The 524,843-nt window shown below is 44.6% G+C and overlaps 13 protein-coding genes across 33 annotated transcripts; 8 read left to right on the forward strand and 5 right to left on the reverse strand.

Annotated features, from left to right (window-relative positions):
- The first annotated feature begins 911 nt into the window (after positions 1 to 911).
- RIGI (RNA sensor RIG-I) lies at positions 912 to 27,747 on the forward strand. Of its 5 annotated transcripts, XM_074855181.1 has the most exons (19): positions 912 to 971; positions 1,978 to 2,347; positions 2,480 to 2,611; positions 4,484 to 4,662; positions 5,999 to 6,149; positions 7,936 to 8,061; positions 8,908 to 9,021; positions 10,013 to 10,166; positions 10,809 to 11,067; positions 11,795 to 11,957; positions 12,366 to 12,467; positions 14,545 to 14,702; positions 15,017 to 15,152; positions 16,023 to 16,171; positions 17,447 to 17,537; positions 18,233 to 18,403; positions 19,936 to 20,087; positions 25,346 to 25,492; positions 27,228 to 27,747. In XM_074855181.1, the coding sequence occupies exons 2-19, from the start codon at positions 2,242 to 2,244 to the stop codon at positions 27,525 to 27,527; spliced, it is 2,790 nt and encodes a 929-aa protein (XP_074711282.1). In that variant the 5' UTR covers positions 912 to 971; positions 1,978 to 2,241; the 3' UTR covers positions 27,528 to 27,747. The 5 variants fall into 5 exon arrangements, with proteins under 5 accessions (XP_074711282.1, XP_074711279.1, XP_074711280.1 ...); XM_074855178.1 differs by lacking the exon at positions 912 to 971 and having other exon boundaries at positions 1,798 to 2,347; XM_074855179.1 differs by lacking the exon at positions 912 to 971 and having other exon boundaries at positions 1,798 to 2,347; positions 8,911 to 9,021.
- A 2,807-nt stretch (positions 27,748 to 30,554) lies between these two features.
- On the reverse strand, positions 30,555 to 68,423 carry ACO1 (aconitase 1). Of its 3 annotated transcripts, none has more exons than XM_074855183.1 (21): positions 68,242 to 68,423; positions 57,419 to 57,539; positions 55,593 to 55,761; positions 51,742 to 51,879; positions 49,627 to 49,696; positions 49,336 to 49,519; positions 46,586 to 46,725; positions 45,661 to 45,832; positions 45,089 to 45,189; positions 43,951 to 44,067; positions 42,564 to 42,723; positions 39,184 to 39,319; positions 38,584 to 38,668; positions 38,163 to 38,319; positions 37,486 to 37,610; positions 36,594 to 36,698; positions 35,783 to 35,925; positions 34,280 to 34,427; positions 33,730 to 33,852; positions 32,528 to 32,713; positions 30,555 to 31,263 (listed from the first exon to the last, which is right to left on the reverse strand). In XM_074855183.1, exons 2-21 carry the CDS (start codon positions 57,513 to 57,515, stop codon positions 31,150 to 31,152), a joined length of 2,670 nt encoding a protein of 889 aa, XP_074711284.1. In that variant the 5' UTR covers positions 57,516 to 57,539; positions 68,242 to 68,423; the 3' UTR covers positions 30,555 to 31,149. The 3 variants fall into 3 exon arrangements, with proteins under 3 accessions (XP_074711284.1, XP_074711285.1, XP_074711287.1); XM_074855184.1 differs by lacking the exon at positions 68,242 to 68,423 and adding an exon at positions 67,740 to 67,755; XM_074855186.1 differs by lacking the exon at positions 68,242 to 68,423 and adding an exon at positions 66,182 to 66,197.
- Positions 68,424 to 85,086: 16,663 nt separating this feature from the next.
- DGKQ (diacylglycerol kinase theta) lies at positions 85,087 to 183,710 on the forward strand. 3 transcript variants are annotated; one of them, XR_012627024.1, is made up of 24 exons: positions 85,087 to 85,295; positions 108,230 to 108,309; positions 120,762 to 120,861; positions 125,657 to 125,742; positions 126,475 to 126,600; positions 128,030 to 128,183; positions 133,519 to 133,587; positions 144,458 to 144,558; positions 146,065 to 146,288; positions 147,112 to 147,202; positions 150,680 to 150,734; positions 151,901 to 151,962; positions 152,214 to 152,364; positions 153,218 to 153,256; positions 154,923 to 155,038; positions 161,850 to 162,001; positions 163,382 to 163,530; positions 164,123 to 164,304; positions 165,763 to 165,863; positions 170,979 to 171,125; positions 172,709 to 172,820; positions 174,617 to 174,769; positions 175,942 to 176,094; positions 177,200 to 183,710. XR_012627024.1 is itself a non-coding variant. In XM_074855622.1 (23 exons), exons 1-23 carry the CDS (start codon positions 85,100 to 85,102, stop codon positions 176,038 to 176,040), a joined length of 2,745 nt encoding a protein of 914 aa, XP_074711723.1. In that variant the 5' UTR covers positions 85,087 to 85,099; the 3' UTR covers positions 176,041 to 183,710. The 3 variants fall into 3 exon arrangements, 2 of the variants coding, with proteins under 2 accessions (XP_074711723.1, XP_074711724.1); XM_074855622.1 differs by having other exon boundaries at positions 175,942 to 183,710; XM_074855623.1 differs by lacking the exons at positions 174,617 to 174,769; positions 175,942 to 176,094; positions 177,200 to 183,710 and adding an exon at positions 172,947 to 173,171.
- A 15,770-nt stretch (positions 183,711 to 199,480) lies between these two features.
- On the forward strand, positions 199,481 to 252,691 carry TDRD7 (tudor domain containing 7). 6 transcript variants are annotated; one of them, XM_074857228.1, is made up of 17 exons: positions 199,483 to 200,262; positions 203,053 to 203,274; positions 210,928 to 211,069; positions 212,423 to 212,636; positions 218,623 to 218,708; positions 219,889 to 220,106; positions 237,000 to 237,580; positions 241,555 to 241,741; positions 243,336 to 243,447; positions 244,321 to 244,523; positions 244,670 to 244,804; positions 246,981 to 247,064; positions 247,226 to 247,360; positions 247,700 to 247,810; positions 249,049 to 249,539; positions 249,856 to 250,016; positions 252,197 to 252,691. In XM_074857228.1, the coding sequence occupies exons 2-17, from the start codon at positions 203,068 to 203,070 to the stop codon at positions 252,415 to 252,417; spliced, it is 3,288 nt and encodes a 1,095-aa protein (XP_074713329.1). In that variant the 5' UTR covers positions 199,483 to 200,262; positions 203,053 to 203,067; the 3' UTR covers positions 252,418 to 252,691. The 6 variants fall into 6 exon arrangements, with proteins under 6 accessions (XP_074713331.1, XP_074713329.1, XP_074713333.1 ...); XM_074857229.1 differs by having other exon boundaries at positions 199,495 to 199,621; XM_074857227.1 differs by having other exon boundaries at positions 199,510 to 199,621; positions 199,885 to 203,274.
- Positions 252,692 to 259,259: 6,568 nt separating this feature from the next.
- TMOD1 (tropomodulin 1) lies at positions 259,260 to 289,016 on the forward strand. 3 transcript variants are annotated; one of them, XM_074854979.1, is made up of 10 exons: positions 259,260 to 259,356; positions 270,962 to 271,125; positions 273,070 to 273,226; positions 276,678 to 276,797; positions 280,027 to 280,116; positions 280,627 to 280,757; positions 282,335 to 282,442; positions 284,015 to 284,158; positions 284,881 to 285,025; positions 287,493 to 289,016. In XM_074854979.1, the coding sequence occupies exons 2-10, from the start codon at positions 271,006 to 271,008 to the stop codon at positions 287,555 to 287,557; spliced, it is 1,080 nt and encodes a 359-aa protein (XP_074711080.1). In that variant the 5' UTR covers positions 259,260 to 259,356; positions 270,962 to 271,005; the 3' UTR covers positions 287,558 to 289,016. The 3 variants fall into 3 exon arrangements, with proteins under 3 accessions (XP_074711080.1, XP_074711079.1, XP_074711078.1); XM_074854978.1 differs by lacking the exon at positions 259,260 to 259,356 and adding an exon at positions 259,432 to 259,574; XM_074854977.1 differs by lacking the exon at positions 259,260 to 259,356 and adding an exon at positions 262,724 to 263,045.
- On the reverse strand, positions 287,923 to 303,840 carry TSTD2 (thiosulfate sulfurtransferase like domain containing 2). 3 transcript variants are annotated; one of them, XM_074854974.1, is made up of 9 exons: positions 303,717 to 303,840; positions 303,179 to 303,528; positions 301,469 to 301,577; positions 299,565 to 299,690; positions 297,541 to 297,646; positions 295,774 to 295,892; positions 294,962 to 295,120; positions 293,883 to 294,021; positions 287,923 to 292,547 (listed from the first exon to the last, which is right to left on the reverse strand). In XM_074854974.1, the coding sequence occupies exons 1-9, from the start codon at positions 303,801 to 303,803 to the stop codon at positions 292,288 to 292,290; spliced, it is 1,455 nt and encodes a 484-aa protein (XP_074711075.1). In that variant the 5' UTR covers positions 303,804 to 303,840; the 3' UTR covers positions 287,923 to 292,287. The 3 variants fall into 3 exon arrangements, 2 of the variants coding, with proteins under 2 accessions (XP_074711075.1, XP_074711077.1); XM_074854976.1 differs by having other exon boundaries at positions 292,378 to 293,264; XR_012626948.1 differs by having other exon boundaries at positions 292,458 to 292,547; positions 293,052 to 294,021.
- Positions 303,841 to 303,962: 122 nt separating this feature from the next.
- On the forward strand, positions 303,963 to 335,790 carry NCBP1 (nuclear cap binding protein subunit 1). Of its 3 annotated transcripts, XM_074855462.1 has the most exons (24): positions 303,963 to 304,108; positions 304,295 to 304,380; positions 305,133 to 305,233; positions 305,752 to 305,820; positions 306,492 to 306,648; positions 308,574 to 308,681; positions 309,207 to 309,328; positions 309,815 to 309,884; positions 311,487 to 311,702; positions 312,739 to 312,836; positions 314,179 to 314,242; positions 317,451 to 317,561; positions 318,808 to 318,872; positions 319,617 to 319,679; positions 320,890 to 320,964; positions 322,037 to 322,140; positions 322,991 to 323,113; positions 324,372 to 324,474; positions 325,808 to 325,901; positions 328,406 to 328,509; positions 329,229 to 329,343; positions 331,808 to 331,951; positions 332,364 to 332,477; positions 333,380 to 335,790. In XM_074855462.1, the coding sequence occupies exons 1-24, from the start codon at positions 304,075 to 304,077 to the stop codon at positions 333,491 to 333,493; spliced, it is 2,454 nt and encodes an 817-aa protein (XP_074711563.1). In that variant the 5' UTR covers positions 303,963 to 304,074; the 3' UTR covers positions 333,494 to 335,790. The 3 variants fall into 3 exon arrangements, with proteins under 3 accessions (XP_074711563.1, XP_074711564.1, XP_074711565.1); XM_074855463.1 differs by lacking the exon at positions 305,752 to 305,820; XM_074855464.1 differs by lacking the exons at positions 303,963 to 304,108; positions 304,295 to 304,380; positions 305,752 to 305,820 and adding an exon at positions 304,687 to 304,706.
- A 1,421-nt stretch (positions 335,791 to 337,211) lies between these two features.
- On the reverse strand, positions 337,212 to 344,352 carry XPA (XPA, DNA damage recognition and repair factor). Its single transcript, XM_074855733.1, has 6 exons — positions 344,071 to 344,352; positions 343,634 to 343,753; positions 341,491 to 341,596; positions 339,686 to 339,851; positions 338,871 to 338,988; positions 337,212 to 337,434 (listed from the first exon to the last, which is right to left on the reverse strand). Exons 1-6 carry the CDS (start codon positions 344,261 to 344,263, stop codon positions 337,286 to 337,288), a joined length of 852 nt encoding a protein of 283 aa, XP_074711834.1. The 5' UTR covers positions 344,264 to 344,352; the 3' UTR covers positions 337,212 to 337,285.
- Positions 344,353 to 399,888: 55,536 nt separating this feature from the next.
- Positions 399,889 to 400,776, forward strand: FOXE1 (forkhead box E1). The gene has a single exon (XM_074856836.1). The coding sequence runs from the start codon at positions 399,889 to 399,891 to the stop codon at positions 400,774 to 400,776; it is 888 nt and encodes a 295-aa protein (XP_074712937.1).
- A 14,217-nt stretch (positions 400,777 to 414,993) lies between these two features.
- On the reverse strand, positions 414,994 to 418,843 carry HEMGN (hemogen). Its single transcript, XM_074856463.1, has 4 exons — positions 418,665 to 418,843; positions 416,762 to 416,855; positions 416,040 to 416,302; positions 414,994 to 415,242 (listed from the first exon to the last, which is right to left on the reverse strand). Exons 1-4 carry the CDS (start codon positions 418,744 to 418,746, stop codon positions 415,154 to 415,156), a joined length of 528 nt encoding a protein of 175 aa, XP_074712564.1. The 5' UTR covers positions 418,747 to 418,843; the 3' UTR covers positions 414,994 to 415,153.
- A 6,528-nt stretch (positions 418,844 to 425,371) lies between these two features.
- SPINK4 (serine peptidase inhibitor Kazal type 4) lies at positions 425,372 to 428,652 on the reverse strand. The gene is made up of 4 exons (XM_074856598.1): positions 428,488 to 428,652; positions 427,470 to 427,504; positions 427,029 to 427,141; positions 425,372 to 425,543 (listed from the first exon to the last, which is right to left on the reverse strand). Exons 1-4 carry the CDS (start codon positions 428,546 to 428,548, stop codon positions 425,498 to 425,500), a joined length of 255 nt encoding a protein of 84 aa, XP_074712699.1. The 5' UTR covers positions 428,549 to 428,652; the 3' UTR covers positions 425,372 to 425,497.
- A 17,643-nt stretch (positions 428,653 to 446,295) lies between these two features.
- B4GALT1 (beta-1,4-galactosyltransferase 1) lies at positions 446,296 to 473,591 on the forward strand. 2 transcript variants are annotated; one of them, XM_074856861.1, is made up of 6 exons: positions 446,300 to 446,618; positions 458,621 to 458,856; positions 466,256 to 466,443; positions 467,899 to 468,021; positions 469,563 to 469,667; positions 470,270 to 473,591. In XM_074856861.1, the coding sequence occupies exons 1-6, from the start codon at positions 446,336 to 446,338 to the stop codon at positions 470,403 to 470,405; spliced, it is 1,071 nt and encodes a 356-aa protein (XP_074712962.1). In that variant the 5' UTR covers positions 446,300 to 446,335; the 3' UTR covers positions 470,406 to 473,591. The 2 variants fall into 2 exon arrangements, with proteins under 2 accessions (XP_074712963.1, XP_074712962.1); XM_074856862.1 differs by lacking the exon at positions 467,899 to 468,021 and having other exon boundaries at positions 446,296 to 446,618.
- A 30,767-nt stretch (positions 473,592 to 504,358) lies between these two features.
- SMU1 (SMU1 DNA replication regulator and spliceosomal factor) lies at positions 504,359 to 519,012 on the forward strand. The gene is made up of 12 exons (XM_074855717.1): positions 504,359 to 504,468; positions 504,941 to 505,151; positions 505,263 to 505,415; positions 505,966 to 506,076; positions 506,834 to 506,962; positions 507,913 to 508,032; positions 508,438 to 508,554; positions 508,759 to 508,886; positions 514,309 to 514,435; positions 515,716 to 515,883; positions 516,160 to 516,312; positions 516,934 to 519,012. The coding sequence occupies exons 1-12, from the start codon at positions 504,443 to 504,445 to the stop codon at positions 517,030 to 517,032; spliced, it is 1,542 nt and encodes a 513-aa protein (XP_074711818.1). The 5' UTR covers positions 504,359 to 504,442; the 3' UTR covers positions 517,033 to 519,012.
- Positions 519,013 to 524,843: the final 5,831 nt, after the last annotated feature.

Consider the following 524,843-nt stretch of genomic DNA (forward strand, 5'->3'; position numbering starts at 1 on the left):
AATCTCCAAAGCTGGAGAAGCAACAGACAAGGAGCTTATTTCTCTCTTGGTCTCAGACAAAGCACGGGGTTGGGCATCTGCATGGGAGGATGTTTCCTATCCAGCTGCAGCACTGATTTTTGAGTTCCTGAGCACACTCTCTCTGTGCTAGATGGAGCTTGAGTGCTAAAATCAAAAATGGTCACTGGTAGAGTGAAAGCTGTAACAGGCACTTGTAAAGTCAGCTGCTGAGCAGGAAATGTTGTTACTGGCCCATCTGAGAGCTGCACTCTGCAGGTTGAGCTGTATGACTAACTTGAAGGCTAATACTTCCACCCTGTTATGCACATGGAAATTAAGCCCTAAGGGATCTTCTTACTGAAGTAGACTGGATAAATAAAAACAAAAGTGATCTCTGAGAAGTCAAATCAGGCTGTTTGCCACATCAGTAGGCTGCAAATCAGCAAACTTCTCTTATTTTATAGAGATGAACAGGAACAGTCAGTGTCCTTCCTTTCCATACCAAATAAGGAGCTGGAAGGTATAATGTCAAACCAGAATTCCAGACTCATTACAGGACCGATTCTGTAATTGTGTATATGATTTATTTACTTTGAACCATTTATGTGCTCTTGAGGTGTGGATGTGGTGCTTGGGGGTATGCACTGAGCTAAGGGGCAGAGTGGCCTGGGGCTCTGCCTGGAAATACTGGCTCTTCAGGTGGTTGGAAGGAGAAGAATAATTTTGGGGGTTTTGGAGGAGAAGGTTTGAGTTCTCAGTTCTATCTAGGAAGGAAATCTGGGCTCCTCTGGGAAGGCACAAGACATGATTGGGGGCAAATTTAACCCACCCATTTGCTCATTTTAATATTAAACTCACCAGTTGTTATTTCTGTTCTGTAATTGAGGGCTGATGTACCTTTCTGTGCACAGTGAGGTCTGGGAGCTCCTGCTTTGTTCACAGAACAGGAAGGATGTTCAAAGAGTGGAGAAGTAAGTAATTGATGCTGCCATTTCTTGCTGTAGGAGCTGTGCTCTCCCGGTTGTTTGACATTTCTCCAGCTAGGGGTGAATAATATTCAGCTGAGTATGGCATTTCCCAGGTCCATTTCACTGCATAGGGTTAATACTAACAGTCTAAATGCAAGACTTTTTTTATCCTAGGGCCCTCTGAGATGATACTGGCCAACGATACTACATCATGGTGGTGGTATAGGGGATGGTTCAAATGAGATTTCCTATAATCCCTTTAGAACTGGGTGGAAAAGAGAAAAAAAGAAGACTCAAGAGAAAGAAAAGAAAGAATATTAAATACTTAAGAGTAAAGATGGACTAGAAGAGAGTAGAAAATGCAATTCCAATGGTAGCACTTCCTTCTGCCTCCCCCACCCCGCTGTCCTTCCAGTGCAAGCCCATCACTCAGTGGTCTTGTGTTGCCATGATTTTAGGAAGCAGGCATCTTGTATTGGGCTAGTACCTGTTAGTCGTCTATTTGAATATGAGATTTATGAAGCTGCAAACAGCTGGATGCTCTATATATTAATGTTTAGAGGGAGGTTCACATATGGAGTTGTCAGGTTTAGCAGCACTTCTGAACTGTAGATACTTTCAGCTCTGCAACATGCTGGCCCCCTTTGTGAGCCTTATGCTTTGATTCTCACTTCCCTGCTACAGGGCAGTTGGACAGACCTTGTAATTTTGACGTTCCCAAACTATGCTAGCAGTTTAGCAAGCACTTGCTCAGAGCAAGTAGGGATATTGCCTTGCTATAGAAAATTATTCTTCAGTCTTTTAAAAAACAGTTCAGGGTTTGGGGGGGGGCAAAGGGAAGAGGGGGGCAGAGTGATGCCTTTATTCCTATTAGCTCACTGTGCCCTCCCTCACCCGGACAGCGGCTGGTCACAGGCTTTCCAACCGTGTGCATGCGCATATGTTTGCCTTTTTTTTTTTTTTTTTTTTTTTTTCTTTTCTCCCCTTTCTTTCTTTCCGTTTTGCTAAGGGCAGACAGCAGCGGAAAGCATCGCTGTGCCTCTCCCGCAGGCTCGGCCCCCTCCTCCGGAGCCACTTTCGGTTTCCATTTTCTCGAGGGCCTGAAGTCTCTATTTCCCGATCGCTGCGTGTTCTGGGGGGTTTCCTCTCACTCCCCGGCGGCCCTCCCAGTGCCAAGGCAGGGGCCGGGCTCCGCAACCCCGCACGCAGCCGGGACCGGGACCGGGACCGGGAGCGGTGCCGGTGTCGGTGCAGGTGCCAAGCCGGCCTTGCCATGACCGCGGAGGAGAAGAGGAACCTGCAGCGCTGCAGGCGGTACATCGAGAGGAGCCTGAACCCCATCTACGTCCTGAGCAACATGACGGACTGGCTGTCCGACGGTGAGGGGCTTCCCCCGGCGCTGCCCTGCGCCCGCATCCTTCCTGCTGCGGGCGCGGGTGGGGAGCTTTCCTCTCCCCGCCGCCACTGCTGGCCCTCTCCCTCATTCTTTGCCTGCTTCGGGTTTTTGCTAGATGTGAAGGAGAGAGTCCGGAAGGAGGAGGAGAAGGGGGTGACGGCGGCCGCCGCGCTGTTTCTGGACGCCGTCCTGCAGCTGGAGGCGCAGGGCTGGCTCCGGGCCTTCCTGGACGCCCTGGTTGCAGCAGGTCGGTTCCCACTCGCAAGCGTGGTTTCGTCCGCTTCTCCCCTTCCCTGCCAGAGCCGCAGCGGCCGCCGCCGGCATTAGCCGAGCAGACCAGCACCGTGGGCCCGGGACGTGGAGGGTCGCTCCGTTACCCTTGGGCTTCTGCCATCGGGTCTTGTCACATCAGATGAGATGCGTTAGGAAAAATGAGTTTGACAGAGGTTGGAAATAAAACTTCGAAGGCATGGGGAAATGCCCATCTGAGAAGCAGATGGAACAATTTTGATTATGGAGGTTTGATTTGTAAGATGAAGGGATGTAGAATAAAGCCTCATTGACAGAAGACTTGTCTGTCTCAGAGAGTTTAGAGAAGACATAAGACAGCTGTTGTTCTCATCAAATATAATTAAAGGAAACTAAGTCCTCTGAAACAGCAAGCTTAAATGGGTTTCAGGATATGCATGGCAGTTAACTGGTAGCATGGGATAACTTCATTCAAGGACAGAGTCTTAAATTAAGAACTGATTTTAAAAAATTATTCAGAGATCTTAAAAGTCTTGTGTTTCAAGAAGTAACCATTAATAGTTTATAAATGAGATGATTGTTCCTCACTAGCTATGGCTGCTTAGTGTGTGAGATCCTAATGCAATTTCCTTTCCAAAATGTGACAGAAGAGATTGTGAAGGTGTAAAATTACCAGGATCTGCCAGCTCTCGTCTATACATTTAGATTCTATTATAGAATTCTTGTTGGTGATTTACTAGACATCTAGAACCCCAAAATCTCATGCCATAAGCCACTTCTGTTTTCATTTACTCACTGTTAACTATGGATAGTTACAGTATGTCAGCTAGCAATTATTACAAAATTTCTTATCACTTGGATGTAGCCCACTCTTCCCTTAAAGGAAATACCAGGTCCAGAGCAACTTTGTACCGGGCTGTGATAGTCCCGATTTCTGAACTGCAAAAACATCTTATTTGAACATGTGCATAGCATTCAGTTTGGTGTATCTTCAGCAGAAAACTGGAAAAGCTAACCTGCTGACTCTAAGCACTATCCCAAGTACTTATTAATTGGGTCTGAGACTAGAATTTAGCATTACTCTTGTATTGGGCAGGTGTAGAGATTAGGTGGTAATTAGATTAAAACCACTGTGGTGGTAAGTATCCACACCACTCTCCTTCTCCTCCAAAACAAAAAGTTTGGCAAATTCCTTCTGTTTGCCCAGAGTTCCTCTGGGACCCTGACTTACTTTCTTCCGACTCTGGAGCCTACACAGCAAATTGCATAAATCCTCTAAATATAATTCCCTGCCACAGTCTATTCCAGGACAGTATTTTCAGCTGTTTGCTGACTGTCAAGGCTGAAGGTGTCTGTGTTGCTTTCAGTCAGGGACTGACTTGAATCCAATATAATAAGGATTTTTGAAGGAGGGTGGAGCCAAGGACAGGACTAAAAGGTAAAGGGTTGGTAAATAATAGAAAAGGGGACCAAAGGTGTTTGTGATTCTGAGTGAGTGAGTGAGTGTCCTGTGCTCTGGGAGATCTGTGGAAGACTGTCATGGATTGCAAGGATCTCAGTATCGTATGGATCAAAGGAAGGGGGTTGTTATTGTTGCTTGGGTGATGTAAGCTGCAACATTGTGTAGCTCTTTTTCCTCTTTGCAAGTGTTACTCTCTTTTAGCACAGGGTTTTTCACGTTATCCATACAAGTGCTGTAAAGGAAAACTGTCACTTTAATCTACAAAAATTGTTTGTGGTTCACCTAGGTTTTTGTCAGTTAAAAGGCCAAAATAATTTTAATTTCTCCAGTGTGTTTTTTTCAGCTTGTTCCTACCTGTTGTAGCTAGAGATTGAATTCATAGTAACAATGTGTCTGTTTTTCTGAAAGGTTACACTGGACTGGCAGAAGCAATTGAAAACTGGGACTTCAGCAAACTGGAAAAACTGGAGTTGCACAGACGGCTCTTGAAGCGCATAGAAGCAACAATGCTAGAAGTTGATCCGGTAGCACTCATGCCTTACATAAACACGTGCCTGATAGAAAGGGAGTGTGATGAGATCCTGCAGGTACTGTTAATGGTAAAAATCCTGGTATTTGTCTAGTTTTGCTGTGGAAAAGTGCTGGCTGTCTCATTTGTGGGATGAGTTGCTGCCCATCCATCAGCTGCCGAGTGAGGGGGATGACCAGCCATAGTTCCCTAGGAAGGGACTTTACTTTCTTCTGCTTAGAGGAGGCTTTGCTGTGTAGCTGCATCTTCACACAGCAGTGCTGTCTGCGACACCCACACATCTCATTCTTCACCCCTCCAGCTTGGTGGATGAAGTGGCCTGTGAAAGGGTCGCAGGCAGGGAAGCAGGATGGGGTGGCTTTGGTAGTGCCCAGATGTGTGTCTTTGCAGGGTCCAGGGTCCCCTGAAGAGACCTCAGGGGCTCTGGAAGGTGCCACGTTACAGTGAAATGGGTGCTTTGCCATGCGTTTGAATTAGACTCCTTTCTGGAGTGTTCATGCTACATTAATGCTCCTAAAAATACAGATGGAAGTAGGCAAAATTGCATTTAGATGTTGCCTAAATTGGTTCATGCTTGTCATGGGGTTTGACATAGTCTATTACCTTAACTGTGGCAATCCCTAGAAACTTTGTGTGGCTCTGAATTTTGTCAGCACCCAAAGGGATGGTCATAGGGTAAAATGAAACTTCTGATCTGAAGACATTAGCTGAATGCTGTGCCACAGAAGTCGACAACATTTTCATTGCCTTTGGATGTGAAGCTGCTGTACTGTTACCCAGTTCTAGCTCAGTGTCATTATGGATGGCTGATACCAAGTGATATTACCAATCACTCATCATTTATGACTCGCTAATAATGTTATTGATGTGAAGGAGTCTGTCAGGTGTTCTCGCTCCTTGTGACTCCTGAGAAGGATTGCTTGCAGCTATTTGGTTTTCAAAGTGATATTTCTTTATGGAGACACATAATATTTGGAAAGCTATTGCATCTGACCAAACATCAGGCCTGCCATAAATTTTGTACTTCTGCATTTTCCAATTCTGGAATGTTTTTTATTCAGTTCAGCCTCAGAGGTTTATGGCGATACAGCTTATTACAAGGACCTTGCCAGATGAAAATTCACGGTATAGCTCTGTGACGTTTCTGACCTTGTGAATATTTAAGCAAATAGCCTACCTGTTGATACAGTCTGGCTAAGTTTAGTGTACACCTAGACTGGCTGAATTGCAGCAGTAGTAGGTAAATGACCGAATTTTATTGGAGACCTTTTATTCTGTGAGAAGGAAATGCAGTTTTCAACTGAATACCAAACAAAACAAATCAAGATATCAATCAAGAACAGTGGTTTTGATCACTCAGAAGCTACAGCAACTTCTGTTTGTTGTGTGTGCAGATTAGCGAATACAGAAGCAAAGCAGCTGGGGTAACTAAACTCATTGAATGCCTCTGTCGATCGGATAAGGAAAACTGGCCGAAAAGCCTTCAGCTGGCACTAGATAATGCAGGATATTACAATGCAAGTGAACTGTGGGATATGAGAGAAGGTAAACTGTGAATTGTTTTTATGATGCTCTTTTTCTGTTATTGTACCAGACAGTAAAGTTTTTTTTTCAGGAGACTAAGACTAATTTAAAAGAATACCCTCAGACCGCATTGCTCATTGTTGTTTAAAACCCTTTTAAAAAAATTATTTAAAATGTCTTTTATATAAAATGAAATAGAGGTACTACCCTACAAACAGTCAAAAATTAATTTTTGAGTATTTTTCCTCCCATATGGTTATGAATGATGATTTTTTTTTTTTTGGTAAACAGAATTGAACGGCATACCAGACTCTGAAAGTACAGAACTAACAAAGTGTTTATAATCTTTCCTCGCTTCTACTGTAATTCACCTTTTTCCATCTTTTTGGTTGCTTAAGTTGTGATAGATGCAATGTTTTCTGATAAAATATGATCAGTAATTTGATATTCTAGAAAGTGATACACTTCTATGATTCACAGAGCAGATCATATGCTTTTCTCTTTGAGAAATTGATAAGCAGCATTTACCAAGTGACTATGTTCATATTTTGTAAAAATGCAGAATTTCCCCTAAAAAGATTTTGCTTTTGTCATTGATTTTATCTTTCTCCACTTGAAAAATGCCCGAGTACCCTGCAGCATGGGAGAATTTAGAGCATCATAAAGTATTTCACTACAAAATAATTAAGACAAGTGATTTTAGATAAACTGGACTGTATTTCTTTATATCTACACTTGCTTTCTCCCAAACCATAAGTGATTGTTTGAATTGTTTTTAATTAGCAACTGGGACAAGGTACTTCTAAGTGCCTTCTTAAACAGTATTTCTAATTTTGAAATGTTTTTATTGTTGTAATCAAATGTGTGTAATTTCTTATCTGGACATTTAATTATTACATATCTATATTAAATCATATATGTAGTAAATAAATTTATAAATAATTAGATATAATATATAATGCTTATATGCATATAGATATTATTTTATGTTGCTGATGGCTATACACATTATTTGGTTAACAGTTATATTTTGTAAGTTAAAGATATCACCATCTTTTGGGGCAGCTTCTGCTAACATACACCTTAACAAAGTCAAAGTCAGCCAACTAAAGAAATGTTGTGCATATTGGAAACATTTTAATACTGGCAGATAAAAAGAGTTGCTAGTAGAAGTTAATTGCAGATATTGTGTGCTTTCTGAAGCTGGATTAGGGTGCAAATGTGCTCTTTGTCCCTCTCCAAAAGCAGCACTTTGTGATCATGTGTTCTGTTTGCAATGAGACTCTTCGTGCAAAGCCCAGGGACAGTTCTTTGAGAAGGTAATAATTATGGGGCCAAAGAAAATTTTAGCAAGCATCTTTGGAACTTCTCTTGATTATCATGTAAGATAAAGGATGGAAACAATCTTATAATTTTTAGGTCCTTCAAAAAGCGGGGGGGGGGGAAAGGGAGAACAACATCTTGAATTTATAAAGCTTCTTTGAACTCCTAAGTATTTCTCATGCTTGTGGTTAATGTCCCTGTTAAATCTGTGATCTTGTCACTAAACACAGATGATATAACTTTCCTCCCAATCTATTACCTCCTTTGACATTTAAACACTAGATAAATGTGCATCGAGTATGTGGGTCTTCTAAACCCAAGACTCTCCATGCTATCCATCTTACTTAGAAGGGAGCCTGGATGCAGCAACATTTTATGTAGTCTTTCCATGCTAGCAACCAACTCCTTCACCTTGTCATCCCAGAAAATACAACATTTTAGAATCAAAAGGATCAGTAACATGCCTTTTTTGGTGATTGTACAGATAATGGCAAAGATGTTGATGGTGAAATGACAGACGTCTCTGAGAACAGCTTTGAAACCACAATTACTTTTTTTGAAGAAGCAGAATGTGATAATAATCTCAGTGAAAATCTTTGTTCAGCTTCAGGTAAGACTTAGAAACTTAAAGCAGTTTGTGGCTGGAATTCTCCATTTCCTTAGACTCCTGAAGGACACAGACACAGTGTACCACACAGGAAGGTACTGAGGAACAGTACAAATCTCTGACTTTATTTAGCTGTCTTCTGTTTTAATGTTTAAAGGATCACATGCTGGGCAATGCACATGTTAGGGGTTGCCCTTCATTTACCACATTTCTAGTGAAAAGTTGTTCTGTCAGCACATTATCAAGGAGGTCTCCAAACACCAGACTGTTGTTGATGCATCTCTCCTCTGATATAACTAGTTCACACATGACCTGGTATTAGCCAGTTTATAGATCTGAATGTGGCTGCAAAGGATCTGTGCCACGGCTATCATGTCTTGTATGGCAAATTTTGCTCCAGCAGTGTTTTCTAGTTCCGGTTCCATAAGTGCACACCTTCTGACAAGACCACAATTTAAGAGAGTATTAACTTCAAAAGTCTGGAGAGCAGAAAGCTAAAAGGAATACTGTGCATTTATTTGGGGGAACTGTGCATTTATTTGGGGGAAAATAAGCCCTTATCTTTTCTTTCTGAGTTGAAAAAAGACCAGTTGAGATGAAAATTGTCAGCCAAGATCTTGAAATGAGTTAAGCTTAGGAAGCACAGTCAAATGGTAACAGAGTGTGCCATCAAACCTACACAAGATTCCTGTCTGGTGTGTATGTCCTGTTAAAAGGCTTGTCTGTCACAGTTGCTCTGTGTAGACTGCAAGGACTCTACCTCTATCATTTTAGATAGTGACTGTATGGGGCACTTATTTTATGCATTTCTGTTGCAACACTCTTCACAAAAGCATGGTTCTCTCCTAGAAGGGACCTGTCAGTCTTCACCTGTTTATGAACCAAAGAAGGCTCGGAGCTACCAGACTGAACTTGCACAGCCTGCTATCAATGGGAAAAACACATTGATATGTGCCCCCACAGGTAAGAAAACACATGTTACTTACAAAAATTCTCTTGGTGGAGAGGTCTGTGAAGGATAGGGAAGGGTAAAGGCTGAGTCAAACTTTTCCAGCTGCTTATTTAAAAGCAGTCTTCCTTGCAGGAGTAGATCCAGATCTAACCTGAAATTAATGACCAAGGGCAACACAGAGACTGAGCAAGACAGACATGTCTCTTCAGTGCTTGTATTCAGATTTCAATGTTCTGACCTCTGCTTTCTCACTCCCCAGTGTGGATTTTTGAGATAAAATCACTCACTGATGTTTGCAGATCTTAAAGAAATTTGACTTGCAAGTTAAAGGAAAAATAGGATGAGTTGCCATCAGACTCCCCTGTCTTCTGTACTGCTATGCCTACAACATCAAAACACCATGGGGAACTTCGGCAATAGCTCAGGACTGAATTAAGAATATTGAAGTTCAGCAGCAAAAGAGAGATAAATCGGCTCTTTCTCTACACCTGTGTTCTCCATGTTGCTAGCCTGATTCTCCCCTGGGCCCTGCAGAGGCAGGTGGGGTAGCAGAGGCACGGACACAGCAGAGCTCTGGGTGGCCTGCACAGTGAACCTGAGTGCTGAAGGAAAAGAAATGTGAGAGAAGCAAGGCTGTGTGGGGAAGGGTGGAAGCGCAAAGTGCCTGGTGCTTGTACCACGGTCCGATTTGATGTGGGAGCACGTTCTAAGAGCAGAAATAGACTCAGTGATTTCAAAGAACTAAAATAAAACTGCAAACGGATTTTCCTTCTCAGTGACTGCTACATGGTCTTTACAGACTGAGAATGTGAGAGAGGAAGGGATGATTACCCACCTGAGTAAGCAGCAAGCATGTGTTCAAATCTGTCCGCAGAGAGTCTGGAAGTATAACAGCCCTCTTGTTGGCTCCCTGTTGTTGCAGGCACACAGATGAGACAGGCACCTGCTTACAAACACACCCTTTCATACTAGTGCTTTACCTTTCATGTTCTTCATTTAAAGGATCTGGAAAAACGTTTGTCGCACTTCTGATTTGTGAACACCATTTCCAAAACATGTCCTCAGGACAAAAAGCAAAAGTTGTCTTTCTTGCAACCAAAGTGCCAGTGTATGAACAACAGAAAAATGTATTCAGGCAGCATTTTGAAAGAAGTGGGTAAGTATAATTCTACCTGGTGGCTTCCTCCACACAAAATAAACTGCTGTCTAGGTCAGTTGTGGCTAGGGCAAAATGTAATGGGTTTACCGGTGGTAAGTGTTTTGCGTTAACATAAGAATGATGCCTAGTGGTAAGAACTGCGTTACCATCATAGACTGGAGAGTCTGAAGACTGCTTTTGGAGAGTTTAAGCACTGCTTGTGCAGCATCTATGGAAATGGTCGAAGTATAGACAACCTATAGCTTCTAATTTTGAAGGAACTGATTACTGAACATCCACATATGAATCATTATAGCTACAGGAAAATGAGGCTGCTGGACAGAAAACAGTCCCATGCCATCAATCGTATACAGAAAAGGGATGAAGGGCAGGATCTCCAAATAAAGCTTACATGTGAACTGACAGATGCAGCTTAAATGTACAAATTCATTACCCCTCAAAGATAATGTATTTTGGTTAATGGGAATTGAAAACCCAGGTTTTTTGTTGGCTTCTGTGGGTCAAAATGCTGGCTGCAACAATTTGACATTTTGAACTTAGTCACTACCCTTCAGGCTTGCTGACAAGTCCATTCTTCTAGCTTTTTTTGCCCTGCAAGACATCCTTTTTCATACCCTAACTTTTTCCTTTTCTTCCTAGATATTCTGTTCAAGGAATTAGTGGTGAAACAGTTGCAAATGTTTCTGTAGAAAAGGTTATACAGGACAGTGACATCATTGTGCTAACACCCCAGATTCTTGTGAATAGCATTGAGGAGGGGATCCTTAGCTCCCTCTCCATCTTCACTCTGATGATATTTGATGAGTGCCACAACACCACGGGCAATCACCCTTACAATGTGTTAATGACCAGATACCTGCAACAAAAATTTGACTCCTCTGCAAGCCAGCTGCCTCAGGTAAGACCCAGACTATCAGTGGTGGAAACATTTAAAGTATTTTGCAGTACAGTCAGCAAAGCCTGAAGTCTTCCCTTTTGTGTTAATCCAGTTCAAACTCCCATTTAACAACGGCTGCAAATTGAAACAGTAGCATATAGAACACTTTTCCCATCTTCTCAGGCACCTCCAGGCTGTTTTCTCATGTTCTATCTTCCCTGCAGCTGCTGAGAAGGACTGATCAAGCATGACACAGACCAGAGTACTTGAGAGCAAACAGGATTGCTGGCCTAGGAAGAAAGTATGTGCCCCAGAATTCAGTAATCTCCTTGTCACCTCTCTGTTGCTGTCTTCTGCAACAGTAAAATGGGGCCACTGCCTTCACTGGCAGGAAGTTTTGGTTCAGCTGAGAAGACATCTCCTCTGAATGAATGCAGAGGACAGTTCTGGGGGTGATTTGTTGATTCTGCGTATAATAAGCACTGATGAATACAACTGGTTATGAATTTAAGTAGGTGGATTATGTATTTTCAGTTTGAATACTCTAAGCTTGAGTGCCCTGGAGAGGGGCCCTGGGGACATGGTTAGGCTCTCAAGATTTAGTCCTTGCACTCATGTTTACTTCAGCTGCCTGTTTTGTTTCCTTGTTTTTGAAGACACAGATGACTTGGCAATTGGTAACAGCATCTCCTGGGTGTTTTTCATTTGTGACAAAGGATCAACCACTGCTATTCATGTGTGTGCTCAGATTGTAGGTTTAACTGCTTCTGTTGGAGTTGGTAATGCCAAGAATGTCAAGGAAACGATAGAGCACATCTGTACCCTCTGCTCCTACCTTGACATACAGGCCCTGTCCACTGTCAGAGAGAACAAAGAGGATCTGCAGAGATTCAGAAACAAGCCAGAAACATGTAAGCACACTTTCTTTTCCCATGAGATGCAAAGCACCATAATTAAGGCACCTATCCAATTCCCCTATGGTCAGGTGAAGCTAAAAGCTTAAAACTAAGGTGGAGCTTTGCTTCCTGCTGGCTTGAAAGGAGAAGCATGCACCTCACTGTTGCCCTGCAGTAAGCCAGTGCCCATTCAGGCAAATTTTCTCTTTGCTGAGATCCACAATCTCTGGTTTTTATTCAGTTCTGCCAGTGAAGACTGGGGGCTGTTTCTTCCTGTGCAACTATAATGCTCATTAATGATAAACATCATTAAGATTGCATAAAGCACCATATGTAGCATTCTTCTAGAGAAGAATTTGTTCTGTGCTGCCCAGGGAAATGTTTTACTTATTCAGGCCACTGACTTCCATTTCTTGTCTCTAGATGTCAGATGGGTTAAAATGCGAGTTCAGAATCACTTTGCAGACATTATCTCAGGTCTGATGTCTGAGACAGAGGCGTTGATGAGGAAGATTTACTCAGTGGGTAAGAAACTGTAATATGCCTGTAACTGGGATTCAGTCTTTGATTACATCAGTGTAAATTCTCATGGCTGCCAGAACAGTCACTCTTTTCCTCCTTCCTTTCTCCTCCTTCCTTTTTACGTGCCTTTAATGAATATTTCCTACATAACAGATTACAGGTAGAAGAGCCAACTATTTTCCTGTTATATGTGATTAGTTTGATAATCATAAATGGTTTTGCTTGGATTTCAACCTGTTTTTCGTGCAGCTAAGGATGGTGTGCTTTTGACACTGTCAAATAATTTTGAATGTTTAAAGAATCTGAAACAAAACTACCAAAGCACTTGCTTTCAAAATGTGATGTGCTGGATTTCATTGATGAGAGATACCTGTATGTTCTTATTTAAGCATTTCTCCAAATGCTTTGTACTTAAATCTGTCTCTGTTAAGGAAATCAAGAAGGATCTTGGTTATGGTGTTACTCTGGATGGTGTAGTTTCTTCCTTTCAGCAAAGTTTACTTTCACTCTTGCTGCTCTGACACTTCTCATATTTTCTCTGGCCTCTCCGAGTTGCACTCAGAGTTATTTCTAGGGGTGCACTGACTGCCTTTTCTGGCCAGCATTTTGTCCTCTCTATACCTCTGGGTATCCCTATTTCCACTGTTTACCAGGTCTCCATTATTTCCTATTAAACACATTTAAGGTAATTTCACAGAGGAGGATCTGTGGAACATAAACATCACCAGAGAGAGGATATGGCTGCCTAAGAAAGGAAACACTTGTATGTAGGGTTCCACCCTCAGAAGCTGCAGTGAAGGTTTGCAGAGAGGGAGGTGAATGGCTGTGAGAAGAGAATGGGCCTGATGGTCATGAGACCTAATTCTGCAGCCCTTCAGAAATAAATTGATCTTTCCTGCTTTTGCAGAGTTCCTAACTGGTGTCCAGTAAATGACTGTTATCAAGAAATTTGAGAACTACAGGGGGTACAAATCAGAGACCCATGGATGGCTATGCTCAGGATCAGCTCTGGTCTGTCCAGCTCTGAATTAAAGGATTTTGTCTGTGCTTGGACTGGCCTTTGCAAACTGACTAGGGTACCTTTTCTATACTTTCTAGATTTCTTCCCCGCCCCCCCCCCCCCCCCCGCCCCGATACTGGAGAGTGAACTATATTCTGAGGCAGGAAGGCAGAATTAAAAAATCCCACCAAAACAAAAAAACCCCACCTAACCAAAAAGAAACCCCAACCTAAAACCCAAGAAACACCAATAAAGAACAAATACAGTGGAATTTTCAAAGTGCATGCTAAATTAAGCAGACACTTCTGAAGCGTATTTCTGCACCACAGTTCCTCTTGCATGAATGCCATTGGCTTCCCTTCTGTGGACCCTCTGATTACTGAAGTTTGTGAAGCACTCAGAGCATGTATTCAACAAACAGGTACTAACTAGTTCTGCCTCAAGAACAGGCCCTTGGATAATAGGCTTTTAGGTACCATGGACCGTACAGCAAATGAATACTTAACTGATGAGTAGCTGGTAATTCAAGGAGCAATGCACATGCAGTTTCTTGAATACTGTAGGCTTCTTATAGGATAAGTGAGCTCTAATTTTACTGCTATAGACTGCAGATGTGTGTACATACACAGATCCTCAGCTGAATTGTACTGGGTTAATTTTAGAGTAAAATCTGGGTATACATTGAAACACAGGGCCAGGCTCTTCTCAGATGGTTCCCAGAGGCAGGACAAGAGGCAGTGGGGCACAAACAGAAATACTTAAACAGGAAGAATTTCTTTGCTGCAACGGTGGTCAAACACTGGAACAGGTTGCCCAGAGAAGTTGTGGAGTCTCTGTCCTTGCACGTACTCAAAATCCATTTGGACATGATCCTAAGTGACTGGCTCTAGGTGACCCTGCTTTGAGTAGAGGGTTGGACTAAAACCTTCCACAGGTGCCTCCCAGCCTCAGTGGTTCTGTGTTCTTCTGCACAGGCTTTTTAGATCTAACATTCAGGGAAAATATTTTATCTTCTAGTTAACTGTTCTGGTTATTTGTTAGTCAAGATGAATAAATGTTTGTTTCCTCCTTCTTTACTAGATACTATCTCCCAAATCAACAAGAATGATTTTGGAACACAGAAATATGAACACTGGATAGTTGCCACTCAGAAAAAATGCAGGCTGTTGCAACTGGCAGATAAGGAGAAGGAGAGCAGCATTTGTAGAGACCTTTTCATTTGCACTGAGCACCTGCGGGTAAGTTTGTATCTTCTCTCCTTCCATACAGAGATGGAGTCATCCTGTTCCTTCTGATACAGGTATATTCACTTAGGAGCAGGTTTCAAACCTAATCATTTTATTTGACACAGGCTAAAGCATGGCGTGTAAGAGTTATGTCTTAAGATGCTAAGAACAGTATAGTGCAGAGGAGATTTGTAATGCCTATGTTGTCATGCAAATGGAAGAACAACACAAGTTTGTAATACTTATTCTAGCTAAATAAAATCTGCATTCATCCCCTGTTCCATGGAAAATGAGGCTTAAATGTGTATGTCTCTCTTCCTGAGCAGAAATTCAATGATGCTCTCATCATCAGTGAAGACGCCCGCATCGAAGATGCTTTAGCTTACCTAACTGAATTTTTCACAAATGTTAAAAATGGACCATATACAGAATTAGAGGAGCAACTAACAGCCAAATTTCAAGGTATTTCACACAGTACCTGTGACAGGTGCAGAGGAGAAGAAGGCTTATGGTAAGATGATTCAAGTGTTTTCTTCAGAGTAAGTGCAGTTGTTTTCCAGAAACTTTGCACTTTTCAAAAGATCTAGTGTCTGTGTGGGTGCAAATGTAGTCTTAGGGTAGGCACTGGGGAACTTACTTTCTGGGACTGCAAGCATCTAGTGAAGGAGCTAAGGAAGTAGCAGTAATTGTGGCTAGATGCTGTAGTAGGTTCTTACATGCCTGACTTGGAGATAAGGGTGTGTGGCACGAAGTAGGGGGATGGTCTACAATCATGGACGCTGGCAACATTAGATAGGGCAACATACATTGCTCAGTGCACTGCCTAGCCTCCTCCTGCCCAATGCTCCTGGATAAATCCCTAACTTTCGGGAAGAAGCAGTGGCCGTTGTATCCTTCTGATTAGAAGTTAGAGGTTGCACTGTTCTCTAACCTCTGATTTAGTAGTAGTGTGTTGTAAACCAGCCTGTGATCTGGTGTGTTGCAGTGTTGACTGCAGTTTCAAATCACTGGACTGCCTGCCCTCTATTGTCAGTAGTTTCCTAAGAAGGAATAGCACCGCTCTTTGCAAGAACTGAGTTTGTTTTGATGCTGTGTTTTGATGTACAGTATGTCACAGAGGTTCTCCTGTCAGTTTGCTACAGAATTTCTTTTCTGGGGATTTTGTTGCATTTAACCAATAGCTTTCTTTGATTGCATCTGAAAGAATGATATAGAAAATAAAAATAAATGCTAAAGAGAATGTGGGTGGCATTTGAAAGTAGGTTTGGGTGAGAATTCTGTTTTCTGCATTAAAGAAGGTAAGTTATTCAAGAAACTGCTATTTTCTTCCAGAGAAAGAACCAGAACTGACTTCCCTTTCAAAAGATGAATCAAATGAGAATCCCAAGCTGGAAGAGCTTGCTTGCATCCTGGATGAAGCATACCGCTATAACCCACAGACTCGCACTCTTCTCTTTGCTAAGACAAGAGCCTTAGTAGCTGTAAGACATTTCTTTTTAAAGCTTCTAAAATGGGAAGTGAGAAAATATAATGCCTCATCTATTACCCTTCGCATTTTGATCTGGAAACAGAAAAATATATACGTATTTGATCTTCCTAAGAAAAGATTTATCTTTCTGTATCTTCCTAAGCACTGATGCTCTGAGACAGGATGAGTGGGTTGGTTTTTTTTCTAAAAACTACAGTACAGGGATGGTGTCCTTCACCACTTCTTCTTGCTACATGCCCTAGCTGATCATTAAGTTGTCAGATTTTTACTTTAGGTCTGAAGTCAGTTTTAACAAGATGTGTTACAAGGTTTTTGGCTTTAATGTGGCAGTGTTACAAACCAGGAGCTCTGCTCTATTACTGACTGCACATCTGGAAGTATATATAGGTTTCCCAGAGGATTCATATGGGTCCAAAGGAGGTCTCTGTGTTCTTGATCAAGAAAAAAGAAAAGACTTTGTGGAGCAGATGTCCTCTGGACCCTTCTGATGCACTGGTCTACTACATATGTGCCTAGGATCAAGGATCTAGGCTGGCTAATCTAAAAAGGTCTCCCTTCCAACACCATGTTCCCAGAAAAAGTTCATGTTTGAAGTAAGAGTGTTGCTAATCATTAACTTCTGTTGCTCTCAAACATTTACTGCAAGATGTCATAGTCTCTGGCTACTGATTTATCAGGTGAGAGTCCCAGCCCCCATTTTACCCTTGGGTATAGACATGCTGGATGAATTGCAAACCAGAAAAAAATAAAAGGCAGGCTAAAGTCCAAACTAACAACACCATGCATGTGCTGGCAACTTGCCATTATAGATGTAAAAGCTTACTGTAGCTTGGCTGAATTTTGTTCTTACGTGAAAGCAGTTTGAAGGTGCTGCTTTCAGTGTGCAGTGGGAAAGTGCAGTTTGTAAATGGCAACTCATTTCCTTTGGATTCCAGAGGTGTAGTGTTCACTGATCTGTTTGTTTATAAGAGAAAAAGGCATACTTTTTAGCAGTGAAAGGCTCCTTGCTCTCTAGCCAGTCTTTAAGTTGAAGGGGTGGGAAAAGTGGAAATCAGCTGTGGCATAGTTTGATTTGGCATCATGGCTGTCACCCTTGCTTTCTCACCTATTAATAGATGTTCCCTCCTGACGCAAAAGTTCCACCTTCTTTTCTGCTTTTGGTTCTCAGAAGTATTAATTGTCTAGGCAACCATGGGCAGGATCTACCTATCTATCCAAAGTAACATTTCATCTGGACAGTGATCTAACACCCTGATTTGCTTTCCAGGCTTTGAAGAAGTGGATAGAAGCAAACCCTCTGCTTAGCCACATAAAGTCAGATGTCTTGATGGGTCGTGGAAGAAGAGATCAAAAAACAGGTACACAGGTTTGCACTGAGGAATCCCAGTTGCTAGACCTATGGTGGCTATGCTAAAATTGTCCTACTCTCCTGTGTTCGTCTTCTGTGCTCTTAAACAGAGGAAGGTCATGCAAGGTTGTGCTGCGCTTTCTTCCGTATCTGGAAGGCCTTTAACCATTCCTAAGGTGATGCCTGCTTTTTCTGTCCAGAATCTTTGGTTAAAGCAGCGGTTATACTGTCAGTGACCCTTTGATGCAGTATTCTTTTGCTAGTTCAAAATAATTTTAGAAACTGTTCACTATCATGACTTCTTGTGGTTACTTCTAGTGGTATTTTCCCTGTTCCTTTTACAGATCCCTCTCTTATTTTGTGTTTGTTGGCACAAACAGTTTAAGGTAGAATGGAACCTACAGCCAACTTATGCATGGTTTAAGTTAAGAGTTAGCTTGGGCTTAAACTAACTAAGCTGTATAGGTCTCTAATAAAGATCAGCTAGGTGTTGTGTCTGAAATGGTGTTTCCCAGGATGACAATTCCTGTGGCACATCAACAGGAATTCCTGCTCAGTGAGTACAGTATGCAGTCAGATGGATATGTAAACTTAAAGTACTTTTCCAGATTAAGAGGACATGCTCATTTCTAATGAGCAAATGCAGGTATGTTGCTCAAGGAACTCTTCAGTGTTTTTTCCTGACACAGTTTCTTGGCACTGTAGGTATGACGCTCCCAATGCAGAAGGGTGTACTGGATGCATTCAAAACCAACAAAGACAGCAGACTGCTAATTGCTACCTCTGTTGCTGATGAAGGCATTGATATTTCTGAGTGCAACCTTGTTGTGCTCTATGAATACTTTGGTAATGTCACCAAAATGATCCAAGTAAGAGGTATGAAATTTCAGAGTTATTACTTTAGAAACCTGTTTTGGCCTAGAAGTGGACATAAAGTGCTACTTAATGGCACTTTGGAAATACTGTAGTAATATATGCATGTCTTGCTGTTGTTCCTCTGTGCCCCTGAGTGAAGTCAGATGAATGATGGGACCAGACATGACAATTTCTTCACAGAACTGAGTCCTGGATATAGTGTGACTTTTCTTTTGCCATGCAAATTAGCCATGCTGCACAAGGTTATTGAACTGTTGAGGACTGACCCCTTAGGTGGGTAATTATACATATAAGCAGAAGTATGGCTAGAAATAGCGCAAACTGTTCTGACTGTGACAATTTACAAAGGACTGCTGCAATGGAGTTTCGTGCATTGCTTTGCCTTCTGAAGACCTTCACCCGCCCAGTGGCTTATTAGCAACCCAGCCACACGCAGGTACCCGAGGCCTTTGCATGTGCAGACCTCTAACACTGAAGACAAAAAAAAAAAAGAGGAAACCCTGTTTCTGTCTTGGCTTGTCTAAACAAGTCTGACTTTGGTCTTGAATCTTGGTGATTTTACGATACAGCCAGTAGAGGGGAATGAAGAGCCACACTAAATACTGGTTTCTGTTTAACATTCCTGAATGTCATAAAACTGCTTACGTCTTTCAAGGGTGGATTCGCAAAATTTTATCCTATCACCCAAGTAGTTAACTTCATAATTTGACAGGAAGCAATCTCCACTGTACTTATTCCTCTGCTATCAGGGTTTGTGTCCTGTGATTTTCTTAGTTTTGTCTTATAATGAAATAATTGGTCCAGAATTCATGTTTATGGGTGATAGTGTTTATTCTTACAAGCCGTTAAAGATGGAAAGAAAATAGGTTGCATCAGTTTTAAACCACATAAAATCATGACTTTGTGGGAATGGGAGCTCAAAAGCATATGTGAAAACTTTCTTACTGAAACACTTCTAAACTGGCATGAGATCCCTGTAGTTCTTAGTTTGTCTATGTCACAGCAGCAAAAAGCAGGCAGGCAGTAGGCATAGAGAAGGTGGAAGACATAGCACTTGCTCTTTTTGTCTCTTTTCTTGCCAGCACTCTATTTCCAGTTCCTCAGGCTTTTTTTTGTGATAAGACTATTTTTTTTTTTTAATAGACACCAATTAGCAGGGCAGAAAACTAGTAAGTAAGGCTAAGATGAACTTTTCTCCTCTAGCTTTTTTCTGCACAACACAGCAAGATGCTGTACAATAACTGAAGTGTCAAGCACGCCTGAGCTTCAGTGAGGCAGGCCACAGAAGTAGCCAATACAGCACTGGCTGGGGGCTATCCATGAGGATACCTGGAAGGGGGCATCTTGTTCTGGTTTGTGATTGAAGGAGAAAGAGCTGAGAAAATCCTCTTTAGAAGCAGCATTATCTGAATCTGAACATGCAAAACAAAAGCAGCTACACAGAAGGTCCTTAATGCTCTTTTATGCCATAGCTGCCGCTTTTGCACATCTTGTTAAGAGTGACTAAAGAGGATAAATGTATTGCTGTATAGGTCGTGGAAGGGCAAGAGGTAGCAAGTGCATCCTTGTGACAAGCAAAACAGAAGTGGTTGAGAATGAGAAACACAACCGTTACAAGGAAGAAATGATGAATGAAGCTATTGAAAAGCTACAGAATTGGGATGAAACAACATTTGCAAGAAAGGTTTGTACTTTTGTAGAATTTTCATACTCAAATCTACAGGTATAATCTACATCAGCCTCATCTACTGGCACTCTATCTAGGACCAAGTGATAACCTGAGAAAAGTGTTCACTGTTACTTGTTTTCAGACCAAGGCTAGATCAGCAGAGAAGGGATTGTGTGTCCTGTTAGCTTGCAGAATGTCATCTCTACTGTAACTGTAAAAAAATTAGAAGTGGAGGTAGAATTCATATAAACTTCTCAGCTTAGAAATAAAACATAAACTGTTATGGCCACTGGAAGAAAAATATTGCTGTGTCTGCTTGGGATAGTGGAGAGGGACATGTGAAACTATGCAGATGGTTGTAATATGTCCATCCATGTAAAGTGCCTCTGAACATGAGCCTTAGCAGCAGACCAGTACAAGTGCTTTTCTAAAGATGTTTGTTGCTGTGCCAAGTGCTTGTGAATTTCAAACCAGTTGTTTCTGGGACACTTAATGTCCCAGGCAATGTTTTCTTAATAGGATGACATTTGGGTTTGTACATGCTCTTCTGCTGGTGACTTCTTTTGTACTGCCTACAGTACTGTTCATCTTTGCTTCAAGCACTGGTGTCTGGCAGATGAACAAGCCTAGTAGAACACCTCAGCACACATTCAGTGCTTTACATTAACCCTGCTGAGTGCTGCACACACACCAGATCAAAAAATATCGTGAGAGTAGAAAGAAGTGTCAAGAACTCTGGTGCTGAGGTGACATGAAAGAGGTGTCTCGGGCTAAGCCAATGATGGACTTCTGGTCAGGCAAGGTCCTGCCTGGTGCAGCAGGTGTGTCTCCTCTGTGACCACCCTACCTTCCCAGGTGCTCTCACATAATGGGTATGAAGCTCTGCAGTTGGAACCAAAAAATGATGAGGATGATGGTTCATCTAGCTTGGAGGTGTTGCTAAGGCTAAGTTGGCCTATGCTCTGCATCAAAATGACTTCCATAAAGAAAAAAAGAAGGGTCATTGTCATAGGAGACCCTCTCCTGAGGGGAACAGAAGCTCAGTATGCTGACTGGACCCACTTCTTAGTCTGCTGCCTCTGTGGGTCACAGGTTAAAGATGTGAAGAGAAAACTTCCTACCCTGGCACAGCCCTCAGATTATTAACCATTACTGATTTTTTTATGTGAAGTTGCAACAAGAAGTCCGAGGGCAATCAAGAGATACTTCAGGGCCTTGGGACAACTGGTTAAGGGATCAGGAGCACAAGTAGTGTTCTCTTCTATCCTTACAGTTGCAGAGAATGATGAGGGAAGAAACAGGAAGACCCAGCAGATCAGTACCTGGCTCCATGACTGGTGTCACCAGCAAACTTTGGGGTTTTTGATCATGGGCCAGTCTACATGACAACAGGCCTGCTGGTGACAGATGGGGTACACCTGTCTCAAAGCGGAAAAAGGATCTTTGTGCAGGAGTTAGCAGGGCTCACTGAAAGAGTCAACTAGATTTGAAGGGGGAAGGGGATAGAACCAGACTTGCTAGAGATAAGCCTGGAGGCAGGATACCAATGTTTGAGGGATGGTGTGCTAGCAAGGTCCTTTGGTCTGCCATCACAGTGGAGGCAGGGGATGGAGATCCACACAGCAGTGAAGACTCAAGGGTTCTTGATGTTTAGAAACCATGGGAGTGCCTGAGAACAGTCACATAGGAATTAGGGCTTCTCCCCCAAAAAAGGTGGTAGGATCAATAGCCCAGCTGAGGTGTATCTACACCAATGCACACAGTATGGGCAACAAACAGGAGGAGCTGGAAGCCATTGTGCAGCTGGAAAACTATAATAAAGTTGCAATCATGGAAACATGGTGGGATGACTCACACAACTAGAGTTCTGCAGTGGATGACTATAAGCTCTTCAGACGGGATAGGCAAGGAAGGAGAGGTGGTGGGTTAGCCCTGTATGTTCAGGAGTGCTTTGACTGTCTAGAGTTTGATGATGGGATGAAAGTGTTGACTGTTTGTGGTTAAGAATCAGGGGGAAGGTCAACAAAGCTGATATCATGGTGGGAGTCTGTTACAGACCACCAAACCAGGATGAAGAGGCAGATGAAATACAAGCAGCTGGGAGAAATCTCAAAATTGCTAGCCCTTGTTCTTGTGGGGGACTTCAACTTAACCAATGTCTTCTGGAAATTCAATACAGCAGAAACAGTCTAGGAGGTTCCTGGAGTGTGTGGAAGATAACTTCCTGACACAGCTGGTGAGTGAGTCAGCTAGGGAAGATGCCCCACTGGTGTTGTTTGTGAACAAAGAAGGACTTGTGGGTGAAGTGATGGTTGGAGGCCATCTTGGGCACAATGATCAAAAAATGATAGTTTTTGATTCTTGGAGAAGGAAGGGGGTGAGCAGAACTGCTACTCTGGACTTCCAGAGGACAGACTTTGGCCTGTTTAGGGGTCTGGTTGACAGAGTCCCTTGGGAGGCAGTCCTGAAGGGCAAAGGAGTCCAGGAAGGCTGGACATTCTTCAAGAAGGAAATCTTAACGGTGCAGGAGCAGGTTGTCCCCATGTGCCGAAAGACGAGCCAGTGGGAAAGATGACCACCTGGCTGAACAGGGAGCTTTGGCTGGAACTCAGGGAAAAAAAATAAAAAGTTTATGACCTTATTGGAAGAATAGGCAGGCAACTTAGGAGGACAAGGATGTCATGAGGTTATGGAGGGAGAGAATTAGAAGGGCCAAAGCCCAACTAGAACTTAATATGGCTACTGCCATAAAAGACAATAAAAAGTCTTTCAATAAATACATTAGTAACAAAAGGAGGGCTAAGGAGAATCTCCATCCTTTATTGGATGCAGGGGGAAACATAGTGACAAAGGTTGAGGAAAAGGCTGAGGTACTCAATGCCTTCTTTGCCTCAGTCTTTAATTGTAAGACCAGTTTTCTTAGGGTACACAGCACCCTGAGCTGGAAGACAGGGATGGGGAGCAGAATGAAGTGCCCATAATCCAAGGGAAAACGGTTAGTGACCTGCTACACCACTTACGATATAAACAGGTCTATGAAGCCAGATGGAATACACCCAAGGGTACTGAGGCAGCTGGCAGAAGTGCTCACCAAGCCACTTTCAATCATTTATCAGCAGTCCTGGCTAACTGGGGAGGTCTCTGTTGGCTGGAGGTTAGAAAATGTGACTCCCATCTACAAGAAGGGCCAGAAGAATGATCTGGGGAACTACAGGTCTCTCAGTCTGACCTTGGTGCTGTGGAAGGTTATGGACAAAAGCATCTTGAGTGCCATCACATGGCACACACAGGACATGCCCAGTCAGCATGGGTTTATGAAAGGCAGGTCCTGCTTGACTAACCCTGATCTCTTCCTATGGACAAGGTGACCCGCTTAGTGGATGAGGGAAAGGCTGTGGATGTTATTTACCTGGACTTTAGTAAAGCCTTTCACACTGTTTCCCACAGCATTCTCCTGGCAAAACTGGCTACTCATGGTTGGACAGGTGTACTCTTCGCTGAGTAAAAAACTGGCTGGATGGCCAGGCCCAGAGAGTGGTGGTGAATGGAGTTAAATCCAGTTGGTGGCCGGTCACAAGTGGTGTCCCCCAGGGCTCAGTAATGGGGCCAGTTCTGTTTAGTACCTATACCAGTTCTGTTTAGTATCTTTATCAGTGAACTGGACAAGGGGATCAAGTGCACCCTCAGTAAGTTTGTAGACAATACCAAGTTGGGCAGGAATGTTGATCTGTTTGAGGGTAGAAAGACTCTACTGAGGGATCTGGACAGGCTGGATTGATGGGGTGAGGCCAATTGTATGAGATTCAGCAAAGGCTAAGTGCCGGGTCCTGCACTTTGGTCACAACAACCCCATGAACACTACAGACTTGGGGAAGAGTGGCTGGAAAGCTGCCTGGTGGAAAAGGACCTGGGGATGCTGGTTGACAGCCGGCTGAATATGAGCCGGTAGGGTGCCCAGGTGGCCAAGGCGGCCAACAGCATTCTGGCTTGTATCAGAAATAGCGTGGCCAGCAGGGACAGGGAAGTGACCTTACCCCTGTACTCGGCACTGGTGAGGCCGCACCTCGATTACTGTGTTCAGTTTTGGGCCCCTCACTACAAAAAGGACATTGAGGTGCTGGAGTGTGTCCAAAGAAGAGCAATGAAGCTGGTGAAAGGTCTGAAGAACAAGTCCTATGAGGAGTGGCTGAGGGAAGTGGGGTTGTTCAGTCTGGAGAAAATGAGGCTGAGGGGAGACCTCATTGCCCTCTACAACTACCTGAAAGGCAGTTATACTGATGTGGGTGTCGATCTCTTCTCCCAAGTAACAAGTGATAGGATGACAGGAAATAGCCTCAAGTTGCACCAGGGGAGGTTTAGACTGGGTATTAAATATCTTCACTGGAAGGGTTCTTAAGCACTGGAACAGGCTGCCCAGGGAAGTGGTTGAGTCACCATCCCTGGAGGTGTCTAAAAGACATGTAGACATGGCACTTAAGGACATGGTTTAGTGGGCTTGGCAGTGTTAGGTTTGTGGTTGCACTCGATGATCTTGTCTTTTCCAACCTGAATGATTCTATGATTCTATCCTCCTAGACCTTTGTAAAGAATTTCTCAGAGAATACTGGAATAAGCCAGTGGCAGCCACTACAAATAAAAAGGCTTTGTACACAGTTCTGCCAAATCCCCAATGATCCCTACGGCAGATCATCCCATGATTCCAGGCAAGCTTTCAGACACTGAGCTGTGCAACAAAGGATATCCAAGGCCCTCTTATTTTTGTGAAATTTCTTCTCCCACCTCTGAGGCTTGGTTTGGCTGCTTCTGCCTCTTCTCAGAGGATTCTGTTTCTGCATTAGCTGCAGGTTGCCAGCTCTAGGCTGTGGCTGTTGCCTCTTTCTCTGACTACAATTTCTGTGGTCTCTGGAGTCTTCTTTCCAAACTGTGAGCTTCCCAGAGCAGCAGTGCTACTTCTGCTGTAGGGAGTCTCATATGACTTAAGTCTTCTCAAGGACTTACTAGCATTATGACCAAAGTGGCCATAGGGGGGTAGAAGGGAGGAAGAAACACATGGCATAAATGCTCTCCATCATGTAGTTTTATTCTACCCTTACATTTGTAACCTGACAAATGTACCATGTTCTTTCTTTGGTGTGAGTTGCTAGAACAAGGCATGTTTTGTTTGCTTTCAAGTAATAGCTTCCTAGACGTTACATATCCTGAGTCATGTTTAGACAGACATTGGAGCTTCTCTTAATTTCATAATGATCTTGATTTTTATTTATTTACTAAAGATACATGACCTGCAAATGAAGGAAAAGGTATTACGAGATTCCAGGAAGAAAGAAACAAGACGTACAGTAGTGGAAGGGAAAAAAAATCTTCTGTGTGGAAAATGCAAAGCATATGCCTGTAGTACAGATGACATCAGAGTTATAAAGGTATGTCTCTGTATGCAAATCTATATCCATGAACGCCAGGACAGTCAGCATTATTGAACTAACAAACAGCAATTTTTATCAATGTTAAAGTAGGCTATTTTGTGCAACCTGGAGCAGAAAAAAATTCTGAGTGAATTGGTAAACTACAGGACCGATTATAACTACTTCTGTAGCATATTATGATGGTACTTGATGATGTCCAAGGTGTGCAAATATGTGAAATGACAGGAATCACTTCAATCTTCCTGAATCTCCCTTCTGTTAGAAATTGATGAATTTTGTGGAAAACTACATGACCTTCAATGACATAACCTACTAGTGTAACTGCTGGATATTTACTTTTATGATTAGCATAAGATTGGAAGTCTTCCTGCAGTTGAGAGATTTCTCCCACCATTTCTGTTGACTGAAAGTTATCTGTACAAACTACTGAGATCAGCTCACTGTTTGGCTCACTGGCTTATGGGCCAGTTTTCAGCTTTGAAAGGCAAGATAAACCATGGTTTTTAAGAGGAGCCCTTTAATTCTTAAATATTACTTTGTTTTGCATTCTTTAGGTAGTTCACACTGCTTCTATGTATCTCATGGGGACATTTTTATTATACTCTTTCTGAACTTGAATTTCTCTCTAGTCCCAAGAAGCCAATGTTCTACACATGGAGGGTGATCATGAAAGAGAACCTTTTCTGGGCCCTTTGAACCTTTCTAGTTCTGAAATAAGTTCCGTTTGAAGCTTCTTCTATTTGTGCTACTCTGAAAAGCATGGTTGTGATGTGATAAGGGGCTTCAAGCCACAGTTGAGCATTGCAGAGTGCTTGCCTTCAGGCACTTCCCTTTTCAATCAAGAAAATTATTTTTTTTTTACCAGCTGTTTTTGGAATGTAGATGGAGTTCACTACTCCTCTGTACAGGGAAGGTCCACAGGGAGGCGTTGGGAATAGCTCAGTCTTGTGAAAACCTAGTTACATTTCTTTGACAAATAACAAGGGATCTCTAACATGCATCTCTGTTACTCCATTTTGTGCTGCTGGCTTATCACTTATACCCATGCAAATAGGTATAGGTGATCTCTTCTCTTCAGAAAGAGTTTTTGATTAATACTCTACAAATAACACCTCACAATATTTTAAGTAGTCCTTACAAACTGAGTTCTGTCATAGTTCAGCCTATATATTTAATGGAAGCTGCACTTCCAGGAAGAACTAGCATTTTCACACTCCAGCTCAAATTGTACATATGCTCTCAAATTAAGTTGTTATTTTTTTTAAATCTTTGATTATATGTTATAAACAACAACTGTAACTCCTTTACCTTGTTAGGGTTACTTTTTCTACCACTCCAGAGTAATTGTATCACCCCTCACAGAAAGGTGGGGTCATATAGTTAAAATGAGTGGGAAGCAGGAGTCTCTCAAACTGACTGTTGTCTGGATGACTGTTAGTTTTATGCACAGCTCAAATACTGCAAACATGATTTTTAGAGAAGCTAAGTAAGTTCAGATATGTATAAGCTGGTGACATATAGTAATTTTGGTTTTATAAGCCCAGGCCTGGGCCCTTCTAGTACCTGGTATCTAATGAATGGGGAAAAAATGAGTGATGAGACAAGGGGGCTGGAAGGTGAGCCTCCTGAATGACAGGAAGCACCCTACCAGGGAAATGGTATTTGTGAGGGGAAGGGGAATGTCAGGAATCTTATTTCTACTATTAAGCACTTCTGGCTCGTGTTGTTCCAGGAATCTCATCACACTGTCCTAGGAGATGCATTCAAGGAGCGTTACATAACAAAGCCTCACCAGAAACCAGTCCAGTTTGATTGTTTTGAGAAAAAAAGCAAGATGCATTGCCAAAATACTAACTGCCAACATGACTGGGGAATCATAGTGAAGTACAAGACATTTGATAACCTACCAGTGATCAAAATCAAAAGCTTTGTAGTAGAGAACGTTGAAACTGGGACACAAATGGAACTTCAGAAATGGAAAAATATTGATTTTTCTTTGAAGAATTTTGATGTTGAAGAAACACCCAGCTGAATCCAGCATTTTAATGCATGTATCACCCTACTTCAGTAAGCTGAAATAGTGGATGATCTATTTCCGTGTATAAAAAAAAATCTTGTTCTTTATGCTGTCTCATATGCTAGGCCTGTCATGAGCATCTGGCTAGATTAAAAAAAGGCTAGTGTGGCCACTAAAAGAAATTTGCTATCTAATGAAATGTTTCACTAGAAGTTTTAATATAAGCATGGACAAACATGTGCCTAAGCATCTAGATCTTAATCCCTGCTGCTACGAAGGAGTTGTTCTGAAAAAACCAAAATCAAGTTGAATGAATAACTAAACATCTAATCTTAGGTGACAGGCCACAACTTCAAGCATTTCTGTGTGAATCAGAATCTTCTTTGTTACTGGTAACTTCCAGTTAATTGTACCTCCACACAGACAACATGGCTTATGCATAGTGACACTTCAGGCACTATTTAGCTATCTTTAAAACTTCTTAAAAATTACTTTTAATACTCTAGGTATTTTGATATAGAGAAAATTAAGAGAAAATGTCCAGTAACTTTTCTGTAAGGAAGATACTGCATCTTTTAAATCCATCTTTAATAGAGAATGTTTCTACAACAGTCTGAGAAAAGCAGTAGGGCTTCACTGACCCCTTCTGGAGGAGGCTTCTGGATTAAAATGGTAGCACTGTTTTCTTCTATCACTACACATTTGTCAAGTTGCTGTTACTGAAGTTGCAGAATGGACCCCTTTCTATGTGTGGCTTAACTGAACAAGTCTCAAGGGAGAGAGGCCAGTGCCCTGTAAGATGGGTGAAGGCTTAATTTAGATGGTGATCAGCATTTACCCTCATGTCCTGCCTCATGAATTGCCATCTGAAATCTCTTAAGACACTAATATTAGTCCTACAGATTTTTTGTCAGAGCTAGTCTAAAATTGGAACAAAGCCTAGGCATTAGTGTGTTTAAATCTCTCCTCCCCACCCAGATCCCAGAGTTCTTTCAGAAAAACAGAAATTGCTACAGATACAGCTATGAAACACTGTTAAACTTGCACACTTTAAAGCACTTGCTGATTCTGCTTATCTTCAAGGAGCTTAATCTTCAATATTTCTGGAACCAAGATCAAATATATTTTCAGTTCATTTCATGTGTTTGATAGTGGAGTACACAGATGAATTATGGGTGTGAAACACCTGAACTCTGAAGAAAACCACCTTGAACAGGAACTTAACTAAGGGTCCAAAAATTATTAAACTACCTAAACCCTAGTCAGCGAGACTTGTGGTGTTCTTTTAAACAGTGTTATGTCACATTAAAAGCAAAACAACATTTTAAGCACTGCTTCATGTTCCACTCCAGTCCATGCCTTTTACTGTGAAGGCTGTATGCACTGTACAAGAAGCCTGACTCTCAGTCCTACAGTAACTTTCTCTGTGCTTAGTTTTTATCTAGTAAATTTGCTGTTCTTATAGCTGCTTCCAAAAAAGAAACAGTTTTGTGGTTGGATAATGCCTCCCTCTCAAAAATAGCAGGAACAAAGATTTTGAAAAAGGCTGGTTTAGTGCTTTCAAATTAAAAGTACGTGGAAAATCACAGACCTTGAGTATCAGTTTGCTGTGTGAAAGAGCCATCTATTTTGGGACTCGTCATAAAAAATAATCAGTCTTAAGTTTCACAGCTTATAGTAACAACTACTGTAAAGTTAAGGGATTTGAGTAGTTTTAGTCTTTTCCTATTGTTTGTACGCAAGGATTGAAGACTAAAACAACAAGCAGTTCAGTACACAGTGGAGATGGGAGGGTAGGGAAGAACACCAGCACTCTACTTGACCTTTGAGAACACCTGAATTTTTTTTCCAATTGAACCCAAAGTTGCATTTTTATTACCAAATAATGCTCAAGATTATGACCATATTAACAGGTCTCTGTTAAGATGTTCCACAGCATCACAGAACAGCTGAAGTTGGGAGGCACCTCTAGAGGTTATCTTGTCACGTACAGCAATGGGCCCAGGAGCATGTCCAGACAGCATCTGAACGTCTCCACGGATGGAGACATCACAGCCTCTCTGGGCCATCTCTCTTCAGTCAGTGCTTGGTTACCCTCATGGTAAAAAAAAAAAAAAAAAAAAAAAAAAAGTGTTTCCTGATGTTCATAGGGAACCTCCTGTGTTTCAGATTGTGCCCACTGTTTCTTGCCCTCGCATTAGGCACCACTGAAAAGAGCCTGGCTGGATCTTCTTTATGTCCTCCATTCAGGTAGTTGTACACAAACAGCAGAGATGCCCCTGAGGCTTCTCTTCACTGGGCTAAAGAAGTCCCACTTCTCTCAGCTTGTCCTCATGTAAGAGCTACCCCAGACCTTGCAACATCTTGGGCCTCTGCTGGTTTCACTAGAGGAGCTCTGTTTGTTTTAATCAAGCAAGAATAGCCTGCTGCAGGTACAGCGCAATCTCTATCTGCTCCTTGAGCCTTTTGACTTCTTTCAGAACTATTTCCATTGGGGTTTTTTTGCAGATACAGCTGGAACCAACGGCACTAAAAATACATTAGGAGATTACTTTGAAAGAATTTTTCCACTAAGTTAATTGTTGTGGCAGTTGCTCTAAATACAGTTAAAGTTACAGTAAGAGAAAGAATTAGTACTATAGCCTTGTTTATCTCTGAGTAAGAGGATATTTGTTATCATTGTAAATAGATTCATGTTGTATTGTGGATTGGGCAGTCACTGACTTTAGTGAATGCGTTAGTGTAATCATTGGTTGCCAACTGCCATAAAAATTGCTGACAAGGATCTTGAAATTGTGGCAGATTTTCTTTTTGAGGACACAAAACAGAGGGGAGTACATCACAGCAGTATTCTGTTGGGTTACAGAAGACCACCAGTATTTGTATTCATCCTGTCTCATGTAGATTTTTTTAAAGAAACAAGAGTTAAAATATGAGAAGTCAAGACTTGTATGACTCTGCTCCTACAGGGACAATGAGTTTGAAGTCAAAGCTTTGTTCTGCATCTCAGTACTGAGGATAACACGACAAAACCCGCCAAAATTCTTGAAAATAAGTTTAATTGTATCCATTAGAAATATTATCCCCAATAGGTCCACCTTTCCACAAAGGCTTAGATTTTAAACAACAAAGTTCACATTTTTTAGAATGAATAAACAGCTAATAATTAATTTCAGTATTAGATTTAGATTCTGGTCAACTGACTAAGAAAGCAAGTCAACATCAGGTAATCGGGAGGAATAAAAATTGTTTTTTCTACTGTCAGTTAATTTTTGGACCACTGATATAAGTATAGAACTTAACTTCAGTGTCATACTAAATGGACCAAATATATGAAATCAGCACGTGATCTTCAAGAGTTCCACAGAATCCAGCAGTATTTTAATGACTTTTGCACTGTATTCTAAGGTAAGTCAAGCCAATCACCATACAAAAATGATAAATGCTGTTTACTTTAATTGGGCAAGCGTGTCCAGTTTCCTGATACACAGAATAATTCAGTATTGTAAACAAGCCTCCTAATGCAATCCATACAAAAACTGTTCACTTTATGGTTCACACTTTCAACTTTGATTACCATCTCATAAGCTCACCAGAAGCAGGCTTGTACCTAGATGTTTTTGCTTACTGTTTTTGATTAGGATGCCATTTTACGGATCATGTAGTTCAGAATGCCGCCATTGTGGAAGTAAGTGAGCTCCACGTCAGTGTCAAATCTCATGATGGCATGAAAGGTTTTCCCAGTGTCCAGCTATTGGGGTCAAAGAAAGTTATTCAAGCAGCAGAACCACCACATGTTACATGACATCATAGTAAAAGAAGGACTATTACAATAGTTTTGCCTTCTTAAGAAATTGTGATAGAAAGCTAAAGTGAACAGGCACTGGACATCCATACTTATTTCCACACTAGACTACAGCCAGCTGCTTAAGACAAAAGTGGTTTAAAACCATAATAAACACAGTATGGAGTCTCCGTGCATTGCATTTGCTGCCTCATTTAGATTTATTGTTGATATAATCCTAGAGGCATGAAAGCTGACAATCCTTTTAAGTGGTTATACTAATTCTTGATATTCTTCTATGGATTCATTCATCTGGCTTAGGTACAACAGCAATACTAATTTCATTATCTTTCTCTGAGGCCTAGTGTTTGGGAATCAGAAAAGCACAAAGAAAAGTGCATGAAGTCAATAAACCCACTGTGTTTTACTGAAGAGTCCCCTAGTTGGGTACTTTCAGATGAATGCACAATGTTCATCTGTGACTGATAAGCTGACCAACTCTTTAGCATCTATACTTTCTCCATTTCAGGGCAGCTAGACGCACATGTAAACAACTGTTGTTAGAAACTAATCCAGGGAAACCACCTGTATTAAATGAACATGCAGTAAGTAGATTGTTTTGCTACCTGCAGTAAAAAAGCAGACTTTGATGCTATTAGGTTAAGTCAGTCAGTTTATAGATATTCCAATCAAGAATAAACCAAATTTGTATTGTAGATACTAATATTTTTCAGAAAAGGGCATAGGTTTCAAGGCAAAGCTAGACAAAAAGCAGTCTTTCAATACAGGGCCTGAAGTTTAACTAGATTTTATGCTGGGTATGCTTAGACTTCACTTTGGATGCTGCAGTGTACAATATTCTGTCAGCTGACTTGTCAATGAATTATTTTAATTTTAAATTTATTTAAATAAATTAGTTTTATTTATTTAATTTAATACAGTTCACTTTCTATTCTGCTTCAAACATCTAACTGAGACAGAAAAATGTATACTGGACTTTGAAAGGCTGGTCCAAAATACAGGACTGGTTTGTGCTTTGGGCATGCTGCTTTAATATACCATCGTAGCAAATCCCTATCAGAATGACTTTTTCCATCCCCTTCACCACCTCAAGTCTGCCTTCCTGAAGTGAAAGAAGCTTACTGCCATATGAAAGCACATTGTTTGAAAAGACAGTTAATTTTGAATGAAATTAGTGATTCAGAAAATTCAGCCCTTAGGTGTCTCATACCTTAATCTGAACATTCATCTGCGGTTTTAGTTTTTCAGGAATGATAATCGTGTAACGCTCCCGTCCAGTGAGTCCTAAAGTCCCTGCATCCTCTCCAGGTAAATACTGTAGCGGAATCACTCCCATCCCTACCAGGTTGCTTCGATGAATTCTCTCATAGCTTTCAGCAAGCACAGCCTTGACACCCTGGGAAATACACAACAGGTATAGTTATCTTCATGGTTCAGGATAGTCCTTCTGTGGTCAGAGGAAGGAAATTGGTACATTTGTGGTCCCCTCCATTTCATCTACCAACTACCAGTAGAGTCAGCAGGTCTGTCTGACAGCAGACTGTCTAGGATGACTTGATTAGGCATCAATTTTCAAACATCTTTAAAAAGTCTGATTGTCAAAAAATTACATATGCTTTCTCAGGAATCCTGCATACTCCTTTAGTGTGTCTTACATAGAGCACTACCAGTCATTTCTGTAACTCTTGCTAATTTAGTATTGCTCTCCTACACTACAAGCTTCAGGATGCACTTTAATTAATTTCTAAATTTTTACATGTTGATACAGTTAAGGCAAAAAAATCACCACTGGGGAAAAAAAAGACAAACATAGCCTTAGAAACCAACTCTTCTAAAACTTTGTTTAATGATACACACGCTATTGCCTTCTCAAATTCCACACCAAGAAAGCTTGAATCAAAGTTTGGGCTGGTAAACAGCGTAGGGCAAGACAGACAAAGAATGAAATAGATATTTCACTCTACATGGATTTCTATTAGGCTCCTATAACAATACTGCTAAGCATCCCTGCAATCTAATCTGCATGGTGAAGCCTGTTAAATTTCATTTTCACTGATACCACTCTTCTCTTACACTTCCCATCCTCCCTGCTAAGTGAGCTGAAGGAGGCACCTGGAAGCAGACCCAAGGTTTACTGGGTTATGGGAAGCAGAAGTAAAGGAACTGGCCTTTCTGATGTAGCCCCATGGATTTCCAGCTCAAGATCAGTCAAGGCTTCCAGTCTGAAGAAGATCTATCAATATTTAAGTAGCTTTTGCAACTCTGTGATCTTCAAGGCAGCTGAGATTTCAAAATAGTTCTTCCTACCAGAAGTAAGAATAAGCTACCCAGGATGTTGGTCATAAGCTAGTCTCTGCCTGACCAATGCACTTTTAAGTACTGTCCTTCTCCTAGTTTACTGTAGTCACTCACCAAAAGGAATGGTCCTTTAGCTGCCCAGTCTCTGGAACTTCCTGCACCATATTCCTTCCCAGCCAGCACAATCAGAGAATGGCCAGCCTGCTTGTATCTTTCTGCAGCATCAAACACGTCCAGCTGGAATAAAAACGCCAAACTTTTTACACACTTTTTCAGGGTGGAAGCACAGTTTCAGAGAAACAAGGAAAAAAGTGTCCCCACTTAAATAACTGAAACCCACGCTCCCCATCAAGCAGCACTTTAAGGATATTAACCATACAGTGCTTTGTGGCTTCTAGCCTGATCTCACTCCCAACACAAACCTGGTGCAGGTTTGTTCCACTACTGTTTTTACAGTGGTTATATACACTCCACTGACAGCCCTGATAGCACCACATTACATAGGTATGTGCAACCTGCTTCCCTCGGTCAATACAGCTCCTGTCCTCTCATTAGCTTTACTTAAAATGCACTTAAGTAAATGACCTAAGCTGTAAGAAGGAAAGCCAATACTAATCCACTCTACTGTCAATGAGCCTCCGTTTAGAGCAGCATGTGTACTTACAGTTTCCCCAGAAGGGAAATGGACAGTCTGAGGTCCTTGTTTATCGATAAATTTGTTCACCAAGCGAATGTTTGCAAATGTTCCTCTGGCCATGACAGCATCATTCCCTCTGCGGGAGCCGTAAGAATTGAATTCTCGAGGAGTCAAGCTATTAAGAGAACAGAAAGAAAAAAAGGAAACTGTTGTTTTTAGACTGAAGCACTCTGTGCTTGAAAAAAAATAAAGTAATGAACTGGTGTTTCTGAGGCAGGTATGTACATAGTTCTCATCATGGCAGTAGCATCTGGTTAACTGATACTTCTACTTTTTTTTTTTTGAAGGAAAAAAAAATAATTAAAAAATAGAAGTCTGCCTACAGCTTGGTCACAGAAAGCAGCTTCCATAGTATTCTCATCCCTTGCCGTAGAAAAAAGTATCTGATAGTGATGCAAAGATATAGTTCACGTTAGGTCAGAAGACACAATACAATTCTTTTCTTAATAGTTAGCTATTGAAAATCCTTCTTGTAATATTACCATAGAATCTGGAACAAAGGTTACAGACACCACTGTGCTAAACATCTAAAAGGCAGGGAGAGCCCCTGCTTCAAGTCAGAACTAAAGAAGAAAAACCCCACTTGCAAATAAAGATATGGGAATGAGGGGACACTCCAGCCTAACCAGCAAACAAAAACTATGCTGGAATGTGACAGAAAATGGGACTGTTTGCATCCAAACAGCAGCTATGGTATACAACATCTGTTTTGTAATGTGTGTAGGACTATTTAGATTTCAAAGTGACTGACAGCAGAGAGCCAAAGAGTCCAGAGCAGTTAGTTTTCAGTAGATCACACTGTTTTAATCAATTTCCTCTCCAGAATTATTAGGTCTAGAGAATTTATGTTTTTTTATGCCAGTGCTATTCCTCAAAACACTACTGAAATTACAAGAAGTGCTAAACCAGAGAATACTTCTTGCGTTAAGTTGAACCCATGGCACTAAACTGATAGGCTGGCCATAGAAAAAGACCAACATTTTACAGCAATTTGGACTCCAATCACAACAGCTTTGCCAGTTTTTGCAGCTGCACTGAAACCTAAGCTTCTGGATGTTCTGTAGCTCCTGATAGCCTAGATCTTTGAAATAGTTGCACATACTAGAAGAAGTGAGTATAAAACCATTTGTTGCCATTAAGGACCATGATCATTTTGCTTCGATAGGGAGACAAATCCCAATTCCCTTATTTATGAATAGACCTACTGCAAAAACTAGCCTGAAAATTATCTTCTTCCTCCCTCTCCATACAAAGGTTTTCAGCATTCCAGTGTAATAGATGTGCACACTCTATGCAAGTTCTTACACTTGGTGAGAGCTGCTGAAACAGCAGAGAAAGAAATACTTTTCCTTCCTTTATATATTCTCCATATGTGAACAGAGAGCAGATATGTGTGCCTCTAACGTGGTAAAATAGTTGTGGTTTGTTTCCTTTTCCCAATTTATAACAAAAACAAGTAGTAGTGCTTACCCTCTGCTGGTTAAATAACGGGCTGCAGGACTATTTCTTGCTATGTTCCCAGCTGGAGATATGTGGTCAGTTGTCACAGAATCCCCAAAACTCAACAGGACATAAGCATCTTCTATTGTTTTCGGAGTCTGAAGAGCCAAAGTCTAAACCATCATAAATACAAACAAAATCATTAAAATATAACACAGAATTCTTTTACCTTTCTCAAAAGTGTAAACTGCAAAATAAAGTCTCCCTTTTAAAACAAGTTAGAAGAAAGAGAAAAAAACCAACCATATCAAAAATGTTTATGTTCTTCAAGAAAATATGATGTCCTGGTTGTCTGTCAGAAAGTTCATGCATGAAGAAAATAGATGAGGCAAAAAAATTAGTCGAGGCTTCCTGTGGTACATGCATGAATGCAGACAAAAATCCAGAATTCCTAGACATCTGCATGCATCGAGATCTCCATTTTCTTTTAAATGGCACTGAAATAGCAATCTGAACACTGAACTATTTGGTGCAAAATGCAGGCAGGCAGAATTGTGGGTTTAATTTCCTGTTCTTTCCCTCACTTACTTTGTGACTATTTAAAAGTATTTCAGCTTAAAAGGGAGACTTTTCAAAAGTCCTGAAATGACAGAGAATCCTTACAATTTTCAGATTGACTCATGCCTCTGTATTAAAATAAATACAATACTGTAATTCTAACATTTGAGAACCAAGGCCTCAATAGGCTATGATGAATGCTCCCAGGCTCCTTGAAGTGGCTTCACATCAGTTAAGGTCACTACACACTTTGGCTTGATTCAAAGGGAAAGCGTGCACGTACCAGACCATCAAAGAAAGGTGGAGACTTGATGTAAGTTGACTTGGGATTCCAAGTATATAGTTTATCTGAAGGAGCATCTAAGGCATTCCAAGATTCATTTACTGTCTGAAACACACACAAAAGTATCCCACTGATTTTTATGTTTTTCAGAAGCAAGGGAATTACTTCAGAGTACAAGTAATATTACAAATTTCACTTAAGCAAAAGCCTTGTGTATTTCTTAAAGCACTTTGGAAAATTACGACAATATACATTAGGTTTGGGTTGTTGTCAGGTTTTTTTTCTTTGTTGGTTTTGTTTTTTAAATTATTCTATTAAAAGCGTTAGAAAAACCCTCACTTCATTACAGAAGAGCTGCTCATCCAGTTTTCTGACAGTAACCTATATTATATACACAGATAACACTTTATAATTCTCAAGTTTATTTATCAGTGATCTTAAGAAGCTTTCCTAAAATGTAAACCTTAAGAATATTTTGTTTCAACACCTCAAAAACGTTTGAAGGAAGACATCGCCAAGTACAAGTTTTTTTCTGATGTGAATGCCAATAAGTATTGCAAATGACTTCTATGCCAGTTGAAAAAACCAAACATCTGTGAAGCTAGTATATCTCACTTTCTAATATCGGCCTGGGATGACTGTTTAAAACACATCATTTATATGTTACAATGAAAAAATCATTAAGGAGCAATTTTCAGAACACAACAGTGTAAGAACCAGTTAATTAACCAGAAGACATTTAAAAAAAAATAAATCTCATTTGAATACTTGTCAGAACAGGAGCAACAGCAATAGAAAGAAAAGGTTCATTTCATTATCAAGACCACCTTATTTAACATCTTCAGAATAGCGCAATACATCAACCAAACTACTGTGCAGGGGATTAATTCACCTCTATTTTTTGGTAGACCTCCTTGAACATCCCAGGAATAACAAACTGACGCTCAACAGCCTGAATCTCATTTCTTGTTGGCCAGATATCTTTCAGGAAAATCTTCCTCCCTGAAGCATTTATTCCTGTAGAACATGATATTGTTATGTTTGTTGCATAAGCTTTCCATTAAGAAAGAAAGGAAAAGTTTATCATGGTGTCCTTCAGCTATGTGGTCCTTCTAATCATGTCAACTCTTCTAAGACACTTTATTTCACCTACAGGGGTCTGACAGAAGAGGGCCTCATAAACTTGAGGATGTCTGTACATATGCCTGCTTTTGTAATTTCCAATGGTCTTCCAGAATACTTTATAGAATAATTTAAGTTGGAAGGGATCTTTGAGGTTGTCTAGCTGAACTACCTGCTCAAAGGAAGTCTACTGTGTCAGGTTGCTTATGAGAGACTGTCACCCAGATATAACCAAAAAGATGCCCCTGTGGAATTAGAATACTGATGAGGCTTGGCTTCCCCCTTTCTCCATCATACAGACTTTCTTGCTCGGTTTCTTAATGACTGCATGCTTTGTATCCCAGAGGTACTCAGTCATTTGATGTAGCTCAACAACAAATGTTTCTGAAGAGCTTAACTTCAACCAGTTTATGAGCTATGAAGAGAAGCATTCTGACACTGTCTTACCCAAAGGCTCTTTCTCAAAGTCGATCCGGATAGTCCCTGCAATTGCGTAGGCAATTACCAGTGGCGGGGAGGCTAGATAGTTAGCACGGGTGTTGGGATGGACACGCCCTTCAAAATTCCTATTGCCAGACAACACACCCACCGCTACGAGGTCTCCCTGTAAAAGAGAGTTTGAGACAAAGGTGCTTACAGACTCCACACACCTAACAGGTCTGCAGAGCTGCACCATGATGCAACATCAACGACTGGACAGTCACAGAACTGTCTCCTTCCAAACAATACCAAAGCACTTCCCACAGAAAAGAGGATATAGACTGAATTTACTTCACACGCAGCTGAGTTAGTGCACAGTACAGCACAGCTTAGAACAGCACACAACAGAGAACAGCTTACAGGAAGCTGCACAGGAAAAACTACATACCTGTGTAATGGCCTCAACAACAGACTCTGGTAGGGGTCCACTATTGCCAATACATGTCATACAGCCATAACCCACCACATCAAACCTAGACAGAGCACAGAAATCATCAGTGAACAAAAAGCAATTTTGCAACAGGATGTTTAACCCCTTAGCACTTGGCTAGGGTTACTTTCAGAAGGTGCACTGTTTTAACAAATGAAATGCTGCTGAAAACAGCATTTTTGCGAATGCTCAATTTTTATCACTGCAGAGACTGTCCGTGCACACAGAATGCAGATCTGGGAAATGTGTTATCTAGCAAGATGAACAACAATATAGTGTAATTTATACTGTTTTAAAACCATTAGTCTTGAAAAATAACCCATTTTCCTGTTTAAGAACATGAGTCTTCAAGACGCTACAGCAGGCAACAGGCCCTCTCCCTCACTGGCACAAAGTCAGCCAGCACAACAGCAATGCATTAACTCATGCAGGATCATGTCATAGGGTACTTGTCATATCTTTTAAGCTGTACAGAGAAATAGTTATTCTATTGCATCGCTTGTTGTCAATGTTTTTAGTTAAGCAGCCATAAGACAACAGTAAGAAAAGCACTCTTACCCTAGTTGGGAAAGGTAACTCATAACTCCACTCTCCCTCAGATAGTAAGTGACAACCCCGCTTCCTGGGGACAGGCTAGTTTTAATGTATGGCTTCACTGTCAAACCAGCTTCAACAGCTTTCTTAGCAAGCAATCCTGAAAAATGCAAAGGATATTTGCAGATTTTCCTGGAAGTGGGCCAGTTTGGTGGATCAATAGGTTAACAGATGTACCATTAAATAACTTGAAAACAGAAAAGGCTCCATTTCCAGCAATAAAATTGTACAGTGAGCCAACAGCACTAATCCCAGAATAACCCACTAGAGCTCAAGCGCTCTGTTGAACTGCAGATCCAGTCTGCAATTTCTGCTCCACTGGAAAGTTGCTGGAAGTTGCATTAAATAAGATGCACTCATACTGGGGCAGCATGTAGACATTCAACCTCAGAACACTATTTATAACACAGGTGTCTCAAAAAATGCAATGACGAATTGTTAACTTCCACTTAAGGTGGTCCAGTGACCCAGTGCTGAAATAATTGCCAACATATGACTGGTTGCCCCCAGAAGCAGATGGCTATAAGAGCACCAACTCTGGCCCTTTCCACAAACATGGTACCTCACAATCTACAGCTTGTTGCAGGAGTGCTGTTTTACCACTCCTGGATTTGTAAAATGCATAGAGATGTTTTAGTGGAGTGTACATGTTACAGACACACATTTATCCTGATTTTTTTCCTTTTAAAGGAATTGTCCATACATAGAACAATGTTCACAAAACAAACCCCCTCCAGCCCTTTCCCAGGAAGGACATAAAAGCAACTACGCAAACTATGCAACTGCACATTCCCATGCCTCGTTCTCTCTTTCATACATCTTAGATAAGAAAAAATACATCAGCTCTGCTTTGATCCAACAGGAAGACATCAAACTGTTTTGTCTTTGCCAGCTGTTCAGCAGCTCTGTTAGACATGACCTTGCAGATCTCCACTTATAAGTGTTGTGTGAAAAGGTGAACGCTGATAGATTTGGAGGCCTAAAGGTAGATACGTGAATTTAAAAAGGCAGTCCTATTCCTGAAATTGCTGAGGCTCCTCAGCTGCCAGAGGAAGCTGTGGAAACTGGAGCTCTTGGATACTTTCAAAAATGTGACCATGAACAAATGCTCATCCTAGGACCTGAGAGCCTGACAGCCTGTTTGAAAGTGTTGGCTTCTGTTTTCCTGACAATACCAGTTCTGAAAAGAATGTAAAGTCAAACTCTAAAAACTGACAAGGAAATGCCAGAACTTAAGTTGTTTTGAGCAACCTTAATCCAACATCTTTGTAAAGTCAGATTAGGCTGTCGAGGCTACAACAGCATACACTCACTATCCTTACAGATGCACAGCCCCTGCACCTCATTTAGTGCACAGGATATACAGTGGTAGTTCAAAACAACTATTCATATTCTGGATTTCTTTTAGCTTGGTTATTTAGTGTGGGAGCACTGTATGTTTTATTTACTTTCATATTAAACCCTATTCTGAAAGCCAAATTATTGTGTTTCTTGTGGGTATCTCAGAGGTTCTCAAGACCATAATGTACAGTTACTGGAGACTGACAGAATTACTTTTTCCCTCCTTGTCAAAGGTCAAAGCATAAGCATTGCTGGATGGAATGGCAGCAAAGGTAAGAGTACCCACAAAATCTTGAGTGCAAACATTGAGATCCTTCGGACTACATTCTCCAGGCCGCTGTGCATTAAGGAGCAGTGAATGTGTTCAAAGTACTAACTTTACTTGTATCTGCAGAGCATTCTACACTTTAAATCTGTATATTAAGCCTAGCAGGCTGAAAGATCACCATCTCCAATGCCACAGAGAGTGTTAAAAATGCATGCCATTAGCCTGGGAGCCAAACACTTGAAACTCAAGTATCCTAAGCAGGTGGCACAACTGAGGGATACACCCACCCAGAACTAAGGGAACAGATGGGACCAAAGATAAGTCTGCCTGGAGGAAACCTACTTCTTGATCCTTGGAAGAAAGAAATACAGCTCTGTTTCTGTGATCATGATCAGGATGGACCTGAGGAAAGAAGTATGCTGATGTGGCTGTCCTGTCAAGGACAAGTGAACTGGGAGACTTTGTTCAGTTCTGTTACTCTCAAAGGAGTAAGCAGGTCACTCCTCCACTTCCCTTTCCACCCCACATCCTGGTTTATGATGGGACTTTGTTCCTACTGCCAGGAATTAAAAGACCTTTTGTGCCTGGGAAGGGAGTTAGCTGCAGGTACTGTAGAGTACCCAAAGATACTAGTCCAAGAACAGGGGACAAATAACACATTGACAAACTAAACACAAAGTGGTTGTTGCCAGAGGCTGTCCACAAGCCAAGATCTTCCCAGCACAGGAATAAAGGAAACAACTGACGTGACTTTGATCAGTAAGTAATCCTCTCTGGTCAAGGGTCCCTGCATTGCCCATTGCACATCCTTTCCAATCTTTGTAGAAAATAAGCCTGCATCGTATAGTCTGACAGACTAGGAAGCCCTAATGCAGTGATGATCTTGCAGTGACAGATGCCTATGTATATGTCTGCAGAGGAGAGAAAGAAATCTGTGAGCATGTAGCCAAGCACCTGTGAAAGAGGGCTGAACTGGGCTAGTATAGACTGAACCCTTTGAGCTGCCTTCTTTGTTCATATTTTGCTGCCAGAAGCACACGTTGGGAATGAGACATTTTCTGCTCAAACTAACCAGGTTAAAAGTGAACAACCTCCTGATCTGAAATTTAACACAACCAACTCAGACTAACTGTTTTATAGCATATGAATGGTGGTAAGCAAGGAAGCGGGGGATTAAAAGCCCACCTCCGACAACTTCTTGGATGCAGTTAAGATGTAAATGACAAGGCTCTGAAAGATGGCAGTCCACGAGAACACGCTGTTTCTCCTCTATGCACATCCCACATGCCATCAGACTCTTGCTTTAACAACTTGATACACCTCTAGCTAAGTCTCTGTTTTGTACTCTGCTGCCAGATCATAGCACCTTCAGACTTAAACCCATACACCGTTCTTCACTGTCCCTCTTCTTGTGGCTCTGACTTTCAATAGTCTCTTCTCAGCTCTATAGAACAGCTTCTGTGCATTTGAACAAGTGTCAGAGGTGCTGGTTAATTCAGTTCCAGCTTGCCCTGTAGAGAAGACAGTGCAGGAAAAATACATTTTCTTCAACCCACGTTTGTAGCTACCATTTCCAGAACTCCTCCTGCTACCCTTAGGGACTAAACTCAGTTTTAGCACCCCAAATGACAAAAACAGCACTGTGCTTGTAGAATTACATCAGTGTTCTATCTGTCTTTAGGACACGCAGCCAGAGCCATAGAGAAATTACTGCACATTAAGCAAATAAACTTACCTGCTCCCAACATAACTGAAGGATTACTGGTATTTGTACAGCTTGTAATGGCAGCAATCACCACTGAACCATGAGCAAGCTCGAAGTCACAGCCCTCAAAATTAAATTTCACTATGCTGTTGTGTCGATCTGGGGCAATTTGGAATCCCTTGAATCCTTGCTGTAAGAGCAGAAAGTAAAAATCAAAAGGATGTGGTTAATGTAAGTATTTTGACTGTAAAATATTTTTTTACAGCTGAGCTGAGAATTTAATGAGTGAGAAGCGTCTGTCAGTCACATCCATGCTTGCACTTTCAGGTCTGGTCGTGAAGGCTTGCACCTCTGGTCAAAGTGGTGCACAAAGATTATTTTTCTAGGGTCTATCCTATTCTCTGTTTACTGGTAAAAGAGGCAGCCTTTGCAGCAAAATGTATTTCTGTTTTCTTCCTGCATTAATATACCCTTCTTCAGATCACTCAGATGCTTCTTGCTCCTGTATGCTCCAGATTACTGACTACATATAGTCTTGTTACACAATACAGTCCTGAGATTTTAGCTGTAACTTGTAAGATTTTTAAGTCATGAATATCAAACAGCTCAAACTTATACGGAGAGCTGACTTGAGAGGCAAAAGCCTGACAGCTGGGAAAAAAAAAAAAACCAAACACAAAGAGGAAGAAGGCACTGTTAACAGTGAAAAATTATGCTTAGAAATCTGAAAGCATAAGGTCATTTAATGGAGTTTGGAACATGCAACAAAACAGGAATTATTGGGAATTGCTGTAGTTTAAGTTTCTTGATTTACATCACTAGAGTGTTGTAGTGCCTTTAACAAGGGCAGTTACCGTATCAGGTAAGGATTCAAACTGATTTTGGAAACTTAAGTGTCTGGGGCATATTAATCCAGATGAATGTCTTGCTCTTCTTTCAATGACCATTTTTGACTGGATGATGTAGAGAGAAGTCTTTTTTTCTTGTCTTTTCCACCAACATCAAAGAGTCATGGAGACACATGTAGTTCTGATCTACTGAATAGTTTCAGTACTGAATGCAAAATTATGTTGTGGAGCTCAGGGCATAACCTGCCTGGAAAGCTGAAGAGCTGGGTGGGCAGCACACAGCTCAGTGCAGTAGCTACTTGGTCCACTCACCCATCATGGCTAGTTCAGAAATCCCTAGTCTATGTCAAAACCACGTTAGGCCTAAGACTGATCTAGAATCAGAAGGAACTACTACTTCAATACGACATGAACACCTGCATGTGGAAGAAGCATCACTCCAATTTTAAACTTTAAATTTTTTAATGTCATCTAAACGGCAAACATCCTCATTTATTTTTCCAGAGGCAAACAACCAACACACCAGAAGCATGCAGTAGTTTGTATGCCCAAATGTTCCTAGTCTGTACCTTGGCTCCCAGACAAGTCTCAAAGTCCTTCTTCATATCTGACACAGCAACTTTGTCCTGAGGTCTTTTTGGTCCGCTGCAGCAAGGCACAACAGTATGGAGATCCAACTCAACAACCTATTCAGTAAGAGGAACAGAGAGTGGTTCAGCACCGTATGAGAAGTTGAAGCCAGTTAAGCCACAGGTATGTTTACCTTTGCTATTGAATCAAGACTAAGCCTGCACATCTTCATGTTTGCAGAAATTATCAAAGACATATGAGAAGGGAAAGATCAGAAGAAAAGGAACAGTTCTACTTTCAGACCTTGCCAGCTCCCAGGTATGACTCTCAAAAGTACCCTGGTTGTTGAAAACCCAGTGTGTGACTAAAGCATCTAAACAATATTGATTATTCAGAGAATTATGTTCTTTCACATGCTAGTAGGTCCTCTTCAGAAGACAATGATGTGAAGAAATCCTCGTACTGGCATAAAATAAAGCAGACTATTCATCTTGGCCTTGGGGAAAACATTCAACCTATCATAAAATGGAGATTATCATATTTTCCTATTCCTCACTCATGTTTCAACTTTGTTTTTAGAGTGTGCTGCATTTTTCTCTATTTACTAAGGTCTTCAAATAATTATGCAAACCTGAACATAAGTTACAGGATAAATTCTTACCAGGAATATAATTGAGTTTCCTTGACACAGAGTAAGATTTTGATTTTCTTGCATAGAAAACGGCTTGTGTGGTCTGCGGTTACCACAGAGACTAAGTGTCCTGATTCACACAGCAAAATAAGTTGCTGAAGCGAAGGGTAAAACTGGGACAAGGCTCATACAAACAACATCCACACTATCTTCACAGCTGTGTTTGAGTCTGGAGTGGACTTCTCAAAACTGCATGGATCAAACTGCAGAATCTGCACCAGCTAGAGCTCAGTTGAGACCCAATTTATATCTATGCCCAAATTCTGACACCTGGAAAGCCAGCCAACTCATTCCACTGGGCCCTAAGTTAAGACAGCTGTGTGGACCAAGCCAAAGGATAAGGAGTCCCTTGACTATTTCTTAGCTTCTGTGACAAACAGACAATTGTCACATTGAAACAGGGCAAGGCACAAAGCAAGGAGACAGAAGACAAAGTAGTTTCTAACCTGTGTGAAGTCTGGATCCTGAGAGGAGTTCTTGAAATCTCTTAACATTCCCACAGCCTCAAGATACTTTTTTGTGCACATAACTTTCTCTTTATCACGGCCTAAGGTGAAAGGCAGATATAGCAAAAACAAGATGCAAATGAAACTGAGGAACTACTACGTGACAGTAAAAGAAAAAAATGCATAACAGACTATTTCACTGTTCACACTGTACATTGCCTACAAGACCTTTTCAGCACAAATATTAGAGACTCTCTAGAAACAAAGCAATTGAGCAGACTTAATGGCTTTTGCAGAACTAAAACTTAGGTTCCTGCTTCTATCACCTGGACAAGCTAGGTTTGGGCAGGGCTAAGCAGGCAGTTAGCTGCAAAACAGTCTAGAACTTGGCTCTTCCTAAACATGGACCCTAAGAGCAATAAACAGCCTGAATAAGCAAGTATGGATAAAAAAAAAAGCATTCAAGATCAGAAGGTTCCACCTGATTCAACCTCACTGCTGACTACACCATATAGACATGGAGTCCTTGCTTTCAATTACATCTTTAACTTGTGATCTCTTCTTACACTCACCAGTTTGTATCAGGTACCCAATGCTAATATCATCCACTGGAAAATAGGCAGCTGTTGCTCCGTACTCTGGACACATATTGGCAATGGTGGCTCGGTCAGCAATTGACAGCTGGGCTACACCAGGACCAAAAAACTCCACGAATTTACCCACGACTCCAACTTGGCGAAGGTGCTGTTATAAAAATACAGTGCCTGTGTCATTGCTAGGTGTCAAATGACCTGAGCATGTATGTTATGAAATCCAGCTTTCAACTTCAGAGAAACCTTTTCTGAGGGTTTCTATAGCCATCTGAAACCAGGAAGCCTTGGTAAACTAAATCACGAAGATGAGGACACACAGATGTAAAGTTTCAATAATAAGGTACAACACAGAGATGTATTCCTTCCAAACTTGCTCTTCCCCTCATTTAAACTAGAGTCTACCTCAGAACAACTCTTATTTTTCGACAGAGAGGAGAACACTCTGGGGTACATACTATGAGCATATGACATATGAGCCAAACACCTGCAGATCAAAGAAATCAGACTGCAGTGCTTACTGTCTGTTTTCAGGTTTTACATTGCCTTATTTTAAGGGAGGACTTCAAAAAAGAAAGTCACTGTGTTTCGAGGCAGTAGAGAAACAGGATCCTTTTACAAGCATTGCTGTTCCAAAACAGGTCTGCACATAAGGATTTGAACAGGCCATGAAATATCAGCTCTGTTCTACTTTGTATGCCTTCTGGGAAACAGATTTGCCTAGCAGATTTGCAGTTGCCCTTGGGCAGCTGATTCCAACCCATACAGAGTGATAAAGCTTAAAAAAAGTCCAAAACGACTACATGGAAGCACACACAGGCTCCTAAGCATGCAGTACAGTGGCTCTGTCCTACAGAACATGCATAGCTTTCAGCAGTAATGGCAAAACAGCAGACATGTTCATTACCTTGGTAATGGTGAGCACAATGTCAGTGGATGTTACCAGTGGCTGAGGGTTTCCTAGCAGCTTATAGCCAACCACCTCAGGAAGCACCATGCTGATCGGCTGGCCCAACATCACTGCTTCTGCTTCAATACCACCAACACCTGTATGCAACAGGAGTATACAATCCAACTATTCTATTCAGAGACAGTAATGTGTCAAAGATAAACCCATGAAGTACAATTGACAGATAATTACTCGATTTAAGGTGTGAAAGGGGAGAGAAGGCAGACAGCCAGAGGGCGTAGCCTTCTGCTAAGAGGCACTCCTCATCTTGGTTCAGTTTCTGCAAGTTGGGCTTTTAAATTTTTTTCTGTTTCATACTTTCACCTCTGTTCCTCAGCCATTACATAGGATATTAGGTAAATCTAAGTAACTTACTCTGAGGATGTTTGGCTTTTACAATAGCAGATGTAAAAATTTTATTTAATGACTTAAACATGCAATGCATAAACCAAGAATGACTGACATGATGGCATTGAACATGGTGTGCTGTGAATTAAATGTATGCAGACCATGACTACTGGTCGTCAAACAAAAACTTAGAAGTTATTTTGAAGGAAGGAAAGATTATTACAGTCAAGACTGTAGGCTGTTCTAAAAATACTAACAGAAAAGCTACTTGTTAAGACAGAAATATCTTTCTTATGTCTATTAAGTTTCAACAAGCCCCGTTGGGGTGTGCACAGGTGGGAACCTTTGTCTAAGCACACCTTCAGTATTAGACAAGTGCAATTCAAGTGACTACTTCATTTTGCTGATTTAATAAGGTAAAGTATCAAGATGATGTTTACTAACAATTTGGCATTAGGTGGCAGTTTTATAACTTCTTGCCTGTAGGAAGTCCCTTTCATGTTTATCTTCCATTTTCAAACCTCCTTCTACCTTTTGCTTACCTTAATTAATACTGAGCTAGAACAAATTGCCTGTAATAGTTGCTTATGTATGCCAAACCACTACTCCTACCCTTTTTCCCACTTAATCTAATAATGATTCTGAAGAAAATTTCCAATTTATTTTATGAAAAGTGATATATCTATGTTAATTAAAGAGATAATTCTGTGACAGATCCAATCATGCAACTCCTTTCACTAGCTGTTGAATAATTTTTAAACAGTCAAGTTAGTTGACATGACTGATGGGCTACCACAGACAGGTATGAAGCAAGTTCAGCATTACCAGCCACTAGCAAGAAATGCTGGATCCAAGAGTCTGCGCCTTGAGCACATATGGTATGGACTACGTCCAGCCATACTTTTCAAGTTCTGGAGAAAAATGAGGCTAAGTTTACAGACACACTTCCAAGCAGCTGTTGTGTTGTGACATCATCTAAATGACAGCTCCATGCGTAAGGTGAAATCAAATATAGAATAAAGAGACATCTCTTATCTCAAAGATGTCATGGTTTTAAATAAACTGAACTTGTCTACATTTGTATTCTAGGCCAGCAGGAATTCTTCCAGCCTTGACAGAAAGTCTCAGACGACCAGTATTGCGTGGAGTAGAAAAAACACAATGTCCCACTTCTATCACAGGTGGTACTCAGAACTTGACAAGCATCTCAGTGAACAACTAGCAAATGCGATCTAAAACCAGAATGTCTTCTGTATTTGTACAATATCTATTTCAATAGGGCTCCTATCACCATATCACAGCAAGATAAGAAGTTTTTGCTACCATATGTGGGATGATTGCAAATACTTTGATTTCATAACTACTTTAGTCAGTAATTCAAACACTGCAGTTTGCCCTACAAGCAAAAAATGGATTATTTGTATTTATTTCTGCAACAAGTATTCTGCAGACTACTGGTATTAGAATGTAATTCATAGTGCTGTTTCCCACAATGGTAGATAAGTGACTAAGGAACAAATGGATGTTCAGTGATGCTTCAATTCCTTTGCCTTCTCAAATGACTAAGATGCTTCCAGAAGTCTTACTATTTTCCTTGCCCGTTTCCTTGTATTTTAAATGCAGAATAGAAAATACATGAAAGAAAAGAAACCCAAACAACACATGCACCAGAAATCATCTGAGACTGTTATCAGAACAGGGGGGTTAGTTACAAAGTCTTCAATAACTGTAAGAGACCTTATCAGGTTCCTTGAGTTTGGGGTTATTCTGTGTACTGTGTCTGGCTGGTATGGAGATAACTTTTTTTAACAGCAGCCTATAAAGTGCCATGTTTTAGATTTGTGACCAAACCAGCGTTGATAACACACTAATGTTTTAGCTATTGCTGAGCAGTACTTAGACGGTATTAAGGTCTTTTTTGTTTCTCACTCTGCCTTTCAGCAAGTAAGCTGGGGTGGGCAAGATGCTGGGAGGGGACACAGCCAGGACAGCTGAGCCCAACTGAACAAAGAGATATTCCATGCCACATAACATCATGCTCAGCATTAAAACAGGAAGACAGGGCAAGGGAGGAATTTTTCCAAAGTAGCCAATGCCTAGGGACTGGCCGGGCTTTGGTGTGCTTGTGGGAGGTGGTGACTGATTGTCTTTGCATCACTTGCTTTCATTTTCTTTTTTTTCTTCTCTCCTTCACTTATTAAACTGTCTTTGTCTCTAATTCTCTTCCCTCATCCTGCTGGCAGGAGTGAGTGAGTGAGCGACTGGGTGGGGGCTAACCTGCCAGCCAGGGTCAACTCACCCAAGTCTGAAACACAGCTTAGCTGGCTAACAGACTATTCATGATATGCTACTGCACATACCCCAGCCAAGAACTCCCAAGCCGTCTATCATGGTGGTGTGCGAGTCAGTGCCCACCACGCTGTCTGGATAGTAGTAGCCATCCTGATCCATCACCACTCTTGCCAAATACTCCAAGTTCACTTGGTGGATGATCCCAGAGCCTGGTGGAATAATCCTCATGTTTTTAAAAGCCTGAGAGCCCCACTGAAACAGAAGGAATTGGAGTAAAAAATTTTCAATGCACATGAGCGCTGAAGAACTTTTGTTCATTTCACTTTTCTCCATGCAAATAGAATTACTTCTTTCAGTACCTTTAAGAATTCAAACCTTTCTTTGTTCCTTTCAAATTCCAGGTCCTGATTTTTTTGCAAGCTGTCTGATCTGCAAGTGAAAATAATCAGCTGTCAGAACCAAAAGTATCCACCTGAAATTTATGTCTGGTCAGATATACCGAAAGGTTGAAAGAAAAGAAGAGTTACTAGCTAATGTTAATGCTGATCAATCTCATCTTTTAATCTCACTGCAGCTGTGAACTGCAGGCAACCAATGAAAAGGAAATCTTAAGAGATAATACCTGATGTCTGGCTCAAATGTGAGTGTATTCTGTCTATCACATATGTGGCAGACCTAAAACTTGGGAAAGCTACATTACATGTTAGAGCAACATGAAGTTTCCAATACCTAAATCAGAGGCAATCAGCAAAGCAGTAAAGGGAACTGGAACACAACTGCTCTGTAACTTCAGTTAAAAAGAGATTATCACTGATGATATAGGGCTGCCTGAAGCCCCTGTGTTTCAAAGCAGACAGGGCTAACAAATATTTCACTTGAATCAGCTGCATAACTTAGGCCTGAAGAGTTTGAAAGAACTGAAGCATAAGGCTGGCCAATGTTCTCTCCGTATATACATGAGCCTAATAGAAATAAAATAAGGCTGTGACAAAAAGTACTTATTTGCAAAAAATCATCTAAATGAAGTCCCAGATACTACTGATAGCATAAAATGAATATTAAAATAATACAGAATAAGAACCATAATAGTTGATTCTGTCCTATGGTAAAGATGAAATCATGTCTTGTTCACGAAGGAATACGCTGTTTTGCAAAGATCTTAAAAAATGATGTGATGCGAATTAAAAAGAAAAAAGGTTGGGTTTCTAGTTTAATAGATTAGTGCTAAAACACCCATTACTCCAGAGATCAGTCTTTAGATGGTTATTTTGTGTCTGTTTCTAAACTCCTTAGTGTTAAGATTAAGAACAGATACAGCATCTCTAGGAAAAAAAAGTTAAAGGGAGCTGATTTTTGACAGTTACATAAGTCAAAATTTTTTGGCCCTTTTTCTCCCCTGCCAAGTATGAAATGGCATCAGTGAGAATTTGTATCCTTACTAGGCTACAGTTAGAAAAACAGTAGGAAAAAAGTTGTATTTGAAAACTGGCAACATTCTTCTATGAAGCAGGCTTCGCAATACATTTCTGCTCAGAAGTTCAGTATTTTCATTCTAAAGAAGCCTCTAAATATTGGCACTGCAAAAGTCCTCTTTGTGTTCTTTAATTTCCACCTTCTAGGAATTTTCTTCTTTGCAATGCTATAACTTAAGTGGCCACTTCAAAACTATCTCCTACAGAGGACAATAAATACAGAGTATTTTAGCAGACCAAAAAGCTTCAGGAGTTTGGAAGTTGGAAGGAAGCCACCAAGAACCATGCAATTGCAGGATGTGTTTAGAAGAGTAGTTCAGTAGGCCCAAGTTTAGATATCATGAAGCGTAGAAGGACCGTTATGCAGAGGTCTTGTATTTCACTGTGGGTCTAGTCAGTGCAAGTGAGTGCTCATCTCTCTGTAGCATGCTGAGGATTGACTAGCATTATGTTTCTTTCCTGTACTTACAGGAGCTGTATTAATCAGTGTCTTGTGCTCTTCTGTGTGGAGGCACTGAACTTGCAAACAGTTCCTCAGAGCTGGGCTAGGGCAGCTCAGGTCTTATACAAATATATAAATTCTTATATAAATATATAAACATATAAATTCTTATATAAATAAAAAATAAAGGAGACATTCTCACCTGTCCTTTCCAAAAAGCCCTACAGGGTCAAAAAAAAGTACGTGTGGAAAAAAGCTATTTCTGAGCAACGAATAATAATGAAGTATTATTATGTAAAATTATGATTACAATAGGTCTGGACTGAGCCTGTTTCTATTAACATTTAGTCCAGGCTTGTGCTGCTGAGAGATGTACCACAGAAAAAACAAAATTCCCCCATCTAATTCACAGCAACTGAAACAACAGTCAAAGACTTCTTAAGAATCTAGGATGTTAACAGTCCAAATGCTGAGAATATCACCAATGGGACTACCTTCATTATCAGTAATCAGCTTCAGCTTACTACCATTAAGAAGTAAGAGTAATTCTGTATCCTTACCGCCTGTTGAAATCAACTTGGATGGAGTGATCTATCACTAGATCAGCAGGACAGATAGGATTGATTTTTTCAGGGTCCCCACCAAGTTTCTTCACAGCATCACGCATTGCAGCAAAGTCAACCACAGCAGGTACCCCACTAAAACAGAAGAGAAAAAGGCAAGGTGAAACAATTTGGAAAAAAACAAACAACAAAACAAACACAGTTGAGATCCTGAGATGCAGAACAGACACCTACTGTTCCATAAAAAGCAAACCACAGCCTTATCCTGAGTTTTGGGATCAATACTCTATGGCAGAGACAGTACCCTTGGGAAGACAAAGCCAGAAGAGCAGAAGGGACAGAACTGTATCTATATCCTGAGCACTGTAAGAATGACAAGCTAAAGCCCAAATTCATCAACTAGCAGAAGCAGTTTAACATGCTTGGCTGACAATCTGGAAACTTAGTCCTAGTCAGCATTCCTTTGAGACCTTGAACTGGCTTCTCCTCTTTTGCTCTGAGCCTCTCTCTACTTCGCAGTCTGTTTAAAAAAGGAAGGGGGAGGGGGAAAACGACAAGGTCCTTTCTTTGATTCTTTGCTATGTTTATTTAGCTGATTTTAAGCCAATGGTCATCTCTTCCAAGTTTTGCAAAGCACAGGAGAATCTTCTCCATAATTAGGGCTGTTTGATACCTTCCACACTTCAAGTGAAACTGGCAGAGCTGAGCATCTGATTTCTTAAATTACAAAGAACATGACTACAAAACCCCTTTGCAGATTAACTGTATTTTCAGAAGCGGATTTAAGTGCCCTGGCAGTTCACTGGACAAACACGAAAGGCAGAAATAAGGTGTACCATTCATCTTTACTAACAAATTCTTGTACTTACGCTGACAAAAGACCTTATATCACAAATGACACTCAAAGTGCACATTTTCAGTCTACAGGCCAACATTCACATTACTGCCTTCTCACATATCCTATTGCAATCCTGCAAGCCCCTGAACTCCAAGTGACTCAGAAAAATGTTAACAGGCCTTCTTCTCTATGCTTGTATGTCTCATTCATCCAAAATGATTTTTAAATCCCTAAATTAAGCCTTCCTTCCCAAGTGAGGTTGGTAAACTATACAGAGGGTCAGAGTAATGCACGTGAGAGTCTTCCAACCCAAGTTTAGTCATAGGCAAATAAGGAGTAGCAACCATAACTTCTAGCACTTCAACACCCACCTTACCTAATAAATCACACACATTTCCATATTTATTTTAACAATGCTTCTGGTGTTTGTCAGCACATACACTCAGCTTCTACAAAGGTACGTACTACCACGACATTTTTCAATCAGTTTTGGAAAGTCTCTTGCATACCAGCGTATCTGATTTTGCTGGCTGCTGAGACAGAAAGAGCTGCCTGATATGCTCGTAAGGATTTGGCATCATTCAGTAACCCACTGAGAATATGTTTCTGCAAGAGCAGCCCAAAGCAGTGAGAGTTTATGTTTTCAACTCTGCTTATAAGGAAGCTATTGTAATTTTAAAATATATCAGAAACAATGAAGAAAAGGCTTTGCAATTTCCACAGAATGTCACCTTGAAGTGTTTACAAAAACAAAGAGAAAAAGGGTCCACATTATCTAACTTTGACATGATTAACTGATGTTCAGCAGTTTGAAGCAATTTGTTGCCCCAGGATATGCATATTCCAAGAAAAAGAGCAAATGTTATGTTATGCTACCTAGGTGGATTTGGGGGAAGGCAGGGGTGGGAGGAACAGTGTGGAAGAGTGTTTCTGACAGCTTACAAATGTTATATAATTGAAAAGGAACAGATACAACATCCATCTCCAGCCTTAGAAGAACTCAGGATAATGACAGAAGGATCAAATCTAGGAAATTCGATAATTCTAATCCAGGACATGTGAATCTAATTGTTGTATGGCTTCTGGAAAGTTGCCAAAGCTGCCTTTTCCAAAAGATCCCACTCAGGAGCCTGTTCGAAAGCTCATTTTTCATGAATGCAGCTGCTCTACAGACTTACAGGCAAATTTTTAAAAGTCAGCAGGAAAGTAGGGGGTAAGAAAGAAGTGCAGTAACAAAGGGAACAATGTTTGCTTGAAAGTTTGGCTTCCTCTGTGGTCCAGCTTTTCAAAATCCTAACAACAGTCAGCAGGTGAAAAATAGCTAGAAAAACATCACTCTTTTCAATTGAGACTTTGCCAATTTTTCCTAATGCCTTTAGGAGTTGAGCTGTACTGGGTCTCTAGCACCTGGCCAACCTCTGGGAAAATGCAAAACAGAAGGTATGACAGCTAAGACACTTTAGTGTTCTGAGAAATGAAATCAACTGACAGCTTAGCAGCATGGGGCTTACCACGGATGAACTAAACTCTCTTACAAAGGCAGAGGACAAAGGTACAAAGGACAGTGGACTTGCAAGTCAAATGCTGTACTAAAACCAGTTAGAAGCTACTGTTCCACCCAAAAATTGACTTTCCATATCTATCAGGAACTATTACGTGTTGACATGGGGACTAACCACACTGCAATAACAAGGCCCAGTTTTCAGAGTCCATTAGGTAGGAATCTCAATTTGTGTTTCTGGGAGAAAGTAGACATTAAATTTTCAATAGCAGAGAAGTCTTTAAAAATGTTTTGGAATAACATTTGACTTGGAAGAGAAAATAATCATAGAATCAGAATGGTTTAGGTTGGAAGTGACTTTAAAGATCATCTAGTTCCAACCCCCCTGCCATGGGCAGAGACACCTTTCACTAGACCAGGTTGCTCAGAGCCCCGTCCAACCTGGCCTTGAACACTGCCAGGGAGGGGGCAGCCACAGCTTCTCTGGGCAACCTGTGCCAGTGTCTCACCACCCTCGCAGTGGAGAGCTGCTTCCTTAGATCTAATCTGAATCTACCCTCTCTCAGTTTAAAGCTGTTACCCCTTGTCCTATCCCTACACTCCCTGATAAAGAGTCCCTCCCCACCTTTCCTGTAGCCCCCTTTAAGTACTGGAATGTCGCTATAAGGTCTCCCCAGAGCCTTCTCTTCTCCAGGCTGAACAACCCCAACTCTCTCAGCCTGTCCTCACAGGGGAGGTGCTCCAGGCCCCTGATCATCTTCATGGACTCCTCTGGACCTGCTCCAACAGGTCCCAGTCCTTCTTATGTTGGGGCCCTAGAGCTGGACACAGCACTGCAGGTGGGGTCTCATGAGAGCAGAGTAGAGGGGGAGAATCCCCTCCCTTGACCTGCTGGTCACGCTTCTCTTGATGCACCAGGATATAGCTGGCTTTTTGCGCTGCAAGCACACACTGTCAGCTCATGTTGAGGTTCTTGTCACTCAACAGCCCCAAATCCTCCTTGGCAGGGCTTTTCTCAATCTACTCATCATCCAGCCTGTATTTGTGTTTAGGATTGCCCCCACCCATGTGCAGGACCTTGCACTTGGCCTTGTTGAACTTCATGAGGTTTGCACAGACCCACCTGTCAAGGTGGGTTATAATGATGTGGGTTATAAATGAGAATTGAAAAGGGTAGAAAATTGAAAGGAAGAGTCCCTTGGCGGGGGAGGGGGGGAAGAGAGAGAGAAACCCCTCACCCCTCCAGCAACAAAACCTCTAGACTCTTGAATTCCATCATTTGGATGCAATTTATGCATCCCACTTTCTTCCCCTCTGTTTTGAAGAGTTTCATAAAGATATTTATTTCTCCAAGTGTTGTCTGTCCTGACATGCAGGAAAGCTGAAAAAGCTCTTTCCAAACATTTCATTCCTACTCTTTCCCTCAGCTCACCCCTCCACCCCAAGCTCAACATTTCTGCACTTTCAAGAGATTTGCACTTTCCTAGCTTTAGAGAGCACCAGACTCACGTGAAGTCTTGCAGAATAACTCTTGCAGGCTTAAACGGCACTTCAACATTCTTGTGTTGCACCACTTTCCAGTTGAGAATATTCTCAACATCTCCCTTCTTCACTAGGAACTCATCGCAGTTACGGATTGCTGCTTCCAAGAGGACTCGAATAGAAAATGGCAGGCGTGCTGCATGGGTAAGAGGCAAGAAACAAATTAAGTTTTTACCTTAGGGTAATATGTCAGCAAGTGTAGGGTTCCATGTCTAGGGCAGATGGGTCCTCAAGTGCCATTCCCATATTCTCACAAGGCTTTATCCCAAATTATCAGACACCCTTTCCCAGCCTTCAGCTTTGTCAGGTCAGTGCTAACTGATCTGTTCTACTCAATTTTTTAGGCAGATTTATTATCTCAGTCCCTGTGAGACAGCAGGCATCTTTGCTAAAAGGACTCTTTTCCACAGCTCTTCCATCCTCCTCAACAATACTACTCTGAAAACATGCTGTGCTCACCTTGTTTCTTTGCACTTTCCTCTCACTCTTGCCGCTGAACACATACAAAAGCACTAGAACATAATTTTCTACCTGACATGTTGGAAAGCATAGCGTTAGTGATCTAGACAGTCCCTTGTTCTCCAGAGATGGAGAATGAAACTGAACAGCAGTAGGACTGTGTATCTGCTAATCTTTTACTTCAAGATAGAAATACTTACAGAAGATAACACAAAATATTGTTAGAGCAGTCCTGACAGCTTTACTACAAGCAATGAGTGTGACAAAACCCAGTAAGTTTCTCTGTCCTTCCTTCCCTGGTCCACTGTAATAATAGCTATTTGATTTCCTCTCAGAATATTTACATTCAAAAATCTCTTGAGCAGTTTGGGGCCCCAAGACACAGAAGTCACTTAAGCACTGTGAGACATCATTACTGCTATCATAAAAAACCACCCAACTATTATTCAGGACACAGTCATTCAGAATCAATTGTTTGTTTTGTTTTGGGTTTTTTAAAAACTTCTTACCCTCCTCCCCCCCTCCCCATTCTTCTGTTGTTAAGTTATTCCATTTTTCTGATGGACAGTGAAAATTGCATCCTTTTTTCTTTAAAGAATCCTAGAATGGATCAGCAGGTAATACCATATATGTATTTGTCTTCTTCTTAAGACTCATCTCTGCTTTGAACACACCAAGTCCGACATTAATTGATTTCTCATTTACACACTATCTGAGCCTGCAATGGATATGCACTGCTGATGTTCAGAGAAAATGTTCCTCCTCTTGCTTCCTGAATTCTCCTTAATCATCTGTTTCCTTTTTGAAAGGGGAAAACTACCCAACACAGACAGCTCTAAACCATACTCGCTTTCTAAGTCAGTGGCACAGATTGTAAGATTTCTACCAGTGCCACATGGAAGATGCCACATTCAGGAAGTGTCAGAGGAACTAAAGGAAAAGCCTTCTCTGAAAGGAGAAGCTCTTTTAAAGCTGAACAATCTTTCTGGATGATTCAGTCATATATCAGTGTTAGGACCTTTCCAGCCTTTCACAGCAGCAGAGCAGTATGTGAGAAAACTTGTGCGTTTAGTTTTGCCTAGTCCTTCTCATCCAGTCAAGAAAAACAAGACTGCTGTGTGCACAGCATGTTGAGAAAATAATACTGTGATCTTGCCAATATTTCTGTAGTTCTAAATAGCCAAAATTGAATTTTGCTAAAAATCTGTTTTCAAGAACCATCTTTTGAATTCATAGTTCTCTCCAGAGACCAAATACCATCCAATGTTGCAGCATCTCTTCAAGGTTCTGTTCATCAATGTTAATGAAATGCTTTCCTTATGTTGTCAACGTACCGTATCTCACATCTTCCAATTTGCTCAGATTAAAGAACTTCTTCAAAGGCTGTTTAGGGTCCAGTGGCTCCACAATCCGTACAAAAGGGTTGCTCATGGTTATTCAAGACTCTTAGTATCACTAGAACACAAAAGAAAAATCAAAGCCATTTATGGGACATCTGTCCTGCATACAAAGTACATGTCCCACAGTCCCACAATGTATCTCTCCCACATACAAGGCCTGTACCAGACAAAAAGGTACTGCACAGCCTGTGTTAGTCGTGCCCCTTCCCCTACAAATCTACTTGTAACATGTCCTCAGAGATAAAAGGTCTGCAGAAGTATAAGAGCATTGTGAAAAATATGGATATACCACACGGTTTACAAAGGAAGTTCAATGTCAGTACTATTCTCTTCTTTACACTGCTTCTAGACAGCCCTTTGTGTCTCTGTGATCCATGAACCACCATGACAATGTGGTCCCATTTCTTAAGTGGCATTGATCTAAAGCTAAACAGACAGGCATTTGCATTCAAAATTGAACCCAGAAAACATAATAGTTTTACTTGAGCCAGAAAGTGTTACAGACTAAGATTACAAACCCTGACTATCAGAGATGCAAGGAATCCTTCTGACTTCAGAAAGATTTGTCACCACCAAAAAAAAAAATTAAACTAGACTGTACTGTAAACATCATCTTAGTTTGAGATCTTTTCTTTTTTGTGGCTATCCTAATGGTTTACTGGATAAAGCATTCCACCGGGACCTAGGACTTTTAGGGTTCACGTATATAAATTAAAGTACGTTGAGATATTCCCAGTATCAAGGCCAATTAGCATAGAGGGGCCTAAATTCACTCTAGAAACGTCCCTCAATCTCCAGAAAAGATTAATTGCATGCAAACTGCCTAATGGAACAGTCCATAGGACACTCTTAAGACCTGAACTCTGCCCAGGGTTCTTTTGGGAGCACTGGCTTAGGCCAACACATGTCAAGGAACAAGCTAACGATTTAACAGTAAGGACAATTCTTTTCCAGTGCCTGGCAACATTCCCAGTCACGACTAAAATTTTTTTTTTAGAAGAGAGATAATCACAGCCCTGATTTCCAGATCTGCTGTTGTTTTCCCACAGCACTATTCCTGTCTTCATTCAAGTTACATTATCTTCCTTTGTCCCAGTTTTTCAAACAAAAACACTGCCAACAAGGAATGAGATGCACATCCTTTGACAGGCCTTGGAGACTGTTTGGTGCAAAGGGATGCACAAGTCCAGTATTTGTTAAAAACAGTTAATGCAAGGCCAAAGAGTGAATTAATTTATCTCACCTGTCAGGCTCATTGATTGTTCAGGGAATACTGTTATGTGGAGTACATTTATAGGGAATTTTTAAACTATTCCTGCACAAATCATATTTCACATATTTTGAAGACAACCACCAAGTTAGAGGTTAGATTGAGATGAAGAGTTAGTTAGCAGAAATGGTGACAAAGGAAGGTCCAGGGTGTAAAGCAGCAAGATACTATAAAAGAAAGAAAAATTTCCAGAATTCTATCAAACAAAATAACAGAAATTTCTAGATAAAAAAGTTTAATGCCCAGAGAAGGCAGAAATGTAGGCACATCCCACACCACCTCCCCCAAATACATCACCTCTCACATTCCCATCTATGTGTTATTTTCTGAAATTCCTCTTCCCAGCTTTGCAGATACCCATCCTGCACACAAGCACATCAAGTTTTAGGTGTCTTCTTTAAACAGAATGAACTGCTTCGCTATTCCTCTTCTAAGCAAACTCTCTGCTTCTATGACTAAACACGATCAAAATAAACCCCTTCCTTCCTCGCCTTGCCAGCTATGCTCCTGATGAGCTTTATTTTCTGCCGTCCAAGCAGAGAACTTTGTTTTATGCATATCCACTTCTCATGGGAAAGTCTAAGGGTAACTGAAGATAGAAAACACTGAGATATTCCCTGACAGATAAAGCAGATCATTACTTTGATATGACCATAACAAGTACACTGTACTCAGTTCACATATTCTCATCTGAGTATAAATTGCAGCTGTAAGATTTCCCATCCAAGTCAGTGTCTTGGCAAACCACAGCAGCAATTCAAGATGCTATGACACATTATCTACTTGCTCCCATTTCTTTGCCAGACATCACCCTCTTCCCTGAACACAGCTTTTTTAGTTCACAGTATGAGATGCTTCACTACAAACCTGATTTCATCAGTGAGTTACACAAAAAAGCTGAACTGTGGGGTGACCAACACAGGTTCTTTTCACCTGCCTGGTCACATGGATACTAACAATGCTGTTACAACCTTGCAACCATTTAGAAATCCCAGCAAAGATGTAAAGTATCTATAAAAGATAGCAACTTGCAGCATTACTGTAGCAAATTTCACAGAGTCAGAGAAGCCTCAGTCATACCAACTACTATTTCCAGACAGTAAATTATAAACCAAGCGACCACAGCACAGAACTCAAGCTAGTGATCTGCCAAAAAAGATGTGAGGGAGCAATACGCTGCAGATCGAGGACACCAAATTTTTTTAAGTAATCACTGAGATAGATACAGATTAACTTGTCATTGCAGCACAGAATATTTATTCACGTTTTGCTGGCACTGAAATGTAAATATGCAAACAGGCTAGCGGGCAGGGGAGCTAACATCTGTCTGCCTGGGATTGGCACAGTGTGCAGGGTCACATGCATTGACCATGTCCAGTGCCCCATGACCACTGTAACAGCTGACCACACATACCAAAGAAAGCACTTGATTTTCAAAAACTATTTGTGTGGAGGTCACATCTGAAATGGGATTCCACACAGTGACCCTCAGGAAGACAGTACAGATTAAGAGGTTTCTAATGGAAAGAGCCATCAGCTACCCACACAAACAGTGCTCATCCTGGCCTTGGAAAACAGCAGCAACTCTAGCCCAAGCTACTCCCCCTCTCCAATTACCCAGACACACTTTCTTTAGTGTTTGTGCAATTCTGGACACAGCCGTAGGACTCCAGAGGTTTCAGCTGATGAAATCTATGAAAATGGTTCAACCGGGGAGATTAAAAAAAAAAAAAGGAGCAGAATCTCATTACTGGAATCTTCTCAGAGGCTTGTATAACTTGTATAAAGTGTACCAGACAAACAATAACTTTATTTTAGCCCTTCCTGTGCCTACTAATACAATTGATAATTTGGCTCATACTAATGCTGATCATCTTTAAATCTACACTCCCTAACTATCAATATTGTTTTCCACTCACCTTGTTACAACAATACAGGCGCTTGGCACTGTGCCGCCCAGCTCCATCTCTCGTCAGAGCATGCCTTGATTTCACCCACAGACTGAACATCAGCTCATCACACAAAGTCTGATTTCTGTCTTTTCTCTCTCCCAGCTCCGCTTCTCTCTCCCCCAGAGAAGCAAAAGGGCAGAAGGATTCTAACCATGAATATGAGAAGGGGCAAATTTATTTGGACAAGGTCACAACTTTCCAAATATAAAAAAAGGGAAGCTGGGTTTTGTCCATGCAACATTTGCCCTTCAGAGTAGAGAATGAATCCTTGGCTTTAACAGCTGTTCCATAGTGTCCGTATCTCTAGATATGACACGGGAGAGTTCAAATTTCTTTGGCAACACAACTTTTACATTGTGATACTCTAACAAAGCATTTGCACTAGCAAAATCTGAGCATAATATTCCTCACTTCATCTGTATTAAGTGGGTCTGCGAACTCAGCTTTTACCATGAGAGCTCCGATGTTTACTAGCAACAAAAGAACATTGCAAAAATGTCTACTGTCTGTACTGTGTGTGTGTATCTCTCTGGCAGACTGAAGACCACATCATTTGATGATCATTACATAGGAAGTATGCACAAGCCCAAGGGGACAGAAGGAAAAAAGTGTCTCTTTCCTCATCTTCTCTTAAAAGTTAAACAACTAAATCAAATACACTCAAAGCACAGTAAAGTCTCATGCGGATCTCCACAAAAAGGATTAAAGTATGTAACTTAAGATCACTTTTTTTAAAAAAAAAAAAAAGGAACATTCACTGGAGATTTAAACATGTTGCATGTGTTAATTTAAATCTTAAACTGATGTAACTTTTCTGAGTATCCAACATAAACACAGGACTAGTCACATCACAACACCTTCTATTGGAAAAGGACTTAGTTCAGTAATTGAGGTATTACTTAAAGCATGTTCTTGATTGACTGTGAGCCCTGGACACTTTAAAAGCAGCAGTGTGACTTGGAAAAATTTCAACAAGCTGAAATTTTACTGAAATGAATGGAATTGAGAAAGCATGCTGATACATCCTGTAGTTTTGCACTTGCAGAAGTTATCTCATGCAGGCCATAGAGAAGGAAATGGCTTCCCACTATTCTTAAGAGAGGAAAAAAGCTTCCCACTGTACTTAAGAGAGAATCTAAAGACACCAGAGATGTTCTAGACATCACTTTTAACATATTATTCTACTCTCTTTAGAGCTGCAGGAGAGCCTGAAGGTGAAAATGAATACCACTAATCAGGCTAAAAGCAACAATCTCTTTCACACCACCAAAAATAATATTATTTTTTAAAAACATAACTGCTTTTATCTTCATTTGTTTTACCAGATCAATACCAGCAACGATACTGTTTTGTATTTTTTTTAGGAATTTCAAGGGATCCCACCCATCTCTCACCATCCAGAATAAAAGAAAACCTTAGCACAGAGAGTACTTTTCTGCTAAAATACATGCTGAGAGTAAGTCATGTACGTTCTGTAGTATTTGACACAAGTGCTGACAAAAGATTCCTGATTAGTTAACAATCATGTTTATTACAAAAATGCCTGAGGACAAACCAAGGACACAGATTTATTTTGTTTGACCTGAAGAAAGGAAAAAAAGGAAAAAAGCCTCTGGGTGAGACAATTTCTGTCTAAGCTGCAGGCCATAAAGTAAGAACAGAACAGGCACAGTCATTCAGCATTTTAGTACAGACATATTAATCTCACTCAGGGATAGGGAACACGTCTCCACCAGTGCCTTTTCTATTCCATCCTTGGTTTTGCAGTTTTCTTTCAAATTATGCGTGGGTGGCTACATTATTAACAGGAAGAGTTCATTTTAAGCATCTATTCATAAAACTAAACACCTAATAGCTTGACTAAAACAGATTTCAAGCAGTAAAAGCTCTTTTTTCCTGCAGAGTGGGTAAATTCTCAGCCACCACTGGGAAGCACACACTCAGCAAAGGGGCAGCTTAGTTGAACACTCTACCAGACGCTAGAAATGCTAGAAAAGGTTACACTCAGCCAAAGCAGAGATGGTACTTTATCAGCCGTCAAGAAAAGGGGGAAGGCTCAAACTTGCTGGTACTTGCAGGAAATTTGTGAAGAAACTTCCAACTGAAAACTGGGAAAAGGAGAGCTGAGCTGGCAGGACTGCTATGATAAAAGCCCTTGCCTGGTGATAAGACAGAGGACATCAGGAACACTCATGGCCCTGCTTGGAAAATACAGCATTCTCCACACACGCTGAATATGATCTTACCACCTTCCACTGTGATTACCATTCCTTCTCCTACTCTCCCAAGTTATTTGCCTTAGTTTTGTCCACTCAACCAACTGACATTGTGTGTGTTTTTATATATGTACATGTATCTGTACTTAGCTGCCATGACAAGCACCTCTAAATAGCAAAACCAACTAAAACATCTAAGGGGAGCTCCAGCAGAGCAGCAGGCTGAGCGTGCATTTTCTCACATTACTAAGAATTAGATATAGCTGAACAGCACTTCTTAAACTGAGGGCTATTGCTCAGTTCCCCAACAGAAAATGAGTCTCTGTAACTCTTCTCATGGTTTCACATTCTACTCAGCAATGGGCCTTAATTAGAAATGTTGATGACTACTTCCAGTTTACTTAAGTTATAGATCATTTAGCCATGAACAAAGATCTCATAGCAGGTCCAGCATGTAGGAACTTCTGTCCTATTGGAATTACACCATGCTCAGTGTACGCCTACCTTGCTTGAAAAGCAAGGAAGGAAAATATCAATGCTAAGCATATTGCCAGAAGTCTGCATTTTTGATACGGAAAGGCAACCTCTTCAGTATCAGTCAGGTGTCTGAAGTAGTAAAACTTTGGTAAGTAAACACATCCATAACTCAAGTCAGCTTAGAAAAAAACTAATACAGATATTTGTGTGGTAGAAAAAAAATATTTATTTAAATATCCAAGTTGCCCAAGAAAAATGTTTTTGTTACCCTGGGGAGAAAAAAAAAAATTAAAAAAATAAATAGCAACACAACAAAAAAACCCACACACATAGAAAAACCTGGCAAAGAATAAGCACCCCCCCTCGCAAACCCACAAATGCCCCCAGCATTTGGATAGAGTTCACCACCACTACTAGAACAAGCAGAGTCTTGTTTTATAATATATCTAGCTATAATTACTTATGGATGTGCACAGAACAGATGAGTACAGCTACTGTTGCAATAAACACAGGTTTCTTGTTTTGATTAAGAGAAGCTCTTAATATTTAACACTTAACTCTTACTATGACAGATAAGGCCACTATATAAGAAATATACAGTGCTGCATTGCTGTAAGCAGTTGAGTGACAAGATTTCAGAAAGGGTCTTTGTGTTTCTCCATTACACAGTCTATTGTTACATATAGATCCTTAAAGAGAAGTCCACTAACAATTTGATGACTAAGCAACTATTCTGCTGGTATAAACTACACCATTATTTCACACCGGAAAAAAATAAAGTAATAAGTAGGGTTTTTTTAAACATTCTCCAAGCAAAGTTTCAGGGATCCCCTATCAACTGTAACGCTCAAGATGAACTCTGTACTGGAACACAAATGGGACGCTGGATTGCATACTTTACTGCTTTCTCCAGATGCCTAAAACTTTTATTGCAATGCTAAAATACTTACTTATTCAGAGCCATAATGTGCTACTCTTCCAGTGCACTGGACGGGTTACTAAGTGCATATTCCTATAATCTGTATATTCCACAGGTTGTCATAAGCATTCTGACTATTTCACTTTGTTACCAGCTCTGTATTGCACATATAGGAACTGAAGATTTAGTTCAGAGATCAAGCTTGTGAAATCAGACCTTTAGGTCTTAAAGGAACCCCAGCTCCAAGTGAGCTGGAAGTTTAGATGTGTGCCCACTTCTGAGATGTGGATATTAAACTCCCGCAAGACATTCCTCTGGAAAGTTAAATGCTACCTCCTCCTTCACTTCAACATAGTCAGTTCACTTACTGCTTAAGGGACAGTCAAAACACTTCTCTTGTATACATCTGGCCAGCTTTTGGTGACCCAGGTAAGCACACATATCCAGTACCCTCAGACAGCCCCTGGAACACAATCTAGCCTTACAGTTAACAAAATCCAGATCCTAATTAAGCAGGCATAAGTGTTAAGAGAATGCTGTGTCAGCAGACTCATCACTGAGTGTCCTAGTTAAAAAGTAGAGACTAATTTTCTTTTTGTTGCAGGAAAATGAGCAGTATTATGCCTGAGAATACAGGGCAGCTTATTTGGAGGCTACAGAACACTGAAAAATGAAGCCTTGAGGTTTTTTTTTTTTCCTTGAAAGAGCAACTCTGAACTTTAACCTACTTCCTACCTCTGTACAAACTTGCTGCTTATTTTCCCTATGTCTTAGACTGTTCATTAACAAATATGTAGCATGGACCAGATTTAACAAAGAATCAGTTTTCAGTGTTAGTAAAAAAAAAAAAATAAAAAAAAAAAATCCCATATAAGACACAGAAACATGTTCCCACTGATAAGTTAACACAGAAGCACTGCAAGAAGTCTGGAATACAGAGAGACCTGTAAGTGTGTACAACGGTTTGGTCTGAAATTTGTTTACAATTTCAGTAGGCAGGATTAAAAGACATTGCAGTATTGGTCTGTTTGTTTCAAAAGGCTCATGTGAAGGGGGGAAGGAACACTGCAGAGGTGCACAGGAAGGGGAAACAAAATGAGACTACTGTGAATCAGCCCTCTACTCACACAACTACCATTCTACCAACTCTGTGAACTGCTGTCTCTGCACCCCTAAAACCCCTTTTGTGTAACTTGCTACTTGAACCATTTCAGAGCTATCAAAGATATGTAGGTGGAACGAGTCCTTTCAGGATGAAGAACTGATGAGAGGATTACTACTGTTGTGAAATAAATCTGGCATCATGGGGAAGAAGTCCAAACTTTTCATGCCATTTCAAGACAAATCCTGAATTTTTGCTCTGAAAATAATGAAAGATAATTTTCTCACAACAAAAATTGCTATTCAGCTGTTCACGTAGATGAATCCTGCTTTCACACACCCATGGCTTCAGTCTGTAAGCAGAATAAACACGTATCTGATAAGATTTCATCAATTTCAACTAGCTGTCATCAGAGTTTACTAGCCAAGCCCCCTGGGGAGGCAAATTAAGTTTCCACAAAACATTTTTAACTTAACTGGCTTTTTCAGAACAGTTTTCCACAAAAAGGCTAGGGGGGAAAAAACCCCCAAACAACCAAACAAAAAACCCCAACCAAACTAAACACCTTCTTTCACAAGCTTCTGGAGTCCTAACCCTAAAACTGTGGGATGTCCCAATTCCTGCGAGAGAGTGCCCAACCCCTAGAGGAAATCTTCTGAACTAACCACTCCCTAAGGCAGCACTGAAGGCAAGAACCCTGAAAAATTCTTGCCTCCTATGCACACAAACAGAGCAGACTGGAAATTAAGACTCCTCTCTACCTTCTGTCTGTTTCAAAAGAAGGAAAGGGACCACTCTTCACATCGTTCCAGTCATCTTATCTGCTACTGCAGGGATCGCTACTGCAGGGAGGGAGAAAATTTCCTGCTACGATGTGGTGAAATCCTACAGTGAGAGTCTAAGTTGGAAAACACTAGCAAAAAAAGATTTGCTGCTATTCTTACTATTTAATTATTAACAGTTCTTCTGTGGTTTTCTCCAGTTATTGTTTCATCTCTCCCACCATTACTATAAAAACTTAATTGAATAGTATTAAAGTGGGAGTGTATTATCCTCTGGCTACAGGGAACCAGAGAGAAAGAAAGGTGACAAATTACATGTGATATGACAAAAAATGCAGTTTGAAGGCCCTACAGTCTTCAGTTCAGCAGTAGTCTGCAAGATACAGTCTGCAAAGCAACACTAAGTGATCAAACTCCTTCATACATTGAAAACCCCTCCAGCAATTTCCTCTATCTTACAAAGTCCAGGATGAGTAAAGTATTGACAATTTTCCGAGTAACTCCACACACACACCACAGACCCTGGAGAGCACAAGAGTCAGCTGCACTTCCTACTCTATGCATATTAAATTCCTCTTACTTTCTTTGAAGAAGTAACAATCCCCAGAAGTTTATTGGGACATTCTGATAGAGCACAATTGCTTTTAAGCAAAGCAATACTAAATAAACATTCCAGTGTTAATATTTCTCTAGGGTGGTCTTCCTTTACTTCAGTATTATGGATTGATAATGAGCCAGTCTGAACAATAGCAACAGCACTGAGTGCTCAGAGATATTAATTCAATTTCAGTTGTTTGGAAAGAGAATCCTCTGTTTTAGACCAAGTTTCCTGCAGATACTAAAGAATACTGAAGTCCAGATCTCTCCGTCTTTCCCCCCCCCCCTCACACCCACGCTAGCTTTAGAGGTGGAAACAAAATATCAAAGTACAACCTTCAGTTAAAAAATAAGAAGGAACTGTGGTGGTGTTATGAAACACAGCAATGTGCTGAACAGATACGCAAGGCCTAATCCATACATACACCTAATCCAGATTCTGAAACCGGGCATCTCCACAGCCACAAACCTCTGCCAGGTTAGACTACACGGTGAATATCTGCATCTGTGCTGCAGCCTCCATGACTGTTATTGTTACTGAGCACCTGCACCTGCTGTCTGTGCCATGAATGCAAACCAGATAATTTTGTCACCCAAAACAAAAAACCAAAACTATTAAAACCTGTCTCTTTACTTAACATAGGCTTCACCTGGTAACGCTTTCATTCCATCCCTTCTGTGTCTTACCTATTTACGTTGCAGATTTATTGGTTTTTTGCAACACAGCAAGGTTTCTGTGCGCTTGATATGTGCACTATCCTCTACTATTTCGATGCTACTGAAACACCAACAGACAAGGCTGGAGCTGTTCTAGTATGAAAGTTAATGAAAAAGGTTTGCCCTGGTGAGGAGAGGGCAGCACAACTCTCCGCCATTCCCGCTCTTCACCTCTCGCTAATCCATTCTTCTTTCTCAGCTCTGCAATAGCCGACTCCCGTACCTGGTGTGAACAGGTTCAAAGCCAGGTCTCGTAGACACCACGCCTCAGCCGGCCAGGGCCTGGCCAGCCGCTCCGCTCCCTGCCCCCCTGCAGGGCGGCGGGGGGCCGCACAGCCTGCTACTGCCGGGAGACGCGGTCACGAAGCCGCCCGCAGGGCCGCTTTCCGCCGCAGCACCGAGCCGCTCCAACGCCCCCCTCCAGCCCCGACCCCGGGAGCCGGGGCCGCCCAGCCCCGCCGCCGCCACCGGGAGACCGCAGGATCCTACGTTCCGCCGCCGGGGCGGCCTAGCCCGGCCTGGCCTGCCTCGCCACCGATCCCCGCCCTCCGCCCGGACCCGCACCCGCCGCAGCTCTGTCCCGAGGGACGCCCCTCAACCCCCCACCTTCCCCCACGGCCGGCAGGGCCCGGTACCGCCGGGTAAAGGCGGCGCGGCGGCTTCGAGGCACCCGAGCCGCGGCCACCAGGAGGAAGGGAAGCAGGGCGGCCGCGGCCCACACTCACCGGGGAGCGAGGAGGAACAGACCGCGGCCGCTCGCCGTCAGGAGCCGCCGGGCGCAGCGATGGAAGGGCTAAGGGCGGGCTGGCTCCGCCCCGCCGCCCTCAAGGCCGGCCGCGGCGGCATGGAGGCTGGCTGCCCGAGGGGAGGCGGGAGGCGCAGCCAGACGAGTGGGCAGGCAGCTAGCTAGCTGCCAGCAGCGCGGGCTGGCCCCTCCTGGAGCCGCTGCCCTTCTGGGATGGCGCCTCTCCCTGGGGGGGACGAGGCGAGGCAACACTGATCAATGTGGAGGGCTGGTCCCCGCGGCCAGCGGGTGGGCACGGGGTGGCAGCGGGGCCGAGGCCGGACCAGGTGAGGCCTGTGCTACGAGCCGAGGCGCGGGCAGCGGGCTGTGGTGAGTGCTGCCCCTGGCACGAGTGCGCGGCGCTCGCTGCCTGCGCTCGTCCTCGGGCTTCGGAGCGGGTCCGAGAGTCCGTCACTGAGGCCGGGACCTGAAAACGATGGTTGAAGGGGTCTCACTCGGGACACCGCCTGACGCGCAGGACGGCTTCGTTGTAGTAGCACGATAGGAGAGGGACCTTTAGTAGCCTCCGGGAGCTCACGGGCTTGTCAGCGAAAGCAGCCTGTTACTTATAAACTAGTCAAGATCAATATCATGGTGCCAGTATTGATGAACAATGTCAGAGGACAGGGTGTCCTAGAGGACCTCATCAACATCACCTCCACAGCCGAGTGCTATGGGTTGTTTTTCAGTGTCCGCCATGCCTACAGTAGAACAGTGTATAGTTTGGGCCTGAACAAAGTAAATTCTAGGAAAATCATTAGATAAATAGGAAAAGGGAATTGCATAGAAAGAGTGTAGATGTGGCTTAGAAGTCTGGAGAAGGTCTTGGAGAGCAGTGGCTAGAAGGCTTGCTAACCACTGAGAGTCTGAACTGGAGGAAGAGAAGGCCATTAATGTTTTGGTTTTTCCTTGAAGAAAACACAGGCTAAGTGCAAACAGGGCTACTTGCTGGCTTTGGTGCAGAAGAGCAGGTCTCAGATGAGCAAGCTGATGCAAAGAGTGAAAATGGAAGTGCTTTGCTGTGCTTGGAAAGAAGGATAAAATCTAGAAAATGCTCAAGATGGCTCTCCTGGTTATTTGTGGGTTGGGTTCCAGCAGACTGACCTGTGTTAGCAGATCCTCCTGCCTGCACACTGTCCAGCTAGAACTTGCAGCCCAGGGAAAATCAGTGGTAGGACCTCAGGGTCTAGCAAACAAGATACATTGTGTAGAGGTTTTTTTAAACTAAATACTGAAATCATGGCTTTGGCACACCTGATTTTATTGTTACAGTTAAGACTTCTAGGGCCTCTCTGTACTTAAACCTACTATTTTCTGACTTGATACCTCTAAATGTCCTGTCATCTACAAAATATGGTACTTCTGAGTTATCATTCAAAATCTTTTCCAGGTTGTCCTGTCTTCTGTTCAGCATAAATATCTTGTGGAGTAATTTACAGGCACTAAGTTGTCTTTTTAGAATTGAATGAGTTTTTAGACCACATAATTTGCTTTAACAAATGGTTAACTTGGACATGAAACTGGGCATTCATTCATAATATTCTTTTCAAACTTTTGGCCAGAGAGGTTCACAAGACTGAGTTTTTCAGAACAAAGTCATATTTGTAGTTTGGCAGCACAAGGAGAAGGCCTGTGTTTTCTTCACGACACCACAAAATTGTAGATGATTGGTGGTATGAGAAGCCAGAGAATTTCTAAAACTACTTTTCATAGAGTTTTAGATGTTTCATTAACTGATAGAATTTTTCATTTTTGTATATGTTTAGTTAACAGTAATAAAAGCATTTCAGCATGTTCCTCTTGGTGAGATAAAGTCCTGCAGTAACTCTTTGGGTCACTTCCTTTTGAAAAAATGGATTCTGATTTTTTTGTTGTTGTTTCTAACAGAACAGACTTCCAAGGCCCATGTGCATCACTGAGTTTTGAATCATGAATAAAATCTTTCATACTTAGATACCAAAGCAATTGCTGCAAAATCTGATTGACCTAAAATCTCTTGGTTGAAGAGCAAAGACTAGTGAAATAGCAGGTCAGCAACAGAAATGGGAAATCCATTTATCAGCTCTGACTTCTCCCAGTGAGTATCTGCAAGGTTTGTGTTTTCTGTTCTGTGTGGAGGGGAGGCCTCCAAGGTTGGGGGGTGTGGGGAAGATTTCTGTAGTGCTAGGGCCTGAATAACAGGCCCTGAAACAAAGTTGACCTCTAGATGAACCTCACAACCGAATGTTATCCATTATTAGTATCTGCTAATTAGTAAAATCTGTGTTACCATTAGCATTTATTATTAGTATCTGATCATTAACAAAATATGTATGCTCATTACTGAAAGATGTAGCTTAGACAAAATATGATCAGTAATGAGTATGAAATGTCATGAGAATGTATCCAACTTTCCTTGTATGGCCTTGTTCAAGGCTGAGAAACCAGGTGTCTGGTCTTGTTGGAAACTTTGTGGGAACAGAACCAAGTAGATAAAGAGAATCCCTTGGTTCTGTTTAGCCTTGTTCAAGGCTGAGAATCCAAGTGTTTGGCCTTGTTAGAAACTCCCTTAGTTCTCCCCCGGAGCCCTGGCCAGGCTTTGGGTGGAATCCAACAGGAGGATGAAACCAGATGTTTCTGCTCAAAAAAAAGGTGCAAGTCATTTTGACTTGCTGATTTTTGATCTATAAGGCTGGACCCTATTGCCACGACTTTGGATGCCTCACCTACGGATGGACGCATCACGTAGGACTTCCCACTTGCAGGGAAAGGTGCTCCAAATCCTCACTGTAACCAGGGATCCCTAATGTCTGCGGATCTGAATGTTGGTCATGTATGCAAGTGGTGAGGTATCTTTCTTAATCACTATTCTCCCTGTCATGTAGCAATGATTAGGTGCATTACCTTGCTTATTCTCATTTTCCATAATTAACTGTATGTAGTAATAATTAAGTGTACTATTCCGTGGATTTTTTTATTCTCTGTATTACTTGGTTATATTCTTTAATTATTAACAGTAAAATAAGCCTACTCTTTTCACTCAGATGTCTGAGTTTAATAGGTATCCTCGATCAGCAAAACAATTCCTTACCACAGAAAGAGAGGCAGCACTGCTGCAGCATCTGCTGGTTATATGTAAGGACACAGAGGCCACAATGGGATTGGAAGATAGGCTGTTCATTCAAGGGTTTATGGTAATGCTGTCTGAGGGTTACGGCAGGCTGGTGCTTGCAGCACGAGTATTTGAGACTGTCATTCTTCTCAGCAGAACTGAGTTTACAGTAATGTGGCTTATTTAGCAAATGATTAAAAGTTTGTGGGTTTGTCTCTCCCACTACTGCTAGGAGGTAAGTACTACATTAGATCCATTGTTTGTAAGGAAGATGTTTACTGAAATGAGTTCTTGGTTTTAATATCAGATTGCAAGGACATCTGATAGTTTTCTTGGGCAATCATGCATTGTGCTGGATCAGGGTGAAAGGGCATAATTTTCAGTTCTTGCACTGAAGATGGACACAAATAGTAACAATGCCTTTCATGTTGTAGTCATGAGCGTCCCAGTGCTTGTGACTTCCTGTTTTTTAGAGTTTTTCTTTAATTATTTCACAGCAGATGAGGAACTGTGTGTCAGTCCTTTTTCCTTTCTGTCTTACTGGGGAAATCCATTTACAAGAGGCTTGGCCTAACCTCAGATTTCTTCCAGACTGTTCTTTGAGGTTATTCACCAAGCAGTGTCCTAGAAGTCCAGGGGGTGTATCATGTCTGTTCAAACCTTAGCTGACTTCAGTGTCATGCCTCTAAACATATTTCACTCATTCTAATCCTACCAAGAAGTTACAAATACTTGGGATTCCCAAGGGACAGCTTTCAGCTTACTACAGCCAATAAAGCCTTAAGGTACAGCAGTTTGGCAGTTAGCAGTTAGCTCCCAACATAAGGAGGACTGGGACCTGTTGGAGCAGGTCCAGAGGAGGCCACGAAGATGATCAGGGGACTGGAGCACCTCCCCTGTGAGGACAGGCTGAGAGAGTTGGGGGGGTTCAGCCTGGAGAAGAGATGGCTCTGGGGAGACCTTATAGCGGCCTTCCAGTACTTAAAGGGGGCTACAGGAAAGGTGGGGAGGGACTGCTTACAAAGGCATGTAGTGATAGGATGAGGGTTAATGGTTTTAAACTGAAAGTGTGTAGATTAAGATTAGATGTAAGGAAGAAATTAGTTGCTGTGAGGATGGTGAGACACTGGCACAGGTTGCCCAGAGAAGCTGTGGCTGCCCCCTCCCTGGAAGGGTTCAAGGCCAGGTTGGACAGGGCTCTGAGCAACCTGGTCTAGTGGAATGTGTCCCTGCACATGGCAGGGGGTTGGAACTAGATGATCTTGAAGGTCCCTTCCAACCCAAACCATTCTGTGATTAATAGAATTCAGGGTTGCGGTAGTCTCAGCTGATCACTGAAGTTGCAGCAATCACATGATTGCTGCAATTGGTTTCAAACTGGGCTAGGACTGGGGTGAGAGGGACACAATAAACTAGAGCTGTCAGTCTAGAGGACAGTGAGGTATTTGCCCTTTGAAGTAGCCATCCCAAAGAAGTGTCCCTCAGTAGCACAATCTGCATGTGTCCTGTTTTTCCTGGCTATCTGCAGTACAATGAAATTACCTGAAGTTTGCTTTGGAGTGCTGTGTCCCCACAAGCAGCACCTAAGGGTACACCATGGAACATACTATGTTCTGCAAGGCATGATATGAATTAACATTTTCAAATGAACTCAGCACTCAGCAAAAGTGTTTCACTCCAGGAGGCCACCTGTGAACAAGTTTGGGAACTGGTGAAGTAGTAGCTTGCAGGCTATGGCCTACAGCTTGTCCTGAGTACAGGAAAATAAATTTGTTTGGCAGCTCATAAAGGAGTTCATGCTCAGATTTCATTGTCAGTCATATACACCCAACTGTTTTAAGCTGTTTGAATTGCCACTGTGCAACAGTAGTACCAGTCTGAAAAGAGAGAATCTAGCGTCTCTCAGAAGACCTGTTAGAGATACTGGCATGGGTTCTGGTTATTTAGGTAAGTGAGGGGCTGCTGTTTCTCTATCTTTAATTAGATAATTGTACTTCCTCTAAAGGAAATTGTGGTCAACATATTTTAATAAATATAATTTGCTGCTGGTCTTAGCACTGATTTACTTAAATGACTTTCTTAATATGAGTCTTCAATTCATGTAATTGCAGTAATACTTATTGAACTTATTAGTTTAGTTTCAGTATCAAAACATTTAAGTTCTGCCATCTACTGGTTAAATGGGGTTTAGCAGAGGCTTGGTGTCATTCCCGGTAAGAGTGCAATGGCTTGGGAGTTTAGATACTTATTTTGCTCCCGAGTCGAAATTGGCACAGGTGTACTGTCAAGGAGCAATACAGTTCTCTTGCAGAATAAAATTGATTCCACCACGTGAATTGAAGAAAAGGGAATTGATAATGGGATTATGTACCCAAAATCAAAGCATAAATTGAGACTGAGACAAGTAAAACTGCTGTCACTTGACTGTCAGCACTGGGCCTTCAACACCAGACTACATAATGTTTTTGCAGAATTTCTTCAGAGGTGGATAATATCGATCATCTTATAGTCACTGCAATAAGCATCAGAAAAAAAGAACTACGGGCACCATAGCAAGTGGGAGTGCAGTTGCTCTCCCTATTGAGAGTAATGATGTAACTTGCAGTAAATGCAAAAGTCTTTGCTGGCTACCAGTGTATTTCCCAGCATAACTGGAAAGGTGTAGAGGACTTTAACCTGGACTAGATTCTTGGGCATGCTCACCCTAAAAACAACCAATATTCAAATAAACTGTTGGTGTATACACAATGTACACACCCTTGCACACAAGCTGGATCTGTGCTTTTCATAGTTTGTATCACAGTTGCACTAACACTCCCTTACTGAGATCAGGACTCAGACAGAAAATGTTATTCATCTGATAGAGCTCAAACAGCATGAAGGGGGGAGTAAACTAATGCAGAAAATTGGCAGAAGAAACAAGCTCTGGACCCCAGGCTGCTATACTGTATATCATGTGGCCACTCTCAAGCTACCTGTTTTCATTTTGCAGCCATACCAGCCTAAAGAACTTTTTACAGAGGTGATGGCCAGACCTGAAATTTCAGAATTTCTGCTTTGCAGAAAGCATTAATATAAAAAGTCAATTTGTTGGATGCATTAAATATCACTGCTGTAGTGTCCTGAATCAACTGGGATGAAAGGTTTAAATCTGCCACTGGTAGAAATTACATAAAAGCAGTTTGACATAAAGTATGACGGTATTACATAGGACACAAGGATAATGTCAGAATAGTTGTTGTCATTTAGAAAAATAAGGATTGTGTAATGATCCTCCAAATGAAGAGTGTGAGAACAAGTCACAAGGAATGCTTTGAGAATAAAAGCAGGTTAGAAAAAGAGTAAACTGGGCCCAAAAGAAAATGTGTTGAAATCCAAGACAGGCACTGTTAATGAAATGAGTAGGAAACCATTCATAAGTAAATAACACTGTTATCATAAAAATATGGGTTAACTTCTGGATAGATTCTGCAAGAATTAATGTACTAGCCATCAATGATGGAAAAGGTTCAGAGTAATTCGTTCAGCAAATACTGAACTATTTTTGCACTGGCTAAAAACTCCAAGTCTGGAGTTTGACTTGCTCACATCCATGCTGCTGTAGCGGCTCAGCTTTTAGTGGAGCTGTTGTGACTTGCACCGAGGCATACTGTCACTTTTCACTTTTATAGACTGCTCAGACAATACTTTAGTCCTGCAGTGAGAGAACTTAATGTGCAAAACTTACTGTAAGCCTCTGGGAAGAGTGAAGCACCTGGGCTCTAAATCAGGAGGCAAAGATCTGTCTTTCCCATGGCCTGTGCACACTAGCAGTGGTCAAACAGCACACGACTACACTAAGTAGAAAGGACAGTGTTGTTCTTCCTGTATCCCTGGTTGCTAATTTCTGAGAGGAAAAAACATCTGGACATGTCTTACTACCTTAAGGGGAAGGCTCTACATTAACATATATCCTCTGGAGTCCCTGTGGATAATAATTATACTTAAATAGAACTGTTATGGTAAAAGCCAGCAGAGGAACTCTTCTAAGACTTGTTTTGGAGTGTTAGAAAGCAGCATTCTTTATTGCAGCGCTGGGTGCACATGCAAATAGCTTTGCAAAGGTGAGCGCACCCCCATATCTGTAAGTGGCAGCTAATATACAGTCAGATTATACATACTCATAATTTTTCTGAGAAATGAGTTACATATGCATTAGATTTCTTGGAACTAATTACAATATCTGCATCCTAATTATGCATGCACTTTCTTGCTGGGTGGTGGTCTCGAGGGGTCCCTGGGGGTCGTTGGTAGTCTTCTTCACCGTGTCTGCTGGTTGACGTCCATGCTCACGCACGCTCACAAAGGTCTGTTTAGGAGGTGTTGTGCAGCTGTGTTGTATCTTGAGCTGGTTTGTTTTGATTTGTCCTGACCTTGTTCCTGTTACCTTCAAGAATAGGCCCCATTTATTACTGTCTTATCTTCAAACCCCTTTCTTCTTCACAAAACCACCAACCTTCAGCTGCACATTCCAGAAGCTACATTGACATTGACCTACTTCATTCTCAAAAAAAATATTTAGCAAGATGAAAAGCAAGATGAATTTAAAAAAAAATTGTTAGTAAGACATTTTGGCTCACAGAACAGTTAAAGTCTTGCTCTAATAACAAATAAAAGCTACTACAGTACTAATGAAAGACACAAGAACAGCAGCAGGAAATATTTCACTTGCCTTAGGTGTCATTCATCTATGTGCATATTTAATCCACCTGCTGACATTAATTTCAGTGCTTTTTTAGGCCTTATTTGCACAATATCATTTTTACTCTCAGACAACTCATTCAGTCATAGTACAAGGTTATGTCAAACTTCTTCCAGAACTGAGAGGAAAGCAGAGCCAGGTTCAGTGCAAAAGCTAAGAACTGAGGCTCACTATTCTTTTCTGCGTCCTATTTATATGGAGGTGGAGGAGGAAGAGGACAAAGAAGCTGGAAATAAATCTTACTAATCTCTCTAAAGTATGGGGGGTGATAGAAAACATCTTATCAGGAGCTAACAGTACCAGCCTGAGCTGGCACTGGACAAAACTAAAACAGCTACAGCTGCACTCCTGCATATACAGCAAAGGAGGGTTGAGTACAAGTCAAATCACTTTATGCTATAGGTATCTGTAGCTTCCCCAAGCCCACTGAACTCTCCTGTAGAACAGTGGCTGTGCAGTGGTGATCTCCCCTTGAGCAGGGACGCCTCCTCAAGGTTACTCCTCGAGGTTGAAAGACTCCTTACCTGGCATCTGGTATCATATGATACCATAATGAGGTAAGTGGCATTTTATATTGGACCTAAAAGAATATTGTATGCTAGCAACATTTATATATGCAGCTGTAGCTTAATTATTAGAAGTGTAGAGTGTTTGACCACTGTCTAATCACCATTTAAATAATCATTTAAATCATTGTCAAATCACTGTCAAACCACTGTTTAATTATCATCCAATCATCAATTAATTATAATTTGATCATCATTTAATAATCAAAACAACCTTTTAGTTAATTCCACAACAATGACTTCTCTTAATAGTTAATTAATCTGTGACAGCTGCATAAGCAGTGGGACAGCTAAAGGCTATGCTTGCCTTTGTAGTAGGCTGGCACTCCTGACAGCAGGAGAATGGCTCCTTCTGCTCATGCAGATGTGAGCTGAAGGCACTCAGGTGCAACACCCTGAGAGCAGATAAGCAGGAACAAGCTCAGTCAAGAAAGGCACCTGAGCTTGAAACACACGTCCCCTCACAAGGATAGAGTGAGTGAGTGAGTGAGTGATGGTGGCTGGAGACTACATTTACTGACCAGACTTACTGACTCAGGAGGTTTGCCAGGGCCTTTGACCTGGGATGTTTTTGTCCAGCCCTTGGACCATCACCCCCCATCATCCACATGGGCACCAGTGATGCTGCCAAAGGAGCATCTCGTGTGTGACCATGTTGCTCTGGAGTCTAGGATGAAGGGCTGGAAGCGCAGATGTTTCCTTATATTCTTGCTGGTGAAGGAGCAGATGCATCCTGTGGGCCGACAAGTTCAATCAGACATGAAGAGAAATAAGGCTTTAAGTGGGGTTTTATATACTGGGTTTGTGCTACATGATTGGAGTGTAGAAACAGAAGCTGTAATGTGGTTTTAACAACTTTGGACTTGTGTTATATGGAAAAATTTTTTTGCAGTGTACACAACTCTTACCAAACCTATTCCATATGTGGGTGTTTCTGCATATTTAGCAGTTCAGAATGAACTGAGTTAGCTACTCCATTCACAACAACTGCTTATGTGTTCCCTAGGTCCAGAGACAAAACATGATTAAATAAATCAAGCTAACAATCCTTTACAATAAATAAATTAATCCATAGTTGGGGTTTTTTTGTTTTGTTGGGTTTTGGTTTGGTTTTGTTTTTTTTTTTTTCCCCCAGAGAAATGATTCCTTAACTCTGAGCAAATCCCTTCTGTTCTTTGTCAGGAAGTTATTTGTACTCAAATGTAAGAGCTGGAAATAAGCTATTAAATGTTAAAAGTCAGTGTATTTGGAGCATAAATGGCTTGCCTGTCATATCATCATATTTGTTAACTGACTGGATGTAAAGCTTCAGCCTCTTGACCTTGCTATGTTGTTAATTTTTTTTCCTTTCAGCTCTGATATGGTTTATTATTTACAAGTCTCAGTTTTGTTAGCAGAACCAAAGAAACTCCTGAGTTAGCAAGAAGTGTAAATGCTAAGCTTTGGTATGAGTCTGCCTGTGGTAAGTGTCTCGACCTTTTTGTTAAACACTTAATAATGGTAACTGTAATGATTTTGTTAAAATAAAGCTGTATTAATTGATGTTATCTCTGTAGGTTTATTCCCCCACAAGAGATGCATGCCTTTAAACTGAAGCACTTTCTTCTGATCTAAGTCTCTGTACCTATGTGTGGAGTGGTGTATTTTATATATAAGTATTAATATATAATATATAATTTTTTTCTGGAGTTCAAGAGGATAGACATTTTATTTTCCCTCTTTTTTTCTCTAAGCTTGTGTAGTCTAATGTGTTCTTTACTATAACCTTTATCTGAAAAGGTATAATCTCTTAATCTGGCTATATAAAGAATCAAATAAAATACTGAAAGACATACTAGTTATTTTACTGCATAACTTGAAGCTGTTCAAACCAGAACTTTGTGTTGGCTTTCCGTATCTGAGCTTTTGCTTTTCTTACTCAGGGGCAGTTGTTGCTGCTATTAACCAGTAAATCTGGACTTGATTTATTTCTAGTGTGATCAGAACAATTGTTTTAAAGACTTCTTTTCAGGAAGTAAGCTGTGGAGCTACTATGAAGCAAAAAGAAAACGAATTAAATGCTAGCTACTTACTAATACTTTTTTGTAGCGTAGGTATGACAAGTTGGCATTTCTCTTTAGCTTTCCATTGCAGGCCATAGAGTGCACAAATGTGATCTAATATTTTTCTTGTCTCTTCAGTTGTGAGATTTTTTGGAAAAAAAAAAAGTATCCCATTTCAATGAACATCAGGATTTGCTTTTGCTTCAGACACGACCAATAAATTACGAAGAGTTGAAAAAGCTACAAATCTGAAACTTCTCTTGCCTAGGAAGCTGATACTTCATGACCCATAGCTACCAGATTACCCCTCGATTTGCAAATACTGATGTGCTTGTTTAAACCAAACCAAACCCCCCACAGCCCTTCCTTCCTACTGGCTGCCAACAGTGGGATGCAGTCAAAGCCCTGCCTGGGTTGTAAATTCTTCCTTTTTAGACACCACAGTGTATTTGAAATTTTCCTTTTCAACCTCCACATATACTTCATGTCATGTCTCTCTTTCAATGCCTAGTGGTAGGGAAAGAAATTCAGAAAACAGCAGTCAACAATATAGAAGATCCAGATAAGCTCAAGAAGGGCTTTTGCTCACAACTCAGCTGCAAGATGGCATACCTTTGAATTTCACACCTTGTCAACATGTAAAGAAAACTTTATATATAAACAAAAATTTAGCAAGTTGATGTGGCATTTGGGAAGCTAATGGCTCCCACCCCTGTTCTGCGAGCAGAGAAAAGTGTTTAGAGCTCTGCAAGAAACCAGGAAATTGGAAGGCCAGGAGAGACCATATTTTCAGGAAGCTCCTTCTACCTGTTTTAGGCTGCCACATTTGGTACCACTGCTTCAGTAAGAGCCTCAGTCAAAAGGAGGACTGCCAGTCATGACTCTCTTCACTGTCAAATCTACCTCACAGGACCACGGAGCCATGGAGGATGACAGGCCTCTGTGGGGTCATCTATCCCACCCACTGCTCAGAGCAGGGTCACCTAGAGCAGGTGACTCAGAGCTGTGTCCAGTTGGGTATTTACTATCTCCAAGGATGGAGAGGCCACAACCTCTCTGGACAGCCTGTTCCAGTGTTTGACCGTGCCTACAGTAAAAAAAAGGTTTTTCTTGGATGTAAATGGAATTTTCTCTACTTCTCTATTTCAGTTTGTGCCTCTCATCTTTTCACTGGATACCACTGAGAACAGCATGGCTCCATCTGCTTTCCACCCTCTACTCCCATGTTTATACACCCTTATAAAATCCTCCCTGTGCCTGGATCTGACCTGATTGTTTTTTGTCAGTTTTTTGCAGCTTTCTTACAAATTGCTTCATGGAAGAGTTGAGTAACTGGATTTCATCAGACTGAGTGTTGAGAAAGCATTGATAGGATTAAAATAGGATTAAAGGATAAAAATATGATGTGATATTGACAGCACATAAAACTCATTTAATCCTGTATATAACTGGGGGTAATACACCAGAACTTGCACTTCTCAAGTGCAATCAAAAGTTTTCTATCTGATACAGCGTATTGTCTCCCTATATATACAGAGTACAAGAAGGTTACAAAAGGTTCAGAAGATCCAAGATGTAAAGCTCGCTCGATTTACAGAATACAGCTCTACCAAGCCAGGAAACTTGTAAAAATGAGGATTTTCCTGTATTGCCTGCCCTAGAGTTGTATTACTTAAGTTTAATAAGGTTATAGCATACCAAGTACTGCAGAATATTTATCTGAGTATGAAACTAACTAAATGATCTTTTCAGAGGCATTACATTTTGACCCTTTTTACTAACCTTATCAAAACATAGAACATGGATGCTTTTAGAATTTTGCCAGTTTTCATCTGCATCCCACTTCTTTATTAGAAGTTTATCTAAGAAGTGTTAATTTGTTGCTGTTTGTTGCACCTTTCAGTTACCAGTCTGTAGAGCAACAATTCCTGCATGAACAAAACCTCCTCATATTTACTGCAGCTTGGAGGTTTATGCAGAGTTTTTGAAACAGTCCACTGAGACGTGATGGATATCTCATCATTTTATATATACTTTTATATATATACAAAGACTGGAAAAGCCACAAGCAATATTTAACAAAGGCAATCCTTTGATCTCTGTCAGCTCTAGATTTTACAATTAAAGCATAAAGGTAGAAATTACTTTTTCACCTATTCATGGCTATCTGTAGTCTATGCTAGAGTATGTGGGAATGTTGGTTCTGAATCAAAGGCTTGCTGGAATTCCATAAAATTTTCTAAACAGGAAATGCTCCAGGATATTTATCCATAAGAATATGGGATTTTTTACTGTTAACCAAGATATTGAAGGTCAGACTGGACAGGGCTCTGAGCAACCTGACCTAGTTAAAGATGTCCCTGCTCATTGCAGGGTGAGTTGGACTAGATGACCTTTAAATGTCCCTTCCAACCCAAACTATTCTGTTTTTTTCCCCATACTGTGCTTTGACTGTTGATGACATTGGGTTATCGGAAAAGAGTTCCAAAGCAGATCTGCATATAAAGTTGACTATTGACTACAGTTTCTGGAGGATGACCCCCTCAGCCTGATGCAGACAACCCAGTACAGCTTTACCAAAGTAAGCTGCCAGCCAAGAACACACTGCTGCTTAAAATGGGTGATAATTCTGTCCCAGCAGAGCTGTCAGAGACAAACAGTACTTGCCCGACTTGACATAAGTATGTTCCAGCTTCACATCACTAGGGCTGTGACTATAACTGTGACACTGACCAGTAGCAGCCCTTTTGCATGCTTTGCTGTGATCCAGCCACCTCAAAGTGTTTCTTTATTCTTGCTGGTTTTCTGGTTTGACACTTCTAAAACAGGTAGCTGCTTTTATTCTTTTATTCTTTTTAGCTGCACAGGTTCCTGCCATTGTGAGAGTGCAGACAGTTATACTAGTTGCATGTAGCTCTATCCTCTTTGACTCATGCAAACCATTGTTTCTTCTTCAAAAAGACTTTATCACTTTTTTATAAAGATCAGTATATGCCCTACTTAAAAAGAACACCTTGACAGCTAACCACCCAACCTCAAAAAGATACAAAAAAAAAAAGATGTCTGGAATTGCTTCCAAAAGCTGGAATTGCTTGCAGCTATCATCATTCTTCTGGTTTTGGATGAGTATTCTGAGTGCAGACATAAAGGCAGTAGAAACCTTGCAGTTAAGATGACCAGCTCTGAGTCAGGAACTGCTATCAAATCCCTCTAGTGGACTATCACATTTATGAATGTGACAGCTCTGGTAATAATTCTTTACCTCAGTGGTTCTCAGCCTGTGGTCTGCGGACCTCTGGGGGGCCACAATGGTGTCACAGGGGGTCCGCGAAGGCTTAAAGCAGGGGTGGGCAACGTCCAGCCTGGAAACATTTTGTCTGGGCTGCAGCAAGCACTGTACCTCCCCTCCATGCTCCTCTCATACTCAAGTACACCCCCCGCCCACCTTCCCCGCCTGCCCTGACGCACAGGTATATTCAGTGCTAGTATGGTTGGTGGGACCCACTTTAACTAGGCAGTTTTTCTCTTAAAGACATTTTCTTAACCCAATGGCCCTCTTTAGGGCCACAAAGGGGCTGAAGTCTGTTCCTACAAGTGGTGACCCTGGACCTGTAAACAAAAATATATGGGGACTGAACACAGACAAACAAGGGGGAAGGTGAGAAGAGTTGTAAAAACTTTTCATCAAAATTTAATGTAAAAATTGGTATCAAATTCAGAATTGGCATGTTAAAATACCATAAAATGGGCCATTTGAACACGAAGAGTATTGATGCTATTATTTTAAATTCATAAGGAATCATTGCAATAAAGATATTATAATAGGAATGTGTGCATTAACAGATTAACTTATTTCCTTTCCTCTCCAAATTTGAAGACTTTTCATGAGAAAATTGAAATAAATATTTGATGCAGTCTAGTGCTTTAAATCTTGAATTAAGTCTTGGTGGTGCATGGCCACAAAAGGTATTTAAAGGGGGTTGATGGTGAAGGAAAGATTGAGAAGCCCTGCTGTACCTCACTTTTCCACTGTCTAGGACTGGATCCCTGCTACACATGTGAAATGGAAAGGATGGCTGGTCTTCAACTGCTGCCATATCCCATGGTTCCTGGCAGCAGAGTTGGTGGCAGATTTGGCTGAAGACAATCATCAAATGATTTAGGTTGTTTTGACTGTTTAGACTGGTTGCTCAGAGATAAGAAGGGAAGTTAAAGCACAAGTATAGGTCACACATGCCTATGTGTTACAGCATATAAATATGTATCTGGGGAATCAGATATTAAAAAATAGCCAAAATCTCACATGTTAATTTATACCTTCACAATAAAATCTATTATTCCACAGGTAACTTCAAGCAAGGAAACCCTGTGACTACCCTGGACTGGCAGATGATGTATCTGAATTACTTGTTAATTGAATGCATTTTCATATTTCTATAAAAGGAGGTACTGATTGCTTCCTCAGGCTTTTGAAACAGGGCCAAATTCTGATGTTCTTATAAGGCAGTTCGGTATATTTCCTTGATCTTAGGAAAGATCTTTTCACATGAGCTTCAGCTTTCCACCTCTCTGGCCTCTGTCTCTTGAGAGAGGAAGGACTATTAGATACATACAAAAAGAAAGAGAGTCCAAGAGGACAGTCTATATTGAAAAGAAAGGCAGGACAGGTCAATGGAACAGGTGAGGCAAGATGCTATGTAGACAAGTTTTTGAAGAAAAGTGAGAGAAGAGATCTCGATAGCTAGGTGAGAATATGTCAACATGGACTAAGAACAAAGGGAAGGAGCTTCCTCTCCTGAACAAGGAGGAATGTCCCAGACAAATCCAGCAAACAGCACTGAACTCTATCTACAAAACCACTGTCACTTCTACCCTAATTACAACTTCTGTCATGATATAGTCAAACTCAGCTTGTTGCAAAGCACTGAAGTAGACTACATGGAAGTTGAGGCAAGCAGACAGCATGGCAAACAGACTCTTTTGTTAGTCTCAGTTTCCTTTTCTCCATGTTCAACAGGAGTTTAAATGTACCTGTAGTCCCTCTGAATTCGGGTGTCCTCTGTGCATGTCTGCACTCTCACCTGGTGCATGTGAAGATAAAACTCGAGGAACTATGTCAGCTTGTACCAGCTGAAAACATAGCCAGATCTCTAAGACAATTTGTGTGTGTGTTGAGGTCCATTCACATTTGAAATGGCTGAGTGTAACATTTTGAGTGATAGGATCATGGGATAAATCAGTCAGGGATGAAAATCTACACTACTCTTTTCTTGTCTCTCACGACTTAATGAATATAACCTGAACATTGTTTCAGACAGCTCAGTGGAGATTCTCAATACAAAGCTGAGATCTAGGACCCAATCAGACAAATGGAAATGTGGACGGCATACATCTCTAAACACAAAATCCAAAGGCATAGCCTTCTTTCTTGTCCCAACCTACTCCAGCCACAATACTTTGCCTAATATAATAGCAGGTAAAGAAACAGAGGCATTTCAGAGGCAGAGAAGGAGACCAGCAACATGGAAACATGCCAGTGTGTAAATGTTTTCGAAACTAGCAATAGGGAGGTGAACATAAAGGACAAAAAAAAAAAAGTGTTATACTGGAGGGAGACTGCTAGGCAGAACCCTTATCTTTTCTCACAAAGGCAGAGATGTTAAAGAGTAGAAGCAAAATCTATGGCAATTCTTCTCCCAACGCATCATTGGAAAACTTCTCGAGATGGAGCTTTGCAGGCTCCAAAATTGCACAAGGCTGGAGTAGTGAAACTATCCAGTTTAGTGTCATGGCAAGAAACTGGAGGTCTTTTCAAGCTTCATGGTTTTACATTGCAAACCACCCACAGTCTGTTTGTGATGAGACCTTCTCACAAGCAGGTCTTTCTTCCCTGCCTCAACGTTTCTTCCCGTGGCTTTGCCATCGATTGCAGCGCACAGGCCGTCGTGGCGGGACGCTGAAGTGCGACCATCTCTCTGATGCACGTTTGCCACCTGCAGCGCTGCAGAGGAGCTCGTTTCTCATTCTCCAGCGCTCACCTGAACCTACGCGCCCTGTGCGTAACTCGCACCCGGTAGGAGCGGGGACACCTCAGGACAAGCTGAGGCCTCCCCAGAAACGCCGGGGAAGGGGCAGCGTGCGGCGGCCCTAAGGGCGGGCCGCGGGCGTGAGGGCAGCCGGCTCCGGCGTCCCCTCAGGGCGGGCAGCGCGGGGCCGCGCCGCGGCCGGCAGGCGGCAGCGCGGCGCCGCCCGGCGAGGCCCTGACGGGGCACCGCCCCCCCCCGCCCCAACCCCGCCGCCGCCGCCTCGGGCGGAAGCGAGGGCGAGCGGCCGCCGGTGCCGCGCCGCGAGGAGCGGGCATGGCGGACGGGACACGCTCGCTACGCGGCGGCAGCCCGGCCTCCAGCCCGGTGCTGGGCGGGCGCGGCCGCGCCGCGGTGGTGGCGGGGAGCAGCCCGCCGGGCCACGGCTTCCGCAGGGTGACCCTCACCAAGCCCACCTTCTGCCACTACTGCACCGACTTCATCTGGGGGCTGGCCGGCTACCAGTGCGAGGGTAAGGGTGCGGGGGGCGCGGGGGGGCGGCCGGGCGGGTGTCGGTGCTGCGGGACCTGCTGGGAACGACCGCCGCGTCCTGGGCGAGGTGGGCGGGGGGAAGGACAAACTGAAACATTTCTAGAAATAGTGCTAATAAAAATAAACTAAAAATCATCATAATAATAAATTCCAATAATAAAGGTAATACATTCTACTGAAAAAATCTAAGAATAGTAATAATGAAGATTGCAGTAATAATAGTAAAGTCTAACAATAATGTCTAATGACAACAATAATGCGAAAAATACTAATAACAAATTCTAAAAATAAAAAAGTCTAAAAACAATAATCCTAAAAAGTCTACTATTAATAAATTATAATAATAACAACTTCTAACAACATTAATACTAAAAATCGAGCATTAATAACAATAATAAATTTTAAAAATTCCAACAGCAATAATTCTAATAAAAATATAATAATAACGTCTATCAATAATAATAATAGTAATTATTCTGGTAATAATAATAAAAATTCTAACTATAATAATAAAAAATCGGAGGTGCGGCAGTGCCCAGTCCCGTGTGGTGACACGGGTGTTTGCCGTGATCCAGCGCTGCTCCTGTCCATGCTGGGATGGACCCTCTGCGAGCCACCAGCCACCCTGGCAGGTGCCCACCAGGCTGGTCGGTGGCTCGCAGCACAGCCATCCCGGGGGTGCCCTTGGGTGCTGAAATGCGTGATGGTGTGGAGGAGCTGCAACCTGCGTGGAGTTTGGACCTTTTAAACCTGGGCTGATGCCAGGGAGGGGAGAAGGAGTCCGTAGGTCTCCTTGCCAGCCGACCCCCACGGCAGCTGAGGTTCCTGGAGGCGGTGAAATTATGGCTTGTTCTGATGCAGCGAAATCAAGCAGTGTTGTAGGGAAAAGAGGGGTTCTCCGTGTCCTGTTTTTAAAAAAGAAACCACCCCAAAACCCACACCTTGCTGACTTCTTGAGCTCATGCAGCCCAGGCGGCTTGGGTTGCATCTCTAGAGGAGTCTGGTTGTACAAGAGAGCCTCGTTGTTCAGGTGGTATCAAACAAGGCCGTGGGTGTAAAGCAAGTACCCTGCAGTGCTTGAAATAGCTCCTGCTTTTTGTCGTCGTCCTGCTTTTTGTCGTCGTTGTGGGTGAAGAGGGTGTGGGATTAAGTTGGGTGAAAGTCATGTTCCTGTGTGGTGCAAAAAAGTCTTGCGGGAACAGTTTTGTATTTGTTTAAAACTTTGCTGGCAGATGTGTAATTCTGTCAGCATAGCAGAAAGTCACTGTCTGCCTTAACAGCAAAAAACCCCAAACTTGAGTGAAAATTTCTTAAGTTGTGAAATGCACAAAGCTAGTCTTTTATGTTTTTTTATTATATCACTGACTTAAATAAAGGCAAATTATTGGAGTCCCAAAAGTGGGCATTTAAGTGCCATTTTTGTTACTCGAAGAGCTGAGTGACTTTGGTATGTTAACAGGTAAGAAAATGTGAAAGGCTTTTGTCCAGGATGTCTCACTTTTTTTTCTATTCACATACTGCATACCTAAAGGTAGTGCATAGCTGTAACTTGAATTTAGGGTCTTTTCCTAGTTTGAAAACTGCACTGACAGTTTGTGGTCTTGGAATTCTCTTTCCCCTTTGACTTTTCAGGCTGAATTCTGGGTAAGGATCGTTAGCACCACTGTCTAATGACTGTGTGCTAGCTAATGAGGCGCTTGCAAGCCGTACTGTTATCTCTCTTAAACCTACATCTGAAACCTCCACCCCAAACAAGTCATGTGTGAGGGGTAATGAGAGAGATAAAGATACTCTTGGTCTCTACTAGCTGTAATATTCCCTGTTCAAAATGTGAGGGAAAATCTTGGTCATGTCACCTGGCACATCAGTGTCTCCTCCTTTGGGTGATGAACTGATTTTTTTTTTTTTTTTTTGTTCATTTGTTTTCAACCAGCTATGCTCAGTGTCATGTTTGTCTTTTCCAACGACTTACCGCTAAACAACAAATTTCAAAAATACCTGATGGGTCATTTGCTGATGGTGGCTGCTTTTGACAGTCATGTGTACACCCTTGTACCTTGTTGAATAGCTTGACGGCTCATTCTTTCATTTATTTAATGAATGTTAATATGGTTTCTTGAATGATAAGTAAATTCCATTTAATAATTACCTCCTTGGCACATTTGCTTTAATTAGTGGAGTTTGATCATTGTTCTTTAGGAAGTAATAAAATGGTGACCTCTAGGAGTGCCAGGGTGATTAAAAATAAAAAATTAACCCATCAGTTTTTAGCAAAGAAAATGTTTGCAGTAGACTGGGAAAACTTGGTAGATAATTGCTATCTACTTTTTCTTCTCCTCAGAAAGGCTTGCAGTTGTAATTGCAGCAGAGCTTATGTCGTCGTTTGGACTCCTTTTGATAAACCACCTACAGGCTTCAAAATGAAGCCATCAAGTGGCAGTTTTCTAGGTGAATGCAGTGGTTGCTGTTCCAAATCTGTGGGCTCAGGTGTTCAGCCTCCTGATGGTATTTGTGCTGACATTCCCTTAAGCTGGTCTTGACCAAAAGAGAAAGTTTCCAAACCTTGAAGGTAACTGAGTGTGCTGATGGTAAGACTCCCATCAGTTAATGAAAACAGGGAACAAAAAACAAAGCTCCTGCCTATCATTATTTTGAGTACTTGTGTGGCCTAAATGACCTGGATTTGAGCTTTAATTCTGATCACACCTTTGACGCTTGGAAAATGACATTTTCTGTATGTTGAATGATCAGGTCTATGGAGTTTTTCAGTAAACTTCTCAACTGCTCAGCAGACTGGCACATGCCTATGTGGCTTACACGGCTGCGTAATAAAAATACAAGACAGTGTAATGAATTCTTAACACATTTCTGGCAGTGCATGCCAAGATAAGTGGTCCTTCCCTTTTCTTCTTGTGGACTCTGAAAAACACATAGAAGAGATGCTCTGATGCTCTCCATACAAGGCACAAAAGTGTCCTGGATCTAATCTCTCTGTTCTAAAGTAAGATTCTGCTTCCCTCTCCAGTTGAGGGCCAGTATTGCCATTGCCAGGACTGTACAGGACAGGAGCTACTCCTGGGGAGAATGCTAGCTCTCTTACTAGACTGGTGAGGTATTTTTATAAGCGAAAGGTTACAGGGAAGGCAGTAGTCTTCCTATGTGGATTTGATGTCCAGTTGGGACTGAAGATGTCACTGTATTAGGATTTTGTGCACATATTTATTGTAATCTCAGTCACCCAGGCTTGCAGCTGTGCTTTATTTTTTCTTTCTTTTTTTATTTTCCTCTGGAAATTTGTTTTCCATAAACCCTTTGTGAATGACTCTTTATTTTTCTTGCCACTTTACTCTTTGTAGCTGTCACTTCCTTTGATAAGTGTGTGTGTGTGAAAGAATAAATGATGTTTGGATTGTAACATGAACAATTACTCTCTTATATTGCTCTTGCTTTCCAAAGCCTGGTTATCTCAGTTTTGTGTGGGTTTAAATTTCCTCAGGCTTGGCATGGAAGAGGCAGTATAAGTGACTGGGTGTCTGTGCATGTGTGTGTGCATCTTAAAAATGAAAAATATTAAATATATGAAGTCTGTATAAGAAATAAAGAGAGTTGAGTTCTCATTGGTAGTGTGTGGAGGAACTGTTTCATACACTAAAAAAACAGCTAGCAGATATTTTAATTTGGAGTTTGGATTCATTTTAGCCACCAGTAAATACATCTCTTTTCACAGTGCTTTTTTTTTCCATAAAAGACTTATAAAAGGTAGGAAGAATTGTGAATCTGTAGATATTGGGGACTACAAATATTTCCAGAGCTATAAATCTTTCTAATGTGAACTCGGTTTAGTTTATTTTAGCCAAAGGTAAAATGCAGGGGATTTAGGTAATAACCAAGTTGATTAGCAAATTTAGCAGAATTGTTTAGCCAATTTTAGGTTCTTTATTTATATATCTACCTGTTTCTATTCTTCATTAGAGCATTTATTGGAAGCTACTGTCAGGACCTTTTGGTATGTTTTGTGTCTGTTTCTGCTAAGGAAATATCATTTGAGCAGTTAGGGTACTTGTGGTATGAAGGCACTAAGTCAAATAATCCTTTGGGTAATAGCATCCTTGTTTTCTGTTTTTGTGGTTTTGGAGGTTTTTTTGTTTGTTTTTTAGGCTTTCCATGCTAAGCAGAACCTCTAAACTTACTCCAAGATGCAGAAATCCTTGTTTCTCCTAATCAGGTTTAGATGTTGGCAGACAACACTGCAGCTTTTCCAGAATAAAATGTAAATGGGTGAATTGGAGTTATGCTTATGCCATGAATCTCTGACTTAGCAAGACAGCCATAAAGCTGCTGTAATTCATACAGGTGTGTCCCAGACATGGGCAAGCCATGTTGTGCTTCATTGGTGTAGGAGGTGTTCAGCCAGCATCTCTGCAGCAGTCTGGGAATGCGTATTCTGGACATGTTTTGAATGGAGTCTACTCCATTTAAGGACTGTTCTAAATAATTGGAGTCAGATAGAAAAGGTGTGTTTCAGTTTAAAGCTGGGAGTTACACCAACAGGGAGCTTGTGTCTGTAGGGTTATGGAAATAGTAGCAGGGAATGAAGGAATGAGGAGCAGTCCCCTTGAACTCTCATCCTTTCTAGTTAGTTCTGGTTTTCGGACAGGCAGCTGGAACATCCTTGACCCTGCTGATTTTGTTCAGCTTAGTTTTGAAGGAAGTGAATGATGTATGAGATTCCCCAGAAAGTTTTAATGCTTGCAGTCCAAAAGGAAAACAAATTCTTCCTTCTGATGAGCTTGGCTTGCTTTTGGTGCATTTTGAATTAAAAATAAAAGCTGCAAGAAGGTAAAACCACAGTAAAATCATGCTTCTATCCCACAATCAGCTTGAATTTTTATGACTTGGTGGCTTTACTCTTTAGTAGGTTCCTTGTCAGTGGTGGGGCCTTTCCATGCAACAATCAGATTTTTGATGTCGCGATGCAGTGTGAGTTTGTGGTTGAGATGTTGTTGAGTGGATGTGACTTTGCTGCATTTAAAACTTAGATTGGGCCATGTGACTCTGCATCCATCTTGGGAACAAACACAAAGACTGTCAAAAAAGAAAAAAACACACCAAAAGACACACACCGAAAGAAACCCTGACACAAATTTAGCTGGGTTCTGGTCAAGCTGAAACGTATGTTGCATAAAATGTTTGGAGTGTTGACTGACACACTGGAAGATGCAATTTACTGGTCTGGATTTGAAGGATAATCCATTCTGTACTGAAGTGAATTTACACTTTTCTCTGCCTGCCTCTGACACTGGAGGAAAATATCATTGTTACCATCAGTGATGCAGAGGAAAGGACAGGGAGCTTTGTGAGAATGCACACAGCTTTGTAGCTGGAAGCTATATTTTGTGTTGATGGTGTTATCCCAGATTTCAGTCCAGAAACTCAATTAGGTAGTAAATAACTTACCGCAGAAAGTGCTAAAGCCAGTAATCCAATACCAGGCTTTGCACAGCACTTTCATATATCGTCTGAGTTACTGCCTGAGTCTGACTCGGTGATAAACGATGAAAGTGATAAAAGTGCTCATCAATCCGTCATAGTGTGGAGTGGCTGCAGCTGGTACTCTGCAGGTTTCCTTTCTAGATGATCTTTCATCTAATATTGCTTAGACCTAATATGTTCATGTGTTCCTTGGCTATCTTCTAGGCTAATACCCTCCTGTTCTTTTCATCTTGCACAAAATTTTCAGTCTTCCTCTAGTAAGTTTCCCATGGAGCATCGTTCTTCCAGTGCTGTGCTAAAGGTCTAAAAAGACTTTTATTCTTTCTTGCAGTTGTGTGGGAGGTAAATGCCTGACTAGTTATTTCTTTTTGATAAACAAAGGACATTGAACTCTAAGGCTTTCCCCATAAAACATTTTCTAAGCACTGTACTGAGCCATGTAACGATATTTTCTTTAAAATTTGTCTAGTGTTTAAATCAGAAGTGACCTCAGTACTTCATGGGTGGAGAAGCACTTGCCTGTTCCTGTTTTCTGTGTTGTTTGCATACAGTAGCTCTGCGTTTCCCCCTGGTTCAGGTTTGGTTTCTTTTTGGGAACCAGTACATTTTGGTAACACCTCCCCTTTCTCTAGAGACGGTGTGCATTCCTTTTTTATAGATGTAGAAGTTTCTATTAAAATGGGATGTAGTGCATCTTACTCAGTAGTGCACATCTTTGTGTGTGATTACTGTCCTTCAGCTTTAGTCATCATCAATTTTTTTTAGTAGTGATGCTAATTTTATTTCAGTGTTTTCCTGGTAATGTTAGACAGTATCCTGGGGTTTTCCATGTGAAATAACCCCATTAAGCAATCACTTTGCATTGACAATTGCTTTATAAAAGGGATGTGTTATGTACAACGGCCATTTATTACCCAAGTGTAGATGCTGATCTTGAGGAGGGGTTTCCTGCTTATGGTGCCATGGAAGATGACATGCAGGTTTTTTAGTTTTCATTCTCCTCTTGACGGTTTGTAAAGAATGTTTCTGTTAATCCCCCACTTTTCTGGGGTCCCTGGATGACCTTTGCTTTTTGGTTATGTCACTATTTTCTTCCAGAGTTGTTTCTAACACTGCATTTCGTGAGCTCAAACTGCCTTCCTTCTGGGCTACTTGCTGCATACTAGGTCCATCCTGAGCTGTCTCAGGAAAATCCCTTTGGTGGAACTGCTTTTGCAACACGGATACATCTCAATACTAGGAAGTTATTGAAAACAGGTGACTAAGTTACATTCATGTATTTAATTTGACTCAGCTCCAATGCAGGAAGAACAGGATGTATGTACAGCATATAGACCTTTCTAAAGGATAAAATAGTATGTGCTGATCACTTTCTGTTCTTTTTTTTTCCCCCCAGCCTTTTTGTGTAATAGCATCTTTCAGTTTTGAGAGAAGCCTGTTAGGAAACACTCCCAAACAGAAAGCAAAAACTAACATTTGTATATCATGATGTGATAAGGTATTCAGTGGAAGTGTACTACTTTTTTTCTAGGTGTGCCACCACAGTATTCTTCCTTTTAAACTACATTGTTGCCTGCTTTTTTCTCGCTTGTGGAAGTCTGTTATTTGCTAGAGTACAGTCAACTCCTAATTTCACTTCCTGTTTTTATTTGCTTGGCTCTGGAAGAATGTGGATGTGTGCATGTGTGTGTATATATATTCATACATATCTATTCACTTACATGTATACACATTAAGAACACATGTATTTGTATTTTTATATATGTTTGCTTTTTCCCTGTTTAAAATTGAATACGAGTGATTTACTCAGAATTATGTTTAGGATTATGAATGTAATATGCTAATATCACTCACCTGCTTGGCTTCTTTTTAAATACCACTTGTATGATATAAATGTCATGCCACTTGCTATGTAAAAATAACGTTGTTTAAGATCTAAAGCAACTAATAGTGAGAATAAAAATCACTGTATTTGACCACAGTTTAACCTGTCCCTGGAGGTTTTACATACAGAAGACTGCTAGAGCCATTCTGAATACTTTGCTAAACAGATGTGCTTGGGAGAAACTGAATTATTTGAACTTCAGGTGTTAAAATAGGAGCAGTGTGTTGTTCTGCAGGGTAGTATTAGATTACAGTGGCTAGGAAATAGGACTTCTAGTTTAAGTGCAAGAATATGTAGCCAAAAAAATCTCTGTTCCTCATTGCATTTCTTTCTCCTTGGCAGAATGTGTCACATTTTAGTGTTTTGGTTTGTTATGATGTAATTCAGGAAATGAGTCTGTCCTTTTTCTGCAGTACTTTCTCTACAGCCTGTAGAGATAAGAACTGGTACACCTTGTTAACCAGTGAGCGTAGGAGTACTCTGCTAACCAGTTCCTTAAGTGTTTCAAACAAAAATACTTCCTCAGTGCTGAAATCATTGCATGGTTGGGAGCTTCAAAAGAAGGCAGAAGAATACTAGGAAATTGCTAAGATTCCTCTGAGCATGGAGAGGGCATGAGGGAAGGATCTGAACATAAAGTGAAAAGGCTAGTCCCGTTTGAAACTGTGGATGCTCTCTTTCAGAATAAAAAATGCCTTTTGTGAGATGAAAGATTTTCATCAGAATCTAGTTAAGATGCCAGAGTGAGTGTAAATCATCGCACATACAAATTTGCATGGGAAACTGATTAGGACTAGCAATCCTGGAATGTATCTGCTATAGAAAGAAGCCCTTAGACTTGAAACAAAGGTGTGGGCTGAGTAGCATGACCTAGGGAAAACTGCTTTTTCACATTTAAACCTCTTCTCAAAACAATGTTGATATGGAGGAGTAGAAAACCTGATTTCAAACTTCTTGGATATTCACAAATATTTAGAGAATTTTAAACTCTCAAGACACTTTTACAAGTTGATGCACAAATTTTGGGTGGCTGCAGATGCTGTTGGATATACTGGTGGGGTAGTACTGCACTGGGACAGTTATGCCTGGCAGGCGTGCATGTGAGCTGTGAGCAGTGTGTCTGGCTCATTGCTGAAGAGTTGTCATTGGTGGTAATAGCAGCCCTTCTAGAAAGTAATCACAACCCTTTTATCCTAGAAGGGGTTGAAAAACCCCTTGAGGAAAATGGTGCCCGCAGTTATGTTTGATGGTCCAACCCTTTGTCCTGATGATGGGGAGACTTAACTCTGCAAATATAAGATGCTGAGTGAAAAACAGAGCATGTGATCCAAACCGAGGAGGTGTGAAAGAAGTGAGGTGATCTTAAAAACAAATGAAGAGATTCCTGTTTTGATTTCTGTGTCATTGAGTTACATGCCTGTAGTTTCTCTTACCAAGAAGAGAAGGTAATTGGTGCCGCATTTTCCCAAGAGCAGCTGGGACTATCAGACGTCCCCAGCCGAATCGTTTTTCAGAAATAGGCCAAAGTAGGAGGTAAAAATACTGTAATGTTAAAAATACCTTTCAAAATAGTTAAGTATCATCGTGTTCATTTTGGTGTTGACCTCTCTTATTCTGTTCCTATTATGTTCTTTTTGCTTCAGAATAGCTCATGTCTGGCAAGTGCCTTGAGATTTCTTGAAGCAATTTTATTTTTCATTCAAGCACGTTTTCTTCAGGAGGAGCAAATACATAATTTAAAGAATAAATCATCCTCCCCTTCCTTTCTCCAAGTCTGGAAAGGTAATGGAGATACATTATACTTATTAGTACTTTCGCTCAGTGTAACTTTTTTCATAAATACAGTCTCATGGGAAGCCTTAAGAACCTTTCAGCATATGTTGCTAATTCACGTGTATAAATTAATAGCTGATTATGTTACATAATAAATTAAGAGCAAGTGCTGCAAGTGTTACAAGAACTTGCCCTGTCCAAAATAAACAAAACCTTGAGAACAATTTATAGATTCTCAGGGGTGGATTTTGAGTTTTGTTGTTTTGTGAACAGAGCTGTTGCACCTCAGAGGTTCTGGTGTACTCATAAGTGGTGTATATAACTTGACACTGCAGACTTCTGTTCTCCAGATAGGTGTAAATGCTCAGCTTCTGTGAATTACATATGATCTTACTCATGTGAAAGAGACTTCTTTAAATTCAAGGTAAGTATAGGCCTGAGTGTCATCAATGACTCAGTGGTGGAATTGAAATACTCTTTCTTAACAGGAATCTTTCTAAAATGCTTGAAATTCATAATAAAGAATGGTGATTTAAAAAAAAAAAGTAGCACATAGACTAGCACCTTCAGTTTGCTGGTCTTTCTGAAAATAATGCCTTATGAGTGTTTTATTTTCCTGATTCACCACTGTATGAATCATTTGCCTTTTAGTTTCCTGACCATGTCAATATCCTCGTAGCAACCACATTGAAAAAAATACTGAATGTACTCACCAGCTGGCACAGGACCCTGTTTCTTTGCTTTTTTCCAACCCCTCCCGCCCCCTCCCCCCACTTCTTTCAGGCTCTGTTTTTCACTCAAGTCCTATAGTTTTGTACACTTCTGTCTGTGATGCAGCTTGGAAATGAAGCCCTGTAGGAATGAGAGGTACAGGTTGCCATGGCAACTCGGGTGGTGGTGGCGGGTTTTTTTTCCTTCACTTGTTTTGTTTTGTTGTGATAGGAAGTGTTGAGATGCCCTACATAATGCTGAGACTACCCAAGTTAAAAGAGGAAGAACACTTATCTTGGGGTTACATATAGTAATAATTTGGCCTAAATTTTAATCGTGGTCTGTTTCTTTTAAAATTACAACTCTGCTGTGGAGATTAAGTGAGTGATACTGTAGGTAAGATTAGCAGTGGTTTTTAGTACCCTCAAAATTTTTTATTAAGTCTTTCTGTTCTGTGTTCAGTTTTTAGAGGGAAGGTGGAACCAAGTGCACCTCCTAGGGATTGTAGCCCTCCTGCTTACTGGTTGTATCACTGAGCGAAGGACACTGGTTTTATGTAAAATGCTGCCTGTCTCTCTTTCTTTGATCCACTCAAAGGCTTTTGTGTGTTCTGGAGGGAATTCTTGGGTGTTCCCCACCCCTTCCCCGAGAACACTGAGCAGACTCATTGAGGCGCTGTGTGTACAGGGTGCCTGTGTGGTGTACATTGTGTGCCCCTGGTGATACACCCCATAGGTGCAGGACTACATTATGGCTGCTCTGAATGGTGTAGTGTTGAGAATGTCTCTAAATCTTTGAGTATTGTGAGGGATTTGAGGGAACTGTGTTAACATCACAGTTTTCTGCCAAAATGCCATCATGGCTTATGAAGTCCTATCATGCATTAAACTCTGCTGTGATCTGCTCTGTTTATTTAAGTGTAACTCAAGTTCTTTTTCAAAGCTGAAGATGTGCTACTGTTATTTCCCTTTTATAAGTGGGGAGGCATTTTGGCTTGAATATGTCTAAAATTGCAGAAGTGTTAACAGGACTGATTTTTGTAGGAGACATCTGTGTTGTCCACGTGGGTTTTCAGAAACTATTGAAGTATGACATTAACACTGTGATGTGTGAAATTATATGCGCTGTACTGTGCAACCAGGGATAGTGATGCAGGAGGCCATGTATGTGAGGGCTGGAAACCTGCAAGGTTTATGTAGGTTGCCTAAGCATTACAAAGTTTTAGCTATAAGGATGCTGGCAGTAAACAACAAATTGTTTTAGTAAATTTTCCTTTAAATTGAAGGCTGGATCAGGCTGCCTTTTGTTTTTTGTTGTGTTACTCTGTTCTGAATACTGTAAGCTATAGCTCTGTGTTTTGACCAGTGGCTGCGACTCAGCTGGAGAGTACTGATAAAACAATTGACAAAGTTTCTCTTTGTGAAGTGTCACTCTGAAAGCAGTGAGGTGGAGAAGAGGCTGTTGCAGACAACAGCTGCAGGGAGTTGAGTACCATGACTTTAGCATTCATGACACCGGTGTGCATGTCCTACAGTAGGTGGTTCTGTGGTCCAGCAGGGTCTTCATCGTTACTCTCCTGTTTTTAACTGTTACATGCTTCTCTGCCCCTGCTGTCCTGTTTCGCTTAGAGGTGCTGCAGAGCTGGCACCTCTATACTCTAGCCACTGTTTTTTATCTATGGTTCAGTTGATTGCATGGGCAACCTGCAGCAGAAGACAAAAGAGGCTCCAGCTTAAGACAGAGCCAGACAAAAAGACCAATGTTTAAGTGGTCTTCAAGAGGCTTGTCTGTAGTGGTATCTGGTACTTGGTTTTCTTCTTTACCCCTATGGCATCTTGCTGAAATTTTGAGTTGGGTATCCCTTCAAGGGTGTTGGGAGCTATAGCCTTTCACTACAGGTGCGGTGAGGGTGATCAGAGGTTTCTCTGTCAGACTTCAAGCTGTCTTGACCCTTTCGAGCTGTGTAAAGGCTGCAGACTGGAAGACATGGCTTTTTGCCATGTGTTACATGGTTTGGCATCTGGTTTGTATGGGCAACCTTCATCCTCTAGCCTCTACAAAAGAGCTACTGGAATACTTAATTGTTTGGCCTCAGATAGGCAGATTTCTGTGGTTCAGAGACATTTTCAGGATCCATCTTCAGCATCACTGAGTACCACTGTTAGCCCCCTAAGATGGGAAGCTTGTAATTTTCTGGAAGGAGAGTCACAGCCATCCCAATGGTCTCTGGCTGTTGCATGGTGGGTGTGACTTCCCAGTAGTGTGTTACCATGCTAGAACCATTCAGTGGAAAGACAAATTCAGCAGACAGAGGGCAAAAAACTCTGTCCCTCTAGGCTCCCTGTGCAACTCCAAGTTGTGAGTGGGATGCCTCTTCCTCTGAAGGATCCTTTTTGGGGAACTGTCAGGAGATGAGTTGCTGAGCTCTCTCCTGATGTTGTCCCCTTCTTGTCTCCCTCTTGGAGATTTCTGGTTTTTAGTCAGTGAACCAGTGCCTTGTCCCAGGGCACTGTCTTGTCTTTGGCCTAATCCTTCAGAAAAGAGAAGGTGTTAGTGCTTTCTGGACCTGAATGCAAGTTTGGCACTAGCTATCTTCCATCTCTCTGAAGAAGAAAAAGCTCTTAGGGTTGGGGACCTGTTCTGTGCTAAAGTCACACACCTTTGAAATTCTGTGCCCACCTTCATTTCGCAGGTGGGAAGTCTGAGCCAGCTGTCTTTCAAGAGGAAAGAAAGTAAAGTCTAAAGTAAAGGTAGAACTTGGCTTTCTCATAGAATTTAATAGAATAGAATCATATAATAGTTTGGGTTGGAAGGGACTTTTAAAAGTCATCTAGTTCAACTCCTTCTCCACACACACCCCCACACCCCCACCCCCCCTGCAATGAGGGACATCTTCAGCTAGATCAGGTTGCTCAGAGCCCCATCCAGCCTGACCTTTAGTGTATCTACCACCTCTCTGGGCAACCTCTTCCAGTGTTTCACCACCCTCATTGTGAAAAATGTTTTCCTTACATCTAGTCTGAATCTATCCTCCTTCAGTTTAAAACTATTATCCCTTGTCCTATGGCAACAGGTCCTACTAAAAAGTTTGTCCCCATCTTTCTTGTAAGTCCCCTTTGAAAGGCCACAGTAAGGCCTCCCTGGAGCCTTTTCTTCTCCAGGCTGAATAACCCCAGCTCTCTCAGCCTTTCCTCATAGAAAGGGTGTTCCTTCCCTCTGATCATTTTTGTGGCCTCCTCTGGACCTGCACCAACAGGTCCATGTCTTTGCTGTGCTGAGGATCCCAGAGCTGGACGCAGTACTCAGGTGGGGTCTCATCAGAGCAGAGTAGAGGGACAAAATCACCACCCCTGACTTGCTGGCCATGCCTCTTTTGATTCAGCCCAGGATAATGGTTAACTTTCTGGGCTGTGAGTGCACATTTCCGGCTCATGTCCAATTTTTCATCCGCCAATACCTCCAAGCCCTTCTCAGCAGGGTTACTCTCAATCCCTTCATCCCCCAGCCTGTATTGATACCAGGGATTGTCCTGACCCATGTACAGGACCTTGCACTTGACCTTGTTGAACCTCTTGAATTCACATGGGCCCACTTCTTGAGCTTGTCCAAGTCCCTCTGAATGACATCCTGTCCCTCTGAATGGCATCCTGTCCCTCAGGCATATCAACTGCCCCACTCAGCTTGGTGTTGTCTGTATACTTGCTGAGGGTGCTCTTGATCCCACTGTCTATGTCATTGGTTAAGATATTAAACAGTACTGGTCCCAATACGGACCCCCAAGGGAGACCACTCATCACTGATCTCCATCTAGACATTGTGCTGTTGACCACTACCCTGTGGATGTGACCATTCAGCCAATTCATTTCATTGAAGCCTGTATTCAGCCAGGCCATATCGTCACTGGCCATACTGTACATCATGGAAGGAGAGTGAACTACAGCATGTTATGTGAAGAGGGTGGACCCCTCTTCTTTGTATAAGCGCAGCTGGTAGGGTGTCTAGGTTTTCTGCTGACTATGCTTATGACCTAGAAAAGCCTCTTGACCAAATGGAGATGCTGCTTTTGCTACTGTGTGGTGTAGCCTGCTTGTGCAGTTGTTTGCTACTTGGAGTGTGAAGCCCTGATGGAACTGAGCACACAGGGTAGGTGCCTTTGTTGTCTCTCCAGCTGTAGGTGCTTTAGCTTCACCTGCTTAGCAGGACTTAGGAAACCTGCTCTGGGTGAAGTCAGGGGATGGGAGGATGGGGATGGTGCTTTTCTGACAGGTGAAGTACTGTTCATTTTTCAGTACTGGGCTTAAGTGTACCAGGGAAGATGGAGAAGCAAGATGGAGTTTGTTGTCAGACTTCTGAATATTTATAGCCTTACTGATGAGAAAATGAGAGGTCCTTAGGGTAGCCAAGGGGTTTTGTAAGGCTACCACCATTCAAGCAAACCAACTGTGACCAAATTGGTGCTTTTATGTTTGATGGTTCAAGTATATCACCGAACTCATTTGACTGTTTCATTATTCAGTAGCTTGTCTCGTTTTCACTTGAGTTGTTGCTATGTTATTTCCTAACAACATATCTGAAATACAGATGAATAGGAATTGAGATGTGCTGCCCTGAAATTACAGAACTCAGATGTTAGAAAAACATTTCTTTTGGGTATCTATACCTATAATAGAGCTTGCTCTCACACAGACAGTTATGGAAATAAAAAAAGTACATCACAATCCACATTGTGCAGGGGGAAACTCCATTTTCATCAGACAGGGTGGATGCTGGTATCTCCATTTAAAGCAGAGCCAGGTATGTCTGGTTAGTTGGCAAGACTGGAGAGTCTGAAGAGGGAAAGGACCTGGCAGGTACAAGTGATCTATAAGGATGCTCAGTGAACATTTAGAAAACCTTAACAGGTTTCTAATTTATTCTGGATTTTCAGAGGAAAAATCTGAAAGATTTGCCCTGGTATCAATACAGGCTGGGGATGAGAGAGAGCAGCCCTGCTGAGAAGGGCTTGGAGGTGTTGGTGGATGAAAAATTGGGTATGAGCTGGCAGTGCACACTCACGGCCCAGAAAGTCAATCGTATCCTGGGCTGAATCAAAAGATACACAATGTGGTCTCACTGAACCGTAAGACAAGCAAAGGCCCAAAGTTTCTCACTGCAGTGAGAAAGGAGTGTGTTTTTAACGCCTGACTTCTTAAAGCTTTCAGAAATTTTTCCATTCCTGTCTTGCTGTTGTGTGAAATGCTCTGGGAAGACCAAAGCTTCTAGTGACAGCTTTCCTGGTGACATTTAGCATGCATTACACAACAGGCTTCTAAACTTAAACTAGGTTGTGTTTTTGTCTGAGAGAGCACACCAATATTGCATACAGGTCTTTGCATGTTTCTGCTGAATTGGGAAATAAGCTGGCAAGGTCCATGTACTGCATCCAGCATTCTTTTCAGTGAATAGTCACAGTATTCAGGCTGGCCTGTGGTCACAGTCCTAAACAAAAAAGCTAAATGTGTCTGTGTTGGCAAGCTGCTACAATGGAAAAGGAGCTCAAAGCTGTGTAAAAAATGTTAAAGCTAAGTCCCACGAACTTCTAGTGAAAAGAGAGCATTGCTTTTAGGTTACTCCATGAAAATAGCATCTCTACCATCAGCTTGAATGGTCCTTTCTGCATAAGCAGTCTTATAACTGTGTTTTATATTATAATTTAAAACCATTGAGATTTGGAAAAAAAAAAAAGTCTTTTTCTCCAATCTGTGACTACTTAGCCTGTGGGCATTTCCTCAAAGCTGTTGTCTTCTAATTGTCATATGGATCTCTTCACTGAATGCAAAGATGATCCTGCTTGCAGGATAGAGGACTACTTCAGAAGTGTCTGAAAAAGCCCCTAAAAGGTAGAGGCACCATAAGATTAAGCTTCTATTTTGGCTTCTGTCATGTCAGGCACATGCCGTGGAAGAACAGTAAGAGAGGGGGAAATAGTCTACTTTGACCAAAATAAAACTTTGTTTTGATAGTTAGACAGACTTGGCCTCATTTGTCTTGGTGCTGATGTGCCCTTTTAAGTCTCACTGATTCATTGTTTGAAAGTAGAGACTGTTATTGCTGTCTTGCGTAACAGCTTTGAAGCTTTGTTTTACTCCCTGGCTTTGCTAGGTTTCTTGTTTGTTTTGCTCTGTCCATCTACAGGCAGTTGTCCTTCCTCCTTCTGTCTTAAGTATGCTGCAGTAGCTATGCCTCCTGCACTGGGCATCCTTGCCATTGTGTGCATGGGTGTACTTCTATGAAACGAATTTGAGCAAGCTGATTCCTCCATGTTCAGCTCTTCTGTACCTGTCTTCCTTCCCCAAGTGCTCGTAACCAGCCTCTTCATAAACCAGTGCTACTGTTTCATGACTGCAAGCCCTGGCAGAACCGAGGTGGAAGCTAAGACATCTCTATGAGTGCTGGGAAACAAAATGGGAATTTTGGAAGCCTTTCCAGGTCCTGGACCAAAGCAGTTTGGTTTGGTGATCCCCAGAAGGCAGAGGGCCCTGCTGTGTTTCAGGGTAACCCTGGGGAAAGTGGCTGGACTGAACAAGTGTTTGCTTCCCCTTCTGTAGTCTTGTTTTTCTGAGCATCTTAGCAGAAGACAGGTATAACTGAGGATACTGCTCATGGAAGGTTCCCTCTGAAACTGAAAGCTGGCATTCACAATGTGTGAAATGCTAAAATAAAACTACAGTGACTGCAGGCCTGGATTTTGGTGGCAGACAAAAGCGATAGAGGGAAGTAATGAACTTGAACAAGGTCACAGGTGGATTCATGGCAGCAGTGTCTTAGGGCTTATGCTACTCAACTCAATAACAGCCCACCACCCTCTTACAAGGGCCAGTAGTGAGCTGAGAATTCAGGTTGGACATCATCTGCTGAGGATTGCATAAGAAACTTTTAATCTACCATTTTATTGCCTGGGGTCAATGAATGTAAAGTGATGTGCATGAAGTGAGGGAAAATGCTCTTACAAGTCCATGAGCCTTGAGTCAGCTTTTACAGATCAGGCAACAAATGAAGTTAGAGTTGTAATGATGCATCTAGGGAAATACATGCCCAGTGTGTAATTGTCAAAAAAAGGCAGAATGAATGCTAGAGAGTATTAGGAAAGGAATGGGGAGGAGTGGCACAAAAGCCACCTCTGTGCCATGATATAAACTCAGTGTGCATGGACTGTCTGTGCAGTGACTGAGCTGCTGGCAAGCCCATAGGAGTTTCATGCAGCATTAGATTGTCAAGAAGGCATTTTCTTTTTATTTTTTTAATCCCCTTTGTAATTCTTTAATGTAGTCCATGTAAATTTATAGGTTTTTTTGTAGAGGATTGTAGAGAGTTTTCATTTATGTAATACTCCTACATATATCAGGCCATCCAGTCCAGTAAGCTCTCCAAGACAGGGACTTCTTCCAAGTCTTACATTTAACAAGATGCCCCCGAGAATTACTGCTTTTCATTTAGTTTTATTTATATTCACATTAATGAGCTGAGTATGTTCTTTAATGCATTGCACTTAAATTTTTCCAGAAATGAAAAATTTATTGTGCAGTCATAGCTGGGAAAACAATTCTGAGTCACTAGACCATTACTGGCTGAGCTAATGGTTTGGTCTAAAAACAAGAAGAAGCTCTTTAGTCAACTATGTCATTCAGTAATCTATAACCTTTGTTAAAGATTAGAAGAAACTTTGGCAGGCAGTTGCTGGGAGTTAAAATTTGTACAGGTGAGCAAAATGGAAGTGAGTGAGTTACAGCACTCACTGACACCGCCGAACAAAATGAGATCATTATTTGCCAAGTCATCCAGGCAATATTGAGGAGTTGTGGTGTTGTCACTCCATGTCAGGGTATGAAATCTTCCCAGCGCTGGCTGTGTGACAGGCAGTTGGCCAAAACATGGTGGTGTTTCTTGGGTGTTACAGAAGTTTGCTGTGGGTCTGCCATGCGCCAGTGATCTGCTTGGCTGCAGGAACTTGCCCCTGTCTTTGGGTGCAGGAGCTCTCTCTTTTTGAGAGTCCTCAGTGTGACCTGTGGCAATGAGAAGGGTGATGGCTCCTGTGTTAGTATCAGACCATGTCCTGCAAAACCCATGGGTTGTGGCACCCTGCAGTGAAGACAACAGGAGGGAATTGTTGGAAGATGGAGAGAGTGTTACTGCTGCTTGTGGTACTGGTGCAAGTTAACTGAGATGTAAGAACCAGAGACAGAGGGACAGGGGTCAACTGACAGGACAACAAATCCAGACAACAGAGGGTTGGAGGAGGAACCACCATTTACTTTGCAGGTCCTTTTGTTATGCTCAAAATTAGTGCTCACTGAAATAAGAGAAGTTCTCTTGGATTAAGAAGGCACATGTGAATAGGACCACAGTGAGTCATTTAAACTGGTCACACTTCCAGGAGAGGATCAAATCCACTTTGCTCTTTGTGTTGACATCCTTGGTTCTCCTTGGAGAGCAATTTGGTAGCTCTGCTTTTAAAAGTGTTTAGCAAATGTAAAATTAGATTTATAAATAAAAAGTTAAAATAAAAAGTAAAGACTAACATGTTAAAATACAAATTTACAAATTTATGTTTGAAAAACAGTAAAACTGAATCATGGTTTCTCCTCAAAGAGGAAACAAAAGTAATTTTCAACACCTTTTAGGTTTTTGCTAAGGACTGTGTGGTCTTCTTAAAAGTGGAAGAAGATTTTTTTGTTAAATTTGATATTTCATAAGCGATTCTCACCCAGCCATTGTTTGCATGGGGCACTGATACGTTGCTAGAGTCTGTACAGGGTATAGTCCACCTTTCTCTTCTTTTCACTTTTGGGATCTGCTTTGAAGTCTGCCTTGAGGGCAGAGAGAAAAAGGGTTATAGGGAAAGAAGTGTGGCATATTGGAGGGTGTGAATAGCCCTTGCTTTGCTACCAAGTGTCACACAGCTCATGAGTTACAGTAATACACAGCTTTTATCTCCTGCCTTCCTAGGGAGGGCTGGGGAGAGATGTTTTCTGTTACCTTTTAAGTGTATGTTTGGAGAGCTACTGGCTGTATGTTCACTGGGTGTTGCCCTACGCTCGCCTTGCCTTTTCCTTTATTAAATCACCAAGTCAGGCAAAATGTGATAAGGAAAGTGGCCCTGGGAAGGTTTATGAGCAGAGACTGCTGTAAAGCCACGTCTCATGCTTAATGTGGACAGGGAGCAGTCCTGTGGTGCCTGATGGCCACCTGGCTTCTTGCTGTGCATTGGGAATATCTAATTTTTCATATGAATGAAGTCACTGATTATTGAATAGAGGAGGGGAGCAAGGGAAAGTTGTCAGACGTGGTTGCTGCTGTAGCCTGACTGTACAGTTAGGTGCTCAGAGAGACCACGTAAAGTCCCCCAAACCTGCAAGTAAATGATTTTGTGGATTCTGTCAAGGTCTCTTGAAATCATGTCCGTTCATCTTCCCTCAGTGTTGTATACCTTCGTGCAGCTTGAACGTGGATATAGCTGCCTTGTGTTCAAAGTCCAGTTTGAAGGTTGCAGGCAATGTTTTCTTCAGACATACCTCAAGTGTTTGTCTCTTCCTTCATCCATGCTGTTAGGTACTTTTGGCAGTGCTTAAAACGCTTAGCTGAAGGATGTACTGAGTGCTCCAGCCTCTCAAGCCTGTCTGAAACCATCAGTTTTGTATACAGTATCAGAAAGCTGCAGTTGAAATTGCTTTGTTTTGACTTAGGCAATCCATAGATGTGTCTGCTGATAGTACATCACTGAGTTTGTATGTTTGAAGAAATTGTCTTCCTATAAATAAAGAGCCTGTCCTCATCCTTTGCCTTTAAATGCTTTTTCCTCAAAATTTTCCATTTCATCTCCTGAAACGTCACACAGCGTCTTCTGGCTTCTCACCCCTTAAAAAACACCAAACTCCTCCTGGCTGTCAGAACTTCACACTCAATTGTGTTGCCCCTCTGGAACTACTGATACAAATTTAGGATTTCCACTCCTCCTCCCCTCCCCCCTCCAAAATATTGTTCATGCTTCAGTTTGGCTTGCTGCCATATTTTTTTCCTTTCTTTGGGGAATGTGGAAAACAAAAACAAAATGGTGACTTGTAAGAGTTAGCTCACCCCCTGAGGAATTTTGTGGGACAGGAAAAAGACACATAGCCAGAATGCATCCTCCCTGCTGAATTTGAGGCATCTGACAAGCAGAGGAGGGGTGCGTGAGTACCTCCTGAAAAGTACGTGAAAATCTTTCATGGAGAATGTTACAATCTCTGTTTTGGGCACTGCTGATAGCCTGCTGTTTGTCTCCTGACATTCCTTAATTTGATTCTTTGCAAATACTTCAATGTTTCCCTTGAAATTTTAGGAAATTCATTATTTTGCATGTTGTCTTTTTCTGTATGCACTCAGTCAAACAATTAAAACCTTTATGCACCTTCCTATTTTACTCCATGTCTGAGACCTTAATTCACCTTTTGATTTTACTGCTTGTATGAAGTTGCTGGCTTGAATTCTTCTTTTGTATATTTTTCGGTGCCATGAGATGTTTCCTCAGCTGAAACATGAGGTGCTGTCTTTATGCTTGTCACTGAAAAGAGAAAATTGAGTGGTATTATGTAGTGACTTGAGTTGTCTGAATAAATGGAGAACATCGCTCAAGGTCCTTGCTCATGGGAGGAGCCTTACTTCTTTCAGCTGGTTTGGAGACACCTCTGAGTTCTCAGAGTTGTTTGTGTAGGTCTTGGTTAACTTGTGTATTGAGTTATTGTGTGTGCACTTAAAGCTAGTAGCCACTTGGAAATACTGGTCTTGCAGACTTCAGTTGCCTGCTGCTTCTTGCAGATCATAAAATTTCTGAGAGCAATCTGCAGCACCTTACTCTGTTCTTTCCTTTGTAGTCTGCCTGCTTCTGAATGAGAAAAACAAGAAAAACAGTGCCATTTCACTGAATTTCATTAGTCACTGATGCTTTCTCCTCGACACGCTCTCACCCCTTTACAAAGTTCTTGACAGCTGCGTATTTATATTTGAAGCTTCATATTGTCACCTTTTGTGGGTTGACGCTGTGGGAACCTTTGTCACCATGCTTCTGACTGCAGAGGTCAGTCCCCCTCACCTAGCCAGGTTCAGCTGAGCTTCGAGCACCACCTGTGAGACAGTGAAGAGGCTGCCTGAACAAAGGGCTGGGGCAAATGTCTTCCTGCTGTGGCAGGGCGTATGTGGTAAATTTCAGATTAGCTGGTAGCTTTTCTTCTGCAGCCTCTGCAGATCTGCTCTTGTAGCAACCAGCTGACCCTCCTAAAAGTGTCAGTAGAAATGGTGCAGAGACCTGAGGAGAGAGTAGAGTACTTCTATCTACTTCCATGTTGTGGTAACATACATAAGTTTGATAAGAATTCACCAGTTCTCTGTGTGGTTGTACCTGTTTTCTAGAGCAGGACATACATCTTTAATCTGCCCGGATAACCACTTTTTTCTCTTTCGTCTCCTCTGTGCTGATGGGCTGTGTGCTCTTTCCACCATAGTAACCACCTCCAAATGTGCTGGGCATCTGCATTTTCAGCTCTGAGAATCTGCTTTATCATCCCTTCATTGGCTTGTTTCCACCCCTTATCTGTCCCACTTAGTCAGGAATGCTATCAACTTTTAAAGATGCACGTAACACTTCATAGCACCCAGCAGAAGGTTTGGATCAGCTCTCGCCCCACTTTCTTTCATCAGTGCAGTAATCACTCGGTGTTCAACTATTAGTGATGAGTAACATGTTTTTATGCAGTAGGGACTTGCAGTGCTGCTTCTTTTTCTGACTTGCAGACAAATGAAAAACAAATGTCTGGCTACTGCTTACATTAAGATGAGTACCAATGTGAAAAGGGTCATCTTTTTGTGCCACCAAAAGGAAAGGTTACTTTACATGGACTGGCAGTAAGCTGTGTAGAGAAGTGGACCGGATTTTAATGGCTTGAGTTGGCATGGGAGAAGTGGTGTTGTGAAATCAGAAATTGGTGAGCTAGAGAAAGGGTAGGAGAGGAAAATTGTTTGCTTTTGATGGCACTAGCACATACAGTCAGTAATGGCAGTGGGCTGCAGATGGGAAGCTTGAAGCACATGGGAGTTTTTTCAGTTACTGGTGAAATTTAGGAAGTGGTATAGTGTGCTTCTTAAAAGGAGGGATGTGCAAAAACCTCCTGTGTACAGCAGCAGTTGCCACTGGCCCAGCACTGGGAGAGGTCTGCTCTTCCATGCAAGAGGTCAGGGCCTGAGTATCTGTGTAAAGCTTCACACTTGAACTGGTAGAGGGTAATTCTGAGAGGAGGACTCTAAAGCTGTAGCTGCATGACTTGATTAGTTCCTAAATAATGTGAGGTGGTAGGAATGAAATAAAGAATCCCTTGTTTTCTTTGCACAGCTTAATATCATGTAAATCCATGGTAAGCTGTGGAAAATATCACCCCCATGAGAAATTATTTTTTCAAATGCCGTCTTGCTTGAAAGCATGCTTTGTGAAGCTCGGGTGGAATTCTAAACTTGTTGCTTCCACAGTAAAAGAAATAATTAGTTGCTCTTGACTTTCAAAGCTGCATGCAACTGGTGATCTTTAGTTTCTTCATCTGTTATGCTCAGTGTGTATCAATACTGTGTTTTCTCCTGTCACATGCACTAGCTTGTAGAATAATTACATTTCAAACATGTAGCTTTGGCTACATCAGAGAGCTATTTTGGACTTTAGACTGTTTAAAATATCTTTTGAAATTTAAGAGGTCATTTTGGTGCTTATGGACAGAGAGTGTGGGAGGGCATGACTTGCTGTAGGCCTGTAATGCATTGGGATAAACTCTCCTTCCTTTTCCATTGCCAATATCTTAGTAACAAAATGAGCTGGAATTCACGCACTGCAAGAGTGGGACATTCATGTACATTCTCAAACCTAGGGGAGAGCAAATGTGTTTAAAAAAGATGTGTTCCTAATTGTATTTGACTCCGTATTATTTTTTTGTTTGTTTTTCACAAAGTCCCTTGTTTGTGAAGACTTGTTCATGGTTCTTATTTTATTTCCATAGTTTGCAACTTCATGTCTCATGAAAAGTGCCTCAAGAATGTCAAGATACCATGCTCATGTATTGCTCCCAGCCTTGTAAGGGTGAGTAAGCACACACTGCCTTGTCTCTTTCTTGAGATAATAGCGTAACTGTATCACTAATGAACGTGGTGTAGTATGGTGGTGGCTTGTTAATATCGTAATGCTTATATCAGTTGTGTTAGTCATCACTGAAGCTTTTATAGCTGCTCAAAGGCAAAGTTACATTTCCTTTGAAAAGTCCCTGCTGTGGGCAGCTGTGGATTATCTGTCTTTGAAGCATAGTTATTTGCATTCTTTAAATATTACTAGATGTTTTTATGTGTGTGTCATTACCTGGAAGCCTCACGGTAATGGAGTGAGGTGACTGATTCATATTGGTGCACTCAGAAAACCATACCATGTGTCATACTAAAGAAGAACTCTGTACACTACCAAGTTTTTTAAATTGCATGTTAGTGGGAAAATGCTGAAGCTTCTCTGCCTAGTGAAGGGGCTGTTCGGCTTCTATTTATTGCTGTGTCTTAAGGATTTGCATGTTTACTGTGTCCAGAGAGTAAAGTCATTGCATCAAAAGCATGACATTTCAAAGTAGAAAAATCATAAGGTAGGACTTCAGTTGATAATAATAATTCAAATTTATTTATTTTGGTAATTAATAAAGTACTTGCTTTCAGATGCCCTGTGACTTTGTCTCCCACAAGACTTCATGCTTAAGAGGTTGCTTTTAAAGTTTGTGGAAGATAAATCAACTTTAAAGATGATAATAGGATGCAACTAAGGTATTAAGAAGCTAAATTGAGGTGAAAACAAAATATGTTATCCATTTGGGAAAGAATGGCAGAAAAGGAAAAAAAGGGAAGAAGGAGATGAGAAACTTTACTAGAGAAGTAGTAAGCACTACAAAAGCCTTAAGGAGCCATATGTAAAACTCAAATGAGACATGACTGTAAAATCAGAATCATGTGCATTACAGACCTCGCTGACTAAAACCCCATTTAGGGGAATGCATTGTGTAGACCCAGGAACCCGTGACGGGGAGCTGATTCCTGTCTTTGTATCCTAAAAAGCTTTACAAGTTCCTTTATGTTGTGGAAACCTATGTAGGTGGTGAGATGGGAAAGTTTAAAGCAGTATGTAACTTGAGTTACAGGAATTGGATAGAGAGAAACTAGCTACTCATTTTTCTTCCATTTGCTTTGTCTAGATGATAATGCTGTTAGGCTTTGCTACATGCTTCCTCTTCCCCACATACTTTTAATCCTGAGTGGTATAATTTAGTTGGAAAAAGATGTCTGATACATAGAAAGTTGCCAGTGAAATAGTGAGAAATATTGTGCTAAGTCTTAGGACCAACGGTAGAGGGACATGTAGAGAGTGAGAAATGTTGTTACTGAGAATTGACATCATACTGTCAATTCAGTATGCTGGCGCTCAGTCATTGTAGCATGGGAAAAGTAACGATCAGTCAGATGATATAGGTATCTTTGCAAGGGCCTTGGAGGGGATGGTACAAATCCAACTGGGAAACATTCATTTGATTTATAGTGTCAGAGTTGTAAAGATTTGTGACTGCTTCTTTTGTGAATTTGCTTTGAATTTAAGTCATTGTTCAAAATAGTATTTGTTCCTTTGCTTTTGCATGGTAAAAATCCTGCTTTTAAACTTCATAATGTTTCCACTTGCATCAGTCATGAATGTCAGTGTAGTCTTTTCGTTCTTTCCCCATTCTCTACCTGCCCCCACACATGAATTTTATCTAATTGTTTGTTGTTTACATATAAAATCTAATTATCCTCCGTGGGCAGTAGAATTTGTTTTATCTGAGCATTGTTGTCAGCCTTCAAAGCTGTTTGCAGTTCAGTGTTGCAGTATTTAGCTGGAAAGAGTGATTTGCTTTATCTGTGTTGAGCTATAGCGATTATGTTTCGAAAATACTGGATTGTGCTACTCTTTCTGGACAGTCTTGTCCTCCTTGATGTGGTCATCCAAGTTGCACTAATCGTAGTCGGATGTGCAAGTGAAGTCTGTCATATGGGAGACATTGTTTTGTGTGCAGACTCTATCAAAGTAAATATTGAACTTGGTATTTGCTTAAAAAACAGAGCAAAACCCAAATTATAATCATTTGTAAAATGTGTGGAAAGTTTATTTTCTTAATCTCCCTTCTCTCTTTTCACATTATTTATTATTTATTTATTATTAAAAGATCTGACATAGGAGGGAACACTGATAGTTCCTTCTAGTATATCAATGTTCAGTGTATTACAGAAATGAGATTTTTTTTTTAATCCCCTGGATTTCATCTAGAGAAAATGACAATTCTTAAATCTCATCAGAATATGTGTCATTTGATACTAAGTCAAACTATCAGAATAATTTTTCAGCAGGTGTTTCATGGAAACTTTTATTCCTGAGAGTAGGGTTTCCTTCCCAGGGTCAAGTAAAGGCCCACAGAGTCACAAGCATGCCATGACTGCATCCAGCCTCAGATCATTCTTGATCAGTTCACTCTTAAGGGTGCCCTAAGAAATTTTTTGCACTATTGTTAATCATTATTGCCTGCATTTAGTATTCCACACTGGATCCAGGTCATGATGTTTCAAAACGAAACTTCATGGGTCAGTCTTCTGAAGAAGTTTGTCTTTAGGGTTTATAGGGGATATGATTTGTTTCGCCAGTAAGGTCTCAGCAACTTTTCCAAATTCAAACTCTCTCTCCCCTACATTCCCATCCATAAGTATTTGCCTACCCTGAGGTATGTGGTAAAAAAAAAAAAAAAAAAAACCAAACAAAAACCCACACTAAACCAAAAAACCACCCCCACCAAGACCCAACCAAAAAGCAAAAAAAACCCCACCCCCCACCCCGAAAACAACCAACACCCAATAAAAAACAAAATACCAGTGAAAACAAAACCTCTGTGGGTGTGAAATGTGGAGTTCTGTTTTCTTTTGTTACATTGTAATTGAAGATGTATTATAAGCTTTTTACCCCATAGATTTGCCATAGTGTGTGTGTTTTCTGTATAACTGTTCTTTGAAAACTAAATAGAAATGTGAGTATATTAAAAGTGGGTTTAGTGAAGTTAGGCATTTGCTATGCTGCTTTTTCCTCGTTGTGTTGGTGCATTGCTGTTTCTAAACATTTCCACTTCAAGAAGGGTTAATAGACTGTTCTTGAAACTTTCTTGTGTGCTTTTGTTCTGAAAGCCAGCTTGTCTAGAATGGAAAAAAGCTGGTTTAGGTCATCAGCTTCTCCTGAAGCTTTCTATGCTAAAAATAAAACTTGGCTTTGTAGTTCAGAAGGTGGGTAACTGTTGCATTCGTGGGTTGTGATAGTTAACGGGAAGGTTGTGGTGCTCACAGAGGTCTATCCAGGCAGGTGGGTGTTGCCCTTGCCTGCTGACCTGAGTATCTCCTTCTGACTGCTGGATTCATTAGTGGTGGTTGGTTGGGTCAGTTCCTTGTGAACTGAAAGTAGAAGAGAAGGAAAAAAAAGATACTTGAGTTAGGGTTAAGTCTCCCTAACCCCCCTTCTGATAACCTGTTATGTATTGGACATTTCATACACAACAGCAGCATCTCATTTTTTTTGCAGCTGAAGGAGTTCTCTACTTGGACACAGCCTCTTTTTTTGTTTACTTTCTCTTCCTACCTCTGTTCCCTTCCCAAGAAGCAATGGGAAGCTTCAACAAAGTATGAGAAAAAGACTATCAAGGTTTGGTTACTGCTTCATTTGCCTTGGAATAATAAATCCCCTAGTCTCATTGAGTTGTCAGAAGTATCTGATGGATTTTTGTGTGACTGCCTCAGAGAATTAGTTTTTTAAGGAATTTTGTTGCAGGTGGCTCATAGACATTTTAACAGCTGGGAGAGAGCTTGGCAAGCTGTGAAGGAGAATTTGATGGGGTTGGATTAGGTGGGAGTTCTGGGGAGTATAGGGGGAAAAAAAATCAGAATCCAATTTTGGGAAGTCATTCCTTGGTGGTTGTGGCAGGTGTTGGAGGTTTTATATCAACATGGGTTAAAAAATGCTGCAGTGAATGCTTGCTGAACTTCTACTACTTCTCCCAGCTGTTGTGGTTTGAGCTCAGAGGGCTTAGCACCACACAGCTGCTCACTCCCTCCTTCCCCCCTGCGCTGGGAAGGAGAAAGTAAAGCAAAAGGCTCAGGAATCGAGATAAGGACAGAGAGGGATGATCCGTCCACTACAGTCATGGGCAAAAGACAGACTCATTAGGGGAAGAAAAAAAAGAACATAAATTTAATACAGACACTAACAACAACAGCACTTAACAGAGTCAGACCATAAGAAGCATTTCTGCATCTTGAAAACACCTTTACCCATCTCTCCCTTCTTTCCGGGCTCAGCTTTGCTCCTGATACCTGTATTTCCTTGCCCTCAGTGATACAGGGGGCAGGGAGTGGGGGGTGTGGTCAGTCCTACCCTTCTTCCACCTCAGGGGTATGGAAGGGGAACTTCTGGCATTCCTCCCATTCCAGCATGGTCTGCCTCTCACAGGATACAGTCCTCCACAAACTCTTTCCAACATGAGTCACTCCCCATGTAGGTCACCCCCCCATGTTGCACTCCTCCAAGTGCCAAACTACAACAGCAGGGCCTTCTTCCCATGGGGTCCTGGCCTTCTTTGAGTGCAGTCACCTGGCACGGTGTGGGTACCCCCACAGGCTGCAAATTGTCTTCTGCTCCACTGGTGACCTCCATGGGTGGCAGGGGGGTGACCCTGCCGTCTCACCACAAGATACAGGGAGGCCTCTGCTCCAGCACACCTCCCCCCTTCTCCTCCTTTCTTCCACTGACTTTGGTGTTCACACAGATGTTCTCCTCACAACTGTTCTTACAATTCCAACTCCTCCTCTCAGGTTCCCCTTCTTAAATACGTTATCGCAGAGGTGCAGCTAATTGGCTCAGCCTTGGTGCAAAGGTGCGTCCAACTTGCAGCTGGGGGAACTTCAAGAAGCTTCTCACAGGGGGCCCCGCTGTGGCTCCCTCCCCTGCTACCAAAAACTCCCGCCACTCCCTCAAACCCAGAACACAGCGGACTGTCATAGAAGACAGGCTGAAATTCAGTGTTCATGAATAAGCTGTTTGGCATATTCTTGTTAGATCCCATCTTCAGATTACTGTGTATTTAGCATGCATCAGTCAAGGGACTCTTTATCCTGCTTCTCTTGTTGTATCTTCTTGATGGTGGTGGTGGAGTTAAATCTGTAACATGAACGCAACTTAACAAATACATACTTAATATTTTTCCTCTTTTATATATTACAAAAAGAAGTTTGGGAAAGTTCTTTCTTTTCTCTCTTCTTGCCCTTTTAATTGTACATAATAAAGAGGCTTTTCACAGAGGTTTTTTCACAGGTTGTCCTAACAATGGTTGGACCCCAAGCTGATCTTTTTAGCAGGGCCTATTGTGATAGGGCAAGGAGTGATGGTTTTAACTAAAGAGGGTAGATTCAGACTAAATGTAAGGAAGAAATTTTTTACAATGAGGGTGGTGAAACACTTTGCCCAGAGAGATGGTAGATGCCCATCTCAGGAAACATTCAAGGTCAGGTTGGATGGGGCTCTGAGCAACCTGATCTAGTTGAAGATGTCCCTGCTTAAGCAGGGTGGTTGGCCTAGATGGCCTTTGAAGGTCCCTTCCAACCCAAACTATTCTATGATTCTGTGATTTTACCTGAGTGGTTGCTGGATAGTCTTGAGCACCTTCATCAAGAAGGTCCATCTCTGGTTCTTCAACACTTGACCCATACCTGCGTTGTTTCAGCAAGGCACTTGCTTGGCATGTAGCAGCCACATGGCATAATTTAGAAGTCAAATGAGGTGTAAAACTGCTTGCTGGTAATTTTGGCACTGCACCAAGGTTTCCTCCTTTTCCTCACCAAAGTGATAGTCCTTTAACTCTGGAGTTAAGGGATGGTACCCCCTAGTTCATAAACTCAGGAGAGTTGAAACATGATGCAAGCTGCCTGGTAGCCTGCGAACTCCCAGATAAGAACTGTAGCTGTATCGATTCTTCGGGTTCAGAAGTGGTATGGGATGTCACTGTGTTTGTTTCTTTTAACTCTTTATCTTGATAAAAGGAGATGGACTTTGATTTCCTCTGTAGCAGTAAAAGCAAGGAGTGACTGTCATTTGCATATCATTTTCTCTTTCCAGTACAAAAAATGCTAGCCGAAGCAATTCTTAATTGCAGTGGAAATACAAGTCTCATTTTCTAGTAGAAGTATCATATATTCCTGATTTGAAATGGTATGGAATTTACTGTATAGTTCCCATCACAAAGGGTCCTTGAGAGCTTATAGATAAGGCCTAATGTCCTGTTACAGAGATCTGTAGGATGGAGAAAAAAAGTTCTTGGATATGGTGAGGCTGTATATGGATGTGTGCATTATTCTGATGAGATAGACCCAATTAAAAGGTTGATAACCAAGTATTTGATTTTCTCATCTCTCCTGTCCTGTGATACATTGAGACACCATTTAATTTGTATTCTTATCTGATTTCAGAACTTCCACATGCAATGTGTACTTAAAGTTGCTTTTGAATGCCAACTGATACATCAAGAGCTCAGAGGAAGAGTGTCAATTTGGACACAACTGATGAGTAATTGACAGGCATTGTCCCTAAAAGGAAAAAGTAGAAACAGAGTGCATTCAAGTGCATGCAGTGTATTTAAGTTGCAGAAATCTTTTGCTACTAAAGCAGAGAGGTTTCAGGCAAATTAAAGCACTCTTTGTAATTGCTGAGTAATAAGTAATTGAAAAGATGTCAATACTGGGAAAAGTTAAATCACAAAGTCAGAGAGGGTGTAGTCTAGACAATTAACCTGGACAGAATAATCATGGTGTTACTGTAAATTCCATCTCAAAAGAACCCTCTAAGACTTAGTTTGAAGTTTTAAAAGGCAGGCATTCTTTATTGCAGCACTGGATGCACGGATGCATGCCAAAACACAAAGGCACGCTTATTATATACAATAGAAGAAATAAATATTCATGTAATTTCCAAGAAGTACACACCTATTTCCAGAGAATCTAATGCATATGTTAATACATTGTGCAAGCTTACTAAAATTTGGGGAAGGGTCTCTGAGGGGCTTCCATGGGGGTTTTCAGTGGTCTGTGGTAGTCCCTAGTGGTTGTTGAAGAGGTGTCTCTTAGTGTCCTTTCTGTGAACTCTGAGTCTTTCTTTCATACAAGGTCTTGTCTTGGCTCATTGCTCTGTCTGTAAAGTTTCTCAGCTTCCTTATCTTTGACTTCCACATGTCTTTTGGTTTCTCTGCCCTCCCCAGGATGTACCCTTCACAGTTGGAAAAATTATGTTCTTGGGTTCATTCTTGTTTGTGGCCCCTTACAGCAATTATGTCCTTGGGCTCATTCTGTCTGAGGGCCCTTATAGCAATTAGCACCAACTGCTTGCAGGCATCAGCTAGCAGGCATCAATGGGGTGTACTCAGATGTGATCACCATATCTAACCTCTCTAGAGCAAAGGTTTTTAGTGTCAGAGTGAACCTTAGGAGCATTAGATAAGGTAGTACTTTTGCACTGGAAACATCAGAATACATGGAAGATGTTCTTGTTTCAGAAACACCAATTTAATTTGTATCAGCAATTTTTTTTTGACCGTATGTTGAGAGCAGTCTTTTTGAAAGACCCTGTGTGACTACCCTTGTGAGCATTTAATGAAGATGGTTACTTCCGAGTTGGTTATGCTTATCCTTAAAATGCCACAGTGTTTGTGAACAGAAAACTAGTGACATTAAGTTAAATTCCCTTTGCTCAACCTTTAGAGGCTATTGTGTGTTTGTATCCTTATTTATGTGTATCCTTTCCTACTTGAAAGCTGATTAGCCCTACACTAGTGTAGGTCCTGCAGCCCTGCTTTCTCAGTCTCTCCAGTAGGTTTTACAAGTCCTGCCAAGTGAGATTCTCTGATGTGACAGAGAAGGATTCTTTATTGCAGCACTGGATGCACGGATGCATGCCAAAACACAAAGGCACACTTATGATATACAATAGAAGAAATAAATATTCATGTAATTTCCAAGAAGTACACACCTATTTCCAGAGAATCTAATGCATATGTTAATACATTGTGCAAGCTTACTAAAATTTGGGGAAGGGTCTCTGAGGGGCAAAATAATATTTAGACACAGGCCTAGGAAAAGTTTTCAGTGGGTTGTTCTTTTTTTAAGACTGCCCGAGGCAGCCGTTGTCACTTTGGCATTTGGTATATTTATATTTCTCTCGTTCCCTTTTCAGTCTTGGAAGTCTTTGGCTCAGGATTCAGGCTAAAAACTTTCTTCTGCCTGATCTGGTAGAAAAACAGCTGCAGCTGGGTGAAGAATAGGCCTTCATGGAGCTGTATTTTTCCCTATTGAGGTATCCAAAAGGTTGCAGCCTAGTAAGACTTGGCCTGACCTGACTCTCTCCATGAACCGGAGGGTTTGACTGGTAGCTGGGCTGCTCTGTATGCAGTGGTTCGATTTCAGTGAAAGAGCACTTAAATTCACAATCTATCATGATGCTTGATACCCTGTGGCATTTCAGCATGAGGAACAATTGTAAAAGGCACTACCAAAAGAAAACAATTCTATTCCTTCTTTTTCTTCCAAAGTTTGGATGTTAAGGTTAGTTCGTTGCTGTTCTTTCTGTATGATGCAGAATTCCTGTGCACTTGCACAGATTGCACTGAAGGGGTTAAAATCTAAGTTTTAGGTTTCTATAGGATGAAATTTTATTACAGGCTGATATGAACTTTTACATTTCTTAACAGATGTCAAGAAACAAAATAGGAGGTAGGAGTATCTTGACCATGAGTGCAAAGTCATTCTGGAGCTTATTCTGTGTTACCACTACACTTTCTGTCAATGGGCTTCTGACCAATACTCTCAGGGCACTTAGATGTGTTTTAATGGTATTACTAGCAGAAATTTTCTATATATTTCTGCAGAAATCGATTTTAGTGCTTTGTCTAAGGTAATTTAAGTAGTTGTATTGGAAAAACAGTTTTAAACTCTCATGAATTATTAACTTTCTGTAGGCCACCTTATGTGTATGTACTTTACTGTACTTATACAGGTGGATATAAATAAAAGAATAATATGTAACATATAAATAAAAGAATAATATGTAACATTTCATATTCTGACATGCTGAGTTTTGATTTTTTTTTTTTTTTTATGTATTGGGTACTTGGAACTTGTTCAGCAACAAATGAAATATAGGGAGCTGCTGGGAGAAACATGATGTGATTGATGAGTTTGTTATATTGTACTTGCTCTTTATCTTTCCTCTTTTTCCATCTTATTCCCATCCCATTTCCCACTGGGGTCTGCAGTGATTTTATACCTGTCACTTCTAAAGCAAGTTAGAAAGACCACTCATAATAAAATTTCTTTGGCTTGTTCCAGAAAGAAAGAGTTGAAGGAACAGATTTTTTTTTTTTTTTTTTCCCCATGCAACATTTCAATCAGCAAGTTTTTCCCTTCTTTTTGGCAGTGACTTGAGACTTCAGAGGATTGTCATGAGGGTCTGAACAACTGCAGAATTTAGTCTTAGTGTCCTTCCTGTGAGTCTTCTGGATAAGTACAGTCAGACCCTGAATATGTTTGACTCCTGTCAAAGTCCTTTCTCACAGTCTTTCCCCAAATAAATACTGTTTTTCACAAAACTCTACTTTGATCTTTTGATCTATGGAGGATCCTTTTTCTTCAGCAGAACCTTTCTGTGACAATAATGAAAAGCATTCATTTCTATGCTAGATATAAGATAAAATAGCCAAACTCATGTCCAGGGAATGTTTCAAACACAGGTTGCTGAGGGGATGGGATGATTATGCTAGGTGTCCAAAGCAGGTTATTAACCACTCCAGAGCTAAAGAAGGTCTCCTCTGCATCTGATCTCAAGGGGAATACTACTGCCTTGGGGATGGGTGGCTCTGCTGTGCCTGGGGCTCTGGCGAGAGTAGGGCAGGCAGAGGACCTGAAGGTGACATTTCAAACCTGAAGAGAGGTTGGGATGTGCAGAAAAGCTTTGCTGAAAAAATCCCGCCACGGCTTTTCAGTACCCCTCAGAGTTGCTGTATCTGGCTGGGATTGTGCTCACGTAGCCATTCTAGTCATCTCTTTCTGAACTTGAACTCATTGTGTAGGATGAATTTTGGGCAAGTGGCCTTCTCCCATTAAGCTGGGATTGGGTTTTTCTTTTATTTTTGGAGCAGTTAGAGTGAGAAAACAGCTCTGACACTTTACATCCAGAATAGCTAAGCCAGGTAACTTGTGTGTTACTGTACAGCGAGATACAGTTTTTCATTTCCTCTGAAGAAGTAGCATGAAAGTACAAGAAAAGTGGGCAGCAATTATAAACCTTGAACTTAATCTGAGATAGTTTGATTAAAGTTCCCCAGGCTATATATATTTTTTTTTTTTAATAAACATGCATTATATGATTAGGGTGTTCTGATTTTAAAAAAAATAGAATAATGCAAGCCAACCACAAACTTTGTCAGAGCTGGAGGGCTGCAGAGAATGAAATTTCTGTTTGGGTTGATAGGAGACAGACCCCAAAGCATGGTGGTTTGCCTGTATTTTTAAATCCTGAACTTGTACGTAAAGTGAAAATTTGAAGCTTTTTTGGAGGCAAGGATATTTTGTAATATATCATCTTGGAGATACTGATAGGAAATCCTTTTGGTAGGCTGGCTGGCAGCCCAGCATGGTGGGGAGCCTGGGATCTGGACAGGCAGTTTCCCGGTCAGTTAGGGACCAAGGATTCCTCCAGACAATGCGGTCTGCTGAGGCAGTGAACTCTGCTTGATCAATCAACTGCTGTGCATGATCTTGTTCATGTCTGATAACACAGGCATATTTTGTACCTCTCTTCATCCTCCTTTACTCTCAAAGATTAATTCTGAGGAGGACTGGAGGAATCACATGCTTTGCAGTTTGGGAGTTAGTGATTTTTCTTAATTAAACTTCCAGCAGTGTTTCTTTCTCTGTGTGTTACATCTGGCAAAACTTTATCTCACTTATTTCATTGCGCATGCTCAAAATACAGGATTGTTTAGTATAACTGTCCCCACGCTTTCAGAGGCAGAAACACTGGTGGGAATTAGACCTTTATAACTAGAAGTGACTTACTGGGTCATCAAATTCTGTGTTCCCAGTATGTGTCAGATTTGCTGCTAGTGGTTCCCAGGAAAATCCTAACATACAAAGATAAAAATTCAAATCCTGCTCAGTAACTTTGGAGGATTGTTTACTAGTACATCCAGGAGGAAAATAAGCTATCTGTGACTATACGTATCTTAAGTCATTATTTCCAACTTTTTACTGGGAATGATTGATTTCATTTCACACCTAAATAACCATTTATCAGCCTTTACTAGAAATACCTATTTTTTGGATGCAAGAACCAGAAGATAAATCTGATATGTTTGTTGTATCAGGAAGGACATGTGAGATGCATAATACTAAATACCTAAGTCATGACAAACTGTCGTGGCAAACTTTTATGGAAGTCATTTGGATTCTAGAATTTTAAATATGCAATTATGCTTCTTTCTTCTAATGTGAATGTCAATTTAACAAAGGTGGGCATCTTGTAGGAAGAGTGGTCTCTAGAACAAGTATGAAGCTCAAGTATGTTATTCTTCATTTTTCATCTTTTCTTCTGTTGTTCGTTTTGGTACTGTCGCTTTCAGTTTTCATTATTAGTCACTAAACAAGAATAAAACTCTACCTTTTTAGGATAAGTGAATAGTATACTAGAAATACATTTGCTAAAACTGTTGGTACAGCTCTTGGCAGGAGGATTTTGAAATGTGTCATCTTCCACCTACAGTCAGCAGGAACCTCAGTACGGATGTACTTCAGGAGCTGGATCTCTGTACCATCCAGGCTTTGAAGCTTGCCTGGGGAGGGGGGGGGGCGGGGGCCGTGGAGGGAGACCGGTGCCTTTGTCCTGATCAGCCAGTTGGCTGGGCTGTTTTCGGAGAAGAGGTGAAAGGCATGTGGCAGGTACTGGACTGTGGCAGCACTGAGCCTTTAAAAATTGTCTTGAGTGTGTCTTTAGGGTATTTTGTATACATATGCAACTATTAGTCTTTAATCGTCCTGGTTTCAATTAAGAATACTTAGGAGAGGAACTGTTATTCCAGGTAAGTTGCACAGCACTGTACCCAAAGGAAACCTTTGGATTCATGGCACTGCAAATCATCAAGAAGCTGACTGGCACTTAAAAATATATGCATTATATATTAAAACCCAAGAATTTTTAAAAAAATTTAAAAAATAATTATTTAAAGTATTTCAAATATATTTTTAAATACGAAATTTTTTTAAAAAAGCATGATTTGACTTTATATTTGTTAAGTTTACACTGTATATACTGTCCTGTCTGGCATGATAAAGCAGTTTCTGTGAATTGTAATGGGCACTTTGAAAGTTGTGGTTGATGATGTCTTGTGCATTTTTCATTGGCAGGTTCCAGTTGCACACTGTTTTGGGCCTCCAGGACATTACAAAAGAAAGTTTTGCACTGTGTGCAGAAAGTCACTGGAGTCACTTGCCTTTCGATGTGAAGGTAACTTAAAAAACCCTACTTGTATAGGCATCTGTGTGTTATCCAGTAGCATACACTTTGCTTATATTGCATACCCTGAAGGTATGTTTATACATACATACATACATATGCACTTACTATGTTTGAGAGATTTTTGGGTTGTTTATCATCCACTCATTGATTATAGAAATGTGTACTTCAGCTTAAGGAATAATAAATAATTTTCAATAACCCACAGAATTTGTTAAATGTATATACTCTTTCATATTTCCTCCAATTTGCTTTGAGCAAGTCTGTGGTGTTGATGGTATGCAGTGAATCCATGCCTGAGACGTTCAAAGAGAAGCTATTATGGCAAAAGAGACTTCTTCTGTTGAGGTGATTTGTTTCTGTTTCCAGTGGAAGCTTTTGATGAAGGGAATCATCAGGTATTCATGTTTCTAAAACCTCACCCTTTCTTCAAAAGAGTGGAATATAACTTTTTTGAATTACAGGTCTCAGAGATCTGTTGCTTGTAATGGGGATGAGGTGCCTTCAATGGAAAGATATTTGAAAATATTATTTGTGAAAATAGTACTTCTCTGAGTGTTCTGACATGGATTCTCTGTAAAAACAGTAATTAAAGAAATCACCCAAACACCAGAATTATTATTTGAAATACATGAGTACTTGACTGATTTTGCCATGGGGCAACTTCTCCCTTGTCTCCCCTGTCTCGAATGTCTAGTAATTGTTGTTCAGTTGATGTTGTGAGGTTGAACAGAATTAGTATTTTAAAGGATTATTACCTGTGAATTGTTTAAAAAAAAGATAGTCTACTGAGAGAAGAACCAATTCTGTAAGGGTTTGAGATGCTTTCAAAATTGCTGTTATGCTAGAGATAATTTACTATTGTCGCCTATGTATATGTGTAGGCGATACGTTTCTCTTTGATCAGGGCATTTAGACTTACCATGGTGCAGTGCTTTTGTTTCTGCTTTTCTCTGGTGAGCTGCATAACAAATCTAAACTGTGTTCTTCTGACTAGTGGGAATCTGTCAATATAGTTACCATGCAAGTTGAATGGTTTGGTGGGATGGTCAAAGAGCTACAGATACCACAGAGTCTTTTATGATGATCTGTCTTAATAAGCCTCAGAACTTGTGTGGCAGGAGGTAAACATCGAGAATTTGAAAAGAAAATTTTTGCTAGCTATGTCCTCTTAACTCTTGAAAATAGCTTTAGTTTAGTGATGTATTTTAGTTAAAGCTTTCTAAATTTTGCTTTCATATTCTTACTCTCTTAATTCTACTGTATTAGCATTTTACCCATTGCAAGAGAATATTAATTTTTTCAAACGTTTCCATTTAAGTGTTCTTAAACAAGAAATGCATGAAATTGCATCTTATATTTAGGCATTACAAATGCACGGACATTCTTTTCCTGGTTAGTGAAGGTTCTGAATTGTGTTCCTCGCATGGATTAAACAGTTTTCTTGTTTTGCATGGTGTGACTTGTTTGCTGTCCTGTTTTCTGAATACCAGTAAGTCTTTAACTTGTTTCTCTATGCCTTTCCAAAATGTAGCTTAGAAAGGGCAGTTGAGGTTCATAAAATACACAAGATTCTTCCCTTACTCTTGAAAGAAATACTTTCAGAATTTTAGAAGTCAGCTGTTTTAAGCTGTAGAGCTTTTAAATCCAGATGGAGATGTTGAATGTTCTTTCTTTGTTTTGCATACTTCTAATGACTTAGTAATACAAGTCTATTGTTGGTTATGATGTTCTCTTCTAACATTGAAATTTAAAGAACTTTTCCTGGAATCTGCCATAATTAAGATAGAAAAGAGGGTTAAGGTGAACTTACCTATTCTAAGCAAATGATTGACATCATTAGATGTACTTTTAAAATAATTGAAATAAGTTGGACTCTTCATACCTTACAATAAAATAAATTTTCTTGAAAGAAATTGAAAATTTTCAGACAAGTACTAAACGCTGTGGGTGCATGGTGGGGCATCTGTTCTAAGAAATGAGCATGCATGTATATTAACCCCTGGTGAGATAAATACACACAGTTCATTGGCAAAAATGACAATATTTGGACTCAAAATTCTACTAACAATTACTAATTACTTTGGATAGCTTTTTTGCTGTAGAATTCACTGGTAACAGTTGAACCTGGACTCATGATGGTGAGAGTTGCTCTCCCTTTTCTTTCTAAGAAGGGCTGGAAAGAAAAAAAGAGACCAAACATTTTTTAGTGTTGGATCCTTTACAGAAGTTTCTTATTAAGCATCAACTGAGAGTAGCAAATTTGCTGAGGAGGGAGGCAGTTAACATTTTAAAGGTTATTCTGACAAGTTTATGTATCTGAAATTAACCAGCTTGTTTTTTTGTCAATTATAAAGAAATTCACTGCACTTTCATGACTAGCTTGCGCAGAAAACTGTCATTCTGAGTTAAAGAATTGTGTAGATTATGGAAGGGCTGATAAAGATGAAAACTTCTCTTTGTAGGCCCTCTGATTTGACTTGATCTTTACATACTAAAAACTTCATCTTTCCTACCAGCAGGATATCAATCTTAAGGTTTTAACTCCTGTGACACTCCCACCCTTCCCCTGCACACATTTTCATATTAATTCTGAGTTGGGGTTGGTGTTAGAAGCAGCAGATGTGAATTAAACTAAGGGAAGAAAAGCCCACTGTGTTCTTAGGAAGTATAACAAAGGGCAGTGTGTGCCAGAATTAACAATAAAAACCCCAACTCTTTTGTTAATTCCTTGAAGCCACAATTTGGTCTACAGAAACTTTTACCATTAGTGAGGGTATGACTCAAAAGCATCTAGCTTTCCCAGTAGCTGAATTGGCAAAACCATAAAATATTCCTGTTATATCTGTGAATATGGAGAAATGTGAGGTGGAGGAGGGACTGTGTCACACCTCATACAAAAAGTTCTTGAGCTCAGTGAAGACACACAGTATGGGGGAGCTGGATGTGAAAGCTTGTGGTTGACTTAGTAAGCCCTGTTAAAAAAGGCTGTGCTTTGGTGTGGTGGTAGATCATGGTCTTCTGCGGGCTTAGAATGAGAGAGTGTTAATGCTCATCGCCTTTCTTAGAGCCCAGAGTTATTTCAGGATAACATATTATTCTCTATGTAACTTAAAACTGTTTTCAAGAAACTTTCAGATAATGTGGCTAATTGTGCAGTTGCCTGCCACCTTCCAGGTTAGTCTTCAGACTTTTGCAATGTGCTTGGAGCAATAACCTGTTTGAGCAGAACAGAAAAAAAATATTTGAAGAATTTGATGCTTGCCTCTTACTTTCATTTACTCAACAAAAAAATCGGATGCCTTCCCAAAGTACTTGTATACACAAGTCTTCAGAAAGCAGCTAGAGGAGTATCTCTTTCATCCTTCTCTGTCTGTGAGGTCCATAGAGAACTTTCCTAACTCTTGCAGTAATGAAGCTAGGTACTGAGATCTTTTAGATGTGTTTTGTTTTGTTTTGTTTTGTTTTGTTTTAAATGATTGATCCTTTGCAGCCTAGCATTTTAACTGGGTTTTTTTGGGTAGATTCTCTGTTCTTTCACATCTCATGCTTCAAGTCAGCTTTTAAATAATGAAGGTACTTTATCCAAAAACAAGTTTGCCTAAAACTTTACAGGCCTCACTAAAATTTCTTACAGCTACAGTATCTAACAAGTATTTTGGAAGACAATGTTAAGCTTACTTAGGAGAGTATGCTGAAAAAATTACTGTTTTCCTTTTCCTGACATTGAAATGATGGTTTACCAGATGCAGACATAGCTTGGACAAATCTCTGAGATTAACATGCCAGTTTATTCTGGTCAGGTTTAAAATTAAATGCATTGAATGTCATCTGGCAATATAAAGGATTTATTTCCTGAGTAAAACATTCTTTCTGGCTGTTGCAATCTCCCTGAGAATGATGTTCTCCAGTCATTTTTGCATGTTCTGACGTCAGTGTGTGTCGTATCACTTTGCGAACATAAGCAAGTCCGTGCCAGTGCAGGCGTGCTACGTGGGTCAGTGGCTGATCCAGCCTCTGCCACGTCTCCCACGGGACGCTGAGCAAGACAGGGCTCCTGGCTGTTCGTAGGAGTGGGGTGCTGCTGTCTTGCTGCTCTTTCGGTGGCAGTACCCGCTTCTTTGCTGGGGCTGGGAACTCAAATGCACCTCATCTTGTGTTTCCTTGTGCTTCTGACAGCTCCAGGGGTGGAGAGAGGGACTGTCCAGCAGAAAAGCACCTGCTGTTTTGAACCCACTCATGAAGTGCCTGCTTGCTTTGCAGTAGGGTTTGGAAAAGGGTTTGTAAAGGGAATGGAGTATTGCTTCAGGAAGACCGTTACTTTACACTCAAGACTTGGTGGTATTTGGATGCAGAAGGACAATTTTCTTTCTGTTAATGCTTCTAACATTCAGGTTTTTTGGACTTCATTAAATCAAAGTAGACTTCAGGCACAATTATATTGGAGTAGGCAGCGGTTCCTGTGAAACTGAGACAAAGTTGTAATACGCCAAACAGTTGTTACAAATGGAGGAAATATGGCAAGTGCTTATGAACAAAATTAGCTCAGCCTTTCCTTATACTTGCTGCATCAGCTTCAGGCAAAGGAAGTAGAGCAACACACAGGACAATGCTGATAAACTTCTTTTATTGCCTGTCTGACGCATGGAAAAGAGCATAAAGGAAAGAAAGTATGGTGCAAAAAGGTAGTGGAGGAGTATCGGAGGGATGGAGAGAGAGCGGGAGGAACTGCAAAAAATGTGGGGTTTCCAGCTTAAAGAAGTTTTTTTTGTTTTCATGCTTTTAGTTTGTGAGCTACATGTGCACACAGACTGTATCCTGTTTGCTTGCAGTGACTGCCGTCAGTGTCACCAGGATGGGCACCAGGAGCACGTAAGTGTGGATCCCTCTGCAGCAGAACGTGGTCATGCATTCTCAGTGTGAAAACATGGGCCAGAGGAGGGAGAGGAGTCTTGGCCTTATCTTTCGTGTGCTGCTAATTATCAAAGCACTTCTGCTGCTTATTGTCAGGCAAGGGAAATGTGTGGCTTCAGAATGTATCGCAGACAGTGAGATGAACTTAAATTCTGACGTATTCCTGAAGCTTATTGAAGATGTGCTGAAAAGTCTGTGCAATGTATGCAGCGTCCTAATTAAAAACAAATAAGTCAAGTATCTTATCTAAAAATTTGCATTGCAGAAGCTGGCATGGAACTCTTTTTTTTTCTATATGTTGAGCTGTTGGCTGCACTGCATCCCTGTCAAACATTATCATATTCCTCAGGCTTCCTGCAGTCTGTCTAAGGCAAGACTGCCCATCTTCTCACTGTAAAATACGTCCGTAATACTGACCTGTCAGGGTTTTGTTTTGGTTTTTTTTTAAGAATATTGGGTTTGGTGGACTGTGAAGAAAAAGCATTATGTGATAGGTTTTTTGATAGTTTGATAAACTTATTTCAGGGAAATGTAAGTTGTTCAGGTTCGTATTTATAGTGAGAAAACACTTAATGTCCTACTCTGTGTTGCTGTTTCCTCAGAGCTGTTTGAACTGATGATTTTAAAGTTAGGTTGAAGATGCTTCTGTATCTGTTTTGTGTAACACTAAGTCATGACATGTTCCCCCAGGATACTTATCACCACCACTGGAGGGAGGGAAACCTTTCTTCAAGTGCTCGTTGTGAAGTTTGCAAAAAAACCTGTGGCTCTTCTGAGGTGCTCTCTGGCATGAGATGTGAATGGTGTGGCATCCTGGTATGTTGTGCTGTTGCATATATTTGTGGGAACCCTATATATATATGCACATGCTTATTTAAACACTTTATACACATATACTTTATTTGTATACTTTATAAATATACATTATAAATACACTTCATTTATACACTTATATAAATAAATACATACTTATGTGTTAGATGAGAAATCTGATTTTTTAAATCCCCCCCATTAGTCATTAAAATGAGCAGTTCTCACAATCAAATTTTACGTAAATCCAATGGAGTTAAAATTTAACAGATTCAAATCTATACATCTCTGCGTAGAAGCCTGCAGTTACTTTTTCTGTGTGAAATCAGAATTTCTTTCAGATCACATGAATTCTGCAAGGTCAAAGACTTACCATTGTAATATGCTTATTCCTCCTTCACTGTAGAATAGTTCTTAACCTGGGTCATTGGGGTTTTTTTAAGCTGTCAATATTGATTTCTGTTTTTCTGTTCATGTGACGCATGTTTAATTCCTGTGCAACACGATATGGTACCTGTCAATAATCTTCATGAAAGCCACAGCTTTTCACATACTGATACAAAGTCTGCTGTGTAGGTAACGATTGATCTGTACACTCAATGCTACCTCTTATTGAAATATGAGGAAAGTGCAAAATAGCAAAAGTAACAAAGTAACAAAGATAGAGTGGGAACTGAAAAAGTATATATAAGTAATTATTAATTTGCCACTTAATGCAGGATGAGGTACTCTATGTAATAATAATTTAAAATGAAACTCAGGTTATTCAGTATTTCAGGTATGATTTGAATAATTTAAATTTTTTAAAAAATATTATGGGTTTTGTATTTTTATTCCAATTCATAATGTCTGAGGTGGGAGGGGCTGTCTTTGAGAACACTCTAACAAATATAATGTATATGGCTACACATACAAAGGTATATGCATTCAGTAATGGCAGATGATCTCAACACAAGTATGAAGGCAGAAACTAGCGAGTCATGTTTTGGAATTAAACTCCGAACAGTGTTCTCTCTGAACCTGCAAGTGGGTACAGCTGTGTAATAGGCTATTGCTATTTTCAAGCTATTCAGTATAATCTGCCTACCTTTCCCACCTTCCCCAGAAAATATCTGTATAGAATAGAAGATCCAGGATTTGAGACCAAAACTTTGAATTTCTCTACAGAACCGCATAAAAACCTTTAGTTTTTAGTAGAGCAGGTAGGTAGTTCTTGAAGTTTCTTCACGTTAAGACTTCCCGTTGTTGGTTATATAAAAACTGAATGGAACAAAGTGAAATCTTACGTGAAAAATGGGTTGCTCATTTCATGAAAGTGATTTACAAAAGGTCTATATGTGTCATAACCTGGGTTGTGCAATCCCAGTGCATATTTTGTTATAAACAAATTTGCTTTGTGTCTCACTAAGGTCCTAATTGATGCTTCTCTTTATAGGCTCATGCTGCTTGCTACATAATTGTCACACCGGAATGTACTTTTGGAAGATTAAGGAATATGATTCTTCCTCCAAACTGTGTGCAATTATTTTCTCGCAACTTCAGCAAACTGCATTGTTTTCGAATATCAGAAAATTTGCAAACAGAATCAGGTAACAGCTGTCAAAGTTGAATGCAACTAATTGATGAGCATGTTTAACCTAGTGTTGTAATTCACTGAAGCATATGATTGTTAATTTTCACTGGCTTTTGTGGCAATACTATAACTTCCTGCTACTTCTAAGACAGGGTAGAAATTTTTAAATACGGACTCTGTGTAAAATGCTGAAACTTCTGTTTACTGCTGGAGGGCAATTTGAAAACTGTTCTTTAAGCACACAGAAAGTGGAAACCTAAAATCCAAAAACTTGCTTGGCAGATTAGTGTTATCATTGCTACAAACACTTGCTGATATACATGTTGGTTTTTATTTGGCATACCATGTATAGAGATATTTTTATTTGCCTCTGATTAAGCATCTGCCCTTTTAAGATTTCTGTGCTGAAAGGAACTCATGTATTTAGCAGGGTGATGTTCTGCTGCCATCTAGAGTGTATGTTTGTTTAACAGCTCTTTAGGAAAAAGCATTTTTTAAGCTGCAGAAGTATTTTCTAGTTTAGAATTTGATTATTATGTTCTTGTAAAGCCTTTCTTTTGGTGCTTGAAAACAATAGGAAGGCAAATAAAAGGATGGCAAAATATAGGTCATGGAGGTTAAATATTTGCTACTGCACTTTTCTCAACCTGACAGGTTGTTCTTGAACTTTCTGCTTTGAACATGCAGGTTTGGTTTTGGTGAAGGCAGTTGGTCACTAGCAGGAGCTATGTGTTATGTGCAGAAGCTATAGCAGGAGTCCTGCTACTGCGTAAACTGCATGACCCTAAGTCTGTATAACCCTGATACACTGACGTGACCTCTAAAAGCGTGAAGGGCAAGGGTTTTGTTGGCTGGCATGTTTTTTTCAGAGAGTTATTTTTCTTTTTAATTTTGCTTGTTGGTGGGGAAAGGTGAATTACAACACATACTTGAAAGTCATGGAGTTCTTAATGCTTCTAGTGTAAGAAATACCAGAAATAAACAATCTGGATGAGCTTGATTTTGCTGGAAGACTCATTATGAATCTCGATTCAGGTCTATTGTTAGGTATTCTACAAGTGTCCCAAAGGCTTAAGTGAAGATAAAGTTGTATTATTATTAACAGAAGTTAATCACAAGCCTTTTAAATAACCTCTTCAGGTGTGACTTTTCTGATGTTAACTAAGTTTGTCTTTTAAACAGTGGTGTGTTCTTTTAATATGTCAGACTTAAACGTTTTCCTTCTTTAACTTTTAAATTGCCTCTAAGGAAAAATTGAACATGGACCACCTTTAGTGAAAGAATCCAAGGCTATAGCTGCACCTTCTAGTCTCTTCCTTCATTATTCTACATGGTGGAAGAGAAAGTTTTCCATTTCAGGATTTAGGCTATGTGTTAAGTGTATGAGTTCATGTTACACATATTCAGGTTTTTTTTAAGTAATAATGTTTTTGCATTCCTTTAAAATGTATGGTTTTTACTTTGAATTGAGAGAAGCAGTACAGACCAGTCATTATCTGGTGGTCAGAAACAGATGCATGGGGAAGGAGAAATATTCAGTAACTTAATTTAGACAATTTCCAATGCTTTAATGTGACATGAAAAAAAAAATAAGAAAACCCACCACATTTGGAAAGCCAGAATGTGTTTTTATAGTGCTCAGTCTGCATATACCCAGATAAAATGTAGCAACTCCCTGAAAAATCTCCTTTCTAACAGCAGATCTCTTATCTGCTGGTCTGTGAGAATGTCTGCTCCTTGGGCTCAGCTACCTGCCACACAGTGGGCAGTGGCCTCCTAGGGTGGAAGGGCTGCTGACCCCAGGGGTGCAGGGGCCAAGCCATGGGGATACTCCCCTTTCCTCTTGCTGCTGGTCCCAGATGTAGCTCCGAACTTGATGGCTGCCTCAGCACTTGACGTCTTCCTTGTTTCATGGTTAATAGGCCACGCTTGTGTCTCAGCACAAGGCATGGAGAATAATACTTGCGATATGGTACCTGCCTTGCAGTCTGCTGTCCATAAGGGATTTTATTCTGTCTTTCCTTAGCCAGTGATGGTATGTGACACTTGTTTTAGCAGCTTGGTCCCTAATGCTCAGGTACAAGTCTGGTCCCATCATGTGTGGCTCCTTGTTACACCATTCACATCCTACTGAGGCTTGCTTTAGGACCTGTTGCTGGAATTTTGCTGCTCGTAGTTGTCTGCTGGAGATGCTGTCTGCAGGTCCCTGCCAAAGGCATCAAATACCATCGCTACGCGGGACTTTCCCTGTGCCCAGATTCTTCCTTAAAGGCAGAGCTGGGAGTTGTGTTAAACTAATTCTCACATCATCCTGCATTGAGGGAGCTCAGTGTTCTGACCTGGTAGTCCTCCTTGTTACCCATGTTCGTAGAACAGAAATGCATCTTCTCGCAAAACCCCACTAGCTCCTGGCATGTGCTGAAAGTTAGCGAGACATGTCATGGGTCCAGCAGCTCCCTGACACTCCTCAGGACGTGTTTGAAGCTCTTCTGACCATGGACCAGCTTGGGACAGCTGCCCTGGGAGTTGCTTTGGCTTTTCCAGGGGGAGGCGTAGGCTTCAGATGGCAGATGTCATTACAGATTGCATGCGCGTTGGAGATGCTTCTGGGGAGCAAGGAGCATTCAGCTTTATTGGAGGATAATAACACTGATGTTCTCACTTCTGTGTGGCGCGTTGTGCAGGCACGCTCGTTCAGAAGTGGCATGCACTGAAGGTGCTCTTGTGTTGCGGCAGCTCACAAAGGGCATCGCTGTCATGTCCCACTCAAACGAGGGAGACGAGTGACTTAGATTCGTAAATCCCCAACAGAGTGGACAACGGTGAGACAAGTCTCAAAGCTCAGACATTCATTAATTTCCCACAATGTGTTAATTGGATACACAATAATTGACTAAGTATGTAACAAATTATGACAAGTGTGTTACCTAATGATAATAAGGAAAAAGGAAAAAAATGAAAGAAGAGAGGTAGAGGTAGAAATAGAGATCACTGGTCTGGGTTCCTGCATCAGTTCTGCTGAGGGTTCAAGGATGCATTGTCTTCACTTCACTTCACTTCACTTCACTCCTTTCTTTCTATATCTCACTCCTCGCCCCCCCCTCGATTTATACCCACTTTCCTTGGGTCCGTCCCCTAGGTCAACCCACATACCTACGTATCCCATGGATGGGGAGGGGTAAGGTGCTTCATGGGATGATGTAATTAGCATGATCTTGTTAATCTTCATTAGCATATGCAGGGGTGTCAACTTTAATATGCACTTTGCAGATAATGAAGCAAAGGTCATTCACCAGACAGATGGCCCTTGAAACTTTACAAGATGCACCAGAGCAGAACCATCCTGCCTTCACAAGGCCTATCCAGCCCACCTTATCAGCTCCAAACTCCTCACTATCCACCTGTGATTATAGTTTCGTTACTTGTGAAGTGAGACATTTGTTGGCTCAGAGGGCTTTTGCTTGCCTCCCATCCCTTTTCTCTTTCTCAGGCTGTTTTGCTCAGTCTCTGTTTCTCACAGGCCTGTTTCTCTCAAGAGCTGTTTCAGAGAGTTACAAGTTGTTTCTCACAATCGCTCAGAGGAGGTCTGTGGTAGTCACCTGGATTAGTTAACTGCTGCAGGCACAGCTCTTCCCAAGCTGATGGTTGGGAAGTGCCAGATGACTTGTCCTAGACAAAGAATAAACACATCATTACTGACCTACTGGGGACTATTTGTCCAGATTAGCTTTTGCCACTGAGTAAATGCCAACATTCATTGAACATTTCTGTGCTGAAAGTGACTTTTCAAAACTCCTGGGCTACCAGGGGGAAGCAATGATAGGCCAGTTCTCTCCCCTTCCTCCAACAGACGCCTGTCTTAGTGTACTATTTCAAAAGGAGTTATTCTTTAGAATAATATCAAGATGCTCTTAGTGTAGGTTTCCCTACTGTCCAGACTGAGGGAGAAAGAGTAATAAAAGATGTCAGCTTTTTCCCATTTAAACTTAGAAAAAGGGGAGGTTTGGGAGCAGTCAGGAAATCTTTCATTTCTTGTTGTATTTACTTACTCTTTTTTTAATTTGATTTTATCTGAAGTGAAATTCAAGAAGGCATTCAGCTTCCATTTATTTCAGGGTGTGTCTCAAGATCATATTGTCTAGATTTCTCTCCAATCTGAAACTTAATCTGTTTGTCTGACAACTATAACAGGGAAGGTATTTCAACCCTTCGATTAGATTTTAAAAATCCCAATCCGGAAACATTATATTGGTCTCTCTTGTAGTCAGTTGAAGCAGTACCCAAATATTTAGTAAATTACCTGGCCTCCAGTTCAGGACTCTGCTAAGTACCCTTCTTGTAATGCTGCAATTCTGCTTCTTGGAAGGTTTTTCTGCATTAGGTTTCTGACTTCCCTAGTACCTGTTTTGCTCTGAAGAGCTGTCTTTACTGATTTTATTTTTTTCTCTCTTGGTTCGTGCTTTGATTTCCTGCTTTCTTGATCAACTTCAAGGCATAGTTTTTATAAAGCTGTTGCCTGGCTTATAGCTTTTGGGACCTTTGCATCCCGATGAAGACTGACTGGGAGTTTCAGTGGGTGGGAGTATGAATACTGTTATATGATCAGCACACTGGATTGGCTTATGTTGCACACTTCTACTACCCTTAAAGAAGAAAAAATGTCACGTCTGGATTTGCAGCAGTCTTCCTGTATGGACCTGAGTGTCAGGAATGAGAATGCAGTCAGGATGTTATCTTCACAGAAGCAAATGCAAATGTTAATAGCTTGTATTTTAATATTTTCTAAGTATTTTATGTGTGATTTTACAGGCTGTGTTGTTATCTGACATGTTAGCTCCTAGCTTTTAGTGAGAGCGGTGAGCTGCTGTCAAAGTCCTCTTCTGGAGTGCAGTAACTTCCTTCTCATTGGGTGTCAACAAATCTGTTTTTCAGTTATGGAAATTATTTATATAATACCCACATTTCTGACTGGAAAACTGTTACTGCAATTCCTGGACTGATTTGGTATTTTAAAACTTAATGGAAAGCATATATACTTTAGTCACAGGCAAGCATTGCATCTTGAGAAAGGGATGAAATGCAGTACTTGGAATATTAAAGCTAATAATAGAATGACTTCAGGTATGCCTTCACTGTAGTTACATGACAATGCAGGTTTATTTTTTTTAATGGTGTTTTTATAGTATGGATTGTTATCATAAAAGAGACAGAAGAAGAAACAGTGCTTTTCTGACTGGATTCTTTTGTGTTAGCTTCTTTGATGGAAACCATCCTTAAATGATAAACACTTCTTTTTCCCCTCTAGTTCAAATTAACAAGACTCCTTTCTTAAAGTGTTTCTGTTTTCACAGATGAAGATGATGATGTTGATGGGTCAACACAGGGATCAGCAAAAGATGCCCAAATTTCAACAGATTCAAGTAAGCAGAATTTAGTAAGTGGTGAATAGTCATCCATTCCAGTCTTTATTCATATAATCATAACTTGCTTTGCCTTATGAAAAAATATTAAATGGCTGTTTTTCTAATGCTAGGTATCAATTTGAGGTCCAGAGTTTTGTTCCAACACATTTATCCAGGGTCTTACGTATCTTATCACTATTTTCCATGGGTAGATTGGCATAAGTGACAGTCTGTTCATTACCCTGACAAATAGATCATTTCTCTCAACTTGGTAATCAAAGAAAAAGTATGGTGTTAATCCATCAATCCATAGATAAGTAACCAATTTAAAGGTCAGACAGTTTGTCTTTTCAAAGCCTTTTTCTTTTAACATAGCTGGATCCAAATCTTACTGAAGACACCAGGTGAATTTTTTTTTTTTTTTTTGCTTGGACATGTTGCAGTAAAAGTGTATGTATTCCTTTGCATCAGGATTGAGCTGGACCAGTTGCTGCTTATGCAGTTAAATTCTTACATGTATGGAGTTTTTTGGGGTTGGTATTAGCCAAACTCTTACTTTTCAGAAGATTAAGGCAAGAACGATTTAAGGGCATCCCACCCACTGTATCCGTATTAGTAACTAGAAAAACATTGTACTTGCTACCTAATGTAGCTGCATGGATTGTTGTAAAAACTGACATTTCAAATCAATAAATAGGACTTTTTCCTTTTTTAGCCTAAAATTCTTAGCGAATTAATAGGATAATTATGCAATGCTGTTTGGATTTTTAAAAAAATCCAGCTCAGTAAATAATTAACTCAGTTATGGAAGTGATATCAAGCATCCTCTTATTTCACATCTTAAAATTTGAAGCTGGTGTGTCTTAATGACTGCAAGTTATGATCCACCACTTTGCTCCCTTATTATGGGACCAGGCTCTGACTAACTGCTGTTTACCTAAGAAACTTTCGCTTTTTCCAGTGTTGTAAGTGACATAAGTGGTTGAATGTCAGGACTTTTATACTTTACCAGCTAAGGCTATTTCCCTTACTCATGACTGTCAGAGAGAGTAAATTATGTATCCAGATATTTCAGCTAGATTGGTTGAAGTACAGGACAGTTCAGCTTTAGACAGCCTTCCCAAAAGAAGTAAAAAAGATATGAAAATTGGGGACAGGGTACAAACGTCATTGTGTTTTTTGTTCATATACAGTGTCCCTCTGTGGACCGGAGAAAGCAGCAGTAGATGGTACATTTTCAAGGCTTGTGTAAAGAATTGGTATAGTGGCATTAAAACAAATTGCTTCCTCTTTAACACATTTTCATGAAACAGAAGTCAGTGTAGAGCCCAGCAGCATCCTGTCCCTTCTGTGACTGAGCACAATGAAGGTCCGTTAGTGGGAAAGTGTGTGTGTATATACATATCCATATTCTGATACATATATATATATACACACATGTGTGTGTGGCTGTGTGCATGTATGTGTGCATACATATATGCACACAGACCCCCTCCCCTCCTAGGTCTTTTGGTGGACCCCCAGCCCCCACAGTCTTCCCAGCAGTCATCCTGAACCTCCTGGTCTCTCCAGTAGTCATCTCCATGAGATGCCTCACTCAGACATGGATGCACACATGGCTCCCAGGCCACTTACTTTGCGTGTCAGTGAGTCCAACCTAATGTTTGCTGGTGCTGACACTACAACTGTCACTCTGGTTGCTGGCACCATGGACACATGGGTCCTGCAGTCCTGCTTCAGCTGCTACATTCAGAAACCCGTATGCACATATGCATGCAAGAGTTGAAACCACACCCACAAAAAGAGTTGGAAATAGCATTTAATGAGAAAACAGGACAGACTGTGCTGCTCAGGTGCAGGGCATGGGCTGGCAGGCGCACCAGTCAGCAACCTCTTTACATGTCACCAGCTTCTTTTACCTCCTTATCCCTCTATTTTCCCGTACTCATTCCTCCACAAACCACCTGGATCCCTCCTTTCCCCTGCCTTTGGTTTGTCCCCTAAACATCCCCTAACACCTCTTGTACAATCCCAGAAGGCTCTTCCCATGCATTTCAGAGAGCCCCACATCCTGAGTGACCTCATCAGTTGGTGAGGTGACCCACAGAGCTTCTGTACACTCACCTGGTGGGTGCTAGCCCCAGCCCATGGGGCTGATGCCCTTCCAACCAGGCAGGGCATGGCTTCTCTGATAACTTCTCTAACAAAGTTATTGGGGTTCACCTGCCAGCCATTGTGCTTCTGTGTGTGTGTGTGTGTAGTTATACCCTATTTAATTAAACATGACAGAGGCATGGTTGTAGTACCTACATGTCTCTGGGTAATACCATTTGTGTAATATAGGTCGAGAGTGTGCTGCTCATTAGCTTCTCTGTGTTGACTGAGTACATCTGCCACATCTTTTGGGATGTTGCCATGCTCTCCCTCAGGAGTGTCTGAACTGTATTATATACCAGAATAGCATAGCTTTTCTTAATTCCAGCTCTCCATGTTTTACAGATGCGTATTTTTAAAAACAGTGAAAATAAGTCAGAACAAATTGAATAATACTGACTTGTAAAGACTTGCTGTTCCATATGAAGGAAGCCAATAACAAAGGTGCAAAGTCTGTAGATTAATACTAGAAGAAAATTTGGATTAGTCCCTTTTGTTCCTTTGCATTATAGTAGGCTTGTTGAGTGAAGTGTAAAGTTAGAAGATTTAAGTCTTAATTTTGGGAGCTTAAATATGTTAAATCAGCCATGAAATTTACCCTACCAAGATACTGAAGCCAAAAGCACAAACACAACCCTACACTTTTTGAGGTGATAGATCTAACAGGCTCACGGAGCAGGTTTGGGAAAGAACTATAAATCCTTGTGTCCAATACCATGAGCCAGCTTCTAAGGACTTGTCTACACAGTGAACAATTAACTTGAGGAGGACTGAAGGTTACAAGGATAACAGGATAAACATAACATGGATTCCCTCATTAGTGTAGTTAGTTGTATTGCCTGGGGAAGGAGTTGAGCCCCAAAGTCCATTTTCATACTGAAATAATTCTTGATCGTTCTGGGAATATACAACTGATAAAGCTGCCCTGTATTGACAGATGTCAGGTAGCTGGGTGTGGAGGTAGAGAAGGGGATTAAAAGTGCTTCTTAGGGGTGGCTTTCAGGAGTGTGTGTTGTCTGTCCTTTCTGAGATGGAATGTTGAACTAGGGTTCAACCAACAGATTATTCTCATTTTCCTGGAGACAGAATTCATTGGTCTCAGCTAAGATGCAACCACAGATGTAAGCTGCCAAGCTTCAAAAGTTAAAGGCAAACTTTTGAAAATCATTCCTATTATTTCATGGTAATATGAAGACTTAGTGGAGGGGGGAAAAAAGAAAAAGTTGGTTTGTTTTATATATGCAACAAATGAATCCCAGAGGAGCTATCTCAGTAACTCCTGAAATACAAAATGAGTGATTAAGAGCTATTACTTATGTGATAATCTGCAGGAATCACGAAAACACATTAGATTCTGCCCTAATTGCTTGCCAGGAATCAATAAAAGCTGAGGATACTTGACTACTGTATAGCAAGGCCTGGGCAGCTTTTATTGATTTTAAAACTTATTCCTCGTAGATAGTGGTTGAGGGATGTTGCTTCTCCACATCCTTAACTTCTTTCCTCACAAAAGCTTCTGTTCAGTGGCACTTCAGGAGATACTCATTTACAAGTTGAATTACTGTACCTGGTGTCTTGCTGAAAACGTTTTTACCCTAAGACAGTTTGCTACACCTGCATTTGAAGGTATTTTGAAAAAGAGGATTATGCTCAACTGTGTTGAATGAATTAGTGCCTTAAGTGCTGGCAGAGGTTGTGTATTTTCTTTTCTTGGCTGAACTGCCTGTAACTACTGGGAAAAGAAAAATGAGTGTTCTGAAAAATCACACATTACTTTTCTTTTGCTTCACTTTCCCCATTGTGTGTATCTTCCTTTCCACTCCTTCCCTCAACCCCCTTCATCTGCCTTTTCTGACACTTGATATTGCACACTATTGTTTTCACTTCTCACCAAGTTGTGTTTTGTGCTCTTCTCCAATTTGTCTCTCCCAGTTGTCGTCCTTCCCCAAACACAACATTTACTCCCCAGTGTTGCTGCCCCTTTGGCTTGGTTCCCTTTCAGTCTGCCTGTCCCTCTCTTGTTCCCTGAATCCCTTCCCCCTCATTCTTGACGTGCCATACCAGTTGGTAGTGAAAACATTGGCTGCTCTAGATGTCTATTTCAGGAAAGGCTAATGCCTCTTCTTAACTACTTCCTGAAAATGTAGAGAGATTTTATGGAAAATCTCTTCAAGAAGAAAGGTTGAAAGAATCCTCCTGTAGTTCTGTAGCATCATTGCCAGAAGGCTATGGAGAAAGATTCGCAAATGTTATTAGCTAGTGTTAATTTATTCCCTGCCTTACTGGTCCTTATGACAAGGCTTGTCAGATCAAAAATTTAACCATAGATACTTAAGTATGACATGGAGATCCATGCTTTTTGTTTTTTTTGTGTGATTATGCATTCTCTTTGCTTTAACATTCTGCTAGTCTTGATGCTTGTGTACAGTTCCTCAATAGCAGCCCACTGAAAATTTGCGCTGACACATTTCAAGAGGTATATTGAGGGCTCAAGAGACTTCCTGGCTGTGTGTGTGTGCAACCCATTTGTCAGACAGGGACATGTGAAGAGTGAAGGGCATGGTCTTGACCTAGGAGTTTCTCTGCTCTGTGAGCGTGTCTCAGCACTCACTGGCTGCATTTGAAATGTCTGCTTCAATGTGTGCCCATCTTCCGTAGGACAAAATGCAGCCATCAGGAGAAAACCCTCTCTAAGGAAGTTTTAGAGGAGTCTTAGGAGAGAAATGGGGGCTGCGGTGCTGTCAGCAAACATACTTTTCACAGCATGTCCTTCCACAGCCCCACTTTTGCCAGCTCAGGTAGCTGTTCACGTGCTGAGTAAGGGAGGTAAAATGTTCTTATATTAGATAGACCCAAGTCATTGGCACAGGGCTTGCTTATGTCTTGTCCCAAACCTGCTGACAGTGTGGAGGAGATGTTCACTGTAATTCTGCAAGCAGGAACAAACTGTTTTCAGGAAGAAGCAAAGACACCATGTGTGGATGTGAGGGATTTTTCCTCTAAAGATACTTATGAAAATGTTCGGGCTTCATGAAGAAGGTCATTGTACTCTGCTCAAACTACTTACAGCTAACTAAGCATGTGACATGTTCCTTTGAAATACGATTTAAATAGATTTGGAGCCTTAAAGTTAGAGGGAGAAGCAGTGTAAATCAGATCAAGTGGTGATACATATGGTATATGCTTGGAGAAGTTCTAAAAACCACGCTGGAGAAGAATGGTGAAGAAGTGGCTACCAGTATTGGATGATAGCTATTAACACAGCTTGGTGCTTCAAAACTGTCTTGGAACTAGGGGGATTTGAGCTGCTCATGAAAACAGGTTCAGGGAAGTGACACACCTGCAAATGGCTCTCCTGGAAGAGGAACAGCTGGGGAAAGGAACAGTCTGGGTTTCTGAAAGACTGCAACACCAATAAAAGAAATAATATACAATTCTTACCTACTCTATTGCTGCCTTGTAAGTTGTGAATAGTAATACTGAAATAACCCAAAATTTGGCAGTCCACACTGTTGTAATTTGAAGTAGCAGTCACTAGAGAAGGAGAGCAGAAAGCACGTGGACAGCACAAGTTTTGTTGGGGAGAATGGTTCTTAGTAAGCGGTGTTGCTAAAATCTAGTATTTTAAGAGTAAATGCCACCAACATGTTTGGTGTAGGCCTCTAGCTTTCTTCAGTGGCAGAAACATTCAAGACTACGTCATTTTCCTTTCTGTGCCACAAGCCGCACATAAGTCTTTTCAGAAGCTATGTCCTGTCTGTGGGGATTTGGAAGTCAAAGGTCATGAGCTTTGGACTCATCAAATGCTGTTTATCCTTTTCCCAAGAAAACTTGATATCTTAGCCTCTGAACTAAAATTCCATAGTTTGGTAAATTATGCCTGGAGCTGACCTTTTTGTAGTTGTTTTCCCTTGAAAAGCATAAACATGAAGAACAGGTTTTTTTCAACTCAGTATCCTATGATAAGAAAAAAAGTAATGTGTTTTTTTGGGAAAAAGTCCTGATACTGTGTAGTCTGGTCCAACAGGAAAAGATAAAAGATGTTTGGCAGTGAAGTGTCAATATTATAAACCAGCAGTAATTTCCTTAAATACCAAAATTTGTTATGTGCATCTGTTGCATATTAGCAAGTTTTTTTTATACTAAGTAGTGGTATGTAGACTTCACTTCTATAACTGGATCATTTTCTAATATTTAAAAACTGGAACAGGAGGGAGAAAGAGCTTTAACTAGCTTTGAAAGTGATTATAGTTGAGCTTCTTTCCAAGGCTAGTTAGACAAATCAGACTGGCATAAGACACCCCTTAACTTTCAGGTTGTGGATGAACACTTGAATGAATTGGGAAGGGGTTTTCTGGATGACTAATTGTGGTCAAATAAGTACCTCTTTGTTCTTTTGTTAATGTGTTGCCAGAAGCTCACCTGTAAGAAAGCCATCTTTCATCAGGTTGCAGTGAAAGTGTCCCCTGTGAAGAAGACAGTGACAAAATTAAACATGATTTTTTACTGATAAATTGAGCTTGTTTTGTACAACGGATAACCAGATTACCTTAAGGAAATAGGGACTGAGCATGCTGTGTGTATTTAGCTAAGAAATGCAGTTGAGCCTACTTACTACCGGTCTGTAGATCTAAACTCCTCCTTGTAAAACGATTTATTTTAAGAGTCAAGCCAACTTTTTGCAACATTTGGCTGGTCTTAAGAAGTAGAGCACTCATTAAAAAAACCTGCAGTTAAAATTGCTAGGGATTCTCTCAGGCCAGCTAGTATCTAACAAGGGCAGACTACAAAGGCAGATCAAATGAAATCAAGTACTAAAACTTGGATGAATGTTTTTATTCTCAGATGGTTGTCTACCCTCTGGATTGCTAGAGAAAACAGTAGAGATTTTGATAATGTTGTGAAAGTTCATACTCAGAACATTGGCTGTGCTGTCAGTAACCAGCGTTTGCTGTGTTTTCTCAAGTTGTGTTACCCCTAAAGAAGGTCACCCAGGACACATTGTGACTTTTGGTTAAAATTTGTCTATGCTAAAGTCACTGTGGAGATCACTCTGAGAGAAATCTGTTTCTAAAAGAACTTTACTTTTTTTGACATAAATCCAGAAGGAGTGGCTTTCTGACATGTGCTGTAGTCTCAGTGCAATGACAGTAGAGTTTCAAGGATACTTTAGAAGTGAGAGTTGATCATATTTAAATGTTCTTCATAGTGTAACTAAAAAAAATTTGGCAATGACTAAGTTGATAATTGGAAAACTGAAAAGCCAAATCCACCTGATAATACTTCTCATATTAGAAAAAATACTTGAAAAGTTCTGATGTATTGTATTATACATCCCAACCTCTCTTCACCAGTAGAATAATTCACTCTCCCTTGCTGTAAAGAGTGTACATTGTATGTGGAAATTGTGATTATTTGTCTTAAACAGATGTTGTAAAAGGTTTCAGCTAACTACGCTCAAAAGAGTACTTGAGGCATAGTCATGCAGGGAAGAATAAATCAGAGCTACACTTCCAGAGTTCATTCTTCTTGACAGGAGCCAGAAGTAAACCTGCAAAACCAGAAGCCCAAAGATCTGTCATGTTGTGGATACTGTTTAGAAAGGCAGTAATTTTTGCTTCTTCAATTTGACTTTCATATAGTATTTCAGTTCTTTTGCTTCCTGCTTATCCCTTTATTCTTTCACATCAATTCCTTAAGTGAAAACCAGTAACAAATGGTGTCCTCAAGGGTCTGTACTGGGACTAGTGCTATTTATTATCTTCATCAATGACAGATAGTGGGATTGAGTTTTTCCCTGAGTGTCGGGATGGACAATTCTTGAGATTGGAGGAGGCAGTCCTTGAAATTCCACTACCTCTTCTTGTCACCGAAATTGGGAATAAACCTCTTAATACCAATGTAGCATTAAGAAGCAGGCATTCTCTTTATTGCAGCACTGAATGCATGGGGGATCGCTCCACCTAACATGCATGCCGAAAGACAAAGGCACGCTCAATTTATACAATAAAACAAATAAATACTCGTGCAATTTCCGAGAAGTACCTGCCCATTTCCAGAGAATCTAATGCATATGTTAATATATAGCAGAAGTGTACTAAAATCTGGGGGAGGGTCTCTGAGGGGTTCCATGGGGCTTTTCGGTGGTCTGCGGTGGTCCCTAGTGGTTGTTGAAGAGGTGTCTCTTAGTATCCGTTCCATGAACTCTTGAGTCTTTCTTTCATATAAGGTCTTGTCTTGGCTTATCGCTCTGTAAAGTTTTTCAGGTTCATTATCTGGTTTCCACAGGTGTCTGCTCATTTATCTGCCCTCCCCAGGATGTACCCATGACAGTTGCAAAAATTATGTCCTTGGGTGCATTCTTGTCTGTGGCCACTTATAGCAATTTTGACCTTGGGTGCATTCTTGCCTGAGGCCCTTTACAACATTCACTTGAGGACTGTATCCCATGGGAGTCTTCCAAGCAGATTCCTGAACAGGTCAAAGTCTGCTCTCCTGAAGTCCTGGCTTGTTGATACTGCTATTTGCTTTATTGCTCTCCCTTCACAGAATCATAGAATGGTTTGGTTTGGAAGGGACGTTAAAGATCATCTAGTTCCAACCCCCCTGCCCCGGGCAGGGACACCTTCCACTAGACCAGGTTGCTCAGAGCCCCGTCCAACCTGGCCTTGAACACTGCCAGGGAGGGGGCAGCCACAGCTTCTCTGAGCAACCTGTGCCAGTGCCTCACTACCCTCTCAGTGAAGAATTTCTTTCTTACATCTAATCTAAATCTCCCCTCTTTCAGTTTAAAACTGTTACCCCTCATCCTATCCCTACACTCCCTGATAAAGAGTCCCTCCCCACCTTTCCTGTAGCCCCCTTTAAGTACTGGAAGGCTGCTATAAGGTTTCCCTGGAGCCTTCTCTTCTCCAGGCTGAACAACCCCAACTCTCCCAGCCTGTCCTCACAGGGGAGGTGCTCCAGCCCCCTGATCATCTTTGTGGCCTCCTCTGGACTCACTTGAGCAGGTCCACGTCCTTCTTATGTTGGGGGCCCCAAAGCTGGACACAGTACTCCAGGTGAGGTCTCATGAGAGCAGAGTAGAGGGGGAGAATCACCTCCCTTGAGGTCAGACACCATGTACCTGAGTTTCAGGTGGCTCTAGAAGCCTAGCAGAACATCACTGAAGTGTCCTTGCAAAGCAGTTACTCTCTGCAGCCTTTCCTCATAATGTGTCAGTGCAGCATTGAAATACCCAATGATGAACATTTCTGCCTGGGATTCTAGCTTGCTTTTTTCAGCCATCAGTTAGGGGTGGTTTGGTTTTTTGCTTCTCCAATCCTAGCTCTTCTTTTTGATTCTTCTGTGACAAATGGTAGTTTGCTAATGTGGTTCTTCAAACCTAAATGCCAATATTATTTGAGAGCAAAAGGCTTGCAGTACTTTCTGCCATACTACAAAGTATTTCCAAGCCGTAAGAGAAAGATGGAAGTAGACTCCAGCATGTGATGTGTCTCTCCTTTACAATATGTATTAACACACTGCATGATTAACCAGTTGTGTGGACATTACAGCTGATGTATGTGGCTTTCAGTTAATATTTCTAACATTTCAAGTCTGCAAGTGATAGCTTCTAGTGATTTTATTACTTTATGATGAATGCAGTTACACAGATTTGTTATGAGATCAGTCTGTAACCCTGTGCTATAACAAAGAGTGGCTTTTGTTAGCAGTTCAGTCCAACACTGCAATAAAAAGCACAAACTCTGTCTGTGAAGAATAGTCATGTCTGTTGTAAAATATGTCTGGGGAGTACATGAAAGAACCTGCAAAACTGAACAGCTCATCAGGTGTCTTCATAAAGATGTGATCAGGAGAGGACACAATGACTGTCTTGTTGGAATCTCCTTTTTGATTTGGATTAATTAACTTGCTTCCTTTTTATAGGCTGTAAGGACACACATATTGGATCGACAATGTTCATTTGTTCTTAAAAGTTCTCCAAAACTGCCTGTTCTATGAGAATTTGGTTATACTTTGCTATTGCTCTTAAAATAGTCACTTAAATAAGAGAGAAACTTGGTCATACAGTGGACTGTACCAAACTGAGTCTTAACTCATCTTTGTGAAAGGTGAACCCAAAATCCTTAACTCTTCACCCTTTCAGAGCTGTCTGTGCAACAACATGTGATCCATGATCCGAGCATGGATTTGATAAGGCTTTAGTGAAATGAAAGACAGCAAAGGGTTGTAGTTCTTCATTTGCTGTACCTTCTTTCTTCTAGTTTTTCAGTTGTTCCTATATTTTCTCCTGTTGTCTGTACAGTTAACCAGGTACTTTAAGGACTTTCTTCAGAAGGAGATGATTAGAACTGGCAGTGCTTTGGGAGCTGTTCTGAAGGTGATGACACTCTGTCTTGGTTTTCATGTTGTTGGACTAGTCAATAATAAATGCAGTCTTGAATGCTGCGGATGAAGAATTGTTAACATAAGCAGTATAGTTTTATATAAACAGTTGTATCAAAAACCAGGATAAAACTATGATTATTTGAAATGGTCTTTCCACTTTCCTCCGCAAATGTACCCTTGTTTTAAATGAAGAGTAACAAAACAAAAATTAAAAGATTCAGCCTCAGAGCTTGTGATGTGGGTTAAAAGCAGGTTTTTAATAGTTTCATTATATGCTTCCTATTCAGGTAGCTTTATGATTTGAGGGGTGTGTTACTGAAATACAGTAATTGTTTTCATTCAGGTAAACAAACAGTAAAGATATTTGATGGGAATGATGCAGTGAAACGCAATCAATTTCGACTGATTTCAGTTCCAAGGATTGCAAAAAATGAAGAAGTTGTGGTAAGATACCCGGTGAAGGTCAATATTTCAGTGTGATAAAGGGACCTGTGATTGTATATTACAATAGTCAAAAGCTAACGGTTTTACAAATGTAACTCAACAACAAGATCTGTAAATGGGCTATAATATTACAATGTAATTTGACTTCTTCATGTAGTGCTCTTATTTTAGAGCATCTGAAGAAGTGATTGCTTACGTATCTGTAGCATAATGGGGACCATACCACATCACATGTTAAGCATTCTCCTTGCCTGTGCGACACTGATTGATTTTACTGATGTGAGCAATACTGGATAATCAGCTCCTTAGATCTTTCTCCTCTTCTATAGTATTTAGTGGTTTGACATTTATCCTGGACAGCCACCACTATTGTACTTCAGTTAATCAGCTTTGAAGACTGAAGCATGCCATAGTTACCTCTACTCCTTGGCTGTGAAAGTAATGAATTATTGATCACATGGTGGCCACTCCCTAGCTTTTCCCGTGGTCCATCTGGGGTGAAAACATTGCTTGGTACTAAATCGAATGTTCTGTACAGATCTTAATTTATTGGGCTGGGCAGAGACCCCATACTGTACAGAAATGAAGTCCAGAGAGGGTATGGGGTGGTGCACAGTAGAATTGAGCATGGTGAGGATTCAGATTCATAAAGAGCTTGGCACAGGAGTCTGGAGAATTTATTACATTAGAATTTTTACAATTTAAACCTACAGTTCATGAAGATTTTTATCTTGATAGTGTGCTCAAAATCAACAGGAGTTTTGAAAATTGTTTGTAGTGTTCTGCACGTCAAAGATTTTCAAGGAAAATTATGTACAGTGCTGAAAACACTTATTTAGGACTGCTACTTGCCTTTCAAGCACATTTTCCCAGGCTACTGCTTATAATACCAGGGCAGATTAGTACCAGTTCTTATAAGTGACTTACTGGGCTGTATTCACTGCAGTGTCTGTGTTAGCAGAGGTGCTTCAGGCATGGGCCAGTGATGAATGTAAAATTCCTGTGATTGCTTGCATCTTCCAAGGACAGCCCTTAGCTTTCCTGTTCACAGGTGTGTGGGTTCAGGGCAGCCTTGTGGCTGAGAAGCTCACTAATTTTCAGCATCCCCTTAGTGCAAGAAGATCGAATATGCACAGTGGGGCACAATCAACTGTAATTTATCATTTTCCTCGTGGAGCAAATTTTGCACGCAGTGAGTGTAGTTTTACTAGTGCTGAATTTTTACATTTGATCTGTGGAGTTAAAAAGACTATCGCTTGACAAAAGTACTGTTGGCTGTGTTCAAACCCATTGATATCTCAGGTTTTCTTTTTGTAATTTCTACTAAAATTTTTTTTCAAAACTTCTCTCATTTTGTTTTTTGCCATTGCTATTTATCCACTGTTCTGTGCTAAAACATGTGTTAAAGGTTGGTTCCATAAGTAAGGTATTTATGAATGTCTATGGCTATCCAGGTATTAACAGTGTCTTTTCAAGAAAATGTTAATTTATCTTGCTGTGTTGTAGGAGGCTGCTTTGAGGGCATACTACATAAATGATGACCAGCAGGAGTATGAGCTTCAGACCTTTACGCAGCAGGCGTTGCTGTCTGATGATGTTATCAACAGGAACGATGCTGCAGAGGACAGCAACTTGGGCTCAGTATTCCGCGACTCTGTTCCTGAAGCATGGATCATCAGAGCCAAATCAAAGGATGAGGAAGTGATCAGAATTTATGCTGCCTGGTTGAAGTGAGTGTTTTCCTTCTTTATCCCAATGTTATCCTGCTTTGCTACATTTGCTCTCTGTAGTCTAGCCTGGTGTGTTTCAGTTATTGAAGTTGCACAAGTAGAACAGAGAATGCAGTTTCTTCTGTATTTCAGGATTCTTCTGTTTATTTTCCTGAATAAGTAATATACATATTATTAATTTCTGTGCCTGGAAATGTGCTCGTGGGTTTCTTTACATGCCTGGAATATACTGTGTAACTTGTGCAGGTCTATTATCATGCATTTGACCAAGAAGATGCAACTTTACATTAACTAAATCTGTAAACAAATGATAACATACACATGTCACTTGAAAGCTTGATAATTTTTTGGAAGAAGTATTAAATAGGAAGAATTCAGTGTAGCTTCTGATGTGACAATAGGAGTTAAAAAAATCTGTCCCATTTACAACCGAGAAAATACACATTTTAAGCATATTTAGCAGAGGAAACAAGACTGGCTGGTGACTATTCATTTCTTAAGAGCAATGGGATAAATTTAAACATTTGTTCATTTTACTAATGCAACTACATTGCCAAATTTTGTGAAAGACTTGCAGGTAGTTCTGTGTCTAGGAAGAAACTAATTTGCAGTGCTACAATTGTAATGACCAGTTCCTTGAGATGAAAGTCTTTGTTTGTCTGTGGGGCTAATACTGCATCTGCCGTGAGCTTCAGTGAACAACTTGCTTCAACTACTACAAATTTCTGCCTACCCCCATAGAAAATTTGCCACTTAGGTAAAAAAGGTACACACAGGATAGGTCAACTGATTGTCCTAAAATAAGTATTTGTTTTCTCTTTAGGGTGGGAATGGCATATGTTTCTCTACGAGTCAATAAGGATAGCACTACACAGACTGTGATCAAAGAAGTGCTTCCATTACTTGGAAAGCAGGTAAACAAAAGATCATAAATATGTCGATATATCACCTAAAGGGTGTGTATGTTTTTCTCTTTGGAAAAATTATAATCAGTCCATTTGCAGTTAATATTAATGTTGTTGATGTTTGGTAGATGATCTCTTGTGACTGGTATGATGCTCAAAACTTTCTACAGTCTTGATGATAGACCTGGTTGCTCTGTAGTGTAAGTTACCATCTGTCTTTCTGGGTCAAGCAGATTTACTTGTATGAACACAATGATTCTTGGCATGCAGTATATTTTTCCTGGTTGTTTATGTCTTATTTAAAATACGCTTGTATGTAGCTACATTGCTAATCTTACCTTCTTGGGGAACTGGCACTCACTGTTAGGATGATTATGCTGTCTGCTACTTCTTTGTGCTGCTCTGCAAAGGAAGTCATAGAATATCTCAGGTTAGAAGGGACCCAAAAGGATCATTGGGTCCAATGTCCTGCTCCTCACAGGACTACCTAAAACTAAACCATATGACTAAAAGCACCATGCAGACTCTTCTTGAACTCTTGACAGGCTCAGTGCTATGACCACTTCCGTGGGGATCCTGTTCCAGTGACCTACCATCCTCTCAGTGAAAAGCCTTTTCCTAGTGTCCAATGTGAACTTTCCTGATGCAACTTCATTCCATTTCCTTGTGTCCTATCACTGGTCACCAGAGAGAGATCAGCACCTACTCCTCTGCTGTCCTTCTTGAGTAAGTTGTAGACCATGATGAGGTCACCCCTCAGCCTTCTCTTCTCCAAGCTGAACAAACCAGTGGACCTCAGCCACTCCTCATAAGCCTTGGCCTTGAGGCCTTTCTTGGTTGCCTTCCTCTGAACACACTCTATTAGTTTGACATTCTTCTTATATTGAGGCATCCAAAACCACACACAGTACTTGAGGTGGGGCCACACCAGTGCAGTGTAGAGTGGGACAGTCCCCTCCCCTCCCTCAAACGGCTATCTGTGCTGTGCTTGATGCACCACCAGACACGGTTGGCCCTTTTGGGTGCCAGGGCACACTTGTTGACTCACATTCAACTTGACATCAACCCAAACTCCCAGATCTCTTTCCATGGGGCTGTTCTCCAGCCTTCCAGCCTCTTGTACCCCAAATTGTATTTATAAACAGGATTACCCTGCCCCAGGTGGAGAGTCTGGCACTTGCTTGTGTTAAATTTCATATGGTTAGTGATGGCCCAGCTCTCTAGCCTATCCAGATCTCTCTGTAAGACCTGTTTACTGTTGAGGGAGTCCATAGTTCCTCCTAGTTTAGTATCATCAGCAAATCTACTTAATGTGCATTCCATTCCTGCATCCAGATCATTTATAAAAGCATTAAAGAGCACTGGCCCTAAAATCAAGCTCTGGGAAACCCCACTGGTGACTTGTAACCCCATTTACTATAACCCTTTGAGCCCAACCTGTCAGCCAATTGATCACCCAATGTATTATGTACTTGTCTAGCTGTGTACTGGACAGGTTATCCAGAAGGATATACTGTAAGAGACAGTATCAAAAGCTTTGCTAAAATCCAGAAACAACGTATCCACTGGCTTCCCTTGGTCAGCTAGATGGGTGACCTTGTTATAAAAGAAAAATAAGTTGGTTAAGCAGGACCTTGTGAACCCGTGCTGGCTATGGCTAATGACTGTGTTCTCTCAAGTGTTTTTCAGTAACTCCCAGAATAACCTTCACCATAATATTACCAGGCACTGAAGTGAGACTGACAGGCCTGTAATTACTAGGGTCTTCCTTCTTACCCTTCTTATAAACTGGGACAATGTTTGCCAGCTTTCAATTGACTGGGATCTTTCCAGCCTCCCAAGACCATTGAAAAATAATGGAGACAGGTCCCATGATGACATCGACCAGCTCTTTCAGTACCCTGGCACGAATCCCATTGGGCAGCATAGATTTATGTGCATCCAGCTGGAACAGCAGGTCTCAAACGAGTTCAGGGTCAGCTGTGAGTTTATCATCCTCCCAGCCACGGTCTTCCAACACAGGGCTCTGGGGGTGCTGGGGCCCATTGTTGGTGTTGAAGACAGAGGCAAAGAAGGCATTAAACATCTCCACTTTGTCTACATCCCTGATTGTGAGGTGACCAACCTCTGCAAGTAACAGACCAATGTTATCTCTGATCCTCCTTTTGCTATTAACATATTTCAAAAAGCCTTTTTTGTTGTCCTTCACAGTGCTGGCCAGCTTGAACATACAGCTTTGGCCACGCAAATTTTCTCCCTACAGTGACGAACAGCATCACTGTAGTCCTCAAGGAGTACAAGGAAGGACTCAAGGCAGAATGGCGTTCATATTCTTTATCATCTGCATTCCTTTCCACCTCATTGGAAATCATTAGGTACATCTTGTAATCTTGTAGATGCCCATGTTTTCCTTGGAAGATGATCTCTTTTCAGTTTGCCTGTCTTTCTTACATTTGGTGCCAAGATAGCATGGCTTTTAGGAAACATGTTAGTAGAACTTGCAAGTGTGCCAAGGCACTGACAGTCTCAATCAGTCACACAGGTGTGGAGGCTTGAAGCTGTAGTGTACACATTTCATTCAGCAGTTGGGGCTTATGAGCACACCACCAGCTAGTTTTATGTTGTAAGAGACTTAAATCCTTGGCTCAACTGCAATTTCTCTGATATTAATAGCTTTTTAAAGGGTTTTCTCCTTTTTCTGTATGAAGATGCACATACAGGAAGTCTCTTTTTAGTATCCAGAATTTGCCTGTGCTGAAGATCCTCTCCAAGTCGCTCTCATCAAATTTCAGGCAAAGCAAATGTAGGCCACTGAGGCTTTTAATACATATAAAGCAAGACTCATTTGTTCTCTGAGTTTCAAGGCCAAAATTAAGAGAATTCCTCAGTCCTGAGTGTCACATGTTTCCAGGGTTGTGATAATCATAATAAATGGTTCAACTCTTTTCTGTGCCAGCTTATCTCATCTGTCTGCAAGGGACTTGGGTGGTCCCTGGCAGATAGTTTGGAGAAGGGACTATGGCACGTGTGAAGAGGATTTCATTCCATCAGGATTTCATTCCAGATGGGGACCGGTCAGCCTGCTTTTGCCAAGCTGGTTCATCTCAGAGAGCATGTTCATTCCCAGTCCTGCGCACTTTCTCTGAAAGGACAGTCTGGAAGTACCCTAGTTGAGCTGCTGGTCACTGCAGGGTGATGGGGTGGTAGAGTTAACGGTGCTTCACAGGTGCCCCTTCACCCTGGGGCTATGATGATGCTGACGTAGTTAAGGACACAGGAGCCTGATGCCATGTGTTGGGAGGCGGAGTGTGTAAAATGAAGATTATTCCTGGTTCAGGAGGAGTTGGTTAGGGGAAGTACATCGTGGTTGATTTAAAAATGTTTAATTTTCCATGCTCTGTGTGTGCAGCGTACGAGATAATGTAAACATCTGGCAAAATTGTATTTCATTCAGAAGCTACATTTACGTGTTGCATCTTTTGGCAGACGGAGTGCCTCCAGAATTTCAAATTGGTGGAAGTGCTTATGAGCAGTAAGCAAGGTAAGAGAAGGAGTATTGGCCAAAGGCACACCTGTAACTTCTAGGGGTTCTTTTTTTCCTTTTAACATGTCACAGTTAATTTTTTACATTAAATGCCTTTACAAATGAAACTTCACCATCATGTTAAAATACTTAATCAGAATATTGGTTCTTTTCAGTCTTGTGTGTCCTGTGGGAATATGGTTCTGTTCTCTTTCTTCATCATCACATAAAGATTTAGTAGTGGTTTCTGGTGGGTATTGACACTTTGGCAAAGAGCCCTGTTTTCAGAGCTGCCTTTAACTGACATAATTTTCTTAACTGCAGTCAGTTAGTAAAGATTAGTTGTAAAGCTCAGTTGGCTCCCTTCCTTCTCTTCTCTTTTCCCCTGACACTGCTCCCAAACAAGAGCAGATTTGAGTCCTGAGATAATACATAATACACACAGATACTCTATGCACTACAAAGTACGGAAATACACAGTTCTAGCATTGCTCAGGAGGTTTGTGATCCTGCAGGAGCTGAGCTGGTGTTCTCCAAGTTCACATCCCTTTTTGCTTCATTATTTGTAAGGCTGCATGGTGAGATAACTAAAGCCACTGAAGTAGTCTGATGATGCCCTGTCCACACCCAAATAAATATCTTTGTGGTTCACATACTGGTCTGACACTTTGCTTTCTTTGTGACCGTTATCAGTAAGTTGTTTTATAAGGTTATTGTAGCCTTGTGAATATCTTACCTTACCTGGTTGGTTTTGGGTGCTCTGTTGTAAAGCATCATTAACAACCTTGCTGTAGCTGGAAGTTGTTACAATTGTTTTAATATTTTAATAAAATACAGAAGTTGGTTATTACTGTAGTTGTCAGGGAATGCAGTTTTAAAGTCCCTGTCAAACAGCTTGTTACTAAAGTACTGCTTGTATTTTGAGTGGCTTCAAACAGTTTCTGCCTTTTTTTTAAAGGAGGGTGGTATTTAAGAACTATGAACAAAATCAGAGTGTTCAAAGCACCTGTGTGGTTTTTCTGTGGAATAATGAGTAGTTCAGATGTGCTTTGTCCTTTAAGTTAATGATAGTTGTACACAGAGCTGTGAATTTTCCCTATTTTTTTTGTATAGTTTTTGTTTAATTGAGCCTGATAATAACTTACAGTGCTTTCAAATACGATTAATGTTCTTGCTGTCTCTAGTTCAGCGCATGGTCTTGGACAATCAGGAACTGATTCTTAACAGACTCAAGGACATAAGAAAGGTAAATCTGAAAAAGAAACTTAATCCTTCTTTATATCAAGTAGGGAGTCCCCTTTCTTACAGAAGTAATCAGTTACCCTCCCAGCTGGCTCATCTGTAGAGAAGCTAAGTGCTTGAAGTGAAGGTTGTTTCTGTTTGTGATATTCTCTAGGCATAGAGGACTTGATTGCTAAATTCAGAACTATTTGAGATTTTGTTTCACAGTATCTTTTTACCAAATGTCACATCATTTACTTTTCTTTATTTTGGTAGACTTCAATACGTCAGATGAATCAAACAAGATTTTACATTGTGGAAAACAGTAAATCCATTGTACGAGTAAATTTATTTGTTGGTGGCCTTCCACCTCAGCTTTCCCCTGAAGAATACACAAATATTCTCAAGGATGAATTAGCTATCAAAAGTAAGTAAACAGGTGCATTTTGAGATATATTCACTCATACAGAATAAAATGTAGTAGCATCTATTGCTCCTTTTTATTTTTTCTTAATGTTTTCTGACCCTATTTGAAAAATCAGTCTGCCTTGTAATCTCTTAGGGGACTTTCTTATTCACCATGTTCATGGTTGCATGAGAGATGTGACAACTCATTATGCACAGAATTATTATTACATTACTTGAGTTATATGTGAGCACACCATTTTTTTTAGTGAAAAAGCATCACTTTTTGAAAATGAACCGTACATACCTTACACCATTCAAATTATGGCAGTGCAGTGTAATTCCCTGTGCATGAATGTTCCTTGGCTTTATTAACCTCTGACATTTTTTGTGTGGGCTGTGCTCCGTGTAGTTCATGAGCTCTGTGCCTGGTCACAGAGAAGTATGAGTAGTGTGCGCACACACATATGGACAAGCACTTAGTGAGAAGAATTTACTTTTCTTTTTCAGAGAAGTGTAATTGATTTTTCATAATACTCTTTCAACCAACTTGTTCTATAAACAGCGTCAGGAACGCGTCATGCTTTTTGTTTCAGGAAATGAAGCATTTTTCCCAATTTTTCATGTAACTTCAAGAGGAATTAAATTTTAAATGCCAGGAAGAATTCATAGTCACCTTCTATAAAAATCACTTCAGCTTTTCTAACTTGCAAAGTAAACTTAGGAGAGGGAAAGTGTTAGCTGGAGGTTCTCCCTATATTTGTATAACTTCTAATATTTATTTATATTATGTTTATGTAACTTTTAAAAATATTTTAAATATTTACTCAAAATGTACCCAAGGTTTTATGTGTTTATATTTTTACCCTTTGCAGCAAATGTAGTGTCTGTGAGTCATGTTTATCAAGCACAAGGTAAGCATTAAAATTTTTAGTCTTGCAAATGATGTCTATTTTCAAAATTGCAGCCTAATACTGGAGGCTCTAAGCTCAGAGTATGTTAGTCTTATTACAGAAGCAAAAAGCCCTGCAGCTAAAATGTAACACGTATTTATGAAGAGCAGTGGATTAGTGTTACTGTATTAAAAAAAAATTAAAAGGTTGGCTTCATGCTTTGTGTACCAGAAAGTGGTAATATTTCATCATAAAAATGAGTTTTGAAGTTGTACGTCAACTGAGTAGTCTAACACCACAGAACTCCTTCAAGTGCTCCCTCTTTATTTTGAGTTCTAAAATACTAAAATTTGGTACTGCTTTTGAACTTGATGGGATTGTTTCACGGTCACTCTCATCTACCACAGTGTTAAGTGGGAGTTCAGTGGCTGGAAGTCTGAAGAAAATCAGTACACTTGTCTCTGCATTCATGCTTCGAGCTGTTGCTTTGCTTCTGCTATACAAATTTTATTTCAGCAAGGTTGGAGAAGCCATGAGGCTTCTGAGAACCAGAGCAACTGTGGCTCTGTGCAGCTGTAATGCAGTGGTCAGGTCGAGATCTGCATTTAGTAAAGCTTAAAAGTGTGGAATTTATCTTTAATACATTTAAGTGTCCATATCTGAGATGTTTCACGTCCTTTGGCAGGCTTAACTTTCATATCACTGCTAAATGAATCTTTCTGTAGTGTGCTTTTGAAGACTGATGTGTGCTTCCTTTGTGTATTTACTGTTTCCACATGGCTAGTTAATACTGTCTTTTCATAAGGAAAATGATAAAGCTTCCAGATGTGCCTTCTCCTTTTTTCATATTTGTCAATGGAGACTAGTTGTTTCTGTGATACTCTTCTCATGTCACAGCTTCATTTAATCTAGTTTACCTGCATGTGTTTTTTAGATATTTCTGCTTCCATGTGATTTTTGTGCTTTTTCACTTTCTGAGCATTTTTATGTTTCTGTTAACTTTCTGACTCTCACTTTTGGTTGCAGCCAAGTTGTGTTACCAGATGACATCTCATATGCTGCCCATTACGCACTTTGATCTTGTCTTGCCCAGTTTGCCTCCTCACTAAGTATCTTACTTTAAAATAACTTGTCAGTATTTTACTTTCTTTTTTTTTCCATTTTGTCTTCCCTTCTTCCCCAACTTCCCCATACAGGATCTAAGTCAACATAAAGATCATAAATTGATTCTCAAACTAAATCCTTGCTCATAATAATTCTTTCTGAGATACTGCCAATGAATGGAACTACTGGATTTTTAATAATGAGATACAAAATGAAACCTGATACCTTTGTTGCTTTTACATGATGAGAACAGCCTCCTAGTTATGATAAAGAGTATGGAAATAGGACATACTTCTGAAGCCCAAAGGAAGCTTTTAAATATGCATCAGTTCTGTGCTGCAGTTCTTCTTGTCCTCAAACTGCTTTGCTTTAACAAAAATCTGGGATGTGTTTGGGGGTATGAAGGAAGGCTTAAAAAACAAAACAGCCTAATTCACTCATAGCAAACAACCACAATTGTTGCAGAGTAGCTTTTACCTAATAATGTCCTGAGTAAACTCAGTAAAGTTTTCCATAGTATGATGATACTGATTTCCTAATAATAATAGAAAATATGAAACATAGTTCTGATGCCTCTTTACAGGTGCTGTTGTACTTGAAATTTCATGCTTTTCTGAAGCTGAAAGAATATATATGCTAGTTAAAGATACAACTGTCAATGACAAGCCTCTGAATGCTGTGGTGATTCCTGAAGTTAGGGTAAGAAATGGGTTTGAATTTAAAATATGTCTTTAAAAGAAAACCAACTACCTTAGGACTCTTTCTGCTGGAAGTCCTATGAAAGTGGACATTTCCTAAATGAAAATACATTTTACTCGAGCCATACAATAAATTTCTGTAAGTAGTGTGATTTAAAAAAAAAAAAAGTACTTGAGAACCTGTACTTCATGTATGTGATATACTTCTGTGAGTTAAGTCACTTGTCCTGTTGAGTTGTCAGGAATAACTATACAACTGCATAACTATACAACTATAAGGGGGAGAAAACCAAATTTTTTTTCCTCTTTCAATGATCAAAAAGTTATGTGAGGTTTTAATTTTAGCTGGCACGTCTTAAAATGCTTACAACAACTTTGTTTTGGGGACAAAATGTGTTTCCTTACTAACCATGAGATAAGGTACTACTGCTAGTCTTCACATTTACAGATTTTCATTTCCCCCATTCTGTAGCAGAGGGAGTTTCACCTTGTTTAAATGCTGCATTGTAGATTTCAGAGGAAAACAATCTTTTGAAAGGCTTAGCATAAGAGTCCTTTCACAAATTCAGGCTTGATTGTGATTTGTTAATTTTTATGGTTACGAATCACTTTCCTATGAATCAGTTGGTTCAATAATAAGTTTCGTGTTAAAGCTTCCTGAGCAAAGTGATTTTTAACCAGGATGATGTAGGTTCTGTCCAAAAGAGAGTGTAGACATGGTTACCTTCTGCTGAGCTGTTATGTATCTTGCAGTTACTGTCTTTCTGGAGTTGCATTATGACAAGTGAAGTGAAGGTCTTGGTTTGACTTCTTAGAACTTCACACAAGGGTGAAAACTTAAAAAAATACATAATTAGTGGGAACTGTGAAAAAACTTTAGATGGGAGGGTCTCAAGTTCAGTAGCCATAGTTGCATACTTACATGCCTGCTTTCACCATTTAGAGAGTCCTATGCTTGTCAAAGTTTTCTGAAGGCAAAATTATTTTTTTTATATGAGCAGATACTAGTGGCAGTGCTTACATGAAACTGACAAGATTAAAGACTATCCCCCCTCCAAAAAAAATGAGACTGTTTTTCTTATGCATGCATCAGCATTATGTTTTGTGAGATCATTAGAAACCAAGGTCCTCCCTTGTCCAAACTAGGTTTCAGAGTTTCTGTTATCAGAAACAGAATGCAGCATGAAGATCTGACTACTTTTGGATGATTGTTTTTGATAGTTTTTAGGCAAATGCATTATGAGCCCAGATTTGGTGCACAATGTGTGAAGTTGGACATACTCCACTCTGTTGATTATGTATGTGTGTCTGGTTTTCTGACACTAGATGTGTTTGAAGTGAACTTCTTGATGCCCAGAAAATACAGATAATGCTATCTGATGCAAGGTGTTTTTTAGAAACTTCAGGGGACTTCTAGGGATGGACTTCTACTATGTAAGAAGGAGAGAGGGGTTGTGCATATGCACATACATTTTGTTTGCATTTCCACATGTATTGTTTATATTTGGTCATCTCACTGAAATGAGCCAAGAGTTAATCTAAATAACATTTCAAGTTTTGTCTGTATGTGCTTTGGCCACCCAGCTTACCCCGATCAATAATTACTCAGGGTAAACGAATTAATGGTTGTTGACTCTTTTTTGGGTAGCAATTGGACTAGATGACCTCTGGAGGTATTTTCCAACATCTATTATCCTTTTGTCCTATGATACTATTAGCTCCGTGTGACATTCCTCTTGTGGGTGAAATACAAAGAAATTGGAAATGAAGGGCTAGTGTGTAGTCTCAGAGGAATGGGTGATAAAGGCCACAGTGTTTTGGTTAATGAATGATTTTCCCAAATTGCAACTTAAATAAAAAAACAAAACAACCCTTCTTAAAAGTCAATAGAAGCACAGATGTAAATTGGTGGTTAGCAGGTTTCTAGTCCTTCGTTTTCCTGAATTGAGATTCGCTTACTTTGTGTCTGATATACCTTCCAAGGAGGAGGCCCCGTTCTTGTCTGGCATGGTCAAGTCTGCCAGCAATTCATCCTCTTATCATTACTGAAAAGTTTGAATGAAGAATCAGTTTGCATTAACTGTTTATTAGAAAGTCAAGCAATTAGTATGATCAGATATGTTAATCTGTCCTGCAGTTTCATGATCTCAGGTCTTTAAGAATTTAATCAAATACATTTTCATTTCACAATATTCAAATAAATTAAAATACTCTCTTCGTTGTAGTGTGAAAAAAATACAGTCTTTTACAAAGCTGTTTAGCTGCTGTCTGTAAGGACCTGCAGGGGCAGGTTGGTATCACTCTTTGGTAGCATGTCAAGGTGAAAGACACTGCAGGGCTGAATCTTTGAATTGAAAGCTAATTTACCAGAACTCCTTTTGCAGTACTGTCAAAGAGTGAAATCAGCAGAGTTGTATGAGGCCAGTATCAGCAAAAAGGTGACAAGTTTTTGTGGCTTTATCAATAATGCCACTTAGCAGTGGAGTGCCCTGTGACATACTGTATTTAGGTTCCTTAGGAGTAGTAGAAAAATATGTGGGAGTTTCCCAAATGGGTGAAACTTCCAATTTCATTCATTCCACTAATTCCTCACACAAACGTGACCAACTTAAAAGCATGATAGTTTAATAACCCTTTTCGCCAAAACACCATGAAAGGTTACTTTTCACCCTTCTTCCACTGCTGCAGTTCCCCCAAAAGTAAAGAAGAGTCTTGAGCTTGTGCAGTGTTGACCCAGCTGCTGCTCTGGTTGTGTTGAGACACCTTACACACCATTTCTCATCAGATGCAGTGATTTTTTTTTCTGGCCACTGTGAAGGAAGTTTGTGCTTGGGGCATCATGAGTCCTTGCACGTGGTAGATGCTGCAGACAGCCTGCTTACAAATGTTGAGTTTTACTTGTCACTTAGAGATATTTGCAGTTCCTGGAGACAGCCCACCACCCTAGGAGATGCACCGTGGTTGTCATGCTGGCAGGCCTGTGGCACAGAACGCCTTGTTCTGCTTTGTCATGAGATGTGATTGCACAGTACACTCAACAGAAAGGGGATTAGCGTGGATAATAAATATTTTGCCCCAGCCTGAAACCACATTGTGCTAATCCTGACAAATTAAGCAATTCACAGTGACTGTCAGAGTGTCTGAATCACACAGCCTCCTTCAGCTGTCTCTGAGAAACAAGCAATAAATTCCTTGCTGAATGCCAGCCAACACAAAACCCCTCTGCAGATTTCACTCCTCAAGCAGAGCACTGAAGCCAGGGCTAAAGGGGGAAGGGAGTCCTCAGGCTGTGAGTCACACATCCCCTTCTGCTCAGTAACAAACTCATTTCTACATCCCCACTGGGACTTTATTAAGGCATTAAAAAAAATTCTGCAGCATAAGAGTGCTACCCTTGTGGCCATCTGTAATTGTAACAGAGCATGTACTTTTCAGAAAGCAATGCAGTGGGCCTCCTCTGCTGTGCAAACTGTCATAGAGTTTTTAACCCTTACTGAAAAATACTTGTTTTCTTAGAAGCTGGCCTTTATCTAGGGGTTAGCTGTGTTTCTTACTCCTTTAAGTTTAACAAAGAGTGAGGATGGGAAGCAAGTTAACTAAGCCCTTTCTAGAATACTTCTGTTTATTCTACATAGGTTCATTTAGTCCTTAATAGGTATAGTTAGGGATTTACATTAGAAGAACAAAGGTGGTTTTGAGGGATAGGACTGCTCAGTTTACACTACAAACATATTTTGTTAGCTCTAGTCATTCTCCACAGTGGCTTGTGAGTCCTAGTAGCATGCAAGGTAAGTGTTTCACTTTTTTGTTTTTTTGTACAATATTGACAATCAGAAAGTTTAGGTGGCAGTTTTGTAAATACATATTTATGTTTATATATGTAGTACATATTTGTAAAACTGTAAATAAATATATACTGTTGCAAATATGTACTTGGGTAAGATTTCAGAGGACTTTCCAAAACACTGCTGTGCTTTTGAATGCCTTGGAGCTTACCATGTCTCAAAAATCCTTGCAATTCCCTGAAGTTCTTCGTGAATTATTTTAGTTACTTGGTTTTAAACCCAGTGCATTAGAACTTGCCTGTAGAATCAAGTAATATAAAACATGTGTTCAACATGTCACTTCCAAATGTCCAAAACTAGTATTTTTAGAAACTGATTTCCAGAAGAAAAGGTGGTAATCAGATGTTCTCATCCACATTCAAGTAAGGGTTGACTTGAATGTTGGACTGGTTTCTTTTCTCTCGTTATTTTTTTGAAAAAGTTTTTGTTTACTTTGAGCTTCAGAACTGAATATTTTTTTCTTTCTATTATCCCTTTACCCACCTTTTTTTAAAACCCCACAAGTTTCTGGGCATCGGACCAAGCCTGAGGTTTCAGGTAGCCTGTATGCAGAAAGTTGAAATGACTGGAGATGAAATCTAGGTAGTAAAAAAGCTTTGAAGAGGAAGAAATGGGAAAAGAGATCAGGTGGGAAGGCAGGGCAGAGTAGAAGCTGGAACAAGGAGTTTAGGAAGGGAACAGTTTGCTCTGTTACCCCATGGGATGTGGCATTTCCTTTCAGGGCTGCTCTGCCTTTTGTTGCTTGTGGGGTTTTTCAAAGGACCATTCATAATGGAATATGGCAGATAACGGTGTGGGATCTGATGGAGTAATAAGAAGGGCTTTACTTCTGGAAAAGCCAGAGCTCTGCTTACTATTTTTATTAATGCCTGTGATGGCTCAAGAGGAGGAAATCCACTTCTCTCATTGGGATGTGGATCCTTGAGCTGTTGACCTTACAACTCAAGAAATCCTTCCTTTTTGTGACAATGGCATGCATTGTTTTCCTTAGACTTCCTTTGCTGTCTACAAATATCCTTTTCCATCTGCTTAACAGAAATAAATACATTACCCTTGTGTGTTGGGAACACTTTGAATAAAGCCTGAGTATGGAGGTGAGAGGTGTTTTGACCTAGGAGTCATCACAGTATAGCGTGAAGGTGGTTCCTCTGGAGAAAGCTGTGTGGACAGCTTTGCAGCCTGTCTAACCAATCCAGTAATTTTGCCAGCACTGAAGCCTTTCTAGTGAAACAAAATTTTGAGTCTCTTTGGGCACTTTGTCAGCCAAAAATAGCCTTCGTTTGGCTAATTTTTCAAAATAAATGTCTGTGGTAGAATCTAAAGGATGAGGAAGGAAGGGGCAAGAGGAGAAGTGTGTGCCTGCTCCACTAACCTTACCTGCTTAGTGTTCCTCTTCCTGGTGTGTTTTCTGTTTGTGTCTGCAAGTCACAGGGCATTTCTCATGCAGGCAATGCACAGAGGAGCAGCATTTTTATGTGTTTGCAGGTATCTTGACAACATCTGTCAGGGTGTGACTTGCAGAGGACTAACACCCAGCTCTTTTAGGAAAGCAAAATTTGAGCAAATCTCAAATACTGGGAAGCCCCAAACGATCCTTTGTTCTTAAGCATCCCAGTCAGCTCACAGGTGGTCTGGGGTGTCTCAACATCAGACTCCAGTTTGCTTCCCCACAAAGTTACGTGTTAATTTATACTGATTTCTCCATTCTTCACCTTAGTTCATGCTCTCTGGTGGTCAGTCGCTTATAGTCAGCAGCCAACAGGCTCTCTGGGTGCTGTCTCCTCCCCTCTGTAGCTGTTGGTATCTCTCTGCATGTTTGCACGCTGCAGTCATGCTGCTGCCTCACCGCCCCCTGAATCATTCTTGTCTAAATTGACTTATATTTAGCACTGTTGTTCTGTTCCCTGAATCCATCCTGTCAGCTGCGTGACAAACTGCTGTTCCCTGAATGCTGTCCAATTTGTAAATACAAATTACCACAACTTAGGGACTGTGGCAAACATTTCTGTTTTGAAGCACATTGTTGAAATGCCCGATGGACTCTTCTGACACAGACCTGCCCCACAGCTCTGTGGCTGGACGGACGAAGGGTGTGCTGGCATTTTTGTGATCTTTCTATAACTGTTTACAAATCATTTTACAGAATGATTTATGGGCTGGCTGGCTGAAAACCAGTCCAGAGGGGGTACTTCTCATAGCTGGAAGTTTTGACCTCCAGTGAGGCTGCAGGTACCGTTCCCATGCAGTCCATGGAGTATCCCAGAAAATCCCTCTGCCGTGTGCAGTGGCTTCCTTTGGCATGGTTTCTGGATGTGTACCAGGTTCCCCTGCAGCATGGCCATGCTTTGAGAGCCCTTTGAGCAGCAGCTTCAGTAGGTGTAAGGATCATAAAGATCATAAGATACTGGCACCAAATGCTCCTGGTAAAAAATTTTAAATACTTATTTTAAAAAGACACTTTCAGCCTCTTATTTCATGAGGCAAAACATTTCAAAAACAGGGGACGAAACACCCTCATTTTGAAATGTTTTGTCCTTGTAAATTAACACATATTCTAGATGACCACAAAACTTAAGACAAATGTTTCAGTTGTTTTTGGGAGAAGTTCTCTCTTTGCAAAGAAAGTGTTTGGATTGTACATGATTCTGGAAAGTACCTTATCCTTCACACTATTCTTTGACATAGACTGTTTACTGAAAATGTGTAGGAAGGACTGCTTACAGTGCCTTTGTTTTTAACATTAGACTCAACTGTCTAGTTGGAATAGGTTAAGGAAACTTCAGTTACCAGAAAAACAAGATCAGCAGCTAACCCGTCCATTGTCTGGACATCTGAATCTTTTTATTTATCTAATCTGGATTTTTCTACTAAGCATCAAGGAAGCATCAGGAAATGCTTCTGAGAGACAGTAGTGATTTTCCTGCCTATTCATGGTTTTGGCTAATCCTTTTTCTTATCTTCTTTCAGGCTTCCAAGATACCACAGAACTGCTGCCCACTTCTTGTATTTGTGAATCCAAAAAGTGGTGGTCTAAAAGGTCGGGATCTGCTGTACAGTTTTAGAAAGCTCCTAAACCCACATCAGGTCTTTGAACTTACCAATGGTGGACCACTGCCTGGGTGAGTCATCATATTTTAACATTATTTTTATTTATGTTGTTTTGTTATTTTTTGAAAGGATGGATCAGATTCACTTGTTATGAAGATCTAAATTGCTTCAGTTCTGTGCCTGAAGATCAGAGCAGTGGATCATTCCTTCTGACTGGTTCTCTCTGAAGACAGATTGAAACTTTGAGGTTTTCTAAAGAAAAGAGAATAGAGTAGTTCCTGATATATATCCTTGTGTCAAGTCTAATAGAGTCCAGTCCTGGGACAGTCATATGCACTTTACAATAACACAGATTTAATAATTATTAAAAATAAAAAGATTTATAATTGAATGGGGGTGGAAAGAGAAATGTCACATTGCCCGATGAGGCTTGGTTTTACTTTTATTTCCTCTGATGTTTCATGGGAACTAACAGGAAAGTATAATAAAATTTTCCATCTTGACTCTTGAAACTTGGCTGCAATTGCAGAATTAACAGGGCCTGCCTGATCACAGCTGCAACATTTCTAAATACAAGGAACAGAACATAATGTGCTTGTAGGGAGGCAGGAACCGATTACTTGATTTACTCAACGCCACTTAGTTACCAGCTTCAGAAAACTGAAAGTGATGGTTGTAGCCTACTCAGAGTAGCCTCATTCCTTCAGCACTGCTTTAACAAAGAACAGTCATGACAAGCTCTTCAAAACAGATGCTTTCGTGGGAGAAATGCCTCCCGCATAAGCTGCAAGAAAAACAAGCTGCACAAACTTAAGTTTTTTTTGTCAGAACTGTATAATTCTGTTGTCTTTCTAATGCAGTTCAAGCTGCAAGTTCAGTAACTCGTTCTTTTTGTTTTGCCAATGGAATCCTTCTGTAGCTTTATGGCAAAACACCTCCACTTGTTCATTGGTTCTTGTGCAATAGGAAATAAAAATCCTTTGCAGGTTATCTTGGTATGTAGAATGAAAGGCCACAAAAGTTAAGAGCAATGAGGAAAATAGTACTATGAAGAAGAAAATGTGCTATGAGTCCTATGACTAAGGAAAAAAAAAAAACCCACACCACTAATCAACATCCCCACTAGGATTTAGAGAGTTGTAGATGTTCCCATTGAAATTATGAATAGTTAGATCTCTGTGTCTTTGGTGAAAAAGGAAGTGATTAATAATTTAACTCTAGCTGTGAAGGATCTTAGAAGAATGTGGTTTTCACTCTTTTTAAACGGCATTATCTGAGAGTTCCTATTTTCCCATTCACTTTGTTGAAGTTGATCCTGAAACTGACGGTAAAGAGGCGGGAGGAGGAATCCAGTAATAATGTGTTATCTTAAGTAGCATATTAAGAGGCTTTGCTTTTCCTCTACTACATTGTAACATTTCTTTTCTCCTTTGCTTTGTTTCTCAATGGAGGTTTCACACGTTCTCTAAAGTCCCGTCCTTCCGAGTGCTAGTGTGCGGAGGGGATGGCACCGTCGGCTGGGTCCTTGGTGCTCTGGAGGAGATCAGGCACAAGCTGGTGTGCTCAGAGCCCTCAGTTGCCATCTTACCTTTAGGAACAGGTGAGAATCACAGCAAGCACCATTCTTCTTGTGAGGGTAGAAGTCCTCCAAAAGGTTTATCTTTATCTGTCCATCTGACAGACAACTCAGTTTTGCAGTAAGATGCCATGACTCAGTTCTGGCCAGTGTTGGAGAGCAGATGCAATATCAGCTTTTCAAGGAAACATCAGTCATGCTTTCTGAAGGAAAAGTGGTGTGGTGTTGGTATGGGTGTGTTTGAGTGGGCAGGAGTTGGAGAGAGCAAAATATTCACCCCCTGACAACCACAGGTGCCTTAGCCATTGCTGTAAACCAGTGAACTCAGCTGTTCCCTGACTTCTCAACTCTGTAAAAGGTTTTTCCATCATTCTTTGTGAAAACTCTTCAGATTAGACAGCATATCTGTGTGTGATACTAAGCACACATGCAGCCACAGCAATGCTTAGGTATTTTTTTTCTGCTTGTTAACTTTTCAATCCAATATGGCTGCTTCTGTGACTGTTTGGAGCACCTTAATGCAATTTGATTTGTGAAACAGGGCTGATGCACTTTTGATGCTTTTAATTAACTTAAGAAATGCAGTGATATTTTGGGGTTCTTCACTGTTGCCCAGGTAATGACTTAGGGAGGGTCTTGCGCTGGGGAGCTGGCTACAGTGGGGAAGACCCCTACTCGATTTTGGTTTCTGTGGATGAGGCAGACGACGTTCTGATGGATCGCTGGACTATCCTTTTGGATGCAGAAGAACCAGCTGAAGGTGCAGAGAATGGTGTTGCAGAACCTGAGCCTCCAAAGGTGAGCTGAGCGCTGTTTGGGTTTGATTCTTAGGGACTGTTGTTCTAGTGAAAATCACAAAGAAAATAGACATTAACGTAGTTTAATCTTTTAGAGCTTGCCTGTCTTTGAGCTTGGGCCTTACTGAGTTATTCCTTAGTGAACACAGCATACATCTGGATCTAGTGCTTCAGTTTTGGTAGTAGTGGTTGGCTGCAGAACACACTTCATAGCTGTTTGGCAAAAAGTATCTGATAGAGGATTAGTGAAAAGATTCAAGTGACAACAGCATACCTATGTGCTTCAGTCGGAAAGAAATTTATTTCTCAAATAAGAAAAGTTTTTTAAAGGAACACCAAACACTTCCCAGAACACTAGTGAAACAGGAATGTTGACCAAAAAGCCAACATCCCCCCACAAAGTACTCTCATCTTTCCTTAAACAGTTTTAAAAATTACTGAGTGGCTAGCATATACAGGAAGTGAATCCTTCCGTCATCTTACTGCCATTGCATGTTTGTATATGTGGCATCTGTTTTATTTTGGCATCTGTTTTATTTTTTTGGTGTGAAAGTTCTGGTCCCTTGGTTCATATTAATTGTTTCTGTTTGGGAAAATAAAAACACTGGTTGTGGATGGTGACTTCTGAGCTTTGTGTGAATCCTGGTTCTTTATCGTCAGACAAAAGAAAGAAATTGGACAAGGGGGTGGCAAAAAGAAAATAGAATATTATGATAATGGTAGCAGTTCTCTAAGATTTTCATCCAGTCACTGGAAAATCCTAGGCATTATGTGTCAATTGGAGGATTTAAGTTGCTCAGGTTCCTGTTGTTTTTCACGTCATGGAGACAAGGATTGATTTTCCCTGAGTGCCTAGTCTGCTTATTAAAGGTGAAGCGTGGGAGAGTTAAGGACTAGGATAGAAAAGCTATGGAATGAACTGACAATGCAGAGGAAGAATTAATTGCAGAAATGGATGAGATCTGTAGAAACTTGAGATTGGCATATAGAGAACTATTTAAAATGCAGCTGAGTAGGTGAAGTCAAGTTCTTCACTGATCTGGCCTAAATTGGTCACCTTCCAAAGTAAGGAGAAGCATCTTCCCCGTGATGTCATGATAAATCCATGGCTGATGCCAAAAATAATAGTGACGTTCAGTGTTCAGTAACTTGTGTAGTTACCACACAGAATCACTTCGAGAAGCTGGGTTGGTTCTATTTCTGCATTTGTTTTTATTTCTGTCCTATTATGCTTGTTATTTGCAATTAAGATTACATTTTGAAGTTTCTGATACTTTCAAAATAATGACTACACATGTCAACAATTGTCTGAACAGCTTTATTTTTAGTGTTGTGGAAAATGTTTTCCAGAATCTGTCAAGATGCAAGTGACTTGGAAGCAAAACTTGCTTTTCTTGAAAAACTTTGGAACATTTTCATTTATAAACATGAGGAAATAATACAATATTTTTTTTGTCAGATTGTACAGATGAACAATTACTGTGGTCTTGGCATTGACGCAGAGTTGAGCTTGGACTTTCATCATGCTAGAGAAGAAGAACCAGGGAAATTTAATAGCAGGTAATCCTGGGGAAACCAGGGTTGAAGGACGAACTGTGGTATTGCATAACTTGCAACTTACACTATGGCTGATAATCTTGAAATGCTACAGGTATCCACAAACAATATTGCTTGAGGCAGAGCTGGCACAGGGAGGAATTAAGTTAGACAGGAACTCGTAGACAGAATTCAGGGGATTTGTTTGGTTTTCTTTTTTTTTTTTTTTTCTTTTTTAACCAAGAGAGAGCACCAAAGCAGGTTTTGGAAGCCTTGTCATTATTATTCAGCATACGTATTTGCCAATAACTGCAATGTTGAGTTCAGTGAAATTTTGAGGTAGTGGAAATATCTCTTATTCAAAGCCTTTAGCAGAGGGGAGGGCAGTGCTGCTACATGAGGAATAAACACGCTGTTCAGAACTTACTTGTACCTTTCCCACCCTTGCTTAGTGCTGTGGTAGTGACTGCGGTCTGGTAATGGGGACAAAAAACGATCTCTGTATCTCAAGTGATTAAAAAAGTGTGGAGAGAGACCTTGCTCCTTTCTGGCATGCAGATCAGTCAATAATAGTATTTTTTATTCTTCCCATAATCACTGAAATTGATAAGAGAAAGAAATCATATTTGTGTAATTAATCGGTACTCCTTGTAGAAACTGTTTTTGTCTGCTTTCCCCTACGTGAGTAAATGTCCTCTAAACTGTCTCTTGGTTGTCAGAAAGAGTTACAGCAAGTTACATATATGCAGTATTCAAATCCGGACTATTAAAAATATTCTCTGACCTGTTATGAGTGTAATGAAGTGTAATCCTAACTATCTTGCAGTGTTCTTCTGTCATTACAGGCATTGCTCATGTTTTTTCTTAAAAACGGAGTAGTACAGGATATTATTTGTGGTACATAAATTAATATTAGGCACTGGTTTGCATTTTCAGTCCACCAGATTAAAAACAATTTAGGTAGTAAAATTGAGCAATAAGTTTGGATATAGCAGTTCTAGATTTACTTGTACAATTAATGTGTTATGTTCATTCTTCCTTTAAAATGTACTACTTCGACTTCGCAAAGTTGCAGCACTTTAAAAGGTGCGTCCTTTTCTTATTGCCACTGTGTTTAAGGGTTATACTTCGACTTCTGTTGCCCTGTGTGCTTTTCATCCCTTAAATCTATATCTCAGTTCACCATGTGCAGCACCTGCAGTGCAGTGGGTAAGGACTTGGTACCATTCTTGTGGACCTTTTACATTTGTATTTAGACAGCATGCAAGCAAGATGTCTTGAAGGGCATGTGGGAAGGAAGACATGATTTTTTTTTTTTTTTTTTTTTTTTTTTGGTAAATCTGGAGGGTTGTATATTTCTGTGATTTAAGATCTGGAAAAGAAACATGAAATAATGAATTGGTACCGTGGTATGGTTTTGCAGAAGACAAACAGCTTGTGCAGGCTAACAGTGCTGACACATGATTATTGCCTTTCACTGCCTCTGATGATGATAGTTAAAATTTCTGGCTTTACCCTTTCCAATGACATTCAAGTACACACTCTTACCAGCAAGATTAGCATTTTTTAAAAATTATTTTCAGTAAATTAACTAGGAAGGGTGGCTACTTAATGCCAGATGCAACCGCTGCTGCCGTGTGAACTGCCTGCTCTTGAGAGCAGAACAGGAAGTTTCAGATTGTGAGAACAGAAATTACAGGTAATCCTTGGAAGAGAAACAGGCTTGAGTGCTCTTCTGAATCAAGACCTTAAACTGGTAAATGTTCTGAAAGCTGTGTGCTCTCTGACCTCAAGCGGTAGAGTTTCTTCACATGCTCAGGACTCCTTACCTTTGGCTGACAGCTCACAGTGCAGTGATGACTTCACTGCCTGGAATTTAGTGCTAAATTTGCATCGCAGGGTAGATAGAAGTAGTCTATGTTGTGGCAGTGATGATTTTTGAGTGCCAAGCTATGTGAGTTTTTTTCACAGTGTGAAAGTTAAAAGGATCAGGGCATCTGCCTTCATTCCCCCATTCCCATGGGATCCTGGAGCAGTCTTTAAGTTGCCTATTAGAGAAGAGACCACATCTTGTTTGTGCCGTCCAAAATTGGCAGGAGACTGCTGTGGCAGGCAGTCTCCTGGATGTACGGTAAGGCAAAGAGAATATTCTGCACGTTTAGAATTGTTTTACGAAGGTACAGAGCTGTTCTCTCTCTTGGTGTGCAGAAGGTTTGAAAGTATTGGTTGTTTGATTTGTTGGTTGTGGGTTTTAAAATGCTACAACTGCTACTGTCTAAACTAATTTTTTTCCATCGTGGGACCTCTGTATGTGAACCTGGTAAAGTTCTTTCCCAGTCAGTAATATCACCGTAATAAAAGTGCCGAAACAGATACTAATTATTGGTCAGAGCTCTTAGCTTGTGCAGTGGTGGTTTCCCACCCAGTGGTGGGCTTGTTGGATTGCAGGACTAGATAAAAGGCAGTCAGTCATTTTGTTTTGCTTGATAGCTTTCCATGCTGTGTGCTGCAGTTCTGAGACGTTTCCTCCTGAGAGATGTTACTTAGCAGTTTATTAGCACTCATGGGAAATTGCATTTCATTTAAAAGGGTCTGTACACAGATTTCTTATCCATCACCTTTCAGAAGTAGTTCCCCAAACCTGCCCTTCTGGGTGTGCTGCAGTTTGCAAGAGTACTGAGAAGTCTGTCTTTCTGCATGAGCTCATTTTGTTTCTTCATGACTCTTGAGGACTGGCTTCTTTATTTTGTTTTCATGAAAGCTTGGAAAGCAGTAACTAGTGGTCTTGCTTCCTCTGGCCACCGGGGTTGCTTGCTGCTTGGACAGCCACAGAGATGATTAAACTGACAGTGTAAATTGATGCTACAGTGCCTCCCTGAGTCTATGGAGACTTGTTCATGGGACTTAAGAGTAAAGGGTGTTTTTCAATTTGCTCTATGAAAGATAAGTGCAGGATTGCAATACTTAAATACTTGTTTACTTTAATACTCCATGAAACTGGTCATATGTAGGATCACCTTTCAACTTTATCTATTATGAGATACTCAATTAGCGAAACTGAAGAATCAGTCCAGCCTTCTGCATGTCCCTCAGAAAGGGTGTATGTAGCTTTATAAGTGTAGCCTGTGGGACATCAGGTAGTATGTGAATGTTTGCTATACTTGTAGTGTATCTTTTGTAGAAAAATAAACCGAAGGGTGATTCCTGAGCTGTGTAGATCAAATCCCCAAACTCATTGGAGCAGTAGGATGTTGCTTTCATATCTGTTCTCTAGAGAGCTTTCAGAATAGTTCTGGGATGACATAATGATGCAAGTGTTGCAGCTGAGCTGATGCAGGACATGGGGATAGATGAGTTCCATGTAACACCCTGCCCTATCAGTGTCATTTACAGCAGTGACTGCAGTGTGGCTCTCACCTAATGCAAACCTAGATTTCCTTCAGCACAAATAAGGTGTTGGAGACACCTTATTTTGCTCCTGCCTTGCTAATTAACTGGTGAAACTAGTGTCTGCAAAATGTATCTAACCAAGAGTTTGCTTTAGGAATGCATATTCTTTCTACACAAGTGACCAAGCTAGTATGTTATTTGCTACTGCTAGGAGTAGACTGACAACTTCCACGGACACTTTCTCTCCAGGTCATGTTCCACATGTAGATGTGCAAAGAGGGGTGGTGATTCTCTCTAGTGGTGGATATGCAAAGACCAGCCTTCCAAGCTTGGCTGGCTATTCTAATCATAAAATCTTTCAGTCACCTTCAAAACCATTGGGTAGGAATTGGCGTGGTATCATTACAGAAATCAGTTTGTTCGTTCTTATTTGGTCTTACTGTCCTAATAAGATACATAAATGGAATGGAATATGTACACAAGACTGGAGCGATAGGATTTAATCTCTGGCAGATTTACCCTTTGCTGTGCGTCACAGGGTGCTGTATCCAATGTCTCTGGATCCTGTGGATGTCAGTGGTCGATAAGTGTTTCTTAGAAGTCATGTAGTTCAGAACTGTCTGCAGTTATGGTACTGTGTTGTATTCTTTTCTTCCTTCTTCACGCCACAAAAACTAATACTTCTTGGAGATATTTAAAGTATTGTGCTTCCTACCAATATTCTGTATGTTTCAGTTGTATCCGAATTAGACAAAACCTGTCTTAGCATAGACACGTCTTATTGTCTTGTCTGGAGTAGAAGCATATGTTAAGCATATGTTAAATGGTGTTATGTCAGATACCTTTAATTCAGTGCTGTTAAAACTGTTGATGTGTAGGACTAATCATTCCCAGTGTAGTAATTTAAGAGAACTGAACAGTCTCTGTCTGAAGAGTTGACTATAACCCACGTGCTAAACTGGCTGTCTTCCCCACTTGAATGTCTACGACATTTACACATAACGCTAGAGAGATTTTGCAGAGTTGGATTCCAATGACACCCATGTGCTAGTAGGGTCAAGTAATGGAAATGTATGGTTTTTATTTTAAGGTTGCCCTGAAGACCCTGTATGCAAAGGTTTCCATTATAGAAGAAAATACTGTGCATGTTTAACTAACATTTGTTTATGTTATTCTTAAAATATGTTGACATTTCTAGGGATGCCGTAAAATCTTCCTCATCTTTTTTTACTCTAAAATTAGAGATGTTAGAGCTCTGTCACAGGTTAACATTACTAAGCATGTTTTAAGTTTCTACATCTGAGTATATTTCAGATGAATTAGCAATATGTAAAGCATGTAAAGACTTGCAAAGGCTTTTGTGCCTTAATTATTCTACCATTGCATGACAAAACATTTAAAAATGTTTATTGAAGACCTCTAGGTCTTAATTTTCCAGCCTAGAAGTTTACATTTCAAAGAGGCATTTCATTCAGGCAATGCTTTAAGAAGGGATGATTTTTTTGTAATAAAATTTCACAGATCTCCACGTGCCTCGACAGCACAAATCATCGCTGAAGTAAAGGGTATATAAAGTAGCAATTTGTGGCCTATGCTTTGTTTCTGCAGCAAAGCTACAAGAACTTGGAGAGGGTTTTAATTGTAAAACTCTTTCAACATACCTGCTAGAGGACAGTACTGTTATATGTTCAAGGAAGAGTGCTATGTAGGACCTTGCCTTATAGTTACCTAATGCTTGTCTGCTCCTAGGTTTCACAACAAAGGAGTTTACGTGAAAGTTGGGCTGCAGAAGATAAGTCATACCAGAAATCTTCACAAAGACATAAAGCTTCAAGTGGACCAGCACGAGGTGGAGTTACCAAGTATAGAAGGACTCATTTTTATTAATATACCCAGGTAAAAAGGAGAGGAAGGATCCTGTGTGGCTGTATGTTTGGAAGTGCTGCTTGGTATTTGAGCATCAAATGTCAAATGGTTAGATAAAATGTTAGATGGTCTAGATTAATAGATGGTTGTTACTGGGTATTTGGATTATTGCCTGACTTGCTGGCTTTGCAACTGTGCCTAATTAATACCATTTTGACATCATTTTTCTGATCCCTTGAAACTCACAATCTCACTTTGCATAAAGGTGGTACTGTCTTGTTTTCCCAGTGCAAACCCCCCTTACATTTGCTAGTTCTTCTGTGTCCTAACAGCAATTTGGAATTATTTCCTCACCAAAGGTCTTCAGACTTTTTTTGGAGCAGTTTTCTAGTAAAACATGACTTTCTAGGCATGGTTGTAGGTCTGTAGCTTCTGTCCACTACCGTTTTCCTCCTCCCCCAAACTGTTTGAATGTTCTGCTGGATTTCACTGTGACTTGTAGAAGGATCAGAGATGATCAACTTGCACACACTTTCTGGCATGCCAGAAACCAGGTACCTAAGCAGTTCCTGCAGTGAAGGCCAGCCAGGATTCAGCTGTCAAACAGTGTCCAGGTCCTACAGCCAGCTGGTCGGTATATGTGGAGTTGGTGATGCTGGTAGCTGTGGAAACCCCATAGTTCAGGTAGCTTTTGCAGGGTTGTGGGGGCTGCCCTGACACCTGCAGGGAACTAGAGTTACTGCTGTGGAAGAAAGGAAGGCAAATCTGCAGGAAATCTGTCTTCCTTACATGTGCTGTTGGTAGAGGCAGGTTTTTTGTTCGCCCAAAACCAGCAGGTAATAAGTGCTGCCATACTATTTTTTTTTTCAAGTACATTTTATCTTAAACTACCTGTATTTATTTCCATTTTAGTCTGAAAATGTTTCAACTTTTTATTCATGTATATTTACATGTACACACACGTATGTGCACATGCATATACACAAGTATACATTGCACATAAGAACTGTGGAGAAGAAAAGATTATGATTAGTAATGAGCAGTCAGTGCACTAAAGCAATAAGCAAGTGATTTGAGTAAGGAGGGTCAATACTGCACAAAAGGCAACATGCCATTAAATTGTCAGAAGTGATTCAGAGGATTGAAGTACAGGAATATCTGCTTAACTGCAAGTGAGTTTGGCCAGGTACAAGAACACTTGTTTTAGCTTTAGTTTCTCTTCAGTAGCTTCCGTGAATATTGTCAAGACCAGTAAGATCTATGTTAAGTTCTTAAGTCTTGGAAGTTAGGGATTGATGTAGCTGTAATCTGTATTTCCCAGCAAACTAAAAGTCTTTGGAGTTACTTTCTCTTACCTACTCTTTTTCTTTCAAATGGAAACTACTTACTTCACTTCTTCTTTCACTCCTAAAAGATCTGGTGAGAAGTCTTCCAAATTTTAGGAAAACACTTCGTGCTTTTACAGCGCAGGAAATCTGGGTTGTCTCCTCCAGCTCGGAGTGTCTAGCTTTTGAAGTCTGGTGAACCAGCCACTTCTAGCAGAGTACTGGGCAGGGTGCTCTGTGACAGATGGCAGGTCCATGGACAGTCACTGTGGTGTGCTCTCTGTGCAGCTGGGGGTCTGGAGCTGATCTCTGGGGGTCTGAGAGTGATAACCGCTTTGAGAAACCTCGCATTGATGACGGCCTGCTGGAAGTTGTTGGTGTGACGGGCGTCGTTCACATGGTAAGTTGGCATCCCAGTAAGAACAGACTTCTCAGACTGGTTTACTTTTGTAACAAACAGTACATTGTAAGTGTATAGTCCTAAGAAGTACACATCTGTGTTAAGGTTATACCATCATTTATTCAGGTACTTGTTGTGTCACACAGAACTGGTTATAGACCATAAACAGAATTCACGGGCAGCATCAGCTCTCCGTGAACAAAGTGTGTGGATGTTAGGAGTTCAGCTGGAGCTGGTGTGTCTGTTCATGGACTGAAGTGCCCTCTCATTGCCTCTTCATTGGCCTGGCCTGAAGATCCATATTTAGGTACCAGACTATGACAGATGGAATGGAAACTGAAGAAACCTGTGGTTGGATACGAAGAAGTAATAGGAATGTGAAGAACTTCTTAAAAGTGAAGGGAGAAGTACTTCATGGCTTCAGTAGGCTTTGAACCAAAGCCAGAAACGTATATGTATACATATATGAGAAATGCAAAAATATATATATATATATATATAATGGAATGCACTAGCATTCTCATAACAGGTATCATGGTGTCAAAATGAAACAGTTCATGGGATTAAAACAAGATTTTATTTTAATATTACAAAAACACCCACTCTTCACTTAGATAGTGTCATTTGTGAAAAATCCTGCCATACCTTATCACAATCAGGGTAGAAATTCCTTCTAGATAGGTGGCTTTACAATTATCTGCCACAGGCTTCCCAACACCTGTCTCTGAGAATCTGATGCTAGTTGCTCTTGATCCAAATGCTATGTGAAGCAGATGGTGTGCCAGTTCTGCAAAGAATATTATGACTCAATTTCTGTAACTTTAATTCTTCCATGTATTAGATATTTTTACAATGGCCTGCTATTAGCAATGCAGTCCAGACCTGTAAGATGGTGGGTTATTTTTGTCTTTTCTTCATATTTCTTTCACTATCTTATGAAATCTGCTGCTGAAAAAGTATTAGTGGTCAGGTAACTGTGACAGCTAATCCATACAACCACGAAGAAGGAAAGGTGGGTGCTTAAGGTTAGTGCAGCTCAATCTTTGGTGTTGGCCAACTTTACTGTTTTGTAATTTAGATCTTTTAAGGAAGACAAATACAAAACATTCCATTGGAAGAAGTGGTTGATAGAGATCCTTCAAATTTTTGTGATGTTAGAAGCAACAAGGATTGTACCCGTTGCTTTGGAATGTAAATGTTTACAAACAAGTGCTCTGGTTTTGTGATCTTCTATTAAGGTTTTTACCTCCACGTTTGGTGTCTGTACACTTTCCCCAAGAGAATGTGTAGCTGCAAAGTTCACTTTGCTTCTCTTTTTACAGTTAACGCTCAGCTGTTAACTGTAGTTGAATATACGTAGTTGAATTTGGCAAAATTCTCTCTCCCTGTTTGATAAAGTGCTTTTAGACTTTTGAGTTTCATGTGTGTCTGTGTGCATAGTTAGGTGTTTTGAAAATGTGTTTACTACGTTATGGAAGGGGACAGTAAAAGCAAACAAAACCTTTGTGAGTGCATGCTCTTTGGCCAACCTGAGTATACAAATTACTTCACTGTGTAAGTTATTCTGGCTCCGGCAGCCTGCAAGGGTATATGAGTTCTTCTTTATGCACTAACTTAAATAATTAATGCTGCATCAGTAAAGGCATCCTATGCAGGTTTTGCCTAAGCAGTTCTTTTACTTGAAACTTAAAATGCCGGGTGAGAATAAAATTCTATCCACCCACTTTAAGTGCAGCTAATATTTGTGCTTCTTCTTTGTTGGGGTGATTGATATCCTGGCTTTTACTTCCTAACAGGGTCAAGTCCAAGGTGGTTTTCGATCAGGAATCCGCATAGCCCAAGGCTCGTATTTTCGTGTAACCCTCCTAAAGCCAATTCCAGTTCAAGTTGATGGAGAGCCCTGGATACAGGCCCCTGGCCAGATTATTATTTCTGCTGCAGGACCGAAGGTACTGGCTGTTGGTTTGTCTTAGCAAGTTGACTTTGTTTCTCCAGTGGGTATTACCATATGATATTGCTTGTCTGTTGTGTTCTAATGTTTAACTTCAAAGGAGCTAGTTGGCATGGTGTGATAACTGTTGGATAGAGATGTAGCAGTTTCTACAGAGGATGCTTTGAGGGCCCTTTCCACTGGCTCAGATGAGGCTTGTGTTTAAAAATGTAGTCCCTGAGCTTCAGCCTAGTGATTTAATTTTTTCCCCTGTATTGAGATCTCCAGGCAGTGTTGCTTGCCCTGAAGCAGATCACAGTTATGAGGGCATGGTAGTACTGCAGAGTGCAAGGTAGGAAGCAATCTGCTGACAGTGCTGGAGGAGGGAAGGTCTGTCAGAGAGCAGCAAAGGAGAAAACTGAATAATGAAGGAGGAGGGTTTGAGCAAAAGAGACTTTGGAGTAATCGGCAGGTGTTTTTCGTTGATATCTCAATGTATATGTAGGAGGAAAAGAGCATCAGCTACCTAAGAATTTAACTTCTCTATTGACATTGAAACTGTGAAATAAACATTTTGCAGTAGTTGACTGTCATGCACACCAGTCTACACATTTGTCTGCTACCTTAAGTATCCCTTTTTAACTCACAGAAATTTGTTGCTACAGGCAATCTCAGAGAATATGTAGCCCTACCGGGAGGGCTACCAGAACAATGGCCTCTGCAGAGGAAAAATGGGTGAAAAAGAGGGTGACACCTCAGATGTTTTGGAATATGTTAAACTTTGTTCTTTTCCTGAGAGAAAGAGGGAAAAAGAGAAAGAGAGAGAACAAACCTAACTTGTCCTTCCAGTGAGAAATATTTCTATCTTTCTATCAGGTTAGTGACCAATAGTGTCATCTGTATATATGTGTATGTATATGTGTGTACATGAATATATATGAATATATATACACACATACCTATCCTTATACATCTATATACATATACATACATGTGTATATATGTTTATGTAAAAAAAGCAGTTAATCCTATAGCTTTATAAGGATAGGTGCTTCAGATAGTTGTCTATTTAAATGTTTTTCTGTTGCAGTTCCAACATTTTACTTGTTTAGTAATTCGTTGCCTTAGGTCTGCTTACAGGTGACTACAGATATCTTAATACTCACTTTCTTTTAAAACTTTCTGGTTTAGGTCCATATGTTGAAAAAATCCAAGCAGAAACAGAAAAAAACTGGAAGCCTGAGAGAGATGAGAGTGGATAGCATGTCAGTCTCTGAAGGAGGACGCTAAGTGGAGAGCTGTGCTCAGAAGTGATGCAGTGTACCTACTGTAGATACCAAGAAGGTTCAGTAACACCGAGTGCAGACAACTGGTGGAGAGGGTTGCTTATGAGCGTGCCTTTCGTTATGTTTTGATAGTACTGGGTTCTACTTCATGTTTCAAAGATAGTGCCTCGTTATGACAAATAACTATTATGTACCGCTTGTCTCATCTGAAATGTTTACTTTGGGTTGCTTGTCCATAAGCCATTTCCTGGTTTTTCATGTATATAGAAACTGAGGCCAAACAGAGATTCCCAAATGCTGAGATTTCTGCATCTTCACAAAGACTCTTCCCCTCCTCCCAGCTTTTTCTTAAAGAAAATCATTCCATAGATAAACTTTGGTGCATTATTCCATAAGTGAAAACGTGTTCCTTTAAATTAATGCCCACAGTAGCCTCCCAACAAAAAAAACACAAAGACATGAGCTGCTGAGAACTCCTCAGATCAGTCCAAATAGCACAGCTGAAACAGCACTACTGTAAAGAGAAGAACACAAAACACAGGAGAGATAATTTCTATAAAAGGAGCCCTGTGCACTAGGAAGAGAGAAAGTACAAGAACAGTTGAGTCAAAATATTTCAGAGAGTTTACTTCAACAGTATTTGGACAGTATAAATGGAGGGGAAACAGCTTGTAGAGCAAGTTATCAACTGCAGCTTAGTTTCTCCTATTTATTCAGCCAAAGCCTGTTTTAAAAGGCGCTTGAATTTCAGCAACTACCCCTCTAATGTAAAAAAAGGATGAGAATACCCGAAGCAGTGTTACACTGTTGGGATTTTTTCTAGCATTGGAACTATTATCTTTGACACCAGACTTTTCTTCTTGTCTTTACTTGTGCTGTTTCATTTTCATTAATTTGTCACAGCTGGACTGTTATTTAACAGCAAGCTCAAGCACTAAAAGAATCACCACTAATTAGTGTTCACATAAGTAGATTAGCACAGTCCTATGTTAGAGCTGAACTGAAGTACAGTGTAGCTTCACTGAGGAGCCTTAGGAGGTGTTGAAGCCTGTAGTGTGCATGTAACATGCTGTAGGCTTCAGGTAGCTGGGAATGGGATAGCTGTCATGAAAACTCCCTTACCTGGTCAGCCTTCTCAAGTCCTTGGTGTGTGTTGTTACCAGGCGTGGGCCCAAAGACACAAGCGACTGTCTTTCTCACTTGGATGAGTGTGTGCTCTTCAGAGGCTGTTCCTCTGTCAGCTCCCATGAGACCGAGATCACCTCTCTGCGCTTATCCATCTGCTGAAGATATGGGGATCCAGTACTTCTTTTACAGCTTCCTGCTAGAGACTGGTGCTAGAGCAGACAAGCTGGTATGGTCATACACTACATGTATCTGCTGTCTGTGGCTGTAGTTGTGTTGGTCTTCACTCACATCTCTGCTGGTCTCATCTGACCGTGGTTCTCTGGTGAATGAACCTTTCACTTCAGATCAGCATCATACACAAGGGGTCCTTCTGAGCCAGCTGTGGTGCAGGGGACCTGCATGGTTTTGCCACTTGTATGCATCTGCTGCTTGGAGCTACTTAAGCCATGTTGGCCAGAGCCCACTTAGCTAGCCAGTGGGCTTACTTGTCCCCTATTGCACAGTAATAACTAATTTGGCTATGGATGACATGAATTCATCACTCAAGTGGCACCTTTAGGAGCGTTCCTCTTGCCACTGTGTCTAGAAAAACATCTGCAGCTGCTTCAGGGGACTTCAGAGTAACTTTGAAATATGCAAAAGCCATTTTGTGTTGTAGCCAATTACATGCTGAGGCAGTCCTTGCTGGGTCTTTTTGATCAGTCTGTACTCTGAGCACTGTGCCAGCTTCAGCAACATCTGAGTATTACCTGCGCTTTCTAATTCCCAGTCATGGTGCAGATGAGGGTGTGAATGTGGGTGCTGCAAGACAGTCATCTATAGCACAGAATGATACAGCTAAAGCTATAAATGGAGGCAAAACAGCTATGCAAAAGTGGCAGCCACCTGCAGCCTCTCCTTCCTGTCCAGTGCTTCCTTCTGTTCTTAGTGTTCTGGTAGAGATGCATTTGAGGGACTGACTCCTATTATCAATTAAGTCTGTTATTGTTTAAATTGTTAACATAATTTTAGGGATGTTCTTCAGGTACTACCATGTGGACTACAACTTACCTTTTTATGCAACATGCAAACTGGACTCATGCTATGAAAGAGATAGTGTGGATAGTACAGAACTGAAATCCTTATCTCCTGATCATTCAACACAGGGCTGCCTCTGCTTCAGAGTCTGGACATGAAGGATCAGCTGGATCTCTTCTGGCATCCTGGTAACAGCATTACAAGTAGGAAGAGTAAAGTGTTGTATTTTAGGGTGTGCCTTCTCAGGATGAAGCTCACAAATTAGAGAGGAAATCTGAAATAGATTGCTGCTTATAATTGTGCAGAAAGCCAGAGAATCTGGTTTGTGTCCTAATGGCAGCAGAAAGAATGCACGGTCTTATTTCCAATTGCTGACTCGGTAATGGAGAGGAAAACTTGACTTTTCGTTATAGAAGACATGCATAAGCTTTAAGCTTGCTGGTACTGACCATCTTCTGCAGCCCAAGTAAATAAACCTGTTTTACTATTCTTCCAGACATAGATAATCCTGCAGCATGCAGCTGACAGTGTTTCATGTTCTTGGCTCGTTAAGGGTCTAGCTGTTAATCCCTGTTTCTCAGCATCTGTTACCTGAAATAACATGAAACTGTGGGGTCACAGTATTTTAATCAGTGGGCCCTTTACTGTGGCATATCCTTCCATGGGGATTTTCCATCCCTGGAACACTGTATGAGCCAAGTGTGTCTCAGGGATAGCATCATGGTAGCAGTGTGGCACAGAAGTACAAATGTGTTCTCCTCACAACTGCCAGAGGGGATCCTGGCGGAGGACAGGAAGGCTTTGAGTTTTCTTTTTTCTTTCCCTTTTATTTTTTTCCAGAAACCAACTCCAACATATAGTTTGAGCAGATGAGTGGCACACTGAAATGAAAACGTATCTTAAGAAAAACACACTTGGCATTTAAAGTCTTTGTGCGTCATAAAATAATGCTTAGTATGTTTTGAAGACAAAACAGATTTCTGGGCAGTTGAGATAGGAAGGCTCCTGTCAAGCTTTTAAAAGGAGAAACTCACTATTTAACCCCTCTATTAAGACGTTTCAGTTTCAGGTACTGTAAAGGCCAGTACATCAAGAATTTTTTTTTTTTTGACATTTGCATCACACACAGTATGTGAGAAGTATTTTCTTCCATAGTATGTAAGACTTCCTTCAAGAGAGGAGATAACTCTGCAGTTAATACAAAACATCTTGACTTAGCCTTTCTGTTGAACAAAACAATGCAGTATAATTTACATGATAGTGAGCAGGTAAATGATTGTCGGCACTGAGTGTTCGAGTAACATTGTGTGAGAACCTTGTGGTCATATGGCCAAGTGTTTTAAATAATGCAGTAACAAAAGTGTGGGGGAAGAGGCTCGGTTCTGTCAATACAGGTGTTAATCAACATCAGGGATGCAGAACCAGGAACCATAATTTATGGACAGGGAAGAAATGCAGGCTCATTGCTATGCTGAGCACACTCCTTCATCCTCTCCCCGCTGCCCTGACTTTTTACCTTGCCTGTAAACCATGGCAGGCACAGATAGCACAGCTAGCATCTCTCCTGCTGGGACACACATTCCTGACCTTTTACTAGTGTCCTACTACGCTTTGCCAGCATGGGAGTGAGAAGTGTCCTGAACATCATGGTGCATTTCAAATACCCCACTATTGCAGACCAGAAAAGGTGGTCAGTTGGTTAAAATCTGTTTTGATGGGTAAACACATTACCTCTGTCTTGAATTAGGAGAACCAAAATTCAAAAGCTCATCACTGAGATACAGGTGCTACTTCAGAAAATTTGCTGCTTTTTCCCCATGGCTTTTACACTTGATGTGTATAGTTTAAATTGCTCATGTTTTTAATGCATTAATTTTTAAATTAAACTGTTATTTTGCCAAAAACTTTTTGTTTATTTATATATGTGTGTGTGTACGTATATATGTATACATACATATGCACACACCCTTTAAAAATAGGCTTTATTGTATTTCCTTTCTCAGTGCCTACTTGTACAGCTTTTGCTGCGTTACAACGTTCTGATAGCACTTGCTTCTGGATCTATTACCAGTTTTGGACAGGAGGTAGAGTTTACTTTCCTACTGGTTCCACATGTTTCTAAGGGACGTGTGCCAACAAGACATAATGGCAATATAGTGAAAGCACAACTGTGTTTAGAGTATAGTCTCTGCATGTGTACAGTTTGAGGTCCTCTTGCTCTTTCTAGATTTTAATCAAGTCTGTGTCTGTCTAAATCAATGGCAATGGCTATTGCAGCATTTTAAAAACTAGAAGAAGCTGTAGCATAGTCTACTGCAAGACTTAAATAAGGAACTGTTATAGCCAATTGTTCATTAATCTTCACAGTTATCCTCTTACAAGTGTTGTACAGATTGCATTTCTTTAACGAGGAAATAATGTGCTTGTTTTGAATATCAGCTCTTTGGAATCGCTAAGCATTCACATGTGCACATTACTCTGCAGCAGTCTTTTGGCATATAAATGTGTCATTACCAGCTGAAGCCTCATTTTGTTGGAGGAGAAGGTAAGAGGAGCTGTTGTGACACTTAAAAAGGGCTTATGTTGAAGACACAACAGATTCAGCTGCATGGGTATTTTATAACATACTGACTGTGTGAGCAGGTGTGGCCTGTGTTGCATACTGCATACTGCTGCTGGTCCATGCTTCAGCACTGAAACTGGGGGTGCATTGGAGTTGGGAACTGAGAGACCTGGCAGTAGATACTCTTTCAGCCTGCACCTCACACCTCTTCCTTAGAGCCTTCATAGTAACTGTGCATTTTCCTCTTCTGCTAGGCTGCCTTTCTGCCCTTTGGGCCCAGCCTTTATACTGAAACTGGTAATAAAAGCACCAGTATGTGGTGGTGAATGTGTGTGGAGAGCAGGGGAATGGAGATCCTGCTCTAAAACACAGCTCTGGCTATTGGGCTTAAACTGTTCATTAACTTCTACTTCAGCTATTTAACAGCTGTGGAGCAAAGACTCAGCAGCTACTGAACTACCTTGGATTCATGGTGATGACGTTGCCTCATTTTCAGGCTTTTATCCTGTAGTCCCTTAGATCCTATAGTGGATCCTTTGATCCACCAGTGCATGTATCACTTCATACACTTTTTGCACGTAACAGAAAATGCAAGTTAGATGGGCTTAGGGTGTGGCAAAATTGCAATGTTTGTACTTTTTTGTAAATATGGGGATGATTCTACAGATGCAAAGATGCACTTTCAGGTAACGGTGAAAACAAGTTTGTAGAATGCAACTGTTTAGGAGTTTCTCTTACTTGCAGCATCCCTTGATCCTCATCCATCTCTAATACTGTGTTCTCATTGAAAGCCTGCTTGGGAGTGAGAGATGGTATCTTCTTCCCATCACAGTATGTATTTATAGCTGGCTGACTGAAAGTTCATATATATTTTTAAACAATTGCAAATTGGCTGCTATTTTAAGATTTATGTTTATTAGACTGATTTTATAATGCATAAAAGTAATGTTAAACTTTTATTTATAATGTAAACATTTACTGATTTGACACTTGGCTTGTAGGAGAGATCCAGCTCAAAGCCTTTGTTCCTTTTGCTATTTAATGTATTTTTTTAACAGTGTAGCCATTGTGTGTGTGGAACGCAGTGAAATGAATGCGAACTACTAATCTTAACCTGCAGTTAGACCAGCAGTTTCAATGTTTACAGGACAGTTACTATTGATTGTAAACCCATACATGTTGGTTGAAACAGTGCACTCTTTCCGTGTTTCTGCATTGTTTCTGCTTCCCATGACAATTAATGAAGTAGTTGCCTTCTGGATTAGATTCCTGGTGATGTCCCTTTGGTGAGATTTAAACGCAGATGATGGCTTTTCTGCCATGTACTCGTAGGACAGAATTTCTACTGAGACAAGTGTTGTATTGAACATGTTTTCTGAAAGATTGACTTTATTTTTTGTGAAGATAATTTATGAGAATGTTTTATAAGCAGATCAGTGTTGTTGAAAAAGTTGGTGGGAAGTCCTGAAATAAATGTGTGTAGATATTAAAGATGTATCCACAAGCAAAGTATTTTTTAATAGGACACTAGCAACACACCCATTTAACATGTCACTGTGCACAGCTCAAGTGTGTTATTTAGGAGACAATTTCAGAAGATGTGGCTTCATTTATATTGTGCATATCCGTTGTTACACCTCTGTCAGCAACTCCTAATATAAACATCAGCTGTAAAAGGTGGAACTTTTCCCCCGTGCAAATTACTGCAGGTTAAAGAGCAAAGAGCCCAGCCTTGTGCTTGGCTGCAGCAATGTTACGAGCCTGGTGACTGTTTGGCACTTCCAGTCCTCTCAGTGTCTGCAGGGTGTGCCACACATTAGTCCTTTTGCTTTTTGAAGGAAAGAAGGTACAAATCGACATGTGCCTGTGTCAAACAGCTAGCAGCATGCCTTGCCATGGCATCCATTACTTTGTGCAGCTGATCTTGCCAAATTGGGTAGCAAGAGGTGCTTGAAGAATTGCTGAGTATTTATTGTGTAATTTTAGGTGCTTATAAAGCCTTCACTACTATTTTAAAGGAAATTTCTGGGGATCTGTAGCATAGCAATAGCTGTTTTAACTCCAGCTTTCTGTACATGCCAAAAGCAAGTTATCCTTGGGATAGTTTAATTAGCAATTATGAAGATAGTAGCAAACAATACCTTGAAGCTGCGAGTTCTGAGTGTTGGAAGGGAGCATCTCTGCTTTGAATGCAACACATCACAGAGTTTGTAATTCACTACAGGTTTGTGTCCCTCCTACTTATGAACCACCTATGACATCTTAACTCTTCTCAAACTATGGCTTAACTATTGCTTAAATAACTGTTTCTCAGCTCTGGTTATTTAAATCATCCAACTTCAAGCAGCTTTATGAATGCTATTTTAATATGAAGATACTCTTAAGATGTCTTATAGCATTTCTTGTGAATGTTCTAATACATTGGTAATAAATCATCTTGGCCCCACAAGCTAAGGTAAACTGACCATTGAACAGTTCAGTTAGTCTAGTGCTTATTCTTTGTGCATCTGCCTAATAATTCTCAGAAAGAAAAAAAGCCTAAGTATAAGCATTGAAGTGATTGAAAACTGTTTCCACATTGTGTGCCTCAAACCAGTAATGCATTATCACACATTTACTTGTGGATTGGTCTCAGAACCAGGCGTTTAACAATGTAACTTGTTTCTCAGTGTCTGCCTTGCAAATCACTATGCTGCGGTAACTTGTCTGCAAGTAACATACCTAGTGTAGTAATTGGTTTAAAAAAAGTAATTTATAAAAGATGGACTTTTCTCTTATATTTAAACATCTGTTTGTCCTTGGGTAATGTTGTTAGAACAATTCTGTATATATTTTGCAATATGTGTTTTGTGTTTAATTTGATTGTACATTTTGCACTGATTTGAAATTCTGTATTCTTACTTACAAGTTCCAGAGATCTGTAACTAAAATTTGTCTGTGAAAAATACAACATCTCTTCTATCCTGGATATTTTTGGAGTAGTCCTGCTTTAAAAATAGTAAATACACTCTGCAGGCAGAAACATGCTTTGTTTCAGCTGGGCACTACTTTTATACTGTAGCCTTGCTGTTTGAGATTGGGTCATGCTTGGTTAGAGGGTGGATGTGTTGTAGCAGTGTTTTTTTTGTAGGTTTTAGTTTCTCATATGACACCTGCACACTAAGTTTCACCCCTGCAACATTCAAGCACTTCTAGAACCCTTATTTCTGTGGGTAGCACTTATTGTAACTGGTAAAATCTTTCTGTGATAGCACCACAGTGTGTTAAGCATTTTTGTTTTGTGAGTTACTTTAATGATGATCCAGATTTTCCAAGGTAGTTTTGTACCATTGCTTGTCCTGTTTGCACCCCTGTAGAAACACATAACCAGGTGTTTTCAGGCTGTGGGGAACAGGCCCATGCGTAGCCCCACTGTGCTTGGCTCAGGTGAGCAGTGATGGGCCTGGCCTGCACAACCCAAGGGCCAGACCCCATGGACCTTGGCTTGGAGAGGGGGTCAGCTGGGGCAAGAGGAAGGGCTGTCCAGGGAGCAGAGCCCAGATGGAAACTCCCCTTACTGTGGGTGGACAGCCCACACCTCCCTGGAAGTCAAGAGCCATCAGCTCCTGGCCTGCCTCTCATTGCTGATGGGGGTCCACTTGCTTGACACCTCCTCTTAGGATGTCCCTGCTGTAGTAACCCTTCTTCTGGTATGGAGCAATTGTTTCTCCCCACTCTGTTCAACAGCTGCGTGTAGAACAGGGGAGAGCTTGTCTTTGCCCTAGCATCTCAGGGTAAACCTCGTTGTTCCTTGCTGGGCTGCAAATCAACAAGCTCTGAAGCAGCTACAACTACATTTATAAAACATATATATAAAAACTCAGTTTAGGACTACTGTTCTGGGAAAAGAGGGGAAGCAAACAAAACATTGACCTTCATGTGGAAGAAAAACCACAAAACACCCAAACCTGAAGTGTTCATGATTTAACGAAGCTTTATGCCTACTAGCTTGCCTTAAAAATGGAAGAAAAAAATGCCCTTTCTCTGTTAACTGGAGAAAGCAAAGTAGCATTTTCCACTTGTTCTTCAGGTCCTAGTGGTGGTGTGGCACACTAAAACATACTGCTCTTCACATTGTATGCACTTCTTTTCTGCACACATTGCAACCCAGCACCTATTTCAAATATGCAATTACAGGAGCCAGACAGGCTGTCCAGTGGGTAAAACACATGTATCTGGAGAACTTGGGAAATCTCTGTGGGTGCTAAATGTGGTGAAGTGCTTCCAAATGCTGCAGGTTGGCTTGTAGTACACCTTGTGAGACAACAGCATGCAGTGAGCGAGGTGAACTTTGTTTTTCAGGATACAGGGGCAAAAAATTCATCCTTGTCCAGAGTCCAGAAAAAGAAAGTCTGATCTAATTATCCAGTAACTGGGAAGAACCAGGCAGGGATAAAACTGATCCTCCTTAGCAGAGCACTACTAGAGGCTCTGGCATCACATCTGACAGACATCTCCTCGAAGCTGTGGGCATGACACCCCAACCTGCCCACAGGAGGCAGCCAGCAGACCTATGCTGTGGTGCAGCTGCCATGTGAGGCTTCTTATAAAGTTGCTTAATGAGGGTAAAGGCACATCCTCAGTCCTCCCCTTTTGCAGGGAGGCCTCAAAATCTACTCAAGCCTCAATGAGAGTGCTCTCACTGCCAAAGGGCAAGAGGAAAACAAGGAAAGAAGTGTGAGTGGAGGAGCTCCCTAGCTGGGGTTCCAGATAACCTAGAAATTCACTGTTGGAGGGATTTGGGGGACAAGGGGCTGTTTGGGTATCCAGAGGGTTGCACCCCATGTTTAAGTGCATGTCTGAAGTGGCCTGTGGGCAGAAAAGGTACCAGGTCAAGTTATCTGCCATTTCAGGGTGAGGCACCATAAGCTTCAGTGGAGGATTAGTATTCACACACAATACACATCCAGGAACTCCGGTGCTTCAAAGATGCCATGATGTTGTGCCTATATCAATGATGATCTACCAGTGAATTTTACGCCTGCCCTCCTCTGAGCTGAGAGAACAGCAAGGATCTGGTTTGCAGGCAGAATGGATGATTTCCAGTAGTCCCTCCCTTCCTGCTCATATAGGATTGTGCCTTGCAATCTGGCTGTGCCACATTCCCATGAAGGGGGACTAGTGTCTGAGAATGGGAAAGGTGCTTTGACCATGGTAAATCCCTGTTTGAATTCCAAGTGGATTTAGTCACCAGTTGGACAAATACACTTTGAAGTACAGCTAAGCAAAAGACTTTTAGACAAATAATTAAGTCACAAGCAAATTAAATTGAAGGGCAGCTGAAGCCATTTTTGACATCAAATTGATCATCGGATGACAACTTTGACCCCCTGAAACAGATGCTGTCTTGTTTCAGACAACTGGTGGACTGTAGCACACAGGGGATTCGTCCTGCTGAGACTGAATGACCAAATGCTGGAATGCATGGTGGCAGCGGTTGCGTTTCCTCATTCCTAGGACCAGCATGTTGCAAACAGATCAATGCAGGCATAGAGCAATGCCTTTGCAGGCACCCGTATAGAGGGCAAGCAGGAATGATGTGAATAGTACAAATGGGCCAACCCTGTGTCTTCTCACCAACTAACTGGTCTCAAAGTTCACTGCTGAACAGTCTCTCAATTTTCCCAGGCCTCTCTTGCAGCTGGCACCATACTCTTGGTCTATCCAGAACCTGGCTCTCACACCTCTTAACCAAGAAATCCAGCTTAAAAGTCTGCTACAGCATCACAGAGAGAGGAAAAACAACAACAACGAAACAGTTATAGGCAGTGTTTAATAAGGAGATAGAACAGCCTGCGAGGATGAGGCACAGAGTCAGGCCAGAGTAGTGCTCTGACCAGGAGCCTGCTGACTTATCATGGGGCCCTTGTAATAAGAGGGGGTGTCAGCAGGGGCATCAGAAAACACACCCAGAGAAACTGCACACGAACAGTACCCCACCCTGGACTGGGTAATGGGGTAGGGACAAGCTCTGTCACTTTGACGGCTTCTGTCAGCCAACCTGTGCTATGAATCAAAGTGATTGTTTACCACAAGCAGCCACTCACACAGGCAAGTGCTGGCCCTGCTGCTGGAACAGTGTCTCTGGGTCTGTGCCAGCTACCTATGAGGGTGGTGTGATCCCAGGGTTTCTGGGGATAATGCTCATTTGTACACTGTTTTGAGGTCAGGACATCCTGGCTCAAAGGGGCTTTCCCTCCCACAATTCCTCAAGCACAAGCAACCACAGCAGCTCTGGGGGCACAAAACATCCCCAGCAGCAGGGACATCGGCCATGGATCTGGCCAGTCCTGCTTCAGACTGGCCAAGTTGAAACAAAATAATCCAGTCACATGGGTCACTACACAACCTTGCATCAAAGGTCCTGCTCCCGCATCTCTCTGTCTCAGCAGGATGACTTGGTGTTCTCTGCTGCAGCAGCCTCTTCTACAAAAGACGGAGCAGAGCTGGTAGCAAGTCTCTTACAACTCTGTCTCATAAGCCACAGTCCCACACAGCTGCACCCCAGCATCCCCTATCTGAACAAAACTTCTGGACGCTGAGGGAGCTGTCTGACAGAGTCTCAGCACATCTGCAACAAAGGTGTGGAAACAGACCTCACCTAGTTGATGCCAGGACTGAAGAGCCTCCATCAGTCCTGTTACAGGAGAGGAGACTGCTTCAGTTGACTGGGCAATACTTTTTTCCTCTGCATTCTTCCACCTCAGCTTCCCAACCTTTGGTTCTTCCTGGCACCTCCACCCTCCTCCTAACTCCTCATCAGCCATTCCCTTCCCAGGACTCATTGTCACTCCTGTGTCACTGTTCTGTACAATGACTTGCCATATTTGCTCTCATCTAGAAACATTTGACTGTTTTTTTTTCAGGCTTCTTTGCGTTATAAGTGAACATTGTGTGGATTTTTTTTCAATCGCTTTAAATTTGTAACTGTGGTGTGTCAGCAGCTCTGGTCATAAACTTTAAACTGCAGCCTGCTAAAACATGTCCAAAGTCTCAGTTATATCTGCCTGTTAGAGGGAGCTGCTTTAGTTTCTGTTAATTATAAATATCCTCCCAGGTGTCTGCCAAGTTTTATCCTAAGTGTTGCCACAAAATGAAGCAGTATCATTGAAGTACCACGGTGCTAAAACAGGAACCTTAGTTCTGGCAATTCTTTTTTATATACAAACAAGGCCATTTGCTGCTGGGCACAGCTTTATGGTTTTGCTGTCTAGTTAACTGTACTCACGGTTAAACTGGCAGTTGCTGCCCTCTTGCTTTCTGACTGAGGATAGCAAAACCCTCTGACTGAATTAGGAAACGCTTTCAGAAACCTATTGCTGTGGGTTAAAAATTATTGTGAAAGAAATGGTGGGGTGTAGTTATGCAAAGATGCTTATGCTATAACTGTTTGGGTCATGGATAAAAAAGCTTGTTCAATTTTTTTAAAGTCATCCTCCTCTGAAATTATCATCAGTTTGGGGAGGAAAAAAAGGCAGTAAGGTGGGGTGCTGAGGGCACAGGTCTCTAAGGCTGCTCTCCCAGTGTCTCCAGAGCTTTCTTTGATGGTCCCTTATGCTGTCGACTCCATGGTGCCTGCCTCCATCCCTGCCATGGGGCGCCTCCCTACACTAGGACATGTTGAACCCACCGCTGGGAGCAGCAGTGGTGCTGCAGTGCCATGCTGTGCTGCAGCGTGGAGAGCATGGGCTGTCCAGCTTCTTCCCAAGAAAAAAAGCAGGTGCTATGGCTGCACCTTGGGGGAGAGGGAAAGCTGAGCCTTCTCCCACAGTAGGGTCCCCAGAGACTCCTGCTTTGTCCTGCCCCTTGCCAAGGACTGTTGCTGCTGAGGAGTGCATCACTGGCAAGTCTAGCTGGGTCTTGCAGGGCAGCGAGGTGGTCCAGCCCCTGGAGCGGCATGCAGCACTGCTGGGAGGAGCGGCAGAAAGGCGTGGGGTGCTTCTCTGCAAGTGCCATTCTGCTCTGGAGTGGGGCATGCATGCTGGGGGAGCATTGCCAAGCCAGTGGCTCCACAGAGGAAGGGCGCAAGGGACCTGGTCCCCTGTAGGGGAAAATGTGGCACTGGTAGTTTGGCTCTCTGAAAGCTGCCTGCAAAGGGATGCAGGGCAACCCAAGGTACGGCCCAGTGGCCAGGCCCCATGGTGCTGAGCTTGGGGAACAATGTCTTGCACAGCCAGTGGGGGCCAGGTCTTGCAGCACCCAGCACAGGGAGGTCATGGTGTTTAACAGCATGAGAGCCAAGCCCCAGCACTCAGCAGTGGCAAATAAAGCCCGGCACTGATCTGGGGCCAGGTCCCAGGGTGCTGAGAGTGGGAGCAGCCTTGGTGGCAAAGGTCTGCGGGCCTTCAAGAATAGGACTCTTAGCTCTCCTGTTCAAGTAGGAGTCTGAAATTCATGGCCAGCATGCCTAAGGCCAGGCCCCATGGCACTCTGCACAGGGGTACAGTTCCAGACAGCGATGGCACAGCCCCAGGCCAGACACCATGGGCATTGGTTTGGAGGGATATGGGGATCAAAGCCATCAACAGCCCAAGGGCCAGGATGCCTCCCCCTCCCTGGGGCACCTGCCCGCTCCAACAGCACGCTGGGGAACCACCTAAAAAGCACGACCAGCAGGGCACTGCCATCACGAAGGGCCCCTTGCGGAGCAGCAGGAAGGTTACGGGTCAGTGCTATCAGCCACCAGTACAACATTACGCTCTCAGGCACAAAAGCTGCAGCGGCTGCTGCTCTCATGAGTGCTCCGAGCGCATCCACATCTGCCCCTCTGGCGCCCAGAGCCCTGAGGCACACGGGACTCACGCAGGCGGCTGGGGCAGGACGCGCCTGCTTTCTGTGAGTCTTCCAGAAAGAGCAGGCACCACGGCAGGATTAAGCTGTCACTCTGCTCCGTGCCACTTCACAGCTACGCCGCTGTGGAAGCGGCACACCGCTGCCATTTCCATTCAACACAAGGCTGACTTCTAACCCAGGCCGGTGACCTGCAGAGGATTACCACCACAATCACAGCTCCAGCGGACTTAGCGCAGCCACAATGAGGGAGCAGCAAACACTTTCTCGCCACCATCAGCTGATGGCCCAGGGCAGCCGAAAACAACACTGAAAGAGAAATGATGGGGCAGCAGTTGGGTAAGCCACCTGGATTAGAGTGGCTCAAAGCGGGCTGAAAACCAGCATGTACCGCTAACCCAGCAAAACTGCAGCTCCAGCCCTCAGCTCAGTTCACCCAAACACCGTCGGGCAGCTGCTGGGTCCGAGCACGCCGACAAGGGACACGAACACTAACGCTGCAACGCAGAAGTCAGGCAAGGGGTAAAGGGCAGACAGCCACGACCCTCAACACGCAGCATCGCCTGACACCTACACACAAACCTCCTTCTGCTTTCATCGTGCCCGCCACAGCAGCTCCCTCCCTCCCGGGCCTGGGAAACAGCGACATCCCCCACACCTCTGCTGTGACACCTTTGGCCAGATTCCTCCCCAGAAGACGTGGGAGCAGGCCAAGAGCACAGGGGAGCTATGGCAGCATCCAAAAAGGCAAAGGGTCACCCGTCTCCCTCCCGGGTACCAACCCCCATTCAAACTTCACCTTCTGCAAGGGCAGGAGCCTGCATTCCCACATCCCAAAAGCCACCACTGGCATGGGCAGCATCCAAGGGCCCACCACACTTCACCTCACTCACTCACACACGTGTGCACACACTGACCTGTTTACCACAGTGACGTGCCTCTGCATGGGAATTTCTTTAGACGGTCCGCTCCCAGCAGCTGGCGGCAAGGCAGACCGGGCACTCTCCATGGCGGGTTTCACCACTCCACACGCCACTCCTCTGCCTCGCGGAGGGCGAGGAACAGGCCTCTTGCTGCCTTCTTCTGGCATGCTCAGAGGCCTGGGCTGTCGCAAAGTTCCTTTGGGCTTTCCTAAAGAGTTTGCAGATGTAGCTGTGAGTAGTGCTCTCCTCCACCCAACCCAGAGAGACTTCAAGCACTGCAGGTAACTCCTCCAGGGAGCCCATACTTTTCCAAAAGACGGTTAAGAAGGACGCTCTCAGCCACCGTTGTGAGTCTCTGCTACAGCATCACGGCTCGCACCCAACAACTCACAAACCACAGTCCCACCACTGTGCTGCAGCAGGGAAAGAACAGGAGACCCATCTCCCCTTACCCTCTCGGAAAAGCCATGTACCTGTGAGGTGCCGCAACAGGTCACGTCTCAGGTGGAACCCACAGTCAGGTTGCCCTTTAGCACCCAACAGCACCAGCAGCTCCCAGAGGTGTGGCACATGCAGCCTAATTCCACCTCCTCGGTCACCTCCTGCGCCACCGCCCAAAGGTTTCTTCTTCTCTACCCTGGCTTGCAAGCACTCTCCTCCCAAACTCCCACCACACAGCAGAGGTTACCAAATAACACCTGCAGAGGAACACGCCACGCTGGCCTTCAGGCCACACCGGCATAAACAAGCTCTGCGCCACTTCACTCTTTACTTGCTGGCTGTACCACACCAGTTTTGGTGGGCTCAAACACTTCCAAGGGGTATTGCTGTGCAAGACAGTGAACCAATGTGTGTTTACAATCACTGTCGTTTAACTGGGATATGAGTCAACAGTTCAGCTTCCCAGCTAGAGGGTAGACGGTTGGCGTGGTCGCAGCAGAGCAAGAAGCAGCAAAGCCTTTGTTACAGATGACAACAGGGGAATACAAACAAACTGCGAGACCCACAGTTGCTCCAAGCTGCCAACTTGCAAGCAGATGGGCCTTGCCTGGGCCTGATCCTGGGAAACCCCACTGATGCAGCAGCACAGTAACATCTCATCCACAGCCCTCACAAGGATTTGCAACCATTTCCATGCCTGTAACTGCTGGGTCATGCAGGCCTGCAGGCAGTTCAGAAGAGGATTCAGCAACTGACTCAGACCTTGGAGACTTCCTTTTCCTTTTGCAGTGCCCCCCAGAAATCAGCAAAGCAGACAGCCAGGTTCACCAGAGCCTCTTCATCACCTTCCCTTACTAGGTTGGGCCCCACCAGGGGACAGCCTGGCTTCTCACTCCAATACCACATACCCACCATCTTGCTTTACAAGACTGCCCTGTTCCCTCCTATCCCAAACCAGGACAACAGACTCCCAAGGCACTGCTCATGTCTGCACAGGTAAAACAGAGGCAGGACAAACTCAGAGACTTGGCCAGCACCTCTGAAATTTAGCAAACAGCAGCTCCAGACAGGAACTTTTCTCACAAGCAAGGCAGGACAACCAAAGCAGAAAAAACAAGTGCCAAGACAAAAAAAGCAAGCCATTGCTAAGCAGCAACAACTTGCTTGAGAGTTCTCCTCAGTCTCTCAGGCTGTCCCAAGTAGCCCAGGGAAATATGGGCAATGGATGACAACACTAGGAACAAGGCAACACTCGTGGTGTCCAGCAGCGCACTCCAGCTTGTCCTTCTCCTCCTCCTCCGCACACCCAGCATCTGCACTGGGCTGGCTCAACCTACAGCCATTGGAGGGGGGGCCTCTCCTTCTGAGGGACAGTTCTCCCTTCCGAGGAGCTCCTGCTTAGAAATCAGCTGGTGTACCCGCTGTGCAGTCAACACCTATGAAAACGTATAGCAGTGGTGTCAGAGCTTGGATGGACAGCCTTGTTTGTGCTTAAATGCAAACACGCACACAGCACATATTCAGCATGACCTGGGGGGCAAAGAATCCCCTCTTCTGCTCTCTCCATGCTTCAGAGAGGTACACAAAACATGCAGGAGCAGTCCCAGGCTGTGACCAGCCCATGCCAGTGCACAACTGCACCCACCAGCCCCGCTCAATGTCTGCCCAGGACATACTCCTTCAGCATGTCTTTCAACAGATAGATGGGAACAGACCTTGCGATATATGAGACTGTTGTTTGCCTAAAAATACCCTCAGATAGGAAGATGATGTGTGCATGAACATGTAGCACATCCTCAGATGAGGTGATGCGGCTTGGCATGACCCTCCTGTGTACAGACCACACTGGTCTGCCATGCAGCCCTTTTGCCCTGCTCAGCATTTCTGCATGGGTCAGATCCCCCAGGGCCATAAGCACCATGAGACTCCCAACAAAATGCAGAGTATCTTCTCTGTTACTCAAAACTAAAACCCCCAACAGACCTTTTATCACCACCATCATCACTGGGACTCTTCTGGGCCCCAAAATAATCATGGTCTGAGCTGAAAAGCTCTGCAACACTGCTGCTACTGATTCATTTGTTCTTTCTGCAGGAGCTCTGGTCCCTAAGGGCACAGAAGCCTTGCAGAATGTTGTTGTCTAACAGGCCAGTCTTGTTTGCATGCTTGATCTTCTGGCTTTTATCTACAGCTTTGACCTAAGGATAAGGAAGCACACGTGGTGTTTTCTGGGATCCCCTTAAGGTATTTTCCTCACTGTCCTCATACACATGTTCTTCTGACACTGGAATTTTGTTCTGGCCTTCTGTTTTCACAGACTGTATTGCCCATGTCTGGTAGGGCCATCCAATGCCTGCCCCAGTGATACTGCATGACCATCCCATTGGGCTCTGCCTGGGCATGGGGCCCTCCCAGTCTGGCTCACAGGACAGCTGTCTTCTTGGCACATGACAGGGTTTGTGCTGAGGCCTGCTTGGTGGCCCTCAAGCACATTCCAACTTCTCCATGCCACCCTCACAGGTCAATGCTTCTTCTGCAAAGTGGAGGGCCCAAAGCTGCCTTTTACATTTGTTTAATTACATTTTATTCACATTTAATTATTAATTCCATTAGCTCTTAATAAAGACTGGTTTATCCACTTTATACGTATGCTTTTACATTATAAACATTTCATTTGTATACCTTTATAAATATATATATAATTAATGCATCTATATATAAATAAAAATGAATATTAATACACTCCTTTATACATATATTTCTAACTATGTATCTATTGTATGCATTGATATAAATGTATATATTTTTATATCAGAACACTTTCTGGTACAAAGCAAGCAGGGGTTGCAACACTGAACAATATGGCAGCTCCCTCCCACAAAATGGTGGCAGAAACCTGCTAGCAAGGGTTCCTGCCTGGGAAGGCTGGGCAGTGCAGGAGCTGGTTTCAAAACGGGTGCCAGAGCTACCTAAAGCCCTCCCACCTCCCTCAGCTCACAGGAGCTCAGCAGCCACACTGGGCATTTGGATCCTTCCCTTGTCCTTTTAGAGACTTAGCAGCTGGTGAACAGAGCTACAAAGAGTGAGAGGAGGTGGTGGTCACCTGCTAGAAGGAAAGACTCAGGAAGTCCATATTTCTTAGACCCACTTGTTGTGGGAACATCATGTATTGGATGAATGCGTAAGTCTCAACTTGGTATTAAAGCTTCAATGGTAAAAAGCATTCAAAGTCCTCTTCTGCGTCTGCCTGCCCATTGCCCCATGCTGAGATAGTCAGGGGATCTCCTGAACACTGCAGCATTAAGGGAAATGACACAGCTAGCACTGCACTGTCACTGACAGCAGTTTTGGTAGTTGACAGTAGTTTTGCTGTAGGTGCAGGTTTTAGTCCTGTGCACTTCAGTGAACCACAGCCATTGTGGGCTTAGGAAACTGAGAGAAGAAGCTGCTCCCAGAGCTGCGTCGAGTGCCTTTCCCACAGCAGAAACTTCCTGTCAGACCTGATACTGGTGGTGTACCTGATTACCAAGGTACATAAGGTTAGTGTTGTGAAATTTGTTTGGTCTAGGCTTTTGTCTCACAGTGCTGGAAATGGAAGCCTGCAAGAGACTGTCCCCTGCGTGAACATGTCCATTCACCTGCTCAGATTGGCAGAGGGCCAAGCAGCAGCCTTTGCAGACCAAACCCTACATTAACCTTTGTGCATTTATTGATTCTTTTGTGTGTTTATTGAGAATGTGCAAGACTTTTAAAGTTGTGGGCAAATACAGAGCCACCTGTGTTTTAAGTGTTTGATATTACCCAGCATGGTGAGGTCTCCTGCAAGTTTTCACTGCTTGTTAGCTGCCCGCCCAGGGCTAAGGAACATACTGAGTGTAATCAAATTATTGTAGGCAAGTAACTGCCTGTATTTGCTCCTTGTGTTAGGCTTGATCTGCAGCAAGACCATGCTGCATAGACTGGGGACTTGCACAAACAGGTGTGTTCTCAGAGATCAGTAGAGCAAGACAGCTCACAAAGCTGCCCCTGCCCAGTTCTCACTATGCCAGCCACCAGAGCGTGGTTCAGACCAGGTTGAAGGCAAGCATTCTCAGCTCTGTGGCTCACTCACCAACAGCTGAGAAATGTCCAGGAGCAACTTCCTAAACTGTCTCTCAGCTGTTCAGGTTTGCATGCTGCAAGCATCATCATCAGTCTGACCAGGTTACTCTCCATATCGTGATCATCTTACAGCAAAGCCTTGGGAACATGTGGTGAAAGTGTTACACTTCTGCTCTGTGTGCCCAGGGCTTCACTACCACAACAGTGTAGATGTGCCCAGAAGAAACAGAAACCAAATACTTCACATTTAAGAAACACTTTCACATTTAAGGTTTTATTTGGACTTTAGGACCAAGTTGCAAGAGAGAGAGAGAGAGAGGGGGAAAGAATGAGAGGAAGTCCTGACTAGACAGATAAAGGCAGAGTTGACCAGCACCCTGCAGACACCTAGTTCAGGCCAATTCCTATCCACAGACATTTTGAGGAGCACATGAGAAAGACGTTTTCGGGGTGCAAAACATAGACCTCTCACTGTCTGGGGAAACAAGACAACAGGTGCTCCTTCACTCTTTCCTGCACATGGGCCTATGTCTTCTGTGCCTGACCCCATGCCCTCAGCATCTAATACCCATCAGTGTGTTCACTCACTCCCGCCTCCTGGCCTTGCTTCGGGCACTGTTTCTTCCAGATTAGTAGTTTCTGTCTTTGTTCCTTCAGGTGCTCTCGCTGTAGTCCTTCTGCAGCATTGGGACTTGCTGACCTCTCCCACAACTTTCAAAGCCTCTTTGGCTTTTTTGTAACTTGTCAGTGTCCTGACTTCCTCCTCTGCCCTTTTCTTTGGCTCCTCTGCCTGCTCCTGTCTCTGATTTCTGACCATCTCACTGGCACTGTGGCTTTGATCCCACACTCCTTCCCAGTACTGGAGTCATGGCTAGCTCTTGCCATGGTGGGAACAAGCCTCGGAGCTGCTTTCCCTCCTCCTGGGCTGCTGGGGACTCTAGGTGAGCACTGGCTGCTCCTGCCGGGAGCAGAGCAGGTTTGGCTGCAGCCCCCGGCACATCAACGAGCCATGTCCTCCCTTGGCCTCCCCCATGGCTCTATCTCCTTCCAGGAGCAGTGGGGGATCACCTAGAACATCTCTAGCTGGTCTCCTTTGCCACGAGGTGTGTGGAAAGAAGACCCTACTGGCTTTACCAGGGCTCCAGCTGAACATATGGACGTGCTGGACACACTCCATCATCAGAGCCTCCCCACAGGTGCTGGGGAAATGATGATGCTGCAGGGACCTTATGGGTGATGATGTATGAATTTCTGGGAAGCTCCTTGTGCCCAGGGATCCAAGGGCTACTGGCACAGGATGGCCTTGGGGCTGTTGCTGGAGGTGTGGTCACCATTGTGGCAGCTGCCAGGCTCAGTGAGACCAAGGGGCTTCCTTCATGCTTGCCAAGAGCACATGCGGTTGTAGGCATCCATCCTGCACGAGGACTGGGCAAAGCTGATAAGCTCATGGAAGAGCTGCTTGGTGAGACTCATAAAGAAGCAGCTGTATGTCCCCAGCAGTGGCTTGGTTGTCCAGTTCATATCTCCTCACGTTCATCAGGACAGCAAGCTTCAGGAGAGTTGCTAGTATCTGGTGAGCTCCAAAGAAGCTCTCAGTTTCTGCTGCAGTCACAGGGCCGTGAGCGGTTCAAGGACCCCTTTGTCCCACACCACACACAGGCAGGGGAGGCATGCTCTGAGGAGTTAAGGAGAGGCTCCATGTCCTTGTGGCTTAGGGGACAATAGTGGAGTGATTGACCACAAGTTGCAAAAGAAGCCAAACTCATTTCAATACCAGAGGGAACCAGAGGATGCCTTTGTTTCAGACAGACTGTCTGAATGAGCTAAGCATAAAGAACAGTTGTATAACTGTCTGTCCCTGACTTAGGGAAATGCAGACTTTAAGCAGAACAGTATACCCTTAACTAGTTTTAAGGGTACGCTTATTGTTAAAACAACACAGCGTGTGTATGCATTAGGTCTGTTTAATGCTATGACTCTATGACTCCAATCAATATAAACTTTTTAAATTTTTTATGCAGGTAACTGTAAGAGGTATTTAGCTTATTGGTTTACACTTTTCTGCAGAGCCCTGTCACTCTCTCAGCACGGACTTTGCCTGCTGTGACTCTACCTATGACTAAGAGCTGGAGCAGTGCAAACACCACAAAGTCTCAGGCAAGCCCGAGAAGCTGAGCTATGCGTCCTGCCAGAAGAACCTCACTCCACAGTGGCTGTACCTTCAAGTTCCATGTACGTATGGGCTTGCTCCACCAGACCCAGAGGGTAACGAGGGAAGAACTATTCTCCCCGCCATGGAGCCTGTTTAGGTCTCTTTAGCTGCAAGAGTTCTCAACTTGGCTCTACACCTTATCATAGTAATTTAGCAAAGCAAGTATAGTAGTTTTGTGTTTTATATGCGTTATGTGAGGCACTTGAAACAAGTAATGGCTCAATCTATACTGAGTTTACAAGGCCTCCAGCTGGGGGCTACAAAGTTTGCTCTGTGTGAACGTTTCTTGTCCTGCCCGCGACTTTGTTTTACTTGTGTTAGATGCAACAGCTAAATTTATAACCGATATGTCTGTTTCTTTTATTTTTCCTTTTGATTAGTGTGACTGTAATTTTGTAACAAGCACTTGCTCTATGTTGAATGAGGTATTTGCAGCACTAGCCAATGACGCAGTGAGAGAAATACAGGCCTGACGTGATACTGAAGGCCTTGAGAAGTTACGGCAAGAAGCAGAGAGTACAGGCATCAAGCGGGAAGAGATGGGACACAGACTTCACATTGCAGACTCCATGGCAATAACCTCACGCAGACCAGCATAGGGAGTGTGTATGTGTCTCATCCCAACAATAAGTACAAAAATGTCAAAAACAATGAACAAAGGACCTCTAAAGAGAGAGCTCCAGGCTTGAGCTGGCTGCAACCCACATATCCCTTCCTGGCAATTAGGGACAGTCAGTGTTGTGACAATGAGCATATTCTAGAGACCAGTAATGAGATTCACAATATTGTAATTCCACAGTATATCGGAAATGCAATAGTCTGCAAAATGTAATGTGCATTTATACTGTGATTGCTGTATCACCCTGCTAAATGGAAAATCCTTGTAAATGCAAATAGCCTCAAATGAGTAAACTTTGTTTTAAGCATTGGACCCTCCATGTGTGGAGTATCTAAGAAAGCCTGGTCAGAGAATACTGGACTCTGACAGAAAGCAGTCTCTGGGGGCTGTCATTGTTGTGGCAGAAGGCAGCTGTCACCAAATCTTGGTGGTAGTCACTACTGGGAGGCCTTTGCAGGCACACTCCAGGTGAGGTTCAGCATCTCCACCTCTGCCCCAGCAGGTGCCCCTGCAGTCTCCCTCTGTGGGGCCAGCCTCTGGCTTGGCTTTGGCAGCCCTCCATCACTCTGCCATCATGCAGCTTGACCCGATGTTGCCCCCCGGGCTGGCTCTCAGAGGTGGATGACATTTGCGGGGAAGAGAACGCTGCTGCAGGCAAGCTGCAGGGTGTCAGGGCCCCCTGATGGCAGGATGGTGAGGGGCCCTCCATCACTGGTGGTGGGCGACAGAGCCAACTTCACGAGGTCAGCTTCAAGAGGCCTGATGGCATATGGCTGGTGACCACCTTCTGCCCCTCTGTGTGGGGCACCAATCAGCCACGCGGTTGGAACACTGCTGGACCCAACGAAAGCCAAACCTGTGGGATCTAAAGGTTTCAAATATGCAGCATTGCCCACACAGACGCGCAGCATCTGGGGCTCAGCAGCTGCCGGGGTACAGGCTCAGGAGGCACAGGCCTGCCGAGAAGGTGCTGCGGGCCCGGGGCAATGCAGGCGAGACCCCGAAGATGCCCAGGCACCCACCAGCCTCCAGCCCCTCCTCGATGGAGGGTGCACCTGTGCAATGGTTTTGTATGGGTGTCAAGAGACAGCTCCAACTATAGAAAAATCTTCAGTACTCAGAAATCGAGGCAATTAAGTGAGCTCATTTAAAACCTTCGTTCTCTGTAGAAGGGATGCACTTGACTGTCGTTCCTCGGTCTCTCCCTCACGAAGGCGCTTTTAGCTGCTGTCTCGTAACAGGACTGAGGTGTCACCGGCCCCATGGGAGGAGGCAACGCTGAACTGCGGCGGCACCGGCGGGGCGGGGGGCCCTCCCACGGCGCGCACCGGAGCCCCAGGGCAGCCCCACCTCGGCTCCCGCCGCTACGGCGCGGCGACCCCCGCCGGCGGGCCGTGCGCGCCCCCTTCCCGCCGGCGGGAGGAGGCGGGGGGCGCGCACGCGCCGCCGGCCGGCCCGGGCGGAGCAACGGCGCCAGCTCGGCCGCCCGGCGCATGCGTGGCGAGCGGCTCGGGGCGGGGGCGCGGCAGGTGTCGCGCGGTTGGCGGCGGCGGGTGCGAGCGGGAGGGGCTGGGTGGGGCCGCGCGGCCGCTCCTCGGCGCGAGGGCAGCGGGCGGTGCTGCTGCGCCGACCCGTCACCGGGAGGCGGCGGCTCTCGGCCCGTCTCCGGCCCGGCCCGGCCCGCGGCGGCGGCGGCGACGACAGGGGAAGAGACTTTGGGTGGTGCCTGAAAGCCCCTGGGTTGAGGTGGTGGTAAGGAAACGGCGGAGCCCCGCCGGGCGTAAGCCCTCAGGGGCTGGGGGGAGCGGCAGGGCGGTGGGGCAGGCTCTGCCGGTCCGCGGGAGGTTGCTTCTCCTCTGTGGCTCTCCCTTGTGACGGAGGAAGTGTCCGGACTTCAGCGGGTTAGTGGCTACTTTCTGTCTTCAGAGGAGACTTGTGTTCTGCAGGGTTGCGTGGCTGTTGGGGAGTTCATCCTTCTCAGCAGGAAAACTATCCTCACTTCCTTTTTCTGTTAGCCTGAGTAATAATCTGCGGCACGGAGACCGTTTTGCAACTGGAGTCTGGTTGTCCGTTACTGCAAAAAGTTTCTGTTCAGATGCTGGAGAAGACTCATTTGAACGATGTGCCCTGACTTACTGGTAGAGGCTCCTCGGGCTGTGTTTCCAGTGAAATGTCCTCCCGTCTGGAGACTGAGCTGCTGGGTGAATGGCATAACTGTAGAATGACATAACCTTACAGCAGCTGACCACGAAAAGAATTTTAAGAAAGCTTCAGAAGCCACTCTGACCTATGTAGCTTTCTGCTAATGTATCGGTGTGTTACTTATTGTCACCATTGCTGCACTGCAAATCTTCTGCATTGTTACTAGCTATAGGAATGGGAATGTTGTTCAGGTATAAATTGAAGACTGCGTTCAGTTTAACCTTTGTACCCTAGTATCTGTCATCTTGTTTAAGTGAATTGTCCTCCTGACTGCTCCTCATAAGGTAATTTAGGAGGATATATTTTATGGTATCCTGTTTGCTATATCTGATCTACCGCAGTTCCTTTGTATTGGTGTACTGCAGAGCTATCTGATGGTGGCTTGCTGTCATCCCCCCCATGTCCCTGCCCCATTTCTTTTTCTGTTGAAGTTTCATCTTTTGAATCAACTTTTGAGACTGCTTTCCCAGGTTATTGTAGGTTCTCTTCATTGTCACTCTTTGCCCAGCTGTAATGGATATTGCATTAATTTCTCCTGAGCAGTAAGTTATTCAGGTAGGTCAGGTAAGAGGACTTTCAAGAGCCATATTAACAAAATAAGGATTTGGGTATATTATTTAAAAGAAAGGGAGAAAGGACCAAGTAATGCTTCTTACTGCCTTTTCCATGTCTCTTGCATGTATGTGCCTTGGAACACAACTGCAAACAAAATGCATTTTTTGCGGTACTTCTCAGTGTTTGGGTGTTTGTTTTTTTAATACAATTGAAACTTTAAACTGCTTATGCATGTGTCCAGCACGTGATGTCCCTGTGACACTGAGTGGGTCCAAAGAAGATACAAACTTCGTGGATCTTTTCCTTCTGACAGGTGACCACCACCTCTTCTGACTCTTTGGGGGGCATCCTGTGAAGCTGTGTTCACCAGCTGCTAAGTCTCTGAAAGGACGAGGGAGGGATCCAGATGCCTAGCGTGGCTGCTGCCCGTGGCTGTCTGGAGGTGTGCAAGTGCATGTGTTCAACGTGTGCTCCTCCTTCTGGGCGCAGTAATGCAATGGCCTGTAGTTGGGCAGGGCATGCCGTGAAGGTAGGTGTGGCAGAGGTTGTTCCACGATCAGTCGGTGAAACACACCGGACTGACAAAGGCAGGAATTGCTGGGGTAAGGAACCATGCATGTGTAAACACAGGTGTATGCAGGGCTGTCTGCATAGGTGTAGGTGTGTGGGTGTACCTGTGTGTAAGAATCAGAGAGACACAGTCAGGTTAGAGTGCTGTGTGTGCATAAAGCAAAACTGTTCAAGGAACAGTGAAGAACAGCAATTAATGCTGTGTCTCCTTGCCCAGCACCTGAGTTGGGCTGTTGTGAACTTGGGTGCAGGAAGGTAGGGACAGGGTTAGTGTCCATGTGTGGACTGAAACATGTGGCACGGTGTCCGAAATGTGCTGAGGGTTGGGATTTCTCTTCCTTTTGGACTTAGGCTGTTGCCCAGGGTGATTTCCTCTAAAAAAGGAAAACCATGAGGGGAGAGGGGCTGCTTCTGCAAAGAGCAGCAGACTAACTTTACACGGTGTCCCGCATAGCGGTACTGGGGGTTCAGGCAGCTGCTGCCATTTGGAGAGCAGCGCACAGGTACGCGAGTGGCAGTTGCTCGCCTCTGTGTGCTTGGAGGTGAGGGACTCTTCTGTTTTATCTTGAGCTAGAGAGGCTGGAGGAGAGTAACACTGCCTTCTCTTGAACCACTGACTCTGCTGGTGTCACAAGTTAGTTGCTAGAGGGTTAAGATAAGGTGTTTCAAGCATACAAGTGTGCTCAGTGCCAAGACTTGAGCCTGTGTGCAACACATGCTTTGAGAGCGGGGTTGGTCCTGGGTCATGTGAGAGCTCTGTCTGGCTTTGGTCTGCGATCATGGCGGCCAGGTTTTTCATGCGAGACTGCCCCTGCCGTGAGTGAGCGCCTGCAAGAAGGATGCCTGTCCAGGAGCGCAGCATCTGCCCAGCAGCACTTGTGCCTGGAGCTCCCCACCATTTCATGAGCATAGCTGGTGGCCCTGGAGGAGCCCTGAGTGTGCGCACACCTGTGAGCTGGGAGGGGTGGGAGGGCTTTAGGTAGTTCTGGCACCCTCTTTGAAACCACCTCCTGTGCTGCCCAGCCTTCCCGGGCAGGAGCCCTTGCTGGCAGGTAAGTCTTTTTCTGAAGGCAGCCTGTGGCACCGGGGAAGGCGCTGTTAGAAGTAAAGCAGTGGACTGCTTGAGCCTTTACCAGCACCTCAAGGGTGGGCGCGCGTTTCTCTGGATAGGGTGGTCACCTGGCAGTGTGACGGGGCAGTGTTGGCAGTGACTCTGTGGCGCTCCTGCTCTGCCAGTTTGCAGGGAGCAGGTTTCATTTCTGTTGGGTTTTCTGTTTGAAGAGGGGTCTGTGGAGTTGAGGCATCGTGTGCCTGTGGGTAAGACGTGGTGTGGCCTGGGTGCATGGGGTTTCCATGGAGGAGCTGACATGCACCCCGTGGGCATTGGTGCAGGGGAGCAGGTTCGTGTGAGGGAGGAGCAGCTGTGAGCTAACCAGTGTCACCGTGGGGCAGGAGGGGAGGGAGCACTGGGTGCCAACGCTGGAGGGCGAGGGGCCGTGCCCCACTTTTGGTGGAAGTCCTGGCCCCACACGTGGCCAATTGCCTGGCAGCGCCACCCCTTTTCTGGCCACGTGGTCTGTGGTGGTTGGCTGGCAGGGCCAGCCCGTGCACAGGGGCTGCTGTGCTCCTTTAGCTGCTTTTTTCGGCCGTGTCATGTCCCGTGTGTTTCATACCACTTTATGCTTGGTTGGCAGGACCAGGTACCCGAGTGTACCCAGAAGTATCGAAGTGTCCAAAGATGAGCCACTGAGTCACTGAATCCTTGTTTGTTTGGGGAGGGAGGTTGACTAGTAAAAGCCAGTATTTTTAGCCTGTGTATGTAAAAATGCTTTTTTTATTTTTCTTTTGGGGTGAAGGGGGTATAGGTGAAGATGCAGGAGCCTGAACTTATTGCAAAAACACTGCGAGCTGTTCTTCATGCTTTTAAAAATGGCATACCTTTGTCAGAGCTTCAAGGTGAATACAAATCTCTGACTGGCGAGTGGATTCCCTTCAGGCACCTAGGACATGGCACACTGGAAGGCTACTTGGAGAGCATCCCAGGAGTGGTCAGAATGGAAGGGAACAAAATGGGAGAGGTAAGAATCAGTCACAGTTCAGAAATGGCTATTGTATTTGTAAAGCATGCATGGTTCATGAGTTTACCTCTGCCTGTGCCATGGATTTCTGAGAAGAGTACTGTAGCATGTGTGTGGTGCATTAATGTTGGGAGAAGTGGAAGCTGTAGCATAGACCACATGCCCCTTATTTTCCTGCCTCTGCATGCAGACCGAGCAGTTGCGTTTGCAAGAGATGAAAGGTTTCAGGGCATTTTCCCAGAAACAGGAGTTCTGTCTGGAAAGACGGTTTCTGTGACTGTAGACCTCTGGTCCCTGTCTCAGCATTTCTAACTCTGGAGGGATATTGGTGGATTGTCCTAGGACCTTAAAGAAGGTTAACTTGCGTGTGTGTGTCTTGATGATCTCTTCAGGCTGGGGTTTAGCGTCATCTTTTTCCTACAGCGAAACTGTTGTGAGTGCTGTTGCTTATAAGCCTGGTGGTGCTTGCTTTAGGCTTAGCAGTCGTGTTTGGATTGAATTGCAGGACTTTGAAGACTTGCCAAGGTGAGGGGGAGCCCATGCAAGTGAGGTGCCGTGATGCAGAAGTCGCAATGCCTCAGTTTAGTGAGTGTGCAAGGGACAAGAAGTCAAGGAGAAGGTGGAGCAGAGAATATTAGTGTGATGGGAGAGTTTTCCCTTATTCCTTGACCTTGCTGCGCTAGCCTGTGTCTCCTGGTGGCTGCCAGCTTGGAAGCGGCTTGCCAGGACCACAAGCCTCCTTGTCCAATAGTGTGGAGTTCCTGGTTTTGAGTCAGAAGGCATTCTCTTGATGGTTGGTATAGCTGCATGACTTGTAGATGATCTCTTTGAGTGGAGAGCTTGAAGCCTCTCCCTTGTTGGAGCCGTGTCTGGGTACCGGAAGTCAGTGTAGACCATGGGAGAGGAGAAAGCTAGCAGATGTTTGGCACAATGTATGGCTGTCACAGCAGGTCTGGAGAGACAACACTTAAGGCCAAGGTCCCTTGTTGGCTCAGCTGGTTGGGTTAGCATCTGGGAGCTCAGAGGTAGGTCTTCCTGGTTAGCTGTGAAGAGTGTGATGAGAGGTGTCCTGAGTTTTGTGCTGGTGTCTGGAAATGTGGCTGGTTTTAAGCAAGAAGGTCCCTTGCTGCATTTTTGCAACCATCAGAATTTGCCCTTTTGCAGCAGGTAGCCAAGTTTGGGGTTCTTTTTTGCTTGCTCCAAGCCTGTATTGGCTACAGCTATATCAGTAACATGAATGCAATACCTCTGGGAACATCTGTGATGCTGCAGTTTAATGCTCTCTCATCATGGTGGCTCTGGCAGATAGCCATCTGTTTCTAACTCAGGCCTTGCAGGGTGTAATCTGGTATCTTCCCATTCCCTTGAGAGCCTTGCTTATCCTCTCATACAATGTGTGCTGAGAGCCTTGTGGACTCTTGGATAGCACTAGAGGTGGTGCCTTCTCTGTGGCAGCTGTAAGGAGTGAGTGGAACGTAGCTTTAGGAGGTGGAAAAGGAGAAAGCTACTAAACAGGAGTCTTGAGGTAGTTGAGCAGGACTTGTTTTGGTTTAGGAGCGCCGACTATGCTTTGCATGACTGAAGCAACTGAGAGGCACTCTGCGAGCGCCTGGAAGGCAGGAGAGATGGAAAGACCGAGCCCACATTGCTTTTTGATGACCCTCTGCTGTTCGGAGTGGCAGACACTGACCAGAGGGTGGGAGGTGTGGTTATGCACTGGCATGGGCTGGTAGCTACCTGGGACTGCTCCCACTGCTTTCCTGATACAGGACTTGGGCAGTACTTCAGTAAAATGCTTTTCTCTTCATTCACATCTCTCCAGAATATTTGAGCTCCATTATAAGCTGACAGCATAGCTCAGACTCCAGACAAGCCTGCTGCAAGAGCACACAGTCAACCAGTCTCTCTTTCTGGCTCTGGGAGTATTCTGACCTCCAAAAATGCTGCCAAGACCCTTGCCTCTTCCTGCACCACTGTATCCAAAGGGATTAAAGGAAAGCAAGACACTCTCGCACATGCAGAGGACTGCTAGCAGCTGATCCTGGCTGCAGGCTAGGCGGTCCTAAAATGACCTTCCTTACTGCTAGGGCAGCTGTCCAAGACATGCCACAAGAAATACATTCAACAAGCAAACCTATAAAGTGGACAGTAAATAATACAAACTGGTCTCAGAGTGCTGCATGTTACATGCTCCTTAAATCGAAGAATTTGTGTGAGATGAATATTGCCTAGGTAACTGATGCTGAACATACTGGTTGTGTTGGGAAGGCAATGATATAAATTTCCCCCTGTTCCTCTTACTACTGAACACTGATTTAGTCTTCTTGAATATAGGGAAGTTGAATGTTGAAAATTATTCCTTCACATGATAGGTGTGTTCCTCCAGTATCCACTTAAATTCAGTATACAGAAAACACTGCAAGAGGACTCAAATTATAATACTGTGTACCTGCAGCAGGTGGTTGTGTCATTTCAAGGAACCCTGCTTTGCTTTGCTTCATGTTCACTTACAAGCAGTGTATGGTTGCACCTTCCTCTAAGAAGACTTTGACTTCTGCATGAATAACTAGGCTCTGCCAAAAAGAGGAATTTGAAGACTGCTTTGGTCTGCTGCAAGTGAATTCATCTACCCCATCTCTTTTTACATCTGAATTCATTCTAACTCAAACAATCATTTTTGCTAAACTTAAAGTCACTGTGATGTGAAAACAAGGGAAGAAAATGCTGAAAATAGCTTATGACATTAGTGACAGGAAAACCCTGAAATGTACCAAAGATGTTAAAATGTGCATTTATGAAACTATGATAAACTGTGTATGAACAAAAAAATCTTTTATGTTGAGACCTTGAGAACAGAGCAGAGCTGAAGGTGGTCCATCCCATGTGCATCCCATTAGCCAGGAGTATGAGGAAAGCTCTTGTACCCTTCTCTGGAAATGGGCACGGCTGGACACATCTCTGAAGTGCCTGTACATGACTGCCCACAGCATGGGGCACAACCAGGAGAAACTGGAGGTCTGCTTGCTGTTCAGGGCTGTGATCTCACTGGGGTCATGGAGAGCTGTTGTGATTGTTCACACAACTGGTGTGCTGCCGTGGATGGACGCAGGATATTGAAGAATGATGGGCTGGAATGGCAAGGACGGGAAGTTCCTGTGAGACGCCCCCGTGTGAGAGCAGTGGAAATGCTCAGAGGTCTGCCTTGGCACAGGTGATGAGACAGCAAGAGTTTATGGTTTATGGGCAGTGGACAGACCAGTGTATGGGTGACATTGTGGTGGCTGGCTGTTGCAAATGCCCTAATTGACAAGAAGTAGTAGATGAAGCAGGTGATGCCTTCTTCCAGCAACTGCAAGAAGCTTCACATTTGCAGGCCCTGGTCCTCATGGGAGACTTGAGCCACTGCCATACCTGCTGGAGGGACAAGACAGCCAAGCATGAGCAAGCCAGGATGTTTTTGGGGTGTGCTGATGACAACTTCCTGACATAAGTGATGAGCTGATGAGTGGAGATGCTTTGCTGCACCCGATTCTTACAAACAAGGAAGAACTGGTTGGGGATGTAAAGGCTGGGGACAGCTCTGGCTGCAGTGACGACTGCAGTGTTGTTCAAGTGGTGTTCAGGAGCCTGAAAGGAGGGGAATAAAGCAAATAGCAGTATCAGCAAGCCAGGACTTTAGGAGAGCAGACTTTGACCTGTTCAGGAATCTGCTTGGAAGACTCCCATGGGATGCAGTCCTGGAGAGAAGAGTGGTCCAGGAGAGGTAGTAGATTTTCAAGGATTACCTCCTCCAATCTCAAGAATGGTCCATCCCAGCAAGCCAGGAAAAAACCCCAAGGTTGCAGGAGGCAACACATGGATGAACAAGGAGGTCCTGACAAAACTCAACCATAAAAGGGAAGCTTACATGAGGTGGGTGTAAAGAGAAGCAACCTAGGAGGAATATAGAGACAAGTATGCATGGGTTTAAGAAAGACTGCATTTCTTATTGGTGAGCTCAACAACATGAAAACCAAGACAGAATGTCATCACCTTCAGAACAGCTCCCAAAGCACTGCCAGTTCTGAGCTCCTCCTTCCGAAGAAAGTCCTTAAAATAGCAGGTTAACTGTAGACCACAGGAGAAAATACAGGAACAACAGAAAAGCTAGAAGAAAGAAGGTACAGCAAATTAAGAACTACAACCCTTTGCTGTGTTTTGTTTCACTAAAGCCTTACCAAATCCATGATCAAATCATGGAGCACAGGTTGTTGCACAGACAGCTCTGAAAGGGTGAAGAGTTAAGGATTTTGGGTTCACCTTTCACAAAGATGAGTTAAGACTCAATCTGGTACAGTCCGCTGTATGACCAAGTTTCTCTTTTATTTAAGTGACAATTTTAAATGCAAGGTTGCAGGAGGCACACATGGGTGAACAAGGAGCTCCTGACTTAGCTCTGCCATTAAAAGCATGCATGCAAGAGGCAGAAGCAGAATTGAGTGAGGTGGAAGGAATATAGAGACGCTGTCCAAATGTGCAGGGATGGGCTTAGGAAAGCTAAAACCCATATGGAGCTGATTCTGGCGAGGGACATGAAGGGCAACAAGAAAGGTTTCTACAGGTACATCATCAGCAAAAGGATGATGGGAAAATGTCAGTCTGCTGATGAATGGGAATGGGCACCTGGTCTTAAAGGACATGGAGAAGGCCGAGGCACTGATTGCCACCTTTGCCCTGGTCTTTACTGGTCATCAGCAGTCCCAAGGCTCCTGAGAGCACTGGGAAAGTGCAGAGCAAGGAAGACTTAGCCTCAGTGGCAGAGGATTAGGCTAAGGAGCATTTAAACAAACTGAATGTGCACAAGTGCATGGATCTGTTGCAATGCACCCTCAGGTGCTGAGGGAATTGGCTGATGTTTTTGCAAGGCCATTATCTTGGAAAAGTCACGGTTATTTATGGGAGGTTCCTGAGGACTGGAAGAAAGCAAGTATTGCCCCTTACCTTCAGAAAGGGTGGAAAGGAGGATCTGAGGAACTGCAGGCTGATCAGCCTGACCTCAATCTCTGGGAAGGTGATTGAGTAACTAATCCTGGAAAGCTGTTCCAGACATGTGAAAGACAAGAAGGCAAGTAGGAGTAGTCAGTATGGATTTATGAAGAGAAAATTGTATGTGTCCAAACTAATACCCTACCAAAATGAGGTGACTGGCTGGGTGGATGAGGGGAGAGCATTGGATGTGTTTATCTTAATTTTAGTAGGCACTTTCACAGTCTCTCCTATAACAGTTGCACAGAACCCATCAGGAGACTAGTCACCAGTGGTGTGTCCCAGGGGTTGATGCTGAGGAAATGCTGTCTAACATGTTCATGAATGACATAAATGACGGGACAGAGATCATCCTCAGCAAGTCTGTAGATGATAGGAGGGGCTGGTAAAGCAGACAGGTGTGCTGCCATTCAGAGGAACCTCAACAAGCTGGAGAAGTGGAACAACAGGAACCCTATGAAGTTCAGTGCAGGGAAATACCAAGTCCTGGTGCTGGGAAAGAATAGCCCCATGCACCTGTACAGTCTGGGGGCTAACCAGCTGCCTAACCAGCTTGGCAGAGAAATTCCTGGAGGTTCTGGTGGTCATGAAGTTCACAGGGAGCAGCAATGTGCCATTGCAGCAAAGGAGACCATTAGGGAGAGTGTTGCCAGCATGTGGACAGATGATTATTCCCCTCTACTCAGCCCTAGTGAGACCACATCTAGGAACCTGTGTCCAGTCCTGTGCTCCCCAGAACAAGAGAGACATGGACACACTGAAGCAAGTTCAGTGAATGGCTGTGAAGATGATGAAGGGACTGGAACATCTTTGACAGAGGGCTCAGAGAGCTGGAACCGTTTGTTCCAGAGAAGAGAAAGCTCAGGGGGATCTTATCTGTGTGTATTAATACTTGTTAGAAGGAGTAAAAAAACAGAGCCAGACTCCATCTCCAGTTCTCAGTGGTATCCAGTAAACAGACAAGAGACAACAGGAGCAAAGTGAAATACAGGTAATGCCATTTAAGCATTAAAAACCCCATTGTTTTAAAGCAAAGGTGGCTAAACACTGGAACAAGCTGTCCAGAGTGGTTGAGCAGTCTCCATCATTGGAGATATTCCATCCCTGACTGGACAATATCCTGAGCAACTAGCTCTGGTTCATGCTGCTCTGAACAGAGATGTGTATGAGGCGGTCTATAGAGATGTCTTCCAGCCTCAATTTTCCTGTGATTCCTTACATTTAACCGCTGCAGTGGTGAGGCTGCTGGTATGCTTTCTGCGTAGGTGTTGACTGCACAGCGGGTACATCATCCGATTTCTAAGCAGGAGCTCCTCGGAAGGGAGAACTGTCCCTCAGAAGGAGAGGCCCCCCCTCCAATGGCTGTAGGTTGAGCCAGCCCAGTGCAGATGCTGGGTGTGCGGAGGAGGAGAAGGACAAGCTGGAGTGCGCTGCTGGACACCACGAGTGTTGCCTTGTTCCTAGTGTTGTCATCCATTGCCCATATTTCCCTGGGCTACTTGGGTCAGCCTGAGAGACTGAGGAGAACTCTAGAGCAAGTTGTTGCTGCTTAGCAATGGCTTGCTTTTTTTGTCTTGGCACTTGTTTTTTCTGCTTTGGTTGCCCTGCCTTTCTTGTGAGAAAAGTTCCTGTCTGGAGCTGCTGTTTGCCAAGTTTCAGAGGTGCTGACCAAGTCCCTGAGTTTCTCCTGTGCTGAATTGTCAACCCTTGTGCTTGTTGAGGGCCGTGGTTATGAGGGTACTGGTGCTGTGTGTGAGGACCCCTTTTTCACCCTGTACCACCACCACAGAGCATGGCTGAGACCCATGGAGAGAGGCCCTGAGACCACAGACTCCTATTTTTCACTCGGCAGTTTTTGAGTGGCTGCCTGTGTCCTTGTGGAGCCCTGACAGAGTACTAATCCAGCTGCCTTTGCAGGATGTTAGCAGTTGAATGGCCCAAAAATTTGGGCTTGCATCTCCCCTGTGAAGCAAAGTGCATGCTAGGCATGTGGTTTGGGGGCTTGCCAAAGCAAGGTTCCTGCATCTGTTCAAGGGATGGCCTGTGGCAGCATTGCTGAGATATGGCAATGGGAGGTCAAGGCAAGAGGCCATTAAAGAGGCTGGGGAGGTGGCCGTGGGCTTGCCCAAGGCTGGGCTGTTGTTGGGGGCCAGCCCAGTGCCTGCAGGTTGATCTGTGCAGCCAGGATGTCCATGCTGTGTCTTTGGTAAGTGGGGCAGAAGCAGCCCAGCTCAGCAGGGTCAGAGTGGTGCCAGAGCCTCAGGTGAGCCTTGGCAGGAGAACCCAGGGGATGCTGAAGCCCCTGGCTTCCCAGTGCTGCAAAGTGAGATGGTTTTCCTGTAGGATGGGAGTGTGAAACCAGGCTGTTCCCTGGTGGGGCCCAACCTAATGTAGGAAGGTGATAGAGAGGCTCCAGCTGTCTGCTTTGCTGATTGGAGGTGCACTGCAACAGGAAAGGGAGGTCTCCAAGTTCTGTGTCTGCTGCTGAAGCCTTTCCTGAACTGCCTGCAGGCCCACATCACCCAGCAGTTACAGGCATGGACATGGTCACAAGTACTTCTGAGGGCTGTGGATGAGCTTGAGCCTGACTGACTCTTTTTCCCCCTGTCCCCTTCCTGTTCCAACCAGGTTGTTTGCCATGCTGTTGCTTGCAGTGAGACTGTGCCAATTACTCAGCTGGTGGCCCGGCAGAGAAGTTCCAAGCGGAAAATGGGACGGCAAGTGAACTGCCAGATGAGGCTAAAGAACACATCTCCAGTCACTTTGGCAGGTAAGCCACAGGCAGCTGTGGAGGGCCTGTCTTTGTGAAAGAACTGTGCAGCTGCTGGAGCAAAAGCCTTGGCCATGAGACTGTGTCACTAATGGCCATGAGTTGTGTGGTCCCAGTGAAGAATTCCTGGGATCAGGGAGTGTTGTTGACAAGGGTGCTTGTGCTTGCAAGCCATGGTCAGTGAGGAAGCCCTTCTTGAGTGGATATGTGCGATATGATTGATCTTGAAAAAGTTCATGGAGGAAGCTTGGCTTCACTTCCACCTGTCCATGCTTCTGTGAGAAATGTGGCTGAGATGCAGGCCAAGCTTGGCCCATTGTGGAGTGTCAGGGATGAGCTAACCTGTCACAGTAAGAAGGAGCCCCTGCAGCGTTATCTGTGCCTGTTTCAGCAGCTCCTGTGGCTGCTGTAAGTGCATTGATTGTCATTGCTGATGCCCAGGGTCTGCTCTTTGTAATTCTGTGCCTTTTTGCGGAAGCTGCTGCATCAGTGGTTTCCCAGGATCAGGCCCAGGCAAGGCCCATCTGCTTGCAAGTTGGCAGCTTGGAGCAACTGTGGGTCTCGCAGTTTGTTTGTATTCCCCTGTTGTCATCTGTAACAAAGGCTTTGCTGCTTCTTGCTCTGCTGCGACCACGCCAACCGTCTACCCTCTAGCTGGGAAGCTGAACTGTTGACTCATATCCCAGTTAAACGACAGTGATTGTAAACACACATTGGTTCACTGTCTTGCACAGCAATACCCCTTGGAAGTGTTTGAGCCCACCAAAACTGGTGTGGTACAGCCAGCAAGTAAAGAGTGAAGTGGCGCAGAGCTTGTTTATGCCGGTGTGGCCTGAAGGCCAGCGTGGCGTGTTCCTCTGCAGGTGTTATTTGGTAACCTCTGCTGTGTGGTGGGAGTTTGGGAGGAGAGTGCTTGCAAGCCAGGGTAGAGAAGAAGAAACCTTTGGGCGGTGGCGCAGGAGGTGACCGAGGAGGTGGAATTAGGCTGCATGTGCCACACCTCTGGGAGCTGCTGGTGCTGTTGGGTGCTAAAGGGCAACCTGACTGTGGGTTCCACCTGAGACGTGACCTGTTGCGGCACCTCACAGGTACATGGCTTTTCCGAGAGGGTAAGGGGAGATGGGTCTCCTGTTCTTTCCCTGCTGCAGCACAGTGGTGGGACTGTGGTTTGTGAGTTGTTGGGTGCGAGCCGTGATGCTGTAGCAGAGACTCACAACGGTGGCTGAGAGCGTCCTTCTTAACCGTCTTTTGGAAAAGTATGGGCTCCCTGGAGGAGTTACCTGCAGTGCTTGAAGTCTCTCTGGGTTGGGTGGAGGAGAGCACTACTCACAGCTACATCTGCAAACTCTTTAGGAAAGCCCAAAGGAACTTTGCGACAGCCCAGGCCTCTGAGCATGCCAGAAGAAGGCAGCAAGAGGCCTGTTCCTCGCCCTCCGCGAGGCAGAGGAGTGGCGTGTGGAGTGGTGAAACCCGCCATGGAGAGTGCCCGGTCTGCCTTGCCGCCAGCTGCTGGGAGCGGACCGTCTAAAGAAATTCCCATGCAGAGGCACGTCACTGTGGTAAACAGGTCAGTGTGTGCACACGTGTGTGAGTGAGTGAGGTGAAGTGTGGTGGGCCCTTGGATGCTGCCCATGCCAGTGGTGGCTTTTGGGATGTGGGAATGCAGGCTCCTGCCCTTGCAGAAGGTGAAGTTTGAATGGGGGTTGGTACCCGGGAGGGAGACGGGTGACCCTTTGCCTTTTTGGATGCTGCCATAGCTCCCCTGTGCTCTTGGCCTGCTCCCACGTCTTCTGGGGAGGAATCTGGCCAAAGGTGTCACAGCAGAGGTGTGGGGGATGTCGCTGTTTCCCAGGCCCGGGAGGGAGGGAGCTGCTGTGGCGGGCACGATGAAAGCAGAAGGAGGTTTGTGTGTAGGTGTCAGGCGATGCTGCGTGTTGAGGGTCGTGGCTGTCTGCCCTTTACCCCTTGCCTGACTTCTGCGTTGCAGCGTTAGTGTTCGTGTCCCTTGTCGGCGTGCTCGGACCCAGCAGCTGCCCGACGGTGTTTGGGTGAACTGAGCTGAGGGCTGGAGCTGCAGTTTTGCTGGGTTAGCGGTACATGCTGGTTTTCAGCCCGCTTTGAGCCACTCTAATCCAGGTGGCTTACCCAACTGCTGCCCCATCATTTCTCTTTCAGTGTTGTTTTCGGCTGCCCTGGGCCATCAGCTGATGGTGGCGAGAAAGTGTTTGCTGCTCCCTCATTGTGGCTGCGCTAAGTCCGCTGGAGCTGTGATTGTGGTGGTAATCCTCTGCAGGTCACCGGCCTGGGTTAGAAGTCAGCCTTGTGTTGAATGGAAATGGCAGCGGTGTGCCGCTTCCACAGCGGCGTAGCTGTGAAGTGGCACGGAGCAGAGTGACAGCTTAATCCTGCCGTGGTGCCTGCTCTTTCTGGAAGACTCACAGAAAGCAGGCGCGTCCTGCCCCAGCCGCCTGCGTGAGTCCCGTGTGCCTCAGGGCTCTGGGCGCCAGAGGGGCAGATGTGGATGCGCTCAGAGCGCTCATGAGAGCAGCAGCCGCTGCAGCTTTTGTGCCTGAGAGCGTAATGTTGTACTGGTGGCTGATAGCACTGACCCGTAACCTTCCTGCTGCTCCGCAAGGGGCCCTTCGTGATGGCAGTGCCCTGCTGGTTGTGCTTTTTAGGTAGTTCCCCAGCGTGCTGGTGAAGTGGGCAGGTGCCCCAGGGAGGGGGAGGCATCCTGGCTCTTGGGGTTGCCAGGGTGATCTGGCTGGGCTTTGCCTTGGGGCAGGGCTCCTCTTGAGGGCCAGAGATGCTCCTTGTGTCATGGGCAGTCAAGCTGGTGCAGTCGCAGCAGCTGTTTGGATGTGCCCAGGCAGACGTCTGGAGAAGCTCAGAGGTGAGCAATGATGGTGGCAGGAGACAGTGGTTGTAAAGCTGAGGTGGGTGAGAGGAGAGCAGTGGCAGGAGCAGTGAGGAAGCCAGAGGCGCTGGCAGTGGCTGTGTGAGGATGAGGGTTTGGAGGTAGAGACCAGGTAATAGAGACATGCCGCATGTGGCAATTGAGGAGAGTGAGACTGGGGCTTCGACAGGAGCAGGGAGACTCAAGATTGGGCCTCTTTGTCTGCACCACAGCTCCTAACGACATGAATGTGGACTAAGCTAACCAATCTTCTTTTGCTCTTAAATGAGCTGGGTGGAGGTGCAGTGCAGAAACATTTCACCAGCTCTGCTCCCTGTTCTGCGGAGGAGGTTTCTGCAGCAGAGAAGAGAAGCACCAAGCCATCCTGCTGTGATAGAGTTGTGGGAGCAGATGTGCACAGGCTTTCCCTTTTATGTGTGTTCATATGAGTTGGATTTTTTGAAGTAGAACTTCCCTGAAAGGCAGAGTTCCTTTGTTCCACGACAGGTAGAGCAAAAAAACCACTTTCAGTTCTCTCCAGGTTAGTTGCTGGAAGGCCAGAATATGGTTTGTAGTACTTGAAGCTTTGTAATGCTTGAAATAAAAATAGGTAGCCCTCTTCTGGCTCTTCTAATGGAGTGTGCCCCATCTTGTGTTGTCATCTTTGTTTCTCTCTGTCATATTCCCCTGAGCTCCTTTCAGGTAAGTGTTCTGCTTTTGTTTCTGGTGTCTGTTCGTGCCCTACTTGGGAGGAGAAGCTACAGGTAAAGTGTGTTTTGGCTCAAGTAGTTCTGGAAGCGAAGACATATTGTGCTGTTGCAAAGGGTCCAAATGCTGTCCTGTTAGCTTGGGGGCATACTAGAGGAAGGGTTCATGGAGAAGAGGATCATACTCTGTTTTAATGCAAGGTTGTGTAGTGACCCATGTGACTGGATTATTTTGTTTCAACTTGGCCAGTCTGAAGCAGGACTGGCCAGATCCATGGCCGATGTCCCTGCTGCTGGGGATGTGTTGTGCCCCCAGAGCTGCTGTGGTTGCTTGTGCTTGAGGAATTGTGGGAGGGAAAGCCCCTTTGAGCCAGGATGTCCTGACCTCAAAACAGTGTACAAATGAGCATTATCCCCAGAAACCCTGGGATCACACCACCCTCATAGGTAGCCGGCACAGACTCAGGAACACTGTTCCAGCAGTGGTGCCAGCACTTGCCCTTGAGAGTGGCTCAGCGTTCACAGCACAGGTTGACTGAGACAAGTCCTGAAGGTGACAGAACTTGTCTCTGCCCTGTTTCCCAGTCTCCGGTGAGGCACTGTCCGTGTGCAGTTTCTCTGCATTTGTTTTCTGACACCTGTCCTGCCCCTCCATTTACTGAAATGGTAGCAAAGCACAACCGTACTCTCAGGGTTGTACTTAAGGGTCTTTCAATTTCTGCTTCTCTGTTGAGCCTCCATCCTGCTATGGCATATTTGCCTTACTTGCCTTGTCAGGATGTCCTCCCAGTGACAGGCTTTGTCTGGGTTTGACTAGCCTTGGTGCTCCACACAGTGAGGCTGCAAATGGCAGTTCCCTTGGGACACAGACTTTGGCAGCCACACCTCTCTAGGGCTCTGTGGTGTTTCGCTGAGATACCTTCATGCCTACAGCTTCTGGGGCTTGCCACTGTGTAGTCTTGGCACATTCTGTCACACCCAGATGACAAGGGGAAGATGCTGAAGGTAGCTGCAGTTGTGCCAGGTTGGTTCCTGCTGCCCTCCCAGGCCTTCTTGCAGACGCCGTTGCAGGGTCTGAGATGCTATCTTTATAGCAGCAATCACTCATGTCATGAGTGTGTTGCCATGGACCTGCAAACCTGCAGAAGGTGGGAGAGACCTTGCTTGTAAGGCTAACTGCAGAGATCCTTTAAGCTGGAAAGCAACAGTATGCATAAGAACAGGTTGAGATGCTTGGTGACCCCCTTGCTTGGACCAGCAGGCAGCATTTGCTGCTGGCCACCACCTGGCCCCACTGCTGAGATAGCACTGCCAAGGGCCAAAAGCAGAGTTGGATGGCATGGGCCTTACCAAGGTAAGGTGATGGGCAAAGAATGGCATGCCTTCCCTTTGCTCTGAGATGGTGGTCTGTGGGAGTGAAATGTAACTGGCTGCCTAGCTACAGCCATGCCTGGGGGCTTGACAGGGCTGCATGGCTAGTCAGGCATTTGTGAAGGGCTGGGCTGCTGACATGTTCTCTTATTGCTGGTGTGGCTAGGAGGCCTCTTGCTGGGAGGAATTTCTAGCAGCTGAGGAACATGTCACCTTGCAGGCAGCTGAGTTGTCTATACCTGCATGCTGGGGAGAAGTGTGTTGGCCCTGCTGCTGGCTGGCTGTGTTCCATCCCATCTTTGGAGAGAGAAGACCGTTATGGTCTGTGTGAGCAAGCAGTGCATCACAGGATCCTGACTGCAGGACTTGAAACTGATAATAACTGAGCGCAAAGCTAATGTTAGCACCACTTTGTTCTATGGGAAGTTGTTGAACCACAGCAGGAAGCATAGAAAGATACCACATGAAGTCTCTTAATATTGCGAGGATCCCAAATCCAATCAGCTTTCATTTGCAACATAAGAGAATCATCAGTCCTCTGTTCCAGGTTCCTTTCCAAAGTGTTCCAGATGGCATGGCTTGAGACGGGAACATCTGCCTTCATCCTCACTGAAACCTTGCTGCTGTTCCTGCTGTTTTACCTTGCACTCATGTCATCCATGGCACCTGATGTGTGGCTTAAGGTGGTAGAAATGGTATGTGGCACTGAGGATTAGAACACAGGTATGGATTCCTACTGGGAGACAGCAGTAGCAGGACAGTCTCCATTTCCCGTGTGGTTAGCTCATGGGATTGTTTTCCTTCCAGCCTAGCAATGGTAGTAGTCTCTTCTGAGTCTGCTTCCCTTAAAGGGACTTTTTCCTTGGGTATCTGTTCAGCTTGGAGTTGTCCATACTGGTAAATATATGTATAGGGAGGTGGGGTCCTGGGTTTCTTGCAGGGTCTGCATGGCCAGTCACAGCACACTCTCAGAAGAGGCTGCTGGTGCTTTGTGTGTGGATCTGAGCTGTGCCCAGAAGGTAGAGGATTTTCCTGTGATGCAGGTGGAGTACTGGAAGAGTCTTTTCAGATACCCAACAAGTGTAAGGTGTGAATGTGTGTTTGGGTTTCGTGTGGGCTACTTTGCCTTTGTGCTTTTTGAATCTAATCCCACTTGTGTTTCACAAATGTGCTTGTAGTTGATCTGCTGCTCAGCACTTCTGGGCATGCCTCTCCTGCTTTGGAAAATGCTGTGCTGGGCACTGGCTGTCCTCACTGCTAATGCTGTGGGATGTGACCCAGAACAGAAGTATTATTTTTGGTACAAGTGACACCCCATAGCTGATGGTGGAGCAGTAGTTTCATCTTATGGGGACAGCAAAAAAGCAAGGGAGAAAAATTCATGTTAAACCTTTTAAGATGCTGCTTGAAGAGGTGTGAATGTGGGAGGCCTCTTTCCAATTTGTGGATCTGCTTTAAAGGTCAGTGTGGAGGCACATAGGACACCTTAATACTGTGTTAGTCTCGACTGCCTGTTGCTACTAGCCTCAGCATCATACTTGACCCCTGTCCTACCTTCTGAGAGCCCAGGTGAAGCTGGGAAATCTTGGTGAATTTTGTAGTTTCCTCCAGAGTTGTCCCTGAACTCCACAGGTAACCAGTCTCCTTACTGGCCCCTTAGGCAGAGACCATCTGCAGAGCCTGCTCAGTGCATGTGCAGTGGTTGCTGTGGTCTCAAGATGCCTGGTGACCACAGCAACCTGCCATGCTTCTGTGGAGAGCTGTTTTGGTGTGTTTGCCACTGTGACTTCTCCACTGCAGTTCTTCCTTGGGTATGTGTCTTTGGGAGGTGCTTGATCCTGGTCTTTGAACTTTCTCCAACTCTTTTTCGCTTTTGCTTGTAGTGTATGTAATTATTCCACATCTGAGTGTTCAAAAAATGGTCTTAGTGAGCTACACACTGCTGTGACCTCTTCATTGTCAGGAACTTACTGTGCTGCATGTGCTCCCAGTATAAGCTACTGCTCTCTGAGGGACCTCAGAACACCTGCAAGCGTGACATTTGTGTCCTTTCGGTGGGAGAGCACTTCGGAGAGGAATCTGTTAAACAGGGTAGCAACAGCGTCCACAAAAAGAACTTGAGTTCCTGTGTAGTTTTAGGTGTTCCCCGACTTCTAAAGCTGGATACTTTCTGAAGACTCTGATTTGGCTACCAAGAAGGTGAGCATAATCATGTTCAGTAGCAAAACTGAGATGCCATCCAGGTAAAAGACCAAATAGGCTGAACATAACAAATGTAAGACCACCAACTGTGTTACTAGGCCTAGATGCTTTCCTCTTGCTAATGGCTTTTTACTGTGCATTTTTTTTTTTCATAGTAATTAGGTTAATAAGAAAAAACTAGAAACTACCTGTTGATCTATCCTGTTACTGCTGATCAGGTTGTCTTCCAAGCCTTCCATTGTGAGTACTGATTTTGTGCAGGGGGCCTGCTAGAAGTATGTGAAATACATTTTATTTTATTTATAGGTCTTGTAAGCAAATGGAATGATATTCACAGCCAGGAGGGTGATTTAAAGCAATTTTCTTTTCAATTTTAGGTCTGAGAAGAGACTAACTGTCCCACCACGGTTTCAGAAGGAGTTGCAAGTTCACCTGTCCCGAAGCTCTTCGATAGATTCAAATGGTATGTTTACACATTAAGAAAATTTTTATTGATTACTCACATTAGATTGGATATCACTTTACGAAAAATCCATCTTAGTACCTGTTTTGAATGAAGATAGATTTGGGTGAGAAACCAAGTTCTGTGAGTAAACCTTCTCATTCTGATTGCCTGGTGCTGGGGAAATGTGTGTGTTTGCTTGTATACTTCTGTCTTTTAGGAAAATCCTTGTGTAGTAAGTGTCAAAGCCAACTGCAAAGCTAGTGTGAGTAGCTTGGAAACAGGGGGAGTATTCTTAACTTCACTGCCTTCACTAACTAGGGATCTGGTATAGGAGCATGAAATCCTGGCTTTCAGGAGCAAGCAGCACGCTAACCTGGCTGTCCAGAAAATACTTGTCTGTGTGCCTGGCTCCCAGCAGTTGTGCAGTTGATGGGTTTGTCAAATGATGGTTGCTTTCTTGGAGACCTGTCAGCCTGATTTGTGAAGTTTTGGGTCTGGTAGCAAGCACTCACCTCCAAAGGGAGGAGAGGAGTAGAGATGAGGGAGCAGGCAAGCTAGTGATGTGAACCTCCAACTGGGATAATGACTGCCTTGCTCCTACACACAATGCATGAAACTGTCCTACGTAGCTGGACAGTTGCTGTCGCTTTCCCTGCTCTGCTGGAGGGCTTTGTTGGGTGCAATAGCACAGAAAGGCTGGGTGCTGGGTTCAGACTTTTCCTCAGGACATACCTTAGAATGAAAGGCAAATCGTTGGTCTGTTTTGTACATCTGTGTGAATTTAGAAGAACATCCTTGGGTGTTTTGCTGTATCTTTGTTGTGTTTGTACTCATAAAGAAATTACCTTGTGTCCCTCTTGGGACACTACCTCAGTGCAGCCTCTCAGCATCAGCGTGTCTGAAGGTTCTGTAATCTCTTCCAGGATCCCTTCAGAAGAAACATTTAGCAATGTCTTATGAAAATAACTACAGTGATTGAAAATACAGCTTCAGGTCAGTTACTAAATGTCTGAGGTTTCCATGGCTCTTTCCAATAGAAAGTGACTGAAACAGCCATGTTGGGTAGGAAAGCCACATTTTAGAGTTGATGTTATGCTTGCAGTTCCCATGTTTTATTTTTATGTAGGTAGGTAATCATCTGTCTTTCTCTCCACTGATAAGGCTATGTTTACTTCAAGGCTGTGTTTTTGTTTAACAGATAACTTGAATACATCCACTGCGGAGACACATAGTGTTGCCTCTGGCCCTTCTGATGCTCATGTCAGTGAAGTTCAAAGTCGTGTTAAGGAGATTCTGAGCAAGTGCAGCAGTGGTGTCTGGGTGTCAAAGATGCCACAGATCTACCGGGAAATGTACTGGGAGGAGCTCAGCACAACAGTGCTCCGTCAGCTTGAGAACTGGCCTCATGTGTGCACAGTAAGTGTTGAAAGTCATTTTTGTGGAAGATACCAGTACCCTACATATTTCTGAGTGTTCACTTAGCAAATATTATTTTATATGTAGTCCTGCATTTCCTTTCACGATCTGTAGTAGTGAAGGAAAGAAAAAGAAAAAAGAAGAAAGAAGAACACACACGCACACCCCAATTGTAACTATGCCTTTGAAACAACACCCAGAAAATCACGGCTGGCTGGACTAGCATTGTTTTGGAGAAGGAAGGTCAGCCTCTGCAGCCTCCTGAAGCAAGTGCTCCAGGTTGCTGAGTTGCCACCTTTAACTGACTCCAACACTGACAACCCAAACAGCAGCTGATGACACTTGCTCTTCATGCCATGTGGAGTCTTTTCCCCATTGCATTTTATGCTTTTCCTTGGTGGTAGGTTTATCTCCTCTTAAATCTATAAGCTACCAGCAAATCCTGTGTAAATAGTCTTAGGTCTATCTGTAGTTATTATCTTTCTTTAGACTTTTCCACAGGTCTTTCTCACATCTTAAGTCAAGGCTGTGGAATTTTGCTGTATACGTTAGGCTTATGATACAATAATACATGAAAATGAAATGTGATGGTGTTGTGGAGGAGAGATTCAGCTCAACCCCTTCCTGTCCATCATCGCCCTCCCCCCCCCCCCCCCCCCCCCCCCCATGTCTGTTACCTCTTGCTCACCAGGGGTGTCTTTGTCCTTCGTATTAAAAGCTAGTATCAGGCTGAGCCTCCACTTACAGGTCTGCCATGTGAGTTGCCATCACCACTGAGTCTTCAATTGCTGTCCTTTTATTTCTTCTTCTGCACTTATGGTTCACTTAGGGTATAATGCAACTTCGCATCAAGGTTTGTTTAGCTTTTACTTTAACAGGCCAGTCATATCAATAAACATTTCCAACTTCATCAACCTCTGTCAAACTCTGGCACCAAAAGGCTATTGAAGTAATGAGAATAGCTGTCTGCTTGAAGTGACTTTTCATGTACATACTACTAAGTATTTTCTCCTGTAATAACTTTACATGCAAAAAAAAAAAGTTTCACTGAGATTAAATAATTGCCCTTCAGGAATAACACCATTTACATGTGTGTATGGTGTTCTAACACACATATAAAATGCAGACAGCAACAATTTGTTTTGATGGTTGATGATTGGTTCCTGTGTTATCCATAGAGCAAGCTGATATGTTTTGAGTTACTTAATTCATGTAGCAAATTTTAGTCTTTTTTGTAGCTAATGTTCCAAACAAATGTTACTGTTCATCTAGGATCCTCAGCCTGTGTTCATTGTCTATTTGCTTGTTGTCTGTTGAGTCTATCTCTTCTTTCTAGCAAGTAAATAAAGTCATGTTAGTGTAAATAAGCAGTCATTAGATCTGTGGAAACATTGTGATACAACAGGCACAGTACAACAGCAATTGGAGCTGTCAAGTTGTCTTGGCACAGTCAGTCTTATTGTAGAGAACTGTTAAAGAGCCTGTAAAGCCTGTCTCACTCCACTGACTTATGTAAACCATTGTCATGGCTCTGGCATGGAGAAGTTTGAACTGGGACCCAGGCCTTCTCGTATGAAGGCCACCATACATCTCTTAAATATAATCAGTGTTTATTCCTGGTTTAAACAAGTTGTCTGCAGGTATACAGCTCTCTAGATCCTTTGAAATGCCAGAGGGCAGACTGTACTCTAGAGTATTAGTAAAGGTGCTTCTGTGACTAATTTCTGAGTTATTTCTGCCTTGTTGGGTACTTATGCTGGGAGTATTCGACAGCCTCAGAAGAACAGGAAAAAATGCCTGATGTTTCTCTCAGTACCTTCTTAAAGAGACAGCACATTCTTATTGAATGCATACTGATCAATAGTACCTTAGTTACAAACTAGCAGACAATAAACCTTGTAATACGCTTTCAGCATCTCCCAAGCTCATCATTTGAGGACTCTACTGTGGACAGTGTCACTTCTGAATAACTCACATCCCTTAAACTTTTCTCTGAAAGGAAGTAACTTCATTTTTGACTTCTTGGAAATAATGATTTCTGTGTTTAAGTTACACTGCCAGTAATGGAAACTTTTCCTATCTAGTGAGCTGAAGTCTCCAAAAATCACTGTAAAGTTGCAGGTTGATGATCTTGTTTTCAGTCTTTGCTTTTTAGGCAAGAGGACCTACTACAAAGAATTGAGGCTGACCTTGTTCTCCATCGGTCTGTTACCTCTTTTCTTTAGGTTGGCTTGCTTGAGCATCTTGCTCGTAGCAACATATTTTGCACAGCTAAATGCAAAAATACAAAGTAATTATGTAGTGGCTAGCACTCACAGATTATAGCCAAGCCTTAATAAGCAACTGGGCTGAGAATATATATGCTCACCATCCTTATATAATACCCCAAAAGTCTTTGCTGTCCAGACAGGCTTCAGTCAGGAGAAGAGTCTGCCTCAACAGCTCTGTTGGTGAGATCTGGAATGTTGTCGAATTGTCTGCTTCTGTCTCCAGCAAGACTAATGCTTTGAAAAAAGTGATCTCTGGTGGTGACCCTCCCACCTTCATTTTTTTCTACGAGAAACTTACACCTTTTGGTTTGAATTACTTTGTCATGCATCTTTGAGCTGTTACTGATCCCCATTTTAACCATCCTATCCCTGTCTCGTTTCTTATCTTTCTACAGATTTTTCTCAGAAGTCTTTCTCAGAACTGAACAATTTTTTTTAGAATTCTGAGCCAAAGTTATGTAACTCTGCTGTGTTTGGGCTCAGCCTTGAATCCTTGGGATGCAGGCAGCTGAACCCCTGAGAGAAAGGGAACATTACAGCAGAGGAATGAGAATGAGAGGGATGCAGACTTGTAAACAAACACGTTTTTTTTTTCTTTTCTTTTTTTTCTTCATCTGAAGTCACAAATAACCCCAAAGTAATAATAAATTTACTTTTCATAGAATCATAGAATCATTTAGGTTGGAAAAGACCCTTGGGATCATCGAGTCCAACCATCAGCCCTACTCTACAAAGTTCTCCCCTACACCATATCCCCCAGCATCTCATCTAAACAACCCTTAAACACATCCAGGGATGGTGACTCCACCACCTCCCTGGGCAGCCTATTCCACTGTCTGACCACTCTTTCTGTGAAAAATTTTTTCTTAATGTCCAGTCTAAACTTCCCCAGTTGGAGTTTAAAGCCGTTCCCCCTTGTTCTGTCACTAATCACCTGTGAGAAGAGACCAGCACCAACCTCTCTACAATGTCCTTTCAGGTAGTTGTAGAGAGTGATGAGGTCTCCCCTCAGCCTTCTGTTCCTCAAACTGAACAGTCCCAGCTCCTTCAATCGCTCCTCATAAGATTTGTTCTCCAGGCCCTTCACCAGCTTCGTTGCCCTCCTCTGCACTTGCTCCAGCACCTCGATATCTCTCTCATGTCCAAAACTGGACACAATATCAAGGTGTGGCCTCACCAGTGCAGAATACAGGGGGACTATCACCTCCCTACTTCTGCTGGTCACACTATTTCTAATACAATCCAGGATGCCGTTGTCTTTCTTGCCCACCTGGGCATACTGCTGGCTCATGTTCAGGTGCTTGTCAGTTAGAACCCCCAGATCCTTCTCTTCCAAACAGCTCTTCAGCCACACCTCCCCAAGCCTGTAGCCATTCATGGGGTTGTTGTGACCCAAGTGCAGGACCTGGCACTTGGCCTTGTTGAAGCTCATCCCATTAACGTTGGCCCACCGATCCAATCTATCCAAGCCTCTCTGTAGAGCCTCCCTATCTTCATGCAGATCAACACTCCCGCTTAACTTGGTGTCATCTGCAAATTTACTGATAATGCACTCTATGCCCTTATCAAGATGATCAATAAAGATGTTGAACAGAAATGGTCCCAACACCGAGCCCTGAGGAACACCACTTGTGACCGGCCACCAGCTGGATTTAGCTCCATTGACCACCACTCTCTGGGACCGTCCAGCCAGCCAGTGCTTGACCCAGCAGACAGTACGCTCATCCAGGCCATGGGCAGCCAGTTTTTCTATGAGAATCCTGTGGGGAACTGTGTTGAATGCTTTTCGAAAATCCAGGTAGATAATATCCACAGCTTTTCCCTCGTCCAATAGTCGGGTCATTTTGGTACTGGCAACATGTCTGGTGGTTCCCTTTGCAGCCTAATTATAAACCCCCTTACTGATTGAGATGTATGTTTAAAAGACTTGCTTGCACATACTCAGCTCTCCTCAATTACTTGAACTCTGTAAGTGATTCAGGAGATGGCTATTCACATATGGCAGTTCAAGAGAAGACAAAATTCCTACATCTTTTCTCAAAACATTTGCTTGAATTTCCAGAGTTCTTTTCCAAAAGCTTTTAGAGAATTAAGCAGTCCTAGGACATTAGCAATGTGTAATTGGTTAAAAGATTGGAAATGTAGCAAGGATGAAATGGTTGATCTTCAGAAAGGGAGGAAGTCATGGTGGGATTCCACAGGGCGGATGCTTGGACAGATACTCATCAGGATTGTAATAAGTGAGTTGGTAAAGGGTGTGAATACAAGTTGAACTGGCTAATGATACAGGTTTGTTCGGGGTTATAAAGACCAGGGATCTCTGAAGAAGTATGGAACTTCCTAATACCAGGTTGCTGGCCCATAAAAGTGCAACTGAGGCTTAACTAGAGCAGGGGACAGGAAGGACTCTACATTAATAAAATGTTTTCTTCTGTGTGGACTGTTAAGCTTGACAAAAGAGATCTTGGCATTTATAATAACCATGTTGGCTAAGTACAAAAGAATGCAAGTGATAAGTACTTGAAAATGAATAGAGTAGAAAAGAGTATTTCAGTTGGAAGGGACCCATTGACAATCATCTAGTCCAAGTGCCTGACCACTTGAGGTCTGACCAAAAGTTAAAGCATGTTATTAAGGGCATTGTTTAAGTGCCTTTCAAACACTGACAGACAGAGGCCATCAACCATCTCTCTAGGAAGCCTGTTCCAGTGTTTGACCACCCTCTCAATAAAGAAATGCTTCCTAATGTGAAGTCTGAACCTCCCCTGATACTGTCCTTCTCTATTCACACATGACAAGACTAGGAGGGCATCTTTCCTAGTTGGATCACTCAGTGCTTGTGAGAAGAAGTTACCTTCCACAAACTTCAAGAATTTCCCAGGCCTGCTCATCACAGCAGTATGGTATTCCCAGCTGACATCTGGGAAATTGAAATCTCCCATAAGGACAAGGGCTTCTCATCCAGAGATTTCTCCTAATTGCATGTAGAATAACTCAACTGTGCTTACATCCTGGCTGGGTGATTGGTAGTAGACACCCACTACACCATCTCCTTTGTTTTCCATCCTCACCCAGAGGCTCTCAACCACATCATCACTAACTGTAAGAGCTGTACAGTCAAACTTCTCTCTTACCTATAGTGCAGCTCCTCCACCTCACCTGTCCTGACTGTCCTTCCTGAACAGCCTGTAGCTCTCCATCCCAGCACTTCATCTGTGGGACTCTGTTGTGGTTTAAACCTGGCTGGCAGCCAAGGACAGACTCATTCCAGCAAGTCTTGCTAATACCAATGACATAACTGTGGGAAATGACCAAGGCTTCCAGTTCATCCTGTTTGTTTTTCATACTGCATGTATTGGTGTACGAGCATTTCAGATATGCTCCTGGGCCCTCCTTGCTCCCTGGAGGAGTGTAGATGTTCCCACTAGCTTGCCACCCTCAGATGATGCCATGGCAACTCTTGGCTTACTTAGAGCTCTCCTGTTGACATACCCTTCCCCCAGTGATTCTAGTTTAAAGCCCTCTCAGCCAGTCCTGCCAGCTTACGACCAAATATGTGTTTCCCCCATTGGGACAGATGGATTCCATCAGGCCCCATCATACCTTGTGCCTCAGAGGTTCTTCCATGGTTATAAAACCTAAAGTTTTGGTGGACACACCAGTCCTGGAGCCAGGTGTTTAAATCTTGGGCTCATGTGTTTCTTCCAAAGTTTCTCCCCATTACTGGGAGGATTGAGGAAAATACTACCTGTGCTCCTGAATTTTTAGTTTTCTTCCCAGGGCCCTGAAATCTGTTTTGATTGACTTTAGACTTTTTGTTGCAACATCATTAGTACCCACCTAAAAGAGCAGGAGCAGATAATAGTCTCAAAGCTGTACTAAGCTATTCAGTTGTCTGGTGACATCTCCTAATTTGGGCCCCAGGGAGGCAGCAGACTTCCCTGAAAAGATGGTCTGGTCTCTATTCTTATGAATAGAGGACAAAATAGCAAACACTGTACCACTGGGAAAACATGGTGTGTAAGCACATGTCAAAATCAGATGTGTTTCTCCCATCTCTACCCAGAAAATGCACAAAGAACTCACTGAGAGATCAAGCAGAGTGAAAGGGTGATTCAGAAAGGTGACGGGTAAGGATAGGTTATGTGTTCTGTACGAGCCACAATTAAGTTGGATGATTTAGGTGGGGAAAGATGGGAGATATGGGCTATAAAATAATAAGAGACCTGAAGAAGGTAAATGGGGAATGATCATCATCTTGAATTCAAAAGCAACTGAATACATTCACTGATGAATGCACGATCCCTGGCCTCAGTTGTCATGAACTACTTCATTCTAAAGAAAGTCACTAACTGATAGTGCTTGAACTGAGAAGTATCCAAAATGAGAGGAAGAGGTATCACTACGTTTGTCCTATCCCCTATGCTTTTTCCTAGGCAGCTGCTGTTGTCAGAGAGGATGTCAGGCTAGGCACATCTTTGTTCTGACCCAGAACAGCTCATCCAATGCAATGATTCAATCTGCCTGTATGTAATTATTCCACAGCTAATCCTTTCCATCCAGTGTTGGTGCTGGCTTCTTTCTAGTAGTGGCCTTTTTTCATGCTCATATGTCAACCTGAGAAGATAACAAAATATGTCAGTCCCCTGTGTTTGTCAGGTGAAGCTGTCTTCTATCATCTTTTTCTCTACTTGTCTTCCCAAATTCATTCTTGCAATTAAAAGAAAGATCAAATAGTAGGCAGCCACCTTTTAAATGGCAGAAAGAAGGGATGCATGATTCTAGACTTGCTTCTAGAATTTCCTTAGGGAAATGGGTCCCTTAGTCTTTCTGTTTGGTTTCTTAAGGAACTGGTAGAAAAATAACACTAGCATTCTGAATTTGGAAATTCCAATTGTGCTGGAAGAGATATACTTGGTTTTCAACAGTTCTAGAAAAAAAAATGTTCTTTTTCGTAAAACATCCTACTGGCTCTGGCTACCTATCAGTTTAACCATTAATCTGTAGTTATCAGAGGCCAGTTTCATCTCCAGTAATCTACCATTCCTCAGTCAGTTGTGTCACTGCTTTTTAATAAGCATGTGGCTAAATAATATGTAATACCTGAGCATATTCTTTAGTGCACTTAAGCACTTTGGTATTGTATTGGCTGATACTGTGTGAAAATGCTTCTCAGACTGAAGAATATTTGTCTGGCTATTTATTCTGAGGAGGAGGTTTTACAAAAGTACAGGAAAGCTTGGTGTTCTTCACTTCATCTCCTGGATGTCTGGGATGGTGCTGGGCAGGTCCCAAAGGCTGGCTGTCTCCTTGAGGATATATAATTGGAAAAGATCAGAGAAAAGAATGGGAAAATTGGCGTGGTTTTTCTTTGGTGGGTTTTGGGTGTTTGTAGTTGGTCTTTTGGGGTTTTTTTAAGTAGTTGTTACAAGTTGAAGTTCGTCATTACAAACAGGAAGGTAGAAGATACTTTTAGACAAAAATGGAACTTGCATATGTTGCCTAGTTGACAGGCAGGATATTTTGGGTTTGTTTGGGGTTTTTTTAACAGCATCTAGTTCTCAGAATATTCTTCATCTTTTACATTTTATAGACGTTGTGACTGTTTGCAGAAAGTGAAACTAAAGGCTTAGGAAGATGGCAGCATCAACTGGTAGACAGACTGACAGAAACAGGATTAGGGCTGTTGTTTCCTGAATCTCTGTTCCTGGGTGGTATCCCCACCTTAATGAACCAGATACTACATACTACTACATCTGGCAGCTGAGTTTTTACTGTAGTGTTCAGAGTGAATTAAACAGGTCTGCTCGGAGAAGAGGAGGATTGCCATAGTAACCAGTTCTATTCCTTGAGCAACTTTGGTTCTGTCAAGTTTTTACTCTCAAGGAAGGAATTTCTATACCATGATTAAGCAGTGTGAAACAAAACTTATCATTCCAAACAGAGAAATGGACTTGAGAGAATAAAAAATTCAGCTCTAATTATACGTAATAGATAATGTGTTCTTATGAGCTATGTACTTTCCACACAGAGGAGACAGTGCAGTGGGCTAGCACGGCTGGTGGTATGTATGAATGAAAACTTGCACAGTTTTACACATGCCCTATGAACTGTCTTCTGCAGATGAGCTCTAGCATTATGATAGTTAGCTTTCTTTTGCCATGCTCATTGAATAAATCAGTGTTTGGTCTGACAGTTTGCTTTAGTGGGTATCTCAGTACTAGACACAGCCACTAGCCGTTTAGAATGGAGGTCAGTGAACGGAAAACATGTGCTGCCTTAACATCTTAACTAGATGTGTTGTATATAGTACAACACAGGCCAAAATACAGTTGGTATCAGCCTCACTGAAAAGATGGTGTCATAGTATGTGTAGAAATGAGCCAGTTGAGGACACCAAGGTCCAGAATAACTTTGCTGTCCAAACACAGTGCTGGAACAGGCTGTAACTTAATGTTGCTGAAGCTCAGTCTTACTGATGAGTGGTTAGACAACATGATGAACCACCAAATGAAGTAGACTCCGTTTGACAGCACCTTTCCTTGTTCCTGCAACTCCTTGTTTGTTAAATCTTGCACTTCTCTGACCCCTTAGGAAGACTTCACTGCATTATGAGGTAAAAATTAGTGCAGCCAAAAAGAACAGCTGACAAAGGTGTCAGCTGATCTTGAGTGCTGGCATAAGGATGTGAGGAATAAGGGCAGCCTTCAACAGTACGGAGTTGTTAGAGTGGCTCAGGTGGCTTATTGCATCACAGAGTTTCACTTGTAACTGTGTGTTTTCAGAAGTCAGAGTCTCAAAAGCACAAGGAACTGTGGAGAATAATTATCTTCACTGTGATGTGCAAGGTAATGAAGTGGGAGGGCAAAGAAGATGGGCAGAAGGGGGCAACCTAAAGACACTCCTGAACTCTGCAGAGTTTACCACCCCAGCCCTGAGCACTAGCTGAACGTGAACAAGGAATATCTTGGCAATGAGGATCCTTTAGTTTAACAACAAAAGAAAATACAAAATTATGCCCAGTATGACTTGTATTTTATCATTTTGATTAAGTACAGAAGTAATGACTACCAGAAATAGAAAGGTTTCAGAGTCATTGTAGCATCTGAAAATTTTCACTTCAGTTGAAGGACTGAAAGTATCTTCTGTATTTGCCATGAAGAATCCACCAAAATTTTTTGTTGTCATTGCCAGTCTGAATATCATAAGTGATCTCTTCTGGGCCCGCTTAATGAAACTGGCAAACCTGTCAGGGTTAGTAACTGAAAAGGCTATTAAATCGAAAACATTTCAAAATTATTTTGTTTTCCCTAGTATTGTAAGAGGCCTGTGATTTTTCTGAAGGTAGTTCTTACATCCTGAAAACTGAAATTCATTTGAAAGTCATGATCATAGAATCATAGAATGGTTTGGGTTGGAAGGGACCTTAAAAGATCATCTAGTTCCAACCCCCTGCCATGGGCAGGGACACCTTCCACTAGACCAGGTTGCTCAGAGCCCTGTCCAACCTGGCCTTGAACACTGCCAGGGAGGGGGCAGCCGCAACTTCTCTGGGCAACCTGTGCCAGTGCCTCACTACCCTCTCAGTGAAGAATTTCTTTCTTACATCTAATCTAAATCTACCCTCTTTCAGTTTAAAACTGTTACCCCCCTTCCTATCATACACTCCCTGATAAAGAGTCCCTCCCCACCTTTCCTGTAGCCCCCTTTAAGTACTGGAAGGCCTCTATAAGGTCTCCCTGGAGCCTTCTCTTCTCCAGGCTGAACAACCCCAACTCTCTCAGCCTGTCCTCACAAGGGAGGTGCTCCAGGCCCCTGATCATCTTTGTGGCCTCCTCTGGACCCGCTCCAACAGGTCCACGTCCTTCTTATGTTGGGGGGCCCCAGAGCTGAATGCAGCACTGCAGGTGGGGTGTCACAAGAGCAGAGTAGAGGGGGAGAATCCCTTCCCTCAACCTGCTGGTCACACTTCTCTTGATGCAGCCCAGGATGCAGTTGGCTTTCTGGGCTGCAAGCAAACATTGCCAGCTCATGTCCATCTTTTCATCCACCAATACCCCCAAGTACTTCTCCACAGGGCTGTTCTCAATCCACACACAAAGCCTGTATTTGTGCTTGAGATTGCCCTGACCCATGGGCAGGACCTTGCACTTGGCCTTGTTGAACTTCATGAAGTTTGGGCATCTCTCAAACCTGTCCAGGTCCCTCTGGATGGCATCCCTTGCCTCCAGCGTGTCGACCCCACCTCACAAGTTGGTGTCGTTGGCAAACTTAGAAGAACTGAGTCAGTTCGTCTATCATTGCATAAACTTTTCACAGAATCATGGAATCACTGAGGTTGGAAAGGACCTCTTGAAATTATCTAATGCAACTCCCCTGCTCAAGCAGGGTCACCATGAGCAGTTTGCACAGGACTGTATATGGTCATGTATTAATAACAGATACTTTACAGCCTTTCTGGGCAACATTTTACAGTCCTGCTCCCGTACTGTTCCAACTTCCCAGTTGACATGAAGTTTGGCTGAAGACAAGCATTTAATGTGTCCTTTTGGCATTTACGGTAAGCAGTTAGGTGTCGTAGCTTCCCATGCAAAACAATTTATTGCATGTTGGACTAGAAGCTGTAAAAGCTGGAGTGGATCCCAAGGATAAGCTATAACTGGATGATGTAAAGGGCTTCTACAGCCTTGTAAGGAAAAGCTCTTGTCATGGTTTAATCCCAGTCAGCAACTAAGCCCCACACAGTCACTTGCTCAGTGTCCCCTGGTGGGATGGGGAAGAGAATTGGAAGGGTAAAAGAGAGAAAACTCATGGGTTGAGATGAAGACAGTTTAATAGGTAAAGCAAAAGCCGTGCACGCAAGTAAAGCGAAACAAGGAATTCATTCACCGCTCCCCATTGGCAGGTGTTCAACCTCCGCAGGAAAGCAGGGCTCCATCATATGTAATGGTTACTTGGGAGGACAAACACCATCACTCCAAATGTCCTCCCTTTCTTCTTCTTCCCCCAGTTTTTATTGCTGAGCATGACATCATATGGTATTGAATATCCCCTTGGTCAGCTGGGGTCAGCTGTCCCGGCTGTGTCCCCTCCCAGCTCCTTGTGTACCCCCAGCCTCCTCGCTAGTGGGGTGATGTGAGAAGCAGAAAAGACCTTGATGCTGTGTGAGCGCTGCTCAGCTGTAATGAAAACATCCCTGTGTTGTCAACACTGTTTTCAGGAAAATCCAAAGCATAGCCCTGTACTAGCTACTTTGAAGAAAATTAACTCTATCCCAGCCAAAACCAGCACATTCTACACCCCTTATTCCATACCATTTATGTCATGCTCAGGTCCCAAACTATCCAGTACAACCTCATTAACCACCACCCCACTTTCCATCTTTTGATATAATACAGATATCATTCCCTTAGTCTATGGGTCATACCCCTGTAAAATGTCCATAAAATGCCCATAAGATGTCTACAAATCTCCACAAAATGTCCACTGAGTTAATTCAGTCCATGACTTTGGGCTCCAACTGTTACAGTGGCCACTCAGGGACAAGAGAGGTGGTGTGTTTCATGGAGTTGCTGGGCACCAAAGCCAACTCAGGTTGGGTCACTGCTGCACTTGCACTTCTTCTTGTAAGGCTTGTTCTCCATTGGTTCAGGTGATTCCTGCTATAGTAATTCCTATAACATGCAACTCAGATCCCGGGTTACAACAATTTAAAGGTTGTATTACATTACAAACATTACAATCTCTGCCCCTGGTCCCTTTGGGCCAGGTCACAGGGTTTAACATTGCAGTGAACTCCTCCACTTGCTCCTAGCCTGGCTGGCAACAAGGGGCTCCTGCTATAGTAATTCCCATAATATGCAGCTCAAATCCTGGGTTACAACAATTTAAAGGTATTTCCATACAATCTGCACCCCTGGTGCCTTTGGACCAGACCATTGGATTTAACATTGCAATGAACTCCTCCCCTTGCCCCTGCTCCAGTTTGGACTTATCCACAGACTGCAGTCCCTTAGGGTTGTACCTGCTCCAAGTGGAGCCTTATCTATGAGCCACAGTCTCTTCAGGGGTATACATGCTGTGGCATGGACTTAACCACAGCCACAGTCACTTTGAGGGGCACCTGTTCCAGCGGGTGGGGGCTTATCCATGGGCTGCAATGCCTTCAGAGGTATCCCTGCTCCAACATGACCCTACCCATGGCTGCAGTCCCTCTGGGGCTGTACCTGCTCTGTCATGAGCTTATCCATGGCCCCATGCTTTGAGATGCTCCAGCATGACCTCATGCACGGCCACTGATGCTTCAGGGTGTACCTGCTGCAGCATGGACTTATCTACAACCACAGATGCTTTGAGGTGTACCTTCTCCAACATAGACTTATCTTTGGGCCACAATCCCTTCAGAGGTATACCTGCTGCAGCACAGGCATAACCGTGACTACAGATGCTTCAAGGTGTACCTGCTCTGATGTGGACTTATTCACGGCCACAGACACTTTGGGGTGTCCTGCTCCCATGGGGACTCATCCCCAGCTCGCAGACACTTTGACTCGAGTTCCCACTGGAGTTCCAGCCTGTTCGGTACAGGCAGCAGAGAAGCAGCAGTGATGCCCTGGCTGTCTGCCACCCCAGACACATGGCCATTACTGTTATCAAAATGTTCCAAGGCACAGCAGAGCAAGATGTGCATTACATGTATAAGATATGCATTACAGCAAGCAGCCACTAACAAGTATTAGACTTGTTATACAGTAAGGCAAGCAAGCCCCATGGCAAGCACAGGAGCTTGGCAATTAAGAGCTAAACAGCAATAACAGTTATAAATTCAATATCTGGCACATTCCAATCAAATCTGCCCTTATCTCGAACTCTTTGAGCCCCGTGTTGCACGCCAAAAAGGACTTTTGTGGTTTAACTCCAGCTGGCAACTACGAACTCCACAGTCACTTGCTTACTCCCCCCCGGTGGGATGGGAAAGGGAATCAGAAGGGTAAAAGTTGTGGTTTGAGTTTAATAAGACAGTTTAATAAATAAAGCAAAAGATGCGTGCCCAAGCAAAGCGAAACAAGGAATTCATTCAGTGCTTCCCATCAGCAGCAGGTGTTCAGCCATCCCCAGGAAAGCAGAGCTCCGTCACGTGGAATGGTTGCTTGGGAAGACAAACACGATCACTCCAAATGTCCCCCCTTTCTTCTTCTTCCCCCAGTTTTTATTGCTGAGCATGACATCATTTGGTATTGAATATCCCCTTGGTCAGCTGTCCCGGCTGTGTCCCCTCCCAGCTCCTTGTGTACCCCCAGCCTCCTCGCTAGTGGGGTGATGTGAGAAGCAGAAAAGACCTTGATGCTGTGTGAGCGCTGCTCAGCTGTAATGAAAACATCCCTGTGTTGTCAACACTGTTTTCAGGAAAATCCAAAGCATAGCCCTGTACTAGCTACTTTGAAGAAAATTAACTCTATCACAGCCAAAACCAGCACAACTCTTTACTGTGTCTGATGCCACCCTGTGCAGTGGGGATCTTCAGCCTTTCAAGAACATTGCACAAGTCTGGGTTTTTTCCCCAGTATTGGTTACTTTGCATGCATATTCAACAGCTTGGTAGCTTAAACTGTTGCTTTCAGAGGCAGCTACTTGGAAGAGCAGGGAGGAATAGATGTCAGTGTTGAAGCAGCATCTCACCATTGCCTAGGGAGAGCTGTACTGTAGAATGATAGGAGAAAACAGTGGAACCTGGAGTTGTAGTGCCGCCTCCAGAGAAAAGATGTTGTCAGCCAAGTGTATGGATGCAAGTTACTGCTGATCAAGGCCAGGAATACCTTCCTCACTGCTTTGAGCTCCAGCTTGCTGGGAGTTGAACTTCATGTACTATTGAGGAAAGTCAGGTAGATGAGCGCTGCCTTCACATTAAAGCATTTGTCTAAGATGCCTCTCAGCAAAACATGTCTGTGTGCAGTCTGTGGTACATGTGCCATGGTAGCTAGGTTCTGTGTTGCAGATTGAAATCAGATCTGGAGGAATTCATGCATCTCACTTCTGATGAATTATTCTCACTGGATTAGAGTGATAGTTCTGATCAGTGTATTTTAGAGCAGTCTTTGAGGACCTGTTTGATACCAGGAATCATGGAATCAGACTTTTCCTGTTTGCCACATATGATGAGACTCTGTCATTGACATCAAATGCCAACTTCCACTGTGCATTTCCTTTCCCAGATAAATGGCAGAAAATAGCTGCATATGCTAGTTGTGAATGTAACCTTGAAAGTGAAGGACACTTTCTGTGACTAGAAGCTCTCATTTCAAGGTGTTTTTCTCCACTTCCTTCCTGGAAGGTACTGATGCTCTAGGAGTTTGCCAGTGTATCTGCTCTTTGATCATCACTGTATGCACAATTAAACAAGACTTGGTGTTATCTTGGTCATTCTGGCATTGCAAAGGTGATCCTTTCTTTTGATTATATATGTTAGTGTAGTGGTTTACTTGCATGTTGTCAAGCACACATATACAAAGCTTTTGTCCTAGCAACACATACAGAAGCATGTCTGTCTTCATCCCTTCTGTGTATGTCAGAGGGAATGGACTTGCTCTTCTTTTTCATTCCACTGCCTTAGTTGCAGTGTCAGTATTTATCTTGTGGGTATTTTTTTATTTGAAGCTTTACTATTTTGGGCTCCAGATTTTAATTTTTAAGAGCTCCCTCTGTTATTGAGGCCCAGGGCAAACATGTTTTTCTTCTGTGTAGAATGACTTCAGTCTCTGTTGTCCTGATAATACATTCTGACAGCTGTTGACACTGCTTTGCGCTCTCTAATGGAGGAGTGACAACAGGCATGTTGTGATTGCAAAGCAGCCTTGCAAGCCATGCTAATGGGAAGTACCTTGCAGGCAAATCTATAAACTCAACTGGAAACCAAGTTGAGAAATTTGTGCTAAAGAAAGGGTGGCTGTTTTGAAGTGGTGCTTACAAGTGAAGCTGTTTGTATATAATTAAGAGTTTGTGTAGTGTTGTGTATCCTTGAAGGTGTCTTGGCCATATCACTCTCTGGAGGAGTCTGTTGTATCTTGAACATTAACTTCTAGGCAAGAAATAGTAGCCTGATGATTTCCACCTGAGCTTATTTGTACTGAAGTAAGCTGAAGCAATTTACTGAAATGACATTTTTCTGTCTCTAAATGGTTTGCTCAGTCAGCATCTACAGTCTCTTCAAAACAGAGCTGCAATGCCTAGAAAACCTCAGAGCTATTATTGGAGTTAAGAGGCTTAAAGGTCTCTAAGGATCTTCTCTCTTTAGTCTGCTGCCAGTCTGTAAAGGTTTAATAGTCCTATCAGCTAAAATTTATTCACGTCTGTTGCAGCCCTAGTTAAAAAGAGCTAGCTAAGAGAAATGGTGCGTAAAGGTAGACTTCTGCACCCAGCTTCTTTCAGGATGAACTCCCATACATTTCAGCACAGCCTTCTCAAAAAGATTGTTGTCCTGATAACACCAGATATTTTCTGGAGCTAAAAGTTTCCTTGGCTGGTCATTTAAGCAAATTCCTCAATCTTCTGCATGGACACTTGGGATATTATAAAGTTCTGATTTCAGCAAGGTTTATAAAGTAAATGCTTCCCCTGAGTAGTATCAAGTGATTCAACTACTCAATGTTTTGTTCGTTGATCTGCTTCTGAAAAGGACTTTGGTTGATGTGGACCCAGAAAACTGATGAGAGTTGTTTACTCTGAGGAAGGAACATCAAGGTCTCCACCTTGATACGTAAACCTTAATAACTTCCTTTATTGCAGGAGTTGTTCTTGCTTTGGGAGCAATGTGAAAACAGTGAGAGCTTTTGTCATCTCAATTCTACATAGATATTCCTGCTAAGCTCTGGTTAAGTTGATCTAGGCTGAAATGGCATAGCCTTAGGAAATGGAATTTTATGTGAGTTTGTTTCTACAGTTCTCAAATGGTGTTTTCAAGGTTGTGACTTCAGAGCATGTTTCAGATCATTATTGAACTTAGGAAAGGGTGAAGACATGGACTGGCAAAACAGCTGGGTCTGGAGAGAGGCTATGGACATGGTTTAAAATGGCCTAATCAAATTTATTACAAAATTTATTATAATCCAGAAATTTCTTCCTTAACTTCAGAACTTTTTTAAAGAAAAAATAATTCCCTGAGCATGACAGCAGATAGCCCTTACAACACAGCGTGACACGTGTCCTCTCTTTTTGAAGTATACAATCAAATTCCCTTTCCCTCAGTAAACTGAGACAGAAACTTTTGTTTATGATATGCTTACCTGTGTAGAAGATCAGGATGGGGGTTATGTGCAAAAGACCTAAGTTTCTGGAGTGTGTCTTTCTAGGAGAAAAGAGAGATTATACTTTGGAAGCAAGTCCAAGTTGTATTGCATAGATTAGATATTTGCCTATACCGATGTAGTCATAATGCATTTGGTATCCTTCAGAATGGAGGAGGAAGCATTATGTGAAATACTACCCTGTAGTAACTGCCTCAAGCTTAGTTCCCTGTGGATGTCCACTTCTAAGTCTGTATAAAGTGCATGTTATAAAAATGTAATTGACAAAATTATTTAGACTTAGAGTTGCAACTGATTATTTACTCTACTTTTTGTTTTCCAAGGTGGAGAAAGTACACAGGGGTGATCAGATGGATGGGCTTCTTTATCCTGCTAAGAAAATACCACCAATAGCAAAAAGTGATACAGAGCAAGAAAAGGCATCTCATAATGTTACTTCTTCAAAAGTAGACCCTTTGTTAAAACCAAATACGGAGACCACACCTACATCACTTACTAGTGACTTCAAGCAGAAAGTTGTTAACATCTTGCTGAAGTATTCCAGTGGTCTTTGGGCTAATGCGCTTCCTAAATTGTACCAAGATGCTTACCAAGTAAAATTTCCAGAAGACATTCTAAATAATCTAGAGTTGCTCTCAGATGTATGTGTAGTGGACTATGTATCTGAAGCCCCCAGAAAGGCCATCCTTTATGCTAAACCCCAAAGACGCATTGATGAAAATCTGAATGTCACTGAGAAAGTCCAGAGGCATGATGGTGTGAAGGCCACAGCTGAACAACAGTATGAAGAACCCAAGGACCAGTATCCAGAGAACATAACTGTTCCTCCTCTAATCATTCCATCAGAAGGATCTGTGTCTGTCATGGTGTTAGAACTGAAAAACACTAATGAGGTCCTAATTAGGCAAGTTTGTACTTCATAATCTATCTTTTTTGCTTTATTTATAAATCCATATATTTATATGGTGCAGGTCTGCCATAAGGGAACAGATGAACAGGAGGTTGCAGGACTTTCTTATTTACTTATTTTGAAAATGAAACTTAAGAATCCTTCTGTTTGTGTGCTTAAATGGAAATTTTCTGAAACTTTTTCTGTGCTGAGCTGATCAGTTCTATTACTAGCTTGTCTGAGAATCAAAGCAGATTTGACCTGCTGTTGGAAGACCTTTTAAAATAACCTTACTATAACACATAGTAGTATTCAGATATTGCTGCAATACTTATTAAAATATATTTTACTTCTATAAGTGACTTACTACTAACTAGGTGAGACTTGATTGTGTTCAGATTACACTGCAGTTTTCACTTTTGGGGACAGATGAGCTTCCATCCAACAATAAACTACCGGTGCTTCTTGGTTTGGTTGCTAATCAGCCCAGCCCTAGAGGACATTGTAACAAGTGGCCTGTAGTGGCTATCTTGTGTATATGTTATTGTACTGTTTCAGGAAATACTATGATAAGCTTTCTGTACCTCATTGTTGGGATAAAACACACAAATCCTAGCAGTTCTTTAAAACTTAAAAAAAAAAGAATGAACCAAACAAAAAAACCACCACTTTTTGTAGAGGATATTTAATTTTGAAAATTATTTCAAATTGAGCCTAATCTTAAAAAGTTTTATATGTCACTTCAAAGGATGAATTGAGCAACGTTATGGTAATATACTATATTGACAGCTCTGTTTTTTCCCCACTAGTTTCTGCAGTTTCAGCTTTCAGTCATTCTCAGAGGTCCTGATTAGGATCAGAATAAGTATGTGTGCAGTTCACTTAGAGATCCTTTCACTATGAAACTAATACCCTGTTCCTCATTGCTGGTTGGCAATATTCAACACACTAGCCTTAAGGCTGAAATTCAGATATTCTTTTTCTCTCTGGCTATCAGTAATGTATTGGAATACTCAACCTTGTGTCAGTCCACTGTTTTGGTTCCCTGAAGTAATGGAATCTTAATGTCTGATAATCTGTAGTGAAAATTCCCATAATTGGGGATTATGAGAGAAATTCTCATTTGAGAATGTTGCCATCTTTGTTTTAGCTGCTAGCAACATTCCTATATTGTACTTTTTCTCAGATAAGACTTTTTTGTACATTGCATATACATTTATTTTGTATACTGGTCTTACCAAAAAGCATAATTTAAGACAAGAATCTTAATTCATCATTAACATTTGTACTATTTCCAAATGAATGAGTCAGTTATTTTAGCAAAGAAGACCCAGCTGGAATTTGTGAGTGAGCCTAAACTTAAAAAAAGAAATCACAAGAGGAGGAACTACCTCAAAGAAAAGAGAGGCTTTACGTTTTAGGTTGTTCCTGTGAAAGCCCTGTTTGAATTTAGTCTAAGACATGAAAGATGATGAAAACAAATAGTGCCAGGAAAGACAGCCAATTTAAGATACGTAATCATCTGTACATAGAGATACTGAAACAGTTAGACACGATGCATATTGCATATTATATGTTTTATATTGGGAAGAACAGGAACATATTACCTGTCTCTTACTTCCAGCTTACTATGCAGGTGGGACTTAACTCTGCAAAACTTTTTCCTTCTCACTGTACACCTTTTAATCCTGGCAGCATTGATAACTTGCTGATATGTGGAGTAAAAAATCTTAGCTTTCTCATCTGTTATTTTAAGGATTATTTGGGGAAATGCTTCAAGTCCTGTGGATTGAACTACTGTATGACATTGATGAGCTCAGGGTGATGATGTTAAAATTTCTATAAAGCAGCAGTTCCCAAATTTTGGACCATGGTTCTTCGACAATATTAATTTGTCAGCTCTGTGAAGGTACATGGTAGTGATTAGTGGTTTCTTGGCCCTAGATACAGAAATTACTACTTAGGGTTGTCTATGTACTTCATGGGCAAGGTCATTTATCTTCAAGATGAAACTAGCCCTGAAAGGAGTAGGTTTTTTGCCATGACAAGAAAATGTTCATGTAGACGTATAGGAAGGAAACAACGCATGGAATTACCCTTCCCATGCGTGTGCTAACAGTCACTTTCTCCACATCTACACAAGAAGCGTGTAGCAGCCATTGGTTGATGTTGATTTTGCAGGATCAATAAAATCAAGATTCCTCTTTCCATCTTGAAGATGGAGCAATATCTCTTTACTTTCTTGGTATGTGGCTAAGTGTTGTTTGGCTGAAACCTTTCAACTGCAGTACTAATTAAAACAAAGCTGGAAGGTTGGTGCTATTTCAATTTTGAGTGGTACAGTTCTGTAAGAATTCTGAGGAAATCAGAATGAAAGTGAGGTGATAGAAACACTGCTAGATATTTGCTACTATACGTCTAAAACAGTATTATTGAAGGCAGAGTTGATATGCTAGGTGCTACAATTGAATTCTCACAAGAAATAATTAACTATCACCTTTTACTCTCAACAACTTCGAGTTTCTGTGCTACAGTTCAGATACTGTTTTCTGCTTCTTTTATCTTTTTGAGTAGACAAAGTATAGCTTGTTTCACTATGGAAGCATACCCCTCTGTTCCTTTCACAATGAAGTAGTAAGCTTTACTTCACATGTGAATTGGTTCCAGTTGAGACTAAGAATTTTGCTGAATGAGCACTTGCAGTGTCTGTCCACTTGCACATAGATTAGTCTCTAACACAATTCTTTGAGATTGCTTTCCAAGATGCTTTTCTGAAAAATCTGAAAAATGATTTTTCAGTTGGCTGTGAGCAGCCAAAAACATCTTCAGTATGATGCTCACCTATTACCAGAAACAGTGAGGCATGAAATTCTCTAAGATTCTTCTAATTTCTGTTAAGATATTCGTACTGTCTGTTAAGTATATTTATGAAACTGTTAAGAAACTTTTAAGTAGCACATACATGACTGTTGCCCCACTCCATGTCCATTATGAAGTAGAGGAGTGCTTGCATAGAAACTAAAGGGCTGTCATTCTGAAAAGCAATATATAACTGGATGGTGAGGTAGCAGGCTGTCTTTAGGAAAATGAGGGTTCCCTGGAATGTGATCAGATTTAACTTAATCTTTATATCAAAGTTAGCATAGTATGTCATAGTACAGTATCTGCAGTAATACTGGGCATATAGCAGACCTTCAGAATAAACCTGGATTTTTATAGGATGAAAATATAACCTGGATTTTTGTAGGATGAAAACCTAAACTGTGTGGTAGAAATGAGCAGTATTAATCACTCTATGAACAAGTTAAAACAGTAGCTATTAATACAAATTAGGGAATAAGTTTTCCTTTTGTTTGCTCTGATCTGACTTTTTCTGAAGCACTCAGAACATCCCATTTTGAGTTTTCAGTAAATTTATATACTTTATGAAAGAGTATCTATGCAACACAAACTGCTTCAGTATGAACCATTACATCAGCAGCCTAATATCAGGTTTGTTCTGAAGGCTGAGAGTAAACAGCACATGGTTTGACATCTGATTTGTAAAGTTATTTTAGATGCCTTAGTTTTGATGAACCTTAGTGAAAAGCTGAGTAAGCTTGTGTTTTTTAATGACCGATTAACATCAGAGATGACATATTAGTTCTCTTTTATACTTGGTCCCAGATACTGCTCTGCACTTGTGGTCAAGCTGGTCTACATGATTGTAATAATCAAGTAAGAGGTCTTACTAAAAAAACAGTTCAGCGTGTTAGATTATACACTGCTGGACCACATCTAGCTGTCAACAAAAGTACTAAATTTTATGTCAGTTGCTTTTCTATAGCCCTGTTAACGGGGAAAGAGTTTGGTTACTGATGTGCTTAGAAAATGTATATATCCATAATTTACTCGTATTCATATATGCATAAAAATGTTCTTAGTTTTTAATTCAGCTTTTTGAAGTTGCATCCTAACTCTTGTGGTGTTTTTTTTGTAAAATACTGTAGGTATGTAGGCAAAGATTATTCTTCTGCCCAGGAACAAATGGAAGATGACATGAAAGCATACTATAGTCAGAACAGTACAGTGTCACTAGCTCAATCTCTGAGCGTTGAGCAACTTGTTGCAGTACATGCTGAAGAAGATGCCTGGTTGCGTGCTCGGATAATTTCTCTCGAAGACAACAGAATAAAGGCAAGCAATTACTTCTTTTGGCACTTGGAGGAAGGCTTGAAATAATCTTGGTTTTTAGATAGTCGATTCCTAAATATGCTACACTAGCATTCTTTCCTTTCTTGCCCTGAAGTAGTTCTATTTTCAGTTGTATGAGAAATTAGGACTTTTTTTGAAGTTATGTGATTGCCAAAATTAAATGGTCTTTCAGGTTTTTTTCCATAAGTAGTTTGAGTTTGGGGGTTTTGTTTTGTACTGAAAATGTACCTCTGACAGTCTAGGAGGAATGGGTGTGGTAGCACTATTTGGTGTGGGACAGAGAAAGGGAAAGGGAAAAACGAAATTCGCTTGCTCATAGATCATATTGTACTGAAATATCTATTACATGCACTAAATAGCAAGACAATGAGAAGGATATACGTGTGTTCCCTTCCAGGCAGATCTAGTATTCTGGGAGCCGTTTGTAGCATGCATTTTAGTTAAACCCCTTTGAGATTATTTTAACTCTTCTGTTAAACTTTTCCTGGGCCAAGCAGACTCTTCTTGCCATCAGCAATGAAACTAGAACATATGATAGAAATGTAAAAAAAGTTTCAAACATCTCAATTATTTCTTGCCTAGTCAAACATTAATGATATCTTTTTATTTTTTGTTTCTTCACCCAGTTAGGTGACTTTTTACCCAGGTCTGCTTAACATACTTCTAAAGTTGATCCATTTCATAAACATTTAAATAACACATGTATTAAAACTGAGGTTTTTCTGAAAGTTAGTGTGATACCCTTCAGCTGAAATTTGAAGGGGGATGTCAGAACTTGATTTTGTGAAAGATTGTTGGGTTTAGAGTAGTTGCAAGGACCCTGGTAGCAAGCTTGCCTCTAATTTCTCTCTAGCTAGAGCTATCAGCCAAATAAGGCTACTGCTTTATCGCAACATTTGCTGATTATCCTCTGACACAGTGTTCAGACTCCCTTCTCAGTGTTTGGTGTGCAGACATTTTGCATGGTAGAGTTTAGAACAAGAGTTGTAAAAAGTCCTGTCAAAGCCTTCTTTCTCTCACTTTGGCTCCAATTGCTTGTTGCCAATCAGCAGTTTTCCTACTAGTCTCCTGCACTGACTGGTATTTGTATCAAAGTTACTATAAGCATAAATCAAAATGATTCTCTTAATGCTGTAAAAAGAAAAGGCATTTGTTTCTGTGGTGTTTGACTTTCCAACACTTCAAAACTTTACAATTTGTGGTATTTTGACTTTACAACACTTTCAAAACTTTACAAATAAAAATTGCTGCTTTATTACCTTTCTTCATGTATTTTGGTGTAATATGTGCCGAGTCCTTCCAGCACTGTTCCTGTTAAGAGTTGAGATTCTGTGGAACAGTCGGAGAGGATGGTTTTACAGAGATCTTGAGATCTTGAGAAGGTGGCTTTCCCAGAAAACTCTGAACATTCAAGCAGTGAAATAAATGGCATTATATAATACTAAATTAGTGAAAAGTGATTTGTCTGGGGCTGCACAGAGAATGTGGTAACTGAATATATTTTCCCTAGACTCAAGAAAACATATTGACAATTGTATTCATGATCTTCTGCTTTTATTCCCTTTTCCACTATCAGGTATGCTATGTTGATCATGGCTTCAGTGAGTTTGTTGAAAGCAACAGTGTGTACAAACTACAGAAACAGTTCCATTCACTTCCATTTCAAGCTGCAAAGTGTAAACTGGCAGGTAAGAGAAAGCCAGTGTTGACTATACAGCTTGCTGTTCACGATTTATGGATTGAAGCGTCTCAGTTTGGGAGTTTTGGTCCTTGTTTGCAATAACTCTCTTTATGTTAGATTTTGTCCAAGACAGCTAGCCTAAGCAGACACTGGTAGGCATGGAAAGAAGGAAGGACGTGCAGGAGAACTTTATAGAGAAACTTTGGTATTAGAAGACCTTGATATTTAGACCTTGATACTGTATGGAGCTTAGTTGTCTCTGCACTTAGCTTGGATGTCTTTGTTGGTTTAAGATATGCAAGCCTAAAGAAATATAAGGAAATGTTTGCTGCTGTGTGAAGCAATGTATTAGCACAACTCCTTTTTCCACAAATGAGGCACATTTGTTGTGGTCAGGTCAGGCAGTATTCGTAAATGTGATCCTATTTAGCTATTGTAAAGTGATCCTTCCTCTTTCAGTACTTGCACACTTGCGGACTTCCTAAGCTCTGTTGGGAATTATTTACCTTCCTAAAGCTGGTAGGCATTTCTAACTTTTAAAAAATATTTTATTTTAAATATATAAAATTGCCATGAATGAGCACTTTTGGTTGGTTGTTTTTTTAATACTTGGGTGCATTCCTTTTTTTCTCTACACATTTGCCTTGACTCTTTCTGAAGAGTCTTTCTGAAGAGTCTTTCTGAAGGATCTTTTTCTTTTATTTTCTCCCCCCCACCCCCTAAGATGGCTTTCTGTGTTAAAAAAGGTAGAAATTAAGCAGAATGCAAGTAGGGCTGCTACATCCTGATTCTTTGAAAGATTCCTGTTGCGAACACGGACCTGGTTGTTATTTTTCCCTTTGAATATGGTGATACATAAAAAGTATGGTTTGTCTTACAGGACTGGAAGTCTTCTGTGATGATCCTGTCCTAGTAAAGGCTGTGGAATCACAGACATGCTCCAAGATATTTGCTGTGGAAATATTGGAAAAGAGTGATATTCCTCTTCTTGTTCTCTATGACACTTCCGGAGAAGACGATATCAACATCAATGCTACTTGTCTGAAGGCACTGTATGACAAGTCCCTGGAACTGCACTTACAGGTACCATTTTCCTGTTTCCTTCTTAGTTCATTAAAAATTATTGACTGCTAAGGTCTTGGATGGACAAAAAACAGTACTCAGAAATTTGGTAAGTTGGTGTGTGTGGTTTTTTCCCCCCCTTTCTTGTCAAAATCTTACCGTTGCAGGCAGATGCACTATATACAAATGTCAGAGTAACCAGTGTTTTCTCTGATGGAAGCCTGTATTGCCAAGTGCCATCTAAAGGCTTGTCAAGACTTTCTGAAATCTTGCAGAAACTAGAAGACTACTTCCATTACAAGGTAGGTTCTATGGTGAGAGAAGTGGCAAAGTCATGTAACCTTTCTTCAGAGTGTACCTATCATTTTCCTTGCACATAAGTTCAAGTTTCTGAGGTAGCCATAGACTATTCAAAAAGGCTATAAATTCTCTTCCTATTTTTTTGGGGGTGCATCCTTCAGCATGAAGAGTGTCTTTTGATGCTTTCTTGCTCACAAGCTGTCTCTAAGGCTTCAGTAACTACCTATAACTTTCCTTGGATGGTTAGAACAGTAACAATATGGCTCATAATAGGAAGCTTCTAATGAAAACTGCATCAGATTGGTATAAAGCCTGTTGAGATACTGCCATATTTTTTTTCTGGAAGTTTTACTTACATGATGGCATTCTGTGTGAGCTGGCACAGGCAGGACGCAGGAATAACCACAAAAACTATGGATGAAATGAAAGAGTAAATTTATTCCTGTTATCTCATGACCCGAGAGCTCTCCACAGCAACACTTGGGCAGAGACATGCAAGCAAAGATGCAGACACCACAGAGCTTGGTTTTGGCTAGTCAGGGAAAGGAGAAGGAAAAAAAAAAGATCTTGGGCCTGCAGCTTTTGTGTGTATATATCCAGGATTTTCGCAGGTGTACTTTTCCACTGCTTTGATCTTTCCCACAGCAGGGCAGGGATCTCAAGGATGTTCAATAAGGTGCCTCTGAGTTTCTCACAGGCCTATGTTACCTAAACACAGATACTCTACCCATCAAACACACAGGGCTAAGCAACAATTAGTGTGATAATATGTGTTTTTCGACACCCCCAGCTGCAAGTGACTTGAGCATGTTTACAATCCTCCTCGCCAATCTTCAGTTGTATTCCCAGGAGTTCAGGTGTGTAAACAGCCTGGCCCACAGCACACCATGCAAAGTGACAATAAAAGCAATGTAAACAAGGTCTGTTCTTTTTAGCTTTGCTTCCTTGGAGGTTCTATGGCCTTGGTCTGATCTGCTATGTATCTTGTCCTTGTACCCTTAGCTTTTGAATAATGTGGCTAATTTCAACTAGAACTGATATACAGGAGGCATTTTCAAAAGTCTTATGTTGCCTTAAAATAGGCATGTGGCAGAGGAGTCTGACATTCCACTGGCCATTTACAGACACATCCAACAACCCTTACTAGACTCAAGAGAATTTATACAAAAGAAAAGAAATCTTAAGAGAATCTAATTTGTTCAACATTCAGCTGAGCCTTAGAGAATCAAACCATGAAATGCAGATCCTTGAAGGTCCTGTTAGAACTGCTGCTTGTGAAACTACTCTGTCAAAGTGTTTTTAGGTGTAGAAGTTGAACTTTAGACCTATTGTGGAGCACACACCATCTGGAAATACTTTATATGGAACATGTCTCAGTTACCAAGATTCAGTTTCAAGCGAGCTAAACACTGGAGGAAAGCATACAGAACCCTGAAAGGTTTAGCAACACAAAGGCAGGCAGCCAGGCAGGTATTTCAAAAGTTCAGATTTTCTGGACAGAGTGTATGTTAGGTTGCTGTAGCTATCAACGAGACCTTGACATTCAGAATCTTTTAATATCAATCTGTATATGAGGGGTAAAATAAGCAATCCTGGCTTTGCAGCTTGTCTTGAGAGTTTTTATTTTGCCCGAGAATCTAAACAAACTGAGGTGTTGACGGGTCTTCAAATGGAGTTTCTTCAATGCTTTTTATAGTGTAGCCACTGTCTTGTTATTTAGGATCATCATGGTGAATGTCACCCCCCTGAGACTTTCATTTGAGGCAGTAGTAAATTTGTTTTGTTAAGTATCTCACCAAATGATGTGTTCTAGAACATGAAGGCAGGAGCTTCTTCAGTTGTCTGTCACAGCTCTAAACTGCTCTTGCTTTTCAGAACATTAAAGTAATCGTGGGTGATTTCATATTCTGTGTTTCCAAATGTGGCTTTTTTCCCCTGGCACTTTATATTCTCTCAGTTTCCCTGTAAGATACACAGCTTGGAATTAAAGCTTTACCAATTGGGGAAGCTTAAAACAACATGGTAAGAAATGCTCCTGAGGCTGGAAAGAGACTTCGTGTTTGAAACAGACTTTTGCTTCTCAGAACTGTTTATTTCATGTGTGGCTTTTGAAATGGTTAGTTGAGTGCCAGATTGTAATAGCTCTACGCTTTTTAACTTCTGCTTTTGTATTTGCAGCAGACACCTGAGTTTAATGTATCACTGCCTTTCTGTGGCAAAATCTGCTTGTTTCCTTCCAAAGGAAGATGGGCACGTGTAGAGGTAAGAAGTATTCAAAAACATCTACATTTTTCCCACATAGAAATGGCTGTTCTTTTTGTTCAGCTAAATCTGAATCCTTAGTTTCTGTGAAACTTGTGATAGTGTATGTGTCACTGTTGTGTTTTTAACCGCAAAATTAGCCTCTTGCTTTCTTCTTTCAGATAAGAATTATTCACACTAGACGGGCACTTGATGTGCAGTTCTTGGATACTGGAACAGTTGCAACTGTAAAAGTATCAGAGCTTAGAGAAATCCCACCACAATTCCTGAGAGAAGTAATTGCAATACCTCCTCAGGTATAAAGACATGTTAAAGCTAACCTATGTTAGATCTCTTGGCAGTGTTTGTAGTGCTGGTACTTCAAGGATTGTGTAATGAAATCTTGTTTTGTTTAATAGCATTCAGCATTGGAGTGTATTTCATTGTGCATCTTTGCCTGAAATAAATCATAATGTAGTCCTATGTTATCGACAGAATGTTGTGTGTGTGTAATGGTACTAGTTTTGCATGTTCCTCTGTTTGTTTGTCATACATTGTTGAATCTGTCAGCATCAATGAAGTTTCTGTGAATAGGAATTTGTGGACTAGTCTCCATATTAGTAAATTATACCTTATATACTTGATTCTGTTCTTAGGCTATAAAATGCTGCCTAGCAGATCTGCCTCCTAACACTGGCATGTGGACTCCAGATGCTGTACTGTGGCTGAGAGACACTGTAATGAATTGTCCTGAATTTAGCATGAAGGTAAATAGGCAAAATGCCTATGTGACTTGAAATCCACAGGCGTGTGGAAAGAGCATTGAAAGAACAACTCTAGAAGCTTAACCACTCATCAAACTTGATTTTTGATAAAGAAGTTTAGAAGTTTGTAGCTAGCTCTTGGATATAAATTCTATACAAAATCATTTTCTTAGGATATTTGGCATAAAATTTACTTGCTTAAGCCTGTTGGAAGCTTCTCTTTTCCCCTCAAGAATTTAACAGCTTTCACATTAGCCTTTCACATTTTGCTGTCCCAGTCCAAATATGCAGCTAGAGTTATTTTACCAACTGATAAGAAAGAAACACAGTTGCTAATGTTTCACCACATGAAAAGATAAAACTGTTGAGTTAATCTTGAAGTATCTTATGCCTCTTATGAGCATAGCTTTTTGTCCTTCTGGCCTTAGAAAGCAGCTTTATTTTTTGTTTGCTTTTTCTAATCCAGTGTAATTTAGTATATGCTATTGTATACTTAGAACTTCTGTTATCTTTGACATAAAATTATTTCCACTTGCAGTGTATCCTGTCCAGTTTAATTAACTGAAAACACCCTTCTAAAGGAAATCTATTACTAGCTACAGACTACATAAAGCTGATTTCCTCTTAAAAATTTGATTTCAGATACTGTCACAGCACTTGTTCCTTTATTTTTTTGCTTGCTTTAACACTGGAGACCATATAGTTAAAACATAGCTCCTCTAGTCTGGGACTTATGACTGTTGAATGTGGCTTTTCTAAACATCCTCTTCCAAGATAGTTTGAGTTTGGTACTAATTTTTGCTTGATTAAATAACAGTTTCCACTTTAATTGTGGAAAGTTTTTATTCCTGGCTAGGAAAACCAGCAGAAAAATCTGTGAAGAAATGTTATATACTTTGTCAAATTAAAATTTCAGTGCTTTACTATCAATAACGCTAGCATATCTGATGTTAAATAGGAAGTATTTTTATGACAGTGGTTGAAAATTATGCATGATACAAACCCGGAAGCTTTACATTAGTGGGGTAGCTGCAAATGCTCTTTTTAGCTGCTTACTGTGAGTTGCTTACTATCCAACAACTTCATTAACATATTTGAGAGAACCTTGAAAATGCTTCTGTGCATATAGAATGCAATGAACTGTTGCTGCTTTTCTGTTAAAGGTTTTAGTCTCCTGTACAAAATCGGATGTGCTTTTAATAGTTCTTAACTGGAAGTTAAGCTGTATTTTGTTTTCCAAGGTGGTTAAACAGGATGGTTCAAAGGCGATTGCACACGTTTACTTGTTTGCTCCAGAGAATTTCCCAGACATGGATCATAGCGTCAATCAAAAGATCAAAAATGCAGACTTGTGGAAGCATCAGAAAGATGTTTTCTTAAGTGTTACAGCCAGTGGGACTACCTCCACAAAAGTGACAAGTGATGCTGTTTCAGCTCTACGGTTAACTAGTGGAAGGCTAGAGAAGAGTTTCTCTGATTCATCCAGAGAACTCAGCAGTGCAGTGTCCACCATTGATATGCCTCCACCTCTACCCTTGTCAAAGACTGGTGAGCTCATGGATGTCTATGTCTCGGTCGCCTGCCATCCAGGTCACTTTATTCTCCAGCCTTGGAAAGAGCTACATAATCTGGAAGCCCTAATGGAAGAAATGATCTTGTACTACAGCAGGGCAGAAGAGAAACCTGTGAACATTGAAAAAAACAAGCTGTATGCAGCTAAAATTGAAAATCAGTAAGTACATACTTTGTATTGTACAAATCTTTGAAGGCAAGCTTAGCTCTGCTAAGCTAGGCAAGCCTAGGTGTGCTTTGTCTGCATTGTTAACAAGGTGGCAGATGTCCAGTGATGTCTGAGAGATTAAGGGAGTAAATGAGGTTGTAGTCTCTTCATGCTTCCAGATTGTAGTTGGAAGAGTTGACTTCTATTCAGGTAATACCAGATCTAGGAAGCCTGAGACATGTTGGTTAAGATCTTTTGGTCGTGTATTATTTTTCTGGTGCCTTGACAGCATGTTCAGATTGACTATTCTTTTTCTCCCCCTTTTTAGGTGGTACAGGGTCATAATAAAAGGAATTCTTAGAAATGGGTTTTTGTCAGTATATGAGCTCGACTATGGTAAACATGAATTTGTCAGCATAGAGAAAGTACAGCCACTCATGGATACATTTAGAAAACTACCTTTCCAAGCTATAACAGCTCAGCTTGCAGGTAGGTAGTAAGCATTTACAAATCAGTGGGGATACCAAATGAATAGAAATGTAAAGTGGACAAAGCCAAAGGTTAGTGATGTGATTGATTTTTAATAAAGTAAGCATGTACCTGCTTGCAAAAACATACTTAATGCATGCATGTTTATGTCATCAAAGTAGCTCTGCTTTTCTTCTTGACATCTTGACATAGGTGGTGATGGTTCTGTTTTATTTTAATGCAGCACTTTTAGTTACGATGTATAAAACTGAAGGTTGCTTACACTTTCCCAGCAGCTGCTTTTCATTGTCAAAAATATTTATCATTTAATGTGTGTGATGTCTAATACGCAAAGGACATAAGGAAATCAAAACTAAATTGTTTTTGGATCCTTAAACATAGCCCATTATGAAGTGTGAAAGTTCTGATATATCTGTTGATAAGAGTTTATGATCTGATTATCCTAATCTGCATAAAGCTAGGAACTAAATGCTGAGTTTCTGGGGAAGTTTTTCTTACATATCTTGCCCCTATTGTAATTTACTGTTTTCTGCTGCGTATTTGGAATCCACAGTTGCCTGAAATATATTGGTGTTCTCAAACAAACTCCACAAGGGGGGGGGCTTTCAACAGTCTTAAGTAAGATTAAATTCCTTGAGAATATGGGGCGTAGAGAGTGTGCATACATTTGATCATAGAATGAAAAAAAAAAACAAACTTGATCTCTTCTTGCTTTCCGAATTTTTCTTTCATTTCTGCATTGCTTTCAGGTGTATGCGTCTCTTCTTATTCAGCTGCTACTTTCTGCCACAGTTTGGTCAGCACTAGTGTAGACTTCAGTTACAGAATACGCTTGTCTGAAGTGACAGTCTGCAGAGTTGGTGCTCTGGTCCTAGGCTACCTTCTGTGGATCTGCTTTCCCACAAAGCCTCAGTGTGACCTGGGGGGTTGCTTTAAACTAGTGATGGTGGTTGTGTTACCGACAGGCTGGGGTCCTAGGAGGGCAGTGCTGAAATGAAGCTGATTTCTATCTGTGTCTGTCTACTGGGGTAGTACAGGATCCAGCTGAGCAAGCCTGCAAGTCATACAATTTTCCTGCTTCACAGAATCCCAAGTACCTAGTTAAGTTGGCCTCTGAGCTGCTTCATATTGTCAGATCAGGCCAGCTGAGCCCAAAAGACTGGTAACTATTGTCTTGCTATTCTTCCACTTTTTTCTCTCTCTGCTACCTCTCAGTCTCTGGTCTATTTCCTTGTAAAATCCCATTTGCTTCCCCACCAGCCTTTCCTAGTGTTAATTACCCTTCTTAACTGCTGATGGTCTGTTAACTTCTCCTTGGATCTGTAACCTGCAGGGAGCTGTGTTCCTGTGTTGTCCTGTCCTGTCAGCATCAAGCTGCTGCTAGTAGTAAAAGCAAAGTGTTGTCACTTTGCTGTTTTGCTTGTTTTATCCATAAGTTGTTGCTTGGGTATTCATGCACAGTATTTGAGCCCCATGTGTCTAGATGCTGTACACCAGCGGTGTTCTGGGGAGACTGAATTCCAAGTCTGCAGGAGCCCCTTCTTTCTTGGTGTGTTACAGCCATATTCAAAAACCTGTCTGGGTTCTAGCATCACATCCATCAGCAGACTTGACTTTGTGGGATGCTGCTCTCAAAAAAATAGCGGAAGTTGTGAGGCATTTAGGTAGCATTTCTCTTTGTTTCTGCTCTCTGCAGATCTAGTTTGGGAGATGTTTTAGTAGCTAATGCTGCTTTGAGGTGAAGAAAATTTAATCTAAAGCAAGGCCAACAGGACAAATAATTTCAGCAGCCTCAGGCAGAAGACAAAGAAATAAGTTTGTTTTGAAAGGATCTTTAGTTTCCTTTTAGTCATGTTTCCTAACATGCCTTGATCATGCATGGCAGCTGATATACTTTGAATTACTCAATGAGTCAGTGCATTTGCCTTTCACTTCTGCAAACTTTTCCATATCTTTAGACTTCAAGAAAAAATAAATGGCCTAGTCTCTGTAATAATTAAGCTTGTTTGTGTGGGAGATGAGTGAGCTTGTGTTTCTTTTCTAGAGTTAAGCTGCATACAGTAGTACTTGAACATCTGTTTTCTCAAGTATTTAAACTCCTCCCACTTCTTTATAAACTTAATCATTCAGATTGGTCTAGTCTATAAATGACCTTCTATTTTGCTTTACATTTGTCCTAGGAGTGAAAAGCCAGCAGTGGTCAGAAGAGGCATCAATAGTGTTTCGGAATCTTGTAGAGAAGAAACCCTTGGTGGCACAGATACAGTCAGTTAATGAAAGCACTAACTCTTGGGATCGAAAAATAGTGACTTTTCTCGTGGACACATCTCTTCCAGATACTGATATATGGATTCATGATTTTGTGTCTCAAAGTCTTGTGGAATTTTCAAAGGATGATTAATCACCACTTCTTGAATGTAGCAGCTCAGATTCTTTAGCAATAAAATAAGTAACAGGCTTTGAAGAGAAATATAACTACTATATGGCCTTGGAGACTTAAAGGTGATAAAATTGAAAAATCTGTGTTCTGTGAAAAGGGTTTGTTTAACAAGTTTGGATTCTGTTGATTTCAGTTGACTTTCTGAAAATCTGCACTTTGTTTACCATTGTAATGCTAGAATGTTTGGGTGAAAATATTAAAAAAGCCATTTATCAATAAAACAATGTTTACTTTTGTTCTTGTGATCTTTCCCTAATTTGGGGGGATTTTTATCTCAGAGCTATTACTCAGAGCTGTCCCTTCTTCTTTAATGAGCATTTTGGGAAACATGGAAGCAGTCCTCAATATTTCTGCATTTAGTGTCAGAGACATGCATTATTGGTGGACTTTTCCCCCTTCCTTAACTTTATAAAAGTTGAATAGTTGAAAGTGCCTTGTTTGGGAGAGTGCATTTGCGGGGCTTAACTTCACGTGTTTACTAGTCTGCCTGCTGTTCTTTAGCAATGATACCACTTCTCTGAATTCTCTGCTCCCCTCCTCACTCCACCCCACCAACCAGTTGCTAAATTCAGTGCATTCCTTTCCCTCTTTTTGATAGCTCATTTTCATGTATGCTTCTGAGAAACTTTCAAGGACGGCTGCTCCCTGGAGACAGGAGCAAGCAGTGTCCTATAAAGCATGTGGACTGGTGCTTAAAGTCCTCTGAACACAGTATTTTTGGCCTATTTCAGAGCCTACTTTATTTTTGGCCTTAGAAACATTTAGAGGAGGTGTAGACATGATTGTTCAGAGTCTGCTACCTAGATTTGAGTTTGCTTGCCATAGTCCCTTAAGATTGTTAAACACAGTATTAAAGCTTTCCAAAGTGATTGCCAGCAGAAGGAATTTTTCTGCTGCACATAGCTATATAGTCTTTCTAGTAATACACAAGCTGAGCTAAGAAATTCTGCCAGCATGCTGTCTGCACAGGTAAAGGAGACTGGACAGAAAGGGAACCATGAGTTGAAACGTGCAGCATATACGTAATATTAGGATGGGAGAAAGAAAATGCATACAAGTATTCTGAGTAAACAAGCTGTTTAAGTATGTAAGACATTTTGCACCTTCTTAGTCTAATTCTGGTGTAGGTCTGAGCTAAGCAGCAAGGAGGCCTCCTGGAAGTCTGATAATTTCACAGAATTTCACAGAATCGTCTAGGTTGGAAAAGACCTTGAAGATCATCCAGTCCAACCATTGACCTAACACTGACAGTTTCCAACTACACCATATCCCTAAGCGCTATGTCAGCCTGACTCTTAAACACCTCCAGGGATGGGGACTCCACCACCTCCCTGGGCAGCACATTCCAACACCTAACCACCCATTCTGTAAAGAAATGCTTCCTAATATCTAGTCTAAACCTTCCCTGGTGCAACTTGAGGCCATTCCCTCTTGTCCTATTGCTCATTACTTGGCTAAAGAGACTCATCCCCAGCTCTCTGCAACCTCCTTTCAGGTAGTTGTAGAGGGCGATGAGGTCTCCCCTCAGCCTCCTCTTCTCCAGACTAAACAACCCCAGTTCCCTCAGCTGCTCCTCGTACGACATGTGCTCCAGACCCTTCACCAGCTTCGTTGCTCTTCTTTGGACACGCTCGAGTAATTCAATGTCCTTTTTGTAGTGAGGGGCCCAAAACTGAACACAGTCATCGAGGTGCGGCCTCACCAGTGCCGAGTACAGGGGCAAGATCACTTCCCTGTCCCTGCTGACCACGCTATTTCTGATACAAGCCAGGATGCCATTGGAACTTCTTGGCCACCTGGGCACACTGCTGGCTCCTGTTCAGCCGGCTGTCAATCAACACCCCCAGGTCCCTCTCTGACTGGCAGCTCTCCAGCCACTCCTCCCCAAGCCTGTAGCGCTGCTGGGGGTTGTTGTGGCCCAAGTGCAGCACCCGGCATTTGGCCTTATTGAAACTCCTCCAGCTGGCCTTAGCCCATCGCTCCAGCCTGTCCAGATCTCTCTGCAGAGCCTCCCTACCCTCGAGCAGATCAACACTCCCACCCAACTTGGTGTCGTCTGCAAACTTACTGACGGTGCACTCGATCCCCTCGTCTAGATCATCAATGAAGATGTTAAACAGGAGTGGCCCCAAAACCGAGCCCTGGGGGACACCACTCGTGACCGGCTGCCAACCGGATATAACTCCATTCACCACAACTCTTTGGGCCTGGCCATCCAGCCAGTTTTTCACCCAGCAAAGCGTGTGCCCATCCAAGCCACGAGTAGTCAGTTTTGCCAGGAGAATGCTGTGGGAAACGGTGTCAAAGGCCTTACTGAAGTCAAGGCAGACAACATCCACAGCCTTTCCCTCATCCAATAAGCGGGTGGCCCTGTTGTAGAAGGAGATCAGGTTTGTCAGGCAGGACCTGCAAGTGTCTCTCTGGACTGTACACAGGGTATGGCAGAGCCCTTATGAATAGAGCAGGCAGCAATACACTAACAAACTGCTAACCTAATGCAAATTGCTAGTTAACATGGTCCTGTCCATATTAGTATCCTGAGGTGAGACTCTTAAGTGTACTTGTTGAGAGAGAAGTTATGTTAATGCCCGATATTAATATTTTTCCATACCAATTAATTTCTTCTTTCTCTGCTGCCACTACAGAGAAGGTGAAGAATGCAGATGAAGGAATCAGTGTGATGATGTAGCATAAACTTCCATACAGAAGTTTCCTTCTGTGCGGGACTGCTTCTGAGCCTGAAAGTCTGAATGGTGCAGGTCATTAGGATGAGACAAGCACTTTCCTGAGTTCCTGAAGACAGTGAGAGTTTTCCTATGTGTCTAAGAGCATATGCTGCCTTCATCTGCAATCTTGCAAAGTTTGGTGGCTTGTTAATTGATAATTGTAATGGCATGTTGTTTTGCTGGAGCTGTTTTGAAGTTTGTGTGGTTGTGTGAGAAATGCCTGTGCTGTGTTTGCATCCTTGGAGGCCTGGGGATCTGCTGTTGGCCAGTAGTTGATTTGCACCTGTGAACTGATGGAGCAGGCTTTGGGACTCTACAGTTGTAGTACTAGGGGAAAGAACCTGACAGATGTTCAAGACACTCAAGATGCTTTTTGAGCTTGTTGTCTGCACCTTCTGGAGTATGCCTCACCTCCTTGGTTGTCAGTGGTGGCTCCAGAGTCTAAAAAGCCTAGATCTGAAGCAAGGACAATATTCATACAGTCTCATGCATTTGCACAGCTCAATACTGGAGTTCACATTGGCTGCTTGGTATGTTGGTAAAACAGAGTGCAGTCCACCTGATCAGCAAACCCAAGAGCACCACTCTCCATGTGATGAACCATTTTATGCATGCATTGAGCATACGCCCAATTACTAATGCAACGCTGTGTTCAGTTCACACGCTGTATCCAGAGGCTACATTGAGATGTCTCACCATCTTCATACCCACTGTACAGTACTACCCCTGTCTGAATTAGCTCCATTACTAGTCCATTACGCTGCAGGTACTCTGCTGGTACTTAGTCACTTACATACTGTCTTCTTACGCTGTCTGTGATTTCAGTTGCAGAGCTATGATTTTACACCTGCTTTTAGTGTTACTTTTTTACCCCACTGACCAGCCTGTAAGATTCTCTGACACATTTGCTAACTGGTATTTGATAGGGCTATTTGAGCACATTTCGTGCTCTGGCTTTGAAAAACATACACGTGCTGGCTGTACACAACATTGAACACTTTGAGTTTGTTGATGTTCCTGATCTATGAAGTAGTTAGCATAATTAGTAGATAGTAGTTAGTCTGCTGTTCCCAGGAGTCATAAGACCTGCCTGCTCTGTGTACGTTGTTAATTCACATAGAACGCTGCATGGTTTCTAACTGCAGTTTTTCAGCAGTCTGTGTTTGCGGTTTGTTGTGAATGGTCTTTCTGCTCTCATGAATGCATGATGCCTCACCAGGGGTGCTTCCACGCCATGTGTCTGAATTGAGCAGGTGGTGGAATTACTGTTTCACATGACCTTTTCATTCTGACACTCTTAGAAAGGCCTCCTCAGGAATCCTGCATGCAGTTCTGGGCACTGTCCTACAGCAAAGAGGTGGATTAATTACAGAGAATCCAGACAAAAGCAAGAACAATGAAAGTCTAAAAAACCTGGCTTAAATAGGAGGATGTGTAGTTAGTCTCAATAAGAGAAGGCTGAGGAGGGAAACACTTTCAAAAGTTTTCGCTGATAATCTGTTTTTATATGTAGGGAAAACAGTACACGTAAGGGTTTAAATAGCAGAAAGGTAAGTTTAGGCAAGGTGTTAGGCAGTCTTTCTAAAGAGAGGGGAAAGCCTAGAAACTTACTGGAACTCCAGTTTCATTATAAATGCCAAAACAGGTAGGATGTATCTGCAGAAGCACAGGTAAACGCCCCATGGGGGCTTTACTCCTTTGGGATGTATGTAATTCTTGGGACCCTACCCAAGATAACTTTCCAGCCAGACAAGGGGAATGCATCGTTGTTAGACATGTTTTGTGAATCATTGTGAATTTTATAAACTGGAAAATGAGCATTCATTACTTAGGCAAAACAGATGACACTGTAATAATTCAAAGACCAAAGTAGATCTCTTACTTTCCCAAGGCTTTGAACAATAAGCACTTTCAAACCACCTCTTTTCTGTTTATTCCATCTCATCTGTATTTTGTTAAGTTTACAAAGTTTAACTGTTTTCATCTCCCATTGTGTTCACCCTGGGTTGTTTTGAGGCATTCTGTTTCATCAGAGAAACACGAACACCCTCCTTGCCATCTCCAAGGTTTCCACTCCTGGACTACTCTTTTCCCATTTGGGGAGACTTGTGTTGCAGAGCTCTTTTGTATCTGTGTTTTCACCACACTCATCGTTTGTCCTCACAGTTGCTGCGCATCAGGCAAACCTTTGAGAGCCTGGATTCTTGTGTGCTGATTGTGTTAGACCAGAAAAGTGAAGAAGAATCATGCAGTGAAAAAAACCCTTGCCTTAAGCCTTCGTAATGCCTGAAAGCTTCCTTCTGTGTTTTTGTTCATTGCTGGTATTTTCAGACTGGAAGTCCTGAACAGGACAATTGTCCTGTTCTGAGAGGTTAGAACTTGGCTAGGGCAATAGGAGCTTGTGACCTGAGCGGACGTGCTTCAGGCATGCTGAGCCATTATCCTGAGAGCTGTTTTGAAGAGGGGCTTAGGTGTAGTTGGAGTTAGCAATACTTAGTGTCTCGTGAACAGTGCTGCAAGGTGCATTACTTGTAGCATTCATTACTGCAGTGTGTCATGGTAGACAGCTAAAAAAGAAGCATCACTGATACTTACACTGTAAACAAATGGGCTGAGAAGCTGGGTTAATGTCTTGCCTGATGGAGACAGGCTGAGTGGGTTCTGAGGGGACCATAGCACTTATCCCGGATGAGCTTCTGGTGCCTATACAGCTAGATCTGACAGCAGCCAGACAGCATAAAAATTAAGTGACTCCTGTGTATCCCGGAGTGCTAAGCCAATGTGGGCTTGTAGGGAAGCTTGGTGGTGCCAGTGGACCCCTTCCCGAGCTGCTTGCAGCTTACATACCCTTGAGAAAGGCAATTGGTAAGCAGGTAGCATAGATAGCGGCATCTGGGTTTGACTGATCTGGTACCCATCGGGCTTCTTCAGCCTGAAGAAATCCAGGCATTTCGGCCAGTCAGTGGGTGAACTGGGTGGTTCTAAGTGCCCTTTTCACTCCTAACAGCAGCTGGGATGATGCCAGTGACTTGGGCCGTAATCCTGCTCACGTCCATGAGGCATGCACTGAATCCAGCGCTTGGCAGGGTCCCCATTTGTATCCTTTGTTTGGCCTAGCCGTGAGCAGTATTTCCAGGGCTGACTGCAGATCTTTCTCCAAATGCCACAGGACACAGAACCTCAGAGCCAGCCAGGTCAGCTGTATGACAAGCCATGAAAAATAAAAGCCAGGTACCATCTCATGGAGACTGAGGGCATTTTTCAGATGAAGGGCATTGCTAAGCCTGGGAAGTGTGAGGCTGGAGAAGTGTTTGGATGGACGGCCCTCCTCTAATACACCTGGGGCCCTCGCCACTCATGGCTTGTGGCTGCTGGTGAAGACCAGACAGCAGAGACAAGGAGGAGCTTGGGGCTGATACTTTGTGGGAGATTTGTTAAAAAAGATTATAGGGCAAATCCAAAGGGCTTTATGGTGTCTCAAAGGTGAGACAGGGGAAGGGAGATTTGGCAGCAATGTTATTAAAACTGTTGGCACCATGAAGTTGGAAGGCAGCTCTCTGGGCTGATGGCAGACTTGGAGCTGTTCTAGGACGTGGCTGTCGCTGGATGTACAGGGCAAACTGAGAGGGAGTAAAATAAAACACAGAATGAGTAAGTGCATTGATACAGATGGCATTTGTGGGGAAGCAGCTTTTATAAGCACCCACGCTTGTGGCCACAGGGCTTCAGCAGCGCTGGTAGCGGGGCCATCCCCAGCCAGAGGCCTGGGTGGCCATGACTTGGTCAGGCTGAGCCTTGAGACCCCCTCCGCGCCCGCCCCCCCGTCCCAGGGCCGGCACCACTCCTCCCGGGAAGGAGTTTTTCCAGGCACATCCTCAGGGCTCTTCGCAGTGGCCTGTGTCCCCACGAAGCTCGGCGTGCACATCTTGCGGGGCTTTCCAGAAGGCGCGGTGCCCAGGGGCCTGGCTCGGCACTCTGAAGGAAGTTGCCACGGGGGGACAAAAGTCAGGCTCCAGCCTGCCTAAACCGTTAAAAGCAGGAAAGATCCTTTGGAAGCAAATGCTGCCCCTGCTGCCCCGGGGCTGCCGCCCGTGCAGCCGCGCCGTCCTGCGCAGCGCCCACCGTGCCCGCGGGACGGACGGTGCAAGTTCGCCCTCCCGGGTGCGGGCGGAGGGTAAGGACAGACCAAACCCGGGGCCCAGGGCGGGGGCCGAGTCGGGCACAGCTGTTCCCGGCCGGGAGGGGCGACGGGGCCGGCCCCCGCTGAGTGACGGCCGGGCCGGGGCCGGGGCCGGGGCCGGGGCTGGACCCCCGCCCCCCGCAGCGGCGGAGCCGGCGCGGGCAGGACGCGCCGCCCGGGCTCGGCTCGGCTCGGCTCGGCGCACGGGTGCGGTAAGCGGGCGGCGGGGCGGCGGGCCCGGCCCGGCCCGGCCCTTCTCCGGGCAGAACATTTGGCCGGCACCGGGCGGCACCGGCTCGACATAAATAGCGGCCGCCTCCGCGCTGCGTGCGGGCGCCCTGCCTGCATCTTGCCTGCCTGCCTGCCTGCCTGCCGGGAGGCCGTGCCCGGGGGGTGCGGGCGCTGCGGCAGCCGGTGTCCCCGGGCTCCGGTGCCCCCCGGCAGGCAGCCGAGAGTCGGCGGGGGAGGCGCTGGACCGGCAACCGGCGGCACTTGCGCGTGTCCGCGCCGTCCGTCACGCGTGTCCGGGCAGCGCCGGGAGGCGCGGGCGGGGGGGAGCAGCCTGCGCCGCGCTGCGCGGGTGCCGAAGGGCGCGGGTGGTTTGGGGTTTTTACTGCTGTTGCGCGCGTAATCCTGGGAGCTCTGCTAGGAAATGGCTCTCGGGCTGATGGATCAATAGAAAGCTGCGCTGATTTTTTGCGGCAAAGGTAGAAATTAGGTGGGGGGAAAGATCCCTTGAGTCCTTGTGGTGTATTTTCCATAGCCGTACTTTGGCCGGCTTGAATTAGTCAGTGCCTTGCTTAGAAGGCACTGCCTGTCTCAGGATAACTTTCCTTCACTCATGTGGACACAGCTTCTGCCCCCACTCACGTGCTGTCCTGATGTGCTCATCCATCTGCTTCTGATTTTGAAGCGGTCCTGGGTGGTTTGGGCAGAACCAGTTGCCCACTGCTCCCCTTCTGGGCTGGCTGCCCTACCCCTAGGTACAGTTCCTCTGTCTAGTTGCTTGACATCTTTCCTTGTGTATCAGACATTGAGCCAGGAAGGTGCTCAGCCACGTGGCTGAGGTTATTTTTAAGTGTATATAAAATCCCTTCCTCGTGTGACCTGCCAGTTCACACAGGAGTGAAGAATGAATTCCTCATTTCTCATAAAAAAACCAAGATTTGTGCCAAGAGGTGGCACCTTCTCTCATTCTAGTTGCTAGAGCAAATACTGGACAAGCCTTTGAGCACACAAGCCAAGGACTACTACAAGCTGTGGTAGTGAGCCCATCATCTTTTGTCTCCTTGGAAGGAAGAGCTGGGCTACAACATTAAAGACAAGCACTGTCTTGCTGGCATTGTGGTACCCAGAGCCAAATGCCTTTTCCAGTGGTGTAGAAGAGCCTGCACTGTTGTTTCTTGGCAGCCTCTGTACCTGTTGCCCTAATGTACGTGCATTTGGATATTCCAACAAGCACACTGCATCCTGTGCTCACGGCTGCTCATTTCAAGGTCCCTGTTTTCCTCCTGTTAGGGCTCTTTTTTGCTTTTCCCCCTTCAGCATTGCTTTGCTTTCCAGCCTCACTTGTCTTGTTCTTTTCTCCACACATTTCTCAGCTGTGATGGTCTGCTGGCTTTTCTCCAGATAATATGTTTTTGCATAATACTGGGAATATGTTGCTGCCTCCCCTCCTGCTTGGTGTATTTGGGAAAGTCAAACAGATGTGGAGACAGCCTATTCCGTCTCATTACCGATATGCTTTGCCTGTGTTTTGCTTTCATTCACTCAAAGGACAGTTTGATTTATCTTTTTAAGAGATTCTGAATGATCCTTTGTAAGAAGCATGTGTCCCGTGTTGCTAGATGTGTAACTCCATCCCCCAGAGCAATGTGCTACTGAATGTAATGTTTGCAGATTAATGGTTTTACTTTTCTGTTTGCTGCTTCACTGTTTTCCAGGCATGTGGAGTTTTTGTGAAAGCCCAGTGGAGCTCAAGGGTAGGAGGCTGGGATCTGCTTTCTGATTTTTACCCCCTGCAGTTGACAGCCATTTGCAAATCATGAGCTAGGAAGACTTTTCTATTCCAGGCAGGGACTTGTAGTCAAAATGTGTTTCCTCTGTAAAATTACCAGACTCTTGGAAGAAACAAGAGATAAAAATTGTGTTCCATGGCTCTGTGTTGATAAATGGCCGCATTTTCTGTCACAGGACCCCAGCACTGCTGGTGGCTCAGTGGTTCTCTAGTCCATCCCCAGTTCATGGCAGATCTCTCCTCAGCCAGGGAGGTTGTGGCTTCATATGGCCTATACCTAGAAACCCCCAAAGATGAAGACTCCACCTCCCTGATTCCCTGTCTCTGACCTGCATCACCCTTGTGGGAGGTAGTTCTTGCTGTTCATTCATGGTGAGTGAGCTGATGTCTGTCCAGCCCAGGATACTCTGGCTAGCAGCAACCAGTAGCAGATGCCCTGGGAGAAGCATGGAGACAAGGCTACAGCGATGCTTCCCCAGAGCTCTGCCCCGTTCCACCACTGTGTGGTTTAGTAGCTCTCTAAGCTGGAGGTGGTATCTTGGTTTCTTCAGGCCTTGGAGGATTGTTAAATGACTCATTCAGGCTTGGTGCACAGCATATACCACATGCTCATTGCTGCTGGAACAATCCTCTTTCTGTTCCGGTGTTCATTAAGCATCAACCTATCTAGGGCTTATTAGCTGTGCCTTGATGGAGCATTTCACTTCCACTGCTTCAGCCATGCTAGCAGTGGGGTAGTATCAGGAATGTGCAGACATCGGTGTGTTGCTAACAGCTCGCTGTGCTTTGCTCTGGGCAGTCTGGCAGGGCCTCTGTTTTACAGGACATCAACATTGCCTGTTGAAGGGTACAAGGTACTGCTCAGTGCAAGACAGGAGCCTTTCTGCTCTTGTGTTCACATGTCGTCATCAGGTTCAGCTGCTCCCTGCAGCTGAAGTGTGCCAGAGAATCAGGAGTCCATCTGAGGACTAACAAGTTCAGGCAAGAATCCCAGAATCCCTTTTCAGAGAAGATTGTGCTGGCTGCAAAGTTTCCAAGTGGAAGGGTTCAAGTTACAGAGCAGGAACTGAGTGCACGGTGTCACTAATGACTTGTGTGCCCACATGCTTTTCACAGGGATTAGTAATTAAGCAATTAAGTACATGCCAGGTGCATGAGAGAACCTCACCCCAAATAGAACACATAACTGTGTTTACAAGTGAGTGCCTTAAAAATACACAAAGGGGAGATAGAGCTGGGATGGTTTGTATTTGGGCTTTGGCAGAGTTTGACCCTGTTACATCACCAAACATCCAGGCTATTTGCTGGATGGCCCTGATAAGAAAGACTGCTTGGTAAGAGCCAGTATTGAGTTGTGTAGCTTGCGGGGCTGCAGGGCTGTTGAGAAGAGGGCCAGGCAGTTTCTGAGTATCGGGTTAGGAACAGGGTGATCTGCACCTCCTGGCACGTAAGAGGAGAGGAAAGTCTGGGAGAGTGCAACCAGTGTAAGACCTCCCTCAGCACCAGTGGATGAGTGGAGAGGTCACTTTGGTTGAGCACAGGGATCTTTCCCTAGTACATGTGTGACCTTGGACAAACAAGCCGTTTGCCATGGAGCTGTCAAGTGCAAGGATGGGAATGTCAGCTCTGGCATGAGGATCCCCATGGGAATGAAGCAGCATCATCAGTAAGTGTTGTCTGCGACATATTGAACTTCATTGACGTAGGGTTCTGGGTGGTGACAATAACTCCAGAGAGCATTATGTGTTTTGCATGACTGGCATGTCATTTAGAGAGGCAGAAATCATGGTGTGCTTTGTTAGATCCAAAACACCTCCTTCCAGATGTTTCTTTTCAAATACAAATTTCAGTGTGTCTTAGGTTAATGGCTGCTGGTTGTGAGGTTTTAATCAAACCAGAGGAAATCCAGATCTTCCTTGGAGAAGTCTGAGTTTCTGAAGAGACAGCAGATTCCCTGTTGGATTTCATTAGTCATGAGCTTCTTGCAGGGAGGCTGGGAGGGCCTCAGTCTTTCTAGTTGATGGCTGACTTGCCTGGAGCAATGAGAGGGTGTCCTGAGCTCTGCTTTCTGCATCTGACATGGTAGAGCTTCTCACTGGCTGGACCATCCCCTGTCTTTTCTCTGTCCACTCTTCTCATCCAGGGCATGAATGTGCTGGCGCTGCCCAGCTCTCCTGTGAGAAGGCTAAGGGATGGAGGTATGCCTGATGGGCACTGCTCACTGAGTGGAGGCTGGGGACATCAACTACCTTATATACTCTGTTTTATTGAGAATCGTTCAAGATGATGCTTGGCTGCTCTGCAAGCCTCTCAGGCTCAAGGGCTTCTCAGTGTGAGAAAGCTGCAAAGCAAGGTACTAGATGGTCTCCTGGAGGCTAAGTGACTCACTCTCATGCTGCAGAAGCAAGGGACTTAGCCAAGGTGACCTTCAACCATGTCTGAGCTCATGGTGGTTTAACAGTTTGTTTCAGGGGAAGCCAGCTAAACCCCCTTGTGTTGAACTAGAATCAGAATTCAAACTTGAGTCACAGTTGTGAGGACTTTGCTTCAGTTGAATAAATTAAGTGCAGAAAACAAGTTTTTGTGAAATGTAGGGGATCCACTTGGAGCCCAGTTCCCATCCTGTGTAATGTCTGGGCATTCAGATGAGTAACCTGGATGGTTGGACAGACCTGCGCGTTCTTCTGAGAGCAAGTCACAGAAGGTTTAGATGGGAAGGGACCTCTGGAAGTTCCTAGTCCAGTGTCTTCCTCTGAGCAGGCCTAGCCCCGGAGCTAGATCAGGTTGCTCAGGACCTTGCCCAGTTGAGTGTTGAATATCCAGGGATGGAGATCCCACCACCTCTCTGGTCCCTGTCCAAGGGCTGCGCCACTCTTGCGGCAAGGAGTTTTCCCTTTGCCACAACTTACTCCCATTGTCCCTTGTCCTTCCCCTGTGCACCTCTGAGGAAAGCCTGCTTCTGTCTTTTCTAGAAATCCTTTTCCTTTAGGCAGCAGATGACCGCCTGCAATTAGATCCCACTGCAGCCTTCCCCTCTCCAGGCTGAAGAAGTCCAGTTCCCTTTGTTTCTCCTTACATCTTCTGCCTCCTGCCCATCCTGATGGCCCTGCACTGAAGTCTCTTCAGCTTGTTGAGACATGTCTTCTGCTGGGGGACATCAAACTGTATGCAGCATCCAGCTGCAGCCTCAGTGGTGCTAAGCAGAGGGGAATACCCACCTCTCTGGACCTCCTGGCTAGACACTTTCTAGTGCAGCTTGGACTGTAAGCCCAGTGCAGAGTTTATATGAAGTCCAAGCCCTGTGCAGAGTCTGTATGAAGTCTCCTGTAGCTTTAATAAGATGTTTCAGCATCTTGTACATTCAAGGTGGTGATGCAGAGCCCAAGCAGACCAACACTGCTTGATGCTGCAGCCTGGGTCTGTGTTTATGGCTTGTTAAAAAGGTGCTTTCCTCTCTGGCTGAAAAAATTAGATCAGCCTAAAAAAGAATCTACAAAAAAATGTGCAGGAGACCATTCCCTTAAAAGGACTGGCTCTAGATATTTATCTTCCTTTCACTTCTCCAAGCCAAAGACTTGATGTTTAGTGAGAACAATGTTCATTTGAAACAGGGCAAACTTCTGAATGCCTGTACTGCAGATATGGGGCACGTGGTCACCTGCAAGGCCACTGCTGGCCTCTGGTTATGTCTGGCAGATCGCTGGCTCCAGGTGTGACATTTGTACCTGTGCGCTGGGAGGAGAGCATTCCTGTACCAGCACACCTGTATTTACTTCTCTTGTGACCAGGTTTACTAGTAATAGGAAGCACCCAGGGATCAAGACTTTGGATGTGTAAGGCTGTGTGGTGACACTGGGGACAAATCCACCTCCTCCTGTGCTCTGCTCTGATTTGCAGTTGGGTTTTGCAAAATTCACATAGACTCATGTTTTTAGATGTGGTCTTAGAAGAAGCTGATGTGCATCCTTCCCTCTGTTGTTATTGGATCTGGCTGTAGTTTGTTTGTCCCTTCTTGAAACTCCTGGGAACTGGTGGTGTTGGGGTGCTCAGTGACTCAAACAGCAGGGCAGCTGTGGAGTCAGTCTCTTGCACACCAGTACCCAACTTTGCTGGGATGCAAGACCAGGGTTCACAAGTTGTCCCGTGAGTGGCAGAACCATCAAATACTTACTTCTTGGTGGACTGATGTTCTTCATCCCTACATCCCCACTGGGTCTGCCTTAGCTCTACCACTTGTAATGGCTCCCCCTTCTTCAAGTGCTTCCCTTAGACCTCCCTGCAAATGCCGCAGCTCTCTCCTTCATTCCCTGTCGTCTGAAGGAGATGCCTGGGATTGCTCCACATTACACCTATGCTGACAGACCCTTTGCACACATGTGCATCTTGACCAGAAATTAAGGAGCCCTGTATGAGATTTCATTAGTTACTTACTGGCTTTAAGGTTTATCACAGGACTGAGAGGTCGCATAAAAATACAGCCCTCATTTAGGAAACTAGCTGGAGCTGATTTGGTCCTTTCATCTGTACAGCATACATCTTGGATTTACACCTGGGTGATTCACTGAGATCTAAGTATATGGACAGAAAGTACTTCTCTTAAGTTTGTAGGAGTGGTCACTTGAGGAATGTATAGTTTCTCAAAAAAAGGTCCTGACATTTATCTTTAAAGTTACACTAAAAGTCAAAGAAAAGAAAAAAGAAATTGTAGCAACTACAGAGGAGTTGACATTGGTTTGTTATTTTTATACTGTAAAAATAATAGCTCTGAACTTTGACTCAGGTTTATACTTAAGCTGTGAAAAAATCTCATAAATCAAAACCCTGCATGAGTCAAATAGGAACTGCTCTCAAGCCAGGCTATCCCTCACGAGGTTAACTCCTGCCTCTAGTGCTGCTTAAAAACACCTTTCATCCTGAATAGCCTTCTGCTTTCAAACTTGTCAGTTTTTCCAAGAATCATCAATGTCTGTGCTGATGATGCTTACTGACCAGCTCCTTATCTCAGAAACCAAGTCCTTGGTCTGCTTTCTTATTTCAAAGCATCCCAGTAGATTTGAGGATTGTCTGGGGCAGGGAATGTTAATTTTTTCAGCTGTGGCTCTCATCAGTGGGCTGAGTACACAGGGTTCCTGTCCCCTGCCTTTTGCTGGCGATTTGGTGTGGCCGGTGACTCAGGACTCACCAAACCCTCCCGCATGCTGCAGTCCCTGTGGCCGTGGAAGTGGCAGCCGCATGCTGCAGCCTGCCGCGAAACACGGCTGAAATTGAGGTTGGCTTGGACTGATAACAGAATTTATCGCTGAAAAGCCCAGTGTCTTCGCTGAGGTTAGTTGCTCTTTCTCCCCATGTACGTATGAAAAGAAAAGGGCTTTCCGCAGTTTCCTGCAGTTAGCATGCTCGTGCACGTGGGAGGTTGTGCTGTTAGAGGCTGCGCTACCCGGCACAAGTATGTGCAAGATTGCCGTCATGCCGTGTTACGCAGCACCCAGAGGAAACCGGTCTTTATGTTTTCTCTATGGCATTCTGGTGTTTTCTTGGAATTTGTCTTGCTCGCTGCTGTTTGTGTTGCTTTGCCCCGTTCTGCTTGCTCGTTTGCTAGTTTTCCTGGGGTTGTCAGGGCATTGAGGGATGATCCTGCAGATGCCTACGCAGCGTCCCCAGCAGCCTGTTGCAGCCTGAGCCCATTGCTGCCCTGCTCCTGCTCTCCCTGCTCGCCCATCTGAGGAGCACGACCACATCCCCGTGCCTGCTCTCTGCCAGGGGTGGGACACAGTGGTCCCACATGGGCCACCTTCCCAGGTCTCTGCTGGTTCCCTGCACAGAGGTTGGTGGTGCTGTGGGATTTCAGTGCCCCAGAAAGGGCACAGTGCTGCAAGGGGGGCCGTACCAGTGCAGAGCAGTGAAAGGAGTATTTCCAGTGTTGTACGGGATGCTTTTCATTTTCACTTGTTCTACAGCATCAATTTGTTTGTTCACCGCTTTTGGACCCTTCAGAAAGAAACTATTCCATCCCCCTTGTAATCACAAATGTTGCTGTTTTGTTTTGTTTTCTGTATTCATGCTAGGACCAGTATTCCCTGTTGATGTCCTGTGGTGTATGTTCATCTCCCATCTGATTTTAGTTTTCTCCTTGAACCTTTTTATTGGTCTTCATGCAAAACCAACTTGTGTGCTTTTCAGACCTGGCAGGTACAAGTGTTTGGGCTGTCTTCTCATGTGTCTGATGAATACTTTGGCCAATGAGACCTAATATCTTGCTATCTTCATAGTCAATATGAATTTCAGGTTTTTTTAGGACTTAAAGTTGTAATAGTATTGGTCCTGTGCAGCTGCTGTATATTACATATATATCTTGTTGTGCTGCTTCCTTCACTGATTGAACGAAAAGTGTGTTGGTAGGTAATGAAAAATAGCAAGAAATCAAAGCTGCCATCTTAGGAAGGCATTGAGAATAGATTTGATGGAGCAGATTTGTGGTGAATTAAGGTTAACTCTTTTCTGAATGTCCAGAAGTATGTGGATTTAGAATTTGAATGTAATATTGCAGTTGTGCTGGAGGACCTTCTCATTTTTTTTGGAGCGCAGATGTTGAAGGGATCAGTGTTAAGCCATTCTTGAACCCTAGCACAGGTCAGGGAAAGCTGTTTGTGGCAGTGGGTGTTTCAGCACGTTGTATAAATGAAAACAATTATGCTTAGGCAGAATTTACATGCTGTCTTATTTTTGGCAGTACAAACCGTCTTGCCATTTACAGCAGATGGGCTATTTGCTTTTTCTCCCAGCACTCGTTAGCAAGATAGGGTAGATGAGGCCTGGGATGATAAGGGAGAACCAGTGAACGTACTGGTCCTGGAGGCTGTGCTGGAGGATGTGATGCTAAACCAGCACAGCTCATTCGGTGGGCAGGGGAGCAGTACAAAGTGTCCTGCCGCCACAGACATGGGTAGTGCTCCCGACGTGCTCTCTGAGGGAACTGCACAAGTCACCTGTGCTGTCGGCTGTACTGGAGAGGCTGTGAGGGCACTGTCCCCTCCTGGCAACTCTGCTTGGGGTACGTACCAAATTAAATTCTCCCTGTGGGGATTTCAGCTGTGTTTCAGCAGGCTGCACCTGTCCTCAACCCTCAGGCCCTTTGCTATGCAGCCCCAGCTTCGTATCTCTGCAAGACGCTTTGAAACATGAAGCGTTTTCCAGAAGCGTTGCCTGTATGCGCTGACATCCAATGTCTGCCCTGCCTTTCGCCTCTCGGTGCTGACAGTCTCCGTCCTTCTGGTGGGAGGTGACAAGGTCAGCCCTGCAGAGGCTATGCTCTCGTCCTGGCAGAGCCACTGCTTGTGGGCCCCCCCTGATTGCTAGGAAGCAGCTGTGACTGCCTCTGGCAGTAGTTGTCCCCACGTAGCCACAACGGAGATTGCCATGTTTGCATGGCAAGTGTGGGTATTTTAAGCCATTACAAGGAGTTTAGCAGCCTGAGGTTGGTTATCCTCTGCCTTCCTGCCTGCTTTTAGCTCCAGCTCCTTCCACAGCAGAATAGTCAAAACTAAAAATTGAATATGAAATACAGACCAGTTGTGGTTCATGCACTTTAATACAGGGTCGCAGTGGCACAGCACATCTCCAGATCCAGGTTCAGGCTGCTTTTCTAGGATATCCCACATCAGAGTTATAACAATTGCTGTAACAGCAAGTGTTTGATCATGGGTAATTGTGATAAAGGCTCTGCTTTTCTCTCTGCCAGCCAGAAGGGCAGCCTTGCTGGGGCTGAGCTGTTGGATGAGGCTCCTAGCCTGAGCAGTGCACGGTTGTGTGAGTGCTGCACATCCGTCTCACGGCTTGAGGTGCCTTGCACTGACTGCTGCAGGGGATTGTTAAAGTGCAGGAGCGCTAGGGTCCCCACCACCTCGCTTAGCTAAACCCACTGAGCCCCAAAACCCTGTGCTTCCTCCTTCACCTTCCCGCTGCCCTTGGCCCTGGTGCCCACAGGTTGACTGTCGCCACGCAGAGCAAACCAGCCTGACAAAAAGCTGGTTTTCACCCACTCGGCTCCCAGCTGTGGGAGTCTGGGGGGCTGTTCCTCCCATCAAGGAGGCACTGTCTCCTGGCACTTCACCTCCTAAGTGGCGAGTGGCAGGAATGTGAGTGATGCAGGAATTGCCATCAGTCCAGTGGGAAACCAAACGTCTGACCAGATGACAGCTCTAAATTTAAGGGCTTGCTGTCGAGCCATATGTGTGTTAATGTGCCCTTTTGTGACCAAGCTAAAGATAATTTTCCTGTTTGGAACAGCAGCTGCGTTGTAAGTTGTATAAAGAAACTTAGCCACTAACGAAGAGCGATCATAAGAGCATGATCTGCCCTGAGAGGATGAGCAAAGCTGGAGAGATGTGACTTTGGGGTAGGGTTCTGACATTCCGCGGAAGCTGAAAAGAGGCCATTTATAGAAACTCAAAAAATGTTTGGCTCCTGGAAGAATACACAGGCCTTGCTGTTATTTTAATGCAAATGCCACTTGAGAGAATAGCAAAACTTTTTTTAAACTGTAAGAAAAGTCACTTTAAATTATCTAGAGTTCAATATTCTCTGCAAAAACTGAGCCAAAAAAATTTAAATATACAGGCAGTGCTGTGGAACAGAAGGAAACTTTCAGCAAAAAAGCAGAGTTGGATACTCGTGTGTTGCAGTGAGTATATTTTTAACCCACCTGCATATTTGAAACAAGTTGACCTTCCCAGAAGGTTTACTACAGTCTTTTAGAGCTGGCAGAGGTCCAGTTACGTGTGTGTGTGATTGTGTATGGCATTTCATATTAGGAGACATGGGACAAACCCCTGGGTGAGCAGGGATTATCCGGATAGGTCATTTAGTATGTTACTCCCACCTCTCTGCTTTGAAGGGTGGGTTTAGACATGCAGTAACACTCAGGTCAGCTGCTTAGCTTGCAGCAGTGCAAACACGTGTTGTCTCAGGGAAGGTGGGTCACTGAACAGCATGTTTAACTGGCGCCTCCTGAACATGAGTGGATAATACTTCCTGATCTCCTTGTGGATTTAAAACACAGGAAGGAGTGCTGCGCGCTGTAGCCTTGTGGAGGTTTTCAGGTGTACTCAGTGATGCTACAAATCTGTTTTCCCACCTGGTGACAATGTTATCTGGAGTGCCATGTGCAGGGAGGTGTTACTGGGGGCTTGTATGGGCATGAGAGCTGCAGACTTCATGATCTGTGGTTTATTGTCCTTCAAGGAAATAAACACCCAGGACACTTCGTTAACATTTAGCATTGCTTGGAGAAAGGCATGTCTAGCCAGGATCCTGTACAAAGTACTTCCTTAGTGCTGCCCTGCAGATCCATGATAGGGCAGTGTGCTACTGAACCGTGCAACTGTGCCGCTCTCATGACCGTGGGCTGTGACTTGCATGTAGGGTATGGATGGAGGGCCCTGAACAGTCTGACCTGGCTTTGAAGTCAGCTGTGCTTTAAGCATAAATATTCTGCAACTCTGTGGTATTCAGCATTCCCTGACTAGCCGAGCTGCAATGTCATGTTTCATGTATTCAGTACTACACTTCTTGTTTTTATTTCAGGTCCTGTTTCGGCATAAAAGTGAGATTTGTGAGACTTCTCTAAGATGTCTTACAGAAAGGAGCTAGAAAAATACCGAGACCTGGATGAAGACAAGATCCTTGGAGCTCTGACAGAGGAGGAGCTCAGGAAGTTAGAGAATGAACTGGAAGAGCTGGATCCTGATGTAAGTAATTTTTACATGAGATTTGCTAGGTGGTAAATCTCAGTAGTTGTGGGGGAATGGGCTGCGTTACTGTTCTGTATTTAAGTGGGATCCTTTCCAGAGCCTGAACTCAGTGCCAGGATGGAAGAGGTTGTCCACAGATGAGCAGAAGCAGTTTTGCCATCACAAGCACAGGCTACGCGTGGGAATTTGTTTCTGTGATATTCCCCTGCCCTTGGTCTGGTGTGCATGTTCCAGTGTGACGAGCACTGTGATTTGCAGCACTGATGTGAGCCAGTGCTGGTGCAGGGCAGTAAACCTGTGGAAACTCTATCTCTGCTTCTGAGCAGGCCACCTTGGAGGGAATGTTTTGGGTTTTATGGATTGGCTGGGGTTTTTTTCATGGCAAACTTCAGATGGTCTGTGTTTTCCTCCACTTAGGCTGAAATCCAAATCCCAGAGTTCTGCAAAATGGGACAGTTGCTTTTTAGCAACCTCCCGACATCAGTAGGAGCTGTGCATATGCAAACACTGGGCCTGCTTGTGCCAAGCAATGAAAGCTTTTTGGAGGCAATGTTGTCCTAGCAGGGGATGTGCAGAGCCAACTGGCAGGCCTCTGGGTTATGGCAACATTAGATGATGAGGCTGAGCACTGCCAAGTGCCACTAACATGTAGTTAGTGTTTCTGGGTGAAATGATGGGCAGTGTAGATTGCATCATCAGTATTTTTAATTGCAACACAGGAAAATAATTAAGAGGTGTCAGGCTAGCTCCTGGGATTAAGCGTATGGGCTGATGGTCTGGTTACAGCTGCCTCAGAAGACACAGAGTCAGGCAGCATTCTGTGAAAGATGCAGAAAGGTAAAATAATTGTGAACATCTGTCAGTACAGGTGTAGCCTGAGTACAGGAGTTAGAGCATGAAGACTTCATGGTCACCTCTCACAGCATGAAGCCTGAGGAAGCAAGCTGTTTCCTATGCCACCCTGCTTGTGCATTAGCACAGTTCTCTGTTGCCCTCCAAGGTTGCCTGAGTCTAATTGCTTCCTATTAGTCATTTTACTTCCCAGGCTTTTCAGTGACACAGATTTAAATTATAATGAATTTATTAGTCAGGCATGGAAAAATCAGCATGTTGTTCAAAATCACCTTGGATATCTTAAAAAGTAAATGTTGACTTCTATCCAACAAAGCTTTAAAGAACATGCTTAGTATCAAATCTGGGAATAGTCTTACTGCATTAAGGCTGTTCTATATTTAAATATAAGCAGGTGCTTACGTGCCGTATGTGTCAGGCACAAAGCAACTTCCCATGGTGGCTAATGTGACTGACTAACAAGGAGGCAGTTTGAAAAAAGGCTCAGGTTCCCAAGGGTTTTGTTCTACAATGAAATAACCTTCTCTGCAAGACCTTGCCTGTAGTTTTGTGATGGATCATGAAAGACAGAGAGTCCACCATCGCTCTATGGTCTGCTCTGTGAAAGACCATGGGATTTCCCTGAACTGATTCTTGTTGGGACACATGGGGTCTGTGGACACTCAGACAGGCACATATAGGGAGAAAATCAACTGAGTTTGGCAGCTTGATTCTGGTGCTGTGACTGTTGTAGAGAGGAGCAGAAGTGGTGACGGTGTGGGAAGAAGCTAGGAGGAGCAGGAGGTGATGGTTGAGAGACCCAGAGAAACAGCTGGAACTGCTATTGTAGAGAAACATCCACTTGGCAGCATGGAAATCTTGTAGTGGAGCCAGCATCTGTAATTGGAGGGGGGAAGGAGTGTCACATGTCTTAGATGATGTGGGAATCAGTGGGGTTGGATGGAGAGAACCTTTGACACAAGGAGAGGCAAATTATCTGGCAGTGTGGAAGAAAGTAAGTGCAATGAGGAAAGTGGAGAGGGGAGAGCATTTGATGGATGGGGATTGTGGCTTGCAGAGATAACCCATGTTTCTCCCCTCCATGCCTAGAATGCATTGCTGCCGGCAGGGCTCAGGCAGCGAGATCAGACACAAAAGCCACCAACTGGCCCATTCAAAAGGGAAGAACTCATGGCTCACCTAGAAAAGCAGGCAAAGGATGTTAAAGACAGAGAAGACTTGGTTCCTTTCACGGGTGAAAAAAGAGGTATGGTTATCCTTTGCACCACACTGATTGTGTCACGGTGCAGGCACAGTAAGTGCACAGCAGAAGGGTTGTGTCTGACCCATGTTGCTAAGCATGACTTCATTTTGACACCACTGGGGTGATGGATCTGCTCTCTCTGCTGTCTAGCCCCAGTCCAGGCTGGCTAATAAACTGGGGTGTGCCCAAGAGCTCCATGCACTTGCTGATTTGGGTACCACCTGATAAGTGATAAGTAGGTGATGAACAAAGCCTCTACCACTGTGTAGCCTCTTTTTGTCCCCATCCCACTGCAGCCATATTAAGCTCTGGGGAAGACATTATCTTCTGTCCTCTCTTGTTCCACCTCTGCCCTGTCCTCCTGTGAGCTCTGCAGGCTGTGCTGTCTTCCACCCTTGCCTTTCATGCTCCGTCCCTACATTCTGAACTTCATCTCAGTATAGAGAAACTCCACAGTTCCCCTCAGCTATGATGATCCCAACAGTTCTTGTCTAGTCAGCATCACCTCTTGACAACCCCAGCCTCATTTCCCGGTCTGCTGCAGCTTGCATGTTTCTGTCTTCCCGCACCGTACCCTGTGGCAGCTGCTGCACTGCTGCTCAGCATGGCCCTGAGGCCTGTGAGCAAGTGGGTTGCTCTGCTTCTTCTCTTTCCTCTTCTTTTGGCATTTCCTGTTCTCCTGTGACATGTCCCATTATCCAGAGGATTTTCCTGCTCCCATTAGCACTCTGAATATAAACTGACATGGGATGTGGTCTGCTCAGTCTTTGCCTCTGGGTTCCAGGAGCTTCTCAGCAGCTTTATTTCTGCCACTGCGTCTCCCTCTGTACCATGGTCCCCCTGCTGCATAAGATCTGGTCATACGCTGTTCATGCTACTGGGTGTTCCATGTCAAAAAAGAAGTGCATGAAAATGTAGGCATGTGAGCATGTTTCCCAGCTGAGGTCTTTCTCAAAGCTGATCCACGTGCCTCTCTGAGAAAGCTTGTGCTAAATCTGTCCATTTAATAAAACTTGAGGTGGTATTTTTAGCAAAAAAAAAAAAAAAAAGAGTTCTCCTTGAAAGCAGTAAGTGAAAAGAGTAAATTGAGTGATATCAGGAAGAGTGATTTAGCACCTTCAAACATACCTTAGCCCAGGGCTGGCTACCCGCCTGACTAGCCCAGCAGGTAGTAGCAGTGCTCTGCAGGAGATGAAGGTATTTCAGGCATTTTGAGTCTTCAGCTTCTGGTCTGAGCTAATCATATTGCAATCTGATGTGATCTCAAACACATTAAACATATTTTCACTTGTAACATGCTGTTGAGTGATGACACTACTTACATTGACTGTGAGCCAGAGACGGTAAATTACATATTCACAGTTGTGGCAGAGCTGGAAATAAATCACCACGTTTGCACTTCAGAGGGTGATTTACTAGTTTGCCATGGGAGGTGCTCTCCCTGGCCGTGCTCCTGGACAGGGTAGGAGTTAGTGTGTGCATACATGCTGCATTATGATATATAATGCTGTGTTTGCATGCACCATTTAATTTGAAGTTCAAACTTGTAATAAAGTGTGACTGAGATATGAAACCTTCTAAAATTAAAACCCAGAAGTTTCGATGACACTAAGATGTCAAATGGAGTTACTGTGTGATGGCAGAATTTTTCCTTTTCCTATTCCCTGCTGAACCAACCAGATGGTGTGTGCAGTTTGCCAAGCCGTGCATCCGGTAGGACAACAGTTCCGGGTCTCTGCACCAAGCCAGAGCCGAGTGGGCCAGCCCTCCCCAGGCATTTTGCTGCAGAGTACCGAGAAGGTGCCTGGCCATGCAGGCACACATGACGTTCTGCCTATTTTTGCAAGAGCAGCTGTGTCTCAGGAGGCAGATTCCTGGCCTCTTCGTCAGGGCAGCAGCGTGCAGGCAGGAGATGGGCCGTTTTGCAAAAGGCTGTTTATAGCAGCCTCCATTTTGTACTGGGGGAGCCTGAAGCACAGTTGCTTCTTCCTCGGGGCTAAATTTAGCTCCTTCTGCTTCTGCACATCCCTGAGCAGCAGGATCTTTGTTTCTCCCCTTTGGTGCCGCTGACTCTGGTGCCAGGAAGGGGGATAAAAATAGTCCTGGCTGGCCTGCCAGGCCAGGAGTTTTGCACTCACTATCTCTCTGCAGTGGTCCTGGAGTATTTCAGGGGAGGGGACTGCTCTGAAATGCTCTGGGATCCCTTCCCCTTCTCCTCCTGTCCTGCCGCAGTGCTGGGTTTACCCAACAGACTGCTCCCTGTCATGGTGTGTTAAAACACCACAAGCCTCTCTCTTTTCTTTGCTGGCGGGGTGGTCAGAGGTGGGTACCCTGTTGTGAAATCTCAGACCAGACCTGTTCAGCCTCTGCAAAGAGATCTGCCTGCCTGTTGGCGGTGCCAGAAGTTAGTAGCTGGGAGCAGCCATGCAGTGCCTTGAACTGTCTGCAGCTCCATGCCTTCCTGGGATGCAGCCGGCTCTGGCAGAGAAAGGTTTATGTATGGCTTGCCCGGTGATCATCCTGGGCAATGGTATGGGGGAGTGGCAGGGAGCCCATGGCATTCAGAGCTGGGCTGGAGCTGTGTCCTCGCTGCACAGCCACTTGTCCACATGGGCAGCCCCTGTTAGGAAAGGCCACAAGAGAGTAGCTGAGATGGCAGCATTACCAGCTGTACCTGTTGCTTTGCACCTCTGGCTTGCAGGGAAGAAGCCTGTTACTTGGCCTGTTGATGTCCTGGGAGATAGAGCATGGAGGTCTCCATCTGGCATGCCCTCTGTGTCTCTTCCCCCAACCTACTGTCCTCTGCAGCAACATTGAGCCAGACCAGCTGCCCCAAACCTGCTCCTCCTTGCATCCCATATGCTCACTGGATGACCAACTGCTGTCCCTGCCTGCTGCCAGACCCCCTTCACCACCTCCTTTCCACCCTCTTTTGACTAATGTGCCATCTGCCCTGCCACTGTGCATTTGGAGTTAGCAGCAGGAGCTGTTTCAGTGACAGGACCGATCCTGCACAGTGCTGGATCCGGGCCACTGGCCTCTCTTGGTCCATACGGGTGCTGGCAGATCTCCATCCCTTTTATGCAGCCTTCAAATAAGTGAAGTCCTGCAGGGTCAGGCTTCTTGTGGCTCTCTGAATGCTGTGCGTTTAACAGTCATCGTCCTGTAGAAATGCACTATTGGGATTTTGTAGATGCAGCCCTCTGTGCTGGTGAAAGTGTCCAGCTCCGCAGTTGGAGGTGTCTGGCAGGTGCCTTCTGGCTCACATTGCTGCGGGACTCAGACCCAACTAATGGGAAGGGATTCAGTGTCTCCTCCGATTTTTCTCTGGGTCCTTGTGCCCCCTCTGTCCTTTCCACTGTGCAAATCTCACCCCACGGAAATGCATCTGCATGGCTAGTTGTGAAACAGGTGCTGTAGCTATACTGAGAGTGACATCACATTGCATTTATAGGAAAAGCTTGGATCCCCAAGCAGAAGCCGATGGATCCTGTTTTGGAAAGTGTGACTCTGGAGCCGGAACTGGAGGAAGCCCTTGCTAATGCCTCTGATGCAGAACTCTGTGACATTGCTGGTAAAATAGTTTCACATAATTTGGGGGTTCAAGTTGTTTGACTACTAGTTTCTTTGAGCTTTTTGCTGTTTATCTGAACACTGTCAGTTTTGACAGGATTGATTTATTTGTTTAAAAAGAAGTGTGTATTTAAAGTTACTCTCAGCCCATGTGATTTAATCAGGAGCATGAACCAAAGCTGAGGAGGGAGAAGGGTTTATCAAGGGAACAAAGTGTGCTGTTTGATCTCTTCTCCTGTCTCTGCCACTGAATCTTGCAAATTGCAGCCTGTCACCTTCAGGAGCACAGCTTTTCTCAAGCCAAACCTCTAGGAAAAAATCAAGCAGACCCACTGGGAGTGTGGATTTCTTGTGCAACTTATTAAAGGAGCAGGTTAGAGCAGCCTTTCAACAGACATTCAGGGCTGTTTGTTAAAGAACTTTTACAACACATTTTAAAGCTATGGATTTCTTGTGATTTGTGCAGTCAGTTGGTTTTGTGAATGTTAGCTCCAGGGTAGGAGAATCCAGTGTTAAAAGGCTGGTGTACTTCATGACAACTGAGAAGCAGGTTGGAATATGTAGTGAGCTGGAGAGGGGGACAGAGCGAATGCAGGTGCTCTTCAAGCCCCAACAGCATGCTCTTCACCAGGCTAAACAAGCCTTGTGCAAACCAAGGACAGGCATGGTCCCTATCTGAGGGATTTACGCCTCCGTGCTAGGTAAGTTCAAGCAGTGTCCCATTGCTGCTTTTCAGGCAGTGTTGTCTGAGTGGAGATGACCCCCTGCAAGCCTCATTGCTCTGCCACTTTAGAGATGACAGTATTGGTATCTTGCTGAAGCCAGTGGCATGGACCTAGCTCTGTGGCTGGAATAGGATATGCCTTGGCCAGAAGGAGTGTATGAACACCACCTTGTGCTTTACCAAGCTCACATGTCCCCTGCTGGTCTAGCTATTTCAGTGCCACTGGCTGCTTCTTCCAGTTTTGTCTTCTTCAGGCTTCTATACTCTTAACAGTATCCCCCATGCCAGAAGTGTGTAAGATAACCTGTAGAATAACCACACCAACTAGATATCTTCTACATAATAATATCATATTCTGGCTTAGAAATGTGTTTCTGGGTTAAGGCTTCCAACATATGTACCCTGGCCAAGCATTGCATCTCTGGGTTTTGCTTTTTTTCTGTACTCTAGAGTCCTGTAAAGCCCTATCCTAGAAAATCTGCCTTTCTAAGCTCCAGATCTGTGCAGCAATTATTTTCACAGAGAAATGCTGTTTGGGGCAGCTTGTTCAGCAATTTGTGGGAGAATACACTTGAAGTGGCAGCAGGAGAACTGATGTGATACAAGCTGTGCTGAAATCTCAGTATTGACAGTGACAGCGTTGCTCCTGCCTGTTTAGCAGGGCTTGTTTAGCAGGAGCTCGTTTTGCTCCTGCCTTTTAGCAGGGCTCGTTGTCAGTCATGGCATATTAGATCCCTTCCTTGGCAAGGCTGGTAGGGTAGCTCTTGTGCGTGGCTCCCATGCCTTTGGTCAGCTGCGGGAGGCAGAAATGTTGTGCCTTCATTCTGCTTGAGTTCCTTTGGATAATACACATAAGCACAAGACTTACAAACAGCAGGTCCCTCTAATCTACCAGCACAAACTCTAGCCCCAAAATAACCCATGTGGTCATAATAACAGATCCTTCCCTCTGTCTGCCACCCAGATATTCACCAGAGATTTCATTGTCAGAGTAAGCTGTGTTTGGGGTGTATGTGTGTCCACAAAATGCTGAGCCTGCAATTTCAGCTGTGACTACATGGCAGAGAAAAGGACTGGCTAAAATACAAACAGGCAAACTCCAAGTGCCCAACCTCACTCAGGCACAGACTGCTTGGATCTGTGGAGTCCAACCGGGGATGTGCTGGAGTGGTGTGGGGAAGTGGACGGTGGTCTTCATTGACATCCTTTGCTGCAGGCTATCCCGTCTGTGCAACCGGGAGTCACAGTGAGCTATCACCATAACAGACACCATTCATGTGATGGGCCTCAGGGACAGGCTCCTTCAACTCGCAGCCCTTTTTGGCCAAAGCACTGAGCAAATGGTGACGGGCTGCTGCCAAGCATTAGAGGAGCAGTTCATGGGAAAGCAAAGTGCCTTTGTGGTGGCATGTTTGAATTTTAGGGAGAGATTTGTCCTTTATTTATTTTAACCACTGTGTCCATCCAGAGGTCAAGATTTCTTCAAATGTGTCTGTTTATAACAAGTATTCATGTGTCTGCATTTTTTCTTTAGAAAGTCATATAGTTGTGGGTTTTTTTAGAAAAAAAAGTTGATTAAAAACCCTGTTTATTTTCAAACATGAACTTTCTGTGAGTAGCAGGGTTATTTTTATAAACAGAATCTTTGCCCAAGTGTTTCTAAGCCATTGGCTTCCCACTGCTCATTTGTAGCTGGCAAGAATGTCAGCAGATCCCCTTGGGTGTGTTTCAATGTGCATTTGCATATTGGTTTTGCAGTCATGAGACTGAGATACACAAATTGCCAGAAGTTTGGCTTTTGGGCTTTTACAGCTTTGAATTTTGTTCATACTATCACTTTCTGCATTTCAACCAAGCCAGCAGAGTTTTATCTGTTCACACTGACAACTTTGAAGAGTACAAAGACCAATTCAAAGCACACCACCACCACTGTCACCATCACCACCACCACTTGTTGTTGAGTAAAAACAAGATATGCGTTGCTATGCTTTGGATGACAGTCACCTCGTACGTTGCTGCCTGAGGGGTCGGTTTGGTTCTGCGTGGGGCACAGCTCATCTCAAAAACTGGACTGTCACAGTGTGTGGCATGCCTAGGTGAGCAGGGGTGATGGCAATACGCAGGCTCCTGCTGGACTGGACCCCTTAGATTAAGTCTCACCAATGGCATTTTTTGGTGTGTTTTATTGTCTTCCCCTCACTATTTTTGCATGCTACTGAATCAAGTCGGCTACTGGGAAACCTTGGCTGTTTGTTTATTGTCTGCAAGATGATGTTCCTCTTCTCCTATGAATCATGCTGCATTGGAATAAACAAGGGAGCACAATCAAGCTGTGTTGTGTGTTTATGACAGCTGGGGGCCTTGGTCCAACCTTTGTTTGTTTCTGTGCTTGCACAGGGAAATGCGCTATGGACCTCCATCCTGGGTAGCATGGCATATACATGTCTTTTACTGTCTTTAGAGCCTGCAATAACTCAAGTCATGTTCTCCTTTTCTTTTTCTGTAGCCATCCTTGGCATGCACACCTTGATGAGTAACCAGCAGTACTATGAGGCACTGGGGAGCAGCACCATCGTGAACAAAGAAGGGCTCAACAGTAAGTGATTTAGAGTGTCAGCAGGCTGCAGTGTTTGGCTTTGAAGCTGCTAGCAGAGGCAAAGTGGGAATTTTTTTTAGGCTGAAGATTGAAGCTATGAATGTCAGAGCAGCCTGTGATTTCTGGGGCCATCTCTGGTGCATCTTTGCCCTGTGCGAGCCAGCATGATCTCAGCTGCAGCCCTGACACTGTTCGGGAGCTAGCACAGCCCAGGGAACAGCCCCACACAGGTGGTGTGCCCTTCATCACCCTGTTTTGGACCCTGAGAGCATGTAGCAGCAGGCACCAGCTGTCCAGTACTGGCTGGCCCCAGTACCGGCCAGCGTTTCTGGATGCACGTGGGCATAGGTGAAGCTGACAAGTGCTTGTTCAGTCTCTCATCTTGCATCTGTTTGTCAGGTCATCTTCCCTCTCCCAACACTGCTTCTGAAAGCAGAGAAACACATCCAGAGAGAACATGCTGCTGCTCAGGGTGCTTTCGGTTTCATATGTCTTGCTTTTCACGTGCAGGTGTGATTAAGCCCACACAGTACAAACCAGTTCCTGATGAAGAACCAAACTCAACAGATGTGGAGAAGACTCTGAAACTAATACAAAGCAATGATCCTGACCTTGAGGAAGTCAACCTTAACAATATTATGGTATTTGTGCCTTTCTGTTCTCCTCTCTTAATAACAGGACCAAACGTTTGATACACAGAAGGCAGAGACCAAGTCTGTTTTGCTGCACAGAGTAATACCATAACACTGTGTGTAGCCAGACAAGAAACACCAGTGCTTCCCATCTCTGTTTTGGGCAGCAGGGATTGTTACCTGCTGTGGGACAGTCCTGTGGGGTTGGTAGCAAGAGGACTCCTGTAGATGTCCAGAAGAGCAGAGCTGTGTTGAAGGTAGTTTGGGAGACCTATCTCCAGCCTGTCTGGTTAAAGGCATTCTAGGTTGCTTTAATGGTTCAGTCAAGCATATTTGGTGGAGGGGCTGTTTATGTAAGATAAAATGGTGGGAGGAAAAAGGCATCTTAATCCTGACACTTGCCATGAAAATATGAAGAAACCTCCCTTCTTGCAGGTAGCCCTGTCCATCTCCCACTCACCCCTTCTGTAGGACTCCTTTACTTTGTGTAGAGGGCAAATCAGGACACAGCACTTCTTCTTATGTTGCCTCTGGGACACATACAAATACTAAAAAATACAGTTCAGCTGCCCTCCCTGACGTCCTCACATATTCACATAGCAAGAACATGGTTGACTGCACGTGCAAATTAAAAAGACTTGTGCCATGCCACCTGCACCTTTCTATAACAAAAAGATTTTTACTTTCATGTTTTTGATTCTGGCTAGTGAACCTGAATGTCCCTTGAGGACACCAGGCTGAGGATCTGGCAGACAGGCACTTTTTTTGTGTGTTGGACTCATGACTCTGGGACAGGGTTTGGAGAACTGAAGAGTGGTGCTGGAGATTGTAAGCTGCTGGCCTCTGTGTTACGGCTCTGCAGATGGCTTTGACTATAGACGATTCCACATGGTGGGATCCGGATGGTGTGGCAAGAAGTCCAAGCTGAGGGTACCACTTAAAATTTTAGACAGATGAAAACTTGAGCATCTGACAAGGGTATCTAAAGTGCCTTGATAAGTGAAAAATGCTTTTTTTACAGGAACTCAGAATAAACAGCGTGGATTTATATTACCCAGAAAATAAATCTGGGCTGAGACCTAGCATCCTAAATGTTAGCCTGAAAGATGTTCTATAAAACAGTCAGAGGTCTCTGTGGAGATCGTTTCATGTATTTCTGGATCAGGCCCTGTAGGTGGAAATTATCCTGAACATGACGTGAATGTTTCTCAGTGCTGTCATTCATATTAAAAAGCACAGGAGCAGTGCTTTGTAGGCTCACGGATCCTGGTTACATATATCCCCACAACGCTTGCGTTCATAAGTAGCGGCATTTCTGGGCAGTTAAACAGCAGAAGCGTTATAGCTTCAAAGCAAGGCAGTGAGCTATCAGTAGGGTGGGAAATAGGATGAAGACATTGCCATGCTCCTTAGAGCACACTGATTATAAAAGAGAACTTGGAAAAACATTTATCAACCCCTTCCTAAATTACTTCAGTGAACTTGGTGATTTGACCTTGGTGAATTTAAAGTATTGTTTAAATGTATTACATGTTCCTTCATATAGATGATGGCCTAACACAGGTTTTCTGCATTTCTGTTCACAGAATATTCCCATACCAACTTTAAAAGCTTTTGCGGAAGCGCTGAAAAATAACACGTATGTGAAGAAGTTCAGTATAGTTGGGACACGGAGCAATGATCCTGTTGCTTTTGTAAGTACTGTCAGCTCACTGTCATAAAGTTGTGACAGGAGCTGTTCTTGGGCAAGGTATTTTTCAGAGTTACTGGCTGACTGCTTTTGCACCTTACATTAGGTTTGGCACCTTCTGCACCTCTGGCATTTGGTGCAGGTGCTTCAGTTTCAGGGGCGCTAGTGAAAGCCAGTGACAGACATGCTTTGGTCCCTTCGCTTCCTTTTGCAGCTGTGAAGATTTCAGGACACAATCCTTTAATCCCATTCAGTCTCATATTTGTCCTCAGAGATCTCCTGGAAAAGGAGCAGGAGACAGGAACTGATTTCTTAGTGGCATTTTGTGTAAGCAGTTTGTGTCTTTCAATTTATCTTACATCAGGGCCAGCCCATTTTTTTCTCTTGGTACAAAGCCATACACTGCTGTGTGCATACCCGTACCTCCCCTCACACATGCCTGCTCTGGCTCTTTCGTACATTCCTTTGTGCAGACCTGTGCAGAAGCAGGACTCTGAATTTCTTATGTGTGGCCTCTATGGGTGATAAAGGGTCTTTCTGCTGCTGCGAGTGGTCTCAACTATCACTGGGGATGTAGAGAGGTGCTGAGCCTTCTCCTTGGCCCTTGTGCTACCTTTCAGGCTGCATCCTTGAACACTCTTATAGCACCATTGCAGCCAACTTTTGCCCTTCTTCACCCAGGTCACCCCTAACTCCACACACACATGTGCACACCAGTTTTCTCTTAGAAAAAATACTCTTTTTGGAGGGTGAGTACAGCTCTCGCATTATGTCAGGCACTCTGGACTGGGGAAGAAGCCTGTGCAGGCAGCACGGGTGCTGTTTGAGGGCCCGTGGGGCACTGTGCAGGGTTCGGGGAGCTGTGGAGCCAAACGCTGTGTGAGTGGATGCAGGTCAGCCCTGCCACTTGGACATCACCTTTTGGTCCTTCTGTTTCGTGATGTAGCCAGGTTCTTCCATGCAGCTTGTGAAATGACACCATCAGATCAGGTCGGCGGGGGAGTGGGGAGTGTTGGGAGTATGCCAGCCCACTTTTGATCTTATTGGTGAGGAAGGCAAAAGTGATTAATATGGTTGTCATGCCCCTTGGGAAGACGTCTTAACATGAATAATCCCTTGTTGCTCAAGACAGACACTCCTCTCTCTGCCAGCTGGGATGGGAAGCATCTCAGCGCCATGCAGAAGAAACAGTGCAGGCAGGGAGCCGATCAGGCAGGAGGCAGGGCCAACGCTGACCAGCATCCCTGCCATCACCATGCGGGCTTTAGAAGAGGGACAGATGAAGCTGGGCAACTGCAGGTGTGGACTGTCACCTTTTTGGGGGGCCCTAAGGGTTTCTCCGTATGAGATTTTTCTGTGGCCTCCAGCCTGCTCACATTCAAGAATCCCTCTGCGACAGGGGGAAAACCCCTTCACACTGCACAGAGCTCTCCCATCTGGTGGCAGTGAAACCAGTCAGCACATGGGATCCTCCCACTGTCCTCTGGAGGTGAGGGGAATTGAACTCCTGCTGCTCTGGGGTGCTCTACCCCTGCCTGTCTGACTGCCACCTCTTCCCACCCACCTTTGCCTGCAGGCATTGGCAGAAATGCTGAAGGTCAATAACACGCTGAAGAGCCTGAATGTGGAATCAAACTTCATTTCTGGGTCAGGGATCCTGGCTGTCGTCGAAGCACTCCAGGGCAACACGTCGCTCGTAGAGCTGCGCATCGACAACCAGGTAAAGTGTGCAAAAGCAGGAGCTCTGATCACATGAATGTGTCCTGGCTGTGAGAAATTGAGTGGCTAGTCAAGGTGGAGGGTGGCAGCCTGCCACCACTGCCAAGTTGCTTTGGAGAGGTTTCAGCCCCTTGTTTCTGCTGCATTTCCTGGGCAGTATCTGCTACTACCTACAGTAATTAACAAAGGCCGTGGCAGTGCAAGCAGCTTACCGTGTTCCTGGTGCTGCCCTGGAGAGCAGTGATGCACCTGGCAGTATCATGCCTTGCTCCAAGCTCTTGCAGGGACTTAAATAATAATGTCTAGTAAAACTGAAATTTCTGCTACAATGCAAGCGAAAGAGAAGGAGAGCTCCAGAGAGTGTGATGGTACAGATGCCGTGGCAAGTTTAGCTACCCTGGAAATCCAGGCGGTAGTACTAGTGAAGCAGCTGACCTATGGGAAGCTCAGGGACAGGTGACGGAGTTCAAAATCATAGTTTCTCCAGCTGCAAATCTGTCCAAGAAATAAAGCCTTTGGCAATAGGACTTGTGGGAATGCCTGCTGGAGGAATTGGAGCCACTTGGTTGTACCAGGAACAGACCAGTGTTTCACCAGCTCCGAGTCAGAAATGCCAAATGGACCAGCAGGTCCAAAGAAGGAGGCAAGGGGTGGAGATGACAGATCTAAGTGCTTGCTCTGAATCATTCTCTGACCTGACCAGCTTGCTTTTCTGTTTTCAAGAGCCAGCCCTTGGGCAACAATGTAGAAATGGAAATTGCAAACATGTTGGAAAAAAACACCTCCTTGCTGAAATTCGGGTATCATTTCACTCAGCAAGGTCCCCGACTTCGCGCCTCCAATGCCATGATGAACAACAATGACCTAGGTGAGTCAGGCTGGCTGCAAGTCAGGGAGCATGGGAAGGTCCTGTGGGCAATTCCTGGTGGGAAAAGGGCAGAACTCCTCACTTGAAGGCTCTGGTGGATGTGCTTAAGTTAGAAATCACCTCTTGAAGGGCCTGATGGTGCCTTGCCCCTTGAGGAGGAAAGCAGCCTTCGCTGACTGGTTCCCTGATACAGCTGCTGTCAGCCAGGCAGTGGGTTGTGCTCCAAACCTGGAGACACTGGGCAGCTAAAACTCCCAGAAGAGGCAGCGTTTTTGGCAGTAACAGAGGGCCTTCTTGGGAAGGAGTGAGAGCTGCTAACATGCTTCAGTACGGCGCGTGATACAGCATATGGCACATGGGTTGTGAGCTGCCAGCACTTGTGATTTCTGCCAACTGCTTGTCTTCCTCCAGTTTCATTCCCACTTTAACAAAGAGATGAAAAGTAGTAGAGTTGAACTTTGATGGCAGTGGGATTTGGCCCATCCTCTTCAGCAAAACAAATTGGAATTGTTTCTAGAGAGAGGTGGGAACCAACATGGCTTTGAATTAATCTTTATGAATCTCAATGAATTGATCAGAAGTGCTTGTGAAGCAAAATGTAGGCAAGTCTGCCAACTGCTGTTTCAGCCGACGCATACAGCAGAGGCTTTCCATTGTTTGGCTGCAAGCTGCTGCAGAGGACTGGAAATCAGTGCAGTGGAGCAGTATCAAATGCAACCAACATATTGGCCACACTGTACTCAACAGCTCCTAACTACATAGGCAGGGTGGTTACAAACATGGCAGCGCCAAACTCCTCAGCAGCAGTGGACAATATATCTGGGAGGAATAAGCAAAATTTTGCAGATTGTTAGGAAGAACCCATTCCCTGGGAGAGTGGAGGTTTACAAGACTCAGAGGGACAGAGCCAGCGGCTGCCCTGATGCAGTGCTAGGCAGAGCCCTGCTGCGAGTGGGAGTTGGGCTGGAGGCTCCCAGGGACACCCCACCACCACTAGCGCTGCTGAGTTTTGCCAGACACATCTAGAAAGCACAAGGGCTAACAGGCTGAAAAAAACCCTAACATACAAAGCCAGCTGTGAAGAAATGGTGAAAAACTGGAACTGTAGACTTCAATATGCATAGGGTTCACCACGACAGGGTCTTCTGTCCCTTCATGAATCAACTTCAGGTTTAAAAGTCACAGAAAAACAGCTTTAAGTGGCTGCCATATTTAGACAGAGGATAAATATGTTGTGTTTTCAAAATAAAAAAATAAAATCAATCTTGCTTCAGCCAGTATCGTGCTCCTAGGAAGCACAGCCAAGCATAGAGGTATGTGCCAGCTCTTCAGTGACCACAGAATACTCAGTATTACAGTTCACTGTGTATTTATTATGCCTGTGTCTGCATTCCTGGTCACCAGAGAGCTGCACCAAGAAAGGCTTGCTATTTTCCGTCCTTTGGAACAGAGCAAGGGTTTTAATGACCGTGCAGCACCTGGCATACAAAGTAATCAGGTGGAAGATTTGGATCTAGTGTTTTAATTGTCCCTGCTCTAAGGGTAGGCATTCACAACTTGCCTTCCATGTAACAGTTGTGTATTTTGCCTCTTTGACCACTAAGCTCAGCATTCTTGTCTGATTTGGTTCTTGTTTGCAGCTCGTATTCATCGGTGTGATGGTTTCTGGCAATAGCGTCTCAGCTCCACACCTGGACAATGTATAAGTATAGAAAAACTTTATTTTTCTCCCTGTCAGCAATAGCTCTCTGCTTGTGCTCCACTCCAGTGTTCTTGCCTACCATCACCTGATGCTACCAGAACTTTGTTTTGGTCCTATAGCTTCTTTTCTCTAAGATGCCTTATATGAACCAACCACGAAGGCTTTTACATTCATCCTCATGAGCTAACGTCTGTGTCTTCTTTATGCCTTTTTTCTTTCCCTTTTTTCCTCACACACATTTCTTGAAAAGTCATGAGTGTAGCTGTCAGAGCTGTAAATCAACTTTAAGAGTAGATGTGAAACTGCTTTGACCATAACTGGATGCTAAAGGCTTAAGATAAGAAATGAGATAGAATTATTTTTTTTTTGTTTGAAGTGGGAATTTATTAAAACTAGCAAAGGAAAAACTGTGGCACCCATTTCCTGCTCTCTCTACATCAGTCAGCATCAAGTGATGCTTTGGCCAAAGTCAGATTACAGAGACAAATCATGTGAAATATAATTGTCTGTAGAATATGGGAGGTAGGCTGAAAGTAGCTTCCAGCCTTAAAAATTCATAGGGACAGAAACCTCATCTTACCCCCCTTGATTTTAAACTGCATAAGGCTGTGCCTGCTGCTTAAAGCAGGAATTCAGAAGCTGATGCTATCCTGTTTCTTTCCTGGCAGAAAGTACGTCTCTCAGCTCCTTTCCACAGCAGGTAAGCCAAGCCTGCCATCCACATCTCCGTTGCTGTGACTGACTCCTCTTCCTCTTCTTTTTCAGTGAGGAAGAGAAGACTTGCAGAGTTGAATGGGCCTATTTTTCCCAAGTGCAGAACTGGAGTGTAGTTCCTGGCTATGGCAGTCATTCCCGGTGATCAGTGCTACACTGCGGAAATGTAAAGGCAATAAGTGCCTTGACAGAGTATTTGTGGTGCCTCGGTTCTGTTTTATGCACTAACAGTTTATATTAACTAGTGGCTGTAGTTGAAGATTTTATCCAGTAGGACTGTTGATGTTTTCTGTAGAGTTGGAAACTATTCAAGCCAGTAACAACTTGCCAATTTTATGCAATCTCAGTTTAGAGTACATCCCAGTGTAAAAGTGACTCTTAATTAACCTGGGACCTAATTTTTCTATAAACTTCCTGCACGGTGTTTCATACAGTTAGGATGTGGTATGCATGAGTGAAAGATACAACTATTCCACACAAATTATAGAAGTATTAAAAAAATACTTTATTTTTTTTTTTCCAAAATGATCTCAACTATAGAGGAACAACTAGTTTAACAAGCACTTCTACTACCTGGAAACATGGCTAATTTCAAGAATTGTGAATTACAATTTTTACCAACATTTGCTGAGTCAGTTGAAGATGATGTTTCAAATGCATCCCTGTGTTTCTTAGAAAAAATTTATCTCCATCCCCTGGTTAAATGGAACTTAAAGGCCACCAATTATAAAACAGTCTCAAAAATTGAGCGGTTTAGGATGGGCTAATATCTTTCTGTCCTATGCATGTCTGAAGAAAATCGTCACCTTCAGAGATGCAATGCAAATCCTAACCCCACAGAGATGGCCAAACTAGTTGGCAAACCAGAGCCCTCTCTTCTAATCCCCACTCCCTTCAGTCTCCTGATGTGAAAAGCATGTGTCCAGTTATTCACTGGAAACAAGTCAAATTCTCTTCACTGTTTTGTCTAGATGACCATTTTCATTATTTAAATTTTGTGCTGCTAGGGATTGTTTCTTTTACTGCCATCTCTAATGTCTGCATAGATGCAACAATAAATGATGTGCCCTAGAAAAGCTGTTAAGTGAAATACCCCAACTCTGAACTTACACTGTGTACTGTCTGACAGGTTTTTGTCAGTCTACTACCCATCCTCTAGCCTGGGAGGAATTCCCCACAGGCTTGCGTAGCTCGCAGACATGCAGTGGGTTGGACCCAGCATTATCCCATCCAAAACTCCTGCTATTAACGTGGGCAGGATCCTGCTCAGTAGGCAGTCTCCTGGCAGAAGCATTGCCACACTGAAGCTTTACTCTTGGTCTGATGACAGCATGTCCTAGAAAATGTTCTCAATTTCTAGAAATGTGTCTGTACACATCTGTTAAGAGTGAAGTTTTGCAGCCTTTTACACATATTCCAGCAAAAGTCCCACAGATTTCTTCAGAGCTTGTGTGCAAATACCACCCACGATTTAGCTCTGACCAACAAAGCAGAGAAACACTATACTTTCAGCAATATGGGAAACATTTGTTGCTCTTCATATCTTAATAAATGCACCAGTGGTGTCAAATAAAATGCTTCACTGTAGCTTCTTCCCCCAACCTGCAAGTTTCATATCAGAAAATGAAAAGAATACAGAAGAAAAATACTTGAAAACATATTTTAAAAAAACCCTGGCAGACAGCCTCTTTCTTCCATATGCACTGCAAAGACTTCAAAACAGTCAACTAAATCATCAAACCAAAGCCACAGAGTTTCAGCTGAGCCATCCGCTCAGATTTACATGGTACAGGCTCAGCTCTTCCATTGACTTCAGAAGAACGTAAATTAATCTTACCCTGGGAAATCCTGATGGCACTAAGAAACCCAGACATGCAAGGAGATGCATCTGCAGAGCAGGGCGTGCCACCATGGATACTACACAGCATTTTTTTCTGAATGAAAAAAACAGCTCTTAAAAAGAAAAAAAAAAAAAAAAAAAGCAATAACCTTGTCCTGTTTCACTGCAGCAGCATCCAAATTAACTATGCAGCCCAAACACACATTAAGCTGGCAGGATCATTCCCAGTTCCTCAGCTGATCCTTATAGAGCTGTTTTGCTGAAAGATGCATATGAGAGCTGTGCAGCAGAGACAGGCTGTGCTGAGAAGCATCAGGCTTTGTGGTGAAAGGCATCAAGCTGTGCAGCGACGGAGCTACAAAACAGTGATATTTAGGAGCAAAGGGATCACTGTTTGTCCCAGCAGCTCTTCAGGAAAATGAGCAAAAGCCATCTGCTGACTGCAGCATCTAGCAGTCACAGCCAGACCTGCTTAACTCGCCTCTCCTGGATTTAATGTGCCTTCTCTCAGGCATTACCACTGAGGTGCCTGCATCCCAGCACACAGCATTTCACATGGCAAGTCCTTATTTGTATTAATCTGACAAAACTAATCCAGAAGCCAGGAAAGCTGCTGCTGGGCTCACTTGCAAGAGGGAGGCTAAGGATGCCTGTTAACCCCCTCCCCTCTCTGCAGCAGAGGAAATGTGGCTTTATAGGCCTCCATCTGTACATCTCAAGCCCTTCTCCTCCCTTGCCTTAATGCAGCAAGGACCAGAAGAGGCCCCATGGCTCCCCTCTGCGTTTGAGGTAGAATCTCCAGCTGCCAGTTCTCTGGGGAATTGTACCTTGTAGCCAGGTCTACCACATGGCAGACAGCTTAGCTTGGTTTCAGCATTTACCTCTGCAGAATTAAGCACCTCCAACGTAACAGGTGAAGTGTATTTGTGCAGTACTTTAAAAATTATGATGGAAGCACTAAAGGTTATAGATCATCATAGGAATTTCAGAAGTTTACATATAAAATAGTTGTTGCCATTTGTATTGATACATGATATAGAAACAGCCTTCTAAACAGATTACAGTGTTACAGACTTGCTGATAGACTTAATTATAAAATTGTATTATTTTAGCCTAATACATGAAGAGAGTATAACATACAAATTGAAGCACTTGCATCGCTGCTCTACACCAGGCCTGCAAGTAGAGCTTTGCATGTTTTTCCACAAATACTCCAGTCCTCAACAGCACAGAGGTTAACTGGCCAGCAGAACTTGGGAGGCAGATGCCAGGGGACCATGGGTACTGCCTTAGACTTCTGCTGAAGATGTCTCCTGACAGAAATTTTCCAGTTTCTTCTCCATTATGGATTATGCACCGATTTGCTATTAAATATTATCCTAGAAAGATTCTCAAAGGAGATGTTCATAAGTTTCAAGGTTTTGCTTCATGAAAGGAACAGTCACAAAAACAGTTGCTGAACCATTCATTTCATGGTAGCAATACTGGAAGTAAGAAATGCTTGCCATGGCTTTAATGAAACCAATGCCCATGTCTTTAAGTTCTAGTCAAGCCAACAAGGCCTTGCTGAATTCATAGCACTGTGGAAGAAAGTTACAATCTATATGAAAATAACATTGCCCTAATTAAGCAACTACAGAAACCTGAGTAAACTGTTTTCTTGCTTTTAAAAGCAGTTGCTAGTAAAAAAAACCCAACAAACCAGTAAGTGAGTGTTGTGGTTTAAGCCCAGCCAGCAGCCACTTGCTCACCCACCCCCCACCCCAGGGGGACAGTGATTTTGATTTCCTAATGACTTAACTACTACTATTCAGTACCAAGAATGACAGTAAGTTTCAAAGACATTTTTCAGTCAAGACACATCTTATACACTATTAATAAAACCTTTCTGTACATTCCACAGCATCAGGCACACAAAGAAGGAAGTGGAGACATGTTTTGAGCTCGTATGCTATAATCCTTTCAAAGACAATTTCTCCACTAATAGGAGCTGGAAATCACACACAAACATCACACACCTTTTGAAAACCTCAACTCATGTTTACAAAGCACAAATGCTCCCCAAATCTTGAATTATTTAACTTGGATAAAGGATCTTGCATCTCCTTATGGCTGTTGCTGACATTTATTCACATACATCAGCATCACTTCCGGTGCCATAATGCTGGTATTTTGACAGTCTGTGCTCCCCTCTCTGTGTGTCTCAGTTTCAACATGCTTCGAACTGCTGGATTTTTCCTAGTGCAAACAGAGCTCAGCCCTGGATATTTCATGGGCAAATTGAGGGAAACAGTTCCCAGGGAGACAGAGCACTGGAATGAGGATTACTTCTCCTGTTCATCCTACAGTTCACACACAAGTATGGCTGGGCAGACACTATCTGCGGGCCTTTGCCCCACTTACAAGAGGGCTCCTTATGCTGCCTTCAGCCAGTTGTACACAAGTCAAGCCAGTGACTTCAGGTAACTACCCCTTGCTTCTCACTGGTATAAAGCAAGACACACATGCAGATCGCATGTACATGGAAGATACCTTTGACTCTAATCCAGTCACATACCTGCACCCAACTAATACATCTGTTTTCACACCCTAGCACTAGTTGTTGAAGCAAATGCATGATCAGTGGAGAGGTTAGACAGATTCATCTCCATAAAGGAGGAAGAGAATGGTATTGTTCTTATGTCCCTTCAGTTTCTTTTGAATTGTGAGCAGCTGTGTCCCACAGCACACACTCTGCTCCAAAATCCCTGTGGTAGAGGCCATGCTACAAGACTGTACCCAGGGAGAGGAATCCTGTAGTGCTGGTGATGGGTTGGGCACTCTGGTAATTTACAGTCAAGTAATGGATGGTTTTCAGGGCATACTCTAGACTTAAAGGCAGTGTATGAACAAAACTTTCCAAGCCAACACATTTTCACAATTTCCAAACCTAGCTGAATAAAAGAGAGGAATCTGATTACAGAAGCCATTCACATTAGCACATGTCAGATTAGCTAACAAAACAGCTTAATCTTTTCCTGCACCCAGTGTCTTTTGTGAGACATGTTCAATAGGTACCCTTGGCCGTCTCCGTGTACATTCACATTCCTCCTTAAGTGTCTGTCCTGAAGCCCTTGAAATCACCTTAAGCTCTTTCTCTTGACAAACATGACAGCAAGCTGTAAGACCTTTGTTGCGACAACTTGGACATGTCAGGACAAGCTGCTGGCAGTGCTGGCTGGAACAAAGTTTATACTGGTCCCACAGTGTCCCACAGTATCTGCATGCTGGAGGGAGGAGGAAAAGAAAAAGTTAACACCCACACTGCTCCATCTGTCCCCCTTGCAGAAGGTTTTCTGTGACACCATGGGGCTGCAATCTCTCATTTAAGTGGCTATCTATTGTCTTCCAGGTTTTTAGTTCTGCTTTAAATCGATCTTTTAGAACCTAGTTAATTTTTAAACTTCTGATTTTGAAGTAAAAAATTTAGGACAGCTGTCCCTCAGGAAAACGAAAAAGTGCTCTCTAGCGCTTCCTCTAGTACTGATTAGACAGATTTAAAGATTCTTGTTGCCAAAAGAAGATATGCTGGTGGTAATTAAGCCAGTACACAGGAACATTGCCTGCTGGGGAGGGGGGTGCCATGGGACTTCCTTCCACCTAAAAGCAATGGCCTGTGCAGATAGGGTGTCATCTGCAGTCCTGGCAGAGTCCTTCTACATCAGACAGGTTTTAACCCTTTAACTGAAAGCTACAGCCCAGTTTAGCTGTACCATCAAGAAGGTGCCTACCCCAACACTTCCCCTGGAAACTTCTGCAGGGATGGCTGTGATGCATCCAGAATGTTTTCTGTTTCTATACCAAGCCAGGCACCTTCAAGATGTATATGGTAATTGCAGAGGAGGAATGGAAGGTTATGCTCAAAAAGTTACCCACTCAGAGAAAAAGCAGCGCTGCTTCCTAAAAGAGGCTAGAGCCAAATTCCATGTATTTTTACCTGGCAACTGAGAAGAAGAAAACACAAATCTCACTTGCAATATCTGAACAGCGACCCCAGACAGAAGACCAGCCAATGTTCTCAACAACTTCAACTAGAAGTCACTGGAATTCTACAGGCTACAGAAACTTTTAAAGCATGAAAATAAAATGCTGTAGAGCTTAGTACCACCACTCTCCCAGTGCCTGGCAGTCTGTGCTGATGTTCTGTGAGATTACTGGAGCAGAGAACAGCTGACAGCAGGAGAACTATTTAACACTTTGGTCACTTGGCCAACCTCAGCCTGATCAGCACTGTGGGCAACAAGTGGGTAACAACAGCAGTAGTGCTTGACATACATCTCCATAGCTGCAGATGGCTGATAACAGCAGCTGTTCTGCAGGGGATGCTTCCTTTTATTGCTCCAGTCTTAGGGAACTGTTTAGTGACTGTCTTCTCTCTCACTTCTGTTTTATGTGTTAAAGCCATTGAGTTGATAATCATCATGAAAAGTGACAGCACTAAAAGATCAAAGCGAGTATGAGGAAGAACTGCACAGAGCAGTCTGGCTGCCCCTATCCTGCACATCTCTGGAAACAACTGCAATAGCTTCCCAGCCTTCTGCACTTACATTATGTAGTCCTACCTGAAATGATATCTTCATTGGAACAAATGGCGTAACGATCATCAAATACAAACAGCTTTCCCCTGTAGAATCCATCTGGAAACTCTTCCAGGTACTTGTGAATTCCACCTTTTAGCTGGTAAACCTCTCTGCACACTGCCTGTTTAAAGCATATTAGCAGAAAAGCTGAAGGAAATGGCAGCAGTGGTGGCATGTCAGAGTTCCCAAAGCAAATGTTGTAAACGCCAGGGGTCAATAAAAAGCAGCAGCTTCTCAGTGACCATCAGATGGCACCATGTGCACCCACAGCTCTAGGCAGTGCCACCAGGGATTACTGGGCACATCCACAATGCTGGCTTGTTGACATGAACCCAAATGTGCATTTAATGTTACAGTCAGAAAACGGCTGGCAACCTCAACTGAGGGAGGTTTGCTGCATCACAGATCAAATGCTGTTGAATCTCTGTGAACCACTGCTTATTCTATTTTTATGTAATGAGCTGTTAGCAGGAGAATTTTTCAGGGTTCACATTGGTGCAGCAGAGAGAAAGAATCAAGGTTTAAATCTCTGGAGAACATACATACGTGCCGTTCCCTTGCTCCTTGAGGGAAGAACGAGGAGAAGAGTGAGATGGAAAGCACAACTAGAACAACGCAGCGTGCTAGATTTAATTCCACAACACTGGGAAAGCACTGACTGGCTGATTTTCACCACCCTGAGATGCTCAAGCGGTGCAGTAATGACCACAGAGCATAACCTAGGCAGAGCTTGTGGAAACACCGCAGCATGCTCTCAAGCCCTCCTAAAACACTGCTACAATGGGCAGGGCAGCCTTACTTCTCAGCAAATGGGTTACATACTTATTTTCACAGAGCAATCACTGCTGTGACACTAGTCCATGCAGATCATTCTGAGCTGCATTAAACTACCCATGTCTTTGACAGACAGCATGAGGCAAGCGTGCGTCAGAGACATTTATCTCCCCACCTGCTCACTGAGCAGTTTGTGCTCACTAAGAATTTACCAGCAAAAGAAAAGACAGCTGCCCTTAAAGAAGTCTCAACTCCTTGCCACTTGTGCCCGCAGAATGACATCTCACCTTGCTCCGCAGGTAAGCAGAGCCTCTTTCACAACGAATCCCTCCTGTGCAGTACATCAGGACACGCTTGTCTTTAAAAAGCTCCAGGTTTTCATCTATGTAGCTGGGAAAATAGCTGAACTTCCTGATATCTGGAGCCAGACAGCCCTGGAAATGTCCCTGCAATAACAACAGATGGCCATGCGACTAGTTACAAGCAGTCTTACATGGGAAGGTCTGTGCCTTGAACTGGAGGAAGTAACAAACCTTTGGACCAGAACATTCAGCTCACTGCAGCTGCTTTAGGCAGGTCCTCAGCTGCATTTATGCATCAAAATACCTGTTAAAATCTGTAACAGGATTCTGGATACAACATGTCTTCTCATCCTAACATAAGAGAGGGAGCTAAGCAGAACAGAACTGTCAGAGAGAGGAGGACGAGCCATAGCAGTGCAGGAGGGCTGGTGGTGTGACAGCAGGATGCCTCTATTTTTTTGACATATGGGACAGTGCAAAAATGCTGAAAAATATCCTTACAAATGATGCTACTTTTACTTCAAACTATATGGTATTTACTGCTAATGTTGTATGGACCACTGTGTCTTCCTGCCCCAAGCTGTATAAGCACTTAGCCAGGCAGGCTCCATGCTGAGTCGCTGAGCAGGTCATCTGCTGTTTGTGCCTAATATTCATTATTAAATTGAACTTTGTACATATTACAGTCAATCTGGAACATGGAATCTCTTCTTCCGGTAAGGTTACACTCTCACAATGTGAAATGCTTCCCCCGAGCACCTGTAATACACTGCAAGAAGCAGGCAAACAACACTTACTATTTTACTTTCATAGAAGTTCCTACAGTCCAGCAAGATGGTATCACTTTGTCCTTGACTGGCTTGAGACAAATACTGTTCTACTTCTCTATGAAATTCCTGAGGGGATAAATGGATTCCTTTAACCAAAGAAAAAGAAAAAAAAAAAGGAAAAAAAGAGAAAGAAGTGAGAAGCAGAACTATAAAACAATATTACATATGATCTCACTGATCCAGATTCTCCTCAGATTTCCAAACAAAAATTTTCTGTGACAGTTCACAGACTTCATCCCAACTCAACCAGCCATGTTTATCCATGTTTGGCCTCCTATTGGCAAATGAAAGAAAACATAACACTGTTCCACATAACAGAAGCAGCAGCAGACAGGCGCCTGTCTCTATGATCTTTGTTATGTCCCCCTGGCAACTCCTACAGTTGTAAAAGAAAGAGTGAAAAATGTTTCCCCTCCCTTTGATCACCTTTAGACACACAAAAGCATGCAGAAATGCAACTTTTCAATTAAACTCTTCTTTGTTGATAAAAATGGAAAATTTCCGTAAGCATGTATTACTTTCACTGCAACTTCTATTTACATAAAGTTTCTCAGCTTTCACATTGCTTGGGACTTAGGAGTCCAAACCTACTGAAAAACAAAAAACCTCCTGCACCAAAATCCCTCACCTGATTAAAAAAGTCTGCCAGATTAATGCGAAGCATCTCCATAAACTGCTGTAAAATAGGAGGAAAAAGGAAAAAAAAAGGAAAAATATCCAAACATACATCCCACAAACTGCCAAAAAATGGGCAAAAAATAATCCTCTACCAAAAGCACAAAAAGATGCTGTAGAAATTTACCACCACCAAAACCTCTTGGTGGAAAAAAGAGACCCGAACTGCTCTGTTAACTGCTATTCTCTGTGCTCCTGCTTACCACCTACATAAGTGTCCTCATAGCAGATGCACAGCCAGTAACATCTTATCGGGCATAATCCATACTAAGCAGCTACAGGTTACAGTAAACAAATGCAGCCTGTATTAGGGGAGTGGCATGAACCTGATGCAGAACCTGGTTCTGCTTTAGTGTAAGAGGCAGAAGCATGGCTGTTAACTTCAACACAAGTAAAGCCAAGTCAGCAGTCCCTAAGATAGGAACACGTATATATTCAACTGTAAGCTTCAGCAGGATTCTAGCATTTTCTTAAAAAAAAGCTGTCAGCATTCACAGCGCCAGAATCCACTGGATCCACAAGAAGACTCTATGGAAAGCTGCTCTTCCTATACAGCTTGGTTCTTACCGCAAGCTAACCACAAAGAGAGAGCATTGGAGCTCTTTATATGGTGTAATTTCTGAGCGCTCTCAAGCACCTACAGAATATTTAGAACAAATACAAATATATTCATGCATTGAAATGTCTTTCCTAACCATCATACATAGTTTCACCCTACATCTGCCTTTAGCAGGTGTCTAATGACTTACTCCCTGACTAAATCACAAGGTATGTCCCTACCCCAAAACAAGATAACTGCTTGAGAATTACTGTTTCCCACAAAACAGAAAGTTAATTCTAAAGTTTTCTGAGGCAGCTAAAAACTTAGCAAACCAAAACCTGGGCCAGCAAATTCTCTGCACCCATAACTTTTGACTACCATCAAGAAATCAATTTCTGTATCTAGTTCATCTGTGTCCCAGCCACTGTGCAAAAGGAAATGTTTTTGATGAAATTACTTTATTCTTCACCTACCTCTCACTTGGGTGAGGGGCCGTATTTCTCATTAAATCAACTTACCAGTTTCTTTGTAAGACACTATCTTTGGATCAATGCCCATAGGTACAATTTCTTTGAATACTCCAACTCGAAGGTCTGGGAAACAATGAGCTCCTCCTGCACTGCTCTAGGAAATTAAACACAAAAACAACCCACCAAAATTTGCCAGGTGTCAAGATTAAAATTACCCACTGACTTTAATTTCTACAGCTCACTAGAATATGAAAGTGTCTCGATGGCTGGGGGAAAGAAATGTCTCTCCCACTGAAATCCACAGTCTAAACCCTGAGGTTTAGGCAGTGGACCCCTACCACGACCTGGCAGAAGTGTCTTAGGCCCACTGACTACTCTGCCAGTGAGACAGGCACCATTTGGCATGAAGTGCAGAGTCACTGAGTAGCGTGAAGGAGAACAGATCTTAGTCAGAAACAATGTCACTAGCACCTATCATGAGAAAGTTAAGGCCCCTACAGAGCATGCTGACTCTGACAGGAATATTAAATAACCTCCTCCAGTAACAGATCATGTTGACACATCTGGGCCCTGCAGTTCTCTTCAGCCCCTCTGACACCCAACACAAGCACCACCAGGCCTCCAGTCATGACATGTGCAATGGGAACTGCAGTGGTTCATGGGTGTGAAAGGGACATATGGGAGGTCAGCCAGGCTCAAGGTTTGTTAACAGCGGAGTCTGACACCCCCCACCCCACCAAATTCAAGCACAGGATTTCCCCTTTGGAGACACCCCCACTGCAGGCAACAGGAAGTGAGAATTTCTGCAGGGCTGAGCTTCAGTCATGGCTTAGGCACTATCAAGATATACTCAAACAAAAGTGTGGTGCTGTGCAACAATGTCCCAGCTATCACGGAAAACAGTCTGCAGCAACTACAGTGGCCACTGAATATTTCATAGTCCCAAGCACAATTTTCACTCCTCTATCCCCATATCTTCATGGCACAGGGACCTGAAACTCCCACTTACCTGGCTATACAGCATATGCAGAGGAACTGTGAGACAGAAAATACCATCGTGTACTAATGCATGAATGTTGATGCCCAGAGAGATCCCTCAAGGTTGGAGGTTTTGCCAAGGTCAAGGTAAAATTCCATCCCTGTTCTGGTTCTGCATCTACACATGACTGTAACTAACACGTCACATTTACTCTTGAAATTCAGCCAAGCACAACAGATAGTTAGACTGAATCAGCACTGCAGCTCTACATGGGATTTGAGTTTCACAAGTTTTACTAACTCCTTTGACCTAGCTATTTATGGAAAAAAAAAATAGTATTCCCTGAAAATGAAACTGCGTGGAAAATAAAAATGCTATAAAAGCAGCAGCTTTCCTTTCTCACAGAGAAACCAGTACCTACAGTGCTGGAGCAGCAAAAGCCTACCAGAACGCCATACAGTGCCAGCCACAGCTGCCATCACCATCTGAAGACAGCAATCAGCACATATGCTCAGGCTCAAGCAGAAGTTAGCACCTCTCTCCCTCCAGTCAGGCACTTACTGGAGTAGGGAGAAACCTCGACTCTGCCTGTGTATTTTCTCTAGAAGATATCCAGTTCATGGAACTGAAAATGCACCTATATAGACACCAAAGCCAGCATGAACCTAAACCAGTAGGCTTCGAGGCAAGGATCTCAAATCAGGGTGCAGAGGAGAGTGTGGGAATAGTTTGCTTGGGTAAGTGTATGTTGTGATGCCTTGGTTTTGGCAGTCAAGTTGGAGTAAATGCTTGTTGAAGAATGGTGGGGCTGAAGCACACTTCCTCATTTACCTGTGTGGGGGGCTTTGCAGCAGCACCCATAGCTGCCAAAGCTTGTAGTAGCTGCTATCACTGCTTGTGATAACTGCCACTGCTGGTGAAAACCAGCGGAGACAGCTAAACAAAGAAAGGTTAGGAACTTTTGGCTTAGGTCAGTGCTGGGAGAGCAGAACTGCTAGAGCAGAGGTAATAATACCAAGAAGCAATGTGCTTACTTCTCAAAAATTAAATGTCCTGCATTAACAATGTACATGTAGAAATTATTTTTTCATACCTTGAAATCCTCTTGACACAAAATGTCTTTGAACAGAGGCTGGGAAAGCATAACTTCAATGTAGAGATTGGTAGCTACTTTGCTTCCACCAACTGTCCCATTAATCCCTTCTGAAGCAACTCGTACCTAAAAGGCAAGAGGAGAAGCTGGGACTAAGGCTTAGTAACAGCAAAACCAGATCACAGTGAAAATAGCAAAATATGACTGGGTGACAGAAGGCAGACACAGAAGTATGTTCAGAAAAGAGCTACTAGGGAGGGAAGGAGGGAAGGAGGGAAGGAGGGAAGGAGGGAAGGAGGGAAGGAGGGAAGGAGGGAAGGAGGGAAGGAGGGAAGGAGGGAAGGAGGGAAGGAGGGAAGGAGGGAAGGAGGGAAGACATGGTTATACTGAAGTTGAACATAATGAAGAGAAAAAATAAAATAGGAATAAAACCCCAGTAATCACTTTTGAGCCACTTCAAAAGAATGACATCAAGACAGTCAGAAAAGTTTGTGCAATAAACAGAGAAATGCTAACTGGTTAACAGGCAAATCCTGCAGTCAGCATTAAAATTCTCACTGGAAGTCTGCCTCAGGAAGAACAATGGGATTGTGCCCAATGACTCACAAGAAAAATGTCAATATGCATAATATTGCATGTAATATTAAATTTCAGTATGAGTCATTTTATCTCCAGCACTGACAAATGAACAAAAACTCTGAAGTGCTGGGGAAAAAAAAAGATTGAATGTAAGAGGTGAGGAAAAAAAAAACCTGATTGAGAATGCAAATGCTGCACCTGTATTGGAGATGAAAAAAAAGATTGAGAAAAATACCAACTATCATACAATACAGCTGAGCAAAAAAGAAGTAAATGCATCAGGACATTTCACCCCCAGACCTGTGCTAATGTTGAACAGGGAAGGTGCCTACCACTGGCAGAGAAAAAGAAGCTACTAAGGAAGACAAGTCAAAGATAAAAGTAGTCTCCTGCTCTGAGTTGCCCTCTTGAAAAACCCCTCTCCCCACAGATAGCCTGAGATCATCAGCTTCATGAGGCTAAAATTCACCTTTTCCCACAGCCTCAAGAGGCCAGATAGATGAGCCAACTCACCTCCTTAGTCTAGTCTGTCAGGAACGGAAAGAACAAAGACTCTGTACAGGAATGAGCACTGCTAACCTATGGTGTTGTCTAACATGTCAACTGCTCTCGTCTCATTCCTGACAGTATGGATTACAGCTCCGTGTAGTGATTCCGACTGGAAGACCATTGCACATTGAGGAGTTAGTGATACACCTAACAGTGTACAGGAGCAAGCCCAGACCCATGCTGCATGGTGCTGTACCTCCAGCTTGGCCTTCAGGCTCTGTTGTGCTGCACGTATCCTTTAGTCACAGAATAAACCCAGCCTGATAATCCTAATAGAGATGCCTGCATGCAGCTCCCTGTTGATACCAGTGATTACGCCCCCTACATGTTCTTGCCTTTATCTAAAAGTGTGTCAAGAAGTTTTGATGTGAATAACCTTTTATGTTTGACAGTAGAAGTGATGAAATGACTTGTTTTCCTGTTTAAAAAAAAATCTGTAACAGTTCGAATGATGGAAATGGAGCAACCCTTGCAAAGACAGGGTCTGCACAGTGTGCTGTGCATGGATCAGAGGCTTGCTCAATGCTGCACAACTCAGGGTTCCCAGCATCAAAAGGGATGAGATTATCTGTATTATTTTCTTTTTGTTTGTAGCATTAACTCTTAAATAGCATTTTAAATGATACTTTACAGAGTCTGAGTGCCTTTCTTAAAGGGACCATAACAGACTAGCACCTTCTGCTGCAAAACACTTGGTTCTCCACATGCCCCATTGTCCTGCACTAAGCAAACAAGACTTTTTTTGTTAAGAATACCACCATTGCTTAAAACCTTACCTTGCCAGTGAGATGCAGATGCTGGCACAGAGCCTTTTGCCAAGCACAGAGTTTCTCTGGATCCTCCACCTCACAGTAACAGTAGTACAGAAGTACTTCTCCCACCTTGCTGTTCATAGCATGGCAAAGATGAACAAACAGGAGAAAGGATGTTAAGGTTGAAAGCACAGAAAATATACTGTTAGCAGTAACTATTCAAAAAGCACACAATTATCTTCTGGCAGATGCAGGGAGAAAAACAAAACAACAAACAAACTTTGGAGGGATTAGCACTGCTGGGTTTGATTTATTTCAGAGAACGAATATGAACTAAAAAAACTCCCACATTCCTAGTTCTCGGGACTGGTTACAAAATGAACTCTTTTCTGCTGGATGGGACATCTCTGCCAGTAGCCTATTGTGTGCTATACTCAAGTTTCTCTCAACACACAAGACACAAGAACTGCTGTTTTCTGTGCACACAAGCATCCCACTAAACGCTTAATTTGACAAACTTGCACTTGAAAATTCAAGTGCTTGAGCTATCTAAATTTAAAAAGGCAAAATTTTCAGCGAGACCGTGTGCACTGGCATTCTGAGCAGTACCAGCTGAACTCTCACAATCATTTTCATGAACCTACTTATTCATAACTAACGAGCCCTTAAGGTTCTTGAATGAGCAGAGAAAAGGGACCTGTGCAGAGCACACCCTGCTGTTCTGCTCTTTTCTGTTATGATCTTTCCTTACACATCTAAGCTGTTGAGTAACATCTGTACAGGTCTGCTTTAACAATGAGGGATGATATAGCTCTGACAGTTCAACCCTTCAAAGTTCCCATCTTTACCATCAAAAAAATGCAGTGCATCTACTTCTTTAAGTGGTAATCTGCATGTTTTCTACAGGCATGAGCAGCTATGAAAGGAAATAAAATAAACCAAGTGACTCCTGGAGGGTACCTGCACCTATTGATCTAAAGGATCTTAGGAAGGTATCCAAAGCATCTGGAGATCTAAAGGAATATCAGGGAAGACTTCTTCTATACCTTAAAGTGTCACCTGACTGAATGTCATGGTTTAAACTTGGCCAGCAGCCAAACACCACGCAGACACTTGCTCATGCTCCCCTCATCCAGAGGATGGGGGATATATTGGAGGACTAAAGAGAGACTTACAGGTTGAGATAAAAACAGTTTAATAATTGAATAAAACAATAAGAGAAAGTACAAACAGGTAATGCACAATGCAATTGCTCACCACCCACCAACTGATACCCAGCCCGTTCCTGGCTAGCGATCCCGAAATACCAAGATCCCACAATCACAATCCCAGAAGTGAGAGAGAACCCCCTCCTTCCCGGCCAACCCTCCTTTCTATACTGTGCATGACGTTACATGATATGGAATATTTCATTGGCCAATTTGATTGCAGTGCTCTGGCTGTGCTCCCCCTCAGCTCCTTGTACACCTGTGCATGGGCAGTTGGAGAGTCTCTGAACGCTTAACAACTGAAAACACGAGTGTGCTATCAGCATTATTCTTGTACCAAATCCCATACTGAATCCAAAACACAGCACTATTCTAGCTACTAAGAAGAAAAAATAACTTTGTACCAGCTGAAATCAGGATGCTGAACTTCATAAAAAGTACTGACGGAAGATCACAAAGTGTAAGCAGCACAACACCCCACTCCCAGCCAGTACCGGACCTCCAAACCACGGAGGCCCTTTCTTACCTTGTCAGATCGTCATAGCTAACGTGGCTTGTGTCCGGGAGTGTACAGGAGATCTCAGGACTGCTACGAGAGTGCCCATGGTGCCCGTCTGCGCGGCCTGCAGGAGCCGGGCCGCTCGAAGGGCTCACTTCAGCAGGCGCCCGCTCTGCAGCCAGCCCTGCCTGCTGCGCGGCGTCCGTCGGCCCTGCCAGCAGCCCGATGTCCCCGGCGTGCTGCAGAGCCACATGCCTGTGAATGCCGGAGAGCTCCTCAAACGCCTGCCGGCAGCACCGCCACCGCACGCCCTCTCCGCCGGCGGGACACCGGGCTGCAGCCGGCACCTCCTTTGCTTTGACGAACAGGGAAAAGGCCTGAAACGCACCACAAGCGCCACCCGTTACCGCGCTGCCGCCGCTGCCCGGGATCCCCCGCCACCGCCCGGGCCGGCAGACCCACCCCGAGGTCCTCCGCGGCCCCGCCCGGGGAAATCCCTCGACCCGAGAGCGGCGGCACCCGCCGGCGGCGCCAGCCTCCGACCCGGGCGGGCCATCCGACCCACCTTCCTCCGGGCGAAGGCGCGCTGCTTCCTGGCGGCGACAGCTTCGGCCGCGGCGCTGCCCCGCGGCGACCCCGGGCCGGGCCCCATCTCCGCCTCGGGCGGCCGGCAGGGGCCCTGTCGCCCAGGCAACGCCCGCCTTCCTCCCCGCGCCGCCCCCCCCCGCCCCGGAAGTCCGCCGGGCCGCGCGCGTACCACCGAGCGGCGAGCAGAGAGGCGCCGCGCCGCGCGCCCTTTGTCCCGGAAGCAGAGGGGCGGCGGGCTGCGAGCGGGCGGCGGAAGGACCGCGCTCCCCTCTGGCCCCTGTGAGGCGTCCCGGCCCGGCCCCGCCAGCGCCCCGCGCCCCTGCCCGCCTCCCGCCATGTCGCGGCGGCGGCACAGCGACGACAGCGACGGTGAGCGCCGCGGCAGCCCTCTCCCGCCCGCGGTTGCCCCCATCCGCCCCGCGCCCCCCGGGGTGTCGGAGGCGGCGCGGGCCGGGCCGGGCCGTCGCGCCGCGGGAGCGGGGTTTGGGCGGGATGGAGGGCGGCCGGGGTGGGGGGGCTCTCGGCGGTAACGGTGTGCTCGGTGTGTTGGAGCAGGGCAGCCCCACAAGAGGCGGAGGACGTCGGAGCCGTCGGAGATCGAGGAGAGGCTCGAGTCGCTCATCTGCAGGGTGGGAGAGAAGGTAGGCGGTCGCCTCCCGGCCAGGGCCGGGGCCCGGCGGCAGCTCGAGAAAGTTAAAGTATCATTTCCCCCCCGCCCCGCTTCTGAGTGTTGCGTGTTAGCGGTTCGACTATAGTAACCACCCAAAAAGAAACGATTTTTTTTTTCCAGTGAGGTAATTGGGAAATTGCCAGCTTTTGCAAAACGACGTGCTAAAACGGGCAAGTGCTTAAACAGTAGTGTTGTATCTCCCAAGCAATGATGAACAGCCAGTGAATAGTTAACACTTTGTGTCTGCAGATGTTGTTGCTGGTTCCAGGCTGCCAAGGATGATGAGGAGTTAACTTGGTATGGTCTGTGGCACAGGCTTCAAGGCCTGACAGGATTTGAGGCTAATAGAAAGGGGGATAAAATGATAAGAACAAAAATGATGGTGCACTGAAAAAGTGAAAGTCCTTTGTTTCCTGCTGCATCGTTAATCAAGGCTCAATCACCTTACCCGGAGGCAGCATTAGCTCCTGTATCGAAGGGGAGCACTGGATCTCCTTGTGGGGGAGGTGGGTGATCAGGAGCAGCTCTTCTGAGGAGTAGCTGCTCCTTCTTTCAGACAAGTGAGAGTGGTTCTTTACTGCTAACGGAACTGAATCGTTGCTCTGAAAAAGGAGATGACATAAGAGGGTGCTCTTACCCAACTTCCTCGTCTTCCACATGAGAGTCAGGGGCTGGTTCATATTGCCTGGTTGATGATCAAACTTTTTTTTTTTTTAATTTTAGAGTAATTCATCTTTGGAGAGCAACTTGGAGGGCCTAGCTGGTGTTTTGGAAGCTGATCTGCCAAATTACAAAAGCAAGATACTAAGGATACTATGTACTGTGTACGTATGCAGGAGGTCTGGGAATCTGGGAGGTGCTGTCTTCTCTGTGCATAAGTTTAAATGGTTAAAGTAGTTCAGATGCCAAGAATGGCTTTAGTTCCTGAGTGCTGTTACAGCATAGAGTTTGTTTTACTGCAGACAAAATAAATAGAGGAATAAGCTTGTTATGTACTAGGTATAATTCAGGGAAAATACCTCTTTTACATTACTTTGACTTGAAATGTGTACAGAGGCTCAAAACAGAAGAAACCTCAGAGCTGCACTTCAGTAACAATGAGAACACAGTGATGCTGGGCAATATCCTGTTTCCCAATGAAATCCTTAAGAGCACTGAAGCTATTGGCTGCTAACACTTATTTAAGCTTATTATTATCTGTGCTGTTTTCTCATTGCCTGATCCTCTTCTCTCTCAATGAGATGCTCCTGTCTTTGTAAGCCCATTCACTAGAGGAGGGAGCTGGGAACACGAGCTGAAAGCAGCCTCTCCAGTGGCTGACAGTTCTTCTTCGTCTCCCTAGCAAAGTGCAGGAGCAGAAGTGCCCTGTCTCGGGATCACTGAGCGGTGTCTGCGGGAGGGATTGTGCAGTGTAAGAGAAGTATGAAGAAGGGGTGTGGTGAGGAGGGAGTGTTCCAGCCCTAGCATGTGCTATGGTTTTGCAGATACTTAAATCTATTTTGTAGCAGTGTTTGTTAATGTAAGACAAATAGTACATTTTTTTTTCCTATAGCAGTAAGACATTTCTGAAAGTATGGGGTTAACTTACGCGCATACAAAAATGGCTGAGGAAAAATAATTCTTTACAGTAGGACCTGGCCTTCCCTATGCTGTGCTTAAAATCAGTTGGGATCAAAATTAATAGCATGAAATGTGTATGCCTTTTGTGTAATCTTGCTGATGCTGTATCAAAATTATTTCTAAATTATGAATTTAACTACTTATATCCTTGCATAAATTCTGTCACTTACATTATTTGGCCACCTCTCTGGAATGCTCAGTAATTAGGCATAAATAAAAAGCCAATACCTTAAATGTACTTGAAGGTGGCACCTACCTTTCTAAATTATGGTAGTTAAAAAAAAAAAGGTTGTCTGTAAATATTAATCATGGGATAGGACTGTAAGATCACACTAGCACTTTTTTCTTTCTTTCTCGTAAGACAAGTTTAATTTACAATAAGCGGATTGTAAGATGCTATGCAGTTGTCAATTGGCACATGATGAATAAACAACTAACACCATGTTTCTTTTCCTGTATCAGTGCACGTCTGTTACCAGAAAAACTTACTGTTTACACGACACTAGTTGGGTTGCTGAATGCCAGGAACTACAATTTTGGTGGGGAATTTGTAGAAGCCATGATTCGTCAGCTTAAAGAATGTCTGAAAGTCAATATGTATAATGAAGCTGTGCATTTAGTAAGTGGATTTTTGTTTGTTTTACATTCTTCCTCATCCTTTTGCTTTCCTTCTTTCATCTTTTTGTTGCAGAAGAGTTGGGCTATTCATGTGTATTACAGTCTCTTTTGGCATCAGCATGCAATGCACTGTAGATATACCAAGAGGAAATGTATGTTATGTGAAAAATATTTTCTTCCTCAGGGGAGAGAAATCATATTACAGTTGCAAAATTGACTTCCAACTCTATTTTCCCAGTGACAAATTAATTTGTAGTAAACAGAGGTGCTCCCCCCACACCTGTTCTACAGTCAAATGTGAAAGATAGATGAAAGTCATGCACTTTTATTGTGTTCAGAGCTGTATGATCTTTTTGTGGCTCCCATGCAAAAAAAAAAAAAAAAAAAGAGAAAAGAAAATGAGCAGTCTGCTTCTTAAAAACTACTTTTGATGGTAGTTATCAGGTCTGTGTTTTCATTCTGATAATATGGGATGAAGATCAAGCAGGCAGTTTTAAGTGCTGTCTGTCTTTGAAGCCATTTGCCCAGCTGTTGCTGCTTACAGATTTTGCATGCAAAAACCTATTAGGACATCAGTGTCTGATTCAGAAGCCCAGTGCCAAGCTCCCCAGCTTCTTTTGAAGCCCACTGGTGAAAATTAAGATTCTGGTATTTCAGTGTATTTTGCCAAGAGACTACTGTTCAACTGTGTGACATTTTTGCTAATAAAATCCTCCTCTGAATGTGTTGTCCCTTGGGTTCAGCTTCACCTTCTCTGGTCATGCTCATATACAAATGACTTGTGAGAGTAACAGCTAAGGGAGTGGCAGTGGAAATCTTTCCTCAGCTTTGTCAAAGACTTTTCAGAGCAATGAATATCTGGAAAGTAACAGCTTGGTACTTTTTTCTGTTGCAGTTGTTCTTTGAGTACTGAACTGCCTGCTTAGCCAAAATTGCTTTCCCAAGACTTCTTCCCAGTGATCTGCCTTCAGATCAAAATACCTGTGTTGGTTTTCTTGTACTACGGTTTGTGAATGAGCCCTTAAGAAAAAGTAGGCCTTTAAGAAAAAAATATGTGATATTTTAACTGCTAGAATTTCAGCCTATATTGTCTGTTAAGGTTGTGGTGATACTGGAAGAGCTTGAATCCTCCTAGGTCCTTGTTTAAGTCTGCAGGCAGGATACAAATCAGAAGAGAGTGGAGAGGGGGAAAAAAAAAAGGGGCACTGCTCTGCCCCAGATGTTTTCTGCTTAAATTCTTATTTCTGTCAGTCTGGATTTCTTACTAGAGTGCAGCCAAATCAAGGATGTATTCCTGCTGTGGAGACTTTTCTTCTGAGGCAGATAAGTCCCTTTGATTTCTAGGATGCCATCAGCCTGTCACATTTCTGAAACCCGAAAATGCCAGCAGTTTCTAGATAGGGTCTCTGTGTAACTATCTGTATTTATGAATAAATAATTATAGAAATTAATCATATGTAGTGGCATACAGATTCAGCACTGCTATTTCCTGATGCACATCTGGACTCGAAGCAATGGATCAATCCATCTTCAGCTTCTAGGAAGTTTTTTTCCTTCCACTTTTGAAATTTTAGTGATCTGATACCATTTAGAATAGATAGAAGCACAAGCATTCTTTTTCTGTAATATCAGTTTGCATGTCTGTGAATGCATACTGGTGTTTCCCACCCTTTCTTAATTAGAAATATTATCCTTGCAGTGTTATTGCAGTGAAACAGATTACAGATGTCGTAACAAATGACATTAGGCAGCACTTGTGGTACTTTTCCAGGGTTGTAAGGTGGGTCTGTACAGTATGCAGTATTTCTGCCTTCATAGTACTGAATGTGTATTGTACTTTTATTCATTATTTAAGTAATGTTTACTTGTTCGTGTGCAGTCAGTTTAAAAAGTATTCATTTAAAACATTTCTTTGGTCTTTTTTAGGTTCGTTTTCTATCTGATCTTGTAAATTGTCACGTAATAGCTGCACCTTCAATGGTAGCTATGTTTGAGAACTTTGTGAGTGTGACACAGGAGGAAGACGTACCCCAAGTAAGCAAAAGATCTGTAGGCTCCTCTAGTGGTGTTTTCACAATTTTTCTGTACCATTGCTTCTGTACTTATGCTTAGAACAGGGAAGTTCTAGAGAGAGCAAACTAAATAGACTGTCATGTGCAGTTAGTTTCCTTAGCATGAGTAAAAGGAGCCCATGGCAATTAGAAAATACATACATACAGTAAGAAAGCATGGTCCTTTATAGTGAGGTCACTGGAGTGAATTAATTTTACTCTGGCAAGTGTGTAGTGCCTGACTTGTTCTGTTATATTGATAATCTGCAGAAGGACTGTGAAAGTGATACCATTTTTTAAGTCTGCTTGTCATGGTTGAAATTAAAAATGATACATTTCAAGCAAGAATGTATTTTTCGATGTCTTGCCAATCCAGTCTTTAACTGCTGGTCTTTACATCACCGCAAAATAGTAGATTTGCTGATGTTTCAATTTAAATTAAAATGTGGTACAAAATCTTTTGGCACGTACTCTTATACTTAGATTTCAGGATATTTCTTTCTTATAGGTTCGATGTGACTGGTATATGTTTGCATTCCTGTCATCTTTGCCTTGGGTTGGAAAGGAGCTATATGAGAAAAAGGATGCTGAAATAGATCGTCTCTTGTCTCAGACTGAAAGCTATTTGAAGTAAGTTGTAACCCATTAAAAACACTCTTATTGGTATCTATTCAAGTATGGATTAATAGCTTTGATTATTGCTCGCTTAAAAGTATTCTGAAGTCTTAGGTCTGGGCTGTTCTGTGGGGGGAAAAAAAAAACCTGGAGAGATTTTTTGAATTTGAAAAGTTTTACTGTCTTGTCTAGTTCTAGGGTATCTTGAAGGTCTTGTTCTGTTCATGCTGGAGCAGCTGCAGTTTTAAGTGTGCTGTGAATACTGATAGGTTGTTGCTCTAGTGCTCTGCAGTGTGACTGCTTTCTGTCTAGGTGCTTCAGGTTAATGCTGTTGTCAAGATATGATAACAGACGTATTTTAAGTAATCACAAACCTGTTTTTTATATACTGTAGACTTCATCAGCTGAAGAGATCAAATAGTAGTATACTTGCAATAAGAAAAAAATTGCTGCCCTAAATTAGTCTTTTTAAAGATCAGCTTTTCTTTCCTGTGTAAACAGACGCCGCCAGAAGATTCATGTACCTATGCTGCAAGTTTGGACTGCTGATAAACCACATCCACAAGAAGAGGTGAGTGGACTTTACATTGCATTCTTTCAGAAAGTTTGAAGAGCAATTTTTTACTAAGGTGTTCTTTTATCATGAAATTGAAAGGCACCTCTAAAAGTATTAATGCTTTGAATGGTCTCCTGTTTGTTATTAATTCTAACAACTTCTACAAGAAGAATTACCTTCTAAGTCTTGGACCTAAATATAAGGTTGTATGGGATGAGTAGAGAGTGTTTTGTTGTTTGCTGACAGGCCCCTGAGGAAATGTTGTAAAGAGAGAAATGGTTGTAAATTGTAGTATTTGTTTTGGAATTGCAGGTATGGTCTTCGTGTTAAAAGGACCTTTGTGAGAAGCAGAATGTAATTCCTTACTTATCCCTTAATGTTCTCCCTCTGCAAGATGGAAATCTTTGTAGTGGCTTTGCTTTCTCAGATCTAGGAAATGCTAAACAAATACGTAGAAACTATATGCAGCAATTACCGTGCCATCTTTCACAATTAAGCCAGAAATACTGGAGGGGAGTGGTGGCATCTGGCTAGTTTGGGGTGGAATTTGCTTTTTCAGATATTCCTGGGGTTTTTTTCTTTCCCCTAAGTTTGAGGACCAACTGAGTTGGAAAGTGAGATCTAAATTCATCTGGGAAGTCTTGGAACATCGCTCTCTTACGTTTTGTTCACTGTTCTGATTAACTCACAGTCTTATAATTGTTTTGTTAATCATAATTTGGAGAGATAGGCTGGCTAATTATGAGTGACTTGTCAGTGTGAGTATTATGCCTGCCCAATATCTGAATTTCCTTATTTCGTTCAATAGAGGAGAGATTAGCAGAGTGCGTTTTAGACCATATGTTACCCAGAGTACCACAAACATGACTGTTCACTTCAGGTGCCAGTTGTTATTAAGTGTTTGTTCCCATTTTGTAGTGTGACAATTTCAGTATTCAAATTCAAAGCACTTCCATGTAAAGACATTTCTTGTACCACTCATAACTTGAAACTTGAGTTCTGTAAGGCCACAGGCCTCCAGAGTTCTTGGACTGCTTTTAGCAGGAGAGTAATTAAACAAAACAAGACTATTGCTAGTTGCACAGGTGTCTGTGCCATCTCTGGGAGAATGCTGGGACTCACAATTGTGTTGAAAACCATGGCAAAGGTATTTAATATTTGATAGTATTGTGTTTGTCTTGAATGTGCGGTAGCTGGTAGTTTTGATTGCTCTGGGAACAGCGTGGCAGTCCTACATAATGTCTTTCTAATTTTAATGACAGTTATTAAGTATGTTTTAATACCAGCAATGAGCAGTATCTGAAGTAATGTTCAGGGCTGTAGTTTTGTGGCAAATTCAAAGGATGGCCATCATGCTTAGACTCCTGGGCTGCCTTTTGGTTTTTAAAAACCTGCCAGGGATTAAATTTTACTGACACAATGTTGTGTGGAATTAGGAGCAAGCTCTGACATTTGGAGTTCTTAAATTATTTCTTGGTTTACTGAATCAGAATTTAAGAAATGGGTTTTTTTCCTGAATGGAATATGAAATCTAAGAAGTGCTTTTCTGATAGTTCAGGGCGCTGCCAGCTTTTAACAGATTCAGCACATCTGATGTTTCTCACCTTTTTCCTTCAGTATTTAGACTGCCTTTGGTCTCAGATTCAGAAGTTGAAAAAAGACCGTTGGCAAGAACGACACATTCTGAGGCCCTACTTAGCTTTTGACAGCATTCTTTGTGAAGCGCTGCAACACAATCTGCCTCCGTTCACTCCGCCACCTCACACCGAAGATTCAGTGTACCCGATGCCAAGGGTTATTTTTAGGATGTTTGACTACACAGATGACCCTGAGGTATGTGGTTGCTGTGGGGGATGGTGAGTGGATTTCACAGTTAGGTTCCTGGGCCAGTATTGGTCAAAATGTGATGTCCTCTCTCCCAGGATGGTGAGTGGTTTGGAGACCAGCAGCAGTTCTGCTTTGGTACTTCTGCAGAAATGAATTAAGTGACCAAGTAGAAAGCAAATCTGAGGAGCGGAATTTAGGGATTGAGATGCTGTGATGCTTTCATTTAGAATGACAGTGTTGATTGAATTCTCTAACATCTGTAGTAAAACTACATTCACAGTTAAGACTTTCCTTCCATAAAGTTTGGTGATGAGTCTTTTTTCAGGCTAGGTATTTATTGTAATGTTTAAAGATTGTTGTTTACTCATCTGTTGAAATTTGTTGATGCGTATTGTGGAACAAAGGAGTGCTTAATTGGGGTGGGCAAAAGATCCATCTATCTCAGCAGTCTTCCTCCAGCACTGGTCAACAGCAGAGATAGAGACAAAAGTGTATAGTAGGAAGACAATATATACTGCTTTCCCCAAGTGCTTTTATACCTCCCTTTGCTTTAAGTCTGCTGCCTTTTACTTTCATTTATTGGCCTCTGTTTTTTGCAGTGAATGAGACCATAACTGTATATTCTTTCCACTCTATCCTGGCCATTCCTGGCTTTATTTCTTTATCATATTTCAGCTCAACTCTGATATTTTATTTTTTTTTCTTCCCCAGGCTGCATGGTGGTAGCCTGCCTGATGGCTCCACAGAGCAAAGGAAGAAGCAGATACTCAATGAACTTATAATCATGTTCTCTGATTTTGTTCCCATTTCTTTTTGTAATGAGTCCTAGTATTCATTTTCTTGTAAACATCTGTCTGAGGTTTCTGTGGAACTGTGTTGGGACTCTCAGTCCTGAAGGATACAGGGCAGCTGAGACCTCACTGTGTTTATGTGGAAGTTGGACTATTTTTTCCACCTGTAAATATATGTAGCATAGCTTTGCTACCTGTAGTACCACTGCATTAACAGTGATCTTTCATGAGTCTTAATTCTTTCTTACCAGGGCCCTGTCATGCCTGGCAGCCACTCTGTTGAACGATTTGTAATAGAAGAGAACCTTCACTGCATCATCAAATCCCACTGGAAAGAGAGAAAAACTTGGTAGGAAGAGCTTATCACTATGGGGGCCTGGCACTTTATGTGCTACCATGGCTTTGGTGTCATCAGGGATATGCACGGGTTACACAAGAGCTCAAGATTAAACATTTCCTAGAGCATTTGATGAAACTTGATTTTCTACATTTAACTATATTAAAGCTGTTGCCTGGAACACTGTGGGTCTGTAATATCCAGATAATGGAAAGCCTGTATGATCTAGGGAAACAGTGGCTCCTTGGGAAGGGAATTCCTTGATAATGCAGGATGTGCTGCCAAAAATATGCAGACACACCTTATTCTTCATGGGAGCACTCTGTAGAGTGTGGTTGTGTTATGCTTCCTGGAATTTTGAAGCCGCTGATTTGTTGGGGCACAGTGAGCCTTGAGCTGGTTCATCTGCTGACTGCACACTGGTGTTCACGAACACCCTTCTGCTTTCTACTCCTTCTTACATTCTCTTTGGGATTACATGGCAGGGATAATTGACGTCGCTCTCGGGAGTCATTCCAGGGCCAGCAGATTTCATTAGTTTGAATTCAGCCCTGCCAGGAAGCAGTCAGGGCACTTCATTTCTACCTGAGCAGAATCTGATGTGGGTAATTGATAACCAAAATGGTTTGCCACAGGTAATTGGCTGTGTCATGCTTTCAAATGAAAGCCACCAAACTTTGTGTAATATGCAAAAATGGGCAGAAACAATGTTTTTGGTGATGGCATGTGATGAAGTTTTTTGGTTGCAGCTGTTTGATTCAGCAGAAACTAGAAATTCAGGGTTGTTACAGTTACTGGGGTAGTCTGTTAATTTCAGAGGAAAGTAAAAGACTAGAGGGAAATACAAGATTTGCCAGAGAAGGAAGTAGCAGTTGTTTGCTTTGTAATAATGATAGGTGATAATGAACTGATTAAAAAATGAGCATTAAAAGGTGAAGAGTGTCTTATATAACCCATTAGCTTAATTGTGTTTTCAAGTCATTCTGAACATCTGTTGTTTGGAGATTTTTTCCTTTTCATATATGTGTGCCAGAATTACAGATCACCATGACTAATTTATGCAAAACTATTTTGTGTAGCAGTATAGCGTTCCAGTGATGTAACTACATGAAGATAAAATACATCAGTACATCAATACAAATTACAGTTTAGGGAATGCTGGTGTGTTCTTGCGCTTTTTATGTTTTAAGTGTTCTATGGATTGATGGACAGACTATGGAAGGGTTTGGGTGTGTTTGTGCTGCTTTTGTGTGAACACTTGCCCAAAATTGAGCATTTTCTGTAACTTTGCTACTTGATCTCTACATCACATTTGCTGTGTTATGTTCTGAACTAAATGTGTCTGGTTTTGCAGTGCTGCACAGCTGTTGAGCTATCCAGGAAATAACAAGATCCCCTTGAACTACCACATAGTAGAGGTATGGATTTTATAGGTAACCTCTTTTGTAGCTCCATTACTTCGCAAGTAACATGTCCCAGTTAGTTCCATGATAGGTCCATTAAATTACCGCTTGATTTGGGAGTCAACCAAAAGCCTTGCTGAATTCAGCCAATGGCTTTTAAATGAGCAGGTTATGTGCAGTTGAGCATTAGTTTTATGTCTTTTGTCGTCGTTTTAACTTGGTGCATGGGAGCTTTGGTCGAGTACCAAAATTTCTTAGTGCACTAGTAATCTAGGTTGTGGCGTTTCTCAAACTTTCAGTGTTTTACACATGATGCTTCTAATGTATCACGCAGTCTAAGAGATGGTTACATTTGAGTCACTTTTAGTTTAGAAAAATTTGAATTAAAATACAAGAGGAAATGGACACAAATTGAAATACAAGAAACTCCATTTAAACATAAGAAAAATCTTTTTTTTTTACTGCAAAGGTGATTAAACACTGGAAGAGTTTGCCCAAAGAAGTTGTGGAGTCTCTATCCTTAGAGAATTACAAAATCTAATAAACAGGACACAGTCCTGAGCAACATGCTCTGGGTGACCCTGCCTTAAACAGGGGGCTTTTGAGTAGTTTATCTCCAGCCACACTTGGTCATTGTGCATGATTTTGTGATTCTAAATTATTTTTTTCTCTTCCTGAAAAGAACTTGGCAGTGAAACAGCAGTGTGTTTCCTCTAGTGCATACTCCATATTAGAGAATTTTAAATAACTGTAATGTGTATCAGAAGAGCAGCATAGGTTTTCTTTTGCTGCCCCCTTTCAAGGGTCTGTTTTCAAGATGCAGAGCTGTATAATACTTGGTTAATTCCCATCAAAAGTTGAAAGGGATTAAGAGATTTTAATAAGAATGGCAACTTGTCACATAAAGGCTTTATGAAGAAGTAACTATAAGTAGGAATTTCAGAGCTAATTATAACAAGGTAGAAGATTTATCTTAATAAAAGTGGGATTGAAAATTCCTGTTGGCACCGAAATGCCAAATATTCTGAATGCTGTAAAGTTGCAATACTTTTGGTCAGCTTGTTCTCTTTGTACTCTGAATTCAGAACAGAGGAATCTTAAAATTAACAATAATTTTCTGCCTTAACGTTGAAGTATCTTCATTGATCTTATCTTCAGTATCTTCACGTGCTGTATACAGCTGTGTGTTTTATGCTCAGCTGTACACTAACGCCAACAAATAGTTACTGCAATTCTGGACAAAATAAGTTACCTAAGGGGCCTGGAAGTCCTTTGATTCAGAAACCTGTAGGATGTGAAAATACCAAAGGTTTGCATAGATGAAATTACTGGAAAGGAGTGCATGGTTGGTGTACAAATTCTTTGACTATTACTGTAATAACTCCCTTTTTCTTGCAATATTGTGTTATTTTAGAATATTAACTTTGTAACTTGTCTATGACTGTTTACTTTTAATAAAGCTCCAGAGTTTTTAAGGCTTAGCATGCTTTTTTTAGGCTTCTGTTTGTTCTGCTTACTACTGCTCCGTTGTGAGGTCTCTCCTAATAGTCAAGTTGGTGATATGATGCTTTCAACAACAGTTTAACAGTTTAATCTGTGGAATTTCACTTTTTCAGTAAGTCACAGAGCTGTAGAAATAATACAGTCTAATGAATAAAGGAACTGTTCAGAACAGAAGTTAGGCAGAAGTAAATGTAGCCTGAAAGTAGTTGTCAGTACCTTCCCAAGTCTTCCTATCTTTGAGGTCCCTGAGGCTCCACAGCGTAGCTTGTCACGCCAAGCACAGAATGTTCTATGCTACCTGGCATCTGTGTGAAACACTGAAATGTAGTGCTTTTCTCTCAGTAGCTCCTTCTAGAAGTGTACATTGATATTTCTGGTAGCTGTGAACAGGGAGTGTCTGGGCAGCATCTCTGGCTTGGACTGCTATGCCCTGTTGTACTCCTGCAGCCTTTGGTACAACTTACACTTCACAGAGTTCGAATGTTCAGATCCTTGGTCTCCTGATCTTTGTTGTGGCCTTATTTTTACAAAGTATGGTATCCCAGTTTCAAACACTTAATCTGAGTGTTTGGTAATGAACATGTGATGAATATCACAAATACTGTTTTATGCTGTATCTCAAACAGATAATGTCTGATCACGCTGTTGTTATTTCCTGTCTTGAGGAAAGGAGTAGTTTTCTACCTAACAGGGTCCCCCCTACCCTTTTGTCTATCTGGCTTAACAGTATGTGCAAATTATACTGTCATGGAAAGGTTCTCCAGCTCCTTATAGTCATGCTTTCAAGTCCTTCCTTAGAATAAGAAGTTCTAGTGAATGTGTTTTCATGTGCTGTTTGTGGAGTCTATAAATGGCTGTTGATTTCTTAAACTAGTAAGACAATTTTCTAAAGCTTACTCATTTAAGGTTCAATTCTTCCATGTTTATTTAGAAGTTTAAAGTTAAAGAGGAAATTGACCAACCATAATGAATCAGTGTTTCCTCATTCCTTTGATGTAATTTAAGTGTAGTTGAGAATGGCATGCAAAATAAACAGAAACGGAGAGATGTATGTGGTACAATGATGATCTTTTCGTAGCCCTCACAAGATTGACATGCTGTTATAGGCAAACTTGAAAATAAAAACATGAATGCTGACTGCAGGATTATTTTCAGTTTTCTTAGAAGGATCCTCTGCCAAGGGGTACTGAGTATGTATTTTTGTTGTATGAAATGCTGGTTGTAATTTTCGATTGAAAGTTGTGGCTTTATTTGTGTAAGTTTTTGTATAGGAGAAAAGAGGACATGATGGAAAAGTTACAGATGTAATTTTAATGCAAGTAGTCTTTTATACTAAATGCTTAGACTTCATTTAATATGTTTATTTATTATTAACCAGGATCAGATTGATCTTAGATCGTGTGGTAGCACTGCAGTAGGTCATACTATAACTATGCCCATTTCTACAGTTACATGGTGTATTTGTTAGGCGTAATAGATGTATAATGCTGGTGTTGGGTTAGTATGAAATGATAAGAGCAGTTAGAGCGGACTGTATTAGTATAGTGTAGGGTTACACCTACCTTTATAAGTTTCTTTTTCCTGGAACATGTGTTTGACAGAATAATATGGGCCTTCTTGGGTATATAATTGTTTAGGATTGATGGTCACTCCTGTGAAGCTGAGGGTTGTGCAGGCCGTGTCGGACTGTGCTCTGATTCTGTGCCTTCCTCTCCTACAGGTAATATTTGCAGAATTGTTTCAACTTCCATCTCCACCACACATTGAAGTCATGTACACAACACTCCTGATTGAACTGTGCAAACTTCAGCCTGGCTCTTTGCCACAAGTTGTATCCTTTCTGTGCTGCTGGAGAGCATTTATAAAATGCAGTCTTTATTTTGTTTGCTCTGTAGATGAGGGGATAGCAGTAAATACTAGCAGTATTAATATTTTACAGTAGCTGCATGAAACTGCCTGTAACACTTGTGTGAAAGAATAGCACAGCCCACTTAGCACAGGTCTAGATTTGCCAAGTGGGCAAGACTCCTCTGCTTTCTGGACAGTGTTCTGGTACTTCCTCTGGCCCTCCCAAGAACTGCTGTCTTAGTGAGGGGTTAAAATACAATACTCCTCTCTGTCACTGCAGCCTGTTTAGGTCTGGACAATGTGTGGCATGGTCACAGACACTTTAAAGGCTGAGAAGGAAAGGAAGTGACAGACTTGATCTTTTGTTCTAACAACGGTGTGAATGCTCCTACTCTTTTTAGTAGGCAGTGTAGCAGAGGATTTAAAGGAACTTGCTTGAGTTCCCACTCAGTGCTCCCACTAGGAGCTTTCAGAAGGTCAATAATCATCTGTTAGCTCAGACAGGGTAGCTAAATGCAGAGGAAGGAGGCATGACTCCCAGCTAATTCTGGCTATTACACTGCCCCTACTTCACTGCCATTTTAGATTATGTTATATCATTGGTTTAGATCAAGCTATAGACTGAGAATGGAGGATGGTTAACAGATGTCTATCCACTGGTAATTTCATGCCCAAATTTTCATTCTGTTTCATGATAGTACTCACTGTTTGCAAATCACATGATCTCAATGATTAGAGCCAAGTCTATTTTTAGAATTGGACAGATGTCTGTGCAGAAAGTTTTTAATGTTAGTAGGGACACTGTAAGAAGAATAAAGGCCTTATTGGGTAAAGTCAGTATAGACATACTTTCTCAAGCCTTCAGTGATGATCAAAGATTGTTTGTGGATAAGCATCAAGAGCAGCCCATGAAGCTAAACTGATGAGATTACAGAAGTATTCTATAAGGAGATTGGTGTCTGTTCATATCAGTGCAGTTTTGTTTGTTGCATGATGCAAATTCTGGCTTTCTATGGAAGAAGCCAACAGTCTCGTTGCAATAATAGAAGAAAACCAGACTGGAATTAGAGGGTAGAACTCACAATATGCTTCATTTTTTACTGTGATTTACCTGATTTTGGAATAGACCCGGGGAGTACAAAAAGTTGATGACATTCTATTAAAAAACTAAAGGGAGTAACATCAGACTTATCTAGTGTTTTCTGTAATCCTTAATAAAAAACTTACAGCTTGCACAAGCCACAGAAATGCTCTACATGCGTTTGGATACCATGAATACCACGTGTGTGGACAGGTAGGTGTGTTTTGGAGACAATGAAAAATATTCATCAATATCCAATGTACAGAAAAAATGGACACGATGGAAAGAGTAGTCAGAAGTCCTTGTTACAACTTCTTGATGCTGTTCAAAATGTTTCTGGGCTCTGGCTTTGATCAATCCAAAGAGAAGGTGGAGGAGTGACTGCTTGCCTCTCCTTCCCAGAAACACTACCCTGGAGGTCACAAGTCTAGATGTCTGTACAGGACAGTTAAGGTTGGTGGCAGCTTTTCCATCTTAAAAGCTGTTCATAGTTGCATAGTACTTTGTTACCTAGTACTATGCCTGCTCCCTGCTGGTCTGGGAGGTGACTTGGAAGTGGAGTTAATGGCATATGTGCTGCCCAGAGGAGGAGAGTAGTGGTGATTTTGCCCTTTGAGTGAAGTCTGCATCGTCTAGAAGAGCTGTTAATTACTCATAAAAAAATGTGAAAGTTGCATATTCACGGTGAGCTTACATTTTAATTATTAGTTTAATAGGTCATCTCTTTGTATGAGACAACAGAACATGACAGGCTGTCTATTTGTCCATAAAAGCTTCTTTCTGACTCTCTGAACTCAGTCTTCTGTATCTGTCAACATAAATGCCTGATTAATGCTGTAATAGCTTTAGAGTTTAGGCTTGCCTTTGAAAAGTAGAATGGATTTATAAGAAAATGTCAACTGGAAGTTTTCCTGCACTTCTGACATTTAATGGAGCTTTCTTTTTCTTTTAATAAAGATTTATTAACTGGTTTTCTCACCACTTGAGCAACTTTCAGTTCCGTTGGAGCTGGGAAGATTGGTAAGTTTCCCTCCTTTTAATTCGAACCTGATATTGCAAAAAACTAATTTCAGACTTATTCAGGAAGCATCACAGCATAGTGGCCCTGTTAATTGCTCTCCTCCAGCTTTTCAGAGATCTTTCTTAGTTGTTCACCACCACTCAGTGGTAGATTATTTTGATAATCTCTTTAGTCACTGTATTGTCCCTGATGAACTTTGTGATAGATCTCAAGCCAGTATAAGCGTTCCCTAAACAGGGGAAGTAAAAACGTGATTTCTTTAATTTGTCCTGCACCCTCATTCAGTTGCTAGCAAATTTTCCAAAATGTCTCCCCAATTTACATTTAATGGTTTGCCCTGACTCTTTGTATCCTGTATTCATTCTGTAATCTTGCTCTCTGTCCTACCCTAAACCTTTCATTATAACCTTTATCCATGAGACCTTGTGATCTGATCCATCAGAGCTGTCCCTGCCATCCGTTCTTACCATGCCACATCTTGAACTTGCATCTCTAGCAGTAGCTCCTTGGACTCCATCAATGTCTAACCGCAGGCTTCCCTGAGCTCTCCATTCCAGGCACCCATGTAGCAAGAGAGATCATCCTGGGGTTAAGTCCTCACTACAGTAACTTCCACAGCCTGCTACCTTCATGCTTTCTGTAGCTCATCTGCCTAGGTGTCCTTTAGTTTCTTGTGTTGTCCTCATGTGGAGTTAGGTGCTTGATGGCTATCCTAGTATACATCCATGTTGACTGACCAGTTCCTTGGTGGCAGTGCTTCTGTGGGTCTCTCTCGCAAGTTGCCATTTTCTGCAAATCTCGCAAGTGACTGTATTTGAGATTTTTCTTTATCTGAAATGTGTTTGAAATCAGCCAGAAGTCCAAAAAAGTCCTGTGAGGGAGGAACAGATTATGAAATCAGGCAAGGTTCCTTTCCTAAGGAAAGGGAAAACCAGCTAACCATAAGCACAAATTATTTTTAATCTGGTGGGGGAAGGGAAGCTACTTGAAAATGCATCACACAGAGATGAGATTCCAAGAATGCTAATGGCCACTAAGGAAATAGTGATAAACTTACCTCATTGTCTTAAAGTTGCCTACACTGTAAAACTAAATGTGAAGCACTCCAGTTGTCCTTAGGCTGTGGTAGTTTTGTACCTTTTAGACAAAGTCAAAAAGAGACTAAAGCACAAATTTGCTAAAAGCTACCTCATTCTGTCCTTTGAATAGGTCAGATTGTCTTACTCAGGACCTTGAAAAGCCCAAACCCAAATTTGTGAGAGAGGTTTTGGAGAAATGCATGCGGTAAGTAAGATCTTTTGATAGTTGCATGCAAGGCAAAGTTTGATCTTTGCTTCTGCATACTGTCAGATTCCTTTTATCTTGACTCTTGTCTTAGGCATGTCTGTTCTTACAATTCAGTTTCAGTTAAGAGATGAGGCTTTGTATGATTTTAATCTGCTTTACCTGCTGTAGGACACTTAGGACACTACTTTAGAGAGGGAGAAACAGATGGAGCAGATAGTGGTGAGCTGTCTATCCAGGTGTGCACACCTGTAGTTACGAAAAGACATGCTTCACCATAGGCATGGAAAGAAATAGAGTTTAGGCAGTAGTCCTGGAAAGCATTCATCATTTGCAGAAATGAAGGGAACTGATCATTAGTTATACTAAAAACTGAGAATCTAATCTTGATTATTCTAGGTGCCTCTGATGTTCATTGACCTTAAAACACGCAAACAAAAACTCCAAATCCAACATGTACACAATCAGGGCTGGACTTAAAATTGTTGAGATAGAGAGGGATATAGGGGGGAGAGAGAGAGAGAGAAAAATATTCAAAAAGCCTGTGTTATTCAACATCCTACATGAAAACATTCATCCTTTTTTGGGTGAATTCAGTATAGGAAGTGTGAAAGTATTGTACTGCAAAACGAATGCAATTTTTCTGTGGCACTTCTATTTCACTGAAAACTCTCATAGCAGAATTAAGCCTTTGTGGGAGTTAAATAAGCTGGAAAGTAAAATGAAGACATCCAGTTTAATATCTTTCCTGCTTTGAATACCAACACCTTACTAGTTTTCTGCTTTTGCATAAAACATCCTACCAGGCAGCCTCTGATCTTTTCACAAGCTAAATGAGTTGTATGAAGATGAAACTCTAGCATCACAAAGTTCAAATAGAAAGCATCTACTAGTAAGTTTGGTTTACTTAGCTCTTACTGCCCAGCAGAAACTATCATTCTGTTGTATAAAACATCCTAATTTTTGCTCTGTGAAAGTTAAATACAAGAAAATTGTTAAAGCAGTCACTTTAGAATTAGATCTGGTGTTATTCCCATTTTAATTCTACTGCTGTAAAACTTGTTATTTCCAGACTCTCCTACCATCAGCGAATAATAGACATTGTTCCTACAAGTTTTTCAGTGCTCAGTCCTGCTAATCCAGTGTGCATTTACAAATATGGAGATGAAAGTAATAGTAAGTATTAAAGTTACTGAGGGGTCAAGTTGAAGCAAATAGTGTTTCAGAGCAAGGGAGCACACTAGATTGACTGCACTATTGGTTGTTTTCATAAAGAAGAATACAGCTGAAATAAGTATGTGTTATTTTCATATGAGTAAATATGCTTCACTTCATCAATTAATATATATTAAGCCTGAATCTCTAATATAATCCTCTTTGTTACTTTATGAAGAAAAGAAAATCCAGATACATGAAATTACTCTTGCAGAGGTGGTTGTGGTGGTGTGCAGCATTGTTTGCCAGAAGTCTAAAATTGGAAAATTCATCTATTTCCCCTGTTTGGGAACAATGCTATGCAAAAGTCAGCATATAAAGTTATAAAGTGAGTTTATTTTTTGAACTTCATGAAACAGTAGAAGATTTTACCAGAGTACATGGTTTAGTGAAGCATGCAGAAGCAGAAGATGATGGTAAAGATTGAGGTAGAGAGATACCTTATTATTCCTTTTATTACTCAGTGTAAAGACAATCCTAAGCATAAAAGTGTCATCATCAAAGATACAGTGAGGAAAACCAAGGAAGCATTGTATATTGAGGCAACTGGTGGAAGCTGAAGTAGAGTTCTAGACAGGAGAGCGATTACCTGGCCTCAACTCTAAAGGTTCTACTGGAAGGTTTGAATTTAACATGAAGACCAGGAAACATGTTGAGCAGTTTTATGGAGTAGCGATGTGGACAGTGATATTGGAAACAGCTAGTTTTAGGTATAGCTGGGAAGTGTACTTGTTTCTCTGAGAGAGGCAAACTGACATTAAAAATACTCACTTGCCTTCTATGTATTTTTGACCTGTTTGTTTTTGTTTAGGGTCTCTCCCTGGATATACTGTGGCACTCTGTTTAACAATTGCAATTAAAAATAAGGCCAGTAATGATGAAATCTTCAGCATTTTAAAAGATGTGCCTAATCCAAACCAGGATGATGATGATGGTAAGATATATTCTGTTAGGCTTTGGCAGGCTGTAATTTCTTTTGTGTATAGGCTGATCTGCCATCTTTTGTTGCTATGAGTGTGGTGATTAACAGAACTGTATGCTTTTCCTTCTGATAGTTGGTTTCAGTTTATCAGCAAATGGAAATAGCACACCGTTGCTAGTTGGTTTTGGTTTTGGGTTTTGTTTTTTTTTTTTTTTTTTTTGCAAACATCTTACATGGAGAAACAGACCTGTTTTTCTTAACAGTGGTAACCGTTTTTCTTGTGATTATTGATGGAGGTAGTGTGAAAGAATTTAACATTTCCTTTGCTTCAGCAGCAGAGGGCAGTTCATGTTGTTATCCTCACCCCTGAGATTCAGTGCTTGTGCCCTGTCTGAGAGCTTCCCTCCCCTTGGTGCAGTCCCACCACAGATGAATCAGTCAGCCTGCTGGCTGTAGTCTTCCACAGATATGAACTCATGGTGGGACTCCACTCACAATATTTTTAGTTTTGCAGCCACAGACAACGTTGATTCCTAAAGCCTGTGTGTTTTAGGGAGTGAGGAGTGCGAGACAGAGAATTAAGAAGTGATCTTTACAATGGAGATGGCTTCAACATTTCTGTAATACTTGCAAGCATTGTGTTATGCAAGCAGAAAGCAGCAACAGTCTGTTTTTTTGCCCTGGAATCCACTGTCATATTTACTGATTTGCTTTAGGCATCACCCACTGATGCATCCTCTCCCTCCTGCCTGTCTTCAGCTGCAGGTAGCTGCAAGCTGCAGCTACAGGAGGGGACTTGGCACCGTTCACCCCTAATACCCATATTTGCCATGCACGCTTGCTGGCCCCTTCTCCCATGTCATAAATAGCCAGTCTCTGTATCCTGATCATCCTTACCTTCCCCTCTCCTCATCCACTCGCCCTTCTTTATGGTCTGCCAGGCCTTCAGCTGGATGCATAACTGTGCAGTTTTTTATGCTGTCTTTCTCTGCTGCTGCCCATCAGTGCTGTTACATATTGCTAGGGTAGCTGTGTCTCTGATAGCTTCTTCACTGACCTGGAATTCTTTCTGCATATTTTCTCAATGCCAAAATGGCAGCCTGAAGATCTGCACGTTTTGGAAAGTCTTTACTAGCTCCCCGCTCAGCCTTGCAAAACCCCATTGATGAAACTTTTTGTGAAATTAGTTAAAACCATAAGTTATCTCTACAGTTTTGAGTCAGTTATGTGCTTTACTTGAAGTACTTACAGTTTCAACCTTAACTTGCAGATGAAGGATTTACCTTCAATCCTCTGAAAATAGAAGTCTTTGTTCAGACTCTGCTCCATCTAGCTGCCAAGTCCTTCAGCCACTCCTTCAGTGCCCTGGCAAAGTAAGTGTAATATGTACATTATTTTGGAGCTTATGGAACTGTTCAATTCTGACAGTGAAATGCATGGTAGAAGAACTGGACTGCAAGCTTCAGCAATGTTTTAGGTGCTCCAGAGTGCACTATGATTAGAAGAACTAATGACACTGCTTAATGAAGGAATGGTAGTGTAAATCCTAGGTTATATATGTGAATGGAGTTAACAGAAATGTGTACATTACAGCCATGTGATGTAAATTGAGCAAATGAGACAGGTTTGGACCATTACTCCATTTTAGAATTACTCATTTGCTGATTATGGTGAGAAACAAGGGTTTCTCCTTCCATTTGAATGACTGGATAGCTCCCACCACAGTATCTTGTACTATGAATATGACTCTAGAACAGTTAACATCTATATAAAAAAGAAGAAAAAGAAAACATGAAACTTCAAAGCAGTCTGCTGTAAACTACTTCTATCTGCCAAAGCACAGTAAAATCCACTCTAAAATACTTTAGAGTGCATCCCTTAAAGATATGGTTTAGCTTCTAAAGAATTTACTGCACACTTTTTTTTTTTAATTAGAAAAATGAGATAACTAATTTTTAATCCTGTGTGCTTTGGAGTTGCTCTTAAGTGGTCTTGATAGATGAAAGGTAGTCACAGTCATCTTAAGGAGTTATTTTTCTATTTGTTTTTAAAGATATATAAAGCTGTAACAGAAGCATGCATGTGGGAGCTTTATAGAGGCAATGTTGATAGTAGTACAGATCAGTAGTACAAGAGGCAGGGTGATATGAATACTTAGAGCCATGGTGTCTTCACTGCACACCAACAGTGGCAGCCATGAGATCAGAAAGAGCCTCTTATGCTTTATAGTCATCTTACAATAAGCTGGATTGTGAATGCTGTGTAGCAGTCAGCGTAACTCTGCTAAAATAGAGGCTTTTAGCAGCATTTCCTTCAAAAAGAGGCAGATTGGGTAATTGTCTAAAGTTATAGAAACACATATCACGAGGAAGGTCTAAGGCTCAAAAGGCAGCAAATTTTGCTCTAGCTGTGTGTAGATAAGCACATGAAGCATGGAAGTGTCTCCTGCTTTTAAGAGTATGAGAAATGTAGCCCAGCTTCGGGGAGTAGGTTCACCACTAAGATATAAGTTGATTTTAGGACCTGTCATGTCTCTGTAGCCTATTTTAGCTCAGGATGGTTATATTTTCTAGGGAATAGTTGTTCAAGAATTGCTGCAGATAGTCACAGAATTTTCTTTTGACCAATCTAAACCAGTTGTCTTGTATCTGCTGCTCTTTTTACCTGATCTCAACGCCTCTACTCACTACTTATATCTATTAAAAGGTTTCATGAAGTCTTCAAAACGCTTGCTGAAAGTGATGAGGGGAAACTCCATGTTCTGAGGGTTGTGTATGAGGTTTGGAAGAATCATCCACAGGTAAGAGGTTGCAATGTCAAGTATCTTTGTGAGCTTCAACTTGCAGGTGTCATATTTAATAAACATTACAGTTTGCTTTATATCCTTTAAAAATAACTTGTCTATTGTCATGTTATTTGAAGGGAAGTTCAGATTGTATTTACTGTTGTTACTAGTGCCTAAAATGAAGGCTGACGTAAAATATATGCCATCAGTGAGGCCACTTCTTCCTCAGAGTTCATTGTGGCAGGGCAGAGGCTGTCATTCTGCCTCAGATTCATAGTATGCTGTTTGTCATACAAGATAATAACTTTGGCTAATATCATGTTTCTGTTCAGAATTGGAAAACAGTGAGGATGTGTAAATTGCAATAAAATGTAGATTTCATATCAAAAGCAGGCCGCATTCTTAGAAAAGTGGAAACCTTGGAGTTTTTAGGGAAATTTTTTTCAATTGCTGGTGAAAGCCATACAGTTATTCCACAAAGCTCATGTTGGAGTCACTGTTGTGTGTGGGCAGAGGGAGTAGAGCTGCAGTCAGTGGCTGTTCAGAACAGATCAGTCTGACAGTGCCATGATTATGTTCATTCTTGAGCCAGAGGAAATAACACCCTAAAAGACCTATGAAAAGTGCCTCAGTTGTTTAAGCTGTTCAGTTTCTTCACAGCAGTTGTTTTCTCCCTCAGCTGTCATTCTTCTATAAATAGAAATCGATAAGCAACTCAAGCTGAATTTGCCTGCATTAATTATTTCACATATTCCTTACTGGTGTGTCTGTGTTGCACTTTATTGTGCTTGAAAGTGGACTGTACCTCACAGCTGCATAAGCCAGATTTTCAGAAGCAATGACACTGAGAACAAGGGGTAATCCTTGCATCAGCTCCTAGACCTGTGGTCCATTCCCTTGGGGAAAAAACTTAAGCACCTAGAAGATACTTACGCAAAATGTCACCTCTCTTCTAAGTAGAGTAAAAACATCAAAAAAGCAGGATTTTTTTAATATTAAACTTCCTACCCAAATTACTGACCTTGAAAATGTGGCAATTAGTCTGACCTACTTTTTACTGCCATTTAATTGGATCAGAAAAAATTACATTACTGCAATCTTATATATCTGTATCCTCTTCCTCTTCATGTCTTTGTACTGCAGCATGACCGAACTGAGAGGGAGGTTTCAAACCCAGACTAAACAGTAATGTTGGATATTTATGAATAAATTAAGATCGCTTTTAAAAAAAATCAGGTGCAAAAGTTGTGAAGGTCTGCTGTTCTACTTGATCATGGAACTTAAATTTTCTTCTCTTGCATTTATTGCAGTTCAGTCTTTTGTTTCTGGTCGAGCACTTTTTTTTCCTGAGTCCGTAACCCTCCTGGCACACAGAAGAAATAGTGCCTGGAAAGCAGGACACTTGTCCAGAGTGTCTTCTTGGTGCTCACCCTAATCCCATGTCTATGGGAACATCCTTTGATTTGGTTCAGACTATTGACAGTATTCTCAAGGCATATAGTGCTAATGAGTGATCTGTCCTGCAGATGGTGATTTATCAGTAGGAATCAGTAGTTCCTGGACCTAAAAACAAGGTTCTTCATAAAGAGAAACTTTAAAATTGAAATTAAATATTTTCTCAAAATCCTAGGTCTGTGTTTCTTGGAAGATCAGGCTAAGTAATCAGAAATTCTTCCTGGCAATACAGAAAGACAAATAGAGCATAGAATGCTATCCTGGGACTTGAAAGTTGAGTGCTGAGTCCTCTGTATGATTCATTCAGTTATTTTAATTTTCCTTCCTTAAAAGGAGCTTTGTTACACTTCCTTATTTGACAATGGGTGGTTGTAAGGATAAATACAGTGCAGGCTGTGGTTCTTGGATACTGTGGCATTCAAGCACATGAGTAACTAAGATAAGCCTTTTTTCTGAACAGCTTGCAACTGCTTTAGTCAGTAACTCCTCTCTGCAGTTGCCTGCCAGATTGCTTGCAAACCCCCCCCAAGAATCATGGCAGTGCCTGTAGCAAGTAAGCACTTCCATTGACTACATGGCGCTGGCTCTGTTCTGAAATGAAGAGGTCCTGCAGAGAAGAGCTTACTGTCACGTTCGAAGACTGTTGCAGTTCAAGAAGAGTAGGCCAGTGATAGCTCTCGCATTGTGGTGATCTGAGAGGTATATATGCTCTGGCTTGAGCACTTGAATGTCAAATACTAGGACTTCTGTCTCTAAGGCCTCACTTCCAACTGTGACGCTTGTATTTTTTGCTTTTGCATGGAAGTATGTATGTTAACAAAAAGTGATACATCACTTTCACAAGAAGTAGAAAAAGGTTGTTAAACAAAATCAGAAAGCTTTTATGTAATTGACATAGGTATGTAATTTTAGCAGTTTTTAGGCTAGACTGCCCAGCTTCCTAAAGTATTTGAAATTACCCAGTAATATCACTAACGTAGAGTTGCATCAAACCATCTCTGCTTTTATCTGAGGCTGGAATACTTTACACAGATTGTGTGTGCAATGTCTTTCACAAAATATAGATGATTGCTGTGCTTGTGGACAAGATGATTCGGACACAAATTGTTGACTGTGCTGCAGTAGCAAACTGGATCTTCTCTTCAGAGCTTGCACATGATTTTACTAGGTAACAAGAATTTGTCTTGGGTTGTTATTTGTCTCTGAATTACTATTTTAAGTAGCCAGTAAATAGTTTAATCTATGAAAACTGAGTAGTGGAAGAAAAAGGTACAATAAGTTTTTGTTCCTTCTACAAAATATGTACTTCAGCATTTTTCTAAGTTGGAGTATGAATGTTTACATGACAGTGCAAGAATGTTGCTAGCATGTCATTTTGCTAGTAGTCTCAAAGCCTGCCAAAGCAGAACAACACTTGAATTATTTCTAGATGAAGTCTGCTGTGTGTTATATAGCTGCTAGCTTAGTGTGGTCCTTGTCTTTGGTTGAGGTATGTAACTTGTACCACCACTGATAACATTGCTTATTGAGAACGGGAGAAGTGTTTGGTCTGAGAAGTCAATTTGATGTTGGTAGTCTTACAGTATGTGTATGAAATACAATGCTGGTTTGGAAGTGTACTGCAAAAAATAGGAAAGAAACAGTTGTAAAGCTTTCTTACATTACTATAGGTAATATACACATATATAGATTACGTATATAGACCTATAAAATATACATAGGTATACTTTCCTATATGCTGAGTGTTTGTTCACTCTACTAAGATGTCTTAGATGATACTAAGTTTTTTTAATTCCCCCAGATACATTTTTCTGTAAGAAACTACATTTAATTTTCTACTCTGGAGTAGTGTTCAATGTAGTGTTTTGAGCTTTGTGTCTTTCCTAGGTTTTATATCTGGGAGATACTACATTCCACAATTCGTAAGATGAATAAGCATGTTCTGAAGATTCAGAAAGAACTGGAGGAGACTAAGGCAAGATTGGCCAGGCAGCACAAAAGAGTGAGTAATTTGTTTGTAATTTTTAATTATTTTAAGCTAAGTTATACAAACCTGCATGCTGTCAGGTGGATGCACAGTTGGTTTTGGGAAGGACTGAATAAATACTTTTATCAGGAAGCATGTCTGCAGCCATGTGGTCATCTGTAGCACTAAGACATCAACAACTGGATGCATCTTCTCAGTCTACCTTTCGAACAGTAGCTATAACCTAAGAATTCAGTAAAATCTTTAAGGGAGTTCATATGTATTTGCTGTATTCAAACACTCTCACAAGTTTCTCCTCCAATATGAGCATGTCTTCCACTTGCCTTCTAAGATGGATTCCAGTTACCTTATTAGATAATAATAATAACAATTACAAATTATGTATAGTAAGTTCTGTTAAAGAATACTCTTGTGGCTTCCATGCAGAAGTGCACGGAAACAGCTATTTGCTATTGAAAAGTTGGCTGTTACTGTTCTTCTGATGGGTGCTGCTGGATTCTGACACTGGCATCTGTCACTTCCTTCTTCTAGCTTATTTTTCTGAATACCTTTGCATGATCTGGGTTACTATATACAACAGACTGATGAGCAAGCAGCCTTTTCTGTCCCATGTGTGACAGTAAAATGGGGTGAGACAGTGTCTTCTGTGGCAGCTGCAAAAGATGTGGCGCAAGGAAGCTTGGCTGAATGCAGTAGTCAGTCATGATAGAATGAAATCAGTTTATAAATATGTTGAGAATTTCAAAGAGCAAGAGAGAATTTATGTGTTTATATGTAGTCTGTGAGTATGATTACCTGCATAAAACCCTTAGCTAGCTCCAAAACTCTGGATAAAGTTAATGTCAGAATTTGACACATGACACAGAGGCTGCTGATGGTTTTTGAAGAAACCTGGACAATCCAGTCATTTTTCCAGAAGTTTCTGATGAGACATCACTAATACCTCACAGTTTGCCAGTGTCAGTTCACCCCAGCCCCTTCATCTTGTTTCCTTCACTCCCAGCAACAGCCCTCCTAGTTGCTTGCATCCTCAATCTGCATTGATCAGCAGTTAATAAATGCCCATGATTACTGAAGACCTAGATGCAGTCATTGATCTTATTCTGAGGCAAAGAGCTTCTCTGGCATCTCTAAACAAATATACCAGTGTTTTCATTTCTGTACTTGTCTCTTGCTGCAGCTCTTTATTCCTGAGTACTTTAAATGAGCATTGTGCCAGGAAGAAACATTTGTATGCAACAGTGAGTAGTTCTGCAGACTGTAGCTCTGCTGCATGACCATTCCTTTTAGAGGAAGTAAGCCATCAAGTTTTGATGTCCCCAGCATGAAGTGGATTGCCTTACTGTGGAGTGAGTCCAAGGCTTACATGCTTTCTCTTAGGTCTTATTGGTCCTTTAGCGTTTTGAGTTCAGGAAATCTCTGTAGATGGGGCCAAAGTAAGTTACTATAGAGAGAATAAAATTAAATTCCCACTTGCTCTGGTAAGTTATTTTTATTTTTTATGCTGATTCAGAGCTGTAACTGTCTTCAGATTGTTTCATTTGCTATGCTGTAGATGAGTTAATACATGGCCCTATATTTGTCACAAGTTGCTTTTACAATATTTGAAGTTTTGAACTGTTAATTTATGGGTATTTTTGCACAGAAACAATCCTATGAGATTGAAGCAGTATCTATTTGTATGTACCATAATCCATCAGATTCTGCCTTTCGTTCTGTATCGTTTGTGGTCTTGTGTAAGACTTTGTTACCTGAGCTCCCAAGTCTGGTACTTAAATGTATTTTGTGTGGTTTTGTTGTTGTGTCGTTTTGTTCTGTTTTTGAGGCAATGAGAACATGCCATGTTCCTAGTTAGTAGTTTGGTTTCCACGCTGACCCTTTCTAGTCTGAGAGCATCCGTTTTGGTCACGAATAGAGGGAGTCACCACTTTAACACCACAGGCTACAGTCTCTAGTCTTCCTTTTGTGCTAACCAGCCAGATTCATCTGAGTTCTTGCACAAAGTGCTTTGTTTTTTTGGAGCCCTGAGACTTCAGAACTGTTAATTGAATGAATAGCCTGCCCTGCTGCAGTAGACATAATTTTAAAAATCCATGTTGGACTTCTTTTAAAAAGGCTGTTCATTATCTGTTAATGATAAAGTCAGCAGGGGTATTACCTTGTACTGTGTTTCCACTAAATAAAGGACTGGTAAATCTTTAAGTTTGCTCTGGTTTCTCTGAAATCTTGATTATTTTTTTATTTTATTTTTTTTTTTCCAGGGCTTTCCCATATTGGTATTTTTCCTTCCAAATTTCTTCCCTGAATTATATTCAGAGTAAATGTCCTTCAAAATACAATGCTTACCAAGCTACAGAGCAGCTTCAGTTGCTCCTCTTCAGTTGCTCTGCAGACCTTTTCACATGTGGAACTGGGGGGCATTAACAGTATCCACAGGTAGCCAAGTTGCTAGTTAGTCTTGTGTTGTTGTCACTTATAGCGAGACAGTGATGATGATGATGACGACGATGACCGAAGCAGTGATCGGGAAGACGGACCGCTAGAAGAGCAGATAGAGCGCTTGCAGGAAAAAGTAGAGTCAGCCCAGAGCGAGCAGAAGAATCTCTTCCTTGTTATATTCCAGGTAATTATGGGCAAAGGCTCTTCTCACTTTCAGGTTTTAAAGCTTTTAACGGGATTCATAAGCTTTCAGCGTCACTTGTATCTCAGGCACCTTCTTGGAATAAGAATATGGGAAGGGGTTGATGGGCTTACTATGTGTTAGAGTCAATCCAGATCATCCCTCTGCAAAAACTGCTTCTGGAACATCTGTTCAGTTTCAAGTGCTCAGGAACAGAGTTCTGCTAGCATAGTTTCCTTAACAACTGGAAGGTAACTTGATTTTATTTGCTTACTAAATTCAGTGTTTGCCAAGCAAAATAATTATTGTCACATTGCTGTTCAAAGCTTCTGTCCCCCAGATACTCTTACCTGAGGTTAGGATCCTGCTTTCATTTGACAAGACTGAATAAGTGGGGTTTTTTCCTCTCTTGCAGCGTTTCATTATGTTGCTAACTGAACACTTAGTGCGCTGTGAGACTGGTGGAATCGATGTATTTACACCTTGGTACAAGAGCTGTATAGAGAGGCTGCAGCAGATCTTCCTGCAGGTAAGTTTCATTTCTCAGTTTGGAAGGTTGTGGGCAGAGACGTGCTGGATAGACGAGCTTTGTGGCTGGAGAACTGAGCACTCCATGAGAGTAGCAGCAGGTGGCAGCAGCACATCATCTCTGAAGGCTAGCGTGGGATTAGGTCGTAACTCTGGTTCTGGCCACGTCTCTGCCACAGGCTGGTGGAGTGACTGGTCCTTGATTAAGGAGCATACCAAAAAGATACCACAACGTGGTTATGAATTTTGCTGAGCTCCTGTTAACTGTGTGTTCTATAGTAAGGGCAAAGTTGTGAGCGAACGAGAACACTTAAATAGATGTCCATAAAATAAACAGATTAAAGTTAAAATATAGCAGAATTCCTTTTAATAAGATGTGTAAAGTATCTGTTAAAATAATTTTTGAATTCTTGGCTCTTTATTAAGTCAGGTAACAAGCAAGGTGGCTGGATGAAAGTGATAGTAACATGAAATATTATACCTGTGCAAGCAGAAGATACGTTGAAAGACGGGAGTAGTATAATTCTCTCCTGGGCTGAACTCTTCCCTGGTAGTAGATGTGGCTTCAGAGGGAAGCGAGTATCATGATTCTCTTAGGATATCTGTGCAGTTGCATGGTATCCTGCACACAATTCAGGGTCCAGGAGTGAAGAGCTACAGGGAGCACAGTGCTTCTCAGGACAGGGTTTCAGCACATGCTTTCTTCTTGCAGTCAGTAGTAGCTCTGCATTACTCTTTTCTTGTCAGTGGCGACTGTGTTGTGGAAATGAGATGTGCCTAACGATTTTGATGAAAATATTTGAGCTGTGATTCTTACAAGTCTTGACTTCTCTGCCTGTTTTTTATATATATAAAGATAAATGGAAACAGTAAAGGTTTGTGTTTTTGTTTTTTATCTGACAGCATCACCAGATAATCCAGCAGTACATGGTGACCCTAGAAAACCTCCTGTTTACAGCTGAACTGGACCACCACATACTGGCTGTGTTTCAGCAGTTCTGTGCTCTGCAGGCCTGAGGATTATTCACAGGCAGAGTCTTGTCTGGAGGACTTAATTGAGTTTAAGTTTTTTTTTTTATGGGAAAACTTGACAGATATGGGGATGGAAGAATTTTTTGACTAAAACTGGCTTTCATTACTCCTATGTAAAACAGTACAGTACTCTAACCAACAGCAAACTGTGTAAGCATCATAAGCCTTACAAGATGACTGATAGGGGATAGACATGGAGTAATGTATTAATTCTTTTTGTTGTCTTTTGATTTGACTCTTGACTTCATGATAGTATTTTTGTTTCTTCCCTGTTGTTTATATAAAAATCACCTCACCCCACCCTACCCAACACTCCCCCCAAAAAACCCCAAACAATAGAATTTGTTACCGCTGCCTGGCCCTTAAATCAAAGGAATTGCAGAAATGAGAAACAGTTAATAGTGTTTTGTGAGTATGAAAGGGAATGCACCTTCTCAGCAGTGTGGTTACGTTCTCTAGTATGGCACAGGAAAAGTGTCTTTGGTCATGTGAAGCACTTGAGTTAAGCTTTCAGAGTAGTATAGAACATACGGATTTGCTTATTACCAAGCCAGCTAGATATTCACAGTTTGAAAGAACATGGTTGTACTACAGTTGAAATGTGGTTTTTAGATGTATTGTCTAGTGTCTTATTACAGTAGCTATAAACAGTCAGTAGAGGAACTTCATGGACATCTTCTGAAAAATGCAATCCTTTTTGCAGTATGGTTGAAGAATCATGAACTGTTCCTGGCAGCAGTCTTCACTGCTAGAGACAGTAAGTGAGAGTGGGAGTGGAAGAAACTTTGATTTCTGTCCTGAAAGCCTTACCTGGGTGTTGGGAACTCCTGCCCCAGATGCTAGGGGAGAGGGCAGGGCAGCATTCAGCTTGTTCCTTTATTTCAGCCCCTAACTAGTTGGATTGCCAAGCTTCTGCTGGGCTGGACCTGCAGGCCTGCAGTGATGCCAGAAATCTTTCTGGACGGCTGATGAACCAAGTGCCCTCACCTTATCTGGCTTAGTAACAACTGCTTTGTGGTGGCTGCATCTGCTACCCTTCCCTTGCTTTAAAATGTGGCAGCACGTGGCTCCCATGTCTTCAGAAAGCATTTTAATGCTAAATTAAGTGATATCTCACAGGAAACTTAGACTGGGAAAACACAAACTGAAGATAGAGTAGCCTTAGTTTTGAGTTATGCAAATAACATTACGTACATAAATGCCAAACCAGAGTGGTCTGTATTACAGTAAGAAGTGATGAATGGCAAAGACACTGCCTTAGGTGCTCAGGTCTGTCAGTGTGCAGTGTATTTCCAAGCCATTTATGGTCTCTTCATTTTGCAGATGAATGTTTAAAGAATTTCATACCCAGTGCTATTCAATTTAAGCTTAGAAAGTTATAAGCTTTGAGTAATTTTGTTCCTGTACAAATTATTTTTTCACATATTATACCTAGTAATGCATTTCATCTGTACGTTGACCAATTGACCTCCTGACCAAGTGAGGAGGGTAAAAAATGAAACTTTCTACTTTGACCTAAGTTTGTGTGTGGCCTGTAGCAATCAGATATATCCTCATAGGCTTAGATCTGTTACTTCTGCTTTCTCTGCTTACCCTTCTGGATTTGGTAGATCCCTCCATTCTTTCAGGGTATACTGTTAATTGTTGTAAATTTGCTTTATGCAAGGGTTTTGTTGGTCATGCACAGACTTCTGATTCAAATATTTTTGTTAATGTTTCTGAGTAATCAAATAGTTGGTGGATTTTTTTAAGAAACATTTAATACTGTAGAGGTTTTAATTGGGGTTTAATAGTTTTTTCACTGGCTCAGATCAATATCAGAGTTCTGATATTAACTAATGGTGGGGGTCTGACTATAAATGTGACTTCTGCAAAACCGGTAATAAAACTTGCAAACCTGTAACTTCCTCTGAGCCTTGACAAATAGGGGTGCTGGGGATCCAGTTGCAAATGCCTGAGTGTAATCCTGTGATCTAAAACCAAACAGTAATGTATTTCAAAATCGATTTGACTTTTCCATGGTGAGCATGGGCTTTGACTACATTTCTTGAGTCTGCTGGACACCTTCCTCTCTTTGTAAGTCCAGTGGCATGCACCTGACTCAACTGATAAACTGTTTGGATCTGTAGGAAAGAATGAGATGCTTGCATAGTGATACCAGCAGCTAACGGGAGAAACTTGGAACTGCTGAAGCATGAGGTGGTGGATAGTGTAGAGATGCTGTAGAAACATGGTGTGGTTGGAAAAAATGCACAAGTAAAAATAAATGAAGGTGAAGCAGATTGCTACTGGGAGTTTGTCCTGCCTCTTGGGGGGGCTACTGAAGCAAAGCAGTCACGGCAGGGTTGTGCTGGTGTTCAGCGCAGTTGGAGCAGTTCTGTTTCCCCTGCACTGTTGCTGGTACCCTGACTGATACACAAGCCTTCACCTCCTTGTGCCACAGGCTGATCAGACATGCTTCCCCAACCTTTGCAGCCAGGTGAGGCAAGCCTGGGCGCTGCTGGGTGCCTGCAGGCTGCTGATGTGGAAATTCTCCCCTCCCTTGCCACCTCCTGTTCTTGGAGTGGTTTGGAGTGGTGCTGCTGCAGATGAGGCAGGGGTGGGCTGCTGGTGCTGGGGGATGGCTGCTGCAGCCTGCCCACAGGTAAGAGATGCAGCAGCCAGTGTGCACAACAGAGATCTAGGACCACAGGGGGTCATGGAACCATGATATGGAGGAGTACCTCTGAAAGCTGGGCCAGGACCTGCCTCCTGCCCCCCAGCCAACCCCACATGCCCTCCTCAGCCTTGCAAGGCCTCGAGCCCCCATGCTTGGTGGAAGGGCAGGTCCCTGAGGCAGCAGACCACAGGAGGGAGAGTGTGGGAGACATGTTAGTGGAGCCACTGTGTGCGCTCCCCAGACACCTGCTCCTCCTGGCACATTTCAGTTCTGCTCAGCTACTGTGGCCCAGGCTCCCCTACAAAGCCTCCAGACCCTTCACTGAGATCTGCCATATTTACAGTGGTGAACAAATGCAGAGCTGCTGCCTGGAGTACATTCCTTCACTTCAGCCATTTCCACAAGCATTCCCCAACAGCTCTAAGAACTAAAGATTTGAAATTTGAACTTGAAAGCAAATCCACCCTCTACTGAAAGCAAACATCATTCAGGTGCACTTACAGCAATTTCCTCCCCCAAGGACAGCCGTTTACCCTTTTAATTTACAAGTTTCTGACAAAGTTGCATTTTAAGAGTCACCTTGGTCTCTAGTCCAAAACTTGGGAAAAAAGCAGTAGAGGATACATTTGTTAGAATGTGTCAGCCTCCCCAGAAGCTTACAGCTTTCCTCCTGAGACAGAATGCTCCTTTACTAGAGTTGAATCTGCCTCATGACAGTCTCCAACCTCCAGAGGAGGTGCTTTACCAGCTAGTTGCCCTCCACCCATGACCAGTAACAGTTACTGGAAACCAGACAACAGTTAGGACAAACTATGGAGCCTTCCTCCTCTAATGGAAGCAGAGAAGTGGGAAGTGCACCTTAATTTCATGAGCACATGAAGTAGAATGGTACCAACATCTTTTGGCCTACAAGGTACCAATTTATTGGCCTGTTAAAAATGTGTTATATTCTACCCTAAGATCTAGCTTAAAAGCCAAAGCTTACTGTTCTGTAGAGCTTCTTACAACTGAGGAACATCACCCTTCATACAATCTGGCAACAGCTTGCTCATAATCAGCATTTATTTGACTTTAATACAAAATACCATTCAAAAGATAAATAAAAAACCCGATTAACACTACATCTTCTCATAAGTTAATTCATGGCCACATACAGTACATGTCTTTTTATATGTATCTTCATCAATGTTTTCTTCTGGTCCATACTCATGTTCATGGATACTAGCTTTTTTCTTCCACAAACTACTCCTCACAGCTCGGCGGAGTTCTGATGAGAAATACAAGAAAATGTCAGTATTTTAATAAATCTTAAGTAATGGTTAATAAAACTCAAGCTAGCCACCCTTCTGAGGACTACAGATGACAATCTGCTTGTTGCCTTGCATAAATTTTAGGCAAGAATCTGCTACTGCAAGAACAAGCTTTGACTTGCCTTGCAATCTTCACCTTGTTTGCATATTTTGAAGGGTAAGAACTACACCGGCATGAGATCTCACAGGAGAAGATTCTCCATCTGGACTGAATACGTGTTGCCCACTGCCATTTTACACGAAGCCATTTGAAGGTATCCAAAAGGGACAGGTGGAATGCAGAGAAAAAGTTTTTATAAAACACTTCATTGTTTTACATGATCAAGAAAGAGTACTTTTCATTCAGGTCACAGTAAGCCTCCCAAATGACTTGGCATTCTCTAAGCTTTATGCCCAATAATGTGAGCTGCCTCTGCAGCAGCCGCAGTGAAGTCAGCAGGTTTTCAAGAGAGCACAGGCTGGCAGCCGAGCCCAAGATATTATCCGGATGTTGCAAGTGGGTGGCAAGCATACCGAACAGCAAAACGTCATCACATTTGAGCCAAGCCATTCAGGCTGCAAACTTTGTCATGTTAAGGCCTGTACTTGCACTGAACTCTGGCATCTTGACTACTGTCTGCTGCCAGTCCTTCTGTGTGCCCAACATCAATGCTCAGGACAGGGGTTATTTGCTCAGTCTCACATTCTGCCTCTTCCAGACAATACCAGTTCAGCCAGCTTGAGCTTTCTGCCTCTGAGTGCCAACCCAAAGTGAAGCATGGATGCTATGGGCAGCACAGACATCACGCTAAGCCTCAGCTCTTGCGAAGATACAAACGTGGACTTTTTTAAAATTACTAGCATGTCTGTGCTGGAAGCATTTTTCAGAAGTTATATGCATTGAATGCTCTCCTAAATACTAATTTATCATGAAAAACCAAAGGTAATAAGCAGTAAAAACAGCAGCTGGGAATACTGTGAACAGTGGGAAAAGGCACTTTCTACCTTCATTTACAGTTACTCCACCTGAAGGCATACATACAACAGAATTATTAACCCACTGCCACAAAAATCCATATTCTCTGCAAGTCAAGAAAAGTAACAGGAACACTCAAAAAAAAATGTAAATCCCATAATGAACCATTGTAGTTGATTTCTGTCACTTACATCATGTCCATAGGACAACAGGGTAATTCAGGTTGGAAGGGACCTCAGATCTCCAGTCCAGCCCTCTGCCCAAAATAGTCAGCTATGAGGTCAGACCGGATTGCTCAGGGCTTACCCACGCAGCTCCTGAAAACCTCCATTTTGCCACACTGAAGATTTTCTAAATACTTCACTCAGATGCAGAAACAAATTCAAACAGAGCTGTACTTTACTTCAGGTACTGCAGTATGTAAGTTTAACCCTTTACCTTTAACTTTCTTATCAAACTTCTTCTGTTTCATCTTCTCTCTGCTGTTACGGCGGAGTTCCTTTGCTTCTTGCAATGATTCTTCACTACCCCAAACTTCAAGAGAACGCTTGACTACCTACAGGATGGACATAAATGTGTTTCTTTTTCCCACTGAAACAGCAGAAGTAAACTAACTCACAAATTTAATTTTTTTTCCTACACATACAAAAGACAACCCGGTCTTGCCTCTGCCTCCCATCTACCTCTTTGTGCTCTTGACCTGCAAACATGGCATTCCTTCTACAGGAGGTAACACTGGTTTTTAGTATCAGCAACACCGATTTTTACTACTGGCTAGATGTAACTTACTCAGGAAAGCCAAACCCAGCTCTATTTTTGTGTATATTCCACTTAAGCAGCAGCATTCCTTTAACAGTAGCAAACAAGAAATGTCAAGAGCCCTGGAAAACCTACTTGCCTCTCCTGCTGCCTCTGAGGGCAGACCTGCAAAAAAGGCCACAGACGGCCACACACACAGCAGCACCCCACACATTTTAGCACAGCCCTGAAAGACCATGTGCTTCATGACCTGTAATTGTGCAAACCACTAAGGTTGTGGTCCATGAACATCTTTAAAATGCTCTCAAACACAGCCATTTGAATTTGGACCATGGCTCTTTATTTTAACTATACAGAAAATTTACACAACCTATGCATAATATACTTAGCTTTGACAAACTTAATTCAGAAATCAAAACCAAAGTGACACCATTTTGGCTACCAAAGTTGTACAAAGGTAGAAAGAGATCTGAAATATGCAAAGTTTTCTATACCTGTGGTTTTAAATAAAGTTTCATGTCACCCCATCGTGAATTATGACGGTTTTTCTTCGCAATGAATCTGAGCACTGGTTCCCTCTTGTCTAAGTCACAGTCTTTAAGAAGAAACTCTTCTTTCGCTTCTGTCTTTGTTATAAGCTTATGTTTATCTTCGGTATCTCTGGAAGATGTAAAATAATTATGAGAAACCTACACCTGGAAACCACATTATTAACATCTAAGTCCCCATCACATCTAACATTCCTGAAATACAGGCAGCCCTCATCTCCTCAGTTTTTATGCATGCAAATAACTCTGGATTCCAACAATGTAGCTAAACTCCAGGATAGTTTTACTGAAATTAAGTTTAAAAACTCTCCCATTTGAACAAACACATGCTGAGAAGCCTGCTTTTCTAGAAAGGCTTTTCTTCTATTTTATTCCAAGAGGGAGTAACTGAAACTTGAAAGGAGTATGAATAATTTTAGGTATTCACCTAACCCAGACGCAATTCAAGAGGACAACAGTACAAGCCTGACACATGGTCAAGAGAGAAAGAATGTGTAACGTGAGACAGGTCAGATCACCTGAGAATATACACACTCCATATGCTTCTAGATCCCAGAAACAGATTAGCAACACAGAGCACTTATTTCTAAATGCAAGACAGTAGGCAGAGGAACCGTAAAATACCTTTAAAGACTGTATCTTTTACCAGACAGATGAAAAAAATGTGTAACCACAGCAGCATTTATGAGTTAATGAAAAAAAATTGCATTTACGCAATCCTGACTGAAGTACAATTTGAATTGCTTGAGCCGGAACAATCTGCCAAACAGTTAAGTGCTATCAACGGTCATCAAGGAAGTATTGCCTGCTGCAAATGCAGCTTTACTAGAATTCAAAGTTCACAGTAAAAGCTACTGCACCGAGGAATCTCTTAATGTAAGTAGCAAGAGCTACTTAAGTCTGAAAAGAAAACCACTCTGTGCCCTCTTCTTAACATCGTTTTTCCACCCACCTTACCTTCAAGAGACAGCACTTCATCTCTAATGACTGTGAACTGCCTACACCATGCGCACACCCCTGACCACTCCCTGTAGTAAGCATGGAAGCTCTCAGAACATGCAATCTTCTTTTTTTTTCCCCTCCCATTCACCCATTCATTATTACACTCACAGCTAGTTAGCTGCTCCAGAGTTCATTTCATTGCCCTAGTTACCTCGATGGCTTTTGGAGCATTTTCTGTGTTAAGATAAAAGCACAGAGACTGGCTTCCACTCAAGGTCAAACTCCTGCTTACCCTGCAGGTCAACCAGTAACCTCCCATAGGGGTTCTGCCCTTTGGCTGCTGTGCTCCCAGCCCACTCATGCTGACCAAAGTACTAACTTTACTTGTGTTAATTCACTAGGACAGCAAATACTCCCCTAATACCCCACCTCTACTTCAGAAAGCAGGTAGTCTTGTTTCTATCAGGTTTTTTTGAATAGCTCTAGTCTGCAACCAGACATTAATTTCCACACTGACAAACACACTAACTGCTCTCAAAGCATCATGTTTCCATAATGTTATATAAAAATCTCATGTCTCCTATCCTAAGACAGGCTCGCGAGACAATGCTGCTGTTCTTCACTTCCATAACGGAAAATACAGAGTTTACTAGTCAACTTCCATTTACTTTTTCAGTAAGCATTAAGTTACTGAAAAATGTCTCTTTGCTGACAGCCTTTTTAATTAAACAGAATGACTGTCATTAACTAATTATAGCCAGCAATCTTTACATAAAATAAAGCTTCCCTCTCCCAGTTATTAGCAATACCTGCAATTATCACATGTTGCCCAATCAAAGTGCTGCATAAGGTAGGAATCCATGAATTCTTTGCCACAGTCTCCACAGATGAGATAGTCAAATTCTAGCACAGGTGCTAATGGAAAGAAATTTTTTTTTTTAAGGAACTACCATGTTAAAAACAACCACCTGGAATTGGTATTACAGGCAATTTTACTAAAATTTACATTATAGTAATTTGTTACAGACTAGTTTCACTCCTCTATTGAAGTTTTCCAGAAAGATACAGTACAAATTCAAACCCATTATCATGCAATCCCATCTCTGCTGGTGTATTTCTGTTCTTGCTGGAAGGTTCACTGTATTAAGTACTGGATTTCAACATTCAAGTACACACATTTGTTTCAACTTAGCCATTGTTAAGAAAAATTCTCCACATTTCCCCACAAAGTGCTTCATATCCCCTCCTACAGCTTCCTCCATTCTCGCCCTCCAAAGCATGTCCTGATTTAGAGGACATGCAGGCAGGAACAGGAGGAAGCAGAGAAAGGGATGCAGTTCGAAGAGGGTGGCTAGAGCAGGAAGCAGTACAGGAGCTGCACTGGCATCATAGTCCTCTCAGCTCTGCTCCAGTTTTTTTCCTAGCTCAGCCACACCTGCCTCTCCCTAAACGAGCTCGGAGGCCTGGGGCGGTTGGCAAGGATCTTGTCCATTCCAGCTGGCAGAAATGGAGGTGGATGGCCAGAGAGCTGCTAGGAGTGGAATGGGGATGGAGCTCCACTACAATCCTCTCCCCAAGCCCTCTCAGCACTGCTCCAAGCCCAGACTCATCCCAGTGCCGGCCATCACTTCTGGCCTCATCCTCGCCGGGTAGATCACCTCCAGCGTCATCGCCATCTGCTTTATGTTCCATGGGACACTAAGAAACACTGATTCAGGTAACCGCAGCTATAAGGAATGTTCCTTTAACATTGTAATTCTAGCAGAAAATTAACATTTTTATACAGTTTCACGAGCTGAAAGTGAGGTAATGCTGTAGAATTTAACAATACCTGAAACAGAAGATTAATGCTTGACATGCAGCATCGTACATTTTTAATTGCGTTTGCATTTATAGCAGATTCGATCTAGCAAAGACGACATTTTATGCCAATTCAGTCCTACTAGCGACAGTGGGATGCTCAGTACTTCACATAGTCATGCTCTTACATCATATTTCATCATTTAAGGCAGCGCTCCCGAACATAAAGACATTTTATTAAGACAATGACATTATGAATTACACAGCAAAAATACCCCCGGTGCAAAGGCATCCCAGATCTACTTAATTTATTGTTAAAACATTAGCCCCTCAAAATAAGTAGGGCTGTTAGTTGTTTACACTCTTAATGAAATCTGGTGGTGATTTCTAACAAAGAGATACACTGCACCAACAGCCCCGCAGCTGATTCAGAGCAGAACAAAGCAAGACAAAGACAATCCCAGAGAAGAAAGTGAATCTATTTTGGGATCCTTACTTCTCCATTTGCTTTTTTGGAGGGAGAATATCACAAGACAATATGTCGAAATCCTCCACCAAACGATCAGCAACTTGGCGTCAGTACGTTTTATAACGATAAAAGCTGGCACTGCAGCAGTGCTCTGATCTTGGCATAAACGGCACCAACCTCAAAATTCCCAGAACCGACGAAGCCGCGCGGATTTACACTTATTTTGGTCTTAAAATTCAAATTCCCGAAAGAAATGCTGGAAATAACGTTTATCGGGGAAAGGAAAAAACTGCTATACCCAAGGGCACTGACTGTGTCCCACTTCCGCGGCTTAAAATTCTTCATTTTTAATCACCGCGTATTTGCTAGCTGCTTTAATGCTGAAAGAATCGGACGCGCCAGAAATGGAGCACATCCAGAAAGACGCGCGAAGAGGAAGGAATAAGGGGAAAAAAGAAAAAAAAGGGGGGGGAGGGGGGGAGGGAGGAAGAAAGGAAAAAAAAAAAAGCCCGGGAAAAAAAAAAAAAAGGCGCCCAACCCGCCCTGCTCGCTCAGCCCGAGCCCGGCTCACTGTCGCCCCCGCGCCTTCCTGCCCTCCCCCGCCAGCTCCACGCGCGCGGCACCGCCTCCTCCCGGCGCCCCAGCCACCTCTTTCCTGCACGGCCCCCTCGAGGGTTTTTTACCGGGAGGATGCACGATTTTGTCGGCGGCGCCGGGCCCTTCCTCCTCCTCCTCCTCCTCCTCCAGGAAGAAGCCCCCTCCCGTGTCGACGACCTTGGGGGGAGCCCGCGCCCGCACGCCGCCTGCAGAAGACAAACGAGACGCCGCGTTAACGCCGCGGCGGGAGCCGCCGCCGGCAGGGGGCGCGCGCGCGCTCCCCCGCGGCGCGAGGCGGGGGGCCGCGCCGCGCGCGCGAGGGCCCCCCTCCCCCCACGTGGGGGGAGGGGGGCCCTCGCGCGCCGCGGCGGCTTCCCCCCCCCCCCTTCCCGCCGCCTTGCGCCCAACGGTGGCGCCGCGCCTTCCCCCCCCCCGCCCCGTCCCGTCCCGTTCCCCCCGAAAAGGAAAAAGGGCGCGGGGAGCCGGCCGGCGAGGCCGGGCCCGTCCGCCGCCGCCATCCGACCTGCGGCAGGGTAGGGCCGGGCCGCCAGCCGCGCCTGCCGCAGTGCCAGCGCCCGCTGCCGGTTCCGCTCGATCTTCGCCAGCGCCGCCGCCGAGAGGGGCGGCCGCTCGCCCGCCGCGACCGAAGCCTCCTCCTCCTCCTCGTCTTCCTCCTCCGCGGGGGCCGGAGCCGGGGCCGCGGCCGCGCCCGCCATGGCGGCGGCGGAGCGGCGGAGCCCCGCGGATCCCCCCCGCTCCGGCAGCGGCGACTCGCCCTTCCCCTCGCCGAGCCGCCGCCGCACTGCGCCTGCGCAGAGAGGGAGGCGGGGGAGGGGGCGAAAGGGGCGAGGCCCCCCGCGCAGGCGCGCAGCCGCCGCCTCGCCTCCCCGCACCGCCACGGCGGGCCCCGCCCCGCCGCCGCGTGGGGGGTGGCGGGAAGCGGGGGGGGAGGCGGGGGGGAGGGGGCGCGGGGGGGGGAGGGGGCGCGCGGGGCCCGGGGGGGCGGGGGCTGCGGCCTGCGTGGCGCCCGGCCACGGGGGGCGGGAGGCGCCGCCCGGCCCGAGGGGGCGCGGGGGGAGGGGCGGGGGGAGTCGGCGGGGGCCGGCGGCGGGGCCGGGCCCGGGGGTTTCGGTCCGGCGGGACGGGGTGGGGGAGGGGAGCCGATGACCCTGCGATTTCCGCGCTGGGCCGCGTGTGCCGTTTCGAGCGCTTTCTGCACCAGCCTTCGCTTCAGACTTGAGCAACCCCGTTTAAAAAAAAAAAAAAAAAAAAGCAACCAAACCACCGCCCCGTACGGCAGGAATTCCTCAGCAGCGTCACCCAGCAAATGCCCCTTTTGTCCCCGAAAAGCGCGGCCCGGGCGGCGCGTCCGCAGCCCAGGGCAGGCACGCGGCGGCCCGGCCAAAGTCCTGCGGGGGGAGGTTGCCCCAGGGACGTGGCAGCGCCGGCCGGGCGGGAGCCGCGAGCCCCGCCGGCGGCCCGGGGCTCTGGTGCTCCCGAGGCGAGGGCGGCGGGTTCCCGCCGCGGCGGGGGCCGTCTGCTGTGGCCCACCGCGGCGGGCTGCCGGAACGGCCTCAGCCACGTTTCCTTTCCTGAGAAAGATCCTTCCCCAGCACCATGGCGGCACGAGGGCCATGGCTGCTCACCGCCCCGGGGCATCCAGACCGCGCTTCGCACGGGCACCGAGAGCTTCCTCACCAAAACCCCCCTCGCCACCCTCCATGGGAGCGCGTGATCCACGGCAAGAGCAAAGGGAGAATAAATGGAGCCTGTAGCCCTCCTTATTGATGAGATACACGTAAATGGCTTTGTCATGCAAATGTGGCTCTAAGCCACTTTCATATAAAGCCTGCTTAATGCTGAATAGCCGGTGATCCTCGCTTGTCCGTTAGGCACTGCCTGCCCTGTCCTTGAAGCAACGGAAATGAAGACGTTCGGACAGATGTTTGCTCCCTGCCTCCATACCGAATTGGCGTGACCTTACAGCACAGAAAGAAGTCTTCCTCCCTCCCCCCCCCCAAAGGTCTCTCTCTTCCACGAAACTAAGTTCATTTCCTGCCAACCCTTCCCTGCTGCCCTCAGAATGTGTCCCTAGCGCCTCTCCATTCCAGCCCTAACTACTCACAGTAATTACCTGCATAGACTGCGTTTCTGCTGTGTCGAAAAACATTTTATTTCTTTTTAGCTTGTCGTCCACGCTTGGTATTAACTTTCAACAACAGCCAGTAGAGTGTGCTGTGAACGCTGTGAAAAGAACATCCTGCTTCTGGGAAATTTATATATATATATATATATATTTAAAAGCAGATAAAGACATTTTGAGTGGTTCAGATATTTGCATGAGTGGTAGGTAGTTCCTCCCATCAGCTACAATACTTCTCTCCTCACAGATCACAGAACTTCTTCCTTAAAAATTAATAACCAAGTCACACTAAGCTGTCTACTTTCAGCAAGATTGCTTTTCAGTGTTCATATAAAGTTGGAAAAGTGCCACAACGAACATGTCCAAATACCTTTCACAGTGGAAGTGAGGAGTCTATAACACAAGGTATTTAATAGATGAAAATAGAAATTGTAATCCTGGCCTACAGGAAGCAGTTTATGAAATGGTACAGTATGAGCATATGTTTCTCCAACCTCATCACTCTCTCCTTTGGACTTCCTGACGACGGAGTTACAAAGAGATTAATAAATACATTAGAAGTAAGTAAAATAAAAGTAGTTTGAAGCAAAGCTACATTTACAAAACTGGTTGTGGGCTGCAACTCCCCATGCAATGCAGCTAGTGCTTTATTAAATGAAATAGTTGTAGAGACGTATACTAGAGGTTTTTCTCTTTTTCTCAGGGTCAGTCTGGCTGGGCAATCACAGCAGAATATTCTCCTCAGCTCTGCTTTCAACCAGAATGAATCAAATACAGTGCTCCTAATTTTCATGGTCGTGAGAATAAAACTAATAATTACGCCTTAGCAAGGGGTTACAAACTGTCTCACATGCACTCCTTTGGTCATGCGAGAATATTCATGTTTAATGTTGAACACACATGGCTTAATAATCATAATGGTATCTGTGTTTTAGATTGCTGTTTCAGGTGCTGTATGCCAAGTAATACTCGATATTACTTGGCTTCTGATAGCCGTGTATTAAAAAGTAGCTGTGATTAACTGGCAGTGTGAGAGGCAGAAACTGCTGTGTCTCTGTGTAAGCACAGCTTAGCAATAACGAAAACATCCCTGTATTATCAGCACTGTTTTCACCACAAATCCAAAACATAGCCTTGTGCTAGCTCCTCCGAAGATTAACCCAGCAAAAAACAGTAGATAAATGCAAGATTATGTAACCTAATCCTAACTTTACACAAACGATAGCTATATCTTAATTGGTTGCTGTATGTGTGGCCTGCATAAACACCAGCTTGGTGTTTGGAAAAGCAAGGCACGTTTTAAGGAAAGGGACAGAGAACAAAACAGGGAACTTATTTATGGCACTCCATAAATCCGTAGTGAGCTCGCACCAGGAGGACCGTGCCCGGTTGTGTTTCCTGCTTCTTAGAAGGGAAATGCTAGACTGGAGTATGCTCAGCTGTCCAGCTTCATGTCCCTTGAAAGGAACAATTGAGCAGGCTCAGAGTTTTCACTCAAAAGAAGTTACTTGGGGAGGATATGCCTGAGGCCTGTCACATCGTAAGTAAATTGGAGAGGGTAGATAGCAGCTGACTTTTCTAGTACCAGCCATCAAATTTGTGGTAGTGGAAGCCAGGCTCTAAACAAACAAGAGGAGATGGTTCTTAGTGACGTGGCATGGGGGTGGATGTGTGCAGTGCCTTCCTGAATAGCGCACTGGGTACCGGGTGTTTCTCTGGGGTGCAGGGGAGATTGGCTAAGTATTTGGAAGAGGGCTGTGTTGAGAGTTAGTGAATGAACACTCCCGCAGGCTCAGGAAATCCCAGAGCTGAAAGCAGTTGGAGGCTGTGGGAGTGTTGCAGAGGAGGTATCGTATATTTGCCTTGTTTCTCCTCTTCCCTCGATGTTCGACTGTGGCCTGTGGTGGAAACAGGACGTTGGGCTGAATGGGTTCTTCATCCAAGGCAGTACACCTCTTCCTCTGTATTCATGGGGAATCATACTGTAACTGATACTTAAACACCTAGAGGCACATAATAGCAGGTAAGCCTGTGTGATGGGGCCTTTCAAACCAGATTCAATGTTCATCTATAGCAGGATTTACTTACAGAGCAGCTGCTGTGCTGTATATTTCCGTTTTGCCTCATGATACACTTATTTCTCTGTGTCTACAAAGTCTTAATAGCAATCTGCATACAGTTGCATTGCAGTTGTGTACCTACAACCAAACCATTTTTTGTCCTACCTCAGTAAAGGTGTTTGTTCCATGAAAAACAGATCTAATGAAGTCTTACTTTTCTATGGGTTTGTCTTTTGAAGGGAGTGGCTGTGGAGAAAAATCTCTTTACTGCTCCCTTCCTCTCCCTCTCCCTCTCCCTCTCCCTCTCCCTCTCCCTCTCCCTCTCCCTCTCCCTCTCCCTCTCCCTCTCCCTCTCCCTCTCCCTCTCCCTCTCCCTCTCCTTGATGGTTCAGGTGGTAGCATCAATTTTAGCCACATTTGAACTCTGTAGCCAGCAACTGACCAGCCAGTACGCACACGCTGTTGGCTGCTGCCTCTTAGCATGACTAAGGCATTGGATTTTTTCCAGTGATTTCAAATGCTTTTATGGGAGAGAACATCCTTGGGGATGGAAGGCCCAATACCATGCCCTTTGCGACTATAGTTCCATCAGGTTTTTAGTTAGATACACTTATTTCTTATGTTACCTTAAATAAATTAATGGTGAAGTGTTGCTGGCTTCTTGGTGAAAAAGAAGCATATGACCTGTGAAAAATGAAGGGAACTTGTTAAAACTAGGGAGTGCACCTGCTTGGATTTGTACGTTCTTTTTCTGAATTCACCTATGCCATAGCTCATGGATCAGAGATACAGAGTGAATCATCCTGTTGGACGGAATGGGACACGCAGAGTAAATGAAGTTTGTCATCTCTCTGTGAGATTTTCTCATTTGCTCACTACCTGTAGGAGGGGATTTTCATAGTAATGTGACCTGTCTTCATGCTCCAATTATCATCTCCCAATTGATGTATATAATCTTGGTTGAACAGATAGATAATGGAGGAAACATGTAAAGTGTTGAATGCTTGAGCAACAGATCTGAAAAGAACAGGTAGACAAGAACTGAAGTGCAAATGTTTAAAGACAAAAGTTGACATTCTTCCCTGACAGAAGATCTTAATGCAAGTTTGTTATTATTTTCTCATTACAGGAGATGACAGAATGTGAAATTACAACGTAAATATCTTTTATTTGCTAGCATTGTACATGACTTTTCTGTTTTATTACTTTTACTGAATAAGACTTTAATATGTTTGCTTTTAATATCAGTAGAAAACACTGGTTTCACATCTGTGAACAGGGAGATGTCAAGACATGATGAAAAAATGCTGCTTTTTGCTGTTTCAGAGGTCGTCATAAAGCTGACTGCACACTTTTATTGTTGATTGGCAATCCAGAAAGAGAAATCCTCTTTCACTATTTTACTAGGAAAATCATCTTTCTCTTCCATGCACATAAAGAATGGGAAGCTGTGGCAAAACAACAAACATGTTCTGTAACTGCAGCATAGCAGCCTTTGACGATTAGGTACCTTCAATACAAAGAATAAAAACATGGTAGGAAAGTAGGAAAGTATGTATTTTTTTTCTGAAACTAAGGTACTGGAAGGTTTTTCTTGCCCCACCAATGGCTGGTAGAAGAAATGTTATGGAAATGGCTTTGAAGACCTGTCTCAACTGTCATGAAGTTGAACTGTTCAAGTTTCGGGGCTTTTTTCCAAATGGGCAAGGCTTGTTCATGTCTAGGGATATTCACATATCACATAATAGGGGTGTGTGTATTGGCAGATTTTTTCCCCCCCTCTCAGATTTCCTATCTGGCCAGTTATTTAATCCATGCAAGAACCTTTCCCGTAGCAACTTAGAAATGTTAAGAAACTTTGCCTAATGCTTTGATCACCTTTTCGTTCTATTAAGAGGATCTTCGGCATTTCTGAGACAGAAAATCAGTACATCATCTCTTACACTAATCTCTGAGACATGAGATCTAGCTGTATTGATGGTGAAAGGCTGAGCATTCTGGAGAAAAGTGTAAAATTCTGGTCTTCCTGAAGTATTTAAGGAGATAGGGAATGTATTTAAAAAGAAATTCTTCAAGTTTCTGGTTTATATCATTCAATATATTATAACTTTTTTTTTTTTTTTTAAGCAATACCATAAAGATACTCTTTTCAGGATTGCTTCCAAGTCAGCCTGACTTGTTCCTGTGTGCAGAGTAGCTGGAACAGAAAATGGTAAAACAGCTGACAAAGTCTGTTGTAGCAAGAAAATCATGTCCCAGCTACCAGACTTTAAGCAAGATGTGTCTCTCCCGGTACTTGCAAATCTCTGCAAAATATTTTGTTGCCGTTTGGTCAGATCTCTCTTCAGAGCTTGGTTTCCTAATATTAGCCGCAAATACGTGACGAGTTCATCTCACAGTGCTGGCCACGTGTACCTCCAGGCCCCCATCCTGCTCTTCAGGACAGACATCATAAGGAACTGCGACCAGTTCAGTGTGCTGAAGCACACAAGGAGAAGGAGGATGCGGAATTGATCTTAGTGACTGGACCATGCATTTTAGGTCCACACCAACCTACCTGTGAGAGAAATACGGAGCCAACATATGGCTTAAGCTTCTTAGGAATGCTGGACCAGTGGGAGGTGCTTCTGCAGGACTATGCCATCCACAGCATTTGAATCTTGAACATAGTCTGAATGTATCTTCTCAGCATGACCAGAAAATAGTTTCTGATTGGGGTCTTCACTTGCTACCTGGATTCCTTCAGTTAGTGGATTTTGTTGTCTTAGTTTTGGTTTGGGGTTTTTTTTTCCCCTGAGGTAAAACTTGGCTTTGCCTGGCCAGAAAGAGTAGCAGTGACCATAGCCATTTAACATGCAACATTAATTGATTTCTCTCCTGGAACAGAGAAAAATGGGTTCCAAACATTTTGATACCACTGATTTAATTGAAACTGTTCATGAGTGAAGGAAAATTAAGAGAGTTCCTGATGCCCCTAACTCCTTTCTTACAGGTTTGAGACATGCACTACATTCCTGTGTTACTTCCCCTTCATCCAAATGTTCCTGGTTAATCTGTTCAAATCAAACTTTTGCATAGCCGCAGCAAGGTAAAGCCAGATCCTCCCATTTGTTTTTGAGATTGGTTTGCTCTCTTTCAGAATTGGTTTTCTTTGTGGTATAGGTATGCTGAGCTTTGCCATTTGCTGGAACTCTTTTTCTGAAGAACATGGTATGTCCAGTTATTGCCTAGAGTTTGGGAAGTAATTTGTGAAGAAAAATAAAAGAGAGGGGGAAACAAAGAGTTTTTTCTCTTCTTGACCAGATCTGGGATCTAGTTAGTGAGCTGGTGACACAGCATTTTTGTTGCAGGAGACGACAGTTCCTTGGTTTTCACTCAGCCAGAGCATTAATTACAACAGAGGTCGAAGGCTCCCTGTTTTCAGCATCCTCTCTGAATGTGGAGGCAATGAAATGGTTCACCATTGAATGAAAGCATTCTCACCTGTCTAGGAAAGCATCCTGTCTAGCATCTGGCTGTTCCGTTTTTGGAGACCTGACACATGCAGCCACCAGCCATTGCAGCTGATACACCACTGGTGCAGTCCCATGCTGGGAGGGATGTGTTACTTCTTCATGAGTCTGGATGTGCTCTGTCTCTCTAGGGTGTGTCAGCGTGGTTAGTGTTAAACTCAACCAGTTTGGATTTTGCTCTATCAAAGTTTGGATCTTCCTCAAGTCACGTTTTTTCACTTCTTGTTTTTCCAGTTTTGTGGGGTTTTGTGTTTTGTTTTTTTTTCCTGAGATTTTCAGGAAGTTCTGAATGTTGCACATTTTCCTAGGTTAATGTTTGAGGTATGTTTAAGAGCTTCAACTCTTTTTTTCTTTTTTTTTTTTTTTTTTCCACTTTTCTGAGAAAGCAAGAAAAATAGGGTTGGTAATGTCCTGGGAACATCTCATGGATTCATTAACTTTTACCTTGGTGTCTACCAAAGTCTGAAAGTGCCTGTACAAGTCACCTCAAACATCCATGGACTTGGACCATTTATCTGCACTAGCCACTCCATCTCTTCTCCGAGCAATGTAATTTCTCATGGTACATTCAAAAGCACTGAAATGCTTTATCCCAATTTCTTTATTTTCTGAATCTGTCCCTCCTGTTGTCCATAGGAGTGGTCTTCTGGAACATTTTAGTCCTGTGATGTACAACCTCAGTTTCTGCCCTAATACCCTGATAATTTAAATACTTTCCTTTTTTCTTTCATCATGTTATGAATTCCCTTGATACTGTGAAACTCACTTTCTTGCCACTTCTTACCTTTCCCAAAGTGATTGCTCAGAATTACACACTGAAGTAAACTTCTGTACAGCATAAAACTGTCTTAATTTAGGCAGAACCTTGGTTGCAAAGTTTCTCACACAGGACATCTGTTCTCTTGACTCATATATTTATGTGGCAAATCCCAGAGGACCCACCCAGTAAGTAGTGTGCTTTCATGGCAGCAGACAAGAACTTTAGTTACTAACTTAATCACCCAATATAATGGTTAAATGAAGACCAATGTGATACTAATATAATATCACAAATTCTTGTGCTGTGGTAAATGTCTAGGAGGTGTGTTTGGAAATTAAATGCAGACAAGGCATGCTTGCTGGCTACTTGGCATTCAAGCTATTCTTCCTAATCTTTTGCTTCTGGAAAGACTCAATCCATATGTCCCTTACCTTTGACAGTTTCTGATGCTGTAACTCCTGCTTAGTCTAACTAAAGCTAACTTGACTGAAGCTGCTATAAGTTACTCATACTTTCCAACCTAGTACTTATGTTCTGATTCTGGTTTTATGTTTAATGATTATCAGATATTAATTTCTATATTATCCTATAGTAAATTCTATACTTAGGTGTCTTTAAAAAGTTATGATTAAATGAAAAGTCTGCATGTTCCATGATCCCTTCAGAGAACTGCAACAGATATGTAAAGATCAGTAAATCGTGACTCCCTTTTACGGTAGCCACATTGCTTTCTTCTCAACAGATCATCTTTATGCAGCTGTACATTAATTCCATTCTCTGTTATAGTTTCTGCTAAGGTCTCTGGTATGAAGACCGAACTTGCTGCTCTGTCATTCTTTGATATGCTTTCTGAGGGTTTCCTTGGCAATTTTGAAAATTGCAACTAAAAGAATTATTTTACCCTAAGCCACAGAAAGTGTTAAAATATTTTTATTAAATGCATAACATTTTGGGGGAATAACAAAGATAAAACCTTGCAGTTGTGTCTGTTGTACTGATACAGCATAAATAACATGCAGCATATTCACGTGCACGTTTTAGTAAGCTTTCTGGCTACTCTGCCTGAGAAAGCAGGTAGCGCTAGCGGCGTACCTAGAAAGGCTTCCTTCATACCTGCGATAATGACCGCTAGAGGGTACTCTTATTACTGTTCCATGAATGCCGTTGGACTTTCATCCTCAGTGCTTAATGGGACAACTAATTTTAGCACTATAAAAATTTAAGTGAATTCGTAATAAGCGGAATCTTGCTAAGTTATTTGAAATCAACCATAATGCTTGGCTATATAATCTCCACCCAAATACACTTTCCTCCGACTTAACACTAAGCCAGCCAGTATCTGCAGTTAGGCAGCTTCACTTTAAGGCACTGTGGGTTTTTACACTAACACAGCTAAGAATAGCAAGCATTTTCGTTTACTTTAGTTACAAATCTCACACCTACAAAGTACATATTAAAATGTTTCCTATTTGATACAAAAGTCAATAGCTCTTTTCCAAAAAGAAAACGAGTTTCAGTGTTTGGTACTGCAAACACTGCAGTCAAGTTTTTGCACTGGAAGACCTACTGCAAAAGGACTTGATTTTGCTTTTGCTTTCCATCTTGTTAGTGATTTATTCAGTGAAGCTGGACAAGTAATTTACTGCTCTGCTTTCAAAGATACCTTGTTTTCCACGTCCCAGGTTCTATAATTTCTGGTGTTATGCCTCTGTTTCCCTGTGTGTAAAATGAGAGTGTATCCATCTTTGTTTTAAAATACCACTTACATTCCTAGTTGAGAGTGGATGCAATGTTATAGCAGCACTTCCCACCTGACTGCCAGTTAGTGAAGTATGTGTGTTAAACAAGATTCAACACACAGGTAAGCCACTTGGCTAACCTGGTTTCAAATGCGATGATCAGACTGCTGTATTTGCACACACATCACTAATCTTTTGTGGCAGTTTGTGCTGACACCATAACAACTTCCAAGTGGACCACCCACACTGCTGTGCAGGAATGCTTTTTACACAATTGTCAGACCTTTGGGTTTGCTCCCTTTTAATTATTTTTTTAAAAAATCCTGTTCCTCTGAATCTGTCATTTATAGAACAATAGATGCAAATAATGGTAGCAACGTTCAGTTTTCTGTGTGTTCGTGCTGCTGACAAAAGAGCATCGAGAGTAGAAGAGGGAATTTTGCCTCTGTAGAAGCTGAAGCTGATGAGATTTACTCCTGCTGTAAGTCACACTGTGCAGTTTTGAATGAAGCAGCTAGCTTCTGGCTGATTCTTTTTCTCTGAAACTGAAAGGAGGCAGGCCTGAGAGGCAGAGCAACTGAGGCAAAAGCTGCTGTACTGCTGAATTAACCCAAACCACAGCTATGTCACTCTGGAGTCAGAAGTCCAGGGGCTTGTCTGCACACTAGCACTGCCACCCAGCATGGCAGTGCAGGGAAAGCTCTGTCCCATCCTTACAAGGGGCCCTCCAGCAGCACTGGGATGCCACTGCTGGGAACGGCTATGTCTGTGCTAGGGCTAGCAGCACGGAGATGCTCTGCTGTGTTAGAGATGACCCTGCCAACCTGACACTACTCCAAAATGTCCATTCACTGACATCGGTACTTTTTGTCCATTTCAGCTCTAGTTTGTTGAAGCATTATTTCCTAGACTTTCATACTAATAAATAAAAAAATACAGGTCTTTAAGGCAAACACCTGAGAAAAGTGCATCCTTTCTGTTCACTCCCCAGGACAAACAGTGGTGTACTCCTCTGTATTTAATGTGATTTTCAGTCAGCATAGAAGTCCTGTGTAAGTGATGGGCACATATTACAGTGTCCTCAAGCCCCCGGTGATATCTCTTCAGTGAGCTCTCTATCAGGAGTGTCTAGTACCACTGGTGAAGACAGCTGCTAGCAAGATGGTACAAGATCACATGAAGGATTAGGAGCACAGTTCTAGTAAAGATCGCCGAATATCCGTCAGAAGCAAGGAACCAATTAAGTAAACAAATCCTGCTCCGGATGTCCTCCTCCTGGCTCACAGGATCTTAAAGCACTTGGAATCCTTACATTAAAACCACCTTCTATAGAAAGTGGGTCCCTGATGGATTGTCACGCATCATTTGTCTTTCTTCATACACTAGCTCCATTGGTTAGCAGTGGGTAGTCCAGCTAGGGAGGAGAAGAGGAAACCGCTCAGGATGAGCGGAATTAAGTGTAGCCTTTCTTACATTTTGGAGACCTCAGTATCTGGGGAGTGGCTCTACAACCAGGATTCCTTAGCCAGGAATTCCTGAGCCAGGATTCCTGAGCCAGGAGATTCTAGAACCAGGATTCCCTTTTTCCCCTGCATAAATTTTGTCCAGGCCAAAATCCAGAATCTGGGCTGGTTTTCCAGTATTTTTGAGTGTTTGGTAGTCTATTCAAAGAGTAGAGCTTTGTAATGCAGCAATAAATATCTCTGAATGCACGGTCAATATCCAGGCATCCTGAATGGCAACCACCACACGTGTGCAGACCTCTTTTTTCTGTGTACAACCAGTGAATCCAAAATGACCTAAAAGCTTCAAAACCTTGGTCCATGATTTCTGTGGTCAACCTGCTTGTGCTCAACCAGTCTTGGGTGTTCTGGACATACCCATAAAATCATCCTCTGTGTGTGCTCAGTAAATCTAGTGTGCATACGTAGTGCTCACTATGGAACTGCTGTGCAACATGTATACATTGAGAGATCATCTGGTAGAAATATGGGATCCTTATACAAAAGTGTTAGTCATAGTTTATTATGTCATTACGCCAACTGCGAGTCTGATTTGGGATGAAAAATCCCATGTCAGATTTCTGCTTGAGGTGTTTTGGCTCCAGCCACAATGTGTAAAGGATCTTTCACAAGTTAACAACATTTGACCACCCTTGTAAGACTGCGGTCTACACATTGCTGCATCAGTTTCTATTACTTCTGGACCCTGCAGCTGCACAGAAAGAGCAAGTGATTTGAGTTCCTTGGCTGCAAAAGAGACAAGGCAAATGTACATTAGAGTTTGCTTGAGAAGTTAGATCTTGCCCATCTCAGTGCATTCAGTGCTAAACAATTGTGAATTTGCTTGGTAAACACCTGAGATGTGCCAGAAACTGGAGAAATAAGTGAGATAAAAAAGAGGGACATGCTTTGAATTGCCTTCATGCTTATCTTTTCAGTCAGTAAACAAGCATATGGATAGCGTCTCCAGATTCTGCAGAGCTCTGTCAGATGTGTGTTCCGCTTCCTAAGGTTTACTGTCAGTGACAGAAGATGCTATTCAGGTCTTGTCAGTGTTGCAATAATTTACGCTTCCATTCCCTTCCACCAGGAAGAGCAAATTACAGACAGAAGGGAGAGAGAGAGAGAAAGTGAAAAATAATATTATCACTGAGAGAGTAGAGGGGATTTTCATGAAGGAATTCAGCTAAGGCTGCAGATCTGAGCTCTCATGTGTGTACCATACCTCTTTTGTTAACTCTGACAAGTGTGTCTCTGAGTGATGATTTTGCTCACCTCTTCACAGCCATGCAAAAATTCAGGCTTCTTATCTAAGCTGGTCCTTTAGACTGTCCATGACGTTAACTGGGGTCCATGGGAGACTGCTACAGAGGATTTAGACTTTGTGTCTTAGGAAGGGCCAAATCACAGGATCTGCCCATTTCTCTCCTTTATGGGTAAAGTGAACCATTTTCCAGTGTCCACCTGATCCCGTGTGAGACAACAGGTGTAGTCGTGTCTCTTCCCACCTTTTCTATCCGGGCAAGAGTTCCTCAGGGGCAATGGAGCTGGTGCTGTAGAGCCTGGCCTACCTGGCTCAATGAGGCACTGAGCTTGGGTAGAGCTGGTAGGTGATGCTTTTGTTTAAAGAGTAATTAGAAACACAAGACGTTGCTTCTGTTTTCTTTAAAACCTTCAAGTATTCTCCCAGAAGGCACCATGTTGAAGGTTGTTACATGCAGAATCCTAAGGATGACTCTTGACGGCTTTCTACCCTTACCATGGACAAGATGACACCTGTGAGATTTGTGGGGTTTGCTATTACAGATAATCCTTCAACAAGATAGTCAGAAAAGTGGCTGAAGGTGCTTCAGCATGTGTGCCAGGTACAGCTCCTCCCTCACGCGAATCCTTTCCCATACTGCAAGGTAGGCAGCAGTGAGGAGGTACTGTGTGAGTCAGAGAGCTGATGGCTGAGCACCGAACCACTCAAGAAGTCTGTGGGTTGGTGTCTCAGTTGTACATGGAGCATATCGTTCCTCTGTCAAAAACACTTATGTATTTGATTAAACATGATCAGTCCAGGCTTGCTAGGCTGGTTGCACCAGTTGGGACATGGTTCCCAGAATCTGAGAAAGATTTATGTCAGAAGGCATCTCAGCAAGTTTCCAGTCCAATCCTATGCACCCAGCAGGGCTCACCACAAGAGTAGGTCAAGTAGCTCAGGCCCTCATCTGGCTGACTGCTCAACATCTTTAAGGACAGAGATCCCACCACCTCTCTGGTGTCTGTCCCAGGGTTGCGCTGCTCTCACAGGAAAGAGTTTTCTCCTCACATTCAACCCCTCTTGCAATTTGTGCCCCAAGGCCTTCTGCCCTGTCACAGAGCACCTATGAGAAGAGTACGGCTCTGTCTTCACTGCAATGCCCTTTAGGCAGTGGGAAACTGTAACTAGGATCCTCTTCAGCTGTCTGCTTTCCACACCAAGCAAACTTTCCTTTGTACAAGTCAGAATTCTGTTTTGCAGAATGGCTTCAGCTGAGAACATCTCTTTAACACGAGCAAGAATATGTTAATCTCCAGTCAGGAGTTGGCAACAGCCAGTGAGAAGACAGGGCACATTTTCTTCAGATGGCACAAGGCAACGTGCTGATTGGAAGTCACTGTGGCCAGTTTTTAATGACGATAGTAATGATTTAATGATGCATGGGGATGAGGTGGGGCAACAGGGAGGTGTAACTCTCTGTGAATGGTTTGCCACAGTTGACTGCCCCAATAGAGGGTCTCATGCTCCTCCTTACTCAGCATCACAGTTTGGCCCTGTTTGCTGGGTCAGGCTATGTTCCTCCTGACCACACCATTACTTGCTTTGGTGGTTTTTCTACTCTCCTGTTACTTTGTCCATCTAATTCTGTGAGTTTGTCTTGTGGGTTTTTGAGCCAGGCAAAACTGCTGGATCTACAGTAACTAAGAGTAATGGGTCACACAGCTGGACTGTGTATGGTAAGAAAAAATAACTTCTCTGGCTGAATGTGAAGCTGCTGTCTGCTAGTTTTATTTGTTGCCTCTTTGTCCTTGTACTGAGAGACACATGAGTAGTTACTGCCTATTGACCTTCTCCTTGCCTCTCATCACTGATGGGATCTACTTTTACTCTAATCATCTCTTTTCTAGACCAATGTGTCTTGATATAGTTGGCTGATGAAGAAACTCTTCCCTACTCCTCATCATCCTCCCAATATTTTTCTGTCTTTTTCCAGTTCTTCCATCTCCTTTCTGAGCCAGGGAGATAAAGGTTAAGTATTACGTCAGTGGCACTGTAAGAGGCATGTGAAAGAGGAGACTTTAAAGGAGGTATTTGGATATGTTTAGCAAGGAGGAGATAATTGGCCAGTTGCTGGTTGTTCATCTAATATTTTCTCTGGTTGTCTGAAGGCTTCTCAGTGATATAGGCAAAAATTATAACCTGGACAAGGTCCTACCAGTATCAGTGTCACTTTCTCCTTTGTCCAGACCCTGGTCCTTTAGGCATCTTCAGTAAAGGTCCCAGTGGTGTTGCAACCATTTCCATGTTGCCTAATCTGCTGCCTGCCAAGATGTGTTTGAAGTCAGAGACAGTCCCTTCCCCTGCCCCGAGGACAAGAACTGTATTCTTATGAGAGCACTTCTGAAGAAAAACTGCTTGTTTTATTTCATTCCTCTCTTTTCTTTCCTGTCTACAATCGTCAAAAGGTACCATTTCAAGATGGCATCTGAAAACTCACTCTCGTTTGCTGCTTGGAGGTTAACACAGATTGTACCACGACTGCCCCACAGATATAATCTGGAGATGTTTTCCATATTTGTTGCTGAGGCTAGTTTCAGAACCCAGACCAATCTTGTGTGGAAATGGCTTTGTCAGGTCCAGGTATTGAGACAAGATGGGGCATTTCAGTGTTGGCCTCTAAGGCAGAGGCACCCACAAGAGTTACTCTACAATGGGACTAGGAAGACTGGAAAGTAGAAGAGACCCTTCAGAGATGATGTGACCCATGAAGTGAGGCTGCTGGAGAAACATCTGGCAAGAGAAGAGAGTTCTTGCAGTGACTTGCCATGGACCCTGGAGGCCCCACAACAGGTAACATTGGAGTCATTCCCCCTGCAAGCAGTTTTGTGTGTGAGGGTCACAGCAGAATCCTCAAGCTCTGAAAGCATTTCAGGTCAAGCTAATACCAGAGTTATTAAAGCAGCTAACCCATCAGTTTTACTATTAGAAAATGGCTTCTCAGACATGCCTGGAAGAAATTGAGCTATTTTATTTTCTCAGTTGCCTTGTGCAGAGGCAATAGCTGGGGGGGCAGGGCAGGGGGGAGGGTGTTTGGGGAGAGGAGCATTAAAGCTCAGCCCAGGCTGAAAACCAGTCAGTATTATAGACAGGGGAAGGCTGGCAGGATTTTCTATCTGCTTTCAACATTTATTAAATATTTGTAAATACACGGGTCTGGATTTGACCTAGGAGTCAGCCCCCATTTTTGCTGGCACAACCCAGATCTCAGAAACTTACTGCACAGGGCTGTGGCAGCCGGAGCCAGAGCTGCTCTTTGTGCAGATATTGCTGTCCTAAAGTAAGCAATGGGCACTCAGGGGAGAGCAGAAGAAGAGATGAAGCAGTAGTCTGTAATTTTCTACTAGGAATGATATGCTAGTAAGATGCCCTGTGCTTTTTACAGAATTATTTTCTCTTGCAGTCGGAATATTTTCTCCTTCAAAGTCATAAAATACAGCTGAAAAGCAAAACCACTTCTTTAAGAATAGTCCAGAGAGCAGCAGAAAGTGGATTTTTTCAAGCCATTTTTTCAAACCTTTGTTCCTGGTCTCCTTGACCACGAGCCATCTCCATGGTTCAAGGCACAACACTTACGGTGAAGCTCTAGATACACATACAACAATGGGCAGTCCTGTAACACCATGAGATCTTCATCACCTGTGATAAGAGAAGACATGACATGTATGCTGCTTTGGCCTTAAATTCCATAGCATCTGCCCTTCCCAATCCCCCAGTTCTGCTTCATGACCCAAATCTTCACCTAAATACCATCTCTGCACTTTCCTTTAACTTCCACCAAATCCTGCACGGGATCTTGTACATATGAGAGTTTCTTACTCTGGCTGAATACTCAAGGAAGGGTTTTCACTAATGTAGAAGATGGACAGGGGTTTTGTGCTCCTGTGTTATTCCTTGCAGCTAACACATGCCCACTGGGGGAATCAGGTTGGTTTCTTGTTCAAGGGGTCATTGGAGATGAACCTCCTTCCAAGGTCCTGGCAGGATAAACCTGCTTCTCCTGGCAGCAGTTGAAACACATGCCATGAGAGGACATACTGGGGTAGGTGGTATCCATATTCCCAGGAGTGGAGGAGAGCTTGCTGGTGCAGGGATATATCATTCACACATCCTCTGCATCTGCATGGATATCTATCTGGCTATGTGTTGTAGCAGCTCTGCCAGATTTTCTCAGTCTGTGGAGATTGCTGGAGTGGAGGAAGGGAGAAGAAGCCCCACTCTTCAGGGTCTGGATGTTTTACACTGTGGCATACAGCACAGCTGAGGGAGGTGGACAGAAAGATGCACTGGCTGTGTCAAGACCAATGTATATCTACACTGGTAGTCAACAAGACCTAGGTGCTGGCCTGAGCACACTGCCACTATCACTTCTGTTCTGTGTCCCTCACTGTCCTTGGCTCTGCTTTGACTCAGACACTCCCAAACAATGCCCAGGTCTGGGAGTGCTCCCCAGCCACAGCTTGGATGTGGCCATCTAGTACGGTGGAGGGGAAAGGGGATGTAACCATGCAGACATGCGTAGAGCTGTGCTGGTTGGCCTCAAAATGTAGAATGATCCTGGATCCTTTGGGAAACTCCCATAACCATCCTCACCTGCATCCTTTCAAAGTCAGGCCAAGTTCAAGCACATCTGAGGTCCCAATTGCACAGGTGTGCCACCAGACTGCCTGCACTCCTGGCCCTTGAGCACTGTTTTTCCTTCACCTGTCATTCCACTGACCAAACCCAGCCCCAAGTTCCCGAGCATCAACACTGGCAAAGCAGATGGTATGAGTGTCTATACATGTTTAGGTGACATGTTTCATGGAGGAGTGCCCTGCAGTCAGCATCACCCAGGATGTAGGATATATTCCTACGAGGGCTGTAGGAAACAGACCTACACCAATGCGCGATAACACTGAAAGAGCATGGCCTGCTTTGGTGCATCTCCAGGGCTATTCCCTGGAGCTGTCTGAGTGCTTCTCTCCCTGCTGTCTCCCAAACTGCTGTGTGTCACTTGCCAAAGGAAAATAAGTCTGTAGCCTCCATGCCCTTGCCCAGGTAAGGACAGCTTTGGTGCCTTCTGTAGACATAAGAGTTGCCCCATAAAATGATCCAGCTCCCAGACAGCTTTAGGTCTTCTGCCATGTGCCCCAGCTCTCGGGAATAGGCGGGAAACTTAAGGATAGGTTAATGATAGTGAGAACCAGCTTGTCTGTATTGTCAGTCTTGCTGGGGGACCCCAACAACCCTTTAAACAGCAGGAAGGCACTGTGCGACACTGGCCCAGGGCAGGTACTGGCTGGCTGCTCAGGCAGGCAGAGATGCTCTTCAGCGGTGCCCAGCAGAGAATGGAGCTGGAAACCAAAGAGAGAGGCAGCTTGGGCCAGCAAGGGAGAAGAAGGGCCAAGGAGGATATTTATTTCTTTGATATTCTGCCCTTTGCTCCTGGTGAGAAAAACATTCATGAGAGTCCTTCTGCCCTGCTGGTGCAGCCAGGTCTTCGTCACAGCGTCCATGAAGGAGAAGTAGACAGTTCTCAACCTGTCTGATTGTTGCTGTGGGCATGGTTTGTACTTGCTTCATTTCTGCCTGTCTCATTGCTTCATGGTTCATTTGGCTGAACTCTTCATACAAAATAACATGTTAGATGAGCTCTGTGCTGGGAATGTTGCGGGAAGGCACTGGCTGTCCAGGGAAGGGATGGGCAAGGGGACTCTGCTTTTAGTATCCATACCGACTGCCTACCGAGCAATTGTTCTTGTTTGCTTTGTCAATCCATCTAGAATAATAATAATGTTTCAAGTCAAAGAAACACACCTATGAAACCAAACCTTTCTGGCCAGTGGCTGTGCCCCCAAGGTTCCCGCAGTGCATCCTACTAGCTTGTTCCAACTCTTTGCTTTGTGTAAAACAAGGAAGAGTGAGACTAGCACGTGCCTGATGTTTTAGTTGAAAAAACTTCAGTTACAAACAACTGGAAGAGGTATTTCACTTCCAGACCTTCATTTTCAGTCCCCTTTCAGCGGTGCTGTTAAGTAGGTTAACAAGCTTAACAAGTCAAAGGATGGGTTGCCACTTTGTTTTTTCTGAAAACAGCATGGGGGGTGCCTCTGCTGCAGCAGGGCATGGAAATGCATGAGTGGGGTTGAGAGAAGGGAAAGAGAACTGCTTGCATGAAGGCATGGGCCACAAAAACTAAGAGAAATACAGTCTCTCCAGCAGCAGCTTCCCTCTCCCAGTCACCATTGCTCCCCAGTCAGCCCAAAGCAGCTCCACGGCTCAGCTTTGTTAGCAGCCTCCACACAGCGAGGGGGCTGGAGAGGGGGCCAGGAGCGATGGCACTGCCCCACACTGCTGTGGGGCACCTCTGTCCTACCCCACCGCTGAGCATCTGGGACAGAGAGCACCAGGGTGAGAGGCAGCGTGAGGGTCCATGTCCCTGTCTTGGCTGAGCCTGCTGCCAGGGTGGCTTGGGACAGGGTCTGGGTTTGATGGCAGACTGAGGTGCAGAGGGCCACCGCAGAAGGTAGGGGCTGGAGCTAAGGAAATATTAGAGGAGGACAAACAACTTTGGTTTTTTAGTGCTGTTAGTAGAAGTGATCTGAGGTCTTTTAAACTTGTATCTCATGTCCAGAATTGCTTTTTAAGTTCTGGCTCTGAAAGCCTCATGGCAAACAGTGATGGTGGCTGAGTGAGAGGTGGCTGATGAGGGATGATCAGACCCCAGCTGAGTTCACAGACATGTGTAAAACAAGCCCTGTGTCAATTAGTCCAAAGGCTATGAAGCTCAGAAATGCTGAAAGTGTCCCTAAATCCTCAAATCAAACAACTCTAAAATCCACACCCAAGGGTTGTAAAAAACATGGAAAAATATTAGATTAGAAGAGGAACATATGGAGGCCTCTGGTCCAACCCCCTGCTTGAAGCAGGGCTCACCTAAGCTAGGCCAGGTTGCTCAGGGCCTTGACCTGTCAAGTCTAGAATATCCCCCAGGTCAGAGGTCCCAGCACCTCTTATTTGGACCTCGTCTGCACCACTGATGGGAAGGCATTTTTTTCTGATATGCAACCAGAATTTTCCCTGTTGCAACCCATGCCTGCTGTCTATCGCCATTTCCTCATGAACCTCAGAGAAGGGTCTATCTGTCTTTTGTCTTGCTCAGGTAGACAATGGCTGACAGCAAATAGATCCCACTGCAGCTTTGTCTTCTTCAGCCTGAACAAGCCCAGTTCCCTCCACTTCTTCCCATAATGTCCCACAGTCCCTTCCCCGGGACATCTTTGTAATCCTGTGTTTGAACTCTTCAGTTTATCAACATCCCTCATGTCTTGGGAAACGCAAAACTTGTCTCACATCTCCAGATGTGCTGAGCAGAGGGGCACAGTCGCTTTCTGCAACGTTTGCTTATGCTTTGTGCTAGACAGTTTTCAAGATGCATGCTGATGTCACCTTTTGTTGTGGGGTCTAGAAGCTGTGCAAAAAGGAAAGTGATGGCACATGTCACAGTGTATGCCTTCTGTTGCTGGAAACCGTCTAGGTGGCTTGGGGACAGTGGAGTATGCTCATGTACAGTAGCACAAGACTGGCTCAGAGCTCTCATTATTTGCTGTATACATTTTGAGTGTCCTGAACAAACCTCTGGCTGCACAGGACTATATTGCTTGTCCAATTCATGTATTCCATCCTACAGACTCATACATGAACTAATACTGGTTTTAGAAATCCTCTGTGGAAGTACAATATGCCTGACATACTTCCACTGTCCCCGTGTTTGAAAACATTCCTTAAAGGCTTTGTATTATTTGATATTTACATCATTTCACTCTATGTTCTTGCAATTTCTAACTGGCATTTATTTACAGAACAGAGTGCAAGAAGTACTTTTGACAAGCACATGTAGCGACTGGTTTCAGAAAGATGGGGCAGGGCTCGCCTTACAGAAATTTTTAGACTTAATTAGGAAAGGTTGTGGGGAAGAAATAGCTGCACCTACATTTTTCTGTTTCCCACTGGTTTTAGCTGCTGTAGTGTGGGATACACTTTTTTGAGTATGCAGTCAAGTTTGACCGACTCTTTTATAAGCACATGGTACAGTACACTGGAGTCTGCTCCCAGCTTTCAGTTGGGTTGGTCTTCCTTGGAGGAATACAGCTCGAGGTGGCAGAGCACCCCAAGTAGTTGCGTAGTCAATCCTCTGTTAAAGCAACAGATGCCATACCAGCATAAGGGGTTTTGTTTACAGCACAGGTTTTACACGGACATAGCTGTCTCTTTAACCTATGTCTAGAAAAGATGGTCTTTCTGCTTTGCTACACTGTGACAAACGGGTTGTTGGAAGAGGTTAAAACAGCATTTGAACAGGGGTCTTGCCTTCTCATACAGATTTCTGTTTGTTTGCTCCTGTTTCTGCAGCAGTGCAAAGCAAGGTTCCAGAAGATTCAGCTGTCTCTGAGAGTGATATGTTGTTACCATGAGCAGAAACAAAAAAGAACAAAAAGAATCAAGTCTTTATTGTACAGCTTTCCTGCTTCCCTCCATCTACCAGAAAGATATTTTTTAAATGCAGAAAATTATTTATTTTCTAACAGAAATAGCTAAGAGATTTGACTCACCACTTGCAATCTTCCAAAACCAGAAGCTGCTCCTATAAGCTGCTAGCTGACTAAATTTTGTATACTGCAAAGCAAGTTTGCATTTCCCCAGAGGTGATTGGAAGTGATCTTGCTGAGCTCTCCAGTATTAAAGTTGATGTATATTTCCTTGCATCCAAGGTTTTTTCCAGGATTGCACAAAGCAGGCAGGGTTTAGGAGCAGCTTTATTTCACCTTTTGGAAATGAATGACTTCTGGGTTATTTTCGAGCTTTTTGGTAGTCAGAATAGCAGATTACTCATCTGTTCTCGTTAAACAGATTTCAGGAATGGCTGAAATCCCAGGAGCTCATGTATTAAGAATAGATAACAAGTTGATTCTTTTTCTTCCTTCTGCTTTGACAGTGCATTGTATCTCTGAATGGCTTTAAAGTGTCAGGAACAGATCAGATGCCCAGAAGACAGTCATGTCAAGCTGTGCTTGTGTGTTTGGGGTAGTTCATGTCTATATAGGCAGGCTTCAGAAATAAGCAGTAAAGGCATCTAGAACTCCAGATCTATGCATCTTCCCAGCAGAGTGTCCACTTATCCATAATGTAATTGTTTGTAGTTAAATTGGATGTGTGTGTCTTCACTTCATAAGGTAATACACACACAGCCATATCTGATTGTGGCATTATGCCCAGTATTGCCTTCTATGAAGTATTAACAAATTGAAAGGCAAGGTGTTGTCTTATAATAGTGGATTTTTAATGAATAATGAAAGTTAAAATCCTTTTTCCTCAAACCTTTGGGTTCAAGCGTCACATATTTTCCCTATGACCATTACTACTATTGTTCTGGTTGAAAGCTGAGATCCTCATGTAATCTTGTGTCTATGGAAGCAGGGTTCTTTTGAAAAGTGTGGGGCAATGTAAGACTCTGAGAAATCCAACACAGCTTGTGGCAGCACACCACCCACATGCTGGCTGCCACAGCGCTGCACCCATTTTGGTGGTTAGGTGCTAAAATGAACTAATCCCCACTGAGGGTCACTCAACTGGTGAGAGGTGCACCAGCACACAAGGAGCCATGTGAAAAGACATCATTTGCAAGTGATCCTGCCTGCAGTCAGGTTCAGGCTGTAACCATCAAGGTCATTCCTGTCCATCCCCAGGTGCAGAAGTCCCCTCGGGGTGGGAATGGAAAAGCACTGCTGGTGACCCAGTGCACAAAGTTCTCAGGTGTTCAGCAGGAAAGTGGCTGACCTGCAACCCCCATCTCTTACTGAGAAAGGCAAAGGCAAAAGGGAGAGGGGAGTCATGAACTGTTCTTTGATGCTTCTTGCTCTGAGTTTTGCATGTGGGTTTCTGCACATTAAAGAAAACCTTGCTGCTGTTTGGATTGGACTTCCCAGATCACTGTCAAGAACCATAAGGCTTTATCCCAAAGACGATTTGCTACAGGGCTAAGAAATTTCTTTTCTCATGCCTTTCTGCCATAGTGGTCTGGTGATAATACTCTAATGATATTACTAGACGGACTTCAGCAGAGCCTTGTGAGCTCTCAGGACCTGAAGACTTCTCAGTCCAGGAATACGCCTCTGTGTCTGGGGTATGACACTTGTGTCTAGCAACATTGCAGGCATGTTCTAAGAAAATATTCACTGTGGTTTTGTATTAAATTTTGCCTGGAGACAAAGAGGAAGGTAGTGCTTGGCTCATGCCTATAACTACTCAGTAATCACCAGGTCGTTGTGACTTTTTTTGTTTCAGCTTAATTTCATTGTTGTGAAAGTGCTCACATCTACATGCCTGAGGACATACATAGACAGGCAAAAGCTAAATTCCACCTGTTTGGTTACAACCATTTAGCTCCTGGAGTTGCCCACCTGGCTTTTTTGCATTGTGTAGCAAAATTCAGGAAGGACTGAATCCCCTGGTGCTTGAGATCCTCAGTGTGTGTGCACCCAAAACAGCCTTTCCAGAAATGCTGAGCCTCAAAGCTATTGCTTATTTTAAGAAATGATCCATAATACACCAAAATAAAACATTTCTCTGGAAAAAAAAAAAATCATGGAGAAGTAAAACTTGTGGGCTCACAAACCATATGAGCATACTGTCCTGAATACTGCTCAAGGGAAAACACCATTTCAGCTTGATTTTTGGAGTTTACATAGAGAATGGGTTTAGTTACTCCAGGGTGTGTTTTTTTTAAAATACATACCTAACTTAAATATCTGTTATTTTATGCACCTCTAACTTAGCAGGAGAGGTGGGTTACAGGAACACCAGAAAGGTACTAACACTTTTCCATCAGTGTTAATCCTATTACAGAGTAAGATGGGCTACCTGCTGTTCTGGACTCACCAGGAGTGCAGAGCAAATTGTAAGTGCCTGCCTAAGTAATCCTCTCTACGCTGATAATATGATTGATATGTTCTGGGGTGTTTTGTTTATGAGACATATATAGTATCACAAATACAAAAGACTGTCAGAGGGAGTGGTAAAATTGCCGTGGAATTACAGTCCTTCAAAATTCTAATAGTTAATGTGACTGCTCGTTTCTTTGGAAATGGTTTGGGCGTGATAAAGCTTTATGTGCACATTTTAAGTGCATATAAAAGATAGAAGCTGGATGAGGGGAAAAGGGTGCAGCTCCCTCGTTTTTGGCTTAGGGTGTCCAGGACATGATAGGGCATGTCCTGCTATTTTCTGTTCTGATAGAAGTGAACTTGAAACCTGAGTCTTCAAAATGCAGGGTGCGGGTGGGGGAGAAGGAATGCTTCCAAAGATAAGCAAAAGAGATATTGCCACTACAACAGTTAAACCTGTTGAATGTGGTATGCTTAATGTACCCCCAAAATTTATCACAGACCTAGTGTAGTATCTGTCTGGGATCAACAACCTCTAGCCACTTTTGCATGAATCACTTCCCTGATAGCAGCTCACACACACAGGATCACTAAGGCCAGCAAAAGCTCTGCTTTTATATCTGCTGCTTTTGAATGTCTGAGATGGGATTCCTTGCTTCTAGTCACCAGGCACTTGGGAGAGCCCACATCTCAGCTGAAACCAGCAGGAGATGCAGCTCACCAGTCTGCAAGGGGCCAATAATGGAATGACTTGTGTCTCTTCTTGGGCAGAGGAGCTGATGGGATCTCTGTTAGAGGGAGCTTGCTAGCACAGGGATTTACTGTGAAGCAGCCTTAGGCTGCCATCACCTTTCTCCCCTTACCACTTCACTTCCCTCTCTGCACGGCGTGCGCTGTCTCCTGTCTACCAGCGGTGCCAAGCTCTATTGTGGCTGCCAAATGCAGGCAGGGCAGTTCAGTGCTCTTCCCTGCACAGGGGTGAGCTTGGGGCCTAGAAGAGAGAAACAAGTCGAAGCTTAATCCAACTATGATACAAGCGATGTTGGTGCTTCCTGGAAGATGGGGATAAAGCATATCTGCTTTGTAGCCGAGGGGTGTCTGCATTTGGAGTTGCAGCTCTCTCCAGGTAAAGGAGCTGGGTTCCTCCTGGAGGACTGAGTAGGAGTGAGTCTGGTGGGACTTTCTTCTCCTTACTGGTCAGCAGACTGCAGCCACAGCTTTTAGATGGTGACACTGCTTTTCATCAGCAGGAAGATGGATTTTGAACATCACAACCACTCCACATGAACTCCACCTTAAATCAGCCTGAAAGTTGTAGTTAGGGCAGGGTATGGCAGTTCCTGGCTAAGCTGAGAATTTTTCTGCATGCATGACACCGTGCTGTGCTTCTGGTTTCAGGGTGGAGTTCAAAATGTGGCTTCTGCCCAGTAAAGCCTTTATACCCTGCTGTCTCAGATCTACTAAGTAAGTATTCAACAGAGAGGTCTTTTAGTTTAGTAGGGGTAAGCTGCTCATGGTCTGTCTTCTGCAGCCAACCCTTAACTTTACACCTCTCACACCTCTGGGATCTGAACCAGCAGAGCTCAAATCTGTGACCCCAAAAGCACAATACAAAATTTTTGTAACACCTGAGATGTGGGGTTGGCAGGGGAGGAAGGCAAGTCAGGGAGGCCCATCCTCATGGCAGGTGTTCCTGCCTCATCCTTTTCACTGAAATGTTTTGCACTGTAATAGCATATACACTCAACTAATTTGGTAGTAAAAAGGACTCAATTTAAAATATGTGCCTGAGCACTCCAGAAAGACACCTATTTCTTCTGTCTTGTACATGACAGTAAGTAAATGATCCAAACAAACCCAGATCCTGCCATTCCAGGAAGTGGAAGAAGCAGAGATCCAAAGTTGACTCCACACTAAAATTACCTTTTTTCTGAGAGCAATTTCAGGAAAGCTCCCAGCAGCTGTCGCTATCCAATGGATTTGAAATCTACTGTACCCATGCAGTGACTGAGCCAGTTATTTCATTTTAGCAATCTGTGAACACTTTTTCAAAATTAAAATTTGCTTCTTTTCTCAGTACAGTACTGTATCTATGGTGACAACTCAGAAGGTTCCCACAGGCAAGAGCTTATATTTGTTGTTTAGTTTGCAGTGGAGTCATTCGAGGTATGATTAAATGTGTTTGTCTTTTAAAATAGGTGAAATCCACAGCCTTTAGCTACTAGCAGAGATTCCTAGCTATTCACGTAACTCATGCAGTGCTAACAGCTAATTAAGGAAATAAAGGTGACAGAAGTGAGAAACTGCTAGAAAAAGCCTAGCTGAAGGATCCCTCCAGGAGGAGGGTGGTGGTGGGTCTTCTCAGTATCTTCTGTGAAGGATTCTTGGAAATGCTGATCAAGAGGGTCCCCCACTCAGCAAGCACTGGCATAAACTTGGTGATGACCTACAGAAATAACCAGGTACGGAGGTAACCTCTTCTCTTGACCTTTACTGTGGTGTAAGAATAATTCTGGATAACATTTCCTGTAAAGCAAAATCAAAGTTTTCATATATCTCACTTGGAAAAGGCATTTCTTGGTTCAGATCTTATAACTTACAACATTCACTAGTTATATGAGCTACTCATGGATTTGTCAGTGTAATGTTTTTTCCTAAGAAAACCTAAGCTTTTAGAGAAATGTGCAGAGAAACAATATTTAGATCTCCCACCTAATACTTAATCACAGCAAATCAAACTCTGAAATGCATGGAGGTATGGGATTATCCTGAGAAAGATAAGTCAGTTTTTCTTCTGAAAATCTATGGTGGGCAGTGAACTGCAAGTGCCCTGGGAGTTTCAGCATGTTAGTTTCCATACCAGATCTTTAGCTAACCTCAAGCACAGAGCAACCACTCATTTGTCTGCGTGTGTGTGAGCTCCACACCTGTAGTAATCTGAAAGGAAGCATCATCTGCTCCCTACTGTAGCAGCCAGATGCTGCAGGCTATGCGGTGCCCAAGGGATTAGCGTCCTGCTATTCATTTGGGCCTTTTTGGAGTGACAGGTAGAGTCGTGCTTTGGCTGCAGAGCTTTGGCAGGCATACTCTAGGCATTACTCACCATACAGCTTTGTCAGGACGTCAGATTAAAGCACGCCCAACCTACGGATAAAGCAAGGTTTCTTTGCTGCATGTAACTCATTCCAGTAGCTCACTTTTTGTCCCAAGATGATAAAAGCATCAATGCTTCTTTTTTCTAATTAGTGAAACTATGTTTACAAGGCACTGTCAGTCCATTTCCTTCTTGCTATCTGTTTTATTGTCTGGTCGACAATACATGAACTTTCTAACTCTAGGGGTTTACAAAAGATGGATTTTCCTGCTAGTTTTCACATATGACAAAACCTTTTTGCTGGTGCCAGTATGAAATTATGAGTGGGTGTTCTTTGTTACAATTACAGGGTATTCAGAACAGCAGGCACAATACTGACATGTTGATTCCCAGGTTGGGCCAACACCAAAGCATCAAAGTGATAAAAAAGAAAAGTTTCTGTCTGCAAATCATGCTGTTTTAGGAAGGGAGATCTTTTTGCAAGAGTTATTTCTGAGTTTTCAAGCATTACTTTTGTGGCTAAACTGATGAAATTATGGATTTCACAGGTGAACTGCAAAGTGGGTGGAAAACTGGATGGACCATCAGATTCAAGGATAGCAGTCCATCAGTCAAAGAGTAGCTGGCAGAGAGTTACAAGTGCCATTTCTCAAGGGTCAATATGAGGCCAATATTTTTTAACATCTTTATCAACAACCTAGAAGAGGGGCTGTAGTGCACTGGGGATGGTACCACACTGGGGGAGCAGCTGGAGGGGAGCGCAGCCCTTCAGGAAGGGCCTCAGCAGGCTGCAGAAATGGGCTACCAGGAACCTTGTGGAGAACAGCTTGGGCAAACGATGTGTCCTGCCCCTGGCTGGGAGAAACCCAGCAGTGATGCAAGATGAGACCTGTGGTCTGGAAAGCAGCTCTGTGGTCCTGGTGGACAGCAAGGGGCATAAGCATCAGCTAGGAGCCCTGTGGCCTTGGTGGCTGGCCAGGGCCTGGGTGGTCCTTGCAAGCCAGTGGAGGGAGGGACTTCACCACTGCATGGCACTCAGCAGGTGGCATCCAGAATTAAGTCCAATTTTGGGACATCCAGTCCAAGAGATGTTTGAGAAAATGGAGACGAAGCTTCCCCAACAGCATGGTGCAGTCATGGGACAGGGCCCAGAGAGATGATGCAATCTCCACCCTTGGAGATAACCTGATCTAGCTTTGTGGTGACTCCTACTTGGAACAGGTGGATGGACTAGAGACCTCCAGAGATGCCTTCCAATCTAAAGTTTTCTAAGCTTCTTTAATTACATTTCACAGGACTCTTGTAGCAGGACTAAAGTTGAGATGGAGAATTTGTTTTGACTGAATGCAGCTTCTTATGCTGTGCCCAGGAGGCCTGTGCTGAGATTAGCTGGTGACTTACCAGACCATATGCTCTGACAACAGGAGGATGGCAACAAGGTCCCTGAACACTCTTCTGCCTTTCCTCTTTCTGATACTTCAAGAAACCCAAACCAAGGAAAAACAATGCTGAAGTAAGCAGAGTTCTAAGTCAAAACTCTCACCCCGTAGTAACACCTGGATCCTACAGAGTACACAAGACCTGTCCAAAACCCAGCTTGCTTTCACCAGTCAAGAGGGGCCCAGGAGGCTTGATGAGAACTTGATACCTGGCATCCCTCATCCACTGTGTCACGCCAAGTGATCCTGGCCAGATTGCTTGGGTATACACCTCTCTGTGCCTATGTACATGTAGGTGTGAGGGGGTAGGGGAAATCTGGAAATGAGTAAGAGTGAATGAAACCAGCTTTACTTAAAGTGAGTTTCCTTCTCCATAAGAGCTGAGGCAGATCAACTGGTTGCAGAGGTGCTGAGAAGACTCACTCCCAAGAAATCACAAAGCACTGAGTCCTTGGTAAAGTTGAACTAGGAATTCCTGTGGGTGCCTCTACATATTTTGATAATAGAGAGATCAACAGGAGCTCAAGGATGTAAAACTTCATTTCTAGCACTTCTCTAACCTGATGGAAGTGAAATGAAACCGAAACACACTGCAAATAGACCTGAAGACACTCAAAAATGGCCGTTTGGGTTTAGCAAATGACCTTTCTTCCTACCAGGAACACATGGATAATTGCCTGGTCATTTAAATCATTCTCCTACATAGCTACACAATGTTGGAGAAAATACTGTATCGGAGCAACATCTGAGAAGCATGCATGCCCATCTGCCAGACACTGCTGCAGTATAATAATCAGGCTGAATAATCCTGTTGGGCTGCTGACCTATGTTTAGCTCTTCAATTAAGAGCAAGTCCTACATTTGGTACTCATGTGAGTAAGCCCCAGGGTCACATAAATAATCCTCAGGATTACTCAGAAATTAATTTTTAAGACATGATTAACACATGACTGGGAGCTGCAGGCTTTGCACAAAGAATCAGAATCACAGAAACATACAGGTCAGGAGGCACATCTGGAAGTCTTTGCTCCAACCCCCCTCTCCAAACTCAACTGATGTCAAAATGGGGTCTGGATAGTCAGGGCCTTGTCCAGCCAAGTTTTGAACATGTCCAACAGCGGAGATCCCACCATCTCTCTTGGCCCTACCCCAGGGCTGCACCACTCTTGTGGGAAGTTTTTCTCCTTATGTGCAACCAGAATTTCCCATGCTGTAACTTGTCCCTTTTGTCTCTTACGACAAGGGACAAAACAAGACACCTCTGTGCACTGCTGAGAGGAGGTTGGTAACTGCCTGAGATATAGTGGACATCTGCAATTAAGTCTTCCCTGAGATGTCTCTTCTCTAGGCTAATGAAGCCTGGTTCCCTCCATCTCTCCTCAATACATCAGGTGCTCCAGCCCCACTGACCATCTCCATGGTCTCACACTGATCTATCTCTAATCTGCCAACAAGTGATGTTTGCCTCCACCCCTGACACAGGAACTGCAGCTGCCCTGAGAAGACAAATGCTCTTCTAATGATATTTTAATGCTCATATGGCTATACCACTCTGCCAGTACTGACTAGAATTGTTCCCCGCAATGATGCTGTAGCCTGTGTTCTCTGAAAGAGGGAACAGCGTGAGCCCGCATGGAAAAGAGGTGCTGTTATTAGCAGTGGGAGCTATGGGCAGCTCAGAACCTTGTGGCCAGCTGGTGACAGCCCTCTGGAGTCTGGCTAGGTTAGCCAATGCTCAGAGGCAGGATTTCATTCTGGGGCTGGGGCATCATCGTTGGATGAGAGACCAGAGTCTTTCCATGTCAGTACTGAACAAATGTGTAAATAAAGCATGTTACATTTCTGTTACCCATGTCCTGCTCTCTCCCTTACTAGTTTTGGCTTTTTCTCTTTTTTCTTTACATTCTCTTTCCTAACAAAATGGTCTTGCATATCTTTCTTTAATGAGCACGACTACTGGAGTCATGATGCTTTGGCTCCAGGTACTGCTCAGCCACACAGAAACCTGTCTTGCTCAGGCAAATGGCTATTTGCCTGCAGTATCACTGTGTATCTGGGGCTTTCCCGTATAAGTACAAGCTCCAGACATCAACTATTGAGCTGCAAAATCTGTGGGCCAGATCTCTCCCAAGGGCTACTTCATGCCGACAGCACAGTTGTAGTATCAGGTATGAATCCACATTACCTTTTGAGCAGAAGTATGCCGGGGCTGTCTCTGTGATGCTCTGAAACATGTTAATATCACTTAGTATCTGAGGGATTAAATACACTGAATCGCTAAGAGAGAAAAACATTTGGTATCAGTCTGAAATTTCACTGAGACTGTTGTCTATTCATGAAGCTCTTTGTGCTCATCAAAGCACATTCACTGCTCACAGGTTCACTAGCTGGGGTATGGATGGTTTTAACCCGACGTGCTGATTTCAGTTCTCACACTCAATATTATAGTTTAAATAAGCTCACCACACCGCAGCCACATGCTCCACCCAGCACACTGCAAAGTTAGTTACTCCTGCTGAACTCTGCACGTTTCAGCCTATTTGTTATGCCCAGGGGATCATAACCAGAGCTCTGCAGAACACCATGGGGTCTTGCTCCTTCCTGTGAAGCTCTGACAGGACCAGTCCAGGCTGCAGGGGAAATGGTTGCACTTCACAGCCACCTCTGTGACTTCCAGCTTAACCCAATGGTCTCTCAGAGAGATGCAGCTGAAGTTCGAGGGCCTTAAATACCTGCTTCCACAGGCAGGGAAGCCCTCAGTCTGATCTCGGGTTAAAAGTAGCTTTTTGCAGATGTCAGCTGTGCTTCATGCAAAAGGACAAGCCTAAAGCAGGGTGTAAGAGTAAGGTGAAGTACGCATCAAAAAAAAATCATGCCAGCATTTCTGATAGCTATATGTGTGCTGAGGAGCATGCGGGTGTTGTTGGTTAACCTGGAGTTTACAGGAATCACACAGAAATGCATGTCTGAAACCCTGGGCTGGCATGGCTGAACCCCCAGGAATGCTTCAGCATTCGTTCCTCAGCTGTACTTGTTTAGGCAAACCAGACAAAAAGTACCTGATTTAGTCTGAAGAGGGAAGCTGGAGTCCAAGCTAAACATGTATGGGCAGCACTTCTGAGTAGCTCGACTTTCAAGTTTCCTGAGAGCAGTCATGCCCACGGAGTCGGTAATGAGAAGGAATTTGTTTGCTGAAGGATCTCTGGGGCTCTGTGCTTCTTTTCCAGGTGGGGGCATTCAGACAATTGATGAATGAAGCATTTTCTGTCTGGGACAGTAAATATTTAACTGGAAAGTTTAGAAGTATCTGTGCTTCTGAGTTTTCAAGACCTCCTCAAAGAAAGCATTTTTCCTGCAGTCACAAAACAAAAAGCACAGAAAGGAGGACAGAGGCTAGGAAACACAGGGAAATCAGAAAAGCTGTGTCCCTCTGTAGAGTGCTGTAGTCCTCCATTGCCTTCTCTGCAGCATGTGCAAGAAACCTGCTGCAGCTGCCCCTCTCAGATGTCTGCAACATGCTGCAAAGCATTTCTGCCTCCCTATTCAGTGTATTTGAGCACCCCCAAAATCCCATTCATCACATTAGGCCTAATCACTGACTGTTCAGTGCTTTTCTTTCCTTGGACAATCAAACAGCACAACATGTGACCTGCCTAGAAATCTCAAAGTGATGAGAAAGGGTAGGTTTTTACATAAAAATGATTCAGGTTTTTCCACTGTTGTGTCTCATGGCTTTTGGACATGAGAGTGGCACCAGCAAGTACCTGGAACTTTCTGTCATGCAACCTTTAGTGGCCTGGTAACCACTATAACATCTTAACACATTATAGCATCTTAACATGGAGAACCATGGGCTTTGGAGGCTTAATCCAGGTGATTGTAGGGGTTACAATGATTTCAGCAGAAACTGGAGTTGCTCTCAAGCATCAAAACCAGCTAAATCCTCCCATTCACTAACTAGATTATATTTTGTGGTTCATCCTGGAAAAGTAGCTCTAGACAAACAGTTGTTTTGTGACTGACTTTACTGGCTCAGAAAGAGCTGTGTCTCTCATTGCATTCTAAAATGTTGCAGATGTGAGTTGTGCGTGCTTAAGGCCACAGCACATTTTGTAGTCAAGCACAGTGGAAAAGAGAGGTCCCTGAGGTCTACACGCTTCATCGCTGCAACTGACTCAAGGGCCTTCTCCTCTCCAGCAGGATGCACATGGATGTCACCAGTGAAATGCCTACCTAGCAGAGATATGACAAGGAGGCTCGAATCCACACTTAACCACTCAACAGCTCACCCAGGTGGAGACTGGAAAGAGGCTCTGCGGGGGACAAAGTGTTCTTAGGGAGGTATCGCAGCCTGCTGTCCTGAGAGCAGTGCATCTTTTCAGAGCTAAGCACAGGCAAGAGGAGTGCAGGAAGGACAGAAATAAAGGAACAGAGAAGAGATCTAACAGGGAGATTAAATGGGCTTTCTCTTAGGATTAGCATTTCTCTGGAGCACGTCTCTGCTGATCTTGATGGTGGGGTGTTGGCTGGTTCTCTGGGCTGCTTCCACAGGGTGATACACTTTCTTGTTGAAGGTGGTCAGAAGTGGTCCTTTTGGGCTACCAAATCTGAAGTGGCCCATGATGGCAGAGACATTTAGGGGAAAGCTATACAAAGAAGTGGTAGCAAAAAAAAAAGAAAATAATGTAACAGAGGGTATGCACAGCTTAGTAAGGAGTGGAAGAGAAGGGTGATGGGTTTGTTCAGCCTGGAGAAGGTCAAGGGGGTACCTAGTTGCTGTCATCCACTGCCTCACAGGGTTACAGAGAGGAAAGAGAAGCAGACTCTTCTCACAGGTCCACAGGGAAAAGAAAAGAGGCAATGGGCACAGGTTGAAACAGGGAAAATTCTTGTTGCACGTACGGAAAAAATTCCTTCTGCAAGAGCGGTGCAGGTCTGGGTCAGGCACCAGAGAGGTGGTGAGATCTCTGCCCTTGGAAATTCTCCAGACTGACAGGACAAGGCCCTGGGCAACTCGACCTAGCTTTAGTGAGCCCTACTTTGAACAGGGGGTTGGGCTAAAGACCATCAGATATAAACCTTTCAGCAATTCTTTGAGAAGCTCCACAGTGATCCCTCTGAGATCTCTCTCAATCCCATGAACTTCAACAGCAATACAGTGCAGAGGTACCTATATGAGGATAGAGCCTGGGCTATGAGGAGATGTAGGGATGTGTGTGCACATGCCTCATACTGAGAAAAAATGTGCCCAACACTGTGTTTTGAAGTAAAAGCCCCTCCTTTGCTGTCTTTCCTAGCTACTGTACCCCTGGAGACCGTTACACAGTCCTCAGAAAGCAAAGCTAAACCTTTCACCACATGTGCCTGATGGCCATATGTAAAAAAATGATGTAATAAATGCTAGTGGTGTTTGATTTCTGTAGCATGAAGCCTGTCGTGTCACTGATCTTTGGAGGAACAGCCATTTCATGGCCAAAATAGCCTTAGACCTCAGTTGCTGATGACTTCCCCATGATCTGCAGCAGATGGGAAGAGGCATGAAAGGCAGAGGGAGAACAGGGACAGACAGGGGCTCTGCACAGTGGGAAAGGCAACGATGAACTTGCTGAGTGCAGTTTGCCTGGAAGTGTCCACAGACTTGGGAAGGATCTACTGAGCTTTACAGTGGGATGTTGCACTAAGGGCTGCATGTAGGTGACAAGGGAAAATGAAAATCAGGAAGCCCAGGCAGGTTTTGGCTCTACTGCAGAGAGTACAGATGGAAGTTGTTGTCTGAGCTAACTGGCTGAATGGAAAGTCTTGTGGTAGGTGCGTGCTTGTGTTCCTCCACAAAAAGCCTTGAGCCCACAGACTGCTTCAGAGCAGAGGTGAGCCCCTCCTGCGCTTATGTGGTATGAATGGATCTGGCAGAGGGGCCAGGTTTGCCCTACCTCCTCAAGAGGGAACTGTGTGAAGTTCTCTTTCCTGGAAAGACCCATGGGGATCAGATGTGGAAGGGATGGGGATTTAGCAGCAGACAGGCCATCTGTGCCATCGCCACACACCTCTGGAAGGATGGAGGCAAGCAGACAAGTGGAAATGAGAGATCTCCAGGCATGACTGGGATGGCATAGGTAGGCTCTGGAGGCTTATGGAGATGGTCTGGAGGTAAACGGGGCTGTCACCAGCAGCATATTTCTCAATACGTCTGTCTTTTGTGCCTGTGAGTCACCAGTAAGCTGGAGGAATGGCTCATGCAGGAATCCCCCCACGCAGAGGTGTGTGTGAGCAGTCTCTATGCACTGCAGAGGACAGCTCCATCCGGATATCACCTGGTAGTACCTGGCTGCAGCTAGCTCTGCCCAACAGGAAGCAGCTCTCTGTGGGTGTGTAAGCCTGCATTTGAGCTTCAGGTTTTTCTATGGAAGATCTCTTCTTTTTTTCTTAGTCTTTAAACATTTGTCTTTCAACTGTAATTGGTTTTTAACAAATCCTGCACAAAATTTCTTAACTATTTTTTAACAAAAAACCCCCACGCCTCCCAAGTTTCCCACCTTTTAACAAAGGATGTGTCTTTTTTGAGAGGAACTCCCCTCTTGCCAAAGTGATGGGTTTCTCCCCTTCCCCTTGACCTTTTCCTAGACCTATCTAAATGTCTGTTCCTCTCCTTTTCCTAGGGAGAGAAGCCAGGCAAAGATGCAGGATGTTAAGCTGAAGCATGTTAGGATCTCAGCCCCATGAGACAGAAACTGGAAGCAGTTTGGGGATCATTTTCTGGTTTCCTGAGTGCGGCAGACAAAGGAAATACAACAGCACTGGAGATGGAGAATGGGGCATCTGGAGACTTTTCCAGAGAGGCTCAGCACAGGCTGACTTGCAGCAGAGCCTGTCCTGGTAGATGACTCCCAGGCATCCAGCTGCCTTACCTGAGTGAGCTGGTGCCCCCAGCCCTTGTGCATGGAGCACCCAGCAGCTGGCATCTCTGCGCTTGCTCTTGACTCACTGCAGTGACATCAGGAAAGGTCAGATTTTAGGACTGTTGATGTATGCTGGCTTCAGACTCCACTCAGACGCTTAGGGAAATTAAACTCAAAAGTTTTTATGGCACCATGTCCCAGAAGAGACAAAGGAAGTGGACAACAGAGACAGGACACAATGAGTAACTAGTCCTCTCCTGAAATTTCATAACTCCAAGTTCTCCTTGCCTGCTTCCCTGGACTCCTCAGGGCAGGATGCTGTCATATGCTAGGTTGCTGCTCTCACTCATCATCACAGATTTTCTGCCAGTTTCTCTTCTTCAGCTCTCTCAACACAGTGTCACACACAGTAATCCTTGTTGCTACAAAGTGTGTGTTAAACAGATTGTTTCACTTCTTTTGTTTTTTAAATTTAGGAGTTTTGCACCTAAGGCAAAGGTTAGGGTGTCACCTAGAAGTACTTCAGTACATCTAGCTGGCTTTCACTTTTACATGTTACCACAAACACAAGCTACCTTCGTTTCCCAAGATTTCTCCCCTCATAACAGAAATGCCCCAGAAACCACGATGACAAGCTAAATGCACTGCATGTGTTTAAGGCCTGCCCACCAGCTCCCTTCTCTTCTCTCCAGCATACGTCATCTGAGCTTTTGGGCCTCTCTCCTTTTAAAGCCCAGAGAGCCTTTGCCAACAGTCCTTATGTAAATGGAAAATTTATGCACACACACCCATGCATGTGCAGTCATTCCTTCTGCTTGCTCACATACTCTTGCTCTCTTGAAAAGCCTGTCAGACATTTCAGTTTTTCCAGTTGAGGCCTCTCTTTCCAGTTGCAAGCTTTACCAGACAAATTTTGAGGACTCATACATCTGTAAAATCCAGATCTAACAAGGCCCAGGTGGAGCTTGGCACCAGTTTTGTGCTGTACTCGTAAGTGCTGTAAGTCCACTGATTTTAAGCACTGTCTCCCAAACTATATCCCATTGCTGTGCACCCACACAGTACCCTTAGGAGGGTACCATGGGGACTATATCCATGCACTACAACCCAATCTCCTTTTAAACTAAACTGTGTCTTAGCATGAAAGAAACTGGAAGCTACCGTTAAGTCTCAGTATCCCATTTTCCATCTCGTCATCCTGTCATATCACCTGACATCTTTGTCAGTGTGCTAACTCTGTTAAGAAAATTGTATTTGGTATCTGTTATATCATGATGCATGACATCTTACTCATGTAGACTGAGTCAAGCAGGTGCTACCTGAGGTTATTCCCATAGCATACTCCTCAGAGCAGTATGGGTTCCCCATCCTTTGAAAGGAAACTGCAGGAACTGCAGATATACTGCAGAGAAGGCAGCCAGCAGCTCACATGTGAAGACCTACAACAACAACCCTGACCACGTATGAGCTGCCCTAAAAATGCTGAAACATTGAGACTGTGTAAGAGATCCTGGATTGGAGGAAGCAGTGTTAAGCTTCCTCCCCTTTCTGCCTGGCTTCCATCTGAAATCTGCAGCAGCCATGCAGGAAACCAGGGAAATGTGACTCACACTAATTTACACCCATGAGCAATCCTGGATTCTCACCAGTCCTGCCCAAACTCCAGCTAAAGACACAGGGTAAACAGGAGGATGGTAATTATAGCAGTCAAATGGCTTTGCCAGCATCTTCCACTTAATCTCATTTTAGGTGCCTAATTAGTATCCCTTGAAGATCTGTGATGTACTTGTCACATGGATTAAAAAGCAAGCAACTGATAAAAAATAACTCTCTGTGGAAAGTCCTATTTCTGACTATTCCTGACACAGATCCAGCAGGCATCTGTTCTCGGCACATCGCTCCAAATTAGCCAAAGATCTAGGAGAAGATGCTGTTTCTGGTGAGGTTTACAGCTGATAGAGGCACAAGCAGGGTGGTACCTATGCAAACACATGCTGTTGTGCCACACCTCCTGCACATGAAGGATGCACAACTGTCAGCAGTTTTTGGAGCATGGAGCTCAATGAAATGCATAAGAAGGACTCAGGGAAACTACCTGAGCAGCCCACAGGGAAGCAACAGGTGGGAGAGTTAATGTGTCACAGGTAGCCATGGAAGTGGGTGGTCTTCTCTGTGCAGTTCTAATTAAGAGAGGATCATGGTTTGGCTCTTTAGTACAAATAGACCAGCCCACTTGTAACAACATTACAACAGTCATGGGACTGTAATCAGAAACTGCATCCCTCTACACTTTAAAGGAATCAGCAATTTAAGGGTTTTTAAAGAACCATTTCTACAAGACTCTGCCTGAGAGGTGGTGTGTCCATAGCCCTACTTCTGAGCTATGTCCTCCCTGTTAAGAGAAGATTTATTCACAGCATGCAAACGCCCAGGGAGGGCAAGTTTCTGACCGTGCATAAGAGCAGGCACGCCAGAGCATTCATTCCACTTGGACCAGAGGGAAACCTCCCTCTTTCTTCCTTTTAGAGGGTTTTCACTCATTTGAAAAAAAAAAAAACAAAAAAACCAAACCAATTCAAGGGGAGTTTCAAACTGAAGGCTCTTCATGAAACAAGAAAGCAAAGGAGTTCATCTGGAAAATGTCAAAATGTATTGTTTCCACTTTCAGGAAGTTTTACTCCCCTCTTTTCAATTAAAGCTATTTGTCAGTTTGGATCAAATTTAAGAAATAGTCTAGTTTGCCACCAAAGTACACCTTTACTGGCCAAAGTGTGCATCTGGAAACTCCAGCTGCAGTGCTGACCCTGCTTGTCTGCCATTATGGTGTTCCTGTGTGCAACGAAGGGGCTTGTGTAGGAGCATCACTGTATGTGAAACTCCATGGACAGGCTTCAACTGCAGTACAGTACTACCTTTACCAAACCCATCCACTTCAGCTAGAGCAGATCTTTCAAAAAGAGGCAGTCTGAATCTTAAGACTGCATAATTAAATTACTGATGAACTAGTAACCAAGTCATCCATGGTCTGATTCCTTGCTGACAGACGTCTGTCTCAAAAATGCAAGAAATCCCTAAGTAAACAGTGAAGAGCTGTCATCAGATTTGGAGATGTGTAGCTTTGCAAGTTACGAGGAATTCTTTTGCTTGTGTGCAAAGGCTGTAACAAGTCACTTAAGCCTCCAGTGACAGAGCCAAATCTGGATAGCATTTACCAGCAAAGCAAAGGTCCCAAGCAGCACTGGCACTGGTGTCTGACACAGTAGCTCCCCTCCAAGTTTGCGAGGCTGCTTCACCAGATCCCTACCTTATCTCACAAGACAGGAATGTGAGCACATCAGAAGCACCCACCTGCCCAGTGGTCCCTGGGCAGGGACCACACATGAGCCCAGCCAGGTCCCAGGGCTGTCTCTGACACCCTCTTCTCTGCAGTGGCTGGTGTCCAGGGCCCAGGCTTGCCCTGGATGCATGAAGTTAAAAATCCTTGTCTTTGGGGTCCTTTATGCAGTCTGTTGAGCTGAGAGCATGGATCCTACCAGCAGGGCCTCCCCTACGTGCATCCTTTCCTGTGTGGTCAGGACCTAGAGAAATGTTTCACTCCAGAGGAGACCGTTTAAGAGCAGTACCAGACTTGTCACTAGGATTTTCTCCATCCCCAGAAAAAATAAACTGGTTTTCCTTTAATGGCAGAATCATGGTCATATTATAAACAGCAACTTCTGTCTTACTGGTCTGCTTTTATAATGCTCTCAGTGTTTGCCTTCTCAAGACATAGCTGATTGCCAGCACAGACAGCAAGTATTTCATATTTATTCCAGTCAAAACACAACAAATGGGTTTTGCCCAAAGTCCGTATGGATCCCAGTGGGTGTGCGCAGAGAGGGCCTTCTCCCTGCAATTGGTTTTCTTCAGGCAGTCTCAGGCTGCCTGACATGCGGCTGATGGTGGTTGCAGCAAGAGAAGGGAACAAGGTCTATGAGCCTGGAGAAGAGATCAACCTGCTGAAGACAGAAGCTATGTGAGGGGTGAACTTGGCACTGTAGAGAAGGAGTGAATTGCTGGACTGTATGAAGAAAACCTGCCATGTCTGCTTCCACTGGTAGGAAAGCATCATCTGCCACTGGGAAAATACCATATTTTGAGTCAAAAGAACACAAATATGCAGAGCATTCATGTAGCTGCTTGCTGGTCCTGTTAAGATTTTTTTTGTCACCAAATCATAGGAAGATTTACGTGGGAAATAACCACCAGAGGTCTCCGGTCCAACCTGCTCAGTGCCTTGCCCTTGCAGAGTCTGTTGGTACCCCTCAGCTGTGGCAGCAGAAGCCTGTTATCTGACCTCTCTGTGCCTTGGCCCTGAGATCGCCTGTCTGACTGCGGCAGCATGGGATGCTTGGGCATCACTTTGGTTGGGACGCTGGTTTGCCCGGTGCTGTCCAGTGCTCCAGCTGACCCAGTCCTGCTGCTGGGGCGCATGAAGAGCCTGCAGCTGTCAGCTCTAGGGATCCTCAGAGCTCAAAGGGGCTTCCAAAACTGCATTCATGGTCTGCTTCTGGGTGGGAAGAAGAATCCCTGAATGGTGTCCACGCTGAGCTTCAGGCAGTACACTCACTGGTGAGCCTTCCCAGGGCAGCTTCTGGGGACACCCTGTTTCTGAGGAGTGCTGCTGAAATTACATGCCTACAAAAACAAGATCAGTGGAAAGGACATGACAATCAGTAACTTCCTGAATGACAATGGGGGAAAGGAACAGCTCCGTTTCCTTGCTAAGGCCTTGTTTCAATTTTATTTGGTATGTTTAGCTCCTGTACAGAAATGTTGACAATACTGTCAATGTTTGTGATTAATTATTAATACAACACTTAAGAGGCTGAGCTTTGATCTGAGACACCTCTGTCCAGGGTACAAACACAGAACAGAAAGGTGGAACAAGAGCAGGGCACAAGGAGCTGGAGAAAGTGGGACAGCAGTAAGACAGCATTGCTCACGTGATAAATCTAAATTATCGTCTGAGGGTTTTCACAGGTACTTCAGAGAGGAAAGCTTTAAAGAGAAATCAGGAGGAGAATGATAACCTGTGAATAAAACATTGAAAAAGGAGAATGATATTTAGCCAGTGGAACAGATGGAGATGTGGAAAATGTTTGTTTCTTTTTGTCAAGTATATCTCCTAACAGGGAATATTATTTCAGCTTGATTGCCGTCAGACATTTGAGAGTCCGTACAGGAAAACTACATCTGCAGCTGTGGACGTGTCTGCGGGAAGATCCTGCAAGATTGGCTGGGCTGCTTTTAAGGGTTAGGACTTTAATTTTATACTTTGTGAAAATCACGAAGTTGACTGAAGCCAAAATTCACAGATGGGAGGGAAAATGACAGCAGTCTGTTCTTGAGGGAGGATTATTCTGTCACGCAGGACACAATAGAGACCTCTTCTTTTACTACTTTAACAAGTTTTGCTTCATGCTGGCATTCCTGCTTCAGAAAGGCACTGTCATGGGAAACGGATTCTGCCTGGAGACCAGACATTGTTCAGGATATCCCTTCTACCTCTGTGTGCTATTCAGCATTAACACAGCTGTAAGCAAAACCCTGAGACTATTGAAATTTCTTTCTTCATCTCCCCCTTTCTCTTTGACAAATGTGTGACAAGGATGCAATTGTTTGAGAGCCCAGTGATGGAGAAAACAGAGAGCGAAGCCTTCAGACGTGCCTCAGTGATTTAGAAACCTACCCCCAAGACTTGTGAAAAAGGTCACTGGAGGTCTTCCATAGGGTTCAGCTTCCCAGCATGTCTCCAGATACCAATGTAAAGGCACTTAAATGCCTCTAACAGCTGACCCTTTTGCGGATGTTCCCACCTCGGATTATCCTGGCTCTTGGGCTGAAGAATAGCCCTTAGCCAGCTAATGGATCACAGGCTCTTCTCTTTGAATATCTGCAGTTTGTATTGGGTAACCGCCCATCCAGCCAGCAGGAAGTTGTTTCTTCATTAAAATGACTAAAGCTTTTGAAAGATGAAGATAAGGGTTCTTCTGATGAATCACTGCAGGGCTGCATTTGTGAAATATTGTTTCTTGTTACCCAGAAGTTACTCAGCAGCCTGCTGGTAATGGAGCATGAACACAGCAAGGACACTCAGGCGTTAATCTGTGAATACATGTCCCTGTCAGAGTCCAGCCCAGCCCCAAAACCAGGCCTTTTTTCCTGCAGCTGCTAGGTGACATTGTGCTTGAGGTGCATGCTGGACCTCTGGCCCTTCTTGTTGTGAGCAGACATGCATGGAACCAGCTGCTGCTGGGCAATGGGAAGCACTGGGAGCACATCTGCAGTGGAAACACTCTTCCTGCCACACAGACATCATGCCCCTCTCTCCTGAGGGCACTTTTGCTCTGTCCCCTAAACACAGAGCACTCTCCCTCCCAAGTGCTGCACTCAGGGAGCTGACCCCTTCTCTGCCTGAGGGAGACCCTGAGGGGTCACACCTCCTCCCTCTACAGAGCAATTCCTACTCCTCTGGGCTGCCCTCTGGGTGGGAGGGCATGGGGAGGAGGTGTCTGAGCTCTTTCCACTAAGGCTAAGCTATTTAAAGATCAATGGGCCAGAAAGAGGGACCAAGGGTCAGCATCACTTGTGCTCCTGCTCAGAGGAGTGTTTGCATATTTTATGCATTGGCTGTTTCATGTAACAGCACTCCAGAAGTCCTTGGAGCAGGACAGGCACAATGGACCGCTTCTGGCAGGGCCAACTGTGACTGCCAGGTGACCCCCTCAGAGTCCTCAGCTATTTTGGCTGGCGACTGGAACCCCTCTAGCCCCAGAGCAGCATGTAGCACAGTCCACGCTGGGATGGCCTGACTCCTGCTCCTCTGCGGTAGACACTTGCACCAGTCAGGAAGATTATGCTGGCTGATCCATGAGAGCCACTCCTGTACCCCTCCAGCCCCTTAAGGGACTTGGCACCTGTCACCACTGCCACCATGGTCAGTGAGTGCACAGAGCAATGCCAGCTGCTGTCCCCCATGTCTGCTCAATGACAAGAGCTGAACACGTTGCCAGGCTCACCCTTGCGCATAGGGGTGCATATTTCCTGGTGCTGCTGTTAATCTGGTCACCTCTCTGTGCCTTAGGTCCACTTGGACCCCAGGGGCCACAGGACCTGCCAGCCATCTTATCTACAGTTCACCCACAGGGCCAGGAGTCCTGGAAGCCTGAGTGTCTTCCCGTCCTCATCCCTGCAGGCTCAGGGTAGGGAGGGGTGGGGGCTGCTGGCGCCAGGCACCCCCAGTGAACTTGCTCTGGGCACTGGGAGCAGATGGTCTTTCCCAGCTAAGCTCCAGTTCTGCAAGCAGCAATAACTTGCTCTCTCTCCATCTGCCCAAGAGCTGCCCTTCATGGTAGTATAGCTACAGCCCATAGAAGTGACATGCCTATGAGCTTCAGATGCCTCCATCACTGGGCTAAGAGAGGTGTTTGGGCAGCAGACTTAGATTCCAAGCTCTTTCTGCACCAAACCTCCTACTCTGACTCAGAATAAAACCATAAAGAAGTGTCTGTCTTTCTGCTGCCTCTCTCCCTAAGTGACCCCTCCTGAAAGCCCTCTAGGCTTCCAAAACAAACAAACAAAAAATTAAAAAATCAAAGAAATGGAATATGATGAAAACCAAAAAAACGGAGAAGAACCTCAGGCATCATTTAGGAAAGGCACAGTGTCTTGCTCCGGCACTGTGCCATCTATGCTCAATGCCTAGAAGGCTGGGAAAGGTTCTGGGAGAAAAGTCCGCTGTGCAGGAACATTTTAAGGACCTGAGTGGTAATGAGTCAGTGCTGAGGTTTGGATTCAGATGTTTCCTACCTAGTACCTGCCAAATGTGCCAGACCTTGCTGGGGAAGGACATGGAATATCATTATCCCTGGTACACAGAGAGGAAACAGGAGCTGAACAGGGGGAATATGTGCCCAGGATAATGCCAGGAATCAGATGAGGGTCTGGGATAAAAATGTACAGGTTTCAGCCTCCCTGGGGCATAAGATGCAGGAGATGGAAAAACATTTATCCCAATCCCATAGCCATTGCTGTTCTGTTGGTTCACAGGAGAGGGAAGGTGAGGTGAAGAAGGGAAGGTGATGCCATGCTTTTGATGCAGAACTATTTCCCAATGGTGAAGGACAAGGGCAGAATGAAAGAGCAATGCTCTGCTCCTGGAAAATCTGGCTGAGGTCAGTTCACACTCCTGGGGACCATCCTGGTCCCTTGCTTCAGCCTCTCTGTGGCCCTGCCCCAAACCCTACCAGCCTTTGTTCTGCACATCAGTATGAGTCAGCCTCTCTTTCTCTTTAAAGTGCTTGGCAGGCTTGGGGGCCAGGGACTTCAGGGGGCAGTTCAGTCCAGCCACTCCTGTCACCAGCAGGTCCCATGGCCACCTGTGATGGTGGGTACTCCAAATTCAGGCAACAGCTGTTGTCCTGTGTTACAGAGAAGGGAGAAGGACAACACCATGTTCTTCCTATCAACCCATGATGGAAATGGCACTCCCTGGGTCTGCTGTGGCTTTTCTGTGGTGCCTTCAGAGCTTCCTCCCTTCCTTTCCCACATCCTTCTGAACAGCTCTGAAGGCTCATGTGCCCCCAGGTCTTTGTAATGCACAAAGAGCTGGAGGTGGTCTCAGGCAGATCATGAGCAAAATATGCATCTTTCCATCTCATGTGGTCTCAAGACTATTAGCTGGGACTCTGCCTTGGTGTTTAGCTGCCCAGAGAGGAGCTGGTCAGCTGAGACAGATCTCACACGGCTCCATCAAGCAGGAGGACAAGTAAACTCTGAGCCTCAGGCTCCCAGCATATTTAACGCTGGACTAGCTCCTACGTCTGCTTCACACAGCTAACTTTGCAGGGTTAGCCCCACACAAAGTTGGGTGCTGCCAGGAATGCGCCTGCTGAACTGCCTGTAAGTGGAGAGGATCCCCGGTTACTGCAGCAGGGTCTGGCAGCCCCTCCATACAGGGAGCCGGAGCAAACCCCAAAGCAATCACTGCCTGCGAAGATATTGCCTGGTAGCTGGACCAGGCCAAATGCCTACACCTAATGCACATGGCTGCTGCCCCTACAAGGAGATTGAGCAATAATCCGTCAGGAATTTGATCAGGGGCTAAATCCCAATTACCAAATACGGGTTGCATCAGGCCAGTGTGTGGGTGCAAACCCTCTTTATGCTCCATTTTCCCTTGTTCTGGCGCTGACCCCGCCATGAGCTCATCGGAAAACAGCTTTGTGCACAGCAGCCCTGTGAGATACGCTTCCCTCCACACCCAGCCATGGCCCTGGAGGCTCATGCAGTGCTGAAACACCCATCACTCCACGCAGAGGTGAGGCAGCACCATCTGACTGCCATGCTGTGCAGTGCCTGGGGCTCACTGAAGGTTTGGCATCAGAAAGCCAGCTGTGGTGAGTCCCCCAAGCGAGCACCGTGGGGAAAAGCTGAACTCTGTGATGGAAGAAGTTGGGACAAGCATCAGACATTGACTTTTATTCTGGACTTGCTAGCTGGCCTTAAAACAACATCGGGAGCTAACATTGCTTTCCCAGCCACTGTGACAGTCCTCTTTGCCCAAGGGGTGTTGTAGGAAAGGGCACACAGCAGCACACACCTCTTGATGCCACACTGGTAAGGGCACTGGTGGCTCCGGAGCTAGGTCAGCATCTACACTGACAGCTGTGCCAAACAGCTGGACATAAGAGGGAGGGAAGAGGACCCTCAAGCCCCAGGGTGCTAACATGAAAACCCATTTCACCATAACCAACCATCCAGCTTGCTCTGTAGTGGTGGTGAGCCTTGGTGCAGCAGACAGCGGCAGAAAGTACCAGGAGATGAATCTAAGCCTGCTGGCAGTGCCCTCACCTGGGATCCCTCACTGCTGGGAGAAGCTCCTTCCAGCCCAGCCACACGGCATGCAAGGCCACTGCTCTGGTCCATATGCCCCAGAGTTTGGACACCCAGAAAGCATCCTCTGTAACACAGCCCCAACTCAGGACCAAGGGGTCACAGTGCAGACAAAGCTGCCACAACCCACCCAGTTTTTCAGCCTGCAGCAGACCATGGGTTTCAGTTTATGCTGGGAGGACATTGCTCCAGCACCACACTCCTTGCAGGGCTAATCCGCGGGTGAATGTGTCAGCGTGCATGGCAGCCCCAGGGGCTGGAGGCTGGAGGAAGCAGCTACAGCCCACACCAGCCTCACCTGACCTGAGCCCCATGAGGGACCTGAGAAGGTCCTCACCAAGTCCTGGTTAGTCTTATAGCTCCAGCAAGTCTTGTCCCATCTGTTGCTGCCAGAGACCTTTTTGCAGCTCAAATCTGTCCACAGCAAAGTCTAAAGAGTGTCGAGATGCCAGTTGTCTCTGGCAAAGCCCTGCCGTGGGGACAGCAGCATTTCACTCCCTGCCAGGTAGCACCACGAGACCTACGAGGTCTCAGCTCATCCATAAAGGCCAACTGGTTTTCTCCCCTCCTGGCTTGCAGATCAGGACCTGCATCTACGGAAAGGCTGCAGCACTTCTGTTAATGTTCTGGCCATTTCAGAAATACCTTCCTTTAAAACTTTTTAGTGGTTCCTACCTTGTAGCATATGATCTTTTTTAAGTGATCACTTCATCTGAGGACAACTTTTCGGCAATGCCACATCTCCATTAATAAACATGTGGGAAAGGCTGGGATGGAAAAGTGTTCTCTTCTCTACAACTCCATGATGCTTTTGTTTTTTGCTGTTACCACACCAAAATCTTTATCTTATAAGGTGAAATGTTTAAAATAATAATGGAAAAATGACCTTTGCTAAGCCACACTCTGGAGAAGAGCTCTCTTGAGCTACTATTCTGCAACCAGTTGTATGTGTCTGCAAAGATTTCAGGTGAAGAAAGCAAGCTAAAGTAGTTAAAAGACTTGCCAAAGGATGCAGAAAAAAATTATTTCTATGTCTACTATAGCTTCAAGAAATCCAAACTCCCTTTCCCCAGTCCAGATATTTAGGCTGGGATTTTACTTTCACCCCAACTACCATGTTGTTCTTGCTAGAGAAATCTGGTTGCAAATAACCCTAAACCTTTGTCAAAACTCCAGTGCTGCTCTGTTCGGACTTGGCCAGTGTAACCCCTACTAAAAAATGCAGAAAATATTTCAAAGTCAAACTTTAAAGGGACAGCCATTGTTTTATTTGTGTTTAATTAAAAATAATAATAATAATAATTGTTTTCCAGTCCCATAGTAATTAGCAATCCAATCTACAGCTCCCATGGGAAAGAGCCTCTGTTTCTGGAACAAGTGTGCTTGAATATTGACTTGCTCTAGACATTGCCAAGGTTTTGAGTACAGCAATTTGTTGGGAGGGGGTTTCCAACTTTGAGTCCATAGCAGTTAACTGTCATGCTCCAAACCACAGAGTTTTACTACGGCATCCATTTCCCTTTGTTTTACCTGAACTTCTCATCCCGCTCTGCAAATCCTATGCCAGAATGAGTCATTTCTGCAGGATTAGTTCTTATTTTTCAACTCCTCTGTCAGTGTTGCCCAGACTAGTTCTGAGGAGAAAAAATTGACACTCCCCATTCAATAAAGCTGTGTAACAAGTGACTGAAAGAAATTACCTCCAGTGCTCAGCTATTTACACTGCACCAAAGACCACCCTGTTTTACCAGTGTAACCAAGCCCCCTGCACAGCACAGCGCTGCTGACAGCCACGGGCTGGCAGCCCCAGCAAAGGGGATGTGCCCGTGCCCCCCTTCTGTGAGTCACCCTCCTCGCTTCTGTGGTCCAAGCAGGGATGTTGGCTTGCCCCTCACCCTGGAGGTGGGGTCCCAAGTATCACCTGCAAGGAACCCCAGGAAGGATCAGGGTCACCATGTGTAACATGGGGTGCACCGCTCCAGCTTTCGCTCTCTGAGTCCTGTGGGCCTGGGTTGAGCCTGTCTCTGGTCCTCCTGCTTTTGGGGTGGAGGTACCTTCTGGAGGCCCCCCCCCTGTGCTGACTGCTGAGGTCAGTCCTGTGCCTCTCGTGTTCAGCATGTGGCTCAGGCCAGAGAGTCTTCTGCTCTGGGACTTAATTGTTGAAAGCAAATCTAAGCCTGTCCCTGCCCTACAGAACTTTTCTAATGTTCACATCTAAATAAACACTTGTTACAAAATCCCCCCCTATTTTTTTGTATTTTCACATTTCAGTTTCTATCTTCCCCTTGTTCTTTATTTTTTAAAGTAATAAAGATGCTCTCACATAGGAAAATTGCATTGTCTCGCAGCAGAATAAAGAGGAGGAAAACTCAAAGGCCTCAAATAGATGCCACTGTCCTTCCCTTTCCCTATCCAAAACATGATCCTGGAAGTGATTGTTTAAGTAACTTCTAGAAGATCTGTTTTCTCATAATGGTCCAGCATGGTGGCAAATCTGTGATTTGCATATGAAGAACCAAAATGCATAAGCAAAACTATTAGAGCCAGCTGGGAGAAATAAGATCTGAGCACCTGGCATTTTGAGAAGTCATTTTGCTTGTGTCCATGGGTCATTTTCCTATATCATTGACAGGGCTTGAGCTGGCTTGACAAAATCTCCTGGAAATCAGGTTTCTCCCACAGTAAGAGACAGCTGCAGAAATGACAAGGTTTCTGGTCCAACAAAAGCTCAAAGCAGGGTTATGTTGCAAAGTAGATCAGCTTGCTGAGGGCCATGACCAGCCAAGTTTTAAAAAGCCCAAAGGATAGAGATCTCACCATCCCTTTGGGAAACCTGTCCCATGGCACAGATTTGACACATGAAATATGGACTGGTCACAGAACAATTAAGACCAGACTGTCAAAAATGGAGAGAGATTTCTAAAACTTTTTGCTGTCCCTGGAAGTACAATGTATTTTTAATAGCAGCACGAAACTTAAAAATGCTTCTTTCTATCCAGATTACCACGACCTACACGCTTTTGGAAACGTGTATGGCCTCAGGTAAACACTGGGCAGATGCTTATCTAGTGTAAATCCCCACAGGTCTGTTAACTTCAGCAGGACTCCAGCTATTCACAGCCTTTGCAGTCTTGTTTAAAGAGAAGGTTTGAATTTCAGAAATAACCTGTTTCCTCGACTGGGGCTAGACATTTTGCTACAGGCTCAAGCAAAACTCCAGCAAATTTCTGTAGGTACTTGTAAATAGGGCATTAGTTGGTAATTACCATGGTGATTGCTAAAGGGTCAGAGAGTGGCCATGAGAACAAAAAGGCCGAAGAAAAAAAACAGGAGCTCTTTGTAAAAGTATTCAGATTTTGTCTGCCAGTGCAAATATGCTCAAAGTATCTACACCTTACATTTTGTTTTTTAAATAAAGGCTATTTACATCCACATGGAATTACAGCAGTTGGTAGCACTGGGTCTTACCAATCCCTCATCAGGGTTTACTCGACAGCTGAATTCACCAATGGCAGTGGTGCTCACAATTCACCCTATAGTCAGGTTCTTTATGCATTGCACAGGCACACGCATGCATGCACACACTAGTGCACGCACATGTGCCATTTTAAGCACAATTTTCCTTGCCTCAGTCAGGGTTTGATGCACACCCCCCATCCTGGGCATCTATCTGGCTGTGACCAAGGCCAGAAAAGAGCCCAGTGAGGTTCCTCAGCTTTAACTGGGAGCTACTTTCAAACTGGGGTTTTTGCCTCCAGCCCCAGGGCCACGCTGCCCATGCCCCTCCTTGCCCCGATGCAGACCTTGACCTCCTTGGCCTCGCAGCTCTGCCTCCAACCTGCCTCATCACTGAGGACTCCCCTAGAAAACCCTGAAGCATCAGAAACCTGACACAGAAGTTCTGGGTGCCTGGACCTAACTACTGAAACATCTTATTTTTATTAATCAAGTAGAGTTGTGCAAAGTGCACTGAAAGCTGTAGTTTCCAGGGAAGGAAGGGCAATATCTGGTCTCTGGTTCCTTTAATAATGCTTGGTAACACAGTTTAATCAGTGATTGATTTCAAGAAAAAAATAAGAACAAAAAGAACCCAACAGAGCAGCTCACAGCACTGTAAGTTTTTTGTGCTCTGTGTAGACCAGTGCTAGAAAGCTGTGACATTGCTTTTCATGTTTATTTGCTTGTACCAAAGTGATGCTGACCATGAAAGACCTGGAGGAGAAGACACTTTGGCAGGCACAACTTTTCTTCTCCATCCCTTCAATGTCTTCTTCACAAAACAAACCTCCCAACCAGTCTTCCAGCAAAGCCTTTTAATCTTCTTCCAGCTCCAGCCCCAACCCTTCCTCTCCACATTCCCTGCTTTTCCATGGTGCTTCTCCTCCTCCTCCTTCTCTTTCCCCTGCTTCATGTGTTCCCAATCTCCTTCTACTGCTCCTATCTACTTGCTCCCAAGTTTCTTTCCTTTGCCTCCCCCCTTGGCTGACCTACTCTTTGTGACCACAGGGAAAGTCCTCTACAGGGACTACAGTGCAGAACATGTCATGGGACAGGAAATTGGTTACTAAATTATAGGACAACTCCACTGCAATTTGTTAAAGGCTTTTAAATATCCATATTTGGGTGAAGCAACATGCACATGACCAACAAATAACACCACCAAGAAATTTCTCCCACCTGTGTTGGGAAATTAATCTCCTAACTCTACAGTTTGGCCAGAATGACCTGTCCCTTCTCCATCCCACGCTGAAATGCTGGTTAGAAAAAGCTGATTCCAGGACAATCTGGTTCTGTCTGCAACAAAGGAGACAAGACCCAAACATTTCTTTCCAAATAACTTACGAAGTAAAGCAGGATATTTGCAAAAATATTTTGTTCACAGTAAGGCAATTAATTAACTTAATTATCCTTAAATAAAATTCCCAGCTTCCGAAGCAAGCAATAAACAATTCTTTCTAAAGGGCTGCATCCTATCGTTTTCTATCATCAGGTTTCACCACTAGCTGCAGAGAGGGATGAACTAGCACTCTGGCAAGCAAAATTTGGCTTCACATGACAAGCCACCCTTCCCTTCCACAAGCCTCAGGGTCTTTCTGGCCCCGCGGGCCCCTTGCAGGAGCTCCTGTCAGATGGCAGCAATGCCAGTTGTGAGTCCAGCAGAGCAGACAGGTCCCAGCAGGGCACATGGGAAGCATAAAAGTAGGAGATATTCAGCCCGCAAGATCTGAGCCACCACTGTGTCCTACATGCTTGGCTCTACTGAAGTTAGTGGCATGAGCAACACCAATGATGGTGGCCCCGTGTGCAGAAGAAATTCTTCCAGCTGGCTGGTTTCACTACCCCCAGCCTTCTCCAACAGCCCTACTGCTGCTATCACACTGGGACACAAATAGAGGAAACTCTACCCAAAGCTGACACCATGCTGTGCACACAGCTGCCTGCAGTGACCACAGGAGGCTGCAAGTGGCAGGGAAGACTCAGAGGGGAAAGATGAGCCTCACTACAGGGAGTGTGAATGTCAAAGACCTAGGCCACCCTTAGAGGGAATTAAACCTCTCAAAACTGTTGAATGACTGGCCAAATAGGGCATTTGATAGGCAAAATAGAAAGAACTTATTTCCATGCCAACAAAGCCTGATGGCTATTCAAAGATACCCATCCCAAAGATTTGCACAGGCTTCAGGGGACAGGCTTCAGGGGAGCAAGAGCCATGCAAACCTCACAACACCTGCAAAAAAAAAGCATAGCAAGGGATTTTCAGCTTACAGAAGAGAGCCTGACTCTGCTTTGCATGTTCCCAGAAAAAGTCAGCTCCTCCTCTTTACAGCATCTGACAGATCTGCTCAAGTCCCAGTGATTTCTTGGCAGTGCAAAGGCAAGAATGGGCAGCTTATTCTCTTGCAAACCAGCCCTAGAAACTGTTTCAGCAGGAGGACAAATGAATGTATCATGGCCCATCCAGCTCAGGCTGCATCCACTCCGCTTCCACCAAGAAGGTGTCTGCTCCTTGCTGCCTATGTCACATGTAGTGTTTTCTACTGCTTCAGTTTGTGGCTCTGTATCTTAGCTAAATGAGTCTCTTGTTGCCGGTTTGCACATCAAGGTTGCATGTTTAACCTGCTATTTAGGCAGTGCTGGCACAGACCTAGGTTTGCATGACCAGCCGTGCTCCTCCTCACGAAACCCAGTATGGAGTGTGCCTTATTTGCAGCGAGAGTCACTCCTGGCTCACGTTCAGCCTCATGCACACCATTCCCCCAGCTCCTCTGCAGCAGGGCCCCAGCTCTGCCAGTCACTGCCCAGCTGGGACCAGCACACAGAGTTATCCTGCCCCTGTGCACTACCAGCACGTTTCCTTTGCTGGGTTCTGTGAGCTTCCTGGCAGTCCCATGCTCCCATTTCTGGTGGTCCCTCTAGGTTGAGGCTCTGCCTTTTCACGTCTCAGCCACTCCCTCTAGTTCAGTGCTATCGTCACCCTACAGCACCAACCCCACACATCACCCATTCTGTCTGCCAAGCCCTCTGCCACTGCACTCACACCAACTTGCCCCCGGTGTGGCAGGGGGTCCTAAGGGAGTGGGCAGAGGTGATGCCCTGCTCTGAGAGAGCCTGCCCTGGCTTGCCCACATGCACCTTCACCTGTCACAGCACACCCTCTGCAGATCTTGCTCACCCTCCATGAGTTAGGGGAGCTGCTGGGCTGTCAGACAAGCATGCTGGGTGGCCTCTCTTGGTGCCCTCCAGACCAGCTCAGATGGAACCATGCTGGATGGAGACTGAGGCTCCCCATGCATCTTGCCCCAGTCAAATTTTCTCTCCCACAGCCTTGAGATATGGCTTGTTTTAAAACCACCATGAGGTATTTTTTTTTCCACAGAAGAATGACAACAGCTAACTCAGGCTTCCCTCATGAACCTGGCTACATCCACGTGATGCTGTCCACAAGCAATTCTTTCTCCCCTGCAGCCCCAGGTTCCCATAGAAAACTCAACCAGGGGATGAGAAAAACAGGACAGATGATAAACAACCAGGCCACTGATGCAGAGTGAAACCTTGCTCCCACAAGACAAGGCATGTGAACATCTGATGCAAATATGCAATGGACACATCCCACTGGTCTGTTGCTTTCCAGCCCCTCTTTTGCCATGTGACTGGACTCCATGTGGCAGCTGCACATCAGTTCTCCCTCAGAGGTTTCCCAGTGATCCCCACGCCCCACTCTGCATATAAAGTGTTTCCAAATTCCACGCAGTCACCTCTCTGCTTTTGTCTCCCACTAACTCCAGTTAGGTGCAAGATGTCTTAAGCTCAGTGACTTTGGACACTTCTTTGCAGCCACATGAGCTGAAAGTGAATGAAGGATGTCCCCATCTTGTTCCAAGAGACTCAGGCTTGTGGTCCCCTCTCAGGTCTTAATCATGAGCTGCAAGTAGGGCTCCTTTGTCACCGTCTCATGAAGTGTCTGGCTGTGATGCTCTCCACATTTCCAGCAGCAAAGTCCTTGGACCAAACAGAGAGCCAACAAAATACCAGACTTGCTATCCCATTGCAGAGGCAGGTGAGCTCGGGGTGCAGGCTGTGCCGTGGAGTATGTGTTCTCGCTTCATTTGCATTCGGCCAGTCTGATCTGGGATTTTGGCTCTAGTGGACCCTTGACTTGGAGCACATTAAATACAGCTCTGCTGTTCCTGGGACACTGAAGCAAAATGAAATGTTTCCTTCCTTCAAAGAGCAGGAGAATTCTGATGGTGGAACCAAAACTATGAGTGTACTGCACCTGAAGGGGCTGTCCACACATGTAATGTCCCTCTCATTTGGTTGAGTTGGGAGCAGCCACTCAGGTCACAGGACTAACGGAGAGCCGGGCTTCCCAGTAGTTTACTCTTGAGGGCTGTCAACAGTGCAGTTTGTAATACATGAGCAACTGAGTGGGGAATGAAGCCTAAAGGAGTGGATTTTTTTCCATGGGTGGAAATTGCTCTTGGAGATGCAAGCAGATGGGATTTTGGCTGGGGTAATTCTCTGGCACCTACAGATACTAACAAACTCCAGTCTTAAGAGGCCGAGGGACAACGCCCTTGCGCGGGGTACACTCTGCAGTGCCTAGTCTCAAAATCAATGAGCACTTTGCTCAGTTGAAGACTTCAGATCTCAGTGTAGGCGGGATCTAAGCTGGGAAATTTAGATAGAAAAGATGCTGACTCTAAACTTTGTCACCGAGACCAAAAGAAAATCCAGGCTATAGCTCTTGTATGGCTAATATTCCTATAGATATCATACATTTTCTACTGCATTATGAACTCCAAATGTTTAATCAATGCATTGCATTTTCCATGTTACTTACGTCTCTCCTCCAGCATAGCTGAATCAAAAAAGAAAACAAAATGTTCACAAACATGAAAAGTACCAACTCCTCTGCTCCAGCAACAGGCACCACTTTGATTTATAGATGAAGATGTGCAACCTAAGATCCACCTGGGTGAGTCTGAGAATCATGTTCCCCGTAGTTCCCTCCCAACAGGAACTGGCACTCAAAAGAGACACCAATGTTTAAAACGGAATGTATTCCTGCTCCCAGAGTGGAGAGCTGAAAATGTTTTTAAATAGGCCAATGATAGTGTCAGATTGAGGATAGTCTCCAGGCCACCACGTTATACAACTCCCACTTCACTCACAAATACTGGCATTACAGTTTAACTTGCATGATGAGGGAAGGAGAAGGGACGAGAGCCAGCACATGCTGTTTGGGTATCCATTTCACTCTGCTTACATGCTGGACTCTGCCAAGGGAAGTGCTTTCTTGGAAAAGGATTTTCATGACCAGCAGGGAGGGCAAAAGCAGCTGTTCAGCACGCCATCCCACCTCAGCGCACACCTCTTTCATTCCCCATCTGCTGCAAGTGCAAAGTGAAGCATGATCTGACTTTGCCCTCTGGAGGCACGGAATTGGCATGGCGCAGAGAGACACACAGCCCCAGCGGTGACTGAGCTACCGCACTGCCTTTTGGAAAATCTGATAGGAAAATTCATCCCCAGCTACAGCTTCCCGTGAGCCAGAGGGCAGAGCATTGCAGGCGAGGCAGCTTTGCCGCTCTCCTTTCCCGCTGAAGGAGTCAGCTTCTTGATTCCTCCAGGGTAATACTACCCTGGTGCTTTACATACTTCAAGAACGTGGGTGTCAGTACAGGAGGCTGATTTTTCTTTTGGCACAAACTCTGCAGCATGTGATTTGAAATACTGCCACACATCTGCATCCAGCTACTGGGACTGCACACATGGGTCCTCAGAGAGTGCCACTTCATGGTTTATTCTGCTGGCTCTAGAGTTTCTTCTGCTACCTCCCAGATTGCTGGGAAGCTGCACAAATAAGCAGGTGGCCAATGACTCTGCGGTCCCCTTATTTAGCTAAAAACCAGAGCTGGGGTTTGTTTGCTGTGTGCAAATGGACACTCACATACAGTAATTTTTCTCCAAGCACAGAAACAACTTTCTTGGAAACCTCCAAGGGAGCCCTGTTTCCCTAGGATGAGTATGCCTCACCTCCCCTTGCTCCTTTAAACACCACTTGTGCAATGGCAAAGAGAGCTTTGGGAAAGCTTTTCCCACAGAGATAGGCTCAGCAGCGTACTGGTGACCTGAGTTTTGGGAGAACTGTCAAGAGACAGCAAAATGTGGGCAGGATCAGCTGTACATCCATGCACAGCACCTGCACACCTATGCACATCCACCTCTCTGCACACCCATTCCTCTGCACACACACCTGCCCACATCCGTTCCTGCATACCTGTGGACACTCATGCCTTGGGACCAGCCACACACCAGTGCACACTGGCATGTGTTTGTATGCACACTCGCATGTCAGTGCATACCCACAACCTCTCATGTACATCCTCAACCCCATACCAGTGACCTTGCACACCCATCCACGTACCTGTGGCTGCTCACCCTCCCATGCGCAGACATCCCTGTGCACACTGGCACACACTGACCCTTTCCATCCCACCTCTAGGACTTCCTGCCATCTCCTTTACCCTCTGGCTCCCAAGCATCACTGTGCCAGCACGCAAGGACGTTGTGCTGCCCCCAGCCCTGCGGGTGCATGCTGCAGGAGTACGAGTCCTGGGCAAGTGTCCCTCGCCAGCTGGACACACTCATGGCACTTGTTCTGGCCCATACTCTTGGGGTTTGACCCTCAGCCCCAAGTATGTGAGCAAGCAGGAGGGAGCTGGCGGGTATGTCCCAGCAACAGCCTATGGAGAGCCTGGCATCCTTCCTGGTTGGAAGGATCATGTACCTGGAGGTCCTGTGGCACAAGGATCAGGGACAAGCAGGTCAGATCAGGGGTAAACCTGGGGCACAGGAGCCCAGCTCTGTGCCGAATTGCTGTTGGGGACCGGAGGCAAGGGCCCCAGTCTGAGTGCATTTTACGTAGAAGCTCTGCACACACATTGTGCTGTCTAAGTCCGCACTTACTATCTCTCCCCACATAGATCTGTCACCGGGTGTTTTTTCTACGTTTAATTCGTTTCTACCACTTCACTACCTCGAAGGAGTGTGGAGCTCCACGGGCCAGACTGCCTGGAGCCGGTGTCCCCTCCGACAGCGGTGGCCCCTCACCTCACCCCGCTGGCCGAACCGGCCCCGAAGGCGTCGAGCCTTGGGCATTCCCATGTCGAGACACCCGCACTGGGACCCCGGAGTCGCCCCCGCTCCGCTCGTTCGCCCCCCCGAGCTGTGCGCTCCCGACGGCGGCGGGACCGCGGCGCCCCGACGGCGCTGGGGACGGGGACCACGGCGGGGGGGGAAGCGGACGGGGGGGGGGGGTTGGGGGGTGCCGGGGCAAGGCGCTGCCCCTGCCCGCAGCGGCGGCGGCACGCCCGGCCCTGCCCGCGCCTCCCGGGCTGCGGGGCGTTGCAGGGGGAGTGCCGGCCGCCCGGGCGCGGAGCCGCCGGACACCGCCGCATAAAAGCCGCGGCGGCGCGGCGCTGCGCCTCCTCGGCTCGGCCCGGCTCGGGGCCGCCCCGACGGCCGCATGACCGCCGAGAGCCGGCTGTCGCCGGGCCCCCCGCCGCCGCCCCCGCCGCTGAAGGTGGACGCGGCGCCGCCGGGGGAGGAGGAGGCGGCGGCGGCGGCGGCGGCGGGGGCGCGGGGCGGGCGGCGGCGGCGCAAGCGCCCGGCGGAGCGGGGCAAGCCGCCCTACAGTTACATCGCCCTCATCGCCATGGCCATCGGGCAGGCGCCCGAGCGGAGGCTGACGCTGGGAGGCATCTACCGCTTCATCACCGAGCGCTTCCCCTTCTACCGCGACAGCCCCCGCAAGTGGCAGAACAGCATCCGCCACAACCTCACCCTCAACGACTGCTTCGTCAAGGTGCCGCGGGAGCCCGGCCGCCCCGGCAAGGGCAACTACTGGACGCTGGACCCCCACGCCCGGGACATGTTCGAGAGCGGCTCCTTCCTCCGCCGCAGGAAGCGCTTCAAGCGCAGCGACCTCTCCACCTACCCGGCCTTCCTCGCCGAGCGCCCCGCCGCGCCCTGCCGCCTCTTCCCGCTGCCCGCCCCGCCGCCCGCGCCCGACCTGCCCCCGGCCCCCGCCGCCGCCTCCTGCGCCTTCGCCGCCGCCGCCTTCCCCGCGCAGGGCTGCGCCGCCGCCGCCCTGCCGCACGCCTACGCCCCGCTGCCCACCGGCCCCGGGCCCTACGCGCCGGGCGGCCCCGGGCAGCTGTACGCGCCGTCGGGGCGCATCGTGCTGCCCGCCTCGCCGCCCGCCCCCGCCGGGCTCTACGGCCGCCGCTCCCCCGCGCCCTACCCGCCCCTGCCCCACGCCTACGGCGCCGGAGGGCAGCTGGGCGCCGCCGAGCCCGGACCGCGGCACGGCGCCTACCCCGGCGGCCCGGACAGGTTCGTCCCGGCGCTCTGATCCGGCCTGCGAGAGGCCGGGCGGCCCGACGGCGCGGACCGGAGCCGCCCAGGAAGATGCCGGAGGACCTTGGGCTGCGCCTCCGCGTCCTACCACCTGCCTGGGCCTCCCGACGAGGAGTGCCGACAGCCGGCGGGGGCCAGGGGGGCCCTGCCCAGCCCTGTCCGCTCGCGACAGAGAAGCCCTCGGGGCTCCCAAGTGCCTGGATGGGGTAAACGCTCCTGTCCTCTTGCACCTCTTTTCCTGGGGCAGGTGCCCAAAGCTTTTGGCCAGGATCCCACCCTGCCGGCACACCGAACTGGGTCCCCTGGTCTGTCCGGGAAGATCTCACTTTTAAAAATCTCTCTGCTGTTGATGATTTTATTTACAGAACAAAATATCTGCTGGGACGGGGAGGAGGGAGGCAGGAGGAAGTGTTCCCCAGGCTCCTTCAGCCAAAGCTGTAAAAGCAGGATGCATGGCACTGACGCAGTGGCGTGTCCCTGATGGGCTGTCGCATTAGTGCCAGGCTTTGCACCAACAACATGGCCAGGGCTGGGGAAGGTTTGGATGCTGGGGTTGCAGCCAAACACAGCAAGTCATATCCCCCTGGGGGGTCATGCTCTCTGCTGCAGGTGTGGGAGAGTGGTGGGAATGGAAGTATAAAACCTTTTACCATGAGCGTGCTCAGCTGCTGGAAGAGGGACACAGTGAAGCTGTGGGGTCTCTGCCATTGGAGGTCTTCCCAGCTTGATTGGACGGAGCCTGAGTGACCTGATCTGTCTTTGGAGTTAGATCCAGCATTGAATTTGGACCTGCTTTGAGTGGAGACCTGGTCCAGAGGTCTATGGAGATCCTTACATCCTAAATTACTTTGATCCTAAGGTCAGCCCAGCTCTGTCTGTAGCCTAGAGAAATCAGCATCTATGGGGGAAAACTTTCCTTCCTGAAACAAATGAGAGAGGCAGAACATGGTGCCTTTTCGTCTTTGATTGCTCCCCTTTCAAGCTCTCCTAGGGTGGAGAAAAAGCTAGAGGAAAACATGGAAAGGGGACAACTGATAGTAACGGCTGTGAGAGGCAAAGGCTTGGAAATAGATCCATGAGGAAACTCAAGCAAATCCCTCCCAACAGGTCCCACCACCCCAGGATGGGCCCGGAGAAGTGATGGATGCCCAGGGCTCTGCCTGGGGCTATGAGCAGAGAGGCAGAAGACTAGCCCTACTACTCTCCAGATCTCCTTATCCAGCTCCTTTTTCCTGTGGAGATGGGAGCCAGTGTGAGCAGGGCCAGGAGGAGGTTGGTGAGGGGTACTGCAGCGTGGTGGGGCCTTGAATGGGGAGAGGTAGTTGGAAAGTGCAGCCAGAGCCTCAGCAGGAGCCTTAGAAGAGCAGGGGGGGGTGCATGTACACCAGGGTCTCTCTCACCGTGAAAGGGTACAGATCATAGTATAACTCAGATTGGAAGAGACCTTGGGAAGTTTCTGTTCCAACCTTGTGCTCAAAGCAGAGTCAGCTATGAACCAGGTTGCTCAAGCCTGTCTAGTTGAGTCCTGAGAACCTCCAAGGATGGAGACAGCACAGTCTCTTTGGGCAACTTGACTGTCCTCATGGGGGAGATGTTTCTCCTTGTATCCATTTAGCACCTCTGTAGTCTCATGTCTACTGTCTCTAGTCCTGCTGCTATGCATGGCTGCAAAGAGCTCTGATCCCATGAAGACACCTGTACCTTCTGCTCCGTGGAGGATTTTTCAGAGGAGGTCCTCAGCAGGATGAAGTTTCTGTAGAGGCAGGTTCCTTGCCTTCTCTGTGTGATAAGGTCCAGGTGTCCAAGTGGGACATGAGAGGGAGGAAATGGAGTGGAGCGGGAAGGTGGTTGAGTGTCCCCACAACACAATTTGGAGGAGGCTAAAGCCTTCTGCAGTAGGTGGACAGAAGTTATATGTCTGCCTTCCATGGGGCTCTGAGGTAGGAGATGAGTGTTGGATTCAAGGCACACATCCCTCTCTCAGAGTGGTCAGGATGGCATGTGATGGTTGAGCCACCTCAGGGGCTGGGAGAGTGGGTCTGGCCTGGTACTGCTGCCCCTTGTCCATCTGGACCTCTTTGTGGAACTGCAGGAAACTCTGCTGCCTGTACATGGAGCTGGGGAGGTTATGTTGCCATCAGTGTAGAGTGTAGGTGTTGTTCAAATCTTTGGTGTGGTGAGGTGAATCAGATTTTTCCCTTTCTTGCTCTTCCTCCTGAAGAGCTGCATTGTCTCTTTCAATGTCCTTCCTGGTCCTGGTACATCCAGAAGCTGCTTCCATCCTGGAGAGAAGAGAGTCCTGCCTGCCTCTGCAGCTTGACTGCCTTAGCCTGGGGCAGGTTCCTAAGCAGCTGTGCTAGCTCGTCTCCCAACTTCTCCCTTCACCAGCTGGATGAGAAGCTGTACACCTGGCTGTGGCAGCTCTTAGGTTTTTGACAGCTGTCTTCTGGCTCTCTGCTTTCATTGCCTGCAAGGACTGGACCATATCTCTTTGGTAGCAAGTCATGCTGACCTCCTTCTGGTTTGGGGGTAGCTGGGAGAGGAATTGTTCTGCTTCTTAATGTCTGCCTTCCTTCCTGTAGGAGCAGTTATCAGTGTGGACCAGATCGATTTCCTGAGCCTTGAGGTCCTCTGGCCCTCGTTCCCCATTACTTCAACCTGGTTTTATTCTCTGCTCCAGCTCTGGTGCTAGTCTAAGGTTCACTCAAAAAACCAAAGTCACCAGTGACAGTGCAGGTCTTGTGTAAGATGCTCCTGACTTCAGATAGCATCTGTAGCAAGTCCAGGGAACAAAACGCAGTGTCTGGAGGACATGCATGATAGATCTTCATGACTCAGAAGGCAGAAATGGGGTATGTTTGCAGATAAGGTCTATTTCTCTCCAGATCTTTTATACCTACAAGGTAGGGAAACCAGACGTACCTAGAAAGTATACTTTCTGCAGCAGGTGCGGTGATGAGCAGACTGCTTAAATGTCAGCCACAAGGAGCTGGAAACCCTGGGGAGGAACTTTGTGCTCAGTGAAGAGCTACATGGACCCTTCATCTGTGTAGGGTCTCTGTCCTTTGGGGTTTTCGAGATGAAAATAGACAAAGCTATACCTGCCCTGTGATAGTGCTGGCAATACTCCAACCTGCTGCTTGTGGAAGGCCTGGAGACTCCAGAGATTCCTTCCCACCAGCACTGCCATGGTTTTTGGCTATTGCAACCTCTCCAAGCTGTCATGCAGGCACAGACACAAAGGGTGTGCTGAACATTATAAGTCTGTCCAGGCTCTACATTGTTGCAGTGGGATGTGCCGGCCCTGTGCTTGTGCATGTGGCTCTGTGTCTCATGCGACTGCATGACCATTGACAGATGAAGATAGGGTTGTCGCGTCCTTGGGGAGCCATGGGGTTGGGCCTATCTGTGAGGATATGGGGATATGCCATGGGGATATGTTAGACAATTGGATCTCTCTGCTTCTATCATGGGGATATGTTACACATTTGGATCTCAATTTCTTTTTGGCTGGCACTTTGCTTGTAATTCTCAGGCACCATCCAGAATAAGGAAAATTTTGGTTTCTGGAAGCTTTGTTGTAAATACCTGAGGGCCTTCCTTTTAGCAAGGTTAGCCTAAGTTTCAAATTAGTCTTTTGATTTCTGGGAGAAGAGTCCAATAGGTTTGGGTTATAACCCTGTAGGAAACACTAAGTGTAAGCACTGACAAGAAGAGAGAAGGGCCTTGAAAGTGCTCATTCCTTGAAGGACAGAGCCTCTCAGTTCCTGTTCTGCCTGAGTTCTGGTACGGTCAGGCCCTGCGCTGACTTTGAGAAAGAGGTGTATTGTTACAGTCTATGAGAACATTTTATTATGTAATGGAGATTTTTTGTATTTACTCTTCTACTTCACTTGTAATGGAAATAAATCTTTGTCCTGTTGTTTGTAATGAAGTGTCTCTCTGAGTTTTTCAAGCCTTCCCTGCACTCCTGAGACCAGGAGAGTGATGATAGAGAGCAAGATGCATGGCATGTGCTGCTGCTTGCATTTCGCTGTGTCTGTCATATCTTGACTTCTTCTGGTCTGCTGGGATTGCTGAAGACATGGGAGGGAGGGAGGGGGTGGCAGGGCCAGGCCTGGCTTACTGAACTTCTGCAAACCCCCGAGTCACCAGTCTGCTTTCAAGGTCTCCTGTCAGGCCATGTGTGCCCCAGATATGAATGCATGAAGTTCCAGCCCAGCCAGGTGCCTCTGCTAAAAAGGGACAAGTAGGGAAGCCAAGGCTACTACCTGTAATAGGAACACAAGCTGAGAGATGGGCAAGGGAATGGTGCTTGGCATTAATTACTCTCTGATTGCTCCAGTGTGGAGCCAGGCCAGCTGGAGAATGTTATACTTCTGGAGACGTTATGTAGCCTGTCTTGTGGCAGCAGCCTCCTGCACCCCAGGCCAGTGAGTTTTTTTGTCTGCAGAGGTGGAGTTCACAGCCACGGGCTGACACCATGTTCACCTTGTACAAGAGCAACACCTGTGGGAACAATTCATCAAGCAACAACTGTAGCTAATGGGGGGTGTAACAGGCTTTCAGGGGCAACTCCACACCTCAGGGTGGTGATCTGGCTTGCACATGGCTAAGATAATGGCAGATGTTGCCCCTTGTCCTGCTGAGAGGGTGGTGACCAGCTTCCTGAGGGGTTTTGAGGGAAAGCCAGCTCTGCAGCTGGTGCCCTGTCAACAACCCAAGCTGCCTGGAGGGCTATGAATGAGATAGGAACAGGTAGTTTAATCTGCTAAATTATCAAAGAGTAGATAGGAAGGTCTTCTTCAATAGCTCTGGAACTCCCAGGTATGATTTATCTGCCTTTGGAAGAGGCCAAGAAGTGCAACAAATTTATGAGAAAGAGTAGGCGGGGGAGGCAGCTGCCATTTGTCCAGGAAGGAGTACCTTGGAGGGAGTCCAAAGCTTCGTGAGTTGTAGTTAGAGGTCAGTCTGCGCAGCTGCAGATGGGCTTTAGCTGCATCCGTTATCTAGAGTTGCGATGCCAGCATTAGTGATCAGAGAGGATGTCCCACTCATGCAGCACCTGGATGTGATCTAATGTGAGCACAGGAAGGCTGATGCTCTTTGGGGGACTGACTGTACAGAGTGTGGTGTATGGGGATACAGTGGCCCATGCTGGCACAAAGAATAGCTTCACATGCTTGTCTTGGTGTAGGCCTTTAGCCCTGAGTCATAGGAGGCACCATCTAGACAGTGGAGCTGATTTCTCAGCTCACTCCTCCTGTTTGAGTTTATGTCTTGTCCCTGTCTGAGGCCAAGAAGTCACAAGATGGGAGATAGTGGCATCAGCTATACCTGGAAGCTGGGGTTATTTCTGGGACCTACTTTTGGATCTGGAGCAGTCGATCCCTCCTTGTGTGGGCAGACTGAGAGGGAGGGAACAGAGGGTCTTGGTGGGGAGTCACAGCTCAGGGCTGCTGGGTATGCCACCTCTGTCCGTATTCAAACACAGGGTGCAGCTGGTGTATAGGGACCCATAATGCGGTGAGCGTGAAGTACCCTGGCCACGCTGCTTGGGCCAAGAGGAAAAGGAGGCTGTATCCTAGCCTCTTCTGCTGATTGGAAGTCCACAGTCATTCTATGTACAGGGACAGATGTCTGGCTGAAAGTGGCCATGGAGTAAGCAGGAATGGTAGCTGTGGGCTGGCTCAGAGGAGCTCACTGAGCCCACTGCTATCCCTTCTCTTTCTCTGATGCCAGGAAGCTCAGATTTGCTAGCCGATTAGGAATTTGCAAAGCCGTTCGCTGGATGTGAACTACCCAAAGAGATCCTAATTGCGAAGGAGCGAACGAGCACCTTCTGACCTTTTAGTTCAGAGACAGTCCTGAGCCAGCACCAGAGCCCTTGGTCTGATGGCTGAGACACAGTTCACTTGGTGCATGAAGCTCTCTTCAGTCAATCATACCTACAGCTGGCTCTTGCAAGGAGAGCGTCTGCACCTCATGCTGACCTGTTCCACTTGGAAGGTGCTCATGAGTCGAGGTTGTCACCTTCACACAGGCTGTGTCCTAGGCTTCATAACACTTCTATAGCCATATGTTTTAGCACGTAGGCTGTCATCAGGCTAGTGCTCACTGGAGTGTTGGCCCTAGAATCGGCCGATTAAACAGTGTTTTCTTGGCCATCCCGTCCCAACCCATCATGCTGAGTCTGGGATAGGCTAGTCTAAAAGTAGCAACCACAGAGATGTCTGCTGTGATGGGAGTAGCAGGAGGCGGTGAGCCCACTGGAAGATCTTGCTGTGCAGATCAAGATCTGGCTGTCTCATCTGAGCATGTGGGAGATCCCCAGAGCCATGGCAAAATGGCACATTATGTAGCTATGAGCATTCAAAAACTGAGCTGTGTAAGTGACAGCCCAATGCTGAGCTCTGGAAAAGAATATTTGACTCCACAAATATTCCCCTCACTTGAATGCTGTAGCAGGATGAATGACAGTCCAGTTGTTTAAGCAGCAGCCAACACAGGCACAGATGTGCCAGTGTGAATTTTTTCCCTTCCTAGCTCCTGTTTCTATCTCTTCCTGTGTAACACTCCAAATCTGGTTATGGACAGAAAAGGGAACACTGTAAGTGAAGCCAAGGGTTTACCATTACTACATGCAAATGTTTTAACAATATTTTCAGTTAGTCTCATAGTCTAAATTAATACAGAAGAACCTCAGTAATGCAGCTGAGATTGCTATACACACAAACACACACACACACACATACAAATTCTTAGTATCTACCCCTGATTCTTGATGTCATGTCCACCCTTTCTGTGTCCTCAGGTTGATGGCTGTGGGGATGAGGGGGAGAAGGGGGTATTGCAACAAGTTATCAGCATCATGATGGCTAATAGGCAGATCATGCTGTTCCTGGTGAAGGTTTCCTTCTCTTCATCAGGAGGCATATGGTGTTGATGGTGATTTCTTCCTTCTCAGTCTTGGGGTTCACTTGAGTTTATTTCTGTACATATGTTGTTTTTCAATGGTTCCCAAATTGTTTTTTTTTCCATTCTCCTTGTTTTATCTAAAATTGCCTTTACTTGACTAACATGGGTTTACATGCCTACAGCAATGAGTGACTGACCACTGCAATAGGCTGGGACCTGTGGTTGTTGTGCTGGAGTCACAGACAGTTCAAGCCACACAGAATAAATAATCGTTATCAGTATAAATGGAAACGAATGTAGTAATTAATAACTAGTAATGCTAGTTATCTGACCACTGATTGCTGTCACAGCCAAGCAAGATAAAATCAGCTCAGGCCAAGACAAGACCAGTGAAGTCCCAATCCTCTGCACTTCTGTCCCAGTTCTCTCTTCTGTGAGGTCAACAAAGCCATGGACCCTGAATAATAATGTATTTGCAAGCTGCATTTAGGGTCCTATCTACCATCACAACCAAGAGACCCCACACCAGTGGGCTGGGAGAGGACTGTCTCTTGAGGTGTGCAAAATTTGTTCTTCCTGTTGTGTCTCAGGGCTTCACATCTGTTGTGGCCTGGTCTCCTGTGCTGCCAGCGGGCAGGTCTTGGGGGTGTGAGACAGATGCAGGCTGAGGAGCGGGTTCCCCTGCTGGGGTTGTGTCCACTGGCACCAACCCAGTGTCCCTGCTGTGGGACGGAGTCTGGGAGTAGGACTGGAGTCTGGGAAAACATGGCAAGGTAGTGGAAATCTTAGCATCTCAACTCTCACTATGGATTTTCTGCTGAGCAGCAGAAGTGTGCTGCTTTGTCAAACAAAAGGAAGCGTGGATGGGAGAAATCTGAATGCAGCCCAGTATGTGAGAGCTCCCGCCAGGGGGGGATCCTGACAACCCTGAACACTAAGACTGTGGGAAAGAGAAGTGGAGGGGAGATGCAAAATTTCCCTGAAAGACCTGCCTGAGCTTGGCCACAGATGCCTAGCGAGTGGTCCTGCTCTCCCATGTGTAAGAGGCTGTGCGTGGAGTGTTACTGTTTAATATTGGTGGCTTTATTTATGGAGGAAGCAGAGGGTGATTCGGAACTTGGACCTTTATGCAGGGAACATTCAATTTTTTAAAAAAACAATGTTGCAAAGAGCTGTTTTTCTTCTTGGGTCACCTCTTCCATACTTTGTCTTCATGGAGGTTTCCCCTTCCAGAGAAAAGCAAAAGAAAGCCCCACTTGAAGCAAGCAGGGCAAATGGTTTCAAGCCTTCCCACTTAAGCGGCTGTAAGATATACTACCTCTCTGCTGTAACAGGAGCTAGACTTCAGTGTGTCAACGCTACCAGGAGCGCGACAGTTAACACTGTTACGAACGAAATCCCCACCTTTGCATCCCCAACAGAGCCAAACGTCCACAAACGTGAGGCGCCTTCCTCATCTTTAAGAGCCACCACAGCCCTGCTGTTGGCAAACCGAGGGGGACGTGGCCAGCCAAACGGCGCATCGGGCTCGCCAGCGAGGACAAACGCTCGCCTTGCTGTGCCCGCTCCCCCCGGGGCCAGCACCTCAGCTCAGCTCAGCTCAGCTCAGCTCAGCTCAGCTCAGCTCCCCTCCCCTCGCCTCACCGCTCCCTTCCTCAAACGGCCCTGCCGCTGCCGCCTGCGGCGGGCCTCGCAGGCGCCCCCCGACCTTCCGAACGCCCCCCGGCCCGCGTCCTCGGCGGGGGGATGGAGCCCCCGCGGGGGACGGGGCTGCTCCCCCGTCCGTCCCGTCGCGTCCCGTCCCGGGGCAGGCGGGGTGCGGAGCTGCCGCTAGAGAGCACTGCCGGACCGCGCCGCGGCCGGGGCGGGGCGGGGGGGCGGTTGGCCGCGGCTCCCCCCCCCTGCCCCCGCGGCGGGAGCCCTCGCAGGCCGCCGGCGGCCGCGTTTGCTGCCGCGCTGGTTGTGGCCGGAGTCTCGCCCGGAGCTGGCAGCTGCCTGCCGGGGTCTGCGGTTCGTGGTGAAGAGCTCCCCGCTGGAAATGAGAAGCTGCTGCTTGGGTACGTGAGAATCGGCGGCTAATTCGTTCACTGAATATAACGCTTAGCTACAAAAACGCAGCGCTGGAGCTGCACCTCCAGCCTGCAGTTAAACCTTTCGACAAACAAGCAGTGATTTCCAGGGGCATGCAATTCTGTGCTGGAGCCATGTTTAGTGCTTTTGCAAATTATTTGGAAGATGGTATGGACAGAAAAAGATTGAAAAAAAGAGTTATTATTAAGGCTACAAAGCTCAGATCACGCCGTTTACCACACAAGCCACGTCTTGGTTTCTTTGCTCCAAGTTTTCTGTGTTTCATAGTGGTAAGCTCAGGCAGTCTGAGGGAAACAAAGGCACAATCATGCTCAAAGCCCCAGGTCCGTCCAGATGGACTGAGTTTCAGCCAGCGGGCTGAGGCAAGTGGCCATTCCCCCTGCTTCATGTGGATGAGCCCACACCTGGAAGAGTGAATGTAGTTAGGGTAATCCAGTACAAGAAAGGCATTGTTATACTGGAGCCCAGCTGAGGTCATTGAGATAGGGAGCTGGAGCATAGGACAGGCTGAAGAAATTGGGTTTGTTCACCTGGAGAAGGCAAGCATAGAGTGTAACTTGCAGTCCTAAAGAAGGTTGCAGAGAAGATGGAGCTGGGGTCTTCTCTGAAGTGCACCGTGATGGGGCAAGAGTCAAGGAGCAAAAACTGTGACGAGGGAAAGTCTGGTTGTACGTAACAATAAAACCTTCTTCCCTTGAGAGTGGGACAGCCCTGGGATGGGGACCAGAGAGGGGGCATCTCCAGTCTTGGTTGGAAAAAGTGCTAAGCAGTCTGGTCAGAGTTAGCCATGCTTGAGCAGGTATTGGATTCAAGGTCTCCAGAGATATCTTCCCACTTAACTTTTTCTACAGTTATATGATTTCCTGATGAAACAGGAGGGCCAGGCCAGCCAGTGGAGCACCACTGAGCCCAGTTGGGCACTCAGCTGCAGCCCTGGCAGTATTAGAGAGGTATTTATTTAAATGGCGAACACAGAACAGAAAGGATCAGAGCTAACACACTCTGAGCAGGAAATGATGGCCAAAGAGGGAGTGGGTATTTGCTGTCACCAGGATTTACTGCTTAATGTCAATATTGGTAAATGAACCAGAAAGTTTTCTTCTCTCTGCAAGACCAGGCTCTTGTGGGTGGGATGGAATGGATTTTCATTGACCTTTGGTGGCCTCTGTCTCTAAGTTGCTGGCCCACTTCTTTCTGCTCAGGCTTACCTATGACTTCACTTCTGCTAAGAACCAGAAAACCCTCCCAGCTCAAAACATAATCCATGAGCAACAGCCTGCTACAAATCACCCCAGACTTTCTGCAAATGCAGGGTTTGAACCCCGTTTCACAAGAGCAACTTGAGAAGCAGGAAGCCAGGGTGCACAAACCAACTCCTCTTCTCACATAGAGCTGGAAGCATGTTTCCTGGGAGGATATTGAAAGGTAGTTGGCAGTGGACAGAGGAGAGTCTGGTTCTCCCGGATATAGCTTCCCTCTTCTCAGCTGTCCTGTCACAGCTGTCAGGCCTCAGGATGGCTCCCCACGCTCTGCAGGACGTGGGGACAGGACCTGTGGCCCTGAGATGAGCTCACAGCAGCATGGTCAGCCCAGCCCAGTTGACATTAACAAACATCAAGCTGAATCTCACAAGTGAGGAGACAATAAATAGCGGTCATACCCACTGCATATCACAGCATGCCTGCCTTGGTCTGTGTGGCTCAGGTAGTAAGTCAGAGCATCCTGGAAGAGCCTCATGCAGATCTCTCGCCGGTACAGCACATCAAGGAGGACAACACTGTGTTGGGCACTGACCAAGCTCCCTATGCTGGCCCCGTAGCTCAGAAGCCATCTCCCTGCACCCATTACCCACTCTTCATCATCAAGAAGGCTACAGTTGGTTCAAGGATTCTGACCTCCACCAGCCTTCCCCTTCATGTCAGATCCAGACCCTACTTGCCATCCCAGAGGGTGAAAATTTCCTTTATCAGACACTCTGTTAACGGCCCTGCGTAAAGACATCTTTTTGAGGCTCAGGAAGGAGGGAAGGGAGGGAGAAGGTGATGCATTGCATCTGCAAAACAACAGCCTCCCTTTCCTGGATACAGCTGCCCTTGCCAGCCGGTCCCCAGCTCCATTCAGACAGCAGGACATACCTGAGGGATGCACGTGGACCCCTACATGTCCAGCTTTGCACCTGAACCCCATCCGTATAAGCAAGAACTCTGTTATCTGTCCTCTGGTCAGAGAAAGAAAGTGCGTTGTGAGTGAAAGTGCTGATAGGGAGGGCCTTATCTTTCCCTTGGTTATTTTGCGATAAGATTTGCTGCTTGCAGGCACACCTTTCTTACTGGCTGCCAAAGCCTGTTAGAGTGAGAGCAGCTCTAAGACAGAGTGTGTGGTACCTGGGGTGACTCCAGGACCTCACAGCCATGAAAGGCATCTCTGCAGAGATGGACAGAGGTGATTTTGGTTTCTGCGAGCTTCTGCCCACAGGGAGCTCCCCAGCCTTACCAGCACAAGATTGGCACCACTGCCCACTTGTGTTTTGACAATGAGCATTGCCCCATGGTCACAGAAACCTCACCCTGCCAGGCCTTCACCACCTCCTACAGCTCCACTTCAACACCAGAGGAGGAACGTGGTTGGTTTGTGCCTTCCTTGACTGACGGGAGCTGTGAGATGAATCTAAAGCCTCACAGAAATTTCTTCTCCCCAAAACCTGAAGAGCTCTGTGAGCCAGGCAAGCCCTAATGTCTGCAGATGTGGAGGTGGGCAGCGCAGCTGATTCCCCCTCCCTGTGAGCACTGCAGAGTGTTGGAGAGATGGAAAGAGCCACCAGCTCTTGCTGGCCTCCACCACAGGATGTGTGGGGCTCCACAAGGCAAAGGGTGTCCTGGCCTGCCTGGCAGCAGTGACCCTACAGCCCAGCCTCCTTGCAATGTGGTGTGGACACTACACTCGCAGGAGGATCCCAGCACAGCTTTTGTGATGGTGCTCAACCATAACATGGCCTCCTGCCTCTGGCTCCCCTTCAGACCAGTGCAGCCTCAGCTGCCTTCAGCCAGTGCCTTGGTCTGGAGTCAGCATCCCCCCCAGCTACAGCTCCCTCCATGATGCAGGGATTCCCCGAGGCATTCCGGTTGTGCCTTAAGTATTTGGGGTTATGAACAAGGTTTGGGTAGTTCATGGCAGGAGAGAGACCTTGCTCTGCTCCCACCAGTGTCAGTCACTCAAGGGGAGAGCACAACCTTGAGTTAGCTGAAATGTCTATGGAGACCAAAACAGTGCCCGGACAGCTTCATAGGGAGACACGTCCCCCCAGGAGCTGCCCATAGGGAATGGCCTGCATTCGCTTGGTTATGGGGCTGCTGGATGCTTTGTGCTTTGACACCTACCAGGTGTTTTAGAGCTTCTGGTGGTATAACTGCAGAGCTCATCCCAGGATTTTGGGATGGGAAGGTGTGGCAGGAGCACACACACCCTCACCCCCAGCAGGGGCTAGGGCATTTAACATGGCAGCCACTGGCTCTTGCACCCTTATTTTCATGCCTCCACTTGCATGCCTTGGTTGCTGTCACATATGCACCCCGGTCGGGTGCAGACCAGCATGCACTCCCCTACATTCCATGGTGGGAAAAGGGAAGTGGGACCCCTGGTTGACAGAGAAGGCCCTCAGCCAATGTAACGCCTTGGTCGAAAAAAGTTTCTGGAACACTGACCATATATGACCACAGTTCATATCCAACCAGGCTATAAAATGGGTCCCTTGCCAGAAACCCCTTTTGAGTGGTTCTCCTCGGAGCAGCGTGTCTGTGATCAGAAGCCCTCCCGTTGGGACTGGAACAGCACCCAAGAAAACTTCCTGGGATTGAGTGCCCTCACCTGCTCCTTGGTGAGTGAATACTTTTCTGGGTATTCTTGAGAGAGCCCTTGCCCCCTTGGGTGAGTGATTACATCTTCTGGGTACCCTTGAGTGAGAGGGAGTGACAGGTTTCCTGTTCAGTGAGTGAGTATGTGCACACTTTGGAGTCATCATTCTTCTGTGTCATCCTTCTTCTGTGTCATTGTGTAGTAAAACTTCGCTAACTGGTACACCAAACCTATAGTCTGTTAAATGTTACCAGAGCATTGTTTTGGTTACCCCCATTGTCTTGTTGGTTTGGGCTGTTTGGATTTGGTTACAAATTAAAGTTTGTTCAAGTTTATTATCTGTATGAAACCTCTTTGATATACCTCTGTAAGAGGTGCTAAGCACTTGTGAGCACTTGCCCCTCGTGTGATGTCCCTCGGACTGAAGCAGGGGTGGGAGTATTACTGGTGTCACCAGTGAGATGCCACATCTGCTGAGACACAGAACCTGCAGGGCCCCAGGACAGTGGCAGCGACATCGCCAGAGCCACAAAAAATCCATAAATCTCCCAAATCGAGGGTGACCTCGGGGTCTGGCCAGCCCTGTGCTCTGAGAGACAGACCCTTGGTCAGTCAGATAATGACGATAGAGACTTCAGTCCCACCCTAAGAAGAGAAAGACCCTCTGCGTCAAGATATTACAGGAACATAAGAGAGCCACCCCCCTGCCATGCACAGGAGAGGAGGCCACAAGACCCAAAATGTGGGAGGAGAGAGAAGGTGCCCCATTCCTTCCTGGATTCAGGAGAAATACTGGGTGCATGACTGGGGAGCCAGGGACACAGCAGCTGCACAGAGTGGCTCCTGTCTTTTCCCCAAATGGCATTTCCCTGACAAAAGTTTCAGCCTGTCATACTTAGCTGTTTCTAACCAACCAGTGGCTCAGCAAGGTTGGCAGAGGAAACAAAATGCTTTCCAGGCTTTAGGAAAGCAAGCTGTTCACAGGGGAGGAAAGCAGACTGTGGGAAAGACTTTCAGACTGAGCATAATAACATAAGGAGCTGGAAAAAGCCCAAGCTGGGCAGCTCCAGCCAGCTAAAAATCATGGTGGGTTTCAGCTTCACAATGCCACTCGCATTTCTGCAAATCAGAAATGCCTTTCAGAAACATGGATGTGGTCTATACACTTAAACTGCAGTGTGGTGAGGCTCCGTGCAGCCCTCCATGGGACCACCACCCAGGTGAAACACCCTGCTGGCAGACAGGGCAGGGGGGCTCATGAGCTGCAGGCATCAGGCAACTCTCAAAGGACTGCCTTTAGGCGAGCAACCACATTACCCCTCATCATAACCTGAAAGAAGCAGAAGGAGAGTGACTGTAAGAGTGTGAGCTTTATTACTTAGAAGGCAGGAGTTAGTGAAAATGTTTCTCCAGTGCTTATAAAGGTTTGTCAGACAGGAGTGAAAACAAAACCAAAAAAAAACCTCAACAGAAAATTAAAATTAAACTAGTTAGACTAGAAACTGTGTGCTCTATTCATTATCCTGGTGGTCACATTCCAGAAGAATATTCAAAGCTTCTGGTGTTTCTGCTTCTGCTGGTTTCAGCACCTCTTCTTCATCTATAGGGCATGTAAAAGACAGATAATTTCAAATTCGTGGTCTCTCATACGTTACCCCTCCATGCCATGATAAAGCTCCCATGGCCAGGCTCCTGCAATTGCCTGTGACTTAGGTAGCTCCTGGTGGCCTGCCTGCTTTTCAAAGGACATGGCAGCCCCAGTGGTTGTGGAGGGGAGTTGGAGACGGTAAACCCCTGGTGGGTTTAAAGGCAGGAGGCAAATAAATGCAGTCCTGATGCTTGCCTATTTCAGGATCTCAGGGGTGGGAGCTGGACTAGTGTGATGTGGGGTAGTCCCCTGCAGACACCCACTCCTTGCCCTAGTACCCACCTTTCCCTTCCCGCAACCCTGGTGTCAGCCCTGAAACCGGGTGGACTGTGGGCAGTGTGTCCAGGCTTTGGCTCTCCCTGACCAGGTCTGGCCTCAAAACACCACATCTTCTCTTCACAGCATCTCTGACCTTACCTGGCTCTTGGCAGAGCCACGGAGGTGTCCTTAAGACAAGGAACTAATTAGGAACAGGGACCACAGATCCCATGCCAACAACTCTACTGACAGTAGTGGGCTTTTTATCACTCCCCATGACTTGGAGAGTGATATCTGCCCCAACAGCTGCAACATCCCCCCAACCCTTTCACAGCTACCCAAGTCACGTTTGGTGGGGTAGGGACCTATGCCCTAGTGGTGTTGTGGTCTGGTTGTTGATAAGCTGGGCAACCTTGGCTGCCAGACCTCAAGAAGTGGCACTGCAATGCCCCCCGAACCCCAACAGGGCCAGTGGTTCTCCAGCAGCTTACCTGTAGAATTCCGGCTACTGGCTGCCACCTTCTCCTCCATGGCTCCCAGTTGCATCCCACTGATCACATCCTGGCTGGTCAGCATGGATTCTTGATGCACTGGATCAGCCACTGCAGCCTTAGAGAGTGCGGGCTCATCCTCCTTCTGCAGGTTGGGCTGGGGGTCCAGATCCAGTTTTGCCTCTGGGCTGGGCTCCACCACCGTCTGGCAACTCTGTTTTGGCTTGGGTCCTCTGCGTTTCTTCTGATATTTGTTCTGCTCCCTGCCAGGGAATTTCACAGGGATGAAGAGTTGGGCATGGGGCAGAGGACTTTCCCACCTGCCCCCAGGCCACTTTGCTGAGACCCCCTGCTGTGATAGAGACCCAGTCCATCCCAGCAGAAGCTGCACCTCTGCAGCCCTCCTCCCCAGCTCCACATGGCAGCCTCCTGTGGTCATCCCAGGGGGCAGGATCTTGGGCACCAAACCACAGTCCTGCACTGTGGTTGAGGATTGCTTGCCACCCAGCCACCATCCATGTAACCCACCCCATCCATCTCTGCCCCTCAGTGCCTGCCTAGACCTTCAGCAGCTACTGCCTGAAGGTCAAATTTCCCCACTGAAGGCTGATGGGGCCCAGCTTGGCTCTGTCCCTGTGCAAAGATGGTGGGGCTGGGCTGCCATGCCTGGGCTCAGTTGAAGTGCGCCAAGAAAATGACTCCACAGCATAAGTAAGACTGACCTCTGAGCACAAAGCATTGATTCTTTCTCCCAGACTTCTGCTTTTCTTCTCCGAAGCATCTTCCGGTCTCTCAAGCAGTAGGTGTTGCTGTTGACTACAAGGACAAATTGAGTGCTAACATGACATCCTGGCCAAGGGACAATTCAATCCCTCCTGCCTGGTGACAGAGCACTGATGCAAGAGACATTCTTTTTGTCATGAAGCGGGTCTTGATACAAAGCTACTTGGACACTGTAGTTCCAGATCAGCCTCAGTGGGTAGGATCTGATGACACACCACCCAAAGCTCTCAGGCTCCCATGCTGAAAGTTACTCTAAATTTCTAGTTGCTGTTTTCCTCCTGCTGCTGCAGCCTTGGGGTGACCCTTGTCCAACCTACTCACCACTGTAGGGACCTGCGGCATGATGGAAGCACGGATCAGGTTTCCCATGCCATGAGGACACCATGAAATCCCTTGGCCAGGCATCACTACAGGCTGCAAGATAATTCTTTGTGTTTGCTCCATTGTTACCCTTTTCCCCAGATAGCTGCAACTGGCCACTGCTGAGATTAAGATGCTTATCTAACTAACTAAGGAGAAAGCCTTGGCCTGCAGAACAGCCAGCCCTACAACATAGGAACAGGTCTGTGGGGGTGAGGGGGTGCGCTAGAGGGCACAGGCTTTCCTGGACACAGATGCTCATGTGTATTAGGCTGAGACTCTGTAGGGGATGGTGACCCAGCCAGAGACGAGGACAGAGCTAGTACACACTGCTGAGGGTGAGGAGACTCGTCCCAAAGACCACCCAAGTAGCCCCAAGCTGGGCTTTCCTACTTTCTGTTGTTGCCTATTAGTTTTTCTGTTCTTTTATTACTGTTTTTTGTACAGCAGTTCCGTGAGCTCCCTTTGTCCTGAGCACAGTAGAGCCATACAGAAGATGATTCCTCTCCTAAAAAAATTACAGTCTAACCAGACGAAAGAGAAAGGGCACAGCAGGATGTGATACAGATGTGAAGGCCACATGCAACAACAGTGCCAGAGTATCTCAGCCATGGCAGGGGCATCTCAGCATGAACAAAGACAGTGTCAGCCTCTGAGAAGAAATACACTGCATGTGGACTGCACAACATACAGCTGAGTAGATGGTGCCCAAGTGGGAGGCTGTTGCCTGACCTGAAGCAGTATCAGAGGCAGCAGAGCACAGCCAGCAGGAGATGACTCTGCCACCCATATAGCAAAAGGCAGGAAACTGCCTGGGAAGTTGAGCTTTCAAGCTGCAGTAGCAGGATCTGCACAGGGCTTCAGTTTAACTACTGAAGTACATAATCCCTTGCACATCCCTTTGCAGCCAGAGTAACTTTCATTCCCTTTCAAAATGTCTTGTGAGCCGTAAAAGTATTTTTAGCTGTTTGCAATCAGTCTCCTTCCCAACACCTCCTAAGCAAATTGTTTTGCACAGGTAGCAAACACCCTTCATTCATTTCTAACTGGTCCAAGAGAGCACTCCCACAGCTGCTCCAAAGCCATCCGTCACATGCTAGCAGTAGGCAGAAAAGATCACAGTAAAACATCTGCATCCTGATGAAAAAGTTCAGCAGAGGACACAAAGATATGGAGATGAAATGAAAAGAAAAAAAAAATCCATCAAGCTAAGAGAGCAATGAGGCAGTATTGCCAGTCTTCAGACAATATATTGATGCTGCCTGAGGGACTTTGTCTTAGTTGAAAAGCCTTTATAGGTGCTTTTCCTGACTTTGCGATCTGAAACATGACACAGAAAAAGCCACATATATTTGCAGTTAAATGTGCATCCTCCAACCCCCAAGCATAAACTGGTAATAATTAACTCCATTTTGAGAAACCTCTGGTCACAAAGATCATTCTCTCTCCAGAAACTCAAGTTAGAAGTGGTCTTATCCTTACCCGGCTCAGCCTGCTCCACACTGGCTCCAGAGGGTTCCAGGGAAAAGTTTGAAGAAGCAGATTTTTTGCCTGAATGCTCCATTTCTCTTTGCAGTTCTAAAAAGAAAACAGCTTAGTTCTCCGGGAGCAGCGTCTGGAGGTACTGGTGCAGTATAGTGAGAGCTTGAAAAAAAGGCAGACTGCCCACCCAAAACCTCTTATCTGGCCAGGCCACTAGTACAGCAATAATATTTTCCTTATCAGAGTACGAAGTATGCAAGTCTCTGCTCAGGATCTACTGTCTAGATTGCAAAACATCTTAGTGTTTTTATACAGCAAATAATTCCACTTCAGCTAGGAAATTTATACTCACTGCTGTGAGTATATATATATAAATATATATAACTGTGTCTCAGATGCCCTCTTTTTAGTAGAAAGAAGCTGCATGGCAGGGCAGAATGTAGCACTGCCTCACTACTGGTTTCCAGAGTGAGATGCAGGGAGGTGTTGTTAGTCCTTGAGGACCCCTTGCAAGGTCTGAAATGGGATATATGCTGTTTGAAAGGTGTTTACATAGGAACCTACCAGCACTGGTGGGAAGACACCTCCATCTCCACTCCAGCCCCGCTCACAGCAGGACTGTCTGCTCATGAGGCCAGGGTGGCTGTGGCATCATAATGCTTTGTAATCCACTAAGGATGGAGACTGCCAGATTCATGTGACATGTCCACAGACAGCACCCACCTTCCTGGGAAATTCAGACAGACTAATGACTCCAGCCAAGGGCCTGTGCATATTGAGGACTTCCCAATGACTTGGTCCAGTACCTGAGCAGACTGTGAGCAAAGCACTTCCCTCATGAAGCAGGATGTCAATGTGCAGCCCCAGTAAAACCACTGGGAAGACCCAGCTGGTCCCTTGCTCCCACAGGAAGGTATCCTTTAGTCATTGTTCCTAGCTCCCTGTTGCCCATTGCAGCCCCAGACCTGCACAGCATGTAGGCTCACGCAGCCTCTGTAGGACCATCTTAGGGACCAGTATAGCTGCACAGGGGAAGCTCCGCTTGGCACAATGACTTCAATCCTGAGATCCTGCTCCCTGCTCTGTGGTGTGCATGGCTGGGACCCCATGTCAGTCTGCCTCAGTTTCCTGCATGGGAGATGAGTTGGCAACCCTGGTCTCCTCTGCAAACTGCATTCAAAGTTTCTCATGACACGATAGTGCAGAAATGCTTATTATACCTGTGTGTAACAACTCTGCTGGACCAGGGACACGTCATTGCTTCAGTCAGTTTCTAACACCGTGCCAGAGTATTTGGGATTCAGCTTCTACCAGCACTTTTCTCCATGAAATACTCAACTGCTTATGCTCTGATGAGGAGCTAGTGCCCCTAACATCCCCACCCCACTCCCTGGTGATTTCAAAGTGACTCCAAGGTTGATAGAAGAACCCAACAATGTGGCTACCCCCAGGTCCTCTGCAAATTGCCTGCCTTTCATGGCAGGGATGATCCCACCACCTTGTGCAGTTCCAAGACTTGCCCTGGAGCAGAGCAGCTCCTCAGGGGTGAGCAGATCTGGCCTGCCTCCAGTCTTTGCCAGGCTTTTTTTTTTTTTTTAATGTACAGGCTTCACTTTCTGCAGCTTCTCTCTCTAGGTCCCTGTAAGCTCCAGAGTTTGAAATTTTGTGCATGTGGGTTTCTTAACATGTAACTTGGAGGTCTGTGGTCATCTCTGTTGCCTTTGTGCTTATCCCTTGAGTTACCACTTCACTCTAGGGCTCCTCCCCTGTGTCCACAGCAGATTACATGGTACCTCCAGAGAGGTGGGGCAGGTTTAACAGCCCCAAAAGAAGCAGCAGGGTGGTGGCAGAAGAGCAGATATGGGAAGGCTCTGATACAGAAGGGTGGGCCAGGAACATGGATGGCATAAAGAGATGTGAGGCTTCTATGTCATTCACAGGGGAGTTTCTTGTAGCTCACAAGTGAAAGCAAGGTATCCCATGCTGGTGAGGGTGTCAGTGTTCCAGCACTGTGTGATGTTGCATGGCCCTGGGATGCAGACATCCTGAAAACTGTATCTTGCAGGATGCTCTACTATGCAAAGACAGTGCTTGGGGAGAAAGAAAACATATCACACCTTGAATACTGTGTTGAGTTTTGGGCCCCCCACTACAAGAAAGACATTGAGGTGCTGGAGTGTGTCCAAAGAAGAGCAATGAAGCTGGTGAAGGATTTAGAGCACAAGTCCTCTGAGGAGCGGCTGAGGGAGCTGGGGTTGTTTAGTCTGGAGAAAAGGAGGCTGAAAGGACACCCTATCACTCTCTACAACTATCTGAAAGGAGGTTGTAAAGAGGTGAGGGTTGGTGTCTTTTCCCAACTAACAAGGGATAGCACAAGAGGAAACCACCTCAAGTTGAAGCAGTTAGATTGGATTTTGGGAAAAACTTCTTCACTGGAAGGGTTCTCAAGCACTAGAAGAGGCTGCCCAGGGAAGTGCTTGAGTCACCATCTCTGGAGTATTTAAAAGACATGTAGATGTGGTGCTTAGGGACATGGTTTAGTGGTGCACTTGGTACTGTTAGGTTAACAATTGGACTCGATGGTGTTCAGGGTCTTTTCCAACATAAATTAATCTATTCTATGATTCTGTATGTCTGGCCATAGGGGGACATCACAACCGGAAGAACTCTCACAAAGAGCTTAACATATTCTGGGTTGTTTGGAGGGTGGAAATCCCTGGGTGTTTCAAGGCTCCATGGGAAATGGATGCATACTCAGTCTGTGGCTAACTCAGCTTCTCATGCCTTCCATCTACTCAGTCACTCCAAAGCCTGGTGAGGTCTGATAAATGACTCTTGACTCAGCAAAAAATTGCCATATGACACTGTAGAGCTAGTACTGTGAATGTTTCTCCATTTCTGCCATCTTCTAACTGTGTAGAAACCAATAGATTTGTAAACAATGTTTGTAAAAGAGTCACTGCCCTCAGAGTCTTTAGAGGTGCTTAATGGAATAGATGGGCTTAAAAAGCTTACAGAGCCTGTGCTTCCATCTCTCAAGACTGAAATCTCTGTAGAGATCTGGCTCTTGTGTGTGAATTTAAATTCCAAGGAAGTGATTTTGTTATCCCATGGGAAGGCTTTGGTGATGGGTAATAGCTCCAGCCCCTAGTTTCAAGTTGTGTCTACTCTGAAAGGACTGAGTGACAGAGACTTGCCCACAATGCCAGGGACACTGGGTGCATTTTAGAGCCCAGTATTCCCTCCCTGTCCCCTACCAGCACCAGCAACACATCAGACTCTTCTTCTCCAGCAAAGCTCTGTAGCAGATGTGACCAAAGCTACATCCCCTTTGCTATGAATGAATTTGTGCAGGTAGGTCAACTTCCTGGCTAGTCTCAGTTGTATGAACTGTTGTAGCTGGAGGCCTTACAGTGTGATAGGCACTGCTTCCCTCCCTTTTCTCTCCAAATTTCGATTCAGCTAGCCCTGGGCCACCTTCACTGATGCATCCAGTTTCCTAGGTGAAGACCTGGAGGACCTCAACCATGTGTCCAGAAACCTGAGCAGCTCCAGTGTCAGACTCCTCGAGTGTCACTGGAGCTGCTTGGTAGGGGAACACCCCCAACCTTGGGTACTTCTCACCGTGCCAGTCCCCCACACAGCTTTCACTACCCGAAAGCCCTGGGAATGCTTTGTCCAAGGTACAGCTGGACCTAGGGCTGGATCGTGCCACCAGGCCTGTGCCCTGGCACTGCTGGGACTGCTGTCACTGCAGATACAGCAACACCAGGCTTTGAATCTATGTATAAGTCAAAGCTCTTTACAAGCCTCAGTGGCATCTTTGTTTAGTCCTGTCTGGCATTGCTACTGCAAGGCAATATCCAGAAACCGCAGTTGTGGATGCAGCCCTGAACCAGAGGTTATTTGGTGGATCCCCATGATAAGCTGGGGGAACTACACCGCTGTCACTGTAGCAGGGTGTCAGGGCACTTCTTCCAGTTTTGTCTTGCATGGCAACAACACAGAAGTAATTTTCAGGCTTGTCCTTCACTCCCTGACTTGAGGCAGGTTCGGGTGCAGCTTGCCTGGTTGCAACATGCTTCTCTGGGAGCAGGACTACCAATATAACTCTGTGTGACGAACTATGGTGCCTCTAAAAGCAGATAATCCCTTCCTTCCCTGCCTTGACTGAAGCATGAAAAGATGGGAAACAGATGGGTAAATTCAACAGGCAAAACTGTATGCAAATGTGCAAATCCATGTGTGTACCCCCTGTCACAGACCAGTGCATCGCAGGCGTCTTGCTGTCCGCCAGCTGAGTCTCACCTGACCTTGATGGACACAGATCTGCCAGGCTTCAGAGTCAGGGTCTCTGCACCAGACTGGATCCAGCCATCCTGCACCAGCCCCTGAGGTCTGTGGCAGTGTTATATCAAAGGGAGTTAGATCAAACTCCCTTTGCCTCTCCTCAGTATGCCACTTGCCCTTGACATGTGTGAAATAAACAGGCAAATCCACCAGTCCTTGAGGAGAATGGTATTGCTGAATTCTCTGTGTTTAGTGTCAACACTGACCCTGTTCTGAAGCTGCCCACACTTTGACCTTGCAGGTCTGGCCCACAAGTGCATGCTTTAGCAGTTTCTGAAAAAATACTCCACATTGTACTGGAGCGATGCAGTTTCCCTCTTCAGAAGAGCCCCTGAATTGTGTGTGTTGGTTGTTCCTGGCCTCTGCAAATAAATAGACGTGGCTCTTGGGGATACACAGTGAGGGGCTGCAACTGCTCTGCCTATGCGGCTAAAGTCACCGCGTGGGGCTGAGATGCTGGTACTCCCCTTAGGGAGTTATGCACCATGTTATGCACCATGCTATGCTGGGCATAACCATCCCCTCAGCCCTGTCAGAGAGCTGGGACAGAGCTGCCTGAATACATCCTGCTGGTGGCTGAGTTGGCAGCAGCGGAAGCAGAAAACCCCAAGGGGGACATGAGCAATGCATTTGTGTTGTTCACGATGGAAGTGGTTTTGGAGGTGATAACCCCACCAAAGCCCTTCTCTCCAGGACAGGGGAGACACCATCTGAAGGTATGCACAGGAGGACTGGCAATGTAGAGAGCAACATTCAGCCAGACCACCTCTCCCTCGCTACCTGAGGACTGGAAGGGGGCAAATAGGTTTGCACAGCCCTGGGACAAATGGGCAGACGGTGTAATAGCAGAAGTTGTGGACAGGTGGGCAAGCTGTGTCCCCTCCTCTGCAGAAGTAGAAAGGGTTGGGGAAGGAAAACATGGATGAACAATGCTCTGGACAACTCTGAGCAACCAGCCAGGCTAGGACTTTTCAGCCTGGGTAAGAGCTTCTAATGAGAGAAAAGCTTTTAATGACAGAAGTCACCTCTGGGTCAAAAACCAGTGGACGCCGGTTCAGATGGATCTCCCCTCTGACGAAGCATGGCTGTTTCATGCTCCTCAATACTATTTCCAGCTGCAGCATTAAATCTATCAGCAATGGCTTTGTCATGCATTATGGTGCTGCGGTGTCCCACCTGGTAGTTCCAGAAAGGTGCAGAACTGGATGAGGTGTGTGGGGATGGATCACACAACCAGCAGGCCAAGCACAGTAGCCATGACACTGGCACAACTCCCAGACTTACAGGGTGGTCACTGACTTCAGGGAGTCGCTTGACCATATGATGCACCCCAGACCCTTACCCAGATGCCTGCAAATGAGTCATGTGAGTATAATAGCAAATCAGAGCAGTGTGAGTGAGACAGACCTGTCCTTGGAGGGTTTCAATTCACACTGAAGCACTTTTCAAAGCTGATCAGAAAACTCAACCAGTCATTCTGTAGAAGTACAACATCTGATGCAGGACTGAATGAATTGAAGAGGCAAATCCTGGATTAGCCAGTGCCCTCCGATCTCTGCCACTATGAGCTGTAAAACTTGCATACCCAAGTTGTGCAACCTCATTACAGGTATTTTGTGAAAGTGCAGTTGTGTTCCATCTGGTAGAAGTGGGAGACGGAAGAGCAGAGGGAACCCCAAGGACTGCTGATGCACACTTACATTATTACCTTGGTTGGACTGTGCCCTGCCACAGTCCCAAGGATAGCCCTGACACCAGGAGAAACTGAGACCCGAAATTTGGCAACCGGCTGGGAACCTGCAGTTCCTGGGGAGCATTTTTGGGTAATTAATTAATTTCTGGGTAATTAATTCAGTTTGGAGGTTGCTCTCATGTGCTGGAGCAGAGATCCAGGGTCCCTTGCATTCAGGGTCTCCACTTGGGCTCTTTCCATGCTCCCATGTGTTATATGGGCTAATTCCTGTTGTGAAAGGCTCTTGGATAAAGAGCTGAGTAACATCTAATATGAGAAGTGCGAATGTTACTATTTTAAATTTACATCAGCTCTAGAAGCCGTAGTGTTTACTAGGGAGTCAGGGCTTTGTCCTCTCCCATGCTGAAGAAACTTTACTTCTCCTTCCCTTAATTGCCTCCTACAGAAAAAAACCTGCACTTGTTCAGCACCTTCTTCACTGGGATCTGTGTGTTTCTTGCTGCTCCCATGTGAACTTTCTCACAGGAACATGGGTGAAATAATACAGTTGCAGAGGCCTGGTTTGTGATGTGTATTTGAAATTAATCTTTTCACTACGCTTTTAGTAACCCTTTGTGGCTTGTGTTGTTTTCCCTCAACCTTGCATAAAATAATGTTGATGAAATAAGATTCTGCATGTCATTTTATTATTCACTATCTCTAACTTTAATGTACAATCAGCACAGAGCACACAGGATTAATTAGTCACCTGTTTCTAGGCTCAGGAATGCTACCAGAAAGTTCAGATATCTTAACACTCTCCATCTTTCAAAATCCAGATGTCTTGCCTGGTTTTCCTAGAGTAACAGAAAAAAGAGTAAGAGCTCAAAAAAATACTCCTGAGTCATACTTTGTCTCCTGTCCAGCCCATAGAATGGAGCTGACTATTACAAAATTGGCTTGTTCATTTTCCTGTCTAAAAATCTGAGGTGACTGCAAGCCATCCTAGCCCATAGATGTCCCCTCCCCTGGCGTGCAGCTCTGGTGGTGGGTCTCCTGCGCAACCTGCTCACAGCAAGGCTATCCCCAGTGTGAGGTTAAGGTGGCATGGCTCTGTCTGAGCCCTAACCACATCCCCCCAAGGATGGAGACCTCCAGTATCTCTATGGCACACCACCCTCCCGAGGAAGGGATTTCCCTTGTGTCCAACTTGTACCCTCTGGCGCTGTTGCTTGTGGCTGTTGCCCCATGTTGCATCACCTGCTGCCACCAAGAAGAGAGTGGCTCCATCCCATTTGCAACCATAGGCTGCTGCTAGATCCCCCCCAAGCCTCCCCTTCTCCAGACTAGCCAGACTCAGCTCCTCCGCACATTCTTGCCTTGCAGCTTCCCTTGACAAACTGGTCATCCCTCTCCTCCTGCAGCTCAGCACACACTTTGTGTTATTTGCCATGCAACTGCACTGCTGACATGTGTTCAACCTGATCTTCACCTTTGGTCCCTTTCTAGCAGGAACTCCTGCTCAAACAGTCAATTCCCAACCCAGATAAAATCACTGCCCCAAAGCAACCTTTGTGCTTCTCATGAGGTCCCTGTTACCCTAGTTCTCAAGTTTATGATGGCACCTTTGGTTTGAATTTCTGCCAAAAGAGCTGTGTGGCACATAACTGGGCATCTGCATTCACAGAAGTCCCTTTGAAGGACTTAGTGGTGCTATTTGACTGTCCAGGCTAGATGCCTAGTTGACCTTTTTGCCCATTTAAATTCAACTCTCCCTTTGCTAATTGTAGGCAACAGATGGTGGGACCTTCTCCCATCCTCTACAGAGCATCTGGTTTGTTGTCAGCTTGCAGACACTCATGTTGGAGTGTCTCCTGGCCATGGACTCCTGACCTCACCTTTTGAATCTGCTGATCATGCAGCCACAGGGTGGTCTGATTTAGCATGCTGATCCATTAGATGAATATTCAGCTCTTCTGTGGGATTAGCCTTCTGCCAACACAATGAGCTAAATCCCTCAGCCTGCAGCTGCACAGTAGTCACTAAATGTGGTGCCAAGGATAGGGCAGGAACCTGCAGACAAGGGCTGGGGGCATGCCTGCACCTATCTGCAGGCACTGCCAGCAGAGGAGGGTGAAGTCACAGGTTTCACAGCCCAGCGCCTGGCTCAACTGACATGAAAAAGTCCTCTTCTACTTTGCTAGCAGTTAACACACGTGCTTCCCGTCTGCCATGGCTTTCCCCAGGCACAGGGGAGCCTGAATGACAATATTTCACAAGTGCCCAGTTTCAAACGTCCAAAATTATACCCCTGAAGGTCTCTGCCAAGGTCATGAGCTTACATTTGCTGCACACAGAGCTGGCATTCACTGGCGTAGGTGTTCCCGTCAGTTCCACAGACAGGCAAGTACAGGAGGGGGCAGGCCTGCAGCTCGACCATGTCTCCACACACCGGCTGGAAAGGAGAAACCACAGCACGTATTTCAGTGCCAGCAGCATCCATGTCTTCCTCCCACAGCACTGCTGCAGGTGCAAGTGCCACTGGTGACCTGTTTCCCTCTGCCCCAGACAGAGCAGGGCATGCACACAGAGTGGGAGAGCAGGGAGCAGAGGCCACCATGTCCCTCTGTGGGACTCATAACCTGGTCTTTGATGCCAGTTTGATGCTGGAGCGCCAGTACCCATAAGGCTGGTGATGATTGCGGGGAACAGCCTTCCTCCCAGGCATGACAGGCACTAAATCCCATCTCAAGCCATCAACAAGGAAAACAGAAACCTCTTACCCTTCTCAGGCCATTCCTTTCATTCAGCTCTGCTCCTGAAACAGAGCAGAGACCTGTGAGTGTGGCACACATGTGACTGGTACCAGGAGCACAAGGCATCAACAGAGGGTCACATCCAAACTAAGGGGAAGACAGGGTTGCTCAGAGCCCATTCAGCACCTGGATCAGTTTGCTGCATGCCACCCCCACAACCCTCCCAACAGCACAGTGCACAGCCTCTGTCTACAGCTGAGCCAGCTGAGACAAAGCTGGGAATACCCCATGCCCGTCCCCTAATCCCTCTCCTAACAGCCCTCTCTCCCATTCTCTGGACAAGGAGCTCCAGAGAGCATCCAACACATTCCAGGAAATGTGAACTCATGCAGTGCTGCATGGGGACATGGGGTATCTTCAGAGGGCTGAGGCTGGGTGACGCTGCACAGCTGGACAACAGCCACCCCCAGGGAGAGCTGCATTTGGTGGGTTCCTTTCCTGCAGTCAGGCAGAGCAGTAGCAACAGTTCACAGCCTGTCTGTGCAGTGCATGAATGTCCTGGGAGCATGAGGGCTCGCAGGTTACTGCAGGACCACCACTACATGCACCTAGGTAGCACCAGTTTTACAGAGCCTACAAATAACGGCTTCCCACATGAATATGATGAGCACACAGTGCTCTTGCAAAGACCTACATGTCTTCATGGAGGCATGAATGACAGTAGCTGACATCCCAGTGTATGTGCTGTCCTCCCAGATCCTGGTTCCCGTTTGCATTTTGGGCTGTCCCCTGTCCCATCCCTCTCCCGAGTGCAACACAGTTGATGAACCAGTCTGTAACCCTTTGCCCCGAACTGCTAATAAGGCATGGTGTATTTGCTCCAGTCCTTCTTCCCCACCACACTGCCAGTGTGTTTACTTGCCCTCTTCACCTGCTCTCCAAACCACAGGTTTTGGTTCTTTTTCCCCTCCCACCCATTTTTGGTCCCTCCGTGGTTCCCAACCCACCACCAAAGATCCGGCTGCCAACAGCAGAGCAGGCTTACCACCAGCAGCAATGAAAGTCACCAGTGCTGCCACCACCACAAGCAGCTCCCTCGCAGGCATGGTCAGTGCAGGCGCACACGCTCGTGCACCTCGCTCCACTCATGGCTGCCTTTATAGACGAGGGCACTGGCTTATCTCAGGAGGGCTGGGAAAAGCAGCATTTTAAGCAGTGTTTGATCTGCCCTGGGAACAGCTGGACTGTGCACCCAGAGAGATCACTTGTGCACTCTTGTGCAACTGATAAGACACCCCAGTGCCACTTGCCAGCTGGAGACTGCTTTACAATCCCTTTGCACTGTAGTCTTGGTTGGGCAATGCTGCTCTTCTCTGGTCCAGCCAGCCAGCTTACCTCTGGGTGTATCTTGCCTGAACCAGCCTTCCAGCTTTACAGCTGCTGTTCCTCATACATGACAGGTATCTCCATCTGGGTTGGGAGACTTCACATGGAAAAGCCAGGAAATTCAGACTGATTTCAGTGACTGCACTGTGGCCTGAGCATTATTTCATGAGACCCAGCCAGGAAGATACTCAGCTGCCTGACTCAATGGACACGACCCCAGGAAGGGGATCTCAAACACAGGAGGCCTGTCATCATGCTGCAGCAAGCTCACTCCATCACTGAGTGGGATGGGACAGGCTGGGGGTGCAGGGGGGCTTGAGAGAACAAAATTCAGCTGAGTGGGAGCAGGGAGCTGCAGGTGCAGCTGCTGCCTGTGCTCCTCTATCCATTGTCATGGTCAGTTTAATACTTTGCTCTCTTCACCAGCTTGGACACATAAACCGTTGAGCTGAGATCAACAGAGCAAAATGATCTTCATCATAAGATTCAGTGTGATGGAAGGGGGCTGTGTGCATGGGTACTCAGTTTAAATACACAGAGGTGGCACATACAGCAGGGAGGGGACAGAGAGGCTGGAGAAGATCCTCAGTGGTAAGAGACACCAACTCTTCAGTGAAGGACTTCTCAGTAAGCATGACCACCCCAGAAGATCCCATCTGCTTTGCCTACAAGACTGGACTCTTGACATCAGTCTTTCCATGTGAGCATCCTCGTCACCTCTTTCTGAGAAGCTGAATTTTCCACATCCATCCCCACCTTCCTCTGGTCAATCAAAATCAGCTGGTGAAGGGTGAAGGATAGAAAAGAGAACCACCGGGCAGAAAGTCAGTGTCATAGCTGAAGACCAGTGTTGACTAAAAACTCCTCTGGGACAGACTTGCTGAGATGAAGTCTGGACCAGAAGAGACAGAGAGTCTCCTTCACCTTGGGAGCGGGGGTGAGATGCTGTGTGTGCAAGGGGCAGGCAGTGTCTAGGTGTCCTACAGAAACCACCAGCAGGCTGGGAGAGCTCCAGACACCCACAGCATGCACATTTGCACTTGCTGAGGAGCTGACCATGACTGTGCTCAGGAGATTTCTTCCCCACAGTCTTACCTGAGGCTTAGGGAGGTATACACTGGCCCTGGCTGGCTGAAACAAGAGGGAATAGCTTAGTGAGCATCCCCCATGGCCAGAGGGGTACAGGCCCTGCACAAGGCTGCCTCCATTCTTGCCCTTGGGAGGTCTTTCCACCCAGCTCAGCAGGGTTGTGACCAGATTTTGGGAAGGGGAAAGGTGACCAGTTCAGGGATCTCCTTGCAGAACCATTCCTCTGCTCTGCCAAGGCAACTATGTACATGTTTTATATTCCCTCTTCATGGAGTTTACACAGTTCAATAACCTTTGGCTTTTATTATTATTCCACTTTGGAAATCCCTCAACTAAAGTAAATATTTAACTGCATTAGCAGTTGTTTCTGAGGCACATGGAGGCTTGTTGGTCTTGTTTAGTCTAGTACAGGGGAAGCCAAGGGGGGATCTGATAGCAGCCTACAGCTGCTGGAAGGGCAGTTCTTGGTAGTGCCAGATGACAGAATAAAAAAGCAACAGGGACAAACTGCAGCCCTGAGATGTTCAGGCCAGGAGTTAGGAAAGAAGTCTGACCCCAGAAGGTGAGCAACCCAGATCAGCAGGGAGGTGGGAGATCTCCATCCTCAGTGGGCCATGTACAAAGCCATGGATGCCCTGACCAAGCCCTGCTATGCACCAGGGGACACAGCAGCTCTCACTGTCTGGCACACGTGGGTGTACTTTCTCAGGCACCCACCTTGCAAATCTTGTCCCAGCCAACAGTCAACTATGTGGACAACATGGGGCCACCTCCTACAAGCTGCTCCCACACCAACACGCAGCACAGCATTGGATGAGGGCTATCATGGGTCTTTATATTCTTCCTCAAATTTTTTACTACCAAAAACTACCAAATGCTGATCATAATGCCTCAGTTGCCACCACTGCAGAGAACCATGATCTGCTGCCAGCCCTGAACATGGTCTGTCTCTTTGTGTCATGCTGGTGCCACTGCAGGACCAATGGGCTGGGGCTGTGCAGCTGGGGCATGTTGCATGCACCAGATCACTCTCCTTGGATGGAGGGCAGCAGGAAATGTCTGCATCTCCTCTGTGCTGGAGGCAGCAGGTCATGTGGTGCTGTGGAAAAGCTGTTGGCTGATACAAGGCTTGATCTTCCTCCACCTGGTTCCTCAGTGGTATTCAAACACCACTGCCTTCACAAAGCAAATTAAAATGACACACTAAGAGATGATAAAGGGGAAATCACCTCTTGAAAACTGGTTTTGTCTTTTCCTGCTTTTCTCTCAAACACAGGCTTACAGACCCTGATGAAAGTCCTGCTTACTGTCCCCCTTGAAGAACAGGTGGGGAAATTCTTCCTTGGGTGGAACAGGAGGTTTTCTGGTGGCTCTTTGCCCTCACATTGGCCACGTAGCTCCAGCTAGGTCTGAGATAGTCATGCATTTGAGCCTGGGCTTTCCTCCTCTGTGTTGCAGATACCACAAAGAGGGGCACCCTTCTGCTGTTCCCAGTAGGTTCCCAGCACTCACACATTCACCAGCACCCACCCACTGGTGTCCACACAGCCCACCCGGTATTGTTCGTTGCATCGCATGTCGCATTTTGAGCCCTTATCATGCCTGTGCTTCCCAGGTGACTGCAGTGCTGTTTACATGCTGTCCACGTGACTGGGCACAGATGGCAGGAGGCTAAGCTGGATTGCATCACATCGCTCTTGCTCCACTTGCTCTTGCCTGGTGGCTTTATCTGCGGTGTGGCCTTGGTGTCGTCACCGCTCCACCCAGCACCTGCCAGTTCCTTGCTGTTATCTGTTGCCTTTCCTGGATTTCATGGCTGTTGTCAGCCTCACAGCTTGCTGCACTTGCACCGATATTTTAACTCCTGTTCTGCTGCTCCTCCCAGGGCTTTTGCATACCAGCAATACCAGGGACCCACAAACACCACAGTACCCTGGGAGCAGAGCGCTGCCTTGCTGGTGCAGCTCAAGCTCAGAGCCCACAGTCTATCGTCCGGCTGCACAAGAGGTCAAGTCATAAAGAGAAGAACGAGTACCACACTCATTTTCATCCTTAGCTCCCTCCCTGCCTCCGGATGATTTTTACAGAGACGATGATAGCCTCTCTTCTGCCTCTCTGCTCATCCTGAGGTCTCCCCATGAGTAAGAAGGAGAAAGAACAATTTGTTCTCTTTTGCATGCAAAAAAAAGCAGAGATGTAGGTGACCAGAGGTTTTCCTTTGGATATAAGGGGAGCCAAAACCTCACATCTGATGAGGCATCCCTGCGTAACCAGGGCAGGGATCAGCCATCACCACTTCCTGGCAGTTTCGTCAGAGTTTCTGGATCTGGAGCACACCTTTGGCTGCCTCCCTCCTCTCTTTATTACTGTGGGTAAATACTCCCACGTGGCAGGCAGTGAGTAATGCTCATTATCTCTTTGATGATTCAAAAATTTCCCAGTGACACCGTCGGCTGTGAGAGCACAAGACAGGGTGAATACATGGACAAGTCTTCCTGCCTGCTGACACTCCCACCAGCATAGGGGACAGGGCCAAGATGGCATTGATCTGGAGAAGATCAGAGCTTCCCACTAAGCCAGGCTGTGTGCTGGATCTCAGAGGTGCAGCAGACTAGAGCAACACCAATTGCACACCTTTTTCCCCTGCTTCAGCTGTCTGCTGGAGTCACTGTAGCTGGGCAGAAGTTGCTGTGGCTCACCCTAATCCAAGTACACCTACCTCTCTCCTTCCTTGGATTTGCCTCTGCCTGTTCAGACCTCTGGACTGCAAGGCACACTTTGAATGCATCTGCAGTCTGTAAATGCCCTGCAGCTCCTTGGCAGCTTAAGGATGGTGTTGTCCTTCCTTTTTCCATGTGCTCCCACATGAGGGACAGGCGTCCAAATCCTCAGTGTGGCACATGAAACAGCAGAAGACCATGGATTTACTTTTTCCCTAGGAAATGCTCAGCATGGGGTAAACCAAGACACCATGCTGGTGTAAGGGAAGGGATGAGGCTGTGTGCCTGGGCTGGATGGGCAGAGCTCTGAGCTAGCTGGGCTGGGACAGCTGCGGGACTGTGTCCTTCTACTCTGAGCTGACACAGTTAACCTGGATGCTAGCAGCAGGAGTACATATATCAGCTGTCCCAAGCATACTGATGGTCACTCTTTTTTATCTGGGAACTTGCACCCACTGTAATTTACCAAAAAACGGATTTTGGAGTCTCTTTCTCCCTGGAGTTTGTTTCTGGATGAATAAACCTGTACTGGGCCTCAGTCTTTAGCCTTCTGAGAACAGCACTGCTAATTCCGTCTTGTCTAGGACTGAATGCTGTCACCATCCTACATTTAGCACCCAGGCTGGAGGAAAATGGGTAGCACGTATGCCAGTCCTACCCTTTAAAGTGACAGTTGCTCTTGGCAAGTATTTGTGGAGGAAGTCGCTTGGCTTTGGCAGTAAAGGCCTGGTTTTCCCAGTCTGCCAGTTGCTAAAGCCCCCGAAGGTACCCCAGGATGAATTAATGTGTATTGGGTCTGGCTGAGATGGAGTTAATTTTTCCCCATAGCAGCCATCATAGTGCTGTGCTTTGTATTGGTAGTTAAAAAGGTGCTGCTAACACACCAGTGTTTTGGCTAGTGCTGAGCAGTGCTGGCACAGCATCAAGGTTGTCACTCCAACATTCTCCCCACCCCGCATCAGTAGACTGGGGGGGGTGGGCAAGATCTTGGGAGGGGACACAACCAGGACAGCTGACCTGAACTGACCAAAGGGATATTCCATACCTTATGATGTCTGCTCGGCAATAAGAGTTGAAAGAAAGGAGGAGGAAGGGGGGACATTTGTTATTTACATTTGTCTTCTGGAGCAACCCCTATGCATACAAAAGTCCTGCTTTCTGGGAAGTGGACAGACAGTGCCTGCTGATGGGAATTAGAGAACAAAATCTTCTGTTTTCCTTTGCTTTTGCACATGACCTTTGTTTTTGCTTTATTAAACTGCCCTTATCTCAACCCACACATCATTCTCTGTATTTTGTCTCCCCTGTCCAGATGAGGAGAGACAGTGATAGAGCAGCTTTAGTGGGCAGCTGGCATTCAGCCAGGGTCAAACCACCACATAATGTAAAGAGGGATGCAATGTAAGAGAATCAGGAAAGTCCTTTTGTTTCTGTGTGCATCAAGGGGATGTTGTTCAGCAACGCTGCATTTGAATGGATCTTTGGCAGCAGCACCACCCAGTCATACCTGACCAACTTTCCACATTGCCACTAGTAACATTCACACTTCACTTCTACACATCCAGGGGTGCAATATCCATCTGAAAAAAAAATTCAAATAATTAAACGCTCTCCAGTGTTCTGTTTATACAGTGAATATGCAGGCATACACACTGCTCAGCACTTTCCCTTTAGCTAAGTTGCCAGAGAAGGAAGAATCAGGTCTTAACACGTAGATACTAAATGCAGAACTGTGTGTCCTTGGGGTTGCCTGCTGCTTCTGACTTCAGAGCCCACCTACTGTGCAGGTATAATTTTTCCCAAATGACCTATTAACTACTCCCGGTATGTACAAATTAACACCAGGAGGGAGCCACAACAAATATCATCAAGCAGAAGGGCACCATCACCCCCAGTGAAACTCATCCTGTTTCTTCCAGCACATTCCTGTAGCTTTTGGTTTCTATTCTTTTTGAAAGTTGTAGAATGAACTTTGTGGTTTACAAAGTTCTCTCTGAGACATCTCATTTATGTTGAGATAGCAATATCCTCACTTAACTCACATCTTTGCTTTATTTTTCACTCTCACACTATGACCATCTAGGTCTGTACTGGTGGATCAGAGCAGAACTAAAAGTATTGCAAGCAGCTTACTTTTGAGTAGCCAGAGGCTAATGCAAAGTTTCTCCTTTGTGAACCTGTCAGGCAAAATGAGCTCAACAGTGGCACCAAACCACACCTTTGTGCATAACCTTCTGTCCTGGTTTCAGGTGGGATAGAGTTAAGGACACAAAACCTCAGTCTCTGGAGGTGACTTTTGTCAGGTGTGAGGGACAGAATCCCTTCAAGGAAGATGTTACATGTCATCCAAGTAAGTGGACCACCATGGAGAGAGGTATCCAACACTTGAGGGAACTAGCCATGTGGTTTACTATGATGTGTGGCTACCTAGAGATCCAGATGAAGTCCAATGTACCCAGCCCATGTGGCGGAAGTTTGTACAGAGCACCATCGTCATATGTCAATGCATTAGCAGTAACGGACTGGAGAGACGAAGAGGGAACTACAGTGGATGAATTGGCTCACCATCTGTGACAATATGAAGAAAGTCTCTCTTTCTCCCTCATCACGGTTGCGGAGAGGTTGCCAGATATACTAGCTGACAAACTATCCTGAGAATTCCAGCAATTCTAGGAGGACATGTCCTACTCCCAACCTGCATGGACTAGGATCTCAGCTATTAGGAGCAAGTGTCTCCCTGCTCCAGAGAAACAGTATACACCATGGGGTAACCTGTGGTATTGCCAGCGTAACCACGGAGAATACATGAGAGAATGGGATAGAAAACCTACCTACCCCCTAGAAGAGTGGGTACATGAGTTGGAAGGAAGACCAACTACAAATCAGCGTTCTTTCAGGAGAAATGCTGCTCCAGTTTCCAGTAATCAATTGCCCAAACAGAGCAGAAGTGTTGACTTTGCTCCTGATCCTATGAGAAGAACTTCTGATTTGTATTCACAAAAAGTGAGTGACCAAGATGAGACCGAGACCCACACATATCACACTAACCCATTCGTCGATAGCAGATGTTACGACCACCATTAGAGGGGACCTGCCTCCAGCCAGGCAGAGGACAGGGACAACCAAGTTTACTGGACCGTGTGGATTTGATGGCCTGGCACATCTGACCCGCAGCAGTATAAGGCTCTAGTGGACACAGGTGCCCAATGCACCCTAATGCCATCGAATTTGAAAGGGGCAGAACCCATTTGTATTTCAGGAGTGACAGGGGCGTCTCAACAGCTGACTCTGTTGGAGACTGTGGTGAGCCTAACTGTGAATGAGTAGGAAAAGCACCCTATTGTGACTGGCCCAGACACTCCATGTATTCTTGGCATAGATTATCTCAGGAGAGGGTATTTTAAGGACCCAAAAGGGTATCGGTGGGCTTTCGGTATAGCTGCCTTGGAAACAGAAGGAATTAAACATCTGTCTGTGTTACCTGGTCTATCAGAGGATCCTTCTGTTGTGGGATTGCTGAGGGTCAAAGAAAAACAAGTGCCAATTGCTACTACAACAGCACACCAACGGTAATATCGCACCAGTCAAGACTCCGTAAATCCTATCCATGAACTGATGCATTGACTAGAGAGCCAAGGAGTGATCAGCAAGACTCACTCACCCTTTAACATCCCCATATGGCCACTGCAAAAGTCCAATGGAGAGTGGAGATTGACAGTAGCCTATCGTGGCCTGAATGAAGTTACATCACCACTGAGTGCTGCCATGATGGACATGCTAGAGCTTCAACACGAACTGGAGTCAAAGGCAGCCAAGTGGTACACCACGACTGATATTGCTAACATGTTCTTCTCCATCCCTTTGGCAGCAGAGTGAAGGCCACACTTTGCTGTCACCTGAAGGGGTGTCCAATACACCTGGAATTGACTGCCCCAGAGGTGGAAACACAGCCCCACCATTTGCCATGGACTGATACAGACTGCACTGGAACAGGGTGAAGCTCTGGAATACCTGCAATACACTGGTGACATCAACATATGGGGTAATACAGCAGAGAAAGGGGAGAAAATAGTACAAATCCTTCTGAGGTCCAGTTTTGCCATGAAGTGGGGTAAGGTCAAGGGACCTGCACAGGAGATACCATTTTTAGGAATAAAATGGCAAGATGGACGTCTGATGGATATGATTAATAAAATAACAGCTGTGATCCCACCAACTAGCAAAAAGCTTTCTTAGGTGTTGTGGATTTCTGGAGACTTGCATATTCCAAATTACAGTCAGATTGTAAGCCCTCTCTATCAAATGACCCGGGAAAAGGATAATTTTACATGGGGCCCTGAGCAACAACAAGTCTTTGAACAAATTAGTCAGGAAATAGTTCAGACAGTAGCCCTTGGGCTGGTTTGGGCAGGACAAGATGTTAAAAATCTGCTCTACACCACAGCTGGGAAAAATGGCTCTACCTGGAGCCTCTGGCAGAGAGCATCAGGGAAGACCCAGGGTCAACCCCTGGGGTTTTGGAGTCAGGGATATAGAGGATCAGAGGACCGCTATACTCCAACCAAAAAGGAGATACTGGCAGCATATGAAGGGGTCTGAGCTGCTTCAGAGGTGATTGGGACTGAAGCACAGCTCCTCCTGGCTCCCCGACTGCCAGTGCTGGGCTGGATGTTCAAAGGGAGTGTCCCCTCTACACACCATACATCTGATGCCACGTGGAGTAAATGGGTCGCATTAATCACACAACGGGCTCGAACAGGGAGCCCCAGACACCCAGGAATACTGTAAGTGATCACAAATTGGCCAGAAGGCAAAGATTTTGGAATGGCGCCAGAGGAAGAGGTGATGTGTGCTGAAGAGGCCCCGTCATATAACAATTTACCAGATAACGAGAAGCGATGTGCCCTGTGTACCGACAGGTCCTGTCACATTGTGAGGAAACATCAAAGGTGGAAGGTGGCTGTGTGGAGTCCCACACAACAGGTCGCTGAAGCTGCTGAAGGAGAAGGTGAATCGAGTCAGTTTGCAGAGGTGAAAGCCACCCAGCTGGCCTTGAATATCGCTGAGAGAGAAAGGTGGCCAGTGCTCTACGTCTGTACCGACTCATGGATGGTGGCAAATGCCCTGTGCAGGGTGTTACAGCAATAGAAACAGAGCTGCTGGCAGTGCAGAGGCAAACCCACATGGGTTGCTGAATTACAGCAAGATATTGCTGCTCAGGTAGAGAACTTGGTTGTGAAAGTACATCATGGAGATGCTCATGTACCCAAGAGTCAGGCCACTAAAGAACATGAGAACAACCAACAGGTGGGTCAAGCTGCTAAGATTAATGTGGCTCAAGTGAATCTGGACTGGCAACATAAGGGTAAAAAATTATAGCTCACTGGGCCCATGACTCCTCAGGCCATCAGGGAAGGGATGCAACATACAAATGGGCTCATGATGGAGGGGTGTGTCTCACCTTGGCAGAGAAGTGAGGATAATCCTCTGCAAGAAGCATAAAGTCAGGCCTGTCAGAGCACAGAGAGGTGCCTGCAAAGCTTCAGATTTGTGCAGATTGAGAAGTACAAGCGAAAAAAACCCTTTATCTGCAGACAAACTCATCGTCAGGCAAGAAGCCATATCCTACCTGCAGTTACACTCATCTAAGTGAAGAGAAACTTTCACCATTTCTTAGTTACAGCCTTTGGCATTTTTAATGGTTCCTTTATCTGTTTCAGGGGTTTTTTATAGCCAGATATCATGGTTCAGCCCAAGGTATAGTGCCATACACATCCCAGTCTAGCCACCAGGACAAGGTTAAATGGGCCTTGCCAAAATCTGGCTCCAAAGCCAGGTCAGGTTGAGTCACTGCTGCACTTACTCAGTTCCTTGCAAGGCTCAACTTCTGCTGGTTTGCATGGCTCCTGCTGTAGTACTTCCTACAACATACAGCCCGAATCATGTGTTACAGCAATTTAAACATAAATCCATTACAAGGGTGCTCAGGCTTTGTGCATGTCATTATCAGCAGCACATTTCTTCTTTATGCACTGCTTTGCCTCCTGGGACAAACAGCAGCAAGAATAGCATTTGTCCAGAGGTACCAGGACCTGGCTGGGCCCTTGAACAGTGTATTTTCCAGAGCAGAATCCAGGATGAAGGTGTGGTTTAAACCCAGCTGGCAGCCAACCACCACACAGCTGCTCACTCACCCTCGCCTCACCCAGGGGATGGGTAGATCAATTGGAGAGGTAAAGAGAGACTTGTAGGTTGAGATAAAAACATAACATTTCATAACTGAAATAAAATAAAACAATAAGAGAAAGTACGAACAGGTAATGCACAATGCGACTGCTCAGCACCCACTGACTGATACCCAGCCATTCCTGGCTAGTGATCCCGAAATACCAAGATCCCACAGTTGCAATCTTGGAAGCAAGAGAGAACCCCCTCCTTCCCAGCCAACCCTCCTCTATATACTGAGCATGATGTTACATCATATGGAATTGGCCAATTTGGGACCAGTGCTCTGGCCGTGTTCCCCCCCAGCTTCTTGTACACCTGCACACGGGCAGGACATGGGGAGTTGGAGAGTCCTTGATCTCTCAGCAACAACTGAAAACATCAGTGTGTTATCAGCATTCTTCTCGTACCAAATCCCATACTGAATCCAAAACACAGCACCACTCTAGCCACTAAGAAGAAAAATTAATTCTATCCCAGCCAAGACCAGGACAGTATTCAACCCCTTATTCCATACCATTTACATTACGCTCAGGTTACATGTTTCCCAATACATTCTAATTAATCTCCATCCCTTTCCCTGGTCTTTGATGTATACACACAGATATCACTCCCTTAGTCTACAGGCCATCCCTCCAGCATGTATAGTAACTTCATTTAGTCCATAACTTCAGGTTCCATCTGTCATGACAGTTTTTTAAGGCAGGAGGACTGAGACAGAGTTGGCTCAGTTGGTGGACTGGGTGACCTTGGTCACAGCAGGGGAATGGCATGTAATCTCTGCTACATTTGGAGCTCATAGCTGATGTATCTGGCATGGTCCTTGCTTCCTGTCTGTGTGCCAAAGATGTCGATCTTCAGGAAGTTGCTGGGCACCAATCGCTGAAATCAGTCCTGACTCTACCAAAGTTCATTTCCTTTATATTAATGTGATGCCATTACTATAATATATATCAACCATATCGATGACAATATGCAATAACAGGGTTATTTAGCAATTAACATCATACACTTCAATTCATTGGCTGTTTTCACCTAAAATCAAATCTCCCTGAGTCACACGCTGGAATTCCCCGTCCTTCTGCATTACCCACCAAGTGCACCCAGGTCCTTGGGCAAAAGTATCCCACACATGGGTTTACCTTTACCTGATGCAGGAATAACTCAGACTGTCTGCCCCAGCATATTTTTAATGAGCACTACAGGGGCTTTATCCCCATCCACGGTATGTAGGAGGTTTGACTGGGCAAGGCCAGCTTGGTTGGCAGATCCTCTGGTATTGACTAACCAGGTGGCTTTTGCTAAATGCACGTCCCAGTGTTTGAAAGTTCCACCACCTATTGCTTTCAGTAGTTTTTAGCAACCCATTGTACTGCTCAATTTTCCCAGAAGCTGGTGCATGGTAGGGAACGTGATATATCCACTCAATGCCATGTCCTTTGGCCCACATGGCTATGAGATTATTTCAGAAATGAGTCCCATTATCTGATTCAATTCCTTCTGGGGTGCCATGCTGCCACAAGACTTGGTTCTCAAGGCCCAGAATAGTGTTCCAGGCAGTGGCATGGGGCACAGCATGTTTCCAACCATCCAGTGGTTGCTTCCACCATGGTGCGCACATAGTATTTGACATGCCAAGTTTGTTTACGTGTGATATAATCAATCTGCCAGGCCTCCCCATATCTATGTTTTAACCACCATCCTCCATACCAAAGAGGTTTTAACCATTTGGCTTGCTTGATGGCAGCACATCTCACATTCATGGATTACCTGTGCAATAGTGTCCATGGTTAATGGGGCCTGAGACACAAGACACAGCTCAGCACCATTCAGTTAAAAAGATGCACACTTGCATTTGTCACAAGATTGGCTACAACTGAAATGAAAGGGGGAATCAACCCTGCAGGGCTTGTAAGGAGATACAGGCTCATGTACATTTTGTGTCACAAGTAAGGGACACCCTCAGTCTGCAGCAGGACCCATCAGTACTGTTCAGGAGGCAAGGAGGTTAGCAGAAACTTGTCCGTGTCAGCACCTATTTCAGGTCTGTTTGTCACCTTTCCCAAGCTTCTACACTGTGCAAAACCACCCCACAAAACTGAGTCACTGTTGGCAGCAGAAATTAAAGAGGAACTGTGCAAAAAGACTTCCAGGTTTGTAAGATGATGTCAAATGTGAGTCTCACACTCTGTCATGCTGGACCAGTTTCAAGCCTTTCTTTCAAGTAATGGGCATTGCAAATTGTAGACAAAGCTTGTTGTCTGGTCTCTCATGAGACTTCTTTCCACAGAGACAGTGCTGTCCCTGATTTGACTCTTCCAGGCTTTCAGCAAAGGGCATCTGGATGTTGCTATTGGATCTCCAGAGCTTTCTGCCTCTCTTAATTTGTTCCTCTGCTGTCTGCCTGCCTTGCCTGCTATCTGCCCCTCCAGCTGAAGCCAACCCTTCCCAACCCTCCTCCTAAACCAGTGCCTTGGCAGAGGAGCTCTGCAGCCCACACAGCTGCAAACGGTGGCCTCATGGAGCAGGATCTGGAGAGCAGGAGGCCATGCTGGGCCCAACACTCAGCCTTGTGGCTCTGCGGCAGGGTGACCTGCAGGCAGCACGGAGCTATGCTCTTGCCTCTGGCCCCTGCCCTGCAGAAATGCACTGCCCCACACTGCTGCCACGACAGTGCTGGGGAAAAAGCAGAGGAATGTGCCTGAATGATGCATCACTACACACCAGTGATGCTCACTCAGCATGTCTCAGTGGGGGAGAGAGACAGACACTGGGGGTATCCCTGGGGTTTTGCATGCCTTGAAGGGAGCAATGACCTCAGAGGGGGTCCCCCCATCCCATGCCGCTGGAGAGGGACCATATGTCTGTCCTGCTGGCACTCCTGGCAGCAGTGTTGCTATTAGGGCAGCTGCACTAAATTTACCTGAGAGCGGAGCTGCAGAGCACAGGGCATGGTCTGGAGTCCAGGGCCTACCTGCATACTCAGTGTCCCTCCCCAGCACTCAGGGTGCAGGGTGCCAGCAGAGGGCACTTGCGAACCGGCACCCCAGGCACGGCCGCCCCAGGCAGCGCAGGGTGTACGGCTCCACCGGCACCCACTGCAATCCCCCAGCCCTCTTCACCCGGCCCTTTCCCAAATCCCCACCTTACCTCCCTACCTCTCATCTTGCCTGCTTCTTGCCCAAGCTGTGCTCAATCCAAGCACCACTTTCATGCCCCGGAGTGCATGTTTTTTGCTCTTGTGAGGAATCCGGGGCTGTGGGCTTCACCCCAGCACGGTCTGAGGCTGCTCACACGTGCGGGGCCTGCTGCTGTCCCCAGGGATGCCGAGGGCTGCTGTGACCACCCTGAAGAAGCCCAAACTCCCACTCCACCTGGAGAAGCTGACATGATGGATGCTGACCTTGGGGTAAGCTGGTAGGAGAGCTGCTGCAGGGGCTGTGCTTCTCTGTGCCCTCCCTGGCCAGAAAAGGACTTGTGAGGCTTGATACAGAGATACTCAGAAGGGCTAGACCAGCTTCTGCACCTCTATTGTTCCAACCACCTTCAGCTCCACAAGGCCATGCACACAGAGGGGCTGTGTTTTGCTGTGGACCAGGGGACAAAGCATTTCCATGTGGATACAGCCCTGCAGTGCTGGTGGTGACCACATGCTGCCCTTCAGGCAAGGAGTAGTTGCCCTGTGGCAGCAGTTGGTGTTACTCTGGCTAAAACACTGACCTCAGCATGGACCTGGAAAGCTGGATCACACTGAAACAAATCCTTCCATGAGCTGCAGGACTCGTAAAACCCCATTTGGCACATATTCACATCCTTTACTGGATTCTGCCATGTTCCTTGAGAACATTGCTTTTCTTCTCAGAGTACGGACGGAGCTTATAACCTCCCTCTTCCCCCCCATACTTTGATGCCTAGGTACAAATGTCTCGCCACATTACCAGTGAACTTTCACTCTGTTGCACCCTGATGGCTTGTTTCAGCAAGTATTTTGGATGTTTATGATCTCTTCCAACTGCCAAGTTTGATTAAAATCAGACTTACAAGTCATTAGGCATGGTGGATGGACAGATGTATTCATGTGCAGCAAAGCAGTATAGTCACACAGCAGTTTTTTGTAGGGAGAAAAAGACTAAAAATTAGCTTCACCAAAAAAAGTACGTCACCACCACAATGAAGCCAGGGAGCTAGAATTTGATTTGGGTATAACTGGAAAAGTGAGATCTCCAAGGACTCTTCATGGGTTGGGCTGGGTGGAGATTGCAATGGTGAAAAGCCGGAGAGGGCTGACGTGCAGCATGCGCAGCTGGACCTTGCCTAAGGACATGCACGTATGCATTTTTCCTTTAAGGTCTGTATTTCTATTTCCTCATTCACAGGTTCAATAGGACATCTTACCTCTATACCAAAAATAGGTGTGCCACTAGATGCTTAGATTTATATACCTATATTTACCTATACACACATGACTGCACCCTTGCATGTGTGCAGAGTGCAAATGATCCCTGTCTGCAACAGAGGCTTCTTTCATCACAAAGCCCCGCTTTACTTCCAGAGCTGTGTTGAGTGCAAGCAAGACAGTGGTCTCATGGAAAAAAATGGCAATATTTTTATACCACTCATACAAAACATAGCAGGCATTCATGCTAGGGTGCTACAAAGAACCTGTGGAAAAATGTATTAGACACCTCCTAACCCACTGATGTTTGTACTGAACACTGTGCTGTAAGTTCTTTTGCTATTGCTAGCTAAATTTAAGACGTGAGATACATAATAGTGTCATGGGAAATCAAATTGACTCAACCTTGAGTCACAATTGAGGTCTGACTCTCAATTGCCACAGGGAACTTTCCCTACAAGTGCCCAATTCAAAGCTGAAAGAAAGAAAAGACAAATTTTACTAGCAGAAGTCCAGGTATTGGCTGACATCAGTGAAACATGGAAACTCTGGACCGACCTCCAAGTTCTAAAGAATGGATTTTCTGCTGAGAGTCCCATTGCTGGGTTGCCTTTTGCAGACTGATCCATAAAAGATGTTGGGAGAGCCTGGAGGCTTGAAAAGCTGGGTTTGCTCATTGAAGAAGGCAATTTAGAGCTGGTCCTTAGTTGAATATCAACTGACAATATCAGCAGTGATGGCATTAGTATCATGGACACCAGCATTCTTATTGTGATGCTCACAACATCAGGTTTAACCAAAGCACAAGGTGATTATTGGACTGACTTGCAGAAGGTGTTGGTGTCAGAAAGAACTATGTAAGTGAACAGAAAAGAGGAAGGAGACAGCTCTGCTCATGCACCTTGACTTCTTGAGCTTCCTCATGGGAAAAGTGATGCCCATCTTCTAAAGGAGCTTTCAGGTGGTTAGCGGAAGCCACTTGGGAAGGGCAAAGGGACACTGAGACCTGAAGTCAACTCCTTGGCCTGCCAGAAAAAGAAAACTCCTTTGTCCTAGAGCAAGGTAGATTTGTACAGACTCAGGATTGCTCCCAGAGATCACTGACTATTTTAGTCTTTAAAGACAAGTGCATACAGTCCCACTGATGACAACAGCCATACTTCCTGGACATTCTCATCCTGTTTGTGCTCTCTCAGCCCAGCATCACAACCTGAGACCATGCTCTGCTGGTTTTCACCATGACTACTAATAAAAAAGCATGTGTGCTTGCTTGTGCATAGCATTGAACAGCTATAGTCCGTGGGATCAGATGACAAAACATGGATCTGGTGAGGTCCAGCTGGTCCAAACCTCAACACAAACCAAGAGAGACAGCCACATGCAGCATCTGATCTCACAGAAGAGTGCCAGTCTTGAGAAAAAGAAACAGCAGTGTTGTCAGAGGTCAAAGGATGGGACACGGTACACTTCTTCAAAGACCACAGATGGCATATTAATCTGAAAGAGTAGCTGTGACATGGAATGAACATCGAAGGAGCATCCAAACATGTTGGACAAGAGCCCAGCTCCACAGACCAGCACTTTGGCGGCCCACCAAGCGGCACTGGAGGCCACTGAAATCAGCAGACCACGAGGGAAGTGGGAGTGGTGCATGCGTGTGTTGGGAAGTAGTTTTAACCAATGAGAAGAACATAGATTCACTTCTCCTTGCAGTGACTTTGCTTTCAGAAGAGCAAGTAAACAGTAACATTAAATAGTAGCATTAAGGACTACTGGCAGGAGGTATTTACTGCACTTGAAAACCACTTGAGTGTCACCCGGTGTCCCTGAAGCACTCTGAGGCTCACGGGGCTAACCAGATACAGACAAATCTGCCAGACTGTCAGCAGGATTTTGCCTGGTCAGCTGTCAGTCTCGCTTGCCCTGTGAGTCACTGATGCCCACTACTTCCTCTCCAGTGAGCCATCAGCAAGGTGCCTGCAGCGCTCACAGGAACCACAAGGTTAGTATTGGCTTCCTGACTGTCAGTGCTCTTGCTCTTACTAAACCCTCCCACTGCCGCTGGCTGAGACAGGGTTACAGGGGAGATTCTTACTTACGAGGATGTTTCTTTCCAGGCTCATGGACATGCCACTTGTAAGAAACACACATAACTTTGAGGGACACCGGATGGTGCCCAGACCTGCTTGCCCAGGCACTTCCACTGGCTTGCTGACGGACATGAGGAAACTCCTTCCTCAGGAATGTGGGACAGCTCTAGGACAGGGCAGCAGGGAGGTGGAGATCTCCATGCTGGGCAGCTTTCAAGGCTCGGTGGGACAAAAACCACAACTGACATCACCCACTGCTGGCAATAGTCTCACTCCAAGCAGGACGTTTGGCTGGAGACCTCCAGAAGGCCCTGCCGCCAGCACTGCTGGCATCCTGTGATTTATTCAACAAAAAGGTGGTCCTGGCCTTATTCACTTTGCAGAAAACGCGTTCCAACAAGCTCCACCGAGCTGACAGAAAACTACAGTTTATGTTTAGTCGTGCCAAGTGAAGACTACCTGCAGCCCTCCGAGGGGCATGAACCCAAATACAGCCGCCGCCACCCCACAGCACCTCGCAGCTGCCTCTTGCGCCCTCTGCTAAAGCCGAGCGTTTTCGCATGCCGCTACAGGGACCGGCACGAACCTGCAGCCACGGCTACGACTCGGTGCTACCGGGTACCGTGCTGGAGCGTCAGCCGGAGGAGAGGGAGGGGTGCGCTCCCAGGGGCCAGCCCGGCGGCAGGGCTGCCCGCTCCGGTGCAGGGGGAGAGGCGGCTCCGTCGCCGCTGGCGGGGGCGGGCGGGATGCCGCGGGGAGAGCGGGATGCCGCGGAGGGGGCGGGATGCCGGGGCGGGATGCCGAGGGAGGAGGGGGGTTGCCGGGGCGGGCCCGAGGGTGCTCCCCCGAATGGCGGGCGGCTGCGGGCGGGGCGCGGGGCGCCGGGCCGCCCCCCGGTGGGCGGAGCCTCCACCGCCACCGCCCCGTCCCCGTCCCCCGTCGGCGGCGCGGCGCGGGGCGGGCGGCGCTCCCCGCCAGCGCACCGGCATGAAGGAGCCGTCGCTGCCCGGCACCTCGCTGCAGCGGGCCTGCCGCCTCCTCGTCGCCTTCTGCGCCCTCCACCTTTCGGCCACGCTGCTCTACTACCTGGCGGGCAGCGCCCTGGGGCCGCCGGGCAGCCCCGAGCCGCCGCCGCGCCGCCCGCCGCCCGCCAACCTCTCGCTGCCGCTCTCCCGCCCGCCGCCGCCGCCCGCCGCCGCCCGGCCCCGGCCCCCGCCCGCCTCGTCGCCGCCGCCGCCGGGCCCCTGCCCCGAGCCCTCCCCGCTGCTCGGTGAGTGCCGCCCCGTCGGGGGGGGGGGGGGGGGGGCTCCGCTTCCTCCCCTGCTGCCGCCCGCCGGGTTCCCGCCGCCGTCTGCTCCGCGGGGTTGGGGGGGTTCGCGGGCGGCCGCCGCCCCCGCCCCGACGGCAGCGCCCGCCGCCGGGTGCCCGCCGCCGAGCGTGCGGTCCCGGTGCCCCTCGTAGGTGTCTGTCCCCGCGGGGCGGGCGCGGGTGTGACAGCGGCGCGGCTGCCCACGCGTGCCGCCGGCGCAGCCTCGCAGCGCCCGTCGGAGGGGGATTGTGGGAGAATCCCCGGGGAGCCGGTGTTTGGGGGGACCGAGGCGCGGATGCTCTCGCAAGGAAGGCGGCGGCGACCGGAGCCCCGGCGCTGTCGGGGAGCGCGCCCTCCCCGTCCGGCTAGGTTTCTTTCTGGTTGCCGGAAAGGTTGGGTAATTTCCTCTGGGAACTCTACCCAAAATACTGCTCTTGCGCAATCTCACGGGGAGGATCGGACGGGCGGTTTGTGCCGTGGAGGCTCTCGCAGCCTTTTGTGTGTGCGGACCTGCTCGATGAGCGGTATAGGTTTAAAGAGCGCTGCGAGGCAGGGTCATGAGTGCGGTTGTTATGCATCCCAGCGGCGCTTCCCACGTATTTGGTCCTGTGATGCAGTATCCTGATACGTGGCAGCCTGGCGTGTGTTTTATCTGCACTGGATGTGTGCTCCCCACAGGCCTTTCCCAGGACTGCTTGGGTGCTGGGGGGCTGGCCGGCTGTTGGCGGGTTTGCAGCCTGCCTGTGGTCTAATTTGTGCATTGATCACCTGTAGCTGTTTTGATCCACCGACTCTGTCACAAGCGGTGGGGGCGAGGTGAATTCCAGATTTTTTCCTCCCCTTACAAGGCTCTCGTCCACCCTGCTGCTTGTCGCTGCTGCTCCTCGAGTAGACCCTCCTATGGTGCAGGTAGAGTTCGTTACCATGACCTGCTGGTATCCCAGTTGATAGTGACCTGGTCTATTTGGCCCCTGCAGCCTGGGGATCGTCTCCTTCTTCATCAGTGTGCCACGTTACCACGGGCACCTTTGTTACCGGAGATCACAACGAGGGAAGAGACTTTCGAGAAGATACCTGTGGTTTTCAATTTATGAAACCAACACAGAAATTCATAGTTTCTCTCCGTGCTCGCTGGTCAGCTGCTTATGGATCAATGCATCTGAGTAACAAATGACTGGTTTGTTATTTTTAGGAAGGTGGTTTTGAGGTCACTAAAAGGAACTGTGCTGTGTCTTTTTGTTGTTCTTTTTGATTCATATCTTTCACTTTTTTCCCCCTAAATCACTTTAAGTTGAAAGTGGCTGTACAAGCCGATCCTTACAGGGTGGATGTAGGAACCCTTTATGAATATGTCTTTGCTTTAAATGGTCTCCACTTACCCTGATCCTCTCAGGAGTGAGTCATGTGCTTTTGAAATGCCTGGTTTAGAGAAATGCTCTTAGTGTCCCCAAGATTCAAAGCGTTATCAGAATTAGTTGCTGAAGGATCAATTAAAATATTGTCTACCGTCTTTGTAACATTCTCGGTACAATTTGCTGAATCTGCCAAGGGCCAAGTGAGGCTATTGGAAGTGGTTACAGATGTTCAGAGAGCTACAGGGCCATGTAGAAAGTAGCTCTTTATAATGCAGTAGGCAAATAGTTTCTAGCTGTGTTACCTTCAGAACTTGTGGGGTGGTGCTATCAGATGCAGGCTGGCACCATCACTGCTTCAAGGTTTGTAGCCAGCATGTAGGTGAGAAACCTGATGGGTATTTTATTTTTTTCCTGCTCTTTTCCGGTTTTGGGAGCAAGCAGCATTTGTAAAACTATCCTGTCGTGCCTCAGGTGTTGGTCAGAGCTGAGTGTGCCCTGATCATCTCATGTATCTCTAAGGCTAGTGTGGGGGATGGAAAGGTGTACACTCCGCAGGCATTTCTGACACTTAATTCACCCACCCAGAATTAAAAAAAACCCTCTTATTTGTTGCACAAAGCTCCTCATCAGTATAAACATAACAAGCAGGAACCAGCAAGGACTTTCCTGTAATTCCCACCTTCCCAAGGCCATGGAGAAGTTCTCTGATGGGAACAGGTAGCTCCAACTGCCCCGTTCCCTCAGCGTAAACCTAAATTTATTGAAGTGCATCACATCCTTTTTTTTTTTTTTTTTTTTCTCTCCCTACCCTGCTGGCGTTGGGAAGCATGTGATGAATCATGCAGGATATGTGTGACCGTGCTGCTCCAGCTTTTTGAACGGTCAAATAGCAAGGTACTCATTTCAGAGGCCCTGAGTTTTCTTTCTAGCAATACTTGGAGTAGTTTACATGCCTGCTGTCTGCCTCTGCAGCAAATGCATTAGCTGAATGAGGTTTAGTCTTACAAGAAGCTGCCAAATTTAAAATGCTTTTATGGTTCACTTGCCATTATTTATAATTTAAAAGTATAAATTGGGGCGGGAGAAATAATACTATAATTCAACTTTGAATTAAAAGTCCTTAACAGCTATGTAATACAAGGTAATATAAGCATTTTGGATTTATGCTTCAGTTTAGAGCTGTGCACCAACGAGTATCTTAAATGGGGTATTGAGAAACAGAGCCTGCTTGCTGCAGTGAAATTTCAGCCTCTGAGAAGCCCAAAAGCAAGTAAATCCAGATATATCCTGCAGGTGTCCATTCCCCAAACTGTTGTGTTCTTTAGGAGCTGTAGAACAGTACTGGCTTAAAAAAAAAAAAAAGTGCTCCATAGAAGTAGTATATATGTTGGCCTAAGTGCTTTTGAAACAGTCAAAATGCACTACCTTTTCTATGAGGTCTTTGTGTTTTGGTGATGGGGTAGTTTATGTGTCTGCTGGTTTTAGGAGGAAGTGGGGAAAGGAACATGTTCTTTGGTAGTAAGATCCCTCTCCAAAAGAGCTCATCTTAAAGCAGCTCTTATCTTTTGGTGCCAGACAAACCTCATGGAAAGGCTTATCAGTATTTCGGGGATGTCATTTTCAAGTCCAGCCTGACTGAGAGCACGTGTTGTTTATGGAGGTTATTCTAGAATACAGCTGTCTCCTTAGCCATATTTTGACCCTCGTTTAGATACCAGGTGTGGCTGGTAAGGGATGGCAGACCGAAGAAATATGTTCTTACCTCAGCCCCTTGAGCATCTCATGGCAAAGATGACCCAAGTATTCTAAACATGTTGCAGTAAGGTGTCTGGCTCAATAGCTTTTCATCCCCAAGTTTAAAATTGACAACCCCAAACCCTAATAATTAATGGGATATTGACAAAGCAAAAAAATCTAGGTTAATATATGAACCGGTGAACTGTCCAAAGCACAAACCACTAGAGATGCACTCATTTTCACTAATGTTTAAAAAGGAAAACAGTTTCCAAATGGCTATTTGCTGAGAGATCACGGGCATTCAAGAAAAACAACCGTTTCTTTGAGATGCCAGAGTGCTGGGTAGAAATTGATGCTTCCCACTGTTAGCAAGGCATGTTTAAAAAAACGAGGACTGAAAGAAGCTCCTTTGGACTGCTTATGGGTGAGCAGGCATTGCTCGGTTGGACGGGGAGGACCTATGGCATGGGCTTTCTCTTCAGTGCACCTCTTCTGATGCATCTGTAGTCAGTGCAAGCAGTCGCTCTAAACTGTAGATGCTGAAGATAAGTGATGAGGGTATTCTGATGCTCTGAGGTTTGTTTGGATGAGACAGAGGTAGCTTGTCAAATTGGTAGTGATGCTTAGTGCCTGTATTACATTAGTTCTTAAAGGTTATGTGCTGCTTGAGAGGTCAGTGAATTCACAAACTAGTTTGAGGCTTCTGTATATGTGGCCATTACATGGGCAGCATAGAGGATGCTTGAGCACTGGCAGATTCCTAGCAGAGCGTAATTTGAGGCAAGAGAGTGAAAAATCTAAGAGGTGCTGAAAACACCATTTTTTAAGAAGACTTCTGGTGGTGACCGTGCTGGAGGGGTTTGGTAGGTTTGGTCTGGTTCCTGTCACATTGCCCACCTGCAGTCATGGGCTCATTTGTCCATGTGGGGGGGTTCTGCCCCAGAAGCTGGGGGCTTCTGAATCTGTGGGATCCCTTACGATACCAAGTGGTGGAGAAAGCATTTGCTTTACATGCAGCATCTCCTCCTCCTCTCATCTGAACTTGCTGTTACCTGCTTTGCTTTTTTTTTTTTTGTTTTTATTCGACCCTTTCTGATACACCCACTACATCTACTCCCTCTGGCCTCTCCCCACCCCCAATCTGAGTGCTACAGGCATTATTTGCTGATGGCCACAAGCTGGGGTTGTGCTGTGTCCCTCTGCTACCTTTTTTCAAAAAAGTAAAACAGAAACTCAGAAGAGCATGGAGAGGGCTGGGGGAGGGGGAGCTAACACGTGGACCAGTTTGCGCAAAGTTAGGCTTTTTTGGCCTCAAAAGAGAGGTTGAGAAACTGTGTTAAACTTCTCCAAAGAATATGTTTAAGATGTTTGGCAGGGAGCAGATGTGCGATCCTGGCAATACTGCCAACAGCTACCCGTGTGGTCAGGAGCACGTCGTACCTCTGAAGCACAGGCTCTCTTGACAGGCAGGGAGTAGCCTCTGTGGTGAGAGCATCCTTAGCATCCCCTTGCCTGGTCAAAGTGAAGGCCAAGGACTATTAATTGGGCTTGCAAACTAACTCGGAAAGATACTGTGACTTCCTGGAGAGCAGCTGTTTCAGGGGCACGGCACAACAGACCGGGGGTGCTGGGGAGAAAAGGAAAGTTTTCCGTTTCGTGCATCTAGTGTTTTATAACGTGCTTGTTTCTCTGCCAGCGTTGATCTGAGGCAACAGCTAGTTTCTTTGGAAATTGGGCCAAGTTTGTGTTTGGAAAGAGACAGATGCTTGCAGCTTCCCAAACCGCACTTGGATGGAGAATTTGGTTAAGCTGTTGACTTTCCTCCCCTGGAGTGGGGCTCCTTAGCCTGACTTCACTCAGCAGATGGATGACCTTGTCGCTGTGTTGAGGGCCTCCCCTCTCCCACAAAGGGTAGCATGCTGGGGATGCACAGTCCTCAGCAGGGAGGTGCTCTGGCTCTGGTGGCCTCGTGAGCAAGCCCAAGACACTGGGCTGCTAGACTCCACTGCTTACTTACTCTCCTCGCTGGTGGACCCTCCTCCCCAGCTACCATCCTGCAGCTACTGCTCCCCTTCCTCTCTCCTGCACACCCTTCTCCACTGAGCAGGAGGGGTTTTGGTTGCACAGGTTTTGTGGACAGAGCCAGCCAGTCCACAGCAGTGCTGCAGTGGTGGGGCAGAAGATCTGGGATTTGGTGGGATGTGGATGGAGCAGTGTCAGTGTCCAGCTTGCCCTGTATGTCTGGGCTGGAGAAGGTCTCACTGTTCAGCCCATTCCCACCAGGACAGTGTTTTCTGTTGTGCAAATCAATGCCTTGAGCCCCTGACTGCAAGGAGAGGTGGTGGCTGAGTCAGGCATGGATTAGCACCTCCAGACGGGCGGGTGGTGGCTGTGGCCCCAGTGATGCTGGGGCACAGCAAACAGCCTTTCCAGCTGCCTCCGGGCAGCAGCTGAACTACAGGAGCTCGGGGCAGTCCCCAAGCCCCTGCAGATGTTTGTCTGAAAGAGGGCTGCTTTTGTCACCTCCCCTACTGCCGGTCCCCAGGCTGAGGTGTCACTGGACTCACTTTGAGGGCACTTACCTGCAAACGTGTCTTGCTGAAGCTGGAAACAGCCCTGTAAAGACTTTACGGGACTGGTTTCTGCAAACCTGTGCGCTCGGGGGCAGTGGGGTTTCAGCAGCCATTTCCCCAGGCATGCAATGCCCTGCTCCTGTCCTCTCCTCCCACGTTCCCTGCTGCCGGCGGCACCCCGTGCTTTCGGGGGCGCACAAGCCCTGGCTGTGTTTCGGCCAGACAGACTCACCTCCGCTCCACCTGGCGCCCAGCGCTCACCCGCGCTATCTGGGGAGCGCGCCCCACCCCCGGGGCAGCGCTGGGATCCAGGTGTAGCTGCCACCGGCGGGATGGGATGGGGCAGGGATCTGGGGGCTGATTTGCGATTTGGGGCTGCCCCTGGCAGAGCCACTCAGCCCTGGGATACCGCTGAGCCTGGGAGAGCTCCTGTCTGCCCGTCCCATCCCGCGGCAGGCTGGGGGGTTCATGGCGGGGGGCAGCTCAGCCTTTTTCTGATCCAGGCCTCCCTGTTTGTTTGTTTTGGGTTTGCTGTTTGAGGGCCTGGAATTTAATTTCGCCGCGGCAGCGAGAAAGGCTAATCGCATGCAGATTGCCCGGCTCAAAGGGAGACAGTTCAAAGCTGCTTCAGTGAGCATGCGCTGGATTTGAGCCACTGATGAGGACTTTGCTTCTCTCACAAAACTACCTTCTTGTGGAAGCAATCTTTTTAATTTTTTTTTTTTAAAGACACTGTGTGCTAGTGTGAGACCTTGTGTTGGAACAGGCAGCATTTGGGGTTGGAGTAAGAAATTTTTCTCTGGCTGTAGTTGCTCAGTTAATTGTGCAAACCTGCCATCATGCAGACCCAGCGTTGCCAGTGTGTGTGATGCATCCTCATTTTTTTCAGCCTGTTTCCCTTTGGGGTCCACAGTTGCAGATGCCAGATGCCATGTGAGCTTGCCCAAGACAGGGCACGTGCTGGTGTAGCAGATGCAAGCCTTGTGTCAGCATAGCTGACATCTGTAAGGGGATGCAGTTTCACTAGCGTAGACCAGACGAAGAAAATGTATCCCAGTCCTTGGGAAGGCTTTTTTTTTCCTCACTGGCATGTTTCTAGCCAGACTCAAGGATTTCTTTGGGGTTTTTTTTCAGACGCTTATGGGAGAATGAGGGCTGCAGGCAGCAAGGGGCAGCAGCTGCCAGCCAGTTTGCAAGGAGACAGAGGCATCCTCGTGGCTTATTTGGCCAGTGGGTCACATGCCAGGACAGGGGGCTGCTTGGGAGACCCAGCTGGGTGAGGGGTGCTGGGGCTGTCCTTTCCACTGATCCCATCCCCCCACCATGGGGCTGAACCCTAGTTCAAGCCTGGCTGGTGCCACCTGCGTAGGCGCTGGCACAGCTCTGAAGTTTAGCTGATTTTAATAGGAAAGGCTTGCTTTTCTGAGCCGTGGGATGCAGCTACCTGCCTGCCCTGGAGCTGCCACGTGGGTCTGGGGGCTGGAGCGAGACCCCTGCTCCACAGCCTGCGGTGGGGGGACTTGCCCCCGAGTTCTCTGGGGTGGAGCTGGTTTTGTTTTTCCCAGTCAGACTTTGGTGCAGCCGACAAGCCCTTCCCTTCTGGGTCCCTGCAAAGAGAGGTTGTTTTGGTTTTTTCCTTTCTGCGAGTTCTGCTTCTCTTTTCCAGCTTTCTTTTCGCATGAGGTTTGTCTGAGCATGGCAGTGCGGGTGTGCACATGGCTTGGTGGCTAGAGAGCAGTGCCCGGCTCTCAGCCAGGACGATGGAAATGTTCTTTTCTCCTCTGTTTGAGGGGACATTTTTTCAAACTTCCATGTTACATGCTTTTGCTATCATTCTCACTAAGTTAAATACCTGAGATTTGCACCCAGCTCAAAGGATGCAGGTGAATTTTGCCATTTTTCCCAGTGAAGTGCTTGGGAGGGCAATTCAGTCTGCTGGTTCACCTCTCCAAACCTGCCCATGAGCCCAGCTGCCCTCCTTCCCATATCCTCCTACTGGGGCTGTACCGCCCTCCCGGGGAATAGTTGCCCCCACCTCCTTGTTCCATCTGAAACTCTGGGGCTGCCTTTTGTGGCTGCTGCCCTGTGTTGTATCACCCGCTACTACCTTTGTGGATGGAGTGTGGCACCATCCTGTTTGTAGGTGCCCTGGGCATGCAAGAGTACAGTTCTAGCTCTGCGGGGCTTTGCTGCTTGAGTTTTCCCAACACTTGTAGTATCTGTGGCCCAGGGAGGCTGGAGCAGCCTCTAGATTAATTATAGCATCAGGCTGAGTGGATTCTGGGCTTTTTGTGCATTTGGTTCACCAGGATGAGTGCTGGGGAGGACGCGTGCTGGCAGCCTCCGTGTGGCCGTTGGGAAGTGGGGAGTGTGAGAAGATCACCAGGGCTGTGGGCCGGGTTTCTGAGGCTTGAGTGCTGTGCTGCCTCTGGCTTTTTGCAAGCCTCACCTCTTGCTTTATGTGAGAAGCTGCTTCCTGTTTGTGTGTTCCATGACGGGCCACGAGCATCTGTGCTGGCACAGCGCCTTTCCTGTGCACCTTCCCTTTGAGCAGAAGTGCTTCTGAGTGTCAGAGATGGGGCCTGGCAGGGGTTGGCTTTTTTTTTGGTGAAGGCTCGTGAAGCTGCTCTGTTGGAGCTTTGTAACTCTGAACCCAAGGAGTGTCTGCCTACAAATCTGGAACTGATGGGTGGTCAGAATTGCAAGTCCACATAGCTCTGTCATGCCTGTCTGGTTTTAGTAGGGGCTCAATATACAGTGGCTCTTATGTCAGGCAGTCACATTGAACAGAGCAGAAAAGATTGAGATGGAGTGAACCGGGCTGGAGAGTTTACCTAGTAAACACAGATAGGGATACAGTTTTGGCCAGTGGGACAGCACTCACAACAAACTTCACACGCTTTCTTGGCATCAGCACATCATGTCCTGAGTCAGCATCCTTGGGAGACTATGGCCTTGGGGCTGCTTACTATCCAGGTAGTCAAATGTTGGTCAAAAGGATTTAAAGTTAGCAACTGGAACCGTGACTCTGGTCACCGGTTGGAAAGCCTGTGTTTGCAGATCTGGCTTTAGCCCTGCCCTGCTTGGGAAGTGAACTGAAAGCATTGATTTGCAGCCAGTGGTATGTTGCTGTTGCCTTTTGTCAGCCACATGGCTTTATGAGGTCTAGTTTGTTTTAGCCATTCTGTATTTTAAAACAGCCTATTCAGGTTTGTTACGTTTTTGTATTCTTACTGACACCAGTGAGTGTATTAACTGCATGATTTGCGTCACGCTTGTCTCAGAAGGGACTGCCTTGTTGTACATGTATGGCGCTGGTGCCTGGGGTACCTCCTCACTGACCCTCATGTTGGCTGCATCCCTCCGGGCAGCATTTGCAAGAATGTGTGCTGCCTTTAACTGATTTGATTAACTGGAGGTCGGAGCAGTACAGATAGTTTCTCACTAGTGTCCTTCAAGACTCTGAAGCTGTTAAATCTCTGTCTTCCGCAAATGGTTTTTATCATGAATGTGTTTTCCTCTCCCATCTTTTCCTTGCTGATATTCCAGCCTCCTGAAGACAAACAAGAGCAAGTGCTGGCAGGATGAGCAGTCCTATTTTGGCCTTGGGGTCTGATGGGTGCCAGCCTGCAAAAAGCCTTGCTTGCAGTGTCCAAACACTTGTGGCTGTCCTTGCCCAGCTGGAGCTCAGAAGCCGCCAGAGGCAGATTTCCCCTGTAAATTCGCCTAAATGGCAAACTTTCATTTCCTCCTCCCTTACGCTGTGCGAGTGAGTGCAAGACATTAAAAGAGCCTTTGTTTGTTAAACCAGAAAGCATCCCCTGGCCTGATGGTGCTTGACGTTGTTTCTCAGTAGCAGCAACTGGGAGCAGAGAGCACAGCCTGCACCAGCAGGAAGGGGCTTGCTTGGTGGGACGGCAGCCGCCCGGTGCCTGAGAGCGGCTGTGCTGGCAGGGCCCCATGAAGGATGTGCTGCTTCCGCCCCACTGCTTCCTCCCGCCAGGTTGGTCCCGCTACTGGCGGTGGGGAGCGAGAAAGGCAGGAAAATGGCATCCCTGGGCACAGATGCCTGGCATAATCCCATTTGCTGACCATGGTTAGGTGAACTATGCCCAGTGCAATGCCCTTTGCTGTTTTAAACACACAGAAGTGTAGCATCATCCTTACTGTGAGTGCCGGTCTCTTAATGGGGGTGACACTGGGGGACAGAGTGGTGGGCAGGGGGATGCAGGCATGGAGGTGGGTTCAGGCCAGGACTGTTCTGAGAGAGCACCCACCACCAATGACAGTGGTACCCAAATTCAGAGGAAACGATGCACTCTTTCCCCTTCCTGCCCCCACTGGCCTCACTGCTCAGGCATCTGCCCCCCTGCCTGTCCCGCTGGCATGGGGACAGCTGTGCCGGGCCCCTGAACCTGACCCCCACCAAGCCCCAGTCCCGGTCACGCCACTGGATGTTCCTTCCTGTCCCAGTTCCTCCCATTATTGCTTCTTCCTCTCGCTGCTGAGTGCCCTCTGAGCTCTCCCTGCAAGCCACTTTCCGACCCGAGAGGCTTTAGCCCTGGCCGTGCAGCCACAGGGCAGGCATCTGCAGGACCCAGCTTGCACTGTGGGGCGGAGAGGGTGTGGATCTGGGCAGACACGTCTGGGATGCAGCTGGGAACCGTGGGAGTGCTGAGAGCATGGGCAGACTGATCCCAGTGCCTGGAGTCTGAGAAATGGCTGCCTTCTCCTTGTGTGAGAGGAGAACATGCAAACTTGTCCATTTAATGTGTGCAAAATGCAGATTCCTTTGCATCTTGCCTGTGATGCCGGTTTCTGCAAGGTTTTGTCTTGTGCCATGCAGGCAGTGAATCAGGCAGCAAAGCTTCCTCACTGCCTCTGGCAGTACACTGAGCACCTCTGCCTGTTTGGCTGGTCTCCTTCTTGCCATCTCCAGCCTGAGTGAGCACAGGTTTGTGGAGCAGCACAACCAAACTAAAGTAGCTTCTTCTAGCTAAATAACCAGCAAATGAGCCATGAGCCAGGAGCATTATTTCTGCTTTTTTAGTAGTGCCTTGCTGGGATATGCACAAGGTTCATTGTGTCTTTTTAGAGCTCTAAAAATCACTTGCAACCCTTCTCAAGGGGCTCCATACCTGCAGCGTGCCCACCATTGGCATGTCCATGCTGTTGTGTGCCATCCGATGGGCCTGGGGATTTCTTCAGCAAATGCAAAGAGGAGACAGTAGCTCTGAGACACATGGGCGACCATTGCTGGGAGCAGAACATGGCAGCAAGAGCTGCAGGCAGCTACTGTGCTCGTTAAGTTTTTGTAGCAGACTGTTCGTCAGGGCTCAAGCACCTGGACGCAAATACTGCAAGAGGGCCAGCATGGATGTTAAAAGAGGGCATCCACAAAAAGGCTGTGGTCAGCGGTGCTGTGTTCAGCCCAGGACTCACCTACAGCTGTAAGGTAAGGGAGCCGGCATGGCAAGCAAAGAGGAGTCACACAGAGGCATGAGCTGGTGTCTTGCAAAGTAGGCCTCATCACCGCTACCAGTGCCTGGGGTTGTCGTTGCCCTCTCTCCCTGAGCTTGGCCTTGAGCAGCTCAGAGACTGCTGTCTTCTCTGTGCTGCCAGGGGGGCTTCTCAGTTTTACACACCAGCTTTGGCACAGATTATTTTGGCAGTTTCAGAACCTGCCACTGTTGAAACCATGCGCAGGAATTGCCAACCTGCATGCAAATCTGGATGGGTTTTTTTTTTTAGCTGTTTTAATACAAGACTTCTAATAAATAATGGGGATGCCTGAAAAACACAGAAAGTATCTGTAAGAAGAAGAAAAAACAAGAAAGGGGGTGTTGTTCACTTTGCACGTGGTTAGCCTTGGTGTAAGTAATTAGGAGACCAAGACTATTTTTGAAGTGCGCAACTCACACTGTGCGAGGTGGGTGGGAGCAGAGAGGGCAACACTATTCTCTAGTCTGGTTTCATAGCTCATGTGCCAGTGGGAGCACAGCTCTTGGGTTGCCACGCAGATAGGAGGATTTTCAAGACTCATTTCATGTCAGCCACTTAGTTGGAGTCTGATACCAAGAGGCTACAGCGTTTGCGGGTTTGTTCTGAATGGTGTTGTGCAGTTGCTTTGGGTATGGCTGATCCAAGCTTCAACAGCTTCATGCACCTCTGGGATTTTATTTGGCTCCAAACATTTCTTTTTAAAAAACTAAACAAAAAGCAAATGTGCGTAAAGGATATGTGCTTAAAGAAATAGATTGTGTATGCTAACTTACTTTGTGCTGTGCCGCTCTTCCAGTTGGTGCACTACGTGTGGAGTTTTCCCAGCCTGTGAACCTGGAAGAAGTGGCGAGAATCAACCCAGAGGTCAAAGCAGGAGGTCGTTTTGCTCCAAAGGACTGCATAGCACTTCAGAAAGTAGCAATAATCATACCGTTCAGGAACAGAGAGGAGCATCTGAAGTACTGGCTCTATTACCTGCACCCAATTCTCCAAAGACAGCAACTAGATTATGGAGTATATGTTATCAACCAGGTAAGATGCTAATGACACAGGGCTTTATACCGCTCTCATAATGGTGCCTGTGCTCCCTAAAACAGAGGAGTGGTTGCTTTATCCTGAACAGCAGTGGGCTGGGAGGCAGGGATAAGGTTGCTTCTTTAAAAAAAAAAAAAAAAAAAAAAAGGCTGTAGCACCAAAAAAAAGTGAAAAAGAACATGAGCAATTTTGCTTTGATGATTTTGATGGAAAACCTAAGGTCCCCTCTTGTGGACAAGCACAATTCACTCTAAAGAGCTTCTGCTTAAAGAAATCACTTGGTGAGGAGGGAAGAAATCCCTAATAGGACAACCCAATCTAATATCTCTTTCTAAATGTTCCTTTTTCCCCAATGGCTGCAGGAATTGTATATGGAGATCTTTAAGGTTACAAGGTAGCATTAATGGCTAACCTGGCATTGAGTGTGCCATGAAGCCACAGGATTTCACTTATTTCTCAAGCAACTTCTGTTCATGTTAGTAATAGTGCACAAAGTGTCAGGACAGAGAAAGCAAAGCTGTGGCAGTGGAGCAGGTGAGTTACTCTCTTAAGGTGAATAGAACAGAAAAGAAACAAGTAGTGATGGGGGGGGGGTGGGTTTTTTTTTTTTTCTTAATACCCAATGGCCTTAGATCTGTCTTTTAAAAAAAAAAAAAAGGCATGTTTCATTCCAAACAAGCTGTCTTAATAACATAATGGTGGTTAAATAAGTGAGTGTTGTTCACACTTGGAAAAGCTTAAAATGTGTAGGCATCTGCATGGGCTGCAGCGTGAAAGGGCAGATGCAGTTCTGAGAGCCCCAGCAGAGACCAGCAGCTAGACAATCTCACAGTGCAGTTTCTCTCTTGAATATACATTTATATCCTGTTTTCTCAGCTCTGTGAAAACTGAGATTAAATAACATGCTGCTTTAAATGTACCACCTTAAATTTGCAGATCAGCTGATGTGTTTGGGCATATCAAACACCATGAATATTTAAAATGGTCTCCCAAGAGATAAATTTCTTCACAGAATTGAAAGTAAGGGGAGACCTTTTTCTAGAGAGAAAATCAGTACTCTGTTACTACTATTTCTCTTGCTTTGCTCATTTCCAGGGTGCCAGCGATCTCAGCAAAAGTGATTTGTGGGAAATTAGCAGTAGCTCCCCAGCACAACAGCCAAGATGCTCTGGTGTCTGCGGCCGACTGTGCTCGTGGCCTGGTGGCCATGTTGCTGAGGGCACAAGGCGTTTCCGCAGCATGCGGACTGGCAGCCTGTGCCCTAAAATTAAGCCCTGTAAGGAGACCCTTCCTGTGTAATGCTAAGAACAGCTGGTGCCTCTGCAGTCCAGCAACGTGGGGCTAGCCCTAGCCCTTTGTCCTTCAGACTGCATTTCCCTGCATGTGCGGCATTTGCCTGTGCAAGTTACTGGTGCCACAAGTTTGCTTGAGCCATGGTCCCCACTGGTCACTGGGATGCAGGTGGGTGAAGGGGGGAGGGCAGCATGCCTCCCTTTTCTGAGTGCGGCTTGGAAGCAAGGGTGCAATGTGGCTTCCAGCAGTGGTCCTGCGGCAGGAGCTGCTGCTTTCCTGGCCAGGCATAGCTCACCGGTTGGCTCTGCAGAGGACCAGGGAAAGCTGCCTGCCCATGTTCCGGGGGCACCGCTCATGGGTGAGTGGCTGTCTCCATTGTAAAGAGCTGGCAGTGCTGATATTTCCCCATCAGTGATGTTCAAGGGTAAGGAAAGCGAGGGGCCCCGTCACATGGAGCTGCACCGGCATTCATAAAGGCGGGCAGTGTCCAAAGCCTGGTTGGAGTTCCTGCTGCTGCTGCAATGGTGCATGCTGGCTTGCATTGCCCTGCGTTGCTGGCTCCTCCTCTTTTCTGGTTCTGTCCTCCAGCACTAGGGGTGTGGGGCTGGCTATCTGTGTGCTCTGAAGTTAAGCCTCGCAAAAATTATTGAAGCAGGTGGTTTTTTTCAGACGCATCTCTTGAGCAAAGTTGGAGCAGGAGTGACATGCAGTACACAGGGTATATATGTCCTGGACACATCCAGCAGTCAGATGTAGGTTAGCAAGTAAAACTACTTGACTTGTAAAATAAACATACTCCTTCTGCGTGACTCTAACAAGCTGTGTCTGGAAGACACAGAGTGGTCAATGGTAGTAAACCCACTGGATGCATCTCTCAAGGGTGAGTGGGAACACTGAGTAGAGAGAGTTGCAGAAAATGTATTAATTCTGCCAGAAGTACAGTAAGAATACGGTCTTATTTCTTTGCTGTCTTGACAATTGCTTTTCTCTTTTTCTTGTCTGTCCTTCCCTTTGCATCTGCCCTCTTCTTTTTTTATTTTATTTTTCCTTCTAGTGGGGAAATATTACCTTTACTTGTTAATCCTGTCTATATCAAAGCAATCACTGAAGCAAGGAGAATTACTGTGTGATCTGGTTCTTACACGCTGCCTACGTGCTCTTCTGTGCTCTGCATCTCATAGAAAGAAAGAGGAGCGCTGAGCCCTGCTACTGCTGCACTGGTAATGTCAAACTTCTTCCTTTCAGCGCAATGTGTTTCCGTCACGAGTCCGTTGTGTCTCCACCATGCTGCTCTTGCATGCCTGAATGCCTCAGTAGGACTTGGCTGAAGTCAGGGGGATGATGTTTGTAAAATGTCTGGTGTGTAACAGGAGCCAGTGGAAAATAGGCATTATGCTTCACCTTCCACACTCCACCCACAGCGAAACCCAAACCTCACATGTGGAGTAGCATTTGTAGGATCTTTCAGATAAATCTGAGATGAGGCCACGTGGCTGGGCACATTGTAGCTCCCATTCAATGCTGTGCAAGCTTGACTTCAGCAAGTGAGAAGGCAGCGGTGGATTTGTGGCGTCTCCCTCAGCCCCATTTGCTCCCGCTGTTACCCACATGCTCCCTGGCTTCTTCAGCCATTGCTGTCTGGACATTCAAGTCTAGAAATCAGTTTTCTCACTGCAGTTCAGCCTGTGCGAATGCCTATGCAGCCAGACTGACTGATGTTTGGGAAAGGGGAGGCTTAGCAAATTCCCTGAAAACCGTGCAACTGTTCTACCATTTTCCACTGGCCCCTGGTGTAACCTGCAGTGTCCTCAGTAGGCAGTTTTCTGGAGAGTGTATGTGTGTGTGTGTGTGAGAAAGTGCAGAGTGGTTGGGGCATTGCACTTATTCATGTTATTTTGCAGAGGGTATCAGTACCCTCAGGTATGTGGGCAAAGGAGGGAATTGTGCTTGGCTCCTGCTTAACCTTGCAGTGATGGAGGAGGCAAGTTTCCCCTGTGGCTGCTCTCTCCTGCTACCCAATGTAATGGTGCTGAGGCCTCAAAACCCCCTCTGACAGAGAAACAGTAGAGTGTCTCCTGGTGTCTCTGTTAGGCTCTGGAAATCTGTTTCTACCTGCTCAAGTCAACTGGAGCATGGACTTTCACATAGAAGTTGTGTGTGTGGTTCAGGCTGTCTTGGGGGATCCTTGACTTCACTAGCAACCTCCCATTGGAGGTGACGGTTCCTTCCTAGCTGATCAGAAACACATATTCTCACCATTACCTCCCTGAGACCCAGTGAGTTTAGGATCCAGGTGACAGAGATGTAGCCATGGGTGTGCTGTCTGCAGAAAGAATCACAGTACTGCTTTCTACATGAAAGTAGGAGGCAGGACAAAATTGGGACAGATGGCTTCTTGCTCGTTTGCAAGCCCTTTAGCTTGAGTGACAGTTCCAAAAACCTCCATTTTGTCTGTCTGTTACTAAAAAAAGGTAGCATCCCTTGGTAGGTCTGGCTAAACAAACCAGATTCAGCAAAGGTAAGGGATGGGAAGTAAAAAAGCCTGGATGTTCTCTTGCTCGGACTGATCATCTCCACGTATGAGAAGGAGTCCGTGCCAGACCCTGCAGGTCTGAGGCAGCAGGTTGTCCCCCTTCAGCCAGTAGTCTGTCACAGACCAGGGAATGGGGATGGACTTGGATGTGCTGGGAGAGACAGGCTGAGTAAAATCAGCAGCCAGAAACAGGTGCTGGTCACCAGCACTGAACTCCGACATGGGTTAAGTTTCAGGATGAGAACACAGTGGGGGAAAAATTGTCAGGAAAGAAAAAAATAGCAAAAATGTGCTTGGACTACATCTTTTCTTTTTGAAAGCCTAGGAAATAAGCGTGGAGGCTTTGTCTTGAGCTTGGCTGCATTGTCAAAGCAGCAGTCCCCTGTGCACTGCCTAGCTCTTCAGGATGATGCTCCTCTGTCCAAGCAAGTCCAAACTGATCCATTTCCTTCTAACAAGTAACAGGGAGCCTCCATGGGATGAGGAGCTGCCAAGGAGAGGCAAGGGCTGGAGGTTTCTTCAATTCTACTTTACCTGCTCTCTCTTGGGTCGCCTGTAGTACTATGCCCTGTGCTGACCTGGAAGGGACAGCAGCACAGAAGGGAGATTTCCCAACTCTACTTTTTTTTTTTTTTTTCTTTCTTTCTTTCAAAAAGTTGGGGATCAGTCAAAGATGGAAGCCTGCAGCATGTTTCTGAGTTTTGAGAGATTTGAATCTCGGGTACTGCAAGCATGCCAGTGCTTTCACATTGCCTCAGGTAAAGAAACAGCTTTCTGCAAAAAGCAAAACCTCTTGTCAGTCTTTTTTTGCTCCAGTATACACTGTAAAGCTCTGCATACCTCCTGGGACAGAAAACCAGCCTCTTGCCCTCAAAGGAGACATAATTTGATAACAACGTGGCAAGGTTTGCTGCATGAGCTACCTGCTCGCTGTAAAGTTACTAAAAATGGCTTGGAGAGGGTGTTTTGTTCTATTTTTTTGGTTGTGATTTTCCCCCCACCCCAAGCCTTTTGGATCCCACAGTGTGAAGGTGTGTGGCCATTTGGGAGGAGAGCAGCAATGCCCATGTGAAGTGTTTGCCGTGTGTCAGTTCCCTCTCCATGCATGGGGCCCCAGCGTGGGCTCTGATGGGTTCTGGTGGGTGAGGCAGCAGAATGGGTCCTGCACGCTCTTGGTCTGATCATGGCACTGTACTTCAGGGTTTTTCAGGGAGAGTTTTAAAAACACAGCTCCTTGTAGCATTGTTAATCCCTAAGTGTCATGCAGAGGAGTTAGAGGCTACCTGTGGTGTTGATTAATTATGGCTGAGACTCCGCTGGTAACAAAATCAGTGTGGAGTGCCCATTGCCTTTAAATTTCATTATGAAAAGAGCAGCCAAAGGGTGTGAAATGAGGACATTCTTCTAGACTGGACCCAGCAGGTGCTTTGAGGTGTGAGCACATTGCACCAGCACTGGAAAAAGTCCCCCTTGGGACTATGGAGCCAGGCCTGGGTTTGGTGCCATGGGACCTGAGGAGTATTTGGCAGCAGGGGCTGGGCAGCCCCATTTGCTGGGGGAAGAAAACCCTCTGATCCCACAGCCTCAGCTGCTCCCTCTCCCTAGCCTCTTTGTTTGACTTGCCTTCATTTTCTGCACTCAAGTTTTCACTCCTCTTGCTTATCCATGATGGTGATCATCTTCCCACCACCTTAGTTATTGCGTGAACCCTTTTGTTTCGGGTGAGGATGCTGAGAATTTGCTCAGATCCTCCTCCACTAAAGCTCACTCCTCCCTGTGAAGTCATTTATGCCGGAGGCAGCTGATGAATGCCTTTGAAAACCTTGGTTTGACACTTGCATGTTAGAACCTTCATTTGAAAGGTATTTGTGGCTGTTTCAAGAACTTGCATTGGCTCTCCAGCTGCAGGTCCATTAACCAGTCTGGATTAAACAGTTTCCAAACTGATCATTTATTAACCAGGCAGAGCCATTTGGGAGGAGGTGATGTTTTAAGCTGCTGCTCCTTGGGCACAATATTTTATCCATCTTTGATTCGCCTTCCACGTGGGGTGTGAATACCACAGGGTGGGGGGATGGCTTGCACGGTGTGGGAGTCCTTTGGCTTGACATTACTCAGAGGGTGTGGAGGGGGAAAGGTGGGATGTAGCAGAAGAGAAAGTATTTGGCAGTCTTGGTTTCCAGGCTGGCAAAAAACTTGAGCCTCCTTCAGCAATGCCTTGTGAGTTCCCTTCTGCCTGCTCTGTTCCCCTGCACAGGGTTTGGGTTTGAAGCTGCTGCTGCAAAGTTGGGTCCTGGATTGAAAATCCTTCTCTCAAGCCACCAGTATTCTTGGGTTTGTGGGTATGATCCTATTCTTCTTTGAAAGTACTCAAGCAATTTGCAAGCCTGTACTTGTGCTCAAAGCCACGTGTGCTTTTGAAATGTTTCTACCTGAGAGAGGCCGAACTGATTCTCCTGGGGTATGTTGTTGTGCAGGGAGGAGAGCAAAGATTTTCCTGCCCAGTTCTCTGCAGGTCATTTCATTAACTGCACTTGGCCTGGGATAAACATGCCCTGCTGCCATGTCAGCTCTTTTCAGGTCCTTCCCATCACAGTGACAGTCCTCCTGATTTATTTTTTCCCAGCGAGTCCCCTGGGATGGATGGTGGGTCGCCATTCTCTGGCTGGCAGAGGAGCAGCAAAGAAGGGGCTGTGTGCTGCAGCAGATGGTGGCCTCCAGGACGGGAGCCATAGCCCTTGCAGGAAGCAACTCGCACTGGGCTGCCATCCATAACCAAGACTGTGTGTGACAGCCACGTGCCGAAGCAGCAGCACCCTTGCCATGGCCTGGGGAGCATTCTGCTCCCGTGCATGCACGACTGCCCAGGGCTTGGCACGGGAGCAGGAGCAAGCAGCAGACCTTAGCTCCTGGTGCCACTCCATGCCTTGCAAATCGGGTCTGGCACGTGCTCACGTGTGCTGCTCAGCAGAGGCCACACCACAGTCCTGCAGCCGTGTTGTGGCAGAGCTTAGGAAGAGGGTGCTGTAATCCTGACCACAGAAAGGTTGTGGTCTGTGGTCCTTGTCCTGGCTGTAAGCTAAAGCACCACCAAGGTTTCTCTCTGTAGCAAGGGTTCCTTCTTCCAGAGGAGCTCAGCTTTCTTTGCTTTTCTCAGCTACTCCAGGAAGCCCCAGCTGCTTGTCCTGGCAGTCTGTTAACTTTATCACAAAATTAAATCCCACCATGCCTGTGTGACAGGGGGACTGCTCACCATCAAACCTGCCCTCTTGGAGCCTCCCACCAAGAGAGGGGAGCTGAGCCAGGTCCAGCTTTTTCTAAGCCGTTTCGGCTGCCCCTGTGGTTTGCAGCTGGCTCAGATGCCATTGTCCTGTGGGCGGCAGTCTGGGTGGGGAGCTCATTGCAGATGTCCCATGGGTGCTGCATGGGTAGTGCTTGGGCGTAAGCTCAGTCCATCACAGGCACAGCAGCCCAGTGCAGCAACACCGGCATCTGGCAACAGGTAAGAAGCTGCTGATGTCAACTGTTAAATTTAAGTCACTTAACTGTTTTTATTTGTTTTTAAATTAGGATGGAGAAGAAGAATTTAACCGTGCTAAACTGCTGAATATAGGATTCGCAGAGGCCTTGAAAGAGTATGACTATGATTGCTTTGTGTTTAGTGACGTAGACCTCATCCCAATGGATGACAGGAACACCTACAAATGTTACAGCCAGCCACGGCACCTCTCTGTATCCATGGATAAATTTGGATTTCGGTGAGACGCCTTTTGGAGAGGCATTTTGTTCCTAATATTGCCGTTAGCCTAGCAGGCCAGGCACAGCGTTAGACATCCCCACCCACCATTGAAAGCATGGGAAAATGTCTCTGGCAAAAGCCTGTTTTGGCGTGTGCATCCCTGCAGGGAGCGGGTGGCTGCAAGCAGAATCGGCTGGAGGGGAGGAAGGGGGAGAAACGCAGATGAGCAGTTTATTAAAATTCACAGCTTCTGGAAAGTGAAACGTAGGGCGAGGAAAAACTAAGAGCCCGTCATTTTGCAGATGCCCATGTATCCCTTCTTGTGTTTCAGGCTGGAAGACAGCTAGTGTTTCCACCCAGTCTGAAAAGTGAGACACTCACACAGTGAGAATTATGTGCAGCTTTAAAAAGACCGCATCAGACACTATTTTAAGAGCAAAATGAAATATTTTTGGCTGTTCAGTTTTGGGCCACTGAGGGACCCCTGCACTGGTATCTGAGAGCAACACAAACCTAAATGCCTTTCAGCATACATCTGGGTTCAGTAAGCTGCTGTAAACAAAAATGTGTCTTGCTTTTCCTTTTTTTTAATTTTTTCTTTTCTGTCCTAAATCCCCAAGGGGGAGCTTAAAAGCTCATCTATAAAGTGAAAACCAGTCATGACCCCATGGTGGCCAGTAGTTCTAAAGATACAGTAGTGATGTTGGTGGCAGGACCCCTGGATGTCTCCAGTCCAGACCCAAGCTCTGCTCGGAGCAGGACTGTCACTGGCACTGCAGCAGCTGCAGTTTTTTCTTGCAGCTAGGTGAAGCTTGGAGCAGAAATGCAGACCCAAGGGGTTTCTTCTGCTTGTGGAAGCAGAGACAAGGTCTGCTGTAGGTCCTGGTGATCCCTGCATGGGCCCTTTCCTTGTGCTGTGGGTCTGAATTTTGTCTGTCTCCGATCCCCTGGTGAATTATTCCCTGTTTCAAGTGGGAGCTGGTTGTCTTTGTGCATGCAAGGTCATGCTGCTGGCTCAGTTTTGGGCTGTGAGCTTTCCTTTGGGGCACTGGGAGCATGGAGGCAAGCAGTGGAGCTGCAGAAAGGGAAGGCTCTGACGCACCTCCGATGCCTTGCTGAGCTCTTGCTGCTCCCAGGGCATGCATGTCACACACCTGTGCTTTGGCAAGATGATGTGCATCTCACCAGCCTGTCTTTTGAGGACAGCGTACATCTTAGTGAAAGGCTGCAGCTGTTGCTAGTTGCAAAATAACTTCCCAGCTGCATTTGAGACTGAGCCCACCAACTCCCCCTGCCTCGGCTGAGTCCAGGGCACCAAAACACGTCCTGCTCCCTGTTGCAGGGAGGTACCTTGCAGTGGGCGCTGGCTTGCCGTGGGCTGAGTAAAGGGCAGTGGCAGGCCTTTGTTGGGTGGGCAGGCTGCTCCTTGGCTAGTACCTCTCCTCCTCCAATGTCCTTTTCTCCCTCCTTCCAGGTTGCCTTACAATCAGTATTTCGGAGGCGTGTCTGCCTTGAGCAAAGAGCAGTTCACAAAGATCAACGGGTTCCCAAACAATTACTGGGGTTGGGGTGGCGAAGATGATGACATTTATAACAGGTAAATAAATACCCCCCCCTTGGCACCCAGAGTGCCTCCAGGGTGGGGATGAGCACAGACCTGCTGCTTTTGCCTAGGGTGGGGCGGGGGGCACAGGGTTCCTTTTCACCCCAACCACCGGATCCTCTCCTTCGGGTGGGGGACAGAGGTGGTGCGTGGGCGACCTGCTGGCTCAGCAAAAGCATGTTCCTGCTGGGTGCTGGCATCCCATTTTGCAGCTCTCAAGGTGTGCTGGGGAGTGGGTCTGGCTGGAAAAATCCCACTCCTGCCCCACACACTCATCGCTCATTTGCTGCGCAGTCTTGCAAGCATCCATGCTGGTGCGCAGGTTGGAGCAGTGCGCTTCTGGCTCTCCCAGCACTGGCCGAAGGAAGGGGATTCAGGGCACGCATCGGGGTGGAGAAGACCTTGATCCATCTAGCCCAACACAGCCTGAGGCTTGCCTGGATCTGCAGCCTGGTAGTGGAGCTTTGTTTGTCAGACTGTAAGCGGCTCTAAATAACACTGTGAGCTGTTGCTTCCTGCCCGGAAGGCAGCCGAGCAAGGCTCAGAACTGCAGGAGAGGAGGAGGGTGTTGCACAGGGCAGGCTGGGACCACCCCCGACTGAGGGCCGGCACAGATCACAGACCTGGGGTTGTGCTACCTTATGGATTCACATCCCCGGGGCAGTCGCTGTGAGAAATCATCATGGGGAGCTCAGATTTGGGAACCCTCTTCAGTGTTTCTAAATGGCAGAACCACTCTGCATGGTCTTTTCTCTACGCTTTCCTATCTCTTTTCTTCTTCCTAAAACTGCTTGTACATTCCTGAGGTTCAGCGTTTCTGTTTAATAAACCAAGCAAGGGGCAACCTTCCAGTGGGGCAGGGCATTCAGAGCAAGGTGGTAGTCCTTCCTTTTCAGGGCACTCGGGTTTTGAGGAGCAGAAGATGCTATATAGAAATTAAAAGGGAGGCAAAAAGAGGAAGAAATGAGGTACTTTTCCAGCATCTGTGTTCATGAACTGCAGGTACCTTGCAGAGAGCACATAAAGGAAGACAAGCTGCCCCTCACCTGGTAGGTTGCAGCTGGGACCACTGTGGCTCTGATCATGTGTCCCCACCATGCTGCTTCACCACCATTCGCTTCAGTTTCCACCAGCACTGCAGCTTTCATACCCTGAAAAATGAATGCTCTTATGGCTCATTTCCAGATAGGTTAAAAATTATATGCCTCCCATTCAAATTCCAGTCTACAGCCTGGAGCAAGGTTGATGCAGGCTTGGGCGCTGGAGGAGCTGTCGAGGGTGCGGTGAATTAGCAGATCCTTGGTGTTGGTAGAGGGATGTGTTTTTTTTCCCCACGGTGATGTGCCCATGTGGAAAGGGACTGGCTTTCCGCCCTTTTGGTGTTGGCAAGTCTGCAAACACACTAGTGACATCCTCAAAAAAAAAAAAAAAAAAGCCAACCCCCCCAAAACACCAGTGGTTATTTGTGGAAGGTGTGGCAGAACATCCCACATCTGCCACCTGTCATGAGTGTTTAATGTATTTCCGTTTTACAGGCTGGTGTTCAAAGGCATGGGGATATCCCGTCCGGATGCTGTCATTGGCAAGTGCAGAATGATTCGGCATTCCCGGGACCGGAAGAACGAACCCAACCCAGAGAGGTGCGTCTCCCCTGTCCTGCAGCATATTCAAGGGGTGCCTCCCACCCTTGCTGCTTGGCTTTCTCTTTGGCATGCAAAAATCCCGATTGCAGAAGGCCTGCGGCCATCTGCTGCCTTGCTGACCTCTCTGTTCCCTGCACTATAAGGTGCCCCCTTTCCCTCACCAGTTTATTACCTTATTACAGACCTTTTTGCCAAGATTTCTCTATGGCATGAATGACTCTCAGGGGGTTTTTTTTCCCCTTGTTCTTAAACGCAGCAAATTAAGCTCTGACCAATTGTTTCCAGCTTGTCTTTTGCATATAAAACCTATACTCTTAACTCAGAGCTGGAAAAGGACCTGTGTGATTTAAAAGTTTGGCTGCGTTTTCCTGGCTAAAATTTGACCCTATAGGGATGTCTTTGCCCACTGCTTAGGCTGGCCAAATCTGGGAGTTTATGGGACCTGTACTGATACTCTTCTTAAAACACCGGAGGTGCTGCCTGAGAGGCTGTAAAAATGTCATGTGGTGTTCGGGTTGTTTAAACATCTTTTTTTTTCTTTCTTTCTTTCTTCCCCCCCCCCCTTCCTTCTTTGTGGATTTTTTTCCCCCCTTCTGCAGGTTTGACCGAATTGCTCACACAAGGGAGACAATGAGCTCTGACGGCTTAAATACACTATCCTACAAGGTGTTAAGAACTGACAAGTACCCTCTGTATACAAAGATCACAGTGGACATTGGCTCACCAAATAGCTAACATCAGACACAAGAGAGACCTTGCCTGCGTTGCCCAGGACATCTGGCCTCACTGATGCTTTGTATCTGCTGGTTTTATAACAGTTGCAATGAAAAAAAAAAAAAAAAAAAAAGGCCTCTTTTGGCATGCCAAAGCTCTCCAAATTGGTTGGACAAGTGCTTTTGTTCTTCTGGTTTTCTTTAAATTCCAGACTTGACTTTACACAACCTTCTAGCTCTCCATTGTTTTGTAAGTCCAGAAGCTGTACATAAGAGTTGTAAATATTTACTTTGCCAGAAAATGTTGAATCTGATCTATTTGCTGCATTGCTCCCCACGTTGAGTTGATTGCTAGACCCAAATTTTGCTGATTACAACTGTGATGCATCAGCAATTACTGCCCATTATATTTGGTATTTTAAATGAGGTGGATGAAAACATTCCTTTTAATTAATTCCTGGTTTTACTTTATGAAGGACTGTAAAATGCTGCTAAAATTTTACAAGTTTATCCTTTGGATTCGATGTTTTCTTTAATGGAGACAATATCATATATTTTTTTTCTCATAGTGACCAAAACAAACATCACCTCTGTGTGCAGAGCAAATGTTGAACAACTAAGTTTGGATTCAATGAATGTAATTATTTCTTTTAGTCCCAAAGGAGGCTTTGAGTGAGTTGAGCCAGAGCTTGCCAGAACTTTCCAGTGAGCTCTCTGCATAGGGTGGGAGCTACACAGATGGCATCTGCAGAAACCGCTGGCTTCAGATAACTTTACTTCTGGATGTGATAGTGACTTTTTGCCTCAGCACAACAGTACCTGGGTTTTTTGGGGGGTGTGGGTTTGGGTTTTTTTCACTGAAATAAAGACGAATTAATTTAATTGTGTGATGAAATTATGGCCATAAAATTTGCTGACACTTGTTAACAGTGGTTGAAAGTTACCACACTATTTAAACACTGTCTGAAGCTTCCTAAAAACAAAATTTTTGTTGTAAGGTCATGCATAAAACTTGAATTCACTTATTACTTTTGTTGTTGTTGTTGTAACATTTTAATAACTTTTAAAAGTAATTTGTATATTATAAGCAGTATATTTAATACTAGATTAAACTAGGGTGCAGCATAATAGGATATGATTCAAGGCCTCTTTTATCTTAAGACTAGTAGGCTTTTTATGTGCGTCATTATATAGAAGCCATGTATTATATTTGCTCTGCTATTTGTCCATGAAATCTCCTGCGGTGCTGAGATACTCACAGCAGGGCTGACATCCAACCAATTTTTCTTTGCCTAAAGCCTGTTGCAATGTGTGTCCTCTATTGGGAAACTCCCTTCTGATTTTCTCAGGCTTTGAGGAACATGCATGTTTTGGAGAACTACTTTTTGTCAGTGCACCAGGGCACCACCTGTACAGACACCCTGCTTTTCCTTCCCGTGACCGTATGAAAGCCTCAAGCGCTGACATCCTTGGAGCTGGTTTAAGTGATTTAAAGCTCTCAGCCAGAACTGAGAACTGAATTCCTTCTGGTGAGTACTTTGCCACCAGTTCTGACCACAGCAATTTGCACTTCCTTGGCCTGTGCTGAAGGCTGTTAAAATCAGGGATGCTTGTTGTATTGGGGATCATCTTCAGCACTGCCTCTTTTTTTTTTTTCCTTTTTTTTTTTTTCCTTTTTTTATTTTTGGTGGGTTTTTTTTGGTGTTGAGACCTGAAGGTTTTGCTGAACCCTTGCACTGCAGGGGTGGGATCCTGCAGGGGCTGGGGGACAGTGTGTTTCTTCGTAGGCCAGAGGTGTCTCAAAGTATGCACAGAGACTTTAATTACTGGGGAGACAACCAGCTGCCTTTTCAGTCTCACTTTGAAAAAGTGTTCACCCTCTTAGCTTCAAAGCTGTTGCTGGCCAGACTTGCTGTTTCATGCTGGCAGCTGAGCAAAGGTGGGCTTGTGTGGAGCAGGAGCAAAGCACAAGGAAGTAGACCTGTGTTTAAGAGCTGCTCTCTTGTGCTTATCATTGCATTTTAAAAAAATTACTCCTTTTTGTCAGGTCAGGCTCCAGCTTTTGCTGGGTACAAGGGGGTACAAGAAGAGGATGTGTTACAGAAGTCAGGTCAAATGTCTACCTGTAAAACATCAGTGTAGCTATAGTCTGCACCAGTAATGGAGACACAGGCGAGGACTTAATTTTTTATTTTTTCAAAGGTGCCTTAGAAACAGGGCCCCACTCCCACAGGTGGCAAATCAGCACCAAAACTCATTGAGGCTCCACTGAAAATCCCAGGTCTCTGCAGAGAGCACCTCAAGTTTTGGGCTGAGCCTTCTGTAAGTTGAAGAGTTAGAACCTTCAGCTGTAGTGGTGTCTGTCTGCGAACAGGCTATGCAAGGGGGCTACCTGTTGTAATTGAGTGGTTGGTTTTGGCGGAGGGGTTTCCTTGCCTTAGGATTCTCTAAAGATTAGAAAAAAGTTAGTGTAACAACTCATTTCACTGTATGCTGAAATCATTGAATATCATGGAGGTGGTCTGAGCACTTATTTCTGGCTGTTGCAATCAAAGGTCTCTATATATGTGCCTTGAAAGAGGGGAGCAATGGAAACTGGAAAACCAGGAAACCTGAAAACCATTTTCAGCAGAGAGACTAGCGGTACAAGAAACTGCGGCTTAGTTTCTCTTCTGCTAAAGCCACAAGCCATGTAAAAGATGAAACTGCCTTCTGTTGCTTCGGTGCTGACCCGTGATTTCCAGATCTCATTGTCCCTGTGTAAACTGTATTGCTCAAACTCACAAAAACGCTCTTGACTCAACCTGGTCATGAAATTTCTCTCCCTGGGATTTTTGGGGTGCTTTTCTACAAATGCTCATGTTGCACAGAAATGTATTCTGGCCATGACCTGTGGTGGGTGGTGTTTTTTTCTTCTCCCGTAGTGGTAGCAACACTCAAAGTGATACCATGTGTAACAGTTGAAACCCAGAACAAATAGCTGCAAAGGAAACGCTAGTGCTTGGTTTCTTTGGGATTACTGTTGCTTGTTAGGATGAGGGAGGGTCCTGGCATGCAGCTTTTCCCTGGGATGTTACTTGTATACTGGACTGCTTATGGGTTTCCTGTAGATGGTTTTGCTTTTGCATTTTTATCATTTATATATCAAGGGATGTATAATCCGATGTTCCTGCTTTACTATTGATGTCAAATAAAGTATTTTCAGTTATGTCTGGCAGCATTAATCTGAATTACCCATCTGGCTGGGTGGGTTTCTGGCTGATGGGGTAGACTGGGCCATGCCTTGGCCTCCTTGCCTTAACTTTCTCCAGCTTTCCCCTCTCTGTCTGCACTGCCAAATTTTTACTGGTGTTAGAGAAACAGATCCAAGAGTCCCCAGATGACACCAGAAAACCATAGGGTGGTTCATTTGTCTGTGTGGGTAGGGGAACAGCATGCAAACCCCTCCTGAAACCAGGCAGGGGATACAAGCCCTCATCCAGGCTGTCAGCTGCTTGGGGGAAACAGGCCACTGCTTGCTCCCTGGGTGCTTGTGGGTTTGGCTAGAGTGTGGAAATGGAGAAGTCATTCCTGGGAAACTGATGCAAACATTTGCCTGTGTTCCTTGGCACTTTCTCATGAAAACTGTTTCCATGGAGGAAACTGGCTTTCTGGCTGTAAGACTGTGTCTAAGGCTAGGCAGCGGGTGTGAGGTCGCCCCTCAGCTGGGAGAGGTGGGCTTGTTCCCAGCTGGGACCAGCTATCAGCCTCTGGGGCCCGGGCTGGCACAGGGAGTAGGACATCCCCAAACCCCTACAGTTGCTTGAAGGCATGCTCTGAAGACCATACTGACAGAGGGTTCTGAAAGAGGGCACTGGCCTCTGCCTGTTTCATCCCTCCAGGGCTGGCTACCAGGGCAGTGGGGACAGTGCAGGAGCATCATTGTATGGAAGTTGCCAGCAGACCAGGGTGTAGCAGAGGACTTGGATGGGGATGCGGTGGGGGACGGTAGGTGGTCGCTGCGGCACCTTTCACTGGCTTTTGGATCCTGAAAGGTGTTGCACAGGAATTGTGGGTGGTTTGAAGTTTGGTATCTACAGGCAGGAAAATGGTCTGAGAGGGACATTCTACTTTATCCTACTTCTGTCCTCAGAGTACTGAGCTGTTCCTCCCCTCTTCTGCTTGGGTGGGTGAGGGATGGGCAGGAGTCACACAGTTCAGTAGCTGGAAGAAGCCCTGTGTGGAAATTTTGCCCCTTGCTGGAAGCAGCAGCTGAGAAGTGTCTGTAGGATTTCACCCTTCTCCCTACTGGTTGCCAAGGCTTCCCTAGCCTAGGTCAGCATATGGCTTGTAAAGGGTCCCTTGACCCTTTCCCTGTGAGACCATACATGCTCTAGCAGAGCTTCTTTTCCCACCTCCAGTTCCACCTGCCTGCCAACAACCAGGAAGGGTGATCAGAGGTCTCTAACATTTATCCCACATGTTTACACTGCTACACCTTCCTGTTCTCCAGCCCATGGGAAAAAAACAACAAAAAAGTGGCTGTTGTTAGAAGGAAGAAAGGGACTAAGCTGGAGTTTGCTGGCCCCTTTCACCCCCCTGGAAGGAGTCTGAAGTGGGTGTGCTTGCCCTTTGCTCTTGCTCTGTGTCTTAGCACAGCAGTGCTGACACTGGATCTGTTCTTATCTGCCTACGTCCCGTTTGCAGGATGTCTATGCACTCAAGGACGATGCACCCGTGAGAGATTTCTGTTTTCTGTCTACCCAAGGCAGCAGCCCTGCTTCTGGAGCCTGTTTTCCTTTTCCATCCACTGCTCTCAATGTTACTAGCAGCAATGCAGATGAGTGCACAGAGACAAGATCTCTGCAGAGTCAGAGGTGATGGAATTCTCAAGCCTGCACTAGATCTTGCAGTGAAGAGCTGAGAGGGGAAAACAAGGGACTGGGGTCAAGTCCAAAGCCTGGACCTGTGGCTTCTTCCTGGTTACCTTCCTGCTCTTCACATGCTTGAAAATTATGTCCAAGAAGTGTTGCTCCATTATTTTTCCAAGAATGGAGGTACTGCTTACTGACTGCTGTTTCCCAAATCCTTCTCTGTGCCCTTCTTAAAGGTGGGAGCAATATTAGTTGTTTCTATCAGCCCTTTCCCAGTTGCCATGATATTCCACTGTGATTGACAGCAGCTTCATTCACACCAACCAGCACTGTTAGCTCTTATAAGTGAGTGCCATCCATTCCAGTGATACCAGTATGTCCAGTCTCTCTAAGTAGTCCTTAAACCCCAAGCTCAGCCCTCCCATCTCCTTCCCAAACCATTCTGATGAATGCAGAGATCTGGGAGCAGGCTTTGACTGTGAAGATGCTACAAAAATCCATTGATCATTGTAGTCTTTACCATGTTGTCTAGTACTGTCCATGCTGTCTCCCTCATCCCTCAGTGGACATGCATTTTCCCCAACTTCTAGCATGCCTGTAGAGTCCCATTGTACTACCTTTGATGATCCTCACTAGTCTGAGCTATAGGTGGTCTTGGACCTGCCTGATACCACCTCTAAGTATCCAAGCAAGCAATGTTTACAGCATTTTTTGCTGTCTATTTTATTTCCCATTCTTACATGCTTGCTTTTTTTTTTTTTTTAATTTTAGTACTTCTAACTTTAGTACTTCTAAAGCAGGACTTCTACTGAAATTTCCTGTCTTCCTTCAGAAGGGAAGGCCTGGGAGATTCAGGGTGGACACTGTGAGAAACCCCTTTCCCAGGAGGGTTGTGGAGCCCTGGGACAGCATACTGGGGTGGTGGGAGATCTCCATCTTTGGGAGGTTTCAAGGGTTAGTCAGTGGCTCCCCAGCTGTGTGACCAATACAGCAACAAAGCAGACCCTCAGGAGCACCAAGCCAGAGCCAGTGGAGCAGCAGGAGAGCACAGTCCCTCTGCAAAAGGACACTGCTGCTTCAGTGGCCAGTCTTGCTAGAGCCATGGATGATGCCAGCAAGCCCAGAGAAGCATGCAGGGCACTGCCAGGGAAAGAGCATGCAGCCAAATGGTTGCCTGTGCTTTCCAAACCCGCTTTACACTGTGTTTCAAAAGCCGAAACTTGGCATGGTATTTAACACTGTGAGTGTCTGCCCGGTTGCAAGAGAGAAAGGGAGGAGCTGTGAAAGCTTTCCACAGCTGGGTCCAACTCATCCAGAGCTGGCAAAGGGATGCTGAGCCCATGTCTGGGAGAATTTCTTCCAGGTGTCTGTGGAGGTGCTGGCATGTATGACATACATTGCAATATGAGCTCACTGACTGGGGTTTTTTTACACCCTTCAGCTTTCTCTTGAGAGGGAGAGAGAGAAACAGCTTGGTCAAAAATGCAGACTCCCATATGAAACAGAGACAGGCTGAAAAGTCGTCCCTGTAGCAGCACCCCACCTATCAATTGCCCCAATTTTCTCTTAGCAAACCATGATCTGGAACAAAAAAAAATCTCATTTGAAACAAAACAAAACAAAAAGTCATCATCACCATATCTCTTTCCCATGGGATTTAGTGGCCACTCTAAGGGAAATGCACTGATGAGTCCTCACAGGGAAAAACAGTGCTGATGAAGGAGGTCTGGGCTCTCAGGGGCAGGATGTGCTCCATCAGTCTGGAAGGAGACATAACTATTGTCCTCCCCAGTTCCAAAAATACTCTCAGATACGTGGGCCCAGTGAAGAGCATGATGTGCCGGAGAAGAGACCAGCACTGGAGAAAATCAGCTCTGAAGGGAAAAGAGATGATTTTTCAGTTGTTTGTCCCGTTTCTTTGACTTTCTGACTACAGTACAACCCAGGCAGATGTGTTCTGACAGAGGAGGCTGTGCTAAGCTCAGCCCAGGCACTGGGGTCTGCGTGCAGTTCATGCATCCACTCTCTAAGCATCAACACCTGGGGACATGCGGGAGACAAGGAAGTGCAAAGGCTGTGTGAGGACATCAACAGCACTGGTGAGATGGGCTGTGGAGGTGAAACAAATCCACGGATACAGTTGCGCTCTCAGAATGTCTCAGTTTTGCCCAGTTCAGGTAGAAAACACTGACTTCCTGCCTGTGTCTGTACAACTCACTTTTTCACCCAGCTGCTAAAAGTTGCACCACATATTTTCCAGGTCTGGGCAGTCTTCCAAAGTTTGGTCTAAGCAGGAGTCTTAGTACGGAGCACAAAGCTGAGGGGATGGGTTGAGCATCTCTGGAAGGGGAAGACTACAGCTTCCACCTCACCTGGACAAAACCCAAAGTGACCTAACTCAGATTTACCCTGGCTTTGAGCAAAGGGATTGAGCAAGAACTCTCCAGAGATACTTCCCTGCCTAAATCATTCTAAAAGACCATCATTCCCTCAGAAAACACAGTTGATGAGACAGGAATTGACTGTGGATTGGTGACCTCTAACTTGCATGAACATTGTGGTACTTCTCACCAGGAATCCTATAGAAACAACGTCCCAGCATGCCTGTGTTGATGTAACACAGATTGCCCAGATAACATAGGGAACACGAGTGGAAATTGGGATTACTCAGGGAGGTCCACATAGCAGCCCTCAAAGCTGTGATCTCACTGAAATGAGAATTTCTGGTGTGAAATCAGTAAGGGTACAAACCCTTAACATGTAAAAGGCAGCTGAACGTCAGAGGCAGTGGTGGCAACTGCCACTGTAACCAGCTGATGCAGCACTCTGCCTGGGAGTTTGCCCCCTGCAAAATTAGTTTGTTCGAACATCAGCATGTCTAAAACACTGCCACTGCCACTGGCCTGCCTTTGAAGCACTTTGCTAAAGACTGCTCTGTCCCACAGGGGCTAGATTATAATGCTGCCCAAAACTGTGATTAAACACGTCGAGTTGATGATAAAGCTTCACTGAGGACTGGAGTATTAGATAGGAGAAATGTGAACAAAAACCCATGTTCAGACACACTCATAGCACCATGCACCAACCTGAGTGACACTGGCAGCTCAGAAGGGTTTGGTCAGGGTTTGCAACCAGGCAGATGGTAAGAATCTCTATCCTTGGAGATGTTCAAATGCCATCTGGACGTGGTCCTGGGCAACTGGCTCTAGGTGGCCTTGCTTGAGCGGAGGGGTTGGACCAGATGATCTGCAGAGATCCCTTCCAACCTCAGCTGCTCTGTGGCTGTGTGTTGTCCCCAGGAGAGCAGGGCTGCATGGAGCAGGGGCACTCACCGCCCCAACAGTCATCCTGCAGCAGTGATTCTGGGGACAGAAGCCCCCAGAAACACACCACATTCAGCAACCTGGCACTTCTTCAAGGTGTATGAGTTTCTAGACAGCTCTTAGCCCTCGTCGTCCACCCCCTTCCCTGCATGGTGCCAGCGGGTGTTGCTTTCCCATGCCTCAGCAGGTGCCTGACCCTGTTGTTCAAATTTGTTTCTCATTGCTCAGCTGCTGCTGCTTTTCTTTTGTACACTTAACACAGGCTTTTCCCAGCTTTTGAGGCTGCACACCTAATCGACCTCCAGCAAGTTATTTATAGTCCTGGAGCCTCTGCTTTTGAGCTGTTCCAAAACTTTCAGGGCCTCTACTGCTATCACACTTACATCACACATTAATAACAAGAGATACCTGGTACTGTGGGCCAGTTCACACACCAGGCACTCATGACAAGCTGTCAACAAGTATGACAGGCCAGGACAGGGTCCTGGTGCAGTGAGCATTCACTGATTTAGGGTAAGGACTGGGGCTGTTACCAGCAGTGGCAGAGTTGTCCCTGGTGGAGTCCTGGGCAACAGCAGCAGATGATAGAAAAGCAAACCATAAGTCTCAGAACACTACAAAAATGCTGGCAAAAGCTTATCTTGTAACAATGCAGCAAAGCTCACTGTGGGACCCTATGGGAAGGGAGAAGATTTGTTTTGAAACTAAGCTTGTTTCCTCACTGCCACCCCTCACATCCCCTTACTCACAAGGATGTCCAACATCAGAGCATCTGAGTGGTCTGTCCAGGATGCTGGCACCAAAATGCAAGCAGTCTGTCCAGGAACACTTAACAGCAATGCAGAGTAAAAAGGACACTCTCTACTGAGGTTTTACCATGTCTTCTGGATTGTTAAGGAATTGTGTGCCGATTTGAGTCTTGCCTTTTTGTACCCATTAGGAGCTGATGGTGATTGTGGTCTCCTGTCTCTCCATCCTGCTCCTCTCTGAGGAACCATTAAGACTCATTCTTGCTCTTTGCCTCCTTCTCAGAATGCTTTATGTCTCCTACCCTCTTCCCTGTCTTCCAAAAACTATTTTTAATGGCTTCAGTATAGCCTGCTTTAGGCTGTTGCATATTTGAGACCATCCCTGATTTTGGGGTGGTCTGGAAAGCAGTAGGACCCCTGTAATCAGTTAATGCAGGTGCTATTCATGGCTGCCCACCCTGTGGCCACCCCTGCCACTTGTTCCTGCAGGTGCTACCTACCCACGCACTCTCCATCCACACCAGTCAAAGTTTTCATTGCAGTCCCTTGTAGAGAAAGAAAACCGGCACAGTATTTCCATGAAGATAAAAGAAGCAAGGGCAAGGGAACAGCTGGCCACTTACTCAAAGTCAGTTTGGCGCTCAGGATCAACAAAGAGGCTGAAAACTGCTATTAAAGTCAGCCTTGAGGCACAGCATTGTCAAACAAACTTGTTTTCTTCTGTTTTTCTTCTTTCAAAAAAACCAGCACAGGTTTGTTGCTTCAAGCCAATAAAGGGAATGGTGTTTCTGTTACATAATCAGATTTCCTCAAAGCATTTTTGACTTAGTATCACCTGATGCTTTGGTAAGATCCATGCCTTATGCAAAAGAGACAGCTTAAAAAGTGGTTCGGTGACCTTTCAAAAGGTAGCTGTTACAAAACCTTTACGAAGTTTGCAGATGGCAGAAACATGGTGGCATAGCAAATATGGCTCTCTGTTACAGAAGGCTCTGGATTTAAATAAATCATTACAGTCTGGTGAAATTAACTTTAATAAATAAATTACAGAAATGCAACTGGAGGCCAGTAATGCCAGATGTGACATCTGTCTTGGAAAGCAGTGTTGCAGTGAGATGGAAGTATCTGTGGGTATCACCGTGAGCTCTTTGTGCTGCAGTTAACAGGGATAATGCAACCTCCAGCTGTAAGCAAGTGGATAATGGCATTAGAAACAGAGGGATCTTGCTTCTGTGCACAGGCCTGGTAGGAAAAGCACTCAGCTGCTGTCTGTATTTCCAGAGGAACAAGGAAATATGCATATTCAAAGTGGCTGCAGAAATGAGAAACGAGTGCTACAGCAGAAAGATTACCTTGTGCTGCACATCTGGGAGGGAGAGAGCATCTCTGAGCCTTGTTCAGAGGTACAGTGCAGCAAAAGGGAAGACTCTGATAGCCCCCCCTGGCTTTCAGTCTTTCCATCAATAGGGTCTCTGCTTTGCTCCTTTTTTTTCCCTGACACTGGGTGTGTCTCCAGGGAGGAGGCATCGACAATTCAGCAGGTAACTCCTGCAGCTCTGCGTTGTGACAGACTCTAAATCAGGGCTCAGGCTGCAGAGCTGGTTACATGCAGGGATCAGGAAGAATATCCCCTTTCCTGGTTAGCTGCATTTTCTGTGTCACATCCTCACAACTTCTCAGAGATGAAAGTGCTCAGCAAGTTTGGCATGACTGAGTTAAAATGACTGTGTCCAGTATGCTTGAATGGCACAGGGTGGACAAGCAAGTTGAGCACACCTGCAACCTAGGATCAGCCTGCACATCTGAAGCTATTCCTTTGGGTAGATGATTTCACACTGAAGGGCTGAAATTTTTAATTCCTAATCTTGTGTGCACAAGCTCTTGACAGATCTCAACACTAGGGGCATCCCCTTCATTTCTGGGTGCACAGCATGAGCCCCGTGACTTGAGCGTGTCAGGGACAGCCAGGTAAATGTCCTGCATCCACCTGCCCAAGCACTGTCTGTACATCTTTCCTTCTGCTGGTTGTCCAGCCAAGGAGCCTATTTTCTCTCACCATTGATTTGCCAGTCCACAGATGTTCACAGTCCTGGGAGAGTGGCCTTGGCTCTGCCAAATCCCTTACTGCCTGTCAGCAGGAGAACAGCCTCTTCGCAAGTGTCAGGTGCGAAAGCTCCAGCATGGAATCAGCAACAGTGGATGCAGACATCTGGTTTTAGCAAACCAGTTCTTCCTGAACTCCAAGCCAAGAGCAATGTAGCTTTTTCTCTGTCCCTAGGAGGAGGGGACTAGACCCTGGACCTGGGATGTTTTCCAGCAGAACATTTATACAAGGCCTTCAGCAGTCTGCCAGAGGAGTGCCACGTGGCCAGAGAGACATTAAACAGAGCTGGTCCCTGAGGGGAACTGTGGCGAGGATGGGGGAATCTTGGCAGCTGAGTGCAATACAGCCCAAGACAGGGAGAAAAGCAGATAAGCCCCCGAAAATCCTGCTGGGAGGACAGGGCAGGACAGCTGCACAGCTCTCTGAGGAAACGCCTGAAACCCACGTGTACTTTTAGTGACCACAAAGCCAGAGGGAAGCACGGCAGATGGCTGCCGGGGAGAGGAGCTGGGGTGGCTCATACACAGAGAGGAGCAGGGATAGGTGCTGCCCTACCGCCTCGACCCCTACAGTGTATTTCTTCTTTCCCTGCCTCTGCCCCAGAGCTGCCTCCCCAGCCCTCACCAGCCGAGCTGATGTTAATGTAGCACCTGCCACCCGGGGCAGGGGGAGGTGGGCTGCAGTCCCATCCTAAACCAGCCGGTGCCAGAGGAGTATGCTTGGTGCAGTTGTCAAGTTGACTGACTTCTTAGCTCTGTTGTCATTTCCTCCTCCTGCTGCATTCCTTGAATAGCGATATTTGTTTTGGAAATTCCTCTCCTGAACAGTTTTAGGCTGGAAATTTGGGAGGATGCGGGAGCTGGATGGGGCCAAAGGTTGCACTTGCCCTGGTCATGTGTGACAGGCTGCCCATGTTGATTCATATGGCACCCACCGAGGCGGCTGGGGGAAGCACTGCCCCAGTCACACAGCTGCTAAGCTTGTGGCTTATGTTCTACCATTTATGGTCCCTCTGTGGTTCAGCACTTTGCTCCACAGCAGTGGTGGCCAACAGAGCAGCCCACTCCTTCCACCCTTGCTGCCCCAAATCCCAACCCCTGACCTGGCTTCAGACTGTGCAAGTTGAAGGAGAAAGTGCTTCCTATGGCAGGACTGCAGCTCAACAGAAGGGATCAGGTAGCAGTGCTGCCAAGTCCTTTGGCATGTTTTGCTTTCTCTGGTGGCCACCATACTCTATTTCATGTTGTCACACACTAAGACATTCATAGCTGTGCTGGATGAGGGAAGCCATGCAATCACAGATGAGTGTGAACACAGGTGTTTCGGAGGACAGCTAGTGATGAAGGGGCTCCTGGCCTGTGTTTGAGCACGCTGAGAGGGAGACTAGTCTTTGGGCTGAAAACCGCAACCTGGAAAGTCAAGAATTAAGGGAGGGAAAGGAGTTGTGGCATAGCTGTACGCTTTTCACCCCTGGACAGCTGCTTGGCATCCTGGCCCCCTCAAGAGACAGTTGTAAATCAAGTACATGGAGAACATCCTAACCCAAACAGGACTCGACAGAGGAAAGGATTGTCGGCACCAAACTGAGCAGCTGTGCTGTTAACCTCAGCCTGATGCCAGCAATATCTTGCCTGACTAGAGAGTAGATCAGTGTCACAGATCAGGCACTCATCTGCCACACTTCTGGGAAGCAGAAGGCACTTCAGTGTGCTCATGCATAGGACAGAGCCATGGCATGGCAGATACAAAACACCTCCCCAACTCTGAAACCCTGGGCAGGCTGAAGGAGGGAATCCAGCTCTGTCACTATGCATATGCAGATGTCTACATGCCAGACAGCCTGGAGGCACTGCTACTGGGATCCCCAAAATCTGCGTGCTACAAAGCTGTGATCTTTTCAGCGGGCTGTGGGCTTTTTCTTCAGCCACAGAGGCACTTCATCTGCCCGGAAGGTTCTTAAAGTAAGAGGACAAGTTCTCTGAACTGCAGACTGACCCCATTGAGCGAGCAAGAGAAGGGAAACAACCTGCAGGATGCCCCAAAAGCTGGGCAGCACGGGGGTGGATCAGAAGCTGAAAACCCACACTCTCACGTGCCCAAATACTGCATTGTGCAGTGGGTCCACACTGTGTCTGGAGTAACATCTGTGTGTAACTTACGCTGGATCTACCACACCTCGCAAAAACATCACTCCAAGGATCATGTATGTCTCTGTTCACGTATGCACTTCTGCAGGGTCCTAGTATATAAAAAGGCAGCAGACATCTTGCACTGGACCACAGGACAGAGAATAAGGCTGCTGGGCTGGGGAGCTGCCATTTTCATGACTCCAGGCAAACCTAGGTAGTTCTGGAGGGTCAAACCCCCACACAGGAGGGTCAGTCCTGTGGGTCAATGCATAGAAGAGAAACAACACCCTGCACAACACCAAAATCCTATGGCAGAGAAAGCCTGAGTTGCAACATTTTTTGGGCAATCTCCAGGAATTAAATTAGCCTTGCTTCACTGCAAACAGAGATTTACATACATATTGAGAGACAGCTGATGAGTGCCTGGAGCAGTGGCTGTACTGGGGAGAGGAGCTCCGGCTGTTCTGGCCCCGAGGGCAGGCTCTGATGTTGTTTGGGACAGATGTCCTCTGTGGCAGACAGGGCCAGGAGGCTGCTCACAGGTTACAGGAGTTCAAGGCAGTTTGGCCACAACTTCGGGCATGGGGAAGTGTGAAACCAGCAGGCTGAGGGGCAATGGTCCCTTGGAAGCGAGGTGCCAATGCGTTCATAGCAGAGAGGGACAGGGACCACAGGCCCAAGAAGGGTGGCAGGAGGTGGGGGGCAGCAATGTCTTGGGGGATGGACATGGGACAGGTTTTTCCACCTTGTGCTTCGTTTGGGCTGGTGCCTGCTAGCAATCCTGCGATGCACCCAGAGGAAGCACATGACCTTTCTCAGAGGAGTTTCATGTTTCAAGCACAGCTTGCTCCCAGCACACCAGTATTTACACAGCACTTACTGGTCTCAAAACAGAGCACTTAAAGAAACACTGGGGGACTTCCCCTCATCCTCACAGTGCCATTTGTCACCCGGACCTGCTTGCCCAGGTGGAGACAATGAACTGGTAATTTGAATATGTTCACACAGTCTCTGGGTGGGGACCGAATACTTCAGCCCCCCCCCCCCCCCCCCCCCCCCCCCATCAGAAGAGAACATATTTTGCTGCACATGTAAGACTGATGACTACCTTGAATGCCAGAAAGGTCGATGGCGCCCAGATGACTAGTGAATGACTTATGCCTTTTCCTGGCCCAGGAAGGGAGAATAGCCTATCATTCTTTATTGGCTTGACTTTGGCTCCTTGCACGTCCTTGCATGAATCAAATCTCTTCTGGCACCCAAACCTTGCACAGTGACTGCTGAGCATACTCAGTGGATGCATAGCCTGGGCAGGGAGGTCCAGCGTGGGTGGCTACATGCTGGGTGAAGTCCTGTCCTTCCAGCCCCACTTTCTCCTGACCCTCCTGTTCCTTTGTTATAAGCAGATGCTCACAGGCCAGGGCTGCATGGTGAACTGCCTGGGAGCTTCTATGCCCTTTGACTCCCACAGATGCAAAAGATAGAGTTAGCATTGCTGCTGCTAACAGTAATTTGCAGCTCACAGCTCCATGCAGGGCCTCAGCTGCAGTGGGATATGTACAGAGCACACAGTGGTGCTTGCTAGTCCTTCACACTGGTAGCTCCTGCTCTCAAGCTGGAGCTGCAAAAACAGTTATCTCTGTGCCTAGGGAAGGACCACGCTTCAGCTCTCTTGTTGATCTTGGAACAACTGGTCTGAGCCAGTGTGTATCTGGACACAGCATTTTGCACACTTGCACAGCCCCAGCCAGCACATGGCAAAAGCACAAGCAGATATGCTTGGAGGAAGCTGAGAGGAGCTTCACGCTAAGCAGAGCATGCATCCTTCAGATGGGCATGGGCAATCCCCGTTCTGCAAAAGGGATCCCCACATTTAGCTGGCAGAAAAACTGCTTTGATCCCCTATGACGTATTTCCTGCTCTCAGGTTAGCTCAGATGTTATACACACTCCTCTCCCCTGCCCCAGCATCGCCTTTTCGAGTGCCATGCCTGGAGCGAAGATGGGAACAGGAAGCTCTGTGCGCTCCCGGCCACCGCAGCAGGGAGATGCTGATTCACGCCTGCGGGTTGCCATGGAAACTGCAGTCATCACGACTGAAATGCCGTCATTCTCCCTTCTGCAAACCAACTTCTGCCAGCCCCGGAAAAAGTCAGCCGTGGGCTGAACTATGGCCTGGGAGGCACAGCTCCAACCCACCGCCGGCAGCTGAGACCGCAGGGAGAGATTCAGCCTGGCGCTGCTGCCTGTGAAAGGCAGTGAGAAAGCCCCATCCCCGCTGCCCTCTCTCCTTCCAGCCCCGCAGCGGCTAGGCTGAGCAGGGGGGCAAATGAAGCAGGTCTGAGCGTCAAGAAGTTCTTTTTTTTCTGTTTCGGCTCCAGCCCCACCACAGACTCGGGAACTGGGTTTCCTTGCAGCTTCTCCATGCAGTCACACAGCACGTAGCTGCCTCCACCCATTCTCCAGACCCGTTCAGTCACCACATAATGTCTCCCTGCACCAGCATTTCTTCCTGCCACATGTCCTTCGCTGGAGCTGTGCCCATGTGCCAACCACTCTACCCCAGCTCACCACAACTTCATTCCCGGCTGGCAAACTGACCGGTCCCCAGCCTACCCCTGCTTTGGGCTCTCAATCCCAGGGATCCCGACCCAGTCCAACTCTGGGCTCCCAGGGATGCCTGAGCAGATGGAGGTGCTGAATGTAATTCATCACTCATGTTGATTACGCATTCCTGGTTGACTGACATGCCCAAAACAAAACCCATCTGTGATCACATTTAAACACAGAAATGTTTTTCAGACCTGGTGTTCACAAAGGTTACTGATTTGCGTTTGGGAGAACAAGAGGAAAACTGCAGAGTAGAAAAGGGGAGATGGTTCTTGAATAAGCAAGTCTTTCTGTTATAAAAATGCCTGGATAGCTCTTGAGTCCTCTTGGATCTAAGTGTAGAGAGGAGACAGATGTTGCTGATGCTCTGCTGTATTAGCTGTTTGTCCAAAATTTGTGCCTGGACCTGATTAAACTGAAATCCTTCTCTTACATCTTCTCCAAAGTATTCCATCTATGGTAATGTGAATGCACTAAATGAGTCCAAAGAAGAAAAATCTTCCCCATTTTGACATTTCTGGACTAGAAATAATTACCTACAGGAAAAACTTCAGACCAAGGTCCTTATTCTAAGACCAAAGTCCCATATCTTCCATCCCCCCACTGGGGTTGCTTGTAAGTGAGAACAAACACAAAAGCCAGAACAAAGGGAGAAATTTAATGACTTTGTTTTGGGAACTTGGGTTGGAAAAATAAAACAGAAAGGAGTTCCTTTGTTAGCAAAGGCTGCAGCTTATTTTGTGAGTGGCTTCCATGTGGTTGTTGGTTGCACATGAGTAAGTGATTATCCTGTTTCAAGTAACATCCAGGAAACTCTGAAAAAGCACCAGACATAATGACATTGCAATGTCTTAACAAATCAAATTTCTAACCCCTGCTGTCAGAGTTACAGTATTGCTGGGACTACAATACAAAATAAGGGCAGAGCTATAAAGATCCTCCTTTAGGGGAAATAAGTAACTTATGCTAATGTTTAACTCTGTGGGCTGATGTTGCACCAATAGCTCAGGGTGGAGACTGCTCCAGCATTTCAGCAACCCCTGCTCCACTAACACCAGACTGTACAATAGTCAGAAACCCACACAGCAGAAACCACGGTGATACTAACAAGAGCAACACTAGAAGCATGGTGTGGCCAAGTATCCCAGGCCTCCAGAGAAAACAACGCCTAGCAGAAGCAAAACACAAGAACAAGCTGAAGGACAGCAGACAGTGCCAAAAACCCTCCCATTTAGATTGAAAAAGGAACAGGCTGTGTCACAAGAGCCACCGTGCCAGGAGCAATGGCCCCAGGAGGAAGCAGAATGGGCAGTGCTGCTGGCACTCTGCACCCCGGCATGGCTCTCATGGCTGCCCCATGCAGGCAATGAGTTATTTAGGCCATGCCAGCAAGCTGTATAGTGTAGTGTTCATTCCAGTGCCTAGAACACAGCGAAACATCTTGCCTGCCGTCTTGTGCCAGCATGCCTGCTCACTACAGTCTCCCTGCCGACACTCCTGGCTTTCCGCCGGTCTGACAACCTGCAACCTGGGCAGGTCTGTGGAGGGTTGTGAAGGAATTTTTCTTGCACTTTGTCAGCATCATCACCCATTTCTCCTTACCACAATGTATCATCTTGAAGAGCTTTTTGGACTCACAGAAACACAAGACTCTCCAACACCCCTCTGCTGGGCTGGCCACGGTCCTCCTCATACAGCCCAGTAAGCAGTTTGCATTATTCACAGTGAGAATTACTTCTGGCTGATGTTCAAGCTCATGTTCACAATTACCACCAAGTCCTATCCAGCAGCTCCACCAGTTACTTCCCAGCCTGGACCAATGCTCAGGGTTATCCCTCCCTCAACCCAGTGCACCAGGTACCACTGGCACTTCTACTTGCTGGGTTTTGTGAGCATCCTGGTGGTCCAGTCCTCCCATTTAGAGAGGTCTCTCTGGACTGAGGTTCTGCCTTTCACCATGTCAGTCACTCCCTCATAATGATTATTTCTAGCACTAAAAAAACCCAGAAGTACGTAAGCATACATGTACATATATATGTGTGTGTGTGTGTGTGTATATATAAAATTCCAGTTTTCTAGGACTTAATCTTTTGTCTGCAGACATGTGTTGCTGCACTTCTCCTGGGTTTTGATGTTCTCTGACAAAGGAAGACTTTTATTAAAAGCAGTAAAAATAGAAATATCCAGTCTACAAAAGAGGAAAACAATGGGAGACAGAGTTTTCTTCGGGGTGTTACCTGTAGAACCCTTGTGATACTTACAATCATTACCCTGACTAGTCAAACTTTGAATAGCAGGGTTTGTCCTGAGACATGATGACAATTTATGTAAGCAACTGAAAAGCAATGAGGTTAATTATTTGTGAAATGGTTACCATAATAATTTTCCAACATTTGCTATCACACACCCTGAAGCCAGCCTGTAACTCAGCAATGTCATCACTGGATGTATCCTAGGTAGGTTTGTTTTGTTTTCATTTTTACCCCACAAAGGTGTCCACAGAGTTTCTCCAGATGAGGGATGGTTTCTTACCCAGGTCTTTTTGTCGCATTCATAAAGGCTCCCGTAAAAGCACAGCAAACTGATGCCTGAAGCTGAAACGTGCCTTGAAAGAAGTCATACTCCTGTCACAGAGAAGCACAGCCACCACAGATATTTGTTGTAACAGTTTTCTTGGTTCAGGCATGTGAATGAGAGGGCAACACTGCCTTCAGAAAATAGCCATGCACCTCGGTTGTGGAGAGGTCTTGCCAATTCCTGGGGCAGAGTTTTGGAGTGTGGGGTACTCCATCATGGTGCCATTCATGAGAGGAATGTCAGGATGGAGACAGTCTGAGCCCAACTCTCCACACTCCCCATGGCCACGTGGGCTGGGAGGGAGGAGAGGCTCACTTTTACACATGTATCACTGCAGAGGAACAAAACTCTTCACTGAATGCCAGCAACAAGTCACTGGGACCATTCTTGGATCCTCTGGTGAGTCCATGGCCTCTGTGTTGGTGTGGTTGCTGTGCCTGGCCAACAAGCCCAAAAGGCCCAAGGCAGTCAAGGGTCTGACATGGGATGGCAACCTGCCATTTCAATACAAGCCACAAGAAAACTCTCCTGGGGTGGTAGTTAAAGGAAGAAGGCTCTGTACAGCCTTCTCACCACAACAGTGCTTGAGCTATGGTAAATTTGTTCTCAACAAATTCTTGTTTAGAAGAATGAGAACAAAAGCCAAGCAAATCTGCGACAACAGCAGAATAATGGGAAAATTCGGGTTGGGAGGGACCTCTGGAGGTGCACAGCTCCAAACTCCTGCTCACAGCAAGGACAGCTTCAAGGGCTTATACAGCCAAGCTGGGAAATACTGAAGGTCTCAAATAGGTCTTCTTTCCTTGTAGTACAAACATCAGACCCACCAGCATGGTGTGCCTCCGCAGATACGCTCAGCATAGACAAGTACTGCGGGTATGTTCATTGCCACCCTTACGAGCACAGGAATCCGCCACGCAAGCTACCACAACTTGGATGGGCAAGGGAACAGGACACCAGGGAGGGACAAGGTCTCCATCCTTGGGGGGGTTTCCTAGACACTGCTGCACAAAGCCACAGCTGTCCTGACCTTCTGCTGAGGAGAGACCTGCTGGTGCCATGGTTAGAGTCCTTCAGAGGGCCCTGCTGGCTCCTGTGCTGCTGGGTCCTGTACGACCCTGTCCCCCAGCCATTCTGTGCACAGACAGGTGAGAGCATGAGGAGGTGTGCACACACCACACTGCCCGAGGTGCACAGGGAGCTGCCCCAGGTTTCACCTGCACTACCTGAGGGCCATCTCCAGCCCCTGCCACCTCTGAGCTGAGCTCTCTCTGAGCACACTCATGGGTCTGAATGGGGGAGGCTCCCAAAGGCTCCACCACCAGCACTGCTGGGGGTCCAAAACCATTCTGGTGAGGCAAGTTAGTCATAAACAGCAGTGGCTGAAGGTGCTTTACTAAGTTACTCAGTGAAGTGGAAAACATGGTCTGTGGTACACAACTGAAATTAAATCACTAAGCAATGCCTACAGCTTCTCATGTTGCAACAAACAGAAGAAAATCCTGCTAAATCTGTCTTTGTTAGGAGACATGGGGTGCAAGCTGACCCACCTTGGCAGCTATGGCGTTCCTGTCTTGGCTTAGAGGGTATTCTGCAGGCAACGAAGACAACTCAGAAATGGCTTTGCTTTTTCTGAATGTCAAGTAGTTGGCTTTTCTCTCTTTGCCAGGAGGAGCTGGGCTTCCCCTTATTCAGCTTAGGATCTTGGCTATTAAAACAGTGAGGGGAGGGTCCCAGCAGGTACTTCAGAGACTCTCAAACTTTGACTTCAGCCCCTGTGAGATGTGTGCTCCTCAGTGACAGGGACAGGATACTTGGGGATCTCATCCAGCCACCCAGCTGCATGCTGATATTGCAGATATTAATTTAAACAAACAAATAAACAAACAAAAAACCACACCACTTTAAACTGGAGGATTCTGCTTGTCTCCAAAGTGTGCCTTGTCCACTCTGAGGTTCTTCATGGTCAGGCTACACCCAGAGCAGCAAGAGGGCACCAGCTCCCATGCTGCCACCCCCCCACAAGCCCAGCAGCAGTATAGGCGGCTGGAGTGTCTCTCTGTCCCGGTGGCAGTTCCTCCTGTCAGTCCAGCCCTCCCTTGCCAGCTGCGGACAAAGCCTGGTGAATTTTTTCCCTGCCCAGGTTCCCACACAGATGTGTGAGAGGAGTTGTGGTTGTCCTGCACCTGCTTAACCTGGGAGAAAACACCCTTCTCCAGCGGGATGCTGCTCATTCAAAGGGACAGCATCTGGTCCCCTGCACTGCATCCCGCAAGAGACACCCAGACACGGAGACACGCCCAAATGAAGGGCAGGCAGCTCAGACATTTTGAGGCACTGAAACTGCTTTTGTTCGGTGTGTCAGGGAGGAATGGCCTAAAGAGAGAGTTCTTGCTCCTGCCGCTGGTGCCTGAAATCCCAGCCACCTGGATGCCTTCCTGCCATGCCACACAGGAAAGTGTGGTGGCCCGTGTGTAACATCAAACCCCAGCCCTCTGAGTCTGCAACCTGGGCGCAGATGAGTCTCTCCATGCTGTCAGACGATTTGCTTTACTCCAGAGACAAGCCTCAGTCACAGGCAAAGGTGTTTCATGCTGGTGACAGAGCAGCCAGATCACTGCTTTCGGAAGAGCACGCCGAGTATCTTGCTGGTGCTGACAATCCCCAGTCAGGGACGGGGACTGGGGCTAATCCTGAAGAAAGGCTGCCACCTGCCAAGCCACAAACACCATTCCCTGTCCCTTCCTTATTCCTACTGCTCATGTTATCAGGTCTTGCCTCATTTGTAAAAGGGTCCAAGAGCCCAGCCCAAGATTACGACTTGAAAATATAACACAGCCTGCAAGTTAAACATACCCAGTCCTATTTGTCAGCAGGAAGTGCCATTATTCATGATTAGTCTCCAGTTACACAGAAATTATTCTTCTCACAGTTCCCCCCTGCCTGCAGTCCTTAAAAATGAAAGGCAAATGTCTTGAATCATTTTTTGCCTGTGAATAACAGTTCTTTCAGAGTAATTTCTAATTTCACTTCTAACATTGAAACAGTTTTGACATGAGTCACCCATTAAAATCACTCCAAAGGGCTACAACATCCAGCTTCAGAAATAAATCTGTAACGTGGTCTTCCCTGCCAAGATGATACACCCTAAGTTCACCATGCCGTGTTTTGCTTTCAGGAGTCTCTGTGCACCCAAATAAATGCATGGCTGTCCTCACATCACAAGTAATTTAGGACTTCAAAAACCATGTGAATAAAAAGCATAGCGGGCACATCCATGAAAACTGTGCAGGGGTGCCTGCATCTCTATTGGTTTAATGCATCCCTGTGCCCCTGCACCAGTGCATAGTATGTATGCATGGCTTCTGCAGATGCTCTGTGCTAATTGCATGCGGAAACACTGTGGGGTTGGAACCTGAAAACTGTCCTCCGTGGGAACTCCAGCAACTGCCTGGCCATCTGCAAGTTGCACTTGATCTCCCCATGCTCCTCAGCTGCTGCTCCTCACTGCAAATGGCAGAAAACTTCCCTGCACAACTGAGTGCTAGCATTACCTTCCCTGGCCTCCTTCCAGCATCCCCCTTCCCTAACCAGTCTTAGGTCAGACGCTTCTCGCAGCCTGGGGAAGGTGCCAGTGCTTCCAAGATGCCCAAGCCAGAAGTCAGAGGGCTGAGATGAAGCCGGTGGGCAGACTGAGAATGGGCCCTTCACACACTGCTGCAGATCCCTTTGGACGCCCAAGCACACGTGAGGAGCACTGGGCAAGCCGGAGACTCTCCATTCACCAGCTGTTCACCTAAATCAGAGCTCAGGCCTCACTGTGGCCAGATTCAGTCCTTGTCCCTGCAACAGTGGGGTAGGCTTGGTCCGAAAGAGGATGTGAAACCTCCAGCTCAAGGACTGCAGGTGGCCTGCCACTGAATGTAGGTGCAGGAAATCTCTGACCACACTCAGGCCATCCTTTCACCTCTCAAAAGGAGAAGTAAGAGTGGCTCCAGCTCTAACCACACTCTATGAGAGTCACCTTTTGCAGTCAGGCCACCTTCCAGGTAAACAGCAGTTCCCATGCCTTGCCCTAGGTACCTGGCCAAGAGAGGAGGAATTCCTGGACAGCTCTCAGGATCCTTGCTGATCCACTGCACACAATGTCAGGTGGAAAGGTAGGTTTCAACCCATCCCAAGAAAAGATAAGAAAAAGCCCACAGCTAATGTCAACTGTGGGAGTGGTCACTATGTTTTGGGAGGAAGGCCTGGCACCCAGTATAACCTCAGCAGGCTAGAGGAATGTGCCAGAAGCAACATTGTGAAGTTCAGCCCAGGAGAGGTGATCCTTCCTCACCACTTAGTGCTGTTGAAGACTCGGTGCTGTATTGCATACAGTTCTGGGCTACTGAGTACAGGGAAGACACAAACTGGAGAGAGTCCAGCAGTGACCATCAAGGTGGTGATGAGGCTGCAGCACAGGGCATATGAAGAGACACTGAGGGAACTGGGCTTCCCCAGCCTGGAGAAGAGACAACTGAGGGGCCCTCATAGCAGTCATCCACTGCCTGACAGGTGGTTATGGAAAAAACGAAGCCAGACTCTTCCCAGAGGCAGACAAGGACAGGACATGGGGCAAGGGTACATGCTGCAGGTGTTGTCCCTGAAGCAGGGTTCAGTAACTGATGTGCAATAAGCCAGTCTTACACAAAGAGTCGAGATATTTATTTATTCTGTGTTTGCGCAAAGATGGGTGCTCGGTGATACTTCCACAAAGCTAGCACACCACACAAAAGAACTTCAACGTATTTATCCTGTTACATGATTAGAAGAAAAATCTAAATTTACGTTCATTGGTTACTAATTATCATTTTTTTCTGCTATTGGTTAGTTAAAGTATCCTCACTTTCTACTTAAATTAGCACACCTGCTCCTTACAAGTGTGGAGGGGCAAGTCTTTTTGGTCTCCAACCGAGTTGGCATTCACGATCACCCCCTGCCGCCTTTACCATTACCCCAGTTACCACCGTTTTTTGTTGACTTCATGCTTCTCAGGCAATTATCCAGCCTTTGGTGCCTTTTGGGGCAGAATGTTCCCTTTTTATCAGTCTTTTAGCACTTCTTCAAAGGTATAGTCATTAGCAAGGCCTGCATTCTGTATACAAAGTATCAGGCTTACACAATAGAACCAATGATTAATGGTCCTCCTTAGAAGATGAGTGCAGTACCTTCAATCCTAAATTCAAGTGTCACCGAACATATGATTTTATGTAGTCTACATAGGTGTGGCAGTATGCTCCCCCACCCCCCCCAAACTGCCCGCTCAGGTGATAACCACCAGTGGCAGTGTAAATGGATGCCTCTTGTCACCATGGCTGCATCCAGCTCAAAGTGGATTGGGGGGAGACAGGTAACAACACAGCAGCCAAGGGCTAATTTGAGCAACGCACCCACCTAACCACAGTGCTGGTCAGTGTCTGACTCAAGACAAATCTGGAAGAAAAATAACACCTGTAGTCGGTATGTAAATATGACTATAAGTCAATCTTACTTCATAAATAGTACACAGCTCGCGGCCTGTTGAGATCTCCTGCACGGCAGTGAGCTGCAGGCCAGGATCTCCCTTTGAGTAGGGACACCTCTCAAGGTTACTCCCCGAGGTTGAGAATCCTTGCCACAACAGATTCTTGGTGATTAACAGCATGCTGAACTTTGAAATCCTAACTTTGAAATCTCTTTTAGGAGTGAAGTGTGTCACTCCGTCGGCACCAAACCGGCAAAGTCGGCAGGATAGCAAGTAGTATCACTGATTATTTAAGGAGGCATATGCCTCTCAGAAGAATGGGCTCGTGACAACCAGCATAACTGGGAAGTCGTGGAACACCACTTGAAGGCATTAGAGGTGAATAAAGGATGGACAAGTGAAAGGAGTTATCTGCAAGATGCTAGGTACCTGTTTAGAAGCTGCATACCAAGAAAGGGAGAATAGACCAAGGAAGAAGCAGGATCTAGAGAATGAAATAGATGGTAGGAAGGCAACTGAGTTATTGCTGTCTTTAAAAATTGAACAAACTACAAAAACAAGTACAGGAAAAAAAGGAGAAAATACAAATGTTAGGACAAAAAATCAAAATGATGCTTATACAGGCTCCCCACCCCCCTAACATCGTACAGATTAGGAAACTAATAGTATCCCCTGAAGACTGGGGGATGGTGATCCCAATCATAGCGACCCATAAGATGATACTTTGCTCTCCACAAATCCTCCTGAACATGAAGCCAGACCCGTTGTGGCAGCGACCAAATAATGTTGAGTGAGGAGGAAGCAAATGGCTATTGGGGTCCGGGAGTTTTCCTTAATTTAGGACCCAACCTGACAAGTACATCCCATTCTATCACCAGCCGAGTAGTTTGTTGGGCTGAAGGAATAGACACCATGAAGCAAGATGAACCCGCCATAACCTTCATTAAATCTCTAAGTGAGCTCACTTAGAGTGAGGAGCAGTCACAAAACCATACAAGCCATGCAGGAACGGGGACCCCATGATGTCCCACTATCTGCTACAGTAGATTTCGCAATGTTAAAACCACCGATTAGAAGAGCCCCAGTAATTCTTAAACCCATCTAGTTGCAAAATGGGATGAGACTGAAAGAGATACTGAGTATAATAAAAACCCAGGCAATAAATGTTCCTTAACAACTCCCTAAATGGGCGAAATTAATGCACGGCATTGTTAACTACAGCCGTGAAATGGGCTGGGACGATGCACCAGCTGAAAAACAAAACCTGAAGCCCCGGGGAGGAGATCACAAAGTAAGACCTGTGAAACAGGGAAGAGAAACTAGATCAAAGGCAAACAAATTTAAAGACCCGCAAAGAGCCTCCCGAGGAGGGAGGAAGGGGTCGCGGAGAAATGCATTAGCCCCGGGCAGTCCCGGCGCCGCCGTGCCCGGTCAGCCCGCGGGCGTTGTCTCGAGTCAGACTGAAGCATTCCAGAAACGGGGTAACGGCGAAAGGAAGGGGCGTGTCTCACCTCCTCCGGTGCCTGTCCCTAGGAAAGGAGACAACCCCTTCCTCCCCCTTAGGGAAGAATTGCAGGGCGTGACAGTCAAAACCGAGTCGTGTCCGGAAGGGGGTTGGGCCTGCCTGTCCGAGAAGTGGAGGCTTATCAGTGGGTCAGTGGTGATGGCTCATAAGTTTTAATTCCCGTTGGACCTCAGGGACGTTTTTAATAGATACGGGGGCGCAGATTTCAATACTCACACACACACACATAAAAAAAAAAAAGATGCCGAGAAGCTGGGGGTATGATCCAGACGGTGAAGGGTTAAGACGGGGGGTGTAAGGGGGTCAGGGGATGGTTGCCGGGCCGGAGGCGCATGGCGGCGGCGGCTCATGCTGCAATTAAAGACCACCACGAAAATATGTCAGGTTTCGATGTTCTGAACGGCCGGACCTGGCGCTGCCGAGCGGTGCCGTGCGCGCCCGCGGCTGGGACACCGGGCCCCGCCCCGGCAGAGAGCGGGGCCGCGGGGCGACCACCGTGCTGCGATATCCCATCGCTGCCGCGGCACGGAGTGGGACTTCTCAAGTCACAGCCGATTTGGAGAAAACGGCAGACTGTCTCCGGAACCCCCTCCCCGCGTTCCCGGGAAAGCGGCCGGGAGGTGGCGTTCCGCAAGGGCTTCGGGCGCCGGCTCGCCGGTAACGGCTACTTGGCAAGCAGCTGCGCGCCCGTGGATGGCGGCGCGAGGTGTAAAAGCTACGTTCGTTACGGCGCCCTTAAGGGAGGAGGATAAAGAGAAGTTTGCTTTCGCTTGGGAGCGAATACAGTACACCTTTAACAGGCTCCCACGGGGGTATAAATGCTCACCCACAATGGGTCATGCCGCACTTGCTGAACTACAGACAATCTCCCCCAAGATGTGAAACTGTACCGATGCATAGATGATATTCTGGCTGCGGGAACTTCCCCTGAGAAGGTGGGGGAAGCGGCGGCAGCAGCATGGCAGCCACTAAGTAAAGCAGAAATTGAGATTCCACCTGGAAAACATAGGCACCGAGTATTGAAGTTACAACAATTAATGGGAGTGTTACAATACTGGAGGAAGCATGTATCTCGATCTTCTGTCATTTCCCATCCATTATACTCACCCTTAAGGAAAGGCAAACCCTGGGAGTGGAAACTAGAACATAAAGAGGCAGTCGATTCTGACTTAAGAATTAAAAACATACCAGTCACGGGGACCAGTACACCCCTGTGACCCGATTACAGCCAAACAGGGTTTTGCCGAACACGCTACTTACTGTAACCTGTTCCAAACTGGCCCTGATGGGCTGAGAAAACCTTCATCGTTTAGCTCAACCACATTTAAAAAAACAGAACAACACCCTGAATGGGAAAAGGGACTTTTATCTTTGGTCCAAGCAGTTAAACAAGTTGAGAAAATACATCAGAGACAACCTGTGCAAACTAGAGGGCCATTTAACTTACTAGAAGCAATCCTAAAGGGGATCCCTCCCCCAGAGGAGTTGCACAAAACCCCACTATCAGAAAACGTTATGCCTACCTAACAGGAGCTGGCTTTAACTAAACCTCATGGCCGACTTGCCTGGGAAGCTACACATAGCAGTGCTGCAAAATGTAGAATTAGTGCATGATGGATTTTTCCTTCTTTTTAATACGGCTACCTATTCAGACTCCCCCCTCCAAAACAAGCCTCTATTTTCTCTTAAAGCACCCCACAGGATGGCAAACAGAAATGCTGTGTACATGTTACTATAAAGTGAGCACAATAAGTGATTTAAACAAATTAGAACACCCATTGCAGTCTTCTCTATTAGCACTGGGAACTAACCAATGGCTCTTATCTGATATATTGACTCAGTGGGAAAGAATTAATGAAAGGGACCACCAGTTGATTGTGGATGCACTTGATGCAGCCCAAAGTAACGTTTCTCTAGCTCTTAGGTGTATCCAAGCTCAACTATGGATGCAATCTATGGTAGCAGCAATTGTAAGAGAAGGTGAAGATGGCACCTCATCCACTGAAATTCAAAAGGTAATTTGGGATAGTGCAACTAAATTGGAAAAGGAATTCCAATCCTGGTGGTATTTAGTCAATTTTACTTATAAACCCATCAGCAGTAGGGCCACAACTTTTGTCTTAACAATACACAATGCTTTAGTATATATGATATTCCCAATCATTGCTCTAGCATTAAATCACAATGGAGCTATGCTCTATCCATTAGAACATAGTGTATGGGCCCAATGAAACGGAAACAAATAGCAAATTATTGATGTTCACGCACGCATTGTATGGGAACAAGCCCAAGACATTTGTATTGATACTGACAAAATGTCTGACATTTTGAAATACATCCCAATGAAACCCTAAAACTACTTGCATATATTGGAAAAGGATGTGTTTGTATGAGAACCCTTTGTGATTTTATATTTGTAGATACCATTACTGTAGATACAAGCAACCATTCAAATATGTGTTTGCAACTTTACTAGAATTATGGGATGCAATTTTAATTATTCGGCTCCTGTTACATATTTTCAATTGCTACAATCTAATTATACATTGAGTCAAGATTTATTGCCCACCCCCATGAGAATGAATCTTACATTGGTGAAGAAGCTACTACAACAGGATGACCTGTGTCACCTGCTAGAATGTGTCCAAAACAACGGACACAAAACTCTAATCACTGTTCATCATGATACAAAAGAGCTACAGCATGTCTTGGAAAGAGTAAATAAGGATGAAGAACGCCATTGGTGGGAAACCCTTCTGGATGGTCACCAACAGCAATGAAAGTTTTTAATTTCATGCTTCACCCAGCTGTGATTTTACTAACTCTAATATGTCTATTGCTTATAATTATTGTATATGAAGGTTTGGTACATGATAAAACAAATAACCCACCTACAACCACCCAAAATGTACAAGTTAATACATAGCAAATGGCAGTGCTTCACTATCTACTTACCATGGATCTGTAAGTGCACAAACTATCAATATCCTACTTATGGCACGGAGGCAAGAGGTGACCGTACCGCCACTCTGTGCGGGTAAGATGAACTGACTATAGTCATGGGGTGAAGTGTGGCAGCATGCTCTCTGTGCCCCTACAACCTGCCCACTCAAGTGATAACCACCAGTGGCAGTGTAAATGGATGCCTCTGGTCGTGATGGCTGCATCCGGCTCAAAGTGGATTGGGGGGAGACAGGTAACAACACAGCAGCCAAGGGCTAATTTGAGCAACTCACCCACCTAAACATGGTGCTGGTCAGTGTCTGACTCAAGACAAATCTGGAAGAAACTAACACCTGTAGTCTTATTCCATAAATAGTGCACAGCCCAGAGCCCATTGAGCCCTCCTGCATGGCAGCAAGCTGCGGGCCAGGATCTCCCTTTGAGTAGGGACACCTCTCAAGGTTAGTCCCTGAGGTTGAGAGAGTCCTTGCCACAACAGATTCTTGGTAAGTGATTAATAGCATGCTAAACTTTGAAATCCTAACTAAGTGATATAAAGAATTGATTGTGCACACGTAATCTTTTAGACATAAACCGTTGACCAAGTCTGGGACTAAGTCTGGATCCGGCTGCACCTTAACTCCTCTCTGAGTAGTTTAGAAAGCAAGGTGTCCTTTCTGAACCTCGTGACTCAAAGGGACGGTCTCCCTGACAGTTTTGTCTGACCCTGTCCTCTATGCAGTAAACAGCAAGCGTACCTTGCAACCAAATCTTGTTAAACCAGTGTTGCATTTACTGTCAAACTTTGTTAACCCACTGTTTTATATCAATAAACATGTTGCTACGTCTGTCTTATGAGTGAAGTGTGTCACTCCATCTGCAACAGCAGGATGGGACATTCCAGCTAGGCATGAGAAAATTCCTCCATGTGAGGGTGGTGCATCTCAGAGACCAGATCTCTGTCCTTGTTGGTGCACAGAGCTCAACTCGACACAACCTGACCTAGCTTTGGACTGGGGGAGTTGGACTACAGATCTCCAGAGATGCCTTCCTAACAAGACCTCCTGGCAATTCTGCATTATGGTGGGAGGGAGGGAATATGGCTGCCTTCCTCTGGGACTTTTGGCTACCCCCTGCTCTGAAACATCCCTAGTGCCCAGGACAGATCTGAGACACTGTGGGCCTCTCCCTCATCATGCCTGGGCTGCTTGCCTCCTCGTGCAATGTTAATGTAAGAGGGTGGATGTTTGATGTGGTTTCTCCATGGTCTGGCAAAGGCACACAGCTGTGTGTCCCAGCAGGCTTGCCTGGAAGAAAAGTCTGAAAACCCAAAGCTGAGCTGGAGCTGGCACCACTGTACTGTGCAGTGCTGTGCACCTTCCAGCCAGCCCAAGAAAGAACACAGCTGCTGCAACTCGGAGCCCCCTGACATGCTTTTGGAGACCTTATCTGCTACCTCTTCGAGGAATATTTCTGTCTGCACATCCACAATTTTACTGATGCAGAGCAGTGACTGAGCAGCCAGAGGAATGAGACAAGGCAGGAAAATGACTGCAGGCATGTATTAAAGTATTCAGCTTGTCCAGCTGAAAGAGATTTCTGCCAAACGGTTTTATAAGGAACGAGGCATTTTACAGGAAAAGCAGGGCCTCTCCTCTCATTTCCTTTCCCCTCTTCTCTATGAACTTCAAAGAGGGGTCAAAACAGAGGCCAGGCAACTGGAACTGAGTTCCTGAGCCCTAAAGCCTAATTAGTCCAAGATACATTTCATTGGATATCTCTCAGAGACAGGCCTAAATTACCAATCCTCCCCATCGTGCTGCCAAGGGTTGGATAAAGCCAGAACGTGGTCTGCAGTTCACAGGGCCCCAGCAGCACAAGGGCTTTTGGGGGACTGTCTCAGTCAGTGGCAGTCTCAGCCAGTCAGTGGCAGGGCTCTCCTAGACCCCCAAGCTTTGTGTGGCCACAGCTAAAACCTCCTCCCCAGGACAGGGATCTTCCCCACCTCCCTGGTGCCTTGTCCCAGGTCTGCTAGTGGAGGAGTTGTGCCAACTAAAACCCCCCAGTGCTGTTTGGCTGTTGCCCCTTGTTGCATCAGCTGAAGCTACCAAAGAGCCTTCAGCCATTTGCAACTCCCCTTCCAGCAGTTTTAGGCTGATACTAAATTCCCCTCCTGTCTCCCCTCAGTCAGGCGAGCCAAGACTAGCCCCTGCCAGCTCCGCCTGCAGGCCATGTGCCCCAAGCCCCTTCCCACCTTGCAGCTGTTTGCTGGCCCCTCCTCCAGCTTCTCTACGTCCTTCCCTGGATAATAATGTCCCTCAATCTGCATCTCCTCGCATGGCCTGGCATGCGGTTTGCCTCACCTGCAATGGGAAACAAAGATTCGTTTCGCACAGGTTTAAGGACTCTCTGAAATGGCACACCAGTTTCAAGTCACATGTCTCTCCCCATAAGATGCGGGTCTTGAGGTGGGTCTTCTTTCTGTGATCTATGAAAGGTATTCTCAAGAAAAAAAAGACAGAAATGACACAGGCTGTTTCCTCTATGCAGCCTCTCTCAAGACGCTCGCCTCAGAGGGGTGCATCTTATTTTGAGACTACAACAAATGCACTTCGGAAGAAGGACTCATTTCCGGCCTTGTGGTCTGAAAGCTGAGAAAAGCAAAACTACAGGTCACTAGAGTAATTCGAAGAGCAGAGAAAGGACATCATTGTCACTGTAAGCTTATGTGGCCTTCTGGTGCCATAGCACAGCTCTGCATCATAGGAAACTAAGCCCTGCAGCTTGCAAGGCACTGGACCGTCACACATGAAGCCAGACAACAAGCAGGGAAAATGAGGTCCTCATGGGTGTACAGCTACACTAAGCCATGGGCTGTGACTCTGTACCGCAGCCAGCACCTCAATCCTTCTCCCCAGCCACTGCAGACAGATGACCTGGTCGGCATAAGGCATGGCTCACTCCTTGCTTGGTGTTCAAGCTGCTCTCCCAGGGAAGCAAGAGAGCAGGAAGGATATAGGAGGAGCACGCAGACAACTGAATACTTTTGAATTGGGAGGGATCTGAAAATTATTTTATTAACTTTTCTGCCAGGAAAGAAAGTAAAATTCTTCCCTTAAAAATCTTGATTCCAAGGCACTTGCTCAGCTCTTAAAGAGCGGGTCTGGGACTGATGAGAACTGGGTTCAACTCTGTTTTACTGCAGATCATCTGTGCTGCCTAACTGCAGCAAGACATTATCTCCCTTTGAGTCCATTTCCCAGTGGAGCCAAAATATAAAATGGAAACCTTTCCTTCCCTTATGTAATGCTCTGCCAGAGTTGGCATCCTGCGAGTGTTAGCTGGAAGGACCTCTGGAGGTCTCTAGACATAGGACTGCTGCCAGCACCAGATCAGGTTGTCCGTAGCTGTGTCTAGCCACAAAGCCAATGTCTGCTTCTCATGTGCTAGCGCAGCACTTGGTGCATCAGGACTCTTTTTTCGGATGAAGTTCATGGAAAGCTCTGACTCACTGCACAGGGAGATTTAGCTGGGGTGTCCACCTCCCTCTGCAGCTATCAGGGAAGGAAGGCCAGATGGGGTATATAGCACCAATATCTGTCCAGTCTGTTAGAGCATTCCTGTGCCAGTTTCATCCTTCAGAAAAATGCTATCCTGAGGACTGTGACGGTTCAGGACCAGGTAGCATGCCTGTTTGGCTTTTCCTGCTAAAGGCCAGTAACGCAGGAGGGAGGGCAGGCAGGAGAGCACCAGCTGAATTTACTGACAGATTGAGCCAGATTTCTATGTGCTGCCAGCACAAAAATAGCTGCCATCTTTGGATTTTACGGCTTTGCTTTGTTATAGTCTGGATCAGACTTGTTTTCAAAACAACCTTCAACAGACATAAATACACCTGTCATTGAAAACAGATATGCCTAGAGTGATTAGCCGATACTTCCTGGCAGTAATCCCTGCACCTCTGTTATAGTTCAAAAAAAAAATGAGTTGGTATTACAGAGGAAACAACATCATGCAAACATTAGCTGTGTGCCTCACTCACTATTTTTTCAACTTTATACTATTGGATTACTTTCTTAAACACTCTGGGGACAGAGACAGCGAAGAACAGCTTTTGTTGGCAAAGGCAGGCAGTTTCTCACACATGGCTCTATTTTCCATGGCTCATCCAGCAAATTGTATGCTAAGCCTGAAAAAACAGCAAGGAACAACTCCATCCAAGAGGGGCTGAGTACAGGGGATTTCACATCCCTGTGCACTGGCAGTCTAGCACTGGTATTGGGCACTTACTGGGAGCAGGTGGGAAGTGCTCCATGCCAGGGAAACATGCACAGAAAGATCCTTGGTGCTGCCCAGAGAGTGAGGAGCTCCCTTCCTGGCAAGGCCACCTAAACCTACATATAGCCAGGAGGGACACAGTCAGCTTTACTCGTCTTCTAGCATTAACAGGGGCTTCAAGACTTTTGGCCTCGATCAGAGTCCGAGCAGCACAGATGGACTACCAGAGCTACCCTTTGTGTGTTTAAAGGACAGTTGTCTCTCATGTTCCCCCTTGCCTGGGGGTGGGGGGGCTCTGCCTGGTACTACAGCATTTTTCCAATTCTTAGTCCATAATTAAAAGAGCCAAGATATGCTATTAATTTCCCTACTACTGAAACATTACTTCATGCAGTGTCATTCTTTCACACAGGATCACACTCTTGAAATGCAGAGCTGACACTGGCTTAAGGCTTGCAAACAGCAAGTAAGATCTCTGGTTTGCATCTGCAAACCTGCACATGCAAAGAAGCAGGCAGCCAAGGAACTGTTCCACATCCATGATAGGCCTGATCTGCAGTCCAACATGTCTGTGTCACTGCAGGGAATCTTCTGAAATCCTGGTGAGTGAAGGGAGTGAGTGGACTGCAGGTCTCTGGAAAACCAGACAGAAAACCTGGCTTCTATATTCAAACTGTAAAACACTCAAGGCTTATGCTGAAGGCACAGACATTACTTCTAAGACAACACTGAAAAAACAACTTGCAGCATAACTATGCAGGTTAACTAACATTAGTGCTCTTGCCTTGATGTAACACTTGCTGGGCTCACTGAAGTGGTTAAGTGCTGCAATTTTGAGGGACAGGAAAAAAGAAACCCTTTCGTTCCCAGAACTCATAGCCACTCCTGAGAGATTATTGGTCCCAACATTTTTGATACTTTTTTCCTCACGTGTTCTCTCTTAGCCTTCCTGACCACGTCAGCGCTGTACTGGGCTCATCCTGCTTCCGTGAAACCTGCGTTTGGCTTGTGCTACATCACAGGCCTTAAGCCCAATCATCATTCCAATTTACCCACCTGATGAGTAACAACAAGGACAAGGAGGCTGCTGGGTCTCCCGGCGCTGCCGAACGCAGGCCCGCGGGCCCCAGGCCCCGCCACCCCGGGCGCACCGGCTAGGCCCAGCTCGGGCCCGGCGGCACCGGGCGCCCTCGGGCCGACCCGGCGTCCCCTCCCCCTCCGCAGGCCCCAGCAGCCCCCGCTGTGACGGGCTGTCCCCGCCAGGGGGCGCTCCGCCCGCCCCGCCGCCCTGGCGTGCGGCTGTCCCGGTGCGCATGCCCGCCGCCGGCTCCGCCCCCAGTACGTACCGAGCGGGGGGGGCGGTCCCGCGCGGCGCGGCGCGGCCCGGAAGCAGCGGAGCGTCCGACCGGAAGTCGTGGTGGAGGTGGCGGGGGGCATTTCGTGAGCGGTGGCGGGGGTTCAAGATGTCGATTGAAATCGAGTCCTCCGAGTACGTGAGGTGGCGGCGGGTAGGGGTGCCGGTCCCGATCCCGGTGGCGGGGAGGGGGTGCCGGTCCCGATCCCGGTGGTGGGGAGGGGGTCCCGGTGGCGGGGAGGGGTCTCGATCTCGGGCCCGGGCCCGGTCTCGGTCTCGGTCTCGGTCTCGGTCCCGGTGGCGGGGAGGGGTCCCGGTCTCGGTCCCGGTCCCGCTCCCGGTTCCGGTTCCGGTCTCGGTCCTGGTGTCGGCCCCAGTGCCGGGAGAGGACGGTGGAGCCGGGCCGACGCGGGAGCCGTTGTGGGGCGGCGTGGCCGAGGGGAGGCTGTCCCGTGGGTGATCGGGGGACGTGAGGGTGGTCACGGCTGCGGCGCCCGCTCCGCCACGGATGGGCACCCGGGCGGGAGGGGGCTGCGGCGGCTGGGAGGACCGCGGGGAAGGGTAGCCCGTGAGGCCGGTGCCGTGACTGCGCGCGGTTTCCCGGCAGCGTGATCCGGCTGATCATGCAGTACCTGAAGGAGAACAGCCTCCACCGAGCCCTCGCCACCCTTCAAGAGGAAACTACTGTGTCCCTCAACACTGTGGACAGTATTGAGAGCTTTGTGGCTGACATCAACAGCGGGCACTGGGACACAGTGTTGCAAGCCATACAGTCGCTGAAGCTGCCCGACAAGACCCTCATTGATCTCTACGAGCAGGTCAGTGAGCACGGGCTGTGTATGGCCTCTTCTGCTCTGGGTGGAAGGAAGCCCCTCTCTGGTGTCTTCCACTTAGGTTTTGCTGATGCAGATGTTTGTCTCTTGATGCAGGTTGTGCTGGAGTTGATTGAGCTCCGGGAACTAGGTGCTGCCAGGTCTCTCCTGAGACAAACAGATCCCATGATCATGCTAAAACAAACTCAGCCAGAGCGGTACATCCACCTCGAAAACCTTCTGGCCAGGTCTTACTTTGATCCTCGTGAGGTATGTTACACTCTTCTTAGAGACCTCACGATGCTGTCTTGCATGACCCTTAGCCCAGGTCCAAGTTCCTAATGGCTTATGACATCTTTTCTTTTCTGTTCCGGGAGTGAGAACTTGCAGCTTCCCAGTTTAATCATTTTATACATTATATTAAGTGTTTGGGAAATTATGTGTAACACTTGATCATGAGGCAGCAGAGCAGTGGTTTTAAAGTATACTGCAGGTGACAGTTTGGGGATTTATACCTGTATCCTGCCACAGAATGACATCTGTGCCTTTTCTGTCTTATATATGCAGAAGAAAATGTACATTTTGCAAATAAAATTGGCATTGTATAATAACAGTAACAATAGGGCATTATTTCTGACTATGTCAGTCTGACATTTTTGGTGAAAGTATATCCCAAATGTTTTAAGAGTTGGTGTTAAAAAGAAGGGCTGTTTTGAAGGCTTAATAGAAAATTAGTCTGGAAGGGACTTCAATGCAGAGCAATTAATGTTTTTATGAAAAAGAGTTTAGAAGAATCACTTCATAAACATAACCTCTCTAGGCATACCCAGATGGAAGTAGCAAAGAGAAGCGGAGAGCGGCCATTGCACAAGCTTTAGCTGGAGAAGTCAGCGTGGTTCCTCCATCTCGTCTTATGGCGTTGTTGGGACAGGTAATTCTTGAAAAATATTTCAACTGTGTCAGTTTCTGTAGATCTTTGCTGCATAAAACTGACTATGATGTAGTTGATTCTCCAACTCTATAAAAGTAAAGCTTAAATACTGCACACTTACATGTGGTATAGTTACAAATGGTATTTCCTTTGTGTGGCAAGAATTTAGTGGTTGTAGGAAGAGTCACAGAATCATCTAGGTTGGAAAGGACCTTGAAGATCATCTAGTCCAACCGTTAACCCTACTCCAATGGTAGATTTATTCTGTAGAATAAATACTCAGCACATAGGGAAGATTATTTTCAAAGTACATACTAACACACTGTTTCTGTTTTTGCACTTTGTTATGGTTTGAGCCCAGAGAGCAACTGAGCCCCACGCAGGCCCTTGCTCAGGGATGGGGAGGAGAAAACACAACAAAAGACTAGAGATAAGGAATTGAGATAAGGACAGGGACGGATGATTCACCAATTATGCTCACAGGCAAAAGAGAGACTCATTAGGGGAAGAAAAAGAACATCAATTTAATTTGAACACCATGACCACTTAATTTTCCAATCAAGCAGAATAGGACAGTGAGAAATACCACTGGACTGGGAAGTAATTGTTTGCAGTGCATTTTTCGCAAGCTGTACGGGTGTACAATTTGTAAGGGTACAGAAAACTATTGCTGTATTGTGTTAATTAGAGGCAAGCTTTGATGAGGAAGATATATATTAACTGATAACTAACAGTATGCTTTTCAACTCCTCAAAAGGCACTGAAATGGCAGCAGCATCAGGGACTGCTTCCTCCTGGTATGACAATTGACTTGTTCCGAGGCAAAGCAGCTGTGAAAGATGTAGAAGAAGAAAAGTTTCCCACACAGCTGAGCAGACATATTAAGGTGATGTTGTGTTTCCTTTTGTGTGTGATACTGCTGTTGGTTCCTTCCTGTGCTTTATGTTAGGAGATAAGAGTAAACCTTCTGAATTCTCTTCCCTTTTTTGTAAATAATTTCCCTTTCTCCCTCTCCCTTTTTTTTTTTTTTTTTTAAATCCTTCTTCTCCATGCTTTATCTCATTGGGAGACTTTTCGTGAGTGTCTGAAATGAGGTCCCTTAACAAGATAAGGTGCTCACAGTATTTGTGAATATGATAAATGTATTAATTGTTTCTTTAACTTAACAGTTCAGAATCATTCAGTTTTCAGAAGTGGTTTGCTTAGTCCCCTTCTTTATTTGTGCAACGAAATACTTGTGTCTTAAACTTCTGTGCGTCATATTAGCTTTTGTGAACCACTTAAGTTTTGATCATGAAATACTATGTACCAAGTCGACTTTTTAAGGATTTTATCATATGGATTTGACACAGTTGTCCTGCAGCACTCACGCTGTGGAATAGGCAGTTTCCCCAACAGTCTCTGTGAAAATTTCACTGGAGAAACACCATTCCAAGTGAAGCAACTTGCACTACTTCAGAGATTTCTGAAGTCAGCTAGGGATATATATTGGGTTCTGGAAAGGTGTTAACATATGCAATTCACTACAAAACAAAAAAAGATGAAGACAACCAACCCAACTGCTGTAGGCATGCAGTGTTTGATGTATGTTTCACAGATATTACGAGATCAAAAGGATGGGGTTTTTTGTTTGGTTGGTTTTGAAGTGCTAGTATGTAGGTATTGACAGGGGTTTTTGTACATTACCTTTAAATTTGTGAATGCACACCTCTAGAAATTACTGTATTTTTGCCACCAAAATGAGACTACAGGTATGTTTTAATGAATTGCTGCTTTTAAATCGCCTTTTAAAAAAATTTTATAATTATGCTTAATCCATATTTTCCTGTAAAACAGTTTGGGCAGAAGTCGCACGTAGAGTGTGCTCGGTTTTCCCCGGATGGGCAGTATCTGGTTACTGGCTCTGTTGATGGTTTCATTGAAGTATGGAACTTCACTACTGGAAAGATTAGGAAGGTAAATTGCGCCTTATTTCACACGGATCATTCATTGGCCAGAGCACCTTGTTTTATTTATTCTTTGAGATTAAACTTTGTTTTTGTTTCTCAGGGACTGTCAATCAGAAAAGGGTGTCTGCTTGGGCGATTCAAATATTGGTCTGGAATCTTTACATGGGTTTAGTTGTCTGGTTTGTCATAGACTTCCATCTGCAATAACATTTTTTTTTACCATTCTGGATCATTGTTGCCTCTAAAATGGTGACAGTAGCATTTCCCTGTTATTATAAGGCTGTGAGGTCTGCTTGATGATAGGTTATAAAATATAACTGAAGCTAAAACTGCTAGTACTTTTGCGCTTTGCCTTAAAATATGTTTCAATGAATTCACTATTTTGCCTGGTGAATCTTCTGCTTTCATTTAGGATCTGAAGTACCAGGCACAAGATAATTTTATGATGATGGATGATGCAGTGCTGTGCATGTGCTTCAGTAGAGATACAGAAATGCTAGCAACCGGAGCACAAGATGGAAAGATCAAGGTACAAATCTTTTTGTATAGTACGTTGGTAGAGGTGGTGACTAGAAAGTTTCACTTGCAATAGCAGTAATGTTGCAATTCCATATGAAAAGTAATGAAGTTTAGCATGGCTCAGAAACGGATACGTATTTGCTCTGATATTTAAGGTTCTGTGATCTCGTAACAAAGTAACCTTCTCTTATTTCATGTGCTGTTTCCTTTCCAGGTGTGGAAAATCCAGAGTGGACAGTGTCTGAGAAGGTTTGAACGAGCACACAGTAAAGGTGTTACATGCCTCAGTTTCTCTAAAGACAGCAGCCAAATTCTTAGTGCTTCTTTTGATCAGACAATCAGGTAAGTAAACTGAGAATGTGTGAGCTACAGTGCAAGGAGGAAAGAAAACAAAATTTTCACATTAACTACTTAAGTTTAACTACTTAAACTTTTGAATATAGATTCATTTGACCTGGGATTTGATCCGTTTGCACTGAGTTTTAATACTAATAGGACAGAATGATTGTGAAGGGTTGGAAAGGAATAGTTTGAAAGTTTCACCTTTCACTTTGCTTAACTTGCATTATTCCAGGGCTAGGGGCCAAGTACTACTTCTGATGTATTGTCATTTATATTGACATTGTGTGTTTTCTTTCTGGGAGACTCCAAGCTTAAGAAACAGTTGTGTCAACCTTCAAAAATAACATTTTTTATAATAAGCTTAGGGTAAAAAAGATCCTGAGGGTAACAGGATGATGACATTTTTTGAAACAGCGTAATCACAGAATCATCTCGATTGGAAAAGACCTTGAAGATCATCTAGTCCAGCCATTAACCTAACATGGACCATTCTCAACTACACCATATCCCTCAGCGCTGTGTCAGCCCAACTCTTAAACACCTCCAGGGATGGGGACTCCACCACCTCCCTGGGCAGCCCATTCCAATGCCTAACAACCCGTTCTGTAAAGAAATGCTTCCTAATATCCAGTCTAAACCTTCTCTGGCACAACTTGAGGCCGTTCCCTCTTGTCCTATCGCTTGTTACTTGGTTAAAGAGACTCATCCCCAGCTCTCTGCAACCTCCTTTCAGGTAGTTGTAGAGGGCGATGAGGTCTCCCCTCAGCCTCCTCTTCTCCAGACTAAACAACCCCAGTTCCCTCAGCCGCTCCTCGTACGACATGTGCTCCAGACCCTTCACCAGCTTCGTTGCCCTTCTCTGGACACGCTCGAGTAATTCAATGTCCTTTTTGTAGTGAGGGGCCCAAAACTGAACACAGACATCAAGGTGTGGCCTCATCAGTGCCGAGTACAGGGGTAAGATCACTTCCCTGTCCCTGCTGACCACACTATTTCTGAAGCAAGCCAGGATGCCATTGGCCTTCTTGGCCACCTGGGCACACTGCTGGCTGCTGTTCAGCCGGCTGTCAATCAACACCCCCAGGTCCCTCTCTGACTGGCAGCTCTCCAGCCACTCCTCCCCAGGCCTGTAGCGCTGCTGGAGGTTCTTGTGGCCCAAGTGCAGCACCCGGCATTTGGCTTTATTGAAACTCCTACAGTTGGCCTCAGCCCATCGCTCCAGCCTGTCCAGGTCTCTCTGCAGAGCCTCCCTACCCTCGAGCAGATCAACACTCCCACCCAACTTGGTGTCGTCTGCAAACTTACTGACGGTGCACTCGATCCCCTCATCTAGATCAATAAAGATGTTAAACAGGACTGGCCCCAAAATTATACTCACTAGCTTTAAGAGGTGATGTAACAGTAGTTGGTTCCATCCAGTTTATTTTCCTCGTGAAGCAGTGTCATGGACTCTTCTTTTTTCTGTGATCTAAAGAAATCCTCTGAGAGTAGCCTGAAGTATTTTCGTGCATCTTCTCTGCTTCCTTCTGATAGTTGCTAAATAGAGTAAAATTTCCAAAAGTCCTTAAGTGATTGGGAATCTCAGCAATAGTCATGACTCTCCTGTGGGCTTGAATAAGGGTCTCTGTGTCCCTGTGAGCTGTATGTGGGTTAGAGGAGATAAAGTGCAACCCTACACATTTGGGGACAATCACTTGCATCATGTTGCTGCTCCCTAAATCAGGCATTGCCAGCCCTTATCATAAAAGGATTGTTGTCCCAGCTCACACCCTGAATCCATCTCTGTAATCCCAGCCTCCAGATTCACCCCTCTATCTCTCTTGGATCCAGAGAACTCCCTTTAGAGTGGGAACAAGAGAAGGAGGACTCAAATGAAATGTTTTCTGGGCATCTGTTCTTTCCAGCAGTCTGACATGGGATACTAGTGATCCAATCCTGGAAGACAGACAGGCTGATAGACCCTGAGAGCTTCAGGAGCAGGAGTTGCAGTTTGTATCTGGAAATGGCAGTACAGCCTTTCCCATGCTTCAGGGTGCTGTTTTTTGATCCATCTCTTCAGATGTACATGATGTATAAGGGAAGGCTGAGAGAGCTGGGCCTGACTGACCTAGAGAAAGAGAAGAGACCTAGTTGCCTTATCTAGAGGTAGTCATAAGTAAGACAATGCCAGACTCTTCTCAAGTGCACAGTTCCTACATGGGACAACCTGCAGGTAGTGAAAAACTTCCCTTTTTTTTGTTTGTTTTGTTTTGTTTTTCCCCCCCCTTGAGAAAGAAGCAGTGCTTGGACAATGCTGAGAGAGTTAGGTCAGGCTGGGTGGGAATCTCAACCCTTGAAGAGTTTCAAAGCTAAACTGAAAAAGATCATGAGTGACTTGAAAGTTGAAGTTGCTTTGAGGAGAGCAGTAGAACAGAGGTCTTCTGTGATCTCTTCCAGCCTAAGTTATTCTGTGATTCTCTGACATGTACTGCTGTTTTGGAATCTCTGTTAGAGAAAAACTGTGTGGCCATGTGGTTTGTGTATTTATGCTGGCAAGAGAAAAAAACTTTTACCAGGGATGAAAAAGAGCCATAGAGACAAGATCATTTTTCTCTTAACTCTCAGAAGATAATTATTTTTCCAGGCTGTCTCTGCAGTTCTGGTTTTGGGCATAGGAATTCTTTCCATCTCTCATGCAAACCATCCCTTGCTTCTGTAGCACCAGCACTATCTTGGGATATGAGCTGTGGGTTTTTTTTAACCTGTCTATGTAGTTCAATTTCCCAATGTCTGTGACATTCTTTTCGGGCAGTGAAACTTCATGATGTAAAAGGCCCACAAGCTGAGTTCTTGGGAACCCAGGAATGGGAGTTGAGTCTTTCTACAAACTTTGGAGTCACTTTGATGCGCAATCCAGTTTAACTACACTACACTAGTTTAGCAAGTTGATTGTCAGTGCAGTTACAGCAGTTGGATATAAGGTCTATCTGCAGAAAATCCAAGGAAGTACATCCCTCTTAATGTGGCTGGGCTAAACTGAACAAACTTGGCATTATCCGACGCTTTCCACATGCTAACTTACATGCATACAGTTACTGCAGCATACCTGGTGTGCAGGTGATTTGTTAAGCAATGACATGATAAAGCAGTGGATTGTTGTGTGACAGGTATGAAGGTGATTAGGCTTGCATCTGTGTTCGAAGAAGGTTCAAATGTCTGTGCAATCTGTGTGAGGCAGACTAGGCATAAATTATAAAATAGTTTAATTTAGAAGGTACCTCTAGAGGTCTCTAGTCCAATATGCTTCTCAAAGCACAACCAACCTTTCAGTTAGGACAACTTGCTCAAGGCCTTGTCCAGCTGAGTTCTCAAAATGTCCATGGGTGGAGACCCTACTGGTCTTCTTGGCATCTGTCCTAGGGCTGTACAACCCTCTCAGAGAAAATCCTGTTTGGACCTAAAGACGTTTTGTTTTGGTTTGTATTTTTTCCTTTGTCACTTGTGCCCTTTGCCTCTTGTCCTTTAGCAGTGCACCTCTGAGAAGAATCTGACTCCATGTATTCTGTAAAAATTTGTTAGTGATATTAACCAAATAGTTACAATTTTTCAGGTGTTTAATAAGGATTTAGATACCCTTTTTTAAAATTTTTTTATTTAAAGAATCATTGCAGGGTGAATAAAAGCAAGAATTAAAGTCAACTGTAACTTTTAATACTAGCAAATAATCACAAAAATACACAAACTCTGTTCTAACGTAAGTTACCAGATGGGAAACAACCTCATCCAACCCTTGTTCCTGCAGCTCTTAGCATCTGGAAGGTGTTGCTTAACATTTCTGTAGTGTAGCAGTTCTGATCCTGCACCTATTTTGTGTCTTGTTACTGAGTGGAATTTGCTCTCTGCTGGATAGATTTGGTTTGCAACAAAGCTCTTCTGTTGCCGTGCAGGCACTTTGCTACCGATGAAAGCAGCTTAGATCATGTCTAGTTCACTGTTACTGTCCTTTGGGATTATTCTGATTTAATAATTTGTTTAACTTTTGTCTGCAAGGAAGACAGCAATTGGATGCTCCTGAACTTCACTTCTCTGGGCTGAACACACCCAGCCCTCTCAGCTTCTCCTCATGCATCATGTGATCCAGTGCTCTGGCCATCTTGGTGGCCCCTTAGTGGGGGCCCAAAACTGGACATGTTCCTCCAGAGGTGGCTACACCTCTGTCAAGTGGGGGTGAACCTTGGTCTGCAGACTGTGCTCTCCTAGTGCATGTGGGGTGTGGCTGTGTTTCCCCAGTGCCACAGCATGCTGCTGGCTTTCAGTTTGTTTTCTGCAAGGTTGGCCAGGTCCCTTGCTGCAGACCTTCTCTCCAGGCAGTCAGCCCCCCAGTTGATTCTCATGCCAGAGGTGGTTCTGCAACAATTTGTTCTCAATATCATGAGGTTTCTCTCAATCTGTCTGGTCTGTCAAGGTTTCCAAATTCCTCATCTGTCTCTTTCAAAATTGAGTTGCAGGATGTGGGACTTATATTGTGAATCAGATTGATCCAGTGCGTGATGACTGTATATATTTTATGTTTAATAGAACGGGATTATGTAATATGTTTAATAGTTTTAGGCTTTTGCCTGTACTGTAAAACCCAGTGGTACCAATGGTACTGCTTTAGATGAAATGAAGAAATGTGTGCATCTAGAGGCAACTGCACAGTGAACAGGCATTACAAAACCTCTGAATGAGAAATGTTAATCTGTTTAAATCCTGATACATATGAACTATAGCATAAGCATTTTATTTGAAATTATGTAAGGTTGGATGTTGAATTGAGGACAGCAGGCTTCAAACAGAATAAGGAATTTCATTCTCAAGGCTTCAGACTTCTGCTTGAAAACCATATTTCTGTAGCCAGTAGGTACTACAATTTAAGGCTGATGCAGATTAGCAATATAATTTCCTTTTAGATGACTGAGCAAACTTCTCAGAGTTGCACAGTAAGAGGCAATGGCAACAGCTTGCAAAAGATAAAAATTCTGGCTGGTTTCAGGGAAGAATCTTTCTTAACTTGACTGGACAAGGCCTTAGTCAAGGTCCTGAGCAAGCTGACCTCACTTAAAGTTGAGTGTGTTGGACTAGAGACTTCGAAACTTAACTATGTAATTTTTGTTTTGTCAGCTGCTTCATTTTCCCTTTCATAGCTCCGTCTTCTAATATATACCGTTTATATTGCATACAGGTCCTTGAGAATGAAGGTTGTTGGTATTTCCCTAAGCTTTTAACAGGAATGTATAATGTCTTTGATGAAAGGGGCTTGTGATAAAGGCTTACGACTTTCGGATTTTTAGCACTTTCTATTGTTGCCTATCAAAGGTATCTCAGATGTAGAATATGGTGAAGCCATAGGGCGGTTCAGACTACCTCAGTTGTGCACTCAGTTGTGACCTCTGTTTGACAGGATTCATGGTTTAAAATCTGGGAAAACTTTAAAGGAATTCCGTGGTCATTCTTCCTTCGTCAATGAAGCTACTTTTACCCAGGATGGACACTATATTATCAGTGCATCCTCTGATGGCACAGTGAAGGTAAGATAGCGTTTATGCTTTGTAAGTAAGACATTCAGACTGTTTGCATGTTATAGCTGGTTTGTTATAACTGCTGCAGTCACTGCAGAAGGACTTGGGGTTATCTGCAATAATAAGTCTTTCTGCTTGTGACCTTTGCTGTAAATAAGAACTGATGAAGTTTCATACTGTGCTTACAAACCGCTGCAGAGCCTGTTTCTGCTGTATTTGTGAAAGGAGGACATAAGTGCGATACTTGCCTGCCTCTTACTGCTTTATTCTATAAATAGAATTGACCGTGACAGCTCTTGCCCTAGAATGTGGGGATTCCCTTGTCTGAAATAAAGGCATTTTCCTGCTTACTGTGTTGGACACCTCTTTGGTTTTTTGGTGCTTAGGGGTCCCTTGCCATGTAAGATAGGTAATCTAGCATAAATGAAACTGTAGAAGTGATACGTTTGTCTTCTAGTCTCAGCGAAGAGTGGAACTACTCAGTGTGTAGTAGTTAAGAGTAGTAAATCATTGTTGTGTAAGGGCATTACTGACTAATAAGTGAATTAATACAGAAACAACTACATTAAGTAGGGCATCAGTGCAGTGCATGGGGGGTGGGTAAAACATCTGGTTTATAGATGTGGCCCAGGAGAGTGTGATGGATTTTGCTCATATTAAATGGGGCATTACTTCAAACTTGCACTCTTTGCTAGATTGCCCCAATCATGGAATAGCATAAAAAGGTGGTATCTCTCATTTTGATTGTACAAGTATGTAAACAGCAAAAATATTCCACAGATGATGGGTTAACATTTTATTTTAAATATTAAACAGGCAGTTCCATTTCCTGTTTCTAAACAGCTAGAACACCCTGGTGTTGAGGCTGAAGCAGCTGTAAGCTGGGACATCTCTCCCACAGATACCAGGCTTTGCTTTTTCAGCAATTTTTGTGTCTGTCTTGTGTAAGGCAAATTGCATGTGCAGAGGCTGCACATATATTCACAGATACCAGCTAAAACCAGAAAGGAAGTCTGGACTCGCCCCTCAGGGAATACAGTTAATGAAAGGGAGCCAGCCTGAATTTGGATAATGGAAATTCACTTTTGGTTCAGTTGTAGTGAAATTGTTCTTGGTGTCCACACTTCAAAATAGATGTGATTATTTTTTTAAAAAATCTGCTTTAAACTACAATTTGTGAAATTCATATTTTCCTTCAGGAGCCTATATCTGAATCCTATATTCTGAATAATCTTATTTTTGTTTAATTTTTTAAAGCTGATTTGTTTTACATTTATTTTTCATACTAGGTTTGGAATGTGAAGACGACGGAGTGCTCAAACACCTTCAAATCTCTTGGCAGCACTGCTGGGACAGACATTACTGTGAACAGTGTCATTCTGCTGCCTAAAAACCCAGAACACTTCGTTGTTTGCAACAGATCGAATACAGTTGTCATTATGAATATGCAAGGACAAGTATGTGATCTTTCAAGTCTCAGTCATTTTAAGAATCCCAAAAACCTAATTAATAACTAGTCTTGGTTTAAACCTGATTTATCCAGTTTGCTTTCATGACAAACTATTCTCTACCCAGTTTATAGAACAGCTTGACTTGCAGAAAGCAGTTGCAGCTATGGAGACATCCTGTGTTCTAAACAGACCTAGTACTGACTAAATATTTTTGCCCTGAACATAGTAATGATATGCTGCAGTTTAATCCTACCAAATATTTTTTGGGGGTTATCTTTACAGATTGTAAGAAGTTTCAGCTCTGGTAAGAGAGAAGGTGGTGACTTTGTCTGCTCTGCACTTTCACCTCGTGGTGAATGGATCTACTGTGTTGGTGAAGATTTTGTGCTCTATTGCTTTAGCACAGTGACTGGCAAGCTGGAGAGAACTCTGACTGTAAGTTCTTATCTTTGAGCTTTTGCAGAATTCTAAACACGAAGATGATCTAAATGTTCATTACTTATGAAATCCATAAGAAGTCTTGTACCAAGATTTCTTTTACCTCTGTCAGCCGTGATTGGTAACAAACGCATACCAGAACTCTTGGCTGTACAATGTCTTTAGTTTTTTTTAGAACCATTTTAATTACAAAAGTTACAAAAATGTTTACCCACCAACCTTATTTGAACTAGAGCATGTCTTGACCTGGGCTCTGGCTGATGAAGAATCTGACCAAGCTATTGGATTTAAAGCTGTCAGGCTTAAATTTGCCTTGCATTAAACTGAAGAGGAATACCAGCTTGCATGTCTAAATATAATGGGGAACACTTAGATGTCGTGGATTTCAGTGGATGTAAACCTTCACTGAACCTTCCCTCACCCAAGAAAAAGTAACTGCTGTGTCACAAAAATTGTTTGCAACTGGAATTTTAATATTGGGGAGTATGTTATTCTGCTTTTGCTGTATGCCTGAAGCATGTTACACCTCAGTCCAGCTTTCCTCTAGTTCTTGTTTGAAGGGAATATTTGGCTTGAATCTGTTTATCACCTGATGCATCTTTTTTGCTTATTCTCTAGGTTCATGAAAAGGATGTCATTGGCATTGCTCATCACCCCCACCAGAACCTGATTGCCACTTACAGTGAAGATGGCCTCCTCAAGCTTTGGAAGCCATAGCTTGATTTTACAATGAGCTATGAAGTGTGCCTGTTAGTTGCAGGTTATTGGTGTTGGTGCTTTAACAAGGTCTGAATGCACAGTGTGTGATATTTGCTCAATTTTCAGTTCAGGTTTCCAGAGAATGACATTTTTACTTCCTGGTTTAAAGTTAGGTAGATTGATGCTTAAATATAGGCATCAGATAAATTCAGATACTTTTATTTTTACCAGAGTAGCTGAAGCAACTTCAGTGAGAGTGTTTTGTCTCCTGAAGTCTCTATTCTTCCTACAGTGTTTTTAAAAGTTGAACAAGCTACGAACTAGATACACTTACAAGTGGTTGTTGACTTCCTAGAATACAGTAAAACGCTCTCTTTATTTGAGTGAATTATGTGGCATAGGAAAGCTGTCTTCCAGCTGAAACAAAGGCACCGTTTTCCTGGAATGCAGATGAGGCTACTCTGTCCTCAGCTTGAAGGCAGAGACTTTTCTGGTCTAGTGGGTTTTGCTGTGTTCAAATTTCAGTATAATTTTTCCAGTTATACGTATTACGTAGTGTCACACAGCTTCCTCAGAAAGAAACTATTCTTCCCAGTCTCCCAGCACTTCCTGCTATAAACCTGCCTAACGTGGCAGTTGGGTGTGTGTTTGTTTGGTTGGTTTTGTGGGGTTTTTTTGTTTTGTTGTTTTTTTGGTTGATTGGGTTTTGGGGGTTTTATTTTGTTTTGTTTTTTTCCTTTGTTTTACTTTACTTCCAGGCTGAAAGGAATTATTACCTGGGCCCTCTTCCAATAAGTACATAATGTCTTCACACCAGCTTTAACTGAAGCAGGCCTCTCAGAGGATCAATATTTAAATACATGCAAAAGCCAGTTTACATAGACCAAGTTTCTAGTGCAGTGATGCTGCACATGCTGCAGTTGTTTTGGGTTTTTTCCAGTTTACTCAGTATAGCTTCCTATTTTACCAAAAGGGCATGGCATACTTAAGCTTTAAGTATGTAAGGTGTTTTGTTTTTTTTTTTTAAATTTCATTTACCTGTGGACCTAATTAAGGTGATGATTAGGTCTCACACTATGATAAAAAGCAGCTTTCAGGCTCTTCAGTTTGGAGCAGATGGTGATTCCATTTGAGATCCTGACTAATGCACACTGTTCTAAAGTCTGACCATAGTTTTTCCAGGATGCACCAAAAAACGAGGTTTTGTCTTTAATGATGAGACAAATACATGTAGATTTGAATCTACTGCACTGTTTCCTGTCCTCATCTCTTGTAGAATGCTTTTCTGCCACAGTAATCTTTCAAACAGTAGTAACTTCTCTTTGACTTAATAAATTAGTTCAAATTTAAACCTCATAATTTTTTTCAGTGATTGTTTTTCCTTCCAGAAAAGACACTGGTGATTCAGAAACATCTGACAGTAATATCTCTGACAAGCTGCATTGCAAATTAGTAGTTTTGATACAGAAGATATCGACAAAATATTTTTAATGTTACCTAACTTGTGGTTCGTTTTGCCTTCAGATCACACAGAACTGCTAATCCGCAACGTAAACTATATCTTACATTGTTGTTTAAAAGAAAAGTAGTTGTAGCAAATAAAACTGTCAGAATCCTGAATGTTTAAAGATTGAAATACATTCTCTAGCTGAAAAATACAAGAAAATCTGGCATGCATTATCCTTTTTAAGTGTTTCAGAGTTTATTGTATTAAGTACTCGACAAAAAAGCAAAATGTCCTAATACTTAAAAAAGGGCAATGGTAAAACTTAACTTCCTGGACTGCAGCTGTAGTTCAATGATAATCTTGAAATTGTTTTTTTTAAGAAATATGTTTTTTTTTTTCTTAATGTCAATGTTAATTTTTTAAATGTAACCTAGGAATACATTTTCTCTCTGGAGAATCAGCCAGGTGTTACACCATGTACCTGTATGTAAGACTTGAACAAGGCACCATCTAGTGCTTTAACCAATATTAAGGAAAGCATTGTTCATCCATGGGCCTTGCTGTATTCTTGAGTTATTTTGCTTGGAGCTGGTGAATTCTGTCATACATAGAGAAGCACAGAATGCTTTGTAGGGAGAAGTGCCACATAGTGAAAGTCTCATAGGTCAGTTCATCCTCCTGTTTCAGAACTGGGGATCAAAGAATTTTTTTAATGTTGTCAGCATAATACTTTGCCCAAGTAACATGTGAGCCCGTAGATACATCCTGCTCTGATACCACTACCAGCTTGCCATCTGTAAAGAAAAATAAAACCTTCCCCTGAGTCCTAGTAAGACTTAGAGAGACCAGCTGAAGACTTGATCTCAAGCAGAAAAGATCCTTTGTGAATGTCTTTATAAAGGAGCCAACTTCTCATGAGGTCTGGGAGACCAGACCGTCTCCATGGGTGCCTGCATGGTGCTGAGGATTTTGAACCATGAGAAGGGGAGAAGGCCTGCCTCTGATTTGGGATATCTTGGTAACACCAGTCTGAGATAGAAAGAAAATATGTTGCAGAGATTTATAGGAAAGATGATGCTAGAAGTCAGTTATAAATGCTCTTCAAGTACAGCTCTTCTTCACTTTCTGCCTAGTAGTTTGCATGGGTTCCAGGGGTCCTTCTTAAGCAGGGTTACTCCATCTGTAGTCCCTGTTGATGACACGGTCTCCAGTGTGTTCACTGGATAGCTGTGAATAAACCCTATGACCTTCTGGATCATGGTGATTTGTGAGAGACAGGCTGAACAAACTTGGATCTGAATGTTGGGGCGGGGGAAAAGCACAGGCTTCAGGTGAATCCTAAGGAAAAAGGTGGCTAAATGTTTTAATCTGGAGGCAGAGTAGGAATCGTGGGAAATCTTTGGCTTCCCATGGAGCAAGATAAGAGGAGATGGATGCTGCTGAAGTGAGGGGAGCATAACAGTTTCAACTATAACAGGTGCTGCTTGCATTATGAAACAGGTAATGAAGCCACCTTTGTGTCCCTGTGTAGTAAACTGCTCCCTGTATAGTAACAAATTCTGATACCCCCTTTCTTCTGCCTCTGCTTTGTTGGGCAGGAAATGGCATTTGCTTGTCTGGGAGCAGGCACTTGCTGCTGCCAACTAGTTAAGCCTTTCCTGTCTCCAAATTAGAAGCTTTATAAGCTAAATCAACAAGTGTTTTTTCAAGTTTTATACACAGAATGACAGGATGTCTGAGTCTGGCAGGGTCGGAGACTCCACCACCTTCTTGGGTAACCTGTGCCAGTGGTTGGTCACCCTTGCAGTAAAAAGTGTTTCATGGTGTTCAGATGGAACCTACCGTGTTTCAGTGTGTTCCCATTGTCTCTGGTCCTGTCACTGAGTACCACTGGAAAGCTGGTTCCATCTCTTCACACCCTCCCTTCAGGTATTTACATACATTGGTGAAATCACCTCTGGGCCTTCTGTTCTCCAGACTGAACAGCCCCAGCTCTCTCAGCCTTTCCTCACAGGAGAAATGCTCCAGTCCCTTCAGCATCTTCGTGGCCCTTTACTGGACTCTCTCCAGTATGTTCATGTCTCTCATGTATTGGGGAGCCAAAAACCAGCCACAGTATTCCAGGTGTGGCCTCACCAGTGCTGAGTAGATGGGAGAATCACCTCTGTCAACCTGCTAGCAAACAGGATACCATTAGCCTTCTTTCCAAAAAGGGCACATTGCTGGGTCATGTTCAAGTCGAACCAGCACACCCAGGTTCTTTCTCTGCCCAGCTGCTTTCCAGCTGGACAACCCCCAGCATGTACTGGTGCCTGGGGTTGTTCTTCCCCAGTTACAGGGTGTTGCACTTTCCCTTGTGGAACTTCATGAAATTCCCATCAGCTCATTTCTCCAGCCTGCTGAGGTCCCTTGGGATGGCAGCACATCGCTCTTTTATCAGCTACTTCTCCCAGTTTTGTGTCATCTGTAAACTTGCTGAGAGTATGTATACGCTGTCCCATCACCCACATCATTACTGGAGGTGTTTAACAGGACTGGAGCCAGTACTGATCACTGGGGTATGCTGCTGGTCACTGGCCTCCAACTAGACTTTGTTCCGCTAATCACCACCCTCTGGGCCTGGCCATTCATCCAGTTTTCAGTCTGACTCACTGCTTATCCATCCCACACATCAGCAGGTTCTCTATAAGGATCTTACAGGAGACAGTGTCAAAGGCCTTGCTGAAGTCCAGGTAGACAGTGTCCACTGCTCTCCCCTCAGCTACCAGGTGTGAGAGATGACTTGTAACTCCCCAAAGCGGCCTGAGAGAAACAGAACTGCAAGAAAAAACAGCCTGAGAGAGGTAAGGGATGGGGGAAAGCAGAGGCCCTCCGAGCAGAGGAACGTCTCAAACGCTTGCAAGTAGCAAAACTATAGTGACGGGGTGGATAGTGTGGAGTTTGGAGCTGATAAGGTGGCCTGGATAGCACAGGATGCGGCTGGAGGAGGGAGCCCTGTGCAGACAGGATGGTTCTGCTCTGGTGCATCTTGTAAAGTTTCAAGGGCCATCTGTCTGGTGAATGACCTTTGCTTCATTATCCACAAAATGCATATTAAAGTCGACACCCCTGCACATGTTAATAACGATTAACAAGATCATGCTAATTACATCACCCCATGAAGCACCTTACCCCTCCCCATCCATGGGATATGTAGGTATGTGGGTTGACCTAGGGGACGGACCCAAGGAAAGTGGGTATAAATCGAGGCAGGGTGAGGAGTAGGAGCAGGAAAGAAAAAAAGAAGACATGAAGAAGTGAAGAAGACAGATGCATTCCTGATGAACTTGGACTGGACCAACGCAGGAACCCAGGCTGGTGATCTCTATTTCTCTATTCTATTGCCCTCCTTTCCTTTTTCTCTTTTCCCTCACTACCATTAAGTTATTGCTTGCTCTAACTCTTGATATACTTAGCCAATTATTGTGTATCCTATTAGTACATTGTGGGAAGTTAATAAATGTCTGGACTTTGAGACCTGTCTTAGCATTGTCCACTCCGCTGGGGATTTATGAACCTGAGTCACTTGTCTCCCCTGTCTGAGCAGGATGTGACACCAGGCCAGTCATTTCATCATAAAAATGTAGCAAGTTGTCAAGCATAACTTCCCCTTGTTGAAGCCATGATGACTACTACTGATGATTTTCTTGTGGATGTGCCTGGAAATGTGCCAGGTTTGGCTACTCCATCACTGGAAGGTGAGCCTGACAGACCTTTAGTTCCCTGGATCCTTCTTGCCCCTCTTGAAGAGGGAAGTGACATTTGCTTTCCAGCAGTCTTTGGACACTTCCCCCAGTCACCACGATCAATCAAAGATTATCATGAGTGGCCTTGCAATGACATATGCCAGATCCCACAGCACTTGTGGGTGCATCCTATGGGGGCTTATGGAATGTTTTGTTTATGTAAGTCTTCCCTTCTTCCACCAGGGGTACATATTCCTTGCTCCAGACTTTCCCCTTGGTCTCTGGGACCTGGGATTCCTGAAGGCCAGTGCTGCTAGGAAAACTGAGGCAAAGAAGGCATTCTGTACCTCAACCTTTTTCATGTCCTGTGTAACCAGGTGCCCCATCTCATTCGTCAACAGGCCTGCATTTTCCATAGCCTTTTCCACCTATGTACTTATAGATGCCCTTGTTGTCTTTGACATCCCTGACCAGGTTCAACTCCAGCTGAGCTTTAGCTTTTATAACTTCATCCCTGGATGACTGGACAACATCTTTGTGTTCCTCCCAACTTACCCATCCTTGGTTACACCCTCTGGATGCTTCCTTTGTGTGTTTGAGTTTGGCCAGGAGTTTCTTATTCATTTACACAGACCTCCTGACATGTTTGCCTGACTTCCTATTCACTGGGATGGACTGCTCTTGAGCCTGGAGGAGGTGAGCTTTGAATATTTGAATATTGGGCCCTTCTTCCCTCCAGGGCCTTATCCCATGGGATGCTTCCAAGCAGACCTTTGAAGAGATCAAAGTCTGCTCTCCTGAAGTCCAGGGTTGACAGCTTGCTTTTTACCCTGCTCCTTCTCCTCAGGATCGTGAACTGCAGCCAAGGCTGCCTTTGACCTTCACAGTCCCAACAAGTCCCTTGGTGAGTATGAGGTCCAGTAGAGCACATTTCCTCTTTGAATCCTCTATCACTTGAGTCAAAGTTCTCACTGATGCACTCCAGGAACCTCTTGGATTTGTTATGTTCTGCCAGCAATCAGGGTGGTTGAAGTCCCTCATTCTTTGGGCACTATAAGAGTGCTCATCTTACCTCCTAAGAAAACATGGAACATGGCGTTTCTTTTTCTGTGGTTTTGGAAAAGGATGGCTTAAATAAAGCCTTGCTTCTCTCAGTGTGCTTTACCAATGCTTTGAGCACCAATCCGACACAAATGGAAGCAGGATCATGTCTCCCCAGATGAAGCTGCTAATGAAAAAGTCATAGGGCAAGTTGCTTTCCTGCTTGACCTTGTGTCACACTGCAAGTTCAAAGCAGATTTGGGATCACTCAGCCCTGGGCTGAGCAAACTTCTTGCACTGCTGCTGTGTAGCAGGTAGACAAAGCACAGGGAGGAGAGGACAGTTAGGGCCCTGAAGTCTTACAGGCAGAAGCGAAAATGAGAGCAGGCTCTTAAATGAGTCTGCAGTGGGCGTTCTCAGTTTCACAGCAAACCTGTGGAATAATGGAGCTGCTAGATTTCTGGGGAAAAAACAGGCCCTACATGCCTGGCACACAATGGAAAGAATCACTGTAATAGACTATAAGCTTGATGATATGAATTTGGTGTTGTTGAAACTGAAACACTGGAAATAATTGCAAACATCAATTCAGGTTCTGATAGGCTGGATTACTACGCTGGTAGTTATGGAAGCAGCTATTTTGTGCTACCGTATCCTCAATTTCTACACCTGCCCATTCAGTTCATTCCCCAAAATGGGAAACTGTATCCCACACAGAGCAACAAGAAATCACAAGAGTCTTATTTTTCAGTGGCAGAACACATTTTGCTGCTTGCCATAGCTTTGATACTCAGAATATCATGAGAAAACTTAAGAAGCTTGGAAGAGTCCATATGTTATACTCAATATCCCACTTGAAAGTCTAAGTGCTGGGTCCTCCTTCTTGCTACCTCTTGCCTTCATTTGCTAGCAGTTTTTGCTGAAGGATTACGCTACTGCTGTCAGTGTATTTCTTTGGGACATAGCATTTATGCCAGTCACCAGCTCATTTCAAAGCAGAATACTAAACTGGTGGTTACTGCTGCCCTTCCTGCATTACTAGACGCATCTTTCCCTGGGCTGCTCTGCAAAGGCTTCTGGAGGCTTCTGGTCAGCCACCGTCATAGAAGCTAGACCTGGTCTATTCTCTAGACTAGCTGTGCTGTCATCAAGCATGAACCAGGATTGGCCACCATGGTCTTCAGAGTAAGTCAAGAACAGAAAAATTACCTCAGCTCTGTTGATACAGCTATGGGTGTGGTGAAAGGAAAACCAGTGTCCCTGGGAAAAAAGGGGTATGGAATGTTTTTTATATAATAGAGTCATCTGAAGCAAAACAATATCCCATTGCCTCAAGGCACTGCACTGAGTTTGGTTTGCCCTTAGCAGTTTTGATCCAGTGGCTACAGAAAAAAAAGAAACAAAGGTGCTACTGAACTGAAAACAAGTAGCATATTTTAGTTGAAGACAGTTCTGCGGGTAGGATTCCTTTCTGTTCCTCTCCTTGACTCAGCTAACTGTCTTAAGTGATAGAGCAAAGGCTCCTGTTGGTCACATTTGTACAGCTCACTGACGAGCTCGTCCAAGTAGAATTTGGAATGACACTTTGCATACCGAATTTTATTCCTGCTGAAAGA

The sequence above is a fragment of the Strix uralensis genome, chromosome Z (assembly GCF_047716275.1).
Source record: "Strix uralensis isolate ZFMK-TIS-50842 chromosome Z, bStrUra1, whole genome shotgun sequence".
Classification (NCBI taxonomy): Eukaryota; Metazoa; Chordata; class Aves; order Strigiformes; family Strigidae; genus Strix; species Strix uralensis.

Excerpts from the sequence above, each read along its gene's own strand:
- RIGI (XM_074855178.1), top strand. The coding sequence starts at position 1,909 with ATGTTTGCCTTTTTTTTTTTTTTTTTTTTTTTTTCTTTTCTCCCCTTT. Across the intron at positions 15,153-16,022 it reads ACTAACAGCCAAATTTCAAG|AGAAAGAACCAGAACTGACT; the intron begins GTATTTCACACA and ends ATTTTCTTCCAG. Across the intron at positions 16,172-17,446 it reads AGACAAGAGCCTTAGTAGCT|GCTTTGAAGAAGTGGATAGA; the intron begins GTAAGACATTTC and ends TTTGCTTTCCAG.
- ACO1 (XM_074855183.1), bottom strand. The coding sequence starts at position 57,515 with ATGAGCAACCCTTTTGTACGGATTGTGGAGCCACTGGACCCTAAACAG. Across the intron at positions 38,320-38,583 it reads TTGTTGAGGCCATTACACAG|GGAGACCTCGTAGCGGTGGG; the intron begins GTATGTAGTTTT and ends TCTCTTTTACAG. Across the intron at positions 37,611-38,162 it reads CTTTGAGAAAGAGCCTTTGG|GAATAAATGCTTCAGGGAGG; the intron begins GTAAGACAGTGT and ends CATGTTCTACAG.
- DGKQ (XM_074855622.1), top strand. The coding sequence starts at position 85,100 with ATGGCGGACGGGACACGCTCGCTACGCGGCGGCAGCCCGGCCTCCAGC. Across the intron at positions 85,296-108,229 it reads GGCCGGCTACCAGTGCGAGG|TTTGCAACTTCATGTCTCAT; the intron begins GTAAGGGTGCGG and ends TTATTTCCATAG. Across the intron at positions 120,862-125,656 it reads ACTTGCCTTTCGATGTGAAG|TTTGTGAGCTACATGTGCAC; the intron begins GTAACTTAAAAA and ends TCATGCTTTTAG.
- TDRD7 (XM_074857228.1), top strand. The coding sequence starts at position 203,068 with ATGCAGGAGCCTGAACTTATTGCAAAAACACTGCGAGCTGTTCTTCAT. Across the intron at positions 241,742-243,335 it reads TCGAAGACAACAGAATAAAG|GTATGCTATGTTGATCATGG; the intron begins GCAAGCAATTAC and ends TTCCACTATCAG. Across the intron at positions 247,065-247,225 it reads GAAGATGGGCACGTGTAGAG|ATAAGAATTATTCACACTAG; the intron begins GTAAGAAGTATT and ends TTCTTCTTTCAG.
- TMOD1 (XM_074854979.1), top strand. The coding sequence starts at position 271,006 with ATGTCTTACAGAAAGGAGCTAGAAAAATACCGAGACCTGGATGAAGAC. Across the intron at positions 273,227-276,677 it reads TTTCACGGGTGAAAAAAGAG|GAAAAGCTTGGATCCCCAAG; the intron begins GTATGGTTATCC and ends TTGCATTTATAG. Across the intron at positions 282,443-284,014 it reads GCAATGATCCTGTTGCTTTT|GCATTGGCAGAAATGCTGAA; the intron begins GTAAGTACTGTC and ends CTTTGCCTGCAG.
- TSTD2 (XM_074854974.1), bottom strand. The coding sequence starts at position 303,803 with ATGGGGCCCGGCCCGGGGTCGCCGCGGGGCAGCGCCGCGGCCGAAGCT. Across the intron at positions 303,529-303,716 it reads GCGCCTTCGCCCGGAGGAAG|GCCTTTTCCCTGTTCGTCAA; the intron begins GTGGGTCGGATG and ends GGTGCGTTTCAG. Across the intron at positions 299,691-301,468 it reads ATCTGCATCTCACTGGCAAG|GTACGAGTTGCTTCAGAAGG; the intron begins GTAAGGTTTTAA and ends CTTGCCTTTTAG.
- NCBP1 (XM_074855462.1), top strand. The coding sequence starts at position 304,075 with ATGTCGCGGCGGCGGCACAGCGACGACAGCGACG. Across the intron at positions 314,243-317,450 it reads TGAACTACCACATAGTAGAG|GTAATATTTGCAGAATTGTT; the intron begins GTATGGATTTTA and ends CCTCTCCTACAG. Across the intron at positions 331,952-332,363 it reads TCTTCCTTGTTATATTCCAG|CGTTTCATTATGTTGCTAAC; the intron begins GTAATTATGGGC and ends CCTCTCTTGCAG.
- XPA (XM_074855733.1), bottom strand. The coding sequence starts at position 344,263 with ATGGCGGGCGCGGCCGCGGCCCCGGCTCCGGCCCCCGCGGAGGAGGAA. Across the intron at positions 343,754-344,070 it reads CCGGCCCTACCCTGCCGCAG|GCGGCGTGCGGGCGCGGGCT; the intron begins GTCGGATGGCGG and ends TGTCTTCTGCAG. Across the intron at positions 338,989-339,685 it reads AACTTTATTTAAAACCACAG|GTAGTCAAGCGTTCTCTTGA; the intron begins GTATAGAAAACT and ends TCCATCCTGTAG.
- FOXE1 (XM_074856836.1), top strand. The coding sequence starts at position 399,889 with ATGACCGCCGAGAGCCGGCTGTCGCCGGGCCCCCCGCCGCCGCCCCCG.
- HEMGN (XM_074856463.1), bottom strand. The coding sequence starts at position 418,746 with ATGGAGCATTCAGGCAAAAAATCTGCTTCTTCAAACTTTTCCCTGGAA. Across the intron at positions 416,856-418,664 it reads TGTGGAGCAGGCTGAGCCGG|TCAACAGCAACACCTACTGC; the intron begins GTAAGGATAAGA and ends TTGTCCTTGTAG. Across the intron at positions 415,243-416,039 it reads CAGTAGCCGGAATTCTACAG|ATGAAGAAGAGGTGCTGAAA; the intron begins GTAAGCTGCTGG and ends CATGCCCTATAG.
- SPINK4 (XM_074856598.1), bottom strand. The coding sequence starts at position 428,548 with ATGCCTGCGAGGGAGCTGCTTGTGGTGGTGGCAGCACTGGTGACTTTC. Across the intron at positions 427,505-428,487 it reads GACTTTCATTGCTGCTGGTG|GAGCAGAGCTGAATGAAAGG; the intron begins GTAAGCCTGCTC and ends GCTCTGTTTCAG. Across the intron at positions 427,142-427,469 it reads AAAGGAATGGCCTGAGAAGG|CCGGTGTGTGGAGACATGGT; the intron begins GTAAGAGGTTTC and ends TCTCCTTTCCAG.
- B4GALT1 (XM_074856861.1), top strand. The coding sequence starts at position 446,336 with ATGAAGGAGCCGTCGCTGCCCGGCACCTCGCTGCAGCGGGCCTGCCGC. Across the intron at positions 466,444-467,898 it reads ATGGATAAATTTGGATTTCG|GTTGCCTTACAATCAGTATT; the intron begins GTGAGACGCCTT and ends CCCTCCTTCCAG. Across the intron at positions 469,668-470,269 it reads AACGAACCCAACCCAGAGAG|GTTTGACCGAATTGCTCACA; the intron begins GTGCGTCTCCCC and ends CCCCTTCTGCAG.
- SMU1 (XM_074855717.1), top strand. The coding sequence starts at position 504,443 with ATGTCGATTGAAATCGAGTCCTCCGA. Across the intron at positions 506,077-506,833 it reads TTATGGCGTTGTTGGGACAG|GCACTGAAATGGCAGCAGCA; the intron begins GTAATTCTTGAA and ends ACTCCTCAAAAG. Across the intron at positions 516,313-516,933 it reads AGCTGGAGAGAACTCTGACT|GTTCATGAAAAGGATGTCAT; the intron begins GTAAGTTCTTAT and ends CTTATTCTCTAG.